The 512,641-nt window shown below is 42.6% G+C and overlaps 7 protein-coding genes, 1 long non-coding RNA gene, 1 other non-coding gene and 1 pseudogene across 36 annotated transcripts; 4 read left to right on the top strand and 6 right to left on the bottom strand.

Moving 5' to 3' along the window:
- Positions 1-41,687: 41,687 nt before the first annotated feature.
- DBR1 (debranching RNA lariats 1) lies at positions 41,688-65,213 on the bottom strand. The gene is made up of 9 exons (XM_027545305.1): positions 65,127-65,213; positions 53,096-53,572; positions 52,122-52,246; positions 50,126-50,206; positions 48,281-48,366; positions 46,964-47,188; positions 43,446-43,526; positions 43,051-43,196; positions 41,688-42,578 (listed from the first exon to the last, which is right to left on the bottom strand). Exons 2-9 carry the CDS (start codon positions 53,290-53,292, stop codon positions 41,885-41,887), a joined length of 1,635 nt encoding a protein of 544 aa, XP_027401106.1. The 5' UTR covers positions 53,293-53,572; positions 65,127-65,213; the 3' UTR covers positions 41,688-41,884.
- Positions 65,214-65,447: 234 nt separating this feature from the next.
- ARMC8 (armadillo repeat containing 8) lies at positions 65,448-174,591 on the top strand. Of its 6 annotated transcripts, XM_027545274.1 has the most exons (23): positions 65,489-65,741; positions 96,689-96,765; positions 108,863-108,934; positions 110,282-110,424; positions 110,529-110,626; positions 113,929-114,021; positions 117,959-118,039; positions 120,636-120,711; positions 120,808-120,898; positions 122,522-122,582; positions 124,894-125,094; positions 128,215-128,310; positions 147,549-147,631; positions 147,943-148,024; positions 151,738-151,824; positions 154,098-154,190; positions 154,540-154,581; positions 156,509-156,658; positions 158,041-158,136; positions 161,863-161,958; positions 166,448-166,520; positions 167,868-167,961; positions 172,030-174,591. In XM_027545274.1, the coding sequence occupies exons 1-23, from the start codon at positions 65,697-65,699 to the stop codon at positions 172,061-172,063; spliced, it is 2,064 nt and encodes a 687-aa protein (XP_027401075.1). In that variant the 5' UTR covers positions 65,489-65,696; the 3' UTR covers positions 172,064-174,591. The 6 variants fall into 6 exon arrangements, with proteins under 6 accessions (XP_027401085.1, XP_027401075.1, XP_027401100.1 ...); XM_027545284.1 differs by lacking the exon at positions 154,540-154,581 and having other exon boundaries at positions 65,448-65,741; positions 172,030-172,719; XM_027545299.1 differs by lacking the exon at positions 96,689-96,765.
- Positions 174,592-179,554: 4,963 nt separating this feature from the next.
- Positions 179,555-203,257, bottom strand: NME9 (NME/NM23 family member 9). 6 transcript variants are annotated; one of them, XM_027545237.1, is made up of 12 exons: positions 203,191-203,249; positions 202,713-202,749; positions 199,600-199,657; positions 194,747-194,790; positions 192,675-192,746; positions 190,947-191,063; positions 189,803-189,878; positions 187,066-187,148; positions 184,738-184,830; positions 183,689-183,843; positions 181,980-182,119; positions 179,555-179,959 (listed from the first exon to the last, which is right to left on the bottom strand). In XM_027545237.1, exons 2-12 carry the CDS (start codon positions 202,743-202,745, stop codon positions 179,862-179,864), a joined length of 969 nt encoding a protein of 322 aa, XP_027401038.1. In that variant the 5' UTR covers positions 202,746-202,749; positions 203,191-203,249; the 3' UTR covers positions 179,555-179,861. The 6 variants fall into 6 exon arrangements, with proteins under 6 accessions (XP_027401038.1, XP_027401061.1, XP_027401028.1 ...); XM_027545227.1 differs by having other exon boundaries at positions 179,647-179,959; positions 194,687-194,790; positions 203,203-203,257; XM_027545217.1 differs by having other exon boundaries at positions 179,647-179,959; positions 194,687-194,790; positions 203,191-203,248.
- A 10,877-nt stretch (positions 203,258-214,134) lies between these two features.
- Positions 214,135-219,841, bottom strand: LOC113894577. The gene is made up of 2 exons (XR_003511624.1): positions 219,626-219,841; positions 214,135-217,013 (listed from the first exon to the last, which is right to left on the bottom strand). It is a non-coding gene; the product is annotated as an uncharacterized LOC113894577 (long non-coding RNA).
- Positions 219,842-222,507: 2,666 nt separating this feature from the next.
- Positions 222,508-291,452, top strand: MRAS (muscle RAS oncogene homolog). 6 transcript variants are annotated; one of them, XM_027545162.1, is made up of 8 exons: positions 223,146-223,304; positions 223,432-223,523; positions 250,247-250,304; positions 251,664-251,874; positions 279,283-279,436; positions 280,957-281,056; positions 286,417-286,496; positions 288,107-291,452. In XM_027545162.1, the coding sequence occupies exons 4-8, from the start codon at positions 251,682-251,684 to the stop codon at positions 288,204-288,206; spliced, it is 627 nt and encodes a 208-aa protein (XP_027400963.1). In that variant the 5' UTR covers positions 223,146-223,304; positions 223,432-223,523; positions 250,247-250,304; positions 251,664-251,681; the 3' UTR covers positions 288,207-291,452. The 6 variants fall into 6 exon arrangements, with proteins under 6 accessions (XP_027400981.1, XP_027400973.1, XP_027400946.1 ...); XM_027545145.1 differs by lacking the exon at positions 250,247-250,304 and having other exon boundaries at positions 223,112-223,304; XM_027545154.1 differs by lacking the exon at positions 250,247-250,304 and having other exon boundaries at positions 223,146-223,311.
- A 42,786-nt stretch (positions 291,453-334,238) lies between these two features.
- On the top strand, positions 334,239-389,970 carry ESYT3 (extended synaptotagmin 3). 2 transcript variants are annotated; one of them, XM_027545130.1, is made up of 23 exons: positions 334,239-334,769; positions 357,559-357,600; positions 359,152-359,286; positions 363,382-363,458; positions 364,993-365,059; positions 365,659-365,748; positions 366,224-366,279; positions 367,639-367,759; positions 372,929-373,099; positions 373,775-373,857; positions 375,464-375,512; positions 375,713-375,802; positions 376,183-376,245; positions 376,349-376,411; positions 376,945-377,013; positions 377,545-377,631; positions 378,197-378,346; positions 380,027-380,484; positions 381,166-381,264; positions 381,764-381,895; positions 387,057-387,162; positions 387,993-388,042; positions 389,337-389,970. In XM_027545130.1, coding segments are annotated over exons 1-23 (2,577 nt in total). In that variant the 5' UTR covers positions 334,239-334,451; the 3' UTR covers positions 389,338-389,970. The 2 variants fall into 2 exon arrangements, with proteins under 2 accessions (XP_027400931.1, XP_027400920.1); XM_027545119.1 differs by having other exon boundaries at positions 388,377-389,970.
- On the bottom strand, positions 346,408-346,480 carry TRNAG-CCC. Its single transcript has one exon. It is a non-coding gene; the product is annotated as a tRNA-Gly (tRNA).
- Positions 389,971-393,386: 3,416 nt separating the features above from the next.
- Positions 393,387-479,817, bottom strand: CEP70 (centrosomal protein 70). Of its 8 annotated transcripts, XM_027545016.1 has the most exons (19): positions 479,716-479,816; positions 477,711-477,813; positions 475,765-475,827; positions 467,118-467,242; positions 462,175-462,265; positions 461,930-462,053; positions 461,431-461,611; positions 440,452-440,621; positions 437,598-437,654; positions 426,651-426,735; positions 426,466-426,554; positions 424,847-424,921; positions 415,493-415,598; positions 406,342-406,512; positions 404,261-404,407; positions 403,929-404,097; positions 403,461-403,575; positions 402,109-402,188; positions 399,506-400,259 (listed from the first exon to the last, which is right to left on the bottom strand). In XM_027545016.1, exons 3-19 carry the CDS (start codon positions 475,820-475,822, stop codon positions 400,198-400,200), a joined length of 1,905 nt encoding a protein of 634 aa, XP_027400817.1. In that variant the 5' UTR covers positions 475,823-475,827; positions 477,711-477,813; positions 479,716-479,816; the 3' UTR covers positions 399,506-400,197. The 8 variants fall into 8 exon arrangements, with proteins under 8 accessions (XP_027400822.1, XP_027400817.1, XP_027400830.1 ...); XM_027545029.1 differs by lacking the exon at positions 475,765-475,827; XM_027545007.1 differs by lacking the exons at positions 477,711-477,813; positions 479,716-479,816 and adding an exon at positions 469,450-469,509 and having other exon boundaries at positions 399,506-401,259; positions 475,765-475,780.
- On the bottom strand, positions 429,239-430,554 carry LOC113894530 (annotated as a pseudogene).
- A 13,439-nt stretch (positions 479,818-493,256) lies between the features above and the next one.
- FAIM (Fas apoptotic inhibitory molecule) lies at positions 493,257-509,676 on the top strand. 5 transcript variants are annotated; one of them, XM_027545071.1, is made up of 6 exons: positions 493,257-493,425; positions 497,529-497,587; positions 498,910-499,042; positions 499,395-499,623; positions 504,477-504,526; positions 509,231-509,676. In XM_027545071.1, exons 2-6 carry the CDS (start codon positions 497,544-497,546, stop codon positions 509,378-509,380), a joined length of 606 nt encoding a protein of 201 aa, XP_027400872.1. In that variant the 5' UTR covers positions 493,257-493,425; positions 497,529-497,543; the 3' UTR covers positions 509,381-509,676. The 5 variants fall into 5 exon arrangements, with proteins under 5 accessions (XP_027400872.1, XP_027400891.1, XP_027400908.1 ...); XM_027545080.1 differs by lacking the exon at positions 493,257-493,425 and adding an exon at positions 494,117-494,621; XM_027545090.1 differs by lacking the exon at positions 497,529-497,587.
- The last annotated feature ends 2,965 nt before the right edge of the window (positions 509,677-512,641 follow it).

Genomic DNA, 512,641 nt, shown 5'->3' with positions numbered 1-512,641 from the left:
CAAAGGGGCTTCGCTGTTAAATTCTATTTGTTGTTGTCTAGTCCCTAAGTTGTGTCTGACTCTTTTGCAACCCCTTAGACTGTAGCCCACTAGGCTCCTCTGTCCAAGGGATTTCCCAGGCAAGAATACTGGCAAGGGTTGCCATTTCCTTCTCCAGGGGATCTTCCCCACCCAAGGGTCGAAACTGTGTCTCCTGCATTGGCAAGTGGATTCATTATCACTGAGCCACCAGGGAAACCCCATTAAGCTCTGTAAGTCAATGCTTAATTTCTTCTTCCTGTAAGGAATTGGGGACATCTTGAAGCCACATATGCCAAGAGGCCACATGACACAGGACCTTTATAAAGACTGTGGCCTTAAGAGTGAATACTTCCCATTCTGAAAGAAATTGTTATGGACTGAATATTTGTGCCACAAACTCCCCCATCACCAAAACTCATATGTTGAAGCCCTAAGCCCAATGTGATGGTATTTGGAGGTAGGACCTTTCAGAAGTCATCAGGTTTAGATGAGATCATGAGGGTTGGATCCTTCTAAGGAGAGGAAGATGGAGAGTTCCCTGTCTCCACAAACATGCACAAGGAAAGGCCATGTGAGGACGCAGCAAGAAGGCAGCAGTCTACAAACCTCAATGAGGGCATGCCAGGAATCCAGTCTGTACCTTGATCTTGGGCTTCCCAGCCTCCAGAACTGTGAGCAGCAAGTTTCTGTTGAAGAAACCACCAGTGGGCAGCATTTCATGTAGCAGCCCAAGCGGACTAAGACAGAAACCTCGCAGTAAGCTGCTGCTCTCTGATCTCCATCCATTTGTTTTCCTAAGAATATGTTTTTGCAGTTGGAGCTACTCTTAAGGTTTGGAGAACCGACACCAAGCCTCCAGTGTGGAAAGGGCAAATTCATCTGCAACAGAAACCTGTACCAGGTGGAAGTGTCCTCCTTACCTGAGACGTCTCTGCCTTCCCTTCCTTTTGTCCTTCCACATACCCCACAATCTGCCCTCTTTTTATGACTTCTCTTTCTCTGCCTTCCCTTCCTTTTGTCTTTCCACACACCCCACAGTCTGCCCTTTTTACAACTTCTCTTTTTAAATGGAAATCCCTGGTCTCCCTCATCTCGTGCCTGACAGTCACCAGGCACCACAATCCAAGTCAGAAATCAGGGACTCATTCTTTTTTTTTAATATTCTTTTTTAAATTGAAGTATAATTGATTTACAATATTACTTTAGTTCCAGGTGTACAGCATTTTTATAGATTATACTCCATTTAAAGTTATTACAAATAATAGATGTATTTCCCTCTGCTGTACAATATATCCTTGTTGCTTATCAATTTTATACACAGTAATTTCCACCTTTTAATGTGCATGCATGCTAAATTGCTTCAGTCATGTCCAACTCTTTGTGACCCTACTCCATCGTCTTCTCCAGACAAGAATACTGGCATGGGTTGCCATGCCCCCCTCCAGGGGATCTCCCCAACTCAGAGATTGAACCCACATGTCTCCTGCCTTAGCAGGCAGATTCTTTACCACTAGCACCACCTGGAAATCCTGTACCTCTTTGTACCCTACCCCTATCTTGCCCCTCCTCCCTTCCACCATTTCGCTGGTAACCACTGCTTGGTTCTCTATACCTGTGAGTCTGTTTTGTTATATACATTCATTTATTTTTCAGATTCCACATATAAACAATATCATACAGTATTTGTCTTTCTCTGACATTACACTAAGCATAATATTCTCTAGGTCCATTCACATACTGCAAATGTGGCAGAATTTCCTTCCTTTTAATGGATGAGTAATATTACATTGTGTATATGTCTGTACACAAAATGCAATAATACTATATATTATACATTATATATTTAATATATATTATATATACACACATATAGATACATCACATCTTCTTTATCTATTCATCTATTGATGGATATGTGTTACTTCCACATCTTAGCTATTGTAAATAATGCTGCTATGAACACTGAGATGCATGTGTCTCTTTGAGTTAGGGTTTTAGGTTTTCTTAGATGTATATACCCAGGAGTGAACTTGCTGGATTGTATGATAGTTCTATTTTTATTTATGAGGAATTGCCATACTATTTTCCACAATGGCTGTACCAATTTACATTCCCACCAGCAATGTGCTTGGATTCCCTTTTTTTCCACATCCTTGCCAACATTTGTTATTTGTAGACTTTCTGATGTTAGCCATTCTGATGGGCATGAAGTGTGGTTTTGATATGCATTGCTTTAATAATTAATGATATTTAGCATCTTTGCTTGTTAAAAATCTGTATGTCCTCTTTGGAAAACTGCCTATTCAGGTATTCTGGCCATTTTATAAACACAATTTATATGGTATTTGTTTTTTGGTACTGAGTTGTATGAACTGTTCATATATTTTGGATGTTAACCCCTTATTGATCATAATATTTGCAAATATTCTCCCCCATTTAGTATGTTGTCTTTTTTTTTCTTGGTGGTTTCCTTTGCTATGCAAAAGCTTTTAAGTTTGATTGGGCCCATTTATTTATTTTTGCTTTTATTTCTTTTGCCTTAGGAGACAGATCCAGAATAATATTGCTACAATTTATGTCAAAGAGTTTTCTGCCTATGGTTTATTCCAGGAGTTTTGTGGTTTCAGGTGTTACATTTAGATTTTTAATGCACTTTGAGTTTATTTTTGTATGTGGTGTGAAGAAATGTTCTAATTACATTCTTTCATGTGTAGCTGTCCAGTTTTCTCAGCATGACTTATTGAGGAGACTGTCTTTTCTCCTTTGTATATTCTTGCCTCCATTATTGTAGATGAATTGAGCATGGATGTGTAGGTTGATTTCTGAGCTCTCTATTCTATTCCATTTAAATTGTTTTTGTGCCAGTACAATGCTGTTTTGATTAACGTAGCTTTGTAGTATAGTCTGAAATCAGGGAGTATGATACTAACAGCTTTGTCCTTTTATTCTCAAAATTGCTTTGGCAATTAAGAGTCTTTTGTGGTTTCATATAAATCTAAGGATTATATGTTCTAGTTCTATGAAAACTTTCTTCTTTTGATAGAGATCATATTAAATCTGTAGACTGCTTTGAGTATTATGGACATTTTCACAATATTAATTCTTCCATTCCAGGAGCACAAGATACTTTTATATTTCTTCTTATTATCTTTGATTTCCTTCATCACTGTTTTATAATTTTCAGAGTATAGATTTTTCATCTCCTTGGTTAAGTTTATTCCTATATATTTTATTAAAGATCATGGCATCCGGTCCCATCAATTCATGGCAAATAGATGGAGAAACAGTGGAAACAGGGGCAGACTTTATTTTGGGGGGCTCCAAAATCACTGCATATGGTGACTGCAGCAATGAAATTAAAAGACTCTTGCTCCTTGGAAGAAAAGTTATGACCAACCTAGACAGCATATTGAAAAGCAGAGACATTGCTTTGCCTACAAAGGTCCATCTAGTCCAAGCCATGGTTTTTCCAGTAGTCATGTATGGATGTGAGAATTGGACTATAAAGAAAGCTGAGTGCCAATGAATTGATGCTTTTGAACTGTGGTGTTGGAGAAGACTCTTGAGAGTCCCTTGGACTGCAAGGAGATCCAACCAGTCCATCCTAAAGGAAATCAGTCCTGAATATTCACTGGAAGGACTGACGTTGAAGCTGAAACTCCAATACTTTGGCCACCTGATACGCAGAGCTGACCGATTTGAAAAGACCCTGATGCTGGGAAAGATTGAGGGCTGGAGGTGAAGGGGACAACAGAGGGTAAGATGGTTGGATGGCATCACTGACTCAATGGACATGAGTCTGAGTAAGCTCTGGGAGTTGGTGATGGACAGGGAAGCCTGATGTGCTGCAGTCCATGGGGTCGCAAAGAGATGAACACAACTGAGTGATTGAACTGAACTGAACTGAATCTGATTTTTTTTTTTTTAAACAAGATTGGTTTTGTGCTTTCTCTTTCTAATAGTTCATTATTAGTGTATAGAAAAATCAACAGATTTTTTTATATTAATCTTATATCCTGAAGTTTTACTGAAATCATTTAATAGTTCTTACAGCTTTTTGTTGGATACTTTCTATATACAGTATCATATCATAGAGGTATCATATCAAACAGTGACAGTTTTACTTCTCTTCCAATCTGGATGCCTTTCATTTCTTTTTCTTACGTGATTGCTGTGGCCATGGCTTCCAGTACTACGTTAAATAGAAATGGCAAGAATAAGAATTCTTGCTTCATTCCAGATTTCAAAGGAAAGGCTTTCAGTTTTTCATCATTGAGTATGATATTAGCTGTGGATTTGTCATAAGTGGCCTTTATTATGTTGAGATATGTTCCCTCTTTGCCAACTGAGATGAGAGTTCTTATCATGGAATGATGTTGAATTTTGTCAAAGGCTTTTTCTGCATCTATCAAGATAATCATGTGATTTTTATCCTTCCTTTGCTAATGTGGTTGTCTCATTGATTGATTTGCAAATGTTGAGCCATCCCTGGAATTGATCATGGTGTATACCTCTTTTTATGTATTGTTGGATTTGATTTGCTAATATTTTTTGAGGATTTTTGCATCTATATTCATCAAGAATATCAGCCCCTAATTTTCTCTATTTTTGTAGTATCTTTGTCTGGTCTTGGTACAGGGTTATGGTGGCCTTATAGAATGAATTTCAGTGTGTTCCATCTCTTCTATTTTTAGGAATAGCTTGAGGAGAATAGATATTAGCTATTCTCTGTATGTTTGGTAGAATTTACCTGTGAAGACATCCAGTTCTGGACTTTGGTTTGCTGTGAGTTCTTTTTACTACAAACTCAGTTTCACTACTAATAGTCAGTCTGTTCAAATTGTATTTCTTTTTGGCAGGTTGCATTTTTCTAGAAATTGTCCATTTCTTCTAGGTTGTCCAATGTGTTGCCATATAACTATTCATAGAATTCTCTTATGATTTTTGTCTCTCTGTGGAAATGGTTGTTATTTCTGTTCTTTCATATCTTGTTTTATTTTTTGAGGTCCTCTCTCTTCTTCTTGATAAGTCTGACTAAAAGTTTATCAATTTTGTTTATCTTTTCAAAAAATCAGCCATTAGCTTAACTCATCTTTTCTATTAAGCCCAACTGGTCTTTGTGTCATTTAAGACTGTTGCTTTATTGATTTTTTTTTTTTAATTTTTGGCCATGCTGCATGGCATGTGGGGTCCCCAACCAGGGATCAAACCCATGCCCCTGGCATTGGAAGCACAGAGTCTTAACCATTGGACCTCCAGGGAAGTCCCTATTGATTTTCTTTCTAGACGATCTGTCCATTGATGTAAGTGGGCTCTCAGACTCCCCTACAGTTATTGTGTTATTGTCAATTTCTACCTTTATGTCTGTTAGTATCTGCTTTACATATTAAGGTGCTCCTCTATTAAGTGCATATATGTTAATGAGTGTAATAACCTCTTCTCATATTGACCCCTTTATCATTATATAATGCCCTCCTTTATCTTTTGTTATAGTTTTTGTTTTAAAATCTACTTTATCTGATATGAGTATTCCTACCCCTGTCTTCTTGTCCTTTCTGTTTGCATGAAGTATCTTTTTCCAGCCGCTCATTTTCAGTCTGTGTGTGTCTTTAGCTCTGAAATGTGTCTTTCGGAGGCAGCATATAGAAGATTCTTACTTTCTTATCCAATTAGCCATTCTGTATCTTTTGATTGGAGCATTGAGTCCATTGACACTTAAGTAATCATTGGTAGGTGTGTACTTATTACCATTTTATTACTTGCTTTCTTGTCAGGAAGCATTTAACAGGAGGCTTCCCGTGTACTGTTTTGGATCTGTCAGGAATCCTCTGTTCCTTATTAATTCCTGAATATTCAGGAATTAAGAGGAGAGGCAAGCCTCTCCTGGGGCTGAGGGACGCAGGCATTTCCTTCGTTAGTTTTTCAATACGGTGATAAGTACCCTCTTCCTTCTTGTGAACCATACGGTAAAAGTGATTGTTTACAACTCTCTCTCTTTGATATGGATCACCTATGTTTTGTAAGTCTGAAATTTTAATCTTTATCTTTGTTGAAGAATAACTACCTTGTAAGACAGTATATATGCCCACACCATGTTGATTAAAACACCTTTGCTCCATCAGACAGAGAAGGCAATGGCATCCCACTCCAGTACTCTTGCCTGGAAAATCCCATGGATGGAGGAGCCTGGTAGGCTGCAGTCCATGGTGTCATGAAGAGTTGGACACGACTAAGCGACTTCACTTTCACTTTTCATTTTCATGCATTGGAGGAGGAAATGGCAACCCACTCCAGTGTTCTTGCCTGGAGAATTCCAGGGATGGCGGGGCCTGGTGGGCTGCCATCTATGGGGTTGCACAGAGTCGGACACGATTGAAGCGACTTAGCAGTAGCAGCAGCAGCAGCTCCATCAGAGCTTTGGTCCCCGTGTCTTGCTTTCTCTCTCTCTCTCTCTCAGGCTCTTTCTTTGGAGCGCAGAGGCCCTCTGGGTTCACTTTCCTGCCTGGGCTTCTAAGACCCTCTCAAGAAGGCGCTCTGCACCTTCACCCCATCAAGAGAGCGCCTGAGGCCTTCATGAACAGAGCAAGCCCCGTGTCAGGGACTTTATTGGTTTTCTGCGTAAACCAAGGAATATCAGCCTCTTTCTCTCTCCTTTACTTTCTTATCGTCGACTCTGGACCACCAGGTTCCAGTCCATTAAAAGACCTTAACAAGTGGCGCCCAGAATAGGAGCCTGGTACAATTGGCAGATTTGGACGGAGTGACCCTGAGGGCCTGTTGAGGCTGATGAGTACTAAGACATGGGCCAAATGGCTGGAAAGCCCCATCACTTTTCTACTTTACTTCAGCACTTATTTAAAGTTCAGGGATTCTCAGTTTCGCCTCAGCACATAGAGGCTTGCCTTGAGACAGTGGTTGAATGCAACCCTTGGTTCCCTGAAGAAGGCAGTTTTGATTTAGAAATTTGGCACTGGGCCAAAGAGAATATTGAACGTGCCACCAGACAGGGAAAAAATATCCCGATAGATTTTTGGCCCCTGTGGGCTTATATTGAAGCCGTGATTTTGCCATTACAAGGTAATTCTAGCCCTCCTAATATTCAGCAACAGGCAGAACACTTATTACATGAATATGAATTAGATGATGATACCTTATGAAAGGCCCAAGTAGAACAACATAAAATATTTCAGAATTTTCCTACAAGCCCTGCCCCAGTTGCTCCAAGCACTCCTCCCCTGCCAGCAGGCACAAATTCCAAAGTCTCTCCCTTGCTAGAACCTAATGATTCTGGAAACTACTCCCCTAAAACACCTTTTGATATTAAAACCAACAACACCTTTCTGAATAGCAATAATCTACCTACTCACTCTCCTTCACAACAGAGGCTCTCTGAATTGCTGGCTTTGCAAACACAAGTCTCTGAAGCCGACGGTTTGTCCGCCTTTCCAGTTTTTAGAAATCCTGACAATCAAGGGAACATAATACCTCATTACGAGAGTATTGGGCTTCCCTGGTGACTCAGATGGTAAAGCGTCTGCCTGTGATGCGGGAAACCAGGGTTCGATTCCTGGGTCGGGAAGATCCCTGGAGAAGGAAATGGCAATCCACTCCAGCACTCTTGCCTGGAAAATCCATGGACAGAGGAGCCTGATAGGCTACAGTCCATGGGGTCGCAAAGAGTCAGACACAACTGAGCAACTTCACTTTTCATGAGAGTATTAACCTTTTCACGTGCAACAAATTTAAAAAGCTATAACAATGTACAGCCCACATTCACCTTTTACTAAAGCACTTCTAAATTCTGTAACATCCTCTATTGGAGGTTTTATTCCCCATGATCAGTGAACTTTAATAAAAGCTCTCCTTAAACCAGGAGAATATCTTCAATGGATGATGTGGTTTCATGATATAGCCAGAGAACGTGCTAACAGAAATGCTCGAGCTGGTGCTCCCCAAAATCAAATTACTTTTGAAATGCTAACTGGCACAGGACAATCTGATGCTATAAAAGCTTAAATACGGTGCCCTCCCTTGTTACATGAACAATTAAAAACAGTGGCCCTTGAAGCTTGGGATGGAATTACTCCTCAAGGGGAGCCTACAGGTAGCTACACTAAAATATTACAGGGGCCCAATGAAACATATGCTGATTTTTTAGCTAGATTACAAACTGCTATTTCCTGTACTGTAATTGGAGAAGAAGCCAAAAGGCAACTAGAGAAATTACTTGCTTATGAAAATGCAAATCAGGAATGTCAAAAAGCTATAGCTCCAATTCGTGAGACAGGGACCATTATTGATTATTTGAAGGCTTGTCGCAACCTAGGATCAGAAACTCAAAAGATGCAAATGCTAGCTGAAACAATGGTTGCTGCCTTAAGAAAGGAAAATGAAGGATGCTTTACATGTGGAGATAAGAACCATTTAAAAAGGGACTGCCCTAAGAAAGTTAATTAAAAAAACCTCCAAAAATCTGCCCTCGCTGCCGTAGAGGAACGCATTGGGCCAAAAATTGTAAATCTAAATTTGACATTGAAGGGAAACCTATTCCGGGAAACTCCAAGCAGGTCCCCTTCAACAAAAACCAAGGGCAAATTCCATCTTTTCCCTCAAACACTCAACATCCGGCAGTGCTGCCATCGATATATGGTTCTCCTTTACCCCCAGGCAGTCCCCTCTAGAATACCTACCGGACTTTTTCGACCCCCGCCCCCACAAAACTTCGGTCTTTTACTTGGGCGATCTAGTTTGACTTCTAAAGGAATTACTGTTCACCCTGGAGTAATTGATTCAGATCATAAAGGAGAAATTCAAATTATGATGTCATCTCAGATTTTATGGCAATTCAAAAAGGGGGGTAAAATCGCTCAATTACTCCTTTTACCTTATATTTCTATTAACTCCTCTAATGATGTACAGACGGGTGGATTCGGCAGTACAGATCAAAAACGGTCCTTTTGGACATCATCAGTATCTGAATTCACCTGACCGACTATAAATATCAAAATTAATGGTAAAAGATTTTCTGGTCTCCTCAACACTGGATCTGATATTACTATTATTTCCAAACATTTATGGCCCAAATCCTGACTGGTACAAAAAATCTCTTGCCAAATTGCAGGGATTTCTCAAACCAAAGTACAAGAGATTTATCAGAGTACTCAGATTTATCCATGTGAGGGACCGGAAGGCCGACTTGCAACATTAAAACCTTATGTGATAGATGCACCCCTTAATCTAATAGGAAGGGACTTACTTATGCAATGGCAAACTCAGATATACATCCCACATTTTTTGTAGGGGCCACTGCTCATTTAACAAACAATACAATTATTAAAATAACTTGGAAGAATGACGAGCCTATTTGGACAGAGCAGTGGCCCCTCATGAAAGAGAAATTACAGGCAGCTAAGGAACTTATAGATACATAACTAGGATTAAAGCATATTGAGGAATCTTGTTCTCCTTGGAACTCTCCTATTTTTGTTATAAAAAAGAAATCTAACAAATGGCGTCTCCTAACAGACCTTAGAAAAGTTAATGTATCTATGAAACCTATGGGTGCATTACAACCAGGAATTCCATCACCTACCACTATTCCTCAAAATTGGCATAGTATTGTTACTGATTTACAAGATTGCCTTTTTAATATACCTTTAGACCCAGAGAGATTCGCTTTCTCTTTCCCTTATCCTAACCATATTGGACCTCATAAACGGTACCAATGGACTCTACTGCCACAAGGGAGGATGAATTCTCCCACCATGTGTCCAAAGCCCTTGAGCCTGTGAGAAAGCAATTTCCTAACCTTCTTATTATTCACTATATGGATGATATATTGTTTTCAGCTCCATCTATCGTAGAAACTCAACATATATTTGATACAGCTCAACTATGCTTAAAAAACTCTGGATTAATCATTGCCCCTGAAAAAATTCAAACCTCTACACCTTACCATTACTTGGGGTTTGTTGTTAATAGACAACGTATTACTCCCCAACTAACTCAGATCCGTACTGATAAATTATCAACCTTAAATGATTTTCAAAAGCTCTTCAGTTCAGTTCTGTTGCTCAGTCGTGTCCTACTCTTTTTGACCCCATGAATCGCAGTACGCCAGGCCTCCCTGTCCATCACCAACTCCCGGAGATCACTCAGACTCACATCCATCGAGTCAGTGATGCCATCCAGCCATCTCATCCTCTGTCGTTCCCTTCTCCTCCTGCCCCCAATCCCTCCCAGCATCAGAGTCTTTTGCAATGAGTCAACTCTTCACATAAGGTGGCCGAAGTACTGGAGTTTCAGCTTTAGCATCATTCCTTCCAAAGAAATCCCAGGACTGATCTCCTTCAGAATGGACTGGTTGGATCTCCTTGCAGTCCAAGGGACTCTCAAGAGTCTTCTCCAACACCACAGTTCAAAGGCATCAATTCTTCGGCGCTCAGCTCTCTTCACAGTCCAACTCTCACATCCATACATGACCACTGGAAGAACCAGAGCCTTGACTATGGACCTTTGTTGGCAAAGTAATGTCTCTGCTTTTCAATATGCTGTCTAGGTTTGTCATAACTTTTCTTCCAAGGAGTAAGCGTCTTTTAATTTCATGGCTGCAAAAGCTCTTAAGGGATATTAATTGGATTAGACCTTCTTTAGGCATTGCTAATTATCAACTGAATAACTTATTTAATACTTTAAAAGGAGATCCTGATTTAAATAGCCTTCGTTCACTTTCTCAAGATGCATGAGAGGAACTCTATTTGGTGCAAAAAAAATTACAAAAACAATTTCTTACTCGCATCAAACTAGATTTACCTCTAGAATTGTTTATACTCCCCTCTCCCCATTCTCCCACAGGACTTCTTGCCCAACAAGAACACCCAGTAGACTGGACATATAGCTGTTTTAGGGGAATAAAGTCACTTACACCCTACCTTGATTTAATTGCTCTAATAATTATCAACAGAAGAAATAGGACTAGAACTCTAATTGGCTCCAGTCCTCATAAAATTGTAATACCTATCAATAAATCTCAATTTGAGAATGCTTTACAAACTTCTACCAATTTCCAAACAGATTTTCTGTAATATTTTGGAGAAATTTCATTTCATTATCCTTCTGGTAAGCTGTGGAATTTCTTCAAAAATACTGAATTTATTATTTCTTGCATTATCAGCTCACAACCTATACCACAGGCCAAGATTTTTTTATATAGATGGGACTAAAAACGCCAAAGCTTCATTCTGGTCTCTTAAGGAATATAAAGTCTTCTATGCTAAATTTCATTCTGCTCAGCAAAATTAATTATATGCTCTTATTCAAGTTATTTGCCTACCTCCTTACCCCATTAATATAGTCTCTGACTCTATATATTCTGTTTTTGTATTTAAAAATATAGAAACCTCCACCATAAACTCCAATCAACCTATTATGCAACAACTCTTTTTCGAACTACAATCTGTTGTTAGAAACCGCAATTCTTCCATTTATATTGCAATTCTTCCATTTATATTACACATATTCAAGCATATTCTTGTCTTCCTGGCCTGATGACTTACGGTAATGAGCAAGCTGATAAACTGGTTTCCTTTGCTACTCCAGAGGAACAGTATGCTCTGTTGCATAACAATGCTGGCTCCCTACACCAGCGATGGAAAATCCCATATTGCCAGGCTAAAGAAATTATTAGTAATTGCTCTACTTGTAGATCCCTACATCTTTGACCCATTGCACAAGGTATTAATCCTCATGGTTTGCAGCCTAATAAACTATGGCAAATGGATGTAACTCATTGCCCTGAACACTCGCCATCTTCTTTCTTGAATGTCTGTATCGACACTAATTCTTCTTTTATTTGGGCCACACCTCTTCAAGGTGAGGCTACACAACACACTATAACTCACTTATTAGCTTGTTTTGCTGCAATGGGAACTCCTAGTTCTATAAAAACAGACAATGTCCCTGCCTTTATTTCTAGACACTTTAAACAATTTTTACAATCTTTTTCTATTAAACATATTACAGGTATTCCTTATAATCCACAGGCACAAGGCATAGTCGAATGAGCACATCACACACTAAAGTTGCAAATAAAAAATTTTAAAAAGGGGGAATACACAGGAACACTACTGTCTTCCTTATCTAAAGCAGACTTTACTAGATTCCAACATAAGATATTTTCTAAACCTATAACTATTGTTAATACAGCTTTATTTGTTTTAAATTTTTTAAACTTAACACAGGGAGATATCTTAACAAGAGCAGAAAAGTATTTTGAGGAATTGAAGGGCACTTCTCTTCCTCTGCCCATTTGGTACCAAGATGGGTTAACGAAACAATGAAAATCTGGGAAACTAATCTTACAGGGAAGGGGGTATGCTTGTATTTCCCCAGATGGATCCAACAAACTCACCTGGCTTCCTCTTCTGAAGATTCGACCCAAGAGGGCCCCCGGCCTTCAAAATGGAGACAGGACAACAAGGACCCCAGGAGGAAGAAATTCCAATACAGGCCATGGCGGCTCTAAAGATCTCTAGGAAGCACCGCCCTCAGCGGCATCAACACTATGATCTCCCCACTTGGGGACAAATAAAAGCCCTTTATAATCGAGCTGAAAATTTGGTCTATCAACAGGGAATGCCTCGGAGTCCTGAATACATTTTCCTGGCAATGCTCAGTCTTTTGACCTGTACCTCCCGCCACTCAAGCTCTGATTAATACCCAACCTCTATTGCATGTCGTAGAATGGACAGAGAAAAGACTGATCTTATCAACCAATGTCTGGCTCTAGGTGAGTGATCACACCATTGGGATTATCTTGGTCGTGAAGATCTTTTTTGTACAGTTCTTCTGTGTATTTTTGCCACGTTTTCTTAATATTTTCTTTCTTTTCTTTCTTAAAATGTTAGGTCCATAACATTTCTGTCCTTTATCGAGCCCATCTTTGCATGAAATGTTCCCTTGGTATCTCTCATTTTCTTGAAGAGATCTCTAGTCTTTCCCATTCTGTTGTTTTCCTCTTTTTCTTTGCCTTGAACACTGAAGAAGGCTTTCTTGTCTCTTCTTGCTATTCTTTGGAACTCTGCATTCAGATGCTTATATCTTTCCTTTTCTCCTTTGCTTTTCGCTTCTCTTCTTTTCACAGCTATTTGTAAGGCCTCCCCAGACAGCCATTTTGCTTTTTTGCATTTCTTTTCCATGGGGATGGTCTTGATCCCTGTCTCCTGTACAATGTCACGAACCTCATTCCATAGTTCATCAGGCACTCTATCTATCAGATCTAGGCCCTTAAATCTATTTCTCACTTCCACTGTATAATCATAAGGGATTTGATTTAGGTCATACCGGAATGGTCTAGTGGTTTTCCCTACTTTAATTTCAGTCTGAATTTGGTAATAAAGAGTTCATGATCTGAGCCACAGTCAGCTCCCGGTCTTGTTTTTGCTGACTGTATAGAGCTTCTCCATATTTGGGTGCAAAGAATATAATCAATCTGATTTTGGTATTGACCATCTGATGATGTCCATGTATAGAGTCTTCTCTTATGTTGTTGGAAGAGGGTGTTTGCTATGACCAGTGCGTTCTCTTGGCCATTGCCATTCTCTTGGCCATTTGTGAAGTCAAGTGGGCCTCAGAAAGTATCTCTATGAACAAAGCTAGTGGAGGTGATGGAATTCCAGTTGAGCTATTTCAAATCCTGAAAGATGATGCTGTGAAAGTGCTGCACTCAATATGCCAGCAAATTTGGAAAACTCAGCAGTGGCCACAGGACTGGAAAAGGTCAGTTTCATTCCAATCCCAAAGAAAGGCAATGCCAAAGAATGCTCAAACTACTGCACAATTGCACTCATCTCACACGCTAGTAAAGTAGTGCTCAAAATTCTGCAAGCCAGGCTTCAGCAATACGTGAACCGTGAACTTCCTGATGTTTAAGCTGGTTTTAAAAAAGGCAGAGGAACCAGAGATCAAATTGCCAACATCTGCTGGATCATGGAAAAAGCAAGAGAGTTCCAGAAAAACATCTATTTCTGCTTTATTGACTATGCCAAAGCCTTTGACTGTGTGGATCACAATAAACTGTGGAAAATTCTTCAAGAGATGGGAACACCAGACCACCTCACCTGCCTCTTGAGAAACCTATATGCAGGTCAGAAAAAAAGTTAAAACTGGACATGGAACAACAGACTGTTTCCAAATAGGAAAAGGAGTACGTCAAGGCTGTATATTGTCACCCTGCTTATTTAACTTCTATGCAGAGTACATCATGAGAAATGCTGGGCTGGAAGAAGCACAAGCTGGAATCAAGATTGCCGGGAGAAATATCAATAACCTCAGATATGCAGATGACACCACCCTTATGGCAGAAAGCGAAGAGGAACTAAAAAGCCTCTTGATGAAAGTGAAAGAGGAGAGTCAAAAAGTTAGCTTAAAGCTCAACATTCAGAAAACTAAGATCATGGCATCTGGTCCCATCACTTCATGGTAAATAGATGGGAAACATTGGAAACAGTGTCAGACTTTATTTTTCTGGGCCCCAAAATCACTGCAGGTGGTGACTGCAGCCATGAAATTAAAAGACACTCCTTGGAAGAAAAGTTATGACCAACCTAGATAATATATTCAAAAGCAGAGACATTACTTTGTCTACAAAGGTCCATCTAGTCAAGGCTATGGTTTTTCCAGTAGTCATGTATGAATGTGAGAGTTGGACTGTGAAGAAAGCTGAGCACTGAAGAATTGATGCTTTTGAACTGTGGTGTGGAGAAGACTCTTGAGAGTCCCTTGGACTGCAAGGAGATCCAACGAGTCCATTCTAAAGGAGATCAGCCTTGGGCTTTCTTTGGAAGGAATGATGCTAAAGCTGAAACTCCAGTACTTTGGCCACCTCATGCAAAGAGTTGACTCATTGGAAAAGACTGATGCTGGGAGGGATTGGGGGCAGGAAGAGAAGGGGGCGACAGAGGATGAGATGGCTCAATGGCATCACCAACTCGATGGGCATGAGTTTGAGTGAACTCCGGGAGTTGGTGATGGACAGGGAGGCCTGGCATGTTGCGATTCATGGGGTCGCAAAGAGTCACGACTGAGTGACTGAACTGAACTGAACTGATCAACCAATGACTCCACTCATATGCCCCCTCCCTGGAACGTGAAAGGGCCCTCACACCCTGGGGAGGAGGGAAAACTAACATTCTTTAGGCTATGAAGTCCTTCCCTTCTGCGTGGGCCAGCAGAATTGAGCATAAACGTCAGCCGACAAACTTGGGCTTTCGCCCTGCCTCCCAAAAAGGGTTTTTGGACGTTGCTTCGACTATTTTCTGCCCTTTCTTTGTCTCTGAACCATGTTTATACTACTGAGACTTTAGGGAAAGAGTTAGGGAAAGAACAAAGAACATTATGCAAAGGTTTTACTTATAAAAACTTTACACATACTTTACATATACTCCTGTTCGTTGGGACAAATGTCAAACCAAATCAAGAAAATTAATGTTTGTGGCTAATCATTGCTTTCTCTCTCTCTCTCAGGCTCTTTTTTTGGAGCACAGAGGCCCTCTGGATTCACTTTCCTGCCCGGGCTTCTAAGACACTCTCGAGAAAGCACTCTGCACTTCCCCCCATCGAGAGGGCGCCTGAGGTCTTCGTGAACAGAGCAAGCCCCGTGTCAGGGACTTTATTGGTTGTCTGCGTAAACCAAGGAATATCAGCCTCTTTCTCTTTCCTTTACTTTCTTACCGTCGACTCTGGACCACCAGGTTCTGAGCCATTAAAGGACCTCAACACTTTCTGATTGTTTTTGTAGTTCTCTGCTTCACGTCTTTTTCTTTTTCTTTTTCTTTTTTTCACGTCTTTTTCATTTGTTTGTTTCTTCCCTTGTGGCTTGATGATTTTCCTCAGTAGTATACTTATGTTTCTCTCCTTTAAGTTTCTCTGTATCTATTACACATTTTTAATTTGTAATTACCATAGGGTTCATATATGTTGGCCTATAACTGTATCTGTTTGCTTTAACTATAGTCATTTAAGTTCAAACACACTCTATAAGATCTACCTTTTTTACTCCCCTCCCCATTTTGTGTTTTTGATCTATTTTACATCTTTGTGTTTATCCTTTAACTGCTTATTGTAGTTACAGTTACTTTAACAATTTTTCATCTTTTGATCTTCACACTGGCTCTTTTAAGTGGTTGAGCCTCAATCCTAACTATGTATTACCCTTTTCTACTGGGATTTTCCCCTTTCCTACTAGTTCTTACTTCTTTTCTACCTAGAGAAGACTCTTTAACATTTATTTTAGGGTAAATTTAGTACTGATGAACTGTTTTCCTTTGGGCTTGTCTGAGAAATTGTCTCTCCTTCCATCCTCATGATAATCTTCCTGGGTAGGGTATCCTAGGTTGCAGGTTTTTCCCTTTCAGCACTTTGAATATATCATGCCACTTCCTTCTACTTGTGAAGTTTCTGCATAGAAATCAGCTGATAGCCTTCTGGGGATCCCCTTTTACATGACTCTGTTTTTCTCTTGCTGCCTTTAGATTTCTCTCTAACTTTTGCCATTTTAATTATGACTTTATTGGTATGGTTCTGTTTGGATTCATCTTGTTCGGGATTTTCTGTGCTTCCTATGATACCTGGATAGCTGTTTCCTTCTTTAAATTTGAGAAGTTTACAGCCATAATGTCCTCAAACACATTTTTGACCCCCTTCTCTCTCTCTTTTCCTTCTAGGACCTCTACAATGCAAGTGTTGGTATACTTGATGTTATACTTCAGTTCAGTTCAGTTCAGTTCAGTCGCTCAGTCATGTCCGACTCTTTGCGACCCCATGAATTGCAACATGCCAGGCCTCCCTGTCCATCACCAACTCCCGGAGTTCACTCAAACTCATGCCCATCGAGTTGGTGATGCCATCCAACCATCTCATGCTCTGTCGTCCCCTTCTCCTCCTGCCCCCAATCCCTCCTAGCATCAGAGTCTTTTCCAATGAATCAACTCTTTGCATGAAGTGGCCAAAGTACTGGAGTTTCAGCTTTAGCATCATTCCTTCCAAAGAAATCCCAGGGCTGATCTCCTTTAGAATGGACTGGTTGGATCTCCTTACAGTCCAAGGGACTCTCAAGAGTCTTCTCCAACACCACAGTTCAAAAGCATCAATTCTTCGGCGTTCAGCCTTCTTCACAGTCCAACTCTCACATCCATACATGACCACAGGTAAAACCATAGCCTTGACTAGATGGACCTTTGTAGGCAAAGTAATGTCTCTGCTTTTGAATATGCTATCTAGGGTGGTCATAACTTTCCTTCCAAGGAGTAAGCATCTATTAATTTCATGGCTGCAATCACCATCCACAGTGATTTTGGAGCCCCCAAAAATAAAGTCTGACACTATTTCCACTGTTTCCCCATCTATCTCCCATGAAGTGATGGGACCAGATGCCATGGTCTTAGTTTTCTGAATGTTGAGCTTTAAGCTAACTTTTGTACTCTCCTCTTTCACTTTCATCAAGAGGCTTTTTAGTTCCTCTTCACTTTCTGCCATAAGGGTGGTGTCATCTGCATATCTGAGGTTATTGATATTTCTCCCAGCTATCTTGATTCCAGCTTGTGCTTCTTCCAGCCCAGCATTTCTCATGATGTACTCTGCATAGAAGTTAAATAAGCAGGGTGACAATATACAGGCTTGACATACTCCTTTTCATATTTAGAACCAGTCTGTTGTTCCATGTCTGGTTCTAACTGTTGCTTCCTGACCTGCATATAGGTTTCTCAAGAGGCAGATCAGGTGGTCTGGTATTCCCATCTCTTTCAGAATTTTCCACAGTTTATTGTGATCCACACAGTCAAAGGCTTTGGCATAGTCAATCAAGCAGAAATAGATGTTTTTCTGGAACTCTCTTGCTTTTTTGATGATCTAGTGAATGTTGGCAATTTGATCTCTGGTTCCTCTGTCTTTTCTAAAGCCAGCTTGAACATCTAGAAGTTCACGGTTCACGTGTTGCTGAAGCCTGGCTTGGAGAATTTTGAGCATTACTTTACTAGAGACCCTTTAAACAGTTATTTTTATTTGTTTGGGGGTTTTTTTGGTGTGTTTTTTTTTTTTTTTTTTTTTTGCTGTTCTGGTTGGATGATTTCCAACCAGATTTGAAAGATTTCCAAATCACTTGTGTGTTCTTCGATATCACTTAGTCAGCTATTCATTCCTTCTAGTATGCTTTTCACTTCAGCTATTGTATTCTTCAGTCCTAATTCATTCCTTTTTATATTTTCTAGTTCCTTATTAAAATTCTCACTGTTTCCATCTGTTCTTTTCCATAATTCAGTTAGCTTTCTTATTACTAGTGCTTTGATTTCTTTATCTTATAAATTGTTTATTTCTGTTTCATTATTTTTTCAGGGGTTTTCTCTTGCTCATTCAATTGAGATCAGTTCCTCTGTCTTTTCATTTTGCTTAACTTTCTCTGTCTCTGTGAATTTAGGTGAAACAGTCACCAATTGCAGGGGTATTCTTGAAGGGGTATTCTTTGAGGGCATCCCTATGCAATCTGTGTGTTGCTGTTCAGTTGCTATGTTGTGCCCAACTCTTTGTGACCCCACGCATGCCAGGCTTCCCTGTCCTTGGTGTGAACAGGAGATTTGATGTGAACAAGAGTCACATCAGCTAGATTTGATGTGAGCAGGAGTCACATCTCTCCTCAGGGTGTGCTGGCAGCTATCACCTTGGTAAGGGGTAGGGCAAGAGATGGAGGGAGTAGAACCAGGTGTGAGGCAGTGCTTCCCCTCTGCTCGGGGGCCATCACCACCCTATTGGGAGCAGGGGCAAATCTCAAGTTGATTCAGAAGCAGACCACAAGATGAGATGAGACTGAGATGAGATGAGGTTAACTGTGCAAAGATTTTATTAGGAGAAATGCCAGCATAAAAATAGGAAGGGAAATGTGTTCAGCTGGGAGAGCTGTCAAATCATAGGGCAAATCTGAGAGAAGCTGGAGTGGAATTGTCCTAGGCTGTCTCGCCCAAGGCTGTCCTTGTTTAAGGAAGGCTCAGCAAAGTCATCAGAGTCCTCAAACCAAAGTCAGCCACTAGAGGAGTCTTGTGTCTCCCGGGAATGAGTCTACCTCAGTATTCTTGCCACACACAGTGACTTCTGGGAAAAGCCTGTGGCAAGAGAGGCCTCAGCACAACTCAGTGATACATTTCATAGTGCAGTAGCTGGGGCTGCTGGTCACTTATGCTCCCTCCAGTTGGAGAGCCATGAGGCACAGTCTCACGACTGCCCCAGTGCACCCTTTGAGATGCACACATTTACTTTTCCAGATAGTTTTGGGGAGCAGTGTTTCCATGGTTCCCACAGACCTCGCTTACTGAGGAGAAACTAACAAGTAGCAGGATAGAGGAGTGAACTACAGACCCTGTCACTGTGGTTGGAGTTGATCTCAGGGCCGCAACTCATCCTCTCCCTCCTCTAATGTCCATTGCCTTCACCCTCAGAGATCACCTCATCATAATTTAGCTGGTTGTGCAACTTATTTCCCTGAAGGGCCTGAGCCTTTCATAGTCATACTCTTCCTCAGGTCAGGGATGCTGCACATGCCTGTTAATTTATCATGGGGCCAGGGAATACCAGGAAGCCCCAAACTGAATCTCCTGAGTTCAGTACATAGTCTTCCCTGGTACCATTATGTAAAAGTAGCCTGACCTCCTCCTTCTGATTAGAGTCAATTACCTTCACCAGTGTAACTGCTCCCTTTACTTGCTGGTCCCTGGACACGAGAAGTTCAACGTACTCTTGCAGCAGTTTGTCATTCAATGAGACACTTGCTGTATCACCTGGCAAGAATTGGCTTTACTGGGGACCAGAACCTATAACACTGAAGAGTCCAGATTTACAGGGTCAGAAGCACAAAATCCTCTAATGAGGTCATTCGGAGTGGTGGTCAGTGGGGCCACTCCTATTTACAGCCCTTGATTACCACATCCATCTACTCTTTCTATTAGGAACAGAGCATCATACACAAGTCTCTGAATTGACATGAATATGCTGTGTACTGAAGGATAATATTCAATTTTCTCAGAGTGTTTTCTCCAAGCTAGCAGTTCAACTGCACCTTTAAGAATGTCTTTTCAGAAAACCGTCCCTGGATGGTGCAAAATATGATACAACCAGTAGATTCCACGATACTGGAGCCACTCCTGCACCTCCATAACAGCAGAGTGAGTCCCCTTTTCAAATGCTATGCTATATGAGATCCCATGCCTGTGGATCATGCAGTACATAACCCCAAATAGTGTTGTAGCTGAAGCCGACAGACAGACAAACTCATACCTGGACTATTCATCCCTATGACAATGAAGCATTAGCACTTCCAATGGAAAGGGCTTGATATAGTCAACCAACTGGGCACCAAGTAGCCAGCTGGTCTCAAGAAATAATGCCAAACCAAGGACTCGGTGGTGATCTCTGTTGCTGACAAGTTGGATCAATCTTGGGAAGTGAGAGTCTATACTATTGGACAATATATGGCCTCTATTTTTGTTACCATACCCATTCTATTAGTGTGCCCATTCATGTGCCCATCATGCCAGTTCTAGGCTGGTAACCAATTGTTAGATTGTCATCAGTATACCAGCATTCTGTGAGGTATCTCACCATTGCTGTAAATTGCACTTCTCTGGTAACTAATGAGTTTGAGTACCTCCACACATATGTTAGCTATTTGTTTTCCTCTCATATAAATTGCTTTTCCATATGCTTTGCTGGTTTGTCTATCATTTGTTTTTGCTCTGCCTTCTTCTTATAAATCTACAAATCCCTTGTAGAATCTAGATATTAATTTTGTGTTGTTTTAAACACTGTAATTCTCTTTTCCCAAAATGTCATCTGGATTAATTTGTCTTTGATGTCCTCTATTTAACAGATATTCTCATTTGATGCAATAAATACAGCAGTTATATTTTGTTGAATGATTTGCTTTTGGAGAATCCTATTAAAGAAAACCTTCCACACTCCTAAGTGACAAAGATATTTTCCCACATTTAAAAAATTTTTTTCGTTATGTCATAGTTCACATTAAGTTTATTCATCCACCTGGAGCATACATTTGTACGTGGTAGGACATAAAGATTGATTGTTCTTTTTTCTCCATGTAGTGAACTAGTTTCTCCAACATCACCTACAGTACAGATGTGCTTTCTCCATTGGGTGATGATATCAGTGGTGTCATGTAGCAAGTCACCATATTATGTCCCCATATATATATATGTGCACACCTGTCTTTGAATTTTCCCTTTTGTTCCACTGGTCTGATTCTTCTGTTCCTATAACTGTACTTGTTAAATTCTATTGGTGTGTTTTTTTTTGTTTTTTTTTTTTTTAATCTGTGGTAGGCATTGAAGAAGTACTCCCTTTTCTGATTTCCCCACAAGCATTTGGAGAAGCTGCACTGGCAGCACAAAATAGCTGGAAGAATGATGGTGAAACTTGTCCTTAGAATAAATTGATGGAAATAAAGAGTTAAGAGACAGGCAAAAAAGCTGTGACTGGATGGAACATATTCTTGGAGGAAATGAAAGAGAAAAGGGGAGGGGGCAGAAAAGGAGAAAAAAGAGCAAGCAACCATATCTTCTTTGGGCGGGGGCAGAATTTGCAGAAGAATTTGAATTAGTGTAGGAGAAGAAAACATTGGTGAACTATTAGTGAAAAGCAGTGGTTCAAAAGAAGTACATGACATGATAAAAACATAAATTTCTCTTGAGGGATTTCAGCAGGATTCTGGGAAAATGATAATAGCAGCAGTATAAAATCTAAATCCAAATTTTTATGTAAAAACAGGCAGAACAACTAAATTATAAAGTCAAAAATCCAACAGACAACATTTACAGCAAACTAGGTGACACGGTATCTCCTTAAATCCCAAAGATGGTGACAAATCACCAGTAGCCCCAAGAACTCCATGGTTTCAGCTTCTGTACTAGAGAAAGCAGAGAGAAGCAGCCAAACCTGAGAGGAGGGAAAAATCAAAGTATCCAACTGATATTTACTGGAAAGTGTGGCCACACTGAAACAGGGAGGTGTTTTATCCAGTATAGGTGAGGCGGGATTTCCCTGGTGGTCCAGTGGCTAAGACTCCACATTCCTGATATAAGGGGCCCAGTTTCAATCCCTACTCAGGGAACTAGACCCCACATGCCTCAACTAAGACCTGCCACAGCCAAATAAATAAGTAAAAACAGTGGATGAGGGCAAGGATGAGGGCTTCCAGTAAGATCTGAAGCAGGTGACATAGTTCTGTGAGCTTTCTCTTCAACATAGAGCCTCACACAGAGGAGATACTGATATGAATGGAACAATAAAAAACATACAGGATAAGGAATTCCACTTCCAGAGGCAGAATAAAGGAACCAGGCTTATCCTCCCACCTGAAACAAACAAAATGTAGAACATATGAAACAGTGATTTTCAAGACACTGAGCATCAGGCAATAAAGGACAATCATCCCTGATCGATGGGAAACAAACAAGGTAAGCCTTCTGGTTAACCCAGCTTCCTGAGAATTTCTAGCCTCAGCGCAGAGTGGGAGCTCAGGTGGAACCCACATTTTGTATTGGGGAGAAAAAAAGAGAGCTGAGAATCCAAAAGCCTGAGGTAAGCAGAGTACTAGAGAAGAGAGAGTCACAGAGCAAAAATTCCAGAGACCTACAAATTGCCAACATCCGCTGGATCGTCGAAAAAGCAAGAGAGTTCCAGAAAAACATCTATTTCTGCTTTATTAACTATGCCAAAGCCTTTGACTGTGTGGATCACAATAAACTGAAAATTCTGAAAGAGATGGGAACACCAGACCACCTGACCTGCCTCTTGAGAAACCTATATGCAGGACAGGAAGCAGCAGTTAGAACTGGACATGGAACAACAGACTGGTTCCAAATAGGAAAAGGAGTATGTCAAGACTGTATATTGTCACCCTGCTTATTTAACTTCTATGCAGAGTACATCATGAGAAACTCAGGGCTGGAAGAAGCACAAGCTGGAATCAAGATTGCCGGGAGAAATATCAATAACCTCAGATATGCAGATGACACCACCCTTATGGCAGAAAGTGAAGAGGAACTAAAAAGCCTCTTGATGAAAGTGAAAGAGGAGAGTGAAAAAGTTGGCTTAAAGCTCAACATTCAGAAAATGAATCATGGCATCTGGTCCCATCATTTCATGGGAAATAGATGGGGAAACAGTGGAAACAGTGTCAGACTTTATTTTTTTGGGCTCCAGAATCACTGCAGATGGTGACTGCAGCCATGAAATTAAAAGACGCTTACTCCTTGGAAGGAAAGTTATGACCAAACTAGATAGCATATTCAAAAGCAGAGACATTACTTTGCCCACAAAGATCCATCTAGTCAAGGCTATGGTTTTTCCAGTGGTCATGTATGGATGTGAGAGTTGGACTGTGAAGAAGGCTGAGCACTGAAGAATTGATGCTTTTGAACTGTGGTGTTGAAGACTCTTGAGAGTCCCTTGGACTGCAAGGAGATCCAACCAGTCCATTCTGAAGGAGATCAGCCCTGGGATTTCTTTGGAAGGAATGATGCTAAAGCTGAAACTCCAGTACTTTGGCCACCTCATGTGAAGAGTTGACTCATTGGAAAAGACTCTGATGCTGGGAGGGATTGGGGGCAGGAGGAGAAGGGGACGACAGAGGATGAGATGGCTGGATGGCATCACCGACTCGATGGACGTGAGTTTGAGTGAACTCCAGGAGATGGTGATGGACAGGGAGGCCTGGTGTGCTGTGATTCATGGAGTTGCAAAGAGTCAGACATGACTGAGCAACTGAACTGAACTGAACAGACAGGGCTATGTTTGAGAATTCTGCAAAGCAATAATCAGAGCAGGTGTGTGAGATAACCATCTGAGGCTGAGGAAAGAACCACCAAAAGGGATCAGAAGAAGAGTATGTGGCATTCACACAGGGCCAGAAATAGCGCCCAGGCCCACCAGTCAGGCTGAGAAACCTGATAATTCATAGGGTATGGGGTAGAAAACTCAGAATGCTCTTGTCTCAGTACTGGGGGAAAAAATTAGCCTTACACTAAACACAGCTCTGATGCTGCCAAACAGATTTTTTTTTCTGCCTAACAAATTCTAAAAGCAAGACCTGAGAGGATGGAGCAGAGGAGGCGGCCAAGATGGCAGAGTAGGAGGACCCTGAGCTCAACCCTTCCTGCAGGCACGCAAACATCGCAACTATGTACAGAGGAACTATCTCTGAGAATGACGTGGAAACTAACAGAAGAGATGGTCAGGGTTTCCCTGGCGGTCCAGTGGTTAAGAATCCACCTTGCAGTGGAAGGGACACCCTGTTCAACCCTTGAGTCCTGGAAGATCCCACATGCTGTGGCACCAGAATTACTGAGCCTGCGCTCTAGAGCCCCACACGGTGCAACTCTGAGACCATGTGCTGCAACTACACGCCTGCATACCCTAGAGCCTGTGCTCTGCAAGAAGAGAAACCGCTGTAATGAGAAGCCCATGCACTGCAACTAGCGAGTAAACCCCATTCTCCGCAACTAGAGAAAGCTTGCATGCAGCAATGAAGACTCACCACAGCCAAAATATAAATAAGTAAATCTTTGAAAAAAAAATTTTTTTTAATCTATTTTTTAAAAAATTTCCACAACTAAAGACATAAAGAAGAAACACAGTGAGTCTGGTAACAGAGGTGAGATGGAGTATAGTCAAGACCCACACCCCTGGGAAGGCAACCCACAAGAGGATAACCAAAATATGAAGGGTTCTCCCCGAGGGAGGGGTCCAAGCCTCAATCAGGCTTCCCAGCTAGGGGGTCCTGCACCAGGAAGATGATTCCCAGAACATCTAGCGTGGAAGGCCAGTGGGACTTCTGTTTGGGAAAGCCAGAGGTCTGTGGGAAACAGAGACTCCACTCTTAAACTGCACACAGATCTAACACTCTCTAAGAATCAGCACAGAGGCAGTAGCTTGAAACAGCACTCAGTCAGACTGACTTGCTGCTCTTGGATATCCTCCTGGAGAGACAGGAGGCAACCAGGACTCCCCTTGGGGACATAAATGCTGGTGGGACACAGCTAGAACACAGGTTCTAGCAAGTTCCATACTGGAGTCCTCCCTCTAGCCTATGAGTGCTGGGGGCCTACCTCCTCACTAGCAGCCCAGAAGCAGTCCTGGACCTCCCCAGCCATACAAGACCAAGCCCTTCTGATCAGTGGGCCAGCATCAGTGCCAGTCCCCTCAGGTCCCCAGCTAAATGCCCCAGGTTCTTGCCCATCTCCCAGCAGGTAAGCTCCAATCCCAGAACCCCTGGCTCTGTGGCCAGCCACACAGGGCCCAACCCTGCATACCAGTGGGCCGGCCCTGGGATACTACCCCACCCCCAGATTATGTACCTAGCCACACCAGGACCCAGCCTACCCTGTAGAAGGCCAGTACGAGCCTGGGATATCCTGGGCCACACAATCAGACATAACAGGACCCAGCCCCACCTACCAGTGCACCCACAGTAGTCAGCCCAATCACAGCAGAAGGGCTCTCCGAGCCCAATAGCTGGCACTCCTAGAGCATATAGCTCTGGTGAGCAGAGGGGAGTGTGCTTCTGGATTCCCTAGGAAGTCTCCTACATAAGACCACTTCTCCAAGATAAGTAAACATAACCAACCTACCTAATACATATAAAAAAAGCACAGAAAATTTGGCAAAATGAGGAGACATTCTCATCTGGAATATGTTCCAGATGAAGGAACAAAACAAAATCCCAGAAGAAGGACTAAGCAAACTGGAGATAAGCAGTCTAACCAATAAAGCATTCAAGGTCATGACCATAAAGATGCTCAGGAGACGACTTGCTGGACACAGTGAGAAGCTTAACAAAGAGTTAAGAAACACAAAGAAGGGCCAAATAGATTTGAAGAAAAAAGTAACTGAAATAAAAAATACACTGCAGGGAATCAACACTAGGTTAGATGATAAAGAGGAATAGATCAGTGAACTGGAAGACAGAGTAATGGAAATCAATCAAGGAGAAGAGAAAAAAGAATTTTTAAAAAATGCTAGCAAGATCATTCTCAAAATCCTCCAAGCTAGGCTTCAACAGTACATGAACTGAGAACTTCTAGATGTACAAACTGGATTTAGAAAAGGCAGAGGAACCAGAGATCAAATTGCCAACATCCATTGGATCATAAAAAAAGCAAGATGATTCCAGAAAAACATCTACTTCTGCGTCATTGACTATGGTAAAGCCTTTGATTGTGTGGATCACAACAAATTTGTAGAAAATTCTTAAAAGAGATGGGAATACCAGACCACCTGCCCTGCCTCCTGCAAAACCTGTATGCAGGTCAAGAATCAACAGTTAAAACTGGACATGGAACAACAGACTGACTCCAAATTGGGAAAGGAGTGTTAATGCTGTATATTGTCACCCTGCTTATTTAACTTACATGCAGAGTACATAAAGAGAAATTCCAGACTGGATGAAGCACAAGCTGCAATCAAGATTGCCGGGAGAAATATCAATAACCTCAGATATGCAGATGACACCACCCTTATGGCAGAAAGTGAAGAGGAACTAAAGAGCCTTTTGATGAAAGTGAAAGAGGAGAGTGGAAAAGCTGGTGTAAAACTCAACATTCCAAAAACTAAGACCATGGCATCTGGTCCCATCAATTCATGGCAAATAGGTGGGGAAACAGTGGAAACAGTGACAGACTCTATATTAGGGGGCTCTAAAATCACTGCCGGAGAAGGCGATGGCACTCCACTCCAGTACTCTTGCTTGGAAAATCCCATGGACGGAGGAGCCTGGTAGGCTGCAGTCCATGGGGTCGCTAAGAGTCAGACATGACTGAGCGACTTCACTTTCACTTTTCACTTTCATGCATTGGAGAAGGAAATGGCAACCCACTCCAGTGTTCTTGCCTGGAGAATCCCAGGCACGGGGGAGCCTGGTGGGCTGCTGTCTGTGGGGTATCACAGAGTCGGACACAACTAAAGTGACTTAGCGGCAGCAGCAGAAAATCACTGCAGGTGGTGACTGTAGCCATGAAATTAAAAGGCACTTGCTCCTTGGAAGAAAAGCTATGACAAACCTAGACAGCGTATTAAAAAGCAGAAACATTACTTTGCTGACAAAGTTCTGTATAGTCAAAGCTATGGTTTTTCCAGTAGTCATGTATGGATGTGAGAGTTGGACCATAAAGAAGGCTGAGAACTGAAGAATTGATGCTTTTGAACTGTGGTGTTGGAGAAGACTCTTGAGAGTCCCTTGGAAAGCAAGATCAAACCAGTCAATCTTAAAGGAAATCAATCCTAAATACTCTTTGGAAGAACTGATGCTGAAGCTGAAGCTCCAATACTTTGGCCACCTGATGCATAGGGCCGACTCATTAGAAAAGACCTTGATTCTGGGAAAGATTGAAGGCAGGAGGAGAAGGGGACAACAAAGGATGAGATGGTTGGATGGCACCACCAACTTAATGGACATGAGTTCGAACAAGCTCCAAGAGATGGTGAAGGACAGGGAAGCCTAGAATGTGCTGCAGTCTGCCAGGTTGCCAAGAGTCAGACGTTACTGAGCTACTGAACAGCAACAACAATATACATGGAAACTCCAATAAGCTGACTTTTCAGCAGAGACTTTATAGGCCAGAAGGGAATGGCATGAGAAAATCAAACTAACAAAAGAAAAAAACCTACATCCAAGAGGTTAAGGGAAACATCCTGCAATCCTTGACTTTGAATTGGAAGTATCAGTGTGAATGTGTGAGGTGTTTTGATGTGTGTGTTTGTGTGTGTGTGTACACTTTTCCCAGCTCTGTCCATTTAAGAGGCCTAGAAACAATGACCAATTCAATTGTAAGTAACTATCCTTGCACTCAGATTATGGTCTTGAAATATGTCTCACCAAGAGAAACAAGGACTTTTGGAGGAAAATGATTAATTTAATGCCTGAGGCAGAAAAACGTATAAGGTAAGTCTGAAATATATTTTCATACCAGATAGCAAGGAAAGAGTCATGCAAAATGATTCAGTGATAGGGGTTTCTACTAACAGAAATAGGATACTCTGATTTACAAGGCATAAATGAAACTGATTGAAACTCAGTATGTTTTAACCCATAGGTTTTAAAAACTTATTGACCAGTTTTGGATTGTGTTGTTGTTGTTCATCTCTGAGTCATGTCCAGCTCTTTGCGGATCCATGGACTGCAGCAACCAGGCTTCCCTGTACCTCACTATCTCCCAGAGTTTGCTCAAACTCATGTCCATTGAGTCAGTGATGCTCTCTAACCATCTAATTCTCTGTGCCCCTGTTCTTTTTCTGCCCTCAATCATTTGCAACATTAGGGTCTTTTCCAATGAGTCAGCTCTTCCCATCAGGTGGCCAAAGTATCGGAGTTTCAACTTCAGCATCAGTCCTGTTAATGAATATTCAGAGTTAATTCCTTTAGGATTGACTGGTTTGATCTCCTTGCAGACCAAGGGACTCTCAAGAGTCTTCTCCAGCACCACAATTTGAAAGCATCAATTCTTTCATAGAAAAGGCATTCAGTCTTCTATGGTCCAGCTCTCACATTCATATATGACTACTGGAAATAGCTTTGACTATACAGTCCTTTGGCAGTAAAGTGATGTCTCTGCTTTTTAATACACTGTCCGGGTTTATCACAGTTTTCCTTCCAAGGAGCAAGTGTTTTTTAATTTCATGGCTACAGTCACTGTCTGCAGTGATTTTGGAGCCCAAGAAAATAAAGTCTATCACTGCTTCTACTTCTACTTTAGATTGTGATAGAGAATCTATTCACTATGTGAAGACTTGTAAGAGAAAGAATCAAATATTCATCCTTTATTTCCCATATAAAATTGCACTGTTGGTTATTGGCTATACAGATAGCATTGTTATAAAAGATATTCCAACTAATAAATGAAAAATACATTATGGAATTAGAATATCACTATTTTTCAACACCCAATAAATGACTGGATCTACACATTGGGCATGAAACACTGCTAATATCACAAAAAGAATGAAAACCAGACATGCATACCTGCTGATGAAGGAACACAGCACCACCTATGGTCTTTTCAAAGGAATTTCCCCTAAGTCTGATAAAGCATCTGGCTTCAGCTGCAAATCTGCAGGAAAAACATAGGGGAGTCTGTTGAACTGCACCAAAACCAAATCCACACTGTGGGAAACTACACATCAAAGTCACAGATTTTTCATCTGAAATATTGTAAATAAAAGAAAAAACAGACTGAAGTCCTGAAGATTGAAAGCCCCTTAAACACATAAGTTTTGAATGGACAAAACTGTAGTATCTAGGATTGCTCACAGATGAAAAACTACAAAGAAACACAAGAGAGTGATTACTATAAAAGACAGGCTAATGGATACTTTTGGAAGAAGGAAGGGTATTGAGATCAGAATGGAGCCACGGAATGGATAAATGGCAAGGTTCTAGACACCTGAGTGTCCTGCATTATACTTACAAGGGTGTTCACCTAACAATAATTCAGTAACAACACATTGTCTTATGAGGTATTCTGATTCTGTGTTTTATTTGATTTTATAATTTTATTTTATAAAAAGACCTACAGACCCTACAGTGATTACAAACTCCTTAATAGTAAGTCAGAGATAATCAAATAGTAAAGTTAAAAATTGCCTGTTATATATAAAGTTTATAAATAAGTAAGAAATTAAACTTCAATTCAGTAGAAAATTAGGGGAAAACTATGACCCGGAAGTCTACAGTAAGAGAAATCCAAATAGATTGCAATATATGAAGACAGTCTTACTCATAAGATAATTAAAAGCTGCCCTGAGATACCATTTTTCATCTCTCAATGCCTATTAAGTTTAATAACAGAAGGTATTGGGAAAGGTGTGGAGAAACAGTCACTCACAAATTGCTGGGAGCATGAATCTGTATAGCTTCAGCAGAGGATAGTCAAGCTCTACTTATCAAAATTATAAACCAATATATCTTATGTCCAGGAATTCTATTTCCAGGAATTTGTCCTAGAGATCTAGGTGCACCTGAGAGAAATGACAAGTTTTCATTTTTGTTGAGTTTATGTTCAAAAGGTTGTGAAAAACTTAATGTCTATCAAATGACATGGTGGCTCAGACAGTAAAGAATCTGCCTGCAATGCAGGAGACCAGGGCTCGATCCCTGAGTTGGGAAGATCCCCTGGAGAAGAAGTTGGCAATCCACTCTACTATTCTTGCTTGGAGAATTCCATGGACAGAGGAGCCTGGCGGGCTAGAGTCCATGGGGTCGCAAAGAGTCAGACACGACTGAGCGAAACTCTTTCGTAAATTTAGATGCATCCATAGGGTCGCACAGAGTCGGACACGACTGAGTGACTTCACTTTCACTTTTCACTTTCATGCATTGGAGAACGAAATGGCAACCCACTCCAGTGGACAGGGGAGCCTGGTGGGCTGCGGTCTATGGGGTCGCACAGAGTCAGACACGACTGAAGCAACTTAGCAGCAGCAGCAGCATACAATGGAATTGGAGGAGGAAATGGCAAACCACTTCAGTATTCTTGCCTGAGAAATCCCATGGACAGAGGAGCCTGGTGGGCTACAGTCCATGGTGTCAGAGTCGGACACAACTGAGCACACACACATACAATGGAATGATGAGCTTCCATAAAAAAACAAGCAAAGCATTTTATATACAGACATGGAATCATCTCCAAGATATATACTTAAAGTGATTTAAAAAACACGGTAAAGAAGAGAACCACTATCATTCTTAAAAGAAAACGAAGCAATCAAGTGACTTGGAAATAGAGACACAAAGACATTTTTCATCATATTCACGTAGTACTATTGGAATTCAGTTCTATGTGAATATACAAGCAATTCCCCCCATAAAAGTTTGAGTTAGAGCAATTGAGTGTCCCAACAGAGTGATGAACAGATTTTATGATTAGGGTTCAAAAGTTTGATACAATTACTAGAGAAGAATTCAGGAAATCATTAGGAACTTCCTATCTTGGATTCAGTAAGTCAATAGGTAGAGAAGTCCAAAGTGGACAAAGGAAAGCAACTGAAATGCTTTGGAATCCTTTGATATTCTTCCCTAACCTTTCCTCAACAGACTGTTTCCAAATTGAGAAAGGACTATGACAAGGCTGTATAGTGTCACCCTGCTTATTTAACTTATATGCAGAGTACATCAGCGAAATGCTGAACTGGATGAAGCAACAAGCTGCAATCAAGATTGTCGGGAGAAATATCAATAACCTCAGATATGCAGATGACACCACCCTTATGGCAGAAAGTGAAGAAGAACTAAGAGCCTCTTGATGAAAATGAAAGAGGAGAGTGAAAAAGCTGGCTTAAAACTCAACATTCAGAAAACTAAGATCATGGCATCTGGCCTCATGACTTCATGGAAAATAGATGGGGAAACAATGGAAACAGTGACAGACTCTATTTTGGGGGCTCCAAAATCACTGCAGATGGTGACTGCAGCCATGAAATTAAAAGACGCTTACTCCTTGGAAGAAAAGTTATGACCAACGTAGACAGCATATTAAAAAGCAGAGTCCATCTAGTTAAACCTATGGTTTTTCCAGTAGTCATGTATGGATGTGAGAGTTGGACTATAAGGAAAGCTGAGTGCCAATGAATTGATGCTTTTGAACTGTGGTGTTGGAGAAGACTCTTGAGAGTCCCTTGGACTGCAAGGAAATCCAACCTGTCAATCCAAAAGGAAATGAGTCCTGAGTATTCTTTGGAAGGACTGATATTGAAGCTGAAACTCCAATACTTTGGCCACCTGATTGCAAAGAACCGACTCATTTGAAAAGACCCTGAGGCTGGGAAAGATTGAAGGTGGGAGAAGGGGACGACAGAGGATGAGATGGTTGGATGGCATCACCGACTCAATGGACATGAGTTTGAGTAAGCTCCAGGAGTTGGTGATGGACAGGGAAGCCTGGCATGCTGCAGTCCATGGGGTCGCAGAGAGTCGGATACAACTGAGCAACTGAACTGGACTAAAATGAACCTTTCCTCTTCATGTTTTATACATTAAAAATAAAAATAATGGTCACATCAATAATTCACAGCATTCTTTCTTGTTACCATAGTTTTATATACTGTTAGAAGCTGATTCTGAATCTTCTTTATAATTTCAGTACAATAATTTATATTAAAATTTAATTTGCCAGCATTTGTTAAATTCCCAGGATGGAGTCAACATTTTCTCCCAGTGGTTTGGGATAATTGGTAGCTGTTGATACAGCAAAAATTGACATCTTTACAATGTTAAGCTATCACATCTGGAATCCTAGAACATTCTCTCATTCATTTAAATCTTTATCTACTTTAAAACAGTTTTCAGTTTTTCCCTACTGAAGCCTTGTGCAATTTTGATAAACTATTTCTCATAAGTGTTTTCACTTTTCTTGTTGCTGTGCTGTTATATCTATCACTTTTGCTTACTGATTATTGCTGTTTTCGAAAATAAATATTGGTGGTCCGGTGATTAAGCCTCCGTGCTCCCAATGCAGAGAGCACAGCTGGAGAAGTGGGATCCCACATGCCACATGGCCAAAAAAGTTTTTTTAAATGCTATGATTTTTAAAGTTTTCTTTGAACTAGCAACTTTCATTGATCTTGTTCATTTCTATAAATCTATTTTGCTTTTTTCCTTTCTGTATAGATGATCTAGATATAGATGGTCTGCAAATAATGATGTTTCCTTTCCAAATTTCATATATTTTTTCTTTTTTTAAAGATACATCTATTATTTTATATCTACTTAGAGCATAAATATACATTCATTTGCTTATCTTTTTTAAATGGCAAAGCCTTTTTATTTTTATATAATTTTTAAAGGTTACTTTCCATTTACAGTCATTATAAAATATTGGCTATATTCCCCATGTTATACAACCTTCCTTATTTTATAGCTTCAACCAAGACCCTGGTCATTTATATTATACTGTGAATATATCTGTCGTTTTGATTTGCTCTTATGGTACCATGTTCCTCTCATTTGTCACACTGCCATAGTTGGAACTCAGGTATTAATGTGATTATTTAATTAATGTTAAATTCCCTCATTGTACTTTGAGCTCCATGAAAGCTGGAGTTATAACCAGGTGTAGTGACTAGGACATATTTATCTCAATAAATATTTCTTGAATGAATAAATAAATAAATGGCATAAATTAATAAAGAAATGCATAATAGATGGCCTGACTTTTCTTATTTTGCTTTTCTTTGCCTATTCCAGTTAGAACTCCATTAACATCCAAGAGCATATGTATCAGTCAGGATATTTGCATTGCAAGTACCAAACCTCATACTGACTAAATTAAATACGTGGAGAATTTAGTGGAAGAAGATCAAATAGGGGGTTGGGATTAGAAGATGAAAGGAACGCTGAAACACTAGGTTAAGAAAAGAGCAGTCCTGAGTGTGTGGAGCAGATAGTGGAAACTGCTCCAGAGTATTGTCTGGGTACTGCCACGGAAACAACTGCTTTCTTCCTTTTCTCTCTCTAATCAAGAGCCATATTCCAAGGAGGGAGCATCCAACCAGTGTAACTTGAGTCACATGACTGCCTTTGGACAGGGCAGGGCACCAGTGCAGTAGTGGTGATTCCCAAAGAAATAATGTGTGGTGCTACTACCAGAAAGAGGAAGTGACGCTTGCAGGCCATGAATCAGTGGTCTCCACAACTTACAAGTTTTGGCTGTCTACCACTTTAAAGATCTACCTGCAATATCACCATTTCAGACACTAGGATAAAATAGAAACTAACAAAAAGAGTTGGGGAAGAAAAAAAAAAAGAGTTGGGGAAGGAGTAGGGTGAAGAGGCTCAGGACTGAAGGAAGATATCTCTGAGTACACCTTTTAAATATAGTTTGACAGCTACATTAAGGTGTCACCTTGCACTGGTCAGAATGGCCATCATCAAAGTCTATCAGTAATAAATGCTGGAGAGGGTGTGGAGAAAAGGGAACACTCCTATGCTGTTGGTGAGAATACAAATTGGTGCAGTCAATATGGAAGACAGTATGGAGGTTCCTTAAAAAAATAAAAACAGCCACATATTATCCAGCAATTCCACTCCTGGGCATATATCCAGAAAAGATGAAAGCTTCAATTCAAAAAGATATATGCACCCCAATGTTCATAACATCACTATTTACAGTAGCCAGGACATGGATGCACCCTAAGTGTCCATCAACAGATGAATGGATAAAGAAGATGTGGCGTATATATACATACATACATACATATATATATATAAAATGGCATATTACTCAGCCGCAGAAAAAGAATGAAATACTGCCATTTGCAATAAGCGGATGGACCTAGAGAATATCATACCAAGTGAAGTAAGTCAGACAGAGAATGACAAAGGTTACATGATATTACTGATAAGTGGAATCTAAAAAATAATACAAATTAATTTATTGACAAAACAGAAACAAACTCACAGATACAGAAAACAAATTTATGTTTACCAAAGGGAAAAGGAAGGAGGGGGAGGGATAAGTTAAGAGTATAGGATTAACAGTTACACATAACTATATGTAAAATAAATAACAAGGATTTACTGTATAGCACGGGAAACTATATTCAGTATCTTATAATAACTTACAATGGAAAATAATCTGAATATATATACATATGTATATATATACAAATCACTTTGCTATACACCTGAAACTAACACAATATTGTTAGATCAACTACACTTCAATTTTTTTAAAAAGTTTTGACTTTTGAGACATGTAAATGTTTTACAAATTCAAATCTAAAAAAGAAACAAGAAAGCAAGGGAGTGAATTTTTCCTTCTCACACAGAAAATATACACTGCTCTCTACATTGATTTTTTTTTAACTTAATATAACCTAAAATTCATTTTGTATCAGTTCATGAATCTCCCTTTTTTTAAGTGTACAATTCAATCGTTTTTATATTCACAGTATATTCACAGAGTTGTATAACTGTTACCATAATCTAATTTTAGAACACTTCTGTCACCCCAGAAAGAAATCATATCCATTAGCAGTCATTCCTCATTATTACAGACTCCATTCCCCAAGTCCTAGGCAACCAATAATCTACTTTGTTTCTATGGATTTGTCTATTGAGGACACCTCATATAAGTGGAAACCAATTAACAAACAATTCTTTTTGTATCTGGTTTCCTTCATTTATCACAATGTTTTCAAGTTTCACCCATGTTGTAGCATATGTCAGTACTTCATTCCTCTTTATTGGTGAATATATGTATTTTATGTATTCATTCATCAGCTGATGGACATTTGGGTGATCTCTACTTCTGGCTATCATGAATAATGTTGCTATAAACATTTGTATACATGTTTTTGTGTTCCACATTTTTTGTACTAATCTCTCAAACTTTTATTAGTGAAACAGATTTGTTAAGCTTTTTATTTTACATGGGAGTATAGTTGATTAACAATGTTGTGTTAGTTTCAGGTGTACAGCAATGTGATTCAGTTATACATATACATGTATCTATTTTGCAAATTCTCTTCCCTTGTTATATAATATGGAGCAGAGTCCCCTATGCTATACAGTAGGTCCTTGTTGGTTATTTATTTTAAATACAACAGTGCGTATATGTCAGTCTCGGGCTTCCCTGGTGGCTCAGTGGTAAAAAAAAAAAAACTCGCCTGCCAATGCAGGAGATGTGGGTTTGATCCCTGCATCAGGAGGATCCTCTGGAAAAGGAAATGGCAACCTGCTCCAGTATTCTTGCTGTGAAAACTTTACGGACAGAGGCGCCTGGTGGGATACAGGTCAAGGAGTCACAATGAGTCAGACACAACTTTAGTGACTGAGCACACACAGAATCACATGTCAATCTCAAACTCCCTAATTATTACCCCCTCCCTCCAACCATAAATTCATTCTCTGTGAGTCTGTTTGTGTTTTGTAAATAAGTTCCTTTGTATCATTTTTATTTTACCTTTTCCATATAAGCGATTCGATATTTCTCTTTGTCTGGCTTATTTCACTTAGTGGGCTTCCCTGTAGCTCAGCTGGTAAACAATCCACTTGCAATTCAGGAGAGCCTGGTTCGATTCCTGGGTAGGGAAGATCCGCTGGAGAAGGGATAGGCTACCCACTCCAGTATTCTTGGGCTTCCCTGGTGGCTCAGTTGATAACAAATCTGCCTGCAATGCAGGAGGCCTGGTTTCGATCCCTGGGTTGGGAAAATCTTCTGGAGAAGGGAACAGCTGCCCGCTCCAGTATTCTGGCCTGGAGAATTCCATGGACTGTATAGTCCACGGGGTCAGGAACAGTCAGATGAATGTGACTGAGCAACTTTCACTTTTCACTTCATTTAGTATGACAATCTTTAGGTCCATCCATGTTGGTGCAAATGGCATTATTTCATTCCTTTTAATGGCTGAATAATACTTTACTGTATGTGTACCACATTGGTTCTTTACTATCTGAGCCACCAGGGAAGCCTGTGTATCCATTATATAGACGCAAAAATCCTCAACCAAATACTAGCAAACCGAATTCAACAACACATTAAAAGGATCATACACCATGATCAAGTGAGATTCATCCCCAGGGATGCAAAGATTTTTCAGTATCTGCAAATCAGTGTGTAATACACTATATCAACAAATTGAAGAATAAAAACCATATGATCATCTCAATAGAGTCACATTCTTTTTTAAAGTTGTGTATCATTCCATTGGGTATTTGTTCAATTAGTCCTCTCCTGGTGAACACTTAGAAAGTTTCCAATAGTTTGTTATTACAAATAAGGCTACAGTGAATACTCCTGTGCTTATGCTTCCTTTTATTTTGAAGACAGAATGGCAACCCACTCAAGTATTCTTGTCTGGGAAGCCCATGGACAAAGGAGCATGGTGGGTTACAGTCCATGGGGTTATAAAGAATCAGACACAACTTAGCGACTGAACTACATCTTTAGGACCTATCCTCGGAGAAGGCAATGGCAGCCCACTCCAGTACTCTTGCCTGGAGGATCCCATGGGCGGAGAAGCCTGGTGGGCTGCAGTCCATGGGGTCGCTAGGAGTTGGACACAACCGAGCGACTTCACTTTCACTGTTCACTTTCATGCATTGGAGAAGGAAATGACAACCCACTCCAGTGTTCTTCCCTGGAGAATCTCCGGGACAGGGGAACCTGGTGGGCTGCTGTCTATGGGGTCACACAGAGTCAGACACGACTGAAGCGACTTAGCGGCAGCAGCAGCAGCAGCAGGACCTATCCTACAAGTGTAATTACTGGGTCTATATAAAGAGTTCTTTATATTTTGCAAAGATGAGCCCTTTACCTGTGATATGAGCTGTAAATATATTCTTCCAGCTTGTCATTTATCTTTTAACATTGTTTATGGTGTTTTGTTTGCCATGAGAAAGGTATCTATTTTTGTATATAGTCACATGTGTCAGTCTTTGTTTCTGGATTCAGAGACAGAGTTACAAAGGTTTTCCTCAGTTCCAGACTATAAGAAAATGTACCCATGTTTTCATCTGATATTTTTATGGTTTGATTCTTTACATTTATCTCTCGTATTTTTAGATTGAATTTTGCTATATTAAAAAAAAATGTTTCTTTCCAAGGGGATATCCAGAGATCCAATCTTATTTATTTAAAATGTCATCTTTTTCCTCACTGATTTGAGATGCCACTTGAATAATATATTAAACTCTTATATATGTTTGGGCCTATTTCTTGTCTTTCTGTTCCACTGGCGTGTCCACTAATGGAATAGTACTGTGTTGTTTAATTACTATAGAGGCTTTATGGTGCTGCTGCTGCTGCTGCTGCTGCTAAGTCACTTCAGTCGTGTCCGACTCTGTGCAACCCCATAGACGGCAGCCCACCAGGCTCCACCTTCCCTGGGATTCTCCAGGCAAGAACACCGGAGTGGGTTGCCATTTCCTTCTCCAATGCAGGAAAGTGAAAGGTGAAAGTGAAGTCGCTCAGTTGTGTCCGACTCTTAGCGACCCCATGGACTGCAGCCTACCAGGCTCCTCCGTCCATGGGATTTTCCAAGCAAGAGTACTGGAGTGGGGTGCCATGGCTTTATGGTATGTTTTAATAACTGATGTGGCCAGGATATGTCCATTACTCTTTGAGAGGTGGGATTTTCCTGTCTATTTTAACTTTTTTTATCCATATGCACTTTAAAATCAACTTGTCCAGCTCCAGAAAAGCAAACAGAAAAGCATGTATTGATTTCTAACTAATGCTAAATTTATGTATTGAGAATTGGCATCTTTATAGTATTGAGTGTATCTATCCAAGAATAAGAGATGGTTTTGTATTCAAGTCAACTTTTGCATATTGTGGGTACGTTTTAAGGATTTCATTGTAGACTTTGCACATTTCTCATTATTTCTTTTTACTGTTTTGCTTATACCATGCCACTCATTGGTAATTTTGTATGTGAAAACCATTGATTTGCATGTTAATTTTATATCTTATTACTTTGCTGTACTGCTTTATTTATATATTACTTTAGTGATATTGATATATTAGGTTTAGTTTTGATATTCTGATGTTTTGCTATCCCATGGAAACATTCAGGTCATCCATATAAAGATGTTTATGCCTTTGCAATTCTGATCCCCCTCATAGTTTTATCTGATTGTTTTGCTCTTTTCACCTGTATTAAAATGTAATGGGGATAGTAGGTATCTTATTCCTTGATTTTGTACTTTCCTTTGATGGGAATGCTTATAGTATTTCCCTGTTAAACAAGATGCTAGATTTTACTTTTCAAAAAATCAGAGTGTTCACCTTTGTCAAAGGCCTTTCCATCATCCATGATCATATTTGTCCTTAGATCTATTAATATTACTGTGTAAACTCTATGAACAGACTTCCTAATATTGAACCATCTTTGTATCAGTCATGCTGTATCTTAAAAACGTGTTATAGATTCTGTTTATTAATATTTTATTTAGGACTTTACTTAGGATTCGATATTCATATGTAAGATTGGATTGTAGTATTTTTGTGCAATCTTTGTCAGATTTAGGTATCAATGTTATATTAGCTTCATGAAAAGAAACTGAATTTTCCTTCATTTTCTATATTTTGGAACACTTTACATAATGTTAGGGATTACCTGGCCTTTAAAAGATTTGGTAGTTTCTCCTGAAACCATGTAACAAGTAGTCCCTTGATAACTATTCCTTCCCCAGAAATTATTTTCACTTTCTGCCTCTACTAGGATTTCAGTAAATTCTATTTTCCTACGAAATTAATCATTTACTTATCAAATTCACTTGTACCAAGCTGTGTAGAGTAATCCTATTAGTTTGCTTGAATATCCTGTTTTAGTGGCCATTTCTCCCTTTTATTTTTTTCGTATTTGTGCTTACTCTTTCTTGACTGGGTAAGCTAGGGATTATCTTTTTTTTCCCTTGAGAAAGACCACTTATCAACTCTATTATTTATTTTATATCTAATTACTTTCTGCTTTAAACTTTATTAAAAATTTCTAAAGAATAATTGTCAGAGTTTATGGAAATTCAATCAAATCAGTGATGGGGAAAATCCATAGTTTTTAAATATTTTATATGAGAATTAAAATCAGTGAATTATTCAACACAAAAAAGAAAGTAAACAAGAAGATGGAAAGCAATAAAGATAAAACCCCCGAAGTCGAAGACATTTTTCAAGTCAGATGTTGACAAGACAGAAGCCAAGTGCCAGCACATTCTCCTAGATTAGCTCCTGAACTTCAACTGCTGTGGGAGGATGGAATCCTGGAATAGTCTTTGGGTTCCATGAGTTCTGACCCAAATGCTGGGTTACAATCTCCTCTGGTGGCCCAGGCATTCTAACCAGAGACAGAACAGAATGCGGCTTCTCCACATGGATCTTTATACACTCTTTAATATTAGTAACCTGTTATGTAGCATGAGAGGCAGCACCAATGCAACTTGACCCCTACTAATAACTTTTGTCTTTTTAAAGGTGGTGTTAGAGCATTCATTTTTTTATTTTTTTAATTCAAGTACAGTTGATTTACAATGTCATGTTAGTCTCAGGTGTACAACACAGTGATTCAGTTTTGCATATATATGCTTCCCTTGTGGCTCAGCTGGTAAAGAATCCGTCTGCAATGCAGGAGACCTGGGTTCGATCCCTGGGTTGGGAAGATCCCCTGGAGAAGGGAAAGGCTACCAACTCTAGTATTCTGGCCTGGAGAACTCCACGGACTGTATAGTCCATGGGGTCGCAGAGTTGGACACGACTGATTTTCACTTCACTTCATGTATGTACATACATATATATATATATTCTATTTAAAATTCCTTTATAGGTTATTACAAAAATTTTTTCTAAGTAATTTTATTTTTGGCTGTGAGATCTTTGTTGGGCAGGCTTTTTTCTCTAGTTGTGGAGAGTGGGAGCTACTCTATAGTTACAGTGCAAGGGTTTCTCACTGTGGTGGCTTCTCTTGTTGCAGAGCACGGGCTCTAGGACACACAGGCTTCAGTAGTTGCGGCTCCCAGGCTCTACAGCATAAGCTCAATAGTTGTAGCGTGTGAGCTTAGTTACATTAAAATTAAAGCTAAAGTTAAATATAATATGTAAATGTCAACAGGTTTATATTAATCTCAGCAAATAAGTATACGATTTTATGTTTGCCAATGTTGAGTACTTATTTCCTGAAATCTTATCTACCCTCTTTAGTTTCAATTATATTTGACAGACATTGATGGGGAAACAGTGGAAGACTTTATTTTTGGGGGGCTCCAAAATCACTGCAGATGGTGACTGCAGCCATGAAATTAAAAGATGCTTACTCCTTGGAAGAAAAGTTATGACCAACCTAGACAGCATATTAAAAAGCAGAGACATTACTTTGCCAACAAAAGTCTGTCTAGTCAAAGCTATGGTTTTCCCAGCGGTCGTGTATGGATGTGAGAGTTGGACTATAAAGAAAACTGGGTGCCAATGAATTGATGCTTTTGAACTGTGGTGTTGGAGAAGACTCTTGAGAGTCCCTTGGACTGCAAGGAGATCCAACCAGTTCATCCTTAAGCAAATCGGTCCTGGGTGTTCATTGGAAGGACTGATGTTGAAGCTGAAACTCTAATACTTTGGCCACCTGATGTGAAGAACTGACTGATTTGAAAAGACCCTGATGCTGGGAAAGATTGAAGGCAGGAAGAGAAGGGGACGACAGAGGATGAGATGGTTGGATGGCATCATCGACTCAATGGACACGAGTTTGAGTAAACTCCGGGAGTTGGTGATGGACAGGGAGGCCTGGCGTACTGCAGTCTATGGGTCACAAAGAGTCAGACACGACTGAGTGACTGAACTGAACTGAAGAGCTGACCAGAGAAAATATTTATAACAAATGAAAAGAGAGCACATATAAGTATAGATACAATAATGACTTAACTGTGTAAAAAATATATATAAATATGCCATATTTTATACACCAAAATACTTATAGTGGTAGTAACTCTCTGAAGGCAAGAATCCTTGTCTTACTCATCCTTGTAGTGCCATCTTATAGAAGAGTAACTGGTACAAAGTATGTGTTCAGTAAGTGCTTGCTGAAAAAAAATTAAAGTGAATTAAGTTCTCAGAAAAAGGGGTACTCAATCAAGTAAATATATGAAATTTTAATATCTTTTTCATCTGAAATATACAAAGTTCTAAAGATAAAATATATACCGAACTAAAATCTTCTTATGTAACTTCATTATTACAAACTTAAGTCTTGAGTCAAAGATCCAATTCTAAAAATATAGTCTTAAAAATCATGTATCTACATATAATACTAAGACAAGTAAACTGTCTCAGGCTGTATCATTATCATCCACTGCGGCATAGATGGCTTGATTCCTTCTCTTGATTTTCTTTCTTTGTTCAGGTTCATGTTCATCACTCAGCCTCTTCAGTGGCACCGTGGTTAAGTCCTTTCCATCCCCCAAGTCCACAGGGTCACCAGAATTCCCCTCCTTGCACACTGGGGAACCCGATGTATCGTCAGAAGATACAGTCATGGAACTTGGCAAGATCCTGATGTCAGAGAAGCTTGCAGAAAAGTCAGAAGCTTGATCACAAGACGGTTCTACAGACGGTGTATTCGTGTCACTGTGTGCACTTACAATACTATCATCATACTCCTCTTCTTCATCTAACATGATCTCATCTGGATTAATAGAGGACAGGGCAGATGTGTCTGTGTTATATTCACTAGGGTCTTCTCCAGAGTCATTACCCTCCGTGTCATCCTGCCCTTCATAGTCACCACACAAGTGCTGGTCTTCCTTGGCCTTCTGAAGCCTGACGTTAATGTCTGTGATGCCAAGTTGGGCACAAAATTCAGTCGTCTGAGGACTGATCCTATGAACCAACTGCATCTGTGTCTGTGGCTTGCTAGGGTCATAACAAGCAGCTGTTATACTAAAGTTATTTGGAACTTTGAGGTCATGATTCAATTTCTCCAGTACTTCGTTAATAGCTTCTTTTGTTGCACTGTAATCCCATCTAAAAAGTCAAAAACAATAGCTTTTTACATTTTATCGACCTCAGCAATAAATAATGAAATCTAAGTATGGACTGCAGGTGAAAGAATTAAAAAATTAACCACATTTCAAAATTAATAAAATTATAGTTAACTTAGCAAAGGGCCATTTCTGAAATTAAAACAATTTTTAGAAAAAGCTGTCCTTAACTCATGCCCTAAAACAAGTACAAATTATTTTAATGTGCAAACCAAATCTCCACCATCGTACAGTTTGATGCACTTATACACTTACTAGAGCTGGTGCTCAGCAGTCCATTTTCTTGGATTTCTTAGATGGAAAAAGTGCAGTTTTCATATCAGTCGGTAAACTCTGACTTGTTCTGACAGTCGTTTAACAATAACTCCTTTGATTAAAAAAATTATAACAAGGTGGAGGAGACAAAAACTGTGCATACAATGGAGACAGCAAATCCTAAATAAGGCCAGACTTACCTTGTATGCAGGCCATTATTCTCAGGCATATTCCACAGGCGCTCAGTCACATTAATAAGATCATCAGTAGCCCTGAGAACAGTGAGCCATTCAGCATCATATTCCAAGTAATCAGGAGCACTGGGGTCATGTTCTACTTCTATTACCTACAGGAAGAAATCGGTAATTTTAAGAAATACATACGCGTTCTTATATTCTAGAAATGTCAATATAACAACACAGTTTAGGAATTTAATTTAGTAGCTTAAAAACATTAACTTAAACATTCCCCAAGAAAACTCAGAATATATAAATTACAAAGAACAACAATAAATTCTGAAAGAATAGTTAGTAATTTCTTTTTTAATCATAGGAAGAGCAAACTACATGGCAAAGTTATTTCATTTTCTCTTTACCTGAAGAAAGTCTCTGTGTGGTAAGCACTTGTCCAAGGCTAGAAATTTGGTTGCTTTGGTTGACTGTCCTTTATCCATGGTCTAGAAAATATGAACTATGATTTAATAAAGAATGTTAAAACATCCTCGGGTGGGTGGGGTGGGGAGGGAGAGGTCATATGTATACCTATGGCTGATTCATGTTCATTATGGCAGAAACCAACACAACATTGTAAAGCAATTATCCTCCAATTAAAAATTAAAAAAAAAAAAATCATCTCAGGCAAGTCATACATTGAATAGGATAGAAATAATCTTTATTACCCATACCTCTAAGCTGTGTGTTAAAGGAACAACTGTTACTTTTCCAAAACAAGTTAGCTCTATTTCTACTTGTACAATGGCAAGCAAGGCACTTAAATTCTCTGCATTTCAATTTCCTTACAAGAGGACTTCCCTGGTGGTCCAGTGATTAAGAGTCTGCCTGCCAGTGCCGGGGACACAGGTTTGATTCCTGGTCCAGGAAGATCTCACATGCCACAGAACAGCTAAACTGGGTGCTACAATTACTGAGCCCACACACTGCAGCCACTGAAGCCCACACACCGCAACTAGAGCTGTGCACTGCAATTAGAGAAGCCCAGGCAAAGCAACGAAGACCCAGCACAGACAAAAGAAAAGTCCTTATAGTAGTCACAGCAGAAAGTAATGGTGGTAATGATAATGTTAAAGCAAATAAAACACAAAAACCAAAGTGTATAACACAAAGGTTAAAGAACAGACAAGAGAAGAGCTTAAAAGCAAACTGGCAGAGCTAAAACCATAAAACTTGTAGAAGAATTAATAGGAGAAAACTTTTGTAACCCTGGGTTAGGCAAAGATTCTTAGATATAACACCAAAGTAGATATTCACCAATAAAAATGAAAGCAATAGTGACACTCGCTACAAAAATGATCCTCAAAGCAAGTAAAAGAAAGAAAGCAGAAACCAAAGACTATTTATTTTATGATTCCACTTATACGAAATGTTCAGAAAAGGTACGTCCACAGAGATAAAAAGCAGTAGTTGGCTGGGGCTGAGGGCAGGAACACAGACTGACATCAAAGAGGCACACAGGATCTTTTGGGGTGATGGAAATGTTCTAAAATTGGATTATATATGATGTTTGCACAACTCCAGAAATTTACTAAGAATCACTGAATTCTACACTTAAAACAGGTGAATTTTTTGATATGGAAATAAAAATCCAATAAAGCTCTTTTTAAAAAGTGAACTGGCAGAAAGCAACATGGGGGGATCACAAACATGAAAGTCACACTGGAAGAAGTAAAAAGTGACTCACTAAGAACAGCAAGGAAGCAAGCTCTTCAACACCCTGCTGAGAGTTTTGACTCCGTGGTGGGGAGGGAGTGGCCGGTGGGAGGCACAGAGACCACGAGCAGATTCGGGAAGCACGGTGGTTCTGAGGAAAGGTGATCTCTGGTGTTGGTAAAGAGCTCAAACAGAAGACTGGTGAAGTCAGAGGTGCCAAGAAAAAGGGGATCAAACATAGCCTTAATTCAGAGACACAAGCTTCTGAGGTTGACACCAGAAGACTAAGTTGGGCAGGTGGGGGTGGGGGTGGAATATCAAGTCAGGTGCTTCAGTAACAGTCCAAGAAAGTCACAAGCCCAGAAGAGATTAACAAGGACGCGGGGCAGGTGACTGACAGAAACAGAAGACTTGGAGATGAGGATAATCACGTTGGCAATAGCCCAAAGGAAGATGAAAGAGGTCACCTTGCTTCCTTCCCCCAGTGAAGCTGGGGAGTGAGAATAAGAGAGGGCCCACAGGCATGTTTTCAGACAGAACCTTCCAGACTGTGTTTGAGGAGCATCACTGAAGTACACCTCTACCATAGAAAAGGATTTGGTCCAGTAAGTTCAGGAAGCACTGCATACCCCATCCCCAATCCTGGAGTAAGGTGATGCCCATTAGGACATTAAAGACTCTCAGGTTGACTTCCCAGGCGGTCCAGTGGTTAAAAAATCCACCTTCCAATGCAGGGGACACAGGGATTAGGGTTAGGGAAAAAAGATCCCACATGCATGGGGCAACTAAGCCCACACTGCAACCACTGAGCCTGAGAGCACGCTCTGGGGCCCATGCACCACAACTAGGGAGAACCCAAGTGCCACGTGCGATCCCACGAGTTGCAACTAAGACCCAATGCAGCCGAATAAATAATAAAGACGCTCAGAAATTCTAGAGAAGCTTCTGAAAAGGTATCTCTGTTAACCCAGTGTGTTCTAAACATTTTCCCTAGGGAATACTTTATGGGAAAGTCAGAATTAAGTCAGAATTGGAGGTGAAAGGAAGAACCATGTATTTCCATAAAAGCCTAGCTCTAAAGTCTATATTATCTACCTGCTATCAAGCACAATCAGCTATGCAGTTACCCAAGGAGCACTCCAGAAGTTTTCCTCCCTCTGTCACTAAATTCTGATGATTCTGCTTCCAAAATATCTCTGGAGCCTGCGTCGTTCTGTGTTCCCTCTTGCCATAGGTTAGAACCTCATCTTTTACTTACATAGCCTGCTCTGTCTCCCACTTTACATTACTCCAACCCACACACAAAACTGTTGCCAAACTAATCCTTCTGAAATGAAACTCTCATGTCACTATCTCCCAACTTTCCCAAACTGCAGAGAAGGGCTGGGAGGCAGCTATGATCTTGCTCCAGCTTTCTCTCTCCCTGTGCCTCAGCCCCAGAGACCAATTGCACTTCCCCAAAGACAGAGTGCCGAAGAATTGATGCCTTTGAACTGTGGTGTTGGAGAAGACTCTTGAGAGTCCCTTGGACTGCAAGGAGATCCAACCAGTCCATTCTAAAGGAGATCAGTCCTGGGTGTTCTTTGGAAGGAATGATGCTAAAGCTGAAACTCCAGTACTTTGGCCACCTCATGCGAAGAACTGACTCATTGGAAAAGACTCTGATGCTGGGAGGGATTGGGGGCAGGAGGAGAAGGGAACGACAGAGGATGAGATGGCTGGACGGCATCACTGACTCGATGGACTGAGTTTGAATGAACTCCAGGAGTTGGTGATGGACAGGGAAGCCTGGCGTGCTGCGATTCATGGGGTCGCAAAGAGTCGGACACGACTAAGTGACTGAACTGAACTGAAAGATGCCACACTCTCAGACTTACAGCCTGTGCACACACTGGTCCCTTGGCCTAGATTACCCTGATAACCTGCTTCTTCTTGGCAACATCAATTCCTTTAGAAGACCTCCTCTATCCCTTCATCTCTCTGTCCACATCCCCACCTTACCGTGGCCTGGTTCAGGTGCTCCCACAGTACCCTAGCACTTTTGTCACAGACCTACTACACTATTCTATAATTGACTGCTTGTCCCTTCTTCCATTTGGATGCTGAGTTACTCACAAAAGGAAACTTATCTTTGATTTCTTTCGCTAACTTCCCAACTGTGCCCATGGTGCCCATAGATGTTCAGTAAGCGTTTATTAAATCAAAGAATAAACATTTTGGTTCCTACCTGGTGCTGCATCAAGGCTGCAAACTTTACATGTAGGTGGGCAGAAAACCAGTAAGTAGGTTTTAAGTGCTCTAAAAGCTCGGAGGCAGCAGGACTTCCTAGTGTGTTATTTTCCACTTCTTGTCGGAAAAAAGATTTAGTCTTAAGAAGTTGCTTCTTGTTTCCATAATGATAGATACTTCTTGGCCAATCATGAGATAAGAATATGTCCATAGGCTGCTTCAGCTTTAAAAGAAAAAGAAAAGAAAGCAAGCTCTTAAAAAGAGATTAAACAAAAGGAATCCTCTGCCTTCCTTCCACTATCACACAACCACTTACCCACAGAGTTCTCTAGATTTCAGTGAATTCATCCTAGGGACACTTTATTTAATGAAATTATAGAAATACTGAGCTACTCACTCATCAAGGCAAAGAGAAATAACTTTCTCTTTACCTCATAAATGATCCTTATTTTCTATGGCAAGGCAGCTCAGTAGAGACACACTTTGATTAGACTGCCAGGCTCAGTTCAGCCTGGCAGACTCTACCACTGAACAGTGTGGGAAGTCTCCGGCAGGTGACTTTACCTAACTGAGCCTTGGCCTCTCACCCTTAGTGTGACAAAGTTGAGCAATATCTATCTCACAGAATCTGAGTGACATTTATATGAACTATCACAGATGAAAATTGCTAGCCCAGTTAAGCACTGAAAACTGAAAGTGAAAGTCACTCAGTCATGTCCAACTCTGTGACCCCCTGGGCTACACCGTCCATGGATTTCTCCAGGCCAGAATACTGGAGTGGGTAGCCTTTCCCTTCTCCAGGGGATCCTCCCAACCCAGGTCTCATGAATTGCAGGCAGATTCTTTACCAGCTGAGCCACAAGGGAAGCCCAGGCACTAAATGGGATCACAAACAAAAACCTAGTCTCACCCACTCTCCAATTAAGCCAGTGTTTCAATATGACCTTCACGATTTTCCTATATCCTCTATTATCACTATTATTTTCTATTTAATATCACTATTTAAAATAAAAAAGTAATACTTTCTGTAAACTATCACTTTTTTCCAATATGTATTCATCAGCTTTACCTTAAGGAATAGTAGCTGAAATCATGGATCAAACATTTTATTATTAATCACTAAAATAAATGTATAGCCATTAAAAATTTATAAATGTTCATCTGTGAACCTCCTAAAAACAACTCAAGATCCAAATTTTAGAAATATAGAATTAAGCTCTTCTTGGAAGTAGTAGACTAAACTGATCAAAATACATTCTGGTACACAATTTCTTTACATTTTTTTCAAGTCTGCCATAGTATAGTTTTTACATACCTGTTTTAATTTGTAGACTTCAATATTTCTCACATGATATATACTCCTTACTGTAGCTGCATTATAAGGGGGGCACTCAAAATGACCTTAAAGAAGAGAAGTTGTATTCAACTCCTTTAAATACTGAAAATATAAATACATACATATACTGCTCCAAAACTGATGTTTGTCATCAATACTTTTGGTTTTTAAAAATTTTATTTGAAAAACCCTGCTCTCTAAATGCTGGTATTTTCTAATAAGTAATTACAAAGTATAAATCTAAATGACTAGAGGGGCTTCTGATTTTTAAAATTAAATTATATTTAATTTTAGAATACACTGCTTATTCACATAGTTTAAGATTTAAAAGATGTACCATCTGATAGGTATAGGGGAATGCGAAAGAAGAGTGAGGGAAGGATGGATGGGGAATTTGGCATATGGCATGTGGGATCTCAGTTCCCTGACCAGGGATTAAACCTAAGCTCCCTGCAGTGGAAGCTTGGAGTCTTAACCACTGGATCGCCAAAGAAGTCCCTATATCGTGATATACTTAACTAGTTCCCATCTTTTGCAATTACAAAGAAGACTGAAATAAATAAATTTGTTTATATCATTTTGTACTTGTGGACTATATCTGTAGATAAATTCCTAGAAGTAGAATACCTTAGTCAAAATACTTGTATAATTTCCACAGATATTACCAATTATCCTCCAAAGAGTGGTTCCTATTTGCATCTCCACCTGCTACATATGAGATGGCCTATTTTTGTAGACCTGTTCCAACAGTTTACAACAGGGAGCAGGGCAGCAAGGAACAGACTTGAATTTAATAGCTATACTGAGGATATAAAAATTTTAGCTGCCAATTTAATTCATGAAAGTTTAAAATCAATGGGAATCCAAGCTATTTCTTTAAAATCAAGTTACGATTCATTCAGATTCAGTGTGGTATACTTATACAATGGAATACTATTCACAAATTAAAATGAATACAGTTACATGTATCAACATGGATTTCAAAAACATATAAACAAATGTTGCATAAAAATATATGTAAAATGATACACTTATAATGAAGTTTAAAGCACTCTATATAATACAATGTTTAAAGCTATTAACTGATATGGTAATGACATAAAATAATCAAGTGAATGATAAACACCAAATTCAGACTAGTGACTGCCTGGTGAAGTAAGAGAGGAAAAAAGGGGAGAGATGGGACTGAGGACAGACAAACAATGAATTTTGATTGTATCTGCACTCCTTTTTTTTTTCTTAAAAATCAAAACTAAAAATGGCAAAATACCAAATAAAACTAAATGGTGGATACACAGATGATACATTCTAATGTTCTGTATGTTTTCATATGTATATAATATTTTATAAATTTAACAAACCTATTCATAAAAGAAATTCAATGAAAAAGTCAAACTATATATTACGTTTAAGTTACTCTGTGGCATACAAGTTCTAAAGTTTAAAAACAATTCTCAGGGGACGACCCTAGTGGTCTGGTGGTTAAGAATCCACCTTCCAAAGCAGGAGACATAGAGTTGATCCCTGGCTGGGGAACTAAGACCTCACAGCCATGAGGCAACTAAGCCCACAAGCCACAACCAGAGAAGCCCCCACAATGAAATTAGAGACATCCTCCCACCACAACAAAGACTAGTGCCGCCAAAAATAAAATAAAAACTTTAAAATAATAATAAAAATAAATAATAAGAAATTAAAACAATTTTCAGAATAACAATACCCACTTTGTTGTACACCTGAAATTAATGTAACAACGTAAGTCAAGTTTACTTCAATTTTTAAAAAAAGAATGTAACTTTTTTTTTTTTTAAAGGATAATAATACCTTTTCGATAGTCATGAGATTTAAAGATACCAGAGATTCCACCAATTCTTACTCCTCGGTATTTTACTACTCCTGCCAAACCTGAAAAATTACACAATTAAATAAAATTACTATAGGATAAAGCAATCTCTTTACTAACTTAACGGTTTGGAGGCCAAGAATACCATTCAGTCCTAAAATTATGTGAAAATTAAGTATCATGATGAGGTTACCCTTTTACATAGAAATATGCCAACAATATATAAGGTGGACGAGGGAGAGGGGACTAGAAGCAAATCAGGCAAGAGACTGAGCGGAGAGGGAGGAACAAATGAGACAGGGTGTGTGAAGAGGGAAATTGTGGTTTTGTTGTGTAGTCAGTCACTCCAGTACTCTTGCCTGGAAAATCCCAAGGATGGAAGAGCCTGGCAGACTACAGTCCATGGGGTCTCGAAGAGTCGAACATTACTGAGTGACTTCACTTTCATGCATTGGAGAAGGAAATGGCAATCCACTTCAGTATTCTTGTCTGGAGAATCCCAGGGACAGAGCAGCCTGCTGGGCTGCCGTCTGTGGGGTCGCACAGAGTCGGACACAACTGAAGCAACTTAGCAGCAGCAGCAGTCATTAAGTCCTGTTCGACTGTTTTGTGACCCCATGGACTGTAGCCTGCCAGGCTCCTCTGTCCATATGATTTTCCAGGCAAGAATACTGGAGTGGGTTGCCATTTCCTTCTCCAAGGGGTCTTTCCCACCCAGGGATCAAACTCGTGTCTCCTGCATTGGCAGGCAGATTCTTTACCACTGAGTCACCTGGGAGGTTGGTACCTAATAGAATATGGGGAGGGGGTGGGGGAAATAGGGGAAAATGTTCTATGATGGATTTATATGTTATAAACCTAAAAGTCAAAGGTGTAAAGTATAAAGAACCTGCAGTTTCTATATTTCATTTCTGATTGATCATCTTCAATTTCACCCTTTCACAATACTACAATTGTCAAAAGAAGATCAATCAGTAAAAAAGAAGAAGAATGAAGTTTCTAAAGTTCAGAAACATCTGTAAACATTTAAATAAAGACATGAAAGGACTGTATAGTTCAAAAGAATTAAAAATGAACCTGAACCTAATCAGGACTATAAACCTAAATGCAAATTACAGGCAACACACAGGATAAAAGGAGTGCTAAACAACACGAGGGAATCCAGTCAGCTAAACCTAGAAAGCAGGAAAGTCTGTTACTGCCACATAAATTCCCCATTTTCTTCAACATAAATAGCATGAGGGGTAGGGAGGAAAGTGAAAAGGGACAGTTAATAAGATTCCAGAATCATGACAATCAAATAAAATGCGCAGACCTTGTTTGGATCCTATGTGAATAAGTCAACTGTAAAACAGACTTCTTTGTGATAATCAGGGAAATATGAACATAAACTAGGTAACAGATAATAATAGATAATTGGTATAATCCTGGTACTGTAGTAGTGGTATTTTAAAAAATCTTCATCCCTTAAAAATACATGCTAAAGTATTTACAGGTGAAATAATCTGATGGCTAAGATTTGCTTTAAAATACTACAATCACCTCCTTCCACAAAAGAATTTAGTGGGGAGTGGGTTAAAAGAAGGAACACAGAATGATAATCGTTGTTACAGCTGGTTAATAGGTACAGAGATTCATTATACTATTCTCTATTTTATCAATGTTTAACAATTTCCATTATTAAAAGTTTATTTCTTTAATTTAATAAGAGGAATAGGAAAAAAATAAAGAGAATGCAAACAGTGTGGAAGCTCTTTGCAGTTACATTAAGTATTGCTTAAAGCACTAAATGATGCATGGGCATATTCTCAAGATTGCCTACTTATGTGAATTATTTTAGTTAAATTTTCATAATTAACTATTTAAATCAAGACAGTCCACAAACACCACACATCTCAAGATGCTGATCAACTGATATACAAATCCTGGCAGGCTCTTCCATGCCATCAGACCAAGAAATTACCCATAAACACATACCTAAATAATAAATGTTTGGTGCTACCCAGCCACCGTAGGGTAACTCTTGCAAATGATTTGAGGCTTCATGGTTTCCCCCAATGAAAATCGTGAGAACTGGGGCCTTCTTCTCCCCAGAGTAATACCTAGAACATAAGGTTAAAAGTTGTCAATTGGTATTGCAGAAATGAGACACAGAGAAACGCAAGTGGGCACGCCTATACAATTAGTCACAGCAGAAAAGCAAAATGATCTCAAGGAAAAAAATCTGAGCTCATCATAAAAACTTTAAAAGCTCTTCCTAAACGAATTCCCCATCCTTTTCCTTAAGAATGAAGAGCTGCCACTTTGGGTTTCAAGCCAAAGTATGTTCAGTGAGCTCAAAAACTTTTGTCAGTTCACTGCTAAAGCCTTAGTTTCTAGAATGAGGACTGCTTTGTGTGTGCTGTGTTTAGTCCTCAGTAGTGTCCGACTCTTTGTGACCCCATGGACTGTAGCCCGCCAGGATCCTCTGTCCATGGAATTCTCCAGGCAAGAATAATGGAGTGAATTGCCATGCCCTCCTCCAGGAGATCTTCCCAACCCAGGGATCGAACCCACGTCTCTTGCATTACGGGCGGATTCTTCATCTTCTGAGCCATCGGGCAAGCCCTGAACGAGGACTAGCACACAGCAAGGATCCAATAAAAACTCTTGGATCATTAAATGAACAAGTCCCAGAGTTTTATCAAGCATTAAGGTAGAGGAACCTGTCACTTTCTTTCTCCAGGTGTCCCTCTCAGGCTGAGATCCCTTTCGAAACAAATAGATGAATGGAAAGAAGAAAAGTGACTGACATTTACTAAACGCCAGTTCCTAGATACACAGCATGAACAAAGACGAGAAACGAGAACTAAGAGAGACAGCTGGTCAGTGGTAGGCACACGGGATTGGAACCCAGCCCCCACCGCTGGCTGCCCCACACCTCGTACCGCGGGCCGGGCCGCGTCCCTCACCTGTAGAAGGTTTGCATGTGGCGGTACTTGGGCGGCACGGCCATGCAACGCAGGTCGGCCTCGTTGCGCACTGCCTGGAAGTCGCCGCAGCAGAGCAGAAGGTCTATCCGCCCCGGGCCGCGCCGCTCCGCCAGCGCCAGCGTCTCATAGATCTTGTCCAGCTCGCCGTGGCAACAGCCGGCCACAGCCACGCGCATCCCTGCCGGTCCGAAGAGGGGAGCGCTGCCCGCAACCCCTTAAGCCAGAACCAGCCCAGGACAGATAGCGAAGACCAGACTGAGCTCAGCAGCCGCCCGCCTTTCCTGACATGCCGCCTCCTGCAACCAAGTCTCCAGTAGTATAATTCACTTCCGCTTTCCAAATCTCGCGAGAAAGGGATCGGAAGGGCAGCATCCACTCAGGGATTGCAGGGAAAGTTCAAAGACTCGGATTTTGCCTGTCTTGGCGGGTTTTTGAGTACGAACAGATTGACAGATGCTAGAAATTAAAACCAGAATAGTAAAATAAACATTCCCGAAAATAGTGTAGTTTGATAATATGAAACCAAACTTAGGGTGTATACCCCTCACGGCAAAGATAGTTGCCTGAAATTGATTAGAAATTAAAAGGTTTCTAAAAGACACTCCAAAATAAAAACAAATTTAAAATAAAACTGAAAAACCCACTGACGATTTTGAAATTATCTCTTCGAGGAGTTTCTAAAATTATCAGGGGTTTTTGTTTGTGTGTTTTTTTTTTTAAGGGGACCGGGGACTCTTCATTTTCCTACTAGTCGTTTGTATAACTAGACAGCAAACTCAATGAAAGCGGAAGAATGTCTCGAAAACATCCAGGAGGGAAAAGGACCAGACTGACAGTTGATGAATTTGTGGCCAAGGCAGAAACAAATAAACAAATAAAACCCTTATGGCAAATTTAATCAAGAAAAGAATCGAACTTCTGGAGATCAAACCCAGGTTTCTTGCATTGCAGGCGGATTCTTTACCGTCTGAGCCACCAGGGAAGCCCAGGAATACTGATTCTGTTAGAGTAAAGACAGTATCTAGATAGAGGCACTCATTTTGTTTAGTTGCTAAGTCATGTCCATTCTTTTGTGACTCAATGGACTGTAGCCTACCAGGCTTCTCTGTTCATGGAATTTCCCAGGCAAGAATACTGGAGTGTTGCCATTTCCTTCTCCAGGGAATCTTCCTGACCCAAGGATTGAACCTGTGTCTCCTGCTTGGCAGGCAGATTCTTTGCCTCTGAGCCACCAGGGAAGCCAATACTCAATGATGAGCAAGATGAAAAAAGAAACCACATGTGAACTATGGAAACAGGCTAAAAAAAGCCTAATCTAGGGTAAAGCTGAACAGATATTAATTAAAACTTTGTAGCTACAACAAGACCTTTCTCCTCTAAATCAAGTCTGCTTGTTGAAGTGGTTGATTCCAAGGCAGAAGTACAACATGAGCCTGGATCTTCTTGTACCAAAAAAAAAAGGTGTGCTCCTTGAAAATATGTGAGTTATTTTCAAATATCTTTTGATATTAATTTCTAACATAATTCCACAGGGATAAGAGAACAGACTCTAGGATTTCAATACCTTTAGACCATGAAAATTTTGCACCTTGTTTTATGTCCCTGGATATGTCCCCTATTTTATAGTCTGTGGTAACTGGAATAGAATTTGTATCCTACTGTTGTATGAAAATTGTATTTTCACCTAATTGTGCCTTTTAGGCCTACTATATGCTTCTACTTTTCTGTATATTCATTCTATTAGTTTTTAAGAGTTTGATAGTGAAATTCCAACTAAAAGTCTTAATTAATCTACTTAAAAAATAATTGTAATATACAGTGGAACTGTATGTAACTCTGTTCTGTATTTTCCAAGTCTCCTATAAATGTGTTATCATATTTTCATAATTTAAAAAATAAAAAAGAAAGACAAAAAGAAAATGAAAACAGGAAGTACTCAAAGAATCTGGAACATCAAAATGACATTGACTGAAGGCTTTCTTACAGGCCAAATCTGAAACAATTTCAGCATCAAAATGCATAATTGTAGTAACAGACATTAGCCCATTGAATAAAGTAAGAATACACTATTTCATTCTGGCAGAAGTAAGTGAATAAACAAGTAAATAGGAAAAGAGAGCTCACATTTACATAAGAATGCTGATTGATAAGTATAGAAGGAAAGTTGGAGTTAAAAATTACCATTTACCATCATCATCATCACTGTTCCAAGTAAGAATTTTCAATGAATGTTAAAACAACTAGGAAAAACTTTGAAGAGTAATAGGATATTTATAGGGCTTCCATGGTAACTCAGCGGTTAAGAATCCATCTGCAATACAGGAGACACAGGAGACCTGGGTTCAATCCCTAGGTCGGGAAGATCCCCTGGAGGAGGGCATGGCAACCCACTCCAGTATTCTTGCCTGGAGGATTCCATGGACAGAGGAGCCTGGGGAGCTACCGTCCATGAGGTCACAAAGACTCAGACACGACTGAAGCGACTGAGCACACGCGGACATACACACACACAGGATACTTATATAGTCTCAACGTATCTATTATTTGAAGCTATTTATATGATCTCAATTATTGGAGAAGGAAATAGCAACCCACTCATTTATTCTTGCCTGGAGAATTCCATTGACAGAGGAACCTGACTGGCTGCAATCCATGGGGTCACAAAGAGTCAGATAGGACTGAGCGACTTGCACTTCACTTGTATGATCTCAAAGTTTCTTTCCAAAAGATACTTTTCTTTTTTTTTAACAAGGAGACAAATAGGGATTTTACACTAGAGAAACCTTACAGACACCACTTAATAGAGTGATCAAAGTTAATCTCACTAGGAATGGACAAATCCACATCATGTGTCTCCTGAGATGACTTACATTATTTCTGTGGTATTCCTACAAAAAATGCATAACCTGAATCTAATCTTGAAAGATAGGAGATAAATTGAAATTGACAAAAAATATTAAACTACCTGGCCTGTCTTTTATTTTTAATATGATTGTTGTGAAATACAAGGACAGACTGAGAAAGATTAAAAACCAAAGGATACTGAAGATTTGTGAGAACTGAATGCTATGTGCTGCTATAAAAATACATTAAGATAATTGCAAAATCTGAATAAAATCGGTAAATTAGATAGCACTGTATCAGTGTTAATTTCCTGATCTTGATCATTTTACTATGGCTACATAAAGGATTCCCTTGTTTTTAGAAAACACACACTGAAATATTTAGAAACATATATATCTGCCCATTCATGTGGTGCAGGGGCTAGAAGCTAAGAAACTACATTTCTTAGAGTTCCTTGCCAGCTGAAGTCTGGATTAGGTTTTGCAAATGAGAAACATTTGTGTAAAGTTAGGAGGTAGAAGAAAAGTAAAAACCATTTCTTTTCTCTTCTGGCTCTGGCAACAGTTGTGGCAGCTCAGCACCCCGAGCTCATTTAGTGATGGTAAACTTCTTGCTGTTCCTGATCCGGAGTAAACTATTCCCTCCCTGTTTACCCAATAATTTTATAATCTTTTTGCTTAAAATACCTAAAATGGGTTCTGTATTCTTGTGTGTTATACCAGCTTAGATATCATTCAAGCAAAAGGCAAGAAGCAAGATATTTTCAGCCATGAAAGGCCTCCAAGGAGACAATACCCATGAGCCCCTCTTGAAAAAATATGACTTGACAATGAAATCCAGCCAAGTAAGAGTTGAATAAAAATAAATAACACAGGAAAGAACTGCATTTAAAAGATGGATGATTTAGAACAGAGTGAGGGAATCGGAAGTGCTGTGGTAGGGGTAGGGCACTTAATGAATGTAGGGTGGTTCTGCAAGACTATGTTGATAGGGTGACACTGAGCTTCACGAAATAAGGGAATGAGCTATGGAGCTATCTGGGCAGTGAGTTTTCTAGTCAGTTTATAAATAAAATGTTATAAACATCAAGATAAAACATCCATCCCTGCTATCTGTATCTTGTAATTGAACTAAGTGGTTGTGGCACTACCACACCTGATGCTGCTGCTGCTGCTAAGTCACTTCAGTCGTGTCCGACTCTGTGCGACCCCGTAGACAGCAGCCCACCAGGCTCCTCTGTCCATGGGATTCTCCAGGCAAGAACACTGGAGTGGGTTGCCATTTCCTCCTCCAATGCATGAAAGTCAAAGTGAAGTCGCTCAGTCCTGTCCGGCTCCTAGCGACCCCATGGACTGCAGCCCACCAGGCTCCTCCGTCCATGGGATTTTCCAGGCAAGAGTACTGGAGTGGGGTGCCATTGCCTTCTCCAGGCAGTACACTAATTGCAAGAAACAAGTGAGCAAGTCTGCCGTGGGAAAACTAGAGAGGCAAACATCACAGAGATATATTAATAAAAAGAGTTCTGCGGCGACTCTAGGCTCTGCATTTTTAACTTGTCAGACCTTCCATCAGACTTCCTAATTTCATCAGACTTTTTTATTTAAAGCTAACAATATCTCTTGTTTATAGGTTTGGTGTCTTTTCAGATTCCATTCCTGTCTTGTAAATGGTGAAGATTGAATTTACTTTGCCTAACTTGTCACCTTTACATCTCCATTTTCAAACTCATTTGCCTACTATGGTCATTATTGCTTGGAGTGGGGATGTGGGTGTCTTTTCAGTTCAGTTCAGTCACTTAGTCATGTCCGACTCTTTGCGACCCCATGAACCTCAGCATGCCAGGCCTCCCTGTCCATCAGCAACTCCCAGAGTCCACCCAAACCCATGTCCGTTATGTTGGTGATGCCATCCAACCATCTCATCCTTTCTCGTCCCCTTTTCCTCCTGCCCTCTACTTTCTCAGCATCAGGGTCTTTTCAAATGAGTCAGCTCTCTGCATCAAGTGGCCAAAGTATTGGAGTTTCAGCTTCAACATCAGTCCCTCCAATGAACACCCAGGACTGATCTCCTTTAGGATGGACTGTTTGAATCTCCTTGCAGTCCAAGGGACTCTCAAGCGTCTTCTCCAACACCACAATTCAAAAGTATCAATTCTTCTGGGCTCAGCATTCTTTATAATCCAACTCTCACATCCATACATGACTACTGGAAAAACCATAGCCTTGACTAGACAGACCTTTGTTGGCAAAGTAATGTCTCTGCTTTTGAATATGCTGTTTAGGTTGGTCATAACTTTCCTTCCAAGGAGTAAGCGTCTTTTAATTTCATGGCTGCAATCACCATCCGCAGTATTTTGGAGTCCAGAAAAATAAAGTCAGCCACTGTTTCTCCATCTATTTGCCATGAAGTGATGGGACCGGATGCCATGATCTCAGTTTTCTGAATGTTGAGCTTTAAGCCAACTTTTTCTCTCTCCTCTTTCACTTTCATCAAGAGGCTCTTTAGTTCTTCACTTTCTGCCATAAGGGTGGTGTCATCTGCGTATCTGAGGTTATGGATATTTCTCCTGGCAATTTTGATTTCAGCTTGTGCTTCCTCCAGCCCAGCGTTTCTCATGATGTACTCTGCATATAAGTTAAATAAGCAGCGTGACAAAATACAGCCTTGATGTACTCCTTTTCCTATTTGGAACCAGTCTGTTGTTCCATATCCAGTTCTAACTGTTACTTCCTGACCTGTATACAGGTTTCTCAAGAGGCAGGTCAGGTGATCTGGTATTCCTATCTCTTTCAGAATTTTCCACGGTTTATTGTGATCCACACGGTCAAAGGCTTGGCATAGTCAATAAAGCAGAAATACATGTTTTTCTGGAACTCTCTTGCTTTTTCCATGATCCAGTGGATGTTGGCAATTTGGTCTCTGGTTCCTCTGCCTTTTCTAAAACCAGCTTGAACATCTGGAAGTTCACGGTTTATGTATTGCTGAAGCTTGGCTTGGAGAATTTTGAGCATTACTTTACTAGCATGTGAAATAAGTGCAATTGTGCGGTAGTTTGAGCATTCTTTGGCATTGCCTTTCTTTGGGATTGGAATGAAAACTGACCTTTTCCAGTCCTGTGGCCACTGCTGAGTTTTCCAAATTTGCTGACATATTGAGTGCAGCACAGCATCATCCTTTAGGACTTTAAATAGCTCAACTGGTATTCTGTCACCTCCACTAGCTTTGTTCGTAGTGATACTTCCTAAGGCCCACTTGACTTCACATTCCAGGATGTCTGGCTCTAGGTGAGTGATCACACCATCATGATTATCTGGGTCGTGAAGATCTTTTTGGTATAGTTCTTCTGTGTATTCTTGCCACCTCTTCTTAATATCTTCTGCTTCTGTTAGGTCCATACCATTTCTGTTCTTTATTGAGCCCATCTTTGCATGAAATGTTCCCTTGGTATCCCTAATTTTCTTGAAGAGATCCCTATCTAGTCTTTCTTATTCTATTGTTTTCCTTTATTTCTTTGCATTGATTGCTAAGGAAGGCTTTCTTATCTCTCCTTGGTGTTCTTTGGAACTCTGCATTCAAATGGGTGTGTCTTTCTTTTTCTCCTTTGCTTTTTGCTTCTCTTCTTTTCACAGCTATTTGTAAGGCCTCCTCACACAGCCATTTTGCTGTTTTGCATTTCTTTTTCTTGTGGATGGTCTTGCTCCCTGTCTCCTGTACAATGTCACGAACCTCCGTCCATAGTTCATCAGGCACTCTATCAGATCTAGTCCCTTAAATCTATTTCTCACTTCCACTGTGTAGTCACAAGGGATTTGATTTAGGTCATACCTGAATGGTCCAGTAGTTTCCCCACTTTCTTAAATTTAAGTCTGAATTTGGAGTCCCCAGTAATCCAGAAGATGGTAAGCCATCTGAAGCCCTGCTGGTTTTATAGTGTCTCTTTTCCTATAAATAATTGAGGTCCTTGTCCTAGCATTGATCTTGGAAGATCTGTCAGTGTTTCCACATCTAAATGCAGTGAAGTGGTGTCTTAATTGTTTCATTAGACAAATATTTATGGAAAAGCCACGCTCTGTGTGGAGCAGCACACAGAGCTTTGCCTGGTCTGTTTCTGTTGACCCTTTAGGTCAGAGCTTGGGAGCCACCTCTACCAAAAGGACTTCTTATGACTTTAGTCCTGATGAGGTTTCCTCGTAGACCCTCTCTTAGCCCCACACCCTTTCACTAGTCATCCTACATTCTAATGACTTGTCTCTCTTCTTCCCCACCCTCCCCCAGTGTCACAGGTGTGATATTAGTTCCCTAAGATTGAACTCATGTCCCCTGCAGTGGAAAGTGGAAGCAGAGTCCTAACCACTGGACTGCCAGGGAAGTTCCTCTCTTTCCTTTTTTGAAAGCTCTGTGATAACAGGGAATGTGCCTTTCTTGTTAATTGTATTAGCACCCCTGACCACAGTTCCTGGCACATAGTAGGTACCTAGTAAATACATTTTGTTGAGTGAATTAATTTCCAGGATCCTTGGTCTTCTGATTATTATTCTCTAAAGGAGTTCTTTTCTCATTATTAAAGAAAAAACAGTTGCTTAACCCACAGTGACTCCATTTTTACACTTTAATTCTTCACTCTGTGTTTTCTAAGAACAAAGATATTTTCTTATAACAGTACAGTTATCAAAATCAGTACATTAACAATACCTCATCCACAGAATTTGTTCCCACCTAGCCAGTGTTCCCATTTATGTGCTATGTAGCAAGAGGGGAATTTTATTTTTTTCAGGATTCAATCCTAGAACACAAATTGCATTTAGTAAGTGTCATGTCACTTTAGTTTCCTTTAACCTCTAACAGTTGTTCAGCTTTTCTTGTCTTTCATGCCAGTTTTGAAGGATGTAGATGTGTTATTTTATTGTATGTCCCTCAAGGTTTGTCTGATGTTGGCAGGAATACCACAGAACTGATGTTATATCCTTTTCAGTGAATAATACCATGGGATGTCTATTTATCCCACTAGTGGTATTATTAATTATAATCACTATAATAAAGTGGTATCTATCAAGTTTGAAAGTGAAGTTGATCAGTCATGTCCGACTCTTTGCAACCCCATGGACTGTAGCCTACCAGGCTCCTCAGTACATGGAATTTTCCAGGCAAGAGTACTGGAGTGGGTTGCTATTTCCTTCGCCAGGGGATCTTCCCAACCCAGGGATCGAACCCAGGTTTCCTGCACTGCAGGCAGATGCTTTACCATCTGAGCCACCAGGGAAGCCCATCTATCGTTTATCTACTGTCATTAGTAACTTGTGGGGAGGTTCTGTTTCTCATCATATTTCTCCCAATTAGTTTGAGCATTCATTGATTCTTGCCTCAATTAGAACTCCTATGGTTGTCAAAAGAGTGGTTTTCAAATTCATCATTTCTTCTAAATTTGTAAGTTGAAATCCAGCCATAGCAGTTACCTAGTTATAAAAAGTGCATTTTGTGGACTTCCCTGATTGTCCAGTGGCTAAGACTGTGCTCCCAGTGCAGGGGGCCTGGGTTTAATCTGTGGCTAGGGAACAAGATCCCATGGGCCACACCTAAAAGGTTCCACATGCCACAACTAAGACCCAGCACAACCAAATAAATACATAAAAAACAAAAAGTGCACTTTCTACTTTACTGCTGTTTCTATTAAGAGACTTTTTTATTCAATTCTGCTTTATGTGTATACATATTTTACATCCTCCAAACACCTGAATTATGGATGCAGTATTTCTCATTGCAAAGCTCTTGTCGATTTTCTTTAATTGGTTGCTTGCTTAAGTGCTCTGTAATCCCATGTGGGAGAGTCCTATTGGGTCACAGAGGACTATGTATTAGAGAGCAAAGTATTGAACCTCTCAGAGACTCACTCTTTTCCTGTCTGCTTGAAGGCAGGAGCCACATCTTTATTCACTTTGAATCCCTAGGACAATGTGTGCCAAGTAAACCCACAGTTAGTGTCTGTTGAACCAAACTATATCTCCTCTGTACCACTGTTAGTCCATTTTTTTCTTTTTAATTGATTTAAGAAATCGCTTCTATTTTCAAATCTTTTAAAGGGTCCTCTAAATTCCTTTTGGGATCATTCCTTTTTTGTTTAGTTGCTAAGTCATGTCCAACTCTTGCAGCCCCATGGACTGTAGCCTGCCAGGCTCCTCTGTCCACGGGATTCTCCAGGCAAGAATACCGGAGTGGGTTGCCATTTCCTTCTCCAGGGGACCTTCCCAACCCAGGAATTGAACCCAGGTCTCCTGGATTACAGGCAGATTCTTTACCAGCTGAGCTATGAGGAAAGGTCTTTCTACACCATAAGCTTTCCTTATTATTTTTTTTCTTTCACATTTTTTTTCTTTTCACATGCTTCTACTTTCAAAAATATGGCTTTATTTCTCTACCCTGGCAATTCCCTTTAGACATTTATAAATACTTTTCAGATTTCTTTCCTGCTGTGTTGTTCTTAGTTACTCAGTCATGTCCAACTCTTTCTGACCCCATGGACTGTAGCCCACCAAGTTTCTCTGTCCCTGGGGGATTCTCCAGGCAAGAATACTGGAGTGGGTTGCCATGCCCTCCTCCAGGGTATCTTCCCAACCCAAAGATCAAACCGCATTGCGAGCAGATTCTTTACCATCTGAGTCACCTGGGAAACCCAAGAATACTGGAGTGGGTAGCCTATCCCTTCTCCAGGGGAACTTCCTGACCCAGGAATCGAACCAGGGTCTCCTGCATTGCAGGAGGATGCTTTACCAGCTGAGCCACCCTTATTTTCTGTTGTGTATTCCTACTTTTTCTTTATTAAACTCACACTTTGTTGTGATTTTTTTCATAAATTAATACTGCTTTGAGAAAGGGAAGGATGGGCTGAAATTTCATTCCTGTGTGTTGAGGAGTCTGTGTGGCTGTTCCCAAAGTTAACTGTTTTGTTGTTGCTGTTCCATGGAGGCTGAAACAAATTTTTTAAATTACCCCTCAATTTCTACTCATTATTTAGGTTTGAAGGATGTACTTATGATTCACTTCAGCTCAGTTCAATTGCTTAGTCATGTCTGACTATGGCCCCGTGGACTGCAGCATGCCAGGCTTTCCTGTCCATCACCAACTCCCAGAGCTTACTCAAACTCATGTCCATTGAGTTGGTGATGCCATCCAACCATCTCATCCTCTGTCATCCCCTTCTCCTCTCACTTAAGATTATTTATTAGCAAAATTTGGACTAGAAATGGGATGCCTGATCTCAGAGCTTAGGGCTTTGCTAATCAATACTTCCTTCCTGTAAAACAGTCGTGTCATATTCTGGAAATAAAACAGAAAAGCCTGGATGCTTTGATTTTAGCCACAGTTGTAATGAGGGTTCTATTGCAAGTTTAGATGTATGCTATCTAAATGCATGCATGCAGCTTCAGTCATGTCCAACTCTTTGTGACCCCATGGACTGTAACCCACCAGCCTCCTCTGACCATGGGATTCTCCAGGCAAGAATACTGGAGTGGGTTGTCAGGCCCTCCTCCAGAGGAACTCCCCGACCCAGGGATCAAACCTATGACTCCTTCATCTCCTGCACTGCAGGTGGATTCTTTACAGCTGACCCATTAGGGAAATGTTCTCTGCATTCTACCCTAAATGTGAGCCTTCACATTCTGCTTTTCTACATCAGGTTAGGGAAGCCCTCTCTGTTCTATGCAGAAGTACAATCCAGGAGGGTAGAGAATTAAAAGCTGTGGGAAACTCTTAGTACAGGATGGGAGTGGTGCATTAATGCTCCAACCTCACGATGGCTATCCAGGATTGGAGGCATGCTATAAGTTTTTCAGGGGTCCTTAAGGAATAAGCAGTGACTTCAACAATGGACCCTTACACCGACTTTTTCTTCTTTCTTGTCCCACTCTTGCTGATCCATCAATTCTGTTCCATGGAAACCCTTTCTAAATAAACTAGCTGCACCCAAATCATTGTCCCCAAGATCTACCTTTGGGAGTGCCCAAACTAAGCCACCTGGAGGAGGGCATGGTTTTCTTGCCTGAAGAATCCTGTGGACAGAGGAGCCTGGCAGCCTACAGTCCATAAAGTCGCACAGTTGGACACGACTGAAGTAGCTTAGCAGGCACGCTCTGTACGAGGGCTATGATCTGCTCTTTTGTGGTTTGTAGTGGTATATGATATGGTCCTAGGTGATACATGATGGACATTTAAACATTTTTGTAGTTATTATGTTAATGTGTACTAGACTAAAAATATACTTGACTTTTCAGAGCCTTATGGTTTAGGATGAGGCTAAAATTAATGAGTTGAAATTGGTTTTAAAGAAAAACATTGAGGGAATAATACCTGGGTGCAGATTGGCAAACATTGTGTGGGTGGTATGCAGGGTAATGAAATTTGGGGAATAGTGTTGCGGCAGGAAGAAAACCTAAAATGAAATCCCTGCTTTCTAGAAGGTCAACAGTGAGGGAACACTGGCCCACAAGCAAGAATGATTAGTACCACAATAAATTTGGAAACCAAATACAGGGATAAGATAGGAAAACAGTGAGGAGCAAAGTGAAAGCTACGCTAGAGCTACAACCTCCATGGGAAGGCTATTATCCTAGTCCAGGGGAGAGGTAATACCAGCCTGCGTTAGGGAGTGTCTTCAGCAATGGCATAAGGACGAGTAATATAATAGGTTCATTGCAATCATGCTGTGAAAACCTCGCTGGTTGCGAACAGCATGGAGTTGAAACCTGTTCAGCCAAATCCAGAGCAGCTTTGTCCACATATATACACAACCACACAAATGGAATGAGAGAGCTGAACTCGTCAGTCAGAAAATAGAATTAGAAGCATATTTTTATTTGGCTTCAACGATCAGAGCGGTAGTGTGAATTAGTCAGATTCTTGCCCCCATTTTTTTTTTTTTTTTCTACTTGACTCAGAGGCTCGAGAAACGCTAACACATATACAGCGCTTTCTATGTCTCAGGCATGTTATAAGAGCTTTACATTTTCCATTCTTCTAACCCTTTATTTGACACAGGAGGAAACTGAAGCATGGGAGATGCCCAGGTAATGCAGCTCTGTGAAACAGCAAGGAATAAATTCAGGCGTTCTGGCTCTAGAGTATCTATTCTTTACACTAGAATAAAGAGTCGGAAAATGCTGAAACAGCTCACCCTTCAGCGTCGGATCGTGAAATACTCTTACTGGTGGCAGAACACTTGGCTCTGGGATCACAGTTTCTCCTTCTGTAAGATGGAGATAATAACGACGCTAGGAGTTTGGTGCAAAGAAGGAGTGAGATAATGAATGCGAAAGTGAACTTCAAATTATGTAGGTGGCTCCACACACCAGTCTTTTGGAATAATGAGAACGGGAACTCAAGAAATTGTAACGAATCAATCTATGAGGCTCCCGACTCCGCCCCTGACGCTCCTCCCTCCGCGAGCCGCAGGTGGGGCGGCAGGTCTTCTTTGCGCATGCGGGAACTGCTGCCCATCTCTAACCCAGGCTGAGAGTAGCTGCCGTTTCTGAGAGGACGATTCGTAAGGAGGCCCCTGGCGCGGTTTCCCATTGCTCGTCCCTCTGCGGGCTTTGGCCATAGTTCAGCGGTGTCTAGAGGGTGGTCTGTTCTCGTTTACCTGCCTGACTTTCTGCAGAGGTACCTGTGGTTGGCCCAGTAGTAGGCTGTCGAAAGTGCCGGCCCCCGCGCCGGCGCCGGCTGCAGCCGGGTGGGAAGGCTCAAGATGGCGTGCCTGTTGGAGACCCCAATCCGCATGAGCGTCCTCTCGGTGAGTGACCCGCCGCAGCCGCTCGCTTGCCCGCGCGGGAGCTCGGGCCCAGCCCGCGCCATTCACCACCAACGCCGTCTGCCTCTTGGGCACCACCCCTTGGGGTGGCCTCTGGCTCAGCTCTGGGCCGGGGAGTGAGAGAGGGTGGGCGGGCGGGATAGACTGGATCCCAGCCGAGCTCGAGACGTCTCCAACTCCCGGAGCGCTCACCGGTGCCGGTTCTCAGGACGGCGTCCGGCGGGCGGGGTGGTTGGGCATACGGGCAGCTGGCCCAGCGGCGCGGCTTGGGCTTTGCCAGTTGTTTCACCGAGCCCTCCTCTTAGCGATGCCGGTTCCCCGGGGCCGAGCACTCTGCTCCGTGAGGCGCCGGGCTTGCCGCTGACCTGGAGATGAGTGCCCACTTAGCCACCCCTCCCCCCGGCCGCTGTGGCAAAAAGAGATAGAGGGTTCTTGGCCCCCACAGGCTTGGAGCTACCACGCCAGATCTGTGTGGCTTCTATCTCTTCCCAGCACCTGGTCACGGGCTGGAGCTGCTTGCTTCTTGGCAACGGGGATTTCATATCAGTTGCAACGTCTCCTAGTGTGTGTAGTTCTTTAAGCTCCCTTTCTCCGCTCTGCTGTGGAGGTCTCAGCCCTGTGAGTCTGAAGGAACCTGTGCCTGGCATTCCTTTTTCCTTCAAGGGGAGTCAAATGTTTAAAAAAAGGAATGTATTGACATACCAGAAAGCAAACCTAGTTTGCTTGTTGAAGTTTAAAAATAAAACCAGAACGCGACTTTCATCGTGTACTGTGTTGCTCTTGAGAGAACCAGGACCAGGGTTGAAAGTTACTAGAAGGTACCTTAGAAGGGTTTTGCAACAAATGAGAGCTGTGCAACTGAGAAAAGTCAGTTTACCAGAGGCCCATTTGTTGTAGTTGGAAACCAGCCGGCAAAGATTGGTTGACCATCTTTTAGATTTGTCGTGGAAGTCAATCCGATGTTGAGAGGGTGGCTGGATTGTAGATGACTTGTCAGGTTCCGTGAGTCTGTGGCTTCAACTGGTTTCTTTTCTCTTCGGTGACTTCTCCCATAAACACACTCACCTATCTTAGCAGTTAGCACGTTTGCAACAATTCGCTTTAGAGCATTGTTGCAGTTAGAACATTGTTGCAGTTAGAGCATTGTTGCAGTTAGAGCATTGTTGCAGTTACAGAATTGTGGTATATTCTACCTTGATAATTTTTTTGTAAGGAGGGAAGCCGTACAGAAATATTTTCTCTGATCCATTTTAGTAATCCCTTTTTAAAAATTTTTAACTGTGACTGGGGAAATAATGTTCACCTAAGCATTGAATTTAAATTCAGTTACCACACCTCTGACTGACACCTAGGAACATTTTATGGGCGAACAGGCCAATGACTTTTCCATCATTATGCTGTTGTTTTTAAGTCGCTTTTCTCAATTCCCTTTAATTATTCTCATTTATCCTTAACTTCACTTGAAGCGTCTTTATTTTTGTACGTTTTCAACTCATGTAGCGTACAGTTGAATTTTTTGTTTTGTTTTGTTTTCACTCCCTTAGTAATATTTCCTATTAAACTTTGTGCAAAAACTTCTTGAAGAGTGTTCTGTACTTCTAGTTGGGATTTGCTTTAGCCCCAGTCTCACTGGGCCTCTCTTCCCCTCCACCTCCAACCACCTGTTATTTTTGTTGTTGTTGTTATTGTTGTTGTTTTAAGGTTTTCAGAGTCTCAGGGTCTGGTCTTTCAGTTCATCAGTTCTGGAGCCTTGGGAAATCAGAGCTTTGGATAAATGATTTAAGCTGTCTAGCCTTATTGATAATAATAATTTCAACTGAAGCCTGGATCTTTCAAAGTTCTACCTAGGGCACCACTTTTTGAAATACAAAATGCAGATGGAACAGGAATTAATAATCAAAAATTATCTTGAAAATAATTGACCCCTTTAATAGGCTACTTATTTTGCACAAGCTGTGTACAACACTGTTTAATGTATGCTTTAGGGAATGCACGATTGAGCTCAGCTATACCCTCAGGGAACTCACTGGTCTGAATGACTCCATAGCTTGAAAAACATAATTCACACCAGGGGCAGATCAAATGGTTTAGAGAATTTCCCTTCAAGGCCCTTTATATCTTCTCCTCTCTGGTGGCTCAGATGGTAAAGAAATCTACTTGCAATGCATGAGACCTGGGTTCGATCCCTGGGTTGGGAAGATCCCCTGGAGAAGGGAATGGCAACCCACTCCAATATTCTTGCCTGGAGAATTCCATAGACAGAGGAGCCTGGTGGGATACAGTCCATGGGGTCACAAAGAGTCAGACATAACTGAGCGACTAACCACAACCTCTCTGAGAGATCTCATTCATTCTAAACGTTACCTGTAGTCAACTCACACATCTACATTGTCAGCCTTGACTGTCCTCCATCTGATCTCATGTGTTCAGTTGTGTGGATGTTAGCCATCACTTCCAACAAAGCACATTCCTTCTCCTAAGAGAACTTAGTCCTGACTTCCCATTTCTGTTAATGATACTGTCTTTCATGGATCACTCACCATTAAACCGCTTGAATCATCTTTGACTCTTCCCTCTTTCATGCCCCTGAAGCTAATCAGTCCTTAAGTTCTTTTGGCTCTTCATTCTCAGTGTTTTGCACATCTGTCTGTTCCTGTGACCGTCTTCTCTTTCAGGACCTCATCATTTTATGCCTGCATTACCACAGTTCCTTGCCGTTTATTTTACTGCCTCTAATAGTTTTTACTGCCTCTAGTAGTCCAGTTCTCCACATTAATTTTCCTAGCACACAGGACACACAGTTTCCTTGTTTCAATTCTTCAGTGGATTCCTGTTGATGAAAGGATGCTATTCCTATTCAGCTTTGGATATAAGATTCTTTATCCTCTGCATGAACCTCCTATCCCATATAAAATGGCTTTCTCAAGTTAGAGTGATCTCGGATTCTTACAAACCTCAGCAGCCCTTGTCTGCCTGCCCATTTGCACACATGAATTCTAGCTTTATATGTAACATATTTTGAGCTTTTGTCATTTGCCGAGCATGGCATTGGGTTTGAGAATACAGTGGTGAACTGCACAGACTGTCTCTGCCTTCTTGGAGATGAGTCTAATGGGGGAGAGATGTCATAGATCAAAATGTCACAGAGGTCTTTGTGAACGATGATTAGTGTTATGAATGAAAAATACAGGATGCTGTACCAGCATGTAATAGAGGAATGTGTTCAAATATAGAGGTCAGTGAGCTAGGAAAGGTTTCCCTGAAGGAGTGACAATGAGCTAATAGTTCAAGGACAAGTAAGAACTAACTAGAAAAACAAGAGCATTCCAGGCAAGCTGGAATCCAGCTGAAATTAAGATTGAAATCAAGCTGGAATCAAGATTGCCAGGAGAAATATCAATAACCTCAGATATGCAGATGACATCACCTCCCTGATAGCTCAGTTGGTAAAGAATCCACCTGCAATGCAGGAGACCCAGGTTCAATTCCCGGGTTGGGAAGATCCACTGGAGAAGGGATAGGCTACCCACCCAGTATTCTTGGGCTTCCCTTGTGGCTCAGCTGGTAAAGAATCCGCCTGCAATGCTGGAGACCTGGGTTCGATCTCTGGGTTGGGAAGATCCCCTGGAGAAAGGAAAGGCTACCCACTCCAGTATTCTGGCCTGGAGAATTCTATGTCATGGGGTCATAAAGTGTCAGACATGACTGAGTGACTTTCACTTTATGGCAGAAAGCAAAGAAGAGCTAAAGAGGCTCTTGATGAAAGTGAAAGAGAGTGAAAGAGTTGGCTTAAAACTCAACATTCAAAAAACTAAGATTACTTTATGATGAATAGATGGGAAAACAATGGAAACAGTGACAAATTTTATTTTCTTGGGCTCCAGAATCACTGCAGATGGTGACAGCCATGAAATTAAAAGACACTTGTTTCTTTGAAGAAAAGCTATGACCAACCGAGACAGCATATTAAAAAGCAGAGACATTACTTTGCCAACAAAGGTTGTCTAGTCAAAACTATGGTTTTTCCAGTAGTCATGTATGGATGTGAGAGTTGGACTATAAAGAAAGCTGAGTGTTGAATAATTGATGCTTTTAAACTGTGGTATTGGAGAAACTCTTGAGAGTCCCTTGGACAGCAAGGAGATCAAACCAGTCAATTCTAAAGGAAATGAGTCCTGAATATTCATTGGCAGGACTGATGCTGAAGCTGAAACTCCAGTACTTTGGCCACCTGATGCAAAGAACTGATCCATTAGAAAAGACCCTGATGCTGGGAAAGAGTGAAGGGAAGGGGGTGACAGAGGATGCGATGGTTGGATGGCATCACCGACTCGACGGACATGAGTTTGAGTAAGCTCCGGGAATTGGTGATGGACAGGGAGGCCTGGTGTGCTGCAGTCCACGGGGTCATAAAGAGTTGGACATGACTAAGCAACTGAACTGAACTGATTCCAGGCAAAGGAAACTTGTGTTGCAGAGGCCCTGAGGCTTTTAGTAATTATTCTGTTTTATCTTCTTAGAGAGTAAAGTAATTCAGAGGTAAATGTTGGACCTTTCCTTCTTTTTAATCTAGCTACTCTTTATAGATCTTCCCTGGTGTCTCAGACAGTGAAGAATCTGAAGGCAATGCTGGACACCCAGGTTCGATCCCTGGGTGGGGAAGATCCCCTGGAGGAGGGCATGGCACTCCAGTATTCTTGCCTGGAGAACCTGCACAAAGGAACCTGGCAGGCTACAGTCAATGTGGTGGCAAAGAGTTGGACACAACTGAGCCACTAACACACTTTCACTCTTTATAACACTATGTTTTTTGTATGCTAGATTCTCAATAAATATTTGATTGAACTGTGTATTTGGAGGAATTGGAGGAAATCTCCAGGTGTCTTTCTTGGTCATAGCCATGATCACCCTATCCCTCTTTCGTTTGCATTTAGCATTACAGTGTCACTGTTTTCAACACATTTATACATTTTCCCAAACTTTGGGTGATTTTACATTGATTGCATTTTTTAAAAGTTTTTATTTTGAGATAGCTACAGATTCACAGGAAGTTGCAAAGAAAGTACAAAGAGATCGTTATGTATACTATGCCCAGTTCCCCCTTTTGGTCACATTTTATTTAACTATTATATAATATCAAAACCACATAACCATTATTGGTATAAATATGTATGTACCTCTCTATCATGTTATCACATGTGTATATTTGTGTAACAACATGGTTAAGATCTCCCTCATGCTACTTTTTTACAGTCACACCTTCCTACTCCCCCACACCCGGTATCTCTAACTCTGGGCAACAATTAATCTCTTCTCCATCTCTATGGTTTTGTCATTTTTCTATAGTGTTACATAAGTGGAGTCATATGGCATGTGACCTTTTGAGATTGGGTTTTGTCGTTCAGCATAATGCCCTGGAGATCCATCTAAGCTGTTGTAGCTGTGTCAATAGTTTCTTCCTTTTAATTGCTGAGTAGTATCCCATGATATGGATTTATGATATGGATGTCTGAAAGATAGTTTGCTTAACTGTTCTCCTATTAGAAATTTCGGTTGTTGCAGTTTTTGGCTGTTAAAGCCTGCAATGAACAAACAGGTACAGGCTTTTCCGTGGACATAACTTTTTGTATCTCTGAGATAAATGCCCAGTAGTGCAATTTTAGGTTCTGTGGTCAATGTATGTTTAGTTCTTAAACTGACAAACTTTTCCAGAGTGACTGTACCATTTTACATTCCCACCAGTAACATAGGAAAGACCCAGTTTCTTTGTATGATCACTAGCATTTGGCATTAGTTTTTATTTTAGCTGTTCTAATAGATGTATAGTGATATCTCATCATGGTCTTAATATACATTTTTAGTAATATTTTCATTACTTGCCATTTGTATTTTATTGAAATATGAATAAAATATTTTAGTGAAGTATTTTTTCATGTCCTTTTGCACACTTTCTAATTGGACTATTTGGTTTTTGACCGTAGGGTTTTGAAAGTTCTTTGTATATTCTAGATATGAGTACTTGGTCAGATAGATACTTCAAGAATATTTTCTCCCAGCGTGTAGCTTATCTTTTCATCCTCTTAAACATAGTTTAGAAAATGAACTTTGATCTCAATTTCACACCAGAAATTAATTCAAAATGGATCATAGATTTAATTGTAAAATATAAAATAAAACTTCTAGAATAAACAGAAAATTTCCAGAACCTTGGGTTTGGTAACAAATTCTTAGATATAACATCAAAAGCATGATCCGTTTTTTTTTTAATTGATAACTGGACTTAAAATGAAAATTTATGCTTTTTGAAAGACCCCGTTAAGAGGATGATTACACTTTGGTCACTTTGTAATGGTTTGAGAGACAAAATGATAAAATACCTTTGAATCATACTGTAGGCTGCAGAGACAGCTAAGACCTTCCTTACATTCTTTTTCCAGTGCCATTATGCCTATTTGACAAGCAGCTATTTGAACTGTATAGGATGTTCCAAGTCTGGATATTCCTTGATTTTGTTCTGTTCTTGACGATTATAAACATTAGTTGGTCTTAAAGTGCATAGTGATTTACTTTTTTACATGGACAACTGACAAGAGTTTTAAAAAGTTGTTCTTTTCTGTGAAGTTAAGCCCAACCATCCTATAAGTATGAATTTGGTCTCTCTTGGTTTTTAGTAGCAAATGCAAAGTAAAATCTCGTAAGCTCATTTTAAAGTTTTCTCTTTGTTTACTCTACAAAACACCTGTGAAGACAGGGTATGTCAGGAGTTGGTGCTAAAAGAAAATCAGTATGAACTTCCTAATCTTTAATGGGAATGTGTGAAGAACAGAAGATGCTCATTGTATGTTTCTGGACATCTTGCTATCTTTTTAAGGAAAGATTGCCACCTGAATTCAGACATCAAATGGTCAAGAAGTCATTTATGCTTTATCAAGAATTAGGTAGGGTCTTCCAGTTTCACTTGGAGATCTGGTCTTATTTCCTCCCATTCTTACCAAGAATTTTTAAAGTAGTGCCAAGAGCCAGGAATTTCAGTTACTTTGATTTTTATCTTTTTGATTTCGACAGTTGTTTTGCAGTGCTGTGTATCGTGTTGGCTTCTAAGTAAAGGTATGGAATTATTGACAAAGGGGGATTTCTGTTATTATCTGGAAATTGGAGAACACCTACCCTCACTGAGCAGTAGTGCTGTGATCCTTAGGACTGTTTAGATAGGAATGAAAAGTATTCCAAATAAGAGCTGTTTTGCAGAAACAGCTCCCACTTGTCACTTCGGTAAAATAAAACTGTTTTGATCTCATTTCATAAACTCAGAAGAATAAAGAATTAGCTGCATTCTCTGGTATAGTCATAAAAAAGTTATTGGGGGAGGGGAATGATGAGACAGAGTTGTGCTTTCTATTAAAAATGAAAAGTTCAGATTCCAGCCTGTAGAATCTATTAATATTTGGAAGTCTTTACCACCTGCAAAATGATTACAGACTACACAATTCTTTTGTTTCAGGAAGAATTTATTAGGCTTTCAATAAGTTGTAAGACATGACTGATTGAATAAGGGGAATGAAGAAAAGGAGAGTCATAATCATGGTCAAGTATGATTGGCAAGATTTTTAGCTTTATATCTAGGTGGTATCCTCTACTGATATGGTGAGGATTAGAAGCAGAACATGTTAGACGAAAGTGAAAGTGAAACTCTCTCAGTCTCATCCGACTCTTTGCAACCCCATAGACTATACAGTCCATGGAAGCCAGAATACTGCAGTGAGTAGCTGTTCCCTTCTCCAGGGAATCTTCCCAACCCAGGGATCAAACCCAGGTCTCCCACATTACAGATGAATTCTTTGCCAGCTGAGTCACCGGGGAAGCCCAAGAATACTGGAATGGGTAGCCTATCCCTTTTCCAGCAGATCGTCCCAACCTAGGAATCGAACCAGGGTCTCCTGCACTGTAGGCAGATTCTTTACCAGCTGAGCTACCAGGGAAGCCTGTGTTAGAGGAATAAGGAAGAAAAATGAGTTTCATTTTGGACATGCTGCGTTTTCTGGAAATTCATTTAGAGGTGTCCAATAGGCAGTTGGATATTCTGGAATGTTTTCCACAGCACCAGGCAGTTTTCTCTAGTCCTCTGTGGATATCAGCTGGGTGCCCTACAGTTTAGCTCAGTTCTGATACTGTTTACTTGAAAATAGTATTTGATTCCACAGGTTAAGTCCTGTAAGACTGACCCTGCTTCAGACAGCAGTTGCAAGTCCACATTGTTATCCTGTCCTCTGACTGACCAGATATAATCAAGGGATTGTACTACTCCCTTCTTGGATTCAGTTATTTGTCAGAATGGTTCACAAAACTCAGCAAAACATTTACTTATGTTTACCAGTTTATTTTAAAGGATAGATGAATAGCCAGGTGAAGAGGTACATAGGTCAAGATCTAGAAAGGTCCCAAGTTCAGGAACTTCTGTCCCTGTGGAACTGGGGTGCAAAATCTTCCTGGCCTGTGGATCCATTCACCTACCTGGAAACTCATCACATTTTATTTAGGAATGTTTATAGAGCTTTAATCTCCAGCCTCCCTCTCTTCCATTTCCCAGAGGTTGGTGGCTGGGACTGAAAGTTCCAGCCCTCTAATCACTTGGTCTTTCTGGTAACCAGTCCCAACTTGAGGCTGTCTAGGGCCCCAGCCTGATTATTTATTAGCATAAGCTCTTGAAAGGGATGCCTTATGAATAAGTAAAGATACTCATATAACGCAGGAAACTTTTCAAGACTTTCAGGAGCTTTGTGCCAGGAACTGGAAGAAAGACTGAATATACTAGGCTGACCAAAAAGTTCATTCAGGAATGGAAAACCTGAATGAACTTTTTGGTTAACCCATTCTTTATTAAACTACAGATATAAAGGTTTATGATTACAGCCATGAAATTAAAGGATGCTTACTCCTTGGAAGGAAAGTTATGACCAACCTAGATAACATATTCAAAAGCAGAGACATTACTTTGCCAACAAAAGTCTGTCTAGTCAAGGCTATGGTTTTTCCAGTAGTCACGTATAGATGTGAGAGTTGGACTGTGAAGAAAGCTGAGCGCTGAAGAATTGATGCTTTTGAACTGTGGTGTTGAAGAAGACTCTTGAGAGTGCCTTGGACTGCCAGGAGATCCAACCGTTAGTCCATTCTGAAGGAGATCAGCCCTGGGATTTCTTTGGAAGGAATGATGCTAAAGCTGAAACTCCAGTACTTTGGCCACCTCATGTGAAGAGTTGACTCATTGGTAAAGACTCTGATGCTGGGAGGGATTGGGGGCAGGAGGAGAAGGGAACGACAGAGGATGAGATGGCTGGATGGCATCACCTACTCAATGGACGTGAGTTTGAGTGAACTCCGGGAGTTGGTGATGGACAGGGAGGCCTGGCATGCTGCAGTTCATGGAGTCGCAAAGAGTTGGACATGACTGAGCGACGGAACTGAACTGATAAAGGTCTAATGGGCTTTCCAGGTGGCACAGTGGTAAAGAATCTGCCTCCCAATGCAGGCCATGCAGGAGACATGGGTTTGATCCCTGGGTTGGAAAGATTCCCTGGAGAAGAAAATGGCAACCAAGTCCAATATTCTTGCTGGGAAAATTCTGTGGACAGATGAGCTTGGCAGGCTACAGTTCATGTGGTCATGAAGAGTTGGACATGATTGAGTGATTGAACATACGTAAAGGTCTAGTGCTTACACCTGGGGAGATGATTATTATTGGGAATCATCAGTACATTGATCTGTGGATCCTAGCCTTTTAGGTTTAAGAGGCTCAACACCATCTTCCCCAGAAAAACATGCATCTGCCTAAAGAATCACATAATTTCAAGAGGCTCATGAATTCCCTGAAACCCACACAAAAATCTTGAGTTAACAGTTCCTATTCTTTATTCATTCCAGTCAGTCAGAAAAACATATCACAGAATTTAAAACTCATCTAAAATAATTTTAGAATGGTAACAAATTATAATACAAGGTTTTAAAAGTCATGTAAGGTACCATGTGGGAGACTTGGCTCTGAAGAACTATAATCTTTTTCCCAGAATATACCAGTGATCTTCCCCAAGGTGTACTGTATCTACAGAAAGGACTTTGTTGTAGCAGATGATGTAGCAGACCTGGGAGACAGAGCTAAGTGAGAAATTTCAGTAGGACAAAGTAAGGTCTGTTGCTGCTGCTGCTAAGTCACTTCAGTCGTGTCCGACTCTGTGCGACCCCGTAGACAGCAGCCCACCAGGCTCCCCCGTCCCTGGGATTCTCTAGGCATGAACACTGGAGTGAGTTGCCATTTCCTTCTCCAATGCATAAAAGTGAAAGTGAAGTCGCTCAGTCGTGTCCGACTCTTCGCGACCCCATGGACTGCAGCCTACTAGGCTTCTCCGTCCATGGGATTTTCCAGGCAAGAGTACTGGAGTGGGGTGCCATCGCCTTCTCCGTAAGTAAGGCCTGGACACAGGCAAAGTGGAATAGATTGAAATTACAAGTGGCCCATGATATTGGCATAATAGTCACAGACCTCAATGTGGATGATGGTCAGGTAGATCCTGAGTGGTACTATGATCCAAAAGTTAACACACCAATTGCTGGAAGAGACAGACTGAGTATGGGTCAAGCACCATGGATAGCTCCAAGGCAAAGGTATTTACTGCCTCTAAAACTGAAACAAAGAAAGCCCTTTTTCCCCCCTTTTTTAAATAAGGAGACAGGTAGCCTGTCTGGACTGTGTCACTTCTGAGGTGTACCATGAAAGATGGTACCCTGGATCTCTACGTCATTACATGACTGTAGTCTTGAAGAATAATTCAAACTATTTTTATGGTCTAGGACAATATCACACCCATGTCTGAGTAGCCTCATTCTGTTATGTCAGGATTGAGAAGTCAGCATTTCAGTGCACCCTAGTGGATTTCCTGGGCTATCTTAACATTTTAGAAGGCATCTAAATAAACCTTTGCCAACCTAGAGAATGTCTCAATCTCTGTAAAACTCCTCACAACCCTTGTCACTCCAATGAGAAGGTTCTTGCTCCCTTGAACTTCAGATTCTCCTGTTTGGCACCATAAATCCTCACATGATTCATTTATTCTATCCAGAGGGATCTCTTTTTGGCCCTCAGTCTTCAGACATTTTTGTCTACATTGAAGAGTAAATGAATATAATTTAATAGTGAGAAGGAATCTTAAAAATCATCTAGACTCAAATATGTAAAGAAAGCTGAGTGCTGAAGAATTGATACTTTTGAACTGTGGTGTTGAAGAAGACTCTTGAGAGTCCCTTGGACTGCATGGAGATCCAACCAGTTCATCCTGAGGAAATCAGTCCTAAATATTCATTGGAAGGACTGATGCTGAAGCTGAAACTCCAGTACTTTGGCCACCTGGTACAAAGAACTGACTCACTAGAAAAGACCCTGATGCTGGGAAAGATTGAAGGCGGGAGGAGAAGGGGACAACAGAGGATGAGATGGTTGGGTGGCATCACCGACTCAATGGACATGAGTTTGAGTAAGCTCTGGGAGTTGGTGATGGGTAGGGAAGCCTGGTGTACTGGAGTCCATGGGGTCACAGAGTTGGACACGACTGAGCGACTGAACTGAACTGAGCTGTTCAAATAGCTGTTTGTGATTTGTACCATACTTTAAAAAGATAAACATTGCAGTATGCATGTTAAATTGCTTCCAGTTCTTCAGACCACCTATTACAGCAAGAGCTGTAATAATATTTTATTACATTAGAAACTCACTACAGAAAAAGTGGGCTTTTTTGGTAGCTCAGACGGTAAAGCGTCTGCCTACAATGCAGGAGAGAAGGAAATGGCACCCCACTCCAGTACTCTTGCCTGGAAAATCCCATGGATGGAGGAGCCTGGTAGGCTACAGTCCATGGGGTCACAAAGAGTCGGACACGACTAAGTGACTTCACTTTCACAGAAAAAGTAGAGGCTGTTCTTCATATTTCTTTTAAACTGTCATCTGATTTTCCTGTTGTGAAAAAGAATCCTCTTTGTGTGAGTAAAATTATGGAGTCTTGGTGTGAAAGAAGCTTGCAGACAGTCTTTAGTTTGTCCTAGTCACTTTCTTATTGGGAAAAACTGAGAACCAGAGAGGTTGACCTGTCCACTGTCATATACTATCATCTATAAAGTGTCAGAGTCAGGTTTCCAAACATGTAATTAGAAAAATATTTTTTGTGTGCACGACCTTACATTTTAGTATTTTATTTGCAGACTTTCTGTGAGTACTGACTTATTTGCTAATTATTTTAAAATAAGTTCTTTTAACATGTAAAATCTGATTTTCAGTCTTAATCATTTACTAAGAGGGAGCCTGGTTGGTTTCCATCTATGGGATTGCACAGAGTCGGACACAGCTGAAGCAACATAGCAGCAGCAGCAGCAGCAGGCTGCCTCTTATCCAAGTAGGTTAAGTTAACAATTACATATTTAAGTATTTTCATGATTGTGTTTATGAGATTGAAACAGATTAAATTCTAGGAATTTTGGTTGTCATAAGTACGTTATATTCTATGCAGATGGGATCTGGCCAGACTCAAGTGCCATTTTATAAACTTTGAAAGTTGCTAGAGACTGCAGAAAAGAAGGGCTTTGGTGAATTTTGGGAGGGAGGATGCTTCAAACTTCTAGAATCACCAAAGAATGAATCCCATGATTTTTTAAAAAGTAAAGATAAAAGTAGTTTAAAAAATACTATGTGATAGGTCTGCAAAAATTGAATGAGAACCTGATTGAGTCAAATCAGGCTAAAAGTTTACTAGAATACAGAAAAGTAAAAGAAAAACCAAAATATGTACGAAATTTTGAGTTTACTTAGGCATTTTCTTCTAATTTTTCTTCCTTTTGGAGGCAGGTGGGAATTTTTTAATACACAGGAGGGTATGATAGCTGCAAGGAAAAGGTCAGTCTTTGTTGATTGGAGCTGAAACTCCAATACTTTGGCCACCTGATTCGAAGAACTGACTTATTTGAAAAGACCCTGATACTGGGACAGATTGAAGGCGGGAGGAGAAGGGGACGACAGAGGATGAGATGGTTGGATGGCATCACCTACTCGATGGACGTGAGTTTGAGTAAACTCTGGGAGTTGGTGAAAGACAGGGAGGCCTGGTGTGCTGCAGTTCATGCGGTCGCAAAGAGTCGGGCACCACTGAGCAACTGAACTGAACTGAACTGTTGATATTATCCTTTTTTGTCCTGTTTCAGAGGGAGGTAAATTTTACCCCATCAATATTAGGGAAAAAAATTCTCCAGCAGTTAGTTTTCTTTAATGGTGAAATTATGGCAGAGAAATACAGTGTCACTAGAACTCTTCAAGCAGCAATGAGGCAGTATTTAGGATATTGTGACTTTATCTCACCAGAACACAGTCAAAACATGGGGAAGGGGTGACATATGATTTGATAGTAAAGCACAGTTGAGTAAAATTTCAAAGTACCAGATTTCTGATGTTCTGGATTGTGACAGCCCGGATCTCTTTAGTGATACTATACAAACACATCAGGGACTTCCCAGGTGGTGCTAATGGTAAAGAACTCACCTGCCAATGCAGGAGACCTAAGAGACACTGGTTCGATCCCTGGGGTTGGGAAGATCCCCTGGGGAAGGGCATGGCAACCCACTCCAGGATTCTTCCCTGGAGAATCCCATGGACAGACGAGCCTGGCCGGCTACAGTCCATAGGGTCGCAAAGAGTCGGACACGAGTGAAGGGTCTTAGCACACATGCGTGCACAAACACATCAAGTTTTCTTGGACTTTAAAATGAATAATTGTGAATCTGTGACTGATCTAAGCAGTACAGTTATTTGGGAGTTCAGAAAATTGGGAAGCATTTGTTTGGACTGAGAGTTTTGGAGGCATCAGAAAATCAAATCTTGGTTTTAAATTGGGATGGAGAAGAGGATCTGAAGCTCGCAGTTGACTGGAATTTTAAGAACTGTTTCATTTAGTGATTCTCAACTCTACCAGACTCCACACCCTCTTCTTAAAACATATTTAGAAGCACCTCTTTGGCTCTCCTGAAGTGAAATTCATTAGTAACTGTTCTCACATGTAAATTTTTAAGGGTTGGCATGATGCCCCAGCTGTGTTAAGGGAGAAAGAGTAGGAAACTATGCCATTTAAATGAGTAAATACTCAGGTAATGGGAAGAAGTAATAAAGTAGTGCTGTGCTGTGCTAAGTCATGTCCTACTCTTGAGACCCCATGGACTGTAGCCCACCAGGCTCTTCTGTCCATGGGGATTCTCCAAGCAAGAATACTAGAGTGGGTGGCCATGTCCTCCTTCGGGGGATCTTCCCAACCCAGGGATCGAACGCAGGTCTTCCGCATTGCAGTCAGATTCTTTACTGTCTGAAACACCAGGGAAGCCCAAGAATACTGGAGTGGGCAGCCTATCCCTTCTCCAGAAGAACTTCCTGACCCGGAAATCTAGCTGGGGTCTCCTGCATTGCAGGTGGATTCTTTATGAGCTGAGCTACCCAGGAAGCCAAATAAAGAGGTGATGTATTTGCAAGTAAGGTTAGTTTAGCTATAAATATGACTGTTGTATGACAGATTGATATAGGTATGATGTGATGGTTACCTAAATATAATAAATGATATTAATTTTAATGTGACTTTCTGAAACAAAAGGTACTTTTGGTAAAGTACCTAACAAGACAAAGTTCAAGTCCAACCTTTTCTATATTCTTTTGGGAATTGCATTTTTTGAAAATGTTATAATAAAAAGATGCTGAACATATATTGTGTTTGTATGTAAAATGGAGTTAGAGTCTAGGCTCAGGATATTAAAATAAAGTTTATTTTGCGACATGACTCTATAATGGAAAGTCTTTTGGAATGTGGGCCTGTTGTCCCTCTCACAGGACATGTAGCATCCTTGGTCCTTGCCCATTAGATATTAGTAGCATACACTGTCGTTCTGACAGTCCCAAATCACTTCCATAGATTTACAGAACGCATTTTAGGCAGTAGTGCTGTCCGTGTTGAGAACAGTTCTCTGGTGATGTGTGTGTATTAGTATGCCTTCCTCTTTCTCCTCTGCACTCCTCCCTTCCCCCAGCTTGTGAAGTGTATAGTATGAGATGGAAATAAAATGTGCTGTTAAACGTTTCCCCCCATAGCATGTATAGCCCTCTAATATCCGGCATCATTTATTTACTATGTTTATTGCTTTTTATCATACTCCCCTTACTGAAATGTCAGTTCTGCAAAGGTGGGCTTTTTTTGGTCATTGCCTAGGCTGTGTAGTTGTTTAACTGTTGACTGAATTAAAGAGTACAACTTTAGCTTTCTTTTGTAGTCCCGAGTGTATGTTATAATCACGGTAGTACTAAACTGCATTTCTCAAACACACCACATTGCTTCAGAACTCTTGCGTGTGCTGTGGTCTCTACCTCAAGTCCTTGTCTTTTTTTCTTCCCTTTTCACCTAACAATAATATTAGTCTTTCAGATTAATCATCCTGCTGCTTAGATACCATCTCCCATTCCACCTCTAACTTCTGTACTTCAGTTAATTATATCTTCAACTTTCTTTTTATTTTGTGTTCATTTTTATGGTTATACTTATCCTCTGGTAGAAATAACAACTGTAACTTACTTACCTGTTTCCTTTCTGTGTTGAATGCCTTGAGGGTAAGGGACTGTAGCTTATCTCTGTTACCAGCACCTAGTAAATTAAAGATATTCACATGTTGAATTTCAGCATGAAATAGGTTTTAAATGAATCTTTGTAGAGCTCAGACATTCTGTTTTTGGGGTTGTATTCCTTTCATCTCTCCCCTAAACTAAGGTTTTCCCTGACAATGCTGAATGATCAACATTATGAATAATTTTATCTTGAAGTTCCTAGTAGTTTGTGGAATAATTGACATACTAAAGTTTGATTGGCAATAACCAGTTTAAAATTCATTTCGTAGGGGTCAGAATTCCCCATTGAGAATTAGAATATTTTAGTTTCTAAAGAACACATGAATTAAATGAGAAAATAGATATGAAAGTGCTTTGTAAACTATAACTTGCTAAACAAGTATCAGGTATTATAAAAATATTTATATTCTGTCTACCTTTTCTTTCTGGGTTGGTTGTATGGGAACGAGAACACTAGAGATGACTACTCCTTGGAACTTCCCCAGTGGTTAAGACTCTGCACTGCAGTGCAGTGCGTGCGGGTTTGATTTCTCTTTGGAGAACTAAGATCCTGTGTGCTGTGCACTGTGGCCAAAAAAAAAAGATTACTCCTTGACCTATGTATTGCTATTCTTAACTGTGATCAAATATTTTCTGAGTCTGTTGTTATACCTGCAGTTATAATGAAAGTTAGTAATAAAAAGTGCACTAATGATTGCTTTTAATGATTGTTTTCTACATTTTTAAGTTTTTTAAAAATCTCAAGTAATGAAAGGTTAGAGTTTTAAGTTCAGCACTCAAATGCATACTTACTTCTTGCTAAGTGCTTAGTTTGCTCTGAGAATAAGGCTGTTATCAGGTGAGGACAGGTATCTTTCTGAATGTGCTATGCTTGGTCACTCAGTCATGTCTCACTCTTTGAGACCCTAGGGATCTCAAAGAGATCCTGCTACGCTCCTCTGTCCATGGGGATTCTCCAGGCAAGAATACTGGAGTGGGTTACCATGCCCTCCTGCAGAGGATTTTCCCAACCCAGGAATTGAACCCAGGTCTCCCACTTTGCAGGCAGATTCTTTACCATCTGAGCCACCAGGGAAGCCATCTGTCTGAATAATTAAGCTTTAACCATGAATATGAGTATCAATACCCAAGAAGAGCATTTGTTACACTTCAAAAAAATATTTTTTTTAATTCAAAAATAGAATTTTCCTGAAATCAGTATTTGTATGGATCATACATACAAAACAGGAGTTTCTCCTGTAATACATGCAAATGTATTATCTCATTTGCTCCATACTCTGAACTATGCGGTGACATCACCATTTTATACTTGAAGACAACAGTCTCAAAATTTTGTTTTTGCCCTGAGTCGTCAAGTAGTAGAACTAGGTTTCAAACCCATCTTCTAATGCCGGATCATGTTTTCTATTCTACCACTCAGTGCCTGAATATGGTAGAAATAAAGAACATACTATTTTAATGAAATATACATAGAGCAAGATTTTAATGAAATGAAATTGATATTTTCTTATTAACGTTTAAGAAATGTTAATGAAGACAATGAGTTCACTGTTCATTGTCTAATAAACCCATTGTTTCATTTCAGGTTTTAAAACTTCAGTTGAACACATTTACTTCTAATCTTTGAGTTAAATCCCATTCAAGTCTAGGACTTAGTAATTTAGTATTCAAGACCTTCCCCAAAGAATTTTTTTCCCCCCTAAAGTTAGGGTTTTATTCACCCCAGCCATGGGTAGTTTATTCAGAAGGGCAAGTAGATAATGTTCTAGTGTGCCTTTTCAGCATGTCTGACCAGTTTTCTGAGCTATCATTTTTTCCTCTTTTGTGCTACCAAAGAGGAATAAAAGGTAGGGTGAGCATATAGCCTGGTTTGTCTCCAACACTCTGCATTTATGCGTATTATCTGTGACAAGTGTTAATGGTGCTGTCTTTCAGTCCTAAAAGTATCCTGGTTTGGATGGTAAATTTGAATGTCTGTTCATTGTCTGTTTATTGTTATGTAACAAATTACCCCAAAACTTATCTGCTTAAAACATTTGTTATCTCAGTTTCTGTAGGTCAGGATTCAGATGTGGCTTAGCTAGTGCCTCTGCCCCAGAGTTCCTTGTGAGGTTGCAGTCAGGGTATCAACAGGAGCACCTCTTCTCACCCGAAGACTGAATTGAGGGGCCCTACACTTCCAAGCTCACTCACAGGGTTTTTGGCAGGATTTAGTTCCACATGGGCTGTTGACCTGAGGGCCTCAGTTCCTTACTGGCTCTTGGCCAGGTGCTCCCCTTAGTTCCATGCCATGTGGACCTCTCCATGGGGCAGCTTGCAACAAGGCAGCTGGCTTTTGACAGAGGGAGGGACAGACAGACACAGACATGGACACACACAGAGGGAGAGCTCTGCAATGACATTATATCACTTCCACTGCTTTCTTGCTAGAATCAAGTCACTATGACCAGTCTTTACTCAAGGGGAGACATCACACAGGACTTGAATTTGAGAAAGTGGGATCGCTGGGGCTATCTCAGAGACTGCCTGTCACCTTATAAAAGGGAAATTGCTTCCACATAATAGTTCTCCACAGTGGAATACAACTTGTTTCTGTCTTCCTTCAAAAAGAAATTTGTTTCAAGCGTCTCATCTTTCTTTAATGTTTAATACCTGTTCATACATGTGTACATTCAGCTCTACTTAGAATTAACACTAGTTCACAGATTTGGCATATATAAACTTTCCGCTTGAAGGGATCTGTGTACATATTCCCATAATTTGGAGGGGTGCTATTAAGCATAGAAATGGAACAGGTTTTTAATACATTTGCGGTGGCTTCTGAAGCTTTGAATGGGTAAAAGGAGTTTAGAGCTCGGTTTTGAGGGCTTACTAGGCCATTTGTTTGAAGCCTTGTGCCAAAAGGCAGAGGTCATAGTGTGACCCTGGCTAGCATTGCTCTCCTTCATGGGCACAGACTGTACCCTGAGCTTCAGCTGGCTCCCTGGCACATCTGCTCTCTTGGTGGGGAGGATGGAGCATCACTGTGTACAATCCCTTCCAGCTCCTGAAAGCTATAACTACAGTTGAAAGGGTATTGGTGTTTTGAAGTGAGGGTGAAGCCACTTCTTGAAAGGACGGATCATCGGAAACTCTAGCCTTTTGGCCTCTGTGGGAAGGAGGGAGGAAGGAACTCTAGTGCTTTTCATATTTCAGGAGTAAGTACGTGCCCAGATGAAACTGTCCCTCACCAAAATCCACACTGTTGCTGGCAAGAATGAAAGAGCCCCCAGGTTCTCTTCACCCCTGCCGACCCCAGTATCACAGCCACACTCATCCTTCCCTCCAGCTCATCAAGATTAAACTCTTATTCTCTGTTTACATTAACCTCCACAAGAAGCCCAGGACTCTAGGGTCCTTCCTCTTGCCCATGTATCTCCATTTACTTTTCTAGCCAGATTCCTTGCCTCTCTCCTTCTTTCACGGGATTTCCCTTGTCCTCAGCCTCTTCTCCAAACATTTCCCTCATCCTTCTGTTTCGACTGAAACTGAGCTTTTCACTTGTTGACATCCCTTTCCTCAGTTTTCTCCTGCAGTCTTCTCAGCTGGTGGCTCTTTTCCTTCCCATGTCCCTCATATCTCCAGGAGGTACAGGAGAGAATTGTTCTCATGGATCTTTTCAGGCCCCTCTCTTCCCTTTTTCTGAATGTTCCAGCTCTGCATCTCACCAGACTCTACCTTGTTGTAGTCATCGATAGATCCCCTGGCTTCCCAGGTGGCACAGTGCTAAAGAATCCTCCTGCCCATGTAGGAGACACAGGAGATGTGGGTTTCATCCCTGGGTTGGGAAGATCCCCTGGAGAAGGGAATGGCTACCCCCTCCAGTATTCTTGCCTGGAAAATTCCATGGACAGAGGAGCCTGGTGGGCTACAGGTCATGGGGTTGCAAAGAGTCAGACACAACTGAGTGACTGAGTATGAGCATAGATCTTCTGGATCAGTCCCCCTCATTTCTTTTAAGGTTTGAGCTCCTAGCTCGTGATCACTTTTTCCCTAGCACTATTTCTGTGGTAATTTATGCAAATTTCACTAACTATATAGATAATTTTTCTAAAATTCTAGACTTCTCCAGTGATCATATCCTCTGTCCTACCTTGAGGTATTTGTCCTCATGGTTTTTTCCTAGACCTTGACGTTGATGTAATAACTAAATCCCTTCGCTAACTAAAATCCCTTCATAATCTCAATTTTTCACATCCTGGCCACCACCTTCTGTCCTCCCTAACCATTCCTCCTACTACCCGAACACCTGCAACCCTTCTCAGTTCCCTTGTTACCTGCATTGTATTAATTCTACCACTCTTTCACTGGTCTTCAGGAGGCCTGTCATAATCACAATCTTGCATATACTCTCAACTCAGCTGACCTCTTCCTCTGGCTTTGTCATCCTGGCCTGGTGAAATTCCAGCTCTGATTAAATCCAGCTCTCTTATTCATGCCTACTTCTGTATATTTAAATGTAGTTGGAGAAAAACACAGCCGTGCTGACTGGTCTCACTTTAAATTCATAATCATGAGCCTCAGGAAGGTTAAGTGCTGCCTGGCAGCGCTGATATATTTTCTGGCCCATACAGTGTCTTATTCTCGTCTTTTTCTTCACCCACCCTCCCATCCATCCCCACCATTTTAACTTTAAAAAAATAGAAATAATCGGAGAGAATGTCCACAAGCTTTCACCACCATATCCACCTGATTAATTGCCTCTGGCTATTGTGGGGGCAGGAATCCTTCAGAAGAAATGGAGTAGCCATCATGGTCAACAAAAGAGTCCGAAATGCAGTACTTGGATGCAATCTTAAAAATGACAGAATGATCACTGTTCGTTTCCAAGGCAAACCAATCAATATCACAGTGATCCAAGTCTATGCCCCAACCAGTAATGCTGAAGAAGCTGAAGTTGAACGGTTCTATGAAGACCTAGAAGACCTTTTAGAACTAACACCCAAAAAAGATGTCCTTTTCATTATAGGGGACTGGAATGCAAAAGTAGGAAGTCAAGAAACACCTGGAGTAACAGGCAAATTTGGCCTTGGAATACGGAATGAAGCAGGGCAAAGACTAATAGAGTTTTGCCAAGAAAATGCACTGGTCATAGCAAACACCTTGTTCCAACAACACAAGAGAAGACTCTATTCATGGACATCACCAGATGGTCAACACCGAAATCAGATTGATTATATTCTTTGCAGCCAAAGATGGAGAAGCTCTATACAGTCAGCAAAAACAAGACCGGGAGCTGACTGTGGCTCAGACCATGACCTCCTTATTGCCAAATTCAGACTTAAATTGAAGAAAGTAGGGAAAACCACTAGACCATTCAGGTATGACCTAAATCAAATCCCTTATGATTATACAGTGGAAGTGAGAAATAGATTTAAGGGCCTAGATCTGATAGATAGAGTGCCTGATGAACAATGGAATGAGGTTCGTGACATCGCACAGGAGACAGAGATCAAGACCATCCCCATGGTAAAGAAATGCAAAAAAGCAAAATGGCTGTCTGGGGAGGCCTTACAAATAGCTGTGAAGAGAAGAGAAGTGAAAAGCAAAGGAGAAAAGGAAAGATATAAGTATCTGAATGCAGAGTTCCAAAGAATAGTAAGAAGAGGTAAGAAAGCCTTCCTCAGCAATCAATGCAAAGAAATAGAGGAAAACAACAGAATGGGAAAGACTAGAGATCTCTTCAAGAAAATTAGAGATACCAAGGGAACATTTCATGCAAAGATGGGCTCGATAAAGGACAGAAATCCTATGGACTTAACAGAAGCAGAAGATATTAAGAAGAGGTGGCAAGAATACACAGAAGAACTGTACAAAAAAGATTTTCATGACCCAGATAATCACCACGGTGTGACCACTGACCTAGAGCCAGACATCCTGGAATGTGAAGTCAAGTGGGCCTTAGAAAGCATCACTATGAACAAAGCTAGTGGAGGTGATGGAATTCCAGTTGAGCTATTTCAAATCCTTAAAGATGATGCTGTGAAAGTGTTGCACTCAGTATGCCAGCAAATTTGGAAAACTCAGCAGTGGCCACAGGACTGGAAAGGTCATTCCAATCCCAAAGAAAGGCAATGCCAAAGAATGCTCAAACTACCACACAATTGCACTCATCTCACACACTAGTAAAATAATGCTCAAAATTCTCCAAGCCAGGCTTCAGCAATACATGAACCGTGAACTTCCAGATGTTCAAGCTGGTTTTAGAAAAGGCAGAGGAACCAGAGATCAAATTGCCAACATCTGCTGGATCATGGAAAAAGCAAGAGAATTCCCAAAAAACATCTATTTCTGCTTGATTGACTATGCCAAAGCCTTTGACTGTGTGGATCACAATAAACTGTGGAAAATTCTCAAAGAGATGGGAATACCAGATTACCTGACCTGCCTCTTGAGAAATCTGTATGCAGGTCAGGAAGCAACAGTTAGAACTGGACATGGAACAACAGACTGTTTCCAAATAGGAAAAGGAGTACGTCAAGGCTGTATATTGTCACCCTGTTTATTTAACTTATATGCAGAGTACATCATGAGAAACGCTGGACTGGAAGAAACACAAGCTGGAATCAAGATTGCTGGGAGAAATATCAGTAACCTCAGATATGCAGATGACACCACCCTTATGGCAGAAAGTGAAGAGGAACTAAAGAGCCTCTTGATGAAAGTGAAAGAGGAGAGTGAAAAAGTTGGCTTAAAGCTCAGCATTCAGAAAACTGAGATCATGGCATCTGGTCCCATCACTTCATGGGAAATAGATGGGGAAACAGTGTCAGACTTTATTTTTCTGGGCTCCAAAATCACTGCAGATGGTGACTGCAGCCATGAAATTAAAAGACGCTTACTCCTTGGAAGGAAAGTTATGACCAACCTAGATAGCATATTCAAAAGCAGAGACATTTCTTTGCCAACAAAGGTCCGTCTAGTCAAGGCTATGGTTTTTCCTGTGGTCATGTTTGGATGTGAGAGTTGGACTGTGAAGAAGGCTGAGCGCTGAAGACTTGATGCTTTTGAAGTGTGGTGTTGGAGAAGACTCTTGAGAGTCCCTTGGACTGCAAGGATATCCAACCAGTCCATTCTGAAAGTAATCAGCCCTGGGTTTTCTTTGGAGGGAATGATGCTGAAGCTGAAACTCCAGTACTTTGGCCACCTCATGCGAAGAGTTGACTCATTGGAAAAGACTCTGATGCTGGGAGGGATTGGGGGCAGGAGGAGAAGGGGACGACAGAGGATGAGATGGCTGGATGGCATCACTGACTCGATGGACGTGAGTCTGAGTGAACTCCGGGAGCTGGTGATAGACAGGGAGGCCTGGCGTGCTGCGATTCATGGAGTCGCAAAGAGTCGGACACGACTGAGTGACTGAACTGAAGTGAACTGATTGTACTTTCCATGCTTTTCTTCGTCAGTAAACCCACTTTCTTCTCAATTATTCATGAACATTGTTCCAGAAGTTCTTCCCCTACCCCAATGCAGCATGTTTTTCTTTATATAAAAAAAATTCCCTCAATGAATAAATATGCTTTAATGTATTCCTTCTTAAAAAAAAAAAGCTTCTCCTGACTTCACCTTTCTAACTACTTCTCTCTTCTCTCTCCTTTACAGTGAAACTCCTTGAAAGAGTTGTCTGTATTTACTTTCTCTAATTCCTCTTTACCCATTCTCTCTTAACCCTCCCCAAGCAAGCTTTGGCCCCACCACTCTGCACACACTGTTACTGTCAAGATCATTGATGATCTCCATGTTCCTGAATCCAACTTTTGTTATTGTTGTTCAGTTGCCCAGTCGTGTCTGACTCTTTGGTACCCCATGGACTGCAGCACGCCAGGTTTCCCTGTCCCTCACCATTTCCCGAAGTTTGCCCAAGTTCATGTCCATTGCATCATTGATGCCATCCAGGCATCTCATCCTCTGACGCCCTCTTCTTCTTCTCAACCTTTCCCAGCATCAGAGACTTTACCAGTGAGTCAGCTGTTTGCATCAGGTGACCAGAAGACTGGAGCTTCAGCTCCAGCATCAGTCCTTCCAATGAGTATTCAGGGTTGATTTCCCTTAAGATTGACTGGTTTGATCTCCTTCTTGTCCAGACTCTCAAGAGTCTTCTCCAGCACCAGAGTTTGAATTCATCCATTCTTTGGCGCTTTGGCCTTCTTCACAGTCCAGTTCTCACAACCGTGTGTGACCACTGGGAAGACCATAGCCTTGATTATACGGACCTTTGTCGGCAGAATAATGTCTCTTTTTTCCAATACACTGTCTAGGTTTGTCATAACTTTCCTGCCGAGAAGCAATCATCTCTAATTTCATGGCTGCAGTCACCATCTGCAGTGATTTTAGAGCCCAAAAGAGGAAATCTGTCACCGCTTTCTACCTTTTCCCCTTCTATTTGCCATGAAGTAATGGGGCCAGGTGCCATGATCTTAGTTTTTTTAATATTTAGTTTTAAGCAGACTCTTTCACTCTCCTCCTTCACCCTCACCAAGAGGCTCTTAAGTTCCTCTTCGCTTTCTGCCATTTAGAGTGGTATCATCTGCATATCTGAGGTTATTGATGTTTCTCCTACATATCTCTATTCCCAGCTTGTAACTCATCCAGCCTGGCATGTCTCATGATGTGTTCAGCATATAGGTTAAATAAACAGGGTGACAGCAGACAGCCTTGTTGTACTTCTTTTTCAGTCCTGAACCAATCAGTTGTTCTATTCAGAGTTCTAACTGTTGCTTCTTGACGCACTTACAGGTTTCTCAGGAGACAGGTAAGATGGTCTGGTAGTCCCATCTCTTTAAGAGATTTCTGAAGTTGTTATGATCCACACGGTCAAAGGCTTTAGCATCATTAATGAAACAGGAAGATGTTTTTCTGGAATTCCTTAGCTTTCTCTATGATCCAGTGAATGTTGGCAATTGATCTCTGCTTCCTCTTCCTTTTCTAAACCCAGTTTGGACATCTGGAAGTTCTTGGTTCACATAGTGCTGAAGCCTAGTATGCAGGATTTTCAGCATGGCCTTACTAGCATGGGAGATGAGTGCAATTGTTTGATGGTTAGCACATTCTTTAGTACTACTCTTCTTGGGAATTTGGACTTTTCCAGTCCTGTGACCACTGTTGGGTCTTCCAGATTTGCTGACATATTGAGTGCAACGCTTTGATAGCATCATCCTTTAGGATTTTGAATAGCTCTATTGGAATTCCATCACATCCACTAGCTTTATTAACAGCAGTGCTTCCTAAGGCCCATTTGACTTCACACTTCTGGATGTCTGGCTCTGGGTGACTAACCACACCATCATAGTTATCTGGTTCAGTAAGATTATTTTTTATACAGTTCTGTGTATTCTTACCATCTCTTCTTGATCTCCTCAGCATCTACTAGATCTCTACTGTTTCTGTCCTTCATCGTGCCCATCTCTGGGCAAAATGTTCCCTTGGTATCTCCAGTTTTCCTGAAGAGACCTCTAGTCTCTCCCCTTCTGTTGTTTTCCTCTGTTTTTGTCCACTGTTCGTTGAAGAAGCCCTTCTTGTCTCTCATTGCTGTTCTTTGGAACTCTGCGTTTAGTTGGGTGTACCTTTCCCTTTTTCCCTTGCTCTTGCTTCTCCTCTTTCTTCAGCTATTTGTAAAGCCTCCTCAGATGACCACTTTGCCTTCTTGCTTTTCTTTTTCTTTGGGATGGTTTTGTTCGCTGCCTCCTATACAATATTATGGACCTCCATCCATAGTTCTTCAGGCACACTGTGTACCAGATCTAATCCCTTGAATCTATTTGTCTCCTCCCCTGCATATGCATAGGGGATTTGATTTAAGTTGTATCTCACTGGCCTAGTGGTTTTCCCCACTCTCTTTAGTTTAAGCCTGAGTCTTGCTATGAGAAGCTGATGATCTGAGCCATAGTCAGCTCATCAACCCAACGTTTAGGTCTTAGTTATTATCTTATGCTACACATCCGTAGCATTTGGCATAATTGATTACTCCCTTCTTAAAACATTACCTTTATCTGGCTTCTTAGACTTCTTCCCATCACACTGGCTGCTTGTTCAGGTGCTTCAGAGTTCAGTCTTCTGGCTCTGCTTTATCCTAAGTGAACTTATCCTGTTGATACTACTTCTGTTTATACTCATCTCCCTAAATTGTATCTCCCACTCAATAGGTCTCTCCTAACCTCTTGACATATATTCAACTGTAACTTGACATTCTCACTTGGAAGGCTAATAAAATTTTCAGTTCTAACAAAAACTGACCTTTTGATCTTCTCACTCAGAGTTGCATTTCCCACAGCCTTTCCCGTCTCAGTAACTGGCAGCTCAGTCTTTCTGGATGCTCAGGTAGAAACTTTAAGTATTATCCTTGGCTCCTCTATTCTTTGACGTCCCTCATCTATTCCACCAGCATATCCAATTTGATAGTCATTTCAACTTTAACATTTATCTGGAATCTGAGTGACTCTTACTACCTCCAAAACTCTTGCCCTAGTCCAGACTTCCTTTATCTCTCTGAAATAATAGCATTTCTGATTATTGAAACAGCCTCTTACCTAGTCTCTCTGCTTTGTTCCCTAGCCCAGCCCACATATTTGTCTGTTTCTATAGTTGCAACTAGAGCAGTCCTTTTAAAGCAAGTCAGTTCATGTCTAATGGCTTCCCAAATCACACCATAAAAATAAAAATTCTTAAAATGACCAACAAGACTCTATACCAATGTTGTCCAGTGGAAAAATAATGCAAGCCACGTACATAATTTAAAATTTTCTAGCAACCATGCTGTAAAAATAAAAAGAAAACAGATGAAGTTAATTTTAATGTTAAATCTAATTTAAACCTATATACAGAATATTATTTGAACATACAGTTAATGTAGGAAATTGTTAATGAAATTGTTTTACTTTTTTATATCAAGTCTTCAAAAATCTGGTATGTATTTTACATAATTTTGATGCCAAATTTTGGTTGGAAATACTTGATTGGTATTTAGGTTTTGTGAAATTTAGTAGAAAGTAGATTTACATACCCAAGTAACAGTCTTAAAAGTTTTCTAATAATTGAATCCAGCATTGGTTTTTACATTTTTAATTTTAATTAATTAAAATTTAAAATTTTTAAATTCAACTTCTAGCCACATTTCAAATGTCCAATAGCCATATGAGGCTAGTGGCTATCATATTGGACACCGCAGCTCTTTACCATCTGGCCCCTCTTCTCTGCACTCATCTCCTACTGTTTTCTCCTTTGCTCATTCTGCTTCAGCTGTCACAGCCTCCTGTTCTTTGATCCCCTCAGACACTTCCCGTTTCAGAGCCTTTGCATTTGTTGTTCTCTTTGCTTAACGAGCTTTGCTCCCAGATAGCTGCATGACTTACTCCTTGACCTTTTTCAACTCTTTGCTCAAGTGTCACTTTTTCTCTGAGCACCTATTTAGTATCTGTACCAATTGCCTTCTCTCTCAAAGTCTTTTATTTTCAGGCTGCCTTTTTTTTTTTAATATTTATTTTTATTTATTTATTTGGCTGTGCACGGTCTTAGTTGTGGCATGTGGGATCTAGTTCCCCAATCAGGGATCAAACTCAGGGTCCTAGCATTGAGAGAGCTTAAGAGTCTTAGCCACTGGACCACCAGGGGAGTCCCTCCAGGCTGCCTTTTGAAAGACAAGAGAAGAGGGCTGAAAGTGGAGAGATGGCTTGATCTACAAAGGAAAGCAGTGAAATATGAGAAATGTCCTGTACAAACAACTAAATGAATATGTTAAGCAGAAGCATAGAGTAAAGTCACTTTGAACAACGGACTATATCCTCTCAGCTTGCTACTATGTAGGCAGCTCGAAGGATCCATTTTTGTACATATGACCAACCCCTTTATAGGTGTAAGCTCTGTACAATTCTGCCTTAGCTTCCTCTTGTATCTCTTTGGCACCTAACATAGAACTTTGACCCAAAGGCAGTGTAACATTTCACTTATTGGCTACGTATTGATTGACCTTCTGTGCTTTATAGTCTGCAGTTACCTTTCTACCCTCTCCCCTTCTTTTTCAGTGCCGCCAACTGGTATCCTTGCTGATGGTATTTGGGTGTTGGCTTCACTCGCCTTATGGCTGTGGTTGTGACCCTGATTCTTTCCTTATCTATTCTTGTGCACTCTTACTCATCTTCTAAAACCAACTCCTCTAAGAAGTCTTCACTGATTCTCTCAGTTTATTAATACTCTCCTAAGTGCTACTACTGCACAATTACACTCATCTCACATGCTAGTAAAGTAATGCTCAAAATTCTCCAAGCCAGACTTCAGCAATATGTGAACCGTGAACTTCCTGATGTTCAAGCTGGTTTTAGAAAAGGCAGAGGAACCAGAGATCAAATTGCCAACATCCGCTGGATCATGGAAGAAGCAAGAGAGTTCCAGAAAAACATCTATTTCTGCTTTATTGACTATGCCAAAGCCTTTGACTGTGTGGATCACAATAAACTGTGGAAAATTCTGAAAGAGATGGGAATACCAGACCACCTGACCTGCCTCTTGAGAAATCTGTATGCAGGTCAGGAAGCAACAGTTAGAACTGGACATGGAACAATAGACTGGTTCCAAATAGGAAAAGGAGTACGTCAAGGCTGTATATTGTCACCCTGCTTATTTAACTTATATGCAGAGTACATCATGAGAAACGCTGGACTGGAAGAAACACAAGTTGGAATCAAGATTGCTGGGAGAAATATCAGTAACCTCAGATATGCAGATGACACCACCCTTTTGGCAGAAAGGGAAGAGGAACTAAAGAGCCTCTTGATGAAAGTGAAAGAGGAGAGTGAAAAAGTTGGCTTAAAGCTCAACATTCAGAAAACGAAGATCATGGCATCTGGTCCCATTACTTCATGGAAGTGCAGTGGAAACAGTGTCAGACTTTATTTTTTTGGGCTCCAAAATCACTGCAGGTGGTGACTGCAGCCATGAAATTAAAAGACGCTTACTCCTTGGAAGGAAAGTTATGACCAACCTAGATAGCATATTCAAAAGCAGAGACATTTCTTTGCCAACAAAGGTCCGTCTAGTCAAGGCTATGGTTTTTCCTGTGGTCATGTATGGATGTGAGAGTTGGAGTGTGAAGAAGGCTGAGCGCTGAAGACTTGATGCTTTTGAAGTGTGGTGTTGGAGAAGACTCTTGAGAGTCCCTTGGACTGCAAGGATATCCAACCAGTCCATTCTGAAGGAGATCAGCCCTGGGATTTCTTTGGAAGGAATGATGCTGAAGCTGAAACTCCAGTACTTTGGCCACCTCATGCGAAGAGTTGACTCACTGGAAAAGACTCTGATGCTGGGAGGGATTGGGGGCAGGAGGAGAAGGGGACAACAGAGGATGAGATGGCTGGATGGCACCACTGACTTGATGGACATGAATCTCAGTGAACTCCGGGAGTTGGTGATGGACAGGGAGGCCTGGCGTGCTGCGATTCATGAGGTCGCAAAGAGTTGGACACGACTGAGCGACTGAACTGAACTAAGTGCTACCTTTATTTGTGTATACTTCTGTTTTATATTCTAATAGGGAATATAAACATGTAAACATAGTTACAATAGAATATGAATTTTTGAGGGGAGAGACCGTGCCTTTTTTTTTTTTAACTTTAATGCTTTCCTCTGTACCTTGCATATCTTATTAATAGATAGGCAGTGCTTATTAAATGAATGTACAGAGAAGTAGACTTGTTGTTAATGGGAGAAATGTGTTATTTAAAATATAGGTTTAAACCCAAGTACCTTTTTAAAAACCACATTGAGAGGCAAGAGATATAGAGCTGTGGAGACAAACAGTAAAATCAAAGATCAGTCCTTACATAGCAGGGAATCTTGAGAGTCTGAAGTTCTCAGACGGACTTAGCATTGTTGGAAAACCAGGAAAGCACATGTGCTCAGATGAAGTGAGAAGACATATCTGTATTATGGGAATGCTGTTTTCAGTTTTATCCTGGATTTTGCTCTTGGGTATATTATTTTGAGGAAACCAGACCCGTTAGCAAGTACTTTATGTTACCTGTTAGGCATAGGAATTTTCATCAGTGTGTCTTTATTTGCTGCCAGTTTGTTCTTTATAAATGGAATATGTATTAAAAATAGGTATTTGTGTTGCCTATAAGGATATTTTTGTTGCAGACCCATAATATGAACATACACTTTGATTTTTAGCTTAACTATATTGTCTGAAATTTTTTCCAGAGTTATTTTCAGAGACTCAGAATTTTAAGCTGACACTGTGTCTTGGCAGTTAACTCTTTTCTGATCAGGGATTCTGGGTAAACTGGAAAAGTATTTCTTCCTCTCTATAAAAATTTATTGCTAATGGTTGATAGTATATGAGCAGCATATTCCAGCAGGCATCAGAAAGAAACAGCAAGGGATAAAAGTTCTTTCTTTCTGGTTCTTAAACATATGTTCTTTGTTTTAAATAATGTTAAGCATTGAAAATTAAATATAAAAATAAGTATACCCCCCAAATAAGTATTACAGGAAATAACATAATAGAGCAAACCCCAAAATACAAATAAAAGGAGGTAAGTGTCTCCCTTGTTCTTCATATTCTAATTCCTCCCCCTTCTGGTCAGCTTTAGCCAATTCAGACTGGGTAACTCTTTTGGACCTGATAAATCACCCTAATTTTTAATTTTTTTTTTTCTCACAGAAAGTGTGACAACAACTCCTTTATATTAGTTTTTATTTTTTACATATGTCTGCTTCTTAGCAATAGAGCTCCTCTGTGTCACTCTGAGGGTCTTCCTCTTGCACCAAGACTACCCTTCATAAACTGTTCATGAAGTCCTTTCCCATTTTTCCTTGATGAGATCAGATTTTCCCTCCCTTTAGTAGATATAAACAGAAACAACATTCCTATCTTTTTTTCATATGTAGGTGACATCCAGCACTTAATTAAGAAACTTAGCTTGCTTGCTTCTTAATACTTAGGCTCAGTTCTGTTGGCAAAGCTTGCAGTGCTCACTACAAAGGTTTCACTGTCTAGTTATGCTAGTAAGAACCGGGTATCTCTTTCTTGCTCATCTTATTTTTTATCTTGTCACAAGATTTTCTCAGATTGATTTAATATGATAAGTATATATAAAAATTTGAATGCTTCTGCTTTAAGTTAGATTATATAGCTATTTGATGTTATAGGTGATACTGTGAATTTGTGATTTGCGTGGCTTCAGATGTCATAATTTTTCCCCCCACTTTCTAGGAAGTAACAGCTAGCAGTCGCCACTATGTTGACAGGCTATTTGACCCTGATCCCCAGAAAGTTCTACAAGGTGTCATGTAAGTAGTATGTATTTAAGAGTCTATCAAAAAATCTTGTTTGTTTTATGTTTGAATCTGTTAAGTATTATAATTCTGAAAATGCAGGGTTATAACTTTTCTGTTTTGGAAAGACCCCTTGACATTCATGACTTTAATATGATACTGGAAAGAATTGTCTGTTGGGTAGTTAACTGACATGGTTAGCTTCATTTTTTTTTGTAGAATACTTGCTTTACATTTTTTAAAATGTTTAGTTTGGAGAAGGTTTTTGTTACTTTAATATTCAGCAAAAGCAAGAGAGTAAAATTGGTGATCTTTTATCATTTGAAAAGGCCTGGAGAATAGGTCATTGGGGTTAGAGGTGGTTTTGTTTTGTTTTTGGTTAACTCATTGATGGTCTCTATAAAGTTTGGATTTCCTAGTGATGTTTTAAATATCAGGATTTAGAAAGCAGTCATTAGAAAATTTAAATAAACTCTTGATAACCTTAATGTCCATCTTTTCTCCAGAATTGCCTCATGTTTAATGAGAGGAAATGTTTTTAAGCAACATATCTGAGGTGATTATACTTAAAAATAATTAGGTGGTACGAGTGCAGTAAGATTGCAAATGATTGAAAGAATTCTTTCTCCTAAGAGCAGGTTTTTATGCTCTTATCACACCACTTCTAAGAAAGAAAAAGGTGAAAATGAAAGTTGCTCAGTCGTGTCTGACTCTTTGCGACCCCATGGACTATATAGTCCATGGAATTCTCCAGGCCAGAATACTGAAGTGGGTAGCCTTTCCCTTCTCCAGAGATTCTTCCCAACCCAGGGATCAAACCCAGGTCTCTTGCATTGAAGGTCTAGCCTAAGGCAACTCATTGGGTTGGGAAGCACAGAGCACCCATAGCAGTGAGCTGTGTCCTGGGAAAGGAGGACCCCGGAAGTAACAGGATGAGATACATGTGGGATAGCAGTGAGGCACTCACTTGTCCTTTCTTCTTCTTACCCTGTTAGTGTTATCAGCAAGAGAGCATCTTTAGCTTAACTCTTGCTCAACCTTGGCACAGCTAGGATGCTTTGTTTATGGAAGTTTCTACTGACTGTTCATTCTTATTCGATGCTCAGCCCCCACTTTCCAAAAAAAAAAGGGGGGGGGCTATATATAAAGGATGTCTTGGAGGGAGTGGTTTATTTCTAAAGTAGAGGCAAGATAAACAAGCAAGGCTGCTTAACTATTCAAACTGAGCTAGAAGGAAAGGTGAGGAGGAGCTGAATGGAGACCCACGTGGGATACTTAACACCTTCTTTTCATGTCTTCTCAGTTTACAGAGACAGGAGATGGTATTTCTTGTTTTCTCATTATGTTAACTTTGCCTTTATCTTTTTAACTAGGCTAGACTTTATAATGATTTAATCAACCCCTGTAAGTCTAGTTTGATTAATACCAGGGTAAGTGGTATTAAATCCATCTGTTAAATCTGGAGAAGGAAATGGCAGCCCACTCCAGTATTCTGGCCTGGAAAATCCCATGAACAGCAGAGCCTGGTAGGCTACTGTCCATGGGGTCGCAAAGAGTAGGACACGACTGAGCGACTTCACTTCACTTTACTTCACACACACATATTAGTTGAAGGGATAGGTCAAATTGATATGCTTTCTTAGACAAGCAGACACTTCCCCCATACAAAGCCAATTGACAATCCTGGATATCACTTAAGATTCCTCAATAAACAGTTCAGTTGGAAATGTCAAACTCATTAAGTGTTCAGTAAATGATAGAAGATGTTATTGTTGTTGTTGTTTTAATTATTTCTGCTACTGTGGTTGTTTAGGAGAAAAGCTAAATTTCTCAGTTAAGAATTCATCATGAAAGACTTGTATCTTGAGTTGTGTCTCATATATGTAGCTAATTCAAGTGTTAATTATCACTGTTAGAAATTTCTCATTTACCCAAAGATATCATAGCTTCTTGAAAGGTGATAAAATATCAAATAAAGCATAAAAAACACTGGGAAGACTGTATTATTACAAACCAACTAACATATAGTTTGATAAACTTAATGCCTCTTAAGAAATTGTCAAGTCTCAGACACTTAGCTGTCAGCTAAGAAGATAAGAAAGGTTTTGGGGGAGGGAGAGGTAGTAGAGTAGAAAGAATATGGGCTTTCAAGCTGGACAACTGTAAGTTAAATACCTGCCTCTGATATTTCCTAGTACAGTCCTTTCCTAGTGTAATGCTTGGGCAAGTTATCTCATTTCCTTGAGCCTCAACTTTATCATCTGTAAAGGGAGAGTAATACTGCCCATCTTGCCAAGTTGTTAAGGATTAAGTCAGAAATATAAAATTTAGTACCTGGTATGTTGTGGATACCCACAAATTGGCACTTCAGTGGTTAGTAGTTATCAGCCCTAATTTAAAACAACTTCAAAAGTAAGATGATTCTTTTCAAAGAAGAGAAAGAGATATCATTATCTCTTGATATTAAATATCATATTAAATATCATATCTCATGATATTAAATATCAAAGAGATAAAACAATTCCCACCGAAAGAAGAGGGAGAGGAGCTAGAAATTTTTGATTCAGATAAGAAAATGTGAGTGATAACATTTTCCAGTAAACCTGATTGCTACCTATAGTTTTAAAATCTATTTTTAGCTTGAAATGGACCGATCAACCCAAGTCCTTTCACTTTATGGCCTTCTAGAGGTGTGTGTAGTATGATTTGATAAAGCTTTCTTTACCCCAGAGAGAAAAAATTATTTTTCTGACTTAATTCTTGCCTGAACTTTGTTACTGCCTGAAAATTAATTGTGCATAGTCAAGAGAATGAAAAGTGAATCACATTTTTAACATTGTATTCATTTTTAAGTAACCTTATCTAATATAAGAATAATACAGTATTGATAGACAAAAAGAGGGAACCAAAATGATGTTTAGGAATAGAGAGTTGACCAGTTCTTTTTTTTTTAATACACATTACACAGCCACTGTTGAGTCATTCATACAGAGACCATTACTAGACCAAAATAAGCAGGTAGAAGGGAGGTGGCCACAGATCATAAACAACCAAAGGTAGATTTCTAATTTTAGAGAAGGAAAAGAACAGAGGCTGAAGTAATCTGCTTTGAATCTAAAATATCCAGTGAGAAAGGCATAAAAGAATTGACTAGCTTTAGCTATAAGAGTTCTATCATTTTTCTAGCAATATTTATCTGATTTTTCACTAGTGGGAAAAACAAAATTGAAGAGATTAAAGATGAATTATAACTTTTCATCATGACCAGTAGCTAATTTACTCAGTTGAGTTAGAGCCATAGCCCTACCTGTAAACAGAGGGAACTTTGTAGATAACCTGTGTTGTGAAGGACCATTTTACCTAGTTAGTGATGATTGAGGATTTATCGTAGAACAACTTTTTTTGTTAATAATGCAGTATTTAGCATACATTTGAATGGTCCTATTAAAGGTTGAGAGCACCGTATCTTAACCACTAGACCACCAACGAGGGTATATTAAAGCTTTGAAAACAGAATTAGGTCCTGAAAAGCGAGGTTTCAAATGCAGAACTGAGTAGTTTGGAGTCAGATAGGAGTCAGAGAGAACAGGGAGGTCAGCTGTGTAGGTCATAAATGTATAGCCTCTGCATCTACAACAGAGAGTAGGTACATCAGATAAGCTACATTGTATTGCAGATTTTGAGCTTCCTCTAGTGTGGTGATCTGTGTGTGACTTAAAACAGTTACAGATATTTTTGGTGCAGTTACTCTGGTGTTAGCTCAACCATGTTAAATCTCATAGCTGCAGAAGAATAGCTGTTGAAATATTTTTGTAGATCTTAGGTCAAAGCTGCTTAAACATTGTGCTTTTTGACATACCTAAGTTAGAGCACCTGAATCTAGTTTTTACTTTAGTGATTCTCCATGAAAAAAATAGGTATCCCTATGCGGCCTTATGTTGATGATATTCCCTATGTTGAAAGGCAAAAGATAGTATAAGCAAATGTGGCTAGCTTTATAGTTTCAAAGTTGAATCAAAGTAGAGAACTAGATAACTAGGTAATCAAACTCTTTCTGATAAACTAAGGCAGGCATTTGTGGATACTGTAGAATTGTGTGGTTTTCATCAAGTATCTGTTTTTAAAAAGTGTCTTCTGAAGTGTTTTAATGTACTGCTGAAATCATTTGGTAATGATTTTTCTGTACATCATTTTCTGGTTTCAGGGAAATATATACCTCTGGTTTCAGTAGAATATAGACACTTTGCATTTTCTTGCATGAGCTAAAAATATGAGCTGCCATAAAAATGAAGCCTCTGGTTTTTGGAAATTTCAAGTTAAAGGATAAGTTTTAGGATAATTCAAAAGAAATATCCTGTTAGTTAATTTTAACAGTTAAAAGTTAACTTTGAACTTTTAAAGGTGTTACAGGTAAACACGAGTGAAGATGACCTTAATACCAAATGCAACGGAGTGATTCCTGAGAGTTACTTGTTTAAAACTTTGTATCCTGAGACAGTTTAGTCTGGTTAAAAGAGTAGCAAGATTTTCCAGACATTATGAGAACAAATTGACATAGTTTTGTGTCCAGATATTTAAGCTGTTTGTATATGTATGTTATATTAACTTTGAACATTAAAAAATAGTGGAATATTTGTACGCATATGTGTATATAAATCTTTTCATATTTATAAGCCACTTAACTGTATGCTTGCATATTCATAATGTTCTAACACATTTTTTATGTTCTTTGGCATGATTACATATATTAAAAATATTTATTAATGTACTATAAAAATATTTTGGCATTTATTAGTACAGTTATTACATTGCACTTTTCATTTTTGGAGAATGTAAGGTGATTTGTGACCATATATTGACAAGACAGAGTTAAATACAGCTCTTAATTTCTGAACTAGTGTTTATACAAATCAAAACTGTAGCTGATACTCCTTACATTCCAAAAATATACACCTCAGAGTAATTTGTTTATAAGAATGAATTAAATTACTGTCAGTTCTTAATTTTGTTCAGTTTATACATATAGTAGAGAGAAGGCAGTGGCAACCCACTCCAGTCATGGACCGAGGGGCCTGGTAGTCTGAAGTCCATGGGGTCGCTGGGAGTCGGACACAGCTGAGCAACTTCACTTTCACTTTTCACTTTCCTGCATTGGAGAAGGAAATGGCAGCCCACTCCAGTATTCTTCCTTGGAGAACCCCAGGGACGGGGGAGCCTGGTGGGCTGCCGTCTCTGGAGTCGCACAGAGTCGGACATGACTGAAGCGACTTAGCAGCAGCAGCAGCAGCAGCAGTTGCATAATAAATGCCTTGAGTTGAAGTTCACTATAAGTCTCAAGTGACTGCTGAATCAAAGCCTTATATTAAAAATAACTTTAGTTTGAATAATAGATCATCATTATCTAATCCTTTTAAAATTGACAGTTTACATGCGGTAATGGTTATTCTAATTGGAATATGAAGACTTTCATTCCTTAACCATGTTGGTTATTAGAATGCTTCTTGTACTTGGATATTTGGATGTTACATTCTCCAGAAAGAACATCATAGCAATTATTATTACAGGGTCAGAACAGTGAGTATGTTTGTAATTTTCCAAGTCCAAATAATTTTGTTAGGGTGTTTATCCTGTTACCTTATTGTAGCTACCCATAAATATGTATTTTTTTCCTTATGTCTTGTAAAAAGTTAGTTTTCATAAATTGGTCAGACTTTATACTGAGATTGTAGTTTTCCATATCTACTGTACTTTTTGGCTACTGCTGCTGCTAAGTGGCTTCAGTCATGTCCGACTCTGTGTGACCCACCAGGCTCCCCTGTCCCTGGGATTCTCCAGGCAAGAACACTGGAGTGGGTTGCCATTTCCTTCTCCAATGCATGAAAGTGAAAAGTGAAAGGGAAGTCGCTCAGTCGTGTCTGACTCTTAGAGACCCCATGGACTGCAGCCTACCAGGCTCCTCCGCCCATGGAATTTTCCAGGCAAGAGTACTGGAGTGGGGTGCCATTGCCTTCTCCCACTTTTTGGCTATTTCACACTGATTAGATCAAGAATGAATGTACATATTCCAAATAAGAGCTGCTTTCAGGTAAGTGAAAAGTCATACTGGTTCAGAATGAAAATGACATCATTGATCTTTAGTTTTTGGCTCTAGCCTTCAATGATTTTAAATATAATTTTCTATTTTTAGATGCTAATTAGGTTTTCAGTTAAAATTTATGCTATTTTGACTTTTTAGGAATAAATATGCTCGTACTTGATTGACTTAGACTTTGTTTTTCCAATGGGTCTAGATTCCAATTATTATTATTTTGCTTTTTCTACTATTTAAATGGCAACATGTGGTTTTATTTTCTCTCTTGGTTTTGATCACATATCATAATACTCTGGTTTACATGTATGCTATATTAAGTATTATATATGTTGCTTTCATATTCAAGATCTTTTTCTCTACCATGCTAAAAATTATTCACCGAAAGAGCAAAGAAAGGAATTTGAAAGATTAGCCTCCATGTAAAAGTGGCCACATTTTGAGTCTACTTATTAATGGTCAGGTTTAAGATTTAAGCTAGATGTTAGCTGAAAATGTTCCCTGACAAATGTATTTCTATAACATCTTAATATTGGCTCCTTTTCTCCCATCCTCAAAGAGTAAACTGTCCCCAAGGCTTACATTTTAGCTTTTCTATCTGGATATTCTTATCTTCAAAGATAATTCAGTATGTATAAAGTCAAGATAGATCCTTGTCTTGCTAAGGGAATTATTCTCCAAGCTTTCTGTGTTCCCTGCACCCAGGCACCCAGACTTGAAGTAGTCATTTAAGACATGTCATATGTCACTTTCTCTCTGCTTATAAAATCATCTTATTAACTGCTTCCTTAAGATGTCCTCTCTATTAATGATTCCTGTGGCTGCTACTTAGTCAGTCTCATATAACCAGATACCTGGGTGGAGTAATTTCTGTAACAAACCCTGAGTGCCAATCAGGTGCTAGGTAGGCGTTGTGCATTGTGCACGTGGTCACTGCTCTGGGGAATGTCTAATGCAGGAACCAGATAGCTAAAGAGCTAGTTCACTACAGTCTGATTAGTGAATGTTGTGATAATGATAAGCACAGGGGGTCTTGGGGCCACAAAGGAAGGGCATCAGCCATTTAATTGCTACTCTTGACTCTAGAATTATTGTATTCCAATCTGTTCCACGTTCAGCTTATCCTCCTTTGTCATTGCTTCCTTCATGTCCTTTTTCTGATCAAAAACATGATTTCTCTTAAATTCATCTCCCTTTAGTTTGTCTCTTCCCCCTGTCACTTTTCTAACTTTGTTCCAGGCTTAATGTTCCCACCTTAAAAGGAATGTTCTTTTCAGTCCTGGCTCCTAGTACTGCCCCAGAAATATGCCATATTCCATTTCCAATATGATCCCCTTTGTCCTCCTTATCCACTTACCTAAATCCTAGCCATTTCCTAAGCTAGTTCATCTTAGTTCCTACCATTGCCTTGAAACCTGTTAAGCTTGTCCTATCTCCTTTTCTCAACCCTCTAAGCACACTGTTTATAAAATGTCACTGCCTTAGTGATTAGTTGTTAGTGTTACTTTTGTCTCCTCAAGAAGATTGTAAACTCTTCAGGTCAGGCATCTCTTTATGTGATGCTTTTGTATCCTTCATAGAGCCTTGCACAGTGCTGAGCCAAAAAAAAAATAAAAATCATTGAATTTCAGTAGTGTATAAGCAGGACATTCCCCTCCCACCATCAGTATTAAAGACTGGTGGACATGAGATTATATTTTTTTGATCTACTAGGAAAAGGATGTCTTTGACTAAAAGACAGGCTTTTATTTTATATAAATTGAAAGACAGGAGAAAAAAGAAATACATTTACTGAGTTCTTTTGTCTTTTCAGTCAGTTTGTTCTGAATGCCTGATATGCTGGAGATGATGGAAAAAAACACTTGGCATAAAAGACATGGGTTGAGAATGGCTCTATTATTTATTATGGGGCTCTGAGAAGTGCCCCAAACCTGAGTCTTAGCTTCCTCATCTGTAAAATGGGGTTAATATTACTTAAGGTTGTGATGAAGATTAAATAATAGGTATGGAATGCTTTGTAAACTTCAGAGCAATGTATAAATCTTGCATAGTTTTGTTGTGCTCCCATCTTTATAATTGTGAGTTTCTCATTTACAAAAATATGGATTTCTGTATGGTATGTTTTGTGATCCATTGATAGTAATTTCTCTGATATTTCCAGATCATACTGGTTTCTTGCCTCTGAAGAGGAAAAAAGTAATGAGTGTGCTATGATAAAGAGCACTAGGAAGGATACTTACCCAGACCTGGGAGTTGTCAGGGCATGCTTCCTGGAGGATGACACTGACATATAAGCTCAGACCTGAAAGATGAGTAAAGGTAGCCAAGGAATGATACAGGGAGGGGATGATAAGGAAATGAGAGAGAGAGTAGCTACACTCTGGAAACTGAAAGAAGCTTCATTTGGCTGGCTCTGAAATTGAATCTAACACTGTACTTAGGTCTGCTAAAAATGAATATATGTGTTGATTATTGTCTCTTGCAGTTTTTAACTCTTTCATAGAAATGATCTTCTGGTATCCTTTTATATTAATGACTAAATATAATTGATTTGCAGGGCATTAACATCTCTTCTTTAGTATAGATAATATTTACTTATTAGAGCTAGAGCAAGAATTGTTTTCTTTAGACATTGGTCCATTTAATTATTTTTAAATTTATTTATTTATTCATTTTTTGGCTATGCTGAGTCTTCACTGTTGCACTCGGGCTTTCCCTAGTTGTGGCGAGCGGGGACTACTCTTCGTCACAGTGCGTGGGCTGCTCATTGCAGTGGCCTCTGTTGCTGATCACAGGCTCTAGGTGCAGAGGCTTCCGTCGTGGTAGCACGCAGGCTCAGTAGTTGTGGCACATGGCCTTGGTTGCCCCATGGCATGCAGGATCTTCCCAAACCAGGGATCGAACCCATGTCTGCGGTATTAGCTTACGGAGTCTCAACCACTGGACCGCCAGAAAAGGCCCATTGGTACATTTTAATTGTGTTCTCTTTAGTCTGCATTTACTCTATAACTACCAGCTGCCTCCTTCATGTCCATTTTTCAAACTAGTAAGGAAATTGGAAAATTGGTTTTGGAGGAGTTTTGTTTGCTTTTGTCTATAAAAACATTTACTCTGGCATGGTTTCAGATATTTGGGTTGTATTTATAAGGTTAGGGACACTCATTTCTGCTCAGTTTAGGAAGAATGGGGAGAAATCTGGGAAAATGTTAGAATTAGAAATTCCATAATAGAAAGCCTCTAGAATGGCACCTGGCAAAAATAAACTTTCAGTAAGCTACCGGATGCATGAATGTGCTGCGTTAGTATAGGCAGAACACATTAAGAGAAGAGAAGAAGAAAGAAAATGACAGACTGCTAGGTTAGCGTCTGTAAGCTGACAACTGGGAAGTAAGTTTCTAAGAAAACGGCAGGCATCTATAAGGAGGCAGGAGCCTAGATGTGCAGTCTCTCATTAACTATATTTTGCTCAGTGAAGCTTCGATATCACATGAATTTTAAAATCATATATCAGAGCTTGGTTAAAACCATAGTAAGCTTCATTCAATTTAGTCCTCATGAGCAAACAAACTAACAAAATACTCCTGCTTATCTGCTATAAATCATATGGAAGATCTGAGGGATATTCTAGAGAGAGAGAGAGAGAGAGAGAGAGAGAGAGAAGGCCCTCAAGCACTGAGCTATAGGAAGAAGCCTAACAAGTACAGCGTTTGGCTCAAGACTTGTGAAAATGCTATTCAAAGCCTTATGGGGAGGATCAGCTTTCAGCAGACCACCACATCATAACAGCACTTTCCTGTAATAATAAAAAAAGATAATTAAGGAGAGGGGTATTATCGTTACCAGGGTTTTTAATGCTGATGAAATTGGTTGGTATTGGAAACACAAGCTGACAATAACATGAAGTCATTGATTTTAATAACTCCCTCTCCACCCCCACCCCCCAACCCTACCCCCTGGTTTTCTATCCTGTTTTTCTTTAAGATCATAGTTTGCCAATTACAGGACTTTTTTAGGAGTATAACTTTAATGGTTGACAAAAAGTTTCTATATGTTGTAGAGCTCTGCCACCTAAAAGAGAAGTTAGGAGAGATGCTCAGCAAGTATTTTGGCATACGAAAGAAAGATAACTTATAATGTTTCAATATGTTAGTGCTTAAGCATGATCATGTTAGAAAACTCAGTGAGGTATGAAAGCAAGAGCTGTAACTGTGGACTAATATTGGTATGGTATTGATGACCCCATCTACCATGAGTGCCACTTATTTGATTTTCAAAATGAAGTAACTTTTAATAAAAAGTTTAATCTCCCTTTTATTTACAAGGCAGGTACAATACTGAAAAGTACAGTTTTCTTGAAGATTTTGCAAAAACTGCTTTCTGTTTTAAAACTATGGCCAGAAATTTCCAGACACCTTCATAAGCTTCTGAAGTGTCCCTGGGAGGCTCTGATGCCTTCTTCCACAAGAAGAAGAAGGTTTGAGAACCATAGTGTTTTTATATTAAGATAGCACTACTGACCAATTACCTTAAGTTTTTTTTTTTTTTTGTTAAACATTTTATTAGTATTGGGCTTGCTGCTGCTGCTAAGTCCTTCAGTCATGTCTGACTCTGTGCGACCCTATAGACGGCAGCCCACCAGGCTCCTCCGTCCCTGGGATTCTCCAGCAAGAATACTGGAGTGGGTTGCCATTTCCTTCTCCAATGAATGCATGCATGCTAAGTCGCTGCAGTCGTGTCCGACTGTGTGCGACCCTATGGACAGCAGCCCACCAGGCTCCTCCATCCACAGGATTCTCTAGGCAAGAATAGTGGAGTGGGTTGCCATTTCCTTCTCCAAGTACTGGGCTTATTTTGAGCTGTTTATTTTTTCTCTGCCTGTCCTTTGAGAACAACCATGTGTTTGTGAACCAACTGATCATTGACAGAGATACTCTTATTGTGAAAAAGAGTTTCACTCCCAGAGAAATGGAGATCTGAGTGTAGCAAGAGTAAAAAATACTGGTGAATAAATGGGAAATATAAAAGATATTTTCTGGGACTTCCCTGGTGGTCCAGTGGCTAAGACTCTGTGCTCCCAATGCAGGGGGCTGCAGTTCAATACCTGTTCAGGGAACTTGATCTCACATGCCACAACTAAGACCTGGTGCAGCCAAACAAGTAAATATAAATAAAAGATGTTTTCGTATTTTTTAATCTCCTTAAAAGTGACTGTTTAAGCAAAAATTGTACAATATAGAAAATTCCCTGGCTGTCCAGTGGTTAGGACTCTGTACTTTCACTGCAGGGGTCCAATCCCTGGTGGGGAAACTAAAATCCCTCAAACCTCGTGATGCAGCCAAAAAAAACAGTACAATATATCATGTTGTTTCTAACTAGTTTAAAGATGTATAACAGCAGGTCAAAGAATGAATGGGAAGATGGAAGTATGTTTGCAAGGCTCTTATAGTTCACATGAAGTAGGACACTATCCCTTGAAGACTGTGATAAGTTAAAAGGTACATATTGTAAACTGTAAATCTACCACTACAAAACAACAAAACAAAACCCAAAGAGGTACAGCTAGTCAGACAATAAAGGAGATAAAATGGAATCACGGAAATATTCAGTCCAAGGAAGTCAGAAAAAGAGGAAAGTAAAATCATGGTCCCTGAAACAAGGTCAGGTCCATTCCTTGGGCTGGCTGCTTTTACTGCCTACTGCCAGAGCTATACATGAGAAGATGGCCTGTGTTTCTTTTTATTCAAAAGATTGGTGGCCTTTTTTTTTTTAAGAACTCGGCTTTCTTTGTATTGAAAGTCTTTTGCTGATTCGCAAGCTGTCTCTTACTCCCCCTCCACTGCCCTCCTGTTTCATGGCCCCAGGTTTGCACAGCCCTGTCTCTGTCCTGGTTAGCACTCCAAGTGGAGAAGCGTCAGGGTTTTACTTTGTCACTAACATCTGTACTTGACAATCCAAGATGCTGTAAAATAAAGATAAACTAGTACCTCAACACATCTTACCCTTTTCTCTTTTCCTTGAATTCAGAGACATGAAAAATGCTGTAATTGGAAACAACAAGCAGAAAGCCAACCTCATTGTTTTAGGAGCTGTTCCAAGGTAAGTTTGCTACCATCCCCTTTTCTGCTGTTCATATGAAGTTTCAGATGTGTTCTCATTCTCAATCATAAGACTCATCTTTTTTCTGTATTGTCTGTCCTACTTTTTTTTTTTTTTAAATAAATGCTTTGAAGTATATGAAGCATCTCTTAAAAAAAAAAAATAAGGTACCAGGGAATGGAATATATGAATACCTTTTAGAGGTTTGGGAAGATCATTGACCCTGCCATAAAAGGAGACCTTGGGTAGATAAGCAGTGTACATCAACGTGATTCTTCCTTGTCTCCTCAGAGCTCTGGCAACTTTTATATGATTGGATAATAATTTCTTAGGATTCTCAAAACCCTTTTTAAAATTAAAAAAAAAATTTTTTTTTTGACCCTGCTTTTCTAGTTTTAGAATTTGCTGGCATTTAAATTTACATATAAAGTTTCATGTCTTCTGATGAAGCTATTAAGCTTCTTTTTGGCAGACAGTGACAATTGTTTAACTGCTTCTTTGCCTTTGCTACCCAGAATTAAGTTTTATGTGCAGTTATAAATTTTTCATTCTGAATTTTTAAATGTTTTGGTTTTCTCTCTTCTCTTTTTTCTTTCCTGTCTTTTAATGTAGGATTATTTAATGGTTTTGTTGTTTATATTATAATCAACCATTGATAACTGTAAAGCTGTCAGCAGCCTTTCTTAGGGGACTAGTGCTCAGTATATATAAATACGCTTTAGGGAGCATGAAGGATGTACCTTAGAACATAAAGGAGATAGTCATATGTTGTAGACAATTGGAATTTGGGGAGTAGTTTTTTGACAGGCTAGCCTAGAATAGAATAAGATCTTTTGATGCCCCAAATAGGAGAACTAGAGAAAGAAGAGAACTTCCCTTGTTTGAAGAACTGCACAACAACTCTGAGTATTCCCTCTAGGCTAGATGTCTGTGATCTCTGAACTGTAGTAGTGGATATCCAGGGTCCTTAAGATCCACCAGCACTTGGCTTTGGGTGTCTTCATATCTTGGAGTGGCAGATAATGTAGACTGTCGTGCTGGCTGTTTCCATAGACATCACTTGTGGACAACTCTCAGATTTGAAGTTCTGATACACTAAGATTATATGATAATTCTGTTGTTCAAAAAAGAAGAAAATCTCTTTTGGTTCTCCGCCCTGCTGATATTCCTTTATTAAATTAACAGCTTATATAAAGATATGACCATTTCCTAGCAGCCTGTAAACTCACCTACCATATTTTCAGTGTGTAGGATGTATTGGTAGCCTTTTTCTGTAACATTACTTTTAGCTAATGTTTACTTTTAAGTTTTTTAGTCTCTTCTGTTTATCAAGTTCTTTCTTTTTAGATTATTGTACTTGCTTCAGCAAGAAACCTCAAGCACAGAATTGAAAACTGAATGTGCAGTGGTATTGGGAAGTCTTGCTATGGGTACTGAAAACAATGTTAAGTCTCTACTAGATTGCCATATTATCCCTGCCTTACTGCAAGGTATGTAAGGAAGTCATTTTTATACAGGTAAAAAGTAGAATCAGTTTGCAGCGTTTTAAATATGAGTTGAAAGCATGAGTCTCAAATCTGTTTTCTCTTAACAGGACTACTGTCCCCAGACCTGAAGTTCATTGAAGCTTGCCTCAGATGCCTGCGCACCATCTTCACCAGTCCCGTCACTCCAGAGGAACTACTGTATACAGTGAGTTTTAGGTGTTTTTCAATCATCAAGTTACATTTTTACTAACAGCATACTTTTGATTTACTTAGCATCTCATAACTGGTCTCAGCTGTGATAATTATGTTATAGAAAAGTCTCAAGAAGTATTTGAATTGCTAATTTGCAAATATCAAATGTTCTAGGCTTTGTAAAGCAGTGAAAGATAGTCCCAGACCTTGAGAAATTTATAAGCTTGGGGTTTTTTTGTTGTTTTTTGTTTTGTAAAGACCCTTCTTAATTTCTTAATATGTACACATAAAGGAAACACATTTAATGCACTCACTATAGGTTAAATCTGGTAGAAGAAGCTTTATGGAGAAGGTAGAATTTGACCTGGTCTTGAATAATGGATAAGATTTCAAAAAGTGTAGAGAAAAGAAGCTGTTCTAGGACATATCTTTGAAAAAGAGAATATGCAGGACAGTGGACAGAACAGTTTAATGCAGGAAGGGAATCATTGTTCATTTCAGCTGGAGAGGTGAACCAGAAGCACTTGTTAGAGGCTTACTTACCAGGCTAGGATCAGAGAATACATGTGAGAGAATCTAAAGATCTTCAGAGTCATTCATTGATTTTTAAAAACTTCAGGGATTATTAGGGTGTATTTTTATCTGTTGCTTATCTGGGGCTTTCTTAATAAAATTATCACGGCTAGTATTTTTTAAACTCCCTTATCCACAATTCACAGTAAGAATTATATTTTCCACTGCTACACTGTGTGTGGGGGGTGGGAGGTGGGGGCGCAGAGTGGTGGTGGGAGTATCTTGAGATAGTCTTCACAAAACAATTGCATAAATGTGGTGCCTTCTGACTTCTATTTTATTCTTTTTCATTTTAAAAAATGCTGGTTGTGATTCTCTGAGCTGAGATGTAGAATCATAGTTTCAAAGTGGACACATATGTATCAGAGATCTTGTCCAGGGTCATGTTTTACAAATACTTCAAGAATATAAGTAGTCAGGAGGCACAGGCAAAGCAAGCAGGGAGAGGGACATGTCACGTGCCTTCAGAGTTTGTTTTTCCTACATTAGACACTTGCTCCTCTGGCCTGTAATGATGCCCAAGGTCTGTAAATGAGGCTTGTGGGTCATCTCACACAGCAGGAAGCTAAATTATGAAGCATCTCGAATTTGCACCTCAAGGATTTGTGTAACATTCTTTGGGGAGCCATGCCTCATAAATCCAGACCATTTACTACAGTGGTTCTCAAACTTGAGCAGGCACCAAAATTACCTGGAGAGCTTATTAAACACAGAATCCTGGACCCTACCTCCCGAGTTTCTGATTCAGTCAGTGTGGGATGGGGCCTGAGAATATGCATTTCCAATAAGTTGACTGAACTGGACTGAATAAGTTTACCAATAACTGGTAAACTTTAGTATCTGGTAAACCAGATGCTACTGGTCCGTGAACCTGTCTTTGAGAACCACTGGTTTACCGTAAGCACTTCTAAATTGAGGAAGCATTCTCACAGCATTCTATATAGAACTCTCCATCTGAATATGAGTCTGTTTACTTAAGGATTTCCGATTGTCATTTTTACAAAGAAATTAAGCCAATCATTCATCTTCTTTACCCTAGAAGTTTTTCCCCCAACCCTCAGCCCAGTAATGGGGAAGGAATTGACCCTGGTCAACTTACTCATCTCCTTCCTTCTCTCTCTCTAAATTGATTTCATGATCTACTAATGGATTGTGGTGCATAATTTGGAGAATGCTGTTATATACCAACTTAGCTTCTTTTTGCAAGAAAAATTAAGACACAGGGACTTAAGGGACTTTCGTAGGATACCTAAATTATGAAACAATTTTATGCCTCAGAGACGGTGGAGACTGAAAAATGTTGGGTGGGATAATGACAGAGAGTAGTATTTCAGTGTAACTAACTGACATCTGTGGGTAGGATTGTATAGAGACCAGCTGCCATAGCAACTCAGGCACTAAACTAACGAGCACACAATCCTGTTGAAGAGGGCAGAATGTCTAGTTTTAAATTGTTTATAAGATGAGTGACTTTGGGGGAAATTATGTAACTGTTCTTTGCCTTGTTTAATCAACCAGAAACTGCAGATATGTAACACAGCAGCTTGCAGTATCTTAGTTCCCTGGCCAGGGATTGAACGTTGGGCCCACAGTAGTGAACACCCTGAGTCATAACTGCTGGACTGCCAGGAAGTTCCCTCATTTTGTGTTTAAAGTGTTTATGACAACACAGGGTTATAACAAGCAAGGGGAAAAGATTCTATTTGTAGGCATCTTCTACAAAAATAGCCTACTGTTTTCCTACTTAGCTTTTATGTGTCTTGGGCATTCTTTTCGTACTGAGGGAAACCCCACAAACCCTGTTTATCCCAACAGTGGTATTCTTTTACGTTTCCTTCCTTGCTCTCTGTTGTCTTTTGTCAAAGTGTGGTCTGTGGACCAGCAACATCAACCATTAGTTGGGAGTTTGATAGAATGTGAAATCATAAGTCGTACTTCAGACCTACAGAATCAGTCTATACATACAAAATACCCCCTGAGAACATACATGCAATGTGCGTTCATATCTGAAAAGCATTGCTGCAGGACCTACAACAGCACTGACTAGGGCACTCGAGCTACGTCTCCTTTTCCATCTGTGGTTTGGGCCAAATATCCTCTCAATGTTTAAATCATGAAAGAGCAGATTTTTTGAGAGCCCTGAGGCAGATTGGGTGGATTCTTCTTTCTTCTGTACCATCATGTATGTTGTGAAGTGTCAGTAGTAGGCAGAGAGTGGGCTGTAAGTGAGAAGCTGCTATTATATAAACTGTCTTGTCTTGTGAAGACAGAAATTAGCTCACTACAGTTATTAGAAGTGTTAATCTGTTACTGATACTTACCATAACATCTCAGACTTCAAAATTGTGAACTTTTATTTTAATACAGTAATTCCTCCTTATAAGCTATGTAATAAGTATTTATCTTATTAATTATGTCACATTTTGGTTTTGGAATAGATTATGTCAAGTCTTATTGAAATGATTTTGTTTTATTGTGGGGATGTTTATGGGAGAGAGATTGAGAATTTCTTGTTCTTGTATTTTATTATCAAGCATGAAAATTGAAGCCCCTTTCCTTGTCCTTTGCCTAGACAGTTTTGATTACATGTTGCTTTTGTGTTGCTATGTTCCTTAAACAGACTTGATTTACTGTCATTAAGATAAGAGGCTTACATGTGTACCTGTCCTTGGAAATCAGTGTTAAAGACACTCACCGAGTCTGAGTTCCCTGTTGCTCTGCTCTGCTTCCCTTTCACTGCAGGATGCCACGGTGATACCGCACCTCATGGCGCTGCTTAGCAGGTCCCGCTACACCCAGGAGTACATCTGTCAGATCTTCTCACACTGCTGTAAAGTAAGAACCAGGATAACTGTTCTCTATAATGTAAACACTTGTATGCCCTCAGGAGATGTGCCTTCTTGGTATGTCCTCCTGGAGCTAATCTATACACATATAAGCAGACCTATGTATATAATTTCCCCTCTTTTTTTTTTTTTGACACAAATAGTAACAGACCATACATACTGTTCTGTACCTTGCATTTTTTACTTAACATTTTGAGGGATATTCCATATCAGTACATAAGGAGCTTCCTCTTTCTTTTTTAAAAAACAGATGAATAGTATTTTATTGTATAGATGTACAATAATTTATTCAACTTTTTTTCTACCATTGGGCATTTAGCTTGTTTCCAGTCTTGTGCAGTCAGTGCTGCAACAAATACCCTGTATGCAAGACATTTTTATAATTTACAAGCACCCTCATGCCACTAACAGAACTCAGCTTTCTTTTAGCCTGATAAGTAACATTTGCTAGCTCTGCTCAGGATTATCCATCAGTTTAAATAGTTAAATATAACTAGACTTCAGGAAACATTGTAGCATGTATAAACCCATGGAGCAGTGACAATAGTAATAGCCTAAAATGCAATATTGATTTCCCTACTGATACACTAACAACATGTGTCTTTGAAAACAACTGATCTGATGATCTCTGTATTGTCATTAATTATAAAAATTTTTTATTTTTGTATTGTTTACATACAAGCCTGAAGTTATAAGATTTGTAATAGCATTTTAAGACTGATCTACAAATTTGCATATACTAGTATCAATATGAAATAAATTTACATACTTTGGTCAGGGGAGATAAAGAGGTTTCTAAAACATTTGTTTTCTAAGCTAATCATCATTAAAGTTTTGAAATTCTCTCCTTGATTTATTAAGAAGCAAAAGAAGGCTAGTAAGAATATTGATTGAAACCCTAACTTCTAAGTTGTTGCCACTTCCTAAGCAGTTATTCAGATTTTGAGACCAATTATTTGGTGTTTAGTTTAGGAACATGAGGGCTTATGTACTTCCTACCTTGAGGAGACTGCTTCACTAACTCCAGGTTCATGCAGGTTGATTTGGAGAGATTCAAGAGAGACTTAATAAGAATAGAACAATAGTTCCTCCTCTTTAGTTGGCTCAGCTACTCATTCCTTCATTGTAATTGTTTTTACACAATCCTGTCTACAACCACAGAAGGAAGAGGTTCTTTTGTAACATATTTGCTGCAATTTGGACAAAGGATGTGAGGAATTAAAAGGTACAATGTCTTGTAAGCGATGGAGAACAGTATGTACAGAGAATTGCTTTGTGTTTCACCATAATTTCTAAACATAACTCCAAGACTGAAAACAATCTAAATGTCTAACTATCTGTGTATATATGTAGTATTTATATGGGGCCTCCTTGGTGGCTCAGTGGTAAAGAATCCACCTGCCAATGTAGACATCACAGGTTCAGTCTCTGGGTTGAGAAGGTCCCCTGGAGAAGGAAACTGGCAACCATTCCAGTTTTCTTGCCTGGGAAATCCCATGGACAGAGGAGTCTGGCAGGCTACAGTCCATGGGGTCACAAAAGAATCAGATACAACTTAGCAACTATACAACAAGTATTTATATATAGTATTTTTTATATATAAATATATAGTATTAGTTTACCATTTGTGTTAAAATGGGGGAAAGAATATACTTGGGTATTTGTTTGTATATATGTGAAATGTCTTGAAGAGTATAAAATAATCTATTAGTATTAGGTCACCTGAAAGTGGGGACAGATTGGCTGAATACAATGGGAGAGCAGTGAAGTACAGGGAGTAAAGGCAGCCCCCTGCCCACTTAGCTGTTCTGCTGAACATTACCTGTATATAAGTCAGCATGTTAAAATTTGTAAGCCAAGGCTAACTGAGGCTTATCTTCATAATTTATTCTAGTAATGTATTTATTAATAGGTAAGAAAAAAATGGATCAGATTCTTAGAAGACCCTTCTTTTCTTTGGCTTCCCCATCATAATCTCCACCACTACCCTTATAATGAATAAGCCAGAGACTCATGTTTCAAATGAGTCAATTCAAATAGAGCATTTAGAGCAGGCCCCACAGGTAGCAGATACCCAATAAGGAGTGCCTGTAATTGTAACTGCAGATGCATGGGTGAGAATGAGGTAGGAAAAGAATACACTTCAAGCCTGTGCCCTGGGAATGTCAGTATTTTCAGTTATTATAAAAGCAAGTTTGTACTGTTCTGAGTGGATATATACTGATAAATAATATCAAGAAGTTGTAGCCCTGGGAATGTCAGTATTTTCAGTTATTATAAAAGTAAGTTTGTACTGTTCTGAGTGGATATATACTGATAAATAATATCAAGAAGTTGTACTCTGGGAATTTGTCCTCATACCCTAAGAATCTGCACTGAGATGCAGCTTTACTAATATTCAACAAAACATTGTTTATAATAGTGAGACATTAGAAACTACTTAAAATATGTAATGGGGGTTTGCATGAGTAAACTGTGGAATATTATGTGGTGATTAGAAGTTAGAAAATGTATAGGATCAATTAAACTTCAATTTTTTAAATGTGTGAAAATTAAGACAGAAATTGCTGTTTGTTTGTTTTTTTTAAGTACTCTTAATAATAGATACGGAGAAGGCAATGGCACCCCACTCAAGTACTCTTGCCTGGAAGATCCCATGGATGGAGGAGCCTGGAAGGCTGCAGTCCATGAGGTCGCTGAGGGTCGGACACGACTGAGCAATTTCCCTTTCACTTTTCACTTTCATGCATTGGAGAAGGAAATGGCAACCCACTCCAGTGTTCTTGCCTGGAGAATCCCAGGGATGGGGGAGCCTGGTGGGCTGCTGTCTATGGGGTCGCAGAGATTTGGACACGACTGAAGTGACTTAGCAGTAGCAGCAGCAGCAATAATAGATAAAATGTTTAGGAGCCTATAAAATAGAATATGGCTCTTTTACTACTCAGAGGTAATAAAATGCTAATCTTTCCACTTCAAATGATGGATATTTTGGTCTAAGAAAGAATGAGCATCTGTAAGATCGTTATTAGCTAAACAGTGAATTAGAGAAGCTAGTTTAAGAGCTCTTTTTCTACACTAGGAACTGGTTTCTTCTGTTGAATCCAGACAGATAGCCTACTTTTTGATGCTACACTTTTATGTCCTAAATAATGATAAACATGAAATACCATCCTTGTTTGGCTTTAATTGACTTTTCATTATTTGAGTGGATGGGTGGGATATAAAAGAAATGAATTAAGTACTGGGAAAATTGAAGCCTTGCATTAACCTTTAGTCACTTTGAAGATCTTCAATGAATTGATTAGTAGAAAACAGAGTCAGTAAAGAATAAAATACCTGAATTTTCCTATTTCTTCACCTACTAACTCTAAGAAGTAGTAATTTTAAAAGAAATGAGAGAGAAAGAGAACTAAAACATGTTTACTTCCCAGTTACAGAGTGTTGTTTCCCACCAGCCACTGCTCAGACCTCCCTGATGTGTGGAGGTAGCTTGGGCTCTGGTCCAGTTTCTCTTGCAGCTGATTAGTTTTAGACTTCCTCTGACTAAGTCATCAGTCTTAAGTTATAAGAATGACTACACTGTCTCCTTGGGCATAGGAGATAAGGGTGTGCAAGTGAAATGCAAAATTTGGAGTGCTTCTATTGCTGTAATGATGAGGGCCAACGTCAGAATATTCTGTGCCCCCTTCCTTATTCTGGGGAGGTAAGGGGCCAGCGAGCCGTTCTAGAGAACTGAGATGAGAGGTAAACTGTGACGGCCCTTTGCAGGACTAAAAACAGTGTCTACCCTGCTCTTTGGGAATGGGTTTATACAAATGTAGAACTGAAAATCCTACATTGCAATGAATGTGGTTTTCCCCTTTTAAGTAAATGTATTATTGGAATGAATTATTACTCTTCTTAATGTATTTTCTCTTTTCTTACAGGGTCCAGATCATCAAACAATTTTATTTAACCATGGTGCAGTTCAGAATATTGCTCACCTACTAACCTCAGTATCTTACAAAGTAAGATGTTAAAAATTATGGCCTGATTTTTATGTTTTATTTTTAGTTTTTAGAGTCTTGGTCTGGAAAGAGGCCCACATATTTTGTTGTTTCTTTGGTAGATATTGTGATCAAGAATCGTATTTTACCACTAAAATGTTGTGAGGCATTGTTTTTCCTACAGAATGCTTTTAAAAGCAATCTACCTTGCCTTTCCTTTTTTTTTTTTTTTTCTTTTTTTAGGATATGGTTGTGGTATAAATTGCTACTGAGTTTTACTTGTGATCATTAGTAATCTCTTCTGGTATGGTGTCAGTGCCAAAGTTGCATGTACCTTGAAGTATGTAGGAGCACTGGCTCACTTGCTAGATTAGGAAAGACTTTGGATTGATTTCCTATTTGAAATCTTTATTTAACCACATTGACTCAAACTTCCAGCATGGTGGTGGTAGTTTAATTGCTAAGTCATGTCCAACTCTTGCAACCCCATGGACTGTGGCCTGCCAGGCTCCTCTATCTGTGGGATTTCCCAGGCAGGCATACCGAAGTGGGTTGCTGTTTCCTTCTCCAAAACTTATAGCATATACCCACATATACATTGACATTTAAAATGTGTTCTATTTTTTATTTTGAGTTAAAAAAAATCAAGGGTTTTCAGATGTGTTAATTTAATTTCTTTACTATCTTTTATATACAGGTAAGCAGTATCATGATACTCTGTCAGGCATTTAGTTAAAACTTTGATCGTTTCATTATTGTCCCATTGGTAAGTTGTAGCAAATATTGGGACATTGTCTTTCTTGTGTCACATTAGAACTAAGTATGGTAGGAATTTCTTTTAGAGCAGAGAAGCAGTCATTCTTGTTTTCTATCCATTTATGCTGATCCTAGTCTGCTGTTGTGGTCCTTAGCTTTATTGAAGGTATGGCCTGCTAATATGTATGTTTTCCCTACCCCAGACATCCAGAGTTATTAATAGATCTTGGTGAAGATCTCGGAAGGATAGGAATGGGGACTGGAACCAGCTTGAAACTAGCTAGAGGCAAGGGGAAGAAGTATATGCTAGAACTGCTTCCTCTGCTCTACACAGAGCATTATAGGCTGAGACCAGTCAGCACTTATACATCAACAAACAGTTGCTGGGGTGGTGATCTACTGCTCTTCTTTTCCATCCTCTAGCTTCATTAATTCCCCTAGTTCTTCCTCCATTTCTTTCTTTTCTTTTCCACACTAGACTTCCTTATCTACTACGACAAGTTACAGGTTGTGGAAGGAAAAAGGTTTTGATAACTACTCTTGCCAAGGTTTGCTCCACTGACAAAGTGTCATGAACATATTCTAGGTTCCACCTGTGGGCTTGTGCTTGTGCTGCAGAGCATCACCCAAGTGAGGGACAGGGCTTCCTCACATCCCAGCTACCTATCCTGCCACTCTCAGGCTCCACAGAAGAACCTTAGTCAGACTTAGAAGTAAGGATTAGGTCATTTGGTGAAAACTGAACAGAAAAAAGGAAAACTAACAACTTAATAAACTGTGTCGTGTATGGTCAAAAATTTGAGCCTAGGTGTCATCCCAGACCAGTTACCTAGTTTTGAGGTATAGTAGCATAATTCATGGAGAAGGCAATGGCATCCCACTCCAGTACTCTTGCCTGGAAAATCCCATGGATGGAGGAGCCTGGTGGGCCGCAGTCCATGGGATCGCTAAGAGTCGGACACGACTGAGTGACTTCACTTTCACGCATTGGAGAAGGAAATGGCAACCCACTCCAGTGTTCTTGCCTGGAGAATCCCAGGGACGGGGAGCCTGGTGGGCTGCTGTCTCTGGGGTCGCACAGAGTCAGACATGACTGAAGCGACTTAGCAGCAGCAGCAGCAGCAGCATAATTCATACAGGCTTCCCTGATGGCTCAGTGGTAAAGAATCCACCTGCTAATGCAGAAGATACAGGTTTGATCCCTGAGTTGGGAAGATCCCCTGGAGAAGGAAATGGCAACCCATTCCAGTATTCTTATCTGGGAAATCCCATGGACAGAGGAGCCTGTCAGGCTACTGTCCATGGGGTCGCAAAGAGTCGAACATGACTTAGCAACCAAACAAAAACAACAAAACGCAATTCATAAGTATTTCGAAAGTTGAATTAGTCCTCTTTTGAACTTTTTTATAACTTTCTTTCCTGTTCTCTTCCCTCACTTCAAACTATAAGAGTACTTTTTTTGGTCTTCTCTTCAGTTCTCTGGTTTGCAATTTGGGAATAAGAAATGTCTCACTTGAAAAGCAATTAGTTATTATTGTTATTAAGTTCCTTTTGCCTTATCAACATTGTATTTTTTACAGCATTCTTTTTAAATTTGATTGGGATTTATCTAATTCAGTTTTAGTTGCTACTTCTTTCCTGTTCTTTCTTTTCCATTATTTCAAAATTAATTTTAACTTTTTATAATTAATTTTAATTTACTGTACTCTTCAGGTATACAAGTCTTGTTTTTATTCCCTCAAACCCTTCCTTTAGTACTCCAAGCAGATTTAAATAGTTATTTCTTCAGAAGACTTTAGAATCTGAGAGATTAAAATTCGTATTTGCAAAATTAAAATAAATACTTTGTTTATTTTTATAGGTTCGAATGCAAGCACTGAAATGCTTCTCAGTTTTAGCTTTTGAAAACCCCCAGGTATCGATGACCCTGGTAAATGGTAGGCTGGAACTTTCAGTGGCACCTACATGATTTAATTTATGAACTTTGTAGATGTAAAAAATTCCTTACTCCTTGTTACTTGTTTTATTTCTAGTTTTGGTTGATGGAGAGTTGTTACCACAGATTTTTGTGAAGATGTTACAGAGGGATAAGCCCATTGAGATGCAGCTGACATCGGCAAAATGGTAAAAGTGAAGATGGTGTGGGAGAACGATCCAGCTTCACCTGTCTACTGTGGGGAGAGAGACAGCGCTTTTCCTGTCTACCGTGGACGGCCTAGTCAGCTCACTCTCAATCCCCATCTTGTTTGGGGATTTTGAAGTTTGACAGTCATGGGATTATGTCATCTTCTTAAATCGTTATGGTTTTTTACTCAGTTTGCATGCAGAACAAGAACTCTCATAACATCTAAGACTGCCTACAGGAAATTACTTCAGTACATTCCCTTCTCCTTGTATTTCAGTTGAAATAAGACAGAATTAGATCAGATTTAACCAACACAGATTATGCTAAGTATTGTCAGGAGAATATAAAGAAACAGAATTAGTTGAAGTTGATAACCAAGGCATGATTTCAGAGAATGTGACTTCTTCCTCTTTAGAAAAACAAAACAAAGATTCTCATAGAGACCATTTATAAAATAGTTTTTTAAAGTTCTTATTAGCACAGTTCCTGGCTCATGTAAGCATTCAATACATGTTAATTCTGTAATTATCAATTCATTACCAGATAGAGTTAATACCTGTTGTGTAGGGTTCTGTGCTAAGTGAATGGTTTAGTTCCAATATTTAAGAAGCTATGGCTCTAATATTTTGGCCCAGATGAGGAATTTTCAGTGAATCATCCTTGCATCATGAATTTTCTGTTTTCTGTTTATTTATGTGGTTTGTGTTTTTTGTTCATCTGCTTTTTGTCTTCAAAGCAGCATTTGCCTTTTTGTTAGTAAGGTAATGGTCTCATGGAACTGGCTTCAAACAACAATGCAGTAACAAATCTTAAGATAATGATAACAGTAATAAAGAATTTAACTCCTACAATATAAGTAAGGAATTTTACTGATTTGTTTAAAGCTTTCCCTCAAAGCCATAACATGGGATATTTTATTTAATTTTTTTCCCTCCTGAAAAGGAATCTAATTCAAAATGGACATTCATTAATTTAAGTGCTTAATGTTCAGTACTTGCTTAGAGAGGAGAAAGTAATTTTATTCTTATTCAAAGTCAGATATAATTGTGAAGGTAAATTGTTTTTCAAAAGAAGCAAATCATTAACTAATTCTCAAAGCCACTACTGTTAACATCTGACTAGTTAGTTAGTATCTTAGGGATAGCTGTAAGTATTACAAGTTAAATGCTTCTTCTGTGATAATTCTACTGTTATTAGATTTGAAATATCCCAATTTAACCTCATTTAAACTTAGATACTTTGTTGACTTTATATTTTACTTAAAAATTTTTTCCTTATTGTTATGGAAAATTTCAAACATAAGAAGTATAGAGAAAGGTATAAAGGACTCAAGTGTGCCCAACACCTCGCTTTAATGTTTATCCACTCATTTGGCCATTTAGTTTTGAAACAATTTTGTAGGTATTTTAAAAATATCTGGCTTACTGTCTGCATATATCAGATAGTTTTGTTTAATTAACAGAATCTCAGGTAAGAAAGTGTCAAAACCTTCTCCCTCACAATAACTAAGAGTAGTTGTCTTTTTTCTCCTCTATAATATCTTAAAAGCAAGTAGAGTTTTTTTGTTTTTTTTTAAATTTTAAAATACTAGCAAAAACTTACTTTCTGCCATCTTATTCCAGTTTAACTTACATGTGTAGAGCTGGAGCAATTCGGACAGATGACAACTGTATTGTATTAAAGGTGAGCTAATTAATTCTTTCTAAAAACGTGAAAATTACCCAGCTATTTAAGCGTTGGCTGTAAATATTGATATTCCTTTTTCCTTTTACATATTTATCACTACGGCATTTGAACACAGCAAGAAATAATATTAAAACATAATGCTCTTCAACGGGATAACTTGTAGTTTTTAAAAATTGGTTTTAGATGTGTTTTGAAAGTCAAAGTAAATCTTTATGTGTCAAATTTTTCACTTTTATGGTAATTAGAAGGATGTAAATACTATAAAAATATGTAAGATTCAAGTTAAATAGAAAATATATTTTAATACTTGATTTTCATTGTTTTCAACACAGTTTTGTAGGTAAAGCAGTTTGCTAACTCTTCAGATGAAGACTTAATTTCACCCTCATGGCAGACAATAAAAAGGCATAATGAGAAAGAATAAGAAAATAACACTTGAAAGCAATCATCATTATTGTGGTGTGTCAGATGCAACTAGAACTCAGAAAAGCCCAGATGAAAGACTAGCCCTAAAAGTCCTAAGACCTGGATTCTGGTTTTAGCACTTCCACCAGTGACTGGGTTGGTAGCCTTGGGCACATCCCTTATTCTTTTGGTGCCTCTGAGTCCTAATTATGAAAATGGGAGCAATAATTCCTGCTTATCTATCCCATAGGGTTGAGAATAATAATAATACATTAAATGCAGTAAACTTCTTATTAACTCTAAAGAACAGAATAGCTGTAAATAGTGTGTCATTTTGTGAGTGTGAAATCTCTCATTATCTGTGTTCAAAATGAACCCAAGGATAAAAGACCATTAAGAAGATTAATGTTTCCTTTAGTCTTTGGTGAAGCAGACAGTTGATGTAATGAGATCTGAGGACCCCTAAGTAGGTAGCCCTGCATAGAGCACTGAGGGCTTCCACATCCTTACTTAACTGCTCTATCCCTACTTTTCTTTCTCATTGATAAACTTGTTTAATAGTATCTTCTTTGGATAGTAGTTGTGAGTATTAAATTCAATAATCCATGAATTTATGGTATTGAAAATGTTGGTAACTATTCAAAGGAAAATAAGAATAAGGCTTTCTTCTTGGAAGCCTAGGGTTATATCTTAAAGATGGAATCAACCTGATAAGAGATCAATAGTGAACAATGAAGTGCTGAACTCTGTGGTAAAGCTATGATAGGAACTTAGAACAAAACATAGTTGACTGTGGCTGTAGAGGAAAGCTTCATGTAATTCTAACGTTTCAGTTTCTATTTCCATATCAACCTTTAAAGTTAATTCTTCAGCCTTAGAAATATAAACATGGGATATTTTTAGTGAGAACCTAATGTAGGGCTTCCCACGTAGCTCAGTCAGTAAAGCATCTGCCTGCAATGTGGGAGACCTGGGTTCAATTCCTGCATCAGGAAGTTCCCCTGGAGAAGGAAATGGCAACCTACTCCAGTATTCTTGCCTGGAGAATCCCATGGACAGAGGAGCCTGGCAGGCTACAGTTCCTGGGATTGCCAGAGTTGGACATGACTTAGCGCTATCTTTATCTTTATCTTAAGGTAGGTTAATTACCAAGCCAAGATTTTCAAAGGACCTCAGAAGTAAAACTGATATCACAGTCATTCCAGGGAGTTCTTTGGAGAACCAAGGAACTGTGATTGGTACAGTTCACTTGGATTAGAGGAGAACTGGTAGAATCTGAGCAATTGGGAAGATCACTGAATTTTTAAAGCTGTATTTTGTCTTTGTAATCTCTAAACAAAAAATTGAAAGTCATCCCAGCCATATCACACTCATTAAGGAAAAGATTCTGGAGTAGGAAATGGCAACCTATTCCAGTATTCTTGCCCAGAAAATTCCATGGAGAGAGGAGCCTGGCAGACTGCAGTCCATGGGGTCACAAAGAGTCGGACACGACTGAACACAAGGAAAAGATAGCATGCTTTTTCTATGGCAAAATTTTTCCTAATTAAACTGCTGAATTATTTTAGGTAAATAAATACATAGGGCAGAAGCATCAGCAGTGATATATTAGGGATTCTTGAATGTCTTTTGTAAGGTTGTATGATAAAGCTTCAGTCTCATCAATCACAAAAGCCTAAAATATATGTGAGTTTAGTGTGCCAGTGTAAATGATTAATGCGCACTGAATTTTGTTTTTACATTCCAAAACAAATCCTTTTATTCTCTGAAAGTCTTTATTGAAATATTTGATTACCAACATGACTCCCAGTAAAAACCATTGGGTTGATTTAGTTACTGTATGATCTCCATCATGCTTTTTCCCTTTACCAAAAAAGCAAATAATTAATTTCACTCCTTCCAGACATTGCCTTGTTTGGTTCGAATGTGCAGTAAGGAGAGGTTACTAGAGGAGAGAGTTGAAGGAGCTGAGACACTCGCCTATCTGATTGAACCAGATGTTGAGCTGCAGAGAATTGCTAGCATTACTGATCACCTCATTGCCATGCTTGCTGATTACTTCAAGTATCCCAGCTCTGTGAGTGCCATCACTGATATTAAAAGGGTATGTTCTCTTTTCCTTTTCAGCAGCTCGAGAGAGGGATTTTTAAAAAGATTTTCTTACTGTTCACTACTTTGAACCACTTGATAAATTACAGTTCAAAGCCCTTATAAATAAAGAAATCTTTTACTTTTGGTAAGAAAGATGATGTTGCTTTATGAGTTTTTGAATTCATCTGTTAAGTTTTTTAGTAAGGAGGTAATCAAGAAATTTAATCCCTGATTCCCACCTAACCCCAAAATAGTAGGGTCTCTAAGCTAGGGTTATTGACATTATATCAACATCCTCATCCTTTTCAAGGTTCCAGAATCATCTCTGTTGCTATATTCTCATTCTTTAGAACAAAGATAATCTTCTGTTCCAGAAGACTGAGTGGCTTTATTTTACTCTCTGCCACTGTTTTTTCCTATCTTTTCTAATTTTTGCCATCTCCTCTTTCTTTTCTGCAGTTTCATACTGTGTTTTGGGCCTGGTAGTTGACAGTAAAGCACCACCTAACCTGTAGTTTGACAGCATCAAGGACCAAATTGTGCTAACTTTTTCTCAAACTATCAGTGCCTTAGAATGGTAGATATTCTTTTTGGCTTTGTTTTTCTCAATCTGTTTGTCATATGCACTTCTCTAAGCATGAGAGATAAACATTCTGTTAGAGAAAGTTTATTTAAGGAGGTCATAGTAGAGAGAGCATTGCCTCTTAAATGGTAACCAGTACTGTTTCACATATGTGACTGTGTTTTTAATGCCACTGGTCCCAATGGTAAATTTTTAAAACTGTTCTTTTGACCTCTCCCCTGCCCTTGGGTTTCAAAAAACTTCATCTGGTAGGCAACTGTTCTTTTGGCATTTAACACTAAAAATAAAACAAACTATTAAGGGTATACCTTTCTCTGTCTCAGAAAGAGCCTAGAATAACTTTCATTGATATTTGTATTTATGTACTCTGCCCTTTATACATTAAAGTTTTGTGCCCACCCTTCCTTCAGTATAGCTCAGTTGATAAAGAATTCACCTGGAATGCAGGCGACCCCAGTTCAATTCCTGGGTCAGGAAGATCCTCTGGAAAAGGGATAGGCTACCCACTCCAGTATTCTTGGGCTTCCCTCGTGGCTCAGCTGGTAAAGAATCCACCTGCAATATGGCAGACCTGGGTTCTATCCCTGGGTTGGGATGATCCCCTGGAGAAGGGAAAGGCTACCCACTTGAAGTATTCTGGCCTAGAGAATTCTATGGACTGTATAATCCATGGGGTCGCAAAGAATCGGACACGACTAAGCCGCTTTCACTTTCATTTCCCTCAATAGTATTGTTTTTCTGGCAGAAGTGGTAGATTATATTGAGCCATCTTGCCTTGTCTGTTTTCCCTCTGACCACTTGCTCAAACTGACACAGTACTTCTCAGTACAAACATATATGAGCAAGTCCTAACTATAGCCTCATGAACCCCTTTAGTTGACCATCCCAGCAAGGCAAATAGAACACTTTGATGGATACGAGAGTGAACAAACAGTTATAAGAACTTCTAGCCTACATATGTGCAAAACTAACTGGTATATAGATTATCCCTTCTCCTAGGGTTTTTCCATCACAATAAAACTGGAATAATAATGGCTTTTAAAAATCTCCTAAACCTAAGTATTAGTTTGTTTTGTCATCTTTATTTTTGATACAGTGGTTTCTGACATAGAAGTGTGGATACTAGACCGAAAAGGGACTTTTTGCATATTAATAAATGTGTGATTTTCACGATACTTTATTTAAGTCCAAGTCAGTATTCTAGTGAGTTATGACTGGAAAGTAGTTAAGACATAAGAACACATATTTTAGAACTTACACATCAAAATGAATATTGTATATTGGGAGATTCCTCCCATAAACCATCTGTGCCTGCTTTGATCAAGATATTTTTGGAGCTACGTTAAGAATTGCCTTTAGAACCACCCCATCTGAGTTTCAGTTTTTTTTTACTGTGGAGTTTTTGTTGTAGTTGCTACTCTAAATGACATTACCCAGCTGGGTTTCTCCAACTTCACACACAATGACAATTAAAACTCTCTTAGTTGATGAAAATATGTTATTGTCAAGATTTGCTTGCTTGTATGCCATTCAGTTCTTTAGGAATTTTCAAAAGAGGGTCTCAGAATATTATGAACAACACCTACATCTTTGCATAAGGCTGAAGTTTTCCAAGGCAACTTATTTGGGAAAAGTTGCCGTCATTTGGATGAATAAGTTATATCTCTTAGTTGTGAAATTATTTATTGATATGCCTTATAAATTTACTGGTTCGTATTTAGTCACTGAAAGTGTCCTAAGAACATACTTCTTTTTTATCTTTTTGGTAGTTTGGTGATAAATCAGGTATTTGGAAGAACTGATAACTGAGAAAGCCAGTTATGCATGTGAAAGACAGCATTAATTATTTCTTACCAGTAATTTTAATAAATGTATCCCAAAAAAGTCTCCTGAAAACAACTCTCAGATAGCTGTAATAGACAGATGGTAATGATTACCATTTTCTGTTGTTTATTAAGTATTTTTACAAAGATTTTCCTGCTTCTAAAAAGCTTTTTAAATGCTGACATTTGGCTAGCACTATTAATGTTTGGGAAAACCTTCTCAAAGATTGCAGCAGCACTCAAGTTATCAGCTGTATTCTAGGTCTGGAAAGGCCTAAGTATGCCATGTTGGTGAGAGCATTTCAAAGAGCTGGTGGGGAATTCTCTGGTTGTCCAGTGGTTAGAACTCCACGCTTCCATTGCTGGGGGCACAGAGTCAATCTCTGGTTGGGGAACTAAGATTCCACATGCCATGGCCAAAAAAAAAACCAACTGGTGCAAGCAAGCATCGGTGCCACTAAAGAAACTGAATTTTTAGGGCTCAAAGATCACAAAGGTTTTTCATATACTAGTGTTATCACATTTTAGACAGAAGCAAACTGCAAGAATTCCAGGTCTTCCTGACACAGACCCAGTAAGGTCTTAGTCATATGTGAGCCAAACGCCAAAATAACCAGCACTAATATGTTAGTAGCTGTTAAGCATTATTTTTTCTTCAACTCTATTAGTTTTATTGAAAATTTAATTTGTGGACTGGGTTGGAACACATCTTTTTTTCCTCCTGTAGCTTGATCATGACTTAAAGCATGCTCATGAACTTCGCCAGGCTGCATTCAAGCTCTATGCCTCTCTTGGAGCAAACGATGAAGACATCCGGAAGAAGGTGAGTCTGGGAGAGGGGCGTCCCCCAGTCCTGACAGCCAGCAGGCAGGGAGTGACGTCAACCTGAAAGTCGTGGTGAAGAGCACTAACAGTGACTGTTTGAATATAATAAAACAGAGTGACTAAAGGCATAATTGAAGAATGAATGGGACCCGGATTTGGGGGGTTGTTTGTTTTTTTAGAACATAGAGTGGCATGGCCGTGCTGGAATGACAAATAACCGGCGTGCTTTTTTGTGTCATTAATATGGATTATTATGTTGCACATTTTTGCATGTGTTCTGATAAAAACCAATTCTAGCACTGTGAAGCTTCAGATACCTTGAAAGACCTAACACTAGAATTGTAAATGTTATTTATGGAAATCCTTTCCAATGCCATTGAGAAATTCATATCTCTATTGTATATTGTTCTTTGATATGTGGCTTAGTTATGTTTTGATTTTTTTTGCTACTGTGCAAGTTTGATGTGAATAAAATCTTTGTGGAATAATGATTTTATGTTTAGTGAGTGGTCATCTGAATTTTCCAGCTCCCAAAAAATGTATCACTGGTATAGCACCTTATGTTATTGCAGTCTAGTCCAACACTGAGCTCATGTTCTTCATGAGAATAGTTCTAAGCAGGGAGTAAAGTATTGTAAGCTCTGATCTGGCTCCCTCTACAGACCAAAATGCTGGAGCTTACTACACACAAAAATGTATAATCTAATAAATTATACACAAGACTTTAGGAACATCAGTAAATTAATTCATATGTTCTGTCTTGATGAACCATAGCAGAAAGCAAAATGTGGCAGTTTACTAAATCTTCCCATCCTGTGTATTGGTATTTTAAGGAGCCCTGAGAGAGAAATCACAAGTGTTGGGACTTTAACATGATTTAGAGAGGTAATTTGGGCTTGTAGAGAGAGAAGTATGTAATTAACTATAGGTTTATTAAAATAAATTGGACCACTGTTGGAGATAATTGAAATTAATAGCAGTAAGATTAGATATGTAAGTAGCTTTGATTTAAAATCTGTGCAGAAAACACAACTAAGCTGAATGTTTTCCATGTACCTCAATTTAGTTCAGTTAACAAGATGTTTTTGACTTGATATGTTTTAGTAAATATCTATGAAAATCCTTTTCAACACCTCTAAGCTTTAATTTGTAAACTGTTACTTCAAGGCAGACATACTAGTGGTATGATATTCCCTCTGTCTAAGCATGATTTATGGATATTGATGTTCATATGTTTCATTCAGTTTAGGAACATGGTATGTTGCCAAGGGGAGAGGCTTCTATGGCAATTCATATAGATAAAACATTCTAAAAATTGACGTGGACTATGTAACTTAAATACATAATGATTTGTTTGGGGATGGTTTAGTAGGGCCCAATGGAAAGAGAAGTATTTTACCCATTCTTTTAGCTCAAGAAGGCCATGCCATGGACTGAAAGGGAGATAGATAGATGGACCATAATGAGGGGAAATAGGATGTCCATTTGTACTTCTTTGTACTTTTTTGTTAATAAACTATTGTTTTGGAATTAATGACTTTAATTTGTGATATCGTGTTCTAGAAATACAACATAACAGTCTGGTGATTAGTAGTCTAAACTTGTATTTATAATGTGTATAATTTCCTGGTAAGGCTAAATCCTGATAATTGCTGTAGAAAGATGACAAATAAAGAATAAGTTATAATTATTATAGTTTTTTTTGTGTGTGCTGAAGAAAAGATACTGTGGTATGCTGATGTGATGGGGATTCTATAGAGTTTTTAGGAAGATATTTAACTTCTGGGGAATTAAGTGAATAATTTACAGTTCATAGCAACTACTGAAGAGAGAAATTGTAAACTGAAAAATATAAAATAATTTTGTGATAAAATCTGCATGAAAACAGTTCCTAGTGGAGAATTCTTATTTTCAGTGTATAAAAAATGATAAATGATAACTCTTCCTTTGAATGCATTTATTTCTATTCTATTTTTTGTTGAAATAATTATTTGGATAGATTTTTATTTACTTTCTCTATGAAATATTTATTTACTTTTTGCACTTATGCCTTAATGAACTTTGATTGTATTTCATTTTTTGGTGTAGATTCTTGAAGTACAATGTTTATTATTGTTTTATTTTTGATGCAATTTTCATACATGCCAAGATGGAATTTTAGTTTACTGAGTTAATGAGTGGGTAATCTCTGAAAGAGATTTCAAGGACTGTAGACCTATTTCCACCCCCTCCTTTTCCCTCACCCCAAATAAAAGCAACAAAAAGGCTTTATGTTTGCTCCAGGATACAAATAAGAGGTGTTCAATTGGTCTGCCCTTTAAATTGAAGATAGGAATGCGATTCAATAAATATAGGAAGTAACATATATCCCATTGCCTTTTTATGACCAGTTAAGGAAATGAGGCAGAATGAAGAAGAGAAAACTAGACCAGAGAACTAGAGACAGTGAGAGGTATACACAGAAGTAAAGGAGAAAGATACAGGCCTCCTCTCTTCATGGAATTATGGCTCTTTCTATCTTACTGCTTCTAAAGACCTCTTAAGGCCTGCTGTGATTTCATTTCTTGATACCTTCTCTCTGGGCCACACAGAATTAAGCTGAAGACTGAATATGACCTATAGGTCAGAGATGTACCAGTCCTGCTTTGAAGCAGTGTTGGTGTGTTCCCATTAAAAGTAACTGTGTAACAGTCCCAGAACCTCATAAGCACTCAATGAATATTGTTGAATGAATATATATAGAGAGAAATATAGAAATGAAAGTGCAGAAATCATATGCAGAGTGACATTTCCTTTAATACCTCTGGATCTTTTGGTATCCTGTGCAGAACAAAGTCGGTATCCTTATTCCTAGCTTGGCATCCTTTATCACTCTGTGGCATACCTACAAATTTCCTGATTTCCTGTGGTGTCCTGTCAGTGAAAGAGGGTGGAAAGTGTCCTGCGGTGAAAGTCGAAACCATTACCATTAGCTGTGACATGAAGAGGGAGAAGAAGCCCAAGAAAAGATGAAGGACCGCTCAGCTTGACAGCAGATGTGGACTGGCCATATTAAACTTAGATAATTCATGATTTTGCTTAGAGAAAGCAAGGGCAGAGTAGGAATTGAGAGCTCGGTGAAAGAAGGGTCCAGAGCACAATAGCAGTGCCTGCACTGACAACTATGCCAGGTAAAAATTAAGTAAAATGCCAGGTAATCTTTGCCATGGGGAAAGTCTAGTTTCTAATGATAACCTTTACCACATGCTGCTGCTGCTAAGTCGCTTCAGTCATGTCCGACTCTGTGGGACCCCAGAGACGACAGCCCACCAGGCTCCCCCGTCCCTGGGATTCTCCAGGCAAGAACACTGGAGTGGGTTGTCATTTCCTTCTCCAATGCATGAAAGTGAAAAGTGAAAGTGAAGTCGCTCAGTCGTGTCCGACTCCCAGCGACCCCATGGACTGCAGCCTACCAGGCTCCTCCGTCCATGGGATTTTCCGGGCAAGAGTACTGGAGTGGGATGCCATTGCCTTCTCCTTTACCACATAGTAATGCTGACTAAGAAGTGTAAGTTCGGTTAATGGGATGGTAACAAACAAGTTAGAAAACTAACAAATTATTTCAAGTACTGGTATCCCAATCAAAACCCCAGTCAGTTGGTTAAGTCATGCAGAAGCAGCAGTGGCAAACAGTCCTGTAATTGTGAAGTCCATTGTTTTATAACAAAGAACTGCTTTTTTGAAGACCATCTCTTGATTGGTATCTATTGATCATCAATTAGGTTGGAAATTTAAAAGGATTGTCTCTCTTACTTTCTTCAAGGAGGTTATAGAATTTATCAGAAATAGCTAGGAAGTGTAAATTGAGGAAAATTAGGAGTATATTAAATATGAATAAATTAAAATTTAAGGAAATTAATAAACTTAACTAGATGTTATTTTTATTTTTGATAAAACACGTTACAAATGTTAATGTAGTACTTATTGTAGCCTTTGCTCCTTTGAGATATCAGACTAATGGAGCCTTTCAGAAAGCTTTCCTCTTGGATTTTGAGTACTTTTATTTTAGCTGGAGATCTCCTTTATGGAACTAGACTGTAAGCCCCACGAGGGCAGGGATTTTTTAAAATATTTTGTTCCTGACTGTAGTCCCAGCATCTACAATACTATTGAGTGCATAGTTGACACTTAACTAGTATTTGAAGAATAAATGGATGAATGGGAAAAAAAAAAAAACCAAGCAGATAATTGAACCATATTGCAAAATTGGATTGTTAAGCACTGTTAATTGTATTATAAATGGACCTCTCTGCATTAAGAACTTTCATAACTTTTCTAGCAATTCTACGGGTATGTGAAGAGAGGAGATTTAAAATAGAGAAAACCTACATCTGATCATACAGGCAAGGGGTTTCACTATACTTAGCATAGAGGGGGTATAGGAATTTTCTATTTTCAAGAGGCAAACAATTCCAAGGGCATGTCTTGTACTTACTTTGATACAGATCAAAGAGAACATGTTTTATGATATGGTACTTGTTTAATTTTGAAATAATTTTTTACCATTTCTTAGTTTTTTCCTTTCTAAATGTGTGATTTTTAAAGATATATAGCACTCACAAATGTGAATCTGCACAGTTTTTTCCCCTAGGGATAAAAGTATGATTTGATTTATAGAAATTAGCCCAACTCTTAGAAATCAGCCTATTCTGTAAAGTGATATACAACTGGATAAAATAATTCCCAATTAATGAATGTCAGATTTTTATGAAAATCATAATTAATGAAGGTCAGTAATTTAATTCTACATAGATTGATTGAACTGCCTACATTGTATAAATAATGTTAGATGGGTGGAGAGAGGGGGGAAAACAGAAGGTGTGATAAAGAGAAGTAAAGACACAGCCCTAATATTCAGAATTTATAATAAAACCTTAGTAAGTCAGAGAAAAGTAAGGAAATGCCAGTAAGAATTTGCAAGGGGCTCAAAGAATTATTTGGAACCAATTAAAGTGGATATGGTGATATCAGTGGACCTATCCTTGAATCAATTTGGAAATGAATAATTTAATATTTTGATGTTTTCTAAATGCCTGTTCTATCTTCAAGAATCAAAAACACGAAATCTTAAGTTTCTGTTCTTTGTAAGGGGAAAAAGACTAGTCACAGTGGTTTTTACATAACACATGTGAAGAAGGTAGCCAAGGGTGAGATATATTTTCTTTTTAAATAGCAATTTTTTTTCTTAGACAGTTTTTTTGAGAAGTATAGGCAGAGAAAAATGAGGAAAGCAAAAAGAAGATTGAGACTTTGTCTTATACCCTCTTTTTCCTAGCAGAGGAACTTTTATCTGCAGGGACATTTTAGTTTGAGATACAATGTATTTGAAATATCTAGCATGGTGCATGTAGGTGCTCAATAAATGGAAGCATTTGTTAGAATACCTTCCATGAATAATTTTATTGGAAGATTAAAGATAAATATATTTTTAAGTGTATTAGGGAAAAAAATTGAATGATATTGGGGCATAAATAAAAAGGTTTATAGTGAAGACTGCTTTTGTGCTATAAATTTCCAAGACTATTAGTTATTTGTTTTAGTAAAAATAATATAATTCAGAAGCATAGGTCTTTCCTTAGTTTATCTTTTATTAATAAGTTGTCTTCCTACTCTTATATTTTAAAATATATTTAAAATACTCATTTTCAAAACCTTTTTGTTGCTATTCCGTGCCCTCTGAAGCACAAAAACACTTTTGTTTTTCTTGGAGTGAAATAGAATTTACAATATAAATCAATAATTGGTTAAAATCATAGGTAGTAGATGTCTTGAGCAAAGTAAAGAGACCAAATTCTATCTAACTTTATCTAAGTATTAATTATTACTGTCTATGATTACCATAGATGTCATTTCTCCAAAGAATCATCATTCTTCAGAAACCATATCCCAAATGCACATGTTCAAATTTTGAACAAATGTAAATCTTCTGTGTTTTTGAAGTTATATGATTTTAAAGTGTATTTGTAAATTTAGGCCAGTTTTTCTTACTATCTTTTTAATATCTCAAAAATTTAATAAGCACTTCACTTTGAACTTTTTTAATCATTTGTTGTAGCTTTATTTTATTTTATAATTGGTCTTCTGTGTAACAGTATAATTGTACCATGAGTTTATATTTTTAAATATTTTGTGAAGTTCAGTAATTCTAAATGGTTATCTAAAAGGTATACTGTCAAAATTCTGTATTTGTCTCTGCCATGAAATCAGGCAGATGCAGAGAATTCTTTCTAAGCATTAGTCTACATGTTGAAACAAATGCCTTGAACATTTTGAAGGTTTTCGACGGTATCACAGAAATAGCACCCTTCAGGACTTGGTTCTGCTACTGAATAACAACAATTCATTCAGAATTCAGAATTACTTGATTTAATCTGTGGTTAAATTGTTAGTTATCATCTGAAAGCTAATCTACTAAAGAATTTTAAATGAACTCTGCAACACTGATTCATGATGGTAAGTATTTTTTAAAGAGTTCACCATGACAGGACCAGGTTTTGCCACTTGTCCACAGTATTAAGACCCTTGGCCTTCAACATACTGAAAGAAGCAAACCTGGGAGCGATAATGCTATATACATAATAGAGGTATTTATACAATCAAGCAATGAACTTATAGTTTAGACTTTCATTAAATGGAGACATAAAATTGAGAGTTATACTGTTTTTGTGGTATTGTAGTTACATAAATCATTGAATTACAGTTCTTGTTCTTTTTTTCCATAAGAAGTACAAACTGGTTGTTTCATTAGTTGTTTATAATATAATTAAGACAGATGTCTAATAAACCAAGAAATTGGCTAAAATATGGTATATATTAAAGACCATATTACATTATGGTCTATGTAGAGCTAAAATTAGTGACTTGGTTGGATTTTCAAGAATGTTCTATCTAGAAATGAATTAATTGTTTGGGATGATAAAATATTTGTGCAGAAGTAGACCTTGAGAAGATTGAGTTTGTGATGAAGAACCAGAATCAGTGCTGCATACTTCACTATATTGATACTAGCACAGGAGTTGGCAAACTATATCCTGTGGGTACTTATCACCTGTGTAATAATCACCTGTGTAGCCTGTGAGCTAAAAATGGTTTTTGCAGTTTTAAATGGTTGGAAGAAGAAAACCAAAAGAAGAGTAATATTTCCTGACATGAAAAGTAAATTAAATTCTAATTTGTGTCCATAAAGTTTTTCTTCCTCTGTATCTCTTTTCAGCTTTATTGAGGTATAATTGATGAAATATCTATCAAGTTTTATTGGAATATAGCCATGTTGACTTGTTTATGCATTACCTGTGGCTATTTTGCACAATCACATGGCCCAGAAAACCTTAAAGTTTACTATTTGGCCCTTTGCAGAAAAACTTTGCTCACCCTGTGCTAAAACTGCATAGCTAAATAGAAACACCCATAAACCAGTTTGATGAAAAACTGTATTTCTCATTCTCTTCTTCATACTGGACTGTAGAAAGAAATGGGGCCCTACCAAAACCAGAGGGAAGGCGGGGAGGTGGCGGGGGGTGACTTGGAGATCAGTTGTCTGACTTCCTGAAAGAGCGGCATTGTCAAGTGTTGACAGTATGACATTGCCACTGGATGCTGTCCTACGTGCTGTTTCCCTTGTTTGAATGATTTTGGCATGTGACAGATCCCAGACAAATTGGATGGTAATTACGGCTTTTGGTTATGATAGGAAACCTTAGATTCTGTATATTGATTAGCAGAGTTGTCAGAATAAGATTTTTCACCTTGTCAAAGAGAAAAATTAAGATCCATCCAGTTCCATTATTAAGTAAATATCTATTTAGCCCTTACTACATATGAAACATTGTGTTAGGTGTTGTTGGTCAGTCACCTAGTCGTGTCTGACTCTGCGACACCATAGACTGCAGCACCGTGGTATGGGGCATGTAAAAATCATGTAATTCAGATATTTACATCAAGAGATCATCTGTTTGGGAAACCAAACTTAGCAGAACTACCATTTATTGAGCACTTACTGTGTGCTGGGCACTGTGCTGATAAAGGTGCATTAGCACATTATCTCCCTTAAACCTTATACAACCTTGTAAGGTAAGCTGTTGCAGATCAGAAAACAAATGGTTTGACCAAGACCATCCAGCCAATAAGTGGTAGCCCCTAAATTGTGTTCCAGTCTCTCTCACTCCAAAGCCTGTGCTGTTAACCACTTCATTACTTTACTCATCTAAAATTAAATGCCCACTAGAGCCAAATTATGAAATGGCAAGAAATTCCACTGGGAGATATGTGATAGTCTGAAAAAAAAGTGTTCTGAATTCAGAAAACTTAATCATCTGTATTAAGTGGTTGCAAAGTATAAGATTCAGAAAATGTGTTTTTTCTCTCACATAGTTTTTGGTACAGAGTGAATAATGAGATGCATCAGTCACATCCGTTTATTCATGTGGCATTTATGGTATACCTCCTCCTGTATTCCAAGAATAAAGCACTAGACTTGTATGTAGCTTGTGGGAGCCTACAACTTAAAGCAGTTAAGGAACGAGACACTAAATTGCTGTGTAGTAATTCTAGCGCCTCATGTGTGTGTAAAATGTCTCATCTACATTGAAAGCCAGTTTTGCTGTGATCTACCTAGATATGATTAAAATAAGGCTGTAGTTGAAGTCCATTTATATATTATAAAGAAGTTTACTTAAAAGCATTCTCATCCTTTCCTTCTAAGATATTAAGAAATAAAAGATCTCCATATCTGTTTTCCTTCTACATCCACTGAAGATTTAGTTTCTAAGGCCACTATCTTGATATGACTACACTGTAAATTAATATTCTGGAAAGGAAGCATCCAGAGTTAATGATATCATCTCAGAATTTTATCTTATAGACGGCTTCCTTATGGAATAGATTTGAACTTGAGGCAGCATTTTGAAATCTTTTAGTAGTTATCTCTTATCAAGCTATAATGTTCATAACTAGAATGTAAGCTCCATAAATGCAGTACTTGATAGATAACTGTGCTTGTATTTATTGAGTAAATTGTGTATGTCTGGGCATCAGAAGTCAGCCAGCCAACCTGTAGGATATTTAAGACTGTTGCGTGCACAGCTTTGTGCTGAGGAACAGGGACTGAGCAAGCCATTGTGTTGCATGGTTCTTGGGGCAGCACGTCATTCAGACCCCTGAAAAACAGTAGGAGATGGAGGGGAAGTTTCTAGTTCTGTTGTTTGAATACTCACTTATAATGGTTTTGTCTATATGCTAAAATAAAAGTGTAATTCAGCAGCTGTTTAGGTTTTGTTCTGCCATAAAGCTAGTGGTTGAACTTTTAAAATTGAACTCTTATGTGTAGAGAAGTATGTTTTTGACTGAGGAAGTGTTGATCGATTTTTAGATGTTATAAGTATTTCTCACATGCTGTATTTATATTTTTGGTTTCAAGAGAAGGACAGTTTGGGCCAAGAGAGTTCTCCTATTTTTTTCTCTACAGTGTGGAAAAGTTTAGAACTTTGGAGTGTTTCTCTTAAACACTTAACATAAATGAAGTTTCACAGCTGTTAAGAATCTGCCTGCAATGCAAGAGACCCTGGTTCAATTGCTGGGTCGGGAAGATTGCCCGGAGAAGGGATAGGCTATCCATTCCAGTATTCTTGGGCTTCACTGGTGGCTCAGACGATAAAGAATCTGCCTGCAGTATGGGAGATGTGGGTTCAGTCCCTGGGTTGGGAAGATTCCTTAGAGAAGGGAACAGCTACCCACTTCAGTATTGTTGCCTGGAGAATTCCATGGACACTGGAGCCTTGTGGGCTACAATCTATGGGGTCACAAAGAGTTGGACATGACTGAGCTACTTTCACTTTAAGAAGATAAAAAGGTCCAGAGGTAGAAATGACAAAATGCCACTTAAAGAGGCTTAAAAGCAAGAATGAAATACAGAAGGCCCACCCTAAGAACCCCTCCTCTTTGTCCTCCACTCCTAAAGCAGTGATACTGCTCCCAGGCTTGGACCTGCAGGAGAGCTTAGATGTTAATTTAGTTCAATGCCTTCAAGAGAAAGGACCAAAAGGAGGCCCTGCAGACCAACTCTTATGATGTTTGGTTTTTCAGTTTCTCTGGCTGAGAGAACGTATACTATTTCCCCCAACCCTGTCTCCCAAGACTGGGGTTAGAGAAGTTTGGTATGAATGTGGAAATGAAGAACCATGGAAGACTGAGAGAAGGGAAGAAATGCCTTGTAAAATGTTTACTGAGACTCTAGGATATAGTTTTGATCAGTAATCTGTCTTTAGAGAAAGTGAAAGTAAAGTCGCTCAGTCGTGTCCGACTCTTTGCGACCCCATGGACTGTAGCCTACCAGGCTCCTCAGTCCGTGGGATTTTCCAGGCAAGAATACTGGAGTCAGTTGCCATTTCCTTCTCCAGGGGATCTTCCCGACCCAGGGATCGAACCCAGGTCTCCCACGTTGTAGGCAGACGCTTTACCGTCTGAGCTGAAACTGTGTATATTTTAGAGAAAAAAAAAGTCTCCGGTAAAAAATTACCCTTTTTTCTTTAAATATTTGCTAGAGGAAAATGTCAGAAAATCTTGTATGGAGCAGTGGCAAAAATATGACAGAATAGGCTGTAGTTGGGGAAAACCTGCAGGTCTCATCCAGAGCACGTAGGGCTTGCAGCCTGAGAACAGTAGAATATTAGTCTGTTTAGTTGGTATCTGCTGAAGCTGGGTCCTGCTTCTAGAATGGAGAGCAGATTATAAGGGAATTGAATTTCACAGTCAGTACAACTCACTCTTGTGGTTTCTTCAGTGTTCTCTTAACTTTTCTTCATTGACTTGCAACCTCTCTGATCCTTGGCATTTATACTCCCAACCCAGGCTGAATGATTTGTCATTTTTCTTTCATGTAGGTGTTGTGAATTAGACCTTTTCTGTTATCTTTGTCTAGCTTATTAGCAATGCCCTTTCTTGCCTTGTGTAGTATATATTAATCTTTATTGGCCTAGGATGTCAATAGGTAATCTGTAGTTCCTACAACCCTGAAAACTTTTAAGTTCTCTTCATTCCTAATTTTCAAACTCAGGCCTCAGCCTCATAACTGAGGCTAAGCAAATATCTCATCCTTAAGCACAGTGAGCAGAAAGGCCCTCAAACTAGAAGCCAGAAAATCAGGTGGAATTGTCTTGCCCCAAATTTGCCTTTTGCCTAGAGAACCTGAATCAGTGACTTAATCTTTCTGAACTTCAAAGACCTCATTGTCAATAAAGAAGTTTATTTCTAAGACCTCTGTAGATTTTTAAACCTTTACAGAGTTTATTTCCAAAATCTGTGTAGATTTGAACATTATTCAAGTAAAAATTAACAGCCATAAGTTCATTTAGTTCTTTCAGAGAGTTATGTCTGCTGCCATTAATGCCACGAGAATTCAGTAAGAGGGTTGGGTTTCCAGTTGAACCTGTTTAAGAGCTAGCATTGCAGCTGTCCTTGCTTGATTCATGGAAGGCCATGTACTTTGGGGGATTTAGTTTGTTTTGCTTTGTTTTAATAAAGGAGTAATGGCATGAGGATGTACTCAGGAGTTATAAATATTAAGTGCTCGAGCATTTCCATGATATGCATGGCAGCATATCCTTTAGTTAAAGTATTCTGTGGCAAAATCAGTATGCTCACATCCTAAAACCTAGGAAAAGTTTGATTTTCTACTTGTAGGAACAGATCCCTCCCCAGTCCGCTGCAAATGCTACTCAGTCTACCAGATCAGCTGGCTGTACTTACCTCACTCCAGTGTTTACTTCGTTATCTCTTAACCCCTCTTCATCCTCCTAGCCTTTACCTCATTTCCAAAGCCAGCCAACTCCACTGTCATCTGATCTTGTGTTCACAGGGCTCATCTTTTAAAAAGATAACTTAGATGAGGGGCTGGACCTTATGTAAATGGCTCCAAGTAGGAAGACCCAAGTGTGTGCCCTGAGACTGACACTTGTGACACTGAAGTGTTGACATAGCAAGTTCAGGGCTCTTGTAGATCCTTTTTCCTTGCCAGACCTACTTTTTCTCCCTGACCTCCTTGTGCTACAGTCTGCTTGACTGCTTGGTCCTTGCTGCTTTAACTAGACTTTCTGGATTTGATACTTTATCATCTTAGATGGCAGTGTCTTCTGACTTAAAAGTTTGATTCCAAGTCTTCACTCTTTCTGGACAGTTCTGTTTTGTTATCCTCTGTTGGAACTCTTTCTAGGAACCTTTCACGGAAGCCCATTTGGAATTGTGTTTATCTGGCCATTGTGCACATTAGCATAAATAACTGAGCCCACCTGCTTTGAATTGTCTAAGAAGTTTGGTGATGCCGCTAAGAATCTGCCTGGTTTCCATTTCCACATCTTCATCTAATTTCATCAAGTTCAAAGTCCACTCTGAAGTTTGCAGTACTTGGAAAATGCTTCATCCTGGATCGTGCTGGAAGAGTAGCTGTGTCTTGTTTTGTTTCTGTTTTGTTTTTAGCTCTCTGACCCTTCAGTTCTTCAGTTTTCTGAGAAAGAGGTGGTTTATGACTTGGCCACAACTAAGTCATAGATCCACTAGAGCTCATGGAGGGCTGGGGAATTCCCTTGTAAGCCAAGGCCACATAGGGTTGCAAAGAGTCTGACATGACTGAGCGACTTTTACTTTCACCTTTAACTTGGTAATATTCCCATGTATGCCATGCACCTCTGCCTTAGGATAATCTGGGTTCCACATTTTCCCCCTGACCTGCTAGGCTGACCCCTTCTCTCCCCCAGGCCATAGGGATCTCCTGTCCCAAAACAGGGGCCTCACATGCTATTCCAATAGATCTTCATCTGCCCCTATGAGAGCTCCAATGTCAGAGACAAAAAGCTTATCAAAAGCATGTAGTGATGAAGACACCAGCAGAGGGTACATAGCACCTAGCCCACAGACCTCAAATGTGGTCAGTTTGGGGTACAGCATTTTTTATATGCTTTAATTCTGTAGTTAAAGGTACAAACCAGTCCCCTTGAAGAGCAGGGAAAGAGAGATGACTCCACTCTGAGAATTCAGTCCGTTACTAATACTCCTCCTGGCCAGACGCAATGTCTGTGTATCTTTCTCTCAGAGCAGATTCAACAAGCTATGCCACAGGGCATATTTGCTGAGCTATGGTGAGGAATCTCCAAGAACCATGAGGTAGAACAACTTCAGACCCCACTTGTCATTGCTCTTATACCTGGAAAGACGTAAAGATCCTTTGCAGGGACTAGGACTGGCTGTCCATCATTATTAACTCTACAGCACAGTACTAGGGTTGTTGAAAGACACCTTGGAGAATGTGTTTTATTGTATTTGGCTTTCCAGCCCCACATCTGAGAAGCTATCCAGTGCTTTGTTAGACTTCACGTGGGTCAGAGAGCTACTGTGGCAGTGGCCACTGCCAACTCCTTCCCAGGTGACCTGAAAATTGTTTCTCTGGATTTGATTCCAAACTTTTTCCTACCTCCAAGAAGCAACAGTTAGACCCAGACATGGAACAACAGACTGGCTCCAAACTGGAAAAGGAGTATGTCAAGGCTGTATATTGTCACCCTGCTTATTTAACTTATATGCAGAGTACATCATGAAAAATGCCAGGCTGGATGAAGCACAAGCTGGAATCAAGATTCCTGGGAGAAATATCAATAACCTCAAATACAGAGATGACACCACCCTTACGGCAGAAAGTGAATAAGAACTAAAGAGCCTCTTGATGAAAGTGAAAGAGGAGAGTGAAAAAGCTGGCTTAAAACTCAACATTCAGAAAACAAAGATCATGGCATCCGGTCCCATCACTTCATGGCAAATAGATGGGGAAGCAATGGAAACAGTGACAGACTTTATTTTCTTGGGCTCCAAAATCACTGCAGATCGTGACTGCAGCCATGAAATTAAAACACTTAACTCTTTGGAAGAAAAGCTATGACCAACCTAGACAGCGTATTAAAAAGCAGAGACTACTTTGCCAACAAAGGTCCGTCTAGTGAAAGCTATGGTTTTTCCAGTAGAGTTGGACTATAAAGAAAGCTGAGCACTGAAGAATTGTTGCTTTTGAACTGTGGTGTTGGAGAAGACTCTTGAGAGTCCCTTGGACAGCAAGGAGATCCAACCAGTCAATTCTGAAGGAAACGAATCCTGAATATTCATTGGAAGGACTGATGTTGAAGCTGAAACTCCAATACTTTGGCCACCTGATGCGAAGAATTGACTCACTGGAAAAGACCCTGATGCTGGGAAAGATTGAAGGTGGGAGGAGAAGGAGGTGACAGAGGTTGAGATGGTTGTATGGCATCACCGATTCAATGGACATGAGTTTGAGCAAGCTCCAGGAGTTGGTGATGGACAGGGAGGCCTGGTGTGCCACAGTCCATGGGGTTGCAGAGTCGGACACAACTGAGCAACTGAACTGAACAGAATCACATTTTAATCCTCATTTTGGTTAGTGTATTCACTACAGTGCTCCTTTTATCCCTGCATAGATGTCTCAGTATGCTCAAGGCTACAATTGCAGTTAGATCCTTTTGCTCATTCATGTAGCCTCTCAGGGCACTCTTTGGAGTTTGAAACCTAAATTCATTCACATTCTGACTTTGCATCATTTTTACCCACTTGCTCCCCGACTGATACCTTAATGGAAAAGGTAGGTCAGACACTTAAGTAGTGTGCTCTCTGGAACCCTAGGAGGGTTCCGCTATGATGAATTTAGTTACAAATCTGGGCCTCCTACTGCAGACATGTTGATAGACTATGACCAATAGTCTGAAGGGAATATACTTCCAGATAGTTCTACTACTTGATATCCTAAATCAGGAGCGAGGTTTTCCATCTACCTTAAAGCTCCCCTCTATCCCCGAAGTGTTAGCCATCACACCCCCCAGGAAACTTGAAAGAAAGTTCAAAGCTCCACTCTATGTCTCAGTGACTGACCACTAGCACAGTTCTCCAGTGTTCTCTGGTCTGAGCCAGAACATTTTCTGCTCGAATTAATGTCCACTTCCCAGTTGATAATAGAACTCCCACTCTTAAGAATGGGCGTTTTTCCTACTTACCTTTTGTACTTATTTCACTCTGTTTGCCTTAGACCTATGACTTGTGTCATTCCTAAAGTGCTCTTACTGACATAGATTCAAGTGCCATGGCACTCATTAAATAGTTGATTGCACTTGCTTATTCAACACTATAAGTTTATTGGGAACAAGGGCTCTCTCTCCTCCATCACTGTATCTTCAAGTTTTAAAACCATGCCTAGCACTCAGGGGGCACGCAGATATTTGCTGAATAGATAAATGCGGGCATGTAAATAGGAGCTGTGTCCTGTTTGCCCTTCCTTGCCTGCTCCCTGATTTTGTCCCCCTGTCCTGCACTATCTCCATTCTCTTCTAACCAACCTGGCTCCCCATGTCATTTCTGAACATCACTGCAGTTTTGCCCAGACAGACTTATACAATTTTTATTTCCCTAACTTCAAAGAATTGGAAGTAAAATAATTATTGTTGCATCCCCTCATTTTCCTGAAGGCCCAGAGAGGTCAAGCGAGTTGCTCAGACGCAGGAATGGATCTGTATGTCTACATGACTACTACACCTGTCCTGTGCCTTGGCAGATTTCCATCTTTGGTGGGATGTGGCCGATAAATATTGTCCAGGAGCCTCTAACACGTCTGTATTTACTGTGCCCAGGTTTCTTAAGCAGCAGAGCCAGTCTAATAGTATTTCTCGGGTCTTGGAGCGTAATCAGGTGTCCCTGCCCCTGCGCCTTTCCCAGCCCTCAACACTTTATTTTCTGGTAATGTGATTACACTCAATACAGGGAACTGTTTCTCCCAAGTTATCCCTTCTTATTCTTAAGTAGGAATTACTTCCCAAGTCATGGAGGAGCTTTGGGACTTCTGCATCTAGCTGTTCAGTGCCCAGAGTTTTGCCCCAACTTCTAATCTCCTTCCCGTGCCGAAGGCCCGTGGTTTGGCCTTGCCTTTGTCAAGAACAGTGGCTAGTGCCTGATTAAAGGGACCTGTCAGTCAAGCAGTCTTTGACAGTTGCTGTAGCACAGAAGATTAGATAACTTGGGAAAGGCTGTAATCCCAAAGAAATAATAATAAGGTCCTAATAAGTTTATTGGAGTGAGATCAGTAAGAGAATGAATAAAAGGTGTAGAGTGCAAAATCACTTGATTGGGTGTTCAGGAAGAGATGAAATCAGAATTAACAAATGTAGCGCCTGGGTGATGGGGAGAATAATAACACCTTTAACAGAGTGACAGAGACAGACATGAGGAACGAGCACATTTAGGAGGGAAGATAACTCAGTGTGGGACATAATGGGTTAGATTTCATGGAAACTAAGTTTGCATTGAGCAGGCAGTTAGGAATATGAAGCTAAAGTTCAGGAAAAGGAAGTATCCATATCAAGCTGATTTCAAAGTCACAGCCTTTTCATTTATGTAGAGTGAGGATGAACAGAGCTTTGGGACCATTTAAGGAAGGGAAGGGGTGAAAAGTCTAAAGTTTGGGCACTTACGTCTTTTAAATAGAAGTGGGAATGGGCAGTGGGGCAGACGTAGGAAGGGGACTCAGTGGGGTAGAGCAGAGTAAAGATTGAAGAAGAGGAGTGGAGAAGCGAGAAGGGCTTTGAGCTGGAAGTACCCAGCCTCAACAGGAGTGAAGAAAAGTATGGAGACATGTTAATGAGAAGAAGGAAGTTGAGGCAACTTGTGTCCCAGAAAGAAAGCAGTGTCCCTGGAGAATGAGGTGAGCACAGAAGGACTGAGGGTATGAGGGAGAATAGAAGCACTAGAAGGAGGAGATAAACATTGTGAGAAAAACGGTGTCTCCTGCAGCGGAGTGCGAGGCTCATGGGCCCACCGTGAGCCAGGGTGGCATGCCCTGGGACCAGGCAGGCAGGGTTGGTGGGTTTTTTATTCTAATATCAGCAGGGTTTTTTGTTTGTTTATTTTTAATTGGAGGAAAATTGCTTTACAATGTTCTTGGTTTCTGCCATACAACAACAAGAATCAGCCATTAAGTATACATAAGTTGCCTCCCTCCTGAGCCTCTCTCTCCTCCCCGCATTCCACCCCTCTCAGCCATCACAGAGTGCCAGGCTGGGGTCCCTGTGCTATACAGCAGCTTCCCACTAGTAATCTGTTTTACACATAATAGAATGTATATGTCATTGTTACTTTTTCCATTCGTCCCACCCACTCCTTTCCTTGCTGTGTCTGCAAGTCTGTTCTCTACATCTGCATCTCCACTGCTTCCCTGCAAATAGTTTTCATCAGTACCATTTTTCTAGATCCCATATTTGTGTGTTAATATACAGTATTTGTTTTTGTCTTTCTGATTTCACTCTGTATAACAGGCTCTAGGCTCATCCACCTCACTACCACTGACTCAAATTTGTTCCTTTTTATGGCTGAGTAATATTCTCTTGTATATATGTACCATATCTTCTTTATCCATTCATCTTTCTGTGAATATCTAAGTTGCTTCCATGTCCTAGCTATTGTAAATAGTCAGCATTTTGGGATCTGCAACAGAACTGAGTGGTGGGAGGACAGTGGAAAGGAGTCTAATTAATATGTGGAGTATCTGAGCATGACATCCAGGTCAAAGAGAAGATATATGAGGGTCAGGTTGATAGACAGTGAGAAGGGTGGTGTTCAGGGGCTGGAGATGACAGGGAGGACACAAAGGTAAGGATGAGATGAGGTCTGATCTAGGCTGAGAAATAGATCAACATGTAAGTTTTCATCAGCCACTTTGGAACCTGCAAATCATTACTTTTTTTTTCTTTTTTAAAATGAGCATTCCTCCTGCCCTATGACTGCAGTGTGGTTGCCTGTTCTTAATAGTCGATGGTCTTTCTCCCAGGCACCGTTCATTTCAATTCTTCTCGTCCCGTTTGGCTTGAACATCCTGAGATTTCCCCCAGGCACCGTTCATTTCAATTCTTCTCGTCCCGTTTGGCTTGAACATCCTGAGATTTCCCATCCTGTCCTGTTCTGAGGGCAGGCTTCTAACGCCTCTCATTTTAGCGTAGGTCAGTGGCGCTCAACCTTGCTGCACACTGGACTCTGAGGAGCTTTCTAAAAACATACGGGTGCCTGGGCCCAGCACAGAGAATCCGATTTAATTGGCCTGGGAATTTGTTAAACTCCACAGGTGATCTTTGTACGTGTTTGCCCAACCGGGTGTTCTCCCGGGTGAAAATAATGACTCCAGTTGTGTTGCCCGCACTGGGAGCTACCTGATGAGCACAGACCCACCCCTTCTCTAACCATGGCAGTATTACAAGTGTGGCTGCGCATGAGGACTCCAGAGTCTGATGCCTGGATTCCTATCTCAGCTCTGTGATGCTAGGCAAACTCTCAGTTATCTAGAATCCTCAATTTCCTAATGTGCTGATGGGGAATAATAATGCCTACAAAAGGCTTAATTCTCAGAATGTAACATACTTACTAGCACAATGCCTGCCACATAGAAGTGCTCAACAAATAGTAGTTGTTTTTGTTAATATTTGTGTTGTGATTGCATTAGCTTTTTTTCTAATATGCTGTTTTTTCATAGGACCACACAAATTAATTTCTTCCACATACTATTTTGTGCCTCTACATTGGAAAATCATAGGCTTTCTTTTTCCTAAATTTAAAAAATAATAAAGCTTCATGACTGTAATGATTACAAGTAGCAGGACTTAGTGCTACAATGAAAGTTGGCAAAGATTACTTTTCTAAATATTTAGCTTAGTTTCAGTTTGCTTGGTAAGAGAGTGGCCACAGGATGGCTCTGTGAGAAACCCACAGATTTCTTAAGGACTGAGTGTGGACCATGATTTTTCGAGAAATTCACTCTGGCAGGAACCTGCCCAATGGTAGTTCAGTTATATCTTGCTTTTTCTCAAAACTATTTATGCAACACCACCACAATATTTATCACATGTAATTATTGTTTTAAGTGTCTTTAAAAATAAAGAAAACATAATCTGCCCTTTACGCCTACCATTCCGCCTGGCAGTTCCTTGGTGGGGTAGTCACACCTTTCTGATCAGCTGTCTGCCCCCACTGCAAAGTGATTGTTCCAGAGGCCAAAACTCTTGCTAAAAACAGCATTAAGCGTAAAATGGACATTAACATACTTGCATTTACAAGCAGTGAAGTTTGTCATCTTCGTGTTGTTATTTATGCAGCATTAACCTTTTTCTCCAGATCATTGACACTGAAAATATGATGGACCGAATTGTGACTGGCTTGTCTGAGTCTAGTGTCAAGGTGCGGTTAGCTGCCGTCAGGTATGAGCTTTAAATGGCCTGAATAAAAATCCTTTGCCATGTGTTTAACCTTTTTCCTTTCCGGACCTTCACCGAGTAAGCACAGAATCCAAATGTTACTTGACAGTATTCTCAGGTGAATTCATACAGTGTGTAACACTATTTAACAGAGAAACTAGCTTGAAAAGCCCATGAAGTCCTGAAGTAGTTGAATTAACGCTGTGTGTAGATAAACTTGAAATGTATATTAGTAATTGTGCAATGCCCAGCAGTGTGTTTTAAAAGGAAAAGTTTTGGCTTCTTGTGAAGCTAATTTTGATTATTCTTTGTAGATGTTTGCACAGTTTATCTAGATCTGTGCAGCAGCTTCGAACCAGTTTCCAGGATCATGCCGTGTGGAAACCTTTAATGAAGGTAAGAAGAAAACATCAAGTCCACACCTATTCCCGCAGAGCCATTAGTGGGCAAGGTAGCTGACAGCTCTCCCTGACCTAGGAGTGTGTCTGATTTTTATGTTAAAGCGTTGTGAACATTTACCTCCTCCGATCTATGTTCTAAGCCTCTTTAGAACAGGCGGACTGTGTTTCTGAGGTCAGCATCTCGTGTGACAAGGGAAGTCCACACCTGGCTTTCTTGCATTAAATAAAACTTCAGTTATTCATCGGATCTTCCTCCGTGACTAGTATTACACTTTAGACTTAGATCCAGAGTTATCTTTGTGATTTTTAGTTGTTAAAAAAGAAAGGAATCAGCCATTTACAGATATAACCTGTTCTTAGTCTTTTGGCACTCCCTTAATATTTTTAAAAAGTTGTTACTTCCTGCCTCTCCATTCCAGAAAGACTTCTTTGTTAAGACCTAAAGGTCTTTCCTTTGAGGGTACACACACAAAAAAGGGTGGTTTAGGTGAAAGAATTATCTGAATTGAGACTTAGAATATGCATCAGGTTTCTGCTAATAATGTTATCCCTCATACATTACAGAACCACAGGTCACTGTGGTCTCACCATCTTTTTTCTTTTTTTTTAAGCAACTGTATACTTTGCGTTTGATCTGCAGATTTTTTTTGTCTAAGTTTTTTGCTTTTTGTTTTGCTTTTTAGTACCTACTGTGAAAGCCTCTGGGCACAGTAAGTCTACCAAAAATTTGTACTACAGAGCTCTTGCCCTCAGCTTAAAGCCTCAGTTACAGTAGAGGCTTCTGTGTGGTAGACTTAGTCAGAATAGTCGGGGGAGGCTTCTGTCAGATTATAAAGTGACTTTGAAGGCAGAAGGAAGGCAGGAGGATTTCCTAGAGAGGAATAGCCTGAAGAGCAGAAACATTACATGTGGTGTGTGAAGGAGGACTGAGCCGCCTTCAGGACTGTGGTGGAGGGTGCGCCGTGGGCACCGGGTGGAAGCTGGGCACCAGCTGGAAGGGTTGGGCCAGTGCCTTCCCCAGGAAAGGGAGTTTACTGTTGCCACTCTTTCTTGTTCTTAGATTTCACCTTTTTTTGTAGCAGCTTCATCTTAGTTTATTGATTCTGTCCATTCAAGATTTTTTTTTAAGTGCTCTACTATTTCCCAAAATAGCTTCCAGATATTTTCTCTGGAGCCATTGCTCATTGCTCATTCTGATTGCTCAGCTTAGTACCCCTCTATCATATGAATCAGAAGTGGTTTCTGACTAGTTCTGCCTGGGCACAAGTTGGGTGAGCAGTCTAAAAGGATTTGTGCACTTGGGTACATGTGGGTATAATTACCATCAAACTATTACTGTTTTGCACATTTAAAGTATAGTATTAAATCCCTGAAAGTAAATGAGTGATTTATTTCAGGTACTTTTAGGTTTTTTTTAGTTCAGAGATTGCTTGCATGTCTATTGATTCTTTTCCCCCTTTTTCTTGTCTGTTGTTTTTAAATGTTGATTAGCAAACTATAGAAGAGTAGGCATTCAGTTTTAACTAAAACTTTCATTTGTGGATTATTTTTTGTTCTTATTTTGGTGAAATTCTATTTGGTCAGTGTTGGATGTCAGCTTCTAAATTTCGTATGTTATATCTGATACTGCTTTCAAGAATTTCTTGAATTTTTCTAGCATGTCTTCTGTTTTATCATTTAGTGTTATCTAATTTGAGAATAAAACTTGGTAAAAGCACATGAATCTCTGTAAAACAAATAATATTTTTTTAAATGAATCATAAAAGTAAAGCAACTTTGTGAAACAAGTAGTAACTATTTATTAATGGTTCTTTTTTACAAAATACACATTTTGAAAGTCATTTTTTTTTTTCTTAACAAGACACAGAACGTCCCTTCCTCCCAAAATACACTACCCTGAATTCATATTATTGTAAATTCCTGAACACATAGACAAGAAACAAAGCAACTTTTTAAAGCCTTGTTTGGCATTCACTTATTTCAACCAATGATTCTAAGTAGTATAATTTTGGAAAATCATTATTTCTCTTAATTCATAAGCGTTCTTTGAGTGCCCACTTTGTGCAGTGCCACTTAGGCCTGGATAAATTAAACTATAGATATTATTATAGATTATTCTAAACTATAGATATTATTATAGATTATTCTTTCAAAAAGCTTTAGTTTGTAAGTAGGAAAGGAGATTGGCAGGGCTGCACAAAGAATTTGAATAGTGGACAGTAATACGGGCCCTAAGAGAGGTCACAGACAATAGCAGTGGACTCAGGAAGATAGAATGACTTCTTTTTGGAAGGGCTTCTGGAAGAAGATGACTTTAAAGCATGGATAGAGATGTAGGAAGGACATGGCAAGGGAAGGGAAGGGTGAACAGAGTCTTAGAGTAGATTATGGCGAACACAGAGATTGGCCAGCATAGTATATGAGATTTGATCTTTATCACCCAGCTAACAATTCACAGGAGACTTAAAACACAGTATTTTAGGAGAATTGCTTCGATTTTGTAATTCTTGTTTGTTCTTAACATGGGAACTTCAGACTTGATTTAGCTGAAGAAAGCAGATAATCATTTAACTCTCCAAATTTTTTCTTTTTTTTAATGATCCATTTTCATTTTGTGTAACTAGAACTCCTAGGATTCCTTTTGGGGTCATAAGCCTGATCCTGGTCTGATTCCAAGTGCAAAGGATTTCTTTGAAGTGGATATGGCATATAACTGGTGGTGCTTATGAAGCCTTCTCTCTTTGAATCTAGAAGGAAGGGGTTCTGATAATAGCTAACAGCAATTAACCTTTGTCATCATGCTGTGTTGTTTTCTCTAAGTTCAGCAAGAGTCCATGATAGTTTGCTGTATAACTTGTATGAGTCTGATATTGTGTCTGATAGCAATTATGGCAAGGAGTTACCTTCTTTAAAACCTTATTTTTATGTAGCCATTACTGTGTGATAGTTTCTGCTCTAAAATCTTTTTATGTATTAATTTTCATACACATCCCTGAAGCAGACTCTGTTATTATCCTCATTTTACAGGCAAGGAATTCAGAAACTTATTACGTAATTGAACTGAAATTTGCATTCAGGCATTCTGCGTTCTTACGTCCATGCTATGCCACTTCCCTTATTCAGCAAATGACATTTAATCTTAAATATTCCCATCAAGGAAGTGTTGCGAAGTCTCAGACAGGTTAAGAAATGTGTTTATGTTCACGTGTCTAATAAGTGGAGGAGTGACGGTCAGGACCATGTGATTCCAGTCCTGAGAACCAATTCTTCACCTTGCTCTTCCTGTGTCATAGTTTGATCCATCCACATTCCTGTTCAGACAGGTCCTTCCAGAAGCAATGGAAAGGCTCAGGCCCTCGGGCAGTTCTGTGGTTTCCTAAGTGCCTGATGTGGTGGAATCAATTGGGTTAACTTGCCTCAGAGCAGTTCTCTGGTCTTCAAACCAGAGCACCCCATCCTAACTCGTGTCTGTCTCCTTTTCCATGTAGCAGTGAGCTGTAGTTCTCCAGCAAGACAGACCTGAGGGCCTTGGTCAGTCATCATGACAGCACTAGGTGAAGTCTCACTCAGTGTCAGGTGGATCTTTCCTCTCTCTCCAAGATGAGAAATCAGATTAAAAGATAATTGTTTTTGTTCTCATTTATTCTGATGATCTCACCTGCACGATTGCAAACTATTAATAGTATCCTTTTTTTTTTAATTCCATAGGTTTTACAAAATGCACCAGATGAAATCCTAGTAGTAGCATCGTCCATGCTATGTAATCTCCTTCTTGAATTTTCTCCAAGCAAAGAGGTTAGTGTTGATTTTCTCTTCCTAGATGACTTCTGCCCAGTCTAGAGCTTAGTTAAATAATTTTCACAGTAGTTGACATTAAAATTTGAGGCTCGGGGTTTAACACTACTTCTGAATTGTTTGGATGTTTAGATGTTGGGGGGCATTAAATTAATTTTAAAATATAGCTGTCATTCCCTGTTAGCCCTTCTCTGCCTGGCATATGCAGCTTATTTCAAAGATATTATAGCTTATAGTCAATCTGAACTGTCTAAAATTGTAAATATAGAAAATAATTACACAAGTAATAGACTATTTTCAAATTATATTTACTAAAGAATAAATTAAGACCCAATTTTGTAAACCAAGATTACATGGCATTGCAAGGAGATAACTGCTGGCACTGAAAAGTAATCTTTTTTTTTTTTTAAGCTTTATTTTGAAAAGTAATCTTTTTAATGTTAATTGTACTTATTTAGGGAGGGTTTACATTTGGGATTTTTTTTCCCCCTTATATGCATTTTATACATTGTTTGTGCATGCATTGTTTTTATGATAGAGAAAATGGAAATAAATTTTAATAAAGGGAAGAGGTTACCTGATAGAATTAGTTTTACAGTGTTGAAATGTCTCTGGTCTGCCTAGTCACGAGCTAGGTTTGGACACCATCCGTTACTAAGTGCATTTAGTGTCCCATTTTGGTGAATTTCTTTCCTGCACTGTAATACTTCAGACTTTTGACTGGTGTTTAGGAAGACATTAGTAATGAGGTGGTGGTTCAGAGACCATCATTCAGCAAGCGGAAATCTTGGGACAAAGTGGGAGAGACTGGTAGTTGTTCTGAAAGAAGGGGAGGCAGGATAGGACACCAGAGCACCTATCTCTGCTGAGGATGATGTGGTTGCAGTCAGTGTGACACTTTTAATCATCCTGAACAGCTACCTTCAGAATATTTAGCTAGCAAGGAAGGTAGATGGGCTCTGGTGTAGAGTCATTAACATGATTGATTTTTTAGTATTAAAAGTAAACTGGATTCTTAACTGGAAGGGAAGGAAATGGTATAAGCATTTATTGGGCTAGTTGACACAACTGGAATATGGACTAGTTTTAATAAAAGTATTGTTTTACTATCAGTTTTTCTGAATTTGGTAACTGTTCTATGGTTATCTAAGAGAATATCCTTGATCTTAGGAAATACTCATTGAGGTATTCAGGGTAAAGTGGCATGATGTTTTCATTCTACTTTTAAATGGTTCATAAAAAGGGTAAATAATGTGGATATGGGTGTGTAGAATGCAAGATATGATGATAAGTATGGCAGCATGTTAAAAATTGGTGAGTCTGGAAAAAGAATATATGGAAGTTCCTTAAATTGGTCTTGCTACCTTGTAAGTTTAAACTTATTTTAAAATAAAAAGTTTTTTTTCAACTGTACAGTTTGTACTAGTAAAGTGTATTTTTCTTCAAATATGTCATCTTGAAAGGCACTGACCTTTGTCTTAGTATGCAAGTCTGAATTGCTTAAGACATTTCTAGAACCCACTTCAAAAATAGACCTTTCAAGCATTCGCTGGTGATGGTAAATCAGTCCTCTAAGGTTTGAATTTTTTAGAAACTATCAAAACCTATTTTCAGCCAAATACCATAAATAAAGCAAGTCGTCAGACTAACACATGCTATTTTAGGTATAAAATGTATCACATTTAATACCTAAAATATTTGACTAAATATTTATACCTATACTTGACTATAAAAGTACAAGACTATTTTGCTTGTATAATTGATAGGTAGTCCTGAAAGTAGTTCCAAAAGCTGAATTCTGCAGCACATTGATGAATAAGGTTAACAATTTGGAAGGAAGTTAGTTCTGTTCTAAACCAACCATGTCACTTCGTAGTCACAGTTTGTGAAGAACACTGGCACACATGCTGCCGCAGAGCAGGGAGTGGCTGTCTCAGAGGAGGGCAGGGAGCGTGTGGAACTAGGTAACAGATCACAAGGGCAAGAGTCAACGTACACAGAAGTGGGGTATCTCCTGAGTCTTTCAGGACTACAGGGAAAAAGGAGACAACAGGCTTTACTTTGGCTTTTGGATCTGTGACAGAGTCATTGTCCCTACACTTGCCCTTCTCAAGGTGATTTTTGTAGCCACCTCACTCCCTGCCTTGTGAAGGTTGCTTGGAATTGGTAACAGGAGGAAAGAAATCGTAGGCAGAGTGCCAGGCTGTGTATATTATATACACTTCATTTACAAACCTGTCTTTAAAACTGTTTTTTCTCCTTTCCAATCACAGCCAATTTTAGAATCAGGAGCTGTAGAGCTACTTTGTGGACTAACCCAAAGTGAAAATCCTGCTTTACGAGTGAATGGAATTTGGGCTTTAATGGTATGTTTCACAAAGAGGAGAAAGCAGTTACTGAAGTTAAAACTAAAGAATGTTTTATTTGGAGTGTCTGAAATTTTCTTTTTTAAAATCTTAACTCTTTTGGCTCAGTTTTATGAAGACCTAGGACCTAAAAGATTTCATTCACCTTTCAGATTTGAATATAAGCAAGTTTCATGGCCACTGTGTTCCTTGGTTCTCCTATTTATTAAGAAAAGTAGAATTTGGGGGAAAAAGTTTTCTTCATCATGAACTCATTGATATCTGTGTAGAGCTACATACTTTGCAGGGTGGTTTTGTGTCTCCTTTAAAACGTCTTTGTGAAGTAAGCTAGAGTATACGTATTTTACAGATGAGAAAACTAAGCACAGAGTGGTTGAACAGCTTGCCCAAGGTAAGAGAGTTAGGTATACATGCTCAATAATTTCTTAGCAGTTTCTAGTGAATAACTTGTAATAATCTGAATTCTAAAACTGTGTAACTATGAAGTCAGAAAACCATTTTTCCTTAAAATTTTTTCAAATAAAATCTATTGAAATTGAAAATCATAATTCTACATGAGTTTTTTAAACATAATTATAGCAGTTAATAATTCAATCCAATATGCCAGAAACTAAGCTAAGAGTTTATATTTTCTATCTGTAATTTTTATTTTACATTATATTGGTATTGATTCACCTTGCAATTGAGAAAATGGAATTTAGAGGGTAAATGAATCATCTAAGGCCTCACAGCTAATATATGCTAGAAACGGGTTCTGGGCCTGTCCCCGGCCCATGTTCATCCTCTGGTACTGTGCTGTGTCTGCTGTCTTTTCACCCAAATTTTGGGATGGAAATAATCGTCTTTCAGGAAAGCACTGAGTGTATCAGATTCAGTTATTTTTCTTCTTAACTTAACAGCTTTTGGACTTCTCTTTCTTGAAACTCTTTCCCAGGAATTTTTTTCCCCCTCACTTTGTACTCAGCCTCCTTTTCAAGCTTTTTCTCGAGACACTCCCCCAAATTTCGTTTCCCAGTTTCCACTTCCCTTTACACTATAGTTTCAGGGACTTCATCTGCGCTCATGGTTTCAGCTCCCGTCACAGAAGAGGTTGCTTTGGAATATGCATATCCAGGTAGACTTGTTCCCTGTTTCACAGGTTGTCACTTCAGTGGCTAATGGGACTTCATTTGAGGGCTCTCTGACAAGTACAGTTTTAATGCTGAAAACTAAACTTAGCCCACTCTTCAAATTCATATTAACTGTCTTATTCTCATCAGTCTCCTTATTACCAGCTGTTATGTTCTGATTCACAGAGTATAAAACCTTGGAATTCTCTTTGGCCTGGGTTTCTTGACACCCAACCCAGTACTCTTTTTGCTCTGACATGTTGCCTATATTCAGAATTTCATCTTTCATATGTCTTGGATCCTTCATTTCAAAAAGTTCCTGGAGGGCAATAACCACATATTATATTAAGTCTCTAGTTTACAAGAGATTTTTAAACCAGAAGTTGATTTATGAATTATTTGGAATTTGCCTTTTTTTTTTCCCTTCAGACATGTTGTTATAGCTTCAGGTTAAGCTAGGGTAATCTATAATATGTCCAGAAAGGAGAAAAAGGAGCAAAATAGCTCCTGGCCATCTGGGGCTGCTGGTCTTGGGTACATCTCTCCCCTCCGCCCCCGAGAACCTCCTGCATGGTTTGGCCAGCCATATCAGCAGTACCAGAGAACTGTGAATGCAGTAGGTGGTTTGTGCCAGTAAAGTTAACAAAACCCGCTGTTTATTTCATGCATAATAGAGGAGTAGCTTTAAGTCTTTCTCAAAGTACTTGTCACAGTATAGTTGTTAGCAGTCATTTTGTTATTAAAGTACACGGAAAGCAACTTGATAGCCAGAAGGGTATTCTCGAAAATAATAACCAAGCTCATAGATACAGAGAACAGATTGGTGGTTCCAGAGGTGGGGGTGGGGGTGGGAGAAATGGGTGAACTGTTTTGTTTTTGTAGTTTAAATAAATTGAACTAAATAAATGAAAATTTAAAAATTATAATAGTAGGTTTTGTATTTATTTGAGAAGTCTTAAGACATGAAGATGCCATGTCAGAAAGTGGTCATATTTCTCATTGAGGAGTATGTATAGGAGTGACAATTAACTTTTCTCTTGACAGACAGAATTATAGGTGATTAACAGGAATTATAAAAATAATGTGGCTTATCCTTAAGGATTTTCTGCAGATTCTGTTTATACTTGAAAATTATTAGAATTACTATTAAAATATAATTTAATAAAGCAAATGTAGACGTGATTCTTGAAACTTCTTTAATCCTTCCAGAATATGGCATTTCAGGCTGAACAAAAAATAAAAGCAGATATTTTGCGAAGCTTGAGTACTGAACAGCTCTTCCGGTTATTATCAGATTCAGATTTGAATGTGCTGATGAAGACATTGGGACTTCTTAGAAACCTACTCTCTACTCGCCCTGTAAGTAAAATCACCCGAGTTTCCAGATTAACTAGCCTGGCATATACATTACAGAGCACTGCCCTGCCTCTCTGCTCCCATCAACATCTGCCCAGAAGTTATGATCCAAGGCATGCCCCTTGCCAAAGAAGCCAGGAGTTGATATTTAGACCTGGCACCTTCCTAGATGTTCTGGAGCTGCTTCACCATGTGGCCTCCACTCCTGCATGCCTGTCCTGTCTCCCCCTCTTGGTCCTACATGCTAGATGGGAGCCTGCCTTTGTTGCTTTATTCTGACTTGGTTTGCCAGCCAGAATGGGTTTTCTCATCTGCCTAAATCTCTTATCTCTGGGGCCTGAGCTTCTGTCCCTTGGTAGACTCCTCAGTGCCATCTCCTTGCCCACATTGACTGGACTGACCTCTAGAGGTGTCAGCCTGGAGAGCAGTGGGCATATGTCAGAGCAGGAGAGGCTGAGCCTTGTTGTGGGGTCTTTCTTGCTGTTCTCTAATGTTCCCCAAACAGCAGGGTCAGTGGCCTTCAGGCAGATAAACATGGGTGGTTCCCTTCTGTGTGCATCACTTTTGTTCTGAGTCCTTTCTGTACATTTGTGCCCCAAAAGCGTATTAGTAAATCTACACCATATTTTCCAGGTCCCTGGCTTCTCCTCCTCCCCAATCCACTTTTTAGCTTCCTTACTATTTAGTATCTTTGGGCTCAAGAATCCTCAGTGATTGCAGTTCTATATTCTGTCAGGCCAAGTGTCTGCTATCTTCATCTTGACGTCATCAACAGCAAAAAATTGAAGGCAAAATATAGCTTCACAACATAATACAGGCACACCTTGGAGATACTGCTGGTTTTGGTTTCCAGACCACTGCAATAAAACAAGTCACAAGAATTTTTTTGATTTCCCAGTGCATGTAAAAGTTATATTTACACTGTGCTATAGTCTGTTAAGCATTATGTCTTAAGAAGAAAATGTATTGTTAACATGCCCTAATTAAAAAATAATGCTGTTGGAAAAATGGCACCAATAGACTTGCTCCACACGGTTACCACAAACCTTCAATTTTTTTTTTATTAAAAAAAAAAACAAAACAATATATCGTCAGCATGCAATAAATTGACTTGAATTTGAGCAAACTCTGGGAGATAATGGAGGACAGAGAAGCCTGGACTGCTGCAGTCCATGAGGTTGCAAAGAGTTGGACACAACGACTGAACAGCAACAACATACTTGTAAACAGGGTTCTGTGGCCTCTGGTCCTATACTCATGGTGTTCTCTATGAAGCAATTGTGTACTGCCCTGTAATGTTTAACTTTTGGAAGCCTTCTGTTCTTTCCTATTGTCTTTTTCTTTGTTCTCCAGATGATAATTGTGGATTTCCCATTGTTTTGCAGCACATAGATAAAATAATGAGCACTCACGGAAAGCAAATTATGCAAGCCGTCACTCTTATTTTGGAAGGGGAGCATAACATTGAAGTCAAAGAGCAGGTATGTGTTCCCCCTTGTTTTTTTGAGGAATATCTTTTGAGTGTGAGTACCAAGAGGAATAGTAGTTAGGAACCTCCTGAGTCACTCTGTTGCAAAAGACGGTGCTGAGTTCAGAAGTGCTGTAGACACAGGAAGGGTCTGAAGGAAAAGACCCTCCACCATCCCTGAAACTCTTTGCAAGAATTCTTCCTCCTGGAATGGAAGAAGACACGAGCAGAGTCTATAGTTTTACCCTGTGTCATGCACTATATACAGTGTCTGTCACTATGGGGATGGACGCCTCTGACCATCTTAGAGTGAATCCTTTTCCCAGGATTCACATTTCTAGCCCTCTGTATCACTATGCTCTGAACCAAATTCCTGCAACTTCCTAATGAAAACCCCCTTATGCTGAAGACATCTTTTATTTCTTTACTCTCATACATCCTTCTTCCTTATTTCTATCTCATACCCCTTCTTTCTGTTGTGTTTCAATAGGGCAAGTTTAGGATAGACATAAAAGTACAGAGGCTGTATGTTCATTAGGGAACAGTTTGGGAATTACTTTTCTCTAGTTCCTGGGGTTTATTACAAGAATTTTAACATAGTATATACGACATTTTGTCGTAAAAGAAAAAGTCACCTGCACACATATTTAACTCAAGATCTGAGATAATGGTAATGTTCAACTTGCCGACTTAAATGTTGGCTCTGTGGGTGTGTTCATTTCACAGTTCATTGAGCTGTACACTTACATGTATGGAAGAAACTTGCCCAAGATCATCTGTGGAGAGTTGGGCCCACTTCCTTACCCTCTGTGTTCCTGAGTTAAAGCAATTCATCAGGCTTCAGAAGAGCAGTCCAGGAGGCAAGAGTAGTAGGACTGGGGAGCTCTGTTGGAATTTGTGAGCAAAGAAGGTGATAGATTTGACAAAGTGATTTTAGACAGACATTTTAGGTGATTCTTATTGAAATTCAGTAACGAACAACTATGTTTTGTGATGAACAAAATTTGAACACAGAAAAACTATGATTTTGTAGGCATCACTGAAGTTAGGGTAAATGAGATTCATTTCTAGAACACAATAAAGACACAGTGGTCAAAATAAGCTATTCTACATGGAGAGCATAGAAATTTGTCTGTGAAGAAGCTCACCTAGATGGAATTCCACTAACTTGAAAAGTGAAGCAAGGTAGAAAGGTGAGGCAAGATTCGGATGGGGGCAAAAGAAAAGACCAACAACAATAAGGTGTTTTGGTAGAATCCAATGATACCTACTCACACAGGTTTGGGTAATGGGAAGTGTGGGTGACTATGGGGAGGCTTAAACTGTCTGCTTTTTAGCTAGATGTTTAATTCTTCTCAAAAGAATCAAAGATACATTCTCTTTTTATATTTTATTGAGGTATATGAATATATAATAAGGTACATATATTTAAAGCATACAGTGTGATAAGTTGACATATGTATATGCCATGAAACAATCACTGTGATCAAGATAGTGAACATATCTGACCTTAAAACAGGAACACAAGAAGTGTTCCATTCTAACCTCTCCTATTGAGCATCATACTAAAACTGCATTATCCATTTCAGGGGTTTAGCACACTTGTTTCTACAAAGGGCAAGGTAAATATTTTAAGTTGGCAGGCTATACAGTCTCTGTAGCAACTTCTTAACTGCGATGTTGTAACCTGAATTCAGGTATAAACATTATGCAAGCAAGTAGATGTGGCTGTCTTCCAGTAAAACTTTATTTACCAAAACAGGTATTGGGTTGCTTTGGATTCAGCCTACAGGCCATAATTTGCCGATTACTACTCTGTATCATTGATTTCCAGTTGTTCACATGAAAGCTTGGATGTGTGTATGTGTTGCTTTTATCTCTGCTCCCTAGCTCATGTGTTAAATAGGCTTGGCCCAAGAACTAACTTAGTCTCTTTAAGATTTGGTTTCTTGTCTCCATCAGAATACTCACAGTAGGAGTGTGTGGGCTTGAGAGCAGAACTGTAGCTCACTCTGCCATGCTGGACAAGTCTGAGGATGCATGGGTGTATTCTTACCTGCAAGAAGGGGAATCACTTACCTATCTTGCTGGCCTAGTCTATTCTGAGGGCTGTTTCCTGAAATCCTCCCTTCTATCCCTTGTCCTAGTAGGTAAGAGAGAGGTAGTTCTTCCCTAGGTGAGTCTAAATTCTTGTCCATAGTTAAGAGTCCAATCCTGTTTTTCCTCTTTGCTGTCTCCTCAGTCCTGAAAAATTCAAGGGTGTTGTGCCTGTCAACACTTCTGACAGACACACCATGTACCAGATTTCAGGTCACTGAAATCTGACATCTTCCTCAGGTCATCTCTCTCCCACTTGTGGGGCATATCAGGGTCTCCTCATTATGATCTAAGCACCCTGGAATAATAGTCCCCCAATGCCTTGGATCATAAATGGTCTATTTTCTGTTTCCTGTATCCTAGGGACAACCTCAGTACTCACTCCTTAACAGTCTAATCACTGTGGTGTTGTTAACCCAGGAAAAATAAGACCATATACCCTTTAAGATATTTGAGGGTTTGGGCCATAGGAAGAAAACATCCTCTTCAATTAGCTATAACCTGTAAGCTTAACAAACTGAAGTCTAGCAAAGAAAAAGGTTAAAATTGGAGAAAATGTTTTTGAATTCAGATCCCATCCCCGCCTCTGGTCCCTTTTCTTTGAGAGATTCCTCACTGTGCTCGTGGACTTGGTGCCACTTCCTCCAAGAAACCTTCCCTGGCCCTTCCCTGCCCTTGTGTTGTCACACGGATGGACTTGGTGCTTTCTCAGTTCTGCTTTCACCTCAGTTGCACCACAGTGAAATGTAACTGTGTGTTTGCCTTTGGAGTTAGGGAGTTTGTCCTGTTCCTCTCTCAGCCTGTTGCCCAGTGGAGTGGGCGGAGTTCAGGCACATTACAGGTGCTCGGCCAGTGTTTGTGGAATTGCTGGGGCTGGCACTGGCTCAATATCCCTGCCACAGGCCCTTCACCTTTACCTTAATCCCTGCTACCTGCTGGTTTGGCTGTGAGGATGTAACAGCTGACAAGAGTAGGCTCTTCTTCCAGTACCAAGGTGGGCACCGTCCTCAAGAGTGCCAGCTGGCACAGGCTCCCTCCACCCTGCACATTAGGCCAACCTGGACCAGCTCCTGCACACATTTTTCTTCCCTTTCTGTTCCTCTGGTAGGGTTCCAAAAAGTCAAGAGGTCCTCATCTCATGAGGCTAATGGACAGGGTCAGGTCTCTATCTAGAAGGTCATGGGCTTGGAAACAAGTAGCATCTAGAAGGAGGAGTAGGAGGAGTTATAGCACCTACAAAGCTTCTACTCAAGAGACTACTGCTTTGAAGAAACCTTGTGGGTTAGTAGTAAGAGTGCCTTTTAAAAATGAGAATTTCAAGAAAATAATAATAAATTACATTTTCCCTTTGATTTATGTGATAACATGACCATGGCTGCCTTTGCCTAGCAGTGATGGTTTATGCCTAGAAAGAAGCCTCTGAAGCATTTGGGTTTTCGTCTACCTAAGGCAGACTTTTTTAGGTGTGGTTACTTTTCTGGGCAGTGACGTTAGGGGATAAGAAATCAGGGCATTCAGAGGGGAACATGTGAGAATCAGGAACATGTACTGCAGGTGGGAAATTGCCCAGGTTCTTGAAAGAGCTTGAGTCTGGGGACTTCAGAACTTTCCTGACCTCCTCCCGCCCTTTGTTCTTTTCCAGACACTGTGCATCTTAGCCAACATAGCAGATGGGACAACAGCAAAAGAACTTATTATGACCAATGATGACATCCTGCAGAAAATCAAGTATTATATGGTAGGCCTTTGTCCCTTGCATGACTCTACCCTAGCTGCACATTAGAAGGTGAGGACAGGTAGCGCTGCTAGCTTGAAATAAATTGTGCAGAAATTAAACAAAGGATACAGTCCTCTGTAACCAATCCCAGAAATCCTCTTCCATCCTGAAAACTGAAACACCACCAAGCCCTTGAGGCTTGTACCACTGGGCAGTGTCCCCACTCATCACCCCATTTTTCACCCTGTCACCTGATTGCAGCCTTCTTACACAGTGAAGAACTTGGGCCCTTGGCCTTCTCTCAGCGCCCCTAATCCTGTCTTCCCTCTCAAAGTTTCAATCCTGTGCAGATGAACCCTCTAGTCTCTGGTACCTCTGGCTCTTATTCTTTGACCAGTTTGTTTTCAATCATAATCTGCTACCTACCTGTAGACACCTCAGCTATGTACTGCCAAAGCCTTACTGGGATCTTGTCAACACCAGAAACTGCCCCTTGCCAAAATCTGGAAGTTAGACATGCTTCCTCTCTTCATTCTGTCAGTGTCTCCTGCTGCTGCTGCTGCTAAGTCGCTTCAGTCGTGTCTGACTCTGTGCGACCCCATAGACGGTAGCCCATCAGGCTCCCCCGTCCCTGGGATTCTCCAGGCAAGAACACTGGAGTGGGTTGCCATTTCCTTCTCCAATGCATGAAAGTGGAAAGTGAAAGTGAAGTCACTCAGTCGTGTCCGACTCTTAGCGACCCCGTGGACTGCAGCCTACCAGGCTCCTCTGTCCATGGGATTTTCCAGGCAAGAGTACTGGAATGGGGTGCTGTTGCCTTCTCCGCAGTGTCTCCTAGGGAAACCCTAACTGTGGATGAACCTGTCTTCTCTTTGTCTGCATGGTGGAGTTAACAACTATAGAGAAAGGCACAAAACCAGACGGACTGGTTTCTTGTTAAATGCACACCCACGTGTGCACTCAGCACTGCTTAGTGTCCCCTCTGCTTCTCCAGCATGCTGGCACCTCCATCCTCCACAAGAACAGGCTCTTACCTTCTCATTGTTTAGACCTCACCTTCTCTTTCCCTCATCACTCCTAGGGGCGACCTCACCTTTTTTTTTATGAGGGAAATAGAAGCCAAAGTCTTCAGTGGTTGCCTATTACACCTTGAATAAAATCCATCCTCCCCCCACCTTTTGCTGCCTGTGAAGTCCTGCATGACCTGGCTCATCTGTGCCCCCAGCTCCTTTCTTTCCCCTCATACCTTTGTTCACTAGTGTGGCCTCCTTTTGTTCTTCAGAGAGGCCGTGCAAGTTCTTTCCTGCCTCAGGACCATCACACATGCCCGCCCTTTTGCCTGGAGCACTCTGCTCTCCATTCCTTCATGGGGTTCCTTCTCGCCTGTTGGATCTTAGCTCAGCTGACACTTCCTTCTGGACTCTTGTCTGCGCAGGTTATTCTTTGTTACTGCATCCTATTCCCTTCTTCAGAGCACTTAGCTCAATTATCACCCCTTATAGTTGTTTGTTAGTGAACCTACTGAGCATAAGCTTCACGAGGGCAATGATTGTGTCAGTTCTGTGTATAATTGTATATCTATCACCTGTAGAGTGCCTAGCCTTTAAGTATATGCTTGGTGTTTGATGAATAGAAAAGTACAACTTCAACCAGGAACTCCACTACCTTTCCAATACCAGATCCATGTAGGATCGCCATAATCTTTTAAAGGTTTCTCTGGACTTCCCACGCCCATCGAGGACACCTGTCTCTCTGCTGCTGTTCAGAGCCAGACTTCTCCAGAGCATCTTCTGAATGTGCTCCCTCCTTCCTCACCTCTAAATTCACTCCCAAGCCCACTTCATCTGGCCTCTGCCCCCATTGCTCAACTCAAATTGTTCTGGTTAACGCCACCATTGATTCCATGATGCCAAGTCCAAGGGCTGGTTTTCTTTCCTCATCTTACCTCATTCACAGCAGATTTCAACTCAGCTGGCTGTTTCCTCCTCCTGGAAACATTTTTTTCCCCTGGCTTCCATGACATTATGCCTCCCTTCTTAGCCCTGGACCCTCTTCTCTTTTCTTCCTTGTATGGTCCTGAGATTGATGGTTCAGTGCCTCTGTTGCATAGCGGAGGGAGCTTGCAAAGACTGTTGTTTGGCCCCTTTTCTCACGAGATTCTGATTTAATAGTTCTGGGGTGTAGCCTGGGCATCAGTGTTTTTTTTAACCAACTCCCAGGTGGTTCTTATGTTTGACCAGAGTTGAGAACCATTGGTTTAGGGAACCTTATCCACTCCCATGGCTTTGACTGTCATCTCTGTTCTTTGTTTGGTTTCTGGGCTCCAGTTCAGTAGTCAGTTCTGATAGATTAGTCATTATAGTTTTTACACTGTCATTATAGTATTACAGTCATTATAGTATTTACATTGATACCAAGCAATGCAAAACACAACATGGCCTTCAAAAGCCTTGACAAGAAGCTACTCCGATGGTGTCTACAGTTTTACAAATGCCGGTTCTTTCTTCATGAGGGGAGCAAGATCCAAGGGCCACATGGAGGGTATACCTCCAGCCTAGACCTCTCGTCAGAGCTCAGGACTCACATATCCTCCTGCCTCCTCCGCATCTCCATGTGGCTGTCTGAAGCCTCTTGACATTGATGCTTAAAAATCAGTTCTTAAGTATCTCCCCTAAACCTGAATTTCCCTCTCCTGACCGTTTCTATCTCGGTACAGTGGCACTGCCATCTACCCTGTTGCTCACCTCTAGGAGTCAATTTTGATTTCTCCAGCTCCTTCACCTCATTAATCCGGTTTGTCATAGGTCCTGTTAGCCTTCCCCAAGACCGATCTGTATGCTGTTGACTTTTTTCTGTCACCACAACCCTCACCCTTCAGGCCACAGCTACTCGTGCCCTGTGGACCATGATAGCCTCCTAGACACCTCTGCACTGTCATTCCAATCCCTTCAGCCTGGATGATCTTCTAAAAATGTAAATCAGATGTTGTCCCTCCACTGCTTAAATCCTTCAGGGCTTCCTGTCAACTCAGTGAAATCCATCCTTACTCTGGCCTACAGGGGCCCACAGTTAGCCATGCCTGCTTCTCCACATTTTACTCTGCTTTTCCTTCTCAATATGCACAGCTTTACAATTTCTTCTTACCGCAAACCCTTTCAGGAACTTTTCCTTCTTCTTGGTGCCTCTTGATCTTTGTATACCTGGCACCTTCCTATTTTTTATTCTTCCTCTGCATAAGTATTGCCTCCTTTAAAGAGATCTTTTCTGTACGTTTCACTTAAAATTAGTGAAAACTTCACCCTTCAGTTTTCTCTATCAAGCAATTTGTTTTCTCAAAAAAAAATTCATTGAGTGAATGCTGGATGTAAATACTTAGTGTTGCAATATAAATAAGTTTGTTTATTCAACAAATACTCATTCATGGCCTGATGCTGGGAGTAGATGGTGCATTTTATTCTGTTTTGTCTTAGTGGAGCCCAAACTGGACAGCTCTGTAAAAGCCTTGGCAGGTAGGAGGGAAAAAGAATCACCAGCCGTAGAATTCTAATGAAGGAAACCATATCCTTTATCTCTGCTTAGTTCAGATACAGTTTTACGTGGCAAGAAGAGTCTGTCCCAGCCTTCAAGAAACTGTTGAGCATATATTATGTCATGGTATTTCCAAGATATGCATGAGTTATTTAAGTGTACTGAGAACTTTATTTTTTTAATTGACCAATTGAAAAATCACCTGTATGAATTTCCCTGGCGGTCCAGTGGTTACCAGTGGTTAGGACTCCATGTGTTCAATGCAGGTTGCAGATCTGACCTCCGGTCAGGGAACTAACATCCCACATACCACATGGTGCAGCCAAAAACATCATCTGTAAAGATGTTTAGGGTCCTCTTTCATTTAAGAAAAAGCACTCTATCTGGATAAATAATAACAAGCAAAAATGGTTGTACTTTCAGTACATTATTAAGAGAAATAAATGAGACTGCGTTTAGAAGAATAAGGAGACTCCTTAATAATAGTAGAGACTCAGTCAAGTTTTTTATGCTGTTCCTAAAGAAGCAAGCAATTTGAATCAGATAATCAGTAGCCAAAGGGATAAATATTAAGTGCACATCCATCCAGTTTATTGGCCCTGAACACTTCCTTATGTAGACAGAGAATAGTCAAAAGCATAGACTTGTCCTAAGCCAGTGTTCCTGTGTGTATGGGTTGAGTTTTGCAGACTGCACCTGTGGCCCTTGAGGTGTTTTGCTTGGCCAGCCCGAGGGTCTCTAAAATTTGAGTATGGAGTCCTGGCAGCCTTCACTCCCCAGTGTACCAGATTTCCCACCACTCTCTGTTGTCTTTAGCCCAACCTGTTCACCCATTAGCACTAACTTTGTACCCCTTGAGACATTTGGATTTGAGGCCCCTGCTTCAGACTTTTAGGCTATTGGAATTGTCTGTGGTATGTTACAAAAAATTACCTCAAATGAGAGTACCTCCTTTTTTTTTTTCTGTTTCTGCATCAAATAGGGTCATTCACATGTCAAATTGCAGCTTGCCGCAATGTTTTGTATATCAAACCTCGTATGGAATGAAGAGGAAGGTAAGAGATTGGTGAGATTTGTTCTAAAAAAAAATTATGGAGAAGAAGGTGTCAAACAGGAATGGCATCAACTGCCTCAAAATCCTGGGTAGAGGCACCACTCATTGGGCCCCAAGCACCCAACAAAGTCTCCTAGGTATGAATGAGAATCTGCTGGCCTAGCTAACATGGAGTCCCCACCTTGGAGTCAGCACTGTTCCGGAGTACTGAGCGTGGGGATTGGAGGAGACCCTAGAGAAGTGACAGCCCTTGCCCTTGAGAGCTGAGGAGGAGGATGGTGAGATGCACTTGAAGAAGATGAGAGGTGAGGGTGGGCGGGAGGGCTGACCTTTCACTGTGTGCAGGGGGAGCACACGGAAGGACCACAGGCAGGTAAGCTCGGGGGAGAAGAGGGTGGCTGGTGAGAAGGGAGAACTGCACCGTGCCTGGTGAGGCGGTGAGTGTGAGCAGGCCTCTATAGCGCTCCACCTTGACTGTGCATTCGCATCAGCCAGTTAAGTCAGAATCCCTGGGGTGGGCTCCAGGCATAAGTGGTTTTTTAAATTCCCCATGTGATTCCAGTAAACAGCCAAGGTAGTGAGGAGTGCAGTGGGCCTCAGTGTTGGATTGGCTGCATGAGCACCACCTGAGGGACTTTGTAAAATGCAGATTTCTGCGCACCACCCCTGGAGATTCTGGTTCACTGAGTCTCAAGGAGGTCAGTGCATGAGTGAGTCACTGTGGGCGCCTCAGTGAGGAGAGAATCTGGAGGAATTACACTTTGCAGTGGGTCCAGAACAAAGCAGAAAGAGGAGGAGCTGGGTTCAATGCATGGGCCAAGAGACCACTTGCCGGCCTAGGTGCCAGGGAAACAAGCTGCCCTCAAGGAGGTCCTAATCTAGTTGGAAGATGGGACAAAGCAATGTGGAGTTGGAGGTGCCATGGTCTGAGAGGCAGCAGGAAGTGCTGGGAAATCAGAGGAGAGTGGGTGGGAATAGAGGGGGTGGGAAACGAGACTGGTTTGGAGTAGGAAGAACCTGGCTAAGTCTGTCCAGAAAAAAAATGATGAAAATGAGGCCTGATGGCAGGACCTTGTGCCCAGCTGAAGACTCTGGCCTTGACCCTGTGGTCTGTGGAGAAACTGATCCAGCAGCAGAACCCAGGGAGCAGGGTCCAAGAGGCCAAGAGACCAGTTAGAACACTGTTAGAGAATCCCAGCACAAGGAGATTGGGTTACACTGGGGGAGCTGGTTTGGGGGGGATGGAGGGGGCAAGAACACTGGTAAGGCTCCAGACTGTTGGCTGTACATTAAAGAGAGCAATGGCCTGGGTAATATTCCCAGTAACCTGCTAGCTTTCATCTCTCAGGCTCACAAGAACGCCAGGATAAATTACGAGACATGGGCATCGTAGATATTCTACACAAACTGAGTCAGTCACCAGATTCAAATCTTTGTGACAAGTGAGTATCAAAGTTAAAGGTCCTTGCTTTGGGGTGTTGAATTCTTTGTTAAAAGAGTTTAAATTGCTTAGTAAGCCACAGGGTCAAACTCAAAAGTCTTTTAGATTCTTGGCTTCCCTTTTTAGTAATCTGTGAGCCAACTGTGTGACATCTGAGTCAGAGATAAACCAATAATTGGCAGATTATTACAGATTTTCATCTCACTGTGAATGAATGTGAGCCTGGACCACCATCATGGGAATCTAGAAAGGATCCTGAGGCCATTCCCTTTCAGTCTCTTGATCTTTAGAATAGAAAAGCATGTGGCCTTTTGGAGAGCAGAAATGAGGGCCAATTATAAAAGCATTCATTAGCTCAGAACCTCACTAAGTGCCTGCCTTGTGCCAGCCCAGCCTGGCTGCTGGGGCTGCAGCTGTGACCAGGAGGGAGTCCCTGTCCTTAGTGAGCTCACCATTTACTAGAGGAGGCGAGAGTACAGTCTGAGACCCCTCTAACCTCTGGATAGCCAAGAATGTTTTTTCTGGCTGTGAACACTTATAATACAGCCTCCACGTTCCAGCTCACTTTCATCCTGCAGACTCTTGGGCAGGTCTCAGAGTGCTCCGTGGTCTGGCCCTGCCTTCCTCATGCCCCCCTGCCCCCATGCCTCCTCTGTGCTGCAGCCACACCTGCCCTCTTATAGGATCACACCTTCGTGTGTTTACACATTCTGTTCCACCAGATTTGCCATCCCAGGCCTCTCTCCTCTGACTTCCCATTCATTCAACAAGTACTTTTTTTTTTTTAATACTGACCTCTTCCAAGCATTGCTTCAGGCATCAAAGATATAAGGGTGAATAAAATTGATGAAGTCCTTGCCCTCGTGGAACTAACGTTCTAGTACAGAAGACAGACGATAAGCAAGTGAATATGTAATGTGATCACAGATAGTGAGAGGTACTGAAGGTATAACCAAGATGAAGGGATGGAAAGTAAGAAAGTTTCTTGTCATATAGATTAGTCAGTAAAAGCTTCTCTGAAGATGTGACATTATTTGATCTAAGACCTCGGTGAAATGAGAGGGTCTGCCTAGCAGATGTTTAGAAGAATAGTATTCCAGACAGAGGGGACAGGAGGTTCAAGGTCCTGAGGCAGGAGTGAGCTCGAGCATTCAAGAAACAGCAAGAAGACCAGTGGAATGCGGAAAAATAAATGGGCGGGAGAGTGAGAAGAAGTAGACGCAGGGAGGCAGTAAGAGCCTTGTAGCCTGTAGCATGAACTTTGGCTTTTATGCAGTTTAATAGGAGGTCATTGGAGGGTTTTGAATGGAAGAGATAGTATCTGATGTGAATTTTTAGAAGCTGGTTCTGGTGGCTCCGTGGAGAATGGTTCGCAGTAGGGCAGGAATGGAAGCGGGGAGACCAGTCAAGGCTGTTGCAGTTGTGTTAGGTGAGAAGGGAGGGAGGTAGTGGTGGGAGTATTGAGAAGTGGTTGGATTCAAGATTTAATATAAAGGCAGAGCCAACAGATTTGCTCATGGATTCGATGTAGGATATTAAAGAGAGGAAAGGAAAATGCCTAGAGTTTTAGCCTGAGCAACTGAAGAGAGGTCTACCAAGATGGTCATTTGCCAAGATGCCAAGAAAAAGAGAAGAGAAGGATAATCAAGTCTTGGAGAATCAAGAGTTGTCATTTGGTGTGCCAGCTTTTGGATGCTATTAGCCGTCCAAGGGACTCAGAGGAGAGGGGCTGAAGATATGAATTGGGATAGTATATCAACCATGGAGCTGCCTGGAGTCACCTAGGGAGAATAAACAAGAGGAGAGAAGACAGAAGGGCTAAGGACTATGGACTGGGATACCCCACCTCCACCCCAGCATTTAGAAGAGAATGAAAAATGTCCAGCAAAAGGTCAGAAAGAACAACCACTGGGAGACGCAGAGACCTGGGCAATAGGTGTCCTAAAAGCAAAGGCAGAGAACGCTTGGACAGTGACCATCCGTCCTTCAAATCAGGTTATCACCTCTGTGGAAGTCTTGCCAGATCCATTCTCCACCCTGGCCCCCAGACTTTGCTATGGACCCCTCTGTGCTCCCATAGCACCCAGAGGACACACCACACTGTGTCATGGCTGTCAGATTGCTTATCTGCTCCAGGGAAGGAACTTGTTTAACAGCTCCTCGAGTAAATGGCTGGGCCAGATAGAGCACACAGAGCTGGGCTCCTGCCTTCCTGAAGCTTGCTATCCAGTGGGTTAAAGAAAACAGATCCCCAAGCTGCTGCTCAGATGAGTGTGCCATCGAAGGCACATTGAAGTCAGGGCGGCGCATGCTGAAGGCGGGATTTGAGCTCCACCTTGAGAGCAGGAACCTCCGCCTCCACAGCAGCAGTAACAGACTCTGTCAGCCCATCTCTTCTGGCCAAGAGCCAGGCTGTTCCCAGGGTTTTTTCTTGTGTTTGTTCAGAAATTAAAATAGTTCTGCTTAAAACCCTCTCTGGAACGACCTGAAAAGAGACCTCACCAGCATGAAGTGAGGTAGGTTTAAGTTCTGGCCTAACATTACTTGGAGAAGGAAATGGCAACCCACTCCAGTATTCTTGCCTGGAGAATCCCAGGGACGGGGGAGTCTGGTGGGCTGCCATCTCTGGGGTCACACAGAATCGGACAAGACTGAAGTGACTTAGCAGTAGCAGCAGCAGCAGTATTGTTTCCCAAAACCTGCATGGCACATATGTTTTCAGCATTTCTTAAACCCCATGAAAAGAATCAAGGTCCAAGCTACTCTACCTCAGTCCATTTAAGGAAAGGTGACCTTGCCTTAAAGCCATCCATTGGAAAGACTCCTGAGATAGTAATAGGTAGCAGAAAGATCACGGGGGCACAGTCTCTGAGGTCCAATATAGCCAAACCCTTAGAAAGATCCTCAAGGAGTCTGACTTGGCAGTTTTAAAGAGTAATGCAGAATTTTGATCAAGACCCTCAGGTAGACATTCCCACCATGGCACAGTCTGTGACCTAACAGCAACATCTCTAAGTTTCTTTCTGTATTCAAGGCTGTGTGACCTTTTGACTTTCAGACACTTAACAGATGTGGAGTTATTGCCAACTAGACCTCTCCACCCCAGGCTCAGAGGGCCTCGGGTTTGTGAAGTTATGGCCAATGAGAGGTAGCCTATGGCATTATTCAGAAACTGTTTCCTAGGAAAACGACCTCATAGAACCCAACTCGCTCATAACTTGGAACGGTTTTTATGGAGCTTTCTGTTCTAATGGATTGGACTGCTTGCAACGATCATCTTTATAGAGTCTTAAATAATTGCAGGAGTATCCCTGAGCTGATTCCTTTTAAGACTATAGATTGTATCCATTACACCACCAAAGAAACTGTGCTTGAGTCCAGCTTTTTGCATGCCCTGTCTGCTTTGGTATATAGCTAATAGTAACAGAAAATTTTAGCCTTTTCTTCCCATAACTTAGAAGGGGAAAGAGACCATTGCTAAAACTTGACTTCCACAGTTGCAGCTTTCACCAAGCGCATGATGGGAGAGTAAAGGAGGCCTTCTCAGTCCCAGGTCAAAGGAAGGCACTTCTTTGGGACAGGTTAAGGCATGGCCTACATTGCACACACAGTTTCCTCTTCAACTAGCTACCTTCCCCAGTCACCATAACAACCCACATCAGTCAGTGTCATCAGGCATGATGTGAAGGACAGGATAAAATCATAACCTACCTCCCACAGTTTTGAGCCATGCAACAGACTCATCCCATGAGCTCTTGGCCCCTCCCATGCACTTTCTAATCAGCACCTACTCACCCCTGCCTAGGTCAGGTTTGACAGAGGAGAACTATAGAATGTCCGTGAGTTGCAGCAGCTGTAAGGACAAGAGCAGGACTACAGGAAGGGGATGTAGCCAGCATGAGTTTGCAGTGTGTGCTGACCACAGATCTTTGTCCCTTATATAGTAGGCACTCCGCTGGGCTCACCCCAGTTCCCTTGGGGGAACCTATTTTTTTACTTTCCCAGCTGCCATCTTTGAGCCTTGATTACACTTCTGAGATGATGGCTAACAGGAACTCTGTGATTCCAGGGCAAAGACGGCGCTGCAGCAGTACCTGGCATGATGAGAACACCCTGGGCACCTGCGGGCATCCCACATCCTTGATAAAGGAAGTACAGGAACTAGCCTCATTTGATTCCTTCTATTTGCACAAGTCACCTTGGACTGCAGGGAGCTGTTTTGCAAAAGCAATTTGGTAGGCTTAGATCTCAAATTCATCTTGAGAACATTTTTTTGAGGTAGTAATTTCCTCAGAGGACTATTGTGTTTTGTTTTGTTTCTTTCTGAGCTACCTGGACTCTTTATTAGAACAATCAATTATTTTCCTTTGGACCTACAGTTTTTTGCATATGCTGCAGCCACTTTGTGAGTGAGAATGGATGTATGTCTGCACACACACGGATGTGTGTGTGTTTGTGTATGTGTGTGGATGAAGGTCAGAATGAATGAATATGTGTGTGTGAGGGATACCTCAGAGTTTTCTTTTCTTATTTTGTGTGAAAATCTCTTTTCTACAGATTTTCCAGGGTTTAAGCATTGCTTGCTGTATTAAAAAAAAAAAAATTTACTGAATTATATACAGTTTGAATGAAATGTTATTTTAAAAACAAAACAATTGTTAAGTGTTCCATAAAGGTTATGTTGAACTTTGGTCAGATGAATATTTGTAAGTAAAAAAATATATGCATTTCTGAACCTCAACTTACATAGATTTTCTTTATAAAAAAAAACAAAAAACAAAAAAAAGAAAAAAAAAAGAAAAGGTTGGCTATAGTTGGCCTGAGTAACAGGCATGATATATGGTGCTGTGCAAAATAGTAAGCTAGCATCTTACTGCCGTCAATATCAGCAGGTACAGAGCCTCTTTTCAGACTAATTCAATAAGCTCTCAGGCTTCCAAGTCAGATGGACAGGTTGGAGTGGAGTGAGGCGACAAATACAGACATCAAAGGGAAATGTAACTACTGATAGTGGAAACCCAGCCACGACTGGTGGACTCCGCTCGGCAGGAACTGGGCACCAGGAGCCTCCCAGCTGCCCTAAACCCTGTCACTGGTGTAGCAATAGATGGCAGGATTTAGATCCAGTCATGGAAACTTGTGCTCCAGCGAAAGTAGGTCACCACTTCCTGGAAACGAAGTCCAATCACCTTGTGCTTCCTGAAACAGCATATATCACTGTGAAACTAAAGAATGTCCTACAGATGCATCTGTAGGAAGAAGCAGAGAACAGAATAGTTTAGAAAGCTGTTTTTCTCTTGGCTGTACTCAGCAAATTCTATATACTTGTCACTCAGGACTGCTCTTCAGTGTGCTTTCGTAAAGTGAGATGGAAATTTTAGTAAATGATGTGGCTAAGATCTTTTCCTGCATGAAGCCCAAAGCACTGAAGTTTGAGAGAAGGGAAGGGGGTCCCCTTGGGAGGACCGAAGATGACAGCTTTTTCCAGTCAGGACTGCTTTGCCCTTTGGCAGCCCTTAGCTTGGTACCTGCTCCAACTTCTGGGTCAGCTTCAAGGTGAACTCAACATGATTACTCCTGACTGTTTGAAGGTACAACCAACCTTCCTTTTCCCTTGGCTATAAGAAGTTCAGAGGCATCGTGGCCAGGAAGCAGGGTCTATGCTCAGAAGCTTGCCCTGAGTTTGTGCACCCGATGGGCTCCCAAACCTGCCTGCCATTCCTGACGGAGCTGCCGGTGGTGCAGCCACTCCATCACCAACCTGCTCCTTCCTTGGAAGATTTAAATATGTTTGATTGCAAATGAATGTTTTTAAAATGTATTTAATGCCTTTTTTTTTTTCTGTTCTCAACATGACCACCCAAGATTCAAACACAGAGATTTCCAAGTTGTATTTTTTCTTTCAGAACATTAATGATTTTAAAATCTGTCCCAACAGGGACTTGGGTTTTGTGCAACCATCAGAGTGCTAATGTGCAGAAGCCAGTTTAAAGAAAATGGAGTGTTCTGGGGGTAAAAGCCTTATTTAGGCCCACTCACTGACATTTCTAGTACTGAGAAAATATCCTTGGTTGGCATTTGTAACACAAAACACTATAGAGTTGGTATTTTTAAGTACCAGGTAAATATAAATAAACCAGTAACGAATTGCTGAGACAATCTTGAACCCAGATAGCATTAGAAAGCTGAAAGCCCAATGAAATGACACTTTGACACTTAAACTCTGTGGATAAATCTTGCCTGTGGCTATAAACAGATGGTCAGAGGAAAAGTGCTTTATGATAATTAACTTTTCTGATTTGAATGAAGGAAAATGTATTTATTAAAACAAAGCTGTTTGCTGCTTTATGCAGATGCAGTGTTCTGTCTGCAAGGAAGTGGGGGGAATGGAACGTGGGCTTGTGTCTCCACCCAAGTTCTTAACTAAGCTTCTCGCTCTCTCTAATACTGCATTCTGTTTCTCCTTTTGTGCCCTGATTGTAACCCAAAATTTATGAACTAGAAAAGAATGTCCGATTTAATAAGTTGCATTTTTTTTCCTTAAGCACTTTATGCAGAACAATACATGTTCTTCTGGTAGTGTTTGGATAATGATTTTTAACACATGCTAATAAAAGCCAAGAAAAAAGCATGCAACTTCTAAAAAGGAGTCTGTTTTCCAAATATCTAGAACAGTAGGAAACATTAGAAGATGATGTGGACTGACTTTCAAAACCCGGGATTCTTGATGATTTAGAGGCTGGGAAGTGACTGCATTTCAGAGACAGAGCTAGTACCCTAGGATAACTGTGGCTTCCAGGAGCCTCTGCAGCTGTCTGCAGCCCCCTTTCCCACTGACAGGTGCACACTCCCAGGGCTCCCCCTCCGTCCTCTCCTCTTCTCTTTCTGTGTGCCACTCCCCCGCCAGCACCCGCTGGACTCAAGCCCGGAGCTTAGCAGATGACCTGTATTTCCAGCGCGCCACCTTCTTCCCCTCCTCCCCCATGTCTGAAACGTAGGGACACGCCACCTGTCTCTTGGCCTCACTAGAATCTGAGGGAAAGCCAAGGATGCCTGCCCTAGAGCGTGAGGGGAAGATGGTGAGGTGGTTGGTGGGGGAGGCGATTCCCCTGCCACAGGAGGAGCTTGGAGGCGAGGCTTGGAAAAGCAGGGACTGACCACTGATCCTGCTGGAGAGCTGACAGAGAAGTCCCAGGACCTTGCCACCTGTGGTGGGGCTAGTGCTGCCCTGGACCTGCCCCTGGCACTGACCTCCCTGGGTGCTGGGCAGGAGGCATGTGTCCATTCCCAGCCTGAGGAGGGTTTTGGTCCTCACCTGGCTTCAGGGCAAGCTGAGGGAGCCATGCTATGGCCCCCCAAGTGCCTTCCTCCCTCTGTCCCTTCAGCTCCCAGCCTTGGCCTTGGCTCTGCTGGACGGTCAACCCCCTGGCTGGGTGGAGGGCCTGAGACAGTCAGGCCACCTCCTTGACTTAGTGGGACTAGGCCTGCCCTCCACCCTCTCGGGTGCTCACACCTGGGAGAAGCCGTAAGGCCTAAAACGGTGCCCATCCCACAGGCCCAGGGTGTCTACCAAGGAGTTCCCTCCTCTGTTGGTGAGCAGACATTTCCATCACTTTCAGGAGCTTCTCTTCCTCTCTCTTCACCCCACCCTCATTCCTTCTGCCAGGAACCTTCTGGACTCTGAGAAAAGAAGCACCCTTGCAATAGAAGGAAGGGGTGTGTCACCACACCTCCTACCCCAGCCATGTCACCTATGTCCTCCTGCTTTCCCCATCCCAGCCCTGCCATCCCAGCCACATCCTGGGAAAGCTGAAAGGTCATCACAAACACCTACACACACAGGTCAGTCCCTCCACCTGCTCTTCTCTCCCCTGCTTTCAGAGGCCTTGGTCACTCCATTTCTCACCTAACCTCTCTCCAGGAATGGAAGCTTGGCATCCCAGCTTCTGGGGAGACCAGATAGCTGTGAACTGGATGTACCCCCAAGCAACTCATTCAAAGCCAAACAACACCCATGGTGTGGAAGACCAAGTGTGGGGCTCTGGAGCCAGCTCAGAGGTGAGCCCAGACTGACAGAGCCACCCCATCTTGAGACCACTCACAAAGGTCAGAACACAGCCCCTTGGTGGGCTCTGTATCTGGGGAGGAGGGGGGGTTGTCCTGCCTTGGTGGAGTCAACTTTCCTGACAAGAGTCTGTCAGGGAGGGCTCCACTGAGTGTTCTCACGGGGCCTGTGCTGATGGTGCTGAGTACAACGGGCAGGCAACTTTCCATCCAGAGGTGACCCAAGGTCGTGGGAAATACCAAGACTCTATGCGTGTACATCACCAGATGGTCAATATCGAAATCAGATTGATTATATTCTTTGCAGCCAAAGATGGAGAAGCTCTATATAGTCAGCAAAAACAAGACTGGGAGCTGACTGTGCCTCAGATCATGAACTCCTTATTGCCAAATGCAGACTTAAGTTGAAGAAAGTAGGGAAAACTACCAGACCATTCAGGTATGACCTAAATCAAATCCCTTACGATTGTACAGTGGAAGTGATAAATAGATTCAAGGCATTAGATCTGATAGAGTGCCTAAAGAACTATGGATGGAGGTTTGTGACATTGTACAGGAGGCAGTGATCAAGACCATCCCCAAGAAAAAGAAATGTAAAAAGGCAAAATGGTTGTCTGAGGAGGCCTTACATATAGCTGAGAAAAGAAGAGAAGCTAAAGGCAAAGGAGAAAAGGAAAGATATTCCCATCTGAATGCAGAGTTCCAAAGAATAGCAAGGAGAGATAAGAAAGCCTTCCTCAGCAATCAATGCAAAGAAATAGAGGAAAACAATAGAATAGGAAAGACTAGAGAGCTTTTCAAGAAAATTAGAGATACAAAGGGAACATTTCATGTAAAGATGGGCACAATAAAGGACAGAAATGATATGGACCTAACAGAAGCAGAAGATATTAAGAAGAGGTGGCAAGAATACACAGAACTATACAAAAAAGAACTTCATGACCCAGATAACTATGATGGTGTGCTCACCTAGAGCCAGACATCCTGAAATGTGAAGTCAAGTGGGCCTTATGAAACATCACTATGAACAAAGCTAGTGAAGGTGATGGAGTTCCAGTTGAGCTCTTTCAAATCCTGAAAGATGATGCTGTGAAAGTGCTGCACTCAATATGCCAGCAAATTTGGGAAACTCAGCAGTGGCCACAGGACTGGAAAAGGTCAGTTTTCGTTCCAGTCCCAAAGAAAGACAAGGCCAAAGAATGTTCAAACTACTGCAAAATTGCACTCATCTCACACGCTAGTAAAGTAATGCTCAAAATTCTCCAAGCCAGGCTTCAACAGTATGTGAACCAAGAACTTCCAGAAGTTCAAGCTGGATTTAGAAAATGCAGAGAAACCAGAGATCAAATTGCCAACATCCATTGGATCATCGAAAAAGCAAGAGAGTTCCAGAAAAACATCTGCTTTACTGATTATGCCAAAATCTTTCACTGTGTGAATCACAACAAACTGTGGAAAATTCTTCAAGAGATGGGAATACCAGACCACCTTACCTGCCTCCTGAGAAATCTGTATGCAGGTCAAGAAGCAACAGTCAGAACTGGACATGGAACAGCAGACTGGTTCCAAATTGGGAAAGAAGTACATCAAGGCTGTATATTATCACCCATGCAAAATGCTGGGCTGGATGAAGCACAAGCTGGAATCAAGATTGCTGGGAGAAATAGATACTCAGATGACACCACCTTTATAGAAGAAAGCAAAGAAAACTAAAGAGCCTCTTGATGAAAGTGAAAGAGGAGAGTGAAAAAGTTGGTTTAAAGCTCAACATTCAGAAAACAAAGATCATGGCATCTGGTCCCATCACTTCATGGCAAATAGATGGAGAAACAGGAAACAATGGCAGACTTTATTTTGGGGGGGCTCCAAAATCACTGCAGATGGTGACTGCAGCCATGAAATTAAAAGACACTTGCTCATTGGAAGAAAAGCTATGATCAACCTAGACAGCATATTATAAAGCAGAGATGTTACTTTGCCAACAAAGGTCCATCTTGTCAAAGCTATGGTTTTTCCAGTAGTCATGTATGGATGTGAGAGTTGGACTATAAAGAAAGCTGAGTACTGAAGAATTGATGCTTTTGAACTCTGATGTTGGAGAAAACTCTGGAGAGTCTCTCGAACTGCAGTGAGATCCAACCAGTCTATCCTAAAGGAAATCAGTCCTGAATATTCATTGGAAGAACTGATGTTGAAGTTGAAACTCCAATACTTTGGCCACCTGATGCGAAGAACTGACTCACTAGAAGAGACCCTGATGCTAGGAAAGATTGAAGGTGGGAGGAGGAGATGACAGAGGATGAGATGGTTGGATGGCATCACTGACTCAATGGACATGAGTTTGACTAAACTCTGGGAGTTGGTGATGGACAATGAGGCCTGGCATGCTGCAGTCCACGGGGTCACAAAGAGTCGGACACGACTGAGCAGCTGAACTGAATTCAACCCAGTGTCACAGGCCTTGATCCCAACCTTCTACAGCCTGACTCTTCCTTGTGTCCCTGGCCCCAGCCCCGAAGGGCTCATGTTACAGACTGGAGGACAGAGTAGTGTGCCCAAAAAAGACAGTTTGTGGACACAAACTGTCCATTTAGAGAGTTTCTTCAGGTCATAAGCACAGAGTCACCTCATGAGAAAACCAGCCATCTGCCTCATGGTGTAGAAGAACACAGCCTTTTCCCAAGTCAGAGAGGAAAGAGTACGCCCAGGCTCAGTGTATTTACAATAAAGCAAAGAACAAACCGGTAAGAAGGGGTAGCTGGCGTGTTACTACTCACAGGAGTAGTGACAGTTACTGAACAGCTCCTGCGACCCATGAAGGAACAACTAAACCAGGCAATTGAGTGAAAGCTGGTGCCACCATGAGGAGCTCTCGGGTTTTAAAATTAGGCTTGGTGATTCCCTGGTGGCCCTATGGATTTGGAGCTTTCACTGCTGGGGTTTGATCCCTGGTTGGGGAGCCAAGATCCTACAAGCCCATGGTACAGCCAAACAAAAATTTTTTTAAATACAATTCAGCTTTAGCCAAAATCAGAAACCCGAGAAATGAGGAGAGAGGGGCATTAAGAAAATTAGTTGAACCCTGGTTCCAAATGTAACCCCCACGCACTGTTTTCTGAATGTGTTCTGATTCATGGAGAACCACAGATGGTGAATCAGCTTATTCCAGGACTGCCCGTTGTAGCCAGGGCGCATGGCCTGAATTAAAGCTGATTTATATCTGCCCCCATAAGCCCTGAAGTGTCACGTCCAGTCCTGTTGCACTGATTTCAAGTTCACTGTTACCAAGTTAAGCTCTAACATTGTTTCATCCATGGGACTTCCCTGGTGGTCCAGGCTAAGACTTCACTCCCAATGCAGGGCGCCTGGATTCAATCCCTGCTTAGGGAACTAGATCCCGTGTGCTGCAACTAAGAACTGCAGTTAAAGATGCTGCGTGGCACAGTGAAGACTGAAGCTCCCAGGTGCTGCAAAGAAGACCCGGCACAGCAAATAAGTATTTTTAAAAAAATTTTGTCTAAAAAATAAAATCATTTCATCCATAATGTAGATTTAATCCTAGGGAGACACTGTCCTCTAGCTCAGTAAGTATCCCCTGAGATGACATCGTGTCACAGCAGAGTTCAATAAACTGATGTCCATTTATTTTCTAAAAATGTCAAAGATGGCCCCCCAAAAGTACATATTCCACATTCATACTGTTTAGTAAGGCAGGAAAGTGGATACCATTATTTTTATTCATGAAGGATAGCTAAATCAAGATAGTATCGGTGCTCAAGAGAGGAAGTTCCAGTTCTGGAAGTTTCCTTATGTGCAGCAGATATAAACGTTCCGACTTCAGCTTGTGGCCTCACTCTGGTCACGGGCTGCCTCATCCACATCCTCCGGGGAGCACAGCATTTTGTTGGGGCCCTCCGCTCCTTCAGCCTCATGGCCTGTGGGATGACAGGCATTTTGTAGGATTCTTACAGCAGGCCAGTCCTGTTCCCCCACCCACAGACTGTCCACCACAGAACAGCAGAAAGATAGACAGTGAAGCTAGGGGTCAGGGTGAACAGAGCAGCAAAGAGGTCCTAGTATGTGGGTCAGGGACTAGGGGAGAATTAGGAAAGGAAGTGACTCTGGCTGAGCATTTGTGTCAGGGCCCCAGGCTATGAGTGTCACAAGAACCCTCTGAGAAAGATGATGATTATGGGGCTATAACGGGTCTCATCATCTCTCACAGATGAGACAACCGAGGTCCAAAAGAGTAACTTTCCTGAGGTTATTCTGCTAATAAATAGCAGAGGCAGGATTCAGACCCAGGACTCTGTCTCCAGGGCCCAGAAAAAGTGCTGAGTACACGGAAAGCACACTCTGCTCCTGATGGCTGAGAAGGTGCAGCACATACATCAGAAAAGGGCAGAACACTCGCACCCCAACCAGGCTACTTCCGGGTCATCCCCACGGGAAGCTGTGCACTTACACCCAGGTGTGATCCAGGCCCAGACCCTTCAGCTCCTCATCACGGGAGGTCAGGCTCACACTCTCCCAGCTCTCCCCAGTGAGTGTTCCCCAGCCAGTTCCCTCTCCTCCTTCCCCAGAGTCATACCTACCTGTTCCAGTCACTACCCCAAACGGATGAGGAGGTCCCCTGACTCACATGGTGGGCTGTCTGTGAGGACAGGTCCCTAGAGGCAAGCTGGTCTTCCCAGTACCGCCCACACCAGGGCGAGAGTTCCTCCCTAAACTCCATCTCACTCCCAGTTGTCCCTCAGCCAGCAGTAGGCCGCACCAGGATTAAACAAGGGCCAGCAGGGGTCAGATCTCACCCTTCCCTTCCTTGCCTTCGGACCACTTATTCTTACTTGGCTGGTTGTGGATCTTGAGGAGACCATGATGAACATAAACATTTAGGGAAGTATTTGGGTGAAAACCCCTAACATGGAGGCATACAGAGGTTATTACCGTTTCAGATCTGCAGGCAGCCCTCTCCAAAAAAGGCCACCTTCACATCCTTTGCTTTTCCCAGGATGTTCACTCCTGGCCCCTTCCACCTCACCTGAGGCTCAAACAGAGATGTGCAACTCGGCAGGGGCAGCACAGGCCTTGTTCTCCCACTCATGGAGTGGGGCGGGTCACATGTGCTCTGAGCCCCATGGGTTTCTCACCCGGATTTGGAAGGGGTACCTCCAAAAAAGCCCAGCACACTTTTCCCAAATGGGGCTGAGGGATACGAGCGGAGAAGGCAATGGCAACCCACTCCAGTACTCTTGCCTGGAAAATCCCATGGACGGAGGGGCCTCGTGGGCTGGGCAGTCCATGGGGTCGCTAGGAGTCGGACATGACTGAGCGACTTCACTTTCACTTTTCACTTTCATGCATTGGAGAAGGAAATGGCAACCCACTCCAGTGTTCTTGCCTGGAGAATCCCAGGGATGGGGGAGCCTGGTGGGCTGCCGTCTATGGGGTTGCACAGAGTCGGACACAACTGAAGCGACTTAGCAGCAGCAGAGGGATACGAGAGCCACAGCAGCTCCAGGCAGAGGGTACTTCTGTATAACCCTCTATTTCTCGGCAACACCATCAAAGGCTTGGTGGGGCCTGCGGAGCTCAGAGGAAGTGACCAAGCGACTGTCTGGCCTCTGCCTTGGAAATTGGCTTCTGGAAAGTTAGTTACATTTTCCTGTGGTTTCCAGGGGCCAATGCAAAGTAACTTTGCAACAAGAGTTTGGCTTCAAAGTGAAATATGCAGCAAAAAATGTAATGAGATATTAAAAAGCAACACTGTTACTCTGAAAATAAAACAGCAGGACAGTTGCTAAAGTTTCCTAAGGGGCCCAGTTTTTCCTAAAGGTGGTTACCACATAGTTACTATCAGTAACCAACGCCCCCTCCCCAAACCACACACACACACAGACACACACCATCCCCACTGGGGATTAAATACAGACCAGATCTGCCTGGATGACTTACCCAGAGGGGCGGATTCTGGAATCTGGTCTGAAAACTGAAAACCGGGGAAGAGCAGGGCCAGTTCCCGACGGGCGTCTTCTGAGTCCCAGCTTCCATGGACTGCATTAAAGGGCATTTCTGTGCCATACTGAGCCCGGAGACTAGCAGTGTCCAAAACGTACAAGAAAGAACGGTCTCATTTGAAAAGAAATGTTTTGATCTCTGGCAACACAGCTACCCATCAACAGGCAGCATTTCTGTGACGTGGCTTTCTCTGCTGGAAATGCCAGGAACGGCATCAAGGGTTATGGTAACCAGCGGTGTTCTGACCTTGTTTCATTTGTGCAGCAACCCTGTGAGGGAGACTAGGGAGACCGTCATGTCCCCAAGTTTAAATATGCATGAGTCAGGACTTCCCTGGTGGTCCACTGGTGAAGAACCCGCCTGGCAATGCAGGGAGTGCGGGTTTGACCCCTGATTTTGGAACTAAGATCCCACACACCATGGAGCAACTAATCCCGTGTGCCGCAACTACTGAAGCCCTTGTGCTCCGGAGCCTACGTGTGGCAACTAAGACCTGATACAGCCAAATAAATATTTTTAAAAGGGAGTAAATATGCATGAGTCATGGTGTGAGCCCAGGAGCTGTCATTTTGTAGCTGTTACTACTGGGGGCTAGGCAAGCACCCTGCTGAGGGCTTGATACAAATTGGCATAGTTAATCCCTCAAGGTTCCCTAAAATAATACTAATACTGATAAGATTTCCTTTATCTCAGTGTTCCAAGTTCCCTCTTTCTCTCTCTTAATCTGAGGCAGGTCCTTTCCCGTTGTAGTTCCCATTTTCCAGATGAGGACATTAAGACAGAGGGATTAAAGCACAGATGACCCAAGACCACAAAGTTAGCAAGAAGAAGAAGAGAGATTCTAACCACAGTGCTCTAACAGCCTCCCAAGATAGGTGCTCACAACCCCATTTTATAGATGAGAGAACCGAGGCTCAGAAAACCTAAGATCTGAACTCTGGGCTCTTTCATCAGCCCCAGCTGCCCCAAACATGAATGCTCCCGGCTCCCTACAACTATAAAGTACAACTGCAGTTAGTCTCTTGCTAATGTCTTTCTTGTTGGCAGGGCCTCCCTCAGCTTCTTCAAAGGCAAGACAGTGGATTTGGCAGTGGTGGTGTCAGGCTAAACAATCACACGGAGCCAGGGAGCTGACCAAGGCAGCCTAGCGCTGTGTGCAGAACAGGGTGCTCAGACTCTAAGGGACCTCAGGACACCTTGGGTATGGAGTAGGGGGTAAGAGATCAGGGGGCTGAGTCTACACAGCCGACTCCTAGGCCCCACTCAGTCTCTGACTCAGCAGGCCTGGGTGTAGCCCTGGAATCTGTACTTCTGGGTCAGGGTTTCAGATGGCTCTGGGACCACAAACCCTCTGCTACAGAGAGAACAGTGAGGACTGGACCCACAGCAGCCTTCAGAAGAGGGCAAGAGGCAGCAAGGAGGCATCCTCTGAAGGGCTGGGGTGGGATCAGAGGGGGAGGACGTCAGGGTCTCCTCAAATACATAACAAAGGGCAGGGACTCCCCAGCATATAACAAACAGGGAGCTTCATGGCCATCAGAGTGCCTTCTGTGTTACCCACAATTGGCTGAGCCCCTAGCAGGGCTCTCAGCTTCCTCGGATGCAGGTGTTGAGATGCATGAAAGGACCATTGCTGCTGACATTACCTGTCAGGCTGCTCCCTCCTTGCCACATGAGGGTCACAGGGCCCCATGAGGGTTCGCCAGGCAGTGACCACGTCCTCGGTGCCCTCAGTCCTGGCAAGGATCAGGAGGTGGCTTGGTCCACTGCACATGTGATGTACCAGCTTCTCAAATGTGTCCTAGCACAGGGAGGGAAGGGAGTGAATCAGGCCAGGGGCCCCAGAGGCCCATCCCACCCACAGGATGGGAGAGGGTCCGTGAGCTGCCTCACCACCAGCCAGCATGCCCTGGAAGAGCCCAGGGAGGGGAAGTGGTACCCAAAGACACAGAGAACCCAGATATGAGGCTCTGAAATGACATGTTTGGGGTTGAGCATGAAATTATAAGAAGTTGGATAGCATTTAGAAGACCACACACATGGAAACCAGGGGATACAGCTGAGACTTCTTTGCAGCATCTTGCAACCTTTCCCACTTCTTCAAGTAGCAGCACTCAAGCTTCCTTTGGGGAACGACCCTTCCCCGTTTCACTCAGTCCTAGTCTGGCCGACAACCACAATGCCTATCCACCCCTCCCCACACACCCTCCTCACCTGAGAGGTGGGGCCCAGGCTAGGAGACCCTGTCTCCCAGGTGGGCGGGTCAGAAGCAGAAACAGATGAAAAGTGGTTGAATCTGTCACCCAACAGGAGCACCTGAAGTGACTGCCCGTGAGGTTTTGTTTCAGAAATCCACACCCCTGCCTTGGTTCTTCTTATCCCCACACCTTCTCATGCAACTCCTTCAGCCTTCTTTCTTCAGTTCTGGGAGTCACAGAGAGTCCCCCCAGTAATTCCTATTTCATTACTTAAGTTAGAGTCAAACTCTAATCTTTGGGAGCATGCCAAGCAACGTCTCCCTGACGCAGCCTGTAATCATTATGCTGAGAGTAATTTCATGGCCCACTTGCTGTTCATAATCTTGTTCTTCATAATAGTCTAGTTTCTCCCAAACTAATATCAATTTACAAACATAATGTTGGAGAAAGAGAAAGAAATGCAAGCATGTTGGATACATGGAAACTGAAAAACTGACCTCTCCAGCTCTGTGTTGGTAGAAAAGTCGCATTTCTGCTTCTGTCATGGTTCTCTCTTCATTCGTTAAAATGTCAAACCCAGCTTCCTGGATCTGTAGGAGATATACACACATATATATGGTAAAGAGCCAGACATCCTGGAATGTGAAGTCCTATGGTCCTTAGAAAGCATCACTATGAACAAAGCTAGTGGAGGTGATGAAATTTCAGTTGAGCTATTTCAAATCCTAAAAGATGATTCTGTGAAAGTGCTGCATTCAATATGCCAGCAAATTTGGAAAACTCAGCAGTGGCCACAGGACTGGAAAAGGTCAGTTTTCATTCCATTCCCAAAGAAAGGCAATGCCAAAGAATGCTCAAACTACTGCACAATTGCACTCATTTCACATGCTAGCAAAGTAATGCTCAAAATTCTCCAAGTCAGGCTTCAATAGTACATGAACCATGAACTTCCAGATGTTCAAGCTGGAAAACACAGAGGAACCAGAGATCAAATTGACAACATCCATTGGATCATCGAAAAAGCAAGAGAGTTCCCAAAAAACATCTGCTTTACTGACTATGCCAAAGCCTTTGACTGTGTGGATCACAATAAACTGTGGAAAATTCCACAAGAGATGGGAATACCAGACCACCTTACCTGCCTCCTGAGAAATCTGTATGCAGGTCAAGAAGCAACAGTCAGAACTGGACATGGAACAACAGACTGGTCCCAAATAGGAAAAGGAGTACATCAAGCTTGTATATTGTCACCCTGCTTATTTAACTTATATGCAGAGTACATCATGTGAAATGCCAGGCTGGATGAAGCACAAGCTGGAGTCAAGATTGCCGGGAGAAATATCAATAACCTCAGATATGCAGATGACACCACCCTTATGGCAGAAAGCAAAGAAGAACTAAAGAACCTCTTGATGAAAGTGAAAGAGGAGAGTGGAAAAGTTGGCTTAAAACTCAACATTCAGAAAACTAAGATCATGGCATCCAATCCCATTACTTCATGGCAAATAGATGGGGAAACAATGGAAACAGTGACAGACTTTATTTTGGGGGGCTCCAAAATCACTGCAGATGGTGACTGCAGCCATGAAATTAAACAATGCTTGCTCCTTGGAAGAAAAGCTATGACCAACCTAGACAGCATATTAAAAAGCAGAGACATTACTTTGCCAACAAAGGTGCATCTAGTCAAAGCTATTGTTTTTCCAGTGGTCATGTATGGATGTGAGAGTTGGACTATAAAGAAAGCTGAGTGCCATAGAATTGATGCTTTTGAACTGTGGTGTTGGGGAAGACTCTTGAGAATAACTTGGACTGCAAGGAGATCAAACCAGTCAATCCTAAAGAAAATCAGTCCTGAATATTCATTGGAAGGTCTGATGCTGAAGTTGAAACTCCAATACTTTGGCCACCTGATGTGAAGAACTGACTCATTTGAAAAGACCCTGATAGTGGGAAAGATTGAAGGCAAGAAGAGAAGGGGACGACAGAGGATGAGATGGTTGTATGGCATCACTGACTCAATGGACATGAGTTTGAACAAGCTTTGGGAGTTGGTAATGGACAGGGAAGCCTGGCATGCTACAGTCCATGGGGTCAAAAAGAGTTGGACATGACTGAGCAACTGAACTGAACTGAAAGCAAGCACAAATTCACATTTCAATGTGTTGAAAGTAAAAGATGATGGAAAAACAATATTAAAAGCAGCAGAGACCTTCATTCTCATCATATCCGACCTTATTTAATTTAAAAATTGTAATTTAGGACTTTCCTGGTGGTCCAGTGTTTAAGAAATCCACCTGCCAATGCATGGATACAAGTTCGATCCCTGGTCTGGGAGGGTCCCACATGGCACAGGGCAACCAAATGCATGCACCACAAGTACTGAGCCTGTGCTCCACAACAAGAGAAGCCACCCCAATGAGAAACCCGTGCACGGCAACAAAGAATAGCCCCCACGTGCCACAACGAGAGAAAAGCCCTCACACAGAAACAGAGACCCAGCACAGCCAAAAATAAATATTGTGATTTATCTCATTGGAATTTTAATTAAACTCCTTAGACGCCTCTTCCCCCTAGGACATTGCTACACTATGCCCCAGCCCTGTTTTCCACCAGAGAAGACACAAGTATAGTCTGTAAGGAATATGTTGTCTCTCTTGCTGCTGGGCTAGGTCTTTCTGTCATGTCCAACTCTGTGCGACCCCATGAACTGTAGCCCACCAGGCTCCTCTGTCCATGGGGATTCTCCAGGCAAGAATAATGGAGTGGGTTGCCATGCCCTCCTCCAGGGATCTTCCCAACTCAGAAGTCTCCCGTTGTCTTACCTTCATGATAATCTCATCTGTCTTCCCATGGACCACCGCATCTGGTTTAATGATGGCCAAGGTGCAGGCCTTCTCTGATGACACTGCAACAAGCCGGGGATGGTGCTGTCAGACCCTGGACTCACAGGAGGCTCTCAGGATGCTCTCCACAGGGACTGTGCAGCTCCACACAGCCCCCGCCTCCCTCCCCCAGCCTCTTGGCTGAGCTTCTGCTGACCTGGACTCTAGTGGATGCAGGGGTCTGGCTCCAGACCCCAACCCCAGCCTGGCTGCAAGGGACACAAACTGGTAGGGAGAGTGTGGGGAGGGAGGAGAGGGTGGGAGGTGGAGAAGGAAATCAAAGACGATTCAGGAGCAAAACCCAGAAACAACCAAATCAGCCTGGAGAGGGGACAGAGCTGGAACAGAGGCGAAGCAGGCCAGGACACTCTGGTCCCTTCCCGTCCCCACCTCATGATTCTTGGCCTCTAACTGCAATCTACTGTGTTCTCGTCTCAGGGCATCTTTCTGACTTTCTAGCATGTGGTCAGTGGTGGCTGCCCCAGGCTCCAAGTCCACTCAGGGCTGACACGTACTACCAAACTCCTCTGTCTCTATCCCGTTCTCCTGAGAATCAGCCGCTTTGTTGTTTGGAGCCCAGGCACCAGACAGAGCTCACTGGCCAGGCTACTGGGTGGCTGTGTCCACAGGTCAAGTAGCTGTGGTGATGAGGGAGATGCCACATGGCTGCTGTCCACTGCTCAGGCCCACAGACGCCTCCGGGGAACCCACATCTGTGCATAAACCCATCCCTGTCGGATTCCGGTTTGTATGGACTTGGCCTTGGTGAGCTCTGCACGCTGTCCACAGACTATATCCCCCACGGCCTATTTTCTCTTTTCAACTTTCACATCAGTTGTGTTGACTCTGAAAATCTAAAAAATGTGGGCTGAAAAAGTGTGGATCATGTTAAGCAGCCAATTGGTTCATTCTTCCCTGAGCACTATTTCTAACGTCCTATGAATCCTTGGACTTTAAATCCCCTTAGAAAGTGACCAGTTAAAGAGACCACACAGAGGTATAAGGTGAGAAGAGGAGAGGCCAGAGCAGGAGCCCAAGAACTCCAGTCTGAAGAGAGAGCAAAAGAAAAGAAGCCAAGGAAGGGGAGGCTGTGGACAGGCCAGAGAAAATGAGAAGGAAAATGAGAAAGGTTGAGATGCCTCAGACATCAGACAAGAAGAGGAATACTTTGGTTTTTGTGGGGTTTTTATGTGGACCATTTTTAAAGTCTTTGTTGAATTTGTTACAATATTGCTTCTGTTTTGGGCCACAAGGAATGTGGGATCTTAGGGCTTCCCAGGTGACGCTGGTGGTAAAGAACACGCCTGCCAGCACAGGAGACATAAGAGATGCGGGTTCAACCCCTGGGTTTGGAAGATTCCCTGGAGGAGGCAGCCCACTCCACTCTTCTTGCCTGAAGAGTCTCATGGACAGAGGAGCCCGGCGAGCTACAGTCCATAAGGTCACAAAGATTTGGACATGACAAAAGTGACTTAGCACATGTGGGATCTTAGTTCCCCAACCAGGGACTGAACTCATCCCCCTTGCATTAGAAGGTGAAACCTTCACCACTGGACCACCAGGGAAGTCTCAAGAAGAGGGTTTTGAGTAGGAAGACACTGTGGACGGCAGCCAAGCCTGCAGCAGGATACCATAAGCTCTGACTGGTAACTGCCTGCTGGATTTGGCCCCAGGAAGGTCACTGGAGCCCTGGGAGCAGCAGAGGGGCAGTGACAGAGGAGAGGGCGGCCCAAGGAGTGTGGACCAGGAAGCTGAGCTGGGAGGAGTGGAAGGCTAAGGGCAAGGGCAGGCGTTGTGTAGTTTCCTAAGTGGAGAGACTGGATTTAGGAGAAAATAATGGGAAAGAGAAGAAGAGATAATCCATAAACGAGACAACGAATGTTTCCTGTGGAAGCCAAATCGCTGACTTCTCTTTCACACTTGAAGTTTCTTGCTCTCCTAAACTGCACCACATCGCTTATTAGAATCCATTTCAGACAGTCCTTGTTATCGACACATAAATAGCAGTTTTTCTCGTTCAGGCAGTAATCAGAACTTCCTCCTCTCTCCTATTTGGCTCCTGAGCCATATCCTGGTCTCCTCTGGTGGCTCAGGGACCATCAGGAGCCACCTTTCCAGGAACAACTTCTCTAACTTCTAGCTTCTCTTCCCACTGCCAGGTCAAGATGTTCGTACAGTAAAGGCTCAGGAAGAACAGTGATGCTCAGGAGTGTAAAATCCATGAGTTGATACTTGGGGACTAAGAGGAAGAAGGTACAAGGCTGTGGGGAGGGAAGGGGTTCAGTACAGCTGACTTTCTCACATTTGAGAAAAATGGTTAAAGAAACTCAAGTTCTTAACTCAAAAAAGGACTAAGGAAACCCTAGTACCTCATTTACCTTATTAGTATCATTCCCCTCCACTTTATTAAGAAAGCCTTTCCTGATGCTCAGTAATTGTCATGAAAGTCACACTTGTTATAGTTGAACATGATCAGAAAGACACTCAAGATGCCATTAAAGCAGAGGGAGATTAACACAGTATGTTTGAAGTCAGGTGATTGGAGATTAAATGTTTTATGGGTTATTTCCCCAGAGTTCAGATTATTCAGTAAACTTACTACTCATATATTTTTTTAAAAAACACATCAAGTCCGAGTCTGCACTGCCTTTTGCTTGCTTGTTGGTTCTGTACTTACCCAGGTCCTCATCATCACCATTGTTCTTTTCATGAGAAAAGCATTCATCTTCATCAGAAAGAGCTTCATCTTTAATCTAGTACAAATTGGTCATGGACAGAAAGTAGATAGCTGATTAAAATTCCACAAAGACCTTCAACAACCAACAGAAGCCAAGTAAAGGTTCCAAATGCAGAGCAAAAGAAGAGGGTCAAGATTATCAGTCTTGGAAACTTTTCAAGGTCCTTTTGAGTAACTGGACGGTAGTAGAGGGTGAGAGCAATTGAACACAAGGAAATCCACGCTGATCTTCAGGTTTAGAGCCTGCCTGTTTCCATGAGCATCAAGTAGAAACTAAGGAAGAAGAAAGATGAAATAGAGAGTTGACAAGCAGACAAAGAACTGAAATACAAATAGATAGAAAGCAACTGGCTACACTATGTGGGGAAGTAGTAAAGACAGATCATTTATCTGTGGAGGAGGCACAAATGTTTTCTTTCTTGGGGAAAATTTGCCAGTTTTCTGGGGGGAAATGTATGGTTTGATTCCAATCCATTCTATGAGAACAGTGCTTTGCTCTTTGGAATTGAGTATGAAAACTTGAACACTGGACACTGCACAGCATTAAGGCTCCTGTGGCAGCCGCTCAGAGCACCAGGAAATACTTCTTTCTAACTAAGGGGTGTCAGTTTTCAAAGGCTGCTGATTCTTTATGAAAAACTCACAGCCCATGTTATCCTGAAAATGTTGTACCTAAATCACAAGTAGTGCTTTCTGATCCTATTTCTCAAAGTAATGACCCCTTTCTAGTTAAAGAAATGAACCCCCTGGGGTCACAAATAAAACCCAGGAATGAAAGGGGAGGGCAGGTCACCAGGAGAGATGTCCCCCTGAGGCTGACTCCTCCAACCCACTCCTGGATCCATAACTTCATTTTCATTTCTGAATTCACTGTCAGGGTTACAGAAGCCCCTGTTGGGAGATGAAGTGGGGATGAGCGAGAAATAGGTGAGACACTGAAGTGTTCTGGATGAAGAGGATGACTTCCTCAAAGACTTCCCAGTGGGCCTTGCACCTCCCCTGAGGTGGGCATTTACTGAAGCTTTTCAGGAACAGGGAGGACACTGGCGGGGCAGGGGAGGGACCTGCTGGCCTGGCCACTTACCACCCTCCGTTCTCTGCCTTCAGCCAGCACCCTCTTTTCTGCCTCCAGCTGCTCGCGGATGGTTTTCTCCAGCAGTGGGGCATTCGCTCCTCTCACCACCGCCACCAGCTCTCCTCCCTGGAACACAGCACAGAGGTCCTACTCAGATCACATGACAGCAACCTCTTTCAAGAGCTAGCGAGTGTCCAAGGGCTTTGGGAGTGTGCCCAAGGTCAAGGTCCATGGACCCCACGCCCACGGCTTCCAGTCACTTCTCTGCCCCCTACCCCATGCCCCCCTCCCTTCAAAACTTCCTTCAGGGCAGTGGGGAGTTAGGTGGGGGAGGACCAGGGCCATAGGTTGTGAGTCACTAAGTGTGGCCTCTCTGTGGCTCCTTCATCCAACAAGTATCAACTGAGCACTTACTATGCCCAACACCAAGACAGAGGCACAGAACATAAACCCAAAACATGGAAAGACACAGACACCGCCCTCAGTGAGTGGGTGTGGAGTGGGGAGGGCGATGGTGGTGTCAGAGAAACAACTACAACAGGATAAGGCCATTGCATTAATAGGGGTGCTTGGGATCTGGGGCAAGAATCAATTCCCAACCCATCTGGGGTGATCAGGGAGAACCTCACAGTGGAGGTGCTGTTTGCAGTGAACTGGAGGTTCCCATCTTTGATTCTTCAGAAGTCTCCATGCCCGTCACTCACAGACCATCATATACACTGGGTCCTCCTTCTGTGTCCATCCCACCCTCAGGGGACCTCCACTGCGTGACGACAGTGACCAGCTGCCACATGTCCCCACATGGCCATTATAACTGACGCTTTAATCCGCGTGCTCCAGGCTCAGGCAAGCAAACCACTGTGGTAATGATGCCTTTTCTGCCACTGAGCTCTGATGCCATGTGGCTGGGGGCATGTCCATCTCAGCATCTCCCACTCCCCCTCCCTCCCCCACCAGGTTCCATCAAATAACTTCAATCTCCCTCCTGAAGGCCAAAGCTCAAACGATGTTTCACCAGAAGCTTCCAACTTGTGAGACTTGCTGCCGAGGGCAGGAGCCCGAAGGTTTCCAAGCTAAACAACCCCAGCCCTGGTGAGCAGACCCCAGTTTCCCTGACTGTGTGACGGAGCACTGTACTGAGTCAGGAGGAGAAAATCAACCCGTTGTCTTCAGGGCCTGGCAGGTGACCTAAAGCCAAGAGCCAGATGTGAGATGGCGGGCCCTCGGGGACTGGGAGCCCCGCATGATGTCACAGCTGAAGGCAACCAGGTAGTCTTGCAAATGCTGAACCACTGGTTGTCATCCATCGACCTTCTCATTTCCAACTTTATGTCAGCATATCTTCATATTTAATGATGAAGCAAAGGTAAATACAGGAGCGTTCATGTTGTGGAGCATTCATGTTCCCTCTATGGAGCACAGTGGGATTCGCCAAACTCTGTGCTGGGAGTGAGACTTCAGTCAAGAGTGCTCATGAGCTAGAAGGTGCACAGGTGTCTGAGGGGATCGTCCTCTGTCCCGAGTCCAGAGCTCTGGAGGCCTGCAGCCCAGAGTGATTCCTCAGGGTTCTGCCCGCGAGCAGTGCCGTGATTGAGGGCATTGGTCCTCGGCCAAACAATAAAGTCAGGAGAAGTCAGCACCTCTTGCTGGGAATAGTGTGGGCTCTTGGTGAGAGGCGTCCTTCTGAACACTCAGGGGTGCAGCCGTGGGACCATCCCCGACTGAAAAGGTACTCACGGCATAAAACAGAAAGGTCGGCTCGCACTTCCCTCGGTATCTTTCGAGCACATCAAGACAGTCTGCCTCTGCCTAAAGGAGAGACAGATGGTCAGCAGGCTGATGGGAGAGCCGCATGGGACACACATTTCACATACGCATCTCACACACACACACACCCTTCATCCCCCACGTCACATACCACATACGCACACACAGACACCACAAATACACATACCCCTCATCCCACACAACACACACACACCACACCCCCTCACATCCCACACACACCACACACACACCTCATCCCCATACCACATACACACACACAGACACCACAAACACACATACTCCTCATCACACACAACACACACACACCACACCCCCTCACACACCACACACACACACCACACCCCTTCACACACCACACACACATACACACCACACCCCCTCACATACCACACACACACCACACCCCCTCACACACCATACACACACACCCCACACCCCCCTCACATACCACACACACACATATACCCCTTATCCCCATACAACATACACAGACACACAACTATACCTCATCCCCACACCACATACCACATACACACACAACACACTCACCACACACAGACATCACATACACACATACCCCTCATCCCACACAACACACACACACCACACACCCTCACATACCACACACACACACACACACCACACAGACATCACAAACATACATACTCCTCAACCTGCAAAACACACACACACCACATCCCCCCTACATACGACACACATACACTTCATCCCCATCCCACGCACACACACACACTACACCACACCACAGCCCCCAATACTAAACACCATATACCACATACACACACAGCATACACATCCATTACACATAACACACACCACACAACGTGCACACACACGTTATACACCCACACACACCATACCCCACACATACATTACACACCACACCACACACCGTACACATAACACACAGATCACATCACACACATTGCACATAAGTCACATACTATACTACACACATAGATTACACATAACACACACCATACACACATCACACATATACATTACACAGAACACACACTCTACATAACACACATATGTTACACACCACACACACCACATACATACACACCACATACATACATGACACATCTCACACACACACATGAGTGATGCCCTCCCCAGGTGGAGCCCTGGCTTTTCTCTCTCATGCTGCTCCTTCTAATGTCTTTTCATCAGAACCTTAACAAGTGTCCTGTCAACATACGGGTAAAAAGTGTTGCCAGTGTAGTTTTTTGAGGAATAAAATAAGGAGGAAATGACAGCTTCTCCTGCTCCGGATCAAGGGAGCTCCTCCGCTACCATCCCACGTCTGCTCCTAGTGGCTGGGACACGGGAGGGTCCTTGAGCTCTGCCTCCAGGTCGGATAAAGCCCGCCATTCAGGCCCCTCCTGCTCTCTTCCAGTGAAGCCTCACAACCGGCTCCCCGGAGGAGGGCAAGCCCCGGAAGCCCCGCTTCCCCAGAGTTATCGCGAGCGAGCGTCGCTCCCGTGTGTACTGGCTGAGCCTCACCCCTGGCAGCTCATCCCGCGTCTCCTACACGCGTCTCCGGAAGTGATTCCCATCTCCATCCACTGACCCAAGGAAACTTTTGCTGAAAGTCCCCTTTAAGGAGTAAGGATAGAGATCTTAAACCCTGTGCTCTGGAAGTGAGACTCCAGGCTTCACGGTGTCCAGGAGACAAGAAGGAGGAGCACTGGCCTCAGAGTGGCCAAGCAGTCCCTGTTCCAGAGCCAGGGGTGGCCGAGGCCACCGGGACTGCGGGAGGCGGGGAAGGCAGGAAACCTCCTCCCCCGAGAAACTGGCATCAGCAGAAACTCCACAATGAATACTCTCTCCATGATCTGCAAAAGGCCCCTCAGGCTTCCTGTTCCTGTTTTTCAGTGTTTAAGTTTTTTTTGCAACCGTTGGTTGTTCGACATTCTGCTGAGAGAGGATCTTACTGATGCAAAATGCAGAAGGTCTGGGCCAACCTCCACCCTCATCTTCTGGAAGAGGCTCACCACGGGCTTGCAGGGGCCACACCAGCCTTGGTAGACGTCAACAACTGCGGGGAACCAAGAAACCGGAGCGCCCGGCCACGTCAGGCAAAATCGATACCAGCACACTCCCACCCGCTCCAATGGCCATCTTTATTTGCTATGGTGGTTTAGTGGTTTAGTCGTTAAGTCATGTCCAACTCTTGCGACCTCATGGACCGTAGCCCTCCAGGCTCCTCTGTCTATGGGATTTCCCAGGCAAGAATAATGGAGTGGGTTGCCATTTCCTTCTCCTGGGTATATTCCCAACCTAGGGATTGAACACAGGTCTCTTATATTGCAGACAGATTCTTTACCAACTGAGCTACAAGGGAAGCCCCATTTGCTGGTTAAGAGGATTTATTCTCCCAGCAGAGCATGAGCCAGAGTGGAAACACAGCGTTCCCTTATGAACTCAGTGTTCCAAATTCTAAACTCAATGAAGTGAGTAGAGTGAAAACCACTTACTTAACATGCATCCTTTACCACAAGGAATTTTCAGGCCTAGCACAGAGAGGCCCTCTGTAACTATTTGAATTGGACTGAAAGTATCTTTTTTGAAAGGAATAGTAGGTGACCTGTCAGCATACAATCAACTCTTAGCTAATAAACACAGCATTACCCTTTCCTCCTGACAAGTTAAAAGCCACTTGCTTTGGGTAAAGGGGAATTTTACCTACTCTATCAAATCAACATTGTTCTCCCAGAAAGTGAACCTAAGAGAGACCTAGGTGGAAACTGGGGAGCCTGTTTCTGCCTTGGTCCTGGTCTCTGGAGTGTGGCAGGAACTGGATACGAGGGACCCTCTTGTCTGATGGCACTAGACCTCGAGGCCTGCAAGAAGCTAAGCAACAAAGCCAACACGTGTGCAGCAGACACACACAGGACCCACTCAGCCCAATCAGACACCACGAGTAAGTGCTAGATGGTGACGTCCTGATGGTCACATTGTAGAGAAAGGATGTCTTCATGAACACCTCAGCAGTCAGAGTTCATGCCTGATCCACACAGCAGGGCATTTCTGTTCAGCAGCAGGAGTGCATAGTCATGGGGAGGGAGTGTGGACACTGCTTATAAACTCTCAGCTCTGCCAGTTTTAATAGCATGCGATTTGTGATTTTACTTTTTGAAGGTTCACATTTCAATTTTTCACATCGTATGAGAACATTTATTAATAAAACATGGTATAAATTATCTTTTTTTCCTTTTTTTTTGGGCTGTGCCATATGGCTTATGGGATCTTAATTCCCTGACCAGAGGTTGAACCCAGGTCCTTGGCAGTGAAAGCACCGAGTTCTAGCCACTGGACTGCCAAGGAATTACCTAAATTATCATGACTGAAGTTAGCATAGACTGGCAGCACTAACACTGTACCGTAAGAATTAGGAAGAGGATACCCAGTGGAGGGGTGACTTGCATTGGACACTGTGGAAATGCCAGGCTTGGATGGGCAGAGAGGGAGCCCATGGTGGGAAGCATGGTAGGGGTGTACAGGGGCCACTGGGGTTGGGCTGTGGGAAGTGGTGACAGAGACCACTGGACAAGCAAGGAATGCGGGTTTGAGGAGCTCCATCCTGATTTACTAGGCAATGAGGACTCACAGTAGGTTTTTAGAAAGGAGAGTTAATATTTACTAAGCCATCTGCACTTGGCTTTTCTCTCCAAAAAATCCAGCAACATTGGTATTTTTATTCTACCATAGAAATAGAAAAGAGATAACCAACCCAAGGTAAAACAAAATAAAAATTCTCAAGGAGTAGAACCAAGTTTTAGACTGAGGTTTGTCTGATGCCATAGTTCATGCTTTTTCAAGGACTTTAGGAATGAAGATGCACAATTTCAAGAGTATGAGTCAGTTCAGCCAAGCTACATAGTTTTGCAGAGATAGAATCAGACTGGGTTTGGGAGGGATCGGGAAGCCAGACACAGGGGTGGCAGTGTCAAGGGAGGGATGGAAGGAATGGAAGAATCCCTGAGACTTTGAAAAGGAAGTGGAAAGACTAGGGGGGTGACAGTCCTGCAGGTGTGAAGAAGACCCACCATTGAGCCCAGCAGAGAAAAAGAACCGAGTGAAGACAGGGAGAGAGTGTTTGGGGAGGGAGGAAAGTGCACTAGATTCTAGATGTTCTGCGTTTCCAGTACCAACCAGAGAGTCTAAGCCAAATGGTCCCAAAGGCAGTTAGACTCCAGCAGTGGCAAGAGAGAGGGATTTGGTCCTTAGCATCCAGTCAGAGGTAGATGAAGCTCTGGGCTTCCTTAAGGACAACAGCTTCACAGTTGAGCAATTTCAGTAGACCCCAGTAATGGGAGAGAAAGGCATTTGGGTCGTACTGGGAAAAAGTCCTGGAAGACTCAGACGACCCTGTATCCAAGCCCACTAAGGAGAACAGTTTCAAGCTCTGGCAGGTAAAAAAAAAACAACTGGGACACAGTTAGCTACCAGTCTCTATGCAGGGTTTCCACTGATAGGTCAGCCCAGTCATTTGTACCAACTTTCCATCTCCTCTTGCACTCCCTGGCTCTCCGAGGAGTGGTGGGGACAAAGGCACACTTGCCGTGGTTAAGGGGGAGAAGGGACTGGGGACTGGGGACTAGGGAGAAACTATATGAAGAGATTGAATGGCAGGAAGCAAACAGAGAAGGAAGGGAAGAAATGGCAGAGAAATGAAAAGGGAGGGGTGTGTGTGTGTGTGTGCAAACCTGAAAAGACTTTTGCATGTTTGAAGGCAGATGCAAGTGAGCCAACCAGAGTTCCAAGATGGTGGTTGACTTTGGGCACAAATCTCTGCTGGCTCTAGAAAGATTCATGTCTTCCTGAGACTGCCTGATGAACGAGGCAGATGAGCCCCTGCTGCCTCCAGTCTACATGATTCCCTCGTGTTGCGCTTAGTGCTGGGCTCAACAATTCCACGCTCCATAGATGGCAGCTATGATCACATAGGGTGCCTGGAACATGGCAGATCCTCACAACACGATGAGTTTGTGGTTTTCTTACTTATGAGTAGTAAGAAACTCACTTTCTTATGAGTTTGTTATTAAAGATACAGAAGTTTTACCCAGGAGCTGTGTTCTGATTGCACAGACAAACCATATGGACAAAATAGTTAAGACCTGGCACCATCAACAAAGCTTTGTAGCCCCTCAAGTAATAGGGTATGGCCAGACTCACACCCCATCCTGGATCAATGCGACCGCATTTATTAAGTACCCACTCAGCCCAGGCCTGGACACGTGTGCTCCAGATAGAGATGAAAAGACATTGGCCCTGTGTCTAGAGGCTGGGTGCAGGCACGGAATGCCCAACCACACAGGGGCCACACAAGGCTGGCTGTGTGCTGGAAGGTTGAGACAGAGTCCCACCCCAGATGCCCTAGAGACACCAGGTAGAAGTGACCACACAGAAGTTCAGGAAAGATTTCATTCAAGGAGGCTGCTTTAGAGCTGCCTGAGAAGGAGAAAGATTTCTACAGTCTGTTGGGGTCCATGATACTCCAGGTAGTAGGAACAACACGGATACCAGTGAGGAAGTGGGGAAACTAGTGGCATGTGCTGGAAGGCTAGAGGCCAGGACACACCCCAGAGTACAGTGGGTGACAGGGCTGCAGAGACAAATTGAGTCTTGAGAGAGGCCTGGAGGAGGGGGATTTGAGTGCTAAAGTCATGGTGTGGGGGGCAGTGAAGGAGAGAGATGAGAGCAGATACAAGTTGACAGAGCAGGTGCATTGATAGAGAGAACTGACCAGACACAAAAATAGAGCCCTTCTAGAAGAAAAGAAGTAGAGAAAGGAAGAGTGGGGAGCAGCTGTGATGGGCATCCTCTAAGATGCTGTCAGTGGGCCCTGTCTCCCAGGATTCACACCTTTGTGTGGGCCTCTGCCCTTGAGTGCAGGCTGGACCCAGAGCTTCTAACAAATAAAGAGGACAAACGCGATGGGATGTTACTTTTGAGATTAGGTTACACGAAGACTGTGACTTTCATCTACCTCTCTTGTGTACTTGCTCACTCGCTCTTTTCCTCTCTCCCTGAACCCGCTTTGGGTGGAAGGGCTGGGGGGAAGAAGCTACCATGTTGTGAGTAGCCTTATGGAGAAACTGATGGCAAGAAATGGATGTCTCTGGCCAACAGCCAGTAAGGACCTATATCGTGCCAATGGTCACAGGAATGGACTTGGAAATGACCTTTGAAGATCTGCCAAAGCCACATGACCAAGTTTGGAAGTAAGTTAAACTCTAAGTTGAGCCTTGACATTCTTGGTCTGACTCCTTAGCTGCAGCCTGGTGAGAGACCCCAAGCCAAAGGCACCCACTTAAGCAACCCCTGGATTCTGGGTCCACAGAAACTGTGGGATAATAAATGTTGAGTGCTGTAGACTGCTAAGTTTTAGGGTAAATTGTTACTCAGCAATAGATATTGATACAAGGAGGGTAGGGGACCAGGAGGCTGTGCTGTTTCCTAGTGACTGTGCAGCCCCTGGTTCCACTCTCTTGGGCTACCTGGCTCTCATTCCAGCCCTCGAGTTCCAAGAGATCCCCTATTCCTTTCAATACCTTCCCCTTTTGTGCCTCAAGTAATTTTAACACTAAATATGCCCTGAGCATGACAATCAGCTCTAAAACAAGGGAACCCTGCTATCCGGCAGTACTGACTAGTTTCCTGAATTGGACTAACAGATGTTGAAATCATATATGTACATATTCACAAAAGAATTACCTTCTTTTTTATTTATGAAGCTCAAGGTTATAGGGAAATGATACTGTTTGCAGGTTTTCTCTCCATGGTTCAATATGTCATTTAGGAATTTTGAAAAGAATGGGTCTAAAAAATCATCTTAAATTACCAGTTAGTCCTTTGGAACTGAGCATCTCCTCCCAAAGTTCTTGGGTGCTGACGTTGACCTAGCATCAGAGAGGAACAGACGCTGTATTACTGCGGGTGCCCATGGGGAGGCAATTTGGTGCGTTTGCTCTAGGTTATCTACTAATATCTATCAGTCAGGTCTCTCTCTTCCCTCTCCGTCTCTTTCTCAATGAAATACTTACAAATACAGCTCAAGCTGCCCTCTTTGCCCAGTCTTCTTTTCTCCTCTCTCTCCTCCTGCCTCCAACCCCAAGAATAACCACTATCCTAAGAAAAATCTCATTTTAAAAATTGTTGGGACTTCCTTGGTGGTCCAATAGTTAAGAATTCGCCTTCCACTACAGGAGACATGGCTTTGATCCCTGGTCAGGAAACTAAGAGCAATTAAGCCCAGGCAGCACAACTAGAGAAGCCCATGTGAGGCAACCGCTGAGACCGTGAGCTCTAGAGGCCATGCTCTGTAATTGGAGAGGCCTCCCATGGGCAGCAACTAGAGAAACCCTGCATGCCACAACGAAGACCAGTGCAGCCAAAAATTAAAAAAAAAATTTTTAATTAAAAAATCATTTTTACTTGTTACTTTGCCAAAACTATTATAAAATTGTTTTATGTACATAAATAGGCATAAACAGTATTATATTGAAGATCTCCTTTTGCAATTTGTGTTTTTACTCAACATTAAATTTTGACATTTATCTGAACTCATGTACAGGGAGGTACTAATTTGTTTTTGCTTTTTTGTCTTTTTATACATTGTATGGAGGTATGAATTATATATGGTGAGACATACAGAACTAAACTGTTACACAGGAGTGAGTTTTAACAAATGCATGTACCCAGGTAACCACACTTCTATCACAATGCAGAACATTCCTCTCCCCAGAAAGTTCCCTCTGGTCTCCTTCCGCTCACTCCCTACTCCTCTCCCCAGGTAAACCCTAACCTGCTTTCTGCCATAACAAATTAATTTTACTGATTCTAAAACTTCATATAAGTGAAATAGTACAGCATGTCTTTTTTTGTGCTGGTCTCTTTTGCTCAGCGTATTTGGGGTGTTCATCTGTGTAATTGTATCTCAGTAGTTTGTTCACTTTTATTCCTGAGCACGTTCCATTGTATGACAACATCACATTCTGCGTGATGGATGATTTGGGGCTCTTATAAATAAAGACTTAGGAACATTGTTGTTAAGTCTTTTGCATTCACCCTTTCATTTGTCTTCAGTAAGTAAATACCTAGGAGTTATATTGCTGGGATATTGGGTCAACTGAGGAACCCTAAATAGTCTTACCTAAGGAGAGGACAGGGTTCCTGGTTGGCAGACCCTAGAACACTGTTTTCAAGGAGTTGACCTGGTAGAGAAGCAATGCTTACACAGAGGCCTCCGTGCATAGCGACCCCCCACTCCCTGCCTCAGCAAAAGGGAGCACTTCCTTTGAGCACCACAATGAACTCAGAGCTCTGGGGAATATGCATGAAAAAAACTGATAACAAATGTTATTACTCTCCAAGGGAATATCAGACATAGACACATGAAGAGACAATCATATGGAGCAAAACGCTTAGAGCCGCAAGCCTGGACATATCTAAAGGAGTCTCATCACCACAGTGCTGCCAGGTATGTATCATCCCTCCTGTTTACACAAAGAACAAGGAGGCTCAGAGAGGTTGAGGACATTGTTCACAGCAATAATTGATAGGACCAGGTGCTTAGAATTGATTTACAGACACAGAAAAAGTCTCATAACTCTAGAGTACTAAAATCTCCGTGTTGGAAGGCCCTTAGGGATAATTCACCCAACATGCTCCTTCCACAGATGGGTAAGCTCCAGCCCAGAGCAGTTATGTGATTTATCCGAAGTCCCAAAACAGTCAAGAACTGCATCAAATCTTTGACTTCCAGACCAAAGCTCTTCCCTTCCCTGCCCATCCAGCCCCCTGCACACTATCCTTAGCCTGATACTGCTTTCTTCTTTTTTTAAAAATCACATGCAAATTCACATGTAAAGTGCTGATGCCACAGAGAACAATAAAGGAGAAATCAGATGCCTGGAGACCACTGCCCATCTACTGAGAGGTGCCTAGAGCCTGACCATGAAAAAATTTTAAAGTTTACTTTAAAAGGCACCCACGTTACATTATGATATTAAAGCCTTCCATCCCACATCCATCCGCTTCCATGCCTGCTTTTTTTTTTTTAACCATCACTTTAGAATCAACCACTACTTATTGTCCAGGGCCAGGACAATAAGTAGTTATTGTCTTATTAATTCACTTGTCACAGGTGCAAACAAAGTAAAACACTCTATAAGGAAAGCATAGTGCATAAAATATCAAAACATTCTTTGAATAAGCAAATGATTTCAAGAAGGCAGTGATGGGAGAAGTGGGTCTTCAGAAAGGGCACAGTTACAGACATATGCCCAGACTCTAAGAACTTATATTCTCTCAGCAAGTCATAATTATACCTCAACAAAATATATGTCAGATCGAATTATACTGATTCATATTTTCTTGCTATTTTTTGTTTTAATTCATGTTTCAGTTTCATGGTTGCATAAGCATTATAAACATAAGCAGCTTTTATCCAAGTTTGTGATTATATGTTTATATTTGCATGCATGCTAAGTTGCTTCAGTAGTGTCCGACTCTGTGCAATCCTAGGGACTGTAGCCCTCCAAGCTCCTGTGTCCATGGGATTCTCCAGGCAAGAATACTGGAGTGGGTTGCCATGCCCTCCTCATGTTTATATTTAAGTGCACACACAAAAAATTGTCATCATTAGAGGTCAAGATAAGCTTTTATTCCTTTAAGGCAGAAGGGTACAATATTCAAATTTGTGAACATTGTTATATGCCACATTTTAATAGTACATTTTAATTTTAATTTTTTGCTCACACTGTGCGGCTTATGAGATCTTAGTTTCCACACCAGGGATAGAACCTGTACCCCCTGCAATGGAAGCACAGAGTCTTGACCACTGGACCACCAGGGAAGTCATTTTTATACTGCACTTTCCATTGCAGACCATCCTCCCGGCCCCCTATTCCACCCCAATCAAATGCTGGAAGCCAACTTCGCCTTGAAACTTACCTGCAGGGCAATTTCCTTTTTCTTGCTGCCCATGGCTCTACAAAGAAGAGAGAAGCTCTGTTATTGAAGGTTCCGGCCATTCTGGCCGCAACCTCACGACAAAACATTGAGTAGATCTGCAAGCCTAGAGCCTCCTTCAGATAAAGCGCCCACCTCCCCAACTCCTCTCCTTCAAGTTAATTATGAATGGCAGCAAATAAACGCAGTGATCCAAAGTGAACACCCCACGGAGAAAGCTGAGCTTAAGCCCGAGGGCTCTTCGCTCGCCAGAAGGTTTTCTGTGGACATGCGGAGTCCCTTCCCCACCGGGAGCTGGAGGAGGGGCGCGCGCGGGGGCCCGAGTAGGGGCGCCGGGCCACGCAGCCCATGAGGCCCCGAAATGCCTGCCAAGGAATTTGGACGGAAAAAGCCTACAGAACCCTGCCATCCCTTCTGTTCCCATTTATTCCTGGGAAACTGAGCCCCTGCAAACAGGTACCCGGTCCTTAACCTGCAGCGAGAGTTTCCCACACAGTTTGCGGCGACCCAGCCACGGTCGTCATGGCAACACTGCGCGGGCGGGGTGGGGGGAGTACTAAGGCGGCCAAGAAATGAATCCGAGTACACATAAGCCACGCCCACTCTGGGCTAGCGCAAAGGCAGGAGGGTGTCCCGCCTCTTGCTGTCAGGACTGGACTGTAGAAACACTCATTGGCTGAAGAGTTTGTCCTCTTGGGGTCTTTTGCACCCACCAAGCACAGATCTGGTGCATCACGTACTGGAGAGCTACATCCTCCATTCCTGCATCCCTTCTGTCCCACCAGGACTGGCATGAGCTTTTCTATTGCTACTGAATACATACTGGGCAGGGGTGGCTCCCAGGTTTTGACAGATCTGAAGAGGTTTCCTTCAAGATAAAGAATACAAAATTACAAATTCAAAATGAAGTATGAAAGTCAAGTGGAGAAAATAGAAGCAGTTATAAACATGGTGTGAATGATCTACACCAATTAAAAGAAATTGCCAGGAGATTAAAAAGCAAGGCCCAATATATGTTATCTTCAAGAAATCAACTTTAAATATAAAGCACAGGTTTAAAAGGTTTTTTTTTTTTTTTTGCTTGTTTGTTTTTAAAGACAGTTAGAAGTAAAAGGGTGGAGAAACTATGGCATGCTACAGTAATCAATAGAAAGCTGGAGTCACTATACTAATTTCAGGCAAAGCAGATTTCAGAGCAAGGAAATTTATCGGGGATAAAGAGAAGGTATTACATAATGCTAAAGGGATCAATTCTCCAGGAAGACATAACAATACTTGTGTATGCACCTAACAGCAAAGCATCCAAACACCTGAGGCAAAAACTGACTAAACTGCAAAGAAAAAATAGACAAACCCAAATTGAAGGCTTCCCTTGTAACTCAGTTGGTAAAGAATCCGCCTTCAATGCAGGAGACCCGGGTTTAATTCCTGGGTTGGGAAGATCCCCTGGAGAAGGAAATGGCAACCCATTCTAGCATTCTTACCTGGAGAATCCCATGGACTGTGGCCTTCCAGGTTCCTCTCTCCATGGGGTCGCAAGAGTTGGACATGACTTAGCAACTAAACCACCACCACTATTATAATTGAAGACTTTAACACCACATCTTTAGGAATGAACAGATCCAGCAGGCAGTTGAGAATGAATATAGTAACAGCATGTCAGTTCAATTCAGTTACTCAATCGTGTCCAACTCTTTGCAACCCCATGGACTGCAGTATGCCAGGCTTCCCTGTCCATCACCTCCTGGAGTTTACTCAAACTCATGTCCATTGAGTCGGTGATGGCATCCAACCATCTCATCCTCTGTCGTCCCCTGCTCCTCCTGCCTTCAATCTTTCCCAGGATCAGGGTCTTTTCCAATGAGTCAGCTTTTCACGTCAGGTGGCCAAAGTTTTGGAGTTTCAACTTCAGCCTCAGTCCTTCCAATGAATATTCAGGACTCATTTCCTTCAGGATGGACTTGTTGGATCTCCTTGCAGTCCAAGTTACTCTCAAGAGTCTTCTCCAACACCACAGTTCAAAAGCATCAGTTCTTCAGTGCTCAGCTTTCTTTATAGTCCAACTCTCACATCCATACATGACTACTGGAAAAACCATAGCTTTGACTAGAGGAACCTTTGTTGGCAAAGTAATGTCTCTGTTTTTTAATATGCTGTCTGGATAGGATGTTTGTGGATAGGAAGAATCAATATTGTTGAGATCTGACCTATGGATTAAACACAATTCCAATCAAAACATCAGCAAGCTATTTTGTGGATATCAACAAACTGGTTCTAGAGTTTATATGAAAAGATAAGAGATCCAAATAGTCAACACAACAATGAAGATTAACAAAGTTGGAGAACTGATACAACAAGACTACAAGACTTACCATTAAGTCACAATAAGTAAGACAATATTTTAGTGAAAGGATAGATACATACATCAATGGAATAAAATAAAAAGTGTAGAAATAGACCTATACAAATGTAGTCAACCAATCTTGGACAAGGGAGCAAAGGAAAGTCAATGTAGAAAGATAAGTCTTTTAAAAAACTGGTGCTGGAATAATCGGACATCCATTTGCAAAAAAAAAAAAAAAAATTGGACATAGACTTTACATTTTTCACAAAAAATGACTCAAAATTAATCATAGACATAAAATGGAAAATCATAAAATTTCTAGAAGAAAACATAGGCAAAATCTAGGTGGTCTTGGTCAGGCAATAACTTTAGACAGAACATGAAAAGAATGAGCCACAAAAGAAAAAATAGATGTACTTTAAAACTGGCTTCCCTGATGTTTCAGACTGTTAAGAATCTGCCTCTAATGCAGGAGACCCTGGTTTGATCTGTGGGTTGGGAAGATCCCCTGGAGAGGGAGATGGTAACCCACTCCAGTATTCTCGCTTGGAGGATTCCATAGACAGAGGAGCCTGGCGGGCTACATACAGTGCATGGGGTCTCAAAGAGTCAGACACAACTGAGCAGCCAACTCCTTTATACTTACTCAGGGCTTCCCAGGTGGTGCTAGTGGTAAAGAACCTGCCTGCCAGAGCAGGAGACATAAGAGACACGGGTTAGATCCCTGGGTCAGGAAGATCCCCTGGAGGAGGGCATGCAACTCACTCCTGTATTCTTGCCTGAATCCCATGGGCAAAGGATCCTGGTGGGCTGCAATCCATAGAGTCCCAGAGTTGGACAGGACTGAAGTGACTTAGCACATACACATACTTACTCAACTGATTTGAAAACTTAGGTGGACACAAAAACCTGCACATATGTATTTATAGCAGCTGTATTCATAATCACCAAAAACTAAAAGCAACCAAGATATCCTTCAATAGATGAGTGAATAGTCTGTGTTATATCTGTACAATCATATCAGATCAGTCGCTCAGTCATGTCCAACTCTTTGTGACCCCATGAATCACAGCACGCCAGGCCTCCCTGTCCATCACCAACTCCCGGAGTTCACTCAGACTCACGTCCATCGAGTCAGTGATGCCATCCAGCCATCTCATCCTCTGTCATCCCCCTCTCCTCCTGCCCCCAATCCCTCCCAGCATCAGAGTCTTTTCCAATGAGTCGACTCTTCGCGTGAGGTGGCCAAAGTACTGGAGTTTCAGCTTTAGCATCATTCCCTCCAAAGAAATCCCAGGGCTGATCTCCTTCAGAATGGACTGGTTGGATCTCCTTGCAGTCCAAGGGACTCTCAAGAGTCTTCTCCAATACCACAGTTCAAAAGCATCAATTCTTCGGTGCTCAGCTTTCTTCAGAGTCCAACTCTCACATCCATACATGACCACAGGAAAAACCATAGCCTTGACTAGATGAACCTTTGTTGGCAAAGTAATGTCTCTGCTTTTGAATATGCTATCTAGGTTAGTCATAACTTTCCTTCCAAGGAGTAAGCATCTTTTAATTTCATGGCTGCAGTCACCATCTGTAGTGATTTTGGAGCCCAGAAAAATAAAGTCTGACACTGTTTCCATTGTTTCCCCATCTATTTGTCATGAAGTGATGGGACCGGATGCCATGATCTTCGTTTTCTGAATGTTGAGCTTTAAGCCAACTTTTTCACTCTCCACTTTCACTTTCATCAAGAGGCTTTTGAGTTCCTCTTCACTTTCTGCCATAAGGGTGGCATCATCTGCATATCTGAGGATATTGATATTTCTCCCGGCAATCTTGATTCCAGCTTGTGTGTCTTCCCGTCCAGCGTTTCTCATGATGTACTCTGCATATAAGTTAAATAAACAGGGTGACAATATACAGCCTTGACGACCTCCTTTTCCTATTTGGAACCAGTCTGTTGTTCCATGTCCAGTTCTAACTGTTGCTTCCTGACCTGCATACAAATTTCTCAAGAGGCAGATCAGGTGGTCTGGTATTCCCATCTCTTTCAGAATTTTCCACAGTTTATTGTGATCCACACAGTCAAAGGCTTTGGCATAGTCAATAAAGCAATGGTATCTGTAAAACACAACATTACAAACTGGGTTTACTAGGTGCAAGTAAGTGATGACTTGTGTGTTGTGGTTTTTTTTTTTTTTTTTTTGGCTACATGGTGGTGGTTACTCAAACTCTTTACTAGTTTGAAATCTCCCTTAGATCTTAGTTCCAAAAATAAAATTCAGATCAGTTATGAAACTCCTCCTGCCAGCACACTGAGAGAGAAAGACTTTTTATTCACTTTAAAAGGGTTAGATTTCTTACCACATAGCCTCTATAAAATGTAGTCACAACTTTGCCAGGCTAAACCACACAAACAATTTAGAGGAGCCACATGTCTTCACACCCTGACCTTATACCTGCTGTCCTCTGTAATTATTAATAGCAGCCCCTTTTACTTTCAAAAGTGTACAGTTCAGACAATATGGAACCTCTTCAGTTTTTTCTCCGAATGGATCACCCCAACTTTTAGTATCTTGTTTTAAAGAAATTTCCATCTTTGTCATATTTTATAACATGGGTCAGTGATTTGATTGCTTTGCTCAAAAGCTATCTTTTTCACTGATATCTATTTTATTTAAGCCTCTCCTAAGGAAGGTACTTTTCTGGCTTGTTTGTTTTGTTTGATGCAAACATTACCAACTTCAGGGGTTACCACTGCGTTTGGGAGTATGAAAGATAGGAAACAAGCAACAGAAACCTTTCTTGGTCCTGTAAGTTAAACTCATTGCCACAAGGTGGTGGTTTCCTCAAGGGAAACCCTTTCTGTGATCCCAATTGAATACCAGGAGTGCTTTCTCTATTAAAACATTTCAGAACTGTGATGTGACTGTGTAAAAGAAGAATGAACCTACTTGCTTTAAGAGCAAATCACAAACCACAGCAAATTTTTTCCCCAGACAACTTCCAGTTTTCCATGTTAGACAAGAACGTACATTTTTTTGTCTAGGCTGACAAATATCTCTGCTCCCAGATATCGTTTTCTTTCTCCATGAGTACCAGCATGTCCTTACTGTAAGTTGCTCTGAGGAAGGCAGCCAGACGTCTTCGAACTGGGAACTTTCGAGTCTCATAGGCTTTTGGGCCCTGAACCTGACACCTACTGCCCGCATGATCTTGGGTAAGTCACTTCAACTTTCTCAGCCTTGGTTTCCTTGTCTTTATTTTTATTTTTTTTTAATTTAATATATTCCTTACAAATTTAAGAACCCCTCCTGAACCCTCCTCCCTCCTCCCTCCCCAAAAAGAAAGAGTATAACACCTCCCATTCGGGGATGTTGTGAAGAGAGACAATGTCCTTTAAAATTTCTTGACAGCAGAGCCATTTTTGGTACTGTTGTTAAAGTATCACCTTCTAAAGGCAGTTTCCCAGTCAAGGATCACAGTGGCTACTCCCTCCCCTAGCCCTAGATGCAGCTCTCTGATTAATTTTCCTCAATCAGCCTGGTAACTTTGCAACCTAAGTGATGAAGTATCGGGTGTAGAATTCTCCAGACTCTGACCCTAGCTACCAGATTGATGCTGTTACCAGGTTGGATTTAATGACCATAAATTTTAAATTTTTGAGGAGATTTAAGACTTTTTAATTGTTTATTGTTTTCTTTGCCCTAAGAGTCTAGGAGGACTAGGAATCTGCCTAGTCCCATGAAGTTATTTTTTAATTATAATAAAAGGAGTTATTTAAAATTTACATGTAGGCTTATGAGCCATCTCAAACTCACTTTTTCACTGAAATTTTTGTTGAGATAACTGTAGATTCATACAGTTGTAAAAACCACCCTGAGAAAATCTTTGTATATTGTGACAAGTTTACCCCGATGGTAATATTTTGTATAATTATAATATCACAACCAGGATATTGACATCAATACAATCCACGCATCTTACTCAGGTTTCCCTAGTTTTAGTTGTATTCATTTATGTGTGTATGTGTGTATTAGGTTCTTTGTGTGTGTGTGTGTGTGTGTGTATTAGGTTCGCTAAAATGTTTTCATATTTAGGTTCATGTATCTACCACCAAGGGCACTTTTCAGGTGGCACTAATGGTAAAACAAACAAACAAAAAAACCCGCCTGCCAGTGCAGATAGACATAAGAGACGTGAGTTCAATCCCTGGGTCAGGAAGATCCCCTGAGGGAGGGCACAGCAACCCACTCCAGTATTCTCCCATGGACAGAGAAGTCTGGCAGGTTGCAGTCCGTGGGGTAGCAAAAAATCAGACACAACTGAAGCAACTTAGCATGCACTCACACCCACTGCCATAGTCAAGATTCTGAATGCAAGGATCCTTTGTGTTACCCTTTATAACCACACCCACCTCCCTTCTGGATCTCTCCTCCTAGTCCCTAACCTTTGGCAATCAGTATTCTGCCTTCCATTTCTAAAATTTTGTCATTTAAAAATTATCTGGGAACCCCGCTCAGTACTCTGTAATAATCTAAATGGCAAAATAATCTGAAAAAGAATGGATTACATGCATAACTGAATCACTTTGCTGTGCACCTGAAATGAACACAATATTGTTCATCAACGATATCCCAATAAAAAATAAAAGTTTTTATGCTATCTAAGTCATATCACATGGTATGTAGCTTTTGAGATTGGCCTTTTGTCACTCAGCATAGTTTCCTACAGCTGTTGCATGTGTCAATATTTTGTTCCTTTTTAATTGCTCCATTCCACAGTACGGTTGTACCACTGTGTGAAGTACATTTTTGTGGGGGATGTGAGGTACAGGTCATGTCCTTTTTCCCATACAGACCTCTGATTGTGTGAGCACCATTTGTTGAAAAACTTTACTCCATTTGGTACCTTTGTCAAATATCAATTGGTGGTTAAGTGTGAGTTTCAGGCTCTCTAGTCTATTCCACTATATATTTGTGTCTCCTGATGTTAATAGGATCATAGACAAAACAAAGGAATTCCAGAAAAGCATTTACTTCTGCTTCATTGACTATGTTAAAGCCTTTGACTGTGTGGATCACAACAAATTGTGAAAAATTCTCAAAGAAATGGGAATACCAGACCACCTTACCTGTCTCCCGAGAAACCTGTATGCAGGTCAAAAAGCAACAGTTAGAACCAGACATGGAACAACAGACTGGTTCAAAATTGGGAAAGGAGTACGTCAAGACTGTATATTGTAACCCCGCTCATTTAACTTATATGTGGAGTACATCATGTGAAATGACAGGCTGGATGAATCATAAGCTGGGATCAAGATTGCCGGGAGAGACATCAACAGCCTCAGATATGCAGATGTCACCACTCTAATGGCAAAAAATGAAAAGGAACTAAAGAGTCCCTTGATAAGGGTAAAAGAGGAGAGTGAAAAAGCTGGCTTAAAACTCAACATTCATGGCATCCAGTCCCATCACTTCATGGCAAATAGAAGGAGAAAAAGTGAAAGTAATGCCAGATTTTATTTTCTAGTACTTCAAAATCACTGCAGATGGTGACTGCAGCCATGAAATTAAAAGATGCTTTTGGAAGAAAAACTATGACCAACCTAGACAGCATATTAAAAAGCAGAAATATCACTTTGCCAACAAATGGCCATATAGTCAAAGCTATGGATTTTCCAGTAGTCATGTATGGATGTGAAAGTTGGACCATAAAGAAAGCTAAGCGCCGAAGAATTGATGCTTTTGAACTGTGGTGTTGGAGAAGTCTCTTGAGAGTCCCTTGGACTGCAAAGAGATCAAACCAATCAATGCTAAAGGAAATCAACTTTGAATATTCACTGAAGGACTGATGCTGGAGCTAAAGCTCCAATATTTTGGCTACCTGATGTGAAAAGCCAACTCATTGGAAAAGACCCTGATGCTGGGAAAGATTGAAGGGCAAAAGGAGAAGGGAGCCACAGAGAATGAGATGATTAGATATAATCACCAACTCAATGGATATGAATTTGAGCAAACTCCAGGAGATAGTGAAGGGCAGGGAAGCTTGGTGTGCTTGGGGTCACAAAGAGTCAGACATGACTTACTGACTCAATAACAAGAACAACACCAGTACTTCTCTGACTTGATTGTTATATTTGTATAGTATTATGGACTGAATTTTTGTGTCCCCTCAAAAGAAGAGAAGCAAAAAGCAAAGAAAAAAAGGAAAGATATACCCATCTGTATGCAGAGTTCCAAAGAATAGCAAGGAGAGATAAGAAAGCCTTCCTCAGCAATCAATGCAAAGAAATAGAGGAAAACAATAGAATGGGAAAGACTAGAGAGCTTTTTAAGAGAATTAGAGATACCAAGGGAACATTTCATGTAAAGATGGGCACAATAAAGGACAGAAATGGTAGGGATCTAACAGAAGCAGAAGATAATTAAGAAGAGGTGGCAAGAATACACAGAAGAACTGTACAAAAAAGATCTTCACGACCCAGATAATCACGATGGTGTGATCACTTACCTAGAGCCAGACATCCTGGAATGTGAAGTCAAGTGGGCCTTAGAAAGCATCACTACGAACAAAGCTAGTGGAGGTGATGGAATTCCAGTTGAGCTATTTCAAATCCTGAAAGATGATGTGAACGTGCTGCACTCAATATGCCAGCATATTTGGAAAACTCAGCAGTGGCCACAGGACTGGAAAAGGTCAGTTTTCATTTCAATCCCAAAGAAAGGCAATGCCAAAGAATGCTCAAACTACCGCACAACTGCACTCATCTCACGTGCTAGTAAAGTGATGCTTAAAATTCTCCAAGTCAGGCTTCAGCAATACATGAACTGTGAACTTCCAGATGTTCAAGCTGGTTTTAGAAAAGGCAGAGGAACCAGAGACCAAATTGCCAACATCCGCTGGATCATCAAAAAAGCAAGAGAGTTCCAGAAAAAACATCTATTTCTGCTTTATTGACTATGTCAAAGCCTTTGTGTGGATCACAATAAACTGTGGAAAATTCTGAAAGAGATGGGAATACCAGACCACCTGACCTGCCTCTTGAGAAATCTGTATGCAGGTCAGGAAGCAACAGTTAGAACTGGACATGGAACAACAGACTGGTTCCAAATATATTGTCACCCTGCTTATTTAACTTATATGCAGAGTACATCATGAGAAACGCTGGGCTGGAGGAAGCACAAGCTGGAATTAAGATTGCCAGGAGAAATATCAATAACCTCAGATATGCAGATGACACCACCCTTATGGCAGAAAGTGAAGAAGAACTAAAGAGCCTCTTGATGAAAGTGAAAGAGGAGAGTGAAAAAGTTGGCTTAAAGCTCAACATTCAGAAAACGAAGATCATGGCATCCGGTCCCATCACTTAATGGCAAATAGATGGGGAAACAATGGAAACAGTGGCTGACTTTATTTTTCTGGGCTCCAAAATCACTGCAGATGGTGATTGCAGCCATGAAATTAAAAGACACTTACTCCTTGGAAGGAAAGTTATGATCAACCTAGACAGCATATTAAAAAGCAGAGACATTACTTTGTCAACAAAGGTCCGTTTAGTCAAGGCTTGGTTTTTCCAGTAGTCATGTATAGATGTGAGAGTTGGACTGTGAAGAAAGCTGAGTGCCAAAGAATTGATGCTTTTGAACCGTGGTGTTGGAGAAGACTCTTGAGAGTCCCTTGGTCTCCAAGGAGATCCAACCAGTCCATCCTAAAGGAGATCAGTCCTGGGTGTTCATTGGAAGGACTGATGTTGAAGCTGAAACTCCAATACTTTGGCCACCTGATGCAAAGAGCTGACTCATTGGAAAAGACCCTGATGCTAGGAAAGATTGAGGGCAGGAGGAGAAGGAAACGACAGAGGATGAGGTGGTTGGATGGCATCACCAACTCAATGAACATGGGTTTGGGTGCACTCCGGGAGTTGGTGATGGACAGGGAGGCCTAGCGTGCTGCGATTCATGGGGTCACAAGGAGTTGGACACGACTGAGTGACTGAACTGACTGACTGACTGACTGACTGACAAAATGCATATGTTGAAATCCTAATCCTAATGGGATGGTATTTGAAGGTGAGGCTTTAGGAGGTAATTGGGTTATGAGGGTGATGCCTTCCTGAATGGGATTACTCCCCTTATAAGTAGAGGCCAGAGAGCTAGCTAGCTCTCTTTCTGCTGTGTGCCATTCTAAAATATGTGTGTTGGACTTCCCAGTGGTTGGGACTCTGCGCTTCCAAAGGAGGGCACATGGGTTCAATCCCTGGTTGGGGAGTTAAGATCCCACATGCCTCAGGGCCGAAAAATAATGATAAAAATTGTGTGAACATCTGACGTCCTAATTCTAAATGGCCTCTGAATTCTCTAAACTTTGCAAATATTTATCTCAAAGATGGTGTATTTGGGGATGCTATCATATCCATATTTATTTTAATATAAAAGTGTTTCAAAATCTTAACCATCAGAGATCTAAAATTCTTCTTTGTTGACAGGGGGTGATATTATTGGATTTCAGAAAATTTGGCTAAATTGAAATAAGCCAATCTTGTATTTTCAGTTTCAAAATCAGGGCAATTTCCCCTTTTCTGACTTGGTGTACTTCAAATCCTAAGGATACTTCAAATCCTAAGATATGAGAACATGCAGCTACAAATTATGATCATTTACCTACCATTTTACAAGCTGGGGCTGGGAATTATTTAGAAGTGGTGCTCAGGATGCTGGTCCTAGGCTCTGAACTGCAGAATGACATCAGGGTTGACACCTGTTGAGAAGCTGGTGACATTGTTCACATGGCAGAGAATGGCTTTCACTCAAGCTCAGCTTCTAATCAGCTGCCAGGAAATGTTCATCCAAGGGTTTTTTTCAATGTCTGATGCTTAAAATTTTATTTTTTACTCTTCTGTCAGCAATGCAACTATGATGAGCCTACCTGTAGTTTTCTTTGCACTTAACTACATGAATTCCTTTTGGGAATTACATAAGTAATTCCTACATAAGTACATAAGTACGTTTTTACTAAAAGAAAGAAATCCATAGAGGGGTTTTCACTTTTAAGGAAAAAGGCAAAAAATTGAAAATAGCGTTCAGCATTTGTTTTCAGGGAGCTGTTACACAGGCAAAAATGGCAATGCCAAGCTCCTTTCCCAGGAACTACACCCAACATCCCAGCATCAAGGCACCATAGCTTTGAACAGTGTCTATGAGCATCTCTGCTTTATCTCAGTTTATTTGGGCATCCATTAGCACCAAAGTAACTGATATTTCGCTTCATAGCATTTCAGCTTATGAAAGGGTTCATAGGAATGCTCTACTTTCAGATAGTGGGGAAACCCATATTGCTTCTGTTCCATTTTCTCTCTCTCATCTGGAAACTCGGGTGATAGGAATGTTAGACATGTGAATATGCCCCACATATCTTTCTGATGCTAGTTTCTCTTTTTCTCTCCATTTTCCCCCCTGTGCTTTAGCGTCAATGTATTCTTTTGACTTGTCTTCAAGTTCATTCATTTTGTGCTCAACAGTGTTCAATCTACTGTTAAACTTATCCAATGAGTTCTTGGTTTCAGTTCTTATACTTTTTAAGTTCTAGAGAGTTCATTTGATTTTTATTACTTTGGATTCTTTATTTTTTTGGTAGATTCCACTTATCTGGTGGCATTTTTATCCATCTATTTTATTAATAACTTTTCCTCCACATTACTCAATATATTAATCTAAGGGCAATATTATGAGTTTTTTAAAGTATAGTTTACACTTGAAAGGCATGGATTTGAACTATACTGGTCTACTTATACATGAATTATTTTCAATAAATATACAGTTGGCCCTCGGTAGCTGTGGGTTCTGCATCTACAGGTTCAACCTACTGTGAATTTCAGACTTAACACATACGCAGAAGTTCGTTAAATCCACGGATGTGGAACCAACAGATGTTAGAGGGCCGACCATGGAGCTTGGATTATCCATGGATTTGCGTATCTGTATCAAGTCCTAGAACCAATCCCCTGTGTATACTGGGGGATGACTGTGTAACACACATACAGTGAAATGTGAAAAGTGTTGTTATTGTTCAGTCACAAGTTGTGCCTGACTCTTCACGATCCCCGTGGACTGAAGCACACAAGGCCCCTCTATCCTTCACTATCTCCCAGAGTTTGTGAAAAGTGTACTAATCATTAATGCTCAGCTTGTTGAACTTTCACGTTAGTGTATATCCTTGTAACCACCACCCAGATCGAGATACATAACATTTCCAGCTCTTCTTTCCCACCCACGCAGTTCTCATTCCTCTCCCCCAAGAGAAAACCACTATTCTGATTCCAATCACCATTGATTAGTTTTACTTTTTACTGGACTTAGTATATGTTATCTTTTGCATCTGACTTCTTTCACTTAATAAAATGTCTGTGAGATTCATTTCTGTTTGTGTATCATTCTTAGTTATTGCAGTAGAATATTCCATTATATGAATAAACTATGATTTATTTATTCATCCTGTAGTTAATAAACATTTGGATTGTCTCCACTTTGGGGGCTATTATGACTAAAACTGCTATAAATATTCTTTAATGTGTCTTTTGGTGAATATACTAATTTGTCTTTAGATATATACCTAGGAGTATTAATAAAAAATTTGAGTCCAAAGGTAGCTGTATGTTTAGTTTTAGGAGACTCTACTAAATAGTTTTGCAAAGCCAATTTTGTCAGTTATCAGTTTATTACCTCCAGGCCCGTTCTCAGTTACCTGCCCTGTTCTAACGGAGCTGGGCCCTGCCAGCATTTCTCCCTTGCCATCCAGTACAGTGTCAAGGTTTGTCAGTAGGGAGCAATGGCAGCCACCGTAGGAGAAAGAGGCTTCTCTTCTGGTTCTGATGTCTTCCTCGGCAGGTTCCTGCAGCATGTGGCAGTCAGAAACACAAAGCATATCTCCATGTGCAGCTTCCTCCAAAACCTCAGAGGTTGACTTTCCAATGTATTATTCCTGTGGGAAAATTTCCAGCTGTTTCCACAGTGTGACTCCCTTCCATGGATGACTTCCCTCAGCACCAAGAGGAAAATGCTTTCCAGTAAATTCCATCTGCATGGACCTTGAACAAAGGGCCTGCCTTGTCTTTGAGACTGGCCGTTCTTCATCATCCCGTGGGTCATGGCTACATAATCTCCAACAATGGAGATTCTCAGCCCTGGGGTAGAAGGTGAGGACTGGGACTCATTCAGCTTTGTTCCTCCTTTGGGTTCTCTGCCTCAGCCCTAGAGTCTACTCCTGACATCTGCTATAACTATATTCTTTAGGGTTATCTTTTCTCCTTACTAGGCAGTCTCCTCTTATCCTTAATAATTCTTTATATTAAAATGTATTATTTATTTTGGGGGCTGTGCTGGGTCTTCGTTGCTGTGAAGGCTTTTTCTAGATGTGGAGAGCGGGAGCTGCTCTCTCTCTAGTTGCAGTTCATGGGCTTCTCAGTGCAGTGGCTTATCTTGTTGCGGAACACAGGCTCAAGGCACACAGGCATCAGTAGATGTAGCACGTGGCCTCATAGTTGCAGCTCCTGGGCTCTAGAGCACAGGCTCAAAAGTCGTGGTGCAGGGGCTTAGTTGCACTGCAGCATGTGGGATCTTCCCCCATCAGGGATCGAACCTGTGTCTCCTGCATTGGCAGGCAGATTCTTCACTGCTGAGCCACCAAGGAAGCCCCTTAATAATTCTTCACAGTAAAATTTCCTGTCCAAAGTACTGTGTAGTTTTTGTATCCTTAGTGTGCTCTGGCAGATACATGGATTTTACACTTCCACCAGCAGTGCATGAGAGTTCCAGTTCTTCCACTCATTATTATAAAGTTCCGTCTACTGATTCCAATAGCTGAATGATTTGTGTGTCTGTTGTCTATTTTTTTTTCTGTTGTTTATCAATTATATATTCATGCTTCTTCACAGGACTAGTTATGTTTTCCTATGGAAAAAAAAAGTGAAAGTTGATCGCTCAGTCATGTCCAACTCTTTGCAATCCCACAGACTGTAGCCTACCCGGCTCCTCTGTCCATGGAATTCTCTGTGCAAGAATACTGGAGTGGGTTGCCATTTCCTTCTCCAGGGGATCTTCCCTACCAGGGATCGAACCTGGGTCTCCAGCACTGCAGGCAGATTCTTTTTTTTACCAACTGAGGAAGCCCCCAGTTTTCCTATACACAGACTCTTATTGCACGTAAGAGGTAAAGAGACCCCAGATTAGGTCATTGGTCCCACAGAGCCTACCCTCTTTCCTCTCTTAAGCAGGTGAGGTTGAGGCGTGATCATCTCAATCCACTGAAGGATCGAGCTAGGTTGCAACTGGGTTTTAGTTTTTGCAAGACTCACCCTATCTCTGGTTTACCCCTATTTCCCATGTGTGGTTTTTGATTGAGAGCCTTGAAGATCTGTCTCCTAAGACGGAAGGCTGTAAAGAGTCAGCTCCGCCCTTCAAAAGTTCCCAACCCTGGAACTTGCCTGGTGGTCCCATGGTGAAGCATCTGTCTTGCAGTGCAGGAGGTATGGGTTTGATTCCTGGTTGGGTGACTGGGATCCCACATGCTCTGGGACAACTAAGCCTGTGCCACAACCACAGAGCCTGTGCACCCGGCAAAAGCCCCTCGTGCCACAACTAAGACCTGATGCAGCCAAACAAATAAATAAATACATTTTTTTTTAAAAGACATTCTCTTAAGGAAAAAAAAAATTCCCAACCCAGCTGTCTGGATGCTGTCCCCATGGAGTTTCAAAATCTGGCAAATCTCAGGAGGAGGCAGGAACTGGGCTTGGTTTTGAGGCGGGCCGTTCCTTCTTGGGAAAGCTTTATTTTCTAAGCCCTGCGGTACTTTGGAAGATTTCAGTCTTTTAGATGCATTTTCAGGCCCAGAACTCAGCCAACGTCATGTGGAGAAAATTGGTCACGTTTTTAAGGCCCCCTGTTTCCAGTTTCTCATTCTAATACCAAGTAGCCCCTAAAAACTTTACTGGTTTCTCTTTATTCCATTAGAAGTCTTCCTTCTGGGCAAAGACTGATCATCAGCCGGTGCCCCCAATTAGCAAATGTCCTTCGGGAGGGGAGAGGGCACAGCTGGAGAGCCTCATCTCATTTTGTTGCTGAAGAACTGGCCTGCCACAACCTACACATCCTACCTAGAAGAGGAAATCACCTGAGGGCGATACCTTCCTCCATGGGGTTATCCCTCTTACTAGTAGAGGCCGGAGAGCTAGCTAGCTAGCTCTCTTTCTGCCACGTGCCATTCTAAAATTTGTGTGTTGGACTTCTCTGGTGGTCCAGTGGTTGGGACCCTGTGCTTCCAAAGCAGAAACTCAGAACCCTTTTCAGATTATTTTCCCCAGCATGTGTTTCAAAATCTTGGTGTAGAATTTTCTTTTTTGACTAACTTTTATCATGTTACTACCCTGAGGCTCCAGGAGTCAAAATATGGTTCAATGGTTTTCAAACCGTAGGTCACAACCCATTTGTGGAGCATGAAATCAATTCAGTAGCTCTTGCTAGCATTTGCTCACCAAACAGAATGGAATAGATCAGAGTGCATGGCACATAGTAATAGTAAGTACTGTTTCACAAAATTTTTGTTTCGTGTGTGTGTATCTGTTCTGGTTTGCAATGTCAAACCTCTTTGTTCCTATGGGTTGCAGGCCAAAATGTTTAAAAATCGCTAGACTTTAAGTAGAGGAAGCACCAAGGGAAGAAAAATAAATGATCAGAGTGTGGACAACTTTGGGGAGAAGTTTGGCCTTGAGTGGGAAGTTGACTGATCGCAAGCTGCTCTTCTGGCTCCAGAAAACAAGAGGGACCCCATGTGAAGGATGGACAACAAGCATCAGTAAGCATAAGCATCAAAGAAGAAAGTCTTGGGAGGCCTCCCCAAATGCGGCTGAGGCAGGTGTGGTCGGTGCAGAGCAGGTAGCAGAGAGAGGTAAAGATGAGAGATGGCTGAACCTGGGCTGGGAAAGACCGTGGCAACCCTGAGAGAAGACTCTGTGTAGCTCTTGGCGTCAGATCATGGGCGGCCCAGGGGAAGAAAGGCCTTGTACTTGGCAGAGAAGAAAGGTCAGCTAAGGGGAAGAACAGGCCTGGGGGTGGGGTGAAGCTCTTCTACTAAGCCATGATTGGCACTCCAGGGTCAGCAAGAGATTAATTTGGGCCACAGGCCTGAAGGGACTAGGGCTGGGATGAGTGCTAGTGTTTTCTTCACCTCTGCCCTGCTTTCCAAACACACATACACACACGCACACACACACACCTGACCAATTGACCTGCCACCAAGGCCACCAGACACCAGAGAAAGAGTGGAGGCTCTGTGGGCAGAAGGCCCTGACACTTGGTCCACTGACTGGGTAGGATTGGGCTTGTGGTCTTCTTATGTCTAAAGTAGGGCAGGTAAGGCCTTCTGCCCCGGGCCCTGGGAGGCGTGAAAGTCATCTCTGTGCCTGTGTGAGGCACTCTGTGTGCTCCAGAGCCCGGTGCTGCTGGAACCCCCAGGGGCTGCTCTGGGCAGAGTTCTGGAGGAAGGTTGTGCCACAGTGACTTACTTGGCTGATTCCAGGTCCTGAAGTCTGCAGCCCTCCTCCTCCAGGTTTGCTTCCTGAACCCCAAGACACCAGCTTGGGTCTGCTGTGAGACCTGGCGCTCAGCAAGGCTCAGGCAGAGGCAGACACAGGACGCGCTGTGGCCCATCAGGCATGTTTGCTCTTGTCGCTGAGCAGGGAAGTTCTACTCTGGGTCACAGCTCTGATCTCTGTCCTATTTCAGGAACTATCTCCTGGCCCCATGGCTGGCCTTAGACCTCAGTGCCTGAAACTTGGGCTTGAGCCCTGCCTGGGTTCTTGGACAGGAGCCTAGCCTTCTATCATGCCCCAGCCACACTTGATTGGCCATAAGGTTCTGCTGGAGTTTGGGCAAAGACTTCAACTCAGACATACCTCAGTCTATAAGGTTTTCTCCCTCCCTTCTCAGCCTAGCTGATTGGTCTTTGTCCATCAAGCCTGGGTTTCGTCATCACCTCTCACAGAAAATCTGCCCTGGGTGCTTGCCCCTCCTCTGGGCTCCGTCAGCCGCAATGCCTCTCAATTCCATAACATCTCCCCCTCTGCTGGCAATTGGAGGTAGGATTATGCATTGCATTGGCACATAGTAGGTGCTATGCTGTGCAGTGCTTAGTCGCTCAGTCATGTCTGACTCTTTGTGACCCCATGGACTGTAGCCTGTAGGGCTCCTCTGTCCATAGGGATTCTCTAGGCAAGAATACTGAAGTGGATTGCCATGCCCTCCCCCAGAGGATCTTCCCAAGCCAGGGATCAAACCCAGGTCTCCCACATTGCAGGAGACATGCCTGAGCCACCAGGGAAGCCCACATAGTAGGTATACTGACAGTATTTACTGAATGAATGAACCGTCAACCCCAGGCCTCACTTTTCTGCTCAGTGACCTTATTCTTTAAAGCTCCTATTTGCTAGCAGCTGTTTGCTTTATTTCAGGGCTCAAAAAGCAGAGGAGGCAGCCCAAGAGGGACAAGTGCCCTGTTGTAAGACTCCAGTGTCAACCTGTAGTGTCTAATCTCACGCTTACAGAAACCCAGGTACTTGTGTGTTAGTACTAACTGGTTAGGTTCCATTTTAAAGGGAAACAGGTTATTAAATATTTGTGTATGAAAGTGGTACAAAGACAAACCTTTGAGGGACTTTCCTGGTGGTCCAGTGGCTAAGACTCCACATTCCCATTGCAGGGGCCCCAGGTTTGATCCCTGGTCAGGGAACTAGATCCCACACGCTGCAACTAGAAGTTCTCCTGCCTCAACTAGGAGTTCTCCTGCCTCAACAAAGATCAAAGATCCCACGTGCTGTGACTAAGACCTGGTGCAACCAAATAAAGAAATACAAATAAAATAAATATTTAAATATAAAAAATTTTTAAAAAGACAAACCTTTGACTCCTTTGCAAACCAGGACACACAGACCCTTGCCTTCTCCCCCAAGGCCTGTGGTAAATGGAAGGGGCAGGGGAAGAGGCAGGTCCCAGGGCAAGACTAGACTGTCAAGACGAACAGCTGTCCCTCAAGCCCCCTCCTCAATCGGGTCTTTCATTCCTTCCCAAGACGCAATAGTCTGGATGGGATTCAAACCCTCCCCCACTGCCATGGAGAGTCAGGGGATCCGCAGGGCCTTCAGGACAGCAGGTGGGGGTGGGTGCAGGGGACACAACAGCTCTCACCAAATGATGGCTTGGGTACCTGGGTGCCAACTGAAACCTGTGTCAGACCCTGTGCCACAGTACCGCATGAAGGACTCAGGGTAGCGAAGGCCTGGGGTGGTGAGTGAAGCTTTGAAAATAATAAGAGGATGGGTTCCAGATGGGTTTATCAGATGTGTAAAGCTGGTTCCAAATTATCATTAAGGTCTGTCTACAAAAAGAACATCCTCAAAAATGATATTGATAGGAGACTTCACTGGTGGTCCAAGGGTTAAGACTTCACCTTCCAATGCAGATGGTGTGGGTTCGATCCCTGGTTGGGGAGCTAAGATCTCACATGCCTCAAGAACAAAAATAGAATAAAAACATAAAACAGAAGCAGTATGGTAACAAATTCAATAAAGACTTTTAAAACGGTCCACATTAAAAAAAATCTTTTAATAAAGGACACTGGTAATCGAAACTACAGTGAGATACCACTCCCCCATCCCCACTACTAGGATGACTATAATCAAAAAGACAGATGATAACAATTGCTGGTGAGGATGTGAAGATGTGGAACACTCATACATGGTTGGTCGAATGTAAAATAGCAGCTGCTTTGGAAACCAGTTTGGGGGTTCCTCAAAATGTCAAACATAGCATATGATCCACAATTCTACTCCTAGGTATATACTCAAGAGAAATGAAAACATAAGTTCATACAAAGACTTGTACATGAATGTTCATAGCATTTTTATTCATAATAGCCCCAAAGTACAAACCGTCTAACTGTCCATCAGCTGATCAAAGATAAAATGTAGTGTGTCCACACAACCCAATGCTATTCAATCACAAAAGGGAATGAAGCATTGCTACATGCTGCAACGTTGATGAACCTTGAAAAAATCCTGTGAAGTGAAGGAAGCTGGGTCACAAAAGACCACATGTATGATTCCACTTTGATGAAATGTCCTGAGTAGGCAAATCCATAGAGACAGAAAGTAGATTAGTGGTTTCCAGCGGCCGGTAGGAGGAGGGAATGGGGAGTAACTGTAAATGGGTTCTTTTCTTCTTCTACTTTTTTTTTTTTTAAAGGGGAGGTGGTGTTATGAAAATGATCTGGAACTAGGTAATGGTGATGGTTGCACAACTTTGTGAATAAATTAAAAACTACTGTATTGCCCACTTTAAAAGCTGGGATTTTTTGGTGTGTGAATTATATCTCAGTTTTTAAAATCAGGGGAAAATGACGCCGATGGAGAGGAGTCAGCGGAACTGAAAAAATGAAATGGATCGCGAGTGTCGCCTGTCCCCGTCCGTCGCCTCCGTCTGAACGAACTTTAGGCTCAAGAACCGGCACCGAGAGGGCCTTCGGGAAACGACGCTGGAGACTGGATCTAGGAAGAAACATGGCCCAGGATTCGAAGGGCATGCAGTTAAGGTGGCGGCCTGGGATCGCCTAGGACAGGGGAGGCGTCTGTAGGCTCCGAAGTTGGCCGGGCGGGAGCGGAGATTTAAAGGCTGGAGCGCGGAGGCTCTTAAAGAGGCCCGGGCGAATTCCCATTCGGCGTCCACCTTAAAGCCAGCTCCCAGGAGCCAGTGGTCGGACCCCGGTAAGTGCGCGGGGCCGCGGGGGAGGCCCGGTACGCGCGCCCTGCTGGGTCCCGGGAGCTCGGGGCAGGTGGCACAAACCTCGTGAGCCGTGCTTCCTGGGAGTCTGGGGCCCGCGGGGGTGGCAGGGTCGCGGCGCCGGGCCCGGCCCCCCCAGCGCCCACTGAGGCGGCGCTCTATTTTTAGCAGGCGCTGTTGCAATATAAGGAATGCGCGGCTCGCCAGGCGGTAGGCTGGGGCGCGCGCGGGCTGCGCGGTCGCTTTAAGGAGGCGCCGGGGCGGGGACCGGCCGAAGCGGCCGGCAGGCCGCGGGCCCAAAGCCGTCAGTCCGGCCGCCGCGGGGCCCGGAGGGCGCGGCGCTGTCTTCTGGTTGGCGCGGGCATGGAGGAGGTGGCCTGAGGCAGGAGCCAAGCTGGGCTGGAGTGCGCGGTGAGAGGTCGGGGCTGGCTGGGAGGGAGGGGACCCGCCGGGCGCTTTGTTCCGGGCGGGAGGTGTGGCCGCCCCGGGCCGGGCCGGAGGACGGCGCTTGGGGACTGGCCTTTTTCCCCCATCGCAGGCTCCAGCGTAACGGTGTGCGATCGAGAAGTCGGCGAAGATCGGGACCCCAGTGAGATGGGCCTGCTCACCACCTAAAAAGCCCCTTTCATGGTAACCGCCCTTGGGTTGCTTTTTCCTCTGGCGAGAACCCGCGGGGAGTGGGCGGCGGGTCTCGAGTGGGATGGGGAAGGGTTGGTGGTGGCTCTATATTTTTAGAAGGGCGTTAACGAGGGCAGGGATCTGCCGAAAGAGTTGTCAAATTAGTCTGAATGATAAAAAGCAGGCTGCTGCATTAACAGTCTTTTGCGGCGCCACGGGGCTTGGGGCTCTGGTCACTACCAGGGGCCCCGGCTCATTCATTGAATGGGACCTGCAGGGGCGCCCACTGCGTGTGGGGCACAGTGCCAGATCCTGTGCCGCGGGGAAGGTAGGGGTGCAAAGTGAATCCTGTGTGTCGGTTCTGGGATCAGGGGAGCACAGGGGCTGTGGGAACAGACAGCTTGGAGGGTCAGGGAAGGCCTCCTAAAGGAGGTGATGCATGGCGGAGCATGGGCACTGGACACCCAGATAGACTCTGTGGCTGGAGCTGAGGTCTGTGCTGGCTGGGGCCAGAGGCCAGTCTGGAGAGGCAGACAAGGGCCACTTCATGCGGGCCCTGATCCCTGAGCTCTAGGATTGTCCCTCCTTACCGCCCCGACCCCCACCCCCACCCCCACCCCAAGCCCCTACTCCTAGTAAACCTCTTTGGGCTAGAATGGTTCTTGCCCCTCCAAGACTCACACTGTGTGCTGGACCTGACCAGAGAGTGTAACTGACAAGGCTCAGAACTGTAGCCTCAAAAGAGTGATCTTCCTCACAGCAGGAATGATGAAGAAATCTGACCAAAAAGCCCTGAAGCTCCACTGTAATAATAGCTGCCAGCAGGGCTTTCACAGACCAGGCACTTGACGTGTATATGCTTGCTCATCATTTGACGAGACTCCAGAAGGGTCTTCTTATTACCCCCATGCAGATGGGGAACAGGGGCTAGAAAGAGTCAGTAACTTGCCCAAGATCCTATCTAGGGTCCATGTTGACCCTCAGCTCTCCAGCTCCTCTGGGGAGGGTCTGGCTGCCCTGGCTTCATGGCTCCAGGTGCAGCCTGTGTTAGGCTTTGACTCGGTTGCCTTTCACTGCTTGGTTCAAGTGTGGGGTGGTGAGCTGCTGGTATTAATAACTGACATGTGTCAGGGGCTTTGCAGCAAACAAAGCATTTTCACCATGACAGTTCTTAGAGTTGCTCCTACTTCTCTTCCCGGGAAAGAAACTTGAGCTGGCCAACATTTTTGAAAATCTCCCAATTTCCTATAAATCTCATTTCCCTGCTGACTAGGGGACTGAAAATGTTTTGGGTCATGATTTTGACCCTCAGTCTCTTCTCATTCCTAGCAGCTAGTTAGCTTCTCTGTCTGTGGATTAGGGTGTAGTTTGTCCTTTCTCTGCTAGGTCAGGAGGTTTGAAGCTTTGATGCTCTGGAGTTTTGCAAGCTACAGGGTCTGCCAGCCTCTATGGGGGTGGGGTGGGTGTTGTGTAAGCCAGGAGCTCTAGCAGAAACCGCCCCTTACCCCTCTACTTCAGTGTTTCCTTATGGGAGGGGGGCGGTCAAGGCCCTCTGCTGAACACTGGTGAGGCAAGTGACAGTTGTTGGGCTGCCAGCTCCGTGTGTATTTGCCACTACTTATGTTTTCACTTGCCTAAGATATCTTTGTGACAGGTATAACTTTCATTAGCTCTAACCACAGGTATTTCACACTTTCGGTTGATCTGAGTTGTTTAGAGAGAGACAAGTCCATTATCCCTGGGGTTGGCTCCTGAGCTTGAGTGATCACGTGGAACCAGGGAAGACTTCTGGGTTCTGATGGACTGAACCAGTTCCTGGAGTGTCTGGGTTTAATATCAGCGCGATTCACAAGTTGACCAGCCTGCTGGATCAAGTAACTTCTTGGGGAAATATGACCTCCATTTTATATTTCACATCTGGTGTCATCACTGTCTCCCAATGAAATGCCCCAAAAGGAGCATGCCTCCCTGGAAGCACTTGGAAACATACCTGCTCATGAATATCATGTAGTTTTCACAAAACACACGCGTGTGAACTATATGGGAACACATTCTTGTGCAAAGTTGGGATGTTCTTAAGTGTGCAAAAAAGTGTGCATTGAGTTCCAGAGGCTCCACACCTGCCAGGCCTGGGGCAGGTATCTAACTAGCTAGAAGGTATAGTTACCTTTGTATGGGGATGGGAGAAAAGAAGGATGCTTCTGCCTGCAAATAGCAAAACCCAAGTAATACTGGATTAAGCAGAGTTTAGATCTCCCAAAGATGCTCTCAACCCTGGTGTTGTCTCTGTACAGGGATGAGATATTAGTGCCATTTCCAGCAAGTTCTTGCATAGCACAGGCAGCCAAGAAGGCTGAGTGTTCAGAGCAATGGTTTTTACCTTCTTGGGCCACTACCTCTTTAATATGCCAGTGAGACACCCAGAGAAACGTTGCTTGGATGTATGAAGTTAGGCATACAGTTTGGGAGATTTGTGGATCTCTGAAAATGAGCCCTGGATCCCAGGCTAGATCCCCTGCTTCACTACTGTTCACTGAGGACCTGCTCTGAGGCTCTGACCTCCCAGCCAGGCCAGCAGGCTGTCGTGGCGGAGCCGGACGGGCATAATTCTCAGCCATGAGAGGAAGTCCATGCCCTCAGCCAGCAGATCTGTCTTGTGGAACTCTGAGAGCGTAGTGCTGCCATCCCCTCTTCAGACAACAGAGGACGTTGTTAAGGCCAGGGGGACATCCACACTGCACTCCTTGGCGTCTGCTGTGCATCCCTTGGTGCCCATCTCTAGTCTTCCAGGTAGCATTCTTGCTGCCATAATGAGGCTGGTGCTGCATGTTCCACCTCCCCACCCCGGCCATCTACTGAGCCTCACCACTGAGCCCAGGGTCTGTTGCCCGCTGGCATGACAGTTTTCTGCAGCCATCCGCATTGTAAGGGCCATGAAGTAGCAGTGTGTATTTAGCTTTTAAATGTCCCTATCATTGTCCTTTCGTGTTTTTTAAAATATTTATTTATTTGGCCATTTTGGGTCTTCGCTGTGGCATGCAGGATCTTTAGTTGCGGTGTATGAACTCAGTTGCGGCATGTGAGATCTAGTTCCCTGACCAGGGAATGAACTTGGGTCCCCTGCGTTGGAAGGGCGGAGTCTCAGCCACTGGACCACCTCCTTTAGTATTTTTGATAGCTTTAGTCAGTGGAAACTGCTGATGGCCAGGTGGCCAAATGACAATGTGGGTTACCATTGGTTATGAGGTGACTTGCTCAGAGGGGCACATTTTCATCTACAGAGCTGGCATCTGGCCACCTAGATGGATAAAACATCGTGGTTTGGATGTGGGTTATGTTGCTAATAAGATTTTGGAGAATACAGGAAGGGATTTGGCTGTTCAGCATGTGGTAATAGAAGGAGGTGGCAGGGGATGGGAGTCCTGAGCTCTGATTCGGGCCCTCTCTGACCCTATCCACAGGGCCTTGGGAGCGTCCTGTGCTGCAGGGGCTCAGGCTCCATCTGTGACTTCTCTAGCCCGCCCTCAGGGTTGTCATGGGGATTAGATGAAATACACAGATGAGAACATGCTTGGGAGACCAGAAAGGGCGATAAGAACTAAGAGCATTATCAGTATTCAGGCAGCCTTTAGATAACAGAATCACAGACCAGGAAGGGGCCCCTGGAGCATATTTAGTCTCAATTCAGATCTAGGAGAGCATATTTCTCATAGTGGTGAGGTAAATGGTTTTTAGGCAGGACATATTTTAATAGTTACATATATACTTATTTATGTGTATTTTAAAAATAAAGGTATGACATCAAACCTATTTTTTTTAATGGCTATTTTGCTCAGATTAAGGCTAAATAAGGATTTTAAGTTAAAAACTATGCTAATTTTTAAGGTAAAGATTAAGCCAGTAATAGTTCAGTAGTAGACATTTTGGCCCAAATGGGCCCTTGAGTAGAGGCTGGGAAAATTTGTGTAGCCTTTGAGGAGCAGATCTTAGCTGGGCCCTTCTAGAGACAGGGAGGTTGCTGCCCCTCAAATCAGTTTACCCACTGGGGATTCACTCGTCCTTGCAAAGTTCTTTCCTTTCTCACCTTAACCTGTCCCACTGGATCTGTGCCATATGAACCTTGACAGTCATGCTTTTCTCCAGCACGAGCAGCCCTGCATTCTCCAACCGCTCCTCAGATGACGTGGCTTGAAGATAGTCTCTCTGGATGTCCACCCCCACTCCGGGCTGGACTGGACTAGAGGCTCTGCACTGGCCATCTCTAAGCCTCACAACAGTTTTGCTGTTAGCCCTTTACAGATGTGGAAACAGGGACTCAGAGTGGTAATCACCCCCATGGTCATGGCCTGAGAGGAGCAGAGCTTGGAAGGAGTCTCACCAAGGTCTGTTTGGTCCCGGAGGGCATGCTCCACCTCTTACACAGTGCTGCTCCCAGGACTGATAGATAACTTTGGTCATTCTGATGACACCTGCCTTCTCTCTCAGTGCTCATGGGGCATGGCTCATGGGGGTCTGGCCAGATATAGTCAGTGCTGTAGTGGAGTGGAGGCCTCATGGGGAGAGGGGACAGAGCAGTTCACACACAGGGATGCTGTGAAGCGACAGCAACCATGGAGGTGCAGGTACGGCTGGTTGACAAGAGAGGCAGAGGGACCCTAGATGGTGGCAGTTTTCCCCTAATTTCCATTAATCCTCTGGTCAACCAGGAAGCCCTCCATCATTTGCACACTTGACATATTATGTAATTTTCAAAGATATAAAAATACAAAGGATGATATATAACAAACACCATGTATCCAAAACCCAATTGAGCAGATGGGACCCTTCTGTCTGCCCTTGATCCCTTCCATGCTAGAGGGCTTCAGCACGTTCCTGCTCAGGAGACCTGGCTGGCTGGGCCTGCCCTCAGCCTCCGACTGACTTTCAGAGCCCCTCTCCCAAGTTTCCACGTCTTGGCTCTCTTAGCTCCATGTCCCCAACAAATTCAATGAATAACCACCTGGGTCTCCATCGAGGTTGTCAGTAGATATTTTTGCTGCCTGAACTCACACTGGGGAGAGATAAGTGTACGTCTTGGGATTTAACCTCTTTCAAAAAGTTCCTCCACCCACATACACACCTGCCTTGACCATCGTGGTTTCAGGCCAGACTGTGGCACATCATGTACTCATAGCTGCCCAAACCAAACTGTGATTCAGGTAGTAAATGTAAATATTTGGAAAAGAGAGGAAAAAAACAATTTTCTTATTCTAATTAGATGAAACAAACTTAACAGTTTGTTAAGCTGCTCATCTTCAAAACCTTGAGCAAAATGCATTTTATGTTCTAAAGTGCAGGACTGCTTTGAAGGAAGGAAGGTGGAGTCTGATATGGTACCTTTCTAACCCCTGTCATGGCCTTGGGAAAAGAGCCTGATGCTGGGAAAGATTGAAGGCAGGAGGAGAAGGGGGCAACAGAGGATGAGATAGTTGGATGGTATCACAGACTCAGCGGACATGAGTTTGAGCAAACTCAGGGAGATAGGGAAGGACAGGAAGCCTGGCGTGTTGCAGTTCATGGGGTCACGAAGAGTCAGACGTGAATAAGCGACTGAACAACATCACCGCCGCCTTGCCGCTCTCCCTTTCCTGGAAACAAGGCTCCCGTGTGCCTGGTCCTGGGTCCTCCTCTCTGTCAAGCGTCCCAGCTGCAGAGGGGGCAGCTCTCCATGACGACAGGAGATGGTTTCTCACCCAGCTCTGCAGGCTCCTTCTTCCACCCCGGCTGACTGAGCTGGAACCTGACATGGCCCATTTGCATGTAGCTTAGGCTTGAGTGACTTCCCTGATGGCTCAGATGGTAAAGCGTCTGTCTACAATGCGGGAGACCTGGGCTCAATCCCTGTGTCGGGAAGATTCCCTGGAGAAGGAAATGGCAACCCACTCCAGTACCCTTGCCTAGAAAATCCCATGGACAGAGGAGCCTGGTGTCCATGGGATCGCAAAGAGTTGGACACGACTGAGCGACTTCACTTTCACTTAGGCTTGAGTTAAGAGAGTTAGCAAAGCACCACTTGTAAAGCTGTGCAGAAAAGATTTTAAAACCTTCTGGAAAAGCCCTGCATTCCCCAAGCAGATTGGCTTTTCAAGGAGTCACCATTGGGGACAGATTTCAATTAGTTTTGTGATAGAACACAGGGACCTGAGGTGGTCCCCAGGTTTTCTTTACTAAGTGGTGAGAATGAGTTGAAATGTTTTCTGTCCGAGTTGCCAACAATGGATAACACTGTCTGCATCCTTTCCCTTGACTTGATGGAGATGCTGCAGAAGCTGGCAAAGGCTAGGACCCCAAAGACCTCAGAAGGATCTGCTTTGTTGGGGTTTCTCTTGCAATAGAAATGGTCAGAAGCTGTGCCAATGAAGGCAGTTAAGTATATTCTAAAGCTGATAACTATTTGTTTATGCAAGAATACACATACATATGTTGATGGCCTACTTTTTAAAGAAAAGTTTTGGTTTAAAAAGAATCTGCTAAGTAATATTGCATTATATATATGTACCACAGCTTCTTTATCCATTCATCTGTTGATGGCCCTCTGGGTTGCTTCCGTGTTCTAGCTATTGTAAAAAGTGCTGCAATGAACATTGGGATACATGCATCTTTTTCAGTTATGGTCTTCTTATGGTATGTTACTCAGCCATAAAAAGGAATGCATTTGAGTCCGTTCTAATGAATGAGGTAGATGAAGTTAGAGCCTAAGAAGTAAGTCAGAAAGAGAAAAACAAATATGATGTTAATGCATATATGTGGAATCTAAGAAGACGGTACTGATGAACCTATTTGCAGGGCAGCAATGGAGACTCAGATATAGAAAACAGACTTGTAGACCCAGTGGGGGGAAGAGAGAGTGGGACGAAGGGAAAGAGTAGCATGGAAACATATACATTACCATATGTTAATAGATAGGCACTGGGAATGTGCTGTATGATGCAGGTAACTTACACTAGTGCTCTGAGACAACGTAGAGGGATGGGATGGGGTGGGAGGTGGGAGGGAGGTTCTAGAGGGAGGGTCATATGTATACCTATGGCTGATTCATGTTGATGTATGGCAGAAACTGTAAGTTAAAAAAAAAATTTTTTTTTTAAGAATCTGCTATACATACTCTATGTTAGGAATGTCCCTTGAATCCTAAGTACCCAGATTAAAAGTAAAAGTATTTGTAAGCACGTGGTGCTGTGTGGAGATAGCCGAAGATGTGCTGGAGCTGGGGAGACCCATCTTCCCCTTAGAGCTGACCATTCTGGGGGGACCTGGGGACAGGTTCTTGCCTCCCCAAAGCATTATATTTTCATTTCAAGGGCAAAATGTGTTTTAATTCAGTTCTGTTTGTTTTTTCTTCTTTTTTAGCCTTTAGAACTTTTAACACACCTTGAAAATTCCCCCTTTTAGATGACCCCAAGCTCACTCCTTTGTATTTTAATTCCACTGGGAATGCAGTTCCCAAGGGAGAGGCCGAGGCAAAGGCATCTTTTTTGGGGAGTACCATTCTCTCACAAGGAGGCTCAGCAGCCTAAAATAGCGTCCATCATGTTCTTCCTTCAATGCCTGCTTTATTGTAACCGGAGATGATGGAAAAGGGTGGAACCACAGTCCCAAAGCCTTGGGGGCATATGTTTAAAAAAAAGTAACTTCTATGAGATATGTCTTCTGCATGGTCCCTCCCCACCCACATTCCTCAGGTTGAGATTCCCCTGGCGTCAGAGTCAGGAAGGCCTAGGCTCCGCACACAGGCTCACTCATACCCATTCTCTTCTGGAAGAGGAAGTCAGCCCCCCCCACCCCCTTGCCCTGCTGGTGCTCCTGGGGTGCTAAGACTTGGTGACCCGTGCCCCGCCCGCCCACGGGGCTCCTTTCCGCTTATCTGGGGCTGGGTGGGTGTTTCCTGCATGTTTGAGATTTTAAAGAGGAAATCAAAATAAAGAAACAAAGCCTTTGTTTTACTTCTGGGCTCAAACTGAGGGCGGCTGGAGGGATGGAAAGGGGGGAGCGGGAGCAGGTCACTTGGCGCTTCCACAAAATAACCATTCTCATAAGCACTTAACGGGGGCTTTTTTTCTATTTGGGGCTGGTATGTGTGGATAGGAGAGCTGGGTGGAGGGTGAGAGAGCCCCTGTGTGGAAGGAAGGAGGAGAGGGCCCAGGCAGGGTCTGGGGCCACCAGCAACTGGCCTCAGGCGGGGCTCAAGGCTCCTCAGTCCCTACTCCCTTCCTCAGAGGAGCCACAGGAGAGTGGGGAGGATCCTGGGCCACAGCCCCCCCTGCTGACTCTCTGTCCCCTCCCTGTCCTCTGTGTGACCTTGGGCAAGTCCCCACCTGCTTGGCCCTCCTTTGCCGTATCTGTAACAGGGACAGGGCTGCTGCAACTTACATGTCCTGGTCACACCGCCCTCCTTTCTTGTTTAATCCAGTTAGGCTGGGCAAGCTCTCATCCCACAGATGTGGAAGTGGGGAGATGCTCTCCCCAATAGTTCTTCATTTTCCACAAAGCTTTTCTCCCTGTGGAAGCTCTCTGAGAGTATCATTTATTTTTCTTTGAAGATTACCCGTTCATCTGCAGTATTTCTGGGGATTGCAGGGTGGGGACCAGGACCGCTGGCCATCTGGGCTCCAGAGTCAGCCGCCACGCTTTGCGTGGGTGCCCTAGGTGTGGCTTCCTCATTCCCTGAGCCCCACTGCGCCAAGGCTGTTGTGTGTAACAGGCGGTCGCTGAGGGCCTATGAGAAAGGGCCCCTCGCTCAGAATGGAGCAGAAGTTAAAACAGCGCCAGACCTCTTCCCCTGCCTGCTCACCTCCTTGGCTCTCTGTCTCCTCAAGCCTAGTTGACTGCCATTTTCCAGGGACCACTTTTCCTGGACACTTTCCTCCAGAACTTCTGAAAACTCCCAACTTCCATTATTTTTTTTATATATAAATGTATTTATTTTTAATTGTAGGATACTTGCTTTGCAATGTTGTGTTGGTTTCTGCCATTCATGAACATGAATCAGCCATAGGTATACACATGTCCTCTCCATCTTGAACCTCCCTCCCACCTCTCACTCCATCCCACCCCTCTAGGTTGTCACAGAGCACCAGGCTGAGTTCCCTGCACTATATAGCAACTTCGCATTAGCTATTTATTTTACACATCAGCCAGTTCAGTTCAGTCACTCAGTTGTGTCTTACTCTTTGTGACCCCATGGACTACAGCACGCCAGGCTTACTGTCCTTCACCAACTCCCACAGCTTGCTCAAACTCATGTCCATCAAGTCAGTGATGCCATCTAACCATCTCATCCTCTGTTATCCCCTTCTCCTCCTGCCTTCCATCTTTCCCAGCATCAAGCTCTTTTCCAATGAGTCAGTTTTTCACATCAGGTGGTCAAAGTATTGGAGCTTCAGCTTCAGCATCAGTCCTTCCAATGAATATTCAGGGTTGATTTCCTTTAGGATTGACTGGTTTCATCTCCTTGCAGTCCAAGGGACTCTCAAGAGTCTTCTCCAGCACCACAGTTTAAAAGCATCAATTTTACACATGGTAATGTATATGTTTCAATGCTACTCTCTCAATTCTTCCCACTCTCTCCTTGCCCTGTTGTATCCATAAGTCTGTTCTCTATGTTTGAGAAATAGATTCATCAGTACCATTTTTCTAGATTCCATGAAAAGTGAAAGTAAAGTCACTCAGTCATGTCTGACTCTTTGCGACCCCATGGACTGTAGTCTCCCTGGCTCCTCCCTCCATGGGATTCTCCAGGCAAGAGTACTGGAGTGGGGTGCCATTGCCTTCTCCAGGGGATCTTCCCGACCCAGGGATTGAACCCGGGTCTCCTGTATTCCAGGCAGACGCTTTAACCTCTGAGCCCCCAGGGAAGCCCCTGAGAAGTAGGTTCATCAGTACCATTTTTCTAGATTCCATATAGATGCATTAATATATGGTATTTGTTTTTCTCCTTCTGACTTACTTCACTCTGTATAACAGGTTCTAGGTTCATCCACCTCACTAGAACTAACTCAAATTTGTTCCTTTAAAAAAATTTTTTGTTCCTTTTTATGGCTGCATAATATTCCATTGTATATATAGACCACAACTTCTTTATCCATTCATCTGTCAATGGACATCTAGGTTGCTTCCATATTCTAGCTATTGTAAACAGTGCTGCAGTGAACACTGGGATACATGTATCTTTTTCAATTATGGGTATATGCCCAGTAGTGGGATTGCTAGGTCATATGGTAGTTTTATTTCTAAGAGTAAAACTCCTAAGAAGTCTCCGTACTGTTCTCCATGGTGGCTGTATCAATTTACATTCCCACCAGCAGTGCTGGAGGGCTCCCTTTTCTCCACATCCTCTCAAGCATTTATTGTTTGTACATTTTTTTTGATGATCGCCGTTGTGACAGGTATGAGGTGATACCTAGTTATAGTTTTGATTTACATTTGTCTAACGATGAGTGATGTGTATTTTTTCACATGTTTACTAGCCATCTGGATGTCTTCTTTAGAGAAATGTCTGTTTAGGTCTTCTGCCCATTTTTTTAATTGGGTTGTTTGTTTTTCTGATGTTGAGCTGCATGAACTGCTTGTATATTTTAGAGATTAATCCTTTGCCAGTTGCTTCATTTGAAATTGTTTTCTCCCATTCTAAGAGTTGTCTTTTCATCTTGTTTATAGTTTCCTTTGCTGTGCAAAAGCTTTTAAGTTTAATTAGGTCCCATTTGTTTGTTTTTATTTTTATTTCCATTACTCTAGGAAGTGGATCATAGAGGATCTTTCTGTGATTTATGTCAAAAGGTTTCTGTCTATGTTTTCCTCTAAGAGTTTTATAGTTTCTGGGTTTAGCATTTAGGTTTTTAATCCATTTTGAGTTTATCTTTGTGTATGGTGTTAGGAAGTTCTAATTTCATTCTTTTACACATGGCTGTTCAGTTTTCCCAGGTATCTTTTCTCCATTGTATAGTCTTACCTCCTCTGTCAAAGATAAGGTGCCCATAGGTGTGTGGGTTTATCTTTGGGCTTTCTGTTATATTCCATTGGTCTATATTTCTGTTTTTGTGCCAATATCATACTGTCTTGATGACTGTAGCTTTGTAGTATGGACTGAAATCAGGACTGTTGATTCCTCCAGCTCCATTCTTCTTTCTCAAGATTGCTGTGGCTTATCGGGGTCTTTTGCATTTCCGTACCATTATTCTTAACTACAGAGAAATGATGACATGGAGACTAGGCTGGGAGCCTACCCTTTTACTTGTGAAAAGAGCCATTAAAGAGCTTGTTCGAGCAAGAGGTATGCACCTGCACCCCAGACCAACACCGCAACCTTCTGCAGAACCACAGCAGGAGCTGTGGGATTGTTGTCGTCACTGTTCTGAACCTGGTCAAAGTCTACAGCCAGGCTTTCTTTCCCAATGACCAGAGCAAACACAAATGTTAATCTTTTTTCTTTGTGTTAGAACAGTGTGCACTGTTTAACTGTTCTATTAGTAGCTGTGAGGATTAGAACTGAGGTAGGTCAATGTATTTATTGAGCATCTTCTCAGTGTAACATATGTGCTGGGCTCCAGAGATACAATGGAGGATAAAACGGAGCATGGGCCCTGTCCTCCTGGAGCTGACAGTCTAGTGGAGAATATACACTGCATCATAAACAATTAAGCCACGAGTGCAGCATGCAGAGTGCTGTCAAGACAGACAACTGGGTGTCTTGGGAGGCAGAGCAGTGACCTCACCTAGTCTGAGGTGCTGGTCAGGGAAGGTAGGTGAGTGCTTAGCACTTGGTCAGGACGTGATGAACAGCCCTGGCCACAGGACTCAGCCTGATTCTGCTCCCTCTGGTTACTGCTACCCATCCAACAGTGATAGTTTTGCACAGAGAGGTTTATACATTAATTTGTCAAGGGTCACACAGCTAGAGGGTGGCACAACCAGAATCCAAACTGGGCCTGTTGGACTCATTCCCGTGTTTCTAACATCTGCTCTGCCTCCAGTTTTACCTCCTGGGCTCATCCTTGTCAGATGGGATGAGGCTCTGCAGTTTCTGCCTTTCTCTGCACCCCAAAATAAGCCACCTACGGGTTGTGGGTGGTGCTCATTCCTTGGGTCATCAGGAATAAAATGTGCTTCCTTGTTGAGCCCTGGCATGCCTTCACAGCAGGAGTGGTGGTCTTGCATCCCACTGGGTGGCCGGGGTCTCGCTATAGTCTCCCTACTGATCACCTCGCAGGCCAATGGAGGTGATCCAAAGGCAGCCCCTTCGTTCCCTTCCAGCCCCATCCTGAGTGCTTCAGGGCAGCTTGGAGAGCAGCCCTGAATGGCCCCAGGCACCCTTCTCTGCAATTCGGTGGAGGGGACCCTGGCAAGAGTTCCCACAACATAGTGATGACAACGATGATGATGACAGTAATAAACACCTCACGTGCCAGGCGCTGTTCTAAGCACTCGTGTATATTGGCTCATTCCATCCTCAGAACAACCCTGTGAGGTGGATACTGTTGTTAACAGGTGAGAAAGCTGAGGCGCACGTGGGTGGAGCGATTTGCCTACGGTCACACACGAAGCGGGGCTTCCTAGTGGTAAAGAACCACCTGCCAGTGCAGGAGGCATAAGAGATGTGGGTTTGGTCCCTGAGCTGGGAAAATCCCCTGGAGAAGGAAATGGTAGCGCACTCCAGTATTCTTGCCTGGAAAATCCCATGGACAGAGGAGCCTGGCAGGCTCCAGTCCATAGGGTCGCAAAGAGTCAGACACAACTGAAGTGAGTTCGCACCAGCCAAATTCGCACATGTAGCCAAGGGGGCAGATGCTTTGACTCACAGCTTTTTATAAACGTGCCATATGTAGAAGAAAGAGAGGTAGGCAGCCAGCCCCCCCGACCCCCCAGCCAATGGAAGCTTCTAGGTGGCTCCTGCTGCTTGGGAACTGAGTGGGCCTGCCCACTCTGCCCTTTGCTCTCTGTCCATCCCGGGCTTGAGGTCCAGCCTGGCCAGGAGGACAGGGAAGATGCAGCTGCTCTTTAGGTCTGGGGAAAGAGATTGAAAAGTGGTCTCCTGCCCTTTCAGAGTTTGGCAGGGTCCTTGAGAAGTCCGCCTTCCTCACCTCCAGCCAAGTTCAGGCCTTCAGACCCAGGGAGCTGGACCCTCCCCCGGTCCTGCCTCCCTGGCCTTTCCCTTTGCCCAGGAACACCACCCCCCGCCGCCTCCCCAGGGCGCTCATTGCCATGCCCGCCTCGCGTTCAGGAAGTCTCCCCTTTGTTTTGCTCCAGCCCTTCTCTCTACAGTCTGCTCACTCGTCTAGAATGGGGGTTGGATCACCTCTCCTCACCTCAGGGATGTGCCTCAGTCCTGTTTCTTTCTCATTTTGGGTTGAACATAAAATTTTTCACGTTTTTCATTTATGGTGTTTAACATTTTGTATATACATGATGGAAAGAAATCAAAGCAATAGTCAATTTTGAATGTGCCTCTCTGCCCTCCTCCACCTCAGGCTCTGCCAAGCTTTGGGGTGGTTGCATGTGCCACCCCTCTGCCCTTCCCAGCTAAAGATGGCCAGACTGGAGAGTCTCCGAGCTGAGCACTCCCTACTGCTGCTCCTTGGTGTGATGGTCACTTCCTTTAATCTGTGCTTAGTCACTCAGTCCTATCCAACTCTTTGCAACCCCATGACCTGTAGCCCCCACCAGGCTCCTCTGTCTGTGGGAATTCTGCAGCCAAGAATACTGGAGTGGGTTGCCATGTACTCCTTCAGGGGATCTTCACAACCCAGGGGTTGAACCCAGGTCTCTCTCATTGAAGGCGTATTCTTTACCATCTGAGCCACAAGGGAAGCCCAAGAATACTGGTGTGGGTACCCTGTCCCTTCTCCAGGGAATCTTCCCCATCCAGGAATAGAACCGGAATCTCCTGCATTGAGGGCGGATTCTTAACCAGCTGAACTACCAGGGAAGCCCTTCCTTTAACCTCACACCAAAGTCAAGACCAAAAGCCAGGCCAGGCCAAGGCAGTGCAAAAGGTTATCTGCCTTGGAGCGGCCACACCACTCAGTGCTGGCCTGCTCAGGGTGGCCAGGGTAGCAGCAGGTGCCCTTATGGGCTGGGGTCCCCCAGGAGGGTGATTTGTTTGTCTTGTACAGTGTATACAACTTTTTAATTGGTGCATGTGTGCTAAGTCACTTCAGTCATTGTCCAGCTCTTTGCAACCCTTTGGACTGTAGCCTGCCAGTCTCCTCTGTCCATGAGATTCTCCAGGCCAGATACTGGAGTGGGTTGCTATTTCCTCCGCCTGGGGATCTTCCTGAAGTAAGTGAGTAAGTAAAGTCGCTCAGTTGTGTCCGGCTCTTTGTGACCCCATGGACTGTAGCCTACAAGGCTCCTCTGTCCATGGGATTTTCCAGGCAATAGTACTGGAGTGGATAGTAATCAAATCCTCATCACTCTCTTACGTCTCCTGCATTAGGAGGTGGGTTCTTTACCACTAGCACCACCTGGGAAGCCAACATTTAAAAAAAATGAGTTTACATAAAAATTCAGATATCTGGCTACTCTTAAAAAATTTGGACTCTCTGGTAACCCTGTTGCAGACATGCTCCTGTCATGACAGTCAGCTGGTGGAGGCTGCCAGAGGTCTCCTGTTTACCCCGGGCCCCACTGCTCCCCATTGCCTGTCTCTGCCCCCTTCTCCCATTTATCCACCTCGCCTCTGCCTACATGTGAGTTTGGGGTATCCATTTGTCTCCCGAGCTCCTCTTTCTGCTACTGCGGGATAAAGCAGTTCAGATGGTGGGTCAGCCAGGATGTGGGAGGGTGGGGTTTAACAACTCAGCCCTGACAAGGAGCATCCATCTCAGAGGCAAGGGGCTGCTGACACAAAGGGAGGCCTGCTCCCCGCACCCAGGCCTTCCCTTTGCTGTCACTGTGCCTGCCCTTCTCCTGGGCCACTCGCCTCCTGGGCTGGTGGGAGGCCCTGGGTTCTGTGAGGCAGCAGCTCTAGGCTGGGTCATCCCTGAGGGATGGCCTGTGAAGTTGTGCCCCAGTTAGCACACACTCCACTCAAGAGAAAGTTAGTGACCTTGAGATAAGGAATATGAGGTCCAGCCTATAGCTCCCCAGCCCCGCTCTAGTGGGGAAAATATGATAATAAAACAACTCCTGGCTTGTTGATTTGAAGGGAGAAGAGTGAGTGTGGCCGTGTAGCTGAGAAGGGAGCTCGTGGTCACTTGCAGATGGAGATGCATGGCCTAGACAACCTCGGGGACCTCAGGGGCTAAACAGAGCCCTGTCAGTGAGGTGGCCATGATGAGTCAAATGGAATAGTGGCCGCAAAGCCCTCTGGCTGCCACCTGGCCAGCACTCCAGGTTGTCACAGGCAAGGTGGCTCAGTGGAAGGTGACCTGGGGAGTAAGAGAGGCCAGGGAGGAAGGGGTGGCTTTGGGAGGCTGGGAGACAGGGTGGCTGTTCCTCAGAGGGAATGTTTTCACAGGCAGGGAAAGTAAAAAGGCAGTACAGGCAGATAGCATTCATTTGCAGACTCCCTGACAGGTTAGCACTGCCTCTGTCCCTAAGGACGCAGATACTGGGGCAGTTCAGGTGGGCCTGTGGGAAGAGCTTCCAGCTCCCATGGCGGGTTTTCTAGGAGCACCGTGCCCGGGATTGGGTGAGGGATGACAGCACTGGAGTCGGCGGGTGACAGCGCTGGAGTTGGGGAGGCCAGCACTGGTGGAGGGCAGGCGACAAGGCAGAGCCAGCCACTGAGGGGGACGTGCCACCAGGCCTTGGCCTGAGATTCAAGCAAGGTAAAGGGATGTTGGAGCGGATGGGGGAGGCAGAGGACAGAGGGCCAGGGCAGAGGGCGGGAGAAGGGGCCTGTGGGGGTTGAGCCGGACCAGCCCAGGAGGAGATGTGAAGATGCGGGGGGCTCACAGGAGCCCTTGCTCCAGACGTGGCCTGAGAGGGCAGCTGAATCAGAATGGGGAGCAACCTGCCAGGCTTTGGGGAGTCTGAGGGCCTCGCTTTGGGAGCCCAGAAGTTAGCTCTCTGCAGTGGGGTGATAGCCAGCCTGACTTTCCCAGTGCCCACACAGATGCCTCTCTAAGGTTGAGAAACTCTCCTCCTCAGCTGTCAGTGGAACTGCCCTGCACTAGCGAAATGGAGAGAACTCCGGGACTGAGAATAAGAACAACAACAACAACAAGTATTTCTTCCTTTCTTTGGCTGCATCGGGCCTTAGTTCTAGCATGCAGGATCTTTCGTCGCAGAACACGGACTCGCTAGTTGTAGTCTGTGGGCTTAGTTTTTCCGTGGCATGTGAGATCTGTTACCTGACCAAGGATCGAACCCATGTCCCCTGCATTGCAAGTTGGATTCTTAACCACTGGGCCACCAAGGAAGTCCCTGAGAATAAGAATTTAAATTCCTCTCTGCCTCTTGCGGTAGGGCAGCAGCCCTGGCCCTCACCCCTGGACTGGGTTCAGTCCACCCTCCCTGTGGTGGTAGGATGTGGGGAAAGAAGGGACGGGGGGTTGGTGGGACCCCAACCCATGAGGACGTGGGTCTGTGAGGGCCAAGTGGCTGGTGACAGCACCCCGTGACCCAGGGGTACTAACGGAGCATGTGGTTCTGAAGGGCAGTGTGGACCTGAGACCCTGAAGCCCTCGTTAATCCCTCGGTCCTGAGAGTTTCTTAGACCACCCACCCCTGGAGTAGCTGGGTGGGGAGTGGGGCAGAATTTTAGTTTTCAGTTAGTCTCAGTGCCAAATCCCAGCTTGGCCCTCTTCCAGCTGTGCCCAAGGGCACATGCCTTGGTATCCCTGATGCTGCTCCTGGCTGCTAACCGGGAAGACCAAATGCCACCCCTTGCAGCTCTGCCTTGGGACCTTTGTGGCCATGCCAGCTCTTCCTATGTGACCTTTCTGCTCCCACCTGACCCTGCAGCCCCTTCCATCTATTGCCCTGCTCCTCTGAGCCTCTGGAGCCCTTAGTTCTCACACAACTTATCCAGTCTCCACTGGGCTTTTCTGCTGGATGAACATCACTGTGGTCATCAGAAAGGGCTGTGGGCCCACCAGACTGGGCAGCCTTCCAGAGACCCTACGTGGCACCCTGTGGGGAGGGGAGAGTCCCAGGGCCTCCACGCGCCCTGTGCTCCTCCCACCTCGCCCCACAGCCCCGCACTTGTTCCTTCATCATTCAGTGCTGATGGGCAGCCACCACATGCCAGATTCTGTGCTTAGTGCTCAGGATACAAAGACCGACATCCCTGGTTGTCAGGGAGTAGCAAGTGGTCCTCACCGCCCGCTTCCCACCTCACCCCCACCCCACCCCCACCCCACCGCCATGGCACACAGGGCGCATCCTGCAGTCCAGTCACAGCGTGTTGTTTGCAGAGCTTGGCACCTGTTTGGTTTTTCACACCTCTGTGCTTTACTCCTTTGCACCTTCTGGTCCTCACCTAGCATATGCTTGTCTCCATCACTCAGCTTAGCTGATACCTACTTGGCCTACAAGACCCCATTTTTGGCATTGCTTCTACCAGGAAGCCTTCTGCAGTGCCCACAGGCTGGGCATGATACCCTCCTGCTCTCCCTGTGTGCTTACTTATTAGCCTCTTGTATTGTAACCCTCTGTCTGCCCCTCCCCTCCACACCCCTTGAACCCTGAGGCCAGGGGTGGGGGCTCATTCATCTCAGGCTCCCCAGTTCCCAGGACCAGGCACACTGGTGGTGCTCTGGGAGCATTGACTGGACATGCATGCCTCCCAGATCCAAGCCTCTGTGCGCTGGTGGTCTGTCCACTTTACTCCTCCTGGCTCATTCTCCTCTGGGCCCTTTCTCATGTCATGTGTCCCTAATAGGCTTTTCTTTCCAAGGATAAACCCGCCAAGCCAGTAGTAACCCAGAGCAGGACTAGGTTTTATGATGGAGAGCACCTCTGGATTTAAAGAGGGAGAAACTGTGTCTCATGTTGAGTTCCCAGTAATTTGATATTTGCTGCAGTCTCTTCAGTGAACAAGCATCTCCTGAATATTTGGGAAATGTCTTTGAGGAGCTTAAATCTCCAATGTTGGGTCAGCAGCATGTGGGGGCTTGATGTCTTACAGCATCACTACAGGAGACTGCCCCCTCCCCCTCACAAGGAGAATGGGGTGTTGAGACCAGCTGGCAGATGGGTGTGAGAGTGCCCCAAGGAGCGACTGGTGAGAGGCTGAGTTCTGACAAGTTGTCATCTGTGGAACCAGCTGGTTGGCAGGGCATGAGCTCAGGAAGGACTCTGGGGAGGCAGGAGGGCTTCCTGCAGGAAGAGGGACTTGGGATGAACTTTGAAGGATGCTAAAGACGCTTACTACTTGGAAGGAAAGTTATGACCAACCTAGATAGCATATTGAAAAGCAGAGACATTACTTTGCCAACAAAGGTCCATCTAGTCAAGGCTATGGTTTTTCCAGTGGTCATGTATGGATGTGAGAGTTGGACTATGAAGAAAGCTGAGTGCCGAAGAATTGATGCTTTTGAACTGTGGTGTTGGACAAGACTCTTGAGAGTCCCTTGGACTGCAAGGAGATCCAACCAGTCCATTCTGAAGGAGATCAGCCCTGGGATTTCTTTGGAGGGAATGATGCTAAAGCTGAAACTCCAGTACTTTGGCCACCTCATGCGAAGAGTCAACTCATTGGAAAAGACTCTGATGCTGGGAGGGATTGGGGGCAGGTGGAGGAGGGGACGACAGAGGATGAGATGGCTGGATAGCATCACTGACTTGATGGACGTGAGTCTGAGTGAACTCTGGGAGTTGGTAATGGACAGGGAGGCCTAGCGTGCTGCGATTCATGGGGTCACAAAGAGTTGGACATGACTGAGCGACTGAACTGAACTGAATGATGGTAACTTTGTTGTTGCTGTTCAATAGCCCAGCCATGTGTGACTCATTGCAACCTCGTGGACTGTAGCACGCCAGGCCTCCCTCTCCCTCACCATCTCCTGGACTTCGCCCAAGTTCACATTCATTGCATCATCCAGCCATCTCATCCTCTGATGCCCCCTTCTCCTTCTGCCCTCAATCTTCCCCAAATCCCAGCATCAGGGACTTTTCCAATGAGTCGTCTGTTCTCATCAGACCAGAATACTGGAGCTGCAGCTTCAGTCCTTCCAGTGAATATTCAGGGTTGATCTCCCTTAAGATTGCTTGGTTTGATCTCCTTGCTGTCCAAGGGACTTTCAGGAGTCTTCTCCAGCAGCACAGTTTGAAGGCATCAGTTCTTTGGTATTCTGGTAGAGAAATGATGGTAACTACCTGATGTTTATTGAACACTGTCTGTGAGCCAGACCCCCACAAGTCCAACGCTGCCGTCTCCACTTTTACAGAAGAGAAAACCGAGGTACAGAATGTAACTTGTCAAAGTTTGCAAATGTGTGATTCCTAGCTCAGGCTCCTTGGTGAGGGGTTTTAAGTGAGGCACAGCCCCAAGCTGGGCAAGGAGCTACCGGTGTGTAAGACCACAAGGGGATGGACTGAGGCAGGGACAAGCACAGTGGAGAGGGTCCCAACCAGGGTGCCAGAAAATGAGGTCTCAGAGCCCTGGTGCTCCCATGACGCTGAGCAGCCACCTGATCCCTCAGCTTCCTGTCTGATCCTCAAAACAGGAATACCTGTCAGTCCCAGCCCTGTGTCCTGCTTGGTCACAGTCAGGATAGGGAACAGGGGGGATGGCGTGTCTGTTCCCAGAGACTAGCATTTGCCCTGATGACTCGGGTGCTGACCTGCTCAGCTGCTCCTCTGGGGGCAGCCGTCTGGTCATGGAGGTCGCCCAGACTCTTAACACCACCTCCCCGGCTCACTGCTGACCTCTTCCCAGCACTTCTGGATCTTCTCTCTCTGGCCTGGCCTGACTCTGCCCCTGCAATATCCTGCCTATCACGAGAGGATGCCTAGCCTGATGGGCTGGCTTCAGGCTCTGGAGCCATGATGCGTGGTTTCAGATCCTGTCACTGTTGCTTTCTAGCTGATGACCTGAAAGAAGTTTGGGAATTTCCTGACAGTCCAGTGGTTAGGACTCCGCATTCTCACTGCTGAGGGCCCCGGGTTCAATCCCCAGTCAGGGAACTAAGATCCCACAAGCCACGGGGCATGGCAAAAAAAGAGAGAGAGAGATGTTATTTCACTTCTTTGTGTCTCAGTTTCTTCAACTGTAAAACAGGGACAATTAAGTTATACCTCATAGGGTTGTTAGGAGAATTAAATAAGTTAATTTAGTAGAATCTTCCAATAGTGTCAGACATATTGCTTACATTAATTAAGGGTTCCTATTATTTTTAACAGGGCCACTGTTGTAATTATTACAGCAGGTCGTTTCCGCACACCTACTCTGGGACTCATAGTGCTGGTTGTAAATGGCTAAGCTCTCAGGCTCAGTCAGGAGGCACCCACAGACTAGCAAGTAAGGACCAAGTGTTAATGCTGTGCTGTAAGGAAGCACATCATACTTGGGGTTCATGAGGAAGGTCAAGGGCATTGTTTTCCTCAGCTGACTTACTTCAAGCAGTGGCCTTGCCTGGATCTCTGGACTTCCGTCTGGTATTTCTGCTCTGCTGCTGCAGTCCAGGTGTGATCCTGGCAGAGGAACTCGGATTTGATGGGGTAGAAAAGCAGGGGCTGATCCATTAGCGGAGTTCTCCAGAGGTAGCCAGGCAGGTTCCCCCTAAAGGTCCTGAGCCCCTTCCATGGAACAGGATGGCCAGTACGTGGGATGTTTTGGAGGGAACCTGAAGAGTAGTGGGGCTTCCCTGGTGGCTCAGACAGTAAAGAATCTGCCTGCAATGTGAGAACCTGGGTTTGATCCCTGGGTTGGGAAGATCCCCTGAAGAAGGAAAAATCTACCCACTTGAGTATTCTGGCCTGGAGAATTCCATGGGTAGAGTAGCCTGGCAGGCTACAGTCCATGGGGTCGCAGAGTCGGACACGACTGGGTTCCATCTGGGATGGCAAACAAGTTTCATCTCTGGACCAATCGTCTGGTTCTGGCTGCCAAGGGTGCTGCACTGAAAAGGGTTGTAAGACTGAGCAGGAAAGAGGAGCACAATGGACTTCGATATCTGCCTTGGCTCTGGGAAGGAGGGGCACCCATGCCATACACTCGCCATCTAGACCTGATGATATTTAAGGTCCTGTCCAGCATAAAATAACACACACAGTTGGGTTGGTGGTCATCTTTTTTTTTTTCCCTAAACTTGTTTATTTTTAATTGGAGGATACTTTCTGTACAATATTATAGTGTTGGTTTCTGCCATATATCAACATAAATCAGCCATAGGCGGTTAAGTCTTAATGATTAAGTGGACTGAATGCACCAGTAGCTTCCTGGAGGGCCTGAGTGATGCAGTGACAGTGCTGGCCTGGGAATAGCCAAGGTGGGAGACAAAGGGTGAAGCAAAGTCTCCTCGAGGTGAGAACGGAGCCTTAGGGATGCCAAGTGGCCCAGACCCCTGGCGGGTCTGCACATCAGTTATGCACTGCCTGCAAATCAGCAGCCCCCGGGGAGGCTGCCCGTTTCTGGGAATTGTGCAGAAGGGAAGGGCAGCTCCTGGAATGCAGAGCCGTTTCCTCCACATGGGTTGGGTCCTCCCCCCGCAGTGTGTGCTCATCCCCCTGCACTGGGCACACCCAGACATCACAGAGATGAGATTAACTTCCCCGGGCTGATTCCACTCAATGTGAATGAGAGTCCGTTCACTCTCCCAAGAGCTGCATTAATAATGAATGTGTCCCCCTCTTCCAGCTTTATTTACCAGACAACTTGCAGTTCAACTGATCAGTTTAGGAAGGAATCTTTAAAATGATTCGTCTAGAAACAGAGAAGCAAAAAGCAGTGAAACTAAACCTTCAATTAAGTTGGTAGCGTCTTTGGGGGAGGCTCTGGGATGACCACTACCACGGTTTCTGTGGTCAGGGAGGATGAACAGTGCCCTTTGGGTTATGAATCACAAAGACAGTCCAAGAAAGGTACTGTGATGCTGCAAAAATAACCAGAATTCTAGGCAGTGTGGCATGGTGGCGCCAAGCCTGACCTTTGGTGTCTGATCCATACACAGCCGATGCCTTCTAAATGGTGGGGGGTGTTACTGCTTGGCGCTTCTCCTGGGCACCTCTTCTTCTGGCCAGGACTACAGGACACTGCTTTGGAGGTGGTGCTGGTGGGGTGGGGTGCATGGAGAGGCTAGGAAGCCCAATGAGCCCCTTGACGGTGTCTGCGGCCAAAGTCTTCTTTTACCATGTGACCACTTGTAAAAATGGGCAGTGTTCTGGACTATTCTTTTGGGAAATAAGCTCTGTAGAAGCCCTAGAAACTGGGAACTTAGGGAGAAGGGGGCAGATTTGGTGAGGGATAGTAACCAGTGGGCACTGCTGTTTTGAGGGGCTGCTGGGGCCCACCGCTGTCCTAGGCATTCATTACTGTGTTGGGTCCTCCAGCAGCCCTCTGCGGTACGGGCGCCTTCAGGACGGGGTGGGCAAGGTCCAGATCACTGGGGCCTACCACACTGGAGGGAGCCCAGGGGCCCAGGTACTTGCCACATCAGTGCAAATATGCCCTTACTCAGGGACCTCCACCGTCAGTTTTCTTCCACTGGGACTGTAATTATGCATTCTCGAGGGTTCTGTTCTATTTTATAGATGGGGAAACTGAGGCTCCTGGAAATTAAGAAACTTGCTCCCGGTCACACAGGCAGTCCATATCAGAGACACTGAGTGAAACTCAGGCTGCCTGGCTGAACAGTCCAAGGCTATGACTGACACCCCCTCCAATTCCCCCTTCTCCCAAGAACAGAGTCTTTGCCCAAGACTTCCCAGGAGGTGTCAGGAACCACCCCCACTTCCAAGCACACTTTGAAAATTGCTGGGTGAAAAGGTTATTCAGGGGTCCTGTGTCCACCTAAGCCCACGCCACCCACCCACACACACACGTCCTAGGGCCACGAGGCTGCCCCTATCAGAAGAGCGTGTGTCTTGCCCTGCTTCTTGATCCAGGGGAGGGCGGGCTGGGTGGAAGGCTGGACTGGGCAGTACTGAGTAGTCAAATACACTCTAAGGGCTATACATGTGTTGGGCCCTGCCTGGCCGCTTGAGTAGCAAAGGATTGAGGAGACGTGGCTGTTGTCCACATGGAGCTCCCCAGTTGCTGGGGAGGTGAATCTGCCATTCAGGAAATAACTTCAACCCATGCAGGATGGTGCTAATTCTGGGGAGAGAAAAGGAGCAAAAGACAGCCAGCAGAAAAGCTTATTTCTCAGCTGACAGATGCCTGAAGTTTTCATATACACGTCACTAAAATCGTCTAGGCAGTGATACTGCCTTTTAGGAAGAAGTTTCCAATATGAGGTGGAATTTGGGTTGCCCGTGCACTGGGAGGGGCTCTGGGAGCGGTGGTTGCCATGGCAGCCAGCATTCAGCCACCTCCTCTGCCCTGTGGCTGCTGTTCCAAAAGTTGGTTTCTGAGTGGAGCGGGCTGCCTGGAACCTCAGAGCCATTTCCCATGGAAACAATGTTCTAAATGACGGGTGACGTTGCCACACAAGCCTATTTAATCCGACTGCAAGGGAGCTGAGGTGGCACTGGGGCCTCTGATGGGGCGGGGGAGGAGGCTGGGAATTGCCGAGCCCCAAGAGTGGAGGGAGGGAGTCTGTGGGACTGTCTTCTGGGAACAAAGTAAACAAGGCAAGAGAACAGACATTTGAGCACCTCCTCTAAGCTGGGCTCCTCTCATACATTTTAATTTCATCCTTAGAGCGATCCTGCAAAAGATGGTTCTCTAGCCAACCCCATCTTACAAGTATTAAAAACTGAGGCTGCGAAAGGTTAACTCGCCCAAGGTCACTCAGCTGGTGGGTTGGGAGAGTATAAGCCATGGAAAATTGGTGGGGAGACTTTAAAGGCAGCCCCAGACCCACCTTATTTCACACTCCCACCTCCAAGGGGCATCTATGACCCGCAAATGGTGAAGAACCAGTGTTCTAGAAGGATGTCCAAGACACTGTCTAGTTGGACAGGCCGGAGAGGAGAGGGATGTTGTAAATGGAAGCAGTTTGCTACTTAACCACCAACCAACCTTTTACCCTGTGGTGACTTTCAAAAATCTTTCTCCACACCACGTGAGATCAGCCGACTTTGTAGGAGGGTGATACACACCCCTTGGCATTTTGACTGCCTTCCCTGTTTACAAAGACATCCTTTGAGTCAGGGATTATTTCAGGGGACGTTCTGCCCAAGAGACCTTATGGACTGGGGAGTTTTCTGGACTCCAGTCCCACCCTTGCAAACCTTCTTTTCCTCCCAGGCTCACACTTGGTTCCAGGAGGGTCTTATCTGTGTGACCAGTTGTGCTTGGGAGGGGAGGGAGACAGTCCCAACCTGTGGCTGAGTGAGCCACCGCTGAGCCCTCTGTGTGGAGAGGCTGGCACCGTGTGGTAGGTCGTCTAATGGTTGTTCGGACTTCCCTGGTGGTCCAGTGGCTAAGACTCCTTGCTCCCAAAGCAGGGGACCCAAGTTCAGTCCCTGGTCAAGGCACTAAGATCCCACATGCCACAACTAAGACCTGGTGCAGCCAGATAAATGAAAAAAAAAAAAAAAAAAGCCATCGATGGGCCCTGGTACCTCTAGGTAACATCTGTCCTTGATGCTGTGCCAGGCCAGGTGATGGAGGGATGAGATGCAGCCCTCCCCTGTTACGTGCAGTAAGTGTAGAGGACTTCCAGTCCTCTATAAGTAGTGGGGGCCCTGCACCAGGAGCTGCAGGGCATGGGTCAGAGGGGGCACCACCCACGGGAGGTGATTCCTGGGCCTGGGCTCTTTCCCCAGGGCCCCAGTGTGGGTGGGGTGGGCAAAGGGCACCACATGACGTCAGGGTTCACTGGAAAACACAGTTGCTTGGGAGAGAGCACTATGAGAGGTCAGCCATGAATGTCCAGTGAATCCCCATCTGCTATGGGAAGCGCTGAAGGGTTTTCCCCTACGAGGGACCAGTCCAGTGTTTGTGTTAACCATGCATTCTAACCCTGTTCCACTGAGTCTGAGTTTGGAGGGAGCTCTGAATTGCCCCCCGCCCTGTGATCTCTTGGGCCAACTCCTAAGCGCGGGGCACCGTGAAAGGAAATCGGCTTCATCCGCTTTCTGCCAGCTGCCTCGCTTGCAGGCAGAGGGCAATTTTGTCAGGTCCCCAGGTGATTCTGCTGTGGGTGGTTTGAGCGCCGCCTCAAAGGTTGGATTCATGTCCTCTATCATATTTATGGTGTATTTCTTGTTTTATTTTGAGAGGAAAATCAGGAGAAACTATTTTCCTTCCTGATAACTTTCCACCCACTTAGTATTTTTTATTCACGTTGCTGCCAGCGAGAAGGGAAGATAGCTTTCATTTTTATCTATTTTATTTTTTTAACTGAGGTATAGTTGATTTATAATATTATATCAGTTCTAAGTGTACAACATAGTAATTCAAAATTTTTACTGATTATATTCCATTTAAAGTTATTGTGAAATATTGACTATATTCCCTGTGCTATACATTATATCCTGGGAGCTTATTTATTTTATGCATAGTCGTTTATATCTCCTTGGAAGGGAGCTTTAAAAACAGCCTCTCAAAAAAAATAAAAAAAATAAAAAAATAAAAACAGCCTCTCACAGGCAGACACATTCACTCTGGCCCATGTGTCACCGCCCTCCTCAGGCTAGGTCAGCATTTAAGGAGAGGCAGTGAGGAGCTGACATCAAACTCCCCTGACCCCCAAGAGGCAGAGAAGACAGAGAGTGGCCCATACCCTCCCCTGCCCCCCATTTCTGTCTCCCTCAACACCCCTCTGGCCTTTTGGGACCACCCGCTTTGTCATGTGGGAGAGCTCAGTGCGTTGAAGCCACCGCTTATCCCCACCATTATCCTCACCTGTTGGGGGGATGAGGGAGCCAGATGCTGGGGCTTAGCTGGTACCTGGTCCTTTTATCCTGCACCAGGGGAGCTTAAATTCCCACTCAAAAGGAGAGGGAATCGCACATTTCCCTCTTCTTTTCATAATATTGTGGCCTGAACATTCATAATATTGTCCGGCTTTTCTAATACACAAATAGAACACACGCTTATTGTAGAAAATTGAAAAAGGACCCCCAAATCTGCCTTAGAGACAGCTACCTGCCTATCCTCTCTGTGCCTGGAAGCACACGAGACATGTAGATTCACAGGTGGGTAACTTCGTGGACATGTAGTCAAATGTACTTGCTGTTTTGCAGCTTGTTTTTTAAGATATATATTGTAAACCTTCTCTAGGCTAGTCAATAGCATCCTTTTTTAATGGCTATCTAGTATTTCATTGTATGGATAAACTTTTAACTCTTCTCCCATCTACCCAGTATTTAAGTTATTTCCATTTTTATCCCTGTTCTTAACATCTTTGTACACTTGTCTGATTACCTCCTTGGACTACATTCTCACATGTGGTATAGCCTTAAAAGAGGATATGTCCATTTTAAATTTTGACATATTTATGCAAACATACTCTCAGCCCAGTTTGGACAGATTTATACTCTCACCCGCAATGTATAAAAGTGCCTACTTCCCCGCCACTGCAGGGAAATCCTAAATGTCAACATCAAGCTTCAGTAACTGCACAATCGCCTATAGCCCCATGCAAATCAGGGTGGCCTCATAATCCACATTTGTGTCTAACACCCTTTCTGTTGAAATCTAGAATGGAGGACTCTTGGAGCTAAGAACAACTGTGAAAACTCAGCCCTTTAATCTATTAGGTAAGGAAACTGTGGCTCAATTGGTGGCATTCCCAAGCAGCAGAGATGCAAACAGGACAGCGGTGCATTGTCTCCTGGCATGCCCCACCCCCGCCTTCTACCGGCCCTGAAGCTACCCAGGAATGGCCCACCCCGGGTGGTTGTGCTTCCCTCCAGCAGCTTCTGCAGTGAGCAGCTTAGGTCTCTGACAACACCCTCGAATTCTTGCTTAGATGCCTCTGCTCCTGTTTCCCCCACCAGTGTTCGGCCTTGACGCTGTCACCCTCCTCCTTCGGGAAACTCTGGGCTTCCTTTGCTGTCACAGGTCCTAGTTTCCCTCCTGTTCTTCTGAGTGCTCCTTCCATGCTCCCTGCCCGCCTCTCCTCCTTGTCACTTTGTGATACAGTTTCCAAAGACCACTCTTCATGTCTCTGCTGTCTCCTCTGCACAGCCAGTCCTGAGCTATTCAGGCTCAGTTGTTTTTTGGAATCTTAGTCCCATGTTTCTAGCCCCTGGCTGGTCACCTTGACACTCTGGACATTTTAGGATGGATAATTATGTGCTGGGAGGGGGAATTTCCTGGGCATTATAGGATGTTTAGCAGCATCCCTGACCTCTGCTGATGGGACGCTGGTAGCACTCACTTGGTTTTGGCATCTAAATACATCTCCAGGCATTGCATTTTGCCCCTGGTTAAGAACCACTGCCTTCTCTGGATTCAACACCATCAACATAAAACTTGTCTCTGATCCTCCCCTTCTTCCTCACCAACTAAAAGATGGGTTGACCAGATGTCATGAGATTCTCACATGACTTTCTGCATGATTAAAGGCAAGTCGACCAGTGGCTGGAACCAGGATCACCGAATTCTGAGAGTCAGAAGGGACTCAGGACTCTGAGCTCAGGTGTGCTAAGCTCTTGTGCTCCTCTTTCCATTGAGCTCAGAAAACCTCCCATCCTTCTCAGCACTTCAATCCAATGACCAGACTCGATGTGAAAGGTGAACTTCTATGCCCTCCCTGCCCAGACCAATGCCCATGTGTTTAGCTGGCAGGAATATAGTGCAGAATTCAGTGGTGGTGTGGCTTGTTTGACATGGCCTTTGGCTGGTTAAAGACTCCATGGCATCTACCAGTATTATGTCCCCAAGGCCAGGCCTGGCACATGGTTGGTTTCCAATAAATGATTGAATAAATCATTTTAACAGTTATAGTCTCTGGGTGAGGAATCAGGGTTGGTACTTTTCTTTTGCAGGTCTTCATTTGTACAATTGGGAGTATTTGTTACTCTAGAAGAAAAAAGGAAACCCTGTGAATATTTTCCCCTAAGTCAAAGAGGAGGAAGCCCCCCTGCCTCATTCCACATGTCTTGCCTCCCCAGGTCTGACCAACCAGCAACATGGCAACGAGTGCAGTCCCCAGCGACAACCTCCCCACGTACAAGCTGGTGGTGGTGGGAGATGGGGGTGTGGGCAAGAGCGCCCTCACCATCCAGTTTTTCCAGAAGATCTTTGTGCCTGACTATGACCCCACCATCGAAGACTCCTACCTGAAACATACAGAGATTGACAATCAATGGGCCATCTTGGACGGTGAGACTTGATGACAGCCCTGCATGGGGTTGGGGCGTTAATACAGGTTTAGGGAAAGTTGACAGTCTTCAGCTGGGTATGCTGGTTTCTTCCATGTTGCTGTTATGGGGTGATTGGTGTAAGGCTGTGTGTGTTTTCCAGGGTGAATTCTGAACAGCTTTGTAGAAACCAAAATGTGTATTCAACAAAGAGTCAAGGCTTAGAATCATGCCGACTCAGTGATGTCATGGTTGTTATGTCTCTCTGATCAGAAGCTCTGATTAACTTTTATAGATATCTCTAGCTGATTAAGAAGTTTCCAGGTGGCACTAATGGTAAAGAATCCATCTACCAATGCAGGAGATGCAAGAGACCCGGGTTCGATCCCTGGGTCAGGAAGGTCCCCTGAAGTAGGAAATGCAACCCACTCCAGTATTCTTGCCTGGAAAATCCCATGGACAGAGGAGTCTGGAAGGCTACAGTATATGGGGCTGCAAAGAGTTGGACACAACTGATCACTAACTAATTAAAAAGTAGGAAATCAACTTTTTTCTTAATAAGCATAGTTTATTTGGTAACTGCCCCTAGGACAGGCTGGGAAATCTTGCATTTGACATTGTGTTTCTAGTTTAGTCTATGTTGGTCTGGAGTAGCAGTTCACCAGCAGGGAATTTAGCAGAAATGAAAACCCTCAGGCCCAACTGGTTCAGAAATTCTGAGGTTGGGGCCCAGCAACCTGTGTTTTAACAAGCCCTTCAGGTGATGGTGAAATGAGAGAACCACTGTTCTAGATTCTTACTGATCCTTACTTTGTACTGTTTTGAATCTTGAAACAAAGAGCCATTAATCATAGAGTGTTATACTACGAGGCAAGCTTTGAAAACCACCGGGATACAAGTTCTCTATCAGATATGTGAATTGCAAATATTTTTCTAGTCTTTGGTTTGTTTTTTGTTCTCTTAACAGTGTCTTTCAAAGACAAGAGTTATATCTTTTCCTAACCCAAGGTCCCAAAGGTTTTCTCCTATGTTTTCTTTTAGAAATTTAATGGTTTTAGGTATTACCTTTACATCTATGATCTGAATTAGTTTTTGTATGTGGTGTGATATGGGACAAAGGTAATCTTTGGGTATGTGGACATGCACTTACTTGTCCAAGCACTATTTATTGAAAAGATTGTCCTTTCCCCAATGAATTGTCTTTTTTGTACCTTTGATGAAAATTGATTGTCCATGTATTTTATTTGTTTGATCTATTGTCTGTCTTAACACCAGTAGCATACCATCGTGGTAACTGTAGCTTTATAATAAGTCCTAGAATCAGGTATAGTTAAATCTCCAACTTTATATACTTTTTCAAGCTGTTTTGGATAGCCTAGTTTCTCTCATTTCTGTGTGAATTTTGGAATCAGTTAAATTCTAAAATTCTGGATTTTGATTGAGATTATATTGAATTTATGGATCAGTTTGAGGAGAACTGACATCCTAACAATGCTGAGCCTTCCAATCTATGAAGACAGTATCTCTCTCCATTTATTTAAGTCTTCCTTAATTTTCTCATCAGTTATTTTGTAGTTTGGAGTGCATAGGTCTTTTACATATTTTGTCAGATTTATACCTACCTTTGTATTACAAACGATACTAGTTTTTATTTGTTTTTAATGTTTGTTGCTAGTATATAGAGATACAATAGAATTTTATATATTGTAACCTGCGGCCTTGCTAATTACTTATTAGTGCTAGTGGATTTTGGGAGATTCTATTAGATTTTCTGCAGAGATGATCATGTCTGTGAAAAAAGATGGTTTTACCTCTTCCTTTCCCATCTGGATGGCTTCTATTTCTTTTTCTTGCCTTATTTCATTGACTTAATGTTGTACTTGTCTTGTTTTTGATATTAAGGAGAAAGCTTTTCGTCTTTGAGCATTAAGTATGATGTTGGCTGTAGAGTTTTTATAGATATCCTTGATCGAATTGAGGATGTTCCTTTGTATTCCTAGTTTGATGAGAGTTTTTATCAGGACTACATGTTATATTTGTCCATGTGCACATGTCAAATGCTTTTTCTGTGTCTCTTGAGATAATTATATGGGGTTCTTCTTTTTAGTCTGTGATATAGTAAATTACATTGATTAATTTTTCTAACGTTAAAACATTGTATTGTAGATAAACCTCATTTTTTTTTTTTAGAATTATTGCATCTATATTCTTGAGAGATATTGGTTTGTAATTTTCTTGTAATGTTTGAGTAATGCTGGCTTTTAGAATGATCTCAGAAGTACACTCTCTTCTTCAATTTTCTGTAAGACTTTGAACAATATTGGTATTATTTCTTCCTTAAATGTTTAGTAGTGTTCACCTATGAAGACATCTGAGCTTGGGGTTTTCTTTATGGGAGGTTTTAAACTAAAAATTCAATTTTTAAAATAGATATAGAACTACTCAGGTTATCTATTTCTTCTCCAGTGAATTTTTGTAGTTTGTGTCTTTTAAAAACTTGATCAATTCATCAAATTTATCAACTTTATTGGCATCAAGTTGTTCATAATATTGTCTTATTATCCTTTTATAATCTGTATAATCCGCAGTGCTGTTGCCTCTCTCATTTCTGATATAGGTAATTTGTGTTTTGTCTTTTTTCCTGATCAGGCTGGCTAGAGATTTATCAGTATCATTGATTTTCAGAAAGAACCAATTTTTGAGTCAATTGATTTTTCCCATGTGGTTTTATTGATTTCCACTCTTATGTTTTTTATTTCCTTTTGCCTACTTTGGGTTTAAGTTTCTATACTGTTTCTAACTTCTTAAAGTAGAATCTGTGATCATTGATTTGAACATTTCTTCCTTAATAAGATATTCATTTTTGTGTTATAAATTTGCCGAAACTACTACTCATTTAGCTGTGTCCCACAAATTTTAATATGTTATGTTTTCATTTTCATTAGGTTAAAAATACCATTTAATTTCCATTTTTATATCTTCTTTGACCCATAAGTGATTTAGAGGTATATTATTTAGTTTCAACTATTGAGGAATTTTCCAAAGATCTTTCTGTCATCGATTTCTACTTTAGTTTCACTGTGTCAGAGAATGTACGGTATATCATTTGAATTCTTTAAAGCTTATTGAGGCTTGTTTTCTGACTCAGGATATGGTCTATCTTGGTCAATGTTCCACATGCACATGAAAAGACTCCTGCTGTTGTTGGGTGTGGTGTTCTGGAAATGTCAGCTGTATCAAGTTTGTAAGTAGTGTTCTCTAGGTTTTCTGTATCCGTATTGATCTTCTTTCTACCTGTCCTCTCAATTATCGAGAGAGGGGTGTTGAATTTCAGAGTTTAATTGTGGATTTGTCTATTTTTTTTCTTTTAGTTTGACCAGTTCTTGATGCATGTATTTTGACACTCTGCTGTTAATTGCTAAGTGTTTAGGATGGGCACATTCGCTTGATGAATTGACTCTTTTATATTATAAAATGACGTTCTTTATCCCCAGGTTTCCCCTCTCAGCACTGCAGCCTGGCAGTGCTCAGGGCAGTGAACTGGGCACTCATAGGTGTCCTCTTTCGTATCCCATCCCTCAGGAGTCACTGTCCGTTGTTGCCTGTTGTCTCATGTCTTGAAATCCAGTTTCATATATTTTGTCTGTTTTTTGGTTATTACAGGTGAGAACGTAAATCTGGTTGCCCATACTCCATCTTGGCCAGAACCAAAACCAAATCATCACTTTAAAAAAATAGAACGACTTTGTGTATATACTAAAAAGCACTGACTTGTATACTTTCAAAGGGCAAATATTGTGGAATATGAATTTAATTAATTTTAAAAAGCATCCTTCAGAGCTTGTCTGTAGTCCTGGAGCATGGAACAGTTCCTTCAGGCACCAGGTGCGTTCCCACCTTGGGGATTTGTGTTTGCTGTTCTCTCTGCTGAGCACGTTCTTCCTGCAGAGACACAGTCTCCTTCGTGTAGATCTCCGTTCAAGTGTCCCTCTGTCTGAGAGGTTTTGTCTACACTCGTATCCAGTCCACCCCTGTCTCTTCTGTCCCCCTGCCCAGCTCTTTTTCTTTATTCTACCTTTTGCTGTTGAACATGTGTTTATAAAAGTTCAATATATTTATTTGTTTATTTGAGTTTTTGTTGCTCCCCACTAAAATATAAATTTATGAGAGCAGGGACTTTATTTACTGCTATATCCTCAGCATCTAGAGTATTGAGTAGGTCCACAGTGAATGTCTGTGAAATAAATGAATGAGTCCTGAACAATATATGTGCAATCACAGGTTTGATGTGCTAACGATATACATTTGCTAACTGACATCAAAATAAATATGTGTAACCAGTAAAGTTTGCAACTTACGTTTACACGCTTTCTAAAATCATCTCTTGCATCACCCATTTGAATATATACCACACTTTGGAATATACTGAGTTAAAGAAATATAAACAGTTTCGATACTACATGGTTTGAAAGAACCTTCAATATACAAACATGTTAGAAGTATATTGGAAGAATATATTGCCCTTTTAGGGTTTCCCAAGGGACCATTTTTTGCACATCATTCTTGGTCTATTTCCACAGAAAACATTCTGAAAAACATTGCATAATGCCTGTAAGAGAGTAACATCATGCCTGGTATGTAGATGAAGCTCAATAAATATTATTTCTCTTCAGAGACATATTATCTTCTCCAGCTTTTTAAAAATCCATTAATTAACTGTGCTGTTGCTGTTGGGCTGGGTCTTCGTTGCTGCTTGCGGGCGTTTCTCTACTTGCGGTGAGAGGGGGCTACTCTTCATTGTGGTGCACGGGTTTCTCGTTGCAGGGGCTTCTCTCGTTGCAGACCATAGGCTCTACGCACAGACTTCAGTGGTTGCAGCTCACAGGCTCTAGAGCACAGGCTCAATAGCTGTGGTGCATGGCGTTTAGTTGCCTTGCGGCATAGGGGATCTTCTCAGACCAGGAATCAAACCCGTGTTCCCTGCATTGGCAGGCAGATTCCTATCCACTGAACTACCAGGAAAGTCCCTCTCTAACTTTTTAGAAAGTAACTTTGGGTATTAGACTACCCAAAATTGTTTCTTAATTTTTTTTTTCCTTAAAAGTGATTTTAGGAAGGTTTGGGGATAACATTTATAGCAATGGAGCCAGGGCGGGGGAAGCATGACCATGGCATTACTTTGTAAGTGTGAGTCTGCAGAGCTCGTGTTCTGAAGCTTCTGGGCTCCCCTAGGGTCTGCACCTCTGATCCTGATGAAGAGGAGGAGACAGTAATGATATCTGTGGGCGATTGCTTACTGTGTGGAAGGTCCATGCCGCATGCGTTTTGTCCTTACAGACATAATTGTGGTAGCTATTGTTGTTATAAGGAGAAGGCAATGGCACCCCACTCCAGTACTCTTGTCTGGAAAATCCCTTGGATGGAGGAGCCTGGTAGGCTGCAGTCCATGGGGTCGCGAAGAGTCAGACACGACTGAGCGACTTCCCTTTACTTTTCATTTTTCTGCATTGGAGAAGGAAATGGCAACCCACTCCAGTGTTCTTGCCTGGAGAGTCCCAGGGACGGGGGAGCCTGGTGGGCTGCTGTCTGTGGGGTCGCACAGAGTCGGACACGACTGAAGCGACTTAGCAGCAGCAGCAGCAGCATTGTTGTTATAAAAATAAAGCGCAAAGAGAGTCACACAGCCAGCAACGGTCTTGACCTCCCTTTGTCTCCTCTGCTCTCTGTCAGTCTGGCTGGGTGGGAAAACCTCTCCAACCTCACACAGCTGGTCCCTGCGCCTCTGGGAATAGAGTTGAAATCTCGAGAGCACAGGGTGTGGCCTGGATTATCAGGGTCGACAGACAGCTGCACCTGCCCTTGCAGCTCCTTGTCCCAAGGTCTCCAGAGGGCCAGGGGCCCTGATTCTGATCTGAATCTCAGAGCAGAGATGCTCACAATGCTCAAGGGGCCTTCTCTGTGGTTTCCACACTGAAGAGTCTCACAGGCTCCCTACCTACTTACAAACAAACCTATTTCTTATTTTCCATATTTCTTTTTTTTTGGGGGGGGGGGGGGCCTCTCCACAGAGCATGTGGGATTTTAGTTCCGTTACCAGGAATTGAACCTGGGTCCGCTACAGTAGAGGTAAAGAGTCCTAACCACTGGACCCCCTAGGGAATTCCCTATTTCTTGTTTTCTTTCAAGGAGTCTCATTGCCCGAGTCCTCCCAGAATCTAAAAGACAGGAGATGGAAGACCTCAGGGGCCAGCAGCCAGGTTCCCCAGTGTCTGCAGCAGGCCCCCAACTTTGGAGCAAGCCTGATCTGTGTTCTTTCCTACAAGGGTTCGGGACCTTTGTCTCACCTTCTGCTGTTAAGGGCCCAACTCTGGGAGCATCTCCCGTCATTACTGGGCCCACCCCTCGCTGTGGGGTTGCTTCTCCTCCCCATCTCCCAGGTCTCTGGCCCCCTCTTTGGGGGTCTGTGACTTGGAGCTGTGTGACTCCCCATACCCCAGTCAGAAAGACTCAAGCCTTAGCCAGAGTCCTGGAGTTTTGTGGGGTTTGTGTGTGCATGTTGTAAAATAGATATAACACGAGACTGACAGTCTTCATCATATTTCAGGGGACAGCTCTGTGACATTAAGTACATTCATACTGTTCTGCAGCATCACTACCATCTATCTTCAGAACATTTTCATTTCTTCCGGCTGAAGCCCTGTTACAACAACTCCTATTCCCCATTCCTAGCTCTTGGCAAGCCCCATTCTCCTTTCTGTACTCGGGGTACCGCATATGAGTGCAGTCGTACAGTATTGTCTGTTGGTGACTGGCTTGTTTCACTTGCCACAGTGGCTCACCTCTGTTATGATATGTGTCAGAATTCCCTTCCTTTCTAAGACCGAACAATCTTCTGTCTGCGCCTGCCACGCTGTGCTGAGCCATGCATCTGGCAGTGGGCGTTTATGTTGTTTCCACCTGGCCATTGTGACCATTGCTGCCGTGGATGTGGGTCTACAAATATCTGCTCCAGTCCATGCTCTCCCTCACTTTGTTGTGGAGATCTTGCCTGCCTCTTTTTCTTGTTAGCTTGGAGCTGGAAGGCTCCTGAGCTGTGTGGTATCAGCCCCTTTACTTTACACCCGAGGAAAGTGTGGTGGCCACGGAGAAGTGACTCGCCAGGGTCAGACCTCACTGGAGGCAGAGCCAGGCCCAGGGCCTCCTCACTCTGCCCAGCATGTCCCGTCCTGTCAGCCTGCCTCCTCCTCTGGCCCAAGCCTCAGGCCTGCAGGGGAGGATGTTGAGCAAATCCTCTGCCCACCCACAGGGCCGCCAGCCCCGCCCTTGGCCCCGCCAGCCTCTGGAGGCTGGCATCTGTCTCCCCTCGACAGAGGACAGTGGTCTCTGGACACCCCTTCCCACCTGGGGGCTCTCGGGCCCCCGCTTTGCAGCCACTCTGTCCTCAACAAGGGCTCAGTCTCTGCCAAGAGCGAGAGCGTCGGCTCCCCTCCTGCACCCTCAGAAGCTGGGACGTTTCCACCCTGGCTTCTGCCCAGACCACAGACACAAGTGCTGTTGTCTTCACGGAGGGGCCTGGATCTGGCCTTTCCCCGAACACTCGAATCCACATTCTTTCTGGGGAGGTCGGGGAGGAGGGCGTGGGTAGGGCAGCGAGAGGACAAGAACACTTACTGAGAGTTTGTTCTGAGCTGGGGGCTTTGCATGGTGGGCTCTGTGCTCAGCAGTCCTTAGGTCAACTGCAGAGCAGGCTCTTCTCCATGGCCCCCACTAAGAGGGGGCTCAGGCAGAGCTGGCTGTCCTTCCTCCACTCCCACCCCATCCCCCGCCTTTCCCTGTGGGCAGTAGTGGGGGAGGAATTCCCCTCTTTCTTCTCCTTTCTGAGGGAGCAAGGCCACAGGCCTGAGATTATGCAATTCAGCCCTGCAGACCTCTGCCTGACCCTTTATCTTGCCTCCATCAGCCACCACTGCTTGAATGCTCCCAGTCACGTGGAGCTCACTGGTCTCCAAGGTGCTGGGGACAGTGCTTGCTGGTAGAAAGTCCTTCCTTCCACTGAGGCCAGGCCACTGTCACTCCTTCTGCCCTCCACACTGTTAGCAGCTACTGCTGGACAGAGAGGAGGGCAGGAAGTCTGGGTTCCCAAGGGGAGGGCTCTTGGGAACACAGGGTGGCCCCTGGGGCGGCAGTTTTCCAAGGGCACTAAAGTATTGAGTTGGCCAAAAAGTTCGATTGGGTTTTTCCTTAGTATCGTATGGAAAAATCCGAGTGAACTTTTTGGCCACCCCACATTTCACCATTTTCCCCACAGGGAGAGTAGCACTGGCGCTTCCTAGCCAGACCCTGTGCTGAGCGCTTCACGGGGATTGCTTTGTTTCATCCTTGTAGCAATTCTGTTACACTGAGATTAGTGTCTCCACTTTACCAGTGAGCACAAGTGCTCTTTAGCCAGTATACACCAGTACTACTGTACCAGTGGGTAGGTGGTAAAATCCTTCGGTACCACTGGAAACCTGCTGCTGCTGCCACTGAGCACTCCTCCTAGGAACCCAGACCTCCTGTTCCCACGCCTGTCCAGCAACCCTCTGATTGGTCAGGCCTCGGCAGGGGCGGGAACTAAGACTCAGAGAGTGAAAGAAATAGTCCAAGATCACACAGCTAATCAGTGCCCCATTCCCTCTGACCCCAAAGCCAAGTATATCTTGCTCTGTGCTCACCTTAGCCCTACTGGCCAGCCTGGGAGCTGAGGGACCGGCCATTGGCCAGGACCTAGAGTCTGCTCGGCAGGCCTGAGTGAAGAAGGTCTGAGTGCAGTGTGGGGGTCATTCCCTGCTTGTCAGCAACCCAAACCCCAGGGGGTGGTTTCCTTTTACTCACAGTCAGGCCCTAGTCTCCTGCAGTTAATTTTGGCTTTTGCCCTGATTTCAGAACTTCTTGTTGATAACTGTTAAAAGTCACATGACTAGCCTGGGTTGAGCACTCCAGCCCACTTTGAGATTTCTCCTGTCCGCCCTTGTGTTGGCTGATGCTCCTGGCTCTGGGCCCTGGTGCAGCCACTGTCAGCCTGTTATCACCAGGGCCCAGGTCCAGTGACTGGGGTCTTCTCTTTCCCTTGGGCACAAACACCCTCTGGACCAAGACCACATGCCCTTGTTGGTGGAGCCTCTGTCCGAACTATAGAGCCTCATAGTTGTTGCCAAGAGTAAATGAAACATTACAGACTGTAACTCCTGGAGGAGAGAGACTTTGCCCACCATTGTGTGCCTGCTGCCAGCAGCACCTTTTGTGCTGTGCTGTGCTTAGTCACCCAGGCGTGTCCGACTCTTTGAGACCCTATGAACGGACTGTAGCCCGCCAAGCTCCTCTGTCCATATGATTCTCCAGACAAGAATATTGGAGTGGGTTGCCATGCCCTCCTCCAGGGGATCTTCCCAACCCAGGGATCGGATACAGGTCTCCAGCATTTCAGATGGAATTTTTATCATCTGAGCCACCAGGGAAGCCCAAGAATACTGGAGTGGGTAGCCTATCCCTTCTCCAGGGGAACTTCCCGACCCAGGAATTAAACCGGAGTCTCCTACATTGCAGGCAGATTCTTTACCAGCTGAGCTACCAGGGAAGCCCAGCGGCGCCTATCAGGTGCTTTGTTATTGTTTGTTGAGTGAGTGAGGGAAGGTGACATCTTGTGAAGCACAGCACAGAGTAAGTCTCGTGATGCTTTCATTGTTAAAATTGTTCTAATGTGACATTTGAAAAGGGTGGCCTGATGTTTTCAAGAATAGGTCTTGTTGGGGAAGAGGAGGGTGGGACAAACAGAGAGTAGCATTGACACGTATGTACCCTGGGAAAAAAGAAATGTGACAGTGTTAATTACTCAGTTGCATCTGACTCTTTGCGACCACATGGACTGTAGCTCACCAGGCTCCTCTGTCAATGGGGATTCTCCAGGCAAGAATACTGGAGTGGGTTGCCATTCCTTCTCCAGGGGATCTTCCCGATTTATGGATCAAACTTGAGTCTCCTGCATTGCAGGCAGATTCTTTACTGTCTGAGCCACCAGGGAAGCGTATGCTCAGCTCTATGCTCTGTGTTGACCTAGAGGGGTGGGGTGGGAGGGAGGCTCAAGAGGGAGGGAGGGAAGTAGCTGATCTACTTTGCTGTATAGCAGAAACTGACACAACATTGTAAAGCAATTATACTCCAATTTAAACAAAAAGAAGCAAGCAATAAAATGCACCATCCAACCAGGTGAAAGAAGGAAAAAGAATAGGTCCCATCACACACGCAGATGAGGGGTTGCTGACCTGGCTGCCTGCATCTGGGGAGGTCCGGAGTGAGGCTTGTGCCCCTGACTTGAACCTGCCACCACTCCCCTCCAGTGATGTGTGGATCAGCCCCTGAGATGTATGTAGGTGGGAGTGTTCACTAGTTCATTCTATGAACAATTCTGGGTACCTGCTGTGTACCTGGCTCTCTTTGGGGCTCTCTTTGGCAGCAGTTGGCAAGGTCAAGTCCCTGGTCTCATGAAGTTTCTGGTAGAATGGGGGAAATGGAGTGTAAACAAATGTGTAATGTGCCAAATGGTATGGATGCTGTGATGGAGAGTGAGGCAAGGTAGAAGAAACAGGCAGGGCGGAAGAAGTTGCTGCCTTATCCACACAGAGCAGGGAAGGCCTTCCTGAAGAGGTGATATTGGAACAAAGACCTGAAGGAAAAAGCTGGGAGGAAAAGATCTTGGATAGAGAATCAGGGGCAAAGGCCCTGAGGCAGGGATGTGTTTGGGGAATAGATAGGAGGCCAGGGTGCAGAGGAGGTGAGCGAGAGGCTAAGAGGAGAGGTCAGGGAGATAGCTGAGGGCAGTGACTTCCAGAATCTAGAAGGGGTATAAACCGTGGGAGGTTTTGAGCAGAGGACAGGCATGGTCTGACTGATGTTTAGAATGTTCATCTGGCCGTGGGGTGGACAATAGACCAGAGGGGAACCAGGGCCGAACTAGGGAGCCCAGTTAAGAAGCTCTTGATGGTAGAATAGGATATCAGTAAAGGAGGTGGTGAGAAGGAGTTAGAGTCTGGATGTATTTTATGGAGGAAATAACAGAATTTGTTGATGGAGTATGTGGGATGGGTGGGAGGAGAACAAGAAGAGTTTTCAGACTGGACAGTTGGTAGAATAGAGTGATGTTTGTCAAAAGTAGGAAGACCAATAAATCAACTATACTTGAATAAAATAAAATTTAAAGGAGATTAGAAAGACTGGGAAAAGTAAGTTTGATGGAAAAATCAAGAGTCTAGTTTTGGGTGTGTTAAATCTGAGATGCCTTTCACACATACAAATAGAAGTCAAGCCAGTGGCAGAGGTCTACATCTGGAGTAAGGGGAGGTGTGCAGGCTGGAGATGGAAACTTGGGAACTTCCGTGTGAAGTCATGAGACAGGAGACCTCCGAGAAAAGGTGAACATGGTTAGAGACGGGGTCCCAGGACCGAGTGCAGGCACCCACCAATGTTCAGAGAGTGATTAGAATCAGAGAAGCAGCAGGACAGAGTGACTCACCAGGGCCAAGTGCAGAGGCTCTTCGAAAAGGACGGAACCATCAAGTGTGTCAGATGCTGGCGAGTGACCCCGTGGGATGAAGGCTGCAAAGTGTCTGCTGGATTTAGTGATCTGGTGGTGACTTGACAGCATCATCTTTGATAGAGTGGCCTGATTACAGCGAGTTCAAGAGACGGTGGAGGAGAGGAAGGGCAGGCAGTGAGGACAGGCCAGTCAAGGAATGTGGCTGTAAAGGGACTAGAGAAATGGATGATCATTCGAAGGTGTGAGGTTAAGGGGAGGGTTGTTTTTCACTTTTAATTTTTTGGTTTTATTTTTGTTTTATTAAGGGAAAAGAAACTGTGCCATGTTTACATACTGATAGAAATGGACCAACAGAGAAATGGATGATGCAGGAGGGGGAGGGGTCAAAATAGTGCTCATGTCCTTGCATAGGGGACGGGAGATAGGATCCAGCATGTGGCTGGAGGAGAGGGGATGGTCTTGGGCAGGAGTGGGCTGAGTCATCCACCGCAGAGAGAGGCAGGTGGAGAAAGCGCTGCAGAGAAGGGAAATGGGTTTTTACCCCCATACAATTGTTTTTTGATTGAGATGTAATTCTCATGTAAAATCCACCCCACCCCCCCTTTTAAAGTGCACAGTTCAGTGGCTGATAGTATATACACAAAAGTGTGCAGTCAAAATTTCTGGTGGATTAAAAAATCACGCATCACTGGGATCACTATCTCATCCACATTTTCATCACCCTCCAAAAACCTCACCCCCATTAGCCATCCTCCCCACCTCCCAGTTCCCAAACCTCTCGTCTCCTTTCTGCGTTTATGGATTTGCCTATTCTGGACATTTCACATAAATGGAATCATACAATATGTGACCTTTGTGTCTGGCTCCTGTCCCTTAGCACTTCAAGTTTCATCCATGTTGTAGCATGCTCTCAGAATTTCATTCCTTTTTCTGTGTGAATCTCTTGCTTTGTCAGCACATGTGTCTCCTCGGACAATTCATTTCCGAGTGTCAGACAAGAGCCCAGTTTCGGGCCCTGGAAGGGGTCCGCCTTCCTGCAACAAATGGCGACTCTGGCGGGGACTCTTCTTTGCTGAGACTGACATCCTGACCATTCGGGGTACTCAGGGGCCAGCTTGCCTGCCAATGGACCAGACCCAGCGGCCGCAACTGGGACCCTTTTGTCCCTGGTCTCCTCCTGACGTGGACAACTGGCCAGAGTGCCCCGACCGGGTAAGGAACAAGAGACTTTATTGACTTCTCTCCCCTTCCCTCTCTCTTTGCTCTCCTTAACCCTTCCTATCCTTCCCCATTTTTCTAGTCCCCTGGTCCTGGCGCAGGAATCTGGTCGAAGGGCCCTCAGCCTGAGCTGAGGATTGGAGACTGATCACCTCCTCTTGGCAGAGAACTCGAATTCTGGTTCTGTTTTGGTCTGATTTCTGGTAGGGCCGAGTTCCAGTCTTCCCTTCTCTGGAGGCCCAGGGTAAAGTCCCATAACGCCTGGGTATCTGTAGGTGGCAGGAGACATCTGTAAGGCTACCCCTCACACCCCCATCTCCCACCTCCTCCCCCTTCTTCTTTCAACGTGGCTTCCTTTCCTCCCTTGAAATCTGATGTTAGTACTTGGATCTGAAGTTCTGTGTCTCTATAGGAGGTTTTCTGAGAGACTGTATTCTTGTATTTAAGGGCTTCCCTGGTGGTGCACAGGTTAAAGCATCTGCCTGCAATGTGGGAGACCTGGGTTCGATCCGTGGGTCGGGAAGATCCCCTGGAGAAGGAAATGGCAACCCACTCCAGTATTCTTGCCTGGAGAATCCCATGGACAGAGGAGCTTGGTGGGCTACAGTCCATGGGTCGCAAAGAGTCGGACACAACTGAGCGACTTCACTATCACTTTCTGTGTGAATAATATTCTAATATGGTTGGTTCTTGAACAACACAGGGGTTAGGGGTGCCAACCTCTCATGCAGTTGAAAATCTGGGTATAACTTTTGGCTCCCTGAAGACTTAACTACTAAATAGCCTACTGTTGACCAAAGTCTTACTGGTAACTTAAATTGTCGTTAACATGTATTTTATATGTTATATATATATTATAGACTGTATTTTTACAATAAAGTGAACTAAAGAAAATGTTATGAAGCAAATCATAAGGAAGAGAAAATACAATGCCATACGGTATATATTGATACCATAAGTTTATGTCTTCTGTTTATATCTGTCAGTACCTATATCAATTTTGTCTTATAGGATATAAAACACTGCAAATATTATATGTATTACTACACTAAACATAAAAAATGAAAGGATGATATGAAAAATACATTGTACAGGTATAATGATTCATGAGGAGCACACAGCAACCCACTTCAGTATTCTTGCCTGGAGAATCCATGGACAGAGGAGCCTGGCAGGCTACAGTCCATAGGGTCGCACAGAATCAGACACGACTGAAGTGACTTAGCACTTACATACATAATGATTCATGCATTGATAACAGAGAAGTAGCGATATAAGTGTTTTTGGTAGCCTGGTGTAACTGATACAATTATTTCCCAGTAGCCTAGTTTTTACACTAATGAAGGGTTATACAGTTTTTATGACTTGTAGTATTATACTCATATTCATAATACAGTATTGGAAACACTGTTGCATTTTTTTTAAATCACTTACCTGTGATGATAGACTGATACGCAGTTTAATTATGAAAGAGAGAGGGAGAGAGAGAGAAAAGAGGTGTGGGGCCAAACATATTGTATGGTAATATAATTCTTTGAAAGCAAAGTTATAAAAAAAAAACAGTAAGAAAACTAACACATTATTTTTTAATTAATTAATGTATTTTAATTGGAAGATAATTACTTTACAGTATTGTGGTGGTTTTTGCCATACATCAAGATGAATCAGCCATGGGTGTACATGTGTCCCCCCCATCCTGAAGCCCCCTCCCACCTCCCTCCCCACCCTATCCCTCTGGGTTGCCCCAGAGCATCAGCTTTGAGTGCCCTGATTCATACATCGAACTTGCACTGGTCATCTGTTTTATGTATGGTAATATACATGTTTCAATGCTATTCTCTCAAATCGTCCCACCCTCACCTTCTCCCACAGAGTCCAAAGTCTGTTTTTTTACATCCATGTCTCTTTTGCTATCTTGCATATAGCATCATCATTACCATCTTTCTAAATTCCATATATATGCATTAATATACTGTATTGGTGTTTCTCTTTCTGACTTACTTCATTCTGTATGATAGGCTCCAGTTTCATCCCTTCACTAGAACTGACTCAAATGCATTCTTTTTTATAGCTGAGTAATATTCCATTGTGTATACGTACCACAGCTTCCTTATCCATTCATCTGTCAATGGACATCTAGGTTGCTTCCATGTCCTGGCTATTATAAACAGTGCTGCAGTGAACATTGGGGTACATACGTCTCAGTTCTGGTTTCCTTGGTGTGTCTGCCCAGCAGTGGGATTGCTGGATCATAAGGCAGTTCTATTTCCAGTTTTTGAAGGAATCTCCACACTGTTCTCCATAGTGGCTGTACTAGTTTGCATTCCCACCAACAGTGTAAGTGAAAGTCGCTCGGTCGTGTTCAACTCTTTTCAACGCCATGGACTGTAGTCCATGGAATTCTCCAGGCCAGAATACTGGAGTGGGTGGCCTTTCCCTTCTCCAGGGGCTCTTCCCAAACCAGGGATCAAACCCAGGTCTCACGCATTGCAGATGGATTCTTTACCAGCTGAGCCACAAGGGAAGCCCAAGAATACTGGAGTGGGTAGCCTATCCCATCTCCAGGGGATCTTCCTGACCCAGGAATCAAACCAGGGTCTTCTGCATTGCAGGCAGATTCTTTACCAACTGAGCTATCAGGGAAGCCCAACAATGTAAGAGGGTTCCCTTTTTCCCACATCCTCTCCAGCATTTATTTTTTGTAGACTTTGATGGCAACCATTCTGACCAGCGTGAGATGGTACTTCATTGTGGTTTGATTTGGATTTCTCTGGTAATGAGTGATGTTGAGCATCTTTATTTCTTTTAAGATTTATTTATTTGTTTTTTTTTGGCTGTGGTGGGTCTTCGTTGCTGCATGCAGGCTTTCTCTAGTTGTGGCAAGCAGGGGCTACTCTTCCTGGCGATATGCAGGCTTCTCTTTGCTGTAGAGCATAGGCTGTATAGCACTCAGGCTTCAGTAACTGCAGTGTATGGGCTCAGTAGTTGCGGCTCTTGAGCTCTAGAGCACAGACTCAATAGTGTTGTGTGTGTGTGCTCCATGGTATATAGGATCTTCCCAGACCAGGGATTGAACCAGTATCCCTTGCATTGCAAGGGAGATTCTTAACCACTGATCCAGCAGGGAAGCCCAACACATTATTGATTTTAAATATCACTCACCGTATGCCTAATGTAAGGACAGACTATCCACTTCAATAAAAGTCTTGCACACAATGTTCTGTACATATAATTTTGTATATTTATTGGAAAAAATCCCAATATAGATGGACCTGCTTAGTTCACAACTGTGCTGTTCAAGGGTCAGCTGTATATGGAGGGATGACATTTTGTTTATCCATTCATCAGTCAGTGGACGCTTGAGTTGTTTCCATTTTGGGGCTGTGATGGAGAATGCTTCTGTGGACAGTCATGTGCTAGTTTTTGTGTGGACACATGATTTCAGTTCTCTCGGGTGCACCTTAGGAGTGGAATTGCTGGGTCGAGTGGTAACTCTGTGTTTAACATTGTGTTGTTGTTGTTCAGTCGCTCAGTCGTGTCTGACTCTTTGCAACCCCATGGACTGCAGCAGGCCAGAATTCCCTGTCCTTCACCATCTCCCAGAGCTTTCTTAATCTCAGGTGCATTGGGTCAGTGATGCCATCCAACCTTCTCCTCCTGCTGTTAATCTTTCCCAACATCAAGATCTTTTCCAATGAGTGGGCTCTTTGTATCAGGTGACCAATGTACTGGAGCTTCAGCTTCAGCATTAGTCTTTCTAATGAATATTCAGGGTTGATTTCCTTTAGGATTGACTGGTTTGATCTCCTTGCTGTCCAAGGGACTCTCTCCAACACCACGGTTCAAAAGCATCAATTCTTTGGCATTTAGCCTCCTTTATGGTCCAACTTTCACATCTGTACATGACTACTGGAAAAACCATAGCTTTGATTATATGGACCTTTGTAAGCAAAGTAATGTCTCTGCTTGTTAATATGCTGTCTAGGTTGGTCATAGCTTTCTTTCTAGTGAGTAAATGTCTTTTAATTTAATGGCTGTAATCACCATATAAAGTGATTTTGGAGCCCAAGAAAATAAAGTGTCTCACTGTTTCCCCATCTACTTGCCATGAAGTGATGGGACTGGATCCCATGATCTTTGTTTTTTGAATGTTGAGTTTTCAGCCAGCTTTTTCACTCTCCTCTTTCACTTTCATCAAGAGGCTCTTTAGTTCCCCTTCACTTTCTGCCATAAGGGTGGTGTCATCTGCGTATCTGAGGTTGTTGATATTTCTCCCTGGAATCTTGATTCCAGCTTGTTCTCCATCCACCCCAGTGTTTCACATGATGCACTCTGCATATACCATTGTGAGAAGCTGCCACACTGTTTTCTGAAGTGGCTGCACCCCTTTACCTTCCTCACCCACAGTAGGTGAGTCTTGCGCTGTCCCTGAGGTGGGTTGGTTTGGAAGCTTGTGGACTCTAGTTCCTGCTGATCTGTTCTAGACCTTCAGCTGCAGTGGAAGCTGGAGGATTGAGGACATAGTGGAAAACAGCAGCTGGAGAATGGACGGACTGGTAGGGCTCTTGTAGATTTCTTGGGTGCTCTAAGGATGCCCTGGGAACTGCTTTTGGGGGAACTAGGCCAGTGTACCCGGGCTCTCTCCTCCTGGCTCTGCGGGGCTGCCCAGGGGCAGGTGTGGAACAGGTAGAGGTTGGGGTAACCAGGTGGCGGTGGGGGAGGAGGCATAGCCCTCAGGCTTTTGTCTTCCATCCCCACAAACCTCAGGGGTTCTGTCCTCACCCCTCCTATGGGGCCTGCCCGTCCTCACAGGCCATGGAGACAGGCAGAGCCAGGAGCAGAGCCAGGCCAGGCCCAGACACACTTGTGTTCAGATCTTGCCTCTGCTGCTCATTACAGCAGGAACCTGGGCAAGTCCCAACCCTGCCTGCTTCAGTTTCTTCCCCTGTAAACCCCCCACATCCCTGTGGTTGTGAGATGGAAACGGGATCCCAGGACAGTGCTTCGCCTCCTTGTTTCTCTCCCTTCCTGGGCCCTGTCTGTCTCTGGGATACTCCTGGGTCCCTGGTTACACTGGTGAGTCCCCTGCTGCTCCCTGCCCTCTATCTTCTCTTCCCTCCCTGAGAGTGACATTGAGGCGGGATTGGGGGGAGGTCCAGGCTCCTCTTAGAATCCCACAAAGTCATGGACCCCTCACATGCAACATGCCCACCAAGTCAGGGGTCTCATGGGCCTCATGAAAGCGTCTCCCAAGACCTACCCCCATCCCTCCATCCCCCAGCTGCAGTAGTGTGGTCATGAAGACAACTGTTCCCTGGGGCCAGTGGCCAGCAGTCTCCCCTGATGTCAGCCAGTCAAGGCTGGGGCCACTGCCAGAGGGAATCTTCCCCCATTGCCAAGGAGCCAGCCGGCGCCTGCCACAGGATTTTAGCTCCCTCCCGCTTAGAGCTGCCTGGCTCAACATGCTGGGCCAGTGCTTCGGAGAAGGAAAGAGCAGCCCTTTTCCTGGACATGGTGGCTGGTTGATGCATCAAGCCCTTTGCCAGGCACCCAGCCTACCCCAAAGGGGAACCCTCATCACTATTGATCCTCAACGAACTGGCATTTTTTAATGGGAGTCTTTTCCCAGGCAGAGCCCAGGCTTCCCTGCCCGACTGCCCTGTGAAATTGGACACAGTCCCTCCTGCCTCCCAAGGTGGACCTTGGGATGAGAGACGTCGGTCCTTGGAGGCATGGTATCTCTAGAAATTATCATCTGTATTGTTTCATATTCCGGAACACTGACTTCACTCTGAAGGGTGAGTTATAGGGCTTTAAAAGTCTGTTTTAGTGGTTTCCCTTGCAGCTGGCGTGGGTTGTTTGAACACAATAACTGCATTTCCTGTAGCGTGCGTGTGATCTGTCCAGTCATTCTGCAAATATTTTTTGAGCCTTCATTGGGTGCTGAAGCTTTTGGGGGACCCAGGGAAATGAAAGCCAGACTTGCACCCTCTGGGGCTGTACCTAGTGGGGAACTGAGCAGAGGCTTGGAGGAACCAGAGCCACGTGCAACAGGAAGGGTTCAAAGAAGGAGATCAGAGGCCAGGGCCCTCAGGAAAGGAGAGGGGCTGCAGCCCTTCTGGGGGAGCCCTGTGTGGGCATTCTGGCGGAGGTCATGGCTAGGCAAGGGCCTGGATCTGAGGCACAGCTGGTCAGATCCACACCCTCTGGTTGAAGCAGACAGCCTGAACGAGCTGAGGCAGTTGGGTCTTGGGGAGCCAGGGTGACCTTCTCCCCAGCATGTGGCCTTGAACAGATCCTTTAACTTCCTGGGCCTCAATTTTCTTATCTGTATTAGGGGGACAGTAATACCTCCTTTCCAGGGCCATGAAGAGGACTGCGAGGACAGATGAGTTGTATAAAGTCTCAGCTCAGTGCTTGACATCAGTCGGAATACACTGGACAGGACTACTTTTAGCCAAAGAGCTTGGACTGTACCCTGGCTGTGGGCCAGTGTCAGAGCCCCAGACCCCTCTCCAAGTGTTTGTCTCCCTCTAGGAGCCCTGGAGGAGAAGGGGGAGGGATAAGGAGGGAGCAGGGAGGGGTTAGGAAGGGAGGGCTTAGCAGGGACCCAGGCTGGTGCTGCCTGCATGCTGGGACCCCATCCCTGCCAGCATGTGGGCTTGGCTTCTAGAATCCACCAGACCCAAGAACAACTCCAGGGTATCCACTTAAATCTTCTTCAGCAACACTGCAGGGTCATCCACCCCCGGGTGGGAAGCCTGGAGCAGGGTAGATGGAGTGCACAGCCCTGACCCGCTCTATTGCCAGAATCTCTTTCTCTCTTCGCTCCTTCTCCAGGCTGGCTGCCTCTGTCTGTCTCTGCCTTTGTCTGTCTCTCACACGCACACATTGGCAGGACCCCTCTCACAGTGACTAATACTTTCTGTCTCAGGAGTCCTCCTACCTTCATGACATCAAGCATGAGGGATACAGGCAAAATCATGATTTTTTTTTTAAAGCACAGCTGCCCATTTTCTTCTTGGAGGCAGGGCCCCTTACAAGGGGCCTGTGACCAGGCATTTGCAGGATGTGTGTGGTGGGGAAAGGTGGGTGAGGGGTGGACCCCAAACCAGACAAGGCTCAGCTCAGCCCCCACATCCTCCCTGGTTGTACCTGCCCTCCCCTCCTAGGGCCCAAGTCAGTCTGCAGTCTCCATGGGCTCCCATCCCTGTGTTCCGTGTCCTTGGGGCGCCCCGTTCGTTCCTTTCCCTCTATCTGAAGCACACACCCTCTATCTCTTCCACCCTGGTTGCCTCTGTCCAGGCCCCTCCTCCACCTCTTCACCAGCGCTTCCTTCACTCACTCTCCTCTGACTATATCTCTTCCCTCAGAATCTTCAATAGCTCCCCAGTACCACCAAGTTCTGACATCTTAGTTTAGAATCCGAGGGCCCATCCGTTGACCTCCCCGTCTCCTCTTTCTCCCACCTCTTCCAGCACAGGCCTTTTCCCCAGCGTGCCAGCCTCGTTACTGCTCTTTCCCTTCCAGCCCCTGGGCCCTTGCTTCTGCTGTTCCCCTGCCTAGGAGGACTTTCCCCAGGCTTTGTCTTTTTATGTCCGTTTCTGTTCTTCCAATAAATGCCCTCTCCTCACTAAAACCTTCCATTATCCCTCTAAGTTGAAGGGACCCACCCCTCCTCTAGGTCTCCAATAACATGTATCATTTTCTGTCCAGTTCAGTTCAGTCGTGTCCGACTCTGTGACTCCATGGACAGCAGCATGCCAGGCTTCCCTGTCCATCACCAACTCTGGGAGCTTGTTCAAACTCATGTCCATCAACTTGGTGATGTCATCCAACTATCTCATCTTCTGTTGTCCTCTTCTCCTCCTGCCTTCAATCTTTCCCAGCATCAGGGTCTTTTCCAATTCAGTTCTTCGCATCAGCTGGCTAAAGTACTGGAGCTTCAACATCAGTCTTTCCAATGAATATTCAGGACTGATTTCCTTTAGGATGGACTGGTTGGCTCTCCTTGCACTCCAAGTTACTCTCAAGAGTCTTCTCCAATACCGCAGTTCAAAAGCATCAATTTTTCAGTGCTCAGCTTTCTTTATGACCCAACTCTCTCACATCCATACATGACTACTGGAAAAACCATAGCTTTAACTTTAACTTAACAGGCGTTTGTTGGCAAAGTAATGTCTCTGCTTTTTAATATGCTGTCTAGGCTGGTCATAGCTTATCTCCCAAGGAGCAGGTGTCTTTAATTTCATGGCTGCACTCACCATCTGCAGTGAAAATACAGTCTCTCAGTGTTTCCATTGTTTCCCATCAATTTCCCATGAAGTGATGGGACCTGATGCCATGATCTTTGTTTTTTGAATGTTGAGTTTTAAGCCAGTTTTTTCACTCTCCTTTTTCACTTTTATCAAGAGGTTCTTTAGTTCCTCTTCACTTTCTGCCATAAGGGTGGTGTCATCTACATATCTGAGATTATTGATATTTCTCCCAGCAATCTTGATTCCAGCTTGTGCTTCATCCAGTCTGGCATTTCACATGATGTACTCTGTATATAAGTTAAATAAGCAGGGTGACAATATGCAGCCTTGACGTACTCCTTTCCCAATTTGGAACCAGTCCGTTGTTCTGTCCTGTATTATTTTTTAAGTATCAGCCCAACTGGCCTCTTAAGTACCCGGAAAAGGAGATGCATCTTATTCTTTAACCACCCAAAGTACCAAGCAGCACAGTGGTTTAGCACCAAATAAGTGCTCAGAAAGTAATTGGCAAGTGAATGGCTGTACCTCATAGATAGGGTCACAATGCAGGCTACTTCTGTCCCCCAAAGGTGGTCCGGGCCTGGCAGTCACTACATGCCCATGTGCTATTTCTGTCCAGGTTGTTATTAGGATTATGCTAAGTTGTTATAATGAGCTAGAAAGTTCTGTATTGTTCTTGTTGTTGTTTGGTTGTTGTGTCTGACTCTTTGTGACCACATGGACTGTTGCCAGCCAGACTCATCTGTCCGTGGGATTTTCCAGGCAAGAATACTGGAGTGGGTTGCCATTTCCTTCGCCAAGGGATCTTCCTGAACCAGGAACCAAACCCACATCTCTTGCACTGGCAGACAGCTTCTTTACCACTGAGCCACGTTGATTATAAAACTAGCTTTGTGCTCCTCACAGAATAGTTTTGTCTCTTCAATTTCACTGATAAGTATTGGCCTATTTGGGTTTTACATATTTTCTGAGCCAGTTTTGTTCATTTATATTTTAAGTTAAATAAAGAGTTGAAAATGTTATTGCTATAAAACTGTAGATAGTTTTCTCTCATAATTAAATATTTATCTATATCCATAGACAGGGGCCTTTTCTCATTCCAAATATCTTCTTTTTCCTCTGATAAGAATTCCTAAAGGTTTTTTTTAAATTAGTTTTCAAAGAATCAGCTTTTGATTTTTAGATATCAGCTACTTTTTCCTTCTTCCCATTTTCTTAATTTCTACTTTTATTGACAATTTCTTCTTTCTTTGGTTTTATTTTATTTTTTCTTTTTAGCCTTTTGGTTTAAATGCTTAGTTACTTTTCAGTCTTTCTTGTTTTTAAAAGTACATGTAAAGCTGTAATTTTCCTCTGAGTACCACTCTGGTCTCAAAGTATAGGGGTTTATAATTGTTTATGATACAGTTCTAAATTGTCTGTAATCTCTGCTTCACTTTTCTCTTTTACTGAAGAGTTACAGAGCACTATGGGCTTCCCTGTTGGCTCAGTTGGTAAAGAATCTGCCTGCAATGGGGGAGACTCAGGGTTCATCCTTGGGTTGTGAAGATCCCTTGGAGAAGGAAATGGCAACCCCTGCAGTATTCTTGCCTGGAAAATCCCATGGACAGGGGAGTCTGGAGGGCTACAGTCCATGGGGTTGCAAGAGTCAAACACCGCTGAGTGACTAAACCACCACCACACCATAGAGCACTATAGCTTCTTAGATTTTTCAAGTGGATAGTTTCTTTTAGAATCATGTTACTGTTCATTTCTGATCTTATAGTGCAAAAGATGTTCCATATGACTTCTGCCTTCTGGAATTTGTTGACATTTTTATTTATGACCTAATATATAGCCAATTTTTATGACTGTTTCACATGTGTTTGAAAATATTTATTTATGGTTTGGATGTAAAGTTTGTTCTTTCAGTCTCTCGGTTTACATTTTTGAATTGTGTTATTTAATGATAGATCATTATTTGGGGAGTGACTTGTTCTATCTCTAAGGAAAGACTGTTCAATTCTCCCACAATGATTGTGGGATCTGTCTGTTCCTACGGTTTTAAAAAATCAGTTTTTTATACATATACATATAATTTAGGCAATATTCTTATATATTTATGACTCATGACTTTGACACTTTTTGATGCTGTACTTTTTCCCATTATAAATACTCTGGTTTGTTCTATTTAATGCCTTAGTCTTGAATTCTGTTTTGTGGGTGCCTGTGACTGGCATATCCTTTTTTTTTTAATATAAATTTATTTATTTTAATTGGAGGCTAATTACTTTACAATATTGCATTGGTTTTGCCATACATCAACATGAATCCACCACAGGTGTACACATGCTGAACCCCCCTCCCACCTCCCTCCCCATACCATCCCTCTGGGTCATCCCAGTGCACCAGCCCTGAGCATCCTGTATCATGCATCAAACCTGGACTGGCGATTCATTTCACATATGACATTATACATGTTTTAATGCCATTTGGCATATCCTTTTTTATCCTTTCATTTTTAATTTCTTCTGTGTCATTTTGTTTTACACATGTCTTTTATAGTAGCAGACAAGTGGATTTTGTACTGAGTATCTGCTTTTAATAGGTGAATTTAACCCATTTGCTGTCATTCATTGTAGATTTATTTCTGCCATCTTATTTCATGTCTACGTTTTAAACTTTCTTATTTGTGTATAGTTTTTTGTTTCTGGTTTTTTTTTTTTTTGCCATACTGTGTGGCTTACAGGCTCTCAGTTCCCCAACCAGGGCTTGAACCTAGGCCATGGCAGTGAAAATCCGGAATTCTAACTACTAAGCCACCAGGGAACTCTGTGTATAGTTTATTTTTGCCTTTCATTGAACTGGTCTCATTTACTTTATCCTGTTTTTCTTTCCTCTAATGATTAGGAAGTTTTGAGTCTTATCTTGGGTGATTATTCTAATATTGTATATATATGTGTGTATACTTACATTTTTATATCAACATCTGGATGTAATCAGTATCTTTAGACTCTTCCCAAATGAGGCAAGAACTTTAGTATTTATTAATGATAACTTATTTTTCCCAGCCCCTACCCTCACATATGGATCATCATAGATTTTAGTTCTAAATTGTCCTTCATTGTCTTCAAATTGTTTTATAATATGTATTATAATATGTGTTGAAACTTAACTCAGGTTTTTCTGTTTCCTTTGCATACCACTGTTGACATCATTTATAATACCACTCATCTTTCTTTTTCATGGATCTATTTTTCACTTTGCTGGAGTATATCCTCCAGGAATTCTTTTAGAAAGCGTGGAGAATGTAATTTATAAGGCAATTGATGTCTGGAATGACTGTGTTTCCTTTCTAGAGGGGTCCATTTTGATTTTCAACTCCCTGTTGAATTTTTTTTTTTTATTCCGAATGATGGTATTTGTAGATATCCCAGATCTCTATTTTTGTTTCAGGTAATATATACCCTCAAAATCTGTGCATACATGAGTTACAATATTACCTGAATGTCTTCTGCTGTTCAGTTCAGGCCTTGCCATTCCCACTTTAGTCAAATCCACGCCATTTGCATCTGTTTTGTTGACTGCAGTTCTGAGTGGGATTCACTCCCTCTGGGTGAAGGTCAGTCTTCATCCCTCCTCCCAAGGAAATTGGGGAAACTGCCTCGGTCTCCCCGCTGGTCCTCAGCTGTAGATCTTATTTTCTTAACCCCTTCATTTATCATTAATATCCAAACCAAAGAATTCTAGGATGTCAGAACTTAAAGGACCTGAAGACCCAGGAGCCCCGCCCTGCTTTCATACATGAGGAGACCCAGGCTCTTATGTGTGGGGTACAGCTTGTGTCCGTGTGTCCACCAAGCCTTGCCCCTCTGCCTTGCTGAGTGACTCAGGGGGATGTGCAGGGTGACAGGCTGTGGGGACAAGGTCACTTTCTCAGGCTTGATCTCACAGTGTCTGCCTAAGATGTGGATTCCTGGGGGTCCTGACTAGCTTGTGCTATGGCTTTCCTGGCCGTCCACACACTGGCAACTCCTACGTCTGTATCTCTTGCCCCTCTTCTAGTTTTCTGACTTAAGTCTCCAAATGCCTGTTTGAAGTCCTACATACATGTCTGAGAGGTTCTGAAGTGTGTCAGAAACTGAGGCCCCCCCCACAACCCTGTTATTCACCATCTTCCCCCATTTAGGATATGATACCACCATTCATTTGGCTCAGCCCCCAAACAGCCACAAGCCTCAATGCTCTTCTCTCTCACCACCCCCATCCCCATGTTTCCCTCCAGAACACCCTGCTCCTGTTGGCTCTGTCCTAGATAGTGGCCTGAATCGGGCCTGAATCGGGCCACTTCTCACAGCAGCCCCCTCACCCCACCTTCAGTCCTGCTCTCTGTCTTGTCTTGCTGGATTACTGCATAACCGCCTACCTAGTACCCCTGCTTCTACTCTTGGTCTGGATTTCCCCAACCGCCAGGGTAAACTTTTCAAATGTCCTATAGATCATCTCTCTCTTTTGCCCAGTCTCTGCAGTGAATGAAGTCAGCCTTACCCAGATGCAGCAGTCCCACCCACCCTTGACCTGCCCCACCTCCCCCCATCTTCCACTCAGCAGTCCCTCCACTTCCCCAGTTCAGCCAGCCTGCCTTTGCCCACCTCCACCCACCACGTTCCCTCAGCCCGGAATGCTCTTGCCATTGGCCACATGGCTCCCCTACCCCCATCATTTAGTCACTGCTCAAAAGCTTCTCCTAAAGGAGAAGGAGAGATGCCATCCTTCCCTATCCAAAATGACACCAACTTCTACCAGATACCTCCAACTGGCGCTACTGTTCCTAGTATATACCCATCTTTACTAGAAATTACAGTATCAATTCATTCGTTTATCTGTCTTCCTATTAGATTGTAAGTCACATGAGAGCAAGGATTTTGCCCCATTCCCCTGTATGCATAGTGCCTAGAGCACTGCCAGACACACAGTAGATGCTCAAATATTTCTTGAATAAATGAACGAAGGAAAGTGAATAGACTTCACATTCATTAATTCACTCAGCCACTGTTGAGTGCTGTTTATGCCAGGCTCCGAGTAGATGGGTGACACACAAATCAGGTCCCTGCCTCTGGGAACGGACAGCCCAGCTAGGGGCCTTTTAAATGGACAGTGAGAACAGAGCCATGAAGGGCCTCTATGGGGGTGGAGAGTCGGGGCTGAGGCAGCAGTATTCTGTGAATCAGTATCAGCTCACCAAGGCAAGAGGAGCAGGGAGGAGGAAGGGCTGAGGAAAGGAGCCCCAGGAGAGAATAGATACTCATAGCAGACGCTCCTAAGGGACTTCTTTGTGTCAGCGCTGCTCTAATGGCCTTAGTATATTAACTCAGGACAGCCCTGACCAGCCCCATTTTAGGAACAGGAGGCAGAAGTGAATTTGCACAGGGTCATACTCTGGGAATGAGGAGCCAGACTCAGCCCAGAATCGGCTTCAGAATCTGTAACCAACTGCTCCACAGCCTCCAGGAGAGGCGAGGTGTGTGGTCAGAGGTAGAGAGCTGGGGGAATGGGGAGGGGTGGCAGGCAGCAGAAGTTTGCAAGCCGCTGAAGGGTTTAAATTTCACAACCCCCATGGGCCTGGAGCCTGTCAGGCTTGCAGGTCTAAAAAGAGCCTCCCCCCAGTTGTGGCTGTGACCTCTGAAACAATCAGGGAGAACCTTTATCTCTGGAGAATAGGCTTATGGGGTGGGGGGCTGGGGAAGGTGAGGGGAAGAGCCTTTGGGGAGATGGTCTCTCCAGCCTCTGTCTCCCCAGCTGCCTCAGTTCCCAGATCTCAGGAGGCCTGCAGCAGCCTCATCCTTGGCGACAAAGGCCCTGGCTCTCAGGGGGCTGCCCCGTCCCCTGGTCCCTTGCACACAGGGCTGGGGACCCTTTCTGACCCGGGAAGGCCTCTTCGGGCTTCCCGCAAGCTGGTCCAGGGCCTCTCCTTCCAAGGGGCTGCCAAGTAGAGGCACTGTGTCCATTTTACAAATGAAGAAACAAGGACTCAGAGAGTCAGTGACCTCCCCAAGACTCAGCTTGTAAAGGCTGCTGAGGGCTCCAGGCCCAGGTCTGGGGACTCCTGAGGAGTTCTGCCACAGAAGTGATCACTGACTTCATGAGGCTTTTTCTTCAGACAGAGAATTAAGGCCCAGGGAGCCTTAATGGGGCAGAATCAGTGGGTCCACAGATAAGTCAGTCAGAGCCTCACACTGAGGTGCCTGAGGCCCTGCTGGTTCCTGACAGCACAGCCCGGGCCTCGTGGAGATAGCTCCATGAAGCCACCCCGAGGGGACGCAGCTGTAGCCTGGGGGTCTGCAGGCCCCAGGGGCTCCCAGATGGATGGTGCCAGCCCCTGAATGGCCTCCTCCCACCGCAGTTCTGGACACAGCCGGACAGGAGGAGTTCAGCGCCATGCGGGAGCAGTACATGCGCACAGGGGACGGCTTCCTCATCGTCTTCTCGGTCACAGACAAGGCCAGCTTCGAGCACGTGGACCGCTTCCACCAGCTCATCCTGCGCGTCAAGGACAGGTGAGGGCTGGGACACCCCATGCTTGGCTCAGGGTAGGCTCTGTCTGTCTGTCTCTCTCAGATCTTCAGGTGAAAGCTGAGGTTCAAGGAGCAGAGCTGAATTCAGCCCTTGGTTCCTCCAACTCCCACCAGCTCCCACCCCAGTCCTTTCTACATGGCAGAGGGGTCGACATGCATCCACGGCCTCGAGGGGTTGGCTCCCTCCCATCTTGCCTTAACTGTCCCTACTGATGACTCAAGGAACCATAAATAACATCTGTTTTTCAGCTCCAATTTAACCAAATTTTATTACAGCCAAAGAAAAAGTGAATTTTCTCTCCAGTGTACATTGTAATTGGTTAAATCACATTTGACTGTGAGATTTATAAGCCTCTAATTAAAGGCTTGGGCTTAACAGATGGCTCAATGGTAAAGAATCCGCCTGCCAATGCAGGAGATGCAGGTTCAATTCTTGCCTGGGAAGTCTCATGGACAGGGGAGCCTAGCAGGCTACAGTCCATGGGTTACAAAGAGTCAGTCAGACACGACTTAGCAACTAAACAATAGCAACAGTTAATGGCTCAAGTTTTCCTTAGCATAATGTGGAGTAATTAAATAATTTGAAATTTTTGTAAGTCCAACTGGTCTTTTCAGTTAACCGGCTCTTAAAGAGTTTAGTATAAAAACAAAAGGACAAACTAATAGGAGATTTGACCAAATCTCACTGAATTTGAAAAGTCCAGTTAACACCTATCTTAAAGGCAAAGTGATAGTAACTTTTCGAGATAAAGATGCTTACATACATGTACACGTACATACACACAAAGTTCTAAGAGATAAATGTGCGTTAAACCCTTGACTATAGGAATCTCTAAAGAGAAAACATAAATGACACAGATGTGGGAAGATATTCAACTTTCTTGCTCATCAAAGAAGTGTAAGAAAACAGGATAAAGTACCATTTTTCACCCATCAAATTGCAACTTCTTAATGAAAATACTCACTGCTGACAAAGATGCTGTGAGATGGGCATTTCATTGACTTTGGGACAGGAGTGTGGCCACACGTGTCCTTCAGAAACTTTCAGGCAGACATGACTCCAGATCCCTTCCTGACTCTCCTGGGAGCCATCCTGATTTTGTAGCCGCCATTGTTGAGGGGCAGCTGTGTGCCCACCCCCAGCCCTGGTGCTCTTCGAGAGTCCTTGCTGATGGCCACAGCATGATGGCCTGCAGGGGCATGTGTCACGGTGACTGGGAGATGGGAGGAAGTGGGCCCAGGAACCCAGCCACTGGCCCAGGGAGTGTAAAGCCACAGGGTTCCCAGGAGGGTCCCCACTCACCTTGCAACAGGCATGAGGCTTCAAACCAAGGCAGCCAGCACCCGCAGGCCCCTCTTCCATCCCTGGAGATGTGGAAGGAAAGGCTCTGAAGTCAGCCTCAGGCCCATAGGGAGGTGCTGTGGGCTCTGTCAGGCCTGAGGCAAGGGTGCCCCGCCTTCACCAGGGGAAGCTCACGAGGTGCTGTTCCTTTTTTCCCCAGGGAGTCATTCCCGATGATCCTCGTGGCCAACAAGGTCGATCTGATGCATTTGAGGAAAATCACCAGGGAACAAGGAAAAGAAATGGCGACCAAACACAATGTAGGTGGTGTGTGTGTGCGCGCGCGCGTTGGAGTGGGGGGCTCAGGGGATGTCAGTGTCACCTCACTCCTGCAGTCCCGGTCTGTGGGATGGCACGTAGACATCCTGGGTCATGGGCTGGATTCCATAGCAGTGGAGCATGTGCAGTGTGGGATATTTTGTGAAAGACGATGCCAACCTAGAGAGAAAGCACGTCCTTGTCAGTCAGTAGAGGCCCTGCTCTGGGGAGGGCCCTGGCCCTGGCCCTGACGCGGCAGGTTCATCACTGGGCCATGCAAAGAGCTGGCTTCTGTCTCCGAGCCAGCACCTGACTGTGCTCAGAACCGTCGGATCAGCCACCTTCACTGAGCCCTGCTCATGCCAGGCGTTGTGTTGGGGGAGCATCTACTCCCGGCTACCACACGTGGAGGTAGGCACTACTGTCTTCATCTTGGAAGTGATCAAACCCAGGTTGGCCCAGCCCACAGCGCATGTCAGCAGACATCTTTAAGTTTTTTGAGTTTTTTTCTCTATTCCTTGTGATGTCCCTTTACCCACTGGATGGTGGGGTCACTGGGCTTTTTCCCACCCCTCCCCTGCATTGGCCCAGCCATGCCCTGGCCTCACTAGTCAGGTATGTAGACATCCACCTAGCCTCCCGGGAAGTCTACACGATTATCGCTTCCCTCTGCCCAGTGGGCCTAGCTCTGCGAGTAGAGGAAAGGGGTCACTGTGGGTTAGTTTTGCTTATCTCTGCCTTCTGTGTTCATTCACATATTCATTCAACCGTCCTGTGTCCTGGGATACAAAACTCCATGCTTCAGGTGTTGACTTCTAGTGACAGAAGACAGTCAATAAACAAAGCAGGGAATTCCCTGGTGGTCCAGTGGTTAAGACTCCAAGCTCCCAATGCGGGGGGCCTGGGTTCCATCCCTGGTTAGGGAACTAGATCCCACATGCTGCAACCAAGATTCAGACAATGCAGCCAAATAAATAAATAATTTTAAAAAAATCCAGCTTTTTAAAAAATAAGTAAACAAAGTAAATTAGAGTGTCCAAAGGTAACATGCTCTGGGTGAAGGTAAATTAGGGAGAGAGGGAGGGAACGTAGAGTGGGAGGGGCACACTTCTACAAATAGGTGATCAGGGAGAGCCTTGCTAGACGGTGCATGTCAGCCAGGACTGACTGGAGATGAGGGAGTAGGTCCTCTGGATATCTGGGGAAAGAATGTTCCAGCAGAGGGATAATCCAGCAATCCAAAGACCTGCTGTGGGAGTTCGAGGAACAGCAGGGAAGTTAAAGGAGGCCAGAGCAGAAGGAACGGGAGGGGTGAATAACAGGAAGTGAGGTCAGAGCAAGGGGGGTGCAGTGGGTTAAGGCCTTAAGGGCTTTTACTCAGAGTGAGGGGGAGACCACTGGCAGGTTCTGAGTGAGGAGAGACATGGCCTGACTTCTGGCTGAACAAGGGAATTCCCAAAAACCATCTACTTCTGTTTCACTGACTACACTAAAACCTTTGACTGCGTGATTCACAACAAACTGGAAAATTCTTAGAGAGATGGGAAATCCAGACCACCTTACCTGGCTCCTGAGAAACTTGTATGCAGGTCAAGAAGCAACAGTTAGAACCAGACATGGAACTCTAGATTTCCAGGTGAAGTATCAATAACCTCGGATATGCAGATGACACAACCCTAATGACAGAAAGTGAAGAGGAACTAAAGAGCCTCTTGATGAGGGTAAAAGAGGAGAGTGAAAAGCTGGCTTAAAACTCAACATTCAAAAACAAAGATCATGGCATCTGGTCCCTTCACTTCATGGCAAATAGATGGGGAAACAGTGGAAACAGCTACAGATTTTCTTTTTTTGGGCTCCAAAGTCACTGTGGACAGTGACTGCAGCCATGAAATTAAAAGACGCTCCTTGGAAGAAAAGCTATGACAAACCTAGACAGTGTGTTAAAAAGCAGAGATCACTTTGCCAACAAAGTTCTGTCTAGTCAAAGCTATGGCTTTTCCAGTAGTCATGTATGAATGTGAGAGTTGCACCATAAAGAAGACTGAGTGCCAAAGAATTGTTGCTTTTGAATTGTGGTGCTGGAGAAGACTCTTGAGAGTCCCTTGGACAGCAAGATCAAACCAACCAATCCTAAAGGAAATCAACCTTGGATATTCATTGGAAGGACGGATGCCAAAGCTGAACTTCCAATACTCTGGCCACCTGATGCGAAGAGCCAACCCATTTGAAAAGACCCTGATGCTGGGAAAGATTGAAGGCAGAAGTCGATGAGGGTGATAGAGGACAAGATGGTTGGATGGCATCACTGACCCAATGGACATGAGCTTGAGCAAACTCTAGGAGATAGTGAAGGACAGGGAAGCCAGGTGTGCTGAAGCTCATGGGAGTGGCAAAGAGTTGGACACGACTTAGCGGCTGAACAACAACAACAAATACCAAATCATTATGTTGTACACCTGAAATTAGTGTTGTGTGTCAATCATACCTCAATTTTATGTGTACATATATAATTATATGTTTATATACATGGAAAAAGAAAAAAATGCCTTGAAACCCAAGAGGAAAAAAGTCATGAAACCCCTGTAGGTATGGCAAGAGTCCTGGAATTGAGGTTGGGGACAGTTCAGTGCCATGCATGTGGGGAGATGAGCTGAAACAGGAAAAGCAACAGAGTGGTCAGTGATATGTAAGGACCAGAGTGAGGTCTTGAGAGCCAAGAAAAGGACATGCCTCAAAGAAGAGGGGGGGGATCGACCAAGACAGGTGTGCTCAGAAGTTTCCAGGTGAGCACTGAACTGACCGCTGGGTTTAGAATTAGATTGAGGCCTCAGAAAGCACCCACCTGTCTACCAGCCAACATCCTGAACAGAGAGAGGCCAGGAGCTATCCCATCCCATAGACTCAGGCTCCACACAGTGAGCTGATGCTGACGGCTTTCACAGACCCCTTCTGGGTGGGTGGGTAAGGATGGGGGGAGGGTGGCAGTGCGGGGGTAGCAGCAGCCCCATTCTTCAGGTAACAGAGAATGAGACACAGGGGGCTGGTGAGGCGTACCCCACCTACCCCCACTGGAACCCAGGTCTCCAGTGTCTCAGCTAATGTTGCTTTTACAGCAAATGCTGTAACCCCATTTATCATTAGACCACATGACCTTGTTAGCGCCTGTCCTAATTTTCGAGCTCATAAGGCAAGTTCCTCTTGAGCTGACCAAGGCAGGTCACCCCCACTCAATGTAAGAAGGTGGCATTTCCTGGCCCTTCAGTGGAGCCAAACAGTATTACTTACCATTTGTTGCATGATTTCCCTTAGTTTAAGTGTTGTTACTACGAAATCTTAGAATTCTAAGAACCCAGATAATGCACCTCAGTGTTTCTGCAGACCCCCCCAGAAAAAAGGTGGCAGTGTCTGGAGACCAGAGATATTACAGCTGGTGTGCTTGTAAGGGGGTAGGCAGGAAGCAGAGGTCTGGCCCTAGGAACCTGGGGCATGCGAGCTGGCAGGATTACAGGATGCAAAGAGGCTCCGGGCAGGTCCCTGCCCCCTGGATATCCACAGGGGAGAACACTGCTCTGCCCTCAAAAGATCGACTAGGACTCCAGCTCCCGGGACCTACTGGGGTGCCCACCATGCTTAGAAGAGGCTCTGTAGTGCACCTCAGCACCCCTACCTGTCTGCGTCAGGCCAGGCAGGAAGTGGAAGGTGTTCCCGGTCCAGATATTGAGTCTCCCCTGGCTGCTGTGTGGCCTTGGGCAAATACATCACCACTATGAGCTCAGTCTCCCCAGCTGCAAAACGGGGATAGCTGACTTGCTTACCTCAGCGGGTTAACGTGAGGATTAGCAAGGTCGGGGACATTGGGACCTCGGAGGCCAAACAGCCCACAGTCACCTCAGTGAGGAGCCTACAACCTAATAGCCTTCAGTGGCAGGCAGTTTCCTCTCAGGGTTATCAGAGGCTCAAATATTTGTTGAATGGAAGTTTGGAAATTCTGAAGGTCTGAGCCCTGGCCTTTGTGCTCTGCTCTTTGTGTCTGGGTCAGTAGAGCAAGGCCCCTGCTCCAAGCCACAGCAATGTGTGAACATCTGATCTGTGATGGTCGTTGGTGGGAAGGTACTTTTTGATGTGTTCTGGGCAATCCTTTACAGCCTGCTCCTCCTCTAAGATGACAACTTACCCTATCCCTGCCTTTAACCTGTCGGTCATTTTTATTTTCTTCGCTGTGTTTTTTCCAATGTGTTAATAGTGAAATGTCTTAATTTTGTAATCAGGAAAAAGTTGCAAAAAATACCAGAGTTCTTCAGTCTAATCACGATTGGCTTGCCTGCATCTCATCTAGGGAGGCCAGTGCGTGCTGTCTGGAGCCCACACTCTCTCTACTTGGTAGGAAAGTGGGGGTGTGCCTCCCGCTTTTATGGGGTCCCTGTGAAAGGAGGAGTCTCTGTCCTGACTTCATGGAAGCTTTGTTTTCCTCGCTGTGCCAGCCCAAGGCTTGGGGTAGACATGGCCCTACGAGGTCCCTTCAACCACGTCTCCTAGTTACTGCCACCCTCCAGCCGGCTGGTGACTCCTCAGTCCTAAACATGCAGACATGAGCCTTCTGTAAACATACTGAGCTCTGGGCTCACAGATGCACACAAGAGAGAGCTGGGCCAGGCAGGCTGCTGGAGACCAGAAGGGATGCACAGACCACCAGAATCACTAGGGTGCAGAGTCCTGCGCAGGGCCATCCCCTTTCCCACCCACATCCCCTCAGGAGGACCCAGGAAGGGGGGCAGGATCCCCCAGGGCACAGAAAGAGACCTCGGGGAGGAAAGTGAATAGAATCAGAACATACGTCAGTTTGATAAATGAAACAGTCTTTAGTCTTCAAGTGTATAAAAAGGTCTTTTTCATTCTATTTTTAGGGGACCCCAAAATATCTCTGTGAACCAAGAACAAAAGAGAGAGTCAGAAAAGCCGTCAGGAAAACTTTTCAACTTTAAAGAGTGAGAAACCATAGATAACTAATGAGAACCCACTATACCGCACAGGAAACTCTACTCAATGCCCTGTCATGACCTAAATGGGAAGGAAATCCAAAAAAAAGAGGGGCTGTATGTAAACATATAGCAGATCCACTGTGCTGTACAGCAGAAACTAACATTGTAAAGTGACTATACTCGAATAAAAATTAATTAAAAAATAAAATTCGCACAGCTTCTAAGTAAAGCAGTAATAAGTAAATAAAGAGTGAGAAGCCACCCAAGGCTTGAGATTGTAGGTGCCAGGGGGCTCTGCAGGGTTCCTTGGGGACTCTGAGAATTTTGCATTTTTTAGGGAAAAGGGCTTTGTGTATCTCAGTGACTCCCGTTTTGCCTTCCAGATTCCGTACATAGAAACCAGTGCCAAGGACCCACCTCTCAACGTCGACAAAGCCTTCCACGACCTGGTTAGAGTAATTAGGTGAGTGAGGCTCACCACCTGGAAGCAGGGCCTCTGCGGCAGGATGGGCACAGGGAGGGCTGGAGGAGCACGGGGGCACCTTGTCCAGGCCCAGGCTGGGCTCTTCTGGGCCTTGTTCTGGGTTTCTTAAGCCTCTGTCCATCTCTCTCTGTCCTCCCCACCCACCTGTGCCTTCCCCTACTCCCTGTGGATGGAGCCACAAGCAAACAAAGTGCTCTCCTGCCCGAGGTACCACGCAACCTCCTCCCTGGATCTCCTTCATCCTGCAGCTCAGACTCCCCTTGGGCAGTGCCTCCATCCTGCCCTCCCCCATCCAATCCCAGGCTCTCCCAACACCAAAGCTGCCAGCTCAGTAAAAAGTAGGCCCTCCCCTCTTCCCTGATGTCAGAACACCCCTTGACATTCTAGCTGAACGACCAGCATCTGATTCCCAGGCTACAGTCACAGAGGCTTCGCACATCTGTCTCCTCACCAGTCCCCACACACTGGCAGTCTGCGAGGATTGTCAGAAACCCCAGCCATGGTCTCTTGTACATTCTTTTGTGTAGTTAGGTGTAAAGCTTCATCATCTCATGCTTAGATGATGGAGACAGCCTCCTGGCTGGTCTCATCATCCTCTATCTTTCCTGTTCCCCAAATCCTCAACCTACAGAGACACCTAATCAGTGGTTTGCAGACGACATGCATTTAGCCTGTTATCTTATGCTGGGGACCTCTAGGGCTGTCACAGAGTTGTGGAATCACATGCAGGCTGTAACCATGTGCTTCCTGACCTGCCATCTCTCAGCCCCCCACCCCCAGTGCGTGCACACACTCACACTCATGCACACACACCCAAAAACCTCCTTTTCTGATTATTCCCCAGCATGGACTGTGGTTGGCAGCCTTCACCTTATGCTTTAGCTGGGAGTCCTGCACTCATGAAATGATTTTCTCATGGGTGTTTGCCTGCTGTTAGGAGATGCTACCACACCAGGAGGGGGTGATGTCTTAGTTAAGGACCTCCTAGTTCCAAGGACAGGTTTTAGACATAGGAAAAAATGAACAGGACTTCCCTCGTGGTCCAGTGGTTAATACTTAACCTTCCAATGCAGGGAGCAAGGGTTTGATTCCTGGTCAGGGAGCTAAGATTCCTACATGTCTCTTGGTCAAAAAACCAAAACATAAGCCAGAAACAATATTGTAAAAATTCAATAAAGAATTTTTAAATGGTCCACATTAAAAAAAATCTTTAAAAAATAAAATAAAATATGAAACACATACATAGAAGCCAACATTGTATGACATATAACATAGCTTGATGTTACATGTGATGGAAATAAATGCAGCCATAGCATGGTATCAGGAAATCTCACCAGTAGGATGGCAGGTTTTGCTCTGCCCTCTCTCCCTTCCCACTTTCCCTGCCTTAGAGATGCTTTCCAGGCCAGGCCTTCCTCCTCCAGCGTCCAGGACCAGGATGTCCCCTCCCTACCCGCCTTCCCCCACCCCTCCCCATCCAGAACCAGAGTTGACCTCCCAGTCACAGGCCCAGGAGCAAGGGAGGAGAAGGCAGGGAGAAGCAAAGGCCCTTTGTAACATTGCTATTCTGTCCTTCCTTCTCTCAAAAGGCAGCAGATTCCGGAAAAAAGCCAGAAGAAGAAGAAGAAAACCAAATGGCGGGGAGACCGGGCCACGGGCACCCACAAACTGCAGTGCGTGATATTGTGATGGCCCGAGGCCCTGGGCACAGTGACCAGGAACTGGCCAGCCCTCGGGACCCTCCACTGCCTAACTGCATTGAAGACCATTCTAACCATGACCCTTGGCCCGAGGACTTGGCACAGGAAGGGAGAGAGGGAGGGAGGGCAGGGAGGAGGTAGGGTCTGGCTTTCCTGGAGGGGCACAGGTGGCCCGGTGTCTCACCAGAGACGAGGAGGCAGCAGTGAGCAAAGTAGCATCCGAGCCCCTGTGCTGATGCAGTCCGGTCCCTCCCTCTCTCCATGGCTGTGTTGTTTCTCTGAACTCCATAGTGTGGGTTTGATGTGGGAGTGTTTCTCCATGTACGAAAACAAGCCATGATCAAGCTCCCCCCAACCCCACCCCCCAGTCCACAGTGTCTGAGCCTGGGTGTCTTTTGTAGATTTTTAAATTATTTTAGGGATTATTATTTTATTAAAGGGGTCTGTACGCACTGCCTGGTGAAGTTTCAAGTCTTCAGCAGACCTCTCCGATATCATGTCTGGAATATTGTGGTTTTTTTTTAACTGAATTTTCCCAGCCATGCCAAAACTCAACTCATTATGAAAGTAGAGTGACCGAGAGACTGGGAAGTTCACAGCGACCGTGGCTGGAGGTTCAAGAGAAACAGACCCCACTCACAGCCTGTAAACTGGAGAGAAGAGAGATGTGTTTACCCAGAAGGCTTTACTGTGGTTCAGGATACAGATATTATGAAACAAAATTTTATTTTGCTGAGGAGAGGGGCTGGCACATCAGTTTTTAAAGGGCTTCACCTTAACCTGGAGATGTATACATGAAGCAAGCTGACTGGCATTGTGAAAGTGTTCGTTTCTTTTTCACATGTTGTGGGTGGAGTTCTGTGTTCTTCGCAGCAGCTGTGAGAGAGCATTCTCCCGTCACCTGCGTGTCTGGTGCCTCTGATACAAACTCACTGAGCAGGTGTGAATGGTCTCCACGTTGAAGTCGGCTAACATGGACACCATCTGGAAAATTCTAGTTTGTGCTAAGTCTTCACCAAAAATGATCCAATACTGTTCTTACTAAAATAGCACCAAGACCCAAAGCCATTTTCCCTTTGAGTCAACTGACTCACTTCTTCAGTCCAATAAATGAGCAAAAACCCCTTGAAGTATTTGCAAGCTTAGTATTATAGGTTGCCTTTCTGGCACAAACTTTTATTAACCTCTTGGATCTTTACTATAATTGGAAGAGAAAGAAAGGTTGGGGTGAGGACATGGCTCCCCTACACCTGTTTCTACAAGGGGCCAGCCCCCAGCTCCTTGACAATGCCCACCTGCCTCTCAGGTGCTGCTGGTATGAGCCAGATGGGGTGGGGTGGGGTGGAGCAGGGCGGATGGGCAGCAGGAGCCACAGCACACCCCGGAGAGAGAGTCAGAAGATGAGGCAGTCGGCTAGTGACCTTATTTTCTATCTGTTACAAATCAGGCCACCAAGCAAACTAGAACATCCCTAGCAGGTGGCCTGGTCACCACTTGGAGAAAGAAACTCTGGAGAAAGTGAACACCCAGCTAGACATGGAGACACCTGGATTCTTCTTTAGTTTTGAAAATATGCTATGGTCCTAACTCAACAAGGTCACCAGCAACGTGGGGGAAGGGCGGGGGGCATAGCCAAAGAGTGACTCTGCTGCTGAACAAAATAATTTGCTGGAAAATTAGCTTTCATGATTTGTCTAAATGGCCCTTTTTTTCTGAGTCGAAAAGGAAGGATAACAACATTCAGCTCAGGCATTCAGATCTTCCCACGACCCGGTAATGTTAGTGGACCTTCTAAACATTGACAGGACAAGGCCCTTTCCAACTGCCATGCTCCTCTGGGCCACATCCCAGCAGCCCAGGTACAGTTGGGTGGCAGCTGTTAACTGAAGATGAGGAAGAGGCAAGACAGAGGGAAGAAGGAAGGATGGAGATGCGGTGATGGAGAGAGTGGTGGAGCGGGCCAGGAAGCCTTGCCCACGGGGCAATATCCGCTGTGAAATGTTCCCAGGCATGGACCACCATCAGCACCCTTAACCACTGTGGAGCCTGCGGTTCCCCAGTGGCACTGGGGAGTCTTGTTGGAAGCAGAGCAATTGACTTAGAATGAAGCCCTTAGCTGTGAATGTAACCAGACAAGGGGATTCCAGCTGCTTCTGGGCCCTCCCCCAACTAGGGCCGTGCCATCTACCCCAGCCCCCAGTCCCATCTTCCAGGGCATCTCTCCTGCACTCAGCACGTAGCCCACGATGCTGAAGGCAGAAACTGGGTAAACGATGGCCTTCGGCAGTGTCCCTGTTGAGTTAATAGTCCACCTTCATTTCCCATGACCTCATTTCCCCTACAGCTGCGATGGGTAAATAACACTTTTGAAAGAGGTTCTCTACATTTTGGAGAACTGTGGGCTCTTGGGGCAGTGACGGCTTCCACCTAGGCCTGAGTTACAGTGTACCCAGTGGTACCCCCAGCACATGGGCTCCTGGCAGGGTCGGTTTGGAAAACCAGTAGCCATGCTCCTCCCTGAGTGCAGAGCCCAATGAGACTTGTGTCTTTGGTGACACTCTGGTGTTCCTACTGGCTTTTAATTTGAATTGTGCTACCTTCATGCCCCCTGGAGCACACCATTCCTGAAATCCCTTCACCCCCTGCCTTTGTCACTGTGCGCTCACAGATTTCCTTCTGACATCCTGCCCCTCCCCTCACTTAGTAGGGCTCCTGTTCTCCCCTTAGAGGGCAAGCGATCCGAGCCATCCTCCCCACCCCCACGCCTGGAGCAATGGCCACTGACCTCCCCTCACAGGGGACACTGGATGGCTTCAGTTAGGACTTTGTGCGCCCCACCCCATGCCCCATCTCCTTGTGGAGAGTGCCTGTGAGCCTAGTGTGGCCTGTCTCCCGTTCCCAGGAGACAAGACCCACTAACACACGGCAGCTCTGACCCCTCAGCGGCCCCTCAGATGTGTTACAGTCAATCCAGAGCCAGAGCCAGGTCCCCTCCCTTTGCAGCCCCCATTGGAGTAGGGATTCCATGTTGGGTTTACTTAGAATGAAAGACACTTGAATTGCTGAGCACCTGTGAGTGCCCAGCTTCTATGACACAGTGTTAGCCATTGTCTACACTAGTGGCCGTGGTCGTGAAACGAGTGATGCCTGAAGATCTCGATGAAGCTTGAGCCTTTTGTGTAACTTTTATTAAGTCTTTGTGTATCCCAACTCATTAATAAAGAAAAGCGGAGGAGCTCTTGTCTGTCTGATTTCCTCTTACTCAAATATTCCTAAAGTTATGACAAGAACATTGTATGTGGTCAGTGTCCAGCCCAAAATGACACCCACTTGCAGAGCAAATCTAACTCAAGGAGGAAACCACAGATGGCTATGAGTGATGTCCCCGTCCTGCGCGGAGCCAGAGGATGAAGGCAGGTGAGCACTCGTTTAGAGACACAGCCTCCTGATGTCCAACAGCCCTGCCTTCGGGCTCTGCCGCTGACTTTTATATGCCTTTAAGTTACCTACTTCAGTCTTTAGCTTCCTTGCCTATGAATGGGACAATGATGTGTGCTCCCTAAGTAGACAAAAGCTAAAGCTAAGTGTGGCATCCATAGTACAGATCTTAGAAATGATGCACTTTGCAAAGGACACCAAGTGGATTGTCTGACATTGCTTTTCATGGAAACTGCCCCCTGCCCCCGTCTGTAAGATTACAGTCTTTTGTATAAAGTGATTTCTTTTATCTTTTGATCGAAACTGTTGGGTACTTGGCAAAAAACTTTGGGTCTTTTTCCCCAGGGAGTAGAGACCAACTCCCTTCCTGGGTACTCTTTGGGTGATGACAGCTGAAGTAGGTTAACTTGGGGGCTAGAGGAAACTTCTCATCCCCTCTGGGCTGGGGGCAGAGAAGACTGTCGACTAGAATGGGGAGGGGTGGTGTGGCTGCCTGCCTATTCATTCCTTCCACACAGATTTATTGGACTCCACCCATGCCAGGCGTTGGGCTGGGTAGTGGGTATATGGCGCTGAGCAGGGCAAAGGATGTTCTGATAGTTCTCCTTTAGTCCTGTCCTACTCAATCAAAATCAGGACAAAATTCTTAACTCTGGTTGTTCAGTGATTAAGATTAGCCTTGCAATGCAGGGCACATGGGATTGATCCCTGGTCACAGAACTAAAACCCCGCATGACTTGGAACAACTGTACCTGCGCACCACAACTACAGAGCCTGAATGCCCCAAACTAGAGAGTCCATGTGCCACAGCAAAAGATCCTGTGTCCCTCAACTAAGACCTGACACAGCCAAATAAATAAATATTTTAAAATAAGCAAATCCAGGCTTTAAAAAAAATCTGCATTTCAACAAGATCCCCAGGTAATTCGTATGTGCAGTAAAATCTGAGTATCACTGCCCTACAAAGGATATCAACTCAGCATCAGAATGAAATCCAGCCTGGATACACTTGTACCTTGGCACTTGGACTGCCAGCTCAGCCAGTCCAACCAGGAAAAGTCTCATCTGCTTTCAACTCAACAATTAGAGTTTGCTCCTTTGCCTGTAACAGCCACAAGATTCTGCCTGGCCAGGCAGCAAACTCAGAAGTGTTCCCACAGCCAGCAAGTGGTTTCCTTAATTGTGGGAAGTTTTTACACAAAGGCAAGTTCGATCCCAGTTTGCTTCTCAAACACTCAAACATTCTTCTGAAAATGTAGACAGCCACAATGTACAGAGCTCTGAATCCAAGCTGAGAACACACAAAAGCTCAGTGTTCTTGGAGCTTTCTCTAAAGGTGGGTGTTCTGTACCAGCTGGAGATACTCTCATCCCCCAGGCCTCTGACTTTGCAGAGTTCCACCATCGTGCTTGGGGCTTCCCTGGTGGCTTAGCTGGTAAAGAGCCCAGGAGACACAAGAGGCAAAGGTTTGATCCCTGGGTGGGGAAGATCCCCTGGAGAAAGAAATGGCAACCCATTCCAGTATTCTTGCCTGAAAAATTCCATGGACAGAGGAGCCTAGCAGGGTCCATGGAGTCCTAGCCTAGCCTAGCAGTCCATGGGGTCACAAAGAGTTGGTATGACTGAGCACGCGCGCGCACGCTCGCGCACACACACTGTGGCAAACAGTGCATTGTCATGCTAATGTGAAATTTTAAACTGAAGAAAGCTGAGTTCTACCAGCCAAGAACTGATGGATGCTTTCAGTAGAACATACATCCTGGCAGTGATAAGGGAAAGTATTAACTCTGACTCAAACCAGCTTCCTGCTCAATCATGGGACACGTACCTGGACTGATGGACAGAGGTAAAAGAATCGGGTAAGTGGCTCTCAAAGTTTGGTCCCCAGACCAGCGGCTTCAGCATCACCTGGAAACTTGTTAGAAATGCAAGTCACCCAGGCCTGTATCAGACCTACTGAGTCAGAAATTGTGACTGGAGGCCCAGCCTTGCGTGCTTTCCTACCATGTGGACGTGAGGGCAGCTTGTTTGGTTCTAATCTGCAGGACAGCAGCCCGCTTTCTGGGGAAAGTTGCCCAGGTCCTCCTCTCCTTCCTGTGTCTGATGAACAAGGGTCCCTTGGGCCCTCGGGACCACCAGGAACCCTAGTATGGGGGTTATTCATCTTGGCTCTGTGGGGTGACGGGTGGGGTGGCTGACCCCCTCTCGACCCCCTCTCAAAATCATATGCAGGGGTTGCTCGGGTGGCTCAGCGGTAAAGAATCCTCCTGCCAATGCAGGGACACGGGTTCAATCCCTGATCTGGAAAGATCCCACATACTGCCGGGCAACTAAGCCCAGCACCACCACTACTGAAGCCCGCACCCTCTGGAGCTGGTGCTCCACAAGAGAAGCCCACACACCACAGCTAGGGAGTAGCCCCTATTCGCTGCAACTAGAGAAAAGCCCAAGCAGCAGTGAAGACTCAGCATGGCCAAAAATAAATAAACAAACATTTTTCAAAAATCGTATGCAAAATTGTGTGTACATATGCATTCTTCTGGGGAGATGGTCATGGATCTCCCCCTCAGTGAAAACGTGAACTGGCCCCTTGAACCTCCTTTTCTGACTGCAGGGCCTTCTGCTAGTTTCAAGGCCACCGAGAGTAGGGAGAGGAAATGAAAGGAGCGAAGGTCCGTCTTTAACATTCTTCACACACCCCCACATTGCCCCCACAACATCCTGAGATAGGGGTGGCCTCCCCTCTTCTCCCCATCCCCCAAGTGACTAAGTGCGTGACCCACACGTGACTCATCCAGCTCCTCCCCTGGGGTTAACACCACCTGCCACTCAGGCCCCAGCCTCCTGGGCAGAATTGGCCAAGTGGAGAGGAAACTTAGCATGCCATGATGGCATGAGACCACTTGGCAAGCCTCCCCGGGTGGAAGCCAGGTTCGGAGAAGGGAGGTAAGGCATATAGCAAAGGTTCCTGACATGTCATCATCTCGAATTCATAACCGGTGGTTTGCAAAGGATTGTATATTAGTATTAGAATCACTTCCAGAGTTTGGGGAAAAAAACCTTGCTGCCCAGGCCACAGCCCCAGAGAATCAGGTGCAGTTGGCCTGGGTCAGAGCCCAAGTATAAAGAGTTTTTAAAGCTCCCCAGAGGATTCGGCTGATGGCCAGGCTGAGACCACGAGATGGGTTCCATTTTTATGCTAATTATATATATATATTTTAATTTGGAGGCAAACCTTTCTCTTTTTTTTTGGCCGTGTGCAGGCTTTCTCTAGCTGTGGCCAGTGAGGGCTACTCTGTAGTTGCAGTGTGTGGGCTTCTCTTTGCAGTGGCTTCTCCAGTGGCAGAGCACAGGCTCTAAATCACGGGCTCAGGAGTTGTTGCCCACGGGCTTAGTTGCCCCATGGCATGTGGAATCTTCTCGGACCAGGGATGGAACTCATGTCCTCTGCATTGGCAGGTGGATTCTTAACCACTGCACCACCAGGGAGCATTAGGCTGATTCCTTGAACCATATAGTTTCTCAGTGAAAATTGGTTAATAAAAGAAGGAAGTGGGTTGAGGAGCCCAGCCCTTTGTAAACCAACACTTGCCTATGAGGATTCTCTCTTCACCCAAGCAGGTCCTTTCAGAGCCTGGCTTAACTTGTTGACCAGTCTGTCCAATCCAATGTACATGTATGACCCCAGATCCAGGGGCAGGCCTGGTGCTACAATGCTAATGCCGAATGTCTATTAAATGGATTAATAATGATTACAGATATCACCAGGGGCTTCCATGCCTTCAAACCTAAGTCAGACAGACCTGTGCTGCCCTCCTGTGTCCCTGGTCCCCAGCCTACAGCAGCCCCAGGGCAGCTGCAGACTTGGTTTCTGAGGCTCCACAGCCTCCTTCCTCTGAAGGTCAGCCTCTGCCTCAGTTTCTACAAAGGAAGTCCACACTCAGTAGCCACCCCTGAGCTGTGCTGAGGACTTGGGGTCCCCAGGATCGCCCCTCGGTTGTCAGGGCCTCTCAGTTGGCCTTCACCCCACACCTTGCCCAGTTGCCATCCCACCCACGCCTCCTCTGACAGCAACCTCTCCCTGTAACTAGTCAGCTAAGCACCTGCCCCTCAGATCCCCTCCCCCTTGCCTGGTTGGCTTTCTTTTGCCACAATCCCATAATCCCTTCCTAGGGTACAGTATAGTTCCAACTCTCTGGTTTTTGGAGGGGCAGGTGTGCTATGCTGGGTCTTCACTGTGTGGCCTGGTCTTTCTCTAGCTGTGGCGTGCAGGCTTAGTTGCCTGCTGGCATGTGGAATCATCATAGTTCCCAGACAGGGATCAAACCTGCATCTCCTGCATTGGAAAGTGGATTCTTAACCACTGGAACCAGGGAAGTCCCTGGTTCCAACTGTTAATAGAGGGGGGTAGCCAAGCTTCCAGTTTGCCTGTGACCAAGGAGTTTCTTGGGATGTGAGACTTTGAGTGCTAAACCCAGGACAATCCCTGGTAAACCAGGACAGTGGCTCCCCCTATTAGTAAGAATAAAAATTTTCACCTTGTTCTATAACAGCAATACTAATATTATCAGATAGGTGGCAGTTCTCAAACATTAGCAACCATTATAATCCCCCAGGAGACTCAGCAGGTCTGGGAAGGAGCACTTGAGCTTCTCCCAAGTTCCTGGCACGTAATACTGAGAACCCTGAATCAACCAACCCACATTACTCGGTCCGCACAGGGTACATGCGCCACACACACTGGTTATCAGCGAATGTTTCATGATACTAGCTTACAGCAAGCTAGGCACAGTGCTATTTGTGCATACTATCTCGTTTACTCTCCTTGGGCACCCATGAGGCAGGTGGTATGGCCCTTGTTTTACACGAAGAGAAGACGAGGCCCAGGGACAGCCGGGGCTGATGGGGCCTGGCCTTGCCTGCGGGTCCATCTGGCTCCCAACCCAAGACCGTGCTGCGTACCGCCAACCCCTCCACGCCAAGGATGAGTTGGTCCCGCCAGCCACCCCACCCTCTTTTAATTTTAACTTGTTTGAGGCAAATCTTTCACTGCATCTCCCACATCCCCGCCTTCTTCCAAGTGAGCTGAATGCAGATCAACTTCCCCTGAGTGACTCAGCAGAGGCATTTTGAACCTAGATCACTGTCATTTTCCGGAGCTTCTGCGCTGGGCCTCCTTCCAGGGACACCACCTGGCCTGTCTGCTGCCTTTTTCCAGACTTTCTTCCTGAGCAAGGCTGGCCAGCCAGCAGTTAGCACAACGGGTGAGACCCAGGGGCCCCAGGTGCAGTCTGGGGCCTCTGGCCTCCAGCCTGTGGGAAGCAGCCTGCAGCCAGGGGCCGCTTGGGACCCCGCCTGGATCCTACATGAAGGTGACCTGGAGGAGCCCTTGATGCAGGCACCATAACCATTTTCTGAGTCAATATGACAACTTCCCCGACCCCCAAATGAATTCAGACTTCTGTTTCTTCTCTGCGGTTGGCGTTGCTGAGATTCTGATACTACTGATGTGCAAGGTGGCATGGGGAGGGGCCATGAGCATGGGTGCCCAAGTCTGGCCCAGCTGAGCTGCTGGCTGATGACTTTGGCAAGGTGCCCAACTGCTCTGTGCCTAGATTTCCTCATTTATCAGATTGTTTGGGTTTGAATTAGATATATATGCTTTAAGAATAATGGCTGGCACGTGTGTGCGTGCTCAGTCATATCCAACTCTTTGGAACCCAGAGGCTGTAGCCTGCCAGGCTCCTCTGTCAACGAGATTTCCCAGGAGTTATTACTAGAGAATTACTGGAGTGGGTTGCCATTTTCTACTCCAGGGGATCTTCCCAACCCAGGAATCAAAGCTGTGTCTCCTGCGTCTCCTGCATTGGCAGGTGGATTCTTTACCACTGTGCCACCTGGGAAGCCAATGGCTGGTATAGGGAATGTTTTATTTAAGTGTTAGCCGAAATTCCAGAATCAAATCAGTAAATGCTTCGGAGTGCCAACTAGTAACTACAGCCACCATTTATTGACCATAGGTGACCGCAACTGATCACCTACCAGTTATTGTGCTTTGCCTGGTTCACTTAAGACTTGGAGGAGCTGGGTGACTGCCCCAGTAAGTGAAGTGCTAGAATCCAGGCCAACCTGCCCCATGGGGTCCTCTTGCCTCCCTTGTGGGGCAGGCCTGGGCATCAACTGTCCTCCCTGGGATGGCCAGCCTGGAAGGCTCCACCTTATACCCCATCCTCTGACTTCTGCCCTCCCACCTCTCCCCGCCTGCCTCTCTCCCCCAAGTCCCTCCCTCCCACCCCCCAGCCCAACTCTTCATCTGCAAGGCAGCCTCCAGGCTCTACTCACTCTACCTGTTACCCTCATTTCTCCAGGTCCAGGGCTACTCTGAGCTCTGCTCATACCCAGCTCCCCTTGTCAAGCCAAACATACTCTACCTTCATGAGAAGCCATTTGGATCCAACATCAAGAAGTTTCAAATCCTCTACCCTAAAAGTTCCATTCCTGGGGCCCTTTCCTAAAGAAATTGTCAAAGTTGCAAAGAATGGATGAACAAAGATGGTCTTTGCATTCATAAGACAAAAAAAAATTGAAAATGATCTAAGTGAACAGTAATTGGGCAAAATTAAATAAATAATGCAATACCTGTGATCAGCTGGTAAAGAGAAAATGTGTGAACCAGCATAAGAAATGTACATTTCCTATACTTTGACCACCCCTGGTTGTTATCATCTTTTTTGAAATGTCTGCTTAATGGACACGTGAAGAAAATGGCATCAAATTTCTATTTTATTTTTATTTCTTTGAGCACCAGTAGAATTGAGGACATTTTAAGTTTTTTATTTGTCAATTTTTATTCCTCAGAAATTCCTTATTCATGCTTATTTTCCTAGCATCTAACTAATCTTCTAATTTTATTTATGGTTTGTATCAGTCAGTTGAGTTGCTCAGTCGTGTCTGACTCTTTGTGACCCCATGAATCGCAGCACGCCAGGCCTTCCTGTCCATCACCAATTCCTGGAGTTTACCCAGACTCATGTCGATCGAGTCCGTGATGCCATCCAGCCATCTCATCCTCTGCCATCCCCTTCTCCTCCTGCCCTCAATCTTTCCCAGCATCAGGGTTTTTCCAATGAGTCAACTCTTCGCATGAGGTGGCCAAAGTATTGGAGTTTCAGCTTCAACATCAGTCCTTCCAATGAACACCCAGGACTGGTCTCCTTTAGGAGGGACTGGTTGGACCTCCTTGCAGTCCAAGGGACTCTTCCTTGGACTCTTATACCATTGTGGTGAAGATTAAATGAGCTAATTCATAGAAAGCTCTAGAAACAATTCTGGCACCTAGTAGGTGTTCTGTCATCAATTTTACTTCATTGAAAATGTATTCTGTAGTTAAGAGTGAAATAAGTTTTAGCTTTCATGTTAAGCCAGCTGTCCCAATAAAAAGCCTGTGTCCAGTAGGCAATCTTTTTGTTGACCCCAGAATTCCAGGGGGAATTCCCTTCACAGAGCAGTAATCTGGGGGAAAGTTTGCTCCAAAGCACCCTGTGAACCCTCTCACCCAGAACTTTTCCCCCGGGCCAAGTTCAAGACCTCTGTCACAACAGGTTTCCTGATGGTAGGGGGCAGAGCCAAGTCACACTCAGTCGGACGCCATCTCCCTCTCTAGTCCAGCTTCAGGGCCTCCTGAATTCAGGGCCTCAGTCTTTGCATAACCCCCCACTTCACTTGGGCCTCAGGGGCCAATGAGATCCATATTTCTCTAACCACACCCCTCCCACAGCCAACTAAGTCTGTTTTAACATGGTCACTAGCTGCCCCCAGCTTGGCCAGCATACGCCCCAGCAGGAGCCAGGGGAAGAACTTGCCCTGTGCTGGGGCATAGTGAGGGGGTGAGGGGTGCTCTAACCCTGGAGTGGGGGTACCCAGCCAGGCTTCCTGGCCACTGCTGGTTCCTGGATTCAGTCAGGGCCAGATTGCCTCTGTCTAATGCTCAGTGTTAATTTCTCTTCCTTGTCATTCACTTCTGCAAGGAAGTTCTTCAGAAGTGACGAGCGTTTTCACTGGGCCAGGGGTATAGTATCGAAGGCGGGGGAAGGAGATGGATTTATTGACACAGATATTTTCTTTTAGGTCAGCAGTCCCTAAACTTTTCAGCACCAGGGACCGATTTCGTAGAAGACAATTTTCCCACAGACTGGGGGAGACTTGATGGTTTCCAGATGATTCTCTTAAGGAACATGCAATCTAGATCCCTCGCATGTGCAGTTCACAGTCGGGTTCGTGCTTCGGTGAGAATCTAATGCTGTTGCTGACCTGACAGGAGGCAGTGCTCAGGCAGTACCAGGAGCGACGGGGAGCAGCTAGAAACACAGGTGAAGCTTTACTTGCTGGCCCACCGGTCACGGCCTGCTGTTTGGCCTGGTTCCTAACAGGCCATGGACTGGTACCAGTCTGTGGCCCCGGGGGTTGGGGCCCCTGTTTTAGGCCAAGAGCTGAAATGCTACTTGTTGAGGGCTTGCTCTGCGCTGGGCAGGGCTGGGTCTGTTGCATGGGATGGGGAACCACTGCCAGACATTTGTGGGAATGAAGCCCTGGGGCTGCACAGCAGCCAAGCCCAGAGCTGAGGGCTTCTGTCACCAAGCCTCCCCTCACTTGGCCCCCAGGAGGAGGACACTAAACTCCTCTCAGGAGAGGAACCTGAGCTTCAGAGATGTTAAACAGCTCTCTCCAGTTCTCAGAGGCCAGAGTGGCAAAGCCTGGGCCACAAGGGTGCCCTCCAAGCCAGCCCCAAACAGGGGTCTGAGGACACTGCCTCACTAACCATGGGGCCTTGGCAAGTTATTCCAGCTCTGTGGGTCGGGGTTCCCTCATGTGAAAACCAAACCCATATGACTACAGTCCTCTAATGTCATGAAGATTAAATGTTGATGAATCCACAGAGCTTATATGGTATGTGTCTGGCATATACAGAGTACATTCTCGATATTTCCTAGCTGTTGTTCTTGGCACTACCAACATGATGTTTGTAGTAGTAGCAGCACTAAGAGGTATGCGTTATCCCCATTTGAATGTCCCCTTGCCACAAGGCCAGTGTTCCTCTTGTCCACCAGGTGGCGCCATCGCAGAGCAGATGGGTCCCTTGCCAGCCTCACGTGGTGGGGTTGGTCCCAAAGGCCTCTGACTGGGCTCCCAGGGTAAGAGTCCTGGGATATCAAGGGTCAGACCCCTCTACCTTGCTCTCACTCCACCCTCTGGGTCTTTCTGCCTTCTAGAAGAGCAGCTTGTGCAGATTCAGGTACACCGTCGGACCCAGGGTCTGGAGCATAGCAAGTTCACCATACATTTCACAAATGGTTCACACATGCCCAGGCTGGAGAACCCTCTTAGGAACCATGAGATGAACCCCAATACATACCCCGCTCTGGGTCTAAACACCCACACACCTAAGTCCCTGGCCTTTGACCAGGGCTGATCACCCTGTAACCAGCACTTAACAAAATGTTGAAAGGCTCTGCCTCAATCACAGATGGAGCTTATTAACAGGACAGATTCCAAAGCCCCACCTGGGCCAGTGGTTCACAAGTCCCTGGGAACTTGTGAGAAATGCAAATTTTCCCCACCCTGCTGCTGCTGCTAAGTCACTTCAGTCGTGTCCGACTCTGTGAGACCCCATAGACGGCAGCCCACCAGGCTCCCCCATCCCTGGGATTCTCCAGGCAAGAACACTGGAGTGGGTTGCCATTTCCTTCTCCAATGCATGAAAGTGAAAAGTGAAAGTGAAGTTGCTCAGTCGTGTCCGACCCTTAGCGACCCCATGGACTGCAGCCTTCCAGGCTCCTCCGTCCATGGCACTTTCCAGGCAAGAGTACTGGAGTGGGGTGCCATTGCCTTCTCCGTCTCCCCACCCTAGACCCACTGAATCGGAGACTTGGGTGGGGTCAGTGACCTGTGGTTCACAAGCCCTCCAGGTGATTCAGATGCATTGGGAAGATTGAGATATACTGGCCAGCACTCTCTCCTCTTCTATGGCTGCAGGACTCCCTCTCTCCAGAGCTCCAGTGGGTCTACTTCCTTTAAAAAAAAAATTTTTTTTTTTCTTGTGACGAGAACTTTAAAATTTTGTTTTAATTTATTTGGCAGTGCCTGGTCTTAGTTGTGGCATTTGGGATCTTTCATGGCACGTGGGATCTAGTTTCCCAACTAGGGATTGAACCCAGGCGACCTGCATTGGGAGCACAGAGTCTTAGCCACTGGACCACGAGGGAAGTCCCATCATTCATAACTTCCAAGAGGCTGAACTGCTTTGTCAGGGGTGGTGGTGGTGGTTTGTGTGGTGTGCCACCTGACAGGGTTGTGACAGGTATTTTCACTTATGATGGTGCTCAGAGTTACTGTGGTTTTAGTTTTTAATCTTGATGGAAATGTGTAATGTTTTCATGACAGTTGTTTAGCAAATAGAACCCTGACTTGTGACAGCCAGTCTCATCAGATTTCACGATCTCTCTTGTTTCCAGCAGCTACACTATTTTTTTTCCTCAAAGGGAGGTTGCACTGAGGTGGCCCTGTGACAGAATAAAGCAGGAGGAGATGCGGGCGGAGATGCAGGTCCTGCCCTCCTCCACCCCCTCCCACCATGATGTTATGAGAGCCCCTGCCCTCAAGAAGTGCCAGGCCTGGGAAGGCAGCGGCATGGTACCCGAAGGAATGGTTCTGTGCCTCTGATTCCCCCACTCTTTAGAAAGCTCAAATTCTCAAATAGATGAATAAACTTTTTGCAGAAAGTGTGAACTATTTGTTCCTTTCTCTCCAGGTCACCTCTAAGGGAGGAATTTCACAGAACTCAGCGTTGCCATCCAAATCCCCCGCACATGTGGTGAAAAGGAAGCAATAGACTTATTTCCTGTGAAAATGGACCTGGTGGCATCTTGTAAACAAGGTTCTCTTCCTGATACTGGAAGGTCCCAGAAAACAAAAGATTTTTAAAATTTTAATTTCAGATAAATGTGTATGTTTCTCAGAAATGTGCAATCCAATTCTCATGATTCTGTAAGTAAAAGAGTAGTGATTTGAATGGGTGTCCTGGGTGGCTAAGTGGTAAGGAATCTACCTGAAGTTCAGGAGACATGAGTTTGATCCCTGGATCAGGAAGATCCCCTGGAGAATGAAATGTCAACCCACTCGGGTATTCTTGCATGGGAAATCTCATGGGCAGAGGAGACTGGCAGGCTACAGTCCATGGGGTCGAAAAAGAGTTGGACACAACTTAACAGCTAAACAACAACAAACTGAATTTGAGAGGGTAACAGGCAGGAAGGCCAGGGGTCTCCAAATAGAGGAAATAGCCTGCAAGTGTCAGACATTTTTATCTCTCTTAAGCGGCAGGAGGAAACAAACTAGCAATATTTTTTCCTTCTCTATACAAATTTAAAGAGAGGTTTCTCTTAAAATATTGTGTTGCCATAATGACACCCGGTTTCGCCTGAAGTTAGCTATTCTCGAGTCTACAGATAACCAATGCCTTTTTCTTATGGAAATGTTTGTCTTAAGCTATGCTAATGTACTATGCCTTTACCCCAAACTCTGTCTCCAAGTCGGTTCCGCCTCTTGGCCCAGAACCTACTTGACAAACCAGTATGGATATTGTTCCCCTAATCTATGTAAATGAAACTATTTGTATGGTGGTCTGCCCTTCTTCAAGATTCAAGTTAATCATTTTATGGCCCAGAATAAACCATTTATCCCAAAATGCATCTTATGGGTGAGGGGCCTGGTGCCATTCTGAATTTTAAGACATTCCTTTCTTTCATTAACAGACTGCTAGTGACTATATAACATCCAGCTAAAGACGAGCAGGGGGGTACTCTTTCTGCCCCCTTCTGATGCCTATGTCAGAAGCTTTCTCTATCTCCTTTATACTTCAATAAAACTTTATTACACAAAAGCTCTGAGCGATCAAGCCTCGTCTCTGGCCCCGGATTGAATTCTTCTCCTCCGGGGGCCAAGAATCCTGGTGTATTCGCATGATTCAACAACAACCTTTCAAATTGAATAGTGGCCCAAAAAGAGATATGTCCAAATCCTGAACTCCAGTACCTGTGAAGGTGACTTTATTTGGAATGAGGGTCTTTGCAGATGTAATTAAAGATCTAGTGATGAGATTATCCTGGATTTAGGGTGACCCCCAAACTTGATTCCCAGGTGGCTCAGTGGTAAAGAACCCACCTGCCAAGGAGAAGACTCAGGTTTGATCTCTGGGTTGGAAAGATCCCTGAAGAAGGAAATGGCAACCCACTCCAGTATTCTTGCCTGGGAAATCCCATGGACGGAGGAGCCTGGACGGCTACAGTCCATGAGGGCATAAAGAGTTGGACACGGCTGAGCGACTAAATGGCAGCAGCAGCTAAGTTTACTATCCAGTGTCTCACAAGAAAAAGGAGACAAGATCAAAGACACACAGAAGAAGCCAAGTGAGGACGAAGGCAGAGACTGGAGGATGAAGCTCCAGCTCAAGGAGCACCAAGTTTTGCTGAGAGCGTCCAGGACAAACTGTCCCGTCAACACCTTAGTTTCAGACTCCTGGCCTCCAGAACTAGGAGAGGGTGGGCTTCTGTTACTTTCAGACGCCCAGTTTATAGTAATTTGTTCCATCAGCCCTAGGAAACCAACACATGTGCTACTTTATGGCAATAAATGGCAAAGCCTATGAAGAAAGTGATTTTCTGACAAAGTGTGTATTGCCGAATATGAACCATAGAGAGGTAGAAAACTTGAGGAATTCAGTGACAATAGAAGAACTTGGAAACACTGTTACGGATTTATCACTTTAAAAGGTACCATGCCAGGGCTTCCCTGGTGACTCAGTGGTAAAGAATCTGCCCGAGACATAGGTTCAGTCCCTGATCTAGGAAGATCCCTCATGCTGTGGAGCGACCAAGCCCATGCACCACAACTACTGAGCCTACCCCCTAGTGCCCGTGCTCCACAAGAGAAGCCATTTCAATGAGAAGCCTGCGCACCACAATGAAGAGTAGCCCCCACTTGCTGCAACAAAAACCCACTGCAACCAAAAAAAAAAAAAGGCACCATGCCAGGACTTTGCTGGTGGTCCAGGGGTTAAGAATCTGCATTGTGATGCAGGGGACTCGGTTTTGATCCCTAGTAGGGCAACCCACTCCAGTACTCTTGCCTGGGAAATCCCATGGACAAAGGAGCCTGGCAGGCTACAGTCCATGACGTCACAAAAGAGTTAGTCGGACATGACTTAGCGACTCAACAGCAACAAGGGCTCAGATGGTAGCTGAGATGGTGCCCAGTAGCTCAGATGGTAAAGAATCTGCTTGCTAATACAGGAGACCAGGGTTCAATCCCTGGGTCAGAAAGACTCCCCTGGAGAAGGACATGGCAGCCCACTCTAGTACTCTTGCCTGGAGAATTCCATGGACAGAGGATCCTGGCGAGCTACAGTCCATAGGGTCACAAAGAGTCAGACACAACTGAGCGACTAACACACACAGGGGAACTGAGATACTACAAACCATGGGTCAGCTAATCCCATGCACCGCAACTGCTGAGCCCATGTACTCCAGAGCCTGCGAGCCACAGCTATAGAGAGCCCGTGTGCCTCACCGAACAATCCCACCTGACACAACAAAAACTTTATGTGCTGCAACTAAGACCCGAGGCAACCAGATAAATTAATAATAATAATAAAAAGGCACCATGCCAAGACTGTTTTACAGCTAACTTTTACTTAACTTCCCCCAAAGAAGCAATTTCCTCGTTATTCCAACTTTACAAAACTATAGAGAAAAGCCCCTGAGTAATTTCATGAAGCTAGAAATACCCTAGTATCAAAGTCTGGTGAAACAAGTAGAAAAAAATAAACAAGAAATTTCATGTGTGAAAATAGGGGCAAACATTAAAAGACACTCATAAACCCAGCTGAGTATAAAGAGAATACTTATTCCACACAAGGGATATTAAAAAGAGAGTTTTGGCAGAACCCCACAGGCCAAGGACAAGGGCAGAGTTGTCTAGCACCTGCTGTCCTTAAGGTGCCAGTCACCCGACCTCTGCCCACCCAAGAGGACCCCCCAGACCATGAGGTTACTTGAGGGGTTGAGGAGGAAGAATGCAGAGGCGTTTGGAAAGCGAGTGTTATCAGTGAGCGTAATCCCCATCATCACCACCACCTGGCCTTGCACTTCAAGTCAAAGGAGGGGCTCCTGACACCTGAGGGACACAGGACCTGATAAAGACTCAAGGTCAGCAACTGGCTGGAGTTGCCCTTGTCTGACAGCAGATTATTGGTGAGGATTGTCTTTAAAAAAGGCCTGCACTTCAGATCTTCAGACCTTCAGCATTGGCCTGTGCCTATTTCCTGTGGGCCAGCAGTGGACCCCATGGAAAGAGTGGTATTTAGTAGAGATTCCCCACACTGGGAAAAAGGAGAGCCGGGGACCAAGAGGAGGGGTCAACACTTGCCAACACGAGGAGGCACAGCCTGGGTTAAAATCTCCTCACAAGAGAGCCTCAGTGTTGGGGGAGAAGCCCCCTCAGTAACTGTGAATGCAACACACCCCAGGGTACCAACACCAGGTAACAAAGTACCAGATTAATAGGACCCCCACTCCTTATCTCTGCTCTCCCCTAGACAGTCCCTACGATGGTTAATTTTACGTGTTAACTTGACTGGAGCATGCAGTGCCCAGATACTTGGTTCAGTATGATTCTAGGTGTATCTGTGAGCATGTTTCTGGATGAGATTAACACTTGAGTCCGTGTACTGAGAAAAGAGGATGGCCCTCCCCAGTGTGGGTGGACATCGTCCACTCCACTGAGGACCTGAATAGAATAAAAAGATGGAGGATGGGAGAATTCACTCTCTCTGCCTGACTGCTGAGCTGAGATAATCAGTCTTCTCCTGCCCTTGGCTTAGGAATTACACCATCTGTTCTGCTCCTCGGGCCTTTAGACCAGGCTGAGTCACAACCCCAGCTCTCCTGGGTTTCCCGCTTATAGACCCAGATGCAGGGACTTCTCAGCTTCCATGTGAGCTGTGAGCCACATGTGAGCCAATTCCTCATAAAAATTTATTTCAATATAAATATAGATATCCTACTGATTCTGTTTCTTTGAAGATTCCTGAGGAATACAGCCCCCAAAACAGCACTTAGGAAAGAAGTAAAACCCCTGTCCCCTTCTCAGATTTCCTAGTCAGAGGCAGAGCTAAAGGGAAGGAGACATTTGAATTAGATAAAACACTGTAGTTTTAAATATTGGATTGAATAGAGCTTTTTAGTTACTAAAATGAAACTCTCCTTAGACCAAAAATAATTATGAAAGCTGAAAGCTTTCCAAGATTTCATCCAGAGTGAAGGGGAGCACACCCAGCAAGTGGGCTTGAAGGACAGTGGAAAAAATTTGCTTTCTGCTTGTACCTTACTAAGTAGACATTTGAGCAATAAATTGCTTCCCCCAGGAATGCCAGTGTGGCTCAGTAGGAGGAGAAGTTAAAAATCATGTGGTCATATCTGTACATGTCATTTGATAGAATTCAGTACACTTTCCCAATAGGAAACACTGAATAAAATAGGACTAGTAAGAAACTCGGAGAAGGCAATGGCACCCCACTCCAGTACTCTTGCCTGGAAAATCCAGAGGAGCCTGGTAGGCTGCAGTCCACGGGGTCGCTAAGAGTCGGGCACGACTGGGTGACTTCACTTTCACTTTTCCCTTTCATGCATTGGAGAAGGAAATGGCAACCCACTCCAGTGTTCTTGCCTGGAGAATCCCAGGGACGGGGGAGCCTGGTGGGCTGCCGTCTATGGGGTCGCACAGAGTCGGACATGACTGAAGCAACTTAGCAGCAGCAGCAGCAGCAAGAAACTATCTAACATTTTAAAGACTGGGTGGGTACTAAAAACAAAACAAAAAATAGTACCTATTCTTATTTTAAAAATACAAAGAAAAACACAAATCATTCATATTCCCATAACCTAGAACTAATAAAACATTTGCTCATTGTTTTTTTTAAAGAACAGTTATTCTACTGCATAATCATACTTGTTAAGATTCAAATAATGTAGAAAAGCACAACTACACAACTGTGTAGTTGTAGAAATGTAGAAAAATGTAGAAAAATCATCATTAATGCTAGGTAAACATGTACCAACCTAGATAGTATATTGAAAAGCAGAGATATTACTTTGCCAACAAAGGTCCATCTAGTCAAGGCTACAGTTTTTCCAGTGGTCATGTGTGGATGTGAGAGTTGGACTCTGAAGAAAGCTGAATGCCGAAGAATTGATGCTTTTGAACTGTGGTGTTGGAGAAGACTCTTGAGAGTCCCTTGGACTGCAAGGAGATCCAACCAGTCCATACTAAAGGAGATCAGTCCTGGGTGTTCATTGGAAGGACGGATGCTGAAGCTGAAACTCCAATACTTTGGCCACCTCGTGCGAAGAGTTGACTCATTGGAAAAGACCCTGATGCTGGGAGGGATTGGGGGCAGGAGGAGAAGGGGACAACAGAGGATGAGATGGCTGGATGGCATCACTGACTCGATGGTCGTGAGTCTGAGTGAACTCCGGGAGCTGGTGATGGACAGGGAGGCCTGGCGTGCTGCGATTCATGGGGTCGCAAAGAGTTGGACACAACTGAGTGACTGAACTGAAACATGTTCCCAAGTACCTTTCAATACAGTCTTCCACGGTGGCTCAGATGGTAAGGCATCTGCCTACAATGTGGGAGACCCAGGTTCAATCCCTGGGTAGGGAAGATCCCCTGGAGAAGGAAATGGCAACTCACTCCAGTACTCTTGCCTAAAAAATTCCATGGACAGAGGAGCCTGGTGGGCTACAGTCCAAAGAGTCGGACATGACTGAGTGACTTCACACTCACTCACCTTTCAATACATATTTACAGTAGACATACTTACATAAGTGAGAATTTAATTTTACTTAAATTTACACCTATTGAATGAGGAATATAGGCTTTTCCTTGTAATGTCTGCATCTGGTTTTGGTATTAAGGTAATACTGGCTTTGTAAAATGAATTGGAAAGTGTTTTCTACTTCCTCGTTTTCTAAAGGAGTTTGTATGGCATTGGTTTTTACTTGTAAAATGTTTTATAGAATTCATCAGTGACGCCTCTTGGGCCTGGGGTTTTCGACACGTTTTTGTGTGTGTGTGTTTTTAAACAGGCACGCAGTGTTATTGTTACAGAACCGTTGAATACAACTTATAAACAAGCCAAGACGGCGTTAAGGGGAGATGCAGTAGGAGGTCACGGAGGCCGGAGAGGATCAAGGCGGCGCCTTCCGGGCTCGGTCCTGGAGGGGCTCAGGCTGCCGCCGCCGAAGGAGCTGGGCTGGCAGAAAGTTGGCTGCTTGTGGAGGCCTCGGGGCTTCACCAGCAGTTCCTGGATGAAGCCCTCTGTGGGGTTTGTGCAGGACTTTAGAAGATCCCTGGCTGTTCTGGCTTCTCTCCTCTTCGCTCTCTAGTTTCAACAATTCACGATGTTGACCTCATTGTCTGCCTCCCTGCGCTGAACAACTCCTCCAAGCGCCCGTCGATCCACTTCTCCACCTCCAGGCTTAGCTGCAGCTCCAGCCGGTCATACTTGCCGGTGACGCGCACGCGTCACTTTTGCAGCGACCCCCTCCCCCCCGCCCCCAACCCCGGCCCGCGATGGAGACTGCAGCTTGCTCAGCGTCCGCTCGCCCAGCCGCTGAACTCCTAGAAGGTCCTGGCCCGGCCCCTGCGCCGCGCTGTGCGCTTTCGCCTAGCTCCCGGGGCACCTCTTACGGGTCGTGGCCTTTTTTGGCAAGTTTTAAATTACAAATTCAATTTTTGACGTTAATAAAGGGCTATCCAAACTTCCTGTTTCTTTTTGTGCCAGTTTAAGTAGTTTTTGTCTTTAAGAGAACTGGTCCTTTTCATCTAGATTGCCCAATTTTTTGGCATAAGGTTAATTATAATACTTGATTCCCTTACTATCCTTTTAGTATTTGTCGAGACTATTGTGATGTTCCCACTTTCATTCCTAATATTAATATTTTATGTCTTCTTTCTTTTTTTTCCCCCTTTGTCAGTTTAGCCAAAAGCTTATCAATTTTGCTGACATTTTAAAAGAACCAGTTTTTGGCTTCATTGATTTTTCACTATTGTTGGCCTATGTGCTGTTTCATTAATTACTGCGCTTGTCTTTATGATTTCCTTCCTCGCTTACTTTATGTTTCAAATTGTACTTTGTTATATAATTTCTTGAGGTAGGGTCACAGGTCATTGGCTTTAGATTTTTCTTCTTTCTAATATAAGCATTTAAAGATGTGAATTTTCCTCTTATTTAGCTGCATCTCACAAAATATTAGGTCTTCCCAGGTGGCGCTAGTGGTATCAAACCCATTTCCCAACGCAGGAGACATAAGAGACGTGGATTCAGTCCCTGGATGGGGAAGATCCCTGGAGCGGGAAACAGCAACCCACTCCAGTATTCTTGCCTGGAAAATTCCATGGACAGAGGAGCCTGGCAGGCTACAATCCATGGGGTCTCAAAGAATCAGACAGGACCAAGCAACTTAGCACAAAATATTGTAATTTTAATGTTATTTTATAAAAGATTTAAATATTTTTCAATTTCCCATGTGATTTTTTTTTTGGCTCATGGATTATATAGAAGTGTTTTTTCATTTCTAAATATTCAGTTCTTTCTAGTTACTGTTGTTGAGCTCTGATTTAATTCCACTGTGACAGAGAATATAGTCTGTATAATTTCAATCCTTTTAATTTTACTGCTTAGCACCTGGTGTAAGTAAGTAGACAGCCATTTTGTGATGCAACGTCCTGCAAATATCAATTAAGTCAAAGTGTAATAGTGTGGCTCACATCCTCTATATCTGTTGATTTTATGTCTGGTTCTACCAATTGGTGAGGGAAGGGTGTTAAAACCTCCAATTATGTATAAAGCATTGTCAGTTCGCTCTTTGCTTAATTTTTTTTAATAGTAGAAAAGGCAGAAAAGGGAAAGAATACCAGATGGAACACATTGAAAGCAAAGGGTGATACAGTAGACTTAAAGCCAAACATGTCAGTTATCACTTAAATACAAAAGGATCAAATTCTATGATTAAAGATAGAGATTTCTAATTAGTTTATTTAAACGACCCAACTTTATATATATGAGACACATTTTAAATATAAGAACACAGATAAGTTGAAAGTAAAAGGATAGAAAAAGATATATCACACAAACAGAAACAGTAAGCACAGAAAGCTGGAGTGGTTATATTCATATTCAAGACAAGGTGAACTCTCAGAGATACAGGGACATTTTATAATAATGGTGAATTCAAGAGACAGGCCTTCCCAGGTGGAGCTAGTGGTAAAGAATATGCCTGCCAAAGCAGGAGACATAAGAGACAAAGGTTCGACCCCTGGGTCAAGAAGATCCCCTGGAGGAGTAAATGGTACCCTACTCCAGTATTCTTGCCTGAAAAATCCCATGGACAGAGAGGCCTGGTGGGCTACAGTCCAAGGAGTCGCAAAGAGTTAGACCCAACTCAAGAGTCTGAGCATACAACACAAACATCAAGAGACAATTATAAATGTGTATGTGCCCAATATCACAGCTTTAAAATCCATGAAACAATATTTGACAGAATTAAAAGAAGGAAGAGACAAACCAATAGTCACAAAACATTTTAACTTTCCTCACAATACCTTAAGAAGAGTGAGACAAAAAATTAGTAAGGATATGGAGTTCTAATCTATAGTATTAATCTTTTTGATCTAAGTGTCATATATAGAATATGATACCTACCAACTGCAGAATGAAATTTATATGCAAGCCCCCATGAAACTAAGAGTATATTTGTTGTTGTTCAGTCAGAATCCGTGTCCGACTCTTTGTGACCCCATGGACTGCAGCATGCCAGGCTCCCCTGTCCTTCACTGTCACTCAAGAGTTTGCTCAAACTCATGTCCATTGAGTCAGTGATCCTATCTGACCATCTCATCCTCTGTCGCCCCCTTCTCCTCCTACCCTCAATCTTTCCCAGCATCAGGGTCTTTTCCAATGAGTAAGCTCTACAGATCAGGTTGCCAAAGTATTGGAGCTTCAGCTTCAGCATCAGTCCTTCCAATGAGTATTCAGGGCTGATTTTCTTTAGGATTGACTAGTTTGATCTGCTTGCAGGCAAGAAACTCTCAAGAGTTTTCTCCAGCACCACAGCTCAAAAGCATCAATTCTTCAGTGCTCAGCTTTCTTTATGGTTCAGCTTTCACATCTGTACATGACTACTGGAAAACCATAGCTTTGATTAGGTGGACCTTTATTGGCAAAGTGATGTCTCTGCTTTTTAATATGCTGTCTAGGCTTGTCATAGCTTTCCTTCCAAGGAGCAAATGTCTTTTAATTTCATGGCTGCAGTTAGTGTTCACAGTGGTTTTGGAGCCCAAGAAAATAAAGTCTGTTAAAGCTTCCACTTTTCCCCTTCTAATTGCCATGAAGTGATGGAACTGGACGTCATGATCTTAGTTTTTTGAATGTTGAGTTTTAAGCCAGCTTTTTCACTCTCCTCTTTCACCCTTATCAAGAGACTCTTTAGTTCCTCTTGTCTTTCTGCTGTTAGAATAGTATCATCTAAATATCTAAGGTTGCTGAAATTTCTCCTGGCAATCAGCTTATCATTCATCCAGGCTGGCATTTCATATGATGTACTCTGCATATAAGTTAAATAAGCAGGCTGCCAATATACACCCTTGTCTTACTCCTTTCCCAATTTTGAGCCAGTCAGTTGTTCCATGCCCAGTTCTAACTGTTGCTTCTTGACCTGCATACAGGTTTCTGAGGAGGCAGTAAAGGTGGTCTAGTATTCTCATCTCTTTAAGAATTTTCCACAGTGTGTTGTCAATTAAGCAAAAGTAGATGTTTTTCTGGAATTCCCTTGCTTTCTCTATGATCCAATGAAGGTTGGCAATTTGATTTCTGGTTCCTCTGCCTTTTCTAAACCCAGCTAGTACATCTTGAAGTTCTCAGTTCACATACTGCTGAAGCCTAACTTGAAGGCTTTTGGGCGTAACCTTACATATGAAATGAGCACAGTATGGCAGTTTAACATTCTTTGGCATTGCCTTTCTTTAAGATTGAAATGAAAGACAGAGTGTGTGCTGGATCATAAAACAAAACAGCATATATCTGAGGATTGAAATTATACAAAAATTTTTCTCTAACCACAATGGAATCAAATGAAAAAAAATCAATAATGAACATACTGAAAATTTCCAACTATTTAAAAATTAAATAGAAAATTCTAAATAATCAATGGATCAAAGAGAAAACCATAATGGAAAATAGAACAGTTTTTAACTGACAAATAAAGAAACCATAACATATTGAACATAAACCTGACATTGTTGTTGTTCAGTCACTCAGTCACGTCCAACTCTTTGCGACCCCATGGACTATAGTACGCCAGGCTTCCCTGACCTTCACTATCTCCTGGAGTTTACTCAAACTCATGTCCACTGAGTTGATGATGCCATCCAACCATTCATCAGCTGTCACCCCATTTTCCTCCTGCCCTCAATCTTTCCCAGCTGACATAAAAATAAATAAAATACAGGAATAGTCATAGGTGTTAGTGAAGTTAAATTAATAATTAATAACTTTTCCACAAAGAAAACCCTAAACCCAAATGACTTGATTTCTACCAAACACCAAAGGAAGATACATTACAAACCAAACAAAAACTTTTTCAAAGACAGAGGAAAATGAAACTTCTCCCTCATTTAAGAGGACAGGATAATCCTGATATCACAAATCAACAAGGGAAGAAAATTACAAGAATGGAATATTTCAGACCTATGTTGCTCATGAATACAGATGCCAACATTCTATTAGCAAAACATTAGCAAATCAAATAATTCTAATAAGGTAGAACGATAATATCTAATGATAAACAAGTTTTATCCTAGGCCTGCAGGGTCAAATATATACATCCATTTAATTAATATCCACAAATCAATCACCATAGTTTGCGGCATTTACTGAAAAAAAAAGGGGAGGACTGCATAATCATCCCCATAGATTCAGAAAAAGCACTTACTCAAATTTAACATCAAATTCAGCCAACTAATATAAAAGAAGTTTCTTAATCTGATGAAGCACATCCTTAAAGAATTACAGTTAAATCACACACAATGATAAAATATTGAATGCTTTAACATCAGGAACAAAACAAGAATTTTACTCTTGTTCTATTCAGCATTGTAGTGGAAGCCCTAGCCATTCCAAAAAGGCAATGAAAAGAAACTAGAGACATAAAGATTGGAAAGGAAGACATAAAAATGTGCTAATTGGCAGACAACATGATTATATTTGTGTAGTATCTAAAAGAATATACAAACTAATAAGTTGACTTGGTGAATACAAGTTCAAAATTAAAAAAAAAAAAAAATCTATTGTATTTCTATCTACTGGTCACAAAGTACTAGAAAATAAAATTTAAAAATCAACACACTGACCACAGCAACAAAAATATTTAAAACCTAGGAAAAGCTCTTTAAAAATTATGCAAGTCCTCTATTCTGAAAGTTACAGACATTGTCCTAAACAAATAAATTAACAAAACCAACCCACAAACTACAGAAGACCTTACCAAATGAATAGATGTAACATGGTCATATGTTCATGATTAGAAAACTCAGTCATAAACTGTGAACTTCCAGATGTTCAAGCTGGCTTTAGAAAAGGCAGAGGAACCAGAGATCAAATTGCCAACTTCCGCTGGATCATCAAAAAAATAAGACAGTTCCACAAAAACATCTATTTCTGTTTTCTTGACTATGCCAAAGCCTTTGACTGTGTGGATCACAACAAACTGTGGAAAATTCTAGAAGAGATGGGAATACCAGACCACCTGACCTGCCTCTTGAGAAATCTGTATGCAGGTCAGGAAGCAACAGTTAGAACTGGACATGGAAAAACAGACTGGTTCCAAATAGGAAAAGGAGTACATCAAGGCTGTATATTGTCACCCTGCGTATTTAACTTATATGCAGAGTACATCATGAGAAACTCTGGGCTGGAAGAAACACAAGCTGGAATCAAGATTGCCGGGACAAATATCAATAACTTCAGATATGCAGATGATACCACCCTTATGGCAGAAAGTGAAGAACTTAAGAGCCACTTGATGAAAGTGAAAGAGGAGGGTGAAAAAGTTGGCTTAAAGCTAAACATTCAGAAAACGAAGATCATGTCATCCGGTCCCATCACTTCATGGCAAATAGATGGGGAAACAGTGGAAACAGTGACAGATTTTATTTTGGGGGGCTTTAAAATCACTGCAGATGGTGGCTGCACCCATGAAATTAAAAGACACTTACTCCTTGGCAGGAAAGTTATGACCAGCCTAGACAGCATGGTAAAAAGCAGAGACATTACTTTGCCAACAAAGGTCCGTCTAGTCAAGGCTATAGTTTTTCCAATAGTCATGTATGGATGTGAGAGTTGGACTATAAAAAAAGCTGACCACCGAAGAATTGATGCTTTTGAATGTGGTGTTGGAGAAGACTCTTGAGAGTCCCTTGGACTACAAGGAGATCCAACCAGTCCATCCTAAAGGAGATCAGTCCTGAGTGTTCATTGGAAGGACTGATGTTGAAGCTGAAACTCCAATACTTTGGCCACCTGATGCGAAGAACTGACTCATTTGAAAAGACTCTGATGCTGGGGAAGATTGAAGGCAGGAGGAGAAGGGAATGACAGAGGGTAAGATGGTTGGATGGCATCACTGACTCAATGGACGTGAGTTTGAGTAAACTCTGGGAGTTGGTGATGGACAGGGAGGCCGGGTGTGCTGCAGTCCATGGGGTCACAAAGAGTCAGACATGACTGAGCGACAACTAAACTGACCTGAGGCAAAGTTTGAAAACAGGCCATGATCTCCCCCCTCTAGCATTAAGCCCTGTATAATCTGATCTGCCCCATTTGAGTGAGAATAAGTGACGTGCTTTTAGCCAACAGAACATGGAAAAGGTGACAGGCTATCACTCTTGTGATTATGTTGTGATAAATATAGGCAGTCCTCACTTTGCACAGTAGTGTAGGACAAGTTGAAACTGTTCACAGCGACTTTAATAACCTTAGCCTTAATAATAATCTTAATCTTAATAACCTTAATAATCTTAATCTTAAGGAGAAAAATTGTGATTATTCCGTGACCTTTAAAAATGTTTGAGAGGGGACTTCCCTGGTGGCTCAATGGTAAAGAATCTACCTGCCAAGGCAGGAGACACAGGTTCAATACTCGGTCCAGGAAGATCCCACGTGTTGCAGAGCACCTAAGCCGGTACACCACAGCTATTGCACCCACGGAAATTATTGAAGCCCACAAGCCTAAAGCCTGTGCTCCACAACAAGAGAGCCCACTGCAATAAGCCTGTGTACCATAACAAGTGTTGACCCTGCTCACTGCAACTAGAGAAAGCCTGCACATAGCAACGAGGAGCCAGCGCAGGCAACAGTAAATAACTAAATCTGGAAAAGACATAACAGCATAGACATATTATTTTAAAAAGAAGTTTGACAAAGCATTAAAATCTTCCTTGAAAGTGAAAGTGTTAGTTGCTCCGTTGTGTCCGACTCTGCGACCCCATGGATTGCAGCCCTCCAGGCACCTCTGACCATGGATTTCTCCAGGCAAGAGTACTAGAGTGGATAGCCATTCCCTTCTCCAGGGGATCTTCCCAATCCAGGGATTGAACCCAGGTGTCTTGCTCTGCAAGTGGATTCTTCACTGTCTGAGCCACCAGGGAAGCCCCAACTCTTCCATACTGTTAATTATAAATATGTCAGGAAATGAGAAAAATAATAAAATTAATATGGATTCAGAACATTGCTATTTAAAATAGCAGAGACATTAGCAGTATCTACTAAGACTAAAAATCCACATATCCTATTACCAAGCAATTCCACACAAGACCAAGAGAATATATGTCTACCTAAAATATTTAGGTTGGTGCAAAAGTAATTTTGATTTTTGCATTATTAAACTTTGCTGTTTGACATTGGAATACATTCTTAAATAAATGTTGTTATGTTATACATCATTTTAATGTGCATTTCTCACTTTTGCTAATTTATTTTTTGCTAATGATTTATTATTTGATGTTTAATTTATATTTATTTTAGACTAGGGAAATGTTAGACAAAAAAGCAAATTTGAGCACTTTTCTTATATTCGAGTTCAAAATGGGTCATAAAGCAACAGAGACAACTCACAACATCAACAACATGTTTGGCCCAGGAACTGCTAACAAACGAACAGTGCCGTGGTGGTTCAAGAAGTTTTGCAAAGCAGACCAGAGCCTTGAAGATGAGGAGTGCAGTGGCCGGCCATTGGACGTTGACAGTGACCAGTTGAGAGGATCATCGAAGCTGATTCTCTTATAACTACATGAGAATTTGCCAAAGAACTCAACGTCGACCATTCTATGGTTGTTCAGCATTTGAAGAAAATTAGAAAGGTGAAGGCAATGGCACCCCACTCCAGTACTCTTGCCTGGAAAATCTCATGGATGGAGGAGCCTGGTAGGCTGCAGTTCCTGGAGTCGCTAGGAGTCGGACACGACTGAGCGACTTTACTTTCACTTTTCACTTTCATGCATTGGAGAAGGAAATGGCAACCCACTCCAGTGTTCTTGCCTGGAGAATTCCAGGGATAGGGGAGCCAGGTGGGCTGCCATCTCTGGGGTCACACAGAGTCGGACACGACTGAAGCGACTTAGTAGTAGCAGTAGTAGCAGTAGAAAGGTGAAAAACCTCAATAAGTGGGAGCCTCATGTACTGACTACAAATCAAAAAATATCATCATTCTGAAGTGTCGTCTTCTCTTATTCTACACAGCAACAATGAACCATTTCTCCATTGGATAGTGATGTGCGATGAAAAGTGGATTGTATTCAACAACCGGCAATGACCAGCTCAGTGGTTGGACTGAGAAGAAGCTCCAAAACACTTCCCAAAGACAAGCTTGCACCAAAAAAGGTCATGGTCGTTATTTGGTGGCATGCTGCCTGTCTGATCCGCTACAGCTTTCTGAATCTTGGCAAAACCATTACATCTAAGAAGTATGCTGAATTGCTAATCCTGCTTGTGATGCCAGCTGTCTTGCTATTCACACTGTCTGCACTGTTTGCTGAACCCAGGGTAGATAAGAGGCTGGAAGAAGACACGAGGAGCCGCAGGAACTGCAGATGTGTTTATTCTCTCCTGGCTGGCACAGCAACCATAACACAGCCTCTCTCCTGGCTGATGCAGCAGCTGTAGCAGCAGCTACAACATAACCATAACATAGCCATAACACAGCCATAACATAACCACGATGCCACCCCAATGTAGCCACAATGCAACAGCAAAGCCTTACCAGATGGTGCCCATACAGGCGTACTGCACAAAGTAGCCCAACCAAGCAAGCGCATGCACAGTGCCATAAGCGATCTCAGCTGTTACACAACCATGCAAAGTAATTTTTCACAGAACATGGGCCAAGAGGGCATGAGAGCATGGGGCAAGAGTGCCTGGCTGGCACCATCTTGTTAACTTCCCCACATATGCTCAGCAAGTTGATGAGATGCACTGAAAACTGCAATGCCTGCAGCCAGCATCGTCAACAGAAACGGCCCAGTTCTTCACAACAGCACCCAACCAAATGTCACCCAACCAATGCTTCAAAAGTTGAACCAATTGGGCTACAAAGTTTTGCCTTAAGGGCCATATTCACCTGACCTCTTACCAGTCGACCAGAATTCCTTCATCTCAACAACTTTTTACAGGGAAACTGCTTCCACAACCAGTGGGAGGAAGAAAATGCTTTCCAAGATTCATCAAATCCCGAAACACGGATTTTTATGCTACAGGAATGACCAAATTTATTTATTTTTGACAACATTGTGTTGATTGTTATATTTTCTATTTTGATTAATAAAGATGTGTTTGGGCCTAGTTATAATAATTCAAAATTCACAGTCAAAAACCACAATTACTTTGTCACCAACCTAATACAAGTGTAATAATTTTCATAGCAGTTTTATTTATAATAGCAAAAAACTCTTTAAAAATCTACTAAATTTCTGCCTTCAGAAAAATGGATCAATAAATTTTAGCATCTGTTCAATTGTGTCTGACTGTTTGGAATCCAGTGGACTGTAACCCACCAGGCTCCTCTGTCTATAGAATTTTCCAGGCAAGAATACTGGAGTGGGTTGCTATTTCCGTCTCCAGGGGATCTTCCCCACCCAGGGATCAAATCCTCATCTCTTGCAATGGCAGGTGGATTGTTTACCACCAGCGCCACCTGGGAAGCCCAAATTGTACTACATCCATACAATGGACTGTTACAAGGCATTTAAAAATCACACATGCAATAACACAGATTAATATTTAATAACTAAAACATTAAGTTGAGCAAAAAAGCTGTATACACAAAAGTATATATACTATTGGGATACTGTTGGATTTGATTTATATGAAATTTTATATGAATTTTATATGAAATTTATATTTTATTGGCACATCTACCAATGGTAATAGAAATCAGAAGAGTAGTTACCTCTGGACATGAGTGTTAACTGGAAAGAAGTAGGTGGAAAATTTCTGGAGTGATAAAGATGTTCCATATCTAAATCTGGTGATAACACTGATGTATAATTGGTTCAGTTCAATTCAGTTCAGTCGCTCAGTCATGTCCAACTCTTTGTGACCCCATGAATCGCAGCACGCCAGGCCTCCCTGTCCATCACCAACTCCCGGAGTTCACTCAGACTCACATCCATCGAGTCAGTGATGCCATCCAGCCATCTCATCCTCTGTCGTCCCCTTCTCTTCCTGCCCCCAATCCCTCCCAGCATCAGAGTCTTTTCCAATGAGTCAGCTCTTCGCATGAGGTGGCCAAAGTACTGGAGTTTCAGCTTTAGCATCATTCCTTCCAAAGAAATCCCAGGACTGATCTCCTTCAGAATGGACTGGTTGGATCTCCTTGCAGTCCAAGGGACTCTCAAGAGTCTTCTCCAACACCACACTTCAAAAACATCAATTCTTCGGCGCTCAGCCTTCTTCAGAGTCCAACTCTTACATCCATGCATGACCACAGGAAAAACCATAGCCTTGACTAGATGGACCTTTGTTGGCAAAGTAATGTCTCTTCTTTTGAATATGCTATCTAGGTCGGACATAACTTTCCTTCCAAGGAGTAAGCGTCTTTTAATTTCATGGCTGCAGTCACCATCTGCAGTGATTTTGGAGCCCAAAAAAATAAAGTCTGACACTGTTTCCACTGTTTCCCCATCTATTTCCCATGAAGTGATGGGACCAGATGCCACGATCTTCGTTTTCTGAATGTTGAGCTTTAAGCCAACTTTTTAACTCTCCTCCTTCACTTTCATCAAGAGGCTTTTTAGTTCCTCTTCACTTTCTGCCATAAGAGTGGTGTCATCTGCATATCTGAGGTTATTGATATTTCTCCCGGCAATCTTGATTCCAGCTTGTGCTTCTCCAGTCCAGCGTTCCTCATGATGTACTCTGCATATAAGTTAAATAAGCAAGGTGAAAATATACAGCCTTGACGTACACCTTTTCATATTTATTTGGAACCAGTCCGTTTTTTCATGTCCAGTTCTAACTGTTGTTTCCTGACCTGCATATAGGTTTCTCAAGAGGCAGGTCAGGTGGTCTGGTATTCCCATCTCTTTCAGAATTTTCCACAGTTTGTTGTGATCCACACAGTCAAAGGCTTTGGCATAGTCAATAAAGCAGAAATAGATGTTTTTCTGGAACTCTCTTACTTTTTCCATGATCCAGAGGATGTTGGCAATTTGATCTCTGGTTCCTCTGCCTTTTCTAAAACCAGCTTGAACATCAGGAAGTTCACGTTTCACTATTTCTGGAAACCTGGCTTGGAGAATTTTGAGCATTACTTTACTAGCATGTGAGATGAGTGCAATTGTGCAGTAGTTTGAGCATTCTTTGGCATTGCCTTTCTTTGGAATTGGAATGAAAACTGACCTTTTCCAAATGTTAGCAATTTGTTATTTTAAAAACTTGTTGAATGCAGTTGTAGCTGTGCCTTGAGGGAAACCTATAGCTCTAAATGCATATAAGAGAAAAGAGGCTGAAATTAAATTATCTTAACTTCTATCTCAAGAAGTTAGCTAAAAGGAAAAAAACTGAGCAGAGTAAACCCAAAGAAAGTAGAATAATGGAAATAATTAAGATAGAAGCAGGATGATTAGGAAGCAGAAAGACATCCAATAAAGAAAATAATTGAAGTCAAAAATTGATTATTAAAAAGATTAATAAATTTGATAAATCCCTAACAAGACTGATTAAGGGAACAACAAAAAAAACAAAAAGTAGCTAACAAGAATTTAAATGGAACATTATTATAGATCCTACAGCCATTTAAAAACAACATTAGAAGCACTTCTATGCTAATACATTTGAAAATTTAGGTTAAGTTGAAAAATTCCTTGAAAACCATATCACAATTAGTTTTGAAAATGCAACTAATTAAGAAAAGAGGTGGCAAAGAATCCACCTGCAACGAGGGAGACCCTGGTTCGATTCCTGGGTCAGGAAGATCATCTGGGAAAGGGATAGGCTACCCATTCCAGTATTCTTGGACTTGCCTGGTGGCTCAGATGGTAAAGAATCTGCCTGAAATGTGGGAGATCTGAATTTGATCCCTGGATTGGGAAGATCTCCTGGTGGAGGGCATGGCAACCCACTCCAGTATTCTTGTCTGGAAAATCCCATGGACAGAGGAGCCTGGCAGGCTGCAGGGATCGCAAAGAGTTGGACACGACTGAGTGACTAATCACACAGCACATAATTATTAAGGCAGTTTATGTGAAAAATTGAAACTGAAGGACTTGAGATAGAACTGCAGCCAATGTAGAGGTGTGCAGTTAGACAGCCTGCTAGTTTTCCAGAAGGGTGGTGATGACAGAGGGGACTGCCATCTCTCACTTGGTCCCTGTTTCTGCAGAGGCAGGTTTGCCCCTGGGTCAGCACTGGCGTGCATTACATGGAGGTGATTGCAGCAGCAGTCACAGACCTCCAAGCGGGGTTGAGCTGCAGTGTCAGCATGGATTACTGAGAGACTGGTGCCTTTCCATGGCAGGCACTTCTGCTACTTCTGCATCTGCCAATCCTGGGAGAGTCTGTGTCACCCCAGGCGGGAACCTGAGGAGCAATCTCCAGCTGAGTAACAGGACTGGAACTGACAGAAGATTCCAGATCAAAAAAACACAAACAGCATGTGAAACAGAATAATTGGTTTCCAACAACATCATGTATCGGAAGATGCTCCTTAGAGATTCTCTGCTGAAAACTGTGACTGCTGTCTGAGGTCATGGGAGTGATTTTGACTGATCTGGTCAAAGGTAGAAGAAGCTCAAAATTATATTAGGCCCTTAAAGAGTAGGGTGGAATACATTAGGAAAAAATATATGATAGCTAGCCTACCAAGCAAGAAAAAAAAATTAGAACATAAACTTCCCAAGGTAGGAGTTTTGTCTGCTTCACTCACTGCTGCATCTCCTGCGTTCTATATATTGCCTGGTATGAAGACTCTCAGTGAATACTTATTGAATGAATGAACAAAGGAGTCAAATACAAAGGTGGGATTAAACATCAGATTGTAGGAGCTAGGCCTGTTTTTGGAAAATGAGAGGAATCAATTTTTCACAGGTTACAAGATAAAGGAAGGGATACTGGGCAAAAATAAAATTAAAATAGTACCAAAACTTCCAGATCATGTTTCCACACTAAAAAATCCACTAGAGAAGTGGAAATTAAAGAAAACAAATAAACAAATGGGGCCTAATTAAACTTAAAAGCTTTTGCACACCAAAGGAAACTATAAACACTGTGAAAAGACAACCCTCGGAATGGGAAAAAACAATAGCAAATGAAGCAACTGACGAAGGATTAATCTCCAAAATATACAAGCAGCTCATGTAGCTCAATACCAGAAAAACAAATAACCCAATCAAAAAATGGGCAGAAGACCTAAAAAGACATTTCTCCAAAGAAGACATCAGTTCAGTTCAGTCACTCAGTTGTGTCCGACTCTTTGCGACCACATGAATCGCAGCACGCCAGGCCTCCCTGTCCATCACCAACTCCCGGAGTTCACTCAGACCCACATCCATCGAGTCAGTGACGCCATCCAGCCATCTCATCCTTTGTCGTCCCCTTCTCCTCCTGCCCCCAATCCCTCCCAGCATCAGGGTCTTTTCCAATGAGTCAACTCTTCACATGAGGTGGCCAAAGTACTGGAGTTTCAGCTTTAGCATCATTCCTTCCAAAGAAATCCCAGGGCTGATCTCCTTCAGAATGGACTGGTTGGATCTCCTTGCAGTCCAAGGGACTCTCAAGAGTCTTCTCCAACACCACAGTTCAAAAGCATCAATTCTTCGGTGCTCAGCTTTCTTCACAGTCCAACTCTCACATCCATACATGACCACTGGAAAAACCATAGCCTTGACTAGATGGACCTTTGTTGGCGAAGTAATGTCTCTTCTTTTGAATATGCTATCTAGGTTGGTCATAACTTTCCTTCCAAGGAGTAAGTGTCTTTTAATTTCATGGCTGCAGTCACCATCTGCAGTGATTTTGGGGCCCAGAAAAATAAAGTCTGACACTGTTTCCACATAGAGATGCCTAATAAACACATGAAAAGATGCTCAATTAGGGAAATGCAAATCAAAACTACAATGAGGTTTCACCTCACAACAGTCAGAATCGCCATCAACAAAAAATCTACCAACAATAAATTCTGGAGAGGGTGTGGAGAAAAGGGAACCCTCTTGCACTGTTGGTGGGAATGTAAATTGACACAGCCACTATGGATAATAGTATGGAGATTCCTAAAAACAACTAGGAATAAAGCTACCATATGACCCAACAACCCCATTACTTGGCATATAGCCTGAGAAAACCATAACTGAAAAAGCCACATGTACCCCAGTGTTCATTGCAGCACTATTTACAATAGCCAGGACATAGAAGAAACCTAGATGTCCATCAACAGATGAATGGATAAAGAAGCTGTGGCACATATATACAATAGAATATTACTCAGCCAAAAAAGAAACGCATTTGAGTCAGTTCTAATGAGATGGATGAACCTAGAGCTTGTTATACAGAGTGAAGCAAGTCAGAAAGAGAAAAACAAACATTGTATAGTAATGCATATCTATGGAATCTAGAAAGATGGCACTGATGAACCTATGTGCAGGGCAGCAGTGGGGACAGAGAGGAAGACTTGTGGACACAGGGGGGAAGGGAAGGGTGGGACGAATGAAGAGAGTAGCATGGAAATATACATTACCGTATGTAAAATAGACAGCCTGTGGGAACTGGCTGTATGACGTGGGGAGTTCAAACTCAGTGCTCTGTGACAACCTAGAGGAATAGGAGGGGGTTCAAGGAGGTTCAAGAAAGAGGGGACATATGCATACCTATGGCTGATTCATGTTGATGTATGGCAGAAACCAACACAATATTGTAGAGCAATTATCCTCCAATTAAAAATAAATTATTAATAAAAATAAGTACAGTCAGAATTTGAATTACTAACAGGTATTAAGTGATTATCTACCACAGCAGGTATAAACATTTAATGCATCCCAGGAACCTACTCTTCACAATTAAGGAATGAGAGTTGCAGTTTTCCTTCATAATTGTATGGGCCAAAGGAACATTAAGTTCAGTTCAGTTCAGTCACTCAGTTGTGTCCGACTCTTTGCCACCCCATGAATCACAGCACTCCAGGCCTCCCTGCCTGTCCATCACCAACTCCCGGAGTTCACTCAAACTCACGTCCATCGAGTCAGTGATGCCATCCAGCCATCTCATCCTCTGTCGTCCCCTTCTCCTCCTGCCCCCAATCCCTCCCAGCATCAGAGTCTTTTCCAATGAGTCAACTCTTTGCATGAGGTGGCCAAAGTACTGGAGTTTCAGCTTTAGCATCATTCCTTCCAAAGAACACCCAGGACTGATCTCCTTCAGAATGGACTGGTTGGATCTCCTTGCAGTCCAAGGGACTCTCAAGAGTCTTCTCCAACACCACAGTTCAAAAGCATCAATTCTTTGGCACTCAGCCTTCTTCAGAGTACAACTCTTACATCCATACATGACCACTGGAAAAACCATAGCCTTGACTAGATGGACCTTTGTTGGCGAAGTAATGTCTCTTCTTTTGAATATGCTATCTAGGTTGGTCATAACTTTCCTTCCAAGGAGTAAGTGTCTTTTAATTTCATGGCTGCAGTCACCATCTTCAGTGATTTTGGAGCCCAAAAAAATAAAGTCTGACACTGTTTCCACTGTTTCCCCATCTATTTCCCATGAAGTGATGGGACCGGATGCCATGATCTTCGTTTTCTGAATGTTGAGCTTTAAGCCAACTTTTCACTTTCCACTTTCACTTTCATCAAGAGGCTTTTTAGTTCCTCTTCACTTTCTGCCATAAGAGTGTTGTCATCTGCATATCTGAGGTTATTGATATTTCTCCCGGCAATCTTGATTCCAGCTTGTGTTTCTTCCAGTCCAGCGTTTCTCAGGATGTACTCTGCATAGAAGTTAAATAAGCAGGGTGACAATATACAGCCTTGATGTACTCCTTTTCCTATTTGGAACCAGTCTGTTGTTCCATGTCCAGTTCTAACTGTTGCTTCCTGACCTGCATACAGATTTCTCAAGAGGCAGGTCAGGTAGTCTGGTATTCCCATCGCTTTCAGAATTTTCCACAGTTTGTTGTGATCCACACAATCAAAGACTTTGGCATAGTCAATAAAGCAGAAATAGATGTTTTTCTGGAACTCTCTTGCTTTTTCCATGATCCAGAGGATGTTGGCAATTTGATCTCTGGTTCCTCTGCCTTTTCTAAAACCAGCTTGAACATCAGGAAGTTCACGGCTCACGTATTGCTGAAGCCTGGCTTGGAGAATTTTGAGCATGACTTTACTAGCGTGTGAGATGAGTGCAATTGTGCAGTAGTTTGAGCATTCTTTGGCATTGCCTTTCTTTGGGACATTACCAACACATTTAAGGCAGATCTAACAATTCTAAAATAAGTCTATTGTCTTTGAGGACATATATGTATTTATACATTTGGAAAGATAAAATTTTTTTTTAATAATCAAAAAGACTTATTTGGGGACTTCCCCTGTGATCCAGTGGCTAAGACTCTCCACTCCCAATGCACTTGGCCTGTGTTCAATCCCTGGTCAGGGAACTAGGTCTCACACGACACAACAAAGATTGAAGATCCCACAGGCTGCAACTAAGACCCAGCACAGCCCAATAAGCAAATACACAATAAATATTAAAAACAAAACAGAAAGACTTATTCCACAAGTGGCAACATCCATGGATTTATTTCAGGCAGGTGCTGTTAGTGGGAGGTAGAAGTGGGAGACAAGTATAAATAGAATATGGGGCTGGGGGCCTTGGACACTCTTCCTGGAGACCGGGAGAGGCCAGCCACACAAGAGGCTGGATGCTGGTGAATCCAAACAAGAGATCAAGAAAGTCTCACTGCAGTGGTCACCATGACATCCTTCTTTTGCTAAAAGTAAGTCCTATTCTCACTTTTCCTGGCATTTCTCTTTTCATAATTTGAGTGACAGGTCTCATGTCTACTTCTACTTTTGCAGAAAAAACCCTGAGAACTTTGTTCTCTGTGGGCCTCATTTTAAATGCATTTACCCTCTGCAGAGTGACATACTATAGGTGATCAGCTACTTGGAAAACTATAACTTTTTTTCTGATTTTTCTTTTTTTTTGCCTGTCTGGTTCCAACAATTCTAGTGGTTGCTTCCTCCTGTATATACTTCTACCACTTTAATGAGCATTTGGATGTTATTTTGATCTCTCTGTCTTAATAACAAACTATAAAATAATTTCAATATTTAAAACATACCTCATGGAGATTTTGTGGGAGTGATAATGGGGAGCTTTAGTGTTTATATTATCCCCATTTGGGCGGGGGAGGAAAGAAAGAAAAAAGGGCCAGAACTAAAACTAGCTCTGTTTAGATGTCTTTGTACAAATAGAGAAAGAGAAGTGAGGTAAGAAACCCAACAGATAGTACTGATTGTACATGGAGTGCATGAATTTAAACTTCTTCTTCATATACCTCTGTATTATTTGTTAAAGCAAGCATGAATTAGTTTTGTAATTTCCTGAAGCTGAATGAACTAAATGTAACAAATGAGAAACATTATGGTGTTTCCTTAAAAAATTAAACATGGAATTACCCCATAATCCAGCAATTCCACTTCTGGGTATATACCCCCAAAGAATTGAATCAGGGCCTCAAATAGGTATTTGTACCCAAAGTTCATAGCAGCATTATCCATAATAAACAAAAGGTGAAAACAACCCAAGTCATTAGTGGAAAAGATTATACAGAAAAAAATATTATACATTCTTGCTGTAATAAGTTAAACAATACAGACAAAACTAAAGTCTTCCTTGATGACTTTCCTATCTGGACACACAACTTTAAACACACTGAGTCTTACTTAATCCTCATCACCAGCCCATGATTATTATTATTATTTTTTTAATTTTCTTGGCTGAGCCACTCGGCATGTAGAATCTTAGTTCCCTGGACAGGGATGGAACCCACACCCCTTGCATTGAAGCAGAGTCTTAGCCACTGTATTGCTAGGGAAATCCCACCAGCCCTTGATTTAAATATTACTGCAATCTCCATTTTACAGATGAGGAAACTGCCCTGCAGAAAAGGGAATGACTTCCTGGGAGTCAGAAAGCTCTCCCTTCTAGATTTCAACTCGGGCAAACAAATTACTGACTATGCTCTTGCCTCTCCTGCTGAGGTCCAGCCCCAGCTGATCCAGGGTATTCGAAGGGGAGATGGCGTCGGCGACTATTTATTTATTTATCAAATATATAAAGAGTAATAGAATTTCTCCTCTCCTATTCCGGAGATCCTTTAACTGTTTGGTGACTAAATCTTAGGGACTGTCTGATTGGGGATGTTTCCCTCAAGCTCCTAGGAGCGGATGGTCTGATTAGGGATGTTTTTCTTAAACTTTTAGGAGCATCTTTAGCTAAAAAAGACCAATCTTCATCAGAATGGCATCGAACTGCTGTTTCCTCTAAATCTTTTTCATCCTGAGGGGAGAGCTGATCTTTTTTCTCATCCCTAATTTTTACATGCTCATTGGCAGTCATAGCGGCTAGCCATTCATTTAGTTGCCAATAGCTAGGTATAACCTCTTCAGTTTCACTTTTGTTTATAACAGGTACCTTTTCAGATTCGCTTTTCTGTTTAACAGGTGTTTTTGCAACTTCACTTTCCTCTTTAACAGGTACCTTTTCAAATTCTTGAGCTGGATCTAAAGCATCTCTAGTCATGTTCCATAGAGGAAAGGTGTAAGTAGGGATTTTCTCCAAGCTATGATGAGCACAATAAGCTCTTAGCTGTTTCCCCACTTTTTCCCAGATATCTAGGTTAACAGTGCCCTGTTGTAGAAACCAAGGGCAGTGCTCTTGTACAAATGTAAAAAATGATTGGATGGTAGATTTTTTGACTTTGATTTCTCTTTTACTTAATAACTGTAAAATTATTCCTATAAAGAGCTGTATTTCATTTGATTCAGTGTTACCCATGTCAGAAAATTAAGTATAGTAAAAGATTTTGCTTTTAGCTATCAAAAGATTAGGCCTTTTTTGTCAGCCTTTTTAGAAACCGTTTTTTCTCTCTAACTCTTCAACACTTTCAACACTTCCCACTCCTCTCACCCTGTCTATTCTACAGGGGGGTCTGCAGCACCCTAAGTGGGGTCCTATCCGTCCCAAAAACTCAACACTGGGGGAATGGGGTTGGGGACTTACCTTCGAAAAGCCTGTCTTGGGCGCCACCTTCCGAAGATAAAATTGCATTCCTATAGGGTGGATTTTAATGGGTTTACAACAAAGGAAAGAATTTATTACCTTAAGGGTCTAAAGTTACTAACACCAAGGCCACTACTTATTTTTTATACATACCAACTATATTAATTAATACACATTCAAGGATACAATTCAGGGGATGTGGAAACTTGGCAACAAGCATTGGCTCATCAATGAAATCCTTTACTAGTTTATTCTGACAGTTTCTAACTCTCTGAGAGGTTCTAAACTATTTGAATACCTTAAGCTTCCCGTGCCTCTCGAGGCTGGGAGACTGTAAACAATCGTATGCATAGCTGTAGGAGTCCAGGTAAACTTGTCAGGCGAGTTAGAGAGCCATCTGAGGGATTTGGATTTAAACACTCCTAATTGCCCAGGAACTTTATTAATTGGAGCTGTAAGTTAACTCTTTGACAGAGAGAGCGAGATGGTGGTGGGGGACAGCCCCCAGTAAAGTCAGAGGTGAGAGCACAAAGCAATAAAGTAGGCAGACTCTGGTTTTTGGCGGGTAGATGCTCCAGAATATCCGGGGGAACTCCTGAGGCTTGATCCCGCCTTTGCGTATGCCGAGCTTCCTTCCTCATGACCTTTGTCACGAGTGGAATGCCTCACCGGCTCACAGCACTCTCCCTTTGTGTCAAACTCTGGCTGGGTACTGAGGACAAGGATGTAGCCGCTGCCCTCATGGAGTTCTCAGTGTGATAAGAGAGGAGATACAAAATTACTCTAATCTCTCATGGAAATGCAAATGTTAAACTGATGACACCTACAGATCAGAGGCTCTTTCTGTTCTCGAAAAGAGATATTTTTACAAGATATTAAGTTCCTTTTAAAGATGAACTTGAGTTGTATGTAGACTTTTGGGGGTTTTTTTGAGTCTCAACTCAAACATCACCTCCTCAGAGAGCCCTTTCTAAATTACTCAGAATAAAACAGCCCTCTGTCCCATGTCAGTTACTCTCTCTCACACAACTGACTACCTTTCCTCACAGTGTTTTCTTTACCTGCTACTTTCTGTTCTTTATTTGTGTGTTGCTGTCTGTCTTCCCCCACTGGAGTGGCAGCTCTGTGAGAGCAGGGGTCTCATCCATCCTGTTTACACTGAGCCTCCTGTGGTGAGAACAGGGTCTGGCTCTTGGTCAGTGGCTGTATTCGTTTCCAAGGGCTGCCGTACCAAAGTACCACAAACTGGTGGCTTAAATCAATGTAAATTCAGAACTTCCCTTGTGGTCCAAGGGTTAAGAAGCCTCCTGCCAATACAGGGGACACGGGTTCCATCCCTGGCCTGGGAGGATTCCCCATGCTGTGAGGCAGCTAAGCCCAAGTACCGCAACTACTGAGCCTGAGCTCTAGAGCCCAGGAGCTGCAACAAGAGAAGCCTGTGCACCGCAACTGGAGAGAGCCTACCCGCAGTGATGGTGGCCCGGTGCAGCCACAAATAAATACATTAACTTTTAAAAAGCAAATAAAGAAATTTATCACTTATTGGCCTTTTGGCTAAGATCAAGTGTAAAAAACAGAAACTTATTCTTTCACTGTCTTGGAGACCAGCAGTCAAGGTGTTCAATCAAGGATTTCAATGAAGGTGCTGGTGGGACGGTGCTTTCTGGGAAGGCTCTGGGTTAGGCTTCTTTGTCTCTTCCCTCCTAGATCTGGTGGTTGCCCGCAGCCCTTCCCCTTGGTCTGCACTGTATCATTCCAGCCTCTGCTCCTGTCTTCGCATGGCCTTGCTCCCTTTAGACAGCTCCTCTGTCTCTGTCTCCAAATACCTCTCTCTATCAGGACACTAGTCATTGGATTTAGGGCCCACTCTAAGCCAGTATGATCATGTCTTAATGCCATGTACCAAGACCCTATTTTAAAATAAGATCCCAGTCATAGGTACCAGGGGTTAGTACATCAACTTATTTTGGGGGGTAGGGGTGGGGACACAATTCAACCCACAATAGCAGTCAATAAATATACTGAACAAATGAGCTAGCACTCTCTGGAAAAGTGGTACAATACAGTGAACTCTCAAAGGGGTTCTGGCAAAGGCGCTGGAAGGCATTATTCCCCCCAGGTTTTGATCCAACAGAACATAAAATGTCTTTTGCTGTCTGTAGTAACTAAAGTTGTGTGTGCAGTTCAAGGAAAATAATGGCTCCAATGTTCTAGATGGGGTATGGAGTTTTAGTTGCTGTATTATCAATGTTCTTCTATATTTAATTTATGAGTAATGTAATGCCATTATAAATAAAGTTTGGAAAAGAGAGAAAAGAAAATCAACCCTAATCCCACTTCCTTAATGTACGTTAGAGGAAATTTACGTGGAAATCATTCTGGAGAGAGCAAACAGCAAGTACACAAGCCTTGAGTTGTAAACAAGCTTGGTGTGTTCAAGGAGCAGAGAAGGTAGCACAGCGGGGGTAGCCGCATCCTGCCGGGTGCTCCAGATCTAATTTTGGACATCAGCTCCCAAATCAACAAACTTCCTTCTCTGGTAATCTTCCCCAAACACGCTACCTTCCACATCCCTTCCCCAAGCACACTAATGTGGTGGGGAGGCTGTGGTATAGACCTGCTGTGTTTAGAGGGGAGGAGACAATAGATACAATCGGGTACTCTCTCCAAGGCATTTGGAACTAGGATGGATAAGGGTTAAGCAGTCTCTCTGTGGAGCTCTGTGACCCTGGAAGCTGTGAGGAAGGTGCTCCACTTCAGTCAGAGGCAAAAGAGGCAGGTCAGCGACAGAGCAGCAGGGATGCAGAGCCCAGTCCTGCCAGTTAACTCCCCAGTCCACCCATCACAAAAGTCAGCCACATTCCTGCCTCAGGTTCCAGGGAACCTCCCTGCATCCCTATCAAACATCCTCATTCCTTTAGCTCAAGCTGACCTGGGTCAACCTCTAGAGGAGTGTTTTGAGGAAAGGAGTTCTGTGGTCAAATAATCTAGGGAAGTGTTTTAAATCAAATATAATAGCTTTTTATCTGCAGACTTCTCAGAGCCCTTAATAGCATTATGTACATTCAAAAAGGAACTCTCCAAAAATGAACTCAAGTGAGATGCATTGCCTACTTTGACTTCCTAGGTTGTGCTGGGAAATGTAATAACAGGATGCCAAGCTGAGTGGTTTCAGCTTCTGTTTTGGCTGGTCCTGGAAGACCAAGAACGACAGAGGAGGGTCCATCTATTCAGACCACCAGGAACACAGGTGTTGCTAACACATTCCATCACAACAAGTAATTTTATCCAGGAGAGAAGAAGGGAAAAGTCAGACACAGACAGAGAGATAGATACCTGAAGGACTGAGGAAAAGGGAATACAATTACATTGTGCTTGTCATCCATCAGGTCTGACCTTTCAATACAACTATTGAAAGAATGTCAGCAGGCTACAGTCCATAGGGTCACAGTGTTGAACACGACTGAGGTGACTTAGCACATTCGCACAGAACAATTCCAAATCATTTGCCAGCTTCAAGATCACATTCTTTTCATTCCAATCCCAAAGAAAGGCAATGCCAAAGAATGCTCAAAACATCGCACAATTGCACTCATCTCACATGCTAGTAAAGTAATGATCAAAATTCTCCAAGCCAGGCTTCAACAGTATGTGAACTGTGAACTTCCAGATGTTCAAGCTGGATTCAGGAAAGGCAGAGGAAGCAGAGATCAAATTGCCAACATCCACTAGATCATCGAAAAAGCAAGAGAGTTCCACAAAAACATCTACTTCTGCTTCATTGACTATGCCAAAGTCTTTGATTGTGTGGATCACAACAAACTGTGGAAAATTCTGAAAGAGATGGGAATACCAGACCACCTTACCTGGTTCCTGAGAAATCTGTATGCAGGTCAGGAAGCAACAGTCAGAACTGGACTGTTCTGAACAACAGTCTGGCTCCAAATTGGGAAAGGAGTACGTCAAGGCTGTATATTGTCACCCTGCTTACTTAACTTATATGCAGAGTACATCATGAGAAATGCTGGGCTGGATGAAGCACAAGCTGGAATCAAGATTGCCGGGAGAAATATCAATAACCTCAGATATACAGATGACACCACCCTTATGGCAGAGAGTGAAGAAGAACTAAAGAGCCTCTTAATGAAAGTGAAAGAGGAGAGTGAAAAAGTTGGCTTAAAACTCAACATTCAGAAAACTAAGATTATGGCATCTGGTCCCATCACTTCATGGCAAATAGATGGGTAAACAGTGGGAACACTGACAGACTTTATTATTATTATTATTTGAGCTCCAAAATCACTGCAGATGGTGACTGCAGCCATAAAATTAAAAGACACTTACTCCTTGGAAGAAAAGTTATGACCACCATAGATAGCATATTAAAAAGCAGAGACATTACTTTGCTAAAAAGGGTCTGTCTAGTCAAAGTTATGGTTTTTCCAGTAGTCATGTATGGATGTGAGAGTTGGAGTATAAAGAAAGCTGAGCACCAAAGAATTGATGCTTTTGAACTGTGGTGTTGGAGAAGACTCTTGAGAGTCCCTTAGACTGCAAGGAGATCCAACCAGTCCACCCTAAAGGAAATCAGTCCTGAATATTCATTGGAAGGACTGATGCTGAAGCTGAAACTCCAATACTTTGGCCACCTGATGCGAAGAACTGACTCATTTGAAGACTCTGATGCTGGGAAAGATTGAAAGAGGGAGGAGAAAGGGACAACAGAGGATGAGATGGTTGGATGGCATCATTGACTCAATGGACATGAGTTTGAGTAAACTCTGGGAGTTGGTGATGGACAGGGAGGCCGGGTGTGCTGTAGTCCATGGGGTCGCTAAGAGTTGGACACGACTGAGGTACTAAACTGAACTGAAAATCCCATTCCAGTACTTGATGTCCCCACTCTGGCGAGCCTAAAATGTATGTCATCCACAAAATGATTTACTGTCTGAACTTGGAACTCAGCCCTCCACCTGTTCTGATCATTCAGAAAAGATTAGGTAGAAACCATGGGCTTCATAACTGGCCGCCAAGCACCCCAAGGGCTTGCTCTTCATTTCCCTTGTCATTCACCATCGCTTACAGTACTGGGCGCCCAGAGATGAGCAGGATTGGCCTGGCCCGGGAAACTCCCAGTGTCTGATCGATGTAGAGAATGAAGTTTCAAACTGACACCTGGCACAGAGGATTGGAGTGCGGGTGGGGCAGAGGGGAGACACTGAGCTTGATCAGGTGGGGTGTAGGGCTAGATCTAAGCTTTATAGGTGCAAGAGGAGAGAGCAGAGGTACAGCGCTCTAATCCACCTAGAGGACTCAGATTCAGGGCTGGGTGGCCCTTGCTAAGAGAATACTACACTGCTGGATATTGCAGACTGGGTGTAGGAAACCGGTTTTAGGTGATACTTATCCATGACAAGCCATTTGTCCACATGCTTCAGTGAGTCACAAACTCCCCGGGGCAAAACCCGAGTGTTGTGCCTACAACTTCTTAGGGCACCTGCACAGAACGTTTAAGTGCGGGGGCGCCCTCAACACTGGGTTTCTATTCAGACCTTGCCAGGCGCCAGCCCAGCAGCCTGACCCCGCCCCCTGCTGCCTGGACCCACCCCCGGGGGCGGAGACATCCTAAGCTGGAGGCTTGGTGTAGAGCCGAGAGCTGCTGCGGCGCAGCGCATTCCTAGGCGCTGCGCTCGGTGCTCTACTTAGAACCCCGAGTTCGCGGCGCGGAAACTGCGCAGGAGAGTCCACTCGGGCAGGTGCGGCGCGGTGCGGCGGTCTGGTCCTCGCCCTTGGAGGACAGATGTGCCTGGGCGTCGCGGCGCGCAGACCTGAATTCAGGTGAGGGCAGAGGGAGACGACGAGATGCCCTCGGAGGACCCCTGCCCCCCCGGCGCCCGGGGGACCGAGCGCGCGCCGGGCCGCGAGCCGCGCCTACCCAGCCAGCTGCTGCCAGAGCTCTACGCCTTCGCGGCGCGCGTGCTGTTCTGCCTGGCGCCCGTCTACCTAGCCGGCTACCTGGGACTCAGCATCACCTGGCTGCTGCTCGGCGTCCTGCTGTGGATGTGGTGGCGCAGGAACCGCCGCGGGAAGCTCGGGCGCCTGGCTGCCGCCTTCGAATTCCTAGACAACGAACGCCAGTTCATCAGCCGCGAGCTGCTGGGCCAGCACCTGCCCGCTTGGGTGAGCCGGGCCTAGCCGGGCGGAGGGTCGGAGTTGGGGGGATGCCTTGGGGGTTCGGAAGGAAGCTGCGGTCGGCGAAGGAGCTGGGGCGCGCAGACCCGAAGGAGGGCGGGAGCCTAGGACCCTCACACCTGGTCCCCAGGGGACAGACCCTGGGGGCTGTGGCCGTGCCTCTCGCCGCGGCGCTCCCTGGTCTCATTCCCACCGCTGGTCCTGCTGTGCTGGGAGCGTGAACCAGGGTTTCACTTGAGGGCCCAGAACCTGGGAGAAAAATCGCAGGAGGGCCACACCCAGGAGAAAAACAAGGGCGTCTGGGACTCTGCAAAGTTACTGGTGAGGGAGACAGAAGACACTTCTTCCACTCGCCTGTTGATTCAAGGCAAAAACGCAGGGTGCAACACTGACAGATACAGCAGTGACAGAAACGCAGACTAGCTGCCGTTGGCAGAGGCCGGGACAGAGGGAGGCGGCCGGGCTAGAGACCAGAGTTCAGGGATGGGACTGCGAGGGAGAGAGAGAGGCCCAGCCTCCGCCTAGCTGGGACACAGGCTTCTCTCCCTCCCTGGACTGGTAGAGACACGCCGATACACACTCTGCAGCTACACAACCATCTCCTGGTGTGGAATGACCTGGGCTGTGGCTTCTCAAATGCTTCTGATCCTGAGAATCTCCTGGCCCACCTAACAGAAACAAGCCTAGGCCCCACCTCACAACCCCCAGGTGGAATTAAGGAACCTCCCTGAGTCTCATGATCAGTTTGGGAAACACCTGCAAGAGGGGCGTTTGGTCTGAGACTTGGTCTGCTGTAAGCCCTCTTCTCTGGATGATGAACTGGGGCTGGTTGTCTCTGATGGCTTCCAGATACATTCAGGCACACGGCGGGAGAGCTGTCCAGAGGCCACCAGACCCCTCACCTCCTCTGGCTTGAGGCCTGTACTCTAGAATCCAGCCAGGCTGTAGGTTCCTCACCCCCACCGGTGACAGTAACTGCTGAAGGGGGATGAGAAGAAGATATTAGAAAGGCCCGTTTATGTTAAATTCGAAAGTAAGCCTTATTGCATTAGTTTTCTACAGTTGCTGTAAAGTACTACAGGCTGGGTGGCCTAGAAATTTATTAAGACCAAGGTGTTGGCAAGGTTGGTTTCTTCTGATGCCTCTCCTTGGCTCTGTCCCCTTATGTCTTCATGTGGCCCTCCCTCTCTACATATCTGTGTCTACATTTCCTCTTCTTATAAGATCATCAGTCAGATTAGATTAGGGCCCACCCTAATGGTCTTGTTTTAACTTAATCATCTCTATAAAGACTCTATTTCGAAATACAGTCACATTCTAAGGTACTCGGGATTGGGACTTCAAAATATAAATTTTGGGAGACACAATTTAGCTCATGATACCTTTTATTTATTTATTAACTGCTCCAGGTCTCAGGTGCAGCATGCAGGAATTTTTTAGTTGTGGCATGTGATCTAGTTCCCTGATCAGGGATCAAACCCGGGCTCCCTGCATTGAGAGCACCGAGTTTTACCAACGGACCACCAGGGAAGTCCCCATAATACTTATTAATATATGGATGGACAGTAAAGCTTCAGAATTAGGTTTACAAATATTGGGTAGCAGCCTTGGAGACTGAGTCTGGGGCCTGTCTTCCCCAGACCTTGCTTGTTCTATGGAGGCTTGTGATCTTGAGAAGTGTGGACCCAGAGAGCAGGCCTGTACCTGACCACACTCCTTACTCACTGATGAGGATCTCAGGCTGGCTGTTAGGCCTCTGTCATGACCCCCATGGCAGCCTCAGTCCCTGAGACCTCACCAAATGACACCTCCCCCTTTTTGCCCCTCCCTGTGTTAGGGAGGCCTCCAGGCACTTAGCTGTATACCAAGGCAATGTTTCTGAAATTGGAGTAAGACTCAGATCCTGTAGGGGCCCTGATACTCCCCAACCCCCTATCTCCTACAGACACCATAGAAACTGTTCTGGCTTCTCTTGAGGGAGGTGACCCCAGAGCTACATGGACCTAGCCAACAGGGAGCTCAGCGAGATGGATGAGACAGAACCCAAGACGGTACCTCCTGGATTCTTATCCTGTAAACCATACCCCAGGCCTGAGCCCGCTGGGTTGAAGCAGTGGCCCTGCCAAGAGCAGCCTAAGCAGAGAAGGCCTGTGAGCATAGCGTGGAGGCACGGTGTGGTTGGTATCTGAGCAGGTGTTGGGTGCTTTGCCTGGCTGATGTGTGCAGTGCAGGCTGAAGGACAGGGGCCAAATTGAGGTAGGTGTGATGGAGGTTGGGGCTGATTCTGAAGGGAGTCTGGGGAAGGTTTTGGAAAGGTCCTGTAAAAAGCAGCAGGGCAGGAGGGGTGAAGCTGGAGGAAAGAGACCAGGTGAGAAACCTATTTTAGCCAAGGTGGTATCAGTGGTAGTGGGGACCAAGGTGCGAGGGTGCGGGGGGAGGGCCCTAGAGCAGGGTGCAGGAGGGACCAGGGTCTTCTGCATTCTGATTTGGAGAGCTGGGTGCCTATGACTGGGACTGGGGATCTGGAATGTGAAGCAGGTCTGGGGAAGTAGGTTGTCTGTGTGAACACCTGTGGAGAGCACACAAATAGATGCAAACGTGGGCTTTTGAATCTGCCTCGTGGAGATTTCCATGCCCAGGGATGATGTGGAAAATCTGGAACCTACTTGGTTGAATTTCCCTCTGCCTGCCTCCTGAGGACAGACACTGTTTATGAAGACAGAGGTGGCTCCCATGTGGTGGGGAAGAGGGACCCTTGCCTACGATTTCAGAGCTTGGGCATCTTTATCTGACATGTGGACCCTTCAGTGGGCCTTCTTCCCTGTTTGGAGAACTGGTTTTCTTGAGTGAAAGGGGATTAATGGACTATGATCTTTGGTGTCCAGAAATATTTTTACTAATTAACAACTGGCAGACCACTAGCCAGGGTGTTGAAGAAAAGGTCTTGAGGGCCTTGAAGCCCTGCAGGTCATCACCCAGCACCCAGTGAGTGGGGGTGGACCCCCGCCCCTGCTGCCTGTCCAGCCATGTGCGCACCTTGCTCTAATTTGCACCCAGTCCCTGTGAGGGGACAGAGGCCAAGGCCAGGCTGAGCCAGACCCGAGAGGCCACAGCAATCCCTTCTCACTGCAGCGGTCATTTCCTGCCCCACTAGACTCCTCCTCAACATGTCATACCAGCTGCTGCCTCCAGGTGATAAGAGAAGTTGCTTTCCCGCGCTGGCTCTCATTGTCCCCACGTGTGAAATCCTGTTAAAGGAGGTTGTTTCTGGTCTAACTTGATACAGCTCCACTCCTCCTCTGGTTCCCTTCCAGGAACAGCTCAAGGGAAGGCTGCTTCTGCTATAGAAGGGGTCACAAGTGACGATGCCAGGGAGGCCCTTGTCCTGTGAATGTGACCCAGCCACGTGGACAAACAGCAGTTCCTCTTCTGAACAGGGGAGCAGCCACTGCCTGCCACTCATGCCAATGTTCCTCATACTCAGTTTTTAGATTTTTCAAAGAATTAAGAGCAAAGAGTTGGACACGACTGAGCGACTTTCATTTTCAAGAGCCTTTGCGGTCAGCCCACCTTGCCAGGGCTGGGAGCGGTGGACAGCACAGTGATAGAACTAGAGACCCTGATCCCATAGTCCCCGCTCCACCACTCATCTAGCCATTGGCCTTGAAGGCTCCGTTTCTACACATGGTTGTGATGAGCTGAGTCTGAAAAGCTGCTTGTTCAGAGCCAGACATGACTGCATGCTCTGGGGGTCTGTCACTGTATCCTTTGCAATTTCCCAGCCCTCTCAACTCTCTATTTTCCTAACATGAAATGAAGCTCATTACCAAATGGCCCAGCAGCAAATGTGCTCTGGAGTTGGATGTCTGCAGGGTGCAGGGCCCACTGGAGACTCCAGCCCTTCCTGGGGTTCCGTTCATGGAATTCCACCTCTGGTACTTCCTAAACTTCCCACCTGATCTTCAGAGTCAGTCCTTGGTGCTCTGGGCTCCTCAGGTAACCTATACTGCTTGAAGCCTCCACCCTCCCCTGCCCAGAGGCTCAGGCCCCCAGCTGGGTCTCCACAGGTTGCCTCCAAGATCTGGGCACAATTGGCCCTTTGCCGCCCTGTGGTTTATGGGTTGTTGCTCATGGAGCCCTTGACCAGCGCTCACTTGGATAATTGGTTTGTTTATCAGATATTTTTGTGCCCCTGCACGAGTGGGCCGGTGTGAGGAGGGAAGTTTGGTACGAGTCTCACCTGCCTCCAGGTGGATGTGTCTGGGGGATGAGGGCCCGCCTGGTAGTCAGGGGAAAGAACTGTCAGAAACCTTGTGTCTATCTGTGGTCTCAGGCCTGGCCATGCTCACTCTCCTGGCAGCTGATAGCAGTCAGTTGGCAGCTTCATGGGAGACAGTTAACCCTCGTGTGTCTCCTGCGGTGGGAGTGGGCTGATGTGATGTGGTCGTGTGGACTTGGAGTCTGAGGCTCATTCACTGGGGGACCTTGCGAAGGTCCTCTATCTTCTCTGAGTCTCTGATTCCTGCCTGACTCTGAGTCTCTGATTCCTGCCTGAAAATGATGAGGTTCTAGGGGATGCTCTAGAGCCTTTTTAGCTGCAGGAGTGTGCCACCACTGATCAGCTCCAACTTAGCTTTTCTCCAGTGCCCCAAACCCACAGGACACTGTTCCCAATCTTTCTTGCCTCCCCACCACCTAAGTGGGGGTGCCCACTGAAGCAAACACCCAGGAGAGGCGAGCCATTCACTCAAAGCATTGAGCGATCCAAGGTTCGCAGCAGCATCCCTGGGACGATGATACCTGGGATGGATCCTTCTAAGTTTCTGTGCCAGCTGTTGAGCCCAACAACCAGGGCTGAGCGCTTTGCTTTCCTGAGGTTGAGAGTTCACATTCCTTTTGTGGGTGGAGCGGCAGTCTTCCAGGGCCCAGGCTCCCACAGTCAGTCCTGTACTAATTCTGCTAATTAGGGGAGTAAATGCAGTGACAGCTGTGAGCTAGGGTCGGAACTCTCAACTTCAATCCCAAAGCTCAATTCTCAGAGTCAGGGCCATGGAGCCTGGTTTTAAACATCAAGACTCGTTGGGCATGGCTTGGAGCTGGGGACTTCTTTCCCAAAAGGCCTCTGCAGCCTCTGTGAGGTCATTCATATGGCTCCGAGTCAGGCCCATCCTCAGGAAGGAAGGGGCAGGGCAGGTTTTAATCATGCCCCTTGGGTCTCTGCCCCACGACCTAGTGATGTGTCATGGACTTATCATGTCCTGGGCCTGGGTTGGGTAATAAGAGAGGCAGAATGTGGGCCTGGCACAGGGAACTTAGGCATCCACATGTTTGTTCCTTTACTCAGTGAGCAAGCATCTATTGAGGACTTGCAATGCCAGGCACCATGCTGCACCCTGGCCCACAACATGAGTGACACATGGTCCCTGCTTTCAAGGAACCCCTGAGCTGAATGCAGACCCACGAGAACAGGCTTTTCTGACACAGCATGATCCTATAATGTGGAATGCACGTTCTGGGAAAACATGGGGGAGGGAATGAATCTAACCCAGACAGCCTCCTTGGAGGAAGAGGCTGTAGGAGGGGGTGGGTCACTCCGAACCCAAAGTTTCCATCATGTTTGGTCACTTGAGTGGCTCATCTTGTCCTGGGGTGAGCAGATCTGGATGGTAATTAATGATACCCAGACTCACAGGACTCTGATGCTGGAAAAGATTGAGGGCAAAAGGCGAGGGGGGTGGCAGAGGATGAGATAGTTAGATAGCATCACCGACTCATTGCACATGAATCTAAGCAAACTCCAGGAAATAGTGAAGGAAAGAGGAGCCTGATGTGCTGCAGTCCATGGGGTCGTAAAGAGTCAGACATCAGACAAGACTTAGCGACTTAACAACAGCAACGAGACTCACAGGAGACTGCCTGGTGCAAGTTACGGGGAGCTGAATCTTCCTGGAATAGAGGAGTCCCCGAAACCTTTTCTCCAAGCTAAGGATCCAAGTCATTGGGAGGTCAGCTGGTAGGTTGGGATCAGGGCCAAGGGTAGAACAGCCCCTGTCCTTCACCAGGGGACAGAAAGGCACGGAGAGCTGATTTCAGCTTGTCTTGGCCTTGTGGTCCAGAGCCTTGACCCCAGGCAGAGACGGTCTGTCTGTGGGAATGACCCCAGTGACTTTGGGGGAGCTGCTGGGAGGTGTGAGCTGTCATCCTCATCATGACTCATGAAGGCCACAACACAGCTACATAGAGGAGCAGGGGACTGGGGCCTTCCTATCCTCCCACCCTCCATTCAGAGTTACTTCTCCTGGTAGACTCTCAGGCATTTTTAAATCTCAGGAAACCTAGAGCTCATAGCCCCAAAGTGTTCCTGTGTGCTGGAGGAAAGTTTCCCCTCTCCCTCTTCCCCTCCTTCCTCCTCCACCAACTCCTCCTCCACCACCTCCTCTTCTACTGCAAATAGTGAAGAGACAGTTAAATGTTTTCTGGCCCAGTGGGAACTATTAAAGGGACAGAGTCTCATTCTCGTTACCTCTCCTGTCACTTCAAACCAAGGAAATGATGGTTGAATCCCTCAGGCTGCACTGGGAGTCAGGGCTCAGCTCCTGTGCACCCTCTCTGTGTAGGTGTGGGTGGCTGCTCCTGCCTGAGAAGTCCCATCCCACTGTGCCCAGGGTCACTAGTCCTTGATAAGCCAAGGAACTCTCCAGGAGGTAGGATGTTTCAAAACCCCAGGTTCACCCAATCCATTCTTTTGCCCACACTGTGTTTACTTTTTAAAGTAACTGGCTATAAACTGGTTAAAAATCTCATTTTTCTGGTTATAAAAGTGCAAATATTCCCATGGTAGGATATTTGGATATGGACTATAAGTAAATATTAGAGTAAGCATTTACAATTCCACCACCCGGAAATATACCCTATGTTTGAGAACACTTCCTTTGTATAAAAGGTGTATGAAAACAATCTTTTGAAAACTTGTACTCTTGAATTTTTTTTTCTTTTTGTGGCCTTAATATTATCTTGCAAACGTTCTTTCAAAAAATCCTTAAAGGTTATGATATCCTTAATATGAAGAGACCGTAAGTGGCTTGACCATTTCTCGGACATCCAGTATTTTGGTTATGTCAAAGTTGGACCTGTTTCTTTGGTGGGCCGAGGTGGGTGTTGTTTCCTCTCTGTGTCTGCAAATTTCTCCCTCTGATCTTCCAGTCTGGCTCCCTTGACTCTTCCTTCAAGTCAAAGCTCAGGGACCTGCGCTGCAACCCTTCTGTCACACCCACTTCCCGTGTTGACTTGCACCTACCTATTTTTATGTCCCAACTTTTCCTCCAGATCAAATAGTCTTTTAAGGTGTGTGTCTTATATCTCTCTGTACCTTCAGCTCTTTGCTCAGTGCCCAGTTCAGATAGGCTTTCAATAAAAATCTGTGGCATGAATGCCACACTGAACATCGGCAATGTAAATCTTGGTCCCTGGACTTCCCTGGTAGTCCAGCAGGTAAGACTTGGGCTTCCAATGCAGGGGACCTGGATTTGATCCCTGGCTGGGGAACTAAGATCCCACAAGCTTTGCAATGTAGCCAAAAGATTAAAAAAAAAAAAAAACACACAACAACTCAGACCCTGTTTCTCTAATTCCTTATATAGATTACACATTAAACTTATCTGTCAAAACTTAAGAACTTGAAAGGTCCTCATTTCCTCTTCACTGTGGCCTTATCAGCATGGAGGAGGAACAGGCAGAGGAGGAAGAAGATGATGACTATTGTTGTTCAGTCATGTCTCTTGGAGCTTGCTCAAATTCACTGAGTCAGTGATGCCATCCAACCATGTCATCCTCCGTCATTCCCTTCTCCTGCCTAAAGTCTTTCCCAGCATCAGGGTCTTTTCTTCACATCAGGTGGCCAAAGTATTGGAGCTTCAGCTTTAGCATCAGTCCTTTTGATGAATATTCAAGGTTGATTTCCTTTTAGATTGACTGGTTTAATCTCCTTACTGTCCAAGTGACTCTCAAGAGTCTCCTCCAACACAGTTTGAAGGCATCAATTCTTTGGCGCTCAGCCTTCTTTATGGTCCAACTCTCACAACTGTACATGACTACTGGAAAAACCACAGCTTTGACTAGCCGGACCTTTGTTGGCTAAGTAATGTCTCTGCTTTTTAGTATGCTGTCTAGGTTGGTCATAACTTTTCTTTCAAGGAGCAAGCATCTTTTCATTTCATGGCTACAGTCACCATCTGCATTGATTTTGGAGCCCAAGAAAATAGTCTGTCACTGTTTCCATTTTCCCCCATCTGTTTGCCATGAAGTGATGGGACCAAATGCCATGATCTTCATCTTCTGAAGGTTGAATTTTAAACCAGCTTTTTCACTCTCCTCTTTCACCTTCATCAAGACGCTCTTTAGTTCCTCTTCACTTTCTGACATTAGGGTGGTATCATCTGTATATCTGAGGTTATTGATATTTCTCCTGGCAAAATTCTCTTGATTCCAGCTTGTGCTTCATCCAGCCCAGCATTTCACTTGATGTACTCTGCATATAAGTTAAGTAAGCAGGGTGACAATATACAGCCTTGACGTACTCCTTCCCCAATTTGGAACCAGTCTGTTGTTCCATGTCTGGTTCTAACTGTTGCTTCTTGACCCACATACAGATTTCTCAGAAGACAGGTCAGGTGGTCTGGTATTCCCATCTCATGAAGAATTTTCCAGTTTGTTGTGATCCACACAGTCAAAGGCTTTGGCGTAGTCAATTAAGCAGAAGTAGATGTTTTTCTGGAATTCTCTTGTTGTTTCTATGATTCAATGGATGTTGGAAATTTTCTCTCTAGTTTTTCTGCCTTTTCTAAATCCAGTTTGTATATCTGGAAGTTCTTGGTTCATGTACTGTTGAAGCCTGGCTTGGAGGATTTTGAGCATGACTTTGATAGCTTATGAAATGAGCATGATTGGTAGTTTGAACATTCTTTGGCATTGCCCTCCTTTAGGATTGGATGGTTGGCCTTTTACTAATTTAATGAGCAAGAGGATAAGTTTTTTTACCCTCAAGGCATTACCAGACCTAGCAGGGTCACTGAACTCTCTGGCAATTTAGAATTATACTCAGGTGGGGCTTCCCCAGTGGCTTAGTGGTAAAGAATCTGCCTGCAGTGAAAGAGACCTGGGTTTGATCCCTGGGTTGGGAAGATCCCCTGGAGAAGGGCATGGGTTCATAGGAGCCCAGCAGGCTACAGTCCATTGGGTCACAATGCGTTGGACACGAATGAAGCGACTTTGCATGCATGCATGCACTCCTTGAAGCAATGACTCTGCAGGTAGCTCAGAGCAGTCCGTCTCTGCTCTGAGCCCTTACTCCTCAGCCTGGATGACAGGCTTCTGCCACCCAGATGACTGTCTGCTCAGTCATCCTGCTGAGTCCAGCCAACTGAGGACAGTTCAAGGCTGGATGTGCTGTTCAGGAACCTACAGATTCTAGAACAGTGGTTATTGTTTAGTTGCTCAGTCATGTCCAACTCTGCAACCCCATGGACTGTAGCCTGCCAGGCTCCTCTGTCCATGGGATTTTTCAGGCAAGAATACTGGGGTGGGTTGCCATTTCCTTCTCCAGAGGAATCTTCCCAACCAGGTCTCCTTCATTGACAAGTGGATTCTTTACTCCTGAACCACCAGGGAAGCCCCAAAATGGAATTCCAAGCTGGCAAAGCAGTTATTTCTCTTAAGGCACTTTGGGCAGGGTGATTTTCACCCCAAAAGTAACAGATTTAATAGCTGTTTTCAGGACTTTCCTGGCGTTCCAGTGGTTAAGACTCCAAGCTTCCAATACAGGGGGCCCAGATTCAGCACCTGGTTGGGGAACTAAGATCCCACATGCTGTGCTGTACAGTCAAAAATAATAATAATTTTTAAAAGCAGTTTTCATGGTTAAACGTTTACCTCCCAAGAACAGAGAAAAAAAGGGATGTAAGGCAATGTTTCATCAGGAGATAAGTGACTGAAATATGGGCGATTTTCTGGTGGGGGAGGAACTCTGCAGAGGCACCCAGAGAGCAGGGACTGTCTCAAGAGGACAGGAACCCAGCAAGGCCTCTTGTGCAGCGTCCCCTTCCCCGCCAGACACCTGGGAGAGGATCTTCTCTCTTCTTTCCACTGGGGAGGGGTTGGCAAGATCAGATGAGTCAGCAGAAGTGTGTGTATAGAAATGCCCTTTGGAGCAGGATCCAGAGGCTTTTTTCTTCTTCTTTCTAGAAAAGAGAGTATGTACTTAGATCTTTGTGTGTACATGTGATTCAGTGGCAGAAAGTGAAGAGGAACTAAAGAGTGTCTTGATGAGGGTGAGAGAAGAGAGTGAAAAAGCTGGCTTGAAACTCAACACTTAAAAAACTAAGGATCATAGCATCTGGTCCCATTCTTTCATGAGAAATAGATGGTTAAGAAATGGAAGCAGTGACAAATTTTGTTTTCTTGGGCCCCAAAATCATTGTGGATGGTGACTTCAGACATGAAATTAAAAGACAAGTGCTCCTTGGAAGAAAAGCTATGGCCAACCTAGACCACATATTAAAAAACAGAGACATTACTTGGCCAACAAAGGTCTGGCTAGTCAAAGCTATGGTTTTTCCAGTAGTCATGTATGGATATGAGAGTTGGACCATAAAGAAGGCTGAACACCAAAGAATTGATGCTTTTGAATTGTACTGCTGGAGAAGACTCTTAAGAGTCTGGACTGCAAGATCAAACCAGCCAATCCTAAAGGAAATCAACCCAGAGTGTTCATTGGAAGGACTGATGCTAAAGCTGAAGCTCCAATACTTTGGCCACCTGATGTGAAGAGCTGATTCATTGAAAAAGACTCTGATGCTAGGAAAGATTGAGGGTGATGGGAGAAGGGGGTGGCAGAGGATGAGATGGTAAAATAGCACCACCAACTTGATAGACATGAATTTGAGCCAATTATGGGAGACAGTGGAGAACAGAGGAGCCTGATAGGCTGCAGTCCATGGGATCACAGAGTTGTAGATGACTTAGCGACTGAACAACAAGTGATTCTGTGGATGGGTCTGTGTAGTTCTGGGTGGGTGTGTCTGTGTGTACATGTATCTGTGCATCTGTGTATATCTTGGTATGTGTGTCTACATGTGTGTGTCCACCTACCTGTATATGTCTGTGTGTATCTCTATGTCTGTACACAGCTGCTCCCAAGGGAGGAGCCACTGTCTCTGTGAGTGCGAAGCAGGATTCACTGAGTGACAGGCATGCTCTCTAAGTGAAGCCCTCTAGTCCCTTGCCTCCTGAGAGAGTCTGGTGGCCAGAACCTCCTGTCCAGGCCTCTCAGCCCAACTTCAGCCCATCTGTGGGCTCCACCCCTCCACCCCCTGCCCACCTATGGCATGCAGCCCTCACAGTCTGGTTCCATTTCCTCACTGCTGTGCAATCACTTTTCCTAAAGAGTTTAAGAAATAAAGCATGTGACCACCTAAAGATGAAGCACCAACATGACCATTTTGGTGGCCTCTGCCAGTCTAGAATTCTTAGACTTGTTTTATTTATTTGTGTGTGTGTGTGTGTATTTATATGGCTATACTGGCTCTTAGTTGTGGAATGCAGGGTCTTCAGTTGCAGCATATGGATCTAGTTCCCTGACCAAGGATTGAACCTGGGCTCCCTGCATTGGGAGTGCAGAGTCTTAGCCACTGGACCACCAGGGAAGTCCCAGACTTGGTTTGATTAGCAGTCTTTCTTGCCTCTCTAGGCTCTGATTACCACCACTCTTGACCATATCTAAAGATGCCATCATTAAATTATTAGTCCACTTTGCCTGGAAGGCTTTGGCCCGAGTACACTAATAGCAGCTTGACAGTGTTAGCTTACGGAGGCTGTAGATGTGGGCTGAGAGCTCATCTGTTGAAACTTGCCCAAGGGCTCCTGCGGGCGGAAGAGCAGGCATCTGAGATTCTGGTGACTTGACCACAGGCCCCAGCAACTTTTGAATTTTCCAGGATTGCTCTGGAGAACTGCCCATACCCGTAATACATCAGTCAGAAGAGTGTTCGTGTTTCTATGGAGATGAACCTTCAAGAGCTCTGTCTCCATTTAGAAGTACATCTGTCCTTTCTCTCTCTGGATTGTAGATCCTGTGGGCAGCACAGGACTGAGCAACTTCTCTGCTCTCAATCAGGATAAACCCGAGGCTGCAGGAAAAGGGCCACACACCTGTTAGAGGCCAGGGCAGCCTCAAGCCAGGCAGAATCGTGATGCTGTGTTTTTCACCTGTTAGTTCATGCCTCCCTTTGCTCTTTGTGGCACAAAAGATATTCCCTTTGTAAAAGAAGTGAGGTCCGTAGGCTACAGGTAAAAATTTGATGACAAAGCGATATTCTCCTAAGAGTAATCACTGGAGACACAGGCTGTGACTGTATCCCTGGTCAGGAACACTGGGGAGCAGAAGGGCCACCTTGTTCTAGGTCTGGGGCAGGTCCTCCAGCCTGGGAGGCCCTGAGCACTCATGCTTTCGCATCCTCCACCACCAGGATCAGAAGGAGCAGGTGAGCTTATTAAAGATGCAAGTTTCAAGGCCCTGCCCCATCCTCCTGAGTCAGAATCTCAGAGGGACCTGACCAAGAATCCACATTTCACCAGCTTTCTAGGTGAAGTTTTTATACAGAAAAGTTTGAGAACCGCTCAGAGTCTAGCCCTTTGCATTGCCTGGTGGTGGGTGTGTCTCTCATCCTAGCTGGTCCCAGAGACTCCTGGATACTCCCAGGCTCATGGGAATTGGAATGAAAATGACTTTAGGATTCAGTCTGAGAGTGAGCCAACCTGGCTTCTTTTTCTGCCTTCCCTTTGTTTACCTGGGGAGGGAAAGACAGAGGCAGAGGCTTTGATTGGATCCTTTTGCCCTGCCTACGTTTGGAGCACCCCCATTGGGCAGAATTTCCCATGGGGCCTCTTGGGCACTGGGCTCAGCCAATCAGCAGAGGCCAGGGAAACAACAGGGTCCTTCCTCTTGTGCTTCAGCGGTTTTAGCTGTGTTATCCTCTTCTCATCTTCTGCTCCCTTTTCTCAGCAGTCTCCCAAAGTGCAAAGCCATGGGCACGAGGAGACCCAGAGAATTTGCTGGGCTTTGGATCAAACAGAACTAGACATACAACCCACAGGATCTTGTTTTTGGCAAGTACCTAAGGTCAGAGGTGTCAGTGTTTGTACTTCTGAGGTCTGTATGCCTTCCACTAACAGTCACCATTTCTGGAGCATTTACTCTGAGCTGGGAAGTATAATGAGCACCATACTTGAATTGTTTTATTTAATTTTCTCAGTAACTCTGTGAAGTTGGTAGTACTGTGCCCACATTATGGATGAGAAAACTGAGGTTGACAGAGGTGGCATTTTAAATGCATAGGAGTAGGTTAGAAAAGCACTAAGAAGTAGACTTCAAATGCTGACATTTCAGGCAGCAGCAGGAGAGGGTAAATGGATGAGGGAAAAGAAGGCTGGACTTAGGTGAGATCATCTGAGTTCTGGTCTCCTGGTTGATTTTGGCAAGTGCTATTCTCTGAGCCTCTCCTCATATGTAAAATGGGGATAATTGCGTGTTTGCTGTTCACTTTATACAACATGAGGAGGATCAAATGAAAGTGTCTATGGAACCCTATGCATGTGTTAGTTGCTCAGTATGTCCAACTCTTTGCGACCCCATGGCCTGTAGCCCACCTGTGTCTCCAGGGAAGAATACTGGAGTGGGTTGCCATTCCCTTCTCCAAGGGATCTTCCTCACCCAGGGATCAAACCAAGATCTCCTGCCTTGCAGGCAGATTCTTTACCATCTTTTACCACCAGGGAAGCCCTTAGTGACTTAGAAAGTGTGGCCTAGTGGTGAAGACTCAGGTCCCATGAGGGCAGTCCTCTGCCAAATTAGACTTTCTGCAGGAGAGGAAAACAGTGGTATGTAATGTTTTATAAGAGGAGTGAGTGTGGACGAGTGGAAAATCACAGTCCTGGATCTGGGTCACAGCTCTCATACTCCACAGCTGGTGATTGTAAGTTCACTCTCAGCCTTAGTTTCATTATCTGTAAAATGGGGCTAATAAGGGATTAAAGTAAGTCTTAAAGGACATAACATGAATTCAAAAAGGTTGAAAACAGGATGGAAAAAAGATACAACTGGACAACTTTGAAATAAAAGCAAGCCCATAGTAACAATTTTCATATTAACTCAGATATGTCTTAAAGACAAAGATGTTATATGCTTATAAAAGTATGAAAATGTTAGTTGCTCAGTCCTGTCTGACTCTTTACACCCCACGGACTGGAACCCACAAGACTCCTCTGTCCATGGAATTTTCCAGGCAAGAATACTGGAGTGGTTGCCATGCCCTTCTCCAATATGCTCATTAAAGGAACCATATTTAAGAAGGTGTAATAATCATGGCCATATATGTACTTCATAATATAAACTTGAAATATAAGCCAACTACTCACAGACTGCTCGGAGAATTAGATAAATCAGCAATTGGGCTTGAAGTTTTTCATATATTCCTCTCTGAAAATGAAAAATCAAGTATACAAAAGGGTAAACAAGGATAAACACTATTTAAAGGCAGTGATTAATAATTTGTCATATGTGGAACAGTCATGGGAATTAATCATATACCAGGCTACAAAGATATTTTTGATATATTCCAATGAATCATGTACCAGGCCACAAAGGTATTATCAATATATTCCAATGAGCAGAGTGTTCAGAACATAAAGAAATGAAATTAGAAAACAATAATGAATAGTTGTAGGTATGTGTCTAGATAATTTTAAAATATTACTATTTAAAAACCATTGTTTTAGAAAGAAAAACACCAATACAATATATTAATGCATATATATGGATTTAGAAAGATGGTAACAATGACCCTATATGCGAGACGGCAAAAGAGACACAGATGTAAAGAACAGACTTTTGGACTCTGTGGGAGAAGGTGTGGGTGGGATGATTTGAGAGAGTAACATTGAAACATGTATATTATCATATGTGAAATAGATCGCCAGTCCAGGTTCAATGCATGAGACATGGTGCTCAGGGCTGGTGCACTGGGATGACCCTGAGGGATGGCATGGGGAGGGAGGTGGGAGGAGGGTTCAGGATGGGGAACACATGTACACCCATGACTGATTCAAGTGAATGTATAGCAAAAACCACTACAATATTGTAAAGTAATTAGCCTCCAATTAAAATTTTAAAAAAACTTTTTTAAAAACATGGATATTTCAAAAACTGAGAGCTGAATAATGATGAAAAACAATGTTGAAAATTGTAAGGGAATTTATAACTTTAAATTTATGATAAAATAAGAAAAATTGAAAAATAAATGATTCAACTCTAAAACTCAGAGAGTCTGACTAATAAAGAACAATAGGTTTAGATCAAAGAAGAAAGAAGAACATGATAAATATAAGGATGAAAATGAAGAAACATTTTAAAATAACAGTAGAGACTTCTTTGGCAGTCCAGTGGTTAAGACTTCATGCTCTCACTGCAGGGGGCATGGGGTTTGATCCTTGGTTGGGAACTAAGATTCCTCAGGCTGCTCAGTGCAGCCAAAAGTATAAAAGGTAAAGAAAATTATTAACTGAAGTTAGTTGTCTGAAAAGATTAAACAACAGGACAATAGGTACAACTTTGTCAAGCTTGATTATGAAAGATAAACTATTGATGCTTTTGAACTGTGATGTTGGAGAAGACTCTTGAGAGTCCCTTGGACTGCAAGGAGATCCAACCAGTCCATTCTGAAGGAGATCAGCCCTGGGAGTTCTTTGGAAGGAATGATGCTAAAGCTGAAACTCCAGTACTTTGGCCACCTCATACGAAGAGTTGACTCATTGGAAAAGACTCTGATGCTGGGAGGGATTGGGGACAGGAGGAGAAGGGGATGACAGAGGATGAGATGGGTGGATGGCATCACTGACTCGATGGATGTGAGTCTCAGTGAACTCTGGGAGTTGGTGATGGACAGGGAGGCCTAGCGTGCTGCGATTCATGGGGTCACAAAGAGTCGGACACGACTGAATGACTGATCTGATCTGATCTGATAGAATGAAAAAGGCAGAAATGACTATATAGGCATAACAGATTAAAACAATGAAACATTGTAAATAACTATGTTTCAAGACATTTGAAGGCCTGGATGAACTAGATACATTTCTAGAAAAATATAAATGTCAAGATTACCACACTAAGAGATCAGTAGACCTTTAACTTTTAAGGACACCATTGACCTCTAAAGAGAAATGGTGATTCAGTTCAGTTCAGTCGCTCAGTCGTGTCCGACTCTTTGCGACCCCCTGAATCGCAGTACGCCAGGCCTCCCTGTCCATCACCAACTCCCAGAGTTCACTGAGACTCACATCCATCGAGTCAGTGATGCCATCCAGCCATCTCATCCTCTGTTGTCCCCTTCTCCTCCTGCCCCTAATCCCTCCCAGCATCAGAGTCTTTTCCAATGAGTCAACTCTTCGTATGAGGTGGCCAAAGTACTGGAGTTTCAGCTTTAGCATCATTCCTTCCAAAGAAATCCCAGGGCTGATCTCCTTCAGAATGGACTGGTTGGATCTCCTTGCAGTCCAAGGGACTCTCAAGAGTCTTCTCCGACACCACACTTCAAAAGCATCAATTCTTCAGCGCTCAGCTTTCTTCACAGTCCAACTCCCACATCCATACATGACCACTGGAAAAACCATAGCCTTGACTAGACGGACCTTTGTTGGCAAAGTAATGTCTCTGCTTTTGAATATGCTGTCTAGGTTGGTCATAACTTTCCTTTCAAGGAGTAAGTGTCTTTTAATTTCATGGCTGCAATCACCATCTGCAGTGATTTTGGAGCCCAAAAAAATAAAGTTTGACGCTGTTTCCACTGTTTCCCCATCTATTTCCCATGAAGTGATGGGACCGGATGCCATGATCTTTGTTTTCTGAATGTTGAGCTTTTAGCCAACTTTTCACTCTCCACTTTCACTTTCATCAAGAGGCTTTTGAGTTCCTCTTCACTTTCTGCCATAAGGGTGGTGTCATCTGCATATCTGAGGTTATTGATATTTCTCCCGGCAATCTTGATTCCAGCTTGTGTTTCTTCCAGTCCAGCATTTCTCATGATGTACTCTGCATATAAGTTAAATAAGCAGGGTGACAATATACAGCCTTGACGTACTCCTTTTCCTATTTCGAACCAGTCTGTTGTTCCATGTCCAGTTCTAACTGTTACTTCCTGACCTGCATACAGATTTCTCAAGAGGCAGGTCAGGTGGTCTGGTATTCCCATCTCTTTCAGAATTTTCCACAGTTTATTGTGATCCACACGGTCAAAGGCTTTGGCATAGTCAATAAAGCAGAAATAGATGTTTTTCTGGAACTCTCTTGCTTTTTCCATGATCCAGCGGATGTTGGCAATTTGATCTCTGGTTCCTCTGCCTTTTCTAAAACCAGCTTGAACATCAGGAAGTTCATGGTTCACGTATTGCTGAAGCCTGGCTTGGAGAATTTTAAGCATCACTTTACTAGCATGTGAGATGAGTGCAATTGTGCGGTAGTTTGAGCATTCTTTGGCATTGCCTTTCTTTGGGATTGGAATGAAAACTGACCTTTTCTAGTCCCGTGGCCACTGCTGAGTTTTCCAAATTTGCTGGCATATTGAGTGCAGCACTTTCACAGCATCATCTTTCAGGATTTGGAATAGCTCAACTGGAATTCCATCACCTCCACTAGCTTTGTTCATAGTGATGCTTTCTAAGGCCCACTTGACTTCACATTCCAGGATGTCTGGCTCTAGGTCAGTGATCACACCATCATGATTATCTGGGTCGTGAAGATCTTTTTTGTACAGTTCTTCTGTGTATTCTTGCCACCTCTTCTTAATATCTTCTGCTTATGTTAGGTCCATACCATTTTTGAGTGAGTTAACCACCTTCAGAAGTCTCCGGCTAAGATGGTTTTATAGGTTAAGATGTACTAAATTCCATCAATCAGATAATTCATATATTTATACGTTGTTTCAGAAGATAAGGAAAAGTGTCCCACTTATTTTACAATTATTCATAAAATCTCTATATCGAAATCAGATAGTAATTGTCCAAGAACAAAAGCTGTTCAGTTCAGTCGCTCAGTCATGTCTGACTCTTTGTGACCCCATGGACCACAGCATGCCAGGCTTCCCTGTCCATCACCAACTCCCAGAGCCTACTCAAACTCATGTCCATCCAGTTGGTGATGCTATCCAACCATCTCATTCTCGGTGATCCCCTTCTCCTCCTGCCTTCAATCTTTCCCAGCATCAGGGTCTTTTCCAATGAGTTGGTTCTTTGCGTCAGGTGGCCAAAGTATTGAAGTTTTAGCTTCAGCATCAGTCCTTCCAATGAATATTCATGACTGATTTCCTTTAGGATTGACTGGTTGGATCTCCTTGCAGTCCAAGGGGACTTAAGCTGTAGGTATTACTTTGAATCATTAGTGTATAAAACCTAAGTGAGATATCAGGCTAGCTAAATATTTTAAGTAGGATTTATCCTAGGAAAGAGAGATGGTTCTGGTTTAGAAAGAAACATCAGTTAAGTTGATGACATTAATGGATGAAAGGGAAAAAATAACTTTGAGTCACTCAATAGATATGAGAAAGTATTGAATATAGTTCAATACCCATTTATAATGAGAGCTCTTGGAAGTTTAGAAATTGAAAAGAACTTCCTCAGTCTGATAGAGGCTGTCTTCCCAAATTTATAGCAAAAATCATGCTTAATGGAGAAACTTCCTTTCGAGGTTGGGAACCAGATAGAGCTATTTGCTATCACCATGAGTGCCTGTGTAGTGCCAGAGGACTGGCACAGAGAAACAGGTGTAAGGATAGGGAGTGGGAAAAAAAGAAATTGTTATCACTTGGAGGTTACAAATGTGTATAAATTACCTATAAGAATTAACAGAACTGGTAACAAATTTCAAGAAAAGTTGCCCAGAAAATGAAACATCATTTTTAGTAACTGCAAAACCCACAGAGTAATGTAACAAAAAATGTGTAGGACTTCTTTAGAGAAAAGGTTATGATCCTAAATGTGAATACAATCATACAAAATAATTGTATTTTTCAAAAATGAATTTGTATGAGTTCATACAAATATTAATAAATAAAGGGAAATATTCTGCTCATGGATGCAAAATGTCATACTGTTAAAGAGGTCAGTTCTTCCACAAATTAATCTATGAATTTGGAAATATAACCATCAAAATCCGAGGAGGGTATTTTTGGGGAAGGTTGACAAGATGATTCTGAAATTCATATGGAAGCAGAAATACCTACTATTATCTAAAGCAGTTTGAAAAAGAAAAGCAAAAAGAGGGGAATCACCCTAGCCCAAAATAGTGTGGTAGTGATGCCAGAACAGGCAAACAGACTGTGGTGTTCAGTGCCAAGTCCTGAAACACGCTGAGGTGCACGTGAGAAGCTTGTGTGTGAGGGAAGTACCTTCACTAGTTAGTAGGAAACGTGAACTAACCTCCCACCTCCTCCCCCCTCCCTCTCCCCCTCCCCCCCACTTCCTTTCTCCTCCTGTGCTCCTTCCCCTTATCTTCCTTCTTAGAAAATTGACTTCAAGTGTGTGGATAAATTATGTACCTACCTCACCCACTATAAAAAAAATTCCAGACTATTGAAGACCTTACTTTTATGTGAAAACTAAAACACAAAGCCAATAGATAAAAACAGAATAACTTTGAGACTTTGGAGTCAGGAAAGGTCTAAATTATAATAAGAGAAAGACTCGTTTGTCTGCATGGGACTGACGACGCACTGGGTGTGAGCAGTTGCTCCATAAAGGTCAGCCTGTCTGCTTCCTTCCTTGGTCCAGAACTTACTCAGGGGCAGTCACAAAGGAGGTGGCCCAGCTCTTGTGTTGTCTCCCGGAGGAGGGAGACAGGGCTAAGATTCAGGCCCAGGGAGGCCCTTCGGTGCCTAAGGCGAAATAGGGTGTCCTGATGGTCTCTTTGTCTGAATCACTGCTCGTGTCAGGGGTTCAGACTCACTCTCTGGGAGCATCTCTTAGGCAGGAGCCTCAAATATGGGCGAGGGTGGTCAGTAGAGACTGACAATGTACTCAGTGCGGGCCCTGGGCCTGCCATGCTGTCCTCCCTTCAGGGTGAGTGTGGGTCACTCTAATGCAGGAGGTGGGCTGTCAGTGGCCCCTTACAGCCAGCCCTGACTGAACTCTAGGATCATGCCAGGAGCTTGTTAAAAATGAATTAGAAGCCCCACCCTGGTGCCCCCGGATGAATCTATTGGATTCATCAGATGGAGGCAGTGCGGGAATCTTTGCCTGACTAGATCCCGAGTGTGGGTGAGGTCAGACCCAGCACACTGGATCACCTTTCCAGGATCCAGCAGATCAGCACTTCTCAGCTTCCAGGGGAGAAAACCACCTGGGCAGGGGTGCAGTGCATTGGAAGGGGTATGCACATAGGTGTGTGGGGCGGGATGGGAAGTTAAGGTGGAAGGAAGGGTATGAAAGGTCCAGCCAGCAGGCCTGGGCAGGAGAGGGGCAGAGGCTCCAGTGACAGCCCCGCTGTAACCAAACTCTCCCTTTTGTGGGCCCCCCTGCCCCGGCCTGGGTGCTGATCCTGTACTGGAATAGCCTGTTAATGGCTTGCTTCCTTTAGCAGCCTGGGAGCTCCTTGAGGACAGGAGCATTCATTCACTCCACATTCATTCATTCATTCCACAAATAGTTATTAAGACATTCATACACCTGAAATGGGCACTAGGAGGGAGCACAGCTGAGTCAGCCCACCAAAGCTTGCCATGCGGTGAGGAGGCAGGCAGAAGGCCAAGCAACTTTAATGAGGGGTGTTGAAAGCTGTAATGGAGAAGCAGCAACACCTAATCGGGACACTGAGCCTCAAGCTGAGAGCTCTGGGAAGGCTGCTGGGAAGAAGGGAGGTCTAAGAGAGAGGTGAATGGAGCAATCAAAGGAAGGAAAGAGGTCTGGTTCAGCCCCACATGCAGGAGTTTTACTTCAGTGCTCGTTAGTGAGTGTTCCCAGGAGTAATGGAGGAGTCTTCCCCTGCTCTGGCCTGGAATCCAGTTTGGTGAACTGGTCAGGCTCCTGCCCCACTCCCCGCAAGATTCCTTCCCCATTATCCCCTTCCGTTCCTGGGCCAGACTGGCTCCCTCTCTGGGAACCAGGCAGTATTGGCCGCACCTGGGAATATTAGATGCTTCTCCAAGTTGGTATCGGCCCCAGGCCCAGAGCTGGGGAAGCTGAGCCTGGGAGGATGGTGTGATGTTCCAGGGGTCTCAGAAGCACTGGGCTCCTCTAACCTCTCAGACTGTTAACAGCTGCTCCAAGGGAATTCCCTGGTGGTCCAGTGGTTAAGACTCCTTACTTCCCCTTCAGGGGACATGGGTGCCATCCCTGGTTGGGGAACCAAGATCCTGCAAGCCACTCAGTGCAGCCGAAATTGAAAAAACAGGACAAAAAATATTGCTCATGAGAGAATGAAGTTTCTCTCCCCTCCTTTGGGAACAGCTCTTCTCCTGGGCAGGTGGACGAGGCCTCGGTCTGTGTTTGGATCCTTGGGGGATCTCTGGGCAGCACAGGGGCTGGCATTTGACAGGGCTGCACTAGGCGTGTGCACTGTATAGACACATATACTCAGTCCCTGGACAGCGCACCTTCTGAGCCCCTGGGGTGGGAAGGCCTGGCCCTTTCTCCTCCTCAGGAGGTCCCAGGCCCACCAGGAACCTGATCTGGGGTTGACTTCATGCTCCAGACACTTGCAGGGCGACAGTAAAACGACATCGTTTCGTTTTATGGATCCATGGCACGCACACATGCTTACTGTGTCCATCCCAGAAAATCCTGGTGCCGGGGATGATGGTGGGGCTGGAGTAGGAGGTGAGTATTAAGCTCAGTAGACATTCTGAAACTGAGACTTTTGTGGGGAGGGATTCAGCACCCTCAGAATCATGTCATGCGAAGGTTAGGCAACAGAATTGTCACTTCACAGGGACCTCCCCCCACCTCCATCCCCCTCACCTGGCAGGCCCAAGGCTGTGAATATAGGACCTGGCCCGAGGGCCCTCCCTGCTGGGGACAGGGAGCCTTGGGTGGGGCCCAGGGAGGTGAGGGGGCACCCCACTCTGTAGTTGCCCTGAAAATGGCAGAGTGCCCTTGTTGGCCTTTCAAATGGGCAGCAGTTACCTTTGGGTCAGCACTGTCATAATATATTGTTAAGTGAAAAAAAGCAGGCTAAGAAAAAGCGCTGTGACCTCAGTTTCTGTGAAAACTACAGATACTTGTTTCTAGTAGAGCCTGGAAATCAACCTGGTAATGACAGTTATTACCAGGCAGTGTTCTCTGATAAAATATTTTTCCTTTTGTTTAGCTATATTTCCTAATTTTTCTGCAGAGGCTATGATTACTTGTATCATTAAAATAAGGGGGATGGAATTTGCAAGAAGCCAACTCAGGTGTCACCCTGGGGGAGGCCCAGGTTGGGGTTCTATGCTTCCATCAGGAAGGTGAGGGTGGAGGGTCAGTGCAGAACGGCCCTTCCACGTCTCCCGTCCAGGGTCGGATCAGTGTCAGGTGGTCCAAGGCGGGTGGGCACCACCGGGCTAGTTCCCCTCCTGGAGGGTGGGCTCTGGGTCTCCAGGGTGGGTCTCAGCAAAGCTCCTGTGCTTGGGAGTGGGAGCCTGCCTGGTTCTGGGAGGGCGGCAGGTCTCAAGTCTAACTTCCTCTTCGGCCTTCTGTTCCCTAGATTCACTTCCCGGACGTGGAACGGGTTGAATGGGCCAACAAGGTAAGGCCGGGGCGGGCCTGGGGATGCTGGCCTCACTCTAGGCCTTGTCCTCCCTCTGGGCCTGGCGTGGACCCTGGATGGGGCGGGGATATGGGGGAAGCTTGTGTGAGCAAGGCAGTCCTGCAGTCCTGGTGGAAGCCTTGTCTGGGAGCCAAAGGTGGCCCTTAGTCCCTGGGGTGGTGGCCTTCCACTTTTCCCATCCTCAGGGTTCTTCTCCTCACCAGACAATGACTTTCTTTTCTTAAAAAAAGAAGTTTTTTTTTTTAATTGTGAAATTTTTGTCTTTTAATTGCGAAATTAATGCATGGCCACAGCAGAAAAGATAGAAGGTACAGAGGGAAATGCAGGCCTCCAATCCCACCAGGCTGAGACCAGCGTGTCCTGGGGAGAGGAAGGCTGTGATTAGGGATTTGACAGCAGCTGCTGGGTTTCGCCTGGTCCCTAGCCACGATCTGGCAGCACTGGCTCTGCAACCAGGGCAGGTCCCCTGATGTCTCAGAGCTGCTTCCTGCCTTTGTGCAATGGGAATAATTATGGTCCCTGCCTCGTGGGGTTGTTGTGAGGATTAATGAGGTAATTAAAGAATCACAATGCCTGGCTCATCGAGGCCTCTGAGAGAATGGGCATTAAGCCCTGAAACTCACCTCCTTCAGTCTCCTCTGATTGGGGTTTGAAAAGAGGGAGCTGCATCTCTAAAGCACAAGGGACTTCTCTGGTGGTCCAGTGGTTAAGACCTCGCCTTCCAGTGGGGGCTGGGGGGGTGCAGGTTTTGATCCCTGGCGGAGAGCTAAGATCCCACATGCCTTGTGGCCAAAATAACAAAAGGTAAGCTAGAAGCAATATTGTAACAAATTCAGTAAAAGACAAAATGGTCCACACACACACACAAAACTAAAATAAATAAAGGCCCAGGTCCCAGAGAGGAAGAGGGAGTAGGCCTGTCCCAAATAGAACACATGGGCTGCTGCCCCTCCAGCCCATACCTCCAATGCCATCTGTATCCCTCTCTGATCACCATCTCCTGCCACCAGGTCCCCTGCCTCTGCCACCCTCTCTCCCCAGGTCCCACACTTGGTTCCCAGGGCCATGAGTTGTCCTGCTGCAGAATTCAGCTATAGGCAACCTTCTCTGATTCTTAGGGAAAAAAATCAAATCCATAGGAAACAATTTAAATTTATCTTCTGTGGTTTCTTTTTTTTTTCTTCTTCTTAAACCTCTGGCACCTGCTCCTTATTTACACCATGGTGTTGGTTTGGGTGGCATATGTTTTAGCACAGAACCAAAGAGCTTCATCTTATTAATTCACTGAGTGACTGTTTCATGGTGGGCTGCACAATGGCAGCAAATCTTGGGATCTCACTGTAAGCATGAGAACCATGGCCATAGTTATCCAACGTTTGATGAGCAGACAGATGGACCAGGTAGGTTGATGGGACAGGGTGGGCAGACAGGCTAATGGGTGCTGCGGTGTAAGGACTGCCCCTGGGCAGCTGTGGGTTTGGGACAAGGATCACAGACCTGAGCACGTAGGGCATCTTCCTGTCCTCGCAGATCATCTCCCAGATCTGGCCCTACCTCAGCATGATCATGGAAAACAAGTTCCGGGAGAAACTGGAGCCCAAGATCCGGGAGAAGAGCATGCACCTGAGGACCTTCACCTTCACCAAGCTCTACTTTGGACAGAAGGTTGGTGCTGTCTCGGGAGGGGCAGCAGGCTCTTCCCCGCCCCCACGGTGCGGGGGGGCAGGGGGGCGGTGGTCACGCCTGACTCACAGGGTACCCAGCCCCCACCTGCACTTCCCAGTCTCTTGGCCTCAGGATAAACCCCTCAGCTCCTGATCTCCGCACCACTGTCTCTGCGGGTTCTAGGGAAGCCTGGCTCAGACAGGAGAAGTGGGAGGAAATTCCATTCTCCTAAAGCACAATTTTGAAAACACGCCATGTGGTGGAAGCCAGCCCGCACAAAAATCTACCAGTCATGCTTGCTAACCTCAGCATCAGCTGGGGAGAACTCACCTTCATGGAGTAGGGGGTCAGTGCTTCACAGCAGTGACTAAGTCTCTACTAACTGATTGATACTGGCAATCTGTGTTACAAATCCATGCTGGTTCAGTGACCAGGATAAAAGTGTGTGTATTGAACACACCTAACGTCCTGTCCCGACTCTAGGCTGCATTTCCTGGTCCATCCTCCTGCCTCACTTTTCCTGCCCTATAGCTCCTCTATAATGTCTTATTTCGATCATCGGAAATGCGTACCTCAGACAGAGCCACCATGAAGTCCATCACCCTGTCAACCAGAGGTGCTGGCCTCTGGTCTGCCCCAGAATAAGCAGGGGTCAGAAGGCAGGCTGGCCCGCTGAGAGCTGTCTTCCAGCCCCACGGTGTGTGCTCAGCTAGCCGCCCGAGTGGGGGCAGGTCAGGCTGGCCTGAGCCTGGGGGTTCTGATTCAGGCTCCGCCTGGACTGGCTCAGCATCTGTTGGTTATTTGTTCTTTCCCTGCTTCACTCATGTATGCCTTACTGAGCCCAGCCATGTGCTCTGTAGTCAGAGATGCTGTGGCTGTACCCCTGCCTTCAGGAAGAACTCTGTCCTTCTGTGGAGGCAGATGTATAAGCTGGTGGATGACAGATGCTGACCTGGCAGTGTATACGTGATGATGGAGGAACGCGTGGATTCAGGAGTGGAGAGGCATGGGGGCTCTGGGAGTCAGGGAGGACTTCCCAGAGGGGCACACAGCAGGTGAAGAGTTAGGAAGCCCACAGACTGCTGTGTTTATAGCAGAGCCTGCCTGGCCAGGCTGCCCATCGGGCGGTGATGCCTGTGGGACCATGTGCTGCTGGAAAGCGGTCCCTTGCTGGCAGCAGAAGCAGGCCTAGTGATCTCAGTGAGGTAGCAGTGAGCAGTCCTGAAGTGAGATATTTCCCTGCCCAGGAATTGGCTGGCTACCTGGGTAGCCTGGATGAAAGCCAGACCATCAAGGGATAGAGGCTTGTTGTTGTTCAGTCGCCAAGATGTGACTGACTCTTTGTGACCTCATGGACTGCAGTATTCCAGGCTTCCCTGTCCTTCAGTATCTCCTGGAGTTTGCTCAAACTCATGTCCATTGAGTCAGTGATGCTATGTAACCATCTCATCTTCTACTGCCACACCCTTCTTTTGCCTTCAATCTTTCCCAGCATTAGGGTCTTTTCCAGTGAGTTGGCTCTTCACATCAGGTGGCCAAAGTATTGGAGTTTCAGCTTCAGGATCAGTCCTTCCAATGAATATTCAGGACTGATTTCCTTTAGGATTGACTGGCTTGATCTCCTGGCAGTCCAAGGGGACTTTCAAGAGTCTTCTCCAGCACCACAATTTGAGGGCATCATTTCTTCAGCACTCAACTTTCTTTATGGTCCAACTCTCATCCATACACGACTACTGAAAAAACCATAGCTTTGAGTAGACGGACCTTTGTTGGCAAAGTTATGTCTCTGCTTTTTAATATGCTGTCTAGGTTTGTCATAGTTTTTCTTCCAAGGAGCAAGCATCTTTTAATTTTGTGGCTGCAGTCACTGCAGTGATTTTGGAGCCCAAGAAAATAAAATCTGTCGCTATTTCTACTTTTCCCCCTTCTATTTGCCATGAAGTGATGGGACCGGATGCCATGATCTTCAGTTTTTCAATCTTGAGTTTTAAACCAGCTTTTTCACTCTCCTCTTTCACCCTCATCAAGAGGCTCTTTAGTTCCTCTTCACTTTCTTCCATTAGAGTGGTATCATCTGCATATCTGAGGTTGCTGAAATTTCTGATATTGCTCCCTGGCTTTTTACCCCCACTGAAAGCAAAAGTGTTTCAAGGAGGCAAAAACTGTAAAAACAGATACAAAGTTTATTATCAGAGACACAGAGCTTATTATCATAACATGTGTGAGAGCACACAGAAATAGTTTAAGACAGAAACAATGCAGAAATACACACCCAGGGAGAAAGGGTGTGGGCGTCACCCGTAATGAGGAGCGCAGGAAAGAGGTGGTTAAATCATTATATAGGGCAGTCCTTCCAGGTCTTTGTTTACCTTTGGCCAATTATCTGGTTTCTTTCCCCACATCTGACCTATTCTAGAACCCTCCCAAACATGCATGCAGAACTTTTTGCTAAGAATGGATTCCGCTGCAGAGGCCGGTGGGTGCATGTCCACACATTATGGGGGGCTGCCCTCCCTTTTTGACCCCCAAGGAGCCTTCCTGCGCATGTACAGACAGGGAAGTTTTCCTTGACCTCAGGAGCAGTCATCTTTACTTCAGAGTCAACTCTTGCCACTGACTGTCCTTGGAGTGTCTAGGGGAAACAGAGCTTCAGTTTTACTCCTCTTGATGAATGCCAGCTGTCCTGCCCTGGGGCTCCTCTGCCTCCTACCTCACTAGGAGCGGCTGGTCCTGAAGGGTGATTTTCACCCTCTCATGAGCACTTGGCGGGGGCCCTGCAGACTGACCAGATGCCCTGGCCCTGCAGGGGAAATGCCTGGTCCTGGTATTCAAAGTCTTTTGTGTCCTGCCTCCTCCCACCCCTCCTAACTCTCCCATCCCTCTCCCCTCCCCACCTCTCCACTGGGGGGCATCACAGAGGTCTCTGCCTGTGACCTTCCTGCTTAGCCAGGCCCAGTGCACCCCATCCACCTACTCCCTTCATGCCCAAGAATGTTTCCTGCTTCCTTGGATTCCTGTGTCCATGTCCAACCCTGCTCACTGCTATTATGAGCTTGGGCCAGTGATTTAACCTCTCTGAGTTCCAGTTTCCTCATCTGTAAGAGGAAAGGACCCATTTCTGAGGGCGGCTGTGAAGCGTGATTAACAGGCCTGGCATTGGGGCCACTGTGCATGGCCAGGTGAGTAGTGCTCCACATGGAGCACCGGACCAGCCTGGCGCCCCACACCTCACCATGAGCCCTGGGCTGGGACCGCCTGCCTGACACAGAACAGACTATAAGCAGTGGCTACCCCTCCTCTCTGTGGTGGAACCTTCAATTGGGCGGCCTGCTCCAGGGGAAGTCTCCACAGATGGGGCTCTTGGGGCTGGCTGGGCTCTCACAGGTGCCTGCAGGCCAGCCACCAGCCCAGGAGCAGACTCCAGGCTGGGGCAAGTCAGTGACAGGCCCTTCCTCCCCGCCAGGCTTCTGCTGGCTTTTCTGGGTCTTTAACATCTAGCCAAGTGCTCTCCCATCTGAAGCTTCTGCAATTTGGGGGCCCCTCTTAAAGAAAAGGAATGTTAAAATATAAAACCAAGACAAAAATAAATGTTAAATATGAGAATGTATAAGAAAATAAATTATAACAAGTTATACTTTTTAAAAAGCTGACATATCACACCACAAACTCTTTGAAAAAATGTACATAATAATTTTAATGAACTGCTCATCATATCCCTGTAATACTTTTTTCCTGCACTGTTGGCTCTGTATTCTTTGATGTCACCTTTTCATGTGTCAACGCGTTTGTAAGTATCATTTTGCATGGAGAGAGTAGGAGGATAATACTGTGGTTGATTGAACTGTTTCTCCATTATGAAAATTTTGCTTGTTTGTAGAGGGAGGTATTAAGATGCCACCGGTGGGCAGGGTCTACAGGGTGGGTTTTTCTGTTTGTGCTCACCCCTGGAGTGCAGTGGTCACATGGGTTGTTGTGGTTGAAACCAATGGGCAGGGCTGGCGACCCCTTGCTGCCCCCCTACCCCATGTAAGACCCCTGCTGACCAGGTCACTCCCTGCCGCCACCACCACCCCCCAACCTTGGCATCTCTTCCAGTGCCCCAGGGTCAACGGCGTCAAGACGCACACAGACCAGCGCAACCGCAGACAGGTGGTCCTGGACTTGCAGATCTGGTGAGCCCTTGTGCCCCTGGGGGCCTGGTGTGGGGGATGGGGGAGCACTGTGGGAATAGCCAGGTTGAAGATGGAGTTGCAAATAAACACTCATGTGGAGTGTGAAAGCCTCTCATGGCACATAAGCCCCTTCTGCCAGCTGGGCTGGAGCATGGGGTCCTTGCTGGGATGGGGAGGATGGTCCCAGGAGAGCCACTAGGCTAGGCCTGGCTCCTCCCACAGACCAGGCACCAGGCGTGCTTTGGGTACCAAGGCCCAGGCAGCAGAGCTTTCTTGAAGGCCAGAGCCCAGTCACCTGGAGGGTCAGATCAGCTGTCTCACAGAGGATGTAGCAAGAGAGAGCAAGTGTGAAAGGAAAATGTGGGGACTTGTGGTGTGGCCCAGGGAGCTCGGAGTACAGGCTGTGAGAGGCCAGGGGGAGAACTGGGCACTGTGGCACCTCAGAAAAACTAAAGGATGCAAAGACATGTGAGTGACTTGATTAGTGGATCAGGCAAGGACATTTATTTTGAATGAAGCTGATAATAGGCTTGAGTCAGAGAGAATGGAGGTTCAACCCAGGAAGTCTTCCTGGAGGTGGTGGGATTTGAACTGTGCTTAAAGGACCAAGGATCAACTCCCGAGGTTCCACAATGTTGCCTGTTCCTTTCCAGTGCCACATATATCCTGTCCTTAGCCCAGAGACTGGTGCTGAGAACACACTGGGAAGACAGGAAGTAACTCTGGGAATGTCCATCCCCACGTGCGGGCTGGTCTCAAGTGTGTTAAGATACTGTTGGCAGTTGGGCCCTTGTGGCCCCAAGGCTACCACAGGATGCTTGTGTGAATAGTTGGCACTGGTCAAAGTTATCTAGCCCACCCACCCAGCTCTCCAGTCAGCTCAGGGAGCCCCTGGGATCCCCGGGCACACCCCACTCTTCCAGGGGACACTCAGCATTTCTGTGATGTCTGGCTCCTCAGCCTGCACCCTACAGATACTGGATAGCTGCCCTCTCCCTCCGCTTCTCCTTCAGTCCTTGACTACCTTCAAGGGCACCCATTCTGGGCTCCCTGTGACCATTGCTTGGCAGGAGCACCAGCTGGACTCAGTCTTCTGAGATCTTACTACTTGCCCACCTCATTACCCCCAGCAACAACCCGCATGAGTGGCTGGAGGGAGGCAACAGGGCTACTCTGCGGTCTTCAGGTGGAGACCTGGGCAGAGATGGGGTGGAAGCACAGTAGGGTGTGCACCCCAGACCTCCTCTTTGGCATCCATGGGGTGTCATGGGATGAGGGGTATGCAGAATCGCTGCCCTTGAAGGCAGAGGTGGGGATGTGCATTAGACCCTGGGTGTGGCGTCCCTGGGCACTGTCTCTAGGAGTCTGGGCAATGTCTGCACAGAGCTGAGAAAGGCCGAGGCTGTCAGGGAGTCCACATCCAGGTGATGCAGGGCTCAGGCTTGTGCTGGGCTGCTCTGGGCAGGTTTCTTGACCTTTCTGAGTTGTGGACCTACCCTTGCCCTCAACTTTCCTCCTCCCTCCCCACTTCCAGCTATATCGGGGACTGTGAGATCAATGTGGAGCTGCAGAAGATACAGGCTGGTGTGAACGGGATCCAGGTGGGTGGAGGCTGGTGTGACTACCTCCAGGGTTGGGGTCAGGGCACGGGGAGTGGGGTGACACTGGAGGAGGTTGCAGAGGGAGCGATGACACCAGGCACAGAGGCTGGTACCAATCAAGGGACTCCAGGCCCGAGATCACAGACCAGGAATTGGTGGCTGGGCTTCACTTCCCCACTGCTCAGGACTGCCCCATCCTGCCGCTGTTGGTGGAATCTCCTTGCCAGAGAGGCTTCAATGACCCCAGGAAGTGAGAGGCTCTACAGATGCTGAGCGGGTGCTGAGAAACCCAGGTGGATGGAGGAGGTGGAGCTTATGGCAGGAGTGGAGCTGAGGTGGAGAGCATGCCTGGGCCCCAGCTGTGGGCCAGGCTGAAGGCCCACAGACAGCACAGCAGTGGAGGGCAGCCGGGACCCTTGGTGGCCAGCAAAGGGGTGGCTGCTGCATGCAGGCTTCTCTTCCCTGAGTGCGGTTGCTGCAGTGGTGGCAGGTGGCCCTGACATTTGGGGGTGGCCTGGGCATGAAAGAGCCAGCAGCGGCCTCGCTCAGTGCAACAGGTATGAGGAGAAGGGTGGCTGAGGTCCCTCCTTCCCGTCCAGCTGCAGGGCACGCTGCGGATCATCCTGGAGCCCCTACTGGTGGACAAGCCCTTTGTGGGAGCTGTGACTATGTTCTTCCTTCAAAAGCCGGTGAGTCCCCAGGACGAGGCAGTCCTGCCGCTCCCTGTGAACCGGCGCTGACCCCCGCTGCCCAGGCACTGGGTTTGAGCCCAAGAACAGATGTGCCCAAGCCCACCTAGACCCATCATCTCATATGCTCCCTGGGAGGCCTAGGAGCTCCACCCTGCTGTCCCCAAGACCAGGAAGAAGGCCGGCTAGATGAGAAGTGGCCAGCCGAGGTCACACAGCTGCCTAGGGTGGAGCAGAGGCTCTCTGATGCCAGGCTGGCCTGGCTGTGCGCTTGGGCCGCTCCTGTGGTCCCAGCAGGAAGCAGCCCACCTGACAGCCCTGGTCCTGAGCAGGATGGGATATGCCTCACCCACCCAGCACCGTGCAGAGGGCACCCCCACCCCCACAGGCTGAATTCCCATGGGGGTGGGCGTGAGGATGCTCAGCCGGGGCTCCTGGCTCCTTCCAGCCTAACTGCCCCCTTCTGCCCCTGCAGCACCTGCAGATCAACTGGACAGGCCTGACCAACCTGCTGGATGCACCAGGAATCAAGTAAGGGCCTGTGTGGACTGCTAGGCAGAGCCGAGGTGGGCCCCACCCCAGGCTGTGCGGTCAGTGACAGGAGCTGCCCCACGGCTGAACCCTCCCTGCTCTCTACACCAGGAGAGGCGTGGGACCTGCCCCTCCAGAGGGTCAGGGTTGGTGTGTTTGGAGTGATACCATGAGATGAGATGTCCCAGAGGAGGCCGTGTGGGCTGATGAGGGGCGAGCGCAGGCTCTGGAAGCAGGCCAGACTCCTGGCCCCCCATTAGTCACTGTGTACCTCTGGACAAGTTCCTTCACCTCTCTGGGCTCTTTCTCAGTAAATGGGAGCCTAGTTCCTCTGTCGTGAGTTCCCTGGGAGAACACTCAGGTGTGTGTGGTACTGGCACAGTGGGTGTGGACACACACAAGTATCTTCCTTGTTCTTATTAACTCCTCCCTGACCCATGTGTGTGTGAGAAGTCCCACATGGCTCCTGCCCATGGTGACCACGTCACAGACACCAGTGTGGGAGGGGGCGGGCAGCTGTCATAGCAGAAGCCAGCAAGGAGGAGCTGGTCTGAGCAGCCTGCCTCCCTGGGGCCCGAGAGGAGCTGAAAAGGGCTCCAGCCCTGGGTGGACACACCTCCCATGAGGGAGGGACAGTGAACTAGCCAGGGTGCCCCCTAGCTGGCTCACCTGCTGCTAGGACCACTTGCTCACTCACTGGGGCCATTCCCACTGATTTCTGCCCGCTAGGCACAGAGAATCCAGTCATGCATTCTTTTGTCCAGAAGATACTTCTTGAGCACCTACTGTGTGCCAGCCCTGTTGTAGGCACTGCCCTGTCTCCTTGTACTGGCGAGATGGAATCAGGCAATAAAGAGAATTTCAAGGTGATGTCAGGGAGTAGAAGAGCTAGTCATGAACGTGTACCTGGCATTTCCTGGACATGGGGCATTGTTCTCAGCACTTCACATGTATTTACTCATCCTTATAACAGCAGGTAGAGATGAGGAAACTGAGATCCCCATTTTAGAGATGAGGAAACTGAGGTCGAGATCAGTGACTTTCCAAGGTCACACAGCTTGTGGTTGGTGGAGCCGAGATTCTAACCCAGCATCCAGGTCCTTGCTTTTGGTTACCATGATGTGACACTTCAGAGAGGAACAGAGCATGATCGGGGTGGGGGGCTGTCAAAATGTACACCCTACATCCTCCCCTGATCCCCCATCCAGACAGGTTGGGGTCAGGGCTACTCTCTGCTGGGAGGGACCCATCTGTCCCCAAGCTCTGCTCCTCATTCCAGGTCCAGGGAAGGGCGGAGGGACAGGTGACCTGGGGGAGGTGCTGCCACCCTCCATAGCTGGTCGTGCCCACTCTCCCCAGTGAGATGACAGATAGCCTGCTGGAGGACCTCATCGCCGCCCACCTGGTGCTGCCCAACCGTGTGACTGTGCCCGTGAAGAAGGGGCTGGACGTAACCAACCTGCGCTTCCCTCTGCCCTGTGTGAGTACCCACACTGGCTGCAGAGCACCAGGCCCAGAGCTGAAGGACAGACGGGCCAGGCAGAGGGGTATATCCTCAGATGGTAATGCTTATTTCTGCCCTGTGAGGGCCCGGCATCCCATTTTGTGGGGCCAAGACTGAGTCTCAGGAAGGTTGAATGACTTGCCCAAAGCTACCTGTCTTGGAAGGGAAAAGCCCAGGGAGCATTTCTTCCTGGACCTTGGTCCCCCACAGGGCTTGTGCTAGGGTCTGTGGGTAGCCTCATTCACCCCCAGAAAACTCCAGAGCCTGCCACCTTCCCTTAAGGGACAGGAGGCTCCCACGCCATCCTTTGGTGATGCCAAGGACTCTCACATCTGCTGGGAAGGAGCCAGGATATGGGGCTTCCTTGGGTGCCCACCCCCTTGCCCCTGCCCATCCTGGGCCCAGCTCAGGAGGCCCCCGGGGACAGCCACGTGGCCTCCCTGCAGAAGGTGCCCTGGCTGTGGGTCAGGGAGTCAGGGCCTCAGGAGAAGGGGAGGTGCCTGTTTCTACCATCAGTGCCAGGTGGGAGGCATCAGCCCCCTCAGGTCACGCAGGGGGACGCGTGGTCCTTACCCCACCCTGCAGGTTTAGCAGCCTCAGCATAACAACACAGCACCGTCACCTACATCAAAACTAGTGTGAACATTCTGTCCTTAGGGCACATCCCACTGGACATGTACATCAAGTTGCTACAATCTAAACTCACTTGGTTCCTCTCTGTGTTGGTGACAATTGGCCGTGAATGTTTCATTGATTTGTTTCCTTCCATTCCCTATTTCTAGAGGTTTTTTTTCTTTTTTTAAAATCTTAATGCCCTTTTACAATCATGTGAAATATCTGCACTCTTCTAAAGTCCAGTATGAAAAACTATTTTAAGGAGCTTGGCTTCTACCACCTACTTCTTGCCTCCCCTGTAAGTAAAGGTTTATCCTTCTATTACTTTCCATTATTTGTTTTCTAATATGAGCATATACATTTGTACGGTTGTGTGTGCGTATCTGACTGCAGGCACAGTCTCTCTTTCTAGGATGGGTGGCAGCAGGCTATAGCTTTCTTCACCTTGCTGTTATCACACATGTGTTGTGAGAGTTACCCCATGGCATTGTGGTACACCGTACTCCACCATGTGAATGTACTGTATCTATTCAACCAGTCTCTACTGACGGGTGGCTGAATTGTGTCTGGCCTCTGTGATTTCAAACAGTGCTGTCATGAGGAGCCTTGTACATGTCTTTTCATATTTTTGCCAGTAGGTCCTTAAGGATAGATTTCTGGAATTGGGATTGCTGAGTTAAAGGGCAAACACATATGTTCAGTTTACTTCAGTCACTCACTTGCGTCCGACTCTGTGACCCCATGGACTGAAGCATGCCAGGCCTCCCTGTCCATCACCAACTCCTGGAGTCCACCCAAACCCATGTCCATTGTGTCAGTGATGCCATCCAACCATCTCATCTTCTGTCGTCCCCTTCTCCTCCTGCCCTCAATCTTTCCCAGCAGCAGGGTCTTTTCCAATGAGTCAGCTCTCTGCATCAGGTGGCCAAAGTATTGGAGTTTCAGCTTCAACATCAGTCCCTCCAATGAACACCCAGACTGATCTCCTTTAGGATGGACTGGTTGGATCTCCTTGCAGTCCAAGGGACTCTCAGGAGTCTTCTCCAACACCACAGTTCAAAAGCATCAATTCTTCTGCACTCAGCTGTCTTTATAGTCCAACTCTCACATCCATACATGATCACTGGAAAAACCATAGCCTTGACTAGATGGACCTTTGTTGGCCAGGTAATGTCTCTGCTTTTTAATATGCTGTCTAGGTTGGTCATAACTTTCCTTCCAAGGAGCAAGCATCTTTTAATTTCATGGCTGCAATCACCATCAGCAGTTGGAGTCCAGAAAAATAGTCTGACACTGTTTCCACTGTTTCCCCATCTGTTTGCCATGAAGTTAGTTTTCTGAATGTTGATCTTAGTTTTCTGAATGTTGAGCTTTAAGCCAACTTTTTCACTCTCCTCTTTTACTTTCATCAAGAGGCTCTTTAGTTCTTCTTCACTTTCTGCCATAAGGGTGGTGTCATCTGCATATCTGAGGTTATTGATATTTCTCCCGGCAATCTTGATTCCAGCTTGTGCTTCTTCCAGCCCAGCGTTTCTCATGATGTACTCTGCATAGAAGTTAAATAAGCAGGGTGACAATATACAGCCTTGACGTACTCCTTTTCCTATTTGGAACCAGTCTGTTGTTCCATGTCCAGTTCTGACTGTTGCTTCCTGACCTGCATACAGATTTCTCAAGAGGCAGGTCAGGTGGTCTGGTATTCCCATCTCTTGAAGAATTTTCCACAGTTTATTGTGATCCACACAGTCAAAGGCTTTGGCATAGTCAATAAAGCAGAAATAGATGTTTTTCTGGAACTCTCTTGCTTTTTCCATGATCCAGAGGATGTTGGCAATTTGATCTCTGGTTCCTCTGCCTTTTCTAAAACCAGCTTGAACACCTGGAAGTTCACGGTTCACGTATTAATGAAGCCTGGCTTGGAGAATTTTGAGCATTACTTTACTAGCATGTGAGATGAGTGCAATTGTGCAGTAGTTTGAGCATTCTTTGGCATTGCCTTTCTTTGGGATTGGAATGAAAACTGACCGTTTCCAGTCCTGTGGCCACTGCTGAGTTTTCCAAATTTTCTGGCATATTGAGTGTAGCACTTTCACAGCATCATCTTTTAGGATTTGGAATAGCTCAACTGGAATTCCATCACCTCCACTAGCTTTGTTCATAGTGATCCTTCCTAAGGCCCACCTGACTTCACATTCTAGGCTGTCCAGCTCTAGGTGAGCATGAGTGATCACACCTTTGTGATTATATGGGTCGTGAAGATATTTTTTGTACAGTTCTTCTGTGTATTCTTGCCACCTCTTCTTAATATCTTCTGCTTCTGTTAGGTCCATACCATTTCTGTCCTTTATCGAGCCCATCTTTGCATGAAATGTTCCCTTGGTATCTCTAATTTTCTTGAAGAGATCTCTAGTCTTTGCCATTCTATTGTTTTCCTCTATTTCTTTGCATTGATCGATGAGGAAGGCTTTCTTATCTCTCCTTGCTATTCTTTGGAACTCTGCATTCAAATGGTATATCTTTTCTTTTCTCCTTTGCCTTTTGCCTCTCTTCTTTTCACAGCTATTTGTAAGGCCTCCTCAGGCAGCCATTTTGCTTTTTTTGCATTTCTTTTTCTTGGGGATGGTCTTGCTTCCTGTCTCCTGTACAATGTCACGAACCTCCATCCATAGTTCATCAGGCACTCTATCAGATCTAGTCCCTTAAATCTATTTCTCACTTCCACTGTATAATCATAAGGGATTTGATTTAGGTCATACCTGAATGGTCTAGTGGTTTTCCCTGCTTTCTTCAATTTCAATTTAAATTTGGCAATAAGGAGTTCATGATCTGAGCCACAGTCCACTCCGAGTCTTGTTTTTGCTGACTGTATAGAGCTTCTCCATCTTTGGCTGCAAAGAATATAATCAATCTGATTTCAGTGTTGACCATCTGGTGATGTCCATGTGTAGAGTCTTCTCTTGTGTTGTTGGAAGAGGGTGTTTGCTATGACCAGTGAATTCTCTTGGCACAACTCTATTAGCTTTTGCCCTGCTTCATTCTGTACTCCAAGGCCACATTTGCCTGGTACTCCAGGTGTTTCTGGACTTCCCACTTTTGCATTCCAATCCTCTATAATGAAAAGGACATCTTTTTTGGGTGTTAGTTCTAGAAGGTCTTGTAGGTCTTCATAGAACCGTTCAACTCAGCTTCTTCAGTGTTACTGGTTGGGGCATAGACTTGGATTACCATGATATTGAAAGGTTTGCCTTGGAAACGAACAGAGATTATTCTTCATTTTTGAGATTGCATCCAAGTACTGCTTTTCGGACTCTTTTGATGACCATGATGGCTACTCCATTTCTTCTAAGGGATTCCTGCTCACAATAGTAGATATAATGGTCATCTGAGTTAAATTCACCCATTCCAGTCCATCTTAGTTCGCTGATTCCTAGAATGTCAACATTCACGCTTGCCATCTCCTGTTTGACCACTTCCAATTTGCCTTGATTCATGGACCTAACATTCCAGGTTCCTATGCAATATTGCTCTTTACAGCATCGAACCTTGCTTCTATCACCAGTCCCATCCATTACTGGGTGTTTTTTGTTTTTTTTTTGCTTTGGCTCCATCCCTTCATTCTTTCTGGCGTTATTTCTCCACTGATCTCCAGTAGCATATTGGGCACCTACTGACCTGGGGAGTTCATCTTTCAGTGTCCTATCTTTTTGCCTTTTCATACTGTTCATGGGGTTCTCGAGGCAAGAATACTGCATGGTTTGCCATTCCCTTCTCCAGTGGACCACAGTCTGTCAGACCTCTCCACCATGACCCGTCTGTCTTGGGTGGCCCCACACGGCATGGCTTATTTTCACTGAGTTAGACAAGGCTGTGGTCCATGTGATCAGATTGGCTAGTTGTTTGTGATTGTGGTTTCAGTTTGTCTGCCCTCTGATTCCCTCTCTCAGCGCCTACCGTCTTATGTATTTACTATTTAAAAAAAACAGTGCTAGGCAGGAGGCCTCCTGGTCCCCTTAAGTGTTTCTCCTAATTCTTGTGCTCTGTTCTGGCTTAAGGTGTAGCTCAGAGTGTTGGGAGTGAGGTGACTAAGTGCTGAGGCCTTGATGAGCCCAGGGACCTACTGTGAGCCTCATGCAGTGCCCACAGGGGCATGTACATCTGGGTGTTGGGAAGAAATGATACTGGATCTGTCTGCATGTGAGTTAGAGACAGGGATGGAACACGGGAGGAAACCGGCTCATGGGAGGAAACTGGCTCAGGCAGCATGGCGGTTGGCACGGGGGAGGAAATGGCTGCAGTTGAACAGGCCATTCACGGGGCAGGCTGGAGGGCGGGAATGTGTGTGGGCATCTTGATGCAGTGGGCTGAGCCCTGGGTCCTGCCCGCACTTGCTCTGTGGCCCTGTGGCTTCTGTCTCCAGTTGTGGAAGGGGTGAGATGGGGCTGCAGTGATAGCTGATGGCTTTGGCTCTGAAGTTGGGGACTTTGAGGTTCCTTGAAACAGCTGTGAGCCTCAGATTGGGGCATTTTGCAGGGAGTGATCAGAGTCCACTTGCTGGAGGCTGAAAAGCTGGCCCAGAAGGACAGCTTCCTGGGAATCCGAGGCAAGTCAGACCCCTACGCCAAGGTGAACATCGGCCTGCAGCACTTCCGGAGCAGGACCATCTATAAGAACCTGTCCCCCACCTGGAATGAGGTGTTTGAGGTGAGGGGCTCCTTAGTGGCTCCCAGGTGCTCTCCAGAGCTCCACTCTGGGCAGTACTGGCCCAAACAAGATGGGGTTCTGCCTTCATGGTCTTCACATACCCATGGGGTAGCACTGTGCCAGAGGCATGGCGTTGGGGACAGGCAGACCTACTTCTCAGATCCACTAGGCTTCTGGAGGTGGCCGCTCCCAGTGGAGTAGTTTATTGACTGATTCCTCCCTCTTTTCCTGACCAGAGGCAGCTTCATTGGAAGTTTCCAATTCACAGAACCTCAGGGGCAGTCCTGCCCCCTCTCAGAACCAGATGCCAGTAGCCTTAAGTTCTCCCTTAAGTTCAACCACAGTCCCTATTGTGGGTAGGGCAGGCCCACAGCCAGGTTGAGGGTCACAGCTTGGAAGCTGCAAGCCCCTGGCAGAAAACAGAGCAGCCACCCATCCGAGCCCCAACCCTGCCACGGTCTTACACAAGCTGCCTCTGAATCTCTGCATCCCACAGGAGAGGGCATCACTCCCTTCTTCCAGTAAGGTTCTCCCGGAACCAAGAAAGGCAGGAACCTACTTAGGGCTCCGAGCTTCCAGGAGGCAGGGCTGGAACTTGGCTCCCCTGAGGTCATGCTTGATGTCTGTTTCATCAGCTATTGGGGCCTGCAGGTCAAGTCACCTCTTTCCTCCCAGTTCATAGTGTATGAAGTCCCTGGGCAGGACCTGGAAGTGGACCTGTATGATGAGGATCCTGACAAGGACGACTTCTTGGGCAGGTGAGGAGGGCCAAGCTGGGCCTGGGGGTGCAGGGCTCTAGCCCTTGGGGTCATAGGTACTCCCACTTCCACCATTCAGGACTTGCAACTCCCACCACACTCTGACATGGTAACTGTGCCAGGCAGCCAGTACTGCCATTCCATACCGCTGCCATGGACCTCCTCCCCATGTCCCCTGGGTGTCTAGCCCTGAGTGCTAGCCCTCTGGAGGCATGGAGGGGGTCCTGAGGTTTGTGCACCATGGGCTCTGCTTTCTGTGCTCTTCATAATGTACCCAGAGTACCATCTGGAGCAGTGGGCAGGGCTAAGGCTAGCATGCATAGCCTGGCCCCAGCACCCAAGAAACATGTGCTCACTCTGTGGTGGAACAGAGCCTCTGTGCTCTCAGGATTGAAAGGGCTAGGGTGGGGCCATCAAAACCCCAAAATTACACTGGTCCAGCCATCCCAATTTCAGGAATCTCCTATAAAAAGCATTAGACCTCAATCATTTATTGCAGAACTATCTATGGTGGCAAAACAAAAAACCTGGAAGCATGACCAGACTCAGAGGACACTGGTTGAATATTTGAATAAATTTATCATTGCTAAACTACAGAATACCCTACAGCTTTTAAAAACGATGAGTAGGATCTATGTATGTTGACCATGAGGATATTCAGTATGGCTAAGGAAGTGGGGGAAGCAGTCGACATTTTTCTAGGGAGGATGTGTGTGTGTTCACATGTGCTGGTGTGGAAGCGACACCACTACTCATCTCAGAGGCTGAGATTAGGAGGCAGCAGAACAGTTTTACCCAGATCTCCATACTCCTAAGTTGTTTAGCTTGTTTCCATGTACATGTGATTTTAAAATGTAGAAACAAAATGGGACAGGCACAACCTAACAGGCTAAGAAATAGCTTACCACCAGATGTGACTTACCATTTTAAATTTCCATCTTAAAGGAGTTGTGACTTTTGTAACGTTACAGATTAGAAGTGCATCTGTGGTTCATGTTTTATGTAACTGATTTCAAGTGTGTTTTGAGGCCCAGCACATTTCTAACAGTTAACATGGAATTACATCCCAGCTGGGCTTTGTCAGGGTAGGTGGGAGGCACACGGTGAATGTGTTACCTTCTTTCACACACATGCCAACGATACTTAGCCCCTGGAGGGCATCTGAGGCAGTTTTGGAAGTGGAAGGGCCTGTTGGGTTGTTACAGTGACTGTGGGAGGTGGTGCCACTGGCATTTAGAGAACACAGGACAGAGAAGCTAAATCCCTGCAATGCATGGGCAGTTTCGTACAATGAAGACTCATCCCAGCCAAAATGCCAGTAGCACCCTCACTGAGCATCCAGAGCCAGTGTGTCCAGCAGCGTTAGCTTATTCCCCTCCGGGGGTCAGAGCTGCTTGCCTGCTTGGGCAGCATGCCCAATGGGAGCAGCCCCAGTGGCTAGACAGTTCTTCCTTAGCTTGAGCTCAAAGTGGTCTTCCATTCATTCTTGGGATGAATAAGGTCCTGTCTTGAGGTCCACTCAGATACTTGAAAACGTTTCAGAGTGGGCCTCCATGCCTGCTGCTGCCCCTGGGCTGAACTGACCTTCACTCCCTGTGTATTCCAGCCTGCAGATCTGCCTCGGGGATGTCATGACCAACAGAGTGGTGGATGAGGTAGAGTTGGCACCTGCAACCCCTCCTTGTGGACAGCATTGCTTCCACCCCAAACTGTAGTACTGGCCTTCCATAACCACCTCTCCTAGCCCAGAGCCCACCCTGTCTGCTCTGGTTCACCTCTTCCCTGAAGCCCCTATCAGGGCCCTATGGAGTCTCACTGGCCCTGTCCCCAAGCTCCCCTCCCCATCCCCCTGCAGTGGTTTGCGCTGAACAACACAACGAGCGGGCGGCTGCACCTGCGGCTGGAATGGCTTTCACTGATCACAGAGCCGGACGCTGTGACTGAGGTGACTGCAGGGTGTCAGGCTTCTGGGCAGAAAGGTGGAGGCGGGCACTTGTGAGTGGTGTGTGGGGAGGAGGGAGAAGGAGGGAGCTGAAGCCGCAGATCTTGCTCAGGGTCCTCCGGCCAGCCCCACCTTCTGGAGAGCGTGTCCCTCAGCCCTCATCTCCACACAGGGTGGATGGGATCCTTAAAAGGTCTGTTAGTGCCTGTCAGCCCAGTTCATAGGAAGTCCACCAGTTCTGACTTGAGTCTGTCATGCTGCAGTTGTATTTTCAACAAAGAGCTAGGTTGTGAGGGAAGGGATGGCCAGTCTGGAGCCATGAAGAGGGCTCTCCTAAACTGGCCTGTCCCCTGCTTGTAGTGAGGGTCTGTGTCTGCTCGTAGGACCATGGGAGCTTTTCCACTGCCATCCTCGTGGTCTTCTTGGAGAGCGCCTGCAACCTGCCGGTGAGTGGTGACATGGCTAGAGCGTCACACACACCCTGCCTTGTGCCCGTCACTCTCAAATGTCCACATGTTGCTCATTCACCCTATTCTTCTCGTGTTGCAGAGAAGCCCTTTTGAGTACCTAAATGGTGAATATCAAGCCAAAAAGCTGTCCAGATTTGCCAGGGTAAGTGTGTGTGTGAAAGGAAGTGACAGCTCCTTTCCCCGAGTAAACACAGCTTCCAGTCTGCTGTGTACACAGCCTGGGGATGATGACTCAGTGGGGATCACTGAGTCTGCAGTGAGCTGAGCACGGGGCTCCTCCCACATCTGTTATGCCTGAGTCCCATGGTGGCTATGTGTCCATTTTTATTGCCATTTAAAAATAGGATCCAGGAAGCTAAGTGCCTGGGTCACACAGCTCAGGGGAAGCCAGAGCTCAGCTCCACCCTGTCTGTCTCCACAGCTCTAAGGAACAAGCACCTGTGTCCAGCCATGCCTCCTGTCTTTAACCTGGAAGCTCCCCACAGGGTCAGCCCAGCCCAGGTGCTGGCACAGTGATGACAGCCCAGGCCCCTGGGAGCACCAAGGAGGCCTTCTCTCAAAGGGAGGCAGCTTGGGTGGCCTCAGGTCCCATCGATGCTCCTGAGGGTTGAGGGGCAGGGTCTCAAGTTGGCACTGTGGGTGCTATCTCTATTTTGCGGATTTGTCCCCTCACAGAATAAAGTCAGCAGAGACCCTTCTTCCTACGTCAGGCTCTCTGTAGGCAAGAAGACACACCTGAGCAAGGTAAGATAGCTTGGTGTGCAGCCAAAGACTAAGGAAATGGGGGCCCCAACACTTCAGGGAGAGAAGCAAAAGTGAAGGTAATTAGCTTACACTGAAGTAGGTGCCAGAGCACATTATAGGTGCTTTATATCACTGTGTCTTGAAAATAACCTCACGAAAGAGTTCTATAGTTCAAGAATCTGGGGACCAGAGATCAGTGATTCCAAGAACTAGAAAGCAGAACCAGCGTTCCAGCTGAGGCATGGCTCTCAGCCTACGACATTTCCATCACCCCAGCAGCAGAAGTCCCCTTGCCTTTCCATCACCACCTCCCTGGGGAAGTGAGTTCTAGTGCTGGTGGGATTTCAGCCCCTGTGAGAGTTCCTGGCACACTCTCCTCACCTCTGAGTCTGGCTGCCCTGCCCTGTTGCCTCCCACGAGCTGCAGCATGTGTGGGTCTATCCCTGGGTGGACAGAGTGAGAGCAGAGGGCACTGGTACCCTGCTCCACCCAACCTAACCCTTCAGCGCTCCCTTTCTCTCCTGCCCCCAGACCTGTCCCTGCAGCAAGGACCCTGTGTGGAGCCAGGTGTTCTCCTTCTTCGTGCACAATGTGGCTGCTGAACAGCTGCATCTGAAGGTTTGCATGAAGTTGGGCTCTTGGAACAGAGCTCAGAGGTGTCTAAGCCGCAAGGGGTGGGGGCTTGAGCAGGTTCCCCAGGGAGTCAGGAGAGGATACTGAGGGCCCACATCTCATGAGCAGGTGCCCAAGGTCATTGGGAAGGAGGCTGTGGAAGGACAAACCCTTAAGTCCCATGGCACTCCCTGCCAGAGTCTCCAGTTTTTAAATATTAATAGCACCTAGTGTGGCCTGGGTTGAAATCTACTCAGGACATTAATGATGATGTACTTGGTCCCATCATAGAGCAGCACAGCTCATCAGTCCCTAAAGCCCTGAAGGCCCCAGGCAGCGACAAACTTGCCTCATACAGGTCATGGTTGCCTCTCCCCTGAGTCACTCTCTTGCCCTGACTGAAGGCAGGGACCAAGCCAGGTCTCATTTCCAGTCTTCAGAACAGAACCAGAGGCCAAGAGAAGCACAGAACATAGTTATTGAAGTAAACTCAGTCTTGGCTGGAGCCGAGTAGTGCTGGCGAGGGTGGGGCTTGGTTATCATCTTGTTTTGTGACTGGCCCATTGCCCAGGTGCTTGATGACGACCAAGAGTGTGCTCTAGGAGTGCTGGAGTTCCCCCTGTGCCAGATTCTCCCCCATGCAGACCTTACTCTGGAGCAGCGCTTCCAGCTGGACCACTCAGGCCTGGACAGCCTCATCTCCATGAGGCTGGTGCTTCGGGTAAATCTCTCCCCTTTCCCCCAGGGTGGGCAAGGGGTGGTCTGCCCCAGCACTAAGTATCTGCCCTGTGTTGCGAAGAAGTTCAGAGATGGATTCATATTTTTTAATATCAACTTCAGGATATTGTCAGCCATTTTCTCTTCAAATATTGCCTCTCCCAATCTTTTAATCCCTCCGTCTACATTTCCTTCGATTACATTGGACCTTATCATCTCCATGGCTTAACATGACCTGACCTTCATATTTTCTCTCTATCTCTTGGTGCTACCTTCTAATCGCCTCAGACCTGTTTTCCATACCACTAAATCTTTCTTTGGCTATGCCTAATCTGCCGTTAAACCTATTCATGGTTTTTATTTCAAAGGCTATTTTTTCATTTTTCACTTTATGTTTTCCAAATCTACAATATCTTTTCTTTGTTGTATTTTATTTTCATTTCTAGTCCATCTTTAATCATTTGAAAATACTTAAAATGTATGTCTGCTAATCCTGTTATCTGAAGATCTTGGGAGTTAAATTTTGATGTCTGTTGTGTCTGTTGGTGCTTTTTCACGGTGACTCATTTCTACACTTGGTAACTGGGGTTGCAGACATGTGTTCAGTGTTACCTTTGTGACTTGAAGTGAGGTTGTTCGCTTCCGAGGAAGTTCTGCTTTGGCTGCAGCCAGGCACCTCAGGAACATTATAAACCTGAGTCCATTTTTATATTAATTTTCAAACTTTGGATTTCGTGACTCCACAGGTTGTATAAATATGGATCCAGAATTCATAGGAGACAAACCTATACAGTACCATATTCTCAGGAAATACTTTTATTTCCCACTAGCCATAGTCCAGGCTGAGATATATTTCTTGTCATCAGTCTTTGCTGGTGAGTGAAATGTTTATCCTAGACTACTTTTTCACTAAACATATCCCACCTTCCTAGGTCCTACAATGACCCAAGGCCTCATCTCCAAACCCCTTGGATTCTAAGGTTGATAAATAACCCTGGGAAAGTTAACCTTTTTTCAGTTTTCTTTTTTTTGCCTTTTTTTTTTTTTAAACCTAGGGATTTCCCTTACTTTCTTGTGAATTTGGCTATGCATTTAGAAATATGTTTGTTTCATTTTATTGAGCATTTCTAACAAGAGGTTTTACAGAATATTTTGATCACCATATTGCTGGAAATGGAAATTCCTGGGAAGAGTCTTAATGATTGATGGGAAAAGGAGAAGGAGAAACAATGGCTGAGGTTTGAAACTTCGGGAGCACATGATTGTATCTGGATAGAAAACACTGGATAGAAAGCAATGGTGAATAAGGTGGTGGTTAGAAATTATCACATCCAGAAGGCAGCTGGTGATATACAGGAAGGCTAAGGTAAATGGGTCAGGTCTCCAGCAACCAGAACTAGTATAGAGAAAAGGGAGTCACAACTGAGTCTTCATGACAGTTACTGAGGCAGCAAGAAAGGCATTGAGAAGGTTTGGTCAGAGGGAGCCAGAGGCAGAGAGGTTAAGAAGATAGGTCTGGGAGTAAAAATCCATTGGATTGGGCAGTCAGGAAGGAACAGAGTTTTGAGGAAACTGTTCCTTCCAGAAGAGAAGGAACCATTTCCCAGGGGTGAAGGTGAGAGCAGACGGGGAGAAAGTGCAAGTGGTGTGCCAGTCCATAAACAACCCTGTCATCTGCTTACAGTTCCTGCACTTGGAAGAACGGGAGCTGGGAAGTCCATACACAGGACCTGAAGCCCTAAAGAAAGGCCCTCTGTTCATTAAGAAGGTCACCGCCAACCAAGACCCTAGAGCCCCACCCCAGGGAGAGGGCCTTACAGATCCAGACCCTGCTTCTGAGATCAAGCAAGCCGCCAAGAACACCACTTCTGCCACCATCACTGCCACCAAGCCCATGCTTGAAGAGACGGGCCCAGAGCCCAAAGGCAAGGACAGTGCACCCATGGGGAAGAAGAGTCTGGCCACTATCTACCTGGCTGTGCCAGGCCCCCACTCTCCGGGGCCCATCAAGTCACCCAGACCCATGAAATGCCCTGCCTCCCCATTCGCATGGCCACCCAAAGGGCTGGCTCCCAGCATGTCCTCGCTCAACTCCCTGGCCTCTTCCTGCTTTGACCTGACAGATATCAGCCTCAACATTGAGTATGCACCTCTCTGCTTAATATTTTCTAAAATGACCTGCATGAAAAATACCTCCCTGGATGGAAAAGTAGATATGAACTTACTTTTCTATGCAAGTCCTGGTTTTTCATAAAATGGTTTCATAAGGGGGCATGGTGGGATAGAAAGAACACAGCATGTGGGGAGAGAAAGCACGTGTGGATGTGCCCAAAACTCTGGTGGGGCTCTAGCAATATACCAACTATAAAACAGTGCTGGGCTTTTGTTGGTAAGGTTCCTTACAGCAAAAACATACCTTGGATCCTAAAGAGTTATTTATACTGAGATGATATGGAAAGCCAAGAATGTGGAATTACATAATCAATGGCTGCTATTTATTAAGTGTTGACTCTGGGCTTAGCAACTGGATCTTCACAGTAACCCTAAAAGACAGAACTTACTATTATAAAGGTTGAGTAACTTGCCCAAGGTTCTACAAGAAATCATAGTATAAAGGGAGATGTTGCTAGAGAGTTCTTCCTATGGTACCATGCTCTCCCTACAGTGAAGTAGGATAATTATACATGAATGCGGGATAGGAAGTAATTCCAACTAAAAGGAACCTTACTGAGAACTAATCTGTTAACTGACATGCTTCTTGGGGGTGGGGGGAGAGGCCAGCACCCGTAATGGCAAGAGAAATGACAAGCCCTTTCTTTACAGAGGCGGGGAGCTTGGGCATCGGGGGCTGGGTGAGATTCAGCTCACGGTGCGCTATGTGTGTCTGCGGCGCTGCCTCAGCGTGCTCATCAACGGCTGCAGGTAAAGAGGCGCTAGGACCAGGAGAGATCCCTTGGGAGCATCAGGTGACCAGAAATCAGTGGGGGCACTTGGAGCAATGGCAGGGGCAGGCAGCCCCAAGGTAGACACTTGGAAGGAATGAGGTTCGAATGCTCTAACAGGATCCTCGATGGAGCTGACAGGCTCCAGAATCAAGGGTGTTGCTCAGACACATCTGCTGCAAAGCTGTCTGGGGTGCCCTGGAGCCAGGACATTTTCTCAAGCATCTTCAACTTCCTTTACATGGAAAAGTACTTGGCTCTACCCCAAACTTCATAAAAACACATGTTTTTAAAACCACGCATCTGATGTTTTGTCCTCCAAATTCTGCAGACTTTTGATTTTTTGGTCTAGATTACAGGGCATTTTTATCCCCAAGGCTATCTAAAGCTGTATGGCTAGTACTGCTTTCTCCAAATGAGTACTTTCAGTATTTCAAAATGAGGGGCCTTTTTCTTTAATGTGTTTGAAACCAAATCAGAAACCTGACGCCCTGTACCAGCAGTGGAGCTGATCCCTACGTCCGAGTCTACTTGTTGCCAGAAAGGAGGTGGGCAAGTCGTAAGAAGACCTCAGTGAAGCGGAAGACCCTGGAGCCCCGGTTTGATGAGACGTAAGTGGCCCAGGTGGCCTGCTTAGAGTGTCTCAGCCACGTGAGTATTTGCTGAGTACCTCCTGTGTGCCTGGCAACTGCCAGATGCTGGGAAGGGCTGGGGTTGAACAGGACACCAACACAGTCATGAAGCTTCTACATTTTGTGGGAGAAAAGGACTGCCAGAGAAGTTTAGCAAAAGTTACCCATTTTTCTTGCCTGTGTGGACCAAAGCGTTCCTGATTATGAAATGTTCCACACTCTTTCTCTTTAAACGAATCCCCTTTGGCAGCAAAAAGATTTGAATCTAGTCAGATGTTTGTTTTCAAACATAAATAAACATACCTTGAACCTAAGGACCTAAAATTTCCTCCAAAGTTCCAAGCTCTTTGGCCTGTCTTCACTCCTGTAACAAGCATAGGTGGAACAGATACCCTCCCCCAGTGTGTCCACCCATGTCCTTGGGGACAAAATTAGTAGACAGAGTCTAATCACATTTCTTGCTTTTGATGAGTCTGTGGTGGTAAGTCTTATCTTTAATATTCTTATTCTTGATTTCAAGTTGATCACAAGGTACTTGCTTGTTTTTGCTGTGGGATCCTAAGAGAAGACATTGCTAGCCAGCCTAGGATGAATTACCTAATGATGTTTGTTTCCGCTTATCTTGATCAATAACTACTCATTTTAAAAAGAGTTGTACTGAGTTCTTTTATGGGTCATGTCTAAAGACTAATATGTTCCTTCAAAAGCTATATTTTTAGTTCATTGATATCAAGAAAGAATGTGGGGAGAGAGAATTAATTCGTTCAATATTTATTGAACACTTCTATTAATATTAGGCACCATCCTATATTCTGCAGTCACACAAGTGAAACATATTGCCTTCAAAGGGAGCTCTGACATAAAAGGATGTCAAAATTGCTATGTGGGAACACAGGAGGTTGACTTTTGTGACAAACCTAATCTGTTAGTAATTCTCTCTCAAAATTTTAACAGCAAGATATGCCTGGATTATCTACAAGGCAGACTTGGCAACCTTGATCTTAAATGTAAACCTAGAAGTAAAGAGTTCAGAGGTCTCTTGTTGAGTACATGATTGACACCATATACATTATAATTAAAATATCTAAAGTTAAAGATAAGAGAATCTTAAAAACAGCGAGAGAAAAACAAGTAATTACGTTATAAGGGAGCCCACCCCCCCCCGACCCCAGCCCCCAACATAAGACTATCAGCAGAAACTTTGCAGGCCAGAATGGAGTGGCACAAAATATTCAAAGTGCTGAAAGAAAAATGCTTCCAACCAAAAACACTCTACTGGGGAGACTTATCATTCAGAATTGAAGGAGGCTGCTTTAGTACCCTACTTTCATCAAAGGATAGATCATCTGATAAATTCAATAAGGAAACATTAGCTGTATATGACTTGCTAGACCAGATGAACTGGTCTAATACATAGAAGAGTCCATCCAGAAGCCGCAGAATACACAGTCTCAAGTGCACACAGAACATTCTCCAGGATACATTATATACTAGGCTGCCACAAACAAGTGTTAAATTTAAGAAGACTAAAATCACGTTAAGAAATCAAGACAAATAAGATATGTTCAAAGAAAATGGAAATTTAACATAACATAATTTATGGGATGTAGCAAAAACAGTTCTAAAAGGAAACTTCATAACAGTAAATGCATATATCATAAACAAGAAAAATCTCAAACCACCTAACCTTACATCTCAAGGAACAAGAAGAAGAATAAACAAAGTCTGAAGTTAACACAAGAAAGGAAATAAACTTCAGAGTGGAAATAGAGACTAAAAAAACAGTAGAAAAAAAAAAAAAATCAATGAAACTTAGAGCTTTGAAAAGAAAATCAAAATTGATAAATCTTTAGCTAGACTCACCAAGGGAAAAAAAAAGAGGACAAAAAAGAGGAAACAGAAGCTGTAAAATTGATACCACAGAAATACAAAGGATCATAAGAGACTATGAATAGTTATATATCAAACAAATTAGATAACCTAGAAGGAAAAGATAAATTCCTAGAAAGAAAACTTACCAAGAGTGAATAATGAAGAAACAGAAAATGTAAACAGACTGCTAACTAGGAAGAAGTTTAAATCAGTAGTCAAAAATCACCCAACAAACAGGTCCAGGGACCACACAGCTTCACTAGTGAACTCTACCAAATATTCGAAGAATTAATACTATTCCTTCCCAAACTCTTCCAAAATATAGATGAGGAAACACTTGCAGACCCACTTTACAAGACCAGTACTCTCACCAGGTTTATTCAACACAGTATTGGAAAGTCTAGCCATAGCAATCAGACAAGAAGAAGAAAAAAAAGAAAACCGTCACTGTTTGAAGATGACATGGTGCTTTATAAAGAAAATCCTAAAGATGCCACCAGAAATCTATTATAATGAATTCAGTAAAACTGCAGGATACAAACCTAATAAACAGAAATCCACTGCATTTCTATACACTAACAACAAAGTATCAGAGAAATTAAAACCATTTACAACTGCACCAAAAAGAATAAAATATCTAGGAGTAAATCTAATCAAGGAGGTAAGAGACCCTGTACTCTGAAAACTAAGACACTGATGGAAGAAATCAAAGACAACACAAACAAATGGAAAGATACATTATGCTTATGAATTGGAAGAATAATGTTAAAATGTCCATACTATACAAAGCAATCTATAGATTCAATGCAATCAAACTTCTAATGGCATTTTTCACAGAAATAGAAAATCCTAAAATTTGCATAGAACCACAAAAGAGTCAAAGCAATTTTGAGAAAGGTGAACAAAGCTGGAGGCATCATACTCCCTGATGTCTTCAGGCATCAAACTATATTACAAAGTTATAATAATCAAAACAGTATGGTACTGGCATAAAGAGACATCAATGGTACAGAATAGAGAGCCCAGAAATAAACCCACACATATATGGCCAATTAACTTATGACAAAGGAGACAAGAATGTATAATAGGGGAAGCACAGTCTCTTCAGCAAGTAGTGTTGGGAAAACTGGACAGCCACATGCAAATGAATAAAATTCAACCACTATCCTACACTGTACACAAAAATTAACTCAAATGGACTACAGACTTGAATGTAAGAGCTGAAACTATGAAACTCTTAGAAGAAAACTTAGGTGAGTTAAACTCACTGACATCAGTCTTGGTGATGATTTTTTGGATTAGACACCAAAACCAAAGGCAACTAAAGCAAAACTAAACAAGTGAGGCAACTTGAGACCACATTAAAATGCTTCTACACAGCAAAGGAAACCAACAAAATAAAAAGACAACCTACCAAATCGGAAAAAATCTTGTAGATCATATATGGTAAGCAGTTAATATCCAAAATCTATATTAAAACTCACAGAACTCTACAGCAAAAAAAAATCTGATTAAAAAATGAGCCAAGGCTCTGAATAGACATTTTTCTGAAGAAGAAATATGGATGGTTAGTAGGTACATGAAAAGATACTCAACATCATTAGTCATTAGGGAAATGCAAATCAAAACCACAATGAGATATCACCTCATATCTGTGAAAATGGTTATTATAAAAAATAACAAGTGTTGGTAAGGATATGGAGAAAAGGGAACCCTTGGGCACTGTTGGTGGGAATGTAAATTGGGGCAGCTATGGAAAACAGTATGGAGGGTCCTCAAAAAAAATTAAAAAAATAGTACTACCATACTTCCAGGCAATTCTACTTCTGTGTATTTATTAAAACAACGGTAATTCAAAATGATATATGCACACCTGTATTCACTGTGGCATTACTTACAATAGCCAAGACATGGAAACAACCTGCTACTGCTAAGTCACTTCAGTCGTGTCCGACTCTGTGCGACCTCATAGACGGCAGCCCACCAGGCTTCCCTGTCCCTGGGATTCTCCAGGCAAGAACACTGGAGTGGGTTGCCATTTCCTTCTCCAATGCATGAAAGTGAAAAGTGAAAGTGAAGTCGCTCAGTCATGTCTGACTCTTCACGACTCCATAAAAAAAGAAGTCTTGCCATTTTCAACATGGATAGACCTTGAGGGCATTCTACTAAGTTAAATAAGTTAGAAAAAGATAATTACTTATGATCTCACTTATATGTGGAACCTAAAAATACCAAAAAACCAACCAAACAAAAAAACCCAAGCTCAGAGATATAGAGATTGGTGGTTGCCAGAGGTGGGGATTAGGGTGTGTGTGAAATAGGTGACAGGGGTCAATAGGTACTAATTTCCAGCTATTAAGTGAGTAATTCATGGGGATATAATGTATAGCATGGTGACTATAGTTAATAATACTGTATTACATATTTGAAAGTAGCGAGGAGAATGGATCTTAAAAGTTCTCATCACAAGAAAAAAAATTTTTTGTAACTATATGTAGTGATAGATGTTACTTAGACTGATCATTTTATAACATACAAATCACATCATTATTAGACACATAAAACTAATAATGCTATGTCATTTATATCTCAATTTAAAAAATTAAGAGATATTATAGGATTATATTAAATCATGCATGTCAAACTTCTGAAAAGTGTAAAGCACTATTGAATTTAAAGAATCTTCACTCAATTTAAAAAAATTTAAAGATTTTTTTTTTTTTTAAATCCTGAAGGAGTCCAGAGGCCTCTTGTGAGTATGTGACAAAGCTTGTATACTAAGATTCCTCTGCCTTACTCCACAGGCACAAGTGGGAAAAGGACACTTTTTTCCATGCAATTTCAGCAAAACTAATTATTCAGCATCCTAGCCCTTAGTTGGTCAGAAAAAACAAAAAGGGATTGAGGTGGTACTATGAGCAGGCAGAGTTCAGAGAGAGAAGGGACAGCTGAACAGAGTGACAACCAGAGTAGAGTCAGAGAAAGAAAGAAGCAACCCCAAAGCACAGTAGTCCAAAGAAGTTCTCAAGAGGGGTAAATGGCCTCTTGACACTTCCAGGTTTTGTAACAGGTCAGTGATTATCTATGATAATGATGCAGCAAGTAATTGCTGTAACCTAATACTGCTCTAGATTCTTTATAGTATCTAGAACAGTAGACAGTCTGTATCTTCTGTTTTAAAGGTAGGAAAATGGATGAAACACTAGAGATTTTCAATGAAAATAATTAAAATATATAAATCTCATTTCTGACTTTCTGCTCCTTACAGATTTGAATTTTTTGTTTCCATGGATGAAGTACAGAAGAGGTCACTAGATGTCGCAGTGAAAAACAGTAGACCACTTGGTTCACACAGAAGGAAGGAACTGGGAAAGGTAAGTACAAAAGGGGATCTTGGTACTCTTTCCCTCCTGGTGGCTACCTGGAGTTCACAGGTGGAACACATCCTTGCTGAAATTTTGATGCGATCATCAGTTTGTTATCAGAACTGACTTTAAGGAAGATACAGCCTCACTGGGAGGTTTTTTGTTTTGTGCCTTTTAAAAAATACTCTTAAAACTAAAGTATATAAATTAATAAACCCTATTTTAAGAAACTCAAGAACATCCAAGTTCATCACTACAAAAGTATTTGAACCTCTACTATGATATTAAGTATTGTTTTCACAAGTACAGCATTGTGTGAAGCTTGGATCTTCTCATTATGTCAAGACTTTTGTGGTGAATGTTATTTTAACTTAAAGTTAGAAGTAAAGGAAATATAATCCTCAGGAAGGAGAGACAAAAAAGAATGGTATTTGTATACTCTGTAGTTGTTGTATTTTAAACATTATCTTATGCTCATTCTTTAAAGCCCACTCTGTGAAGTAGGTGATGATATTCCCATTTTTATTGTTGAGAAAACTATAGTGTCTTGCTTAAAATTCTGGATCAGTTTGTAAGTAAAGGCAAGCTGTTTTCTCTAAAACATTCGTTAAGTAAATTCCTGAGGTACAACTGCAAATAGCAGTTCACCTTTTCCTAGGACACTGAGGTTGGTGTCAGTACTATCCTTCTGGAGAGGTTCTATATATTCAAAGTCAAAGGAAAAAGAACTATTGCTCAAAACTCAAGGAGGCCTTTTTTAGGATCAGTTTCATTTATCCCAATATGTTTCCATTTAATGCAGTTTTGAGGACAAGAACTGATAATTTGTGCTTGTTTAGGTACTGATTGACTTATCAAAAGAAGATCTGATTAAGGGCTTCTCACAGTGGTAAGTGAGTGGTTTCATTTTATCACATTAAATCTGCTACTCAATTTATTTCAGGTGGTTGCCTATATTCTCTTTTCAAAGTTCTTCCCTCTTATCAAGGAGGGGGACATTATCACTTTTACTTAAGGCTTTAATGCTTACAGACTTCACTTATCTAAAGAACTTATCTGTAAGCTTATCTGTAAGCTCTAGTCTTAACCCTGGCTGGTCAACTTACAGAGATGAGTTCTGCTGGTCCCATAGGCCCAAGTAGGACAGACTAGGCCACTTGTCCTGATATTGCTACACCACACTCGCCAATACTAACACAAGTCCAAATCCAACTGTCTTACAGGTATGAGCTGACTCCAGATGGACAGCCTAGAAGTTGATGATGAACAACATCTTTATTTTTTAAATATGTACATATGTATATTTTATAATTTAAATCACAATAGCAATTTGAAAATACACATATGTGTGGGTGTATATATATACACATACATATGTGTATATATACACATACACACATTCTTGTGTGCAGTATAACTGCATGACTGGATAGTATTATGCAGTGGTAAACACATGTAAAAGCAAGAACTACTCTTTCTTGGTTGGGTTTAATTGTTTAAATCCAAAAAGAAGTGGGGTATTTGTGCCTAACAAATGATCAGAACCTCAGTGGTGAATTTTCACTGACTTAGGACATGCATGAATGTCTACACCAAGTGTCCTGTCTTAGACACAGAAGATGAGGGAGGTCCATTTGTGGAGCAGCTGTCAGTACTCCTGGGCAGGGACTGACGCAGGGAGGAAGGTTTTTTTATGGGACTAAAAAGTGACCCACCCAAAAGTTCTGAGAGCTAACTCTACCTAAGCTCTACTGGCTGCCACCTTTGGTACTTCTCTGGAGGTTTGCTCCTGTATCTACTGTGAAACTAAAACATACTTTCCTGATGACAACCATGTTAGTGATATACCTATATACCTTGAGTTAAGTACTTCAGTGTGGGATAGCCTGGAATCAAACTCCAGCATGTGGCATTATTTCTATTAAGAAAATGCAAACAGAGTTTCAAGCCCAGGCCTGTCTGCACTCCCATAGCAGAGCACTAGAGACTGGAGTGCCAGCGAGAACAGGGGCTTTCTGTATCTCTCTTAGATAGGTTTGGGAATTCTGTTCCACTTTTCTGAGGGCTGATTCACCTACACAACATTAAAAACCAATTATGTAAACTGTATATTTAAACAAGTGCCTCTTTTGCATTTCAGACTTTATAAAACCAAATATTCTTGTCATTTCTCGTGTTCCTAGAGCTGCTGTCAAGTCTTCTTGTCACCTGTCCGCTCAGGCAGCACCCCTGCCCTTGCTTCCTCTCCCACCACTGCTCTCACTGCCGCTTTTCTAAAGAATGGTAACATCTTAAAACAAAGTTTCTGTCAGGTTACTCTCACTTATAAATGATCTCTTTCCTGTTTTCTACAAAATTCAAGCCCACTCCTTGTATTTTAGACTGAAAACAATCAGGTCTCCAGTTTTTGGCTGCCTTATTCATGTGCAGATGCTCTGTTCCAGAACTATCCAAATATATCCTGCTTACTAATCCTACTCACCTCTTAGAGGCCTGTGTCAAACCTAGCTCCTCCATTGAGCCAGTGCACACTGAAAGGACCTCTCCCCCAACCTACAGCATCTACTATCAACATTCTACATTTTTCATTTTAAAAATTCCCTGCCTTTAATTTTAAAAAATGTTTATTAAATATCTACTAAAGTCATATGCTAAGAAACTATCTGTATTGTGTTTGGTATTTGATGCTTCTGTTTACTTTCTAATTAACCTCAAGTTACTTGAATTTTTACCCCCATCATCCAAGACTAAGTACAAGACTTAGTACATCCATGCTAAGTACATGGCAGATGTGTAATAAAATTTGTTTTTGCTGTTTTGAGTGACAAGTTCTCATTATAAAATAGGACAATTGATGCCTGTCCTATCTACCTCACAGCAGCATTGTAATGTTCACTAAACAGACAAGTTCCTTGAAACGATAAAGTACCAGAGGAATAAATGGAATGTATCATATATCATTTCCTGAATATTAGCAACCCTAAAGCAACTACTTGAGCAAAATGGCAGACAACACAGACAAGTGAAAACCTATCCTTCCTCTAGTCCAAACACACAGAAAACCTAATTAAACCATAAATTTTAAGCATGATTTTAAACATGAATGACTAAAAAGTAACACAGGTTAAGTTCCAATGATAGTTCAAAAAGAAAATCTAAAGTAGCATATAGGAACTGAAGAGGGTGTTTTGAAGAGAACCAGAATTTTAGCACACCGGATAAAAGGTAAAGCTACTATGTAAGGGATGTGGAGCCTGGAAAGTTTTGTCCTCACAAAACACCTTGGCTGAGAATGAGGACAAGGAACTGGTTGTCAGCAATGGGTGGAAATAATCAACTACTCTCTCCTATCGGGAACATGGAGTCTGAAGTTACACACAACTGATTTAGTTTGGAAACCTCGAAACTAATGTGAAGATGGGTTTAGAACCTGGAACCATGTCAAGCCCTGACTGGGGCAACCACAAAATTGCCCCTAGGGTTGTGATTCCCATCTAGGACACACGTGGAACCACCACAGCAGATATTCCCACTAAAAGAAAGCTCACAGGCAAAAAAAAAAAAAATTTTTTTTTAGTATGAAGCACATGGGAATACCAAATTGAAAAATGGCCACTGGATGTATTTCAGCAAGAAACAAAATGTAACATAAAGCAGGAATGGCTTGTGGAAAACAACAGAGAGTAAGGTAAACCTAAATAAGTCTTGACTGTTTTAAACAAGGAAGCAAGCAACCTAAAATGTCTGCAAAACTGGGCTAGTACTGACATCTAAGAGCCTTGAAGCTGGTTCAGAGGAATGTTAAAAGTATTCAAGTCCTTATTTAAGAAGCTAAGGAGTTTTGCACCCCACTCCAGTACTCTTGCCTGGAAAATCCCATGGACAGAGGAGCCTGGTAGGCTGCAGTCCATGGGGTCGCTAGGAGTTGGTCATGACTGAGCGACTTCACTTTCACTTTTCACTTTCGTGCATTGGAGAAGGAAATGGCAACCCACTCCAGTGTTCTTGCCTGGAGAATCCCAGGGACGGGGGAGCCTGGTGGGCTGCCGTCTATGGGGTCACACAGAGTCGGACACAACTGAAGCGACTTAGCACTTAGCACTAAGGAGTTTTATATTTTAAAATATAGCTTTGTATGTGGCAGTTACTAGTTACCTTTCAGCTCCAAATCAACCCATCTTGGCCCTGCTTTGATATTAGAAATAACACAGCCTCCTCCCCTCTGCCAGGGGTCTTGATGTTAGGCTTATCAATTGAGGACACTGCAAGGCCCGAGTGGGAAGAAGGGGGTTTTTCTTCCTTTACTGAGGTGCCCTTATCCATGGCAGCTAGCTGACTGTCGTGTGAGGCTGTTCTCTGTTACCTAAGCACCTGCCACAGTTTACTCTTGGCTCATGCCCTTGGGCCCTGCAACCATAAACACAGTCTTCATGGTTCAGCACCATCCAACACCCTCTGGCAAGTTTATTTGCCACAAGTGGGTTGCCTGTTCCTGTGGCAGCCAGACCTCTACTCAGAGGTTTAAATATCAGCCTCGTGGGAAGGCACTCTTAAGTTCGTTTCTTGTTCACTCTCCTTTATTCCTGGGGGTGGTATCTGCTTTCTCAAGTCACTACTGCATACTCCTTAGAGTCCTCTTTTGTTTCCTTTTAGCAGTTAACTACTTTTACTAGTCAGCAATTCTTATTTTAAATGTTTCCTGTTAGGCTACCTGTGCAATGTAGTTTTTGTCTTCTGACCTGACCTTGACTTAAGTGTGTATTAAAATTTTTAAGATAACCAATAATATAGAGTAACAATAGAAAAATCAATAGAGTTGAAATATAAAACTTCCAAATCAGTAGTGAAGAATAAAAATTCAACACTGCTCCAAAAAAATAGGAAAGAAGAAAAAAGTAGCATTGAAAAATATGATTAAAAAAAAAAACAAAAGATAGGCAAAAGACTTCTAAATATACTTGTAATCATAGTAAGTGAAGTGAAAGTCACTCAGTCATGTCCAATTCTTTGTGACCCATGGACTATATGGTCCATGGAATTCTCTAGGCCAGAATACTGGAAGTAGGTAGCCACTCCCTTCTCCAGGGGATCTTCCCAACCTAGGGACTGAACCCAGATCTCCCACATTGCAGGCAGATTCTTTACCAGCTGAGCCACAATCATAGTAAAGGCACTATTAAAACTTATTATGTCAAATTCCGTGAAAATTAAAAATATGCTATTTACAAGAGGTTCTCTCCAAATACACAGAAGTGTTGAAAGTAAAAGGATGAAAATGACAAACCCAAGGGTAGTTTAGACTTCTGTTTATAGTAATGGTACCAAGTGAAAGTTGTTCAGTCATGTCCGACTCTTTGGGACCCCATGGTCTGTAGCCTGCCAGGCTCCTCTGTCCGTGGAATTCTCCAGACCAGATTACGGGGATGGGTATCCATTCCCGTCTCCAGGGATCTTCCCAACCCAGGGATCGAACCCAGGTCTCCGACACTGCAGGCAGATTCTTTACCATCTGGGCCACCAGGGAAGCCCAAGAATACTGGAGTGGGTAGCCTATCCCTTCTCCCATGAATCTTCCCAACCCAGGAATTGAACTGGGGCCTCCTGCTTTGCAGGCGGATTCTTTACCAGCCGAGCTACCAGGGAAGCCCAACATCATGCTTAACGGTGAAGCATTAAAAGATTTCCTTTTGAAATCTGCAACAAGAAAGGGTTGATTCCTATCACCACTTCTACTCAGCCCTATATTGTGGCCTATGTAGTTGGGTAAGGAAAAACAGGTATATCTGACCAAAACTGTTGTTATATGCAGATGATATGATCATAAGTATGAAAATCCAAAATAATCTAAAGATATACTGCTAGAGTTAATCAGAGTTTCCAGCAAGAATGTTGAATACAAAGTAAATATTTAAAAATCAATTATAGTTCTCTATTTCTGAAACAGTTGGAAAGTGAAATTTTAAAAAAACAACTTATAAATGCATAAAGATCAGATACTATGAATGTATCTGGCAATAATCCCTACAGGAAAATTATGAAACTTTATTACAGAATGTTAAAATAAACCTAACCAAGTGGAAAGCTATGCTACAGTAGGAGTTTGAAGATCCAACATTATAGATTCTGATTTTCCCCACTGATCCTATGTTTAATGAAAGTTCAATAAAAATCTCAATATGTAGTGTGTGTGTCTGTGTGTATAATTTAATAATCAGACTCAGTACACATGGAAATACAAAGGGTGGGATACCAAAATTTATTTTAAAGTTAAAATAATGAAGACAGTGGGATACTAGTGAGGGGGAGATAAATGGACCAAAAGAATAGAAGAGAGTCCAGTAACAGACCCATTCACAGATATTCAATATATGACAGAAGTAAACACTACAAGCAGAGGGGAAATAATAGATTTTTCAATAAACAGTGCTGAAACAACTGGGTATCCATGACAGAAAAGGTAATAATCCTTTACTTATACCACATTAAAAAAAAAAAAAACCTCCAGGTATATTAGACTAAGTGTGAAAGGCAAAACTATACAGCTGTAAGATAACACAGAAGAGTAACTTTACAGTTTGTGACTAGAGAAAGATTTCGTAAGACACTAAGAGAACTGACTATAAATCTCTACATCTTTAACTATATTCTCTATATTAAAATTAAGTTCTTCAGTTCATGAAAAGGGTAGCCTATCCCTTCTCCCATGGATCTTCCTAACTCAGGAATTGAACCGGGGCCTCCTGCTTTGCAGGATTCTTGACTGCCGAGGAAAGAATCCTAGAGGAAAATGGAAAGTGGAAACAGAATGGAAGAAGGCATTCACAACATGTGTAAACCATCAAATGGTTCATGTCTAGAATATGTAAATAACTCTTACAAATCAATAGGAAGATAGACTGTCCAACAGAAAAAAACACCAAAACACATATAAGCACTTCAAAAATAAACTACAAACTAAAAAAAACAAAGGAAAAGATGTTTAACTTCATTAGTAATCAGGAAAATAAACATTAAAGTCACATTAAGAGCTCTACATATTATCCTGGCAAAAAAAAAAAAAAAATTGACTTACCAAAAGTTGGTCAAATATGGAAAACTGGGGATGCTTCATACATTAATGGTGGGAATATAAATTGGTACAACTACTCTGGAAACAGTTTGGCATTTTCTTCTAAAGTTAAAATACATATGATCTATCAAAGTCAAACACTATACAAACCCAGAGAATCCATTCACATCATTAGATGTGTTTTCTGCTGCTGCTGCTGCTGCTAAGTCACTTCAGTTGTGTCCAACTCTGTGCGACCCCAGACGGCAGCCCACCAGGCTCCCCCATCCCTGGGATTCTCTAGGCAAGAACACTGGAATGGGTTGCCATTTCCTTCTCCAATGCATGAAAGTGAAAAGTGAAAGTGAAGTCGCTCAATCGTGTCCGACTCCTAGCAACCCCATGGACTGCAGCCTACCAGGCTCCTGCGTCCATGGATTTTCCAGGCAAGAGTACTGGAGTGGGTTGCCATTGCCTTCTCCGGTGTTTTCCTCTAGGACCCAGCAATTTTGCCTCTTAGATTCTAGAAAACCTGCACACAAGTGAACAAGAATACATGTACAAGAATGTTCACAGCAGTAGCTCACAATAGCCAAGAACTGGAAGCAACCCAAATGCCAATCCCTAGAACAACAAACAAATGGATTATGGAACATTCATAGAAGAATACTAGACACCAATGAAAACAAATGACCTGGACCTACATAAAACAATATAGATGAATAGTACAAACATGATGTTGAACAAAAGAATTAAGAAGAACATACAGCATGATCCTATTTTTATAAAGCTCAAAACTGGCAAAACTCAACTATCTTGGTTTAGGCATACACACAAAACTGGCAAAACTATTTAAAAAAAAAAAAAGAAAAAACAAGTAAATGATTAACAGAAGCCAAGCTAATGATTATCTCTTTGGGGAAGACACATATGGTGTGTGGGGAAGGCCTTTTGGAGTGCTGGTGATGTTCTATTTTTTGGATGTTGCATGAGTGTTCACTTTATAATCATTTATTATACTTGAAATTTATGGTTTTTAAACCATACTTAGCATATGTGTTGAATTTTATAACATATAAAAAGAGATTAGTAAAATAAGAAGAAAAAAAGGAAAAGAATATCCAGCAACTATTAACTAAAAGGACAAAACTACATTCAAGGTAAAAGCATGTATAGCAATGAAGAGATATTAATCAAGAAGATATTATTGACTATGAATTTATAAGTACTTATAAAACAGGCCATAAGTACTTTTTAAAGTACTTATGAAAAAACAAAATTTGATAAATTCAGGGATTTCAGAATTTTCCATAAACCAAGTAGACAAAAAAAATGATAGGAATGAAGTTGATTTAAACAGTATATTAATAACACTACATATATATTAGAGATTAGACTTTTTAAAGCACATGTGGAATATGTGGAAATTCATCACAATAAAGTCATAAAGAAAATCTCAATGAATTCCAAAGATCCAATACCAAAAGACCATGTTCTCTGACTACAGTACCATGCAACTTAAAAAAAAAAAAAAGACAACATAAGAAACATTACATGTTTTCAGACACTTTACTTTTAACCAGGATGAGCAGAAAGCAAATTTACACTTCCACCTGTATCAATCAAACAAAAATAGGACAGTTTTCAAGTCAATGAATATCAGGTATATGTCCATATGAAGACCTGAACACTACTACGAAATTTGTAGCAGTCAAAAACTGGAAATAACCTAAATTTCCATCAACAGATGAATGGATAGACAAATTGTGGTATCTTTATACAATGGAATACTACACAGCAATAAAGAAGAATGGACAGTTAATAAATGCAACAACATGCAAAAAAATCACAAATTAATTATGCTGAGTGGAAGAAGCCAGACAAAATGAGAACATATGGTATGATTCCATTTATATAAAATCCTGTCACATGTAAACTAGTCTATAGTGATGGAAAGCAGATCAGCTATTGCCTAGAGATAGGAATAGGGAGGGGTCATGAAGGGCAAAGAAATAACTCTTGGAACAATAGGTATATTATTTTGATGGTTTCACAGATGTATATGTATATCAGGATTTATCAAATTGTAACAGTGACAGATTTTATTTTCTTGGGCTCTAAAATCACTCCAGCCATGAAATTAAAAGACACTTGCTCCTTGGAAGAAAAGCTATGACTAACCTAGACAGCATATTAAAAAGCAGAAATATTGCTTTGCTGACAAAGGTCCGTCTAGTCAAAGCTATGTTTTTTCCAGTAGTTATGTATGGATGTGAGTTGGACTATAAAGAAGGTTGAGCACTAAAGAATTGATACTTTTGAACTGTCATGTTGGAGAAGACTCCTGACAGTCCCTTGGACTGCAAGGAGATCAAACCAGTCAATCCTGAAGGAAATCAACTCTGAATATTCACTGAAGGATTAATGCTGAAGCTGAACCTCCAATACTTTGGCCATCTGATGTGAAGAGCTGACTTATTGGAAAAGACCCTGATGCTGCAAAAGATTGAAGGCAGGAGGAGAAGAGGACAACAGAGGATAAGATGGTTGGATGGCATCACTAACTCAATGGACATGAATCTGCGCAAACTCTGGAAGACAGTGAAGGACAGGGAAGCCTGGCATGCTACAGTCCATGAGGTCACAAAGAGTCAGACATGACTGAGTGACTGAACAACAACAATACTTTATGCACAATTTATTATATGTCAATTATACATCCATAAAATGGTAAAAAATCAAGAGCCAAGCAATGGTTGCAGTACTTATATTTTAAATAATTACAACTGGATAAAAGTAGAACTGCCAGGATAAAAGTAGATCAGATAGAGAGGGCCTAATATTCTTCCTAGTAGTGGCACCATCCCTCTCAGTGGCCCTCAGAAAAACACCTTGGCCTTTGAGGAAGAGTTTTAAAACTCCTGTTTTAAACTAAGAGTTAACCACAGGCTCTCTTGAACTAGCTGACAAAATTCAGACAAAGTAATTTTTAAATTATACTTCTTATATGCAAATCAAAACTACAGTCAGGTACCACCTCACACCAGTCAGAATGGCCATCATTAAAAAGTCTACAAATAACAAATGCTGGAGAGGATGTGGAGAAAAGGGAACTCCCTACACTGTTGGTGGGAATGTAAACTGCTGCAGCTGCTATGGAAAACAGCATAGGGATTCCTTAAAAAACTAAGATTAGAGTTGCCATATGATCCAGCAAGTCCACTCCTGGGCATATACATATAGAGAAAATGATAATTCAAAATGATACATGCATCCCAATGTTCATACTATTTATAATTTAGATATATTATAAATAAATAGATTTATATTATAATAAATTTATTCATTTATTTATTTAAATATAAATAAATAACTATTTATCTATATTCAGCACTATTTATAATAGCCAAGACATGGAAGCAACCTAAATGCCCACCAACAGAGGAACACATAGAGATGTGGTACATATATACAATGGAATATTGCTCAGCCATAAAAAAGAATTAAATAATGCCATTTGTAGCAACATGGAGAGACCTAGAGACTATCATACTAAGTGAAGTAAGTCAGAAAAATAAAGACAAATACCATATGACATCACTTGTATGTGAACTCTAAAATATGACATAAATAACTTACTTATGAAACAGACTTACAGATACAGAAAACAAACTCATGGTTACCAGAGGGAAAAGGGAGTAGGGAAAGGATAAACTAAGAGTTTGGGATTAGCAGATACAAACTACTATATATAAAACAGATACACAAGGTCCTACTGTATAGCACAGAAACTATATTTGGTGTCCTATAGTAAATCATAACGGAAAAGAATATGAAAAAGAATGTGTGTATACACATACACACACACACACATAAAACTGAATCATTCTGCTATACCAGAAACTAACACAACTGTAAATCAACTATTGTAATTGTAAATTACATAAACTTTTACAATAAAATAAACTATTATAATTGTAAACACTCACGTCCAACTCTTTGCAACCCCATGAATTGTAGTCTTCCAGGCTTCTTTGTCCTGGTGGATTCTCCAGGCAAGAATACTGGAGTGGGTTGCCATGCCCTCCTCCAGGGAATCCTCCCAATCCAGAGATCAAACCCAGGTCTCCCACACTGCAGGCAGATTCTTTACCATCTGAGCTACCAGGGAAGCCCATAATAAACCATAATGGGAAAGAACATGAAAAAGAAAATGTGATACACACACACACACACACAAAACTGAATCATTTTACACCAGAAACTAACACAATTGTAAATCAACTATGCTGCAATTAAAAAAATTATATTTCTTCCTTTCAAAAGTCACTGGATTTCCAAACTGGCTCACAACAATTTCTTGGAGTAATCTAATTAACTAAGAGCATTTATACTACTGAATATCCAAATACTTTTTCTACTCAACCCTCAAAGACACAAGTTCTTTCACAAATTGCGGGCTAGTGTTAAGAAATGTAATTGCAGGCAAACAAAGAATTTTAAATCTAAAAAAACCTAAGATATTACCTTAACTTCTAATCTCTATGGTCACCACACTAAGGATCTAGGTGCTTATATTTTGACATTTATTCTCTGCATTCCACTATGCTGCTTCCTGGAAGTCTTTACAATATTCTATATGACAATGAACAAGAATAGCTGAGAAGTTATAAAAGTCGGGGTAGGGAGTAAGGGAGCAGCAGCAACCCAAAGTGACCTGTACTCACAGATGTGAAGCAGAACAGTTATCCTTTAAGAAAATCAGAATGAATAACAGAGAATATGTAGAAAGTGGCAAGAAAGCTACTCTTACAAAAAATGCAGCAAGGGTGAACCAGTTGCCCAAGGAAGCCTCAGACTAGTAAGAGAATATGACTCATTATGAGGAATACAAATAAGTCACTGAGAACACTTACATTTGGAGATTTTTTTTTTAATTTTATTTTATTTTTAAATTTTACATAATTGTATTAGTTTTGCCAAATATCAAAATGAATGGATAAGAAAGCTGTGGTACATATACACAATGGAGTATTACTCAGCCATGAAAAAGAATACATTTGAATCAGTTCTAATGAGGTGGATGAAACTGGAGCCTATTATACAGAGTGAAGTAAGCCAAAAGGAAAAACATAAATACAGTATACTAACGCATATATATGGAATTTAGAAAGATGGTAACAATAACCCTGTGTACGAGACAGCAAAAGAGACACTGATATATAGAACAGTCTTATGGACTCTGTGGGAGAGGGAGAGGGTGGGAAGATTTGGGAGAATGACATTGAAACATGTAAAATATCATTTGGAGATTCTTTACAAAATTTTATTTAAGATTTCATGCCCTTATAAAAGGTACATCACATGAAGATAGTAAAAAAGACACTTTTTTAAAGGAGAGACTTAGACCTACTCATCTATTGTACCTCATAATTCTTTTCTACCCTCATAGGAAAATTTTTTTTCCTTCTTCCTTTTGTTCCTTCTGCTCTGAAAGTACAAGTGTCATGAGGGATATCTTAATAGAATGTGCCATTTCCTTGCCAGGAAAGCAATAGCTTCCTGCTGGCTGGACTAAAGACAGACATTTAAAAAAAAAAAAAAAAAAAAGACAGACATTGACATTCCTTGTTCCTAGAACCAAAAAGGTCAGTAAACTCTGAACTTAAATGCAACCTTTCTAGTACTTGCATTATCTCTCCCTGAGTTTCTCTCTTATTCACACACTGTACTTTAAAACAATCTTAAATTTCAAGTACTCAAGAACTGCTTAAGAATTATTCAAGGATCTAAAGTTAATTAATTAAACTTAGCAATTGTTTTCTATAAAAGAATCTCAAAGTCAATAAAAACTATACAGATGGAGGCCTCAATAGAAAGAAGGGGGTAAATTTTGAGGTAAATACATTTTATAACCCATGTCTCAGAGTAAGATCAATCCTACAAAATACTTAGGATGTTAAGAATGCAATTTACACAGTAAAAATGATTTGTTTTCAGTATGAAAGTATTTTTAATTTCCTTACTGCAGGTACAATGGCATCCAAGTCATCAATTTCTGTAACAGAAAAACAATAGTAAAACAGTAGCTTCATCTAGTGTTAGGCTCAGATGAAATGATAACTCTGGGCAAAGGCAAACCTCAAACACAAAGGCAACATCACTAGTGCTTTCAAGCACATGAAATTTTTCTCTAAAAGTGTATCACTGATTCACAGGACATTTGTTTGTAAAAGCTACCTACAAAAGCATCTTCTGACTCTGATATTAATCTCATTAGCAGTGTGCTCTTAACAACAGATACTACTCACCATATTTATAACATTATGTTACTGCCTCTTTCTAATATATGGGTGAGCTTACATGGTGAAATCCCTAGGAGAGGCCCTTTCTCTTTCCTGGGCCTCCATCTAAGGACTTAGGGATCTCTTCTGTAGGTGGATTCTTTATCACTAAGCCACCTTGCATCTAGTAATAATAAAAATAGTCATGTTTGCCAAAACAGATTTAATTTCTGAAATGTTAATATTTACTCCAGAATTTCAACTGTGACTGAACAGCACATGAACAATGTATATTGAAGCAAATGGTCCCACATGAACCATGTTGAGTATTATATCTGAGAAGAAGTTTCTATACAAGGATTATGAGATAAGTGTTAATAGCACACCTAGTAAAATGTTTGTTAATGACAAGAAACACTGTTAATCGCTATCTCAAAGCAAGTAAAATCATATTACAGGAAACAAAGCTCTTTGAGATACAAGGCAATAAATACATTTCTACATTTTCATATCTCAAGTTAAACTTTCAAATTATGTCTTCCCTTGCCATGATCTTTTCAAATATATGAGCATGAATAAAGTACATTCACTGTCTCCGTTGCTTCCAGTCTACATAAAATTGGCCACAAAATTTATGTTCAACTAGGCTATATACTCCAGTCAGATATGCCTTTCATTTACTCATCTTCTTACCAAATTTTAACTTACTCATTGCTTTATCTTCTGCCAAACCTTATCTCCTCTTCTAATTTAATTTCCTATGTCAGAGTCATTCTTTAAAAAACAAAACAAAAACTTTCAACTTCAAATGAGCTACACAGAAAAAAATTCATTAATCATAGTGAATTAATGAAGTAAATAAATCATTGTAACATTTTTAAAAAGTGATTTTGTTTTGTTGGGTTTAGGGAATCTTTCCTAGCCAGTGGACCACCAGGAATTCCCTAAAAAGTGTTCTTAATGGTAAGATTAATTATTTTTATAGCCATAATCATAATCATAATATTTTTATAGCCATAAATCACACTTAAAGTAAAAGATGTGGGTTTTTATTTTGGCTATGATTCCTAATTACATTTTTTTTCCCTTAAAGCCCTCAATCTGACCAAGAGTGTAAATGTATCTCTTCCCTTCCACAAACTTATAAATTCATCTCCTTTCTACAGATGTTTACGTTGTATTATTTTTCATCATCTGAGGAAATTAAATTTTAAGAAAAGAGTAGGTAGGAACTATCTTTTTTTAAAAAAAGAAAAGAAGAGGAGGAGGAGGAAGAAGAAAAATTAAAAACACACCTATCAAGATCATAAATTCTACAGACATTTCTCATTAGCCAATGACAGTCAGGGTTGGAGTGGGCCTAGCCAGAATAATGTCATTTCTCATTTTAAAGTCCTAAAACAAAGGTTCAGCTCCTTAAAGAATATGTCCTTCTCTGTTCTGTAGATTAACCCCAACCAACTTTAACTGCAAGTCAGAAGTTTGTTTTCACTACTACTAGTGGTTTCCAGACACTTTCTACCACTCTAGGTAAAAATACTAATACAGTGACTAAACACTCTTTCCTCAAACCCAATGATAGCCTAAGACTCAATATTTAACCACCTCCGACAAAAATCTTACCTAAGATTTTGAGTAGATCATTAGTAAATGCCTGAAATGCTGGGAAAAATTCCTCATGTTCTTCCAATTTGTGGATAATGCTTAAAAAAAAAAAAGCACAATTTATACTGAATTTCTGACTTAGGATTCTTACATCTGAATGGACATAGAACATTTCAAAACAGAAAGAAACTGTCCTGCTAATTTAAATACAAATTTAATGATTATTTACTGCAATCTTTCCTTCTGAGCTTTTTGTTCACCTAGTAATACTTTTCTAAAACAAAAAAAAATCTACTAGCAGTATAATCATCTGTTCTAAGGTTAAATTTATCTAACATTTCTAACATGGGAACTTTCCATTTAGCTTGAGGAGTCTTAAGAGACCATGTTTTCCAAAAATAATTGATTTTCATATCCTGTATTATATTAAACATTAAGAATAAGTATCAGTAATCTGTAAAACTGGGAGGGAGAAAAATACCAATAGTGAGACATACGTTCCTTTTAAAATCATCAAGTATCAGAAACCTCAAGTGTCAGATTAGGTTAGGGTTCCTCTTGGAAAACTTGCAGAACATATGGAACATATACTTTCCTTATGTTGCAGTATAAAATCTGAGGGAGGAGGGAGGAAGAATACAGCTATAATGTTTTAACATTAAAAAAAAAAAATTAGGTTTTATGTTGGAGATGCCTAGCTTTAAAAAAGAAATCCTTAATATCTTATCTGGAGAAGGCAATGGCAACCCACTCCAGTACTCTTGCCTGGAGAACCCCATGGACGGAGGAGCCTGGTAGGCTGCGGTCCATGGGGTCTCTAAGAGTAGGACACGACTGAGCGACTTCACTTTCACTTTTCACTTTCATGCATTGGAAAAGGAAATGGCAACCCACTCCAGTGTTCTTGCCTGAAGAATCCCAGGGACGGGGGAGCCTGGTGGGCTGCCGTCTATGGGGTCGCACGGAGTCGGACACGACTGACGTGACTTAGCAGTAGCAGCAGCAATATCTTATCAAATAATGCACATACTCTTAGTGATTATTCAGTGATCTATGGTAATCTACTAAAAATTGGACTTACTTATATATTCTGAATTAACATGAAGTTGCTGACAAAGTTTGATTTTCTCTAATTATAATTTCCCTTGGGAATAAGCTTATAGCAAAAATGCTAGAGTCCTGACTCAGACCCCAGAATCTACTTTTATCTTGAAAATATTTGATATTCTCTCCATCCCTAAGGTGTGAGATTATTTTTAAAAATGCTATTCCAAACAGGAAAGGTAAATAACTTATGAAGTTTTGAAAATCTTTAATTTTACCACTCCAAACATTCTGGACAATACTTTGCAACCTTTTTAAAATAATACCTTTGAAGGTCTTCAGGTCCTAATACCTGCATAATCTTTTCATTCACATCTTCATTAATCAGCCTACACAATTTTCCAACTGTGCTCACCAGCACACACAATGAGGATGAACTATCTGCAAAAGAGAAATAAAAGGAGAATATTTTAAGGGAATTTTCAAAATCATTAAATCAAATGCTATGTTTCTGTTACCCTCAATTTTTTACCTACTTTTTGTTCATTTATTAATGGGGCCTCCCTGATGGCTCAGACAGTAAAGAATCGGCCTGCAATGCAGAAGACCCAGGTTCAATCCCTGAGTCGGGAAGATCCCCTGGAGAAGGGAATGGCTACCCACTCCAGTATTCTTGCCTGGAGGATTCCATAGACAGAGGAGCCTGGTGGGTTATAGTCCATGGGATCACAAAGAGTCAGATTTATTAATAATCATTATTAAGTGGGAGGCCAAAAATGAAAATGAGTCATTACCTAGTTCTAAGAGTTCTTGGAGGTTTCTCACAGCATTGTTCAATTCTCCAAGCCTAGTATAAACTTCATTCATTCGAGGATAGACTCCAGTTAAAGAAGGAACATCAAATAATTTTTGGAAGTGAGAAACAATAGCTCGCAAAATGTGGAAGTCTGGCATATTGCTGTCCTGCCCAAAAGAGAGGAAGAAAAATAAAGTTCACATCTTAAAATTATTCCGAATCTTTAATAAAAACTTTAAAAAGAGAAAGAGTTATAGTAGAATATCTGTATCCATATCATTAATTTCACATTAAAATGTGAATATCTATGTAAGTACTGGGTAGTATTACCTTTGCCTTATTTTCAACTTCTTCTAACATGGTATCCACTATAAACAACAGATCTTCAACTCTGACACCTTCATTTTCATCCTGCTTCTTTAAATTATGCCAAGGCACCAGTTCTGTAGACAGTATTTTCAAGGACTTATATAAATCCTTCATAACAAAACAAATAATATGCTATTATGCAGTTTTTTAAGTTTTCATAATCATGTTAATAAAATATAATTATCCAAGCAGATGTAATACAAATATTAATCATCAGTATTTTTTAAAAAATACCATTACCTGTTTAGAAAGAGCCTGTTAAATTCATTTTCTTCAGGCCTTACAAAAAACATTATACATATACTGATTATCTGGAATCTGGATGTTTAAAGTAATTGTATGTTATTTATTAGTAATGTATGCTATTATTCAAGTAATTATTTTGAATTATCGATGAATAAAAAATAAGCTTGTCATTTCTATTTTGCCCTTGATTTTTTAAATAACAGATTTATTGAGATGTAATTCACATACCATAAAATTCATCCTCTTTAAGTGTGTAATTCAGTAGTCTTATTTACAGAGATGTGCAATCATCACAATTATCTTAATTCTAGAATATTTTCATCATGCCAAAAAGAAACCCTTATTCCCTATTTTCTCTCGCTCCCAGGCTTTGGGTAACCACTAATCTTATTTTCTTTTTCTATAGATTTGCCTATACTATACTAATGAGCATTTCATTAAAAAACAGAATCATACAATATGTGACTTTTTGCAACAGGTTTCTTTCATTTAGGATATTTTCAAGATTCATCCATGTATGTAGCTCCAAGAAAAAATTTAATTCGAAAAGATGCCTAAAAAGTAATTCTACTTAATTTTCATGACAGTCTACTTGTTTTCCTGGCCTAAATATGTTGTCCTAATCTATTTAAAACTGTGCACAAGGAGCTGGGATCCTGTAAGTTTAGAAGTCTAAGGCTGGTCAATCAATAAACAAATATTTACTGGGCATCAACTATGTGCATAGCACAGTGCTTGGTGCTTGGCCCTTTAAAACATCAATGTCATGCAAAAGAAATGTAATGTGTGTCACAGTTATATTATCTAGTAGCTATGTTAAAAAAGTAAAAAGAAATAGGTGACAATTTAAATATATTTAACCCAATATATCCAAAATAGTATCAACAGATCATCTATTTTAATTATCTTTTAATCATCTCCATACTATTTCTACTAAATCTGGTGTGTAATTTTATACTTGCAGCACATTTCAGTTGCGACTATCATATTGCAAGTGATCAAAATCTACATGTAGGTGAGTGGTTAATGTATTAGACAATGCAACTCTAGAATACAGAAGGAAACACAGGAAGTTCTTATTTTTCTCAACTTCTTATTTTAGTCCTCCACTTATTTAACACTCACTAATTAACACCTAGATGCGGGAGACCTGGGTTCGATCCCTGGGTTGGGAAGATGCCCTGGAGGAAGGCATGCAACCCACTCTAGTACTCTTGTCTAGAGAATCCCCATGGACAGAGGAGCCTGGTGGGCTACAGACCATGGGGTTGCAGAGTTGGACACGACTGAGTGACTAAGCACAAGCACAATTAACACCTAGACCTCACATATTAGTATTGTTAACCTTTCATTTGGTAAGACAGAGAAGGCAATGGCACCCCACTCCAGTACTCTTGCCTAGAGAATCCCAGGGACGGGGGAGCCTGGTGGGCTGCCCTCTATCGGGTCGCACAGAGTTGGACACGACTGAAGTGACTTAGCAGCAGCAGCAGCATTTGGTAAGAAAGAGGAAGAGTATAACATTTTGATAGTTTTTTTTAAATTAGCAATTCAAGGCAACACATTCAGTGTCAAATAAATGTACTAAACAATTAGTATCACCAGAATTTGAAAAAGTCAGGAAATCACAACACAATGACACTTTCATTAACCAACATTTCATCAGTAAGGTACAATTATAAAGAAAATAACTATGGTAAAAGCACACTAAATATAAAACTTTGAGAATAAAAGTATATAAAGCCCACAGACTCTGATACATTTTCAAAGCATGTAAAAAGTATTCAACCACATACCTTTAAGGAAGCCAGTTGATCTGCCCACATCTCTATTATAGGAACAAGATGCTCAAATCCACAATCCTGAACAAGATCTCTATTAAAATGTTGGGCTGTTCCTTTGCTCTGTTTATATATTATTACTGGAGCTCTTGGATTGTGAATAATTGAATTGATGCTACTCAATACCTTTAAAAAAACATGGCATTTTTAGTTGAAAAGTTTATCACAGTCCTATCAGAGTGATCTATGTTAGAGTGCTTATGTATCAATGCAACATCATTTTCTGAGTTAGAGATTCATTGGACAGGAATCACCAAGACAAGTATCTTTCAAAGGGCTGTACAGAATGAGTGAAAAATAACTGTTTTCTTCTTTCCCCATAGAAAGCTACAGGTCTTCTGAGAATTTGGTTTCTGATGTTTATTTACAAGTTGTTGTTGTTTGGCTTAGAACGTACATTTCAATGTTTTAATTCTATTACATTTAAACTCTACTTTGAATACCATTTTAATGGAAAAAATAATTCCCCTTCATTAAATTACTAATGAGCACAGGAATACAGTCTTTATTCTCCCTCTCCCTCACACCAAAAATTAAGAAGGGCAGCAGAACAGGGAGAGCAGGGAGCTGATCTCCACAAGGTCATAGCACAACCCCATTCCATGAGGGTGATGGTGAACCAAGGAGGATTACATATATGGCTAGCAGTGTGTATCCATACCTTACAGATTGTTTGCAAAAATTACTGCAATTTTTGTCTTTGTGCTCTTGTCTTTGCAATATGACACTGCAGGTTCTCCCATCAAGAAGTAGAGTCTATTTTCTACTCCATGAATCTAGGGGCAACCTTGGGCCTTGCTCTGGCAGACAGAAAAGGAAATAATGGTGTGCCAGTTTGGAGCCCAAGACTCAAGGGGCCTTGATTATTTCTGCTCTCTCCTATTGAGCTCTTCTGCCCTGTGGAAGTGAAGTTGCTCAGTCGTGTGTGACTCTTTGCAACCCCATAGACTGTAGCCTAACAGGTTCCTCCATCTGTGGAATTTTCCAGGCAAGAGTACTGGAGTGGGTTGCCATTTCCACCTCCAGGGGATCTTCCTGACCTGGGGATCAAACCCAGGTCTCCCACATTGCAGGCAGACGCTTTACCCTCTGAGCTACCAGGGAAGCCCCTTGGACAGAGGAGCATGGCAGGCTACAGTCCATGGGGTAGCAAAGAGTTGGACACTACTGAGCGACTAAGATGATGATGATGATGATGATGCCCTGTGGAAGAGCCCAAGCTAAATGGTGAATGATAAAAGACACATGACCCAGTCAACCCAATCACCCTGATATCCATTCAACTCCAGAGCCACCTAGCTGACTTGTATCTGATAGCAGGTGCATGAAGGAGCCCAGCTGAGAACTGCTCAGCTGTTCAAGCACAGTAATACTAAAAGGGTTGTTATTTTAAGTCATTAAGTTTTAGGAGGGTTGCTTACACAGCAAAAATAAAAAGACAAAGACAAAGATGGACTAGAATAAGGAGAGGAAGCAGCAACAAGAGAAGTTTGCCGTTTTACTTTATGGTAGGTAAGAATATACCCTGTGACCAAGGATACTTTGGAAGACAGTCAAGCTTTGCTTTCATGGAAAAAAAAGTACATATAGCTGGAGGCCTTTAAGGGAGTGTCAGTTGAACAAGAGAAGAAGGATTCATAAGAGGTCAGTTGGAGAAAAAGACACACACACACATTCTATGATAGAGAAAAAGGGGCAGTATTTGGTCATCAGCCACACAAAGGGCACCAGTGCTAGATTACGCCAGCACCAGTCAAGAAAGATTCTACTCTTGCTTTCTATTCTCACTCAACATCCACCCTCACTGCCAACGTGGAAGAAGCCAGATACAGTAGAGGACTAGGAGAGAAGAGGAGCAATTCAATAATGAAACAGATCACAATCCCTTGCCACACTGCTTATTTGGAGAAGTACAGGGCAGGCACAAAATAAAGTAAGCATAAAGCAGAAATTTTGAACTGGATGAGAGACAGAAATTTTGAACTGGATGAGAGACTGAAATTTTGATGGAGATTTAAATAACTTTTTCTCCCAATTTTTCATCAAGAAATTTTTGATGAAATTTCCTTAAATGAAAATAAAGAGACTATGAACAATAAATACTATTTATATAGTCAGGGTTCACCAGAAACAGAATGAACAGGATGTGTACTTTTGTGTGCATATGTACGTGTGTTTATTAATTATAAAGAACTGATTCACTCTATTATAGGAGCTGATAAATCCTGAGATCTACAGTTAGCAATGCTGGAGACCCAGAAGAGCCCATGAAACAGTTTCAGTCTGAATTCCCACAGGCTTGAGACCCAGGAAGAGCCAATGTTTCAGTTCAACATTTGAAGGCAGAAAAAAAAAAAAAAAAATTGATGTCTCAGCTCAAAGGCAGTCAGGCAGGCAGAAAGTTCCCTCTTCCTTTTTGTTCCCTCAGCCTTTGTTCTACTCAGGCCTTCAACTGATTTGATGAGACTCACCCACTGTAGAGAAGGCAATCCACTTTGTCCCAGTCTACCATTTCAAATGTTAATTTCACCCAGAAACACCCTATAGACATACCTAGGACAATATCTGACCAGATTATCTGGGCACCCTCTAGCCTAGTCAAGTTGACACATAAAATTAACCATCACAAGTTCACCCCTTGTCAATTTGACACCCATACACTTTGCTTTAGGCACTCAGTCATGTCTAACTCTTTGAGACTCCATAGACTGTTGCCCACCAGGTTCCTGTGTTCATGGAATTCTCCACGCAAGAATACTGCAGTGGGTAGCCATTCCCTTCTCCAGGGTATCTTCCCAACCCAGGGATTGAACCCGGTCTCCCACATCACTGGCAGATTCTTTTACCATCTGAGCCACCAGGTTTGTCTTGAAGTGAACTGAAAGTTGCTCAGTCGTGTCCGACTCTTTGCGACTGTATAGTCCATGGAATTCTCCAGGCCAGAATACTTGAGTGGGTAGTCTTTCCCTTCTCCAGGGGATCTTCCCAACCCAGAGATTGAACCCAGGTCTCCCACATTGCAGGCAGATTCTTTACCAGCAGCTGAGCCACAAAGAAGCTCAAGAAAACTTGAGTGGGTAGCCTATCCCTTCTCCAGTGGATCTTCCCGACCCAGGAATCAAACCAGGGTCTCCTGCATTGCAGGTGGATTCTTTACCAGCTGAGCTATCAGGTTTGCCTCGAACCATACTTAATCTCCAAATACACACAATAACAAACAAGATCATTGACTACCTAACATGATACAACTATGCTGTATACACTGTATATCAAAGATGCACTAAAACCCCTTTGCCAGAAAAGGAGGTGAAGTCCTAAAGTGATGATTACTCTTTCCTTGATGTGTTTTCTAAACCCAGCTTGTACATTTGGAAGTTGTCAGTTCACGTACTGCTGAAGCCTAGCTTGAAGGATTTTGAGCATAACCTGATTAGCATGGGAAGTGAGTGCAATTGTCCGGTGGTTTGAACATTCTTTAGGACTGCCCTTCTTGGTAACCAGGATGAAGACTGACCTTTTCTAGTCCTGTGGCCACTGCTGAGTTTTCCGAATTTGCTGACATTTTGAGTGCAACACTTTAATAGCATCATCATTTAGGATTTTAAATAGCTCTGGTGGAACACCATCACCTCCACTAGCTTTACTGGCAGCAGTGCTTCCTAAGGTCCACTTGACTTCACACTCCAGGATGTCTGGCTCTGAGTGAGTGACCACACCATCATGATTATCTGGGTCATAAAGATCTTTTTTGTAAAGTTCTTCTGTGTATTCTTGCATTGCTTTTGCTTCTATTAGGTCTTTATTGTTTCTATCCTTTATTGTGCCCATCTGTCCATGAAATGTTCCTGTGATATCTCCAATTTTCTTGAAGAGATCTCTAGTCTTTCCCCTTCTGTCATTTTCTTCTATTTCTCTGTATTGTTCATTGATATCCTGATAACTTGATATCCTGTAATTTAAAAACAATGATATAGGACTTCTCTGGTGGTGCAGTGGTTAAGAATCCACCTGCCAATGCAGGGGACACAGGTTCAATTCCTGGTCCAGGAAGATTCCTAATGCCATGGTGCAACTAAGTCCATGTGCCACAACTACTGAGCCTGTGCTCTGGAACCTGTGTGGTGCAACTACTGAAGCCCTCACACCTAGAGCCTGTGCTCCACAACAAGAGAAGCCACCACAACGAGAAGCCCATTTATCACAACTAGAGAGTAGCCCCCCAACTCACTGCAACTAGAGAAAGCATGGGCGCATCAACAAAGACACAGCACAGTAAAAATAAATAAATACGTAACAATTAAAAAAACTATGATATAAAATTCAGTTCAGTTCAGTCACTTAGTCATGTCCGACTCTTTGCCACCCCATGGACTGCAGCAAGCACGCTAGGCTTCCCTGTCCATCACCAACTCCCAGAGTTTACTCAAACTCATGTCCATCGAGTTGGTGATGCCATCCAACCATCTCATCCTCTACTGTCCCCTTCTCCTCCTGCTTTCAGTCTTCCCCAGAATCAGGATCTCTTCAAATGAGTCAGTTCTTCACATCAGGTGGCCAAAGTATTGGAGTTTCAGCTTCAGTGTCAGTCCTTCCAATGAATATTCAGGACTGATTTCCTTTAGGATTGACTGGTTGGATCTCCTAGCAGTTTAAGGGACTTTCAAGAGTCTTCTCCAACACCACAGTTCAAAAGCATCAAAGCATCAGTTCTTCGGCACTCAGCTTTCTTTATACTCCAACGCTCACATCCATACATGACTATCAGAAAAACCATACCTTTGACTAGCTGGATCTTTGTCGGCAAAGTAATGTCTCTACTTTTTAATATACTATCTATATTGGTCATAGCTTTTCTTCCAAGGAACATGTGTCTTTTAATTTCATGGCTGCAGTCACTATCTGCAGTGATTTTGGAGCCCAAGAAAATAAAGGCTGCCACTGTTTCCCCATGAAGTGATGGGACTGGATACCATGATCTTAGTTTTCTGAATGTTGAGCTTTAAGCCAACTTTTTCACTCTCCTCTTTCACTTTCATCAAGAGGCTCTTTAGTTCTTCGCTTTTTAGTTCTTCCTGGACCAGGAATTGAACCTGTGTCCCCTGCATTGGCAGGTGGATTCTTAACCACTGCACCACCAGGGAAATCCTATATCATTGTTTTTAAAGTAAGTGTGGTGTCATCTGCGTATCTGAGGTTATTGATATTTCTCCCACAATCTTGATTCCAGCTTGTGCTTCATCCAGTCCAGCATTTCACATGATGTACTCTGCATATAAGTTAAATAAGCAGGGTGACAATATACAGCCTTAACGTACTCCTTTTCCTATTTGGAACCAGTCTGTTGTTCCATGTCCAGTTCTAACTGTTGCTTCTTGACCTGCATACAGGTTTCTCAGGAGGCAGGTCAGGTGGTCTAGTATTTCCATCTCTTAAAGAATTTTTCAATTTGTTGTGATCCACACAGTCAAAGGCTTTCGCATAGTCAATAAAGCAGTAGTAGATGTTTTTCTGGAACTCTCTTGCTTTTGATGATCCAACAGATGTTGGCAATTTGATCTCTGGTTCCTCTGCCTTTTCTAAATCCAGCTTGAACATCTGGAAGTTCATGGTTCATGTATTGCTGAAGCCTGGCTTGGAGAATTTTGAGCATTACTTTGCTAGCACGTGAGAAGAGTGCAATTGTGCAGTAGTTTGAGCATTCTTTGGCATTGCCTTTCTTTGGGATTGGAATGAAAACTGACCTTTCCCAGTTCTGCGGCCACTGCTGAGTTTTCCAAATTTGCTGGATACTCAAATATGACATAAAATCATTATGTAAGAGAAAAAGAGCAAGAAAAAAAAAAAACCTTTGCCATGTGTGTATTTACAAATATATACACAGAAAAACATAAATATATACATACACACATAAATATATGAACATATTCATAACAAAAGAAGGAAGCAATACACATGACAATTATAATCCTCACTTCTGTTGTCATCATATGGTCACAGCTGGTATTTATCACTACTTTCTTCCATTACCTATTATTTATTACATCTGCCTTCAACAAGCACCTCAGATGCTCCTGGTTCTTTACTTGCTGGTGTAATTCAAATCTTCATTTCTGAAGGGTCTGGACCAGGCTGTTGGAGTTTTCCACTGACCTTTATAACAAGGCACGGCAACACCTAGAGATGCCCTAAGGGAGCTCTTGTATTCTAGACACACTCTTCCTTTCCTTCCTCGTGGTGCAGTAGTACACTGCTCATCGTTCTGCCCAGTGGGAGGATTTCCCTTCACTACTTTCCTTCAGGGATGCCCCAGATAGGAGCTGTAGTGCTGTAGCTGTGTACTTTAATGTGGTGCCTACATATCATGCAAAGCCATCTGCAAACCAGGCCTAAGTCTCTTGTGTTGACTGATCATAAGGAACTCCCCTTGAAGCCATAGGTGTAGGCAGGGAGAGAGAAAGTGGTGCAGCAAGAATGGGAAACCATGGGCATTTGGGCCACTTCTTCATGTAATTTATTGTGCCTTTAGGGTCTGCTCAGGCCCAATTTCATATGCACCACCTTCATTCAATGATGGAGTGCTGCTGTGCTCACCCAACTTTATGGCTGGTGGGTCAAATAACACGCAGTTCATGATGGGTATTTCAGATTACATGGTAGGTTGGTTGCCCACTGTTAAGTCTTCAGTCTCTACTCAGACCCGGTAAAAGGCCAAGAGCTATTTCTTAAGAGGAAAGTAGTTATTTGCAAAGGATGACAGGATTTTTTTCTCCAAAGCTCTAAGGATCTGACTTGCGACTCACCTACAGGGGCCACCAAGGGCTGCAAGCAGCACTGCTGTCTGCCAGGACAGTCTAAGCCACCATGGACCTCCAGGGTCCTGTGGCCCAAATGGCAGAGCAGCTCACACAGCAGCCTGGACCAATGCAGAGCCTTCTCTTGTTCTGAGCCACACTCAAAACAAGCACCTTTTCAGATCACTCAGTAAATGGGGTGGGAAGAACACATCACAGGAGGAATATGCTACCTCCAAAATGCAGAGACACACTGGGTGCTGTGCCACATTTTTGGTTGTTAGAGGGGCCCAAGGAACAACTTATCCTTTACCTTAGACACGATATTTTGACATGCCCACACCACTTGAGCCCTAGAAGTTTCACTACGGTAGAAAGTTCCTGCATTTTTGTTAGATTTATTTCCCATCCTTTAACACGCAAATACCAATAATTTGCTACGTCTTGCTCGGTAGGTCTAATCAGCATACTGTCATCAATGTAATGGGCCAGTGTAATATCTTATAGAAAGGAAAGTGATCAAGATCCCCGTGAACTAAATTATAACATAGGGGTTGATATACCCTGAGGTATATAAACATGGAGGGCTGATATATCCCCAAGGCATAACAGTGAAGGTATATTATTGGCTTTGACAGTTTAAGCAAACCACAGAGAAAAAAGATTTTCTCCTCTCACTCATAAGTATTCTCAGACAAATCCAGAATAATGTTTGACCAAACATGAGGACACCCTGTGGCCCAGTCGCAAATACCCATATAAACTGAGATTTAATAATTGTTAACATTTTGCCATATTTTCTCAGCTTGGTGTTCTGTGATTACCTAGATGGGTGGGGTGGCGGCGGGGGGTGGTGGTGGTAGGAGGGCGGTCCAAGAGGGAAGGGATGTATGTATATATATAGCTGATTCCTTTCATTGTACAGCAGAAAGTAATGCAACATTGGGAAACAATTATACTACAAAAAAAACCCCACAGTTTTCACAAAGGTGCCTGGACATAATATCAACACAGAGATGGACAAAGAACCAGCAACAATTAATTAAAAATGTAATGGAAAAGGGGCTCCAATTAATAATAGCAATAAAAGTTGTAAGATAACTAGATAACCTAGGAAATAGAACAAAAAATATGCAAGAGCTAAACTTAAAAAGATACAAAACTTTATTAAAAGGTACAAAGGAAGACCCAAATAAAATTAGAGACATATTTCTGAGATGATTCAAAACTATAAATGTGTTATTTTTCCAAATATTAATCTAAAAAGATAATTCAATCTCAGCTCGTCTCAGTGGGATCTGTTTTTGAGTTGACATTGCTCATATAGAACAAATGTGCTAAAAATATATTCAAGAAAAAAATTTAAAAGAATACCCCAAAGGTATCAAAGCTGACTATAAAACTACAGAAATTAGTATAGAAATGAGACACTACAGAGTCTACAAATAAATCTATGCATCTAAGGGAATATGGTAAACATTTCAATTTCAATAAAGTAGAGAAAGAATGGTCTACAAGAAACTGCAAACTCAAATGCTTGTAGAAGCCGAGGAAGAGCACAAATAAGTGAAGCAAGGATGGCATGGGACTGTGGCTAACTGAGGAGCACACGGCCAGGCATGACAGGGGCAAGGCTGAATTCTGCACTGGTAACCACTATGCAGGAATTTGTTGCCAGATCCTTTGACTTTTTAAGAGAAACTAGAAATAAGGACTTAAATAATATCTCTTAATTAAAAAATCTAGTAATTAATTCAAAGTTAAAAAAGACCTGTAAGGGCCCAATAAAATATGAATGCAGGCCCAGCTCAGTCAGTAAACTACCAGGCTTAACTGCTCATTTGCTCAATAATAGATGGTCTATACATCAAGCAAGGTTGGATCACTATATTATACCACAAAGAAAATTAAGTTTCAGGTGGACAAAACATACAAATTTTAAAAAAGTATAACAAGGACCTTAAGAAGTAGATTTACTTATATAATAATAGTATCAACAACAGCAAAAACAAAAAGATAGAAAAGGAAACAAGAGAAATGGCTTAAGCAGGGAGAGTAAAGAAAAGGATTATGGTATCTATTAAAATCTTGTCAGGTTTTTGCTGCTCTACTTTGAACTAGGCCAAAGTCTCTTTTCAAGGGACAATTCTAAGTCAAGGTACCAACCTCTAGCAATTAGGTATGTCATGACAAGACAAAACACGCTAAGCACACGCAAATAAAGGATACAAGTATTCCTTACTAACTGATAATTTATCATACTGTGATTCTTAACCAAGGTTCCCTGTAAACACCAGTCTTTTTGTCAGCAATACCTGGAAGTATCTCTGGTCAATCAGAGCCTGCTGCTGGTTATCTTTGCTGGGCTCATCTTTTCCCTCTTTGTCCTCAGCTTTTTTTTGACTGATAATATTCTGTAATCTAAGGGGGAAAAAAAACCAAGAGAATACATACGTTTTACTAAACAGCGGATTAAGATGACAAAATAAGCCAATGATCCAGCTACCCTCCCGTTAACTCTGTCATTTTACATATGTGTATGTGCATGCATACACATGCATATAATCATATATACATTTTTAATTTAAGCTATATTGTCACCAGAAAACGAAAAGACCTTCTCAATAGATACAATATAGAAGGAATCCCTGAAAACAAAAGGAATCAGATTGATGAAGTTATAACCATTCCCCAACACTTACAAAGAACAGAATAGGAAAGAACTACAATAAAGGATGAAAACAACTTCCAAGGTGCTCCAAGTTTGATATTGTAATGGCATCAATAAACAGTGGGCAGGGCAAACAGTTTGGGCACTGCAACAGCAACAACTAGACAGCTTGGTCCTTCCTTCATATTCCACTGGTGCCAAAGAGAAGACAACAGTGAAACCTGCTAATCAAGAAGGCATGAAAACTCAGAGACCATTGTCCCAGGTGGCTACCAGAACTCTAGGGGAGTCTCTGTCCAACAACCTAAAAACATATGAGTGTATCCACTTAGAGATATCCAAATAGCTCTAAAAGTCAGGTGTAGTAGACATTTCTCCCCCACCACCTACCTTAGAAAAAAGTCCCTTATTAAACCCACTTCAAATTAAACATCTTAAATCTGAGTATGCCTATCAGTTTCCTGTGGAACTGTGACCTATTAAACTGATTCCATGACTCATTAATAAGCTTGAATTGCTGTTCGTAAAATATTTTCCTACTAAAAAACAATAGCTTTCCCACTGTTTTTTGCTTTGTGAACTAAATCTAATCTCCATGTGTTAGCATTTGAACTTCATGCTGTCAGTCCTAATCCAATATTCCTCCTGACTCCTTTCTTAATGTCATCTCTTATTACCATACTACAATTATCTCCTCCACTCACATGTATTCCCCTTGATATTCACTCAACTGTTTTTCTGTGCTCTCTGGAGGACATATGTCCAAAACAAAATAAACAGAATTAACTCTAGATAAAAAGTCAACCTCTTTCCTCTAATAGACACAAAGACCTCCCAATCTATTTTTCACTTGTTTTGTTGTTCACTTGCTCAGCTGTGTCTGATTCTTTGTGACCCCATGAACTGTAGCATGCCATGCTTCCCTGTCCTTCACAAGCTCCTGGAGTTTGCTCATACTCATGTCCAGTGAATTAGTGATGCCACCCTACCATCTCATCTTCTGCCATCCCCTTCTCCTCCTGCCTTCAATCTTTCCCAGCATTAGGGTCTTTTCTAATGAGTCGGCTCTTCATGTCAGCTGGCCAAAGTATTGGAGCTTCAGCTTCAGTCCTTCCAATAAATATTCAGGACTGATTTCCTTTAAGATTGACTGGTTGGATCTCCTTGCAGTCCAAGGGGCTCTCAAGAGTCTCCTCCAGCACCACAGTTCAAAAGCATCAATTTTTTGGCATTTAGCCTTCTTTATGGTCCAACTCTCACATCCATACTATTGGAAAAAGCATAGCTTTGACTGGACAGCCCTTTGTCAGCAAAGTGATGTCTCTGCTTTTTAATACATTGTCTAGGTTGGTCATAGCTTTTCTTCCAAGGAACAAGCATCTTAATTTCATGGTTGAAGTCACCATTGGCAGTGATTTTGGAGCCCAAGAAAATAAAATCTGTCACTGTTTCCATTTCTCCTCCATCTATTTGCCATGGAGTGATGGGACCGGATGCCATGATCTTCATGTTTTTAATGCTGGGTTTTAAGCCAGCTTTTTCACTCTCCTCTGTCATCTTCATCAAGAGGCTCTTAAGTTCCTCTTCACTTTTTGTCATTAGGGTAGTGTCATCTGCATACCTGAGGTTATTGATATTTCTCCTGGCAATCCTGATTCCAGCTTTAGCTTCATCCAGTCCAGCATTTCACATGATGTACTCTGCATATAAGTTATATAAGCAGGGTGACAATATACAGCCCTGACATATTCCTTTCCCAGTTTGGAACCAGTCTGTTTCATGTCCGCTTCTAACTGTTGTTTCTTGACCTGCCTATAGGTTTCTCCGGAGGCAGGTAAGGTGTGTATTCCACTCTCTTTAAGAATTTTCCACAGTTTGTTGTGATCCGTACAGTCAAAGGCTTTGGTATAGTCGATAAAGCAGAAGTATATGTTTTTCTGGAACTCTTCTGCTTTTTCAATAATCCAATGGATGTTGGCAATTTGATCTCCAGTTCCTCTGTCTTATCTAAATCCAGCTTGTTCATCTGGAAGTTCTCAGTTCACATACTGTTCAAGCCTAGCTTGAAGGATTTTGAGTATTACCTTGCTAGCATGTGAAATGAGCAGAGTTGTGCAGTAGTTTGAACATTCTTTGGCATTGCCCTTCTTTGGGATTGGAATGAAAACTGACCTTTTCCAGTCCTGTGGCCACTGCTGAGTTTTCCAAATTTGCTGGCATACTGAGTGCAGCACTTTCACAGCATCATCTTTTAAGATTCGAAATAACTCAGCTGGAATTCCATCCCCTCCACTTTCTTTGTTCGTAGTAATGCTTCCTAAGGCCCACTTGACTTCACACTCCAGGATGTTTGGCTGTAGGTGAGTAATCACACCACTGTGGTTATACAGATCATTAAGATCTTTTTTGTATAGTTTCCATTTGACTTCTCATCTCTTTACCATATTAATATACTTGACAGTTTTGCCTAAAAGCAGTGCCAAAAGCATACTGTCTAGAAAACAAAAGTAACATAGAAAAGCCAACAGTCTAGGAGGACTACAAGCAAACGGACATATCTGAATTTACATATTAACCTTGCATTCAGGTGAAAAAGTTTAACTTCTCAACAAAGTGTTTACAAGTGTGATTAACATTATACTATGGACATACAACATTTTAGCTGCCAGGACAATAACCTAAACATGTCATTGAATGTACTAGCTACAGTCACTCTGGGAAATGAAATGTGATTCAATTAACTAAGTAAATTAAGAGATACCCTTAATTTAATAACAATGACAACATATTTGGGAGCCTGGTGGTGATAATAATTAGTATTTATTGAGAACCTTCTCTCTGAAGGTACTCTTCGAAGCACTTCACATGTATTAATTAATATATTTAACCCTACTGTTTTTCTATATTTACAGAAGTTAAGGACTAGTAAAATCTAGGAACTTATGGGAAACTGACCTTTGGTTCAGCTAGTCTCACAGTACATATTTGCCATAGCATAATACTTCTGAAAACCTTTGTATTAGGCAAAACCACACATGTGAAAATAACAGCAGTCAGGAGAAAAGTTAAGTGTTAGAAATCAGAGTATTTAAAAACTGATGTAACTATGTAACTAGACAACTAACAAAAAATAATTGGTGCCTCAAGATAAGTTAAACAGCTCAAGTATGTCTTGAGGTTGTCTCCAACATTACAAAATCCATAGCCAACAGAACAGAAATGTTGGCTTGAGGATGCCAAGATTATGAAGATGGAAGGTGAGCTCCTGGCCAAAGAAGCCAAGGTTAAAACAGGTGGGGAAAGAAGTACAACTTGCCTTCAGCCTCCAGTCTGTCTAATACTAGGGGTCAGGGAGGGAGCCTTGGGTACAGGTTCTCGTTTTAAATTTTCTTAAAACAGAGCTGAAAGGGCAGGTGCCTATGCTATGCTATGCTATGCTATGCTAAGTCACGTCAGTCGTGTCCGACTCTGTGTGACCCCATAGACGGAAGCCCACAAGGCTCCCCCATCCCTGGGATTCTCCAGGCAAGAACACTGGAGTGGGTTGCCATTTCCTTCTCCAATGCATGGAAGTGAAAAGTGAAAGTGAAGTCACTCAGTCGTGTCCGACTCTTAGTGACCCCATGGACTGCAGCCTACCAGGCTCCTCTGTCCATGGGGTTTTCCAGGCAAGAGTACTGGAGTGGGGTGCCATTGCCTTCTCCCGGGCAGGTGCCTACATACTAGCAAAGCTTTCCCCTTTCCAAAGTCTATACTAGTCTCCTTTACCATGGGGGAAAAAAACCACATGAAAACAATGTAACTACTATGTTAATCTAATTACTGCCTTACTTTCCAATTGCATTTGACTTAATTGGTGTTTTAGAAACCTGTGTTTGAGCAGACTATGCTGCACTTAGAAATATTCCAGGATTGTTTTGTAGTCTCCAGAGTGGTGAGCAGAACCTGAAGACCATAAAAATCCCCTAAAATGGCTAAGGAATTCTTCACATACTTAGCAGATACTCATTCCACATAACCCGCAGCAATAGCTATGTTTCTCTGTGGAGTCTGGGAAATCCAGAAAACTGCCCTTCCAACTTAAAAACACTGATATCTCCTGTTTTCAATAGCCATTCCCCTAAGTTTTCACGTGCAGACACTTTATAGCTTTTAACTGTGTCTGCTGAAGCCTTTTCATAATCTCATGGTGACTCTCATGCAATACTTTTTTCACTGTGACTCAGGTATGTTTCCATATCCTGCCCTTTCCCTAGCCTATGAAGCCACAGGAGTCATCTGTGTACCATGTCACTGACTGACACTTGCTGGGTGCCATTTCATGGGGAAAAATGGGGTACCAAGAAGCCAGCCCTTCTCTCTTTGGCCTCTTGTTTATATTATTGAAGTAACTGAATAAAGCCTTGATGATTAATTTGCTTGGCTTATTCTGACCACCTCAACTTCTGCCAGCTCAACACATGGGTGATAAGATTCTGATTTTATTTTCTTCTAACAAAATATAAATACCACTGAAAAAATTAAATAGAATTAGTGTAGTACCTTTGGCTATCTTGCACTGGCAGATCTATTTGATTACTTCCTAGCAACAGAACTTCATAACCAACTTGCTTATAATATTAGCTCAAACAAGCTTTTGCATGTTAAATTAGTATCATTTGATATTGAAGATTGATTAGTTGAGAAGTAAATACAGATCTAAAGAAAAAATTTAATTTTCTCTGGTTATAAAAGGGAAAGAGACTTTCCCCTCCTTTTCTTGTAGCATTTCCTTTAGAAAACCTGTAGTTGTAAATCCTTTCTAAGTATGTAGATTCTGTTAAAATTTAAATAAGCCTCCTGCTTAAAATTAGCAGTGTCTTGGGAGCCTTAGAACCATCTCTTTGAAATAAGGACATCAAGGAAGAGGGTGCCTTGTCTCCTTTTCCCTATTGGAGCTTAACCTAGGATCCTGGCTCCAAGTTGTAACCTCCCCCTTGTCACAAGATATAATTAAAGGATGAGATTTCCTTCTGTCTTTGCAACCTCTTTAGCACACTGCCTCTAATGCACATCACAGTCTGGCTCAATATTTATTCCAACTGTTATATAAAACTGTTTCTTTTTTTCCCTACACATGTGGAGAATATTCACTGGGTTGACACATTTTTATTTCTAATTATTTCCTTAACATCAGTAGTTCCTTGACAAAAATTCTACCTCTGCCCCTGCAAAAAATAAAAATTTGAAGTTTTACATTAAAAAAGTTTTTTTCATTGGGTTTTTGCTTAGTTTTAATTATTAGTGTGAGCTTGAGAGTCCAAATGCTTAGGTGTGGGTTTGATTTCTTTCCAATTCTTCCACATGCCACCTGTGCAATATGGGCAAGTTATCTAACATTCTTAATTCTGTTTCACATCTAGATACTATAGACATTTAAATTTCAAATATAAATTTCTAAAAACACAAATCATTTCTTCAAAATTCAACAGAAGAATATAGCTAGGATTGGTTCTTTTTTTTTTTTTTGCCACTAAATCTTTCTTTTTTTATTAACATACTAAGCTTAGTTCAGTTCAGTTCAGTTCAGTTCAGTCACTCAGTCGTGTCCGACTCTTTGCAACCCCCTGAACTGCAGTATGCAGGCCTCCCTGTCCATCACCAACTCCTGGAGCCTACCCAAACCCATATCCATTGAGTCAGTGATGCCATCCAACTATCTCATCCTCTGTCATCCCCTTCTCTTCCTACCCTCAATCCTTTCCAGCATCATGGTGTTTTCAAATGAGTCAACTCTTCACATCAGGTGGCCAATGTATTGGAGTTTCAGCTTCAACATCAGTCCTTCCAATGAACACACAGGACTGATCTCCTTTAGGAAGGATTGGTTCTAAATCACAATTTTAAAGTCTAATAGAGAAAAGTCACTCTAAAAACCACAGCACAAATGAACAACAAAAAATATATACACAGTAAATTCTCATTATTCATGGCAGTTATATTCAATAAAGAACTGTATACACTGAATTAGTGAGGACTGAATCACTGCTCCTAGGGTAAATACAAGTTCAGGTTCCTGCATGCCTCTCTGATCACATTTTCCTCAACTGATCAATATATAACCTTGTTTTACGTGTGTTAATGTTTAAAGACATCTTTTTTAATATTGCTGTTTCATTAACATTGGACTCATAGCTAACAGCACCATACCTTATGCCTAAATGAAGTTTCTCTAACATATATATTCTCTGTAAGGTACATCAGAGCCTTCTTGTGAATAGAACACTAGATTGTACTTCAACACCGTGCTTGGGACCATCTTGGAGAAATCACCAATAAAAAGCAAAAAATGGAAAACTACAAGTGGCATGTGACAACAGAAACAATGACTCTTTACACCATGAAAGCGGAAATGCAGGCAGAGTATCGCCTTGTTCAATAGCTGAAAATGTGTATACTGGGCATGTCCATGAATAACTGTGCAAGTGCCACCACGACTTATTTGAGGATTAAAAATAAATTACAGCAGGTAGGCAAATTCACAAATATGCAATCTGCAAATAATGAGGAATGACTAGGTATCTCTATGAATATACGTGTAAGCATTTATGTGTGTATGTATGTTCACTGATACACTGAGGTCAATAAAAGTCCATTGAAGGGGATCAGGACATGCCACTCCAAAATATGCCATTTTAAGGGAGTTCCTGGTGGCCCAGTGGATTCCAGGCTTTCACTGCCTTGCCCCAGGTTCAATCCCTGGTCAGGGAACTGAGACCCCACAAGCAACATGGTGTGGCCAAAACAAAAACAAAATGTATCATTTTAACATAAGAAACTTTTAAACAGAAGGAACTTGAGAATTGATGCATGCAGGAAGAACTCTCTGACCTCTCCGCTTTTCCCTGAAGCAGACCAGGAGATCCTGTGAGGGTACCCTCAAGGAGGGTAACAAGCTGCCCTCCTTGTACCCCAGGGCAAAGAAGCATCTTTGTCTCTGAAGAAGCGAAATCCGAACTTTCCCCGGTTTATTACCCTCAGCTTACACCCTTTTGTATTATTACATTTTCCAACTTTCCACTCACTCTTCATCAAACCTAGTATTAAAATGCTCAGACTTAACTGTTTCTTCAAGTCTTCATTTCTTCTCAGGTCAGGTAAAACTTATATTAAATAAACTTATACTTTTTTCATGTTAATCTGTCTTTGTCAGTTTAATTTTCAGGCCCAGCCTGAGACTCTAAGAGGGTTGTGAAGTTTTCCTCCTCTACACTTTCTCCTCTGACTTTTTGTCCACCTTACATATTCCTCTTCTCAGCTGCTCCTTAACCAATTTTCCTATCTCAGTTAATGTTCCAACAACTACTTCGTTATTCAGGACTAAAAATTAGTCCTGATTAAGTTTTTTTTTTTTTAATCTTTTTGCATGTTAATCTTTTTCCCCTCAACTGCCTATACCCCTAATCCATCCTCAATCCATCACCAAGTCTGATCATCAAATTCTACCTCCAATATTCCAAATACTTCTTACCACCTCCACTCCTGCCACCTTTGACCATGTCACCACCACCTCTTGTCCAAACTTGTACAATAGCAACTCTCACACTATTTTACCTTTGGTACTTACACTATGGGGCTCCCCTGTTGGCTCAGATGGTAAAGAATCTGCCTGCAATACAGGAGACCTGGGTTCAATCCCTGGGTCAGGAAGATCCCCTGGAGAAGGGAATGGCTACCCACTCCAGCATTCTTGCCTGGAAAACCCCCATGGACAAAGGGGCCTGGTGGGCTACAGTCCATGGGGTCGCAAAGAGTTGGACACAACTGAGCGACTAACACATTTTTACCTATATCAAAATTGTCTTATTTTTTTCATTGCCTTTTACATAAGATTCATGAGAACAGGAACCTTTCTTTTTGGTTTACCACTGTAATTTCAGTATCTAGAATGCCAAACAGATAGGAAGAGGTACTATAAGTACCTAAAATGTTAAGCAATAGTAGGAAGGGAAAAAAATTTTTTTTATTTTTAAACTTTACAATATTGTATTAGTTTTGCCAAATATTGAAATGAATCCGCCACAGGTATAACTGTGTTCCCCATCCTGAACCCTCCTCCCTCCCCATACCCTCCCTCTGGGTCGTCCCAGTGCACCAGCCCTAAGCATCCCCAAGCATCCAATTGAATGAATGAATGCAACCTTTCTGAACCTTCCATTTCTCTTTTTTAGTTTTCCTTCCCTACTATCTTAACTCAATATGTAATTCCTGGATGGCCAGAATACTTGCCTTTCACTGTGGCATGTGTTACCATAAAGAAAATGTAGCTGTCACTGAAAATTGAATCAACATAGGCTAATACAACTGATTTAATACATCTAATGCATATATTAACTCATATCATTTTTAAAATATTTCATCCCCATGCTCACCACACTACTTCAAGTCCCATTCCCTTGAATCAAAGAGTAGACATAGCTAATCTTCAGAAAATACTATCACTATTTGAGGACCAACTTGCTGAAATTCCTGTGAGTATGTGTTTTTCAAAGTCATAAAAGAGAAGTGGTGGATATGAATGGCTCACTGCATTCATTCTGATTCTTTAAGCTTTAATATACGATAAGGCTATGATTCAGGTCATCACTACCACCAACAAAAATTTGGGCCTTGTCACCTCTAATTTCAATGATTCTCTTGCAATTTCTCCATGACTTCCAAAGTCAACTTATTAAAATATTTGCCTTTTATATCAGACAATTACCTTTTCCTTGTTCTTATTTAAGATGAATATATAGCCAAATCCATTACAGTAAAAACTTTTTAAACTGTGGAACCAGAAATACCCCTTTTTAAAGTCTTCTCCACACATACCCCTCGACCCCCGACCCCCCTGCCCTGCCCATCAACCTGGTAATTTTAAGCCACAGCCACTATCAGGTAAATTGACAGGTTAATAAAAATAAATAATAAGATATAAAATCCTAATAAATTTGTAACTATGGTAAAATATAATTACTTGATGTTTTTCTTCAGGGCTTTCTCCAGTTTCTTCACTTGCTGTTTATAAAGTCTTAATTCATGCTGTGTGGGCCTGTAGAAAATAAATCATGTTGAACACATTCAATTTACTTAATAAAACTATAAAGATATTTAATAATAAAGTATACTCTATTACTTGTCATAAATATGCTTAAAAATTCTTAAAATATTTCATAACTGCTAATGAGGTATTTATTGGCCACTGGCTTTCTTCTTCTGTGTATCCCCTATTCAAAACTTTCTACCCACTTTCATTGTTATTAACCTATTATTTGCTTTTATAGTGAATTATCTCAAATGCACAAACAAGAATAGAGTAAAACAAATAGTGGTGTGTCCATGCCTCAAGCTTTATCAAAGCTGAATAGTAATCTGTTTAAAATCTTTTAACTAAAACCCTATACAGCTACTTCAAACTCCGTGTCCCTAATTACTGCCATTGCTCTCTCCTTCCCATACCATGGGCTTCCCTGGTGGCTCAGCTGGTAAAGAATCCACCTGCAATGCAGGAGATCCCAGTTCGATTCCTAGGTTGGGAAGATCCGCTGGAGAAGGGATAGGCTACCCATTCCAGTATGGGTAGCCTATCTAGGGCTTCCCTTGTGGCTTAGATGGTAAAGAATCTGCCTGTAATGAGGGAGACCTGGGTTTGATCCCTAGTTTGAGAAGATCCCCTGGAGAAGGGAACGGCTACCCACTCCAGTATTCTGGTCTGGAGAATTCCATGGACTGTATAGTCCATGAGGTCACAAAGAGTCAGACACAAATGAGCAACTTTCACTTTCACTTCCCATACCACAGGTAACCACTAGCTCAAATTCCCTGTTCATTATTCCCATGCATGTTTTACAAATTTTCCCCTCATATTTATATAACCATAAATTTACACATTACTATGTGGCAGGCTTTTAAACCTTACAGAAATGGTTTTTTATTATAGGTATCAGTTTCCTCTCCATTGAAGTATAAGCTTTACAAGAACAAGATATTTGTTTTGTTTGTTATATACAATATCAGAACTTAGGACCATGTCTAACTCACAATAGGTATCCAACAATATTTAATGAAAAGTCTCAACAGTGTACATTCATTATTACTTTCTGTCAACATGTAGAGTGCCTTCCTTCTGTGGTAGTATGCTTGTATATAAATAAACCTTTCTGTTGTATGCCATTTAAACTTTAAAATGTTTCTCCCTTCCCACAACACATGTATATGATGAAATAAGACATTCTAAAGTAATTTGGAAAAAAATTAAAATAAAAATAATTTGTGAAACGGAAACCTACTGGCATAGGCTAAATCTATTCTGAGTTCCCTACTGGCATAGGCTAAATCTATTCTGAGTTCCCTACTGGCATAGGCTAAATCTATTCTGAGTTCCTAGCCAGTTTTATCTTCCTATTTTCTCACTCCCCTTGCTTATATATGTATTTTTGTTCTTTCTACCATATGAGAGACTAATGACTAAAATGAGTATACAAATATGAGATCCCCAACATTAGTTTTAGAGTAAAGGGGATAGGATGACTGATTTAACATTCAAAATTCCACTATTTGCTTAAATAAAAGTTAAAAATGACAAGTTTCTCTCACCTGGTTTCCAACTCTTTTTGAAGATTGAGCTTTTCACTTAAAAGTACATCTATCTTAGTTTTTGATTCCTTGAGTTGATTCTGTAATGACTGCAACATAGTTAATAAACAGTTAACTTTCCTAAGAGATTAGATTATTATTTTACTTTATTAAAAAGTATTTATCAATCTTATAGTCCCCCATACCATTAGAAGTCCGTTGTAAGTGGGTGAAGCACTCAGGCTTCTATAATCTTCTTCTTCTGACTGACTTTCATCTTCTTTATATAGTCTATGAAAAAATATATGTAGTGTATTTATGAAAAAATTATCTCCAAAGGAAAAAAAATCTAGCTAACAAGAATTAAATCAATACAATAAGGGCTTGATAACCTCAACATAAACTAAAACTTAAACCAAATTTCCTACTTACTCTTACAGAAAATTGTATTAGAACATACTACTTATTAACTAGTACTACAGTATACATTTGCTCACTAATGCCTTAACTGGAATTTAAGATCCATGCAAACCAGAAGTTTGTCTGTCTTGTTCACCACTGTATCTCACTGCCCAGAATAGAGGGCTGAGGAAGGAGTAGAAAAACACTTGTTGAATGAACAAATAATATTGTTTTCTCCTTCCAGTACTTTTAGATCACAAAAAACTATATCAAAAAATACAGAGTATAAGTGGACAAGGCCACAAATATAGTGGCCCTGATTAAGTCTTGACATCTTCATTAATGAGTTGTATTATTTGGGTAAGTCAGTCTCTTAGAATTTTTCTTCTCATCTGTAGAACAGAGATAATTTCTATCACATCTACCTCACAAAATTGGTTTTAAAAGTAAATAAAAGACATCAAAACATTGTGTGAGCTACGAAGTACTCGCAAATCAGTATTAATGTTTTTAAAGCTGATAACACTAATACTGGGCTGTCCTAGACGGTAAACACTAAGGTACATACAGGCAATGAGTGCTTGAAATATGCTAGTCCAACTAGCCATTTTAATTCTATTTCATTTTAATTAAAATTTTAAAGGTGAAGCAGTGTAAAATATTCTTCTGTTAAACACTTCCTTAAAAAACTGGAAATAGAACTGCCTTATGATCCAGCAATCCCACTATTGGGCATACACACTGAGGAAACCAGAAGGGAAAGAGACACGTGTACCCCAATGTTCATCGCAGCACTGTTTATAATAGCCAGGACATGGAAGCAACCTAGATGCCCATCAGCAGATGAATGGATAAGAAAGCTGTGGTACATATACACAATGGAGTATTACTCAGCCATTAAAAAGAATACATTTGAATCAGTTCTAATGAGGTGGATGAAACTGGAACCTATTATACAGAGTGAAGTAAGCCAGAAAGAAAAACACCAATACAGTATACTAACATATATATGGAATTTAGAGAGATGGTAACAATAACCCTGTGTACGAGACAGCAAAAGAGACACTGATGTATAGACCAGTCTTATGGATTCTGTGGGAGAGGGAGAGGGTGGGGAGATTTGGGAGAATGGCACTGAAACATGTATAATATCATGTATGAAACGAGTCGCCAGTCCAGGTTCGATGCACGATACTGGATGCTTGGGGCTGGTGCACTGGGATGACCCAGAGGGAGGGTATGGGGAGGGAGGAGGGAGGAGGGTTCAGGATGGGGAACACAGGTATACCTGTGGTGGATTCATTTCGATATTTGGCAAAACTAATACAATATTGTAAAGTTTAAAAATAAAATAAAATAAATCAAGTGGAGATAACATCTGAGACAGTAAAATAATTGAAACAGTAAACAAAAGAGACTGAAAGAATGTGTCACAAATTTCCTGATGAATGCTACATAATTTACTGCAGAACAAATTGGAAAAGCTGTTGGTTCAGAAGAGATGAAAAAAAAAAAACTGATAAACAGGAGGTCATGAAAAGTAAAACACTTCTGAGCTTCAAAGGACATCATCAAGGGGGGAAAAAAAAAGAAAATTTACAGAATGGGGTAAAATATTTGCAAACCTGATAAAGAATTTGTATCCAGAATTAATAAATAACTCATAATTTGACAAAAAGACAAGAAACTCAATTTAAAAATGGGCAAAGGACATTAGTAGGCATTTCCCCAAAATGCCTACTGTCAACATATAAGTGGACAGTAAACATATAAAAGACACTAATCATTAGTCCTTTGAGATATCACTTTAGGATATTCATAAAGTTGTGTCACTATCTCCACAATCAATTTTATTTATATTCTGGCCATGCCACGCAGCACATGGGGTTTTAGTTCCCCAACCAAGGGGAACTAAAATCCATGCACCCTATATTAGAAGCAGGGAGTCTTAACCACTGGAGCACCAGGGAAGTCCCTCCACAATCAATTTTAGAACATGTTCATCACCCATGGAGAAACACCTTCCCATTAGCAATTACTTTCCATGTACTCTCTACCCTAAGTCCCTACTCCACTACAATCCAGTTCCTAGGCAACTACTCATCTATTTTCTTTTTTTTTATGGATTGCATATTCTGGACATTTCATGTAATGGAATTGCATATTTTGTGATGTTGGGTTGCAGCAAAAAAGGGGCTCAGGGCAGAGAGTGACTGCTAATGGGTATGGCATTTTCTGTTTCTCAGTGGATGATGCCCATGTTCTAAAACTGATTGCAGATATGGTGACACAATTTGTGAATATTCTAAAACTACTCAATCATATACTTAAAAATGGTGAATTTCATGGCATGTGAATTAATCTCAATAAAGTTGTTATTTATTTTTTTCCCCACTGGAAAATAATTTTATTGCGATTCTACCAGCTATACAATCTGTTTTATTAGGCCCCTTCTTCCTTTGCAATTCGGTCCTTCTTAAGTGGTCCCATGAAGGCTTTCTTCTCCTCCACAGTCTGGAAGCGACCATGACCAAATTTGGAGGTGGTGTCAATAAATTTGAGGTCAATCTTCTCCAGGGCCCGCCATTTGGTCTGTACCAGCAAGGACTTGAGCAGAGTGAGCACTCACTTCTTGGTTCCCACCATGCAGCCTTTGAGCATGACAGTCATTGGTCACCTCACCGCAGTGGACAAAGCCACCCGGAGGGTTGATGCTCTTGTCAGACAGATCGTAATCAGTAGAGGCACTGTTCTTGATCAGTTTGCTGTCCTTGATGAGGTAGCCCTGACCAATCTTGTAGATCTTCTTGTCATCTCAGTGCGGTGATAGTAGCCTTTCTGCCCAGCCCAAACCACAGAGAAGGCCACCCAGGCAGGATGCCACACCCCAATATAGGCAACCTTGCACAGCCCTTGTTGGGTCTTATGGGGCAGCTTCTTGGTGTGCCAATGGCTGGTGACACCTTTGTAGCCTTTGATCACCCCAATGATATCAATCATCTCATCCTGGCCAATGATATCAATCATCTCATCCTGGCCAAACACTTGGCTCACAGGGACCTGCTGCTCAAGCCTCTCACAGGCCCAGTCCAGTTTCTCAGCCACAGTGCCTCCGTTCACCTGGACCTCCATGAGATGGGCCTTCTTCTGGCGCAGAGAAAGCAGGCGCATCTGGGTGTGGGCAATGACACGGATGACCTGACAGTACTTCTTCGTGCTGCTGAAGTCCCTCTCAAGCTGCTTCTTGCCATCTACGTCCTGCCACTTCTTGCAGTATTTGGTGAAGGCCTTCTTCTTAGACTTATGCCAGTTCTCGTAGAAGCGCCTTTTGCACTCATCGCTGATATGCTCAGCAAAGATGGTCTTCAAGGTCCGGAGGCCTCCGGGTGTCTCCATGTAACCCACGATGCCCACAATCACCATGGGCGGAGTCTCCACGATGGTCACAGCCTCCACAACTTCCTTCTTATTCACCTTGGACCCTGGCCTATCAACCTCCCTCACAATGTGAGTCATGCCAGCCTTGTAGCCAAGAAAGGCAGTGAGGTGAACGGGCTTGGAAGAGTCATCCTTGGGGAAGCTCTTCACCTTCCCGCGGTGCCGGCTGCTGCGCTTCCAAGGCAGGAAACCCAGGGACCCGTGCCTGGGAGCAGAGAACTTCCTGTGAGACATCCTGCCGTCGGAAGCTGCTGGTAGAGGTAAAGCTGTTATTTTAAAAAGTTGTTAAACAAAAATGTTTTAGGATAATAAAGTAGATAATGATAGGAAAGTATTTTCAGCAAATACATGATACATTAAGAAATTTCCTCTCAACAGTCAAAAGAGAATCAAAGTCACTAAAATCAAAATTAACCACACAAAAAAACTTCTAAAGTAAGTTTTTAGCAAAATCTGAGCTTATAACTTTGGCTAGTAACAAAACATTTTGAGGTCTTACACAAAAATAGAAACTATTCTTACATGAAATAAATTATTTCCTATGAAAATTCTGCTGCAAAATTATGAGAAAATAACTAAAACATTTTTATTAAAAAAAGGAAAGATCTTCAATCAAGCCCACAAACAACTGCCTGGAGAATACAAGACCTTTCTTATAATACCAAAGAGCAACTGATTTAATTTTTAAAATTACATTTATCTTTAGATGAATCAAATGCTCAATTAACACTGTGGGGATGTCTGTCATCAGAGGACCTCCAGGTTTATTAAGAAATGTTGACAATTGGAGGCTTTAAAAAAAAATCTGACTTATGGCACATCTTTGAATTTTATATATCTATCAAAGAAGAATTTCACCAAGATATGAAACAACCTTTTTCATTTTTCCACAACAGAAGGTAGCTCTGTAACATCAGAAATTTAGATTTACTAGGATTTTTAAAAGACTGCTTTTGCAGTCTTATTGTTTTGCTATACTGTATAAGACATATTGGAAATCTGCTAGTTTTTTGAAACAGACTGTGAATGTCATGAATTCAGTTGTTAAAATTATACAGCACATGTATAAATGCGACGCCACTTTGTAGGACCATTGAAACAAACAGAAAACAATGACTTTAACCATCTTTTGTGTTTTTTGTCAATGCTTATTGGTTGAGTCATGGAAAAGTTATAAAGACTAACTATACTGTTAACCTGAATTCAAAATTTTCTTGGAAAAAGAGTACTTACCAAATGCTCAAACACAAAAAATGGTGTGGTAGTGGTGTAGTCACCAAGTCATGTCCAACTCAAGTGACCCATGGACTGTAGCCCACCAGGCTCCTCTGTCCATGGGATTTTCCAGGCAACAATGGAGTGGTTTGACACTTCCTTCTCCAGGGAATCTTCCCAACCAAGGGATCAAACCTGGGTCTCCTGCACCACAGTCAGACTCTTTACCAACTTAGCTACCAGGGAAGCCTTCTCACTCGTATCACTCTATATGAGTAAGCAAAATCTGAAGCTCCAAAGAAAAAAAGGCATGTTTGTGTCTAGCTAATAGGTTATGAGAATTTACACTGAAATGAAACTTTATAATACAAATCAATATTGACTTCATACATGTTTTTCTAATATTAATAATATGAGATTTTTGTTTTAATCCACAGTGCAAATAAATTGGTTGTAAAACTACAAGAAAATTTCAAAGTTTGAAGTTTCTGGCTACTGATAGATTTAGAGTTGCTTTTCAATTTTGCAACATCCTTCTGAATTAAACAGAAGTTAGTGAATTTAAGTTGGGTATAGTTTTTAATCCTTAATTCAGTCAAACCAATTATTCTAAAAAAGATGAGTCAGTTGTATAAATGTAGATGTAAATATTAAAGGAAAAAAATTTTTGTACTTGACTTAGTTGCTAGAGAACTTTCAGGTATGTATAGAACAATCTGGGTATATAAGTCTATTTTTGAACTAGACTTCATGAAATCTAAATACAGATCAAATACCGCTGATGAAAATTTAGTGTTTGAATTGAGGTGTGCTATAAATTAAAATACAAAATTTCAACGGCTTAGAATGAGAAAAAGTAATGTGAAGTATCAATGATATCATTGATTACATGTTGAAATGGCAATATTTCAGATATTAAATAGATAAAAATGTATTTCACTGGTTTCTTTTTACTTTTTAACTTGGCTACATGAAAAATGCAAAATTATATATGTGGTTTTCATTACATTTCTATTTGAGACAGTTATACTAACATATCTCTCAGACCTTCTAAAACATGCTAGTCTTTAACAAATGACCATGACCAAATAAGGATACTGGGTCGCTTCTATATAAAGTACTAAAATAGATGTATGGAGAAGGAAACAGCAACCCACTCCAGAAATCTTGCCTGGATAATCCCATGGACAGAGGAGCCTAGCTGGCTACAGTCCATGGGGTCACGAAGAGTCAGACACGACTTGGTGACTAAACAACAACAAAAAGATAGATGTATTATGTAAAGTATTTCAATTTATTAGGTGAGGGACATTTAGAGGAGTTATTTAAATTTGCTCAAAGTCTCAAATAGTAAGCAGTACTGATGAGATTCAAACTGAAATCTCTCTGGCTTCAAAGCCTGTGTACTCAAGATCATTTCCTATATACACTCTAAAATACCTGCCATTATGGCTATCTTGTTCTCTCAAGAGAAACCTAACATATATATAGTAGAGGAGACCAATTTTAAATTTATGCAGACCTAAAAGGAAATGAGCTTCAGTAAAGAATCCTCACTTTATTTTCCTAGAGTCCTTTATTTAGCATTGACAGATTTTGTGGGTTTTTCGAAGTAAAAACATAATCTTAAACATCCACAATTCTCATTTGGACATGGGATCCCCACAGCCAAATTCCTCCCACCCTTTCTCCAATGGCCTCCAGAAGCCCCAGGAGGGACCCAGTGTTGAACATTATGCTTCTTGCGGGTAGAGAGAAAGAGCAAAACTAGAGAAATCTTGTATTTTATTCTTCCCTAATCTGAATCATGTTCAATCAGAGGTAAACCTCAAAGTTACCTGCTTCCATTTCACAACACCACTTGAAAATTTTCTATCTAAACAGAAGGATGGAATTAGACAAGGAGACTTCACTTTACTAATTCATTATAGAGCTATTTTCCCTGGGGTAACTTTTCAAATGTCTCTAACATCTCAGAAGAAACTCAGTCTGAATCTTGTAGTTGTTATTCCTATGTTACTTTTCTTGGTTCTTTAATCCTATCTACCAAGCCAGGGAAATACCAACAGAAAAAGCTAGCAATATATTCCATGTAATCTATGTTGATATATTAACACTGGGTAAAGGAAAAATAGGTAAAGTAACAGAGCTGAGAACCTATCATTTTAAAACTTACTTTTCCTCTGTTTCAGAAATTTTAGCATGTTTGCAGTTTTCTAAGACTTCCAACTGCTTAACACTTGCATTCAAATTTCTGCTGCCTTGATTGCGACTTCCTCTGCTTTCCCCAAGTTTTCTCATGTATGGTGGCAGAAAGGAAAACCAGTCCACGGTATCCAGAAACTGCCTTTCACAAGCTCTCTGGAGGCCTTCTCAAGCCTGTGCCCTAAAGTAGAGGGTCCAGGTGGTATGCCATAGGTGTGCTGTGCCAAGATATTACAAATATGCCAAGCACTCAAGACAACTGGCCAGAGTTCTTGAGCCAATTACCCCAGTGTGGTATACAAACATCACTTTCTGCGTTTCACGATGAGAAAAACTTTGGACAACAATGCCCTTTAAAAAAGGGTGTTAAGCAGAGTGCTTCTACCTCTGCAAGAGGCCCATGTCCCATCTGTCTTCTTCCTTTGTCTTGCTCCCTTAGCTCTACAGGTACATACATCCTTCTCCTGTGCCTCCTATTTATCCCACTTAGACCTCCAAATCATAACCCATCTTCCTTCATTTTCTCTTTTCTTTCACTTCTTTCAAGTAATATAATACTTGTCAGTTAATTCTTATACCCTCTTTTTAGAGCTCACCTGCTTCTTCAGGTGATACTAATATCCTATTGCTGCTAAGTCACTTCAGTCGTGCCTGACTCTATGCGACCCCATAGACGGCAGCCCACCAGGCTCCGCCGTCCCTGGGATTCTCCAGGCAAGAACAATATCCTACTAGTAGATCTCAAAATACACCTTGAAGTTGCTACAATCTATCAAGTTATTTACTCTTAGAAAAGAGACAGTTAAGTTTTCTTCATTCAATGAACTATGAAAAACCCTCTCCTTAGGATAGACTCTTCATCACTGCAAAGTATAAATGACTTCTGCTTTTTCATCTGTGAGAATATTGTGTATAACACAGTCACTAATTTATTCCTATATCTTTTCTCCCGTAAGAGCGGACTCATTTGAAAAGACCCTGATGCTGGGAAAGATTGAGGGCAGGAGGATAAGGGGACGACAGAGGAGGAGATGGTTGGATGGCATCTCTGACTCAATGGACATGGGTTTGTGTAGACTCTGAGAGTTGGTGATGGACAGGGAGGCCTGGCGTGCTGTGGTTCATGGGATCGCAAAGAGTCGGACACGACTGAGTGACTGAATTGAACTGAACTGAACTGGGAGACATTCAATCCAAGTATCTGACCTAGGCATAATTTGTACAAGCCAAAGTACTTCACTTTAGTTAGTCCATGATGATGGGATTGTTAAGCAAAAAAGTAATTCTTTTCCTTCAAGATTTCATTCCTCAATCCCAGATGTTCACTATAAACTCATGACAAGCAAATTCAACACCACCTGCAATAGCCTCAATCCTTTTATTTAGAGGACCCCAGTTTATGTAACTTCAGAGGCAATCTCTCACACCACATTCTACCTGAGACATTTCAAAGATGGCTACACTAAATCTTCTCTACTCTGACTTCAAATCCCAAATGCTCTCTTCATCAACTGGATTGGGGGTCAGCAATCTGCTGCCTGTAGGCCACAGCCAGCAGGTTTTTTTTTTTTTAATTAATGTTTTATGGAACATGGACATGTCAATTCATTTACTTACTGTCTATGGCTGATTTCATCCTGTAACAGAGTTGAGCTGTTGTGAGAGACTATACAGATTAAAATGCCTAAAATACAGTCTGGCCCTTTACAGGAAAAGTCATCCAACTCCTGAATCTACATTAGAATTTACTAAAGATATAGAGTAAAGGTTGCAGATAATATTCAATCTGGACCATATAATATTTTTAAGAGCACTCAGTGTTAATTGCAAACATTAAAAATCTGATTTCATTTATAAACTGAACTTTCTAACTTCTCAAAAAAGCAGATTTAGCTACAGTGGGCTCACATTACTGCATGCCATCAACTGGCTAGAGTATATAATAAATGGCCCCTTAAGACAGCTCTCCAGTTTGGCACAGTTCCCACCTAACCTGCTTTACTCATTTTTGATTTTCTGTGAGCATACCAATCTATAACCTCTCAAGCTATGAAATTCTTCATTTTGCTTCTCTTCACTCTGACATACTGTGACTGTTCATTTTAGTGTGAACTTGGCTAGACTATGGTGCCCTGCTACTTGGTTAAACACCAGTCTAAACACTGTCGTGAGGTTATTTTTTAGATGTGACAAACATTTAAATCAATAGACTTTGAATAAAGCAGATTACTCTTCACAATGTGGGTGAGCCCTGTGCAATTAGTTAAAGACCTTAGAAGGAAAGATTGAAACCTTCAAGAAGGGAGGTATTCTGCCTCCAGATTGCCTTCAGCCTCAACACTGCAACATCAACTCTTCACTGGGTCTCCAGCTTGCATGCCAGCCTCACAGATTTCAGACTTGCCAGCTTCACAATCACATGAACCTATTTCTTTAAGACAATTTACTCTCTGTATATAAGTGTACATTCTACTGGTTCTGTTTCTTGCTAGAACCCTAATATACATACTTACAACCCCATTACCCAGGTTTTCTATATCAAAGGAAACAGTACCTTCCTTCTTTCCAAGGCCAATGATGTCTTTTGTTCATTTATAGCTTACTCTTGGTCCTCTATGGGAAAGACTGCTCTCCATAGGTTACTACCTCTATCTATGAATATATCAACAAATCCCTTAAAGTTCAGAGAAACTGGCTTAATTATAGTGCCATTAAAAAGCCTACTCTTTTACATCTATGAACTTTTGCTCATAGCATACAAGCAGTCTTTTTTTTTTTTTTTTTTGCCTTTCTGCTTTCCCAAATTGTACTTATTCAAGCTCAAGCACAACCCCCATCTGTTTTGTAATGGCTTCCCTGTTTTCTCCATCCAAAACCAATTTGTTCCTGTTATCAACTCCTGTATTACTGACTGTACAGTTTTTAGTAATTACTTTTATTGTGACATTATATATTAGGGCATTATATATATTAAATATATACAAGTATATATATTTAAGTCTCACATTATTTTTCTTAACTATTAATGTGTTTACGTTTAATCTCCTTTACTAGACTGCAAACTCCTAGGAGGTTAAGAATCATGTTCAAAACATTTTCCTATCTCTACAGAATCTAACACCATGTCTACCATCTTAAAAGACAGCATCATTTGAAAGAGAAGGTCCCTGAAGTTATTTGATGTTTATCTATTTTATCTGTTCAGTACTAAAAATAGAACATGGCAGAAAGTAGGTGCTTAAATAAATATTTGTTAAAAGAACTGTTCCATTTATAAACAGTGAAACAAAATAGCCTTTATATTAAAAGCCTTAGATATTTATATTAAAGTACTTTAGATTATTTGGCCTTAGATATCTTTCAGCAATTTCTGGTTAGTCAAAGACCATCATTTAAAATTTTACCCTTATTGCTTTAATCAGAGGTGATAACTGTGGTTTATTCTATATACTTGATTTTACACTATAATGTTTTATCTTTATCTCATAAATCTGCATACTAATTAATTAGGCTGCACTTTGGCAGGAAGCTAATCCAATCCTACACACTGTGTTGATATGCTCAGTAACTGTCTAGTGGCTAGATGACATCAGCAGAACAAATCATAATACCTCAACAAAATAAAAATACTGTTTCTTCTGTGACCAATACTTAGTGATTATTAAATATACATATTTTAATATAAATGAAACAATGGATTTTAACATAAGTGGTAAAGTACAGTCTTAAAAGATTCTTTATAAAAAGGAATTTATAGTTACATATTAGGTAAATTATACACATATCTGTAGATTTTCAAAGCATATTTAATGTTTCAAAAGGCCATAAAAACTTTTGTTGTAATTCACAACTTGATAATTACTTCCAAAATTTTAATACAGGACAAGTCATACCTTTGTTTATGAAATTTTCTAATTTTAGATTCATAGTAATCAATAAGGCAAAGCAACCTAGAAAACAGATGAGTTATTTTCAAAATGTGGTATTGGAACATTTACTATTGTCTCTATTCAATTTCATATTATAGTGATAAATATCTGCAAATTCATAAAAAAGGTAAGTGATTTTTGCCAGAAGTATCCCACTATGCCATATATTTTAATTTTAATGTACACATTTTTAAATAACCACAGACATTAAATCTCAACATATTAAATGTATATTCTCCTTGATCAAACAGGTCTACCTTTAACAATCACTCCTACAGAAACATTTGCCCAAGGCTATCACTTAAGATGAACAAAGTTGTTCAATTCATTAGGAGTGAAAACTCAGACACAACGTAAACATTCTGCAACAAGGGAAAAGTTAAATAATGGCACATCCATATTATAGAAAATGAGGAGGCATTAGAAGAGATAATGTAAATTTGTAGGAAAAAATTAATGTTGCATAACCAAATGTATAACTATTTTTTAAAGAAAGTAGGTGTATATGAGTCTATGTACTGAAAATTAACTATATGGCTTCTTGCTGCTGCTGCTAAGTCGCTTCAGTCATGTCCAACTCTGTGCGACCCCATAGACGGCAGCCCACCAGGCTCCCCCATCCCTGGGATTCTCCAGGCAAGAACACTGGAGTGGGTTGCCATTTCCTTCTCCAATGAGTGAAAGTGAAAAGTGAAAGTGAAGTCACTCAGTTGTGCCCGACTCTTAGTGACCCCATGGACTGCAGCCCACCAGGCTCCTCCATCCATGGGATTTTCCAGGTAAGAGTACTGGAGTGGGGTGCCATTGCCTTCTCCGTATGGCTTCTTAACTGAGGGATAATATTACCCGAACTGGGGATGGTACTGGTTGTCACACTGAATAGTTGCGGAGGGAGCAAAGATGCTTAAAAGTTCATTAATGAACAAATGAATGCTCATCATGCCCTACAATGAAGAATGGTCCCACCCAAAACGTCAACAGTACTATTGCTGTGAAACGCTAGGAAGAACATAAACCAAACTGTTAAAAGTTGTTATCTCCAGGATATGGAATTAGGAGAAGTAAGCAGGTTTATAATATATTATTTTATATACTTTTATAGTTTGAATTTTTGTAGACATGCAGTGCTTTTCTAATTTAAAAAAATCCTCAAAGAAAAATAAAATAACACTACACTTTCACATACTATTCTGTTTAAAGCGAGAATTTTTAGTATTTCACTCTTGTCTTGGGAAAATTACTCATCCATCTCCTTTTTTCAGAACTAATTCAACCAGTTGTGCTTTTAACATCATAACTTTTTTGAATTATTTTTTCCCTTCAACTTTCCCAATCCCAACACATTCCAGCTTTCATATTATTCTGCAAATATGCTTTAATTTCCTTTATATACTTTACAAACCCTCTCACCTCCCTCCTCCCCCAATGCTACTATCCCATTTCTATTTTTCCTGCATGATAAACTTCATTCATTCTGAATGACTATTACCTCTACCGTCAATAAACTTTTAAGGAAGACTTACTATGTGTCAAACTAGCAATTGAGCAAATAAGACAGTAGGAAGACAAACACAAACCGATGAGGTGGTGTATAAAACTCCTCACCACCCTCTCCTTCAAACACTCCTGTTTCTCAGTGAGCCTGACACCCAAATGTAACTCATCTTCTGCCTTTTCTTTCTCTGTCTAAACTTTAAAGCTCTATGGAGTTGGGTCTTTCTAACTATAGGACTGATGGGGCTTCCCAGTAGCTCAGAAGTAAAGAATCCATCTGCAATGCAGGAGATGTGGGTTTGATCCCTGGGTCAGGAAGATCCCCTGGAGAAGGAAACTGTAACCCAACCCAGTGTTCTTGCCTAAGAAATCCCATGGACAGAGGAAACTGGAGGGCCATTGGGCGGCAAAGAGTCAGACACAACTTAGCAACTAAACAACAATAGGCATGATATCTCTATGTGGCTGACAGAAGATGTCTAAGTACATGTTCATAGATAAATCCATCCTCCTCCTGTCCCTTTCCCCAAATCTAGCTTGAAATCTGGCTATCTTTGACTTCTCTCCTTCTTTCAACATCTACAGTCAATCGGTATAGACAATTCCTGTCCATCTCTGCAGCATCTCTTCTTTCTTTTTAGATCTGCGTTATTTCCCAACTAGACTATTACAACTGATCATTAACTGCTTACTCTAAAAAATAAGAATTAAACTGAAGGAACTGAGCACCGCTTTTACCTTCCCTGTAACAAACCATACAGGGAAACCAGACAGTCCCTACTCAATAGGAAAGGTGCTTTTTCTTAATGGAAGAACTCCAGCAAGAAAAAAAGAAAATAAGGGATAGCAGAATTGCAAACAAGATAAATGAGAGAAACCATCAGATGAGAAGAGAATGGGAAATTTTATAGGAGAAGGATCAGATTGTTGCTATTTAAACCCCTGAACAATCTTAGCATCCCTGAGAGAAGCTCTACTAAACATATATGTTATTATTAGAAGAATAAATTATCACCTATGAAGTATGTCACCAAAAATACTTGTATCTGAATTTAGATTTAACTTCCAGTTTAGAGGGAACACAGGAGACAGAAGAATAAATTAAACGACATAAGGAAGCAAATAGACAAATCTAGCATGTACCTCTCCAGGAAAACCAATCATTTTCTTCAACAAGTTAATGACATTAAAACAAACAAAAAGGGCAGAGAAGAGGAAGAGGAAGATTCCACCAGTTTAAGAGAGAAAACCATACCCAAGATGAAATCTATTTTTGAAAAAATGAAGAGTCTAGCTACATATCAATTTATGTAGCAAACATTACTGTTTATCCAAGACGGTATGAGGAACTCTTTTGCAGAGATAAGAAAACACTCTATTTTGAGTGATAATGCGTTCTTCTTCTTCCTGTGTTAATCTATAGATATCCTTCTGCAAGGCAGCAATAGTCTCTTGTTGCTCCTTTCGTTTTATCTTATAATGTTCACATTTTGCCTGTAAGAAATTTTTCAAAAAATAAATTACAATATGTACATCTAAGACATGCTGTTCTCACAATATTGTACAAAAAGCTATCCTCACAATTTCTATGAAGCTGTCTTATTCAAGAACTTCAGTAGGGAGGCTGTTTTTAAATGGGTACAAGGTCCAGGAACAATGATACATCATAAATGCAAAAACTGTAACAAGTAAAATCAGCATAAAATGGGGAAAATATTGTTTATACTCGCATGCATTTAAGGATACATAATAAGTAAAAGAACTCAATCTTTGTAAAACTAAGTTTATATACAGGTTTAGATGAAAATGATAATCAGGAAGGGGCCAATATTAAAGATCCTGCAAAGAACCAAGAATTAAAATTACGATTCTTAAATGATCAATGATAATTCAGGATTTCATATGGTTTAATTAACTTAGGCATTCATGTAATGTGGGAGACTGCACACTCAGCATAATCAGGAATTTGTTAAGAAATAATATATACACCCAAGATTTATGCAAGGGAATGTAAATCCTGAATACTCTCTTTTGTCTTCAGTGAAATACCACTGGCCTGGTTTTCCTAAAAGACTCTGATGCTAGGAAAGACTGAAGGCAGGAGGAGAAGGAGACGACAGAGGACGAGATGGTTGGATGGCATCACCAACTCAGTGGATATGAGTTTGAGCAAGCTCCAGAAGATGGTAAAGGACAAGGAAGCCTGGCATGCTGCAGTCCATGGGGTTGCAAAGAGTCAGACACAACTAAACAAATGAACAACAATGGCTTCTATCCCTCTAGGTCCTTTGAAAGGTCATTATCAGCAGCATCATCATTATTAATACACTTTTTATAAAAAGTTCAGTGAGAAGCCCTATCCCCATCTATCTGCACAATATTAAGACACTACTTTCAGAAGAGGTGCACATCTAAGCACATGTTTTCCTACCCATAGTGTGAAGTTTGCACAGACTTAGAGACACTCAGGGGAAAAAAGAAGACTAAGCTTCTGGGTACCACACCATCTCTCAGTAACCACCAGCTACACCCAAAATTTATTCTCTGCCTCAGCCCCACCCTGAGCCAGGCAGGAGATCTATAGTCAGGTGACTTAAAACTAGAATGACTGAATTTTTCAAAGTTGCATGATATAAAAGAATCACTTGTATCTCTCCTAAGACATTCTATGAGGTTAGCATTACCCTAGTACCCAAACCAGACAACACAAGCAAAAGAGAACCACAAACCGATAACCCATCATTTAAACAATGATGCAAAAATGCAACAAACTGAGTTTAGCAAACCAAATTCTAAGCAGCATATTAAAAGGATTATACACCATTACCAAGTAGGATTATTCCTGGAATGCAGGAATGGTTCAACATATGGAAAAAAAAAAAAAATGTAATGCACTACATTAACAAAATAAAAGGAGAAAAAAAAAAAAAAAAACACATGATAATCTCAACCAATGCAGAGAAAGCATTTGACAAAGTTCAATGCCTTTTCATGATAAAAACACTCGAACTAGGAATAGAAGGAAACTACTTCAACATAACAAAAGCCATCTATGAAAACATCATATTCTATGAAAACATCATATTCAACATTAAAAGACTGAAAACCTTTCCTCTAAGATCAGGAACCATGCAAAGATAATTGCACTCACCATTTCTGTTCTATATAGTACTGGAAGTCCTAGCCAGAGCAATTAAGCATGAAGAAGAAATAAAAGGCATTCAAATTGGAAAGGAAGAAGTAAAATTATCTCTTTGCAGATGATATGATCTAAAACACAGAAAACCTTAAGGAGTCCACCAAAAAAACCCCCAAAAACCCATTAGAATAAATGAATTCAGAAAGCACCAGAATACAAAGTCAATGCAAAAAATCAATTTTATGTCTATACACTAACAATGAACAATTTAAAAAGAAAATCAAGAAAACAATTCCACGTATAGTAGTATCAAAAACAATAAAAAAAAGAATAAAGCAAGAAGGCAAAAGAATTATACACTGAATATTATACAAGTTGTTGAAGGAAACGGAAGACAGAAATTACTAGGAAAATATCCTGTGTTCACAGACTGGAAGACTTAATATTGTTAAGATGTCAATACTATACAAAGTGGTCTACAGATTTAATGCAATCTCTATCAAAATCCCAATGACATTTTTGCAGAAATAGAAATGGAAACAACATATGTTCATCAACAGACAAATGGATTATGATATATATATAGATATATAGATATATACACACACACACACACACAATCGAATACTACTCAGACTTACAAAAGAATTAAATAATGTCATCTACCAACAACACGATTGGACCCGGAAGTTATCACACTAAAAGAAGCAAAGTCATAAAAGACAAATATAGTGTGATATCACTTATATGTGGAATCTAAAATAGTATATAAATGGACTTATTTTAAAAATGGAAACAGACTCAAAGAGAGAAAACAAACCAATGGTTACCAAAGGGGTAGGGGGTGAGGAATAAATTGGGAGTTTGGGACTAGCAGATACAGACCACTATATATAAAATAGATACACACCGAGGTTCTACTGTATATCGCAGGGAACTATATTCAAAATCTTGTAATAACCTATAATGAAAAGTATGTTTGTACTGAATCAATTTGCTGGGAGTCATCCTAAAGTTCATACCCTCAGGAGATCCCACATAGCCAAATCAATCTTGTTAAAGCTCTCACATTTCCTGATTTCAAAGGTGACTACAAAGCCAACGTGATCAAAACAGTGTGGTACTGGCATTAAAGACATAGAGACTAATGGAGTAGGATGAATACCTCAGAAGCAATACTGCATATCCACAGTCAAATTATTTTCAACAAGCATGCCAAGATCATTCAATCGGAAAAGAACAGGCTCTGTTCAACAAATAATGTTGGGAAAACTAGGTGTATACATGTAAAAAATGAAGCTGGATGCTTACCTATAGCACATACAAAAGTTAATTTAAAATGGATCAAACTTCTAAAGGTAAGAGCTAAAACTATAAAACTCTTAGAAGAAAACATAAGGCAAAAGCTTCATGACATTGGATTTGACAACCATTTCTTGGTTATGACATCAAAAGCATAAGCAACAAAATAAAAAATATATAAATTTGACTTTATTAGAATTCAAACTTTTGTGCATTGAAAAACACTAGAATAAAATGCCAACTCACAAAATGAGAAAAAATATTTGCAAATAACATTGGACTGGCCAAAAAGTTCGTTCAGGTTTTGCTGCACCATCTCACAGGAAAACCTGAACAAAACCCAAACAAACTTTTACTTCTGATAAGGAGTCAATACTCAGAATAAATAACTCCTACAACTCAACAAAAACGTAAGTCTGATTTTAAAATGGGCAAAGGACTTGAATAGACGTTCCTTTAAAAAGAGATACACAAACGGCCAATAAGCACATGAAAAGATGCTTAACATCACTAACCATCAGGGAAATGCAAATTAAAACCACAATGAGAAACCATTTCACACCCATTAGGATGGCTACTACTAATAAAAACAAAACAAAACAAAAAATAAATAAATAAATAAATAAAAACAAAAATAGAAAACAAGTGTGGCTAAGAATGTAGAGAAACTGGAAATCTTGTGCATTGCTGGTGGGAATGTAAATGGTACAGCCACTATGGAAAAGAGTATGGCAGTTACTCAAAAAATGAAACATAAAATTACCATGCATGTGCCAAGTCACTTCAGTCATGTCAGACTCTTTGTGACCCTATAGACTGTAGCCCGCTAGGCTCCTCTGTCCATGGGGATTCTCAAGGCGATACCGGAGTGGGTTGCCATGCCCTCCCTCCAGGGGATCTTCCTGACTGAGAGATCAAACCCACATCCCTTAAGTCTCCTGCATTGGCAGATGGGTTCTTTACCACTAGTGCCACAATACAATCCAACAATCCCCTTCTGGGTACACACCAAAATGAAATGAAAGCAGGGACTGGAACAGATATTTGTATGTCTATATAAACAGTAGTATTATTCACAAAAACCAAAAGATGGAAACAACCCAAGTGTCTAGTGATGAACAGTGTTAGAATGAATAACCATGAATAAACAAAATATGGCATATAGAGGTGGTCCTTGAATAATGTGGGGGTTAAGGATGCCAACAATCAGTACCCTCAAAAATTCACATATAACTTATAGGGGGCTCTCAGTATCTAAGGTTCCTCTGCATCGATGGATTCAACAGTGATTATGGAGTTCAGAAGTATTCACTACTGAAAAAAATCTGCACATAAGTGGACACACACAGTTCAAACCATGTTCTACAGAGTCAACTGTACATACAATAGAATATTCAGTTCAGTTGCTCAGCTGTGTCCAACTCTTAGTGACCCCATGGACGGCAGTACGCCAGGCCTTCCTGTCCATCACCAACTCCCAGAGTTCACTCAAACTCATGTCCATTGAGTTGGTGATGCCATCCAACCATCTCATCCTCTGTCATCCCCTTCTCCTCCTGCCTTCAATCTTTCCCAGCATCAGGGTCTTTTCCAATGACTCAGTTCTTTGCATCAGGTGGCCAAAGTATTAGAGTTTCAGCTTCAGCATCAGGCCTTCCAATGAACATTCAGGACTGATCTCCTTTAGGATGGACTGATTGGATCTCCTTGCAGTCCAAGGGACTCTCAAGAGTCTTCTCCAACATTACACTTCAAAAGCATCAATTCTTCGGCATTCAGCTTTCTTTATAGTCCAACTCTCACATCCATACATGACTACTGGAAAAACAATAGCTTTGACTAGATGGACCTTTGTTGGCAAAGTAATGCCTCTTCTTTTTAATATGCTGTCTAGGTTGGTCATAACTTTTCTTCCAAGGAGCAAGTGTCTTTTAATTTCATGGTGCAGTCACCACCATCTGCAGTGATTTTGGAGCCCAAAAATATAAAGTCTGTCACTGTTTCCTGCCGGGAGCCGGCATATTGCATATTGAGGGCAGCACCTTCACAGCATGATCTTTCAGGGTCTGGAATAGCTCAACTGGAAGTCTATCACTGCCAGGAGCCAGCGTGAGGAACTCCTCCTGTGGCAAAGGTCATGAGGAAGGAGGCTCGGCATACGCAAAGGCGGGATTGAGCCTCAGGAGTCCCCCTGGAAATTCTCGAGCATCTACCCCCAAAACCAGAGTCTGCCTACTTTCTGCTTTGTGCTTTCACCTACACCTCTGACTTTACGCGGGGCTGTCCCCCACTACCTCTCTCTGAAAAAAGAGTTAGCTTACAGCTCCAGTTAATAATTCCTGGGTGTGACAGTGTTTCAACCTACAAACTCCTTTGGAAATCCTCTAGCCTGCCTGAATAGGTTTTTCCGGCCACATGTGATTGTTTAGAGCCTCCCAACTATGAGAGGCAGGAGATGTTCTAAACTGTCTAAACACAGAGTCCTTTGAGTAGTTAAAAGATTGATTAGAAATTGTATCGGTGAAGGGTTTTTCACTTATTGGGCCAATGTTTGCTGCTAAGTCTCCATACCCCTTACCTACTGTGTCCTTGGCAGTGTATTGATAGATATAATGGGTTTATAGAAATGTAAGTAGTAGCCTCAATGTTTGTAACCTTGGACCCTTGAGTTAATTTTTTTCTTGATGGAGCCCACCTCACCTTTGCCCTATAGGAATGCAACTCTATCCAGTGCTTTTTGGAGGCTGGCGCCTGACTTTAGAATAATCACCTTTAGAGAAAAATAAGTTTCTTAAAATGTTAACAGGCCTCCGGGACAGAAGATGATGTAAATCACCTAAACTTTTGCATATGATAAGTTTGCAGGAAGAAAGCCTGGCTTACTGCATGACTCTACCCCTTTCCCCATTATCCTCTATGCATAACTTAAGGTATAAAAACTACTTTGGAAAATAAAGTGCAGGCCTTGTTCACCGAAACTTGGTCTCCCCATGTCTCTCTCTCTCTCCCAAATTCTGGCTGAGTCTCCATCTGGAGCGCGGAACCTGCCATGCTTGCTAATTATGCCTGGGCTTCTAAGATCCGACCAGGGAGGCCTCAGTGTCTCCTCTCCTTCCAGAGAATGGAAGGACGCCTGCGGCCTACGTAAGTGGTGCAAACTTCTTGTCTTTAAGTTTTATTGGTCTCCTGCGTAAACCAAGCTACTCAGCCTCTTTTCTTCACTGAATTTTCCTACTGAGCTATCCTTATTTCAGCTGCTTTTCTCCACTGAATTTCCTCACTGAGCCATCCTCATCCTATTATTCTTTATATCTTTGATAAATATTTAAATAAATAGGTCGCCTACGCCGTCTCTCCTTTGAATACCCTGGATCAGCCGGGGCTAGACCCTGGCAGTTTCCACTGTTTCCCCATCTATTTGCCATGAAGTGATAGGACTGGATGCCATGATCTTAGTTTTCTGAATGCTGAGTTTTAAACCAACTTTTTCACTCTTCTCTTTCACTTTCATCAAGAGGCTCTTTAGTTCCTCTTTGCCTTCTGCCATAAGGGTGGTGTCATCTGCGTATCTGAGGTTATTGATATTTCTCCTGGCAATCTTGATTCCAGCTTGTGCTTCATCCAGTCCAGCATTTCACATGATATACTCTGCATGTAAGTTAAATAAGCAGGGTGACCATATACAACCTTGATGTACTCCTTTCCCGATTTGGAACCAGTCTGTTGTTCCATGTCCAGTTCTGACTGTTGCTTCTTGACCTGCATACAGATTTCTCAGGAGGCAGGTAAGGTATTCCCATCTCTTTCAGAATTTTCCAGTTTGTTGTGATCCACCCAGTCAAAGGCTTTGGTGCAGTCAATAAAGCAGAAGTAGATGTTTTTCTGGAACTCTCTTGCTTTTTCGATGAGCCAATGGATGTTGGCAATTTGATCTCTGATTCCTCTGTGTTCTCTAAATCCAGTTTGAACATTTGGAAGTTCACAGTTCATGTAACTGTTGAAGCCGGGCTTGGAGAATTTTGAGCATTATTTTGCTAGCGTGTGAGATGAGTGCGATTGTGCAGTAGTTTGAGCATTCTTTGGCATTGCCTTTCTTTGGGATTGGAATGAAAACTGACCTCTTCCAGTCCTGTGGCCATTGCTGAGGATCCAGACTTAAAGAAAATTCTGACACATGCCACAACATGGATGAATCTTGAACACATTATGCTAAATAAAATAAGCAGTCACAAAAGGATAAATACTATAAGACTTCACTTACATGAGGTACCCAGAGTAGTCAAATCAATAGACACAGAAAGTAGAATGATGGCTGCCAGGAGCTGCAGGGAGTGAGGAATGGGCAGTTACTATTTAGCCAGTATAGAGTTTTAGTTGCGAAGATGAAAAAATTCTGCAGATGGTGAGAATTGTTGTACAACAATGTTAATGTATTAAAAGCCACTGAATTTTACACTTCAAAATGGTAAATTTTATGTTAGGGAAATAATTTACCACAATAAAAAAAGAGGGGAAAAAAATCAACCAGCAATGAATAATGAGAAACTGAAACAGAAAATACAAATATTTGCAATACCATCAAAAATATTAAATACTTAAGAGATAAAACTGATGAAACATGTGGAAAATCAGTGCACCTCAAATTATTAAACACTGTTGAAAAAAGTTAAGGAAAAACCTAAACAAATGGAGAGATATCACATTCATGGATCAGAACATTCAGTATTGTTAAGATGCTAATTCTCCCCAAATGGAAATACATATACAATAAAATCTCATCAGGCTTTCTCTGTAGAAATCAACAACAGAATTAGAAAATTCATATGGAAATGTAAAGAATCTCAAATAGCCAACACAGATAAGAAAGGACACTACATAATGATCAAGGGATCAATCCAATAAGAAAATTTAAGAATTGTAAATATATATGCACCAAACATAAGAGCACCTCAATATTTAAGGCAAATATTAATAGCCATAAAAAGGGAAATCAATAGTAACACAGTAATGGTGGGGGAGTTGAACACTCCAGTTATACCAATGGATAGATCATCCAGACAGAAAATCAATAAGGAAATATAAACTGTAAATGATACATCAGACCAAATGAACTTTATATTTTTATATTTATAGGGCATTCCATCTGAAAGCAGAATATACTTCCTTCAAGCACATATGGAACATTCTCCAGCATTGATCACATCTTGGACCATAAATTAAGCCTCAGTAATTTAAGAAAACTGAAATCATATCGAGCATCTTTTCCGACCACAACATTCTATCAATTACAGGTAAAACAGCAACAACAACAACAACTGTAAAACACACAAATACAATAGATTGTACTGTAGCAAATCAATCTCACCTCACCTCAAGAAACAAGAAAAGTCTCACACAACCTAACCTGGACTTCCTTGGTGGTACAGTGGATGAGAACCTGCCTGCCAATGCAGGGGACATGGGTTTGATCCCTAGTCTGGGAAGATTCCACATGCTGTGGAGAAACTAAGCCTGTGCACGACAACTACTGAGCACATAGGGCCTGCGAGTCACAACTACTGAGCCCACTTGCTGCAACTACTGAAGCCCATGCGCCTAGAGCCTGTGCTCCACAACAGAAACCACCACATGAGAAGCCCGTGCACCATAAAGAAGAGTAGCCCCCGCTTGCCATAACTAGAGAAAGCCCACCTGCAGCAAGGAAGACCAAGTACAACCAAAAATAAACAAACAAACAGGCACTTCCCTGGTGGTACACTGGATAAGAATCCACTTGCCAATGCAGGGGACACAGATTTGATCCCTGGTCCAGGAAGATTCCACATGCTACAGAGCAACCAAGTCCATGCACCACAATTACTGAGCCCATACTCTAGAACCCACAAGCCACAACTATTGAGAAACATGCTGCAGCTATTGAAGCCCATGTGCCTAAAGCCCATGTATCACAATGAAGAACAGTCCCCGCTTGCCACAAATAGAGAAAGCCCACATGCAGCAATGAAGACCCAATGCAACCAAAAATAAATAAATAAAATTATTTAAAAAAAAACCCTAACCTTAGACCTAAGGCGACTAAAGAAAGAACAAACAAAACCCAAAGTTGGTAGAAGGAAAGAAGTCATAAAGATCAGAGCGGAAATAAAGGAATTAGAGATGAAGAAAGCAATAGAAAAGATCATTGGCGGTAAAAGCTGGTTCTTTGAAAAGATAAAGTTGATAAGCCTTTAGCTAGACTCATCATAAAAAGGGGGGTGAGAGGAAAGCTCAAATCAATAAAATTAGAAATGAAAAAGAAGTTACAACTGATAGCACAGAATTACAAAGGATCATAAGAAATTACTACAAGAAATTATATGCCGATAAAATGGACTATCTGGAAGAAATGCAAAAACTCTTAGAAAGGTACAAACTTTCAAGGCTGAACCAGGAAGAAATAGAAAATATGAACAGACCAACCACAGGTACTGAAATTGAAACTGATTTAAAAACTTCCAATAACAAAAAAAAGTCCAGGACCAGATGGTTTCACAGGCAAAATCTATCAAACATTTAGAAAAGACTGAACATCTATCCTCCTGAAACTTCCAAAAGCTGCAGAGGAAGGAAGCTCATTTCACTACTACCCTGAAAACAAAACTAGACAATATACCACCAAAAAAAAAATTACAGGCCAGTATCACTGATGAACACAGATGCAAAAATCCTCAAAATACTAACAAAGTCAATCCAACAACACGTTAAAAAGATCATACATCACGATCAAGTGAGATTTATCCCAGGAATGCAAACATATGCAAACCAATATGATACAACACATTAACAAACTGAAGAATAAAAACGTGATCATCTCAGTAGATGCAGAAAAAACTTCTGACAAAATTCAGCACCCATTTATGACAACAAAAAAAACTCTCCAGAAGGTGGGCATAGAGGGAAACTATCTCAACATAATAAAAGGCCATATACAACAAACCCATAGTTAACATCAATCTCAAGAGAGAAAAACTTAGTTTTTCTAAGATCAGGAACAAGAAAAGGATGTCTACTCTCACCACTTTCATTCACATAGTTTTCAAAGTTCTAGCTACAGCTTTCTGAGAAGAAAAAGAAATAAAAGGAAACCTAACTGAAAGAGAAGTAAAACTATCATTGTTTGCAAATGATGTAATACTACACAGAGACAATCCTAAAGATGCTACCAGAAATCTACTAGAGCTCAATGAATGTGATAAAGCTGCAGGATACAAAATTAACACACAGAAATTTCTTACATTCCTATACCCTAACAACAAAAAATCAGAGAAATTAAGCAAATGATTCCATTTACTACTGCATCAAAAAGAATAAAATACTGAAGAATAAACCTACCTAAGGAGGCAAAAGACCTATACTCAGAAATCTATAAAATGCTGATGAAAGAAATCAAAGATGACACAGATGGAGACATATACTATGTTTTTGGATTGAAAGAATATAGTCAAAATGACTATACAATTCAAAGCAATCTACAGATTCAATGCAACACCTATCAAATTACCAATGGCATCCTTCACAGAACAAAAAATTTTTACAATTTTTTTTACAACAAAAATTTTTACAATTTATATGGAAACATAAAAGACCCTGAGTAGCCACAGCAATCTTGAGAAAGAAAAACAGAGCTGGAAGAAATCAGGCTCCCTGACTTACAGTATGGAACTGGCACAAAAACAGAAATATAGATCCATGGGACAGGATAGAAAGTCCAGAGATAAACCTATACACCTATGGTCACCTAATCTATGACAAAGGAGGCAAAAATATACACGGGAGAAAAGACAGTCTTTTCAATAAATGGTAATAGGAAAACTGGACTGCTACATACAAAAGAATGAAATTAGGGGCCTCCCATTCCAGCAGTTAAGACACTGTGCTCCCAATGCAGGGCCCAGGTTCAATCCCTGGACAGGGAACTAGATCCCACATGCCACCACTATGACCCGGCACAGCCAAATAAATAAATTATAAATAAAAATAAACACATAAAAAAGACATGCTAAAATTTCAGGGTAAAAATCCATTTTCAGGGAAAGAAATGAAATTAGAACACTAACACCATTTGTTGTTGTTCAGTTGCTAAGCTATGTCCAATTCTTTGCTACTCCATGGACTGCAGCATACCAGGGTTTCCTGCCCTTCACTAGCTCTGGGATTCTTCTCAAGTTCATATCCACTGAGTCAGTGATGCTATCTAACCATCTTATCCTCTGCTGCCCTCTTCTCCTTTTGCCTTCAATTTTCCCAGCATTAGGGTCTTTTCCAGTGAGTTGGCGCTTCGCATCAGGTGGCCAAAGCACTGGAACTTCAGTTTTACCATCAGTCCTTCCACTGAGTATTCAGGGTTGATTTCCTTTAGGACTGACTGGTTTGATCTAACTAACACCATACACAAAAATAAACTTGAAATGGAATAACGATCTAAATGTAAGGCCGGATGCTATAAAACTCTTAGAGGAAAACAAAGGCAGAACACTTTCTGACATAAATCACATAAGTATCTTTTTTGATTCATCTCCTAGAGTAATGAAAATAAAAACAAAAATAAACAAATTGGACCTAATTAAACTTAATAACTTTTGCCCAGCAAAGGAAATCATACACCAAAAGACAGCCAAAGGTGTAGGTTCAAGCCCTGGTTAGGGAACCAAGATTCCACAAATCATGTGAGCTAAAGTATTTGCAAACCAAGCGACCAAGAAGGGAGTAATTTACAAAGCATATAGCTTATGTAAGCTCAATATATAAAAAAAGAAACAACCCAATCAAACAATGGGTGGAAGATGAAGATCTAAATAGACATTTCTCCAAACACATACAGATAGCAAAAAGCACATGAAAATATGCTTAACATCACTTATTAGAGAAATGCAAATCAAAACTACAATAAGATAACATTTCATACCAATCATAATGACCATCATCACCAAATCTACAAACAATAAAGCCAGAGAGGGTGTGGAGAAAAAGGAACCTTTCTACACTATGGGTGGGAATGCACATTGGTACAACCATTACGGAGAACAGTATGAAGGTTCCTTCAAAAAATACAGAACTATCATATGATCCAGCAATCCCACTCTTGGGCATATATCCAGAGAATACTACAATTTAAAAAGATACATGCACCCCAGTGTTCATTGCAGCACTAGCCAAGACATGGAAGCAACCTAAATGTCCACTGACAAAGGAGTGGATAAAGAAGATGTGGTACTTACATACAATGGAATATTACTCAGCCATAAAAAAACAAAATGCCATTTGCAGCAACATTGATCAACCCAGAGATTATCATACTGAGTAAAGTAAGTCAGACCACAAAAAGATAAATATCATATCATACCATTTATATGTGGAATTTAGAAACAAAAAAGGTTCAAATGAACTTATTTACAAAACAGAGTCACAGATGTAGAAAACAAACATATATTTACTGCGGGGGGCGGGGGGGGGGGGGCGGGGCGTGGGTAGTGGTGGAGAAGGCAATGGCACCCGACTCCAATACTCTTGCCTGGAAAATCCCATGGACGGAGGAGCCTGGTGGGCTGCAGTCCATGGGGTCGCTAAGAGTCAGACATAACTGAAGGACTTCACTTTCACTTTTCACTTTCATGCATTGGAGAAGGAAATGGCAACCCACTCCAGTGTTCTTGCCTGGAGAATCCCAGGGACGGCGGAGCCTGGTGGGCTGCCATCTATGGGGATGCACAGAGTCGGACACGACTGAAGTGACTTAGCAGCAGCAGCAGGAAGGGGGAAGTGAAGTGGGTGGGAAGAAGGGATAAATTGGGAGACTGAGATTGATAATATACACACTACTATATATAAAATAGATAACTAATTAAGGACCTTCTATATAGCACAGGGAACTCTACTCAATACTTTGCAATTACCTATAAGGGAAAAGAATCTGAAAAAAAGATACATGTAAGATATAAATGATTTATTTTGCTGTACATCTGAAACTAACACAACATTGTAAATCCACTATACTCCAATAAATTTTTTTTAGTAAATTTCAAAATGTTTTAAAAATTAAACAGCCAACATGATACTGAAAAAGAACAAAAGGAGAAGAATCAGAGTGCCTAATTTCAGATTAACAGTAATCAAAGCAATGTGGTTCTGGTGTAAGGAAAGATACATATATCAATGTAGCAGGATAGTCCAGAAATAGACACACACATACACTGATTCTCACTAAACTTACAAAGGCAATCTAATGGAGAAAGGATAGTTTTTTTAAACAAATAGTGGTGGAACAACTGGATATTGTAACCTTGGATTATGAAAAGTTGTCTTTATTTACAAATCAAAAACACAATCTATTAAAAAAAAAAAAAACTGATAGGGTGAACTTCATCAAAAGTAAGTACTTATGCTCCTTCAAAGACACTGAGAGAATGAAGACAAGTCACAGGCAGCATCTTAAGAAGTTAACTATACACTTACTCTTAGCAATTCTGGTCTTAGGTATCTACCAAAGAGAAAAAGAAAGCATAAGGCCACAGAATAACACAAATTTTGTAAAAGTTTTATTTGTATTAGCCAGAAAGTAGAAACAAGCCTAATGTCCATCAACAGGCAAATCAACAAACTGCAGTATATTCACACAACATAATAATCTGTTGATACATCCAGCAACATGCATGAATCTTAAAATAAGCATGTTGAGTGAAAGATGAACAATGATTTTGAGACAGGACGACAAGAATACCATTTTAGAAAAGAACCAAGAAAATGGCCTTGACAGGCTTGGTAGAACAAAAGTACCTGAAGGCTTGGGCCTCAGAGGTAACACCCAGAGACCCACAGGAATAAAAAATTATCTCTGTTCCACTGATGTATGTACATATAAATCTGCCATAAAGCAGAATCATTGAACTCCCAGTTCCCTGAAAGATATAAAAGCCTGACACACATTCCTAAGTTGTTTTTATAGGAGGAAGACCCCCTTCAGATGAAATCTGCTGACTGCAAGCATGTAGACACCAGAACATTTGAAATCGGAAGGTTGATGATACCTGAAACTTCAACTTGATGCCAACCAATCCAAGAATTGAGCACAAGCTAATCAGGCACACTGTGGCCCCCTCACTCACAATCCTTCTAAAACCGGACTTCCCTGAAAGTTCGCAAGAATTTGGCACTCTTTTCCACCTTTTCCCTTGTGCGCAAGCTATCCTTTCACTAAAAAGCTTAAGAATCTTGTGGGAGCAATATTCATATTTATAAGGTATTACTGTTCAAGAATCTGGAGAGGGCCCAATAACAATTTTAATAAGCCCTGCCATCCTTCCTCTATCTCTTTCCTCCCTACCTAGATGTCAGTTACTTATAAGGCCATCATACATTAGGAATATCTTGCTGATGTTAATAAACAGTAGATCTATTTTCTCATTTGGTCCTAAGAAACACTCTGTCTCGTGGTTCCCTGTGTATTTCAGAAAGCTAAAGTCGATAGAGAAATCCAACACAAAAGTAAAAAAAGAAATTGAAGCTAAAGGACTTGTGGAGAGGTATACAGAAGAGCTTGGTGGCTTTACACTGAGTGGTTTGCCAAAGGAGGTGGTGTGCGCTCAATCGTGTCCAGCTCTTTGTGACCCCACGGCCTGTAGCCCTCCAGGCTCCTCTGTCCATGGCATTTTCCAGGCAAGAACACTGGAGTGGGTTGCCATTTCCTCCATTAGGGGATCTTCCTGACCCAGGGATAAAACTGGTGTCTCTTGCATCTCCTGCATTAGCAGGTGGATTCTTTACCACTGAGCCACTTGGGAAGCCCACCCTGGATGGCTGGAACAATACATAATAGGACAGACAGTATAAAACTAGAATTTTTTCCTCTGCTTATTAAAAGTTTAAACAACAGGAAAAAATATTTTTTGCTATTTCAACTGTCAGTAGTAAATAAATGTATAGAGAATAAAAATACAGAATTGAAATACACAACAATAATATAAGTTGGAGAATGTAATAATTATAAAACAATTTTACCAATGTCATAGAATAAGGTAGAAAGTACAAAGTAACATTACATTTTGAGAAGTTAAGAGTGAATATTTTAATCTTTAAGGTAACCACTAAAAGAAAAGCAAAGGTCAGCTTTCTGATCCATATATTCCCTATGGAGAAAGAGGAGGGAGACTACATGCTGATACTGATCACACTGATTTAAAACAAATTATCTGCTTAGATCTTTCAGTTCAGTCGCTCAGTCATGTCTGATTCTTTGCGACCCATGGACTGCAGCACACCAGGCCTCCCTGTCCATAACCAACTCCCAGAGCCTGCTCAAACTCATGTCCATTGAGTCAGTGATGCCATCCAACCATCTCATCCTCTGTCGTCCCCTTCTCCTCCTGCCTTCAATTATTCCCAACATCAAAGTCTTTTCTAATGAGTCAGTTCTTCACATCAGGTGACCAAAGTACTGGAGCTCAGCTTCAGCACCAGTCCTTCCAATGAATATTCAGGACTGATTTCCTTTAGGTCCCTTGCAGTCCAAGGGACTGGTTGGATCTTCTTGCAGTCCAAGAGTCTTCTCCAACACCACAGTTCAAAAGCATCAATTCTTCAGCACTCAGCTTTCTTTTTATAGTCCAACTCTCACATCCATACATGACTACTGAAGAAACCACAATTTTGACTATACTGACCTTTGTTGGCAAAGGAATGTCTCTGCTTTTTAATATGCTGTCTAGGTTGGTCATATCTTTTTTTCCAAGGAGCAAGCATCTTTTAATTTCATGGCTGCAGTCACCATCTACAGTGATTTTGGAGCCCAAGAAAATAAAGCTGTCACTGTTTCCATGTTTCCCCATCTATTTGCCATGAAGTGATGAGACTGGGTGCCATGATCTTCATTTTTTTAATGCTGAGTTTTAAACCAACTTTTTTACTCTCCTCTTTCACTTTCATCAAGACGCTCTTTAGTTCCTCTTCACCTTCTGCCATAAGGGTGGTGTCATCTGCATATCTGAGGTTATTTATATTTTTCCTGGCAATCTTGATTCCAGCTTCTGCTTCATCAAGTCCAGAATTTCACATGATGTACTCTGCATTGATCTTTAGAGGATTGAAAAGTATATAAAACTATATCCACAGATGCTAACACATGTTGTCTAAGTACAGAAAAAGGAAAACTGCACTGCAGAACATAGAAATGTTGTCTTTTCGTTTCTGCATTTCCCAGCAATCTCTCAATAGCAATCTTTCAAAGTATTGTTGTCAAACATCTGTTAATTTCCTTGATCTCTTTGCCACATACACACAAAATCAATGCTTCCTTTCTCTCAACTGCAAAATATGCAGCACTAAACCATTCTAAAACCGGAAACAAGTGTATGCCCCCCAAAAAATGTGCCTCAAACTGTGAAATAATTCTTTCCCAGGAGCACTTCCATCTTCCCCATGAAGGCACAAATTAACTAGTACAGAATAGAATATATGACCAATCTGTGATAGAATTGTACAAAAAATCAGGCAACAATGAGGGGCAGCAATTCCTTGGGAATTGCCCTTGAGGTTTTGCCAATTTCTGTCATTATCCTATAAAAAGTACCCTTCACATACTTAAGAAACAAGCAAGCAACTAATTTCAATTGTTCAAATTAGCATAGATACCCTTCCCCAGGGCTTCCCAGGTGGCCTAGCAGTAAAGAATCCAATCCCCAATGCAAAAGATGCAAGAAACACACGGGTTCAATCCCTGGGTCAAGAAGATCCCCTGGAGTAGGCACTGGCAACCTGCTCCAGTATTCCTGCCTAGAAAATTCCACAGACAGAGGAGCCTGGCATGCTACAGTCCATGGGGTGGCAAAGAGTCAGACACTACTGAGCACACACACACCCTGCCACAAAACCAAGTTTTCACGCCCCCACCCTAATTCTGTCTGTTTTCCATGGCCGACTGGAACATGAGACTTCCTCTGTACACATTTAAAAGCTATATAACAAAACTCTGAAACCTGAAGTGAAAAGTTAAATGGCCTATAATTCATTTAGGACAGATGAAATACTTGACAGAAAATACATGACACTCCATTCAAATCACCCCTTATCAATGAATAGTCAAGCATTTTTCTTTGAATTACCTAAAACCCTGGTAAACTCATAAGCCTTACATTATAATAATTCAGTTTGTGATTATTTATAGATCAATCTCTGTAAGGAAAAAAAAATAGGTATCTTCCTTAAAAAAAAAAAAACCCACACAGATCTCTCTGCCTTCAACGCCCTCTATCAGTACCACCTGATGGCTGCTTCCCACATCAGTAAGTTGATGAGTTAAAGCAACGGTCCCCAGCTTTTTTGGCACTAGCAACTGATTCTGTGGAAGACAATCTTTCTACAGATGGGAGAGGTGGGGGTTGGGATGACTCAAGTGTATTATATTTACTGTGCACTTTATTATTATTACATCAGCTCCACCTTTTACCAGGTATTAGATCCAAGAGACTGGGGACCCCTGAGCTAAAGAGCTTCATATTTCTACATGTCCTATATCTGAGATGATGGTCAAAATCAAATGCATGGAGCAATATGTCCAAAATCCCCCTCCCCACAGAGAGAGTTTAGAATATACTTTTGATGAGGAACGCTACCTAACAAAGCAAACCTAAAAATGCAAATGCTAGATCTTATTGACTGATGAATAACAGAAACAGACTTGGCCAAAGAATGATAGTGTCTTCTCTGGAGCTATGAACACCAACAGGTCCAGCACTGCTGGCCCCAAGCTGGCAGCCTAAATGAGGGCAGAAACCACTGCCCGCAGTTTCATACCAGAAATTCTTAGTATCTCCCGCTGTTTCTCTCTGATCCCTGAAATTTAACTTATCACATCCTTCCAATGCTGCTAGCATAAACTGAGGGGACATCTAGACCCTGCCTAAGGAGTACTGTCCCTTTAGGCAGCCTAAACACCTTGTATGCAACAGGTACACATAATGCTGTGCCAACAGAAAACACTTATAATGATATACTGTTTCTAAGTATCTGTAATGTCTTATACGACTAAATATTGATTTTCCCTACAAAAGATTTCTTTCTTTCAATTACAATAAACACCCAAGTTTTAAAAGAGGTTTTTTAAATTAGGAATTAATTATTCAATGTTATAACATTGCTATTTCAATAAACATAAAACTAAAAATCAATAATTCAAATATCTATTGATATTGATACTAATATCTATTAGTATCTATTGATACTAATAATAAAGCAGACATTTTCTCAGCCCTAGACAAAACAGACAAAAATATCAGCCCTCACGGAGCTTGCATTCTAACACAGAGATATACAAACAAAACAAATTGTATAGTATATCAGCATGTTAGATGGTGATAGGAATTATGGATAAAACAAAGCAGGGAAGGCAAGATGATATGTGGGGGACAGGACTGCCAATTGTAAGTGAAGTGGTCAAAAATGGAATCCCGGAGAGATAGTGATGTGACACTTGAGTAAGCAGAGAGAAAACAAACCGTGCAGCTAAAAAAAGCATGCATGGTAAAGGGAAAAAGGAAGAACAAAATATACAAAGTCCCTGAAGTGAGAATGTTCAAGGCAAATGTTCAAAGAAAATCAAGAATGTCAGTGTGACTGGAATAGAATATGCAAAAGGTACAGGAGATGAAGTCAGAAGGTAACACAGGGACAATCATGTAAGATCACGGTAAAGAGTTTTGGATTTTTCCCTTTAAAAAAAAAGAAAACGCAAAGTTAGAGTGTTCTGTGCTACAATGTTGAGAGCACATTGAAAAAGGCAAGGCTTGGAGTAGGGAAACCAAGAAAGACACAGTAAAGAAATGAAAGTGACTTGGACCAGAGTGGAGACTAAAAGACAAAAGTTTGGGGAGGAAATCCAGGTATGGTTTTGGACATGTTAAAAAGTTCTACATGCCTAATTATCCATCCAATAGAGATATCAAGTAGGATGCAGGATGTTAGTCTGGAATTAAGGGAAGAAGCCTGTGCCACAGATTTAAAAGTACTATGACTTAGATTGAGCATCACCAAAGACATTTGAATTTATAGGAAAAAGAAAGGTTTAAGGGATGAGCACAACCCAGAAAATCACGATGGTGTGATCACTGACCTAGAACCAGACATCCTGGAATGTGAAGTGGGCCTTAGAAAGCATCACTACGAACAAAGCTAGTGGAGGTGATGGAATTCCAGTTGAGCTATTTCAAATCCTGAAAGATGATGCTGTGAAAGTGCTGCACTCAATATGCCAGCAAACTTGGAAAACTCAGCAGTGGCCAGAGGACTTGAAAAGGTCAGTTTTCATTCCAATCCCAAAGAAAGGCAATGTCAAAGAATGCTCAAACTACCGCACAATTGCACTCATCTCACACGCTAGTAAAGTAATGCTCAAAATTCTCCAAGCCAGGCTTCAGCAATACGTGAACTGTGAACTTCCAGGTGTTCAAGCTGGTTTTAGAAAAGGCAGAGTAACCAGAGATCAAATTGCCAACATCTGTTGGATCATCAAAAAAGCAAGAGAGTTCCAGAAAAACATCTATTTCTACTTTATTGACTATGCTAAAGCCTTTGACTGTGTGGATCACAATAAACTGTGGAAAATTCTGAAAGAGATGGGAATACCAGATCACCTGACCTGCCTCTTGAGAAATCTGTATGCAGGTCAGGAAGCAACAGTTAGAACTGGACATGGAACAACAGACTGGTTCCAAATAGGAAAAGGAGTACGTCAATGCTGTATACTATCACCGTGCTTATTTAACTCATATGCAGAGTACATCATGAGAAACGCTAGGCTGTATGAAGCACAAGCTGGAATCAAGAGTGCCGGGAGAAATATCAATAACCTCAGATATGCAGATGACACCACCCTTACGGCAGAAAGTAAAGAGGAACTAAAGAGCCTCTTGATGAATGTGAAAGAAGAGAGTAAAAAAGTTGGTTTAAAGCTCGACATTCAGAAAACTAAGATCATGGCATCTGGTCCATCATTTCATGGGAAATAGATGAGGAAACAGTGGAAACAGAGTCAGACTTTATTTTTTGGGGCTCCAAAATCACTGCAGATGGTGACTATAGCCATGAACTTAAAAGACCCTTACTCTTTGGAAGGGCAAAAAGCAGAGACATTACTTTGCCAACAAAGGTCCATCTAGTCAAGGCTATGGTTTTTCCAGTGGTCATGTATGGATGTGAGAGTTGGACTGAAGAAAGCTGAGTGCTGAAGAATTGATGCTTTTGAACTGTGGTGTTGGAGAAGACTCTTGAGAGTCCCTTGGACTGCAAGGAGATCTAACCAGTCCATTCTGAAGGAGATCAGTCCTGGGTGTTCATTGGAAGGACTGATGCTGAAGCTGAAACTCCAATACTTTGGCCACCTCATGCGAAGAATTGACTCATTGGAAAAGACTCTGATGCTGGGAGGGATTGGGGGCAGAAGGAGAAGGGGACGACAGAGGATGAGATGGCTGGATGGCATCACCAACTCGATGGACGATGAGGTTGAGTGAACTCCGAGAGTTGGTGATGGACAGGGAGGCCTGGCATGCTGCGATTCATGGGGTCGCAAAGAGTCGGACACGACTGAGCGACTGAACTGAAGGGATAAGTCATGGAAAATGAGAAGAATCAGCAAAGGGATCAAAAAATAACCAGTGGGGTTAGAGGAAAACCAGAAGAGAAAATATTCTGGAAACAGCAAAGAAAGAATTTCAAGACAATGACAATAATAGGTAAAGGAAGATAAGGATCACTGAATTAAGCAACATGGAAGTCACCTGTAACATTGACAAGGTATTTTAAGACTATCATGTAAGAAAATGTTTAACTCATTACCTGTAAAACTTTATGCTCCTTTTGAAGTTCTTTTATTTTATTCTGTTGCTGGCAAACCCTATTTACAGATTCATCCTCCATTTCACCAATTTTGGACTTCACACTCTCCATAATTTGTTCCAAGTCATTAGCTCGTTGTTCCTGATCTGCTGCTCGGCTTTGCTGTTGCTGAAGTTCATTTCTAGTAACAGACATACAATTCCTTCTCTTAGTAATAGTAACAAATCATATCAACCAACATATCCATCTACCAACATAACAACTTTCTAAAATTTTTTTGCATTCTTAAAATTTCTATAACACAAACCAACAAGGAAACATAGGGTATCAGTATATATCGAAGCTATTACCAAAAGATTTACCTACTAAAAATATTTTTTACTTTATATTTAATCAATGGAAAATTAAATTCCAAGATTCTTTTCAAGCGAGTTATTTTTTTAAATGCATATCATTTGTTCACATACAATTAAAAACAGATTTTTTTCCATTTTCTTACTTAAGCTGTTTATTAGTTTCTATGAGCTCCTGGATCATGTTCTGTTGACGCGATGTTTCCTCCATCATTGTTTTTAAATTCTCCCTCATCGTCTGTGATGACTGTTTGTCAAAAATGATGAGATCTACATTTTTTGAAATGTAATACACATAGTAAAAATGAAGATAAGAAAAACATTAAGATTGAAAATGTTTTTTAAAAAAAGAAGCTTTTTATCTTAAGGAGCAAGAATATAATTTGATTACCTTTCATATCTGTTCTTTTGACTAGAGATAAAGGCTTTAAGCCATGCATCATCAACAGCACATTTATGTTTTCCCATTCTGCTTCTTCCCGCTACAAGTACAAGAAGACAGAAAAGGATCAACGTTAAGATATAGGGTGAAGAAATGCCCTCTTATAATTTCCTTTGTTTTCAGAACAACAGACTTTTTTTCCAAAAGCTTTAATATGAATTTTTATACACACATAATGCTTAAAATTAAAACAGATTTGTTTCTAACAAAATTAGACTAAAAAGGATGCAAATAAGCACAGATACTTACATTATATCTGGAATTACATAATTCCAGAACACATATATAGGTCTTAATGAATAAATTAAAAGCCTTATAATTTCAGTGAATTAAATAGTACTCTTGTCTGGAAAATCCCATGGACTGAGGAGACTGGTAGGCTGCAGTCCATGGGGTCACTAAGAGTCGGACACGACTGAGCGACTTCACTTTCACTTTTCACTTTCATGCATTGGAGAAGGAAATGGCAACCCACTCCAGTGTTCTTGCCTGGAGAATCCCAGGGACGGGGGAGCCTGGTGGGCTGCCATCTATGGGGTCGCACAGAGTCGGACACAACTGAAGTGACTTAGCAGCAGCAGCAGCAGCAGCAAACAGACCTTAAGTTTCTTATTTAACTGAACTTTTTATTTAGGGTTTTTTATTTAACTGTCACCTTAACGATGACCAGGGTCACAACAAAATCAAACATATCTGACTGGAAGAGCCAATAACTTAGGTAGTTCCTTGTATAATGGACAAGGTCTAACTATGAAAAGGAGTCTGTCCATCTAGGTAACTGATTCTAGTAGAAATATTCTGAAAGACACTCCTAATTTTTGTATCCCTGATTCTACATATGTATTTACCCTGAGAAGGGAACTCTCTCCAAATTAAAAAAAGAATAAAACCTAACAATAAATAAAAACAATGGGTAAGAAAAGAACATAAAATACAACAGAAACGGGTATTTTTTAAATGACATTTAAATTCATGATGTTAACATCAATAACAGGTTCTTAAGTACAATGATCAATTTTAAAATCAAGTGTGTGAGATACTTTGCATTCTTTTTAAAAGACCTTAAATATCTTATATAGTATAATGTAAGTATATTTGTGAAAAAGTGATTTGAGTAAATTTTCAATTTATTTAAATGCTTGAAAAGTATCTAATGTATTTTATTAGTGAATAGCATGTAAATATTATAATAATGTTAATATTAATAATTTGGAGAATTTTTCCCCCTCCCTCTCTCCTAGAAAAATTTTAAAAGTTCAAATAAAACTATTACTCTTCACATCCAATGGAGAAGGAAATGGCTACCCACTCCAGTGTTCTTGCCTGGAGAATTCCATGGACAGAGGAGCCAGGCAGGCTACTTTGCAATCCATGGGGTTGCAAAGAGTCAGGCATGACTGAGCAACTATCACATTCACATTCAAATTCCCCTCAGACATTAAAAAATCTACTAAAATAGATAAGCAACAAGGATACACTGTACAGCGAGAGAATTATAACAATTATCTTGTAATAACTTTTAATGGAGTAAAATCTGTTTTTACTGATCACTAAATCAGTAAAAACTACTGATTCACTATGTTACACACCTGAAGTTAATACTGTAAATCAACTATACTTCAATTTTTAAAAACCTATCAAGACAAAAACCAAATTGTCCTGATGACTCTTTGATAGGATTATGGCTCAAATACCAAACAAATCTTTCATTTTGACTGCTGACTTCCTTCTATTTCTTTATCCTTTCTGTAACTCTCCCGCCCTGACAATTTTTTCCCCTTATTTTTGTCTTCTGGTCACAAAGATTAAAGAAACAGAACTAAAACTGTTGCTAGAATCTGTTTGGGGAGCCAAAAGCTCTGTGTGGGTATATAAGTGGAAACCTACTGCTGCTGCTAAGTTGCTTAAGTCGTGTCCGAGTCTGTGCGACCCCACAGATGGCAGCCCACTAGGCTCCTCTTTCCCTGGGATTCTCCAGGCAGGAACACTGGAGTGGGTTGCCATTTCGTTCTCCAAACCTACTACGACTCATTAAAAAAAAAAATGCCCTATAAAAAAAGTCACATATTTTGAATGACCAAATTATACAAATACTGTTGCCTGATAACTTTTTAAAGGTTTTTTTTTTTTTTATTTGATGTGGACCATTTTTAAGTCTTTATTGAATTTGTTTCTATATTGCTTGTTTTATGCTTTGGTTTTTGGCCAAGAGGCATGTAGGATCTTAGCTCCCCGATCACGGATTGAACACACACCTTATGCACTGGGAGGCAGTCTCAACCACTGGACTGCCATGAAAGTCCTGATAAGTCTTTTAAGAGAAAGAAAAACATCAGTTCAGTTCAGTTGCTCAGTCGTGTCTGACTCTTTGTGATCCCATGGACTGCCGCACCACAGGCATCCCTATCCATCGCCAATTCCCAGAGTTTACCCAAACTCATGTTCATTGAGTCAGTGATGCCATCCAACCATCTCATCCTCTGTCGTCCGCTTCTCCTCCTGCCCTCAATCGTTCCCAGCATTAGGGTCTTTTCCAGTGACTCAGTTCTTCACATCAGGTGGCCAAAGTATTGGAGTTTCAGCTTCAGTATCAGTCCTTCCAATGAACACCCAGACAGATCTCCTTTAGGATGGACTGTTTTGATCTCCTTGAAGCCTAAGGGACTCTCAAGAGTCTTCTCCAATACCACAGTTCAAAAGCATCAATTCTTTGGCACTCAGCTTTTTTTATAGTCCAACTCTCACATCCATACGTGACTACTGGAAAAACCATAGTGTTGACTAGACGGACCTTTGCTGCCAAAGTCATGTCTCTTCTTTTTAATATGTTTTCCAGGTTGGTCATAACTTTTCTTCCAAGGAGCAAGCATCTTTTAATTTTATAGCTTCAGTCACCATCTGCAGTGAATTTGGAGCCCCCCCAAAAAAGTCTGCCACTGTTCCCCCATCTATTTCCCATGAGGTGATAGGACCAGATGCCATGATCTTCATTTTCTGAATGTTTTAAGCCAACTTTTTCACTCTCCTCTTTCACTTTCAAGAGGCTCTTTAGCTCCTCTTCACTTTATGCCATAAAGGTAGTGTCATCTGCGTATCTGAGGTCACTGATATTCCCCCCGGCAATCCTGATTCCAGCCTGTGCTTCATCCAGCCCGGTATTTCACATGATGCATTCTTTGGCATTGCCTTTCTTTGGGACTGGAATGAAAATGACCTTTTCCAGTCCTGTGGCCACTGCTGTTTTCCACTGGCATATCGAGTGCAGCACTTTCACAGCATCATCTTGCAGGATTTGAAATAGTTCAACTGGAATTTCATCACCTTCACTAGCTTTGTTCATAGTGATGCTTCCTAAGGCCCCCCTGACTTCACATTCCAGAATGTCTAGCTCTAGGTAAGTGATTACACCATCATGATTATCTGGGTCATGAAGACCTTTTTTGTATAGTTCTTCTGTGGATTCTTGCCACTTCTTAATATCTTCTGTTTTTGTTAAATCCATACCATTTCTGTCCTTTATTGTGTCCATCTTTGCATGTTCCCTTGGTATCTCTTAATTTTCTTGAAGTGATCTCTACTCTTTCCCATTTCACTGTTTTCCTCTATTTCTTTGCAGTGATCACTGAGAAAGGCTTTCTTGTCTCTCCTTGCTATTCTTTGGAACTCTGCATTCAAATGGGTATATCTTTCCTTTTCTCCTTTGCCTTTCGCTTCTCTTCTTTTCACATCCTTCACAGTAAGGCCTCTCTGACAACCATTTTGTCTTTTTGCATTTCTTTTTCTTGGAAATGGTCTTGATCACTGCCTCCTGTACAATGTCATGAGCCTCTGTCCATAGTTCTTCAGGCACTCTATCAGACCTAATCCCTTTAGCCTACTTGTCACTTATATTCTATAATCATAAGGGATATGATTTAGGTCATACCTGAATGGTCTAGTGGTTTTTGCTGCTTTCTTCAATTTAAGTCTGAATTTGGTAATAAGAAATTCACAATCTGAGCCACAATTAGCGCCTAGTCTTGTTTTTGCTGACTGTATAGAGCTTCTCCATCTTTGGCTGCAAAGAATATAATCAATCTGATTTCGGTATTGACCATCTGGTGATGTCCACGTGTAGAGTCTTCTCCTGTGTTGTTGGAAGAGGGTGTTTTCTATGACTAGTGCGTTCTCTTGGCAAAACTCTGTTAGCCTTTGCCCTGCTTCATTCTGTATGCCACAGCCAAACTTGCCTGTTACTCCAGGTATTTCTTGATTTCCTACTTTTGCATTTCAGTACCCTATAATGAAAAGGACATCTTTTTTGGGTGTAGTTTTAGATGGTCTTGTAGGTCTTCATAGAACCATTCCACTTCAGCTTCTTCAGCATTACTGGTTGGGGCATAGACTTGGATTACTGCGATACTGAATGGTTTGCCTTGGAAACGAACAGAGATCATTCTGTTGTTTTTGAGATTACATCCAAGTACTGCATTTGGGGCTCTTTTGTTGACTATGATGGCTACTCCATTTCTTCTAAGGGATTCTTGCCCACAGTAGTAGATATAACGGTCATCTGAGTTAAATTATGTTTGAAGAAAAACATAACTGTTTGCAAATTCCAAAATATTTGAGAATGGCATTTTCCAAGTATAAACTGAAAAAGACCAGTCTAATGAAATATTCATCAAATTAGTATTACGTAAGTAGGAAAAACTGTATAATAAAGCCTCCTTCTGGACACTGATATGTTGTGAAGTCTTAGAATAAGGATACCATTTAATAGTTTTAACCCATCATTTCCGAAAATGCTTTTACTCAAGTAGCCTTTTAAAGTAAGGTTTTTCACATTTGTAGATGTGGTATTCTTTGACGCATACTTTGATAAACACTGGTTTCAAATATTTCAGGTTTACCTGTTTTTCAGTCATGAGTCTTATCTGATGATTTGCTGGACTCCTTGGCTTTAGGGGCTGCTGTAGATACAATTTCTTTTGTAGAGTCAAAAGAAGTTGAGATTGGCAATAAAAAATTGAATTGCCTAAAATAAAAAAGTGCAATAAGGTGTTAAAGAAAATTATATTTAAAAGAACCTACTACTCTTGGGCAATTGAAGCATTCCTAAGCCAAAACTTCTATGACTTCTAAGAAAGCCGATTTTTATAATTTTAATGTTCTCCTCTAGAAATGAAACATTATGGGGTTTTACACATATATACACAAAGAAAACTATTTGTTTTAACTAGGTAATGTGAAAAGCAAGTGATGCTAATAAACATTTTTTGTAAGCTGCTTCCCAAAAAATGAAAGAATTGTCTGAATTCATTAGTTTAATAATTAATTCACTAGCCTAACTCAAAGGGTAAATTAAATGCCACATTCTTAGGTGGTCTTTATTTCTAAGTAGATCAAAGGCTAGCAACGCGATGTATTCTATTTGACTGGCACACACACAAGTTTATATTCAGTCTACCCTCCCATCACGTGCTCTTGTTGTCTAAGACTCTGCCATTCTATAGGAAGAAACTTCCTTGAATTTTTATGGTATCTAACTCTTCCTTTGCAGAGGCACAATCATCACACATATTCATTGGCATCATGGAATCTCACAACATGAGAGAACCTTAGAAAGTGTTTAATCCAACATCTCTAGCTGTCAAAGCTGGCAGGAAAGAGTGCTGGGAGAATTGTACCAATATATCAGATGCTATAACCATGTGAGACAGAGAAGTAAAATGATCCTCCCTGCTGCTAGTTCAGTTTTTCTTGCAAATCACCCTTCTGTCCTTCTACTTCTGCTTCAGATAGTGAAATCCACCAATACTGGTCACCAATAATTCATTTTCAGCTAAACCTAGTAACATGTTGCAAATTCTCCAATTCTGCAATTTTTGCTGCTGACATCAGAGAGTACTCTCTCCCCTTTAAACTCTGGTCTCTAGTGCACTATGTTCATCTCTCTCATTTTCATTTAAATAAAGATACTTTTTGAAAGTATCAGCCAACTTCAATGGCTACCACCTTTCAGCTAGTTTTTAAACTTTTCATTAGAGAAATTTAAAAAAATACATACAAGTAGAGAAAGAGTAAAATGAACCCATGTATATTCATTAACCCAAGATCAATAATAACCAACATTCTTCCATATTTATTTCATTTCTCTACCCACTTATATTTCAGTACTCACCTCCAATAAATGTAGACTCATTTTAATATAACTTCAATACCACTGTCACACCAAATTATATTAATTCCTTACTATCACTTAATATCTAGTCCATGTTCAATTTTCCCCCAAATGTCTTAAATTATCTTTTTTCTTTTTTTCTCCAAATCAGAATCCAAAGAAGGTTCACATATAGCACTCCTAAATGCATATATGGGGAATTAGAAAGCCACTGCATGTACCCAGAGAAAGGTGTAGGCTAAAAAATACCTCAAGTTTATAGGTCAGGCTGATCCTCAGCACAAAGACAGCCAAAATTTAAAACAAAGAAAAACAAAACCCAGCAAACCATGGCAAAGAAAGAGAATCTTATTTCCACAGATATTACTAGATTCAAATGTCCAGTTTTCAATAAAAAGTAAAGCTTACAAAGAATCTGGAAAGCATGGCTCATTCAAAGGAAAAAAAAAAAAAATCAAACTGTCTCTGAAAAAAAACAACAAAATTTGATGGCACATCTACTGCACAAAGCATTTAAAACAACCACCTTAAAAAATTCAAAGAACTAAGGGAAGATTTGGAGAAAAAATAAGAAAAATATATGATCAAAAGTGAAATATCAGTAAAGAGAGAAAACAACAACAAAACGAAAATCAAACATATTCTGTAATTGAAAAGTATAACTGAAATAAAGAATTTACTAGGGGCATTCAAATGCAGATTTGAACAGGCAAAAGAATGAATCATGGTAAGTGTGAAGTTAAGACAATGGAAATTATCAAGTCTAAAGAATAGGAAAAAAGGAAGACTGAATAAAAGTGAACCTTACCTAAAGGACCTGTGAGACACTACCAGTTGTGTCAACACACGAATTGTGGGAGTCCCAGAAGGAGAAAAGAGAGCATGGTAGGGAGAATATGAAATGATGGCTGAAAACTTCCCAAATTTGTTGAAAGACACAAACTTCTAGAAACATAAACTCAGAGACCTACACCAAGAAGTACTACAATCAAGCTTTTCAAAGAACAAAGAATCTTGAAAGTAGCAAGGGAGAAGTGACACATCACACACAAGGTAATTACCCGCAGATTTCTTAACAGCAACTTTGGAGACCAGGAGGTAGTGAGATGATATAATTCTTTCTGAAAGAAAGAAACTGTCAATCAAGAATCTTATGTTTGGCAAAACTATCCTTCAAAAGTGAGAACAGAACAAAGATATTTCCAGATAAACTAAAGTTTAAGGCATTCCTTACCATTAGACCTGCCCTACAAGTAATGGTAAAGGTAGTCCCACTAGTTGAAATAAAAGGACACAGGACAGTAAATCAAAGCCATATGAAAAACTAAATATCTCAATAAAGGTAAATGGCATGGTAAATACACAGGCAATTATAAAAGCTGCTATTATAACAAAGATGTGTAACTCTACTTTTTGCTTGCTACATGACTTAAGAAACAGGTCGTTTTTTTAAAAAACAATCATTAGTCTAAAGCTAATATTATTATAACTTTGGTTTGTAGTGTCACATATTTTCTACCTAATTTAAGACACTAACTCATTTACTAGAATTTTTGTTTTCAGGCACACATGTATAAAGATGTAACTGCAACATCAACAACTGAAAGAGGTGGGGATAGAGCTGTAAAGAAGTAGAATTTTTATACGTTATTTAAGTGAAACTCCGATAAATTCAAATTAGTGTTATGATTTTATAATGGTAAATGTAAACTTCATGGTTACCACAAAGAAAACAGTGATAGAATATATAGAAAAAGAAAACATTCTGCTACAAAAAAAAATCAACTAAACACAAGAAGACAGTAATACAGGAAATGAGGGGGGAAAAAAGCCATGTTACAAAAAATAGCAAAATTACAGACAGTAATCCCTTACCTGTCAGTAATCACTCTAAATGTAAAAGGGTCAAACTCTTGACAGACTGGTAGAATGAATTTAAGAAAATATGATCCAACTACGTGCCTAAAACAAGACCCATTTTAGAGCCAGAGACACAAAGAGATTGAAAGTGAAAGAATGGTAAAAGGTATTCCATGAAAATAATTTTTTAAAAAAAGAAAGAAAGAAGGAAAGTCTAGTTATGAGTATCAGACAAAATAGATTTTATATCAAAAAAGGCTACTAGAGACAAAACAGGACATTACGTATTAATAAAAGATTTAATACAGCTAGAATACATAACAATTATAAACACTTGTGCACTTAATAACAGACCACTAACACATGTGAAGTAAAAATTCACAGAATTGAAGGAAGAAATAGTTCTACCATATAGGTGGAGATTTTAACACTCCATTCTCAAGAATACATAGTAATCAGACAAAAGAAAAGTAATGAAACAGACAATGTGACAGAGTAAAACAACCAGATCTAGTAGATTTATAAAGAACACTGGGAATTCCCTGGTAATTCAGTGGTTTAGGACTCCATGCTTCCACTGCAGGGAGCACGGGTTTGATCCTTGGTCATGGAACTAAGATCCCACAAGCTGATCAAAAAGAAAAAAAGAAAAGAAAAGAAACCTGCTCAACAACAACAGAATACAGTCTTCCAAGTACACATGGGACATTATCAGGATAGACTATATGTTAAACCACAAATTAAGTCTCCACAAAGAGGTGAAGTTAGAAATCAAAAAATAAAACAAAAATTCATAAGTTTATGGAAATTAGACAACACATTTGTAAATAACCAATGGATAAAAGAAGAAATCACAAGAGAAATTATAAAACTCTTAAGATATTAATGAAAACAAAACACAATATTTCAAAACTTACAGGACACAGTGAAAGCAATCCTGAAGGGGGAAATTTAAGAGTTATAAAAATTTGCATTAAAAACATGAAAGATCTCAAATTAACAACCTAAGTTTGCAACTTAAGGAACTAGAAAAAGAACAAACTAAACCCAAAGCTAGCAAAAGAAAAAAATAAAGATTAATTAGAGCAGAAACAAAGGAAATAGAGACTAGGAAAGCAATAGAGAAAGTCAATGAAAGACATCTGAAAAGATCAATAAAAAATGACAAATTTTACCTGATAAACAGAAAAAAAGAGAAGACTCAAATTACTAAAATCAGAAATGAAAGTGGGAACATTACTACAAATTATACAGAAAAAAGTATTAAACAATATTATGAACAATTGTACGCCAACAAATTAGATAAGCAAAATGAAATGGACAAATTCCTATAGACACAAAACTGAATCACAAAGAAACAGAAAATTGCAGTACATCCGTAACTAGTAATAGAACTGAATCAGTAATCAAACTCTGCCCAAAAGAAAAGACATGGACCGAGAGGTATAACTGAGGAATTCTACCAAAACATCTAAATAACTACTAACAATTCTTCTCAAACTATTCCAAAAAATTAGACAAGGGAATACTTCCTAACTCATTCTTGGAAGATAGCATCACCTTAATATTAAAAGGTCAGACAATACAAGAAAAATAATAATATCCCTTACAAGCATTGATGCAAAATACTAGTAAACCAAAGGCTTCCCAGGTGGCTAAATGGTAAAGAATCTGAGTGCCAATGCAGGAGGCACAGGAGACAAGGATTTGAACCGTGGGTGGGGAAGATTCCCTGGAGGAGGAAATGGCAACCCATTGCAAGTGTTCTTACCTGGAAAAATCCCATGGACAGAGGAGCCTGGAGGGCTATAGTCCATGAGTTCACAAGGGTTGGACACGACTTAAGCGACTGAGCATGCACACACTAGTAAACCAAATTCAGCAGCATAGTAAAAGAATTATACACCATATTCAAGTGGGATTTATACTTGGAATGTAGGAATTAGTTCAACATACGAAAAGAAATCAGTGTAGCACATATTACATTAATGGAATGAAGGAAAAGAATATATACAATCATCTCAATAGATGCAGAAAAAGCATTTTACAAAATCCAACACCTTCTTGTGATAAACACTCAATAACTAGGAATAGAAGGAAACTAATTCAACAAAACAAAAGATCCCCTGGAGGAGGATATGGCAACCCACTCCAGTATTCTTGCCTGGAGAATCCAATGGACAGAGGAGCCTGGGGTCTTCAAGTGTAGGATATGATTGAAGCAAACTAGCATGCACACAACTCAACAAAAGCCATATATGAAAAAGCTACAGCGAACATCATATTCAATGGTAAAAGACTACAAGCTTTCCCTCTAAGATGAGGAACAAGGCAAGGATGTCACATTCACCACTTTTATTCCACATAGAAATGGAAGTTCCCACCAAGCATTTAAATAAGAAAGAGAAATAAAAGGTATCCAAATTGGAAAAGAAGTCAAATTATCTCTATTTGCACGATACGATTTTATATACCAAAAACCTTAATACACACACACGCACATGCGCACATGCACATACATTAGAATAAATGAATTCAGCAAAGCAGCAGAATATGAAAATCAGCATATAAAAACCATTTGCATTTCTATATACTAACAATGAATAACCTAAAACGGAAAATAAAAGAACTCCATTTACAACGACATCAAAGAATAAAAATAGGAGCAAACTTAACCAAGGAGGTAAAAGTCTTGTACAATGAACACTATAAAACATTGCTCAAAGAAATTAAAGACATAAGTAAATGGGGTCACATCCAGTATTCATGGATCATAAGACTTAATATTAAGACATTGATACTAACCAAAGCAATCTACAGATTCAGTGTAATCCCCATCAATATCCCAATGACATTTTTTTCAGAAATAGAAAACCTATCCTAAAATACATATGGAATCTCAAGGGACCGTGAATAACTTGAATGTAATCACCTGAATGTAATCTTGAAAAAGAAGAAAGAAGCTGGAGGAATAACAAGATGAAGCTGAAGGAGTAACAGCTTCCTGATTTAAAACTCCTTTGCAAAGCTACATAAATCAAAACAGAGTGGTGTTGGCATAGATCATTTGCATAGAATAAAGAGCCCAGATATAATCCCTCACATTTATTGTCAAATGTGAACGCTGAAGATGCTTTTGAACTGCGGTGTTGGAGAAGACTCTTGAGAGTCCCTTGGACTACAAGGAGATCCAACCAGTCAATCCTAAAGGAAATCAACCCTGAATATTCATTGGAATATGATGCTGAAGCTGAAACTCCAATACTTTGGCCACCTGATGGGAATAACTGACTCATTGGAAAAGATCCTGATGCTGGGAAAGAGTGAAGGCAGGAGGAGAAGGGGACGACAGAGGACCAGATGGTTGGATGGCATCACTGACTTGATGGACATGAGTCTGAGTAAACTCCAGGAGTTGGTGATGGACAGGGAAGCCTGGCGTGCTACAGTCCATGGGGTCACTAAGAGTTGGATATGACTAAGTGACTGAACAGTCAAATGTTTTTCAATAAGAGCGCCAAAAAGCCTTCAAAAGGAGATAGTCAGTCTCTTCCTCTGCTGTGAAAACTGTAAAAAGAATGAAGTTGTACCCTTCAGTTCAGTTCAGTCACTCAGTCGTGTCCGACTCTTTGCGACTCCATGAGCCACAGCACACCAGGCCTCCCTGTCCATCACAAACTCCCAGAGTTCACTCAGACTCAAGTTGTACCCTTGCTGCTGCTACTGCTGCTAAGTCGCTTCAGTCCTGTCCAACTCTGCTCGACCCCATAGACGGCAGCCCACCAGGCTCCCCCGTCCCTGGGATTCTCCAGGCAAGAACACTGGAGTAGGTTGCCATTTCCTTCTCCAATGCATGAAAGTGAAAAGTGAAAGTGAAGTCGCTCAGTCGTGTCCGACTCTTAGCGACCCCATGGACTTCAGCCATCCAGGCTCCTCTGTCCATGGGATTTTCCAAGCAAGAGTACTGGAGTGGGGTGCCATTGCCTTCTCCCAAGTTGTACCCTTAAGACCACACAAAAATTAACTCAAATGGATCAGAGACCTAAATTTAAGAGCTTAAACTGTAAAAATTTAAAAGAAAACACAGGGTAAAAGCTTTACAATCCTGAATTTGGCAATGATTTCTTAGATATGACATCAAAGGCATAGGCAACAAAAAGTAAAAACAGACAAACTGGACTTTACAAAAATTTAAAATTTTTGTGCATCAAAAGATACTGTCAACAGAGTAAAAAGGCAATCCATGGAATGGGAGAAAATATTCACAAATCATCTATGTGATAAGGAATTAATATCCAGAATATATGGGGCTTCCACGGTGGCCCAGTGGTAAAGAATTTCCCTGCCGATTCAGGAGACACAAGGGACATACGTTTGATCCCTGAGTCGGGAAGATCCCCTGGAGAAGGAAATGGCAACCTACTACAGTATTCTTTCCTAGGAAATCCCATGGACAGAGGAGCCTGGTGGGCTACAGTCCATGGGGTTGCAAGAGTCAGACACAATTAGCAACTAAATATAACAATAAACAATCCAGAATATACAGAGAATTCCGGAAACTTAACAACAAAAAAAATCTGATTAAAAAATGGGCAAGGAACCTGAACAGACATTTCTCTAAAGAAAATATAAAAAAGGCTATAAACACATGAAAATATTTCAACATTACCCATTAGGGAAATGCAAATCAAAATTACAATGAAATACCACCTCATACCCATTGCTGCTGCTGCTGCTGCTGCAAAGTCGCTTCAGTCGTGTCCGACTCTGTGCGACCCCATAGACGGCAGCCCACCAGGCTCCCCCGTCCCTGGGATTCTCCAGGCAAGAACACTGGAGTGGGTTGCCATTTCCTTCTCCAATGCATGAAAGTGAAAAGTGAAAGTGAAAGTGAAGTCGCTCAGTCATGCCCAATCCTCAGCAGCCCCATGGACTGCAGCCTTCCAGGCTCCTCTGTCCATGGGATTTTCCAGGTAAGAGTACTGGAGTAGGGTGCCGTTGCCTTCTCTGTCATACCCATTAGGATAGCTAAAAGAAACAGAAATAACAGATACTGGTGAGGATATAGAGAAACTGAAACCCTTGTGCACTGTCAGGAATATAAAATGGTACAGCTGCTATGAAAAATAGCATGGTGGTTCTTCAAAAAATTAAATGTAGAAATGCCATTAGGATTCAGCAATTTGACAAAAGAACTGAAAGCAGGATCTTAAAAAGATACTTGAACATCTATGTTCACAGCAGCATTACTCACAAAATATACCTAAAAGATGGAAGCAACCCAAGTTCCATCAACAGATGAATAGATAAGTAAAATATGCTATAAACCATACAGTGGAATATTATTCAGCCTTAAGTAGTAGTGTAGTGTTAGCAGCTCAGTGGTGTTCAACTCTTTGTGACCCCATGGACTGTAGCCCGCCAGGCTCCTCTGTCCATGGAATTCTCCACACAAGAATACTGGAGTAAGTAGCTATTTCCTTCTCCAGGGTGTCTTCCTGACCCAGGGATCAAACCTGGGTCTCCTGCATTGCATGTGGATTCTTTACCATCTGAGTCATGAGGAAAGCCCATTCAGCCTGAAACAGGAAGGAAATGTTTACCTAAGTTACAACATGGATGAACCTTAAATATATTAGCTAGTCACAAACAAATGCTGTATGATTCCACTTATATAGAAAGTAGAATGGTGACTGCCAGGGGAATGGTTGAGTTATTTAATGGGTATAGAATTTCAGTTTTACAAATGAAGAGTTCTGTGTGTGTTTACAGAGACAGAGCTAGGATAGTTATATCTACCTGTCTACAGAAAAGCCTAAAACCATGATTGACTCAGGATCCCTAGAATACAGATTATGATCCTTTTGAAAAAAAAGTTTCTTGAAAAAATTATTTCATATTTGGGACAGAATTCATTCAAGATATCAGACAACAAGGAAGTTATTAAAGATAAGTAGTGCTGGACTTCCCTGATGGTCCAGTGGTTAAGACTGTTTCCAATGCTGGGGGCACAGGTTCAATCCCTGGTCAGGAAATAGCCAAAGAAAAAAAAAAAAGACTAGTAGGGTCATAGCAAAAGGATAGGCTTGAGTAGGCTCCTCCCACTCAAAGATGACAGCACATTAGCTTTGATAATTAAAATAACTGCAATGAACTGAAACCCATAAAATGTTTAAAATTTATGACTTCATATTGATATTAGGTTTTTAAAAATAATTTCAGAAGATAAGGAACCAATTCATTTTCTCAAAAATTGGTAAATAAATGGAACAAATTGTTCATGCTGCCTTTCCTAAAGAGATTTTACTGCTACATATTCAACTGAGGGGCTAATATTCTAACTAACAAGTAAAAGAAATGATAAAATTAGAATATCACTATTTTGCAGCCTTCAATGAACAGATACAGGCATCAAGTATCAACAGGTGCTGGAAACACAAAGAGAAACGAGACATTCTGCACCTCCTATGATCCTGCCAAACACCACCTAGAGAATTACCAAAGGAATTGAATCTGAGTCTGATTCAGTCTTTGATCCAGCTACAAATGTGTAGGAATTACCCAGGGCAGAAGAACATAATCAACTGTACATGAGTATGCAAATTGCAAAATCCAGACTGTAGGATATATAGGTCAAATGAGACAAGTTCTTCAGATAAGTTATAAGGAAAAGAAAGGAACAGGGGGAAAACCTACAGATTAAGAGATTTTTTTTTTTTAATATAATGAGCAAGAGGTACACCTTAATACTGAAGAATACAGATTTAGGAAAAAACTTTTTTTTTTAACACAAAGAGGAAATTACTGTAAAAGTCAGAAGAATGCTACTAATGGCAGTACAGAAGTAGCTGTAATTGGGATAGACCAGTCTTAGCATGGCTAGCATGGTTCTCTACCCTGGCCTAGGAGGTATCATCACTTAATTTGTTAAGGTATACATTCAGTGTGTGTGTTCATTTCTGTTTGATTTCATAATAAAAGTTCACTATTTAATTAAAAAAAAAAACTTTATTAAATAACAATAAAACCAAAAGTAAAGGAAATACTAACCAAAAGAAGGCTGGTATAGCCAGAATAGCAGGGTTTTAAATCATGGCTTCTGCCAGGCAACCAAGAAACCACTAATCTCTGTGCCTCAATTTCCTTATCATAAAATGAGGATAATAAAAGTACTTAGCTCATAGGTTCTTGGGAAGATTAGGAAAGTTAAAATACAAAGGACTAATTGAACAGTGCCTGGCACACAGCAGGATAGAGGTGGTGATGAGAATTGGTGACCAGCTGTGTTATCTTAAATAGTTACTTAGCCTCTCTGGGCTTCCGTTTCCTTTATGGAGCTTCAAATACCTGATAGGATTATGAGGAGGTCAAAAGGAAACATATGTACAGTTTTCCATAATTAGTAGATCCTTTCCATGGTCTCTCAATTCCCAGAGAGAGTTATCTATCACATCAGACATACCTCAGTCATACCACGTTCCTCTTGTACTTTTCACCTTGTCATTCACGATGATCTCAATGAAATGATCACTCAGTGAGTCTCATGTCTGAAACTGGATCTTCATCTACGTTTCAAAAAAAATAAGAGATCCAAATCTTAAAATGTTCATCTCCTGGTAAGAAAGGTCTTGTGTTATTCCCAGAGCAGGCATCTATGGTACTGGTGGTAACCACTAAACAGAAGCTGGAATCAATGAATTAACTGCTACTGGACATAGATGGTCACCACCAGGTGCCTTCACTAGGGTCTTCTTTCCACTTATCCTTCCTCTCCCAGCTGTGCTAAAACATTTAGCTGGGTGTCCAACTCTATCACTGTCTAGCATCAATTCTGATTCTGGCTTCAAAGGCAGAATAATTCTTATTGTCAGGAGTACTCTCAGACAAAAACCACTGAATACAAAAAGCAAAGGCAGGGAGAACTATCACAATTTCACCTGTGACCAAGCCCTCCTTTTCAGGGGCCCATGCTGTGCAATTAATGTGCCAATGGTTTGCAGCAGTCTTCTCCCCACTACAAACTGTAACAAGACACAGGTCTGGAACTTTGCATCAGAAAAGTTCCCCAGAACTTGGGAAACCAATGCTTCCCCAAAGCCAAATAAGCTGCAGCTTGCTTTAATCAGTGTCATATCACACCTAAAGTAAGACTATAAGAATAGCAGTTGCAGGGTAGGAGTTCATTTATACACGGCTGGAAAGACACATACAGATAAGCAAAATAAAGTTCTATCTCCTCGCACTGTCCAGGTCCACCAAAATTCCTTTGGTAACTCGCCCTTTATAAGTCTGTGACCCCTATAACATGCACCATACATTAAAATGTATTTATTTTTCACTACTTTCGGGGGGAAAACTGGAAATAAAGCATAGGCAGTAGCTGTTCTTTCTCAAGTCAAGTCACATCAAAATCTGTAATTAGCTTTCTCAAAAGTACATATTTCACTTTACTGCAATAAATGGAACATGAAATGCTTTCAAAGTCTCTATTTAACGTTCCTAAGAAGAACTGAATTTACCGCAAATAAGTAAACGAAATTAGGGCTGGATCTCCTCTAGACCAAATCATTCTGCCCCAGGAGAAGTTACATAAAGGGTCAGAACACTCCTCCAAGCAGAAGCTGCGGCATTCCCTTGTCAGCCACCTCCTCCCCAAGGTGGGGTGGGCAAGGCTCAAGTCTGTTTGGCAAGACCGAAAGTAAAAAACAAAACAAAAACCTCATACAGAAGATTGAAACCAACATGGATAATGCGTGCACAGTGTGTAACCTTATGTTTGCAAAATAAAGCGGCACAAAAACACTTCTGTTTGGCCTGCGTGTTACAAGTCTCTTAGCCTTTAGTTATTTCCAACTCATTGATCTTAATAAAAATCAAATTAGACTCTGCATAAAGAGCCCCGCACTCTGAAATGGGCCTAATAAAACGGAGAAAGAGATAATCATCTACCTACACCTTCATCTATCCCCCACCTTCTATTCCTAGCCTTCACTAGCCCAGCGACCTCCTCAGACACCTTGACACTGAAAGGAGGAGCGGGTCGGTCCTGGTGGACTCATGGGGATGGAGTAACTACCTACTTATCCAGAATCCAGGGCGCGCCGAAAATCACTCCAAGCTTCACACTCATTGCCTCATTTAACCTTCTCAATCACCATGTAAGGCAAGAATTATCAGCTGTGTTCCACAAATAAAGAAACTGAGGCGCTGAGTTTTTACAAACGGAATCAGAGACCACAAAGGGCGAAGCCAGACTCGAACCAGGTTTATCAGGCTACCCTCCTCCCCTCGGCCTTTATCCTGGGACTGTTAATTGGAGCCAACCAGTTCCGAGGCGGCTCGTCTGACCACTCTCAGGGCGCAGGTGAGGTCAGTTCCCGGGGTTCCTCAGGTAGGGGCTCCTCAGGCGGGGGCTCCTCAGGCGGGGGCTCCAGCCGACCCCTCCCTAAACCTAGAACGCCGCTCACCTTCCTCAGCCGCCGCCTACCTCCCGCAGCGCGCTCAACCCGGCCAGCTCAGCCGCCTCCGGCCCCGCCTCTGAGACCGTTACCCCACCGTGGGAGGTCGGCCAATCGAGCAGGAGCTCATCGAGGAATCCGCCTCTGCACCGGCCGAAACACCGCAGCGATTTGCTCTGACCGCCCGGGGAGGCTGGTCCTGCCTCGCGCCCTCTGGTTGGCTCCGCGACTGGGGGCGGGGCTCACTTTTAGTGTAGACTGCAGGGGGCGGGGCGGGGAAAGGGCTCTGCGCCTGCGCACTTCCATCTCTCTCACTCCCTGGATCCTGGCTGAGCGCTGCAGAGCCTGGCACTTGGAGGATGCACATAAATGTGTTGATGACATTTTATCCTTCCGCTAAACATTTTCCAAATCTCGACGAAGTATCAAGCCAGACATCGAGCTCCCGAAATGCAAAAGTGGCTGACTGGAGATGTTCAAAGTGTAGTTAGGAGATAGGTATACACCCTGCACTTAACGCTGCAGTACGGTGGGCTTGATTAGAGAAAGGTGTGCAGGGCACAGACGGGAAAGAAAGGGAGGGTTACCTGGGTCGCTGAACTCTTCCTCCTCCAGTAGATCTCAACCCTGGCTGCCCACTAGAATCCCCTGGAGAAATTTGAAACGGGTACTCAGACCTCTGGCGAAATACATCAGAATCAGACCCATGGGTCAATAGTTTGCTAAAGCTCCCCCAGGTGATTCCAGTGTGCAGCCAAGCCAAGGTAGGGAACTATCACTACAAACCTAGAGAGATGCATAAGAAGAATGGTGAGTTCCCCAACAAAACAGATAGGAAAGACATTGAAACCACAGAAATGTGTTCAAGGGCAGAGGAGGGTGGGGTGGGAGGGGCTGGTCAAAGGTTCTTTACCTCTTAGTGCAGAAAGAAGTCAGCCAGAGGCAAAGTGACAGACAAGAACTGATTTATTACAAGCAAGATGGGCAAGGGAGTGCTACTCAGAGAGCTTAACAGGGCTACAGTTTTATAATCAAAGGAAAAGTGGGGAGGGGGAGAATGTCACCTTTTCCCTCATTCTTGAGTAGACATCAGGCTTCCATCATCAGTTCCTCCTCCACATCAGGCTGGGAGTTATTTTGACCCTGCATGGTCGAACTGGGACTGTCATGGCTCAAAGGAAATGAGAAAAAAAGCAGTAATATATTCTAAAATATGGTAAATCATCTCAGCTTTCAATATAATGCCATCTTTCATTTATAGTTTTGTTTTTAGTGTGTGCAGAGGAGTGTGTCCTAGTAATTGTTAATTTACTGACCTCACTGGGCAGGATGCATGTCTCATGCCACCATCATTTTATTGTTTTGGGACATGTCTCATGCTTCTGTTACCTGGCTTTGTTGCTAAACAAGCCTGCTTTCTTGGGTGGTCATTGACTTACAGGAGTCTCCCATACTTTACCTTCAATCCCCTAGTGGGATTAACTATTTAATCACATACTTTGGCCCTTTACTCTGTTCCTGTGGATATTTAGGGAAAACTTCACGTGCAAATTAAGCTAATAATGCCAACAAAACATATTATTATAATGCCTAGTTCACAAGTGCTCAGTAAAACTTTTTTTTTTCTGTAGTTAAATCTGGGCTCCTTTGGTACAGCTCATATCCACTCCCTAAAAATCTAACTTCCAAAGCATTGGCCAATATAATAGGCTTCCTGAGGAAGCTGAGGAGTGTGTTGTGTCATTGGAGAGTCAGAGGAAGAAGGCCTTGGCAGATGCACTAAGGAGCTGGGACTTTGTCCTGGAGGTGATGGGGAACCATAGATGAATTTTCAAAAGAAGTATAAAATGGAAAGGCTTTTGTCTGTGGATTTTCAAGCCTAACTTTCTTGCATCCTGATATAAAGGTAAAAACTAAAACAAAAAAAAATCACTCTACAGGGTACAAATACTGCTTTTTCCATGAAAGGAAATTATATAAATCCTCTAATGATCACTTTAATAAATTCAGAATCTAAAAACTGGGCCCCTGTCCACCTTTTTCAAAAACTCATGACAGGTTAAGCGACCCAGAAATTCCCAAGGTAAAATCCAGCTGCCATACACCTGAAGGGGAGGTCTGGCAGCCATTGTCATTGCACCTTGTAGCCACACGATGTCACTGTTGACAACCTGTACCTTCCAATTGGTCAAAGGATGCAGGTCTGTAGCATAACAGGTCCCACAATGGCCAACAGGGATATCCCATGGAGGGTATCAGTCACCGTGTCTCTCACAAGGAGGTCTCAGGGTCACAGCTTTTAGGGTTCAACTTTCAGGTCCATATTCAGCCTCCTTCCAGGCAGCTGGGGCCACTGTGAGTTTGATTTCTATGTCTGTCTGCCCATGGAAACCTGTCCTCACCTCACCACTACCCCATGCCCATTCCCTACTTAGCTACTTACACTAGCAATGGTTGGCAGATTTTCATCTTCAACACTTGGAACACAAAGAATCTCACTTCTTGACTTTTCCAGGGTAATATGGGAACTTACCCACTTTTCTGAGTGTCACTGCTTAATTATAGGTAGGAGGCCAAATATCATTGGTCAATTAGGATTATTTGAGCTATAAATAGAACACTGAATGAAAATGTCTTCTTAAGCAATAAGAAAATTGTTATCTCATATAACGGTCATCCAGAGGCAACACAGACTTTGGACTAGGTTGATTCAGTGGTTCAACAAGCTATCAAGGACAAGTTATTGGAAAGTAAAGGCTATCAAGTTTATCAAAGTATCTAGGAAGAGTTTTCCCTGTGTTCTGCTGTAAACATAGTAAGTTTCAAATTCAAATGAAAGCGCTGGTCCAGATGTCTACCAGGAGCAATCAGGACCACATGCTTCCTTTTCCATCTGAAATCTTTACTTCTGATTTTTTGAGCCAATTAGGTCACTTAGGCACACACTCTGCCTCCAATCAGTAACTGCCTGGCAAATGTACAGATGATTTAAGCCTGAGTTCCAGCAGGGAGAAGGAGTTAGCGTAATTGGAATTAGCAGTGGGATGGATGCTCCTTGAGTCACATGGGTTGTAAGGTGGAAGCATGGCTATTTGGGTAAAACTGGAGTCCTATAAAGATTGAGAGGAAAATGGACACTAGATGCAGGATCACCAGTATCCTTCACAATTTGCAAAGCACAAAAAGACTGATTATTTTCTAATTACTAACAATACAACCTCTCTCTATTCGCCCCTGGATTTTGTATGTAGCAAATAGAGGGAAGGAAGCTCTATAACATGTGCTCCAAAGGAATTCCTTCTTATGAGCCCGAAGGCCTTTCTAGCTCTTCTGTTTGCTAGCAAAGGAAGGACTCTGCACACAAGTTCAGTCTTTAGCTCAGTGTCCTGCTGTGCTGGTCTCAAGAGTCTTCTATGGGCCTCATCTACCCACCAGGATTCAAATAGCTCAAACACTCATTTAACATTTGTTCATTTACAGAAACTTATTATGCAACTGTTATGTATCCCAGATTCAACTTGATGCTGTTATGTATACGGTGGCGAGTAAACCAGGTGCAGTTCCTTCCCACGTGGAGCTTACAGTATAGTTGAGAAGAGAAATATGGAACAAATACAAATAATCATGCTATTATAATACGTGCTATGCAGGAAGAGAATAGGGTTATGTGCAGGAGACCTCTCTGAAGAAGTGACATTTAAGCTGAGATCCAAAGCCTGTCTTCATTTCATCTTACCGCTTTCCTCTGTGCTTTGACTTCCCTGTAGAATTTACAGCCTATGTTAGCAATTATATCTATTTTCTAAACTTCTAAACTGACTCTCAAATTCTCTCCTGGGTATAGAACTATCAGGTGGCTCCCCGCAACAAGGAGTATACCACATATGAGTGGCATTTAGTGATGAGTTGAAGATTCTTTGACTTACAAGTCTTTCACACTTAGAATCCTTTATTACACTAATACATTTGGTCTGCACTTCCCCATGAGAATTTGAACACCTGGAGACATGGATCATACCTTACTAAACTTTTTCCAGAACCTAGCTTAGTCCCTGGAACATAGTAGGTGCTCAATACAGTGCTGAATTATCTTGTTAAATTTGAGTCAGATTTATTCAGCAGCATTCTCTTTCAGTAGCCATTTTCCAGTATGAAAAACAATTAGCAAACAGCTCAGGCAAATATATTAATAACAAATGTTCAAGAATCCATAGAGAGCAACAATAGTTGCATGAATTGAGCCCTTAAAATGTTTCAGGCTCTGGGCTAAGCATACTCATTTTTCAACCTGTTGACTCTTCACAACTTTAATGTAAGTACTGTTATTATGTTTACAAATGACCAAATTCAAAAGTAGAAGTTTAGGAAAATGACTTGCTAAAGTCACACTGCTATGTTATAGTATATGGCAGATCCAGGATCTGAAACCAGCATTCAGGCTCCATTAACCACTTCATTAACCAGTTGACTATATCACTTCTCACAACGGGCATCTACTCTACCATGAGATTGGTGTATGTGCTTATTCCAATTTGCAATTATTTCATCTGTCTGTTTATTAGTTACCTATTGATGCATAACAAATTACCCCTATTCATAGCAGCTTAAAACAAACATTTATCTCAAAGTTTCTGTGGGTCAGGAATAAAGGAATAGCTTAACTGGAAGGTCTAGACAGAGTCTTTGATGAGATGAAGGTGCAGTCAACACATTGGCCAGGAATAGTCATCTCAAGGTTCAAGTGGACTAAAGGATCCTTTTCCGAACTCACTTGTGTGGTTGTCGGCTGGCCTCAGTTTGATAATTGTTAAGTGGGCCTCTCCACAGGCTGCCTGAGTGTCCATGTATATGACGGCTTCCCACAGAGGAAGTGATGAAGAGAATGAGTGAGCACCTAAGACAGAAGTTGATGTCTTTTTCATAACCTGATCTTGGATGTGCCATAGTGTCACTACTGCTGTATGCTGATGATTGCACAAACCAAACTTGCTGAAACGAGGGTGAGCACGATACAAGGATGTGAACATTAAGGAGTAAGGGTCTTTGGGAGACATCTTGGAGGAAATCCCTCAGTCCGTTTGCTCATTTTTGCAACTGCCTTCTCCTCTAGAACATAAACTTCATGAGTGAGGAAAAGCCATCAGTGCTTCTCATTGCTATAGCCCCTCAGATGGTGACCTGCCATATAACAGACTGTCAATAAATACTGAATAAATGTAATGATGATGGTGACATTGTTATCAAATTAAGTTGTATGGACCGTACTCAGCCCTAGCCTGGCCTGCGCTCTCTGCCTTGCCAGAGAGGGTTCTTTTTCCCTTTGAGTCTGAATGAATAAGAAAACCAAAGCTGAGATGGACATAGCACAAGCTTTATTCAGTGGCCAAAGAATAGAGAAGTGGGAACTAAGTTCACAGGTGAACTTCTTGCCTACCTGGTAAGAGAGATTTAATTTTAAAGAATAAAGACAAAGGGAGGAGGGGTGAGGCTACTGATGGGGAGGCCCGTGCACTAGTCTACCAGGGAAGGGGCAGGGCTTTTTCCAAGGGAGTGGGGTGCCACTCCGTTTTTATCGTTTTAGGTCCTTACTGTCTGGTCATGGCAGCTGATAGGTGTATCATTTAATATGCTAACTACATGTGGTTAAATCAAAGTATAATGAGACTCAGGGTCTGTTGTAGGTCAGATTCATCACCATCTTGGTCCCAGCTGGTTCCATCTGGCTTTAAGATTTTTTTTTTAATGTGTACCATTTTTAAAACCTTTATTGAATTTGTTACAATACTGCTTGTTTTATGCTTTGGTTTTTTGGTCACAAGGCATGTGGGATCTTCGGTCCACAGCCAGGGATTGAACTGGTTCCCCCTGCATTGCAAGCAAAGGTTTAATCACTGGACACCAAGGAAGTCCCTATCTAATTTTTTCGTTTATAGATTCCTTTCTTATCTCTGAACATTTTAACTTGAAGATTTAGGTTAACTCCTGCTAAAGGCAAGGGATGGAGGGTTGAACAAAGACCTAGAGCAGCTCTGGCAACAATGTGAATGCCAAAGTATGAGCTTCCTATAATCCCGTCTTACTCTCACACAAATTCCCAGTTGGCACTTATAGTACCATGTACATAATTTTTAAAAGCAGAACTATATCATGGCCAAGAGTATTTATGCATGTATACTTTGTATTATATACACTGTGGACAGTGACTGAAATCACGAGATTAAAAGATGCTTGCTCCTTGGAAGGCAAGCTATGCCAAGCCCAGACTGTGTATTAAAAAGCAAAGACATCACTTTGCCGACAAACGTCCCTATAGTCACAGCTATGGTTTTTCCAGTAATCATGTACAATGTGAGAGTTGGGCCATAAAGAAGGCTGAGTGCCGAAGAATTGATGCTTTTGAATTGTGGTGCTGGAGGAGACTCTTGAGAGTTCTTTGGACTGCAAGGAGACCAAACCAATCAATCCTAAAGGAAATCAACACTGAATATTGATTGGAAGGTCTGATGCTGAAGCTTCAATATTTTGGTCACCTGATATGAAGAACCAATTTATTGGAAAAGACCCTGATGCTGGGAAAGACTGAAAGCAAAGGGAGAAGCGGGCAGGAGAGGATGAGATGGTTAGATAGCATCACTGTTTCAATGGACATGAATTTGACCAAACTCTGGGAGATAGTGGAGGACAGAGTGATAGAAATAAAATAGGACAGTTACACAGTTAGTTGTAGAAGTTCCAATAGGGGACTACAGATAGAGAAGGAAACCTAATAAACTTCGGGAGGCTACTGTAAGTTAATGATCACTCAAGAAAGCTACTGGAACACTGTTCAACAAAGCAGGCTTGTTCATTGTTGTTCAGTCACAAAGTTCTGTCTGACTCTTTGTCACCCCATGGACTGCAACAGGCAGTCCTTCCTGCTTCCCTGTCCTTCACTATCTCCATGAGTTTGCTCAAACTCATGCCCATTGAGTTGGTGATGACATCCAACCATCTCATCCTCTGTCATCCCCTTCTCTTGCCCTCAATTCTTCCTAATATCAGGGTCTTCTCCACTGAGTCAGCTCTTTGCATCAGACGGCCAAAATACTGGAGCTTCAGCTTTAGCAACAGTCCCTCCAATGAATATGCAGGATTGATTTCCTTTAAGATTAACTGGTTTCATCTCCTTGCAGTCTAAGGAACTCTCAAGAGTCTTCTCCAGCACCACAATTTGAAGCATCAATTCTTTGGTGCTCAGCCTTGTTTATGGTCCAAATCTCACATCCATCCATGACTACTGGAAAAGCCATACCTTTGACTATATGGACCTTTGTAAGCAAAGTGACGCCTCTGCTTTTTAATACACTGTTTAAGGTTTGTCATAGCTTTCCTTCCAAGGAGCAAGCGTCTTTTAATTTCATGGCTACAGTCACCTTCCGCAGTGATTTTGGAAAACGAGTAAATAAAATTGGCTATTGTTTTCACTTTCCCCCCATATATTTGCCATGAAGTGATTGGACTGGATGCCATGATCTTAGTTTTATGAATGTTGAGTTTCAAGGCAGCTTCTTCACTCTCCTCTTTCTCGCTTATCAAGAGGTTCTTTAGTTCCTCTTTGCTTTCTGCCATTAGAGTGCTATATCTGCATATCTGAGATGGTTGTTATTTCTCCTGGCAATCTTGATTCCAGCTTGTGATTCATCCAGCCCTGCATTTCACATGATGTATTCTGCATGTAAGTTAAATAATCAGGGTGACAATATACAGCCTTGAAGTACTCCTTTCCTGCTTTTGAACCAGTCCACTGTTCCATGTCCAGTTCTAACCATTGCTTCTTGACCTGCATACAGGTTTCTCAGGAGGCGGGTAAGGTGGTCTGCTATTCCCATTGCTTCTAAGAATTTTCCAGTTTGCTGTGATCCACACGGTCAAAGGTTTAGAGTAGTTAATGAAGCAGATATTTTTCTGAAATTCCCTTTCTTTTTCTATGATCCAATAGATGTTGGCAATTTGACTCACTTAAATATAAAACTACTTCAGTATTCTTGCCTTGAGAACTTCAAGAACAGTATGAAAAGGCAAAAAGATAGTACATTGAAAGATGAACTCCCCAGGTTGGTAGGTGCCCAATATGCTACTGGAGATAAGTGGAGAAATAACTCCAGAAAGAATGAAGAGACAGAGCCAAAGCAAAAACAACACCCAGTTGTGGATGTGACTGGTGATAGAAGCAAAGTCCAATGCTGTAGAGAGCAATATTGCATAGGAACCTGGACTGTCAGGTCCATGAATCAAGGCAAATAGGAACTGGTCAAACAAGAGATGGCAAGAATGAACACTGACATTTTAGGAATCAGCGAACTGAAATGGACTGGAATGGGTGAATTTAACTCAGATGACAGTTATATCTCCTACTGTGGGCAGGAATCTCTTAGAAGAAATGGAGTAGCCATCATGGTCAACAAAAGAGCCCATAAAGCAGTACTTGGAGGCAATCTCAAAAACAACAGAATGATCTCTGTTCATTTCCAAGGCAAACCATTTAACATCACAGTAATCCAAGTCTATGCCCTGACCAGTAATGCTGAAGAAGCTGAAGTTGAATGGTTCTATGAAGACCTACAAGACCTTCTAGAACTAACACACAAAAAAGATGTAATTTTCATTATAGGGGATTGGAATGGAAAAGTAGGAAGTCAAGAAACACCTGGAGTAACAGGCAAATTTGGCCTTGGAGTACAGAATGAAGCAGGGCAAAGGCTAACAGAGTTTTGCTTTATTGACTATGCCAAAGCCTTTGACTTTGTGGATCACAACAAACTGTGGAAAATTCTGAAAGAGATGGGAATACCAGACCACCTAACCTGCCTCTTGAGAAACCTGTATGCAGGTCAGGAAGCAAAAGTTAGAAATGGACATGGAACAACAGACTCATTCCAAATAGGAAAAGGAGTCCGTCAAGGTTGTATATTGTCACCCTGCTTGTTTAACTTATATGCAGAGTACATCATGAGAAACTGTGGACGGGATGAAGCACAAGCTGGAATCAAGATTGTCGAGAGAAATATCAATAGCCTCAGATATGCAGATGACACCACCCTTATGGCAGAAAATAAAGAAGAACTAAAGAACCTCATGATGAAAGTGAAAGACAAGAGTGAAAAAATTGGCTTAAAGCTCAACATTCAGAAAACAAAGATTATGGTATCTGGTCCCATCACTTCATGGCAAATAGATGTGAAAACAGTGACAGACTTTATTTTGGGGGGCTCCAAAATCAGTGCAGATGCTGACTGCAGCCATCAAATTAAAAGAGGCTTGCTCCTTGGAAGAAAAGTTATGACCAACCTAGACAGCATACTAAAGACCAGAGACATTACTTTGCCAACAAAGGTCCAGCTAGTCAAAGGTATGGTTTTTCCAGTAGTCATGTATGGATGTGAGAGTTTGACTATAAAGAAAGCTGAGTGCTGAAGAACTGATGCTTTTGAACAGTGGTGTTAGAGAAGATTCTTGAGAGTCCCTTGGAGGGCAAGGAGATCCAACAAGTCCATCCTAAAGGAAATCAGTCCTGAATATTCATTGGAAGGACTGATGCTGAAGCTGAAACTCCAAAACTTTGGCCACCTGATGAGAGGAAGTGACTCATTTGAAAAGACCCTGAGGTTAGGAAAGATCCAAGGCAGGAGGAGAAGGGGACGACAGAGGATGAGATGGTTGGATGGCATCAAAACTCAAAGGATATGAGTTTGAGTGAACTCTGGGAGTTAGCAATGGACAGGGAGGCCAGGTGTGCTGCAGTCCATGGGGTTGTAAAGATTCGGCATGACTGAGCCACTGAACTGAACTATAAAACCATAGGCCTCCCTGTCCATCACCAACTCCCAGAGTTCACTCAAACTCACGTCCATCAAGTCAGTGATGCCATCCAGCCATCTCATCCTCTGTCATCCCCTTCTCCTCTTGCCCCCAATCCCTCCCAGCATCAGAGTCTTTTCCAATGAGTCAACTCTTTGCATGAGGTGGCCAAAGTACTGGAGTTTCAGCTTTAGCATCATTTTTTCCAAAGAACACCCAGGACTTATCTCCTTCAGAATGGACTGGTTGGATCTCCTTGCAGTCCAAGGGACTCTCAAGAGTCTTCTCCAACATCACACTTCAAAAGCATCAATTCTTCAGTGCTCAGCTTTCTTCACAGTCCAACTCTCACATCCATACATGACTACTGGAAAAACCATAGCCTTGACTAGATGGACCTTTGTTGGCAAAGTAATGTCTCTGCTTTTGATTATGCTATCTAGGTTGGTCATAACTTTCCTTCCAAGGAGTAAGCGTCTTTTAATTTCATGGCTGCAATCACCATCTGCAGTGATTTGGGAGCCCCCCCAAAATAAAGTCTGACACTGTTTCCACTGTTTCCCCATCTATTTCCCATGAAATGATGGGACCAGATGCTATGATCTTCATTTTCTGAATGTTGAGCTTTAAGCCAACTTCTTCACTCTCCTCTTTTACTTTCTCAAGAGGCTTTTTAGTTCCTCTTCACTTTCTGCCATAAGGGTGGTGTCCTCTGCATATCTGAGGTTATTGATATTTCTCCCGGTAATCTTGATTCCAGCTTGTGCTTCTTCCAGCCCAGCAGAATGCAGATTTATGTCTTAACCAATTGAAACACAAGCCTTGGAATGCTCCTTAGACACATTAAAGGTGCCGTCCTTTGGTTCTTTGGTCTAAGTAAGGGTGAATCTACAAACCCCACTCTCCAGATGACTCAGACCAAAATCTATTTTCACCTAAAACTGTCACATGTTTCTGGTTTGAAGTTTATAAATTCATCTTGGTCTGATCCTTCTCCACTTTCCGTGTTTTGTGTCGGTGGAGCCAGAGGCTCTTTGTGCTGAAGGAGAGAGGCCCAAGCAGAGGCAGCCTGGCTGGAGCAGGAGACTGGTTACTGGACTGGTGCTGACACACAATCCGCTGAGTCCAGAATCCTGGGCTCTGGGCTCATTTGAACGTCTCTGTGCAGCTTCCATTCACACATAGCCGATAGTCATGCTGGACCAATACTGGAAGGGCACGTGGAAAGTTTTAAACCTGTAGGTTTAAAGTGATGTAACATTTCCCTTTAATTTTGATGTCCATTCTTGCTGTTTAAGAAGTAATTTCAGAAAATCCATCAATTCATTAACAATTCCCTTTTCCAAAGGAGGCCCAATGAAAACATGGACTATTGTGAATGAAAGCAGTTTTAGGTACTCTCTTAAATCAGTGATGTCTGTGGGTGGGCTGGTGAGAAGTAGTTTGAGGGGCTAGAGCAAGAAACATCCAGAAACAAGAAAACAATCTGAGAGTGGAAATAGAGTCAAAAGCAGGATCACCAGGCGAGTATGTTTCACACTCAGGTCAATACCTTTCACGGTGTTTTGTTCACACTTTCTTTTCATAACAGTCCTCTTTGATAACATGTGGCCATGCCTACCTCCAGTGTGCTGGGCCCAGGGAATAAGTAGGTAGAAAATACAGCCTAAACTGGTATGTTCCTTAACCCCAGATATCTTAGAAACTATACCCAAGAAGGAAACATCAGCACAGAATAAGCCAGTGGTGGAATCAGACTGCCTCACCTATTCAGGGGACAGACTTGAATGCACTTCATGAGTGGGCTGAACCCCTCTGCACTCTGGGGCCCTTAAGCTAGGGGCTCCCCAGACCCCCAAGACAGGATCTATATTCATGCACAATACTTTTCTAACAGTAGACTCTGATAATATGACCTTTTAAAATTTTACAGCCTGGCTTCATGTGCTGGTCCTGCAACTTCTGTAGGGCTTTGAATCTCTGTAAAATGGGAATAACTACTGGACCGTTGTGAGAACTACAGGCAATAATATACAAGGCACAAAGCAAGCATTCAATAAATTATACCTTATTCGTCTTGTAAAAGATATTCTGATTCCCAAAGTTTTACAAGAAAATATGATCCTTCATTAAACAATATTTTTGAGCTGCTGCCCAACCAGGGTTTCCTGGCCCTAACCCAACAATTCACAAGTGTTTCTCAGAAGATCTAAGGACAAGAAAAAGGAATTAGGGACACATCTTCATCTATTTCTGGAAATTTCCACTCTGGGGCCTTTTGCCTTCTCCCCTATCTCCCTGGTTCATTCTTTCAATCATCATTTATTGAAAAGTCTCTCTTCAAGACACCGGTGCAGAAGAAAATGCAAATATGAAAAGTCTTTGTCTCCAGGGAGCATTCAATACAGGGTAGCAAACAGGAAATCAGTGCTCTCTAAGCAGAATCCCTGTAACATAATTTCCCTAGGAATTCAGTCCATTACTTTGAAGACTAGTTAACCTAATCAATAGATTCTTCTTTATCATTTCTCAACTGCTATTCTCTCACATACTTGCTCAGCATCCTCACTACCAATCCCAGAGGTGAAACAATCCTTCTTTACATTAACACCAAGCTCAGGGAAGGAACTATACACTGGGACCTGCATGTCCCTTTGCCCTCAAATCTTCAGAGCCCCCAGAGAACCCTTTCACATGTTTGTTTTGCTGCTGAACGCATTTTCCACAGGGACCACTCACTGCTCTTTTCAGATGGTCCACTCAACCATCCCCTCCTCTGCAGTTATTGCTGTCTCTTCTTAACGAAAATCAAGGCCACCTGAAACATTACTCAGGTCTACTCTTCATTCATTCAACAACATTTATCAGAGCACAGTAGGAGCCTGCACTGTGCAGACGTGGGAGCTGCTACAGCGAGAACCAAGCGGCCATGGTCCTTGACTTCACAGACCTCAGCCTACTATTAAGCTGCGAGGGAGCCCTGCTCAGTCGCTTCAGCCCTGTGCGACTCTGTAGCCCGCCAGGCTCCTCTGTCCATGGGATTCTCCAGGAAAGAATACTGGAGTGGGTTGTGGTGCTTCCTCCAGGGGATCTTCCCAACCCAGGTTACCAACCTCATTGCTGGCGGATTCTTTACCGCTGAACCACCGGGGAAACCCTATTATGCTGTACATTCAACAAAGATTACACGAATACTTGCACAACTTGAACAGAACTGAGGAGAATTCCAGGTGTTGCAAGTCTTAGGATAGTTTTTCTTAAGAAATGACATTTGACCAACAATCCTAATCGCAATGGAGGTTAACTAAGAGAAGAGGCAGGGAGGAGAGTCCAGGTAAAGGGAAGAGCATCTGCAGAGGCCCTGGGGTGAAGGACTTCACCTCATTTGAGGATCTATCTCAAGGAAGCCAGGGGAGACCGGGGCAACATCATATATGGGGCCTCATGCCCATCCTAACGAGTCTTGATCTTTCTAGGAGTAATCAGAATCTTTACAGAGTTTCAAGGAGACAATGCCACGATCGGATTTACCTGCCCGTGGCTTCAGAGAAGGCAAGGTCTGGTTTTAAGTCCCCCGGGTTCGCTCCAGTGTCCAGACAGCGCCCGCTGTCAGCTGGTTCTTACGGAGGCGTCTCGGGGAGTAAGAGTGCAAAGCCGGCCGCGCGGACCGCGGGCGTGGGTTGGGTCGCCGCTCGGGGGAGGGGCGGGCGGCGGTCGGCGCTGGGCACCTCGGGGACCTGAAGCGCGACAAAGAGTCGGCGCGCTCGGAGCTCTGGCTTCCGCGGAGGCTGTGTCTGGTTCTCGGCGAAGGGCCTAGGAGGTCCAGTCGGCGGAACCCACCGGTCTCTGGGCCCAGACCCCCCAGAGGCCCACGGAGCCCAGGTGAGCCTCAAGTCCCAGGTGGGGCGGCCCGGCCGGCCCGGAAACCCCTGCGCGCAGCGCCGGGCGCCCCCGCCGCGGTGCGAGCAGCCGCCATCTCCGGGCTGCGGCGACGGCGGCGGCGGGTGTGCTGGGCCGTGGGCGGTGCCCTGGCGGCGGTGCGACCCCGCGGTGAGGCCTAGGCCCGCGCGGGAGGCGGGTAGGGGACTCCGGGCGTCTCCCAGAGACCCGGCCGGGCGGCGGTTTGCTACTGCCCGGCCAGGCCTTGGAACCCGCGGCTCCGGCCTCTGCCCGACTATAAATTCATTATTTGTCGCAGTCGGAAAAGTGGAGCAGACGTCACAGGGAAGGAAGCGCAGGAGCCGAACCTTCGCTCCCGGGGAGCACCGGGTTCACATTAAAGTGTCTTTCTTCCAGTCCCCTTTTCCCTGCAAAAATGAGCCAGCTGTATTTTTGCAGAACCCCTATCACAAAGTGCTGCAGCCTGGCTTCTTTGTCTTACCAATACATCCCACGCGTCTGCGCGCGGCTGATGTTTGTCTCCATCCTTTTTATTGGCTGCGAACCGGTGCTTTGGTGCCAGGTTTTCCGCGCCTGACCAGAGCTCCATGCTTGCTGAGTGACAGGACTGTGATTCACTCCACGGATTATCTTCACGATGGTGAACAAACAGGTGGTTTTCAGTTCTTAGCTATTACAAAAAACGATTCGTTGAGCGCTGTTCCGTCTGGTTTTTTGATTGTGTAGAGAGGCTTGTGGTACTCATTGCAAAATGCTCCTTGGAAAAGTTATTCGCGGTTTTTGTGCCTCACATTTGGGAACACCTGGCTCAGAGAGCTAACTGACAGACCTTGTTGGAGGTCCCAGTGCTGATCCTGCGGACACCGTCAACACCTCTTTGTTAAGTTTGTTCAATAGCTGGCCTTACCTAGAGCTTTGCTGAAAAGAACCTGAATACCTTAGTAATTTTTAAAACCGACTTAGGTTTAGCTTGGATAAACCATTACAGTCCCCCAGTACGATTAAACCTAAGTTAAAGCAAAATTCAAGCTGGGATTAGATAAATAGTGGAAACGTTGTAAAGTCCTACTCTGAAAAATGGATGTTGAGTTGGTAGGACAGGGATTTTTAATGATTATGCTGAGGGATGTGTCACTAGAGCCTCAAGAAACTTGCCGTGAAGACCTGTAAACGTTCAAGTAAGTGACATTGTCCTTATCAGTGAAAATAAATGGAATTTGTTTTTCCATCCGTTTTACTTACATTTTAAAACGTGTGTGCTGAAGTAGAGGGAATTTTTCTTTGTAATGATCATTTTCCAGTTTGGTCTCATGGTCCTGATAATTAAATGTATGTATAAGTTTTAAATGACAATGGATGAATTCCTTTCTCTCAAGTTTTAAAGCATAGGCTTCCTTGGTCTTCCCACCCATTTGGCAGGGCTAGGATCCTTTCTCTGGAGACTTTTTCTGGTTCTTTGTTGTTTAGCCCCTAAGTCGTGTCTGACACAGTTTTGAGACTTAGCGCGCCAGGCTTCTGTGTCCAAGGATTTTCCAGGCAAGAATACTGGAGTGGGTTGCCATTTCCTTCTCCAGGTGATCTTCCTGACCCGGGGATTTATGAACAGCACCACCCCAACATCCCAACCCACATCCCCCCACTCACCCCCACACCCCCAACTCCTGCCTTGGCAGACAGATTCTTTGCCTCTGAGCCACCTGGGTAGCCCTGTTCTGTTCTTTACTGCTTCCCTTTCCAAGGACAGTGCCATGGCTGTGCTGTAATCATCTTTTGTGTCTCCAGTCTCTCACTCTGAGCTTAGTGCCTGGTGTATGAGTGACTGACGACTGCTAGCGTGGCGGATGAATTTAGAATATGACAGTAGCTTAGAGATTTGTGTGACAGGTAAATTTATTATCCAAATGAGTAAGGTGGAAACCCGGGACATGGACAGCTGTGATCATCTCTTGGTCATAAGCGAAATCGTATTCCAAAAAACACTACTGGCAAGACACTCAGGTTGTTTTTTTTTTAGTTTTGTTGAGATATAATTCATATACCTTACAATTCACCCATCTAAAGGATACAATTCAATGGGTTTTTTGTGTATTACAGTATTAATTTTTAAAAGTTGTGATCAATATACGACATAAAAATTGCCATTTAAAAATGTCCAGTTCAGTGACATAAATGAACATAAAGTTCATTTATGATGTACAGCCATCACCACTATTTCCAAAACATTTTCAACACCTTCAACTGATACTCCCTAAATAAATGTTGAATGTATGAATGAATGTTGATAGTAGAGAGAAGTATATTTTATGTGACTTTGATTTCTAACCTCTCTTCTAATTTGTGTTGTCTTTTATGCTGTATATGAAATATAATTAAGAGGGTACTAAGCCTTATCTGGAGAAGGCAATGGCACCCCACTCCAGTACTCTTGCCTGGAAAATCCCATGGATGGAGGAGCCTGGTAGGCTGTAGTTCATGGGGTCGCTAAGAGTCAGACACGACTGAGTGACTTCACTTTCACTTTTCACTTTCATGCATTGGAGAAGGAAATGGCAACCCACTCCAGTGTTCTTGCCTGGAGAATCCCAGGGATGGGGGAGCCTGGTGGGCTGCTGTCTATGGGATCGCACAGAGTTGGACACAACTGAAGTGACTTAGTAGTAGTAATAAGCCTTATCTTAGTGTGGTAATACTTGAAATTCCTTAAAGTGAAAAACTGGGCAGTTCTTTCAAGTTTGTTGAATTACTGAACATTCTAGAGTCTCTAAAAGTTGTAGAGCAAAATCTGAGTGACGTCCCAAACTCTACTCTAATTTACAAAATACACGTACCCTAGGTTATATTATGCTATTTAGCTTACTCTATTGCTCTGTGTTCTTTTTGCTTTGATAGTTGCAGGATACCCTCCACTTTCATAGGAGGTATCCTAAGAGGTATATTTAAGACTAGAAAAATCCACAAATATATAAGGTGCTAATTTTTAAAAAGGGATTTATTTTAGGTACAATGTATTTTGAATCTTTAGTTTTTATTCTAAAATGTTTAGCTTTTTTTTGCCTGTTGGGTTGCTTTTATGGGTGCTAAGCTCTTCTTTAATATCTTTTAAAAAGCTATTTGTCACGTTTGGTTATTTCCAGACAAAAAAAGATTGGCAATCTCCCGTTTTTACAAGGAGAAAGCACCCTTGGACATCCATATGGAAAAGACTAGACTAGAGTAGGTCTTGGAAGCAAAAAAACAGTTGAATTTATTATTCGGTAGGTTTGACAGGGTACAATTGTTAATCCTAAATCTTCAAATGTGGATGGTTTCCTATGCATGTGAGTATTACATGTGCTTCTGATTTTTAGCATTATAGCCCAGATAATTACACAGGTGTTCTGGACTCTGGATTTGGCTTGGACTCTTCTGGTGACCTGAGCAACCGTATAACTTTTATAAATTCATTATTGGCACTAGTAAATTAAGTGGGTTTGAGTAAGTGGGCAAATTAAGTTTGCTCTTAGAAAGCAAACTAGTACATCCTTTGCTCCTTCCTGCAAGCTTAACATTTCTTTGAAGTTATCTTTAAAAAATTTTTTTAATTATGTATTATACCATAATACAACTTTCTAAATTTTAATATGAAGATTGAATTTTAAATTTGTTACTACCATGTAACATGGTGCCTCCAGAGGGCGTATTCTGTTTATCCTGGGGTTTTCTGTATTCCCTGACCTACTGCCTCTTATCCTTGGGACTTCTCAATCTGAGAAGCAAGGGACCCAGAGGACCTCTACGTCTCTTGCACCTCTGATGTGGTATGATACTTGAAATAAACTAGAGTTTATTCTCTTAGTTTTAGGAAATTATAAATCCATAACAGGGAAAAATATGACTGGCTGATTTGCATGATTTAATTTATTTCCCTGACAATTAGAGATTGCAATTCTATTGTATGTAAAAGCTGTTTCATCAGAAACTGCATGCATTTTAAGAAATGGATTGCAAAGTTAGAAAAACTCTCTGCACGTGTCATCTTTGTTGCTCTCAATCTTTCTTTGCTGCACTTCTGCTTTTTTCTTTCCTGGCTCCTAATTGGATTAAAGACTGTTTTGCCAACCATGGCATCTGGAGATGACAGTCCTATCTTTGAAGATGACGAAAGGTAAATGTCTTGCATTGTGATAAAACTGGATTATGAAGCTTTAAGGATGGGCTTTAATCATTCAGGAGAGTATCCAGGCTACTTTTTTGGAGAATACATTTTGTAATACTGCAGAATGCATAGTTGCTTCTCTGTGATTTCCAGCAAGGGTGGTGAACACCTGGCGTGGAGGTGGTCACCACTAACGAGGCATCCTTTCCCATAAAACCTGGATGTGAGGTCTGCACATCCCTCTCAGCACAAAATTCTTGGCAGTCACTTCCAAAATGATATAAAACCTATTTACTGTTTCTGGTTCAGAGCCTACAAAGAAGATCAGAGTGAATGAAGAGGAGGATGTGGTTAAGAGAATAGACTCTGGGACCAGACTCCTAAAATTATACCCTATCTGCCACTTACTGTCATTGTGATCTTAGACAAGCCTTTAGCCTCTCTGAGTCTCAGTTTCCTCATCTGTAAATAGAGAATAATAGTACCCCCCTCATGGTGAGGATTCTTTGAGTTAATGTGTGTAAAGCTCTTAGAACAGTGATTGGCACACAGTAAGTACTGAATAACTGTTAGCTATGAACATTACTGCTGTAATGTTACTTCTCTCAAAGCTAAAAATCTGTATCAGTATAAAAATATTACTTATATGTTATATATGCATTATATATAATATATATTTTATATTAAGACATTAATATAAAATACATGTTTAAGTTGTGCCAGAAACATCACAAGACAGAATTCTTTATATTTTTAATAAGATTTCCTGAAATAATGACAAGATTACTGTGTTCCATAATATTTTTGTATCTATTATGGAACATTTCTTCTATGACTTTTTTTCCTCAGTCTTAGTATTTTTAATTAGAACCTTTTTTGTTAAAATGAATCCCTAGTTATTGGTTCAAATATAAAAGGTTCTAAGAATTCTTGCTTTAGAGTGATAGGATCTGAAATGATAAAACCAAAATTAAATACTGTGCTTTTTAAATGACAGGAGGGAGGAGTAGAAACTTTTTACTGACCTTTCTGTGGCCAAGCTTAGAATACTGTCCTGGATAAACTGATTGATTCTTAATCCTATTACTATTAAGGTGACTTTGGAATTATCTGACTGTATACCCATAGATAGTAATTTCATCTTAAAAGAAGAATGCATAACAGGGTGAAAATAGTTACATGGATTGTAAGTAGGCTTTCTTAGCTTATATCACTTTAATATTTTGTAATTTTAGGGCTTTTTAAGATCTGATATTTTCATCTTGGAAGGATTAACTGGTTATTCTGTTACTGTTTTTGCCTATTATAATTGCTTAATTTTATTCCCTTAGCCCTCCTTACAGCCTGGAAAAAATGACAGATCTTGTAGCTGTTTGGGAAGTTGCTTTAAGTGATGGAGTCCATAAAATTGAATTTGAACATGGGACCACATCAGGCAAACGAGTGGTGTATGTAGATGGGAAGGTAGGAAAAAATGGTACTTTGTGAAATATAGTGTACAGAGAAGCTCGATTTTGCTAATGTATATTCATCCACTGTGAATTCAGTGCTTTTCCCTTACAGTGGTTATATGTATATTGGCTTGTATCATTTTGCCATAAAAAGCAGACTAGTAATAGTTGTGGAATTCATAGACTATAACATCTAATATTTAACTTTAAAATGCCTTTATTTTCTAAAATCTTTGTATCATGAAGTAATAAAATCACATCTAAATAGCATTGCCATTTATTCCCTTTAATTATATTATTTCCAAAGTTAAACATTAAATTTTCTCCCATTTGTATGTTTTTAACTTCCGTATTTTATTACTTAGGAAGTGATAAGAAAAGAATGGATGTTCAAATTGGTGGGCAAAGAAACCTTCTGCGTTGGAGCTGCAAAGACAAAAGCAACCATAAATATCGATGCTGTCAGTGGTTTTGCTTATGAATATACTCTGGAAATTAATGGGAAAAGTCTCAAGAAGTATATGGAGAACAGATCAAAAACCACCAATACTTGGGTATTACATTTGGATAGTGAGGACTTTAGAGTTGTGTTAGGTAAGTGAAAGCCATTTCTGCAGAATTCGTTGGCTTTTTATGATAGCTGTTTACTTCAGTTCCTCTAACTCTCCAGACCTTTCATGGGAGCTTTGAATAGGAGAGTGGTACGTGCAGGTGTGTTTCTCATGTGTCCTCTGGGAATGAAGTATTTGTTGAATTGACCAATTTATACGGAAAATGTGAGAGCCAGATTTTATAGTGGTAGATTTGAAAATTATAAACTTGGGTTTAAAAAGAGAAATATTGATGTAGACATTTAATTTGTCATTATTTGATATTTCTCTTCAAAAGAATGTCTGAAGGCAGTTGGAAATTTAAGGTTTATCAGAAAGAAGGGAATTTTTCTCTAGGTTTAGGACTACAGCAGATCAAAATAATCAACGTCCAGGTAAAGTAGATTAAAAAATAAAAAGTAAGCCATTGATCCTTAAGCTAAGTTCTATTGTTACAGATTGCCATTTGTGTTCTTGATTTCACTCAGCCTACAAAACTTGAAAGACAAGCATTTGCTACCTTTGTTTATTACTGGTTACTCCTAGTATTTTCTGCTTCTCATATCACTGAAAGTGAAAGTGTTAGTCACTCAGTGGTGTCCAACTATTTGCAAACCTACCAGGCTTCTCTGTCCATGGAATTCTCCAGGCAAGAATCCTGGAATGGGTTGCCATTCCCTTCTCCAGGGGATCTCCCCAATCCAGGGATTGAACGCAGGTCTCCAGCATTGCAGGTGGATTCTTTACCGTATGAAGTAGCCTCCAATCACTAAGAGTTACCAGGGAATCCAACATTATGTAGATCACCTCATTGATTTATTGATTGATTTAGATAATACTGAGAACCTCATAAATGGCAGCTTATGTACTAGGCCTTGAAGACACGTAAATGAAGAGACTATCCATGTCTTTTAAGAGAGTATAGTTTAATTGAATGCTAGAAAAATTTTTTAAGAATGAAAAATACTTATCAAGTAATAAATGCACATGGTTGAAAAAAACAAACCAAAAAAAGAAAACCCTCTTGTATGGTTTATTTATTAAAGAAATTGGGTCAGATTTTTTTTGAAGAGGAGAGGATATGTTCTGAATTTTGTGGATTCCATTCCTGTGATATTCTTCTATTAGTATTTCCTGCAAGTTGGTATTTGAAGAATTGATCAAATTTAAGGTTTTTTTATTTTTCAGGTAAGACATTATATTTATTCTATCAAGAGGCACATGGTTTTGCTTTGTCTAATTTTTTGATATTGGCACCACTAATACCTAAGTGTCTATATCCATTAATTCATTGGCAGATGGATTCATTAATTCATTAATTCATTGGCAGATGGATTCATTCATTCATTCATTCATTGGCAGATGGATATATTCTGATTCCATCATTTCTTGTTCGTTAGCTGGAGCGCTCATACAGTGAGAAACTTCCTGTTGTCTACTATTTAGTTACACAGAGGCACATTTTGTATGACAAATGTAGGATCACAGCTTATTTTCCCTTAACTACGAGTTTTCAAGATATTAAATTGATTCCTTTTTCTTTCCTAAAGGTGATCATTTAGGTTTTTTTTTTTTTTAATCATTGGGCTTCCCAAATAACTTGTGGATTTAAACAAATTGCAGTGTTTCAGTACACTGCAATTATTATCCTTACTGATGCTCAAATTGTCCCATTTTTGGCCATTGTAGTGCTCCTTAGATCGGCTCCTGAGTCAAGGGAACTGTGTACATTCATAGGTAGATAGATATCGGGAGGAACGGGGAAGAGAGAGAGACTTTATCAAAAAATAAAATAGCTTATGAGTTCATACTGATGCTTATAATTCAAATTCCAGGATACCAGTTTTTTTAATTTAATCTCCTCTAATATCTTTATGTTCCTTCTTCCACACTGAGAATCCTTCTTCTCAGGGACACAGAGGATGATGCAAATAGAATATAATTACTTATTTCCTTTGTGCCATAATTATGTACATACTAATCTCAGTTAACAACAGAAATACTCTACCACCATTAATACAGTGACTGCCCCAAATTTGTCTTCCTTGGTGGCTCAGTGGTAAAAAATCTGCCTGCAATGCAGAGCCACTGGAGACACAGGTTGGATCCCTGGGTTGGTAAGATCTCCTTGAGGAGGGCATGACATCCCACTCCAGTATTGCCTGGAGAATCACATGGACAGAAGAGCCTGGCAGGCTACAGTTCGGTCACTAAGAGTCAGACACCACTGAAGCGACTTAGCAAGTACGCTTGCGCACAATTTAAAACAACTTTTTGCATATCATTTTCCAACTGTACTGCGTCTACATTGTCAGAACATACAGCTGTTATATACTATGCCAGGCTGCCATTGGGTGGCCACTCCCATATCTCCTGGACCCTCTGCCTTTCTCTCCGTGCCTCTAGCCCAGCTCAAAGTCCTTTCTCCACTCTCCAAGTGAGGCTTCTGTCTCAACGTGCAGGGAGAAAAGACTCTGTTCCTGGAGTAGATGGCTTGTCAGATGGCACCTCATCCTTGAACCCCAGGCAGCCTTTGACCCCCAGACTCCTTGTAAACACAGGTCCTGCTTCTCTCTAGTCTTTGTTATAACAACCAAAGCTTGTCTTCTGGCTGCTTGATGACTATAGTCTTCTCTCCTGACACTCCGGGGGACCCTGACATTCACAAGTGGTTCTGGGGATCCTCCCCAAAATGCACATATGTCTGTCTGTGCACATGGCATGCATATAACTCAGTTGGTAAAGAATCCACCTGCGATGCAGGAGACCCCAGTTTGATTCCCTGGTCAGGAAGATCCACTGGAGAAGGGGTAGGCTACCCACTCCAGCATTCTTGGGCTTCCCTTATGGCTCAGCTGGTAAAGAATCTGCCAGCAATGCAGGAGAACTGGGTTCAATCCCTGGGTTGGGAAGATCCTCTGGAGAAGGGAAAGGCTACCCACTCCAGTATTCTGGCCTAAGAATTCCATGGTATAGTCCATGGGGTCACAAAGAGTCAGACAGGACTGAGTGACTTTCACTTTCCCTGGAGTGAACTGTGGCCACTTAGCTAATGCCCAAGTGTATCATGGCAACATTTTGCTCTATTGTGTCAGCACTGTACTCAGCACAGTCCATCAAATACTATATTTTTTATTATGATTCTATAACTTTTCCCCAAAGTGAAATCATAACAAAATGAATAGATTATTGTACTCTTCAGTATGAAATTTACGGAGAAGGCAATGGCACCCCACTCCAGTACTCTTGCCTAGAAAATCCTATGGATGGAGGAGCCTGGTAGGCTGCAGTCCATGGGGTCACTAAGAGTTGGACACGACTGCGCGACTACACTTTCACTTTTCACTTTCATGCATTGGAGAAGGAAATGGCAACCCACTCCAGTATTCTTGCCTGGAGAATCCCCAGGATGGCAGAGCCTGGTGGGCTGCCATGTATGGGATTGCACAGAGTCAGACACGACTAAAGTGACTTAGAGGCAGCAGCAGCAGCAGCAGTGTGAAATTTAAGGCTAAATTGCTGTCTGTCTATATGAATGCTATGCAGCCTTTTCTGTGGTTTCTTTGTGCCGTCGTCCAGGTGGGTTAGTATGAGAGGCAGGGAGAATCATCTAGTCTCTTGATGTTAAAGAAAATTTGGGGAAGGACAAATTAGGAGTTTGGGATTAACAGACGCACACTGCATATATAAAATACATCACCAACAAGGACCTATTGTATAGATCAAGGAACTCTATTCAGTATTTTGTAATAATCTATAAGGGTAAAGACCCTGAAAAAGGAAAGCAATATTGGCTACAATCCAAAAAATAAAAATGAAAAATTAAAGGGATAAGGTCAAATATTATATTACTTGAAATATGTAAATTTTGAAAAAGTCCATGGCACTCTTTAATTTGCTAAAATATATTGATACCCTAAATGGAAACATACTGTAATCCTCAGTCAGTTCAGTTCAGTTCAGTCACTCAGTCATGTCCCACTCTTTGCGACCCCATGAATCGCAGCACACCAGGCCTCCCTGTCCATCACCAACTCCCGGAGTTCACTCAAACTCACGTCCATCAAGTCAGTGATGCCATCCAGCCATCTCATCCTCTGTCGTCCACTTCTCCTCCTGCCCCCAATCCCTCCCAGCATCAGAGTCTTTTCCAATGAGTCAACTCTTCGCATGAGGTGGCCAAAGTATTGGAGTTTCAGCTTTAGCATCATTCCTCCAATGAACACCCAGGGCTGCTCTCCTTTAGGATGGACTGGTTGGATCTCCTTGCAGTCCAAGGGACTCTCAAGAATCTTCTCCAACACCACAGTTCAAAAGTATCAATTCTTCGGCGCTCAGCTTTCTTCACAGTCCAACTCTCGCATCCATACATGACCACTGGAAAAACCATAGCCTTGACTAGACAGACCTTTGTTGGCAAAGTAATGTCTCTGCTTTTGAATATGCTATCTAGGTTGGTCATAACTTTTCTTCCAAGGAGTGTATAAACCCTTCTTTGATTCAATACCAGACCTTAGAAATTTAATTAAGACACTTCAGGTGATGTTTAAGAAAAAGGACATTCTCATATGGAAACGTCTCTTGTTACATTCATTTGTCTGCATCCTCCTTTATAGATTTTCTGTAACAAATCTTCATCAGTATATATCATAATTTTGTCTTAAAAGAGTGGTTTCATTTTGATTTTGTCTCTAAACAAAAAAACACAATTTCTTCAAATTTGGAAGAATTTCAAAGCCATGAAAAGTTAGTGGAGTTTTCAAAATCCAGTGTATCAAAGTTTTCTTAAAATAATAAAGAATTAACTTTATCTTTAAATCCCAGGTTATAATTTTTTGTAATCGGTTACTTTTACAGAGAAAGACACTCTGGATGTGTGGTGCAATGGTAAAAAAATGGAGACAGCGGTAAGTTGATCATTTGATCACTGTCACCATGTGCATGAGCGACCAGTGAAACGTTGCTGTGTTTCCTAACGATGCAGATATTTATAATTAATGAAGGTCCTTTTGGTTAAAAACAAAAGAGATGAAGTAATCCTGACTCCAGAATCTGAAGCCCTTTCCTGCGCAGTGCCTGGGGTAGTGAGAGTTTGGAAACAACTCATCTGGTGATTGGCACCAGCCTTGGACCCTGCTTGTCCTTTCCTGGACGATCCTCTATCCTAAAAAGATCTAGCCCACATTTTAAAACTTCCTTCCCAAAGGTTGCATCCTCTTGTGTTTATCCTGGTTAAAGTGGTGCTTTATACTACTGTTTCTCAAATTTGCATGCACAGAATCATCTCAGATCTTGCTAAAATCATATTCTAACATGTCCTCAGGTGATGCCCAAGTTGCTGGCCCATGGTCACACTCTGAATAGGAAAGCTTTACACCATACACTCAAAACAGATGGTACTTTCTAAAAGCAAAGGTTGTGAAAAGAAATGAAGCACACATGTCAGATGAGACAAAGGTAAACAGGAAAGGGCACTGTCACAAACCCCAGAAGACAAATGGAATTTGTAGAGTAGCAGTGCTGAGAGGCTGCCCCGCTCGTTGTAGCTGAGAAAACCCTAGTGTGTTGGACTTTTGCTGCCTTGCACTGTTATGGCTGTGGTGGGATAAGTATAGATGTGAATTTCAAGTAGGTAGGATATAATCATGGTGTGCACAGCACATGGAGGAAGTGAGGCAGAGGAGACAGTCCTGGACACCAGGCAGTGTGGGCCTAGGAACTGGAATCACTGGGGGGAAATATCCATGTGTTATGGGATCAGCTGGCAAGTAGGGCATACCATCCTGGGTGTCCCCTTTCGTGCTGACTTCAGTTGTGACACCAGAGCTAGAGATGATGAAAAGCATGAGAAGCTCTCTTTGCCGGCATACTGTAGCTAGCTACCCATTGTGGTTGCTGCTATTACCTTCTTTATCTGTTGTAGGTCTGGGAGGGTGAGGAGAAGTCCTTGGAGGGAAGGCCTGGAATGAATTTATTCAGTAGACAAGCTAGAATCTGCTGGGTCTTGCAACTGCTTCTAAGGAAGTGCACAAGCCAGAAATCAAAAGTTACAAAGATTAATGTGTTTCTGTTTCTTAATCCTGATATTAATTCTTAAAGGGAAATGCAACCAGGGTTCACTCAAAATTGAATGTCAGCATTTGAGCCACCCTCCGGTTCCATCTACCCATTGAGACTTTTATGCAGAGAGGCTTAGTGAGCTCTTCAATATTTTAGGGCCTGTTTTGGACCAGATTCAGTTACCATTAACATGGATTGGGTGCCCGATGCCATACCTGGTGGTCCTTTCTGTTCTTTCTGTCCTACCATGGAAATTTCTAGATGAAGAGTCAGCAGTTTGGGGTCACATTCCCTCCAACCCTCCAGGAATTCTCCTGTGCAAAAGTAGCATTGTTTCAAGAATGTGGTTGTAAATAAGCAAGAAGTTGAAATAATATTCATCCACAATGTCTTTGTTCCTAACTGACAAGAAGCCACAAGTGTTTGGACAATACCTCTCTCACCCAGTTGTCTCCTCCTTGTAACTGCAGCCTAGTTGGCAAGGTAGTTTTGGCAGCTCTGTGTCAGGCAGCCTTCCCCAGCACTATGCACACCTGCTCTCGTTGCCTGTGAACTGCAGCTTTTTTTCTCCATTTCCTTTTCATCTCAAAGCATCATGACCAGATTATGTATCTGTCAGATTGCCAAGAAGCAATTTACAAGGATTGTATCACTCAAACCTTGCTCTTCTCTCTAAATTGATTTTGACAGAAGTATGCCCTAAAGGCTTTTTGCAAAGCTCAATGTGAAAAGGGCTAAAAGAATACACTGGACTCCAGGATCAGCACCCTACCCCCAGTCCTTGTGGTGGTCAGTACACATCCGTGTTGGCCAGATTCTTCCCAGAGAAAAACAAAAAGCTTCCCTCTCTGATGCCTCCTGTGCTTTCTCTGGTTAGATAATGTTAGCAACGGGACGGGGCCTTGCTCTGTCTGCTTTGGCTGCCAGGAAGCTCATAGCCAAGTTGTACATCTGATAGTGCTTCTTTTGCTTCTTGGCATAATTCATTTTTATCCTCTAAGCCTCATGCTCTTCCTTACTTTTCTGTGCTCCTTGGCCCCTATCTTTTTACTCTAAATCAGTGCTGTTCAACAGAAATATACTATGAGCCACAGATACGAGCATCATATATAACTTCTAATAACCACATTTCGAAAGTCTTATGGTGAAGTTCTTCTTAATAAAAATTTAAGTCACTGTATCAAAAATATTATTTAAAATGTAATAAATATATAAATTTTCCAATGAATTTTTTTTTAACCATTCTTTGTTTCATACTAAGTCTTCCAAATCCACTGTATATTTTCCCCTATAATAGTGTATCTCATTTCAGACACACCACATTCCATGCGTGATTGCCACCTGTGGCCAAGGGCTGTTGTACCATATGCAGCAAGTCTAGACTCAGTTCAGTTCAGTTGCTCAGTCGTGTCCAACTTTTTGTGACCCCATGGACTGCAGCACGCCAGGCTTCCCTGTCCATCACCAACTCCCGGAGCTTACTCAAACTCATGTCCCTTGAGTCGGTGATGCCATCCAACCATCTCATCCTCTGTCATCCCCTTCTCCTTCTGCCTTCAATCTCTCCCAGCATCAGGGTCTTTTCCAATGACTCAGTTCTTCGCATCAGGTGGCCAAAGTATTGGAGTTTCAGCTTTAGCATCAGTCCTTCCAATGAATATTTAGGATGGATTTCCTTTAGGATTGACTGGTTTGATCTCCTTGCAGTCCAAGGGACTCTCAAGAGTCTTCTCCAACACCACAGTTCAAAAGCATCAATTCTTCACCACTCAGCTTTCTTTCTAGTCCAACTCTCACATCCATACATGACTACTGGAAAAACAATAGCTTTGAGTAGACGGACCTTTGTTGGCAAAGTAATGTTTCGACTTTTTAATTTGTTGTCTAGCTTGGTCATAGCTTTTCTTCCAAGGAGGAAGTGTCTTTTAATTTCATGGCTGCAGTCACCATCTGCAGTGATTATTTTGGAACCCAAGAAAATAAAGTCTGTCACTGTTTCCATCGTTTCCCCATCTATTTGCCATGAAGTAATGGAACTGGATGCCATGATCTTACTTTTCTGAATGTTGAGTTTTAAGCCAACTTTTTCATACTCCTCTTTCACTCTCATCAAGAGGCTCTTTAGTTCTTCACTTTCTGTCATAAGTGTGGTGTCATGTGCATATCTGAGGTTATTGATATTTCTCCCAGCAATCTTGATTCCAGCTTGTGCTTCATCTAGCCCAACATTTCACATGACCTACCCTCATATGTGTTAAATAAGCAGGGTGACAATATACAGCCTTGACATACTGCTTTCCCTATTTGGAACCAGTCTGTTGTTCTATGTCCAGTTCTAACTGTTGCTTCTTGACCTGCATACAGATTTCTCAGGAACCAGGTCAGGTTGTCTGGTATTCCCATCTCTTTCAGAATTTTCCAGTTCGTTGTGATCCACACAGTCAAAGGCTTTGGTGTAGTCAGTAAAGCAGATGTTTTTCTGGAACTCTCTTGCTTTTTCAATGATCCAGTGGATGTTGGCAATTTGATCTCTGGTTCCTCTGGCTTTTCTAAATCCAGCTTGAACATCTGGAAGTTCATGGTTCACATACTGTTGAAGCCTGACTTGGAAAATCTTGAGCATTACTTTGCTAGCATGCAAGATGAGAGAAATTTGTGTGGTAGTTTGAACATTCTTTGGCATTGCCTTTCTTTGGGATTGGAATGAAAACTGACCTTTTCCAGTCCTGTTGCCATTGCTGAGTTTTCCAAATTTGCTGGCATATTGAGTGCATCATTTTCATAGCATCATCCTGTAGGATTGAAATAGCTCAACTGGAATTCCATCACCTCCACTAGCTTTGTTTGTAGTGATGCTTCGTAAGGCCCACTTGACTTTGCGTTCCAGGATGTCTGGCTCTAGGTGAGTGATCACACCATCGTGGTGATCTGGCTCACGAAGATCTTTTTGTATAGTTCTTCTGTGTATTCTTGCACCCTCTTCTTTCAATAGTGTTAGGTTTTATGTTATTTATGTTGTTATTTATTGTAAGCCACCTATAGCCTGAGGAATCTGATTTTTAGAGTGGCGAAGAACACTCCATCCCTTATTGAGTGGGGTCTTCAGCAAGTTATTTAATGACTGTGTGCCTGTTTCCTCATGTATAAAATGTTGATAATTATACTCCAATCAGGTTATTGTGAGGATGCCATAAAGCAATGCATGTAAACCATTCTTTGTATAGAAGGAATCACAAATTTCCTATCATTTTTACTTTTGAAAAGTCTGTATTATCTGCATAGTATATGTTATAGTCACATAGCCATGAGATATACTTTTTTTTTTCCTCTGAAACAAGATTCTTAAAGACTATAGTGGTACAAATAAAAGACTTTGAATTTATAACTTAGACCTTAAAACACCTAAAAATAAGCTTATAATTTTAATTTTGCAAAGCTTACCATTGAGCTAACATGTACTTCATCATGCCTCCCTTTCTTGGTGATGTTAATGCTCTGGACAAAGATAAATGTTTCTGGAACACTAATTCCTCCTACTTTTGTTTGCCTAGGGTGAGTTTGTAGATGATGGGACTGAAACTCACTTCAATATTGGGAATCATGACTGTTACATAAAGGCTGTCAGTAGCGGCAAGCGGAAAGAAGGGATTATTCATAGTCTCATTGTGGATAACAGAGAAATCCCAGAGATTGTTGAATGACTTCATGTTAATGAATTTTAATCTTAAGAAGTAAAGATCAGGACTTTTAAATTACTGTGGTAATTAAATATGTTCAGCATGTACTTTTCAGTACATCTAGTCACCCTGTTTTTTAGTTTCTTGAAAGTAGTATTTTAAGTATCAGGAAAAAAAATATGTATCATGAAAATTGCAATTTATTTTGTAAATAATGTAAAATGTTTTAAAGTCAAATGGAAAATAAGATATGGACCAAAAAATCACTACTGTTTCATAGGAGCAACTTTTAGTATAATAAACACTATAAAGTAACATCAGTGCTGCTTGATTTGTCTTTCTTGAAATGGATGTCTTTGTATATATTTTTTTTAAATGTATTTCTGACCAATGTACTCACTTTAAACTTGTTTTGTTGTTTTTATTTTTGGGCCGCCCTGTGTCTTCATTGCTGTGTGTGGGCTTTCTCTAGTTGTGATGAGCAGGGGCTGCTCTTCATTATGGTGCACAGGCTTCTCATTGCAGTGGCTTCTCTCATGGAGCACAGACTCTAGAGCAAGGGTTTGAGGCAGGAGACAGTGGGTCTCTGGGTAAAACTGAGCCTTTGTTCTCACCCAGATACTCCAAGGACAAAGCTAGTGGTAGAAGCTGAGTTCTGCTAAAGCAAAGAGATAAGGTGCCTACTCCTGAGGTCAAGGAAGACTTCCCTGTCTCTACATGCTCAGGAAGTCTTCTTGAGAATCGAAAAGTAAGGGGACCCCACTCCATAATCAGTGTAGATATGCAGCCATAGGCTTCTACAGTGGGATCCTTCTTTGCAAAAAGTTGTGCATACATCTTGGGGAAGATCTATGGACCACTCAGGTGTGAAAAGAGAAACAATTGGCCAAGAGTAAGCAAAGACCCAGAAGGACTGTCCTCATAAGTGCATGACGTCACCTCAGTACTGTGCTGCTCCTCCTCACTCAGGACACCTGCATTTCTCTCCAGGTGTGTTTCCGCCTAGTGTCTGATGCACTGCACTCCCTGTTAGAGAGGCTGCCCATATCCTTTCTCTTGGGTGTGTATCTCTGCCCTGCTTCTGAGTTGGATAAACAAACTGGTTTCCTGTGTGCTCTCCCATACATTGTGCTGTGCCTCTAATAATAAACTTTGTACCTGTTTTTACAGTTTTTGCCTCCTTGAAACATTCTTGCTTTCTAATAGGGGCAAAAACCAGGGTCAGTTTGCTTCTAGCCCCGAGTCCCTGGTGGTCTAATGGGTAGCCTCTTGGTCTTCTTTCAGGCTACTCGGGTTTAATTCCTGGGCAGGGAACTAAGATCTCTCCTCAGGACCATTCACTGCTCTCCCACCGAGATCAGGCTCAGTAGTTGTGGTGCTCGGGCTTTGTTGCTCCATGGCATGTGGGATCTTCCCAGACCAGGGATCAAATCCATGTCCCCTGCCTTGGCAAGTAGATTTGTAACCACTGGACCACCAGGGAACTCTTCTTTGTATGTTTTTAACCTGTGCAGATAGATTGTCTAGTTTAAAGCAGTTGTTGTTCAATGATATTAACTTAACTGGAGAAAATGAGAAATTTCCAGAAATTTAAGGAAATGTCAAATAGAGTAACATAAAAATTTAATCAAGAATTCGTTCAGTTCAGTCGCTCAGTTGTGTCTGAGTCTTTGTGACCCCATGAACCACAGCATGCCAGGCCTCCCTGTCCATCACCAACTCCCGGAGTCCACCCAAACCCATATCCATCGAGTTTGTGATGCCATCCAACCATCTAATCTCATCCTCTGTCGTCCCCTTCTCCTCCTGCCCTCAATCTTTCCCAGCTTCAGGGCCTTTTAGGTTTCTGAAAATGTAATTGTTTTTGTTTCGTCACCACGAGGCCAAAAAAAAGCAAAAAGAGGAAGAAGCAAAGCTTCTTTACAGCAGACAGCATCAGTTGCATCATCAGGCAGTAAAAAGTCAGAGTTGAATGCTTGTGTGGAGGTAGCACCAGTGTTAACATTTTGTGAAAGAAACAGGCCCACCCAGGCAGACTCACACAGTCTACTCATCTCTGAAGTCCTTTCAACGCAGGACAGTTTAATAGTAGAGCCTTTTATTAGGGTATTTCATGTCTATTATCAAATGGGGATCCTCCATGAGAGGGAGAATACTCCATTTTCTAGATTTGTTCTGTCCTCTACAGTAGCCATTAGTCATGTAACTATTCAAGTTAAATTAATTGAAATACAATCAAAAACTCAATTCCTTTATCACACTGACCACATTTCAGGTCCTCAGCAGTCACACAAAGATAGCAGCTACCACGGTGGACAAACAGAACATTTCGATCATCACACCAAGTTCAACTGAACAGCACTGGCCTAGAGACAATTTCTCAAATTTAGTGAGCTGTTTTGTATTTGCACAGTCAGGGTTTAAGTCCGGGTTTTTCGAATGCTAAACCCCATTACCTTTGCTACTGTCTCTCTGCCACTCATTATTTCTAAGAGATGTGTGGCGGAACAGAAGTACAACCATGCTCTAACATAAGGCAGAGAAACTGAAAACCATCCTCCTGCTTTTCTCATGCCACCCCACGCTTTCCTTCACTGCCACTTAAAGACGAGGAGATGAACTAAGAGGGACGCTTCTGAGGCTTTTTAAACTCATTTTGCATTTGCTGTTAAGTGTTCTGGTGTGGTGGTTTTCATTTCCCTTGAATAAAGGGAGTCTTTTAATGGCCATATTTTATCTGATACAAAAAATGTTTTGTGCCACGGCCAAAAGTAAACCAGTTATTTTTAGTCACTTTGTTTTAAACTCTGATTGAGTCTTCTGAAGATCAAACCTTGTGAAGGTAGTTTGCCTTTGACTTGGTTAACTCCTGTTTTTTGGTTTTGTAAATTTAAAGCAGCATGTTAATGAGGAAGGGGTACAGCCTGTGTTTGAACTTCAGCACAAAAGGTTAAGTTCTCCTTTTGTTTTAATACTATATTTTAACTGATACACAAAATTTAATTTCAACACGCAATCAGAATACAAATTCTTCATGAGATAATTTATATCTTTTATTTTTAAGTTCTTGAGCCTCAAGTTCTCCATCCCAACAAATGAAGTTATTTGTTTTGTTTAATGTAATGAGATAGTTTAGATGTACAAAAACCAGAAAGCAATATGACAAACCCTTGTATTATTTTGCGGGTTCATCTATCATCTAGTTTAGTAATTAAAGCATTAAAATACAACTGAAGAGGCACATGCCCTTGCTATACCTATACTTCTCTCTTGCCCAAGTAATCA

The sequence above is a fragment of the Bos indicus x Bos taurus genome, chromosome 1 (genome assembly GCF_003369695.1).
Source record: "Bos indicus x Bos taurus breed Angus x Brahman F1 hybrid chromosome 1, Bos_hybrid_MaternalHap_v2.0, whole genome shotgun sequence".
In the NCBI taxonomy this organism is placed as follows: Eukaryota; Metazoa; Chordata; class Mammalia; order Artiodactyla; family Bovidae; genus Bos; species Bos indicus x Bos taurus.
This window is presented reverse-complemented; position numbering and strand designations above follow the sequence as displayed.

Excerpts from the sequence above, each read along its gene's own strand:
- DBR1 (XM_027545305.1), bottom strand. The coding sequence starts at position 53,292 with ATGCGCGTGGCTGTGGCCGGCTGTTGCCACGGCGAGCTGGACAAGATC. Across the intron at positions 48,367-50,125 it reads ATCTCATGACTATCGAAAAG|GTCATTTTGAGTGCCCCCCT; the intron begins GTATTATTATCC and ends CTCTTCTTTAAG. Across the intron at positions 47,189-48,280 it reads AAGTCTACAAATTAAAACAG|CTGAAGCAGCCTATGGACAT; the intron begins GTATGTAAAAAC and ends TTTCTTTTAAAG.
- ARMC8 (XM_027545274.1), top strand. The coding sequence starts at position 65,697 with ATGGCGTGCCTGTTGGAGACCCCAATCCGCATGAGCGTCCTCTCG. Across the intron at positions 122,583-124,893 it reads ACAACTGTATTGTATTAAAG|ACATTGCCTTGTTTGGTTCG; the intron begins GTGAGCTAATTA and ends CACTCCTTCCAG. Across the intron at positions 166,521-167,867 it reads CGTATGGAATGAAGAGGAAG|GCTCACAAGAACGCCAGGAT; the intron begins GTAAGAGATTGG and ends TTCATCTCTCAG.
- NME9 (XM_027545227.1), bottom strand. The coding sequence starts at position 202,745 with ATGGGCAGCAAGAAAAAGGAAATTGCCCTGCAG. Across the intron at positions 194,791-199,599 it reads CAGTTCCAAAGGACTAACTG|TTGTTGACGTCTACCAAGGC; the intron begins GTAATTTAAGAT and ends GGTTCCCCGCAG. Across the intron at positions 189,879-190,946 it reads AAGGCAGAGAACGGAGGGTG|ATTAAAGATGAAGCTCTTTC; the intron begins GTAAGTGGCCAG and ends AATTTGTACTAG.
- MRAS (XM_027545180.1), top strand. The coding sequence starts at position 251,682 with ATGGCAACGAGTGCAGTCCCCAGCGACAACCTCCCCACGTACAAGCTG. Across the intron at positions 281,057-286,416 it reads AAATGGCGACCAAACACAAT|ATTCCGTACATAGAAACCAG; the intron begins GTAGGTGGTGTG and ends TTTGCCTTCCAG. Across the intron at positions 286,497-288,106 it reads GACCTGGTTAGAGTAATTAG|GCAGCAGATTCCGGAAAAAA; the intron begins GTGAGTGAGGCT and ends TTCTCTCAAAAG.
- ESYT3 (XM_027545119.1), top strand. The coding sequence starts at position 334,452 with ATGCCCTCGGAGGACCCCTGCCCCCCCGGCGCCCGGGGGACCGAGCGC. Across the intron at positions 334,770-357,558 it reads GCCAGCACCTGCCCGCTTGG|ATTCACTTCCCGGACGTGGA; the intron begins GTGAGCCGGGCC and ends TCTGTTCCCTAG. Across the intron at positions 387,163-387,992 it reads GAAGGAAGGAACTGGGAAAG|GTACTGATTGACTTATCAAA; the intron begins GTAAGTACAAAA and ends GTGCTTGTTTAG.
- CEP70 (XM_027545016.1), bottom strand. The coding sequence starts at position 475,822 with ATGGGCTTTCCTCATGACTCAGATGGTAAAGAATCCACATGCAATGCA. Across the intron at positions 424,922-426,465 it reads CAAAAAGAGTTGGAAACCAG|GCCCACACAGCATGAATTAA; the intron begins GTGAGAGAAACT and ends TATTTTCTACAG. Across the intron at positions 400,260-402,108 it reads TGATCTACTCAAAATCTTAG|AAATTGATGACTTGGATGCC; the intron begins GTAAGATTTTTG and ends TTTCTGTTACAG.
- FAIM (XM_027545071.1), top strand. The coding sequence starts at position 497,544 with ATGGCATCTGGAGATGACAGTCCTATCTTTGAAGATGACGAAAG. Across the intron at positions 497,588-498,909 it reads ATCTTTGAAGATGACGAAAG|CCCTCCTTACAGCCTGGAAA; the intron begins GTAAATGTCTTG and ends TTATTCCCTTAG. Across the intron at positions 504,527-509,230 it reads GTAAAAAAATGGAGACAGCG|GGTGAGTTTGTAGATGATGG; the intron begins GTAAGTTGATCA and ends TTGTTTGCCTAG.